Source organism: Crinia signifera, chromosome 5 (genome assembly GCF_055691185.1).
Source record: "Crinia signifera chromosome 5, ASM5569118v1, whole genome shotgun sequence".
In the NCBI taxonomy this organism is placed as follows: Eukaryota; Metazoa; Chordata; class Amphibia; order Anura; family Myobatrachidae; genus Crinia; species Crinia signifera.
This window is the reverse complement of record NC_139221.1, coordinates 28,793,874-29,260,395: the sequence shown is the minus strand read 5'-3', so window position 1 is coordinate 29,260,395 and position 466,522 is coordinate 28,793,874. Positions and strand designations below refer to the sequence as shown.

The 466,522-nt window shown below is 45.6% G+C and overlaps 2 protein-coding genes and 4 long non-coding RNA genes across 9 annotated transcripts; 3 read left to right on the top strand and 3 right to left on the bottom strand.

Annotated features, from left to right (window-relative positions):
• The first annotated feature begins 15,648 nt into the window (after window positions 1-15,648).
• On the top strand, window positions 15,649-418,060 carry OXR1 (oxidation resistance 1). 4 transcript variants are annotated; one of them, XM_083186874.1, is made up of 17 exons: window positions 15,649-15,805; window positions 101,841-101,915; window positions 209,985-210,172; window positions 349,410-349,492; window positions 360,525-360,632; window positions 364,515-364,628; window positions 366,390-366,545; window positions 373,966-374,144; window positions 374,898-375,679; window positions 378,148-378,319; window positions 379,479-379,641; window positions 396,791-396,871; window positions 401,409-401,534; window positions 402,177-402,329; window positions 405,172-405,267; window positions 411,839-411,912; window positions 416,390-418,060. In XM_083186874.1, the coding sequence occupies exons 2-17, from the start codon at window positions 101,899-101,901 to the stop codon at window positions 416,523-416,525; spliced, it is 2,628 nt and encodes an 875-aa protein (XP_083043000.1). In that variant the 5' UTR covers window positions 15,649-15,805; window positions 101,841-101,898; the 3' UTR covers window positions 416,526-418,060. The 4 variants fall into 4 exon arrangements, with proteins under 4 accessions (XP_083043000.1, XP_083043002.1, XP_083043001.1 ...); XM_083186876.1 differs by lacking the exon at window positions 396,791-396,871; XM_083186875.1 differs by lacking the exons at window positions 15,649-15,805; window positions 101,841-101,915; window positions 209,985-210,172 and adding an exon at window positions 329,056-329,292.
• LOC146079407 (uncharacterized) lies at window positions 230,649-231,246 on the top strand. The gene is made up of 2 exons (XR_014474515.1): window positions 230,649-230,935; window positions 231,001-231,246. It is a non-coding gene; the product is annotated as an uncharacterized LOC146079407 (long non-coding RNA).
• LOC146079406 (uncharacterized) lies at window positions 243,292-243,730 on the bottom strand. The gene is made up of 3 exons (XR_014474514.1): window positions 243,684-243,730; window positions 243,421-243,489; window positions 243,292-243,327 (listed from the first exon to the last, which is right to left on the bottom strand). It is a non-coding gene; the product is annotated as an uncharacterized LOC146079406 (long non-coding RNA).
• LOC146079405 (uncharacterized) lies at window positions 248,884-249,350 on the bottom strand. Its single transcript, XR_014474513.1, has 3 exons — window positions 249,304-249,350; window positions 249,041-249,109; window positions 248,884-248,945 (listed from the first exon to the last, which is right to left on the bottom strand). It is a non-coding gene; the product is annotated as an uncharacterized LOC146079405 (long non-coding RNA).
• On the top strand, window positions 252,633-253,097 carry LOC146079404 (uncharacterized). The gene is made up of 3 exons (XR_014474512.1): window positions 252,633-252,679; window positions 252,874-252,942; window positions 253,036-253,097. It is a non-coding gene; the product is annotated as an uncharacterized LOC146079404 (long non-coding RNA).
• Window positions 418,061-422,990: 4,930 nt separating the features above from the next.
• ABRA (actin binding Rho activating protein) lies at window positions 422,991-426,630 on the bottom strand. Its single transcript, XM_083186198.1, has 2 exons — window positions 425,609-426,630; window positions 422,991-424,040 (listed from the first exon to the last, which is right to left on the bottom strand). The coding sequence occupies exons 1-2, from the start codon at window positions 426,301-426,303 to the stop codon at window positions 423,557-423,559; spliced, it is 1,179 nt and encodes a 392-aa protein (XP_083042324.1). The 5' UTR covers window positions 426,304-426,630; the 3' UTR covers window positions 422,991-423,556.
• Between the last annotated feature and the right edge of the window lie 39,892 nt (window positions 426,631-466,522).

Below are 466,522 nucleotides of genomic sequence, written 5' to 3'. Positions count from 1 at the left end.
TACTCGCCCATGAAAACACTGGGTGTTTATATGGAAATCGCCGGGTGATGTGGGCACTGGGTTCAGGCAACTGACATCACCGGATGTTAGCTGCCCACTAAGTTCCTCCCAAATGTGCATGCATATATAAGTGATCTGAGAATCACTTTATATATGCGTGCATGTACCACATCCATCAATGGTCAGAGACATTCTATTCACAGGCCATGTGAACATGCATGGCCTGCGAAGGGGGGGGGGCACCATTCACAAGGCGGGTTCTGGTGGACTTGCAAGGGTGCAAATTCGCATCCCTGCAAGTCAACCAGAATAACCCCCTATGTTCATGACTGGTGGGTCAGCTTCTATGAAAATGGAAGCCCTACTCTCTCTTGACTCTCTCCCAAGAAGAGTCCAAGTGTCTCAATTTCTAGGCCTAACCTTCCAAACACTGTACGGGAAGAGAAGCTCCTTCCACCGTTTGCACACCCTCTGCAAGTGCTGGGAGTAGCACCACCAGTCCAGTTGCTGACATGGAGATTGAGGATGTCACTGTAGAAGTACATCAGTGTCACGTTTCGTGTAGCACCAGCACTTTCTTGAGAAAGTTCCCTAATTACCCCGGGGACGAAACGCGTTGATGTCATCACTCTGTTTGAACTGGAAACTCCATTCAGCGAAACCTCCAAATCTACAGCTGAAGCGCAGCTTACCCCACGCTGCCGGTAATCAGCTACCACGCTGACCATGAACCGAATCTCAGCACAGAGACACCCTCCAGCTTTTCGCTCACCCTCCAGCCTGAATTACAGCTGAAGTGCAGCTTCCACGCTGCCGGCCATCAGCTGTTTTTCACCGACCGCTTATTCCACTACAGCGGGAATTCATCATCCGGCTCCCCATTTGGGCAAAAGACCGCTTACATCGCGGGTCCACCTCGTGTGCCACTGCGGCCAGGACGGTGACTCCGTCGCTGACCACAGGACCGCTGCCGAGAAGGGCGAATACCAGGTCCCTAAAGATCTAACATCACCCCGCAAAAACAACTGGGACGATTTGCCGGTACATATACGTGATTCAGCACGAAGAGATTGTAACTCCAGAAGGGTGAGCATTTACTATACAAACTGGTGACTACAAAAATTATTTTTCTGTGCTATTTCTACTACATTATTGGACAGTTGAAAACCCATTATTTCTCTATCACCTCATAATTCTGTGTGCACAAACTGGACTTTATTTACCGGTACCACCAATTACAATTATTTGCATATCCCTATAAAGTTTCACTTATAAATGGAGGATTGCTGAATGTCCTAAATCAATACAGCCCATGATACTGGGACTTCAATTTAACATTGATCTGTCTTATATATGAGATTTGTTTTTATTTAAGTGTTTTTATTTTCAGATGTATTAACTGTGTATTTCCATGCCTATATTTATATTTATATAAAGCATATATTTGCAACAGTGTGTCAATCATTAAATTTTTCCAACCATACGGTGTGTTTATAGCATTACTATCAAGCAGCGCAAACATACTTCAATTTCCCTCCCTTTAAATTTTCTTTCAATGTGAGTCTAGGCGGACCCGCAGAAGTGTTTGCAGCAGCTACCATATCTATTCATTTATTTATTTATTTACAATATTTAAATTTGATCAAAATACCGAGCGCCAGGTATTGTGTCTAGGAGAGGCTCTTGTTAGCTCTACTCCAAAAACACAATAAAACCCCGATTACCTAGCAACATCTTCCCTTGTATGTCTCCTGCAGCATATTCTTTGTCTAAGAGTGTATGCAATCCAGTGACATCAAAATCGCTTTTACCAGTTGAATCCAAGCGCCTACAATCCACACCACCGGCTCCCTCATCATCGGATCCTCCTCGATCAGGATCGGAAGTAGTCCTGCAGGCCATGTCAATGGCGTGACAGACTCCTATCCTAGCCGGGATTCCTCTGGAGGTTCCCTGCATACTACTCCAACGCTACTACAGAAGTTGGACTGTCATACTGTCATCCCAGAGAGGAAGTATGAAGACCACTTCTACTACTTTAACTAGGCAATTGACTGTCCAACAGCCCTTTGTGAGGAAGATGAAGTGTGACAGCAGCGGACTCCACAGCGGATTACTCAGGCCATAACAACTATGCTGGTGTTAGACGTGCACCCAGTATCTGACATCAACGAAGTTGAAGTTAAACAGTTGATGGACATTCTGTGTCCCTGTTATCAAAACCCATCTTGATTCTACAGTACTTCATTAGAAAGCATTTCCCAAGCTGTACAGGGACAAGTAGTCCTTAACCCCTTACCGACGCAGCATGTTTTTGCCTTCCTGACAGAGGCCTTTTTTTCAAATCTGACATGTATCACTTAAGTGGGGATAACTTTTTTTTACTTTTACTTATCCCAGTGATTTTGAGATTGTTTTCTCGTGACACATTGTACTTTAAATTAGTGGTAAATTTTGGTCGATACAGTTTTTTTTTTTGTGAAAAATACCAAAATGTCGTAAAAAAATTGAACATTTTGCTATTTGCAAAATGTAAAATTTTCTGCTTGTGAGACAAATAATCATACCACTCAAAATAGTTAATAACTAACATAGACCATATCTAAACTTTATTATTACATCATTATTTCAACTTTCTTTTATTTTTTTTGGACGCTAGGGGGCAGCAGAGTCTAAATTTTACACATCACACAGTAAACGCTGCTTTTGGCTGTTCACGTTTGAACAGCCAATCGCAGCGATCGCCCATGGCGGGGGGCATCGCTGCCCCCCCTGGGCAATGAGGGAAGATGTCTGCTGTCAGGGACAGCAGACATCGTCCCTCTGTCACCGCGTCTCTAGACGCGGTGACAGTTACAAGTCATGACGTACATTTATGCCATGTGTCGGGAAGTACATCCCGACCATGACGTAAATGTACGTCAAATGTCGGGAAGGGGTTAATGTCCTCAAAAACAGACATGTGGACTAGTGGAACAGGGCCAACTAAGGACAACATACCAGCCCACTGGGTAGATGTATTGCCTTCTGCAGCAGCAACAGCAGCGGCACCAGTAGCAGCATCTCACAAATGCCAACTCATTCCTAGGCACTGTGTATCACTGGTTTCCGTAAGAGGCCCACCACTGAGAACCTCTTAGAGAAACTCAGGGACGTCATCCCGCATGGGCTTACCAGACTTAGACTCTCCTGGGAATTGACTGTAGAAGATGCTGTCGGTGGCCAGGAATATTTCGACATTCAGCGACTGCGTGTTGAAGACTGGAGCACAAGCAAACCCTCTTGAACCTGCCCTGCCATCACCTGAAGCAAGAGGTAATGAGGTGGAATTCTACCCTCTATATACTTCAGAGATGGAGGAGCAGCAAACAGCCATTCAAGCCTACAAATCCACCTATGACATAGGCAAAAGAGGGGGAATGCACCTGACTCAAGTGCAGTAGAGAATGATTTTAGTGTTGTGCAAGGTTCTATAACCCTTCGAACTTGCCACACATGAAGTCAGTTCAGACACTGCCAGCTTGAGTCAGGTCATTTAACTAATCAGGCTTTTGCAGAAGCAGCTGGAGAAAGTGAAGGAGGAGCTAAAGCGTGGCGACTCCGCTTAGTATGTGGAACTTGTAAATAGAGCGTTTAATTTGCTTTCCCAGAATGTAAGGTCAATCTGTTAAAATCAGAACACTATATTTTGGCCATCGCATTCGAGCCTAGGTTTAAAGCCTATCTCTCTTTCCGGTGGACACAAGTTTGCAGAGGTGCAGACCTGCTGGTCAGAAAATTGTCAGTTAAATCGGAACTTGACATGGCAACAGCTCCTCCTTCATTTTCTGCTGGTGGTGATGAAGGGCAGTCAGGAGCAAGTTTGGACATCTGGTCTAGATTAAAGGAGCTTCCTACAATAACTAACATGTCTACTGTCACTGCATGATTCTGTTACAATTGAAAGAATGGTGGAGGATTACATTGGTGACAGCATCCAAGTAGACATGTCAGACAGTCCTTACCTGTACTGGCAGGAAAAAAGAGACAGTTTGGCCCAAACAAACTGATCATTTCATCCACAGTCGTGTAGCAGACCTTGTTGCTGAAATGATTAGTTTGATAAAGTGTGTATATGTCCTGTTTCGTAAAATATAAGGGTGGGAGGGAGGTCCCATGGACAATTCCATCTTGAACCTTTTTTCTTTGCACTGTATGCTGTTTAGAGCATTGCCAGATACTACTCTGTGACCTGCCTACATTGAGCATCCATTTTTTCATTCAGCTCCTCCTCCTTGTCTTTGCCAACTCCAAATGGATGTTACTGTATTACATCCATTCGCAGGCCCTGCAAGGGAATCACCCTCTGGCGGCCAGGCCACCATTCGCAAGGTTGGGTTTGGTGGACTCGCCAGAATAACCCCAGAATAACAACAGAATAACCTCCATTTTCTCCAATTCACTTCATGGTTATCTTTTTGTAAATTTATCCTGCAGAAATTTTCTTCAGGATCCAAAGAAATGGTGCAGGTTCTCTCTATCCTAGTGTTAATGATATTATGGGGCTAGATCCAATTAGATGTGAAGGGTGCCAGGTGCCATTACCATGGACTTTAAATGCCAGCATTGGCACTTGGGCCCTTATTCAGATCTGATCGTAGTACAAATTTGGGTACTTATGTAATATCTGGGCTCCCGTTTTTCTTATGAGACCGTGTCCCCTCATGGGGCTCGCTGCACTCGCCACGCTTCGGGCACGGTGGCTCGCTGCGCTCGCCACACTATATGAAATCAACTCCATGCGTAGTTGGATAGTAGGGGTATGAAAAAATGGGGTGCATTTTTACATGGGAGCCCAGATAATACATAATTACCCAAATTTGTTCTCAAAATGGGCAAAACCATGTGCACTGCAGGTGGGGCAGATGTAACATGTGCAGAGACAGTTAGATTTGTGTGAGCTATTTTGTTTCTGTGCAGGGTAAATACTGGCTGCATTATTTTTACACTGCAATTTAGATTTCAGTTTCAACACACCCCACCCAAATTTAACTCTCTCTGCACATGTTACATCTGCCCCCCCCCCCCTGCAGTGCACATAGTTTTTCCCATTTTGAGAACAAATTTGTACTGCGCTCAGATCTGAATAAGGGCCTTGGTCTCGCCCCCTTCACTGGCTGGTTTCAGCCTGAATTCTGCTGAAAATTGCTGGCTACCCCGAATTCATCACAGCCAATAGCATTGACCCCATGTATCTTTACAATAATAATCCTTTCTGCTCTATACTGGGTAACTTATCTTATTACTCACTGCTCGTGTTTAGAGGCATCAGGAAATCCGCTGTTCCAAGTACAATGGGAAGCGTGGACCCCCAAACATCGGAACAGGGCCTCATTCGCTTCATTCTGGTCACTACAGAATTAGGCCCAAAGTTTGCTATTAAACGGAAAATACCAATGAGAATGGATTAACATTGCAGCGGTTTTTAGACCAGCGGAGAACCACAAGTACGCAGCTCATTACAGAACACACCCAGACTCCTTATTCACCATCTTTATAACGTAGAAAATAGCATACTGTACCTCCCAAAGAACAGTAATGAAGAGATGCCGTGTGTATGCGCACATCTTCTATTTAAAGGAGACAGTGGGCTGGGGGCAGGGCCAGCAGATTGCAAAGTTCTGTCCATTCCCCCATTGTGTTGAAATTGGAATGCAAAGCCATGTCCCCTTTGATTAGGCCACACCTAATGCCACCACGGCTTTGCAGGGGTCCTGACTACAGCTTTAAGGAATGTTGGGAGGTTTTGAAGAAGGTAAAGAGGACCAATGGTAGTTTCTCTTCAGTCCATGTACTGTAGCAGTGATGGCTGACCTTGACACTCCATCTGTTGGTGAACTACACATCCCAGCATGCCCTGTTACAATTTTGCTTTTTGTCCATGCCAAAACTGATGCAGAGGAGTTCTGGGATGTGTAGTTCAACAACAGCTGGAGTGTCGAGGTTAGCCATCACTGTTAGCAAAAGCCAAGGGGAATATGTAATAGTGTCTGAGTTTGATGGGCATTTGTTCTTAAAGGGGCAATTATTCACAAAGCAAAAACTTTATTGCTGCAATAAAAAAATCCAAGTTTTCCCGGGATCTCGCACCTCTGGCGAACTCGGACGCCATTACATCTGCCCTCTGATTGGTGACAAAAGATTACTCTTGATTCTAAGAGTCCTGTTAGTGTTCACTGCCAGTCACACTGGTTATGGGTCATAGGGTCGACACCATGACGGTTGACACACATTAGGTCAACGACTAAAGTTTTTACAAAAATGAGTTTTTACAAAAATGTTGTCCGAATTTAGACATAGGTCAACATGGACAGCGTATCAGTGTACCATATCCCCTGGCGTGGCTGGCTGCCCTTGTCATGCTTTAGGTAAGGTATACGGTACTTGTTTCCTAGAACGGCCACACCGATATTGATCGGGTTGGTCGCATCGCATCGATCGCATGCGACCAAATCGCATGCGATGCGTCCAACGCTATGGTCCTGATTTTTACATTGATTGAAATGTGAATAGGGTCCCTGGGATTCAATGTAAATTTCTCCCCAGACCCCAATTTAAACCCCCTCAACGGCACCCCACGATTGACGCCAACCCGAAGCGCAGCGAGCCCGCGAGGGGCGGCGGTACGCGTCCTCTGACCTTTTCATACCCCTACTATCCACGTCGGCGTGGAGTTGAGAATATAAAGTGTGGCGAGCGCAGCGAGCCACTGAGCCCGAAGCGTGGCGAGCGCAGGTATACGCGTCCCCTCGCGGGGCTCGCTGCGCTCGCCATGCTTCGGGCTCGGTGGCTCGCTGCGCTCGACACACTTTATATTCTCAACTCCACGCCGACGTGGATAGTGGGGGTATGAAAAGGTCGGAGGCCGCGTACCGCCACCCCTCGCGGGCTCGCTACGCTCGCCACGCTTCGGGTTCGCGTCAATCGTGGGGTGATGTTCACAATGGGGGGGGGGGGGCATATACAATGAGAAATGGCCCATATTGGCCCATTTCCCATTTTTTCCCCGATTACAGTGTTAAAAATATTTTAACATTGAACCCTATGGCAAAATCGGGTCCATCGCGTCGGTCGCGTCGGGGGCCATGTTAATGCACCCGACGACGCGATGGACCCGATTTTGCCTTTGCCGGCAAAATGGACCTGATTTCAAAGGAAATCTGGTCCATCGGGGGTGATCGTGTACCTTAAGTTAAGGTACACGATTACCCCCGATTGTGGCCGTTCTAGGAAACAAGTACCAGGTATACTATTATTATATTATCCCTCCATGCCCTAGTCCGCTCAAAAGAACGTGAAAAACTCATGTCAACATTTTGACTGTTGACCTTAATGCTGATGTCAACCTTAGGTATGTCGACCAATTTCATGTGTCCACCTAAGCCCCGTCGATCCAAATGTATGTCAACCTTCATACAGAAGTTTCCACTTAGCGACGATATCCCATCACACTCACAAAAATAAATTGGAGGGACCTGATTTTTAAGAGCGTTGGAACTTCCGCAATCCGACTGAGCAATTGAGCCAGGATTTCACATCTGCTTAGTAAATTTCCCACTGGGACCTCAAGAAAAACATTAGTGCGATGCAATGCACCGGCTGCTCCCCGGCGACTGAATCACATGTCATACATTGGGTGACATTTTGGGGCAATTTTTTTCTGCAAAAACGGCCGAATTCGCACTTTTTTCATAAATCGACAACTTAATGGGATGCGAATTGCGGCAAAAATCACACTTTTTACCATGACATCGCACATTCAAAAGTGGCGATTTCTCAATTCGCATCCAGATGTTTTCCCATTGAAAAATATAGAAATCGCCATTTAATGGGGTGCGAATTTGGAAATCACCAAAAAAATTGACCAGGTTCTGACTGGCGAAGTTGTCAGAACCATGCACAGATCATTGAGATCTGTGTATGGTTCTGTGTTAAAATATGTGTAAAAGTAAAAATAAAAAATAAATGGCGTGGAGTTCTCCCTCCTGAGCATAACCAGCCCTGGACTCATTGAGCCAGACCTGGTTCCAAAAATACGGGGGATAAAAAGCGTAGGGGTCCCCCGTATTTCTGAAACCAGCCCCGGACTCTTGGACCGGTCCTGGTTCCAAAAATACGGGGGACAAAAAATCTGGGGGTCGCCCGTATTTTGAAACCAGCACCGGGCTCCAACAGCCCGCGGTGTCATGCCACAGCCGGGGGACACTTTTTATATAAGGTCCCCCGGCCGTGGCTGGTCAGCCTTGGACAGGGTACCTGGGGGAGTGGGGACCCCCCAATAAAGGGGTCCCCCCCCCAGGCTTCACCCGTCGAGTGCTTAAGCCCGGGGCTGTCACCGGCATCCCTGGCCATTGGACGCCGGCCTGATAGGGTTAATTCACACATTCCTAACATCGCTTTATGCAGGAGAAGTGCAAGCAGACCTCCCCCGCATGCTGGGACTTGGAGAACCACAAGTCCCAGCATGCGGGGCATTAACGGGCCTGCTGGGACTTGTAGCCTACCTGTGAAAAGAATGTTAAAATAAAAGACACACACACTGAAAAGTTTTTTACACACACAAACACACACCTCAATTTTACACCAAAATACTTACCAATCCAGAGTCCAGTGCTGGTCTCTGTGCTGCAGAGCCAGCTCACCCCGCACTGACAGCGGGGTGAGCTGGCTTTCTCCGGCGCTGCTAACAGCCTCTATAGTGCTGTCCTCAAAGAGTCCGGGGCTGGTTTCAGAAATACGGGGTACCCCTACGCTTTTTGTCCCCCTTTTTTCTGGAACCAGGTCCGGCTCAATGAGCCCGGGGCTGGTTATGCTCAGGAGTTTTTTTGCCGTCTCATTAAATTTGCGAATTCACAGCAAAAATGCGATTTCTAAAAAATTCTATATAGTGCGATTTTGAGCAAAATCGCACATTTGAAAAAAATCGCACTAAATCTTGCCCAATGACTTGCGAGGAAAGGCAGCTAAGAACAATCTTTATCAGTTCATACTTTAAAGGTACTTCATATTCTAGTTAAATAAAAGAAACTTCTACTGTAGAGTTTCCGTTTTAATGCAAGAACCGTAGAGCCTTGACCCTCATCCAACAGGCCAGCAAAATAAATATTGTAGCAGCCGGCAAAGGAAGATTCATAGAAAATATTTACTAATACTTTGACATGGTTTTTAAAGCAATGTCTTCCTCTGTAAGAGTGGCTAACATGACTGTATCTAAAGGAGACTGAAACGTAAGTAGCTTGCTGGAGCAAAGGAAACATTTCCTACATTAGCTAATGCTTTTAAATGGCAGAATATTAAATTAGTCCTGTGCTACAAGGCATTCTGAATGTTTTTACAAACTATTGGGTTTCAATGAGCTTGTTGTAAAACTCCATTTGACCTGTTATACTGTATTCAGGGAATTTCTCTATTGAACAGTAAATGTAATTGAGAGCTCAGGTTTATGACCGCCTTGAACGTGGCTTAGCTCAAGTGCTCTCTGCTCTCTGAGTGGCTACTCTACATGACTGCCGCAGTTGTGTTGTCATGGCGAGGCGCACTAAAACATCAACCTTAGTGAACTCTTGGACCAGTTTGCTTTCCGATGTATGAAGATGGAATCCCTCTCATTCAGCCGGGGGCTGCCGATAGAATTGTCCAGCTGCAAGCCTCCACCAGCCCCCCGCTATCTGCCGGAATGGGGCACGCACGAGACACTGGCATGCTCCATTCCGACGGAGCTCTCTCCCACCTCCCCGTCTCTAGGCCGGTCCCTGCGGCCTCCACGCACCCCACCCAACCATGCCCGTCTCCCTGAAGAGGAGACGGGCAGGGTTTCCCCTCCCCGCCGCCGAGTGACTGACACGCGCGTGTGTGTCGACTGACAAAAAGGTCAATGTGCACAAGGTCGGCATTGACAAAAGATCGACATGGCAATGGTCCAGACATGAACAGGACAACATCATTTTTCACAATTTTTTTTTTGGGGGGGGGGGGGACACGACTTTTTTCAGACTTTCCCATCCACGCGGACACTACTTGGGAATGGTAAAGTCTGCCAAACGCAGTGGTAGCAGAGACCAAAGCATGGCGAGTGACGTGAGCAATGTCAGTGTGTCCGCGTGCTCAGGTGTCGACACAGACACCAAAAAAGTAAAAAAATCATGTCGGCATTGACATATAGTATTGACTGTTGACCTACTATCCATACCCACGGAAATATGGTAATGACTCACTTTGTGTACAGAGACTCCAACTACCAGTGTGTCCAACACTGACATTGGGTGCAGCTGTGAATCAGGCCCCTGGCCATTAACATACATTCAACTTAAAGGGGCGTGGCCTTGTAGCTACAGAACATAGGGGTTATTCTGATTGACACACTCGCATGCGAGCGCAATGTTTTTGAAATGCGCATTTCTACACCAGGTGCGTGCAAACACGGCGAACAGACTGAGCGCATTAACCCAAGACTGTAGGCGGGGGTGTGGCCCAGGGGATTCACCCATGGGAACGCTCAGTGTTTCATGGGCAATTCCATAAAAATGCTGGGCGTTCAAATTGGAAATCGCCCGGTTACGTGGGTGTGGCGGGGGGTGGGCAGCTAAAATCATCAGATGTCAGCTGCCCACCCATTACCTGTTGAGGGTGCACGCAAATCGAAGTGATCTTAGAATTACTTAGATATGCGTTCACTCTCCAAATCATTCAATGACGACCATTGAATGATGTGGGTGTTTCAACATATGCTGCCATGCTGGCGAAACTGCCGTGCAAAGAGGTGGGGGTGCACCAGCGAGCAGCAGGCGATGACTAGGGGACTCAACCAGAATAAAGGCCTTAATATATTGAAATGTTTCCAAGGGGAAATGTCACAAAAAGCGTGTTTTGGGACTTTTGCTGCAATTCCTATATGTACTTCTGGGCTTCATTATGGAGGGTAATGCCATCATTTTCATATTGTCATATATTTGCCATCAGTATCATTGCACATGTGACAGGATGTACATCATGCCCTTAGACTATGTACAGAAATTAGCGCATGTTTTACCAAAAATTTTAATTTTGCAAAGAAAAATAACAATGTATTTCAGATTATGTATCAGGTACAGGTGGATTAGTATTATTGCCTTACAGCATTGAGGTGTGACCACCCCCCACTCTTTTCTGTGTGGAGTTTATATGGCCCCCCTCCTTGCATGAGTTCCCTATACTAGTAGTTTAAATGATTACTGACATATTAACTCTATATACAGAAAGACATAGGGGGATATTCAATCACCGGCGAGCATCTACCGTCGGGGGAGATGGCCGCCGGACCCTATTCAATGCTGTCTTCCTCTACAGCAGTGGTGGCCAACCCGTGGCTCTTGAGCCTCATGCGGCTCTCCACATTGTAAAGTGTGGCTCCTGCTCCCACTGCTGCCCACCGTCCGTCCCAGTCCCCCCTGCTGGGGGTTCCCTGAATCCCTTCTCCTTCTGAGGGGAGGAGAGTGCGTATCGCGCATCTCTCCTACCCCTTACTGTACATCCTTGTGACTGGGCCATCTGCCAATTAGAGCTCGCGGACCAGCAGCCAATCAGGAGCCTGCCAGCGAGCTTTGATTGGTGGACGGCCCAGTCACAGGGAAGTGAGGGGGAAGGAGACGCGCGGTGTGCTGTGCTCTCCTCCCCTCGGTGACATCACAGGACTGCAGAGGGACGCTAGACTGTCCTCTCCCCGCCCGGCAGCAGCAGCAACAACGGTGAGTGCTGCTGCTGGGAAATTTGCACTGTGGGGGCATAGCTTTTTGGCACTGTGGGGGCATACCAGCTTTCTGGCACCGTAGGGGCATACCTGGCACTGCACTATTGGAGGCATATTTGTATCACACCCACCCAAGGGGTCAAAATAGACTACACCCCTTTTTTTGGCACATGCGCCTTCGGCGCGCGCATGATGTCGGCTCTTTAGCTTGACTACCGATGTTTTTCGGCTCTTTACCTCTGACCACCCCTGCTCTACAGCATTGAGCAGGGGATCTCGCAGAACGAGCCTGACTTCACAAGCAGTCTGTCCCTTGGTGGCTTTAAAATGAGTTGTAGGGATACCTTCTCAATTGTAGGAAGCGAATTGCATACTGTGAATGCTATAGTATTCCATATAGGTGAAACGCGTATTAAAGATCACAAACTGCTTTCTTGAATCTATACACAGTGCTGGAAATCTGATGGAGTTGAATTGAGTATCCATACTGCTGCTTACTTGCTACACCATCGGCTTGAGTAAACCCTGAGGTCACTCGGACCCGCTGACGCAGCTCCGTTGCTGAGGCCAGGAAATCTCCGCCGAGTTATGGAAACCCTGGCCTCAGAACACCCACAATATAAAGACGATATGCACATTGACCCCAATACTAAAAAAAAAAAAACACTGGCACCCACAGAAATAAAAATGAAACACAATGACCCCACAGTACAAAAGTGAAACATAGTAAATGGCCACCACCCTCAAAGCAGGATTAAGGGCCTCATGGGCCTGGAGCTGAAAATGTTTAAGGGCCTATTATGAGAAGTGGAGGAGGTGAGGCCAATGTCATGTAGGCAGGTAGAACCCATACACTATATGCCCCAATGTCTACCTAAATATATATAAAAGTACCAAAATTGCATAAATGTGTAAAATAGGAATATAGGAATAGGAATATTGTATGGATAACCATGTGACCAGCGGGTGTCTGTCTGGTGATCATCGTTCTGTCATGAGAATGGGTCTAGTATAATGTAGAGACCTGGAGCTGCAGCTCCACCCACCCCATTGTCAATCTGGCCTTGACCCTATGGTATCACAGAATGGCTGCTGGAAGTAAAGGGGTCATTCTGATTTGCTCGGTCCCCAGTGTAATCGCAACGGGGACCGATGTTTGCGCTCTGCACATGCACATATTCGCATATGCGTATTTGCAGGGCGGCTGTGCAGGCATCATCGGAGACTTGCATAGTCGCCAAGGCATTCACACAGGGGTGGTCAGATCGAGGCAGGCAGGGGGCATTCGTATGGGGATGCCCAATGTTTCCTTGGCGTACCCACAAAATGCTGGGCATCCTCATACAAACACAGACTGTCGGCTGATGTCACAGCACACAGAATTACTATTTGCATGCTTGGGGGGAGGGGGGGGGCTTGCGACTGCCTTCACGAGACCAATGCAGCACATTTGCAGTGCGACTTATAACCATGTGCAGTGCGACTTATAACCATGTGCAGTGCGACTTATAAGCATGTGCAGTGTGACTTATAACCATGTGCAGTGCGACTTATAACCATGTGCAGTGCGACTTATAACCATGTGCAGTGCGACTTATAACCATTTGCATTGCGTCTTATAACCATGTGCAGTGTGACTTATAAGCATGTGCAGTGTGACTTATAACCATGTGCAGTGCGACTTATAACCATGCACAGTGAGACTTATAACCATGTGCAGTGCGACTTATAACCATTTGCAGTGCGTCTTATAACCATGTGCAGTGCGACTTATAACCATTTGCAGTGCGACTTATAACCATGTGCAGTGAGACTTATAAGCATGTGCAGTGCGACTTATAACCATGTGCAGTGCAACGTATAACCATGTGCAGTGCGACTTATAACCATTTGCAGTGCGACTTATGACCATGTGCAGTGTGACTTATAAGCATGTGCAGTGTGACTTATAACCATGTGCAGTGCGTCCATTCCCCAATTAGGCCACTTTGCTCTGTGCGTCTCTCTCTCTTTTTTTAACCGACACATTTCAATGTAGTGAAGTCGCTGAGTGGAATGTAAGAACAATGGGGGGAATGTGTCAAACTTTCTAAAACGGACACATGGTGAAGTAACCTATAGCAACTAATAAGCCTTCAGCTATCATTTATCTAGTACATTTTAGGTAGAAGCCAATTAGTTGCTATGGACAACTTCTCAATCTGCTCTTTGTTACAGGATTGATATTGTACAGTCCCCACAATATCTTTTTGAGGTAATACAAGCACTAGAAACACCACAAATGTATATCTGTTTGGGGTCTGATTCAGGCTGGTTTGCTAAGCTGCGTATACTCACAGCCGAGTGATCTGGTCAGGGCCACCCGTCGAATGTCAGAGCTGATTTTTATTACCGTCGGAGATCAGCAAAAAGGCATTAGCCTGTCTGTGTTCCCCTATCCACCCCCATCCCCCCTCCTCTGGAGCGGACAGCTCGGCGAGTGTGAAATTAACGGAGCCATTCGCTCCGGGGGTTAGCATGTGCGAATAAAGGCGCAAAACCCCCACTGTCGACTTTTTGTTGTCAACTTCATGACTGTTGACCTAGACACTGTCAGTCAGCCATCCGGATATCTTACTATGATACCATGGCCTGAGCAGGGCACTTCATAATCCAAATAAAAGGTCTTGGGGTCTGATTCAGCATGGATCACTAATCTGCAGAGTTGCAGAGGACACAGTGTGGATAACCACATCTAATTCTCTCTGCACATTTTACATCTGCCCCCCCCCCCCTGCAGTGCACATGGTTTTGTCCATATAAGAAGGATTTTGTCAGAAAGAGTGAACTAGGATAAGGCCTTTTGTAACACATCCCCTCGCATGTTTGTAAAGGGATACCGCAGCAGCGGGTGGCAACAATTCACAGGGTGGCGGGGCAGACCCTCTGGGACTCGGTACCTGCGAGCTTCGCAGCTTACTGAGTCAACCAGAATTAGGTCCATGGAGTACATTCACAGTCATTCCATAATCTCTCAATTTGAGAATTCGCTGATTAAAGATCCATTCTGCATTAGACCCTTGGTCCATAGACTTGCAGAAAAATATTGGTGTTGTAATTGTTTGCTTCATTTCGGAGTTATGTGGCAAAGCATTCACCCACCATTTACAATGCATCATCATTGTGCTCTGGAAAATGTGACAGATGGTGAACTTTCCCTGAGCACATGCAGGGTGACCTGTAAACTGCTGGTCTGGACCTGCTGTTTGGTCTGGAAACTGTGACAGTTATTTGCAGCAAACCATTTTTTATAAATAATTGACTACTAAGGGGGTGAATAGAGTTAAATGTTATACCCAACAAAGCTCTGCCCTGTAGAAATTGGGCACACCAGATATAATTATTATAAGTACTCCAAAAAATAAAACATTCATAAAATAAAGTACACAAACCTATCAGAAGTGAATTATATTGCAGAGCTGCCTGCAGTAATCTATGAAAGTAACAAAAATAAAAATTATTTTGAAGAAAAACCAGGCTGCAAAAGTATTGCATGTGGTACATACATTGCATTAATATGGGAAACAGCATTCAAGCAAACACAGTAGCTGCATGCAACTTTTGTAGGTGATGCATCAGAATCCGATAATGTTCACTTTTTCCAATTGCCTGACAATTTAACAGCCCTGATATTGACACACTGCAGATCTGACCCTCCAGGCAAGACAGGAGTTAATCAGACAATGCAGACAGATTAATCAGGTCACACAGCAGGATACTCCGAGAAGCAGACAGGTTACTGTTCCTTTAAGCCCCAGCTGTTCCTTTTGCAGGTGCTATTTTTAGATGCACTCTATGGTAGAATCCAGATTACCCCTACTTGCTGCAATGGTCTTGGTAGGTCCCAGACTGAGAAGGTCAGAAAACTGAGCATGTCTGTATGGAGCCAGGATGCACTTGCTGATACAATACGTCCAATGCAAAACTCCTCTAGCAAGCAGCCCATGTACACTGCAGAACTGAACAGGCTGGGACACTGTGTAACATACCTCCTGCTGACCAGTAAGTTTCTATCCTCCCCATCCCCCTGTGCATGCCTTGTGATCCTGCAGATGGGAGAGCTTGCTTCACTGTGCATACATGGGACAGAGCTAAAGGCAATCATTCATTGGTGGGAGCTGCAATGCCCGGTAGAGTACTGGATCTGTCAGGGAGCTGTCCACCGGGCAGGTGCTGAAGGAGCTGTCCACCGGGCAGGTGCTGAAGGAGCTGTAGGTGCTGGAGGAGCTGTCCACTGGGCAGGTGCTGAAAGAGCTGTCCACAAGCCAGGTGCTGAAGGAGGACAGCGTACAAGCATCATCTTATATGTATCAGGCATAGCTTTAATTGTATCTAATGTTCCAAGGTTATAGATAACCCCATAGACTTGAGTTTGCCTTTTGCATTTGTGTAAACAGTTTATAGAGCTACATTGAGCTGCACTTAGCCTGTAATGAATTTGCTGAATGAAGCAAATACTGTGTCAGCTGAAATACAAACACAGCCCAGAGGAGTGGTGTAATACAGGGACAACAAGTCAGCAAGAGGGAGCCTATTATACAGTACTGGGAGAAGGGATCAGTTGCCTTCTTTGCTATTCCAGTGTGTGAGTCACAATTGCTCTACGCTGGCTATTCTTATTCAGATCAGGCTACTGAAATATGTATATCTGTTGAGATAACTACACTGATGTTATTGTTCTGTGCCCATTATGTCAGAGCTTTGGCTAAACGATAGTAGATGCTGGTACAGAACCCAGCTGGCAGTTAAAAGCACACTGCAATTGTGTGTGGGGGTTAGTACACACAGGATATTCTCTTGTTGGCGGGAAAAGACCAGCACATTTGACAGTGTTTTTGTTTTTTTTCTACATTAAAAAAAAAAAATTTAAAAACACCCACAAGTGTTCTGAGCCGGGCTACGGTTTGCAAATTGCTGAAGGCGTTGCATACTTCTGTATTTTTTTTTATCACTCGTCTTGCCATAACGATAACAGCTATCTAATTTTATTAGGTAGTAAAGTTGCATATAATATACATTATTAAGTAAGTTTATAACTAGAGTCAAAAAGCTCATAGCGTTATATTATATTGTTTTGCTGCTTTGTATTATATCGTTATATTGCTCATAACTTTATATTGCATAGTTATGCTGGAGAATTGTTATGTGTTGTGATTCATACACCTGCACTACTGTTATGTCAAAAGCACAGAATACGTATAAGTAAGGCATGTTGGTATCTTATAAATAGTAATATTAAGACCACTAGATATAAAAAGTATTACGATAAATCTTTCTTTCATTCACAGTAGGACATAACCCAATAAAGTATCAGTGTTTTGTTACCCAAAGACCTGTATTCTGCAGGTCTTTGGGTGACTATTTGGGGGATTGTATCTATACAGATGGAGAGACTGTCATGCTTGTGGGTCCTGGTGATTCTATTGCTAACCGCCAGGACCCGCCATCAGATGGAAGGGGGTGCGTGCACAAAAGACGCTTGCATACTCCATTCCATCTGAGCCCACCGCTACCTTCCGCCTCCTCCCCGCCGTCTACCCCATCACTGCCCGCAGCCCCCCACACCCCCCTAACCATGCCAGTCTCCCTAAAGTGGAGACGGGCAGGGATTCCACTCCCCGCCACCAACTGATGGGGACGCATGTGCATATGAGACGCTTGCGCTTCCCTGTCAGAATCGAGCGCCTCTCCGCGCAGGGATGCTGGCGAGAGCTGCCACTGAATGAGAGGCGCTCCATCTGTATTTCCCTGCCCTTATTTTATCATACATAGCAGTTTAGGTGCCCATACACGGTGCATTTTGCCCATTCGATGCGATACACGCTCCTGCGCACATCACATCGCACGGCACAAAAAGTATGTGCAGCCCACTCTTTTTGGACTAGATCGCATCGCGTCTAGTACATAAAGCACGCCACTGTAGCACATCATATGCTTTTTGTATTAGAAGCGATGCGATCTAGCACAAAAAGTACTGAGCTCCATCCATGGGCACCTTTTGTGCGTCATCTGTCTTGTCTGTCTGTTTATTTGTGTGGCGGGTTTTTTTATTTGTTTTTTAACTAAACCATTTCCTGTGTATCATGTATTTCACATATTAATTTCCACGATTCAGTATACTGGCCTATTAGATTCTATTTGTTTATTTCCTTATGATGATTTGGCAGATCATAAGATTTCAGTTTCTTAATTAGTAGTAAGTAATTGTTTGTAAGATTGTTATCTCAAGTTTTTTAAATATACTGATATGTTGAGAAGAATCCAGGCCAGCCAGGTGTCAGTTGATATTATCTCATTTGAGCATTTGATGAACAGTGAAGGATGTTATTGTCGCAATAGGAACATAAATAGTTTATTGGCAGTTTTTCTAATTAGCTCTGTCACCAATTATAAGTAAAAAAAAAAAAAATGGAACATATTTCTGAGCATAAACCATAAAAATTCTTCTGACAGAGAGTATAAATATCATTTTAATAAAACATTCCCAAATGGTTGTTTATTTGACTTGACATGATGGGGGAAATTTACTAAGATGGGCGTTCTACTTCACATGTGATGTTGCTTGGGGCAACCAATCAGAATCTACTTCTCATTTATTTAGCACCCTCTAGAAGATAGTAGACAGGATCTGAGTGGTTGCCCATAGCAACATCACATGTGAAGTAGAATACACATCTTAGTAAATTTCCGCCAATGTGTTTCTGTACATATATGGCAGGCTTATATGTTGTTACGTGTGTTGCAAAATATACACGGAAGGGAGTCCATTAGGAACGTCCATATTCATACTGTAAATCACAGATTCATCAGAGGCTTTTTGTAGCAGTAAAATAAACTAAGCGTAGCGTATCGAGACTGGTTTACAAAGTGTGTTCTGGGCATTGTAATAAGATGTTCATTGTGTTTTTATTAATAGGAACAGAAGATAGTATTTTATAGTTATGTTATTTCCCCTTCTGAACTGATTACCTTTATGAGTCATTATTGTTGTTTCATTATCATTTTTGGTTAATAATATTTAATAGGGGAGAAATGAATTTCACGATGCATGATGTTCCACCGAGATCCTCAGGAGTATGTAGACTAGGTACAATTATATTATAACATATTAGACCATATCATTCCTATACATTATGTGCAAATTAACTTTACGATCAGTTCGTTGTTACTTTAAATATCATTAATTGTAAAGGTATGGCGCAGGTTAACCCCTTCTCTAGCCCTGTGCAATAGTTCTCATGCCTTGGTATGATTTGTATTTTCTGGCTCTGTGTATACTTATTAAATATATTTATCAGAAGATGTCATATCGAAGATCACAATAAAACAAAAATCAACGTCAGCCGCCTCGTCATTACTTAAATTGACGTTACTCCACCCCATAAACTCTGTCTTTAAACAACAGGCTTTAATCCTGCATAACAGTGCAGGAGACATGATCAATTAGTGCCGTTAATCACCGCTATTGTGTTAAATGCCAGTGACACAGCACATCAAATGTGATTACATCTGACATGCGATAGATACTGTAATGAGTACTGGTGGTCAGGGGGTCAGGCAGCGGATCCCCTATTAATACCATTGTGTGGATTCAAATAATTGGGTGACATTGGAGAATCTACTACGGTACTTGTGGATTATCACGGCTCCCACGATGTGCATCGCATAGCAAAAAAATCGCATCGCATGCGTTTTTTAACAGAAAAGCATCCAAATGCATTGAAATTAGTATCAAACATGTTCAATGGCCCCCAAATGTCATTTTTGAGGCTGTAGCACCCCCACTATCAACGCGAACCCGAAGCATGGCGAGCGCAGCGAGCCCGCGAGGGGCGGCGGTACGCGTCCTACGACCTTTTCATACCCCCACTATCCACGTCGGCATGGAGTTGAGAATAGAAAGTGCCCGAAGCGTGGCGAGCGCACACGGATACCTTCACAGGTATCCGCGTCCCCTCGCGGGCTTCACAGGTGTCCGCTTCCCCTCGCGGGGCTCGCTGCGCTCGCCACGCTTCAGGATCGGTGGCTCGCTGTGCTCGCCACATTTTCTATTCTCAACTCCACGCCGACGTGGATAGTGGGGGTATGAAAAGGTCATAGGACGCGTACCGCCGCCCCTCGCGGGCTCGCTGCGCTCGCCACGCTTCGGGTTTGCATTGATAGTGGGGGTGGTACAGCCTCAAAAATTACATTTGGGGGCCATTAAACATGTTTAATACTAATTTCAATGCATTTGGATGCTTTTCTGTTAAAAAACGCATGCGATCACATGCGATTTTGTAAAAACTGCAAAAATCACCACTATATATGGCATGCGATGGCATGCGATGGGAGCCGTAATAATCCACAAGTACCTCTACTACTTTAACGCAAACATTCCCAACCAAAACGACAAATTCTAGTGAGGATGTGGTCGTTGTAATGGATAGGTTCCATTGCTAAACCCATATTAGATATGGCTATTGTCCCTAAACTCTAATGGTTTATTGCCGATGATGAATACTTTTGCCATTGATGGGGAAGATCAGATGGTTTTGCCACCATGATGTTACATGACCAGCTGTTGGAAGGTGCTGAGACACTGAGCATAGCTGTGCCCCCAGCACTCTTACGAAGCCCCGCCCATAGGTTCGGATAGGCCTGCCGTCCAGTGACTAGATAAGCTGGGATGACCATCACTGGGTGAAAGTATCAATGGCTCCCTTAAGAATGGTTAGACACCAGGCAATGTGTCATTTTCAGGTCAAATGTTTCCACCTCATCACAAATTCTCACTTTCCAAAGGACTGAGACTGCTAGATTTAATAATCAAATCGTTATTTTTAATAACTTTGCAAAAATCTCCAAAAAACTTTCTTCATGTTGTCTTTATGAGGTATTGTGTGTAGAATTATGAGGGGAAAAATTAATCTATGTGATTTTGGCATAAGGCTGTAACAGAAAAAAAAGTGAAAAAAGTGATGCGCTGTGAATACTTGCCGTATTGGTTGAGATGTATAGACTTTTGTCTTGTGTGTACAGGCCACACATATCCACTCTCTTTCTTTTTCACATTTTCCGTCCTTTGGGACCCTGGCCAAACTGCTGGGTCCTACAGCGCACCAGAAACATTTGCATTCTGGTGGAACTAATGCCTACTGTATTTCCCTATAGATTGTAAGCTTGCGTGCAGGGCCCTCATACCTTTGACTGTTTGTAAATACCAAGTTTATTGTATCACTGTCTCCTATTGTAAAGAGCAACGGAATCTGCTGCGCTACAGTATATAATAAACTGCTCATAAATAAATAATATAAAATGGCGTTCCTGGGTCACTGCCAGGCATGTGTTAATTTGAACTCTGTCCTTTATCCAGTAAGCATACTCCCGTATCAAAAAGGGACGCAATGATTAATTATACGGCAGATAATAAGCCCTTTTTAGATACTGATATCACAGGAGATGCAGTGGTTTGTGTGCCCAGAGTTGATCGAAGGGCCTGTAGCCATCTCACTATATGCAGCATCAGTGGTACCACCGCTGCTTGCTACCCCCTCACTATATGAAGCACCATTGGCACCACCGCTGCCGGCACCCACCTTACTATGGCCCTTATTCTGGTTCACTCGCAAAATCCTTCTAAAAAGGACAAATTCATGCTGCACTGCAGGTGGGGCAGATGTAACATGTGCAGAGAGAGTTAGATTTGGGTGAGTTATTTTGTTTCTGTGCAGGGAAAATACTGACTGCTTTATTTTTACACTGCAATATAGATCTCATTTTGAAGTAAAACCCCACCCAAATCTAATTCTCTCTGCACATTTTACATCTGCCCCCCTGCAGTGCACATAGGTTTGTCCATTTGAGAAGGAATTTGCTTTTGCGAGTGAAGCAGAATAAGGGCCTATATGCAGTATCAGTGGTACTATCACTGCCTGCACCCACCTCACTATATGCAGTGTCAGTGGTACCACCGCTGCTTGCATCTACCTAACTACAGTATATGCAGTGTCAGTTATACCACCGCTGCCTGAACCCATCTCACTATATGCAGTGCCAGTGATACCATCGCTACCTGCACCCACCTCACTATATGCAGTGTCAGTGATACCACCGCTGCCTGCATCCACTTCACTATGGCCCTTATTCTGATTCACTCGCAAAGGCAAATTCCTTCTCAAATGGACAAAACCATGTGCACTGCAGGGGGCAGATGTAACATGTGCAGAGAGAATTACATTTGGGTGGGGTTTTACTTCAAAGTGAGATCTATATTTCAGTGTAAAATTAAAGCAGTCAGTATCCCCCCCCCCCCCTGCAGTGCATCGTGTTTTTTTTCCATTTGAGAAGGAATTTGCCTTTGCGAGTGAACCAGAATAAGGGCCTATATGCAGTGTCAGTGATACCACCGCTGCCTCACTATATGCAGTCTAAGTGGTCAGACTTGCAGGATTTCCCAAACATCCATTACCTTGCAGGTTATCACATACTGGGGCAGATGTATCATAGCAGCGCTTATCGCGCCGCTATGATACTTCCTGCTTCGCTTCAATAGCGAGGCGAAGCAGGAAGGGACATCGACAAGATGTATTAACATCTTGTCTGCCGAAGCGGGGGAGCGTTAACTCCCCCCTCCGGCGATGTCCCTTTCTGGAGATAGCGCATCAGTTAATACTGATGCGCTATCTCCTGTCCCCCAGCCGGCCGCACTGGGCATGCGCGGGATCTCGCTGTTCACGCGAGATCCCCAGCGCAGCCCACAGCTGACAGCAGGGACAGCGCTGTCCCTGCTGTTTAGATAGGGCTTCGCCAGCCTGATGCTGGCGAAGCCAAAGCAGGCTTCGGGGCAGATGTATGATTCGTTGTTATGGGGGAGAAGGGGTATCAGCGCACGTTATGTGCACTGATACCGCTTCTCCCCCATGGGGCAGATGTATCATAGCTGCGCGATAAGCGCAGCTATGATACTTCCTGCTTCGCCTCAATAGCGAGGCGAAGCAGGAAGGGACATCGACAAGATGTATTAACATCTTGTCTGCCGAAGCGGGGGAGCGTTAACTCCCCCCTCCGGCGATGTCCCTTTCTGGAGATAGCGCATCAGTTAATACTGATGCGCTATCTCCTGTCCCCCGGCCGGCCGCACTGGGCATGCGCGGGATCTCGCTGTTCACGCGAGATCCCCAGCGCAGCCCACAGCTGACAGCAGGGACAGCGCTGTCCCTGCTGTTTAGATAGGGCTTCGCCAGCCTGATGCTGGCGAAGCCAAACCCGGCTTCGTGCGGAACGGTCAGCGATGCTGACCGTTCATACATTCGGCCTGCTATCATTTTGATAGCAGCGCCGATATGGACAGGGGCGCATAGCGCCCCTGTCCATTACCGCATCCTGGCGCCGTCATACATGGGGGAGAAGCGGTATCAGTGCACATAACGTGCGCTGATACCCTTCTCCCCCATAACGACGGATAATACATCTGCCCCCATGTATGATCGTGCCGGGATGCGGTAATGGACAGGGGCGCTATGCGCCCCTGTCCATATCGGCGCTGCTATCAAAATGATAGCAGGCCGAATGTATGAACGGTCAGCATCGCCTCAGGCTGGCGAAGCCCTATCTAAACAGCAGGGACAGCGCTGTCCCTGCTGTTAGGTCTGGGCTGCGCTGGGGATCTCGCGTGAACAGCGAGATCCCGCGCATGCCCAGTGCGGCCGGCCGGGGGACAGGAGATAGCGCATCAGTATTAACTGATGCGCTATCTCCAGAAAGGGACATCGCCGAAGGGGGGAGTTAGCGCTCCCCCGCTTCGGCAGACAAGATGTTAATACATCTTGTCGATGTCCCTTCCTGCTTCGCCTCGCTATTGAGGCGAAGCAGGAAGTATCATAGCGGCGCGATAAGCGCTGCTATGATACATCTGCCCCTTCGTGCGGAACGGTCAGCGATGCTGACCGTTCATACATTCGGCCTGCTATCATTTTGATAGCAGCGCCGATATGGACAGGGGCGCATAGCGCCCCTGTCCTTTACCGCATCTCACCTGCTTCATACATGGGGGAGAAGCGGTATCAGTGCACATAACGTGCGCTAATACCCCTTCTCCCCCATACCGACCGTTCATACATCTGCCCCTTTGCCCTTTATAGTATGTTATGTGCAGCCTTCTTAAAACTTTCTACCTTTATTTTACTACTATTCCGTTCTGTTCTTCACAATAGTGAATTATTATATTCAGATGGACTCACACAGAGACATTTGGCCAGGGCAGTAATGAGAGATAATGCTGGAGAAATCAAAGATTTTTGCAGCCTTAACAAATATTCTGATATCCCAGTGTACCTCTATAACAGACAATTTACTTGCTTTTCACCAGTGGTGTCACAAGGGGGGTGCGGGCCGCTCCTGGGTGTCTCCATTCCAGGGTATTATGCCAAAATGCCATCCTTACACAGTGACAGGAGAATGGTTCTGCAGTGTGACATTAACCTGCTCAGCTCCTGTCACTGAAAAGGATCTGGCAGTGCTGGAAGACTTTTTCGAGAGCAACTGGCACGCCCTTTGAGTAAGGTCATTGGGGCTTCCCCTGTGAAGCCACACCCCATTTAGTGATGTCAGCGGCCGGGGCTCCCTTACTATTGTGCGTGCCTTGGTTTCTTCACCGAACTAGGTGTCATCGACCCTGGTGATGACACTGCTTTTCACCACAAGGACAGTGCTGCCTATATCCAACAATGGGGATGATAAAAAGTCAGAGACTTCCCTGTTATCCTTCCGGGTCATATGGGCATGTGTATATTGCTGGGGCTATCCACCAGACAGCATTAGGCTGCCAACTTAGAATGTTATTAGACTGTGAGAGGAACCTGGATGTTACACTTGCAAAAATATATGTAATCATACCCATGGAACCAGCACTGGGATGCAGCGAGGCTAACCACTCCGATATCATGTCACAACAAACTATAGCATTCAGTGGTGGAGGTTGTGGGTTGTGGGCCCAGGTGCAAAAATATAATTTGGGGCCCCCTCCTCCACCCCAACCCAAGATCACAATATGCAGCACAGCAGAGGGTGACAGGGAGAGGCAGAAGAGGAAAAAGGGACAGGGAGAAACAGTGGGTGACAGGTAGAGGGTGACAGGAGCAGCAGTGGGTCATGTAGTCCTCAGCACTGCACCTGCTGCACCAATGGTAGTTCTGCCTCTGATGGAACATCTATATGTGCCTCTGATGAAGTAAGTTATTAATGTAGGTTTGCCCAATCAAGGTTTCTTTTCCTAATTACTTAAGAACAAAGGTCCCCGATTACATCTACTCAATGCTTTCAGAAAGGTAATTGTTTGAAAAAGCCTTGTTTGCTTTTTCAAACAGGACGGAATCTATTTGGAAGCTGGCAATGCATTAATCCATATATTCTAGCAAACTTTGAAACCCTCTGCTCTCATTATAGATATCATACAGTATGTCATATATCCTAGTTGGGAATATAATTTAGAGCATGTGACAGTTTTTCACGTTTTAGAAGGATTCCGATTTCCCATATTTACAAGTGAACCACGTTGAATTTTTTTTTTTTTTTAGAAACACATTATAGTATGTTAGACCAGGGAGTTCTCAAACTTTTTTGCTCTGGGTCCCCATCAGACAATTACATTTATTACAGGACCCCAGCAAGTTACCACAGAATGGCTGCCTCACGTGTGGTAAGCTGACTTCACATGTGCGCCAGCATTGCAGCGGCACAAAACAGAAGTGAATTGAGCGTTAATGTGGTCACTGAATTCTTACACAGATGCAGAGACTAAGCTCCTGCCCCACATGTGTTTTTCAATATATTCATGCAGATTTGAAAGCTTTTACCTGCTGTGAAGGCTTTGGGGATGTCAGGGAGGCAGTGGATGACAGAGAGAGGCAGAGGGCAAGGCACCAGTGGTACACACCTAGTGCTGTAGTTACTGCCCTGTGTTAATAAGTCCCACCTGTACGATGGTATGACAATAGACTTTTCACTGGATGGAGCAGCATGACACGACCACAGCAAAGATTTATGTGGACCCATCTGTACATATATCTTCTCAATATGTACACCTATGGCAGCGATAAGTGACCCAGGTGTTGGTAATATCCCTTTTACACCACCTAAATAACCTGGGTTATTTCTGGATTAACCAGGGTCATCGCTTGGTGTTAAAGTACCTGAAAATTTAAGGTAAGGTACCTGAAAAATTACCTGGGTCCAGGGGCAGAGGAATCCATCCCTGTTAGTAATCAGGGTTAGATATGGAAAGGAAGGTAGCGGGCAGGGCCAGGCTGGTCATATGACACTTCTGGAACATTCTATAGGCGCTGATGGCCAGGGGGACTGGTGTGGCACAGAGAGACTGGGATAGCTGGGCAGCGAAGCTTACTGGGGGATGCAGTTAAAATCCCGGCGGTCGGGATCCCGACACTTTCTCCGTCCGTGGGTGTCCACGACACCCCTGGAGGGAGAATAAATTAGCGTGCCGAGCGTAGCGAGGCACCGGGCCCGCTGCGTGGCGACCGCAGCGAGCCCGCAAGGGGGGGGCGATCCACGTCCCCCCCCCCTTGTCGGGATTTTGGAGGTCGGGATTCCGGCGTCGGGGTTTTGAACGCCGGGATCCCGACCGCCGGGATTTCATACTGAATCCCTTACTGGCCACCTAAACCCCCGTGTACAGAAGAGAGATGGGTCCTCGCCCCCTGTAATGCCCCGTGTGAGTACCAGCCATGCCCCCCGTAGTGAGCGGGCACATGCCAGGGCTGAAAAGCATCCCCAGTTTTTTACTGGTAGTGGGGCAGTGTGATCATGTGACCGGGTCATCTGACCTGGATCCCGGTTACAGCATAGTGGTCAATGCCAGGCTGACGAAGCTTTAATTATGGCTGCAGGGTGTGTGAAGTGTGCACTACACACAGTGAACCCATTACAGATACCTCAGTGTCAGTATCAGGGGGGTCCCTCTTCCGTTGGACCATTCTAAGTGAACCTATGTTAGCCACCCCCTGCATTCCCATTGTAACAGGTGAACCAGGAGCGGAATCTTAGTCTTAGTACATGAATCCCAATGTGCCAGCCAATCAGCTCCTGCCTGCCATGTTACATGCTATATTTGAAAAACAGAAGCTGATTGGCTGACACTTTTTCTCTTGCCAAACCTTGATAAATCTTTCCCATAGTATGTGTTTGATTTCAGTAGAAATAATTCCATATTTAATCTATTTGACTCCGCAGTATAACAACATATAAAAGTGTAATATGGCAGATGCGGAGAATATTTTTGGAGCCAGTGTATATATTATATTCATAATGCATCAGTCTCATGATACACGGAAATGGAAATGTTTTTATATTTGGGGAGTGACTGACACACCTGGCATTTGGTAATGACTCCGAACTCCTACAGTTCTGCTTTTATTGACATACACAAAGATTGTTGGTTACCTATTGATAAGTGGTTGTTATGTTCCGGACTGGAATTCTGCACTTGTAGATGTTACATAGTTACATAGTTACATAGTAGGTAAGGCTGAAAAAAGACTTGCGTCCATCTAGTTCATCCTGGTATAGATATCCATTGCTGATTTGGTAGGTTCTGGTATTTTACAGACAGATTATATTTCTTATTTGTACCCATGGATGTTTTTCTCCAGTAAATGTTTGTCCAACTTTGCCTTGAACGCATTTAATGAGCCGGCCGTTACCACCTCTCTGGGAAGAGAGTTCCAGAGTTTGACTGTTCTGACCGTAAAGAAATTCTTTCTACTAGCTGAATGAAATCTTTTTTCTTCTAATCTATACTCATGCCCTTGCGTCCTAGATTCCTTTCTAGTAGAAAAGAGGGTGTGTGACAGTTGCTTATATTTGCCCTTGATATACTTGTGCATGTTGAGCATATCCCCCCTTAAACGTCTCTTTTCTAATGTAAATAGTCCCAAATTGCTTAATCTCTCCCCGTAGCTTAAATTCTCCATTCCCCTAATAAGCTTTGTTGCTCGCCTTTGGACTTTTTCTAATTCTATGATGTCCTTTTTATAGTGTGGTGCCCAGAACTGCACTCCGTACTCTAGGTGAGGTCTCACCAATGCTTTATATAGTGGCATAATTACCCTTGAGTCCCTAGTTTCCATTCCCCTCTTAATACATGCCAGAATTTTGTTGGCCTTTTTTGTAGCTACATTACAATGGGCACTACATCCTAGATTGCTGTCTATTTGGACTCCTAGATCCTTTTCAAGTATGGAATTACCCAGTTCCTCTCTGCTAAGGTTGTAACTTGCACACTGGTTGTGTCTCCCAAGGTGCATAACCTTACATTTATCTACATTGAACCTCATCTTCCATTTTTTTGCCCACTCATCTAGAATTGCAAGATCATTTTGAAGCATGGTGACATCTTCTGGTGATTTGATGACTTTGCTAAGTTTTGTATCGTCCGCAAAGATGGATACATTGCTAAGTAACCCTATCCCAATATCGTTAATAAAAATGTTAAACAAAATGGGCCCCAAAACCGAACCCTGGGGCACTCCACTTAGTACCGGTATCATATCTGATACGGCTCCATTCACAACCACTCTTTGTTCTCTATTACATAGCCAATTCCCTACCCATCTGCAGATATTTTTACCCAATCCTAGGTTCTCCATTTTATTAATCAATCTCTTGTGTGGGACAGTATCAAATGCTTTAGCGAAATCTAGCAAAATCACATCTACAGCATTTCCATTATCGAGGTTTTTGCTAACCTCTTCATAGAACCCTAGTAGATTAGTTTGGCATGAACGATTTTTCACGAACCCATGTTGGTTAGTGCTGGTAGGAACACCGCTACTGTATTGCAGAGCTATTTTTATCTGTTTTCAGCTGTGCATCACGCTGTGTTTTCAGCACTAACACGTGAAGGTGCAAGGTGACTCCAAATAAAGCTGTCATATTAAACACCATCGGCTCTCAGAGACACTGCCAACACACGTTACTCAGAAATGGGCAAGGTTGGCTAAGAATAGTCATCTTCTCACTATATGTTCTCTTAATTAACTACTTATCTAGATTGGCTTCATGGATGAAGGAAAACTTCATTCATTCATAAATATAAACTATCCCATATGTAGAAGTAATTCTGTATATGAAGCTGATGTAATTTCGTTTGCTGACATTCCTTTCTTGTCGACATTTCCAGTGACTGCCAACTGCATACCATAGGTAACTGGATACCCGGACGGCAGATTGACCGGGCTTTGGCGGGTGATTCTAATTTTTTTTATTTTTTAAATCAAGTATATTTATTGTTTTAACAAATTACAATTTTAAAACAATGCTAGAAAGTAAAAGAAATGAAAAAAAAGGGGGAAAGGAATTATAAATAAATAATATAATACAGTATGCCGAACATAGTATACATCTTATATACTATAGTAGATCTAGTTCAACTGAAGAAGAACTGAATTCAATCAAAATTCACAGAAAACAATTTATGCAAAGTAGGATGAGAAGAAAATAAACAAATACATTTTACATAACAGAGAGACATATCAAATGAAATACAATACAACAACAGAGGGAGGCGACCCGAGACATGTAGAGAACAACATTCAGATACATAAATAGGATAACTAATCCTGGCTACTATGTTCAAGGAAATATTGGAAGGCCCGCCATAATTCCCAGACCTCATCATATTTCGCTGGATATTTACATCAAGGCCCCTTTCACACGCTCCGACTCGTGCCGGGGCGGCGAAACCCCGCACGGACAAAAGCCGCGCACAGTTTTTAATAATGGACACGATTGTGTCCATTTACAAGATTTACACGGTTGCGGCTGGATGTTACGACTAGAAGGGATGGCTGCCGGGCTGTGGCCATCCCTGCCATTGTAAACTGCTGTGTGCGGCGCGGCTTCCTGGCCATGCGGGGTTTCGCCGCCCAGCAGGAGCCGGAGCATGTGAAACAGCCCTTAGCGTACATAACTCTTTCATGGGAAAGGGTAGAGTTGACTAATGCCATCCAGGCAACAAAGGACAGGGGCACTTCGGCCATCCAAGTTGGGGCAATACATACCTGAGACAAAGTAAGGAGGTTGTTGACATAAAAACACATATAAGGGGAGAGAGATTCCTGGAGTTCCAAACCAAGCAAACCGATCCAGGGGTTCATTAGTAGGATTTGAATACCAGTATTCCATATACATTTTTCACTTCCTTCCAAAAAGCATAACGCCCGAGGGCACCTCCAGAGTAGATGCCAGAAGTCAGCAGCTGGTGCAGAGCACTTCGGGCATACATCAGAAGATGATCCACCAATACTAAGCAGTCTACATGGTATCCAGTAGACTCTGTGAAATTTTAATTTATTTATTATTTATTTATTTACAGTTTCTTCTATAGCGCAGCAGATTCCGTTGCGCTTTACAATAGGAGACAATGATAAAACAAACTGGGTAACAACAGACAGACATGGGGGTTAGAGGGCCCTGCTGCAAGCTTACAATCTATAGGCATATAGGAGGGAAACACAAGGACAGGCACCAGTAAAAGCATAGCAGTCCCACCAAGTTACAGGTCCAGAAGGGAGCTATAAAATACATAAGTGCCTCAGAGGGTTATGCATGTGGAACTTAAATATGATAGGCTTGCCTGAAGAGGTGAGTTTTCAGGGAACGTTTGAAAGTTTGAAGGCTAGTGGAGAGTCTTATTGTGCGTGGAAGGGCATTCCATAGGATGGGAGCATAAATATAAAGCTGTATCTGCAGAAATCGAGCATATGTAGTGGCAACTCTAAAGGGGCCCAAGATACAATCCCGGTCCTCATCATCTATCTCACCCAGGTCTACTACCCACTTAGCACAGAGAGAATCTAGGCCAGCTGCTCCCGAGAAAGAAAGGGTGGAGTAGAGAACAGTGGGTGACGCTAATTTAATCGGTCCCCCGCGCATTTGCACGTTCCAATGACAAAGTCCCGCCCCATTCCTGTGAATACTCTTTTGGGAAGGGGTGGTACTAAATTACGCGATATGCGCCATTTTAGCACCCCCTCCTTCCCCCGAAAGTGCCACGAATGCCGGTATTTAACCGGCAGAGGGAGGGTGTGTGTGGGCTGATGTTGGGCCCTGTCGCTAAATGTGGGAGGCTTGCCCACCCTTCTGAGGGGTTGGGAGGGGGACCCAATTTTTGGGACCCTCCCGGCCATTCCAGGAGGCTAGGTCAGTATGGTCAGGACCTCATGCGTTCATGTGTCTACTAAACCCTTTCTTACAACTCCATACCTTCCAACTGTCCCGTTTACCACGGGAACATCCTGGTTTTTGGGGACGTTCCTGAGTCCCACCTGGGACCAGCAGTTTCCCGTGGCAGGGGGGGGGCAGTTAGGAGTCCCTGCTGCCACCCGCATGGGCACAGTTGCTATTGTACACAGGCAGAGGGGCAGCAAAACAGGGGCGTGGCCTCCCTCGCACGAGTGATGCAATTTGAAGGCCGTGCCCACTCTTCACAAGGCCACTCCCCCAAAATTTCAGGCAAAGGTCCCGCTGGACCACCAATGAAAGTTGGGAGGTATGCAACTCTGTAATTTGTTGGCTGTGTATAATAATAATAATAATAATAATAATATATTTCTATTTACTGCAGCTCCATCTCTTATTCCCACACTTTTACAGACACTCCCCTCCTGCACTTACCTCTCCTTGCCACCCACCTCTGTACCTTGTCCTTGTGTTATGGAACACACAGGGTCATAGCAATGTGTTACGATGACATTCTGGGTCTACATTCCTCCAAACTCCCTGCAGATATATCTTGTACTAATCTTGTATGAAGGGACATGTCCCAGCGTGCTCCCCTGCTCTCCTGGTTTAGTCTGTGGGCTTAGACTGTCATCATTAATCATGTGTTGTGAAAGCAGCAGAGTCCCCTTGGAACCTCCACATGATCAGTACTGACATGCGGGTAACTCTGAGCCTGAGCATAAATCTGACATCACAAGCCCCCACCTGCACAGGGCATGTGTGGCAAACCGATGCAGGACGAGGCGGTGAGACGTGTCCGGGATTTCAGCCTGTAGCCATTGCTGGGCTGCCATTGAGCACCTATGGCCATGGTCGATGTTCTGGCGGTGGCTAAGGTGGGGTGCAAGGCACAGGAAAGGCTGCTGAGGACAGAGAGCCCATCAACTGCAAAGACAGTATTTAATGAGTAAGATGTTTCAGCTTTTTATATTGTCATTATTATTATTGTTAACATTAAATAAATCGGGAAAATAAAATAATGTGGTGTTATACAGACGAAATCAGCTTTGTAGTAAAGCAAAAAAAGGGCAGAACCATGTTGCATTGCAGGTGGGGCAGATGCACACCACCCAACTGTCCTGCTTCTCACCAGAACGTCCAGTTTTTTGGGACATTCCGGTATCCCGACCGGGGCAGGCAGTGTCCCGTGGCAGGCGGGTACAGCCACGTGCGCACAGCATCTATTCCTGCAGTCAGTGGGGCATAGCCAGCAGCTCACGGAGCTGCTGGGCTCAGGGCCGGTGCAAGGTTTCTTGGCACCCTAGGCAAAATGTCTGTCAACTCCCCCCTCCCGCCCCTCACCTACACCACTAATTAACAGTCAGTTAGGAGAAAGTGTATAGGCTGTGTCATATATATTTCCCATAAGCATATAAAAAATATATTTAGCAAAAATAAATAGCCAGCACCGTACCTCCCAACTTCTGTCCGTACGAAAAGGGGGCGGGGTGTATGCAAATGAGGGCGCGGCTTATGCTAATTAGCCGCAACCTCATTTTCATACGAGAATAGACGCTGTGCGCATGCGCACAGCGTCTATTCTACTAGATTGGGGGTCTCCCAACTGTCACCCCCCCGCAGCGGGACAATGCCTGCCGCGGGTGGGACAGCGGGACAGGACCCGAAAATCGGGACTGTCCCTCTAAAATCGTGACAGTTGGGAGGTATGCAGCACATCTAGCTCAACCCTTCACCTGCACTACAGAATAATACAAGTCATCAGGGTGGTAGTAAGATGGCATAGAGAGGCACAGGGTGGTAGGGAGAAGATAAAGAAAAGCAGGGTGGTAGGAAGGGGATAGAAAGGAGCAGGGTGGTAGGGAGGATATAGAAAAGCGCAGGCCGGTACAGAGAGGATAGAGTAGGGTGGGGTGGGGTGATAGTGAGGAAATAGACACTGGGTGTCAGGGAGGGAATATAGAGATGTGGGAAATAGACACAGTGAGTTAGGGAGGGGAGATGATCACATGTACCCCAGTAGATTTGAAGGAATGAAGTGACAGTGAACAAAGCACACACACACAGTACACTGTCCCCATATACATACTACATATAATGCCTCACGCATACACTGCATACATTCAAACAAATGTTCATTCCCCTCCTCCCCAGCCAGGGCACACTTTGATAACGACAACTTGCCCATAGAGTGACTCCAGGCAGCCAATAATCCAGGTGCTATATATCACAAAATAACATCTTACCGCAGGCCGGGACAGTGAAGGGAGGTGTTACTGCACACCGCTGCTGACACCTTCTCCTGGTGAGTCCCGCTGCTGACACTTTCTCCCCGCGGCTTCTGCTGCTTGCTGGCTCTTTCTCCCCGGGGGTCCCGCTGCTGGCTGGCTCTTTCTCCCCAGGGGTCCCGCTGCTGGCTGGCTCTTTCTCCCCGGGGGTCCCGCTGCTGGCTGGCTCCTTCTCCCAAAGGGGCCCGCTGCTGGCTGCTTTTTCCCGGGACCTGCGCTGCTCCGGGCTGTCATTCGGAGGCAGGGGCAGGAAAGAGGCGGGTCTCGGCCTGTGATTGGCGGCCGGAGCAACCCTGGATCTATGTGAGGAGAGAGACGCCGGCTCTGGGGAGGCTCTGACCGGACACTCATGGCCTGATCTCCCGGTCCGCAACATGGGGGCGCTGGCTGCTGCACTGACTGCTCCTGTCGGGGTACCTGGCACACAACCGGAGGATCACCCCCGTCCTCCAGTGGCTTGCGCCCTAGGCAGCTGCCTAGAGCTGCCTAGTGGTAGCGCCGGCCCTGGCTGGGCTGCTGGGCAAGCCCCCACAGCGGCGAAAAACGGGCCTCCCGCCCCCTTCCAACTGTCCCTCCTGGAAGGCATCAAATGTTGGGAGGTATGCAGATGTAACATGCGCAGAGAGAGATTTGAGCGGAGTGTGTTCCAACTGAAATATAAATACAGTAGCCGTGTAAAAATATAGCTGTAACATCTGTGGGCTACGTGCTAAAGCAGCCAGTATTTACCCTGCACAGAAACAATCTAGATGAGTTTGTTCCCCTTGTATAGCAATACGGTTTGTACCAGACACAAACTTACTTCCTTTTTTGCTTTGCCGAATCTGGCCCATAACGCTTGATTCAGACCTACATGCAGGGCTGCGGGGCGGTAGGGAGGGCGGGCCGCTGACATCATCAGCAGCCTCATTCTCCCCGCGCCCTTATTAGTGAACAGGGGGGGGATCCATTACATGTAAGTGATTACGAATGGATCTTCCCTTGTGTGCGTGGCTGCGGATGCATTCACTGTCATGCACATGGGCGGGAATTCATTTGTGCTGGGCGGTGGGGGGGGGGGGGGGGGCATTTACTTGCTCCCTGGGCTCCGAACACTCGCCGCCTAGGGAGCAGGTCTGAATTGGGACCATAGTCCCCTTATAAGATATAATGCAGCTACTTACAGAGATTGTTGCAGTCATTCCCTGCGGCTGTGGAGCTTACAATCTAAATCATATATACACATACTGTAGGCTTATTTTTATATCAGAACCCAACCGGCCAATCGGTACATTTATGGGGTGTGGTAGGACACTGGAGTGCCTGGTGGAACGTTTGATGGGGTGGAGGGAGGCATTTACTTCTTCACTTAGGGGTTTATTCTAGTTCATTCTTTCTGACAAAATCCTTCTTAGATGGACAAAACCATGTGCACTGCAGGGGGGCAGATGTAACATGTGCAGAGAGAATTAAATTTGGGTGAGTTATTTTGTTTCTGTGCAGGGAAAATACTGACTGCATGATTTTACACTTCAATATAGATCTCACTTTAAAGAAAAAACCCACCCAAATCTAATTCTCTCTGCACAAGTTACATCTGCCCCACCCGCAGTGCACATGGTTTTGTCCATCTAAGAAGGATTTTGTCAGAAAGAATGGACTAGAATAACCCCCTTAGTGAGCCAATGTGAATTTGGCCCATAGTGCCTCGGACAGGAACTGAACTCCTAACCTCAGCACTGTGAGGCAACAATGCTACCCACTAAGCTAACTATGCTGCCCAGCAATGGGGGTTATTCAGACCTGATCGCGAGACTGCAAATTCACAGGCCGAGGCGATAATCAACAGACTGCGCATGTGTATACACAAGATGACTGACAGGAAACATGGGTCGAAATGATAGTGGTTGACACATAAAAAGGTTGACGCATGTTTTTCACAATGTCTTTCCTTTTTTTTTAACCTTTTTCATGCTTTACCAACCACGTGGGCGTTAAAGTGCGCCGAGCGTAGTAAAGACCCGGGCCAAAAGCATGGTGAGCGATGCTAGGCATGCGAGTTGACGTGGTACACTAAATGGCGGTCCAGGTGTTAACAACGACGCAATAAAAAAAATGAACAGTTTGTGTGTCGACCTTTACTGTACTGACCATGTGTTGACTTTTTTCCCATGTTGATCTTGTGCATGTCGACCTTTGTGGGTCGATTGACTGCTGACCTAAATTCTGTTGCCACAATGATCCTCTGTACGTCAGTATAGCCACCACTCAGTCACTGACCAGGAACACTCAGCATTTTTTCCAGACAGCTCTGCGTTTCTAGTGCCCTCCTGCCCCCCAAAAATTAACTTAAACTTTTTACCTACATGCTGCTTGTCAGGGGTTACATGCTTGTTGCCAGTTGTTACATGCTCATTTCCAGGGCTTTCTTGCTCATTTGTAGAAACGGTTTGGTGGGTCAATCGCACAGGACGGTAATCTCAATTTTTGAATAATTGAAAAGGGGGCCCCCCATTTGGTGTGTTGTTGGGTATTTGTATAATGCCTGGGGGTGTGCTACCACTGGACAAATTGATTGGGTAGGAATTGGAGAGAAAGAACAGGTTTGTCACGGTAGTGGTGCACCACAATATAATTGGACGACTTAAAAAGTAACTTTTAATAGTTCATTACATAAAAAAGGCTGCGAAAATATGACAAACTACATATAACATATAACAAAGACAAGTGAAAAGATAGTGCAAGTTAAAAACTTGGGCTCATGCGGCGTCCCTTAGCACTTTGTATTCCTGATAATTTTATTGTATTATCACGTCTCTTCCCTGCGTGTCGGCTAGGTCGCCTGTTTCCACTAGCGGAACATGCTACATTCAATAGTGATTCCCTGTCTGTGAACTTAGTCTGAGTTGGTTACACAATTGCTATATGCAGAAGTAACAAAATTGTGTCACAATGTCTGCTACAGTTGATAGCAAAAGGTGCAGCGTGGGCCACGAGATAGTGCAGTATTTATATATACATAGGATAACACTGAGGATGTTTCACACTCTGTAGCATACGGGTCCTATTGGGAGGACTGACACAGTGGTTTAGAGATTGAAATCCGGGCAGTGGGCAACAATTGCCTAGTGTGTACTGCTCCGTTTCACATTGGTTTCAGCAACGGTTACTGCATATCAGGTGAGTTTAATTGTTGTAAGGCCTTCAATATAGGCAATTTGAAGTACTGGGTGTATATACCAGTTAGTGCGGTATAGACCTGTATCCCGTGCATGCTGCGCAGGGGTTGCAGGTAGCTCCCTGTCAACCCTGTGCACGGCTGATTGGGGTGGCTTGTGTCACGCTGATAACACCTTATATATGCCATCAGTGTAAATAGGCAGCCAGTGGGGCGGAACGTGCAGCTAAAACCTCATGCGTGCTGTATCTGGCAATACGGGTAAGCCCTGTTACTTTCTTGCACAGCTAGAGAGGGTAGCTGGGGTATGTTCAACACTTTACTGCGCCAACACTGTGACCATACAGACATAAACAATGATTTACGCTAAACATTAGAGTCCTTAAAAGGACTGGAAATCAGACAGACAGGGATTAAGGAAGGCTGAGGGAACGACCGCACGGCTATGGAGGCCGGCGTACGCTTCACAGTTCTTCTTCAGGGCAACCAAGCCCAAGTTTTTAACTTGCACTATCTTTTCACTTGTCTTTGTTATATGTTATATGTAGTTTGTCATATTTTCGCAGCCTTTTTTATGTAATGAACTATTAAAAGTTACTTTTTAAGTCGTCCAATTATATTGTGGTGCACCACTACCGTGACAAACCTGTTCTTTCTCTCCAATTCCTTTCTTGTTCATTGCCAGTTACATGCTTGTTGCCAGGGGTTACATGCTTGTTGCCAAGGGTTTCATGCTTATTGCCGGGGGTTTCATGCTCATTGCCAGGGGTTTATTGCTCATTGCCAGGGGTTACATGCTCATTGTCAGGGGTTTCATGCTCATTGCCAGGGTTTACATGCTCATTTCCAGAGGTTACATGCTCATTGAGATGGGTTTTTTTTGCTTGTTGCCAGAGGTATCTTGTTCATTTCCACTATGTTACATGCTTATTGCCATGGGTTTCTTTGTGTGGGGGTTCCATTCTCATTGCTAGGGGTTTCTTTATTATTCCAAGGGGTTACATGCTTGTTGCCAGGTTTACATGCTTGTTGCCAAGGGTTTCATACTTATTGCCAGGAGTTTCTTCCTCATTGCCAGGGGTTACAAGCTTGTTGCCAGGGGTTTCATGCTCATTTCCAGAGGTAACATGCTCATTGCGATGGGTTTTGTGCTTGTTGCCAGGGGTTTCTTGCTCATTGCCACTGCGTTACATGCCCATTGCCATGGTTTTTTTTGCTTGGGGTTGCATGCTCATTGCCAGGGGTTAACATGCTCATTGCCAGGGGGTTCAATGCTCACAATGCTCCAGCACTCATGGAACCTGGCACTTGCTGGTAGCTCTGTATGCAATGAGCTTCCCTGACAGACGCTAGAGGTCCAGTAGCACCTCTAACATCTGTCTCCTCCAAGGTGGCTGCCATTTTTGGAGGGCCGTTTTAGAAGATTCCATGTGGATGGCCAAACTGCATGGAGTCTGAAGATGTCCTTCCCCCAGCAGCGCCAGCTCCCTCTGCCATTGCTTGGGCTGCAGTGCCCTAGTTACTCTATTGAGTGGGTGTCCCTAGTGACAAGATGGCATTGCCATATTTCCCATGTATATGAAATCACATACAGAGATGGGCCCAGTAAGAGGGTGAAGGAACAGGAGAGGAGGGTGAAGGAACAGGAGAGGAGGGTGAAGGAACAGGAGAGGAGAGAGAATGTGGGAAGAGGGTTTATGTTCTGCACTACGGCAAGTGACAGAAATGGGCTAGCTAGAAATCTGACTCTCCCTGCTGATTAAACTAAGATCGCACATCCAGACTAGATAGTTTGTCAGCTGTAATACAAGACAGAACGCAGATCATGTGAATTGACATAGATATGGTGTTTGTTAGTGTGGAGTTAATTAAGAATGTATCAGAGGGGAGGAAACGCTGATGTTCTACAAAACTGGATAGGAGACCATTAACCACTGAAGGAGTATTAGAACTGATGGGGAAATGTATAACGGCCTAATAATTTTATGCTTATATTGTAGAACACACTGTATCAGGGTTAGTTGTGCGGAAACCCATAGCAACGAATCATATGCATCTTTAAACTTCCAATGAAGTGACAGTACTAGGTTGCTCTGGGTTACATCAAATTGGGCCGTTGCATTGAATAAGCTGAATGAGATTTTAAGCTAATACCCTTATTCTCTATCTCATCCAAGACAATTAAAGACAGAATCTGATTGGTTGCTATGGGCAACATCACCTCTTTTAATTATTAGAAGCTTTAGTAAATGTACCCCTAAATTCAGGGGTAATTCAGACCTCCTTACTCGACTGCGTATATTTTACGGTTACACATCTGCTGCCGTACAAAGGAAAAATCATTTGATGTTCGCTCCGCATTGAATGATTTTACCGCCCTTCGCAGACAGAAGTAAGGCCCTTATTCTGATCGGTGCGGCCCGATCAGAATATGCGGCCAGGACCGTGCAGGCGAATCCCCGCCTTCCATACGGATCGCTACCTCCGTCCGTACGCGGATATGTGGCGGTCCGCATGAAAGTGGACGGGGATACGCCTCCTCCATCTTGGGAGCAGCCCCTGCATTCGATGGTCGCCGAACATCGAATGCAGGGCCGCACGCTCCACCAGCTCCCGCCACCCTAGACCAGACGGACACTTGTCCGTATGAAATCATGTATGGGGGCGGGCAGCTGACATCCGGCGATGTCAGATGCCCGCCCCCTACACAAGCGTCACGGCTTCATTACCATGCATACGCCCCGCGTTTGCATGGGAACGCCCATGAAACGCGGGGCGTATGCATAGGGTAATGAGGCTAAGTAGCCCTTCACACCCCTCTCCGCCCCCTATGTGGCGTGTAAAGAATACGTGCGGCGAAACCGCTTGCACATGCGCAGAGTGACCTCTGCACATGCGCAGTCCAAAACCATCGGCGGTACGACCGCATGCGGAGAAATCCGCACCGATCAGAATAAGGGCCTAAGCCTGGACTTATCCTGCACAGTGATGGAAATGGGGGTGGGCACTGACATCAAGGGCATGCCCAGTGTTTCTATGGGCGCACACCCATAAAAAGTCTGTCCATTATTCTTTGAATGCCCTGGCAGGGGGGGGGGGGGTGTTACATGTGCATGCGCACCCCGTCACCATTGAAACCAGGGCTGAATTTGCTGCTCACCAACCAGGTCTAAATTACCCCTAAATAGTGGGCAATGATAAAGGAGCAATGCTGCAGAAGATGGCAATGATGATTAATTAACAAGTTATTTCAGTATGAAAGACAATCAACAAGCTGAGAGTTCTCACGGGTCCTCACCAGAAATCCCTTTGTGTTTATAATTTATTGTCAAGGCGTGTGCGATAGTCTCTTCATTCACGACTGAATCACACTCCTTGTCTTCTGGAGTCTAAAACTGGGGACACGCTAAAGAGCTCGCTGGGTGCACGCATCATACAGTGTGTTGTTCTCGGCAATATATTACTGCTCCGAACTTCCATGGATTAAGATATATCTATGTGCAAATGTGTCCTCATGCATCTAGCCTCAATATGCCATATAACTTTTGTGAGCTCAGTGAGCCACCAGATTCCAATAACATCGGGCATTTTTTTTTTTTAAATGCATCTTAGTCACAACACAATGCGACTAAGATGCACAAAGAGTCTGTGGTGATTAATTTGATCTATGGCACTTATATAGCTATGTGCAACTTAGTCTATATAAGGATCAGAACATAACTTGTGTTAGAAACAAGCTGCAGCTGCTACATTGTAACATTTTGTGTACTGACTCAGAGACTCAGTCGCACACAGATATACAAGTGTCATATCACATTTATCAGCATCGTCTCCTTGTGCGTCCTAGTTGCATTGTCATGCAATTCAGATGCATTTTTGGGCAAAAAAAGACACCTGCGTCTGGAAGATGCTCATAGGACCTCGCGCAGTGAGAGAGAGGCCATTTAACACGATTGCCGCCATAATAAATGAGGACACAAGGTACTATTTTTCTGGGTTGGATTGATTACATAAATATATATTCCTGCTGGTTTCTGAAGAAAAATAGCACTGAGGACACACCTCTATGGCCCTTATTCTGGATCACTCACAAAACCATGTGCACTGCAGGTGGGACAGATGTAACACGTGCAGAGAGATTTAGATTTGGGTGGGGTTTTACTTCAAACTGAGATCTACTGTATATTGCAGTGTAAATATAAAGCAGCCAGAATGTTCCCTACACAGAAACAAAATAAATCACCCAAATCTAATTCTCTCTGCACCTGTCACATCTGCCCCCCCCCCCCCCTCTGCAGTGCACATGATTTTGTCCATTTGAGAAGGAATTTGCCTTTGCCAGTGAACCAGAATAAGGACCTACTGTATATGTTTATTTTTCATACTGTGCATGCAAATATTGTATTTATCAGGACAAGGCAAAAGTGCAGGGTAAGATTGGCACTTTTACTTCATTTTATACGCTTGCAGGGCAGGGATTAAAAGGCAGACCGTGGGTAATGTTTATCTAGTCAACTGCTTTTAAACACCCGGAATGTTTACTTTGCATTTCATCCTCTTACGCGCGGCCACGTGCTCCTGAGAAACCGCCGGGCCTACAGTGTTTGCTAATACCGGATTAAGGAGCAGCAACAGAAGTGAGAGAGGATAGAATTGGAGATTGCTGGCGGCAGATAGTAAATAAATAAAAACAAACCACAGCAGACAGCAGAGTCTGTATGTTCTCTCGCTCTAGTAATATACAGTGTAATATTAACACCTATAGCTTCCACCTCAGCAGAAGGACATTGAATGCAATCTTTTTAATCACAAAAAAACCACAAATGAATTGTGCATATTCAAACACTGAAGGATGGAGGTAATTCAGACCTGATTGCATGCCCACGAATGTGCCGCGGCCAGCGTTCAGGTAGATGCCGCCCCGCTAGATTGAAATTCCACCCTGCAAAATGAATGTGATCGCTGTGCAAAAAGACATGTGAATACGTTTACAACCATTCACCCTCAAACGGTTTTTACACTGGGCAGCAGTCATCGCAGGCTACTCAGCGGTGCAATGGAAAAAGGCGCATCCGGCCTGGAGCTGATGTCACACACCCTCCTATAAAACACTTGGGTGCTCCTGCATTTTCCCGGTCACTCCCAGTGTTTTTTTCGGCACACCTGCGTTTTTCTTAGCACACCCATGAAATGGCCGGTTACCACCCCCAGACTTCTTGTCAATCACCTTGCGGCCGGCCAGCGATCAAAAAAAGTAGCAGCAGGGATTCATCACAGGATGGCCTCGCGCATACATACTATGGGCCATACCTATGGGCCATACACCAGTGGCGTAACTATCATGCCGCAGACCCCGGGGGAGCCAGCGCCATGGGGTCTGTGGGGAGTGCCAAGAATAAACAGGCACTGCCCCATAGATAGAGAGAAGCTGCAGCCGCTGGAGGGCAGGCTTTATGGCTGGCGGAGGCACCTCCTCCGTTACTGTCCCAACACCAGTCAACGCGCGGTGATCAAGAACTTGCACTGGCTAAAGAGTGGCAGGATACAGAGCTCACAACAGGTGATGAGTGGGAGCGGCTTGTATTGTCTAATGGCAGCAGTGATATGGAGGCGGCCCTCCCTCTGATAAATTAACCCTAACCAACCCCCACAGCTTAACTCTCCCCATAGTGCACACCCTAACTACCCCCCACCCACCCGCAGCCTAACCCAAGTGGCATTATGTGTGTGGCGTAATGTGTAAGGGGCAATACAGTGTGTGACATATAGTGTAATGGGCATTACGTTGTGTATTATATAGGGCAAGAGGCATTACATTGTGTGGTGTATAGTGTAAGAGGCATTACGTTGTGTGGCGTATAGTGTAATGGGCATTACGGTGTGTGGCATATAGTGCAAGAGGCATTACTTTGTGTGGCATATAGTATAAGTGGCATTACGGTATGTGGCATAATGTGTAAGGTACATTACAGTGTGTGGCATATAGTGTAATGGGCATTACGGTGTGTGGTATATAGTGCAAGAGGCATTACATTGTGTGGCGTATAGTGTAAGAGGCATTACGTTGTGTGGCGTATAGTGTAATGGGCATTACGGTGTGTGGCATATAGTGCAAGAGGCATTACATTGTGTGGCGTATAGTGTAAGAGGCATTACGTTGTGTGGCGTATAGTGTAATGGGCATTACAGTGTGTGGTATATAGTGCAAGAGGCATTACATTGTGTGGCGTATAGTGTAAGAGGCATTACGTTGTGTGGCGTATAGTGTAATGGGCATTACAGTGTGTGGCATATAGTGCAAGAGGCATTACGTTGTGTGGCATATAGTATAAGTGGCATTACGGTATGTGGCATATAGTGTAAGAGGCATTACGGTGTGGCATATAGTGTATGGGGAGGCGCCAGAAACTATTTTGCCTGGGGGGAGCTAAATTTATAGTTACTCCACTGCCATACACATGTGTGTCCAAGCATTTTTTTATCCTATTAAAGAACATCAAAGGGACCCTGGGAGTGTGAGCAGGGTCATGTAGTTTTATAACATCATACGGTAGTAGCTCAACACCCCTCTCTGAACATTTTGGATGGCCATGGTATCTTTTTGAGGCCCTGTGGGACCTGCTGGACCCTAGGTTGCCTTGTGAAAAATCCGCCTCTAGCCGTAAGCACCTAAAAAGCATTTTACCGTAGTAAACAGGTGCATAGAGCAAGATATGACACTTGTAATCAACACGATTGGCGATTGATATGATTAACAATATTGAGCACAAGGTCCAGGGATGCAGTGGTTCTCAACCTCAGTCCTCAGGACATAATGTGAAATAAGTAGCCCCACCTGTGGATCTTTTAAAATGTGTCAGTGAATAATGAGTGCACCTGTAGGGTGACCTGGAAAACGTGAACTGTTGAGGGGGTCCTGAGGACCGAGGTTGAGAACCGCTGTTCTAGAGAGACACCTTAACAGCTGGGAGGTCTATGCTGGCCAAAGTAGTGAAGTCCTTCCATCAGTATTGTGTGGCCACACTCCCTCACACACTCGGTCATTCTTACCAAGTACAGAGGCTCGGAATGTTGGAACCGGACAATTGTGCAAATACCATACACGATCCACCTGAAACCTAAGGAACGTAAATGTAAAAAACACTTTGAACAAAATATATGTTTTTAAATGTCAGCTTTCAATGTCTAATGCTATGAAAAAACTCTAATCGATGAATTAAGTTTTTGACACTAAAATGTCTTTTAAATGACTTTTTTTCCCCCAGACTTTTTTTTTATACTTAATCATAGTATTAAATTTAAAACCTTTAGAACTGAATTCAGCAAAAATAGAATAATTGGCTTAATATTGTGAATTGTTCTGCCATACGGTACAGTAAATTGGCTAATCTCCATCCCTTTATGGTAGGTTTCTAAGAAAAAGCTATTTAAATAATAATTGGTTCTACTGCTTTTCTCCGATGAGACAATCACCGTCCGCAGTTGCTCTGTATCTGGTGGCTGTTATATAGAAGATTACAGGTCGCAGGCTAAGATGGCCACTTTAGATATTGTGTTCCATCTTGAATGGCTGTTGCTGAACCTTGATCTGTATTGAAGATTAAAATCTGATTTACTGTAATGATTCTGTATCTCCTGTGGCATTGGTGATTAAAAGGTCTCCGTTGATATATATGTATTAAAAATGGAATCATGGGCAAATGTGAAAGGCTCCAAGTTCAGCGGCCATATAAACTGGGAGGACTTTTTAAAGGGGCAATAATTGGGAGGACTTTTTAAAGGGGCAATAATTTACTAGCATGGTTTTGCCTTGTACAGATGGAGCCGGCCTCATGCCCCACCAGCCGTCGGAAGGGGGGGCGCGCGCACGAGATGCTCGCACGCCCCATTCCGTCGGAGCTCCCCGCCGCCGTCCGCTGCCTCCCCGGTCCCCATCGCCAGTCACCACTACCGCCTCGAACCCCCCTAACCCTTCCCGTCTCCCTGAAGAGGAGAGGGGCAGGGTCACACCGCCCAGCTACCGAGTGACTGAGACGCACAAGCGTTTGAAACGCACGCACATCCCAGTCTGATGGAGTACCTCTCCGCCAGTGCTTGCCAGCGGGGACGTTCTGGCGAGAGCCGGCAATGAAAGAGAGGGGCTCCATCTGTAAATGACCTGCCCCTTTGAAAAACCCTCAGAGGCATCCTGTACGGTGGCTGAACTCTGAGACCTTTACATTTGGCCCCAGGTGTTTCTGTCTCTGTGTGAACCCAGCTGAGTAGGTACTGTGTATTGTTTTCTCAGAAGTCAGATCTCTCAGTGTCTTAACTAAGCCATTGACTTATTTATTTATCCATTTAATAAATAGTTATATAGACTATCAGTGGCGGCTCCGGAGGCGGGGCTGCCGCACAGTTCAAAATTCAAATAGGGGAGCCACACCCACAGCCAGTGAGTCAGTTTGGAAGGGCAGTTGGTGGAGGTTGGTTTGACTCCCCTTTTTAAATTTTGAACTATGTTGCAGCTGCTCTTCTGGAGCCACCACCGGTTACAATTACTTTTTACCTTTCTTTTTTTTTTAGAGCCTATTAGTACAGCTGTGTGACATTCCATTCTTCTTTGAATTGTATGTATGAAATAACACAAAAGAGGCGAATGCATATATGAATGCATGGTGGAACTGGCCATCTAGCCAAGGCAAGAATGACCGATGATAGCAATGGCCATCAACCATTGATGATTCATATCCGTTATAGAATACTTTTGTCATCGATGGGGAGAACAAAATGGTTTCCCACCATCGATGGCACAACACAACCATTAGTTTTCTTTCCCAAGGTGCCAACATCCATGAAGTTGTAAAATACTTTTGTCATCGATGGGGAGAACAAAATGGTTTCCCACCATCGATGGCACAACACAACCATTATTTTTCTTTCCCAAGGTGCCAACATCCATGAAGCCCCACTGGCCAGTCATTCAAAGAAAATGGATGACCATAGGTTGTTGAAACCATCGGTGGTTATCAATTGCATTGTTGGCCACCATTGATTGAATATGGTAACCATCAATGGCAATCACACCGATAGCCATCCCTAGATGATGACCCAATTGACCAGTCGGGCTGTCTGCAAACCTGGCCGAGCAGCTCCGCCTCCTGGCACTGTGCTCAGCAGACATGTAAAGTGTTGGAGCATCCCGTGAGGCCACACCCCAGTGACTCCTGACACACCATAAGGTATGCCTATGTGTGTGTGTGTGAGTGTAATAAGGGATGCAAGGGCTGAATTACAGCCCCAGCCTGTGCCTGGCTGGATGTACTTCCATTTGTTTAGTATACCTTGCATATATATCCTCAGAACATGGGCAACAACAAGCACAAGCATACCTATTTTGTTCGCTTCTCTACTTTCATTACAACCAGGGGAGGCAGCACTGGGGATACTACTGTATTGTGCGTTAACATGTAGGCAACATTCAGAGAAGGCAGGTTCACGAAACGGGTCTTAATCAGACGAGCAGCCAAGCGTATGTACTCCTGTGTATCTCTTACATGTAGTGTAGATGTAAGTACTCGCAGCTGGTAATGATTTGGGATAAGCTATTCACATATTCTGCACAGATATTCTTCTGTCAGTTGCAGGATGCTAGAGATAAACAGGACAGAGCAATATATAGTATATGATTCCTTTAACTACGTATGTAACATAGGATTAGGGGTCTCTTCAATCAGATGCAATATAAGATCACATTTTTGGTACAATGTATGGGTAATGTGCACCCCATATATATATATATATATATATATATATATATATATATATATATATATATATATATATATATATATATACCCATACTGTATATGCGGTAAGGTAAATTACACACTGTAGGGGTGGTATCTCAACGCACATCTCTACCACATATCTCTGCCATCTCCTGTACATCACATCTCATTGAATTGACCCCTTATAGTCAACTTTTTCCAGTTTACCCCAATGATGAACTGCAGGTCATTGAGGCCTAGGTCATTAAGTTCAAAGGTCACTGAGGTCATATTAGCTCATCTCTCTCACAGGACACAGTGCTTCAAAGAGCAAGAATAGCACCAAGGAACCTTTTAAAAAGCTGCAGCTAAACTATATGTATAAAAAATTGACCTCAAGCCATACAATAACCACCTTTAACATGGGACAAGTCACAAATTCAATGGGCCTTACATTTCCATTACTTTACCGGTTACTAATATTGTGGTAGGATAGAATTGTGTTGAATTTTGGCTCTGCATACATAACTGCTGTCTTACGTGTGTGCAAGGGTGGGCCTACATTCCGTGTTTGGGTTGCAGGCCAACGAGGCCCATTGAAAATGTAGACCCAACAGTAATCAGTAACCCTGATACTCCAAGGCCCTGAGCTCCCAATTGCCCCTTCTGAGTCAGTGGCTGCATGGGCTGGACCGTACATGTTCAGAAGAGGTTCCCCTATGACACAGATCAGGTAGCATTGGAAACTAGTGGCTGAGACATATGAGGTCGCTGCAAATGCATATGCACATTTATATATATACTGTATAACTAACACCATGTAGGCATTGAAATCATGTTATTTTTGCAAAACTGTCTCATCCGGTTTCATTTACTTGACATTCATAAAAAGACAAAGTGAAAGTAATCTGTAATTACACACGGAATGAGCCAGGCCTATTAGCTGTAACTCACTTCTAATATCAGCATCTAAGAGTCCCACTGCGCGTCTTCCTGACAGCACCCTGCATCCTCTCTAGTATGTTACAGCTGAGTTCTAGTGGTCCAGCAACGTGACTCCGCCAGTCCTGTAGTGTGTAATAGACCCTCAGGGCAGACAACTGACAACAGGTGCTCTGAGACGTTGTATTGAGGATTCTAGCAGCTTTCCCTAACATGGAGCTTGTGATATTGTGGCACGCTGATGAGGCAGTGTGGGTTGTCACTGGTGAATCTAGAAAAATGGTAATGTGTGATCCCAAATCCAACCACTGTAGGTGGTGGGACCCTTGCGAGACGAAAGGGGGCACGGCCTCATGGAAAGGAGGCGTGGCAACGCAAAGAGGGGAGGTGGTATTACACATTATACTACACACCATAATGCCCATTACACATTATACCACACACCATAATGCCCATTACACATTATACCACACACCATAATGCCCATTACACATTATACCACACACCATAATGCCCATTACACATTTTAGCAAACTCCATAATACCCATTACACATAAAGCCACACAGCGTAATGCCCATTACAGAATATGACACATAAAGTAATGCCCATTACATATAAGGCTACATAATCCGCTATGCCCATTACACATTGGTGGCGCACACCGTAATGCATGCCCATTAAACTTTGTGCCTTTGTGCATCTATTTAGGGTAATACTTTCTGCTTCATCATTGATATATCCTTAATACACATGTGGGTCCTCTTGAATAACACTTCAGGGGACCACAGTCACTCTATAGAATTTAACATTTTTTATCCCACTGCAGAACTACAAGTCCCATCAGCAGGGCCAGGGTCTGTCTGCCATTAGTTAATTTAGTTAAACCACAGTACCAGACTGCTTCTTACTGTGAATTTACCGCATTTGCTGAGTCCTCCTCTCCTCTGCAACAGCCAGCCAGTCAATAGGGGATGTCACACTGCAGTCAGTCCAGACTCGCAATTGCCGAGGTGTAAGCGATGCAGTCGCTGTAGTGCCTGAGTACAATGGCCCTTATTCTGATTCGCGCGGTACGGCCCGCGTGCGGCCGTACCGCCGATGTTTTCCGTCTGCACATGCGCAGAGGTCAATCTGCGCATGTGCAGGCGAATTCGCCGCACATAACGTTACTACGCCGCAAAGGGGGCGTATAGGGGAGTGAGGGGCTTCATGCCCTCATTTCCCTATGTATACGCCCCGCGTTTCATGGGCGTTCCCATGCAAACGCGGGGCGTACGCATGCTAATGAGGGCATGACGCAACTCATGGGGGCGGAAAGCTGACGTCGCCGGATGTCAGCTTTCAGCCCCCATACAAGCTATCACACGGACGATTGTCCGTGTGGTCTCAGCTTGCGGGAGCTGCTGGGGCGTGCGGACCTGCCTTCGATGGTCGACGACCATCGAATGCAGGGGGCAGCTCCCACCATGGTGGAGGCGTAGCCTCCACCATTTTTATGCGGATCGCCAGCCGTCCGTGTACGGACGGCCGTGGCGATCCGTAGGGTGGGCGGGGATTCGTCTGGTGCGGTCGGAGCCGCATATGCGGCTCGACCGCACCAACCAGAATAAGGGCCAATGTGAGCAGACAAATGGACAGAACTGGAATGCAAGCAATACCTGTTAAAGACACATAGACAAGCAGGGCTAGTAGGCGGAAGTAGCAAAACAGGCTCCAGTAGCTGAATAGACATTACTAGCTACACAAACATTTAGCAGTACCAGACTGTGGGCAGTTCTGGTTACAGACAGACAAATAGGTGAAAGCACAGGTACTTAAACAGAAGCTCTTAACAGAGCCAATTTATCCTGGAACACCCAGGATCAGGCACTTGCAGGAAAATAGCAAGCTTAGCGTATCTCAGGGTACACAGGCTAGTCAGGATTAGATAGAATCAGGATCAGGGTAAGTTAGGAAAGACTGCGTATGATATGCTGCAATAGCTAGAAACAAGCAGGATAACCAGCATATAGCTTAGGGTAGGCTGGGTAATATAGGGAGCAATATCCAATAAGAGGAGCTGGAATGGACAAGCCCATTAATGAGGAAATTTACTGCAGGTAAGCAGCCTGACAAACAAGGCAGAATGCTAATTGCCTACTTATGTGACAGGTGAACTGCCCACAGAACAAATGCAAGAGTCAGGCTGCATTTACACAAACCCACCAGAGGTGGCTCGTGACACTTGCATTGCCCATAACTCCTGCATGGAAGGAAAAGTATTCAGTACATTTTAACACACTGGTATTTAACCTCTTGAGTGGTGGGTTTTCCTGGGGCAGAACAAACCTACCAGGGCAGCAGCAGCAGCCTCATCCCCGAGCGGCCAGTCGGGAAAGTTTGGGGCTGTTTGTGGCGTCATGGTCTGTGCCCGTGTGTTCAGGCACATGAACGCCTGAATGCTCCCGAGCATCCCAGAACTCAGCGGTGGCGGAGGGAATTGCCCGGCAGCATCAGTGGTGGTGGGGAGTGTCCAGGGGGGACAGAATGGGGCAGGTAAGCAGCAGAGGTGTGTACAGTATGTAGCTGCACCCCAGTGCTGGAGGCATCACTGGCGCACACCTACATACTGTATTGTGGTATGCCTGGAAATTTTCCGGGACAGCCAGCTGCAGCAGCGCAGCTGAACCTGGAAAATTAAGCTTACAGTAAACATCTGCCTATTTTGTCCAAAATGATTTCTCCTCGTGATCCCCCATCTAGTGATGTCTGACCATGTGCACAGTGCTTACATACAGTCTCCCTTGCTGGTTAGGTAGATATCCCATTGTGATATATCATCCGAAGCTTGTCTAGATAACCTACGGCACAGGTAGTGTGATCATGTCGGCACAAAGATTCTGTAATGTGTGTGACTGTGATGGAATTGTGAAGTACCGTGCTGATCTCCACTTACTGAGGAGTGTCTGTGCATTTATAGTCAAGCTACTAATTGAGACAGACTCCTGTAGAGAAGATATAAGAAAGGGCACATCAAACATTAGTCTTAAAGAATAGTTGACGTACAGTATCGCGTTGGGCAAGTGCGTCACCCTTTCATGAGAAGAACAAGAGGGATATGATTCGAAGCTCAGCTGGAACTGGGCTTCAGCATGATCAAATGCGCGAGTCAATGCAACGTCTTACATTGATGCCGGAGAGAAGATCATGGCTAACGTTGACAGTAAGATGCTGTACAACGCTGGTGGGAGCCTTGTGGCGTGAACAGGCAGAGTACATTACCAATGGACATCCATGCCTTGTGGCGTGAAAAGACAAGAGTACATTACAGAGCGAGATGCTGCATATATAAATCACAGTCAATGGAGGGTCAGCTTGAGGGTTACATATTAGCAAAGAGATTGATAGAGCAAGAGGACAGAACAGGTTCAGCTGTTTGAAGCAGTCAAAATCGATGGTGCAGGTTCCCGCAAAGCACAAGCCCAATGATAATACATAATGTCTGCATATATGTCCCCTCTAATCATCCTCCTAGCTCATCTCTAGTGCCAGTGGTTTTAATTCAGGAACAGAATTCAGTGTGTATCCTTGTACTTTAACCTTTTTATGCAGTGCAAATATGCGAAATATACTCACCGATAATTCCTTTTCTTCCTAGAGATCCCATGGCAGCCATGACAGTGGGATATTCCCCTCCTCCTACCAGATTAGACAGGACTTTTTTCAGGGACCGCCCCCCCTGGGTATAACAGCTCACACCTCCCTTTCCTCTGTGTCTTTCGAGTGTCTCCGCACCAATGTCCCTGAAAAAACTTCTAACACAAAGGGTGGGAAATAAGTGGCTGCCATGGGATCTCTAGGAAGAAAAGGAATTATCGGTGAGTATAATTCGCATATTTCTTCTACGATCCCCATGGCAGCCATGACAGTGGGACATACCCAAGCTGTACAATAAACGGGAGGGAGCCAATATGAATGTAACAGTGATTTATTCAAGAGACTTATCTTATGGACAAGGCCTCTTCGATTACAAGATTCCCAAAGTGGGCTGTAGACACATTTAAGGCATAGTGGTTAGTAAAGGTATGGACGGATGACCATGTAGCGGCTTGACAGATCTCCGATACTGACGCCTTGGCCCTTCTAGCCCATGATGTGGCCACTGCCCTGGTTGAATGTGCCTTGATGATTGGAGGCGGTCTCTTATCTTCATTTTTGTAGGCGAATACCATAACTTCTCGTACCCATCTCGAAATGGTTTGCTTCGTGGCCCTAGAGCCCTTCTTCGGACCCTCAGGGATAATGAATAAGTGATCAGACTTTCTGATCTCCTTTGTACGGTCCAGATACACTGAAACTGCTCTCACCAGATCCAGCGTATGATAGGCCTTCTGTTCGTCATTAATCGGCTCAGGAAAAAACCTCGGCAAGGATATTTCCTGATTCAAGTGGAACGCTGATATGACTTTCGGCATGAAGTCTGGGTGAGTTCTCAGCACAACTCTGTCAGGGAAGATCACTAGGTACGGTTCCTTGATCCAGAGGGCCTGAATCTCGCTGACCCTCCTCGCGGATGTTATAGCTATCAGGAACAGTACCTTCCATGTTAGGTACTTTACCGAAGAGTCTTCCAGGGGTTCAAATGGCTGTAGCATCAGTGCTTTTAGCACCAAATTCAGATCCCAAGGGGCCACTAAAGATTTTCTTGGGGGCCGTATTCCCTTGATTGCTCTGCAGAACTTTTTTACTAGCTTTTCCTCAGCTAATCTTCTGTCCAACAGTACACTGAGAGCCGAAATCTGTGACTTAATGGTGGCTACCGCCAGCCCCAACTCGAACCCTTCATACAGGAATTGCAAGACCTTGGCAAACTGACCCTCAAAGTTCCCCCATGAGATGAACTTCTTCCAGGTTTTGTAATATATTAGCGAGGAACCTTCTTTCCTTGCTTTCAACAACAATTCGGTCACTTGTTCAGATAAGTTATGACGCTTCAGGGTCGCCCGCTCAATCGCCATGCCCTCAGCGAGAAGCTTTCTGGCTCTGGATGACATATTGGTCCCTGTTTCAACAGGTCTGGTATCACCGGCAACACCCAAGGTGGCTGCACCGCCATCCTTAATACTGAAGTAAACCAGGCTCTTCTCGGCCAAAATGGAAGCACTACCAGTACTTCCACTCGGTCCTCTCTGATTTTCTTGAGCACTCTGCTGATCATGGGAAAAGGCGGGAAGATATATCCCAGAGTGAACTCCCATTTCACTGAAAACGTGTCCAGTGCCGCGGCTTGTGGGTGAAAGGATTTCGAGTAGAATCTGCTCACCTTCTTGTTGGAGAACGAAGCCATCAGGTCCATCTCGGGTTCGCCAAACCTGGGCCCTTATTCTGATCTGTGCGGAAATTCCCGCATTCTTACGGAGCGGTCCGCACGCCACGGTGTTTTTCCGCATGCGGCCATCGTCCGTAGAAACGCCCACGTGTCCTCCGCATTCGGACGGACTCACTCTTTAAGAACAGGGCGTGTTTACGGACGACATACAAACCATGCGTGTGCGGGAGAAACACTCAGATTCGGCACGGTATTACAGAGTATTACAGAGTATGCTCGGGAATACCGCATCCGACCGGGAGCCAAGCGGTGCTACCGCACGTAAGCGGAGTATTTACGCCAAACAACCCACTATGAAGTATCTTCTGCAATACATCACATGACCCACTTATTCAATTACCTATCCTCATAAAAAACTGCTTATTTGGAATTGGAATCAATTAGATTCCAATATATCCTTACAAGCATGCCTAACACATGCATTGCACACATTAACCCTTACAGTAATGTAAGTGCAATGCTTTGTATTACACCCTGTGTAAAAGATTATAAACAATCTACACATATACTATTTAAAGTGCAAATAAAACCAACAACTGTGAACTTGCATAAACAATTTTATTACCGCCACAATTAACATAAATATAAAAAAAGTAAATAAGAAATTAAAGGAGCAGGTCCTTCAGGTCCTGCAGGTGTGCTTGCGCCAGCTGCAGCTGGTGCTCCAGTCGCCGGAGGGCCCCATGCACACCCTCATCTGCCGGTGTGGTGTCATCTGTGGGCATGTCAAAGGGGCAACAATTAGTCATGTTATTCTTGCATACATTTCACATACTGCGACAGAAATTGCACAAATGCTAGGTGACATGTGTGTATATATATATATATATATATCTATGTAGAGCATGGGTCCTCAAACTGCGGCCCTCCAGATGTTGGGAAACTACAAATCCCAGCATGCCTTGCCACAGTTTTGCTATAAGGAAGTGTTAAAACTGTGGCAAGGCATGGCGGGATTTGTAGTTTCACAACATCTGGAGGGCCGCACTTTGAGGACCCATGATGTAGAGAGATAGAGACACACATAGATGAATAGATATGACACATATATACATACATGCTAAGTTATTTACTACATACTGTATTTTGTGGCCTATACACTTTACTCTGCAGAAGACATAACAGTCATATTTTTTCTTCTCAGTCACAACCCACCCATGACTAACCAATGACAAGCAGGTCATGGGCTCCGTCAATAAGAACTTGTCACAATCTGTTCAGTCTATAAGTTCAGTGATGGTTCGTGGCATGGGAGTTATGCAAATGTAAGGAATGCACAGTACACATCCTCAAAATCATAATTCTGTCTAAACCAACCTACAATTCTGTGACGGGCAAAAAAAAAACTGAAGTACAGGGGGTGTTTAGGTAGAGGAGGCTCCTGGGACACTGGCAACTTCTGACTCCATTCCAAGGTAGGCCGGGCCATACTCCATTTATAGCATACATCCTAGAGTTTAGAAATAACATTCACCAACAATATAGATTCCACTATTTGATGGGTCATAATCCACGCTTGCAGCAGGTGAATTTAAGCCACAAATGATCCACTCATCCCTTTACTCCAGGATCCAGTTTAACTACAACGGTTATGTGGCAGTCAAAATGGACCTCCAACCCATCCCACAAACCTGTGTAATTCAGAGGTGTCCTGGATGAAAGGTATGCCTTGGACACCCCATCTAACCCGTACCTGTATCTGTAGCTACCCACTTTGGGGTCTATATGATTAGTATGGGCCCAAAATTTGTAATCAACAGTGCTAAAAAACAAATACCAGTACAACTACTTCATGAATTATGCATTATGTCAACATACCGATCTGCGCCGACTCCGGTGCCTGGCACGCCTCCTCCCCCTCTGAATTGGAGGTGTCCGGGGCAACTGTGGCCTCCTCAGCCCCCTCCTCTGCCATCTCCTCGGGCACAACATCCTCCTCCTGCCACTCCTCCTCCACCTCCTCCTCCACCTCCTCCACCTCCTCCTCCTCCACCTCCTCCTCCTCCACCTCCTCCTCCAACTCCTCCTCCACCACCACCACCACCTCCTCCTCCTCCTCCTCCTCCTCCGCCACCAACACCTCCTCCTCCGCCACAAACTCCTCCTCCACCTCCTCCTCCACCATTTGCTCCTGGCCAACTTCCTCCTCCTCCACCCTTGCCGGCACCTCCTCCTCGGGGTGTTGGCCCTCGTCCTGGGCCAGGCCTGCCTCCGCCTGTTCACGGGCCTGTCGGGCTCGGGCTCGTGCTGTGTGGTAGAAAAAAACATCATGGTCAATGTTGGCTCATTGGGGCACATTTATTAATCCAAAACAAGACATACATGGAAGGGTGATAATGATGGCAAACGATGCAGGAAAGTAGCTCCTTACTGTTAATGGACTCCAAAGTGTGTCATTCAAATTATTATGTGATGGTTAGTAATTTGTTCCCACATTACAACCCAGGCATTTATCAATGTGTAACACATATTAGATCGGGCACATTGTATGCATCAGAATCCTCAATGCTATGGCATTACATATAAAAGCCTCATGACTGCATGTTAACCAGGAAGAAGCACACATAACAGTCTATGGACTTTTAAACCCATGGACACCCACTTATCATGAGACACATTTTATTGCTTATATATGCTATGTTGTAAGTGCGAAATTTCATAGCTAAAATACTCACATTCCGCAATTTCGCCCCTTAGTTGTGTCAGCAGCTGGGGCTGGCGCCTGCGGAGGTCGGACCACCGCCTCTCCAGCTGCCCGAGGGACCTACGCACCCGAGTGCGGGCGTAAATCCGGCGCCCTGCCGCAGCGTAAGCCCTCCGCTTATGGCGGTTGGTTATGAAGGGCCCCGCACGGCCCAGCCTTGTCTCCATGACGGAGACAAGAACTCGCAGCTCCTCATGCGTGAAGGGTTCTGCCCTCCGTGTCTCCGCCATGTTGACAATGGCATCTATCAACCAATCAGGTGGTGGCATTGGTTGATCACAGTTATTTGTGTTAATAACTTTATTGTTCATTTTTACATTAACAGCGTCTCTGCGCCAACACAAATGGTGACAAATTCGCATGCCTTCAAAACCGTAGTGTTGATGTATGGCAATGAACAAATCTGATATATATAAAACACAGTGTGTATGCACTTAGCAAATCCAATGAGCCCGCGCTCCGCCAAGCAACGCGTGCTATAGCTTAGCAACGCATAGCTGTAGTTAGCATTACTTACTCTATGCATATATGTGTATGCGTACATTTATGTGTAAAAGACACATACACACACTTGCAGGTATCCGGAAACCAGCATTATACAGCAGCCCTGCCTGCCTGCCTGCCTGCCTGCCTGCCTGCCTGGCTGCCTGGCTGCATGCTCCTTGAAATGTTGAAACATGTGCATAAATTCCAACATCATATATATATATATATATATATATGCAAACAAATCATACATCAACACAGGAAATAATCCCCTACACATTATAGAATAAATCAATGTACTCACCAGTCATCAGGGATAGTATCAACTACAATAATGAAGATATAACAAACACATTAGATGCCTTGTCCAAGGTATAATAATTCCCACCTATATTGAACTTCCCCCAAAACCAAACACATATGCTAAATATCTCCTATTTCTTTGGCATTAGGAGGGCAGGCTGGCTAATGGTCGGTTTGTAACACTGACAACTAACACACTGGACTTATTTGAAGGGCTGATTGTGACTAAAATGGGTGTGTTATGTCAACTCAATAACATGTACCTGAAATATCTTTGCGCCACAGAGTCCCGCAGCTGGTATCCCCTCCGGCATTCAGGGGCGCGGGATGGGCGCATGGGCGGATCTTGCGGCTCAGATGGTACCTCCCACTCCTCAAAGGGTATCTCACGCCGCACAGCAATGTTATGCAAAAATACACACAGGCCCACGATCCTCGACACCATTTCAGGCGCATATTGCAAGTCACCACCAGTGCGGTGGAGCACTCTAAATCGACCTTTTAAAAGGCCAATTGAGCGCTCCACCACTTGCCTGGTGGCAACATGCGCCACATTGAATGCCTCCTGTGGGCCCGGTGCTGGGTAGCTGTACGGCGTAAGTAGCCAGGGCGTACATGGGTAACCGGAGTCACCCAGAACCCACGCATCACGGCCTTCCAGCTCTTGTAGTCTTTGCCATATCCCGGTTTGTCGGATGACATGCGAGTCATGGGCACTTCCGGGAAACTTCGAGTTGAAGGCGAGAATTTCCATGGATGGGCCACATACCACCATCACGTTCAGTGAGTGGAACAATTTGCGGTTCCTATATATCTTCTCACTTCGAGATGGAGGCACAAATGGTACATGGGTGCCATCCACAGCCCCTATCACATTAGGGAAGCCAGCAATTTGTTGGAAGGCGTGCTGGCTTCTGCGCAGGGTCTCGGGGGCAAATGTCATGGCCATGAAGTGCCCCTTGCGCCTGAACATGGCCGACGTCACACGCCTCAGGATTCGGCAGAAGGCCGGCTGAGATATTCCAGCAAGTACTGCCACTACTTGTTGGAACGATCCTGAGGCGCAGAAATGCAACACCGCCAGCAGCTGTGTGTGAGGCGGAATTGCTGTCGTGATCCCGTGTAGAGGTTCCAAATCGCTCTGAATTAGGTTGAGCAGATCCAGAATTACATTTGGGGGTAACCGGTACCTAGTAAGTACCTCATCATCGGGCATAGCAAACAGAGTCACCCGTGTGCGATAGATTCTAGCACGTCCTGGCCTCCTTGGGCGACGAGTGGGGAGAGCCGCAAGTGCCCTTAGCCTCCTCTCCATGTAGCGCAGAATAGCTTCTGCAACCTATAAAGAAATGAACATAAATACTGATGCACCTATGCACATAATGGCCATATCCCACTACAAACTGATTTGTAGCCTTCTATACGTACAATTGATGGCCGCCCCGTGTAATCACGCAGATCCATTTGACTCTATAATGATGACACAATAATATGAACTCAATACACACCGTCCAAAACACACAGATAAAGGTGTCAGCATTTTTTGCCAACTTCATGTACTATGAGACATTTCATCTATTGCTGGGACATGTTGTCCTGCAATAGATGAACCCACACAGGTTTAAGACCTGTGAGTGAAATAGTGAACATGTGACATGTTGCAATAATGATACACACACTTTGCTGGCCCAACAATCTGTAGGCAGTGAGGCAATGGTGCATACCTTCATACACTTACATAGTGAATGGATATCATATCTACAAGGAGCATGGAAGAGCTTACCTTAGACCCTGACAAGTCCAGATCTGGAGACAACTGATTCTACCAGCAACTCACTATTTATAGGGCTCTCACATGTGTTGTCTATAACAGTAGAGATGAGTATTGCCTGACTTGTGGCGTGGATTCTCTAAGGGAATGGGCTACTTTTAGCTTGCAATCAAACGCCATCATACGCCAGTAGTCATGAATCAAATGTCATGTAATGCTAGCAAATAGCATGTGTATTGTGCAATAGTCCCAGGTGTATCCGAAGATTCTATGCAATGTTATAATTGGTGACCAGTATTTCATTTAGAACTTTCGCCAGGTTTTCCACAATGGAATTTCCGCCACCGTATGCGGCGCGAAAGAACAGCGACGTACGCTCACGCACGGAACGCAGCTGCCGCTGATGTCCGCCAAACAGGATACTCAAACAGTATAAAAAGGGGTATTACAGGGTGACAATGTTGTTGCTAACATGTCTGGCTCCCAACCAGAGTTAGACCCAGAGCTCCAGCAACTTTTTGCCCAGCTGGACTCCAGCACCACCTATGTGCCACTGCACATGCAGGCAGTGGGTAATGAGGAGGCTGCTGGCCCTTCTACAGCAGGCCAAGCTGCACATGACCATTCGACAGCAGAGCAACCAACACCTGGCCCTTCTGCAGCAGCCCAACCTGCAGCTGGCTCATCTGCACCATCAGCAGATTTGTTTGGAACACAACAGGGGACTTCACAAGGTAGTACCATGGCCAGCACTTCAAGTGCAGCGACTGGTGCCAGGGGGCGTGGCCAGGGACGTAGCAAGGGGCGAGCCAGTGCAACAGCCGAACCACCAAAAAAAAACAAGGCATATGAAGCACAGGAGCTGGCCATCCTGGTTCCCCGAGCACGTGATTGGATAGAGTGCCCATCCGAGAAGCTGACACACACACGCCGATGGAAGATTTGGGAACAGATAACGGCAGAGATTAATGCAGTTGCGCCACAAGTTCGTGAGACGGACCATGTGAAGAAGAGGCAAGTTGTTTTGTCATACATGTGCCCAGTAATAGCCAAGTAATGATTTAATGGATGCTTATATGCATTTTGCAAATGGCACATGAGGTTGTTACGATACACATACATTATTGCCATGTTATTTCCTTGAGAGTCAGAGTAGGGTGATTGTGAATGTGTATTGTAACGGTTGATATCATAGTTGCATGTAATATTATATATGGGACATTAATCACATGTTGTAAGATGTAGCACATAGCAATGGCTGCAACAGCTAACATTGGGAGTGACATGTATTAATATGTCAACTTACATTGCAGGTGGCAGGACTTCAAAACCAACCTGAAGAGGAAGATGACCAAGCGGTGGGACCACAGCCAGACATCTGGGGCCGGCCCCATGCCATCAGGGCTAGAGCTCACCCCCCTGGAGGAGATGGCGGAGAGCTGTATCTCAGTTGAGGAGATCAGGGGGGTGAGCACGATGGATAGCGAGGCCCCAGCTGAAGTGTTTGCGTCTTTTCTGGAAGGTAAATATTGGTCATGCCATAAACTTGTGCAAGTAATTATCGTAGAATGTCTCCTAATTGTGTTTATCTTTTCCCACAGACACCCCACCGCTTGGTGAGGACTCTGCTCAGGAGGTGGAGGAGTCCGTGCCACCTGGCCCCAGAGGTAGGCCTGTGCAGCAGCAGGCATCGGGCCAAGCCGATTTGGCCGCCTTGGCCCAGGTGCTTGTGGACATCAACCAGCAGGGAGATTTGGCATCAGAACGGATGCGTAGGACCGAGGAGATCCTGGCGAGCTTGGTCAGCACCCAGCAGTCCATCGCTGGGAGCATGCAGGCCATGGCTGAGTCACATCAGGCCATGGCTGCAAGTGCTCAGGTGCTGGCCGAGCAAGCCACCCACCAAAATGATCTCCTCCTCCACCATAATGAGCTTATGGTGGAGCTGGTTACCAGCAACAGGGTCCTAATGTCATCCGTTTCTGGTGCATTACCAGCGGAAACACTCCCTGCTGGCAGGAGGGGTAGACCAGCCAACCCCTCCACATCATCTGCTCCACCTGCCCCAGCATCTGGGCGTCCCCGAAGAGCTGCTGCACAGGCCAAGGAGCCTACCAAGGCCAAACGTGGTCGGAAATGAACTTGTGGCCGCATTAATCTCTACCGTTATGTGTTCCCAAATCTTCCATTGTGCTGTGTGTGTCAGCTTCTTGTGTCCAATCACGTGCTGAGGGGAACCAGATGAGCCCTTGCTTCATATGTCCTTTGTGGTTCCCCTGTTGCCCTCTTGTGCCTGGCATTACTGTCAGCTGTACTTGAAGTGATGGCCATGGTACTATCTGGTGAAGTCCCCGGTTGTGTTCCAAATGAGTCTGCTGATGGTGCATATGAGCCAGCTGCAGGTTGGCCTGCTGCAGAAGGGCCAGGTGTAGGGTGCCCTGCTGTCGAATGGTCAGGTGCAGCTTGCCCTGCTGTCGAAGGGCCAGCAGCCTCCTCATTTCCCACTGGCTACATGTGCAGTGGCACATAGGAGGTGCTGGAGTCCATCTGTGTGCTATTATATTTTTGTTTTATTATTATTTATTTTGCTGCATTCCTGGCATGTTGTTTATAGTTGTGATGTTTAATTTTATGGTCATTGCATGACAGTGGCATTGACTGTGACATGAATATAAATAAATGTGTTTACTTTACCCAAAATGTGTGGTTTCATGAGTACATGTCGAATACACATGTGTATTGCTAGTATTAATATTCTGTCATGTCAATTGTTAGCAGTTTTTAAGTGTCTGAGAAGTACAGCATATGTGGCTGATGAGTAAGGTTTCCTTGAAGCAGCAATGGTTTCAATTAAAGCACTGACAAGCGTCCTATTAGTGAGTAATGAGTAAAGGAGTAGATTGTATTGGGTTCAGGTGTTAATGGTTGTAGTCATTAGGCGTACGTTCGCCTACCGCATGAACGAGTGGTGTCCGCAAAGCAATAGTACACTTGTGGACACCGCACATTTCAGCCCTTTTTGCTCGCGTGCATTCGGAGTGGTTTCCGAATGTACGCCCCCCAACATAAGTGTACTCCCCCGTGTCCGCCCATGTTTCCGCCCCGTTTTGCCCACTTTGAAACTACGCCCATGTGTCATTCCGCATGACGCCCATAATACGCCCCTATTTCCCGACTGATTGCGGTGACCAGTTTTGGACGGGCTTTGTCCGAACTGGTACCGAGTCAAGGCGTGGCACATGCGCGTTGCGTTCTCTACGCATGCGCAGACGCCGTAAAGACGCAATCCGTAAGAACGCGGTAAAGTCCGCATCAATCAGAATAAGGGCCCTGGTGACTATTTGACTGAACACCTTCGAGTCCAACTCCCATTCTCCTGGCAGAATCCTCTTGCGACTTAGAAAGTCCGCTACAGTGTTCTCTGGACCCGGAATGTACACGGCCGAGATTGATTGCAGGTTGTTCACTGCCCACGACATGATCTTCTCCAACACTCTCAGTACAGGTAAACTCCTCGTACCCCCTTGGTGGTTTATATGTGCCACTACTGTCACATTGTCTGACATGATCCTTAGGTTGGTATTCCGAAGTTTGTCTTGTAGGCAACAGATTGCTTCCCAAACGGTGAGAAGTTCTCTGACATTGGATGACCTTGCACTCTCTTCTGTGGTCCAGGACCCTTGTACCGAGCTCCTCCCGAGGTGAGCGCCCCAACCTTGAAGACTCGCATCGGTCGTCATCAACACAAATTCTGGGTTTGAGAGACTGGAGCTTCTTTTCCTCAAGCCAGAGCTCCACCACCTTAACGAATTCTTCGTCTTGGCATTCAGGACTATCTGGAACCCCTCGTGGGTCTGATTCTTCATGAATGGGAGCAACTGCCACTGTAGCTTCCTCATGTACCACTGGGCCCATGGAATGATATGTATACATGATGTCATCATCCCTAGAAGTTGTAGCGCCATCTTCAGGGGGCATCTTCCTCTTGTTAATAACAGTTGCGTCAGATTTTGTATCTTCAGACAGCGGTCTACCGACAGGCTCACTGAAAACTTTACTGTTTCTATAAGAACACCCAGGAACTTGATTGTCTGGCATGGCTGCAGCTGACTTTTTTCTTGGTTGATCACCCAACCATGCTCCTGCAGAAATTCTATTGTAGTTTTGACACTCATCTGGACCTCTTTCACTGATCTTCCTGCCAGCAATAGGTCGTCCAGGTACGGCCAGATTTGGATTCCCCGCTTCCTTAGTTCTGCCACAAGTGTCACCAAGACTTTTGTGAACACTCTCGGCGATGTCCTGAGCCCGAAGGGAAGGCAGGTGAATTGATAATGTTGGTCGAGAAGCGAGAACCTGAGAAACTTTCTGTCCTCTAGTGACACGGGGACGTGATAATAAGCGTCTTTCAGGTCTATGGACGCTAACCAATCTTCTTGTCTGAGACCCATAAGGATAGAGCTTATAGTTTCCATCTTGAACTTTAGCTTCTTGACAAAGAGATTCAATCCTCTCAGGTCCAAGATGGTCCTGAAACCACCTGTACTCTTCTCCACTAAGAAGAGGTTCGAATAATACCCCAGACGTACTTGGTCTTTCGGGACATGTTCTATTGCTCCTATTTGCAGAAGCTGTAGAATCTTCAAGGTGAGAGTCTCTCTTTCCAGTTTCTTCACTGGAACTCTTGACCTGACAAATTTGTTCTTCCAAGGCCTCCTTAGAAATTCTATTTGGTAGCCCCTTTCCACAATATTGTTGACCCATCTGTCTGATATCGATGTCTTCCAGACTTCCGAAAACTGAAACAACCGGGCTCCAACTCTCACCATTGAACCACCGTCATAACTTGGAACCTCTCCGATACTGTTGACGAAAGGATTGGCGAGTCATATTCGGATTCCCCCTACGGGAGTACTGGCGACCGGGCCGATAACTTCTTGCCTCTCTATAATTCTGCCTGCTAGAGGTAGGGATGGGAAACCTATTCCTCCTGTCTTGGGGTAGTCTCACGGACTTCCCCCCCCGAAATTCTCTGGATCATCGAGTCCAATTTTGAGCCGAACAAGAACCCGCCTTCAAAGGGTAGTGCCGTTAGCCGATTCTTGGAATTGGCATCCGCACTCCAGGGTTTGAGCCAGAGCGCTCTCCTGGCCGTCACTCCTTGTGCCATCGCTTTAGCCGAGAACGACACCGCGTCCAAAGAGGCCTCACACAGGTATTCGATAGACTTCTGTATGGTCTGTAAGCTTCTCAGCAGATATTGCTTGGAAATCTTCTCGGTTATGTCTGTATGGAGCTCCGACGACCATAGCCTCATTGCCCTTGCCACCGAAGCAATAGCCACACTGGACTTAAGCGACAGCGCAGAGGTCTGGTGCAATTTCCTAAGCGAATTTTCGATCTTCCTTTCCATAGCGTCTTTAAACGCCGCTCCATCTTCCAGCGGTATGGTTGTTCTAGACGTCAGCTCTGCCACCGCTGCGTCAACCTTGGGCACTAGACACCACTTCAGGAAATCCTCATCTTTGAAAGGATACATTTTATCCACTCTCGCCCATCCAGCCATCCTCTTATCCGTGTTGACCCATTCCTTATTGATCATCTCACGAACTACTTTGTGAACCGGGAAGGTTCTTCCTTTCTTCGATCTATCTTCGAAAAGTGGATCTGCTGTGGTGTCTGAGACTTCCGGGTAATTCATGGATTTGTAAATGCTTTTCAATACACTTTCCACCAATTCGAGGTTGAAAGATCTCACATCTTCCTCTATTTCACCTTCCTCAATGTCTTCTGCCTCCAATGGTTCTATCTCCTCCAAAGAAAAACCCCCTTCTGTCAGCATTCCAGCCTGCTCCCGAGACCTCTTGGGTTTCTGAGACTGCAAGAATTCTTCTTTGGAGACGAATGACTTTTGCATCCAATCCATTAGTTTTTTAAGGACATCCGATTGGTCCGACTTATCCACCTTAGGCTGTGGGATTTTGTCACATTCTTCACACAGAGTCCTTTTATCAGCACTAGCAAATGCCTTGTCACAACTCATGCAAGTACAGGTAAGGAATTTCTTCTTAGCTGTCCTTTTCTTATGAACAGGTGATTTAGGCACACTGGAAACAAAGCAGAAACCTAACTAGTATCATGCAAAAATAAAATCAACTAATGCCCAAAAACCAAAGGGCTTACCTCAAAGGGGCAATGTCAGGCTGCTGGGAAGAAGGTCCTTGCTGCTGCTGGCTTTCTTCCATGGTTCTGCTGCTTGTACAACACCATAGGGTCTGCAAAGCATGTCCGTTTATATTTAGGACAGCTTAACTCTTTATATGCCAGCAGCGTTTCTGTCTGGCGATTTTCTGTGCATATTTCCGCAGAGCGGAACCAAAAATCCGGTCCCCATTTCCGGGGACATTATTCAGGTGCACACTTGGTGCACCACGCCGGCGGAAGTGACGTTTTATGCGCACTTCCGCCGCACGCGTCTCAGCACCCGGCAGCTCTCAGCGTCGGCTTCCAGCCAGACGCTTACACGCGCTGACCATCCAGCCATCAGCCACGCGCCAGCCTCCCTGCCAGCTCTGTCTCCCAGCGTGTTTACCCAGCTCAGCAGCCTACAGGTAACTCCGCTATACACCCACACAAAAACGGGGGTTTCTGCAAAATGACATGCTGCCGGGATTTTTAGGCAAGTAACTGGCGCTAAGCACAGTCCTTACCCTTAGTAGCTGCTGGAGGCAGGTATCTCAAAGGCCACACTCCTCCGCAGCTCTCCTTCTTCCCGGGAAGCCATCCCATAGGTGTAAGAGGTAGCCCTGTTTAAAAATAAAATAACGCCCTGCCTGTCCTATCTAGACGGAGACAGGAGAAAAAGACAGAGGAAAGGGAGGTGTGAGCTGTTATACCCAGGGGGGGCGGTCCCTGAAAAAAGTCCTGTCTAATCTGGTAGGAGGAGGGGAATATCCCACTGTCATGGCTGCCATGGGGATCGTAGAAGAAATATAGATTGCATCCTGCTTGTTTCGGAGCGTTTTGTGAAGATGTCAGGTCTGCTGAGTCGTCCTTTTCTCGGAGATGTTCTTGTGTCAGCAACTTTGAAGCGGCAATTAGTACGTTCTAGTGTTTTGAAGCCAACCGCAACCCATAACCAAGCCGGACATAATAGAATTCTCTGCAGCAAATCAGCACAGCACAATGTTCATGCAGAGACCGGTAGCTGTTCCAGACTGTTCACAAAGTCTATTCAACTTGTAATCAGTTAAGGAAATAAGGATGTTCTTACGGGGTGATTCTGGTTGGTTCAGAAAGCTGCAAAGATCGCCAGAGAGGCCACCCTGCCGCCCTGCTGAATACCCCCCCATGTGCCACCATTTCCCCTCGAACCAACTGACTTTTATCTGTGTTTGCCTGCCTCAAGGCATCGGCCCGCCACCGTACCCATGGAAACACCCAGTATTTTCATGGGGATGCCTATAAAATGCTGGGTGCTCCCATGGCCCAGTGGTGCCACTGCCCCTGTCCACCCCGTCCCACCCTCCCAGCTGCGAATGGCCTGGCGAGTGAGTAACTGGCTGCAACTATTCACAGTCGAGGTTTACACATGCACAGAAGTGTTTATGTCAACCTTTTGACCATGTCAACCTAATGCATGTTGTTCTTTGTCATGTGTAGACCTTTAGCCAGTTGACCAGTAGTGGTTGACCTATTGACTGTCGAAGTAATTACTGTCGACCTATTGACTGCATCCCCATTGATCTATGCCAACCTACAGCCAATCAGAACATTAGGACATTCATTGACGTATGCCAACCTGCAGCCAATCAAAACATTAGGACATTCACTGACGTATGTCAACCTGCAACCAATCAGAACATCAGGAAATTCACTGGCATATGCCAACCAGCAACCAATCAAAACATTAGGACATTCACTGACGTATGCCAACCGGCAACCAATCAGAACATTAGGACATTCACTGAGCTATGCCAACCAGCAGCCAATCAGAACATTAGGACATTCACTGACATATGCCAACCAGCAACCAATCAGAACATTAGGACATTCACTGAGCTATGCCAACCAGCAGCCAATCAGAACATTAGGCCATTCACTGACGTATGCCAACCTGTAGCCAATCAGAACATTAGGACATTCATTGACGTATGCCAACCTACAGCCAATCAGAACATTAGGACATTCACTGACATATGCCAACCAGCAACCAATCAGAACATTAGGACATTCACTGACGTATGCCAACCTGAAACCAATCAGAACATTAGGACATTCATTGACGTATGCCAACCTGCAGCCAATTAAAACATTAGGACATTTACTGACGTATGTCAACCTGCAACCAATCAGAACATTAGGACATTCACTGACATATGCCAACCTGCAACCAATCAGAACATTAGGACCTTCACTGAGCTATGCCAACCAGCAGCCAATCAGAACATTAGGCCATTCACTGACATATGCCAACCTGTAGCCAATCAAAACATTAGAAAATGCACAGGACTCGACCACATGGATCCACTTGGAACCAAAATACAGTATTACAAGGGCCACAACACAGAACTAAAAGACACAAATACAACAGAAAAAGCAAAAATATATTTATGAAACATCTCTACATTGAAGTATCCACCATTTTTTTTTGCATACAGACAGTTTGATAATTCCTTATTGAAATTTCTCAAAAAAAAAAAATAGATTTTATTTAACTATGGATATGGGACAGGACGGGTGCAGCCTGGTTGGGTAAGACCCAGGATGGGAGTGCCCGGCAGGTGGACAGTACAAAGAGGGGGGCTGGGGTGTAATGCCCAGAGAAGGTGGGTGAAACAGAACCAAAGAGAGGGGAGCAGAGCAGCAGATAAAGAGGGCACAGAGCTGGGCAGAGCATTGGATGGGACAGAGCTGGGGGCAGACTGAAGTGACCCAGCATATGCCTGCACCCTTTACCAGTGATAGGGTATAAGCTATAATATACTGTACATCAATATGAATAAATAGAATAGGGCTGGTGGATCTTCCATTTTGGGAATACAGTTTTGTACATGATAGTATAAATATATTTGATTATTCTCCCAAAAGTTACAGGAGGCTCCCCATTTTATGGTCAGTCTCCACCACTCCCAGAGTTCATAGGTGGATCTCCCGCATACAAGTTAAGTGGACAGGATAAGTAGATTACACCTGGGATTTACAGCTCCAAATTGAGTGGGGGGTGTGATTTAGGATTGCTTTTTCCTCACAAACATGCAAATTATAGCATTTCCCCGTGTAGGGGGTTGTGTGACGTGCCAACCCAGTCCTGCCACCGGTCTTTGCTCCTTTTATTGTTCATTATGCATTTAAATTTTAGCACCAAACAAAATAACAGTGAGTTTATACCTAAGCAGAATAATTGGAGATGTTGGGGGTTATTCAAGTCTGTGGTCGCACAGAGGACCGATGTTGCGCGTCTGCGCATGCTCAAACGCGTTTCTGCGCATGTGCAGACGTAGGGTGCGTGCACCCATGGCGAACTTTCAGTTCGCTTGGTGCATGCACCTATGACGGCGTGCGGGGGGTGGAGAAGGGCGGGAGGCGCCGGGCTGCCCCATTACCATATTGCATGTACCTTCCACATCTTTGGATGGTTGGCGACAATTTGATTGGTTGCAACAGCCAACACCCCCTTTCAGCTATTCAGAAAGTACAGCATAGATCAGGCAGGGTAGAATAATCATGCATTATGCAGTTAGAGTTCTCTCTCCCATCAGTCTAGTTGTTTACTTAGAGGCAGCACAGTGTGTGGTTCTCCTGCCAGCTGGTCACTCCTGTTCTGCTGATTCATACTATCAATTGTTCTTATATGCAAAGCAGTTACATCAAATCCCTGTTCTCAACCCCTCTGCGCTTGGACCTCTGACAAATAACCGATCAGTGCACATAAAGCTGTTTTCATTTGTATTATGTTTTCTTGATGAATGCATGCACCTTTCACTGCTGCTCCGGAAACTCAGCCACATGTAGCTTGGTAATAATACACCGGTAATGTGAAATGACAGGATACTGGTATATGAATATACTGTACCTGTAAAGCAAAAAATAAACTTTTATGTTTTTTTTTTTTGTAATAAATAATTCTGGTGTTTTAAAGCAAAAGTTAATTTATCTCCCTTTCACAAGCAAATGGTATTGGTTTCGGAACGTACCATAAAAAGGTTAAAAAGAACCTTATTTAGAAGTCTACATGTATAAAAAAAAAAATAGTTTAGCATTGACAATAAAATGACATACAGTGCAGCGCTGCTGTCGGTTGGCCGGGCCTTCCCACTGCTGAGAGTTCCGTCAAGCACCAGTGCTGACTGGGATGTAGCCAAGGCAATTATCCTGAGGCCACCGCGCATTTCGCCTAATTCTGATTTGGAAGTAAAGCTAAATAAGCAGGTAACTCTGTATCTGGAACAAACCATGTCGCACAGCAAGGGGAGCAGGGGTAAACACTGGCTGCTGCTTTTGCAAGTAACCCACAAAAGCTGGACAGCTGTATTTTTTGTAAATGCAATGAAGATTTCAGATTGGACACATCCCACTAAAATGTATATCTCTCTGCACATTTTACATCTGCTCCACCTGCAGTGGTTTTGTCCAGATGCACAGTGAAGCCCCAGACGCTCTGGCTGAATAGTGGCACCACCAATATAGTTAACTAATGTACTGTATAGAGACGGTGCCTCTGCTCAAATGAAATAATCAGGGGTGCCGACATGTCAGCTGGGCCCTGGTAAAATGGAGGGGCGTGGCCACTGGGTGGGGCCTCTGGGAAGGGGTAGGGCCATGCACCCATGACAAAAAAAGGAGAGGGAAAGAGATGGGAGGCTGCCGTGGCACCTGTCTCTTTTTCCAGTTCAGTACACAGCACTGAGCAGCATGGGCTGAGCTGGGGAGAGAGGCTGTGCTGCGCCAGCCGGTCATCTTTCTCCGCACTGCCCAGCTCCATGCAGCGCAGAAGGGGAGAGCGCACCCGGGCCTGTGGAAAAAATTGACCTACTCCCCCCCTTTTAACGCCACTGAAGTGCATACACTGAATCGCCTTCCCATATTGATCAGTGCTGTCACTGGAAAACAGGGGGTTGTTAAAGATGCAAAGGAGCATACATCATGCTCTATGTAATGTGTGTCCATCTTAGAGAGTGTGCCGTTAACCCCCTTGCGATGGATAATATATATATATATATATATATATATATATATATCATACAGGTGTGTACCAGCACCCAATCCCCCATCCATCCAATAAGGGCCGTGGTGTCATTGAATGGATCCACTGCTGAATCCCAGTATATCTTGTGTCGTTCAGCGGCACTCACTGGTCTTCAAATGCAAGTAATTAGGCGTGGGGCGCTAAAGTCATCAACGTTTAATTATTATTATTTTTCTTACAAAACGTTCAGCATTTTGCACTGGGATGGGAGCGCTTCCTAGTACAACTGGCTTTGGAGTTGAGCCAGGTCTCGTGAGACCCCCACCAGGAACTGTGGGAGCAGCGGTACCTGCTGGGATTGCCGGCATCACCGAGGCAGGGACACTAGGAAGAGGAGATCCTGAGAAAGCTGTGGCTGGTTCCACCGCCGAGGCTGTAATTGATGCCACTGCCACCATTGCCCGCACTGCTAGGGTGGTAAGCGGCAATACAATTTGAGCCGAAGCCGGGCCTGCTACACATGTCGGCTAAAAAAAAAAGTGAACAACTCATTGTTGACCTAATGCTTGTGTGGACCGTCCAACCCTGGTGACCTTAGCCATGTCGACCCATTTCAGGTGTCGGCATAAGCCCTGTTGGCCCACTATATGTCAACATATGACCGTATTGTGTCTTTGAAATGCATTGGAATGCAATGCGAGTAATTCCTGAACAGGTGTTTACCTGTGTTTAAGCACAGGTACAGTATAGATCATTGGGTAGACAGCAAGTAGGTCGACAAGTATTAGGTCGACACCACTAGGTCAACATGCATTAAGATATATATGGGTGTTTTCCCCGATTCTGCGCTACCTTAGGCTGCCACAGAAGTTATAGACAAAGGATATTCCTAAATCCTTCAAATTACACAGTATTACAAGAAAACTATAACTTCCAGGTGGAAAAAAAAGAGATTGTAATTGACAATGTCATCTGAGGGTGATAGTAAACAGTATAAGTAGGTTCCCAAACGCGGTCCTCAAGGCACCCCAACGGTCCAGGTTTTAGATATATCCATGGCTTAGCACAGATGGTTAAATCAGACTGACTGAGTTACTAATTAAGTCACTTGTGGCCAAGCATGGATATACTTAATACCTGGACCGTTGGGGTGCCTTGAGGACCGTGATTGGGAACCTCTGGTATATAGGCTTATACTTCCTTTGTCATGTGTGAAGATCCATCATGTTTCCACATCAACATTAAGGAATCATCAAGTAGATGTGGAGTTTCAATACATGAAAGAGAAGAAGGGCTTATAACAGTGAAGCCAGTTTTAATATAAATAAAACAACATGTATACTGACAATATCCAATAAAAATCAATAAAAGACTCCAGACAATGGGTGCAAAAGGAACAATTACCAATAAAGGTATCAGAACTGGTGTTTTAGCAGTTTGTGCAATTGTTTGTAAATAGTCACCAGTCCAAGGCCCGGGTGCCAGGTCTGGGACAATTGTAGAAGGCAACGGTCCTTAGGTCCTCTTTGTCTGGTCACTCTGTGCCACAAAATGGCATCAACGCGTTTCGACCCTCCTCACTTGGGGTCTTTATCAAGACAGCCTTGATAAAGACCCCAAGGGCCAGATTCTCTAAGCTTCAAAAGTAATAAAATAGAGAGTGATAAACAGCCAGCCAATCAGCTCCTGTCTGACATTTTTCAAACACAGTCTGTGGCATGGCAGGTAGGAGCTGATTGGCTGGCTGTTTATCAATCTCCATGTTATCACTTTTGAAGCTTAGAGAATCTGGCAAGTGAGGAGGGTCGAAACGCTACGCTCGGAACACTGTTTTACTCTCCCACCAGGCCCTAGTGCATGGTAGGGCATGAAATACCGCCTGTCGGCACGTCGGCTCAAAAAAGTGAAAAACGCCAACTAATGACCCTGTCGACCTAACCCATGTCGACCTTCAGTCATGTTGACCTTCCTGCATGTCGACCTTGAGTCATGTCGACCTACCTGCTGTAGACCTAGTGACCGTTTCCCAGCAAGCACTCTCTTATTCCTTCCAAAGTTCCCCTACTTACAAGAATTGCCTGTGAGTTTGTCTACTTTTCTAGGATAAATCCTTCCGCTCATCCTGTAGGGAAATGAAGCACGAGTTGCATTATATTCCCATTTCCCTGTTATTACTCACCTCTTGGTTATAATTACATGTGTCTTAAATATAGTTGAAAAGGGAAAGGAGATGTAGAATACGTCGCAGGCTGGCCTTGTATTCCATAGGCTTACATATACAATATCTAAATGATGATTTTTATAATGTTGGACAGATAGAGCCTCGGGCCTTTCCAAATATAAGTGTCTTGCTGAGGCTTACGATCCTCGGCTGTGTAATTATTTATACAAGTGGGTGTAGAGACTTCGGCTCGCATTTCTTACACTCCTCCAAGTGTACTCGCGATGCAATGTGACAACTTGTTTCAGAAGAAAAGAATTTGGGGAAAGGAAAGAGAAAGAAATGTAATAAATTATTTATATGAAATATTTTTAACCTTGAAAACCAAACATTGTTTGTAAATTTCTTATCTATTATTGTCATGTCGATGACTGACGCAATAGCTGTATGGTCTGAGAGTGAAAGGTATTAATCGTATTTATCAAAAGATGATAAGAGAATCCAAGCAGCTAATTTGTATTGATAATAATTGTATTAGTATTATGTAACATGACAATGGGCCAGATGTATTAAGATTCAAAAAGTGATAAAATGGAGAGTGATAAACAACCAGCCAATCAGCTCTCACCTGTCATGTTACAGACTGGGTTTGAAATATTACAGACAGGAGCTGATTGTCTGGTTGTTTATCACTCTCCATGTTATCACTTTTGAAGCTTGATATATCTGGCCCAATATTCCTAATTCAGCATGGATAGATTTTGCACAGTTTCCCAATTGTTGGGGAAACTACGCACGTTACATGTGCAGAATGGGTTCAGCGTTGTACAGCTATAGTGTGACCCTCTGCCTGATTGACAGACAGAGGCATTCTCAGGGAGGGATGCGAGAAGGGGCCGGCTGGCTATATCCTTAAGGCCAAGGATTGTGTCACAAACGCAGTTTCCCCTGTATCTGCGAGTCTGAGTAAGGTCAGATTTAGGCTGTGATTGCATCACAGTTTTAGCAATTGCAAATGCAGGCAGGGGGTGGAATGTGGTCAGGGGGTGATTGCAGACAGGAGTTGGTATGTGGGTAGGGGGCGGTATGCAGGTAGGCGGTTGTATGCAGGCAGGAGTCGGTATGCAGGCAGGGGGTGGTATGCAGGCAGGGGGTGGTGTGCAGGCAGGGGGAGGTATGCAGGCAGGAGGCGGTGTGTAGGCAGGGGGTGGTATGCAGGCAGGGGGTTGTATGCAGGCAGAAGGCGGTATGCAGGCAGGGGGTGGTATGCAGACAGGGGGTGGTATGCAGGCAGGGGGAGGTATGCAGGCAGGAGGCGGTGTGCAGGCAGGGGGTGGTATGCAGGCAGGGGGTGGTATGCAGGCAGGGGGAGGTATGCAGGCAGGGGTGGTGTACAGGCAGGGGTGGTATGTAGGCAGGAGGTGGTATGCAGGCAGGAGGTGGTATGCAGGCAGGGGGAGGTATGCAGACAGGAGGCGGTATGCAGGCAGGGGGTGGTATGCAGGCAGGAGGCGGTGTGCAGGCAGGGGGTGGTATGCAGGCAGGGGGAGGTATGCAGGCAGGGGTGGTGTACAGGCAGGGGTGGTATGCAGGCAGGGGGAGGTATGCAGGCAGGGGTGGTGTACAGGCAGAGGTGGTATGTAGGCAGGAGGTGGTATGCAGGCAGGAGGTGGTATGCAGGCAGGGGGAGGTATGCAGACAGGAGGCGGTATGCAGGCAGGGGGTGGTATGCAGGCAGGAGGTGGTGTGCAGGCAGGGGGAAGTATGCAGGCAGGGGTGGTGTACAGGCAGGGGTGGTATGCAGGCAGGGGGTAGTATGCAGGCAGGGGTGGTATGCAGGCAAGGGGAGGTATGCAGACAGGAGGTGGTATGGGGTGGAATGCTGGTAGGGGGCGGTGTGCAGGCAGGGGGTGGTGTGCAGGTAGGGGTGGTATGCTGGCAGGAGGTGGTATGGGATGGTATGCAGACAGGAGGTGGTGTGCAGGCAGGAGGTGGTATGCAGGCAGGGGGTGGTATGCAGGCAGGGGGTGGTATGCAGGCAGGAAGTGGTATGCTGGCAGGAGGTGGTATGGGGTGGTATGCAGACAGTGGGTGGTATGCAGGCAGGAGGTGGTATGCTGGTTGGGGGTGGTGTGCAGGCAGGAGGTGACATGCAGGCAGGCGCTGGTATGCAGACAGGAGGTAGTAAGCAGGCAGGGGTGGTATGCAGACAGGGGTGGTATGCAGGCTGTGGGTGGTATGCAGGCAGAGGGTAATATTCAGGCAGGAGTTGGTATGCAGGCAGGAGGGGGTATGCTGGCTGGGGGTGATATACATGTTTCAGATGTATTATGCAGGCAGGGGATGGTATGCAAGCAGGGGGTGGTGTACAGGCAGGAGGTGGTATGCAGGCAGGAGGTGGTGTGCAGACAGGAGGTGGTATGCAGGCAGGGGGTGGTATGCAGGCAGGAGGTGGTATGCAGGCAGGGGGTGGTATGCAGGCAGGGTGTGGTGTGCAGGCAGGGGTGGTGTGCAGACAGGAGGTGGTATGCAGGCAGGAGATGGTGTGCAGACAGGAGTTGGTATGCAGGCAGGGGGTGGTATGCAGACAGGAGGTGGTATGGGATGGTATGCAGACAGGAGGTGGTATGCTGGCTGGGGGTGATATACATGTTTCAGATGTATTATGCAGGCAGGGGATGGTATGCAAGCAGGGGGTGGTGTACAGGCAGGAGGTGGTATGCAGGCAGGAGGTGGTATGCAGACAGGAGGCGGTATGCAGGCAGGGGGTGGTATGCAGGCAGGAGGTGGTGTGCAGGCAGGGGGAAGTATGCAGGCAGGGGTGGTGTACAGGCAGGGGTGGTATGCAGGCAGGGGGTAGTATGCAGGCAGGGGTGGTATGCAGGCAAGGGGAGGTATGCAGACAGGAGGTGGTATGGGGTGGAATGCTGGTAGGGGGCGGTGTGCAGGCAGGGGGTGGTGTGCAGGTAGGGGTGGTATGCTGGCAGGAGGTGGTATGGGATGGTATGCAGACAGGAGGTGGTGTGCAGGCAGGAGGTGGTATGCAGGCAGGGGGTGGTATGCAGGCAGGAAGTGGTATGCTGGCAGGAGGTGGTATGGGGTGGTATGCAGACAGTGGGTGGTATGCAGGCAGGAGGTGGTATGCTGGTTGGGGGTGGTGTGCAGGCAGGAGGTGACATGCAGGCAGGCGCTGGTATGCAGACAGGAGGTGGTAAGCAGGCAGGGGTGGTATGCAGACAGGGGTGGTATGCAGGCTGTGGGTGGTATGCAGGCAGAGGGTAATATTCAGGCAGGAGTTGGTATGCAGGCAGGAGGGGGTATGCTGGCTGGGGGTAATATACATGTTTCAGATGTATTATGCAGGCAGGGGATGGTATGCAAGCAGGGGGTGGTGTACAGGCAAGAGGTGGTATGCAGGCAGGAGGTGGTGTGCAGACAGGAGGTGGTATGCAGGCAGGGGGTGGTATGCAGACAGGCGGTGGTATGCAGGCAGGGGGTGGTATGCAGGCAGGAGGTGGTATGCAGGCAGGGGGTGGTATGCAGGCAGGGTGTGGTGTGCAGGCAGGGGTGGTGTGCAGAGAGGAGGTGGTATGCAGGCAGGAGATGGTGTGCAGACAGGAGTTGGTATGCAGGCAGGGGGTGGTATGCAGACAGGAGGTGGAGTGCAGGCAGGAGGTGGTGTGCAGGCAGGGGGGTGGTATGCAGACAGGAGGTGGTGTGCAGGCAGGGGGTGGTATGCAGACAGGAGTGGTATGCAGGCAGGAGGTGGTATGCAGGCAGGGAGTGGTATGCAGACAGGAGGTGGTGTGCAGGCAGGAGGTGGTATGCAGGCAGGGGGTGGTATACAGGCAGGGGTGGTATGCAGGCAGGAGGTGGTATGCAGGCAGGAGGTGGTATGCAGGCAGGGGGTGGTATGCAGGCAGGAGGAGGTATGCAGGTAGGGGGTGGTGTGCAGACAGGAGGTGGTGTGAAGGCAGGAGGTGGTATGCAGGCAGGGGGTGGTATGCAGACAGGGGTGGTGTGCAGGCAGGTGGTATGCAGGCAGGGGGTGGCATTCAGGCAGGGGGTGGTATGCAATCAGGAGGTGGTGTGCAGGCAGGAGGTGGTATGCAGGCAGGGGGTGGTATGCAGACAGGCGGTGGTATGCAGGCAGGGGGTGGTATGCAGGCAGGAGGTGGTATGCAGGCAGGGGGTGGTATGCAGGCAGGGTGTGGTGTGCAGGCAGGGGTGGTGTGCAGACAGGAGGTGGTATGCAGGCAGGAGATGGTGTGCAGACAGGAGTTGGTATGCAGGCAGGGGGTGGTATGCAGACAGGAGGTGGAGTGCAGGCAGGAGGTGGTGTGCAGGCAGGGGGGTGGTATGCAGACAGGAGGTGGTGTGCAGGCAGGGGGTGGTATGCAGACAGGAGTGGTATGCAGGCAGGAGGTGGTATGCAGGCAGGGAGTGGTATGCAGACAGGAGGTGGTGTGCAGGCAGGAGGTGGTATGCAGGCAGGGGGTGGTATACAGGCAGGGGTGGTATGCAGGCAGGAGGTGGTATGCAGGCAGGAGGTGGTATGCAGGCAGGGGGTGGTATGCAGGCAGGAGGAGGTATGCAGGTAGGGGGTGGTGTGCAGACAGGAGGTGGTGTGAAGGCAGGAGGTGGTATGCAGGCAGGGGGTGGTATGCAGACAGGGGTGGTGTGCAGGCAGGTGGTATGCAGGCAGGGGGTGGCATTCAGGCAGGGGGTGGTATGCAATCAGGAGGTGGTGTGCAGGCAGGAGGTGGTATGCAGGCAGGGGGTTGTATGCAGACAGGAGGTGGCCGCCGTGCTGCTCAGGGGGGAGTGCGATGCTCACTCACCGAACACCTGTGAGTTCCTTCCTCTGGCTCTCCTGCTGCGGTAGCTTTCCTGCACCTGCTGCTGCTGGCCTGCAGCTCACTACCGCCCTCCAGTGGCCGGCGCCCTAGGCAAATGCCTAAACCTGCCTAGTGGTGGCACCGGCCCTGGGTATGAAGCCTCGGGCCTTTCCAAATATAAATGTCTTGCTAAAGCTTACGATCCTCGGTAATTTATTTATACAAGTGGGTGTAGAGCAGTGGTAGCCAACCCTAGCCCTCGAGAGCTACCAACAGTTCACATTTTCCAGACAACCTAGCTGCTGCACAGCTGCACTTATTAATCACTGACACATTTTAAAAGATACACAGATGGAGGTAATTAGCTCACTTGTAATTCTGTGAGGAGACCTACAAAACATGCACTGTTGGTAGCTCTCGAGGACTAGGGTTGGCTACCCCAGGTGTAGAGACTTCGGCTTGCATTTCTTACACTCCTCCAAGTGTACTCGCGATGCAATGTGACAACTTGTTTCAGAAGAAAATAATTTGGGGAAAAGAAAGAGAAAGAAATGTATTAAATTATTTATATTAAATATTTTTAGCCTTGAAAACCAAACATACAGTATACCCAGTCCTGTCCCAGCCACCTTCCACTCTCACCTTTACCCCAGCCACCTCCCTCTCACACCTTTACCCCAGCCACCTCTGTCTCACACCTTTACCCCAGCCACCTTCCTCTCACACCTTAACCCCAGCCACCTCCCTCTCACACCTTTACCCCAGCCACCTCTGTCTTACACCTTTACCCCAGCCACCTTCCTTTCACACCTTAACCCCAGCCACTTCCATCTCACATCTTTACCCCAGCCACCTCCCTCAAACATCTTTACCCCAGCCAATTCCCTCTCACACCTTTACCCCAGCCACCTCCCTCACACATCTTAACCCCAGCCACTTCCCTCTCACATCTTTACCCCAGTCACCTCCCTCTCATACCTTTACCCCAGCCACCTCCCTCTCACACCTTTACCCCAGTCACCTCCCTCTCACACCTTTACCCCAGCCACCCCCTCTCACACCTTTACCCCAGCCACCTCCCTCTCACACCTTAACCCCAGCCACCTCCCTCTCACACCTTTACCCCAGTCACCTCCCTCTCAAACCTTTACCCCAGCCACCTCCCTCTCACACCTTTACCCCAGCCACCTCCCTCTCACACCTTTACCCCAGTCACCTCCTTCTCACACCTTTACCCCAGCCACCTCCTTCTCACACCTTTACCCCAGCCACCTCCCTCTCACACCTTTACCCCAGCCACCTCCTTCTCACACCTTTACCCCAGCCACTTCCATCTCACATCTTTACCCCAGCCACCTCCCTCTCACACCTTTACCCCAGCCACCTCCCTCACACACCTTTACCCCAGCCACTTCCCTCTCACACCTTTACCCCAGCCACTTCCCTCTCACATCTTTACCCCAGTCACCTCCCTCTCACATCTTTACCCCAGTCACCTCCCTCTCATACCTTTACCCCAGCCACCTCCCTCTCACACCTTTACCCCAATCACCTCCCTCTCACACCTTCACCCCAGCCACCTCCCTCTCTCACCTTTACCCCAGCCACCTCCCTCTCACACTTTTACCCTGACCACCTCCCTCTCACACCTTAACCCCAGCCACCTCCCTCTCACACCTTTACCCCAGTCATCTCCCTCTCACACCTTTACCCCAGCCACCTCCCTCTCACACCTTAACCCCAGCCACCTCCCTCTCACACCTTTACCCCAGTCACCTCCCTCTCACACCTTTACCCCAGCCACCTCCTTCTCACACCTTTACCCCAGCCACCTCCCTCTCACACCTTTACCCCAGCCACCTCCTTCTCACACCTTTACCCCAGCCACCTCCTTCTCACACCTTTACCCCAGCCACCTCCCTCTCACACCTTTACCCCAGCCACCTCCCTCTCACACCTTTACCCCAGCCACCTCCTTCTCACACCTTTACCCCAGCCACCTCCTTCTCACGCCTTTACCCCAGCCACCTCCCTCTCACACCTTTACCCCAGCCACCCCCTCTCACACCTTTACCCTGACCACTTCCCTCTCGCATCTTTACCCCAGCCACCTCCCTCTCACACCTTTACCCCAGCCACCTCCCTCTCACACCTTTACCCCAGCCACCTCCCTCTCACACCTTAACCCCAGCCACCTCCCTCTCACACCTTTACCCCAGTTACCCTCCCTCTCACACCTTTACCCCAGCCACCTCCCTCTCATGCCTTTATCCCAGCCACCTACTGTACCTCTCACACACCTGCTGCATACCCAACCCTGTCCCAGCCACCCCCCTCTCACACACATATCCCTCTGTCTCCTACCTCACACACAGATATGTTTGCTCCCCCTCCACCTCCCTCTCCCATCTATGCTGCTAGTAATCCAGAGTTTCTCATTGTGCCAGTTGGTATGCCTCTGTTCTGCAGACAATGCTGCCTTGTCTCTGACAGTGTTACATTTGGTGCTTCAATATGTTTCTATGTATTTAAAAGTCCCATACAGTACCTCCCAACTTAAATAAGCAGCAGGGACCCCTGCGCTCACCGGAGGCATGCACCTGAAATTGGAGGGTGTGACCTAGTGGGTCAGGAGGCGTGACCTATGCTTGAGCGACTCACACAGACCACCCCTCTTTTTGCCACTGTGGGAGAATGGGCAACGGCTCTGTGAGCTGTTGGCCATGCCCCCAGCCCCTCTGCCCCCTGGGAATAGACCCTGTATGCATGCACAGTCTATTCACTGCTTATTTTCTAGGCAGGGGGGATTTACAACTGCCCCCCACCACTACCACCACAGCCACAGGACATTACTGGCTCCAGGCAGGGCGTGGGTCCATCCCAAAAAATAGGGCAGTTCCGTGAAAATTGGGACAGTTCGGAGGTATGTAGTCCATATTGTCCATTGGTTTGTCTCCTCCATGGTGGCAGACATTTTGTTTTGTATATTTATATCCAGTTATACTCAGCTGCAGAAGCAGCCTGGGCCCCCTGTCTATCTGGGCCCAGGACAAAAGTCCCTGCAGTACCTACAGGACGGTGGCCCTGCTGAGAGTCCCCAATGCCAAAAAGACTCTCTGCACATGCAAGCATCTCCAAAATCTCTAGGGATTTCAATTTGAATCTCTATACACATTGTATACATTGCAAAATAGCTACATGATCGTGGAATAAATCTTGGAAACTTTGTTAATCCCCAGTGATACATATTGTATTGTAATATTCCTAGCACCATATTCCTCCATATACACTCGTCCATTGCGTATAGAGAAGACTAAACATCTCTTAAACAATGTGAGCTGATAATATTGTTGCTCATGTATTGTTGTGGACATTGAATACCTTTATAAAGTCACAAATATCTATTGGGTCCATTATGCTGCAGGTATTGCATTACTTACAGCTGATTAAATTACTATTTTATGTCTAAGGCCTAGGCTAGGGTAACGTGAGACCAGCTGCAGCTGGATGTTGGTACTCAAGTTGTTATTTGTCCTTATTAAAAATATATCCCTACAATGATATTTTTTACATTGTAGCCTTTTTTAATAAGTAGAATAAAAACCGCCGTAGCATTTCTGCTATTATTAACTGTAACCTTGGTCAGCCTGTTACTATCATAGCCATCAAGTAAGTCCTGGCTAAGCATAGGCTTCACCCACTGCAGTGCCGACTTTCCCATTGGGCTTAATGGGCAGTTGCCCAGGGGCCCAAAGATTCTAGGGGCCCACCCCAATGGAGAAGACAGCACTGTCCCGGGGAGCTGATGAGGCTGCTGCAGTGGATGGCGGGCAGCGGTGGCTGCAAGCTTGTAGCTCTATTTGCTTGGCGGCGGGGCAGGAAGGAAGCACTGCTGAATTTGAAAAGACTGGTCGGACGCTGATTGGCTGAGAGTATTCAGCCAATCAGCGTATGGCCAGTCTTTTCAAATTTAGCAGCACTTCCTGCCCGCCGCTTAGCACTACAAGCTCCCAGCCCCCGCTCCCCGGACGCTGCTGCCTGCACGTAAGTGAGGAGGGGGAGAAAGAGGTGAAAGAGGAGGGGGGGGGGGCCTGTGAATTATTTTGCCCAGGGGCCCGGGCTAATGTTAAGAAAGCCCTAACCCACTGGAGAAATAATTAGATGGTGAGTGATGGCAAATGGAATTTGCATAAGACCTGCTAAGCAATTTGAGGCCTACACTGGGCGGGATTTTACTCTGTCTAGGCAGGGTGTAGCTGATCGCTGGGCTCTGCAAATTACCATCCCAAAGTCAGGTCTGTATAACCCCATCAGCAGGGGTTAAAATGAGGGGGAACTGGGTGGAACTGAGTTCCACCACCTCTAATGGTAGGGGAAACTGAGTTCCACCTCTACCACAGTCCTGAACAGTAATTCCAACTGCGGCTTCTTCTGCTGGCACAGCGTACATAATGTAAAGTTAAGATGAACAACTGTGGACCTTATGTGTATAAGGGGAATTACTGTGTGACTTAATATGAATCAAGGGCACTACATTCAGTGTAATGTGTATATAATTGTTCTAACGTGTTGTGGGAACATTATGCCTTTATGGGTGGTAAGGCACAAATTCCCTGGCACTGGTCTAGGCTCTGCCTAATGGGGGGGAGGATCCGTGTTGGGGGAAGGGAGTTCCACCACCTCTCCGGGACCACTTTAAGCCCTGCCCCTCAGTAAGCTGCTGATCACATTACATGTTGGGGAATGTTCATCTTTTGCAGTGTTGTGCGGCAGGGTGAATATGGACAGAGTGTATGACCGTTCCTATTTTAATAAAACTCAGTGGAATGTTAGATCCAACCTTCACAAGCGCATGACATCATTTTTATTACCGCTTTTATTTGTTAGGCTGCCTGTCTGTTCTGTGGCGCTTCACTAATGAGTCATGAGGATGTTTATGTAATTAGCCAGTATGAATCACATGTGCCCGAACAATGAGTTCCTACAGATTTCATTGTCATTGTCTTTGTGACCAGGAAATCAATCTGAACAGTGTTACAATCCAAAACAGAATTGTTCTCTAAACTGTATTTGAAAATGTAAAGCTGACATTTTTTATTGAGTCTTCCGACAACAAACACACAGGGGAAGCACAGATGCCTGTCCAAAATCCAAATGGAAAATAAACACGGCCATATAATAAAGTAACAGCACGGAAATAAACGTGGAACAGTTACATTGGAGGTAACCGGTGAGGACTCACGGGTGCTTATTTACTCAGATGGGAGTTCTATTACAGATGGGATGTTGCTATGGGCAACCAATCAGAATCTACTTATTTATGTAGCACATTCTTGAAGATAATAGTGTGATGAATGGAGCCCATAGACTGGATCAGGTAAAGTCTTGGTCTTTATTTTTCATAGAATATAAACCGCATACCACGTGATCAGCGCAGTAAAGATGGTTACAGTGTTTGCAGCATATAGGTCACAGCATAATACAAGCACTTCGGGAAGCTCCAGAAGTCCCTACCGTAGCCCACACCCCGGCCTATCACCTGGGCAGCTACTGCACCATCAGGAGCACTGACCTCCTGCCCTGGAAACACTTCTATCAAGAGTCCAAAGGTGCTGCTGATTACACAAGCTTGTTGCTACTACTGCTCCAAAACCTGGTCTGGATCCTCCACATTAACAAAGAAACATACATTCATAGAATTTGACGGCAGATAAGAACCACTTGGCCATCTAGTCTAGCCTTTTTAAAACATGTTACCTCAAACCATATTTGATCCTTATTTCTTTGTAAGGATAACAATATGCCTATCCCAAGCATGATTAAATTGCTCTACTGTATTTGCGTCTACCACCTCTGATGGTAGGCTATTCCACTTATCTACTACTCTTTCTGTGAAGTAATTCTTCCTCACATTTCCCCTGAATCTTCCCCCCTCTAGTTTCAGTGCATGTCCTTGTGTTCTGTTGCTCTTCTTCCTGTGAAGAATGTCTCCCACCTGTACCTTGTTATAACCCTTGATATATTTGAAAGTTTCTATCATGTCCCCCCTTTCCCTTCTCTGCTCCAAAGTATACATGTTAAGATCTTTTAGTCTTTCCTGGTACGTTTTGTGATGTAGGCCATGCACCATTTTAGTTGCCCTTCTTTGTACAGTCTCTAATGTATTTATATCCTTCTGGATATATGGCCTCCAGAACTGAACACAGTACTCTAGATGAGGTCGTACCAATGACCTATACAGTGGCGTTATTATACTGCTGATACCTCTCCCTATGCAACCAAGCATCTGACTTGCCTTCTTCATTGCTTTGTTACATTGCCTACCTGCCTTTAAGTCCCCTGAAATAGTGACACCTAGATCCCTCTCTTCCTCAGTAGTTTCCATTATAGTGCCATTTATACTATATTTATTCTTCGGGTTGTTGAGACCCAAGTGCATGATTTTGCATTTTCTGGCATTAAACTGTAGTTGGAAAAGATAAATACAATGACCATATAGCGCTGAGAAGGTTCCCACACAGAAATTGAGCTGAATGACTGCAAACAGTCACCATGAAATGGTTGATCCGGTTTAGAGGGTAATTCAAGGGGTTAATGTTGTATTTGCAGTATCCTCTATAAAAAAAAGAAAGTGCATATACAGTACTGTAGTGCATAACTTTAAAAACAATTTGATTTAATGAGAATGTGCACTTAAAACTTCATGGATAAATTAAAGCATAACATCTAAAACCCAGGGCCCAACAGGAACAGATGTCCAAAGATCAGGCAGTCCAATTCCGGAAATTGGTGGCGCCGTCCTCCGTGACAAAGGGGAACCAATTGGTTACCCAATGCGCTGGTCAGGACGACCAGCCGGGAGGACATATGAATTGACCCACTCAGCAAAGTCAACCCGTGCGGCAAGTACAGTATATATGCAGTTGCTGGACCACCTGTAATCCCAGATATATCAGCATATCTGGGATTACGAGATTACCCATTTACAGTGCCACCAATAAAGATATTCAAAAGCACTGGTCCAAGTAGAGATCCCTGGGGTACTCCACTTGTAACCTTTCCCTTCTTTAACTGTAGTCTGTATACTACAACTCTCTGTTTTCTATCCTGCAACCATGCTCTTATCCATTCAACTATCTTAGAAACCAATCCCAATTCAAGTTTATTTAACAGTCTGCGATGTGAGACAGTATCAAAAGCTTTACTAAAGTCTAGATAAGCTACATCTACAGCCCCACCTTGATCTATTACTTTAGTCACCCAGTCAAAAAAAGTCTATAAGATTTGTTTGACATGATCTCCCCCCAGTAAACCCATGCTGTTTCGGATCCTGTAAATTGCTGGTTTTGAGATATTCTACAACTCTTTGTTTTAAGAGTGTTTCCATCAATTTTCCTACAACTGGCGTAAGGGTCACTGGACGATAGTTGCTTTCCTCTTCTTGCTTCCACTTTTGTGCAGTAGGACTACATTCACTATTTTCCAGTCCTCTGGTATTACTCTAGCTGGTTGAATAATTCAGTTAATGGTTTTACCACCTCCCCTTTAATCTCTATTAGTATCCTTGGATGTATCCCATCTGGCCCCATTGATTTATCCACTTTCAGTTTTTGTTAGGACTTTCTCCTCTGTAAACGTACTTGTTTCTCTCTCTTTTTTATGGATATACTGTACTTGCAACTTAACTGTGGCCCCGTCCCCTCTCATTCAGCAATGAATTCTGAGCAGAAATAATTATTAATATGTTCTGCTATTACATTGTCTCCCTCAAGAAGACTTCAACTCTTCGTTGTTAGTCTTAATACTCCACTTTTAGTTTTTCTCCTTTCACTTATATACCTAAAAAAGTTTTCCCCCCTTTATCCACTGACTGGGCTATTTTGTCCTCAGCCTGTGCTTTTGCACATCTGATTACCTTCTTAGCCTCCTTTCACATAACCCCAATGAAGCCTGTCAAAGGCTTTTCAGTGTCAAGCGAAAGAATCAGGAGTGGGCCACTTATTTAAACAAATAATTCCGTGCCACAATAGCTCTCAGGGATTGGTCTAGGGCCCGACGTCAAGGAATGAATCCCACCATTTCAGGGTTTATCAGACTTGTTAACAATGGGTTTAACCTGTTCACAATTAATTCGGCAGACAGTTTGATATCGGAATTTAGCATGGGTTTATAGATAAGGGGATATGTTGAGTCCTTGCCCGCTTTTAGAATGCTTCAAGCATTTTATGTGGAAACAATCCTTAGGAAGTTCCCACCTCAGATACCTGCAGCAGGACTGGAATAAGAACAGACAGAAATGTAGTACAACATTTATTGGAGAAGCGTAGTATAGGCTGCAAGTTACTTCTTGACTCGAGTATGGACTTATATAGGGAGAAGTTGTCGGTGTCAGATTTATGTTGAGTCACCAAGGAAAGATGTCCCACGATTGACTGCCTCGAGGGCGCACCAAAAGTTTGTCGGAGAAGTGCCGGCAGGGTTACTAGAAGTCAGAAATGAAGTTCTGGATACCTTGTTTCTGCTCTACCAAGAATAAAAGGAAATTATTATATTTACAGGATCTAGTGGTTCCAGTGGTTCCCAACCAACTCAAGTACCCCCAACAGTTCACGTTTTCCAGGTCTCCACACACATATTTGCTAGTGAAATAATTGTTTCCACCTGTGGATATTATAAAATGTGTAAGTGAATAATGAGTACACCTGTGTACCTAACGGGTGTCGTGAAAAAGTGAACTGTTGGGGGTTTGCGCGGAAGAAGGTTGGCACCCCTAACCTCCCTCCTAGCAGCCAACCTCCCACACACAGCCTGACGCTACCCCCTTTTAAGTGCCTAATCCTGACTACCAACCCAGCAGTCTAACCCTAACTTCCACCTGGCAGCCTAACCAGTGGCAGTTTTTACCCCCCCCCCCCCCCAGGTAAAATCCACCACTGTGCTCAATAAAATGAAGCCAAATTGAGTCTGTGAGACTGCCCTGGCTTCACTGTGACTGGCAGTGACTTCTTATTGGAAGTCCGACCTGCCAATAACAAGGGCAGTCCCAATGGGAGGTGTTCTCTCCCTCTGGGATGCGTCTATGGGCTGCTATGGCTGCAGCCTATAGAATCCGGGGTATGCGCATGTGCAGTTTCAAGGCCGATACTGAGACCACAGCAGGGACCAACGGGAACAGTCCCTGTTACTTGCCGATGTCGGCATACTGACTCTTTCAAAGATCCAGTGCAGGTGTTTGAATGGTAGTCTGGATGCCGGCAAGGTTATAGTGAATGTCAACATCCTGAACCTGCAATGTTGACTGCATCCCTATACAAGCAATGAACTGTTGCTTTTGGTAAAGCCGATCTTTCGCTGAACTGCGTTATAGTCCGACATCCATCTTGCTATTTGGATATTCACGGAGAGCTGAGCGGCGGCACTTGTCTTGTGCTGTAGATGTAATACTCAGCTTCTGTTTCCATCTGGTGTTTATAAGAATGTGACAGGGCATGTGACAGGGCACGCCAGGGTTGGTAGTCAGTAACGCGGCAGATGTGGGGCCATAGGTTGCTCAAGCCTGCTCTAAAGATACAGCAGTATAGAAAATGCATAATCATAGAGATCAGATCAGAGATCAGATAAATCACAGCTGTCCACATGGATAAAACACACAAAGATCTCAAGTCCTCCAGATCTAAAAGCTGAGATTTACACATTCTCAGCATCAAGATCTCTAAAAGCAGAAAACAAGTATTTGCAAAGCTGGAACGCACCATTTTAGGGTTTCTTAAATGCAATTTGTCAATAAACACAATCTGTACCTACATTATTATTATTATTATTATTATTATTATTAAGGTTATTATTATTTATATATGTTTTATTTGTTAATTATTAAACACACACACACAAACACATATATATATAGATAGATAGATAGATAGATAGATAGATAGATAGATAGATAGATAGATAGATAGATAATAGACGGTTATAGCCACAATCAATGCATAATGTGGGAAGTATCTGCTTATCAAAGAAAACAATGAAAGCTGCATGCAAGGGATACACAGTGTTAATGTATATATATATATATATATATATATATATATATATACGAGTAGAAAAGTGGGAGACACTCACCGGACTTGCTGAAGCAAAAGTTTTTTAATGGTACATACCACCTTTCAAATCACCATGTGCATAACAGTGGGTACAGGTCGACGTTTCGGTCCTGGCTGGACCTTTATCAAGACCCCCTTTCTGCCTCCTCCAGTGTGGAGGAGGCAGAAAGGGGGGAGGCAGAAAGGGGGTCTTGATAAAGGTCCAGCCAGGACCGAAACGTCGACCTGTACCCACTGTTATGCACATGGTGATTTGAAAGGTGGTATGTACCATTAAAAAACTTTTGCTTCAGCAAGTCCGGTGAGTGTCTCCCACTTTTCTACTCGTATATATTTGGAAGCACCCAGGATTGGGACTTTCTGGCTTCAGGCACCCCGGCAGTTGGCTCAAGGATTGGGAGAGTGCTATCCTCTACGATATGGATATATATATATATATATATATATATATATATATATATATATATATATATATATATATATATATATATATATATATATATATTACCAAGGTGGCGGCACTCGCTTCAATAAATCAATATGGAGTCGGCATAAGTGGTAGACGTTTCGAAGCCAATTTATTTATGTTGCTTCTTCAAAAGGAAGTATGTTCTGATGAAGAAGCAACATAATTAAATTGGCTTCAAAATGTCGACCACTTATGCCGACTCCGTATTGATTTATTATAGCGATTGCCGCCACCTTGGTACTATATTGGATCCTCAGGGCCGGGGATTTCCTGGATGGCACCGCAACTTGAAAACCGGTGAGGAGTGCTACTCCGACTGGACAGTTATATATATTATATATATAGGATGAACTCCTGGTGACGAAGCGCGTAGGGGTGTGGCCTAGCGTCAGACGAAGGTGACGATGCAGCCGCTCTAACCAGACCGCTGTGTCTGTGGTGTATACGCTGTAAGCTGCGGTTGTCTTAAACCGCTTTTATTGGGGGCGTGGCTTGGCGGCCATTCTGGGAAGATGCACCTAGACGGAGCTCCGGGCGACGCTAACTTCAAAACACAGCTAATTGCCTGATCCAGCACCCCCGGAGACTCTCATCGCCTCCGGAACGTCCCCAGAGCCTGCCGAGCTAGTTGCAGAGCCGGGGAGGGAGTAAAACCCCTCCTGCAGGCTGCGACGCTCGAGGCCACCCAGCAGCGCCCGCCATCTTGGGAGGCCGCGACTCAGACGGCTCAGACAGCAACAGCAGAGAAGGACATTGCTTCCATTCCAGAGACAAGCGCGGACTCACAGCACCGAGCGGGGACCCATCTCTGCACTCCCAACACCCAGCACAGCCGACCAGCAGGAAAAAGCAAGGTACTGAACATCGCCCTCCCTGTAGTGCTGCAGGACAGGGACGTGGGGCCAGTAATCATACGCGCAGACACGCTGGCGCTGAGGCTACAAACACCCCAGCAGACTAGCAGGGCTCAGAAAAAGGCTGACTCAGTCACCCTTATATAAAAGACCAGGTACAAACACCTACACACGAAGGGGCAAAATATTCCAGAGGAAACCATTCCCCTCATAGCACCTCAGCACCTCAGTACCTCAGTACCTCAGTACCTCATCAAACATTAAACAGTCAGTTTAAAGAACTGTGCACTGGGTCACAAACAAACAAACGCAGAACTCTGTCCCTAACAAAGTTAGTGCCGCAAACTCCTAATAACTGCTCCTCTGATCCTTTGGCTACCCTTAGCAACTCACTAAAAAGAGGCAAATACAAACCAACAGGAAGGAGAAGGACCAGTCAGCCCCTTGAGTTTGGCACTTAACAGTACTGACATGGAATCGGAATAACCACTAACTAAAATCCCATCCGGAAGTGGCTACTAATCACAGCAACCAACACAGACACCGACTGGCATTCACTATACCCATCCCCCTCCCCCCCCCGAGTCGAACCTACCATGGAAAAAAACAAATCAACCCCCTCGCCCCAACGCTCAGCACAACAGAGTGGGATTCAAGTTAAGAGAGGCCCGGGAAACTCTAAATCCTCTGAAACAGAGGCATCCTCCCCTGCACAAAAAAAAGCTATCCTAAACAACCAAGAAGAAGACACAGAAATACATTAATCTTCTAATCTGGTACCGTTAACCTATGATGATATGGTCGATGCAATAACATCAACCATGGCTCCACTGCTGGCTAAAGCAGTGAGTGACATTACATCTCAACTCCAAAACCTCACACATAGGGTGGACACTGTAGAAAACAATGTGGGTGCAATAGCACATGATTTGGCTGGAGCCATGTGCGAAATAAAGAGATTGGAGAAGGAAAACTATAACATCATCAACAAACTCGAGGAAATCGAGAACCGGTCAAGACGGAGCAATCTAAGACTAATAGGTCTCCCGGAATCTGTCAAGGGCCCGGCCCTCGATCTTTTTGTTGGAAACACCCTCCCGCAACTACTTAATGTCAAAGCGGAATGCACATCAATGGTCATAGAAAGAGTACACAGATTAGGCCCTCCCCCACGTCCTGGGGATACCAGACCTAGAGTCCTGATATTTAAATGTTTAAGCTATGTACACAAAATGATACTATGGAGAGCTTCAAGGAAAATCTCTAACTTACAATGGGAAGGCAACAACCTTCGATTATTCCAAGACTTTTCGGCGGAAGTGACTAAGATGCGTAAAACATTTTCTCCAATCTGTAGTAGATTGATCGCTGAGAAAATCAAATTCGCTCTTCTGTACCCCGCGAAGTTGAGAATTTTCTACAAGGACTCTCAATACGACTTTACCTCGCCAGCAGATGCCATTGACTATCTTCGGAGTGAAATTCACAACAATGGGGACAACATCGCTGATACCCCCTAATGCTCCCTTATATAGGGATAGTATCCTTTACTTTATGGATGATATCTGAATATACCTGGACATCTTTATAAAACCCGGTTACCTCCTAGGAGAGACCTTAATGTTGAACGAAGTTTGGCACAACTATTTTGTGCAATTATTAGTTATAATAGTTACAATAGAATGTATAACCTTGTTTTCCTCTGCTTATCTTCACCCCTCCATAAATATTCGACTCTTTTTCCATTCCTTACTCCTTATCACCCTTTCCTAATTCTCTCCCTCCTTCCCCTCTCCCCCCCCCCTCCCTCTCTTCAATTCTATACACTTACATGTGATGCAGACGGATAGGTGTTTTTCAAATTCATGTTCAAGCCATTCCGGAGGGAGTTTGACTCCGGATTTATATGATTAAGTGTGCAGGACACACTTATGTTCTCTATATAATGCTGTTCTTGGGCCGTGGCCTGACAGTTGGCTATAAGAAGATAGCTAGCTCGACTAGCGAGCTCCAAATGTTTAAATGTAAATGTAATTATAATATGTATTGTTGTCTTGTTACCCCCTCCCTTTTGTGTCCCCCCCTTCCAAGGTGTAGCGATGCATCCAAAGCCAAAAGAAAACAACTAAACAGGTATGTTGACGGGCCATCTCACCCCTTACACGCAACATGACAGAAATAAAAATTGGATCCCTCAATGTGGGCGGTTTTAACTCCCCCGCCAAAAGACACAAAATCTTAGTATATGGAAATAAATTAAAATTAGATATCATGTATATTCAGGAAGCTCATTTAATTCCCTCAGAAATGGTTAAGTTACAAATGCTTGGATGGAAAATGATAGCCGCAGCAAGCTATAATTCAAAATCTAGAGGAGTAGTTATACTAATCAGAAAGAACATCCCATTTGAATTAATACATAAAATTGAAGACATTGAAGGAAGATATGTAATAGCCCAGATATCTTTACACACACAAATATACACCTTATGCAATATTTACGCCCCCACGACTTACAAAAAAACCTTCTTTCACAGCCTAGTCAAGCATCTAACCCCATACATAGATACAAAGCTGATACTATGTGGGGATTTTAATCTAACCTCAGATACATACTTAGACAGATCCAACCATAGCGTACGGGCTTTACCGCTCCCTAAACTAGGCGTCCCACAACTAGCATCCACACTAAGACTCATGGACATATGGAGGGTGCTTAATCCCACAGCCAGAGAATTTACCTGCCAATCGGCGGCTCACCACACATTTTCAAGGATCGATTATGTTCTGGGGTCGGAGACCTTGCTCCCGAGAGTCACAGCCACTGAGATCGAGCCAATCGTAGTATCTGATCACTCACTCGTCTGGTTCAAAGTCTTAGTGACAGAAGAGCCATCAACTAGATCTGCCTGGAGATTCCCGAACCACCTCCTTACATCAACCACCTTTACTGACAAATTAAGAAAAGACTGGGAAGAATATTGTTTAAATAACTTACCACATGCCGATTCAGACCCAGCATTGTTCTGGGTTACTGCTAAGGCGGTATTGAGAGGGAACATCCTATCTTATGTAGCCAAATTGAACAAAAGTTACTCATCCGCTTTTTTAGCACTCCAGCAGAAACTAACACTAGCATATACTAGATATCAACAAAACCCCACAACAGGTAACCGCCAACTCTACACATCAGCTAACACACACTTGAATGAATACTTACACAATAGAGGCAACAAATACTTATATAGCATTAATTATCGCTATCATAACTTTGGAAATAAAACGGGCAAACTATTAACAAACATGCTTAACGGAACTAGAAACCCAACCGTAGTCCAACCCCTTAGGCTACCAAATGGACAACTAACCACTTCCAACGTTCAAATAGCTCAGGTCCTAAAAGACTTTTATTCCCATCTATACGCAAATAACCCCCCCACTAAACTACCAGAAGATGTACAGGAGGGCTTGCCCTCTTCACTGTATTCGTCAATAATATTTCCCAAGATCCCAGCTGACAAAACCAGCCCACTTTTAGATCCCATCACAACAGAAGAAGTGGCACTGGTGATAAAAAATCTAAAGAAAGGCAAAGCACCGGGTCCAGACGGATTTGGGAATAGTTTCTACAAAATAATGAAGAACCAGGTTATACAGCCCCTGACCAAGGCATTTAACCACATACTACGAACTAAATCTCCCCCTTCCCTTTTTAACGCAGCATTTATTAAAACGCTCCCGAAAACGGGAAGAGATTTAACAAACCCAGGGTCTTACAGACCGATCTCTTTGTTAAATTCTGACTACAAGATACTAGCAAAAATACTGACTGATCGATTAAAACCTCTAATGCCTTTAATAATCCACCCCGATCAGACAGGTTTCATAATGGGCAGGCAATCAGTAGTGAATGTGCGCAAAACAATAACAGCTATTCAAAAGATGCAAAATACCTCAGATTCCCTCCCACCAGGCATAGTAATCTCTATTGATGCAGAAAAGGCCTTTGACCTTGTTTTGTGGCCCCACTTAATCAAGACAATGGAACTTTTTGGCATCCCCAAGGAGTTCATTGAATATGTCAAATTACTATATTTTAAACCAGTCTCCCAAATAGTAACCAACGGGCAGATATCAGAGTATTTCCAACTTTATAAAGGAACTAGACAGGGCTGTCCCCTATCCCCCCTTTTGTTCGCCATAGCCATTGAGCCCTTGGCCCTTACCCTACGCCAATCCAAAGAATTCACTGGAATTCATATAAATAGACATGAACTAAAATTATCACTTTTTGCCGACGATATGATCCTCTACGTCACAAATCCTCAAAAATCAATACCAGCCATTCTCTCCCTAATTCATAGATTTAGTCTAATATCGGGATATAAAATTAACTTAGACAAGTCGGAACTCCTTCATGTAGGAAAACACACAGCGGACACGTCCAACGACCCCATCCTCAATAAATTCAAGTTAGCCCAGACCCAGATAAAGTACCTAGGGGTAAACATCACAAACAAAACCGAAAATCTATATAAAGCAAATTACTCACAAATTATCGCAAAAACCTTAGCACTTTTAGAAACGTGGAACCAAATGCCTCTCTCGCTACTCGGGAGAGCAGCGCTAATCAAGTCCATTATATTCCCCAAAATATTTTATTTCATTCAACTTCTTCCTATGGCCCTTAAACAAATAGACATACAAAAAATAAATTCAGCACTTACTAAATTTTTATGGAGAGGGAAAAGAGCGAGGATTGCACTTTCTAAACTAATACTACCCAAATCACAAGGAGGTCTCCGAGTACCAGATTTTAAGGCATATACTGCCTCGGTTCTATTTAGATACGCTAGTGACTGGCTGTTGGAGAAATCTATATACACTGATTATAATTTGGATTGTGCAAACTTCTATCCATTTTCCCCAGCGGCACTGCTCCATCAGAAATATACTGACATACCGAAAACACTGCTAGATAACATTATCTTCAAAGATACGTATCTCAATTGGATTTACTTACACAAGAAACTTAAGCGGGACCCACATACTTCCCCTTATATGCCGCTATGGGGCAACCCTAGCTTCCCCCCTTCATTGACCAATGCTACGATCTTGAAATGGAAACAAAGTGGCTTGTCTCTCGTGACCAAGGTCTTCGACCCGGGAGGAGGAATTCTGCCCTTTAGCACATTGGCACAAACATATGCACTGCCGAGGTCCCCCTGTTTTATCTATATCTCCAAGTAAGACATTATGCACAAACATTAAACCTCACACCAAATAATAGCTTGCTCCCCCATCCAATTCTCAAAATTTTAACTTTCAGAACTACAGGGAAGTATAAATTAAACTTATTATACCCCTATCTTATCGAAGCCAACACTACATTTGAAAATCAAATCAAAAATCTAGAGAACAAATGGCAACCCGAAATAATCCTCGAAAGGGATATGCCGCTAAATACCATAGAAAACTACTGTGCATTAACCAGATACTTGACTTCGGCATATCTCCAGGAAACACATTTAAAATTTATACACAAATCTTTTATTACCCCAGCTCAAAGGAAATATATGGTAGCAGACGATCCAGGACATTGCTACAAATGCTCAATGAGCAACGCGAAATTTATCCATTGCTTCTGGGAATGCTCGAAAGTGCGCAGATTCTGGTATAAAACTATTAACTATACCAATAATATTCTTCAAACTTCAATAACAATGACTCCAGAGGTCTGTCTCCTATTAGACTTCCAAAAAGCTGGGGTAAACTCTACTTTAAATCCTACCTTAACGCAATACACTCCGATATTAGTTCTAATATTTACCTTAGCAAAGAAACTAATTTGAAAGCACTGGATAAAAAAGACAGCACCCAGTATTCAGGAATTAAAATCTTTATTACTACAATATTTATACTTCGATCTTAAGTCTACAATGGTACAGGAAAATAGTAACACACACAAATTCCAATTAAAATGGCATAAATACATATTATCCCTTGATCAAGACTCCAGACACACCATTATGAATTACTTTGAAACTTCCTCGTGGAATAGAGTCAACCCCTTGATCACGGAGAACGCAACAGGGAATAGAAATCATAACACCACTTCCTAAAGGTTTGGAACATGGAGTTACAGTAAGGACTCAGAATAGCCTACGTAGATCCCCTCAAGGTAAATGAGCTTCCATGACGAATGAGGCCTGCGGGAAAAAGAGATGACACGTTGACATGCAGACTCAAGCTGGCAAACTTGAAAAGAATACCCCAGACAAGTACAAGAATTTGTCGACTCCTGCTACACACTAGGAAAAATTAATCTAGGCGAAGGAGACACTGCTACCCCTTGCATACCCCCCCCCCCCCACCCCCTCCCCCTTCTGTCTTCGTCAATGTAAATTGTATGTTTATGTTTATGTTTATGTCTAAGCAGGTATACGATATCACATAGGTGTCAATTACCTAGTTAACTATTATGGTGAACGTTACGAACTAAGTTCTAGCTTAAGAAGTAGTAAGCTTCTAACTTGATTCTCTCTTTTTTAGATAAGCTATTATGACTGGGAACCATTCTAGAAATTATCTACTTAAGCTAGTGTTGAAGTTATACTTTCATTTCTCTTTATTGCTTTCTCTTATCCATGATTGATACTTAGATAGACAGCATTTCTAGAGCCATTAACTATTTAAAGGGATAAATATTCGTACATTGCAGGGAATGTCGTAAAGATATACATATGCATGTTCCGAATACGTAACAACATTGTGAAGTGCAATCTAATGTTTAACCAATGACCAATCAACGTATAACCACTGTATAACCATTGTCTGACACTGATCAGAAAGACACTATTGTTTTGTCACATTTTGTCTCGCATTACTTGAAAGAAAAACCAATAAAAAGTAATTAAAAAAAAAAAAAAAAAAAAAACGCTTTTATTGGTACGTGACCCATTGATTGTTGTTTGTGAGTGGTTTTTATGGAATAAAGAAACTTTTCCTACTGATGCACACACTATGGAGTGCTTCCTTCTTTTTTAGAAAATCCATTTGTTCACACATCCAAGTGAAACGCGGGAAGCTGCCGATTGCTGAACTGTGATCATAAGTGTATATCGAATTATTCACCATCTGGGACTGTTGGTTCCTTAAAAGACTACAGCTCAGGACTTGCGCATTATTGTTACTTTTTATATATACAGTATATATATATATATAGCAAGGGAACGTGTGGCACACATGATGTAAGACTTGAAAAAAGTTGTTTAATACAACTGAAACGTTGTCCACGCAAATGGCTATCTGAGTATTTTTTATCGTATTTATTCTGAGTGCCGCACCTTCTCTTGCTGTATTTATTATCCCTGCGAAGGCACCAGACATTCTTCCTACTGCATTGTGCCGGCCTGCTAACGTTATATATATATATATATACCTCTGATGAAAACCGTTTATTTCGGTTGAAACAGCTGTCAGGTGTACAGCTGTCGTTGTGTGCAATCATGTTTGTACAATAAATCAACTTTCCTTCACCATCCACCCGTGTGCCGGTTCCTATCCTTCTACAACCAAGGGGGGGTAAGTGCTTTTCATGTTCTAAAACTTTATGTTCCTGGCACCGGGATTTTTTTCTATTTAGAGTGCCATCCTGCAAACCAAACGTCTATATATATATATATATATATATATATATATATATATATATATATATATATATATATTATACAGCGCCCCTAGGGATTCGCAGCACCCACTTACAAAACAGTTACAGTTCAAGACAGTATAGGACTAGTACAGCTGGGTGCATTAACATATCTGCATCAGAAGACGGCACTTAGATAAGTATTAGGGTGGCACTAAACCAAGGAGGGGCCTGGCCATGATGACGCAATTGCAATGGCCACACCCCAACACAAGGGCTCAGTTGTTGAGCTCTACCTCCAGCCCTGGCCCTTTCACAGCACACCCACCGGCCCCGCCCCCAGCTTCCTCTTTCTGACTGACCTTTCCCATAGAGAAGCTCAGCAAATTATGCCATTTCATAGGAAAAGCAGCGAAAGTGAGAAAAGTTGCAGAAGATCACAAATGATCCAGGTGACAATCCAGATCCTGACAAAGTGGATAAAGCCAGGAACCAGCTGTGGAGCAGCACCTGCATTCCTTAATACATGGGAACGCGTTAACACATGACATGCCGATAGCCCTCCAGGCAGCATTCAAAGATAAAGCTCTGATGAGGAAAATGTCATTGTAAAAGTAAAAGAGTTTGTAAATACTTGAAAAGTATTAGATTCATAGGGGTTAATTTACTGGGATGGGAGTTCTATTAAAGATGGGATGTCCCATAGCAACCAACAAGGGTATTTTTATTATCTAATAGAAGGTGCTAAATAAATAATAAGTAGAATCTGATTGGTTGCTATGGGAAACACGCCATTTTCTATAGACCTTCCATCTTAGTAAATTTACCCCATATTAATAATTGTTTAAAATTATTATTTTGCACTTTTCTTTGGCGTCAATTATGTATCCACTTTAAATGACAATATACTGTACATTATCGCTTTACACCAACGTACAAAGTACAAACGTCCCGCGCTAATGATGAATAAATGCAAAACAATTTGATGCGCTGGGATCGCTGTTTCTCAAACTTTCCTTGAAAACTGTAGCCGTCTTCCTGTAATTTGTATCGATTGAACTGATTGGCTGACAATACATTTTTCTCTTGCCAGTCTATTTATAATACACTCACAGAGCCAACGGGATCTGAGAAGCATTTGTGCCTCTGGGCAGTTATTTTCCTTGTCACTCTGGACAGAAATCAATGTAAAATCAAGGACATGAATTCTCCTGGGCACACTTATCTACCACAGACTTCAGCACAGCAACTTCAGGCTCTGCAGTGAGCGTCGAGTTTTAAAGTTACAGTAAAAAAAAAAATAACAGGAACGACTTGCAGTGTATACATAATTCATACTGTCGTCGGTTGGTGTCGATTAGCAATGCTCTATTTCAGGGCCGGTGCTACCACTAGGCCTAGGGCGGCGGCCACTGGAGGGCGCCTCTTCAGCCCAACATTTGAATCAAATATAGTTGTGACCATTCTAAAAACCATCCCTGGTCCCTGCTGCTGCCTAGCGCTGCTACCGCTGGTGGTGAGACACTGGTCCCAGCTGCCGGTCGCCCCTCACCATTGGCGTCAGCGGGGAACAATGCCTCCGTGGCAGCAGTGCTAGGCAGTCAGCGGCTGCAGCAGGGACTAGGGACGGGTCTCCCCACCAGCCGCAGAAGAAGGAACCAGCGCAGCCGCAGCGGTGAGTGGCACTTCCTATTCCCCCCCGCCACCCCCCCCCCCCTTCCCAGGGTAATGACGCGGCGGGTGAGAACCGCAGCGTCGTCCCCCCGGAGCGCCGCGATCACCAGCACCCCCCTCTCCTGTACAGCGGCCGGGTGAGCACTGGAGCACCCCCTCCCGCCTGGGGCGCTCCGGTGCCTTGCACCGGCACTGCTCTATTTAGTTATTGTGACACAGACAGGTCTTAACCCCTTAACGCGCCCCGTTCCAATGGAGCTCCCCGTTGATCCCCACCGCCTCCCCGCACCCCCCCTTTATATCTGCCTATTTCCCGGGCAGGGTTCCTGATCCCCGCCACCGAGTGACTGGGACGCACGTGCGTGTGAGATGCTTGCACGTCCCAGTCAGCTGGAGCCCCTCTCCGCCAGCGCTCGCCAGCAGTGACATTCTGGCGAGCCCTGGAGATGAATGAGAGGGGCTCCATCCGTAGCTTTAATCAACTGTTTAGAACAGTGATTTTCAACCTTTTTACCTTGCGGCGCACTAAATTAGATTTTAAAATTGCCAAGGCACACCATGATATCCCCACAGGACAAAACACATTGGCCCCCACAGGAAAAAAACAAACCTATTGGCCCCCATATAAAAAACAATCACACTGGTCCTCACAGGTAACACAAATAAAATATATTGGCCCTTTACATGAAAAGAAGAGACCAGTAAATAACAATGGAACTGGTGGGGTCTGTAAACTGGTTTGGGCATCTCTAGATCTGGGGGCACACTTGAGAATAGCTCAAGGCACACTAGTATGCCACGGCACAGCGGTTGAAAAACACTGGTTTAGAAACTTGACACTTGATCTTTGATAAAGCCGCCGACAGACGAAGGCGGGGAAACGCGTCAGGTCTGCACAACTTTTATCCATCCAACGCCGGCCGGCACGCGGGAGTCTGACTTGAGAACCTGGGCAGAAGTTGCTTAATAACAAATTACTCTGGCATTCATCAACAGATACCATTTCAGCAATTTCCCCAGATAATGGATACATTGTCTCAAGATGTCTCAAACAAACTCCTGTGGTCTCTACATACTTTTAACTTTTTACAAAAAAAGTCTTTTTTCAATTTTATTTAATATTTTTTATCAATATTTTTCTCCTTTTATTTTGTATCGGCCGGTACCTATATGTATAATTATTAAATGTTATGATATTAATTTTTATGCTTATATATTATCATTGAATTAACATAAAATGCTTTATTAATTATTAGCCATTCACCTGGCTTTTATTATTTTTTATTATTATTATTATTATTGATACTATTCCTGCTGATTAATTCATTTTGGTTAAATGACATTGAGCGGTTCCCAGCGCGACTTCTTTTGGTATTTTTTGTCTTACACACTTTATATTATAGTGCAGGTGGTCACTCTCTGATGGCTGTTTTACATTCCATGAACTGATGCTCTTTGATTGGCTGTTTTACATTCCATGAATTGTGATTGGTTTGCTCCCCCAAATGGTGTTGGTTATTTGATGCTTTTCTTGGCAAATTGAATTTGCAGGAAACAAACCTCAGAAATGTTACCCGAAACACTTTGGCCCATTTCTGAACAAAATTCCCTTACCTTTGGGCTGATTCAGACCTGTTCATTTGGGCATGAATTTGGCCTCTTTCCCGATGTTCGGGGTTTGCACATGTGTGATTATACGCATGTGCGAACCCCAGGAGCGAATGGCTTCGGCGAGTTTAAAATTCGCCGGGTCGTTCGCTTGAGGAGGGGAGGGAAGGGGGCAGACAGGCGGCTGGAGCAGGTTAGCTCCCAGTGTTTTATGGGTGTCCCCATAGAAAAGCTGGGCGTTCCCTTCTAATGCAGACGTGGCGAAGCCTACTTGGGGTGGGTGGGTGACGTCGAATTCGGAAGACGTTCGGGTGGGCGGCGGGCGGATTGCATCTGTTTGCTAGGCTATGATTCTATGTTGGGTGTGTGCACCCAACATAGCGGGTGTTGGGTGCGTGCACCCAACATAGCGGGCGTGGACCTGCGTGGACCCGCCCATTTCCATTGTCGGCGGCCATCGAAAGGTGTGGGCAACCCCTGCAGCATGTGAATGGATGTTTACGTTTAACATCCATTTGCATTCTGTGCGTGGGAACACACGCTGCAAGGGGGAGCGGGCGGCCCGGCATTCGCGGGGCAGGCGCGGTTTGGTGGACTTGCAAGGCTGCGAATCAACCAGAATAATCCCCTTTGTCTCATAATAAACCTACTTGTTACTGATATATTATTGTAGAATGGGCGCCCCACCCACCACCTTCTTAGTTTTTAGTCTCGTCTTGTCTCCAAGGCTGAAATGATTTATTATATGTTATATAACTTGGAGACCAGACACATTTTTAGATGCCTGGAATGCTAATTTCCCCAACTACCAAATGAATGTGACTTGCCTTTAGATTATGATTGTTCTGCATTACTTAGCAATAATATGTACTGGATGATAGGGATTTAATCAGATCCATCTTAGACAGAATTGAACTCTTAAGTCGACTTTCTGGCATTATCCCATCAAAGCAGCTTATGTAACAAGACTTCTCTCTTCTGTGTTTGGGTAGAATTCTAGCTGAATAAATTGCTTTTCCTCTCAGTTGTCCATTGCTGACATCTATTAAGTTTTTTTAATCAAATTTCCTCCAGGGGGAGAAAAAAAACAACCTTTGTTCTTTTGGCAAAGGTTCTTCCCCGTTTTATCACATCTCTCAATTTCTCCAGGTCTGGCCTAAAACTATTTTGGGGGGGTACATGAATATAGATTTGAGTGCCCTTCAGTGGAATAGGCAATGTTAATCACAGATACAGTAAAAGCCCTATAGGGCCTTTATATCAAGGTGGTTGTTATAAAATGATTACAAAAAACATTAGTTTCCGCATCATTTTATTTATCACTGCTTTGTACTAAGGGGGAGATTTATTAAGCTCAGTGAAGCGATAAAGTGGCTGGTACTTTATCACCAGCCAATCAGATCTTAACTGTCAAGCTAAGCTGGCCATACATCTACAGATTGATTGTCAGATTGGGCTGGTTAGGACACAATCCTGGTAATATCTGAATGACAGTTTTTGGCAGTTTTCCAGCTTTTTAAATCAAATGAGCAACTGTATTTGCTCTCATCCATTACCAGGTTTTTGTTCCAACCAGCTCAATCTGACAATCGATCTGTAGATGTATGGCCAGCTTTACAGACGGAGTTTAAAAATAACAATTAGGAGCTGAAAGTACCAGCTACTTTATGACTTCACTGAGCTTAATAAGTCTGCCCCTGTGAGTTTAATGCAGGAGATGCGTCCGGCCTCAAGATGGAATGTAGCGGCAGAAAATCGGCATGTGTGGTGTCCCATGTCGAACATGCCTCGAGCTGGCTTGCTCGCTCCTATCTCCCCCTGTTCTTTCCCCTTTTCCATTCAGCTACGCCTTTTCTTTCCCCGGTTTTCCCATCTCCCCTTGTTCTTTACTGTTTTCCCATCTCCAACTGTACTCTCCCCTGTTTCTCCCACCTCCCCCAGTTCTTTCTCCTGTTACTCCCATCTCCCTAGGGATGTCTTTTAGAGGGTAAACCATCGAAGGTACCATTGTTGGTTAAACCTGATGGTATAAATCCATCTTCAATGAAACTATTGATGGTGTCACGCCAATGCATTAACCCCCCCCCCCCAATGGTCATCCCATCTGGGCTGCCAGACAGAGCCATGAGTGGAGCATTGTCATAGGGCTAGAGGCGGAGATAGGCTCACCATCCCGGCACCTGGTAGGTGGGTGGAAATTGGATGGTCATTTACCACTCAATAGAAAAAGTATTTCACATTATAGACCACCAATGGTTTTGAGACATTGATGATTGATTGCCATCCCTACATCTCAACCCTGGTTCCCCATCTCTCTATGTTCTTTTCCCTCTTCCTCCTGTCTCTGCCTGTTCTTCCCCCTGTTTCTCAAGTACAGGGCACTAACTTTGAGTGTGTAAGTGGTGCTACCTTCACTATGGCACCTACATTTGGCTTGCAGGATACCTTTGGATGCCCCTGGCCCTCCTCTTCTATTATAAACGTTCTATTATAGTCTTAACTGTATTATAGACATTAGTAGTAGTAGTAGTACGTTTATTTAAGGCACCACAAAGTGTTTGCAGCGCCGTACATAGCAAACAAAAAACAAATTATAAGGTAACGTACAGGGTGTGTTGATAAAATACAGCATAAATAGGGGTATAGCTGATAGAACCAAAATCAGCATCAGTTCTGAAGTAGATGTGGAAATTGTCGAGGAGACTGAAGATGAAGTAGAGGAAGGGAAGAACAGGGCAGGAGCGATGGTGAGGTAAAGAGGTAGGGTGAGTACGTGAGGAAGGAGGACCCTACTCATAAGAGTTAACAGACTAAAAGGAGGTGGGTGGACGAACAAAAAACAATAGGATATGTAGGAACGGATGGAGGGGTAGGGTAGGCAGGATAGGAGGAGCGAAAGAGGTTAGGAGGAGGGATAGGCTAAATGGAAGAAGTGGGTTTTGAGGGAGCACTTAAAGGAGGTAAGGGAATCAGAAAGCCTGATGGGTGGCGGGAGGTTGTTCCAGTGCAGGGGGGGGGCAGCGCGAGAGAAGTCTTGGACACAGGAGTGGGAGGAGGTGATTAGGTAAGAGGTCAGTCGGCGGCCGGCAGCGGAGCGAAGAGGACGGGAGGGATTGTGGATAGAGATCAGGTTTAGTCATTACAGATTAGAAAGGGTGTTAGTTAGGTATCCATATTGTACCACCATAACTATATATAATTTGGGGGGGGGGGATGCAGAGTGATATATCTGCAGTGAGCACAGATATTGGATGTACCCGCAGCTGGCCCAGACCTGGCGCATATGCTGCTGATGACCAGGAACCAGCTCAGCACGTCGGTGTAACTTGCTTATGTTTGCATGCAACTTTTTCATTTATAGTTTCGCATCCAACTCAGCTTCACCCCATCACTGTGTCTATTATAAATACATGCAATGGAGTTTTGGTGACTTTCTCTGTTCTGTATGTTCTTATTTAATTGAGAGCTGGATCGCTTGTGTTTTGCAGGTCTATCAGACAAGCCAAAGACGATTAGTCTTGAATGTGAGACAGCGCATTGATCAGAATGTTCAGCAGCAGAAGGTGAGGTTTTGGCTTTATCGCTCAATCTATTCCTGGAATATGGATCAAATGTTCTACGTAAAGATTTGCACATGGTTACTGAAGATGGTGTTTGATGCTGAGAAATGTCACTGTTGTTTTAATGAAAACGCTATATTGGCCTTAAAGATGTTGTATAGTGATATTCTATTTCAGAAGAACTTTGTAGGCTTTTGAAGCAGAATAAAGCCAAGATGTATGCCTGCAAGGGGCTGCTTCAAAAGCAGTTCACTTGTTAGAAGCTGGGTTTGTAGTGTGCTGTTTGCCCACTGGGGGCACTGTTTGGTTGGTGTCTAAGTAGGCTATGTATCAAATCCTTTATAGATAACATGTGAAGCTGTTTCTCATAGCAAGCAACCAGATTATATCTATTATTTATCTAGTGCATTCTATAAAATGATAGCCAGAACCTTATTGGGTGCTATGAGCAATAATTCCACTTATCATCTTTGAAAGGTTTGACAAACCTCCCTGATACATGATACTTCTGATCAGAGGGCTCTGCTCAGAATGGCTGTGATCAATGACTTCTGTGGCACACATGGGTAGATTTATGAAGCAGTGATATGGGAGAAGTGATAAAGTGCCTGGTACTTTAACACCGGCCAATCAGCTCCAGACTGTTAAGTTACAGACTGGTTTAAAAAAGGACAGTTAGAAGCTGATTGGCCGGTGATAAAGTACCAGTTTATCACTTCTCTTTCCATGTCACTGCTTCATACATCTACCCCACAGTGCCTACTGATTGAGCTGTGGTGGCTGCACATTGAACAGAGGCAGAAAATCCATACTCCAATAGGACTAGTGCACAGGTTCTCAAACTCAGTCCTCAGGACCGTACACAGGTGTTGTTTTTTCAAGTCACTTGTGGATGTTGGTGATACGCAGAAACCTGGAGAACACGACCTTTGCGGAGCCCTGAGGACCGAGTTTGAGAACCACTGGTCTAGGCCGTGTCATCTAGTTCTGACTTCCTGCTGAGTGTTCATAAACGTTCCACAGCTGGCTGCACCCATACCATACATCATTCTCGCCAACTTTACTTAAAATAAAGACACAACATCTGTATTGGCAGGGAAAGGTCCACGTTTTAATTTGGAGGAAGGCCTATTTGTACTAACGCTAACAAAAATTCCTCCCTCTAAACTATAGTGATGGGGTGAACGGTTTAATGGAAATATTATAAAAAATTAAAATACTTAAGGGCCTCCTGCCCTTATGTAGAAGGATGGACCCACTGCCGCTATCTTGTCTAGAAACTCAACTCGCAAGGGAAGAGCTCTCCTTACGGGGACCTATCCAAAGTTTACAGGGTCCAACTGCTCAGCTCACACGACTTGAGGCCACAGCTCAACTAAAGCGACATAAAGCCCACCTGGTCTGCTGATGCCCTTTAGGTAAAACTGGCATCCACACTTAGGCACTTTCTTTAAAGAAGTTGCCCCCCCAAGGGAAATAACAAACAAAATATAGCTGTTCTACCGTTCTGAGGATGGGATGTATTAAAATACATTGCCACCCCTTGCCGGGCCGCAGCGATGGTAGCGCATATGTATTCACAAACCAGTGACGGAGGCCCCCCCACGATACCTGTGATGTGGTGTGCAGGGGGTCTCCGTCACATCCCTCGCTTCAGCGGCTGTCCCTGGCGCCTCCCCCTGCAGCCAGAAGGACATCCGGCTGTGACTGACATGCTGCTAGGGGGAGGAGGAGTTAGGGCACGGAATGGGAGTCGGGACTAGTGGGGTCTGCAGCCGGTGGCGATAGAAGCCCATAGGCGATAGAAACCCAAAGGTGGCAACACCCTGCCCTGCGAAGATGCCCGAAAACGGGGGTTTACCGCATTTTTCCCTTAGTACATCCCGCCCTGTAATCAGCCAAAGCCAAACAAATCTGACAACCTTCAACCAAAATGCAACACCCTCACAACTACTAGTCAGTGGTACTAGCAAATATTCCAAGTAACAAGGTTCTCTTCACTAATAATAACACTCCTAAACTCCGCTCCACGAATTGAAAAACAACAGGAAATGAAAATCATAATCCTCAAGAATCATACAGTAAATCAATTTGCTTTAATCTTTTAAACTCACTGTCTCTATCAATTTTGCTTTAATTAGTCTGAATCTTTAATGTATGCCAGAACAGAAGGAAATTGTTCTGTATATTTCCACATGCCACTGGCACGCCATCTTCGCTAGAAATGCCAGGTATCTCGTTTCATTTTGTAAACAACGTTTTTATAATCGTCGTTAACAACTTCACGGTAAAATGTGAACTAACAGCTTGTTCTATTAAAAGATCTTAAGAGCTGCTTTTATTGTATCTCCGTCAATATGATTAGTGGAAGGAGATTGCTTGGATTCAAGTTACGAGTTTAAAAACATTGCCTTTTCCAATATCAGGGGACTTTACTAGCGCTGAATTGTTAGGAGTAAAGTGTCTAGGTGCTCCTAAGGTGTATGCCGTAAGAGAATGCTTCTCGCCGACATGCATTTCATTTCTTTCAACCCCTTTCCTCAGGTTCAGTGTTATGCTGTCTTGCTTCTGCTAAGTATACTTGTGGGGAAGCTGTAGAGTACTTCAGGTGGTTTGAAATAAATACCGTGGATATTCTTTCTGTCAAATTAAATAGTTCTAGAGCGGAGAAGAAATTGGCAGAGGAAATGCAGCAGCATAAGTATGTACACGATGAACACAAGGTCAGGTTTGCTAAAAAAGAAAAGGACCCGACTGAGTTTATTCCATTTAATCAAAGAAAGTAAAGCACAATGCTGATTATTTTTCGGCATCCTGAAGAAGGTGTTGCTGTAGAGCAGTTCTACAGACAGCAATAGCAACAGTGCCTCTTCCAGCCATGGTTAACTCGGTAGGCTTGATTGAATGATTATACCAGCAGAAATATGCCGTCGCTGTAAGTGAAAATTAATTTGAGGCTGGACCTAAAAGATAGAAGAGATTACATTTTGCATTAAAATGTCCCATTTCGTCAGGCTTCCTGTTTTTCATGTCTGCTGCCGTATTAGATGCGGAGAGGATTTTTCAGAGGTGTGGCCAAGGGGGTGATTCTGATTTGATCAGAACGGGGCAAATTCCAATGCCCCGTTCCAATGTTTGGGGCTCTGGTCTTTTATGTGCCTATGCAGGCCTCGTTTGCTAATGGCTTTGGTGACTTGCATAGTTGCAGAGCCATTTGTAATGTTAGGGGTAGGCTGGGGGTGGCGGGGACGGGGACGGGGCTCTCCCATAAAAATCCCCTTTGTTTTATGCGCGTCCCCATGAAAACACTGGTCGTTCCCATGGCTACACAGGCGGTGCGGTGCCTGCCCGCACTGTCTTTATCCCGGCAGCCACAAATAAAAGTCAGCGTAAAGGTGCCCATACACGTTACAATTATTGTATACAATATTGTATACAATAATTGTAACGTGTATGGGCACCATTACTTATGTAGTATCTGGGCTGCCGATTTTGTGATTGTATGCCTTACCTTAAGGCATACAATCAGATGCGATGCGATGCGATTCGATGCGATTTTGCATAGGATTCAATGTTAAGAAGGTCCTGTTCATTTCCCCACTATCCAAGTGGGCATAGAGTTGATTTTATATAGCGCGGCGAGCGCAGCGAGCCACCGAGCCCGAAGCGTGGCGAGGGGACGCATATTTCTTAAAAAGTATTCTGTGTCCCCTCGCCACGCTTCGGGCTCGGTGGCTCGCTACGCTCGCCACAGGTTTATATCCAACTCCATGCCCACTTGGATAGTGGGGAAAGGAAAAGGACCCCTTTTTCCCATTGAATTCTATGTTAAAATGGACTCAGACCATTTTAACATTGAATCCTATGGAAAAATCTTGACCATCGCATCGCATACGATTTGGTCGCATGCGATGCGATGTGATCCAATCCGATTTCTAAATCGGACGTCCAGATACTACATAAGTACCAAGTCAGCTTCCACTGACTTTTATTTGCAAAGGCAGGAGATATCATTGGGTACTTGTGTATTTTGGCGGCGCCCCCGATGTCCTTCGTACGATGAACGGATCGCATCGCATGCCATGCACCCGATGGCATACGATGCAACGCGATTTTGCCCCCCTATACGATTAAAAATCGTATAAGCACCCTAAAGGGTGCTTTTGAGCACCCTAATGGGTGCTTACAATGTTAAATGCACCCCCACGCCACCCCCCCAACTACGACCTTTTCATACCCCCACTATCCACGTCGGCGTGGAGTTGAGAATAGGGTGCTTATACAATGTTTAATCGCATCGCATCGTATGGCATCGTATGCCATGTACAATGGCATACAATTTCAAAATTGTATGCCATCGTGCACTATCGTACGATATCGCGTCGCATCGCATACCATCGTATGCGTTATGGTATGCGATGCGATGGGCGCCGCCAAAATACACAAGTACCTATCATTCGATGGTCATGCAAGGGGATGTGTTCTCGCATGGTACCAAGGGGATTCAGTGGCTGGATGGGGGGCGGGGATTCAGCCAGGTGGCGGACGGTGTCTCAGGTGCTCGGTAAGCTGCGATGTTCACAGCAGCTTACTGAGCTAACCTGAATCAGGGCCCATGTACAGATCAGCGAGATCCCTGTCTAAACAGTCTTCATATTATCTCCAGCATTCTGTCTTACTTATAAGTTACAGCGTACGGTAAGCTGACATTTGAAAAGAGAGCATACGGTCCAATCCCCAAGCATCTAAGGGTACATTTACTAAGATGGGTGTTCTATTGAAGATGGGATGTTGCTAAGGGAAAGCAATCAGATTCTACATCACTTGGCAGGGGGCAGGGCCACAAGGACGCAATAAGGCTGGTCACACCCCCAACAAGATGTTCCTTTGGCGGACCGCCCCTTTTCTGTCCCGTCAGTGGCCCCGCCCCCTCTGCTACTCTGAACTGCCTGCCCTCTCCCAGAGAAGGCAGACAGAAAGTAGGTAACCCCGATTTACCCCCTAGTTTCCTGCAATAAGAAGGATATTTTGTACAATTCCATGTACTAAGCAGGTTAATTGTCATTTCATATCATGGACTTTGCAGTTGTAATAATTGGTCATGGAAATATGACAGCGTGCACTGTGCAACTTTCATATATGAAATTGTATATATGAAGCAGAGTTGGTTCTAAAGTCAAAACAATTTCGTTTTATGCAATTTTATATTAATAACAAATGCATCTTATACTCCGTGTCTTTTTAGGAATGCCAAATTGTTTAGTACTTTGAACTTGAAAGAAAACTGCATGAGAAATCTTGCCAATTGTCGCTTATCTTAGTACTGCAGATTCAGCGCTGTAATAACGGAGGCTCGTGTTTTTCAGATAACACTTCTGGTTCCCACATATTCTCCCTGCTGTAATCACGGAACGTGATAACATGTTGTTTTTTTTAAATGTAATTTATTAAATGGGGAGAAAAAAGATTTACAGGCGGACCAAACTGTAAATTCTATGCAGGACATGCTGGGTAATTTCATTCTCATGGTATGTTTAAATATCAATGTCAAATTGGTACTTGTGTAATATCTGGGCGCCCGATTTTTTAATCGCATGCCTTAACTTAAGGCATGCGATGGGACCCGATTTATGGGGTTTTTAAGACGTTCCTGTACAATTAAAAAATCGGTCGCATTGCATGCCATTATAATGGCATGCGATGCGATGCGACGGACCCGATTTTGCCATTGGACCCAATATTAAATTGTACCTCAGACCCGATTTTACATTGGATCCAATGTTAAATGCCCCCCAGACCCGATTTTTCATTGTATACCCACCCTGATGGTTAATTATTAGGTCAAATGCCCCCCCATTGTTAACGCCACCCCACAATCAATGCCAACCCGAAGCATGGTGAGCGCAGCGAGCCCGCGAGGGGCGGCGGTACGCGTCCTCCGACTTTTTCATACCCCCACTATCCACGTCGGCGTGGAGTTGATTTTATATAGTGTGGTGAGCGCAGCGAGCTACCCAGCCCGAAGTGTGGCAAACGGACGCAGAATACAAGCCCGAAGTGTGGCGAGGGGACACGGATTACTTAACATGTATTCCATGTCCGCTCGCCACGCTTCGGGCTCGGTGGCTCGCTGTGCTCGCCACACTATATAAAGTCAACTCCAGGCCGACGTGGATAGTGGGGGTATGAAAAGGTCGGAGGACGCGTACCGCCGCCCCTCGCGGACTCGCTGCGCTCGCCATGCTTCAGGTTGACGTTGATCGTGGCGTGGCATTAACAATGGGGGGGCATTTCACATAGTAATTACCCATCAGGGTGGGTATACAATTAAAAATGGGGTCTGTGGGGCATTTAACATTGCTTCCAATGTAAAATCAGGTCTCAGGGACCATTTAACATTGGATCCAATGTAAAAATCGAGTCGAATCGGTCGCATCGCATGTGATGCAACCGATTTTTCCGACCCAATGTCAAAATCGGGCGCCCAGATATTACACAAGTACCGTCAAGTTTGCTATAGTTGTGTCATAGGTGTATATGGAGATTGGGAAATACTGCATACTGTATAGTTAATAAGTACTGTTTATTAAATAAAAACTCTTCACATTAGTCCAAAAGACTTTGCAGACCAGCTGGGAGCAAGCTAGACCAGCCATAGGGGAAGGCTGTATCGGAACAATTTCCCATTGTGACAAAAACTGGGCAGTGCCGGATTTCCCACTAGACACGTGAGGCACATGTCTAGGGGTGGCACCTGCTGAGGGGAAATGTGCAGCTGCAGCAGGTCAATGCATGAACTCTAAAGGCAGTGTGTTGTTACAGTTCTAACTAATGCCCATTTTAGACCTGTAACCCGGCACTCGAAATGCCGGGTCGTTTTGCCGGATGCAGTCTTACCACCTTTTACACTGAGCAGCATTTTATCGGGTTAAAAATGTCAAACGGGTAATTTGCTAAATTACACAGGTATTCCTTCAGTGTAAAAGGGTGAAGCCGGGTTGCAAATTCTGGGTCGCCGACCCTAGTAAAAAGCAGGGTCGGCGACCCGGGATTTAAGACCTTGGTTAAAAAGGGCATTAAGGAGGAAGAGGCTCATTTTTCTATACTACGGGGAGGGGGAGGCACATTTTCCCCTATGATATAGGAAAGGAGGCCCATTTTATAAAAAATTATTAGCATTTTTTTGTTGGGGGGTTAGCTAATAATTTTGGAGGTTATTCTGATCGGAGCGGCCAAACGTGCGTACGTTCGCTATTAACGTACGCTCTCCGTACACGGCCGTTGGGGTTAAGTCCACCCACAAGTCAGCCGCATACGTACGGCCAGAAACAACGTCAAAGGGGAGTGGCGTACAATTGAGCGTACGCCAACGTACACGGACGGGCCAGCCCTTACACTCCGACAACTGGCGTACAACTGAGCGTACGCCACCGTTTACGGACGTCTCTCGTCCGTCTTCCCGCCGACTTCTTGCGGAAATCTGAGCGTACGCCAGCTTGCACGGACGGGTCGCTATTGTTTTTAATGGAAAACTCAGCTTATGTCACCGCTCGGGAGAGTGAGCGTACGTCCGTGTACGCTGGCATACCCTTCACATATATGGACCTGCAAATCTTGCCTTTCAACTATAATTATGAAAATTAATTAATTGATTGAATTAATTAATGTGCAAAATAGTGGGCATGGGCTTAAAACATTGCTGAAACATCCTTTGTAGGTGTTAGATGTGGTTTATGTTATTGTATCATAAATACAAAACCTATGTTTGTATTAGAGTGAACACGTTGACACATGTCGACTTGTGTAGATTGAGTGTGCTACTGTGTAAAGTCTATGAAAGCACGTAGTGAATGTGTCTAACTGTTTAGCAAATACCTACCTTAGCATATATAAGCAGGTCTTACAAAGATTCTTACCTTAAATTAAACAAACCTTTAAATGTAGAGAAGTATAGAAAGATAAGCTTCCAATGTGTTTGAGTGCTGTGTGTGGCTTGCAGGTAGTGAAATCATGGTTTGGACTTAATAGACTGCAGCATTGCTTATTACATTCAGGTGTATGTGTTTGAGTAGTAATCAGCGTAAATTAGCAAACCCAGGCGCACGCTGGCATGCGGTATCTGTAGGGGTGGTCTGAGCTGGCGGTTGGCGGCCGCCTGTTTGGTGTCCGAAATGAACGGTGCTTTAGGCGATCGTGCGGTAGTAGCACCGCTCATTTTTGGTGCACACCCCCGTGTACGCCCATGTTTACGCCCATTTTCCCTCATTATTTCGGCCGCTCCCCTCAACACGCCCCTATGCCGCCCCATTACCCGTACACTCGCGTACAGGTTTTTTCGCACGGAGAGACCCAGGCCGTAAGCGTTGTGGAGTGTTCGCGCCTGCGCATTAGCGAATGTACGCATGCGCAGATCAAGAAAAACCCCGGAACGTACGCGTACGGCCCGGCCGCACCAACCAGAATAAGGCCCTTTGTGTCTAGGGGTGGCCAGGCTTATAAATCTGCCTATGTGCCTGGGTAGGGGGATCGAAGAAATTAAACATGATGCCTAATTTGCCAATCTCAATCAAAAAATAATTGGGATTGGTGAGTTGATGTTTTTTAACATGCCTCGAATCTTGTTGAACGTTATGGGGAACTCTCATCATACTAAATTTACCCCATAGGCTTTAATGACATTCTCATTCTCATGTCAACATTTCGAATGTCGACATAATGAATGACAAACTCAGTTACCACTTCCTATGCGAAAACACACGGCAGCATTACTGCCCTGCACAGCAGACGTTTCAGACGTTGTATGTGACCTCCACACACAACGACTGTCAAACATTTTCTCAATGATCCCATCATTCAAAGACTGAGTTTCTTAAACCCCTTGGCAGACGTTAAAGTCCCATTTAAAGTCAATAGGTGACTTGGTGACTTCTACGGAGCCAAGACTGTGACTCTTGGGCGTTTTTTTTTTTTGTAAATTCTGTTGAAGTGAGCCACTTGTAATGAATGGTAATGTTTGTGTGCCTTGGCCCCCTTCCATGTAATGAGTTTGCCCTTTGACCTATTGGAATCAAGTTCTCCATTCAAAACTATTAATATGATCTTATACACTCCATTCTTTTAATCCATGCAAACAGTAGCAGGCAAATGGACTGCTCAGCGCATCAGGTCACTGAAGGAACAAATGATGTTCTCTAGATGCTTCTACTTGGAGACTGCGCTTAAAAACGATGCTGTCATCTAGTCTCATATCCGTGTCTTGCATGTAGTCTCTTTTATAGGCACTTACTGCCTGACCTCATTAATATTACATGCGGTAGTATGGCAATTTCTGAGCTTCAGCTATAGGGCAGTAAATAGGTTTTATGCACTGCTTATAATTTTGTGTTTGTGTCCAACGTGATTGTGTCCTGCATGGAATGCATTTGTGTTCATGGAACACCAAACAAACTGGAACAGCGCTGTGCAAAATAATACATTTATTAAAAATATTTAAGCATATGGCCAACAACACAGACAAGACAAACATACATATAAAATGAGTAAATACTCAATCACTTTCAATTGCCCCTGTTAGGGTAGTTAGTATGTATGCAGGGCCGTAACTAGGGGGGGGGCTGGGAGGTCACACGCACCGGGCGCTACATGGGGGGGGCACTGTCGGGACGGGCAGCGGGGGTCTGGGGACTGGCGTAGTGGCAGCTGGAAGCAAGCTACACTATTTGCCCGGCGGGAAGCAGATTTTGAAAAGACTTGCAGGACGCTGATTGGCTGAATTCTCTCTGCCAATCAGCGTCCGGCAAGTCTTTTCAAAATCAGCAGCGCTTCCCATCGCCAGGCAAATAGCATAGCATACTACAAGTGAAAGCCGCCGCTGCGCTGCATGGACCGGAACCCCCGCTGCCTGGACCGGATCCCCCGCTGCCTGTCCCCGGACCCCGCTGCCCGTCCCCGGACCCCACTGCACAACAGAGGTATGTGGGTGCAGGGTTCGCTCAGCCTCCGTGGCCAGGGGCAAGGCAGTCATTTGGTCCCCCCCAGTCAGGGGGGAGGGGGGGGGACCAAATGACTGCCTTGCCCCAGGCGCCGGAAACCCTTGTTTGCTTTCCTTGATAAGACATCATTCTTAACCGGTTAGTATGTTATTTGTAAGTCCCCCACTTTATGTGCACATATTAGTGGTAACAAGGCTTGGTTGGAGCTCAGAAATACATTAGAGGGTCCAGCTTCCAGTACCTGATGAGTCCTCCGCCCGTTGGTGCAGTCCGTGCTTGTGCGGTCTTTTCAGAGCGCTCTCACCAATATCTGTCCTGTGTGTCAGCCAGCAACAGTCCCCGTGGCCCTCTACACGTTTCTCCGCCTTCTATGTCGTCGGCGACTTCCTCAGTAGGATCATTAAGCTGAGCCGGGATCCACCGGATCTCTCAGTGAAAAACTACGGATCTTTTAGACGGATCCACGGCTCACTTTAAAAAAAAAAAAGGGGAATATACAGATGGGGCAGGCCTCTTCCTTGCTGGCGAATCGCCAGAACGTCAGCGCTGGCGATCCGCCAGCAGCCTGCCTCACCATCTGACTGAGACGCGCCTGCGTCTCACGCGCACGCGCATCTCAATCTCCATCGGCGGGGCAACGGGAACCCTGTCCGGCTCCGTCAGGGAGACGGACAGGGTTGGGGGGGGGTGCGGGCAGGCGGCGGGGACCCCGGGTTACCGCCGACAAGCCGGCGGTGACCCGGGGGAGCGGCTGGAAGCGCTGTCGGAAGGAGACGCTCACGCCTCTCGTTCGCGCGCGTCCCCTTCTCGCTATGCAGATAGCGCTGGCGGGGGATGGCGGCTGGCGTCGCCATCGCCAGACCCCTGCCAAGATGGGACCTGCCCCATCTGTACATGACCGAGTAAAAACACTGATCGTTGGCTGGGTGCAGAATCGCCATCGATGGCAACCATCAATGGTGTCTGCACCGATGGCCATCCCTGGCAGCCGCAGCTAATCTTTCTATCACTTGTAGTCACAGCACTGTACTCAGTCTCCAGAGGTAGTACATCTCAGCTGCCACAGGTGGCAGCACTGAGATTAGGAAAATGCATTGTAATGGAAAATGAAACTGAAACGGATCGGCTGCTCACCCGTTCTTGAATGGGATCCGTTCAAAAGATCCAGTTCGTTCGCGGACGACCCATCTATAGCTGGATGAACTACATTGCACTGATGACTCATGAGTCCTTGCAAGTAGTTCAGTTCAGTAGTTCAGTGAGTTCAGTAGTTCACTGATTCATACAGATCACTGACTTATACAACCCCAATGAGTCACTCAGTACAGTTCTTTTAAAAGAACTGTTCAAAAGAACTCACAAATGACCCATCTCTACCCTGCACTGCATAGATGCGCATGGCATCTAATCAGTGATCACCGGCTGCTTTGTAGAGATGAGTTACTACCATCAGTGTACACTTCTGTCTGCCCTTTCCAAGCACACATTTTAAGTACTGGTCTTCCCACTATGGTTCCGCCCCTTCATCCGCGAGGGTTTATGGGTCCAAATATTGTTCCGCTCTGCACAGCTGCATTGGCCCTGAGTACTGTATGCACAGTGCATGAGCTGCGTATTCACACAATATGCACCACCCCAGCGGCCATATCCAAATTCATATTTAAAGAATCTTTTACTGTTTTCTACAAACACCTGAATACAGTCATCAGAACTCTGGGATCGTCTGTATTTCCTGGCGGAACACCCAGCGCAGTGCGACTGGCCAGTGGCTAACTCCCTGATTGCATTTATAATAGTGCAGCACCTGCTCTCCATTATGTGTCTCTACTGTCATCCTCTAATAAATAGGTCATTTATGTAATCTTTGGGCTTACTGCATTCCTTCCTCGCAGCACATCGCACACCGGCAAACCATCTGCTCTTCTCACCTTGGCTCCCAGAGAGATGGGGGCGCATCGCTGATTCACATCTGGTACTAATTCTGAGGTGGAAATGCTGCCATGTGCCGGCTGTTAGTGTATCAGCTGACGCGTTCTCCGTGGCCAGCGCAATGTGTGGTGTCTCTCGCAGAGAGCAGAATTAACACCTTCCCTCCCATTGTACGAGTGCCAGGCGAGAGGTGATGCGGACAGTACGTGTCGTCGCGGTTTGAGAAGGAGATTCTCAAGCTGTAGTGTAATGCGGGGTACACACCAGGACGACCCGCTCACGATGCAAATCGTGAGCGGGTCGTCAGTGTCTCGTCCGACCCGCTCACGATGACGCGGGGGGGCACGACCAGCTCACGATGTGCACCGTGAGCGGGTCCGTTCCGATGGCGACCCGCACCCGGCTGTATGGTCGTCATTGAGATCCTACCTGCAGCAGGTAGGATCTCAATAACGACCGACCGACCCGCGGGACCGCGCATCAGATCGGTATCGGTCCACACCAGGACAGAAAAGGGCCCAATCAGCACACAATCTACATCCAATTGATCGGAATTGGATCTAGATTGTGCGGATCGGGCCCTAGTCGTCCTGGTGTGTACCCAGCATTACCGTGGGATACACGCGCTGCACCTCGGGCTTGTGTAATAATGCAATACAATGAGGAAGCTAATGGCCAATCATTGACATCCTACTGGTTTGGTTCCAGATGATAGATCTGCAGTGTTTAAACAGACGAGTCAATAGGTCTATCCGAAAAGGTCGTCATGTAAAATCGTCGACTGGGTCAGAAGGTCGAGAGGGTGAATAGGTGAAAAGGTCGAAATATGGACATGAAAAAGGTAGACACATGACAAGATTGAGGTGAGCGAGGTGGCGAGCGAGGTGAGCCGTGCGAGGGTACACATTACAATAATTGGGGGTCCATGTCGACAGTTGTCAACACAAAAAAGATGAGAAAAAATCATGTCTACCTTTTGATGTGTCTACCGTTTTCATGCCGACATTTTGACCCTGTTGACATTTTGACCCTCTTGACATTTTGACCATGTCCACCGTTTGACCCTGGTGATCTTTTGACCTTATTGACCCATTGCATGTTGACCTTGTTGGGGTATTTCTGCTGACTGTCTATCGAGACACTTTGGGGTAAATTTACTAAGATCTCTCTCAGATGGGATGTTGCTATGGGCAACCAATCAGAATCTACTTCTTATTTCGGAGGCGGGCGCTGGCGTCATGAGCAGTGGAGCCTATAGCGCACTGGGCTGCCGCCCCCTTCCTTCCCGTGACAGTGTGAATGCCTCGGCGGGTGTGATATTCACTGAAGGCGTTCCCCCGGGGAGTTTGCATATGCCCATATTTGCGCATGTGCGGACCCCCAACTTTGGAAACGGGGTCAAATTCAGCTGCATCCGAACGGGTCTGAATCAGACCCAAAGAGACAGTACCCACAACACACAACCAGCCAGAGATATAATAACTGTTAATCAGCGGCGGCACCTACCTCCGTGTCAGATGGGGGCTGCTGCTGGCCACAATGCCCCCCCCCTCCACTGCTGTGACATAGAGCCGAACTTTCGGCCAAATCACACAACCAACAAGAGGGAGAATATATCCACAAGAGAAAGCAATACAATAACCATAACAACTTCGCAAGTTGTATGAATATTAATGTATATAAATAACGTCAGTACAATTATTGATAAAGTCACATACATCCTGAATTAAATCCAGGATAATTAGTCAAGCGACCTCATCTATTGTAACGGTGTGACATAAAATAAAATAATACACACATTGTAAGGGAATACCACCCTAAAAATACCAGAGTAACATAATCCCATTAGACGCTGCCTACACGTTTTAAAATTCTTTCCAGCACTAATCTTTATTTCTCGTCACTTTGTGTATGTTTGTATGTTGGGTTATTTTAACTTCTTATATTTTCGCAAATTTGTGGGTTAATTCCTTGTCAAAGAATCGATTAAATAAAGACAACAGGAACCCCCACGGTTTTATCTGAACAGTAAACTTATTACAATTAATTACAGATCCGGAAGGATCAGGAGTGCATCCACAAACAACTGACCTTTTTCTCTCCCCCCTTTTTTTGGTCCCTTCCCTGAACCAGGAAATAAGCTGTGGGTAGAAACGTGTTCAGAGGTTAAACGGCTTGACTGGTGATGTGAATGGTACTTAAACGGTATTTTTAAATGGTAATCTGCTGCAATATAAACACTAGACCCGTTTAAAATACCATTTAAAATTACAGTTTTTCAAAACGTTTCAAAATGTTTGATGTGATGTGAAAGCTACACTCATATATTCATACACTGGCATACAGTATGTGACATATTAATCACTACCACCTCCTGGTCACATCAGTTAGGGGCATGTGAAGTCTTCCTCAGATACATTACTTGTACTGTGGACACTCTGATTCTCGGGGAAATAAGATATAATGACCTACTTGGCTCCTTTGCATTTATTTATAAGTGGTAATACCAGATTGCGCACATGGTGACGTCACAGACACCTGCACAGAAAAGCATTAAGAGGATATCTGGGGACAATGTCTCAGCTATTTCCAGCACTATTTCTTTTCCTTTCATCGGATTCTTGCTTTTAAAACATTTTGCTCAACGGCTTGTAATAATAGTTCCCATTTAGGGGCTATTTTATACTAAAGTAATGATATGAGTCATTCACAGATGACGGAGATATAGGGGAAGCTAATTCTGTCCTAGTTATAATGAATACCTACAGTAATAATGCTTTGATTTAAATATCGTTATTGCAGGACTGTGTTATAATATTTTACTTCCTCTCCCTTTAACATTTCTCAGCTGTTGGGGGGAAATTTACTAAGATGGGAGTTCTATTGAAGATGGGATGGTGCTATAGGAAACCAATCAGAACCTACGTCTTATTTATTTAACACCTTCTAGAATATAGTATCTGATTGGTTCAAGTTGCACCATAGCAACATCCCATGTGAAATATTCTTAGTAAATTTCCTCCGTTGTGTTTTAGATTAATCAATAATAGTTTGAGTTCACCGTAATACTACCTACTCCCTCTTTATTTTGTTCTGACTATTAAACAGCAGTAGACGGCCCCTCTTCATCCACAGTCCAAGGGGATAATCATCACCCAGAATGAGTACTATAGGAGTAAGGGGGGGACTTTATAAAACCTTCTAGCTAACATTTATCAAGTACATTCTATACTTCGTTGCTCAGAAGCTGAGTGGTCTGATGCATTTCCACCTAAGTCATACTTACCTATTCTCCTGGGAATGGGTGGGAGGCTCCCAAAAATCAGGTGTCACTCCCATGTGTCTGGAAAGGCAGGTAAGTCTCCCACATCCCCCTCTAGGAACCCACACGCCCCTCAGCCACCAACAATTAAGCACAAGAGCACTCATTATGGCAAAGAGGGACAAATCCTTTCCCCGAAGGCATTTGGTCGAAATCAAGGGCCTATGATCACAGCACTTCCTGTGAGGCCACACCCCATTTTTGATGCTGTGAAGGCATGGCCAGTACTCTCTGAGCTGCTGGCATGTCTTCTGTCCCTCTCTCCCAGTGAATAGATGCGTGTGTCTATTCAACTCAGCAGAGCAACGAGGGTTAGAGGGTCTCCGAATTGCTCCCAATCAAGCATGTAACCCCTGGCATTCAGCAAGAATCCCCTAGCAACGAGCATGCAGTTAAGTGCGTAAAGGGCATTATGGTGTGCGGCATAATGTGTAATGGGCATAACAGTGTGTGGCACAATGTGTAATGGGCATTATGGTGTGCGTAATCCTGGCGCAGTCTAAGGGGCTACCTGTGGCGTAACAATAGCAATTGTGATGCGGCTGCCACGGCTGTGCTGCAGCTGGGACCTGCAGATTTACTTGTCTGTGCAGCGGTTCCGGCTCCCCTCCTGGCTTCTGCTGAAATTAAAATGGACCATCATAAAATGTCCGCCCCCATACAGCAGACAGTTCTCTGAAACTGTCTGCTGTATGGGGGCGGACATTTTCTGCGGGTCCGGAAGCACAGCAGAGGGTAAGGCATGGGGGGGCATGGGCGGCGGTGGGCGGAGGGGTTGTTAACTTAATCAATTTTGATAGTTACACCACTGGTCTCTACCTGGCACAGTGTGTCTAAGGGACTTTACCTGGTGCAGTATGTCTAAGGGGCTCTACCTGGCACAGTGTGTCTAAGGGGCTCTCTAAGGGTCTCTACCTGGCACAGTGTGTCTAAGGGTCTCTACCTGGTGCAGTATGTCTAAGGAACTTTGCCTGGTGCAGTGAGTCTAAGTGTCTCTAGCTGGTGCAGTGTGAATAAGTGGCACTACTGTGTGGTGTAATGTGAATTATATGGCCACACCCTACATTTTTGCCACGCACCTCTGGCACACACTGTCCTTGTTTACTGGTATCAATTGATACTCCACCCACATTGTAGCTCCACCCACAATATACACAGTGAGGGGCACTAAAATCTATATTTGCTTACGAAAAACATTAGTCTCGGCCCAACCCTGGTTGTGGGGAAGGAGGAATGAGGAGGACACAGAATCAATGCTGCAAAGGGGAGCAGTGTCTCAAGTGCACCCATACATTAGATACTGTATACTGTACATGCAATTAGCTCAAATCTGATGATCTCTCCAGTGATTTTCTCTAAGATCTGGCAGTACTATACATCAAACATAATAACAGAGCTTCCATATTTTTCTATCCCTATTTTTCATATTTTTCTATCCCTAAAATATTCCGATGGTATAAAACAGGCTTATCGATGCTATAATATATTTACTCAATTAAAAATGTGTATACTATTAATAATGATAATAATAATATCTAGGTTATACTGTACTATTTTCGTATGGCTTTGTTTTAATGAATGAGCTCTACAGAGGAACAGAACACTTAGCAGGGAAATGTGTAAATGAGATGCAAATACACAGTTTACAGATTAATCACCGTGCAGAGGGAAGAGGACTCCCCCTCATTAGTCTGAGCACATGACAAGCAGATAAATAATTAGCAGCAATCCCAAGTAGCCAGATGGCTTCACAAGTGTGCAGGCTTCTCTGCGCTCATCGTATATTATCCGCTATGGTAACCGGGGCTTATTTCCAAAAATAAATGGTCATTTGTAGTAAAGAGGAATAACGTGCGGAATATATTTCATATCAGAGAGCTAGAATAACCTAGGTGTTTATAAGATGGAAACAATATATATGTTGTGAAGATTTTACGATTCATTGGGGCGGATGTACTAAATAAGGATGGCCATCGACCATCGATGATTTGAAATCATCAATGGTTTATGGCTGATGTTGAATACTTTTGCCATCGATGTGGGAGAACCAGATGATTCCCCTACATCGATGGCGCAGCGGAACCAATGTTTTTGTTTTATTTCCAAGGTGCTGGGACACACGGAGCATAGCTCCACCCCCAACAACCGCAAAGCCCGATCCCCACATTCTGATTGGCCCACGGGCCAGTCAGTCAAACAAAATGGATCACCATCCATAGCTAAAACTGTAGATGGTTATCCATTACATCGTTTGTGACTATCAACGGCTGGTTGCAGTATCACCATCGATGGCAACAATCGATGGTGACTTCAACGATGGCCATCCCTGGTACTAAACCATGGAGAGATAAAGTAGTTACCAATCAGCTCCTGTTATTTTGCAAACCCAACCTGTAACATGGCAGTTAGGAGCTGATTGGTTGGCACTTTATCTCTCTCCACTTTATCACTTTTTAATGGTTGGTACATACAGTATGCGACGTAGGGGTAAATTTAATAAAGCTTCTAAAAATGAAAAGAGGTGATGTTACTCATAGCAACCAATCAGATTCTATCATTACTTTATTGCATTCTAGAAAATGATAGACAGAATCTGATCTGAATACAAATTATGTGAGAATTGTTCATAATTACTATATATTGCATTACTTATATGTGTTGTATATGTATCCAAGTATGCTGTGTGTGTGTGTGTGTGTGTGTGTGTGTGTGTATCTATGCATACTGTGTGAATGTATGTATGCTGTGTGTTTATGTATGTATGATGGAACCCCCTGGAACCTTAATCCGACTCTGGTTCAGGCAAGACCTGAGTATCACCTGTTGAGGGGTGACACCAGAGTGGCAAGTTTCAGGATGCACAACTTCCCAATTTTGGTGGGCCAATCCCGTCACTAGTATGGAAGGGGTGGAGCCAACGGCGTAACTACCATAGGTGCAAAGGGTGCAGCTGCTCTGGGGCCCAGAGCTGCAGGGGGCCCATCTTCGCTGTTTAAGTAATATGTTTTACATATATGTATCACCATCAGTTGCTAAATAGGGGGCCCTTACAAACCTTTGTTCAAATGCCGACAATGTATGCCAACAAGGTCAAAATGCCTACTTTTCAAAAAGTTGACATGAGATTTTCATTACTTTTTCTTTGAACTGACTTGTTCTTACGTCACAATCCAAGTGGGTATCGAGTTAGATTATAAAGTTGATATGGTACACTTGTCCATGTTGTCCAATTTCGACATAGACATCTCAAAAAACCATGTCAACTTTTTGACATGTAATTTTAAATGTCAAAATGTATTATATGACCATGTCGGCATTCATGTCAGCATAATGAAGGTCTGCATTTTGAACAGGTCGGTATTCTAACTGTCTACCAATGCTTGTTGGTATTTTGAATGTCGGGAAATCATACTGAACCCGTAACTCACAATATAGAAATGTATATTACTTTTTTCCAGTAACAGAAATATCAGTTTCAGCATTGGGCATCACAGGTGATATTTATTTCCCAGTGTTAATAGGTGTTGGTTGGGGAACTCTGTTAGCAGGAGCACCAGCTCAGTATTGAGGTCCGACTTTCTCTTAGATGTAAACTATGGTTATACTGGAACTTTAAGTTGTTTCTTTTGTAATAAATCATTTAAATTACCATAAGATTTATTTACCATAAGAAACCATGTGACGATCGCCCTTGATTTAAAGGTGGAGACACAGCATATTTGCGGCAATGTTTAGAAAGTGTGTCTGACCACTGGAATGTGTAATCTGGGAGGAACTGTATGGAGAGGGTGTGCCTACAGTAGGTAGGATGTGATATAATCACATTATGCTCCATGCTTACCGTCTACCCAATCTGTGCCACCACTCTTTGTTGGGGAGGGGGCCTCGATTCACATCATTTTTACCCCACCCCCTCCTCAGAGACCTGTGAATCAAGGTATTTGCATTACTTGGGTGGGGCTTTATGACATCAAGATCAGGCCCCGCCCCTGAAGTGCTGCTCATAGTCTCCTGACCGGGATTCTCCCGGAATGGGAGACTTTAAAAGTACAGTAGGTAAGCCTGATGTGAGCTCTCACAAGCACGGCCCTTTTTTCTCATGTGCTTTTACTTCTCTTGCTTAAGCCAACTATGATGTTTATGTACCCTGTACTTGTTATTCATTGTTTTCAAATGTAAGTTACTGTTTTGCCTTTTTCGTTTACGTGGATCCCTTGTTGCGCCATATAAATAAAGGCTAATAATAACAATAATATATAATAATCTTATCTAGCCTTCAGATACCCTTTTGACATCGGTATGATCTGCTGTTGTAGTCCTGGCCAATGGCATGTCTATAATTTAATACAAGAAGGAATAACACTGCACACCCTGACCCTATACAATGCGACGAGAGTGTGGTCGACGGTCACATGATCAACATGAGTCGACCATGTGACCGCTACGCTCGGCACACTGTTAGAATCTCACTCTACAGATGGAGGGACTGTCATGCTTGCGGGTCCTGGTGATTCTATCGCTAACCGCCAGTACCCGGCATCAGACGAAAGGAAGGGGTGCATGCATGAGACACTCACGTGCCCGTTTCGTCTGAGCCCACTGCCACCCCCTGCCGCCTCCCAGCTGCTGCCCGCACCCCCCCCCCCAACCCTTCCCATCTCCCTGAAGTGGAGATGGACAGGGATTCCGCTCCCTGCCACCGACTGACAAGGATGCGCGTGCATGTGAGATGGTCGTGCCTCCCCATCAGATGGAGCGCTTCTCGGACGGCTCTCGACAGCTCAGGGAATCTGTCAATTCCCAGCGCTGATTGCGAGGCGCTCCATCTGTATGTCCACTTGGATAGTAAAGTATGAACCAAGTTGACCGGTGATATTCGCACCAAGAAAACATGAAAAACTCATGTCGACCATGTGACCACTGACCACAACACTGGCGTCTAACTTCCATTACTATTGACCTAGACACGGTCGACTATCTTTAGGCATCTCATGAGACAGGTTCGACTAAGCCTGGTTGGCCATAACATGGTCCAATAGACATTGAAGAGCCATTGATCGAATACGGTTCTCCCAACCCGTGTTGTCAAAAGTTTGGTTCTGGACAGTGCCAAAAGAAGCATGGAGGATTGCCAGTACACTCTGGCAGGCTCTACACTGTAGGGTACATGTCTGGGAAGGCACCGACTACTGGCACTACAGCCAAACACTTGGCCCACTCTGTTCCTGTGATATTATCCCAAAAATAATTACTGCATCCCAAACTTCTAATTTATTTAACAGAACAAGTTGGTATATTAATCATTACCTGAGCCTTGTATAGTCAACGCAAGCTCTTTCGATCCTGAGATATTTAGACATACCCCCAGTCTTTGAGGACATCTCTTTCCCGTAATGCACTAAGAAGCAGCCTCCCTCCATTGCCTTAAATGTTCTTCCATGAACAAAACAGACTGTGTTATCTTCATGTTCTGCATTTTTCTAAGACAACGTCCGTGCCAACGTTCAGAGGAAATTTTAAGGCAATTCAGTTAAAAACAAATGACGAAAGCCACAAGAATGATGAAGGAGATAAATATGTATTTAAAGGTAAAAAATAACTTGGTTTAGTGACGTGCGGTGAGGTTAGTGACAGGTGAGGCAGGTGCTTTCGCAAAATGGGAACAGGAAAGGTGCGCACCGACATTTTAAGGGTGTCGCTTCATGGGGAAGGGACATGGCCACATAATTGTACCAATAACACTGTAATGCCCCTTACACATTATGCCACTGTTACGATCCGCCTCCAGCGGATCGGTGTTATGCACAGATTCACGCATTCCCCTGTGTGTTGGCTCCCTGTGTATTTTCCTGTCTGTGTTGGTATTTGCTCGTTGGTGACCTCCGGTGGTCAGCCTGGGCCATTGCAGCTCACTCTGTCTGTGTGGGTGTGTGATTAGGGCTCAGGTGTTCTCATCAACTGCTAGCTTGCTATGCTCACCTGCAGGCTATGTGTGTTGATCACTTCCTGGTGTTCACTATATAAACCTTCCTCATCTATTACTTCCTGCCGGTTATAGCTTTAGTCTTTGCTAAAAGTGTTCCTGTGCTCCCATCCTGTTCCTGAGTCCATGTCCAGTATCCAGCCTATCCTCGTGTCCATGTGCAGCTTCCAGTTTGTTCCTAGTGTCCGCATCCAGTATCTAGCCCATCTGTGTGTCCATGTGCAGCTTCCAGTTTGTTCCAAGTGTCCGCATCCAGTATCTAGCCCATCTGTGTGTCCGTGTGCAGCTTCCAGCTTGTTCCTGAGTCCGCATCCAGTCCGTCCTTGTGTCCATGAGCAGCTTCCAGTTTGTTCCCAGTGTCTGTATCCAGTATCCAGCCATTCCGGTGTCGGTGTGCAGTCTCCTGTCCCTCCTTGGTTCCAGCTGACCTGTCCTGCTGCGCACAGATAAGTGGGGTATTCCCCCAAACCTCCTTTACTGTGCTTTTGGTTATACTGAGACACCTCTGTGTATTGTTACACTTGCTTTGGATTTATGGTACACCTTTGCGTATTGTTACGCCCGTAGTTGAGCCATTGTTCTCAGTGGGATTAGGGTCCCTTGCCATCTCAGGGTTAGTTAGGTTATCCCCTTGCGCTCTCCTGGCCTCGGCAGCAGGTGTTGTCCACCCTTAAGACCTGCCTGTAGCGGAGCGGAGCGGGCCTAACTCGCTCCCCAGCCGAGACGGGCCCAGGCGAAGCCTAGCTCTGCACACAGCTGCCGACTCCTGTCTGAGACAACGGAGTTAGGGTCCGGCAGGGGTCCCCTTCTCCTAACATTATAACCGGCCATACAGCACTCTGGAGCTGGGTTCTGCCCTCTCAGTCCAGAGATTTCCAGCCCGTGTCAGTTTTTTGCCCGTGTCAGTTTTTTGCCCGTGTCAGTTTTTTGCCCGTGTCAGTTTTTTTGCCCGTGTCAGTTTTTTTGCCCGTGTCAGTTTTTTTGCCCGTGTCAGTTTTTTTGCCCGTGTCAGTTTTTTGCCCGTGTCAGTTTTTTGCCCGTGTCAGTTTTTTGCCCGTGTCAGTTTATTTTTGTGTCAGTTTATTTTTGTGTCAGTTTATTTTTGTGTCAGTTTATTTTTGTGTCAGTTTATTTTTGTGTCAGTTTATTTTTGTGTCAGTTTATTTTTGTGTCAGTTTATTTTTGTGTCAGTTTATTTTTGTGTCAGTTTATTTTTGTGTCAGTTTTTTCTTGCTGGTGTATAAACTTGCATGGCCATATCATGCAGGCCATGCAAGAATCATTAGCGGCTCTAAATTTGGCATTCAATGCCGTAAAACCTGGACAGTGGGAGATTTTGCAGCAGTCTCTTCTGCAGCTGCAAAGACTCATCACTGATATTTTTCTGGTCCTCCCAGAGGTCACTGGGGTTTGTTCAACCCCTAATGAGGCCCTGCCTAAGGAAGTATTAGGCAGCAAGTCCTCAGACCCAGAGGGTCAGGTAAAGCATAGAAGTTATCTACGGCCGAAGCTTCCGTTAGAGGAGCGTCTGCGGCGTAGAAACCTTAATCTATGCTTATACTGTGGAGATTCTGGCCACTTCTTGCAGACGTGTGGCTTGCGTAATTCCGGTGGTGCCGACAGGGTATCTCCTCTGGCCAGGTCTGAGCAGGTTGACAGATCTAAGCCTGTCTCCACTGTGGCAGAGGAGCTCTCTGCCGAGTCTCCCAGTAAAAGCACTCTGCCTTTTTCTACTGGTCCCAGTGCTGATGTTTTAATGACCAGGGAGTCAGAGTTGCAAACCCTTGTAGGGAAAGCCCAGGTGGTTGAGTCATGTGCCGGAGGCCCGCCGTGCCAGTCGGATGCCGGGGGCCCGCCGAGCGAGCCGGATGCCGGGGGCCCGCCGGGCGAGCCAGATGCCGGGGGCCCGCCGGGCGAGCCAGATGCCGGGGGCCCGCCGGGCGAGCCTGATGCCGGGGGCCCGCCGGGCGAGCCTGATGCCGGGGGCCCGCCGTGCCAGCCTGATGCCGGGGGCCCGCCGAGCGAGCCTGATGCCGGGGGCCCGCCGTGCCGGTCTGATGCCAGGGGCCTGCAGAGCCGGCCTGATGCCGGTGTCACCCCAGAAGGGGTTCAGGCCGATGCAGCCCCAAAGGGGGGTCAGGCCTGTGTCGAGGCCGCAGCCCCGAGTGGGGGCCCGGAGGCCGCAGCCCCGAGTGGGGGCCCGGAGGCCGCAGCCCCGAGTGGGGGCCCGGAGGCCGCAGCCCCGAGTGGGGGCCCGGAGGCCGCAGCCCCAGAAGGGGTTCAAGTTGGCGTCGCCCCAGAAGGGGTTCAAGCCTGTGTCGCCCCAGAGGGGGTTCAAGCCTGTGTCGCCCCAGAGGGGGTTCAAGCCTGTGTCGCCCCAGAGGGGGTTCAAGCCTGTGTCGCCCCAGAGGGGGTTCAAGCCTGTGTCGCCCCAGAGGGGGTTCAAGCCTGTGTCGCCCCAGAGGGGGTTCAAGCCTGTGTCGCCCCAAAAGGGGACTCTGTCTGTCTTGTCGCCCCAAAAGGGGACTCTGTCTGTCTTGTCGCCCCAAAAGGGGACTCTGTCTGTCTTGTCGCCCCAAAAGGGGACTCTGTCTGTCTTGTCGCCCCAAAAGGGGACTCTGTCTGTCTTGTCGCCCCAAAAGGGGACTCTGTCTGTCTTGTCGCCCCAAAAGGGGACTCTGTCTGTCCTGTCGCCCCAAAAGGGGACTCTGTCTGTCCTGTCGCCCCAAAAGGGGACTCTGTCTGTCCTGTCGCCCCAAAAGGGGACTCTGTCTGTCCTGTTGCCCCAGAAGGGGACTCTGTCTGTTCTGTTGCCCCAGAAGGGGACTCTGTCTGCCCCATCTCTCAGAGGAATCCTGATTGTCCTGCTTCTCAGCTAAGTTCCAGCCTTGCCGGTGGCTTCGAGAGAACAGCTGTTGGTCTACCTTGTGCTGTTCAGCCAGAGTCTCACTATCGTGCCGCTCATTCCGAAGTATTTCGTAGCACTGCACAGCCAGAGTTTCTCCATGGTGCGGATCAGCCAGAGACTCATTATCGTGCTGCTCACTTAGAAGCACTTCACAGTGTTGCGCAGCCAGAGTTTCACCCTAGTGCTGCTCAGCCGGAGATTCACCATTGTGCTGCCCAGTCAGAAATGCATCACTGTATTGTTCAGCCAGAGACTCATCATAGTGCTGCCACACGAGAAGGACCATCAGACTTTAAAGTCTCAGCCCCACAGGCCATAGTTCCAGATATGCAGTCCAGTCAGGTAACAGAGAGTGAAATGTCTGATGTCTTGGATAATATTTCTACCTCTATAGTCTTTGATGGGGACTTAGCCCAATTTGTTGCATTATTAGAACATTATGTCATCATCATGGAGTCCAGACCGTTTTTAGGCATCACTCCTGACAATTTGGTGTTATATCTAATATATTCCTTCAGAGGTGTGCCTTTCAGATGGGCGTCCAAATTGGTTCAGTCTGAGGATCCCTTGTTAAAGAACTTCTCAGCATTTAAGGATGCTCTATTAGAAAGATTTGGCCCCAATAAGGTTGATTCAGATGTCTCTGGGCCGACCTCCTGGCCGGCAGAACCTTCTTCGGATTTGGGAGATTCAGCCAAAAGATCTGCTCATAAGGCCATATCCTCAAGGGGGGTCCCTATAGCCACAACCTCAAGTGAGATCGTTGGTAATGTTACCCCCGTGAACAACTCATGTCATTCAGCGTGGAAAGCCCAGCCCTTAGCTATTACCGCGGGGTGTGCTTTCTTGACTCCGTCTAACAGATATATCCCTGAAATGTTAGCTTCTAGAGTACTGAGGTCTAGGCTTGAGTCTGTATCTGATTCTGATTCGGAGATTGATGGTTATCCGGTATATAAAGGCCCTATGGTCTTCGAAGAAGCATATTGTAAACCAGGGACGGCTTCCTGTACCAATTTACCAAAGAAGAAGAAGAAGTCTCGTCGGAGACATTAGCTCTGTTCTGTCTTTGTCGTATCCTACTAAGGTGTCCGGAGTCCACCTTTTTTAGGGGGGGATACTGTTACGATCCGCCTCCAGCGGATCGGTGTTATGCACAGATTCACGCATTCCCCTGTGTGTTGGCTCCCTGTGTATTTTCCTGTCTGTGTTGGTATTTGCTCGTTGGTGACCTCCGGTGGTCAGCCTGGGCCATTGCAGCTCACTCTGTCTGTGTGGGTGTGTGATTAGGGCTCAGGTGTTCTCATCAACTGCTAGCTTGCTATGCTCACCTGCAGGCTATGTGTGTTGATCACTTCCTGGTGTTCACTATATAAACCTTCCTCATCTATTACTTCCTGCCGGTTATAGCTTTAGTCTTTGCTAAAAGTGTTCCTGTGCTCCCATCCTGTTCCTGAGTCCATGTCCAGTATCCAGCCTATCCTCGTGTCCATGTGCAGCTTCCAGTTTGTTCCTAGTGTCCGCATCCAGTATCTAGCCCATCTGTGTGTCCATGTGCAGCTTCCAGTTTGTTCCAAGTGTCCGCATCCAGTATCTAGCCCATCTGTGTGTCCGTGTGCAGCTTCCAGCTTGTTCCTGAGTCCGCATCCAGTCCGTCCTTGTGTCCATGAGCAGCTTCCAGTTTGTTCCCAGTGTCTGTATCCAGTATCCAGCCATTCCGGTGTCGGTGTGCAGTCTCCTGTCCCTCCTTGGTTCCAGCTGACCTGTCCTGCTGCGCACAGATAAGTGGGGTATTCCCCCAAACCTCCTTTACTGTGCTTTTGGTTATACTGAGACACCTCTGTGTATTGTTACACTTGCTTTGGATTTATGGTACACCTTTGCGTATTGTTACGCCCGTAGTTGAGCCATTGTTCTCAGTGGGATTAGGGTCCCTTGCCATCTCAGGGTTAGTTAGGTTATCCCCTTGCGCTCTCCTGGCCTCGGGAGCAGGTGTTGTCCACCCTTAAGACCTGCCTGTAGCGGAGCGGAGCGGGCCTAACTCGCTCCCCAGCCGAGACGGGCCCAGGCGAAGCCTAGCTCTGCACACAGCTGCCGACTCCTGTCTGAGGCAACGGAGTTAGGGTCCGGCAGGGGTCCCCTTCTCCTAACAGCCACACACTGTAATTCCCATATCACATTATGCCACACACTGTAATGCCCATATCATATTATGATTTACCATTTTTAGGCTTGAATGTGGCTGGGTCTGTCCCTCCAGATGTGTGGTTTCCTGTCATCAGCGCTCCTCACAAAATTATGTGTAGAATCAGAAGGCGGAGCTGGCTAAGGTTAGGTAGTCAGCCAGGGACAGCCGTGTGGCGGCTGAGATGCTGTAATGCCACGTCAGATATCTCACCTGCCTGCAACAGCCATGACAGTGGCTGCAGGTGTGCTGAGCCCCATCACCATGGCTGCCAGTGCTTTTAAATAATGGGAGGAGCCAGATCTCGGTAAAAGTCCCTTAAGCAGGGACCAACAGAGGGAGGGGAAGGACGGGCACTGCAGGGTTCCCCAGCGGGGAGGGAGGGGAAGGATGGCAGCTGCAGGGTTCCCCAGTGGGGATAGAGCGGAAGGACAGCCGCTGCAGGGTTTCCCAGTGGGGAGGGAGGGGGAGGACGGCCGCTGCAGGGTTCCCAGCTGCCGCTGTCTGTCATATAGCTTTACAGAAGCAGCGGCGGCTGCCATCGCACAAGCAAGATCAAGCGGGAGAGGGAGGGGAATAGCGGCGCTGCAGGGTTCCCCATCGCTGTCACATAGACAGGAGCAGCAGCCGCCATCGCCCGTAAAACATTAAGCAGGGATAAACAGGGAGGGAGTGAGGGCAAGGTGGGTGCCGCAGGGTTCCGCCAGCACCACATGTGACCAAGGCCGGACTGGGACCAGAAATTGGCCCTGGCATTTTGAGCACACAGGCCCACCATGGAAATGAAGCGTGGCATCACAAAAAGGAGGCATTACACATTATGGAACACACCGTTATGCCTGCACACTGAATTACACATTAAATATTGTAACACACAAGTAATCCCCATATTATGCCCCTAGTAATGTCCCTTACACATAATTCCCCCAAGTAGTGCACCTTAAACATTGCCCACATAACAGCCCCTCCAGTATTATTAATATTAACATCCCACTGTCTAATTAAAATGTCAGTGTGAGAGGGAGGTGCAGGGTGGGATAGAATGCAGGGTTATAAGATGGGGTGCAGTTTGAGAGGAGGGATAGAGAGAGGGAGAGGACGTAGGGTAAGAGGGTATGCAGGGTGGGTGAGGACACAGTGGGAGAAGGTGGGTGCAGGGTGGGAAAGAATGCATGGTGGAGGAAATGCAGTGTGAGATGGACGGAGGTGCAGGGTGGGGTAGAATGCAGGGTTATAAGATGGGGTGCAGTTTGAGAGGAGGGATGGAGAGTGGGAGAGGACGTAGGGTAAGAGGGTATGCAGGGTGGGTGAGGACACAGTGGGAGAAGGTGGGTGCAGGGTGGGAAAGAATGCATGGTGGAGGAAATGCAGTGTGAGATGGACGGAGGTGCAGGGTGGGGTAGAATGCAGGGTTTGAAGATGGGGCGCAGTTTGAGAGGAGGGGTGGAGGGTGGGAGAGGACATAGGGTAAGAGGGTATGCAGGGTGGGTGAGGACACAGTGGAAGAAGGTGGGTGCAAGGTGGGAAAGAATGCATGGTGGAGGGAGATGCAGGGTGGGGTATAATGCAGGGTGAGAGAAGGGGTACAGGGTGCGAGAGGATGCAGTGTGAGAGGGAATGCAGGGGGGACAGGACACATTCTCTAATTTAATGTTAAATCCTACCAGTCTTGTATGGCTCCAGCAGCAGGTATTGCAAACAGGCAGACACCATGTGGGCGCCCAGCAGTGACAAGCATAAGAGCCGGGTGCACATCAGCGCTGTGACCCGGCTGCGGCTGGGACCTGGCTGCAGCTGTGTAAAGCAGATAACTGCCTCCGGCGTATCGCTGTGACACGGCTGCGGCTGTAGGCACCAGCACAGCGCTGGGACACGGCCGCGGCTATAGCCTCCAGCAGAGCACTGGGACGCGGCTATAGTGCTGGGACACAGCGCTGGGACACGTCTATAGCCTCCCTCCAGCACAGCGCTGGGACACGGCTATAGCCTCCAGCACAGCGCTGGGACATGGCTATAGCCTCCAGCACAGCGCTGGGACACGTCTATAGCCTCCCTCCAGCACAGCGCTGGGCCGCGGCCGCGTCTATAGCCTCCAGCACAGAGCTGGGCCGCGGCTATAGCCTCCAGCACAGCGCTGGGCCGCGGCTATAGCCTCCAGCACAGCGCTGGGACGCAGCTATAGCCTTAAGCACAGCGCTGGGACGCGGCAGCGGTTATAGCCTCCCGGACACTGAGACCGGACACTGGCGCAGCGCTGGGACCCGGGAATTAGTCTGACTGTTAGTGACTTTTAAGTCAGCTCACAGTCAACGCCTGATGTGGCTACGGGGACGTGTGGGATGTGGACATAGGGGTGAGGGAGTTGTGCCCGGTGCCCAGCCTGCAAAATCGGCCCACATGGCCAGTCCGGTCCGCATGTGACGCCAAAGCACTACAGAGTAGACTCAGTGACAGCGGATATAGGCTGTCAGTGTGTGACAGCCTGGTCCGCTGTCCTATCACATCAGCCTCAGTGACTTCCCTGTCACTGAGGCAGATGTATAGATGCTGCTTCCCCATTGATTTTCAATGGGCTTTGCGTCACTTTTTCTCCCCGTGGCTTAGCCCTGCCCCCGCTGCTGACAGTTTCCAATTGTCAGCCGGAGGCACAGCTCCCGCTGCCTTACAGCCTCCCCACACAGTGTCTCACCTCATAATTTATTGCAAAAAACAAATAAGATATTTATTACAAAGTACTGTATATGTGTTATAAATATCTTTGTATCTTTTTTTCAATCAATTATTACAGGTGAGGCACTGCCTCCCCTGCCTCCCCTGACTGCACGTCCCTGACTTGGTTACATTCAGAGCTGGGGAGTTTGTATATTCTCCCCGTACTTGCATGGGTTTCCTCCGGGTACTCCGGTTTCTTCCCACAATCCAAAAATATACTGGTAGGTCAATTGACTCCCAACAAAATTAACCCTAGAATGTCTGTGTGTGCGTGTACATTTGGTAGGGAATATAGATTGTACGCTCCACTGGGGCAGGGACTGATGTAAATGTTCAAATATTCTCTGTAAAGCGCTGCGGAATATGTGTGCGCTATATGAATAATAAATAAATAGAGGATACTGGGCCTGATTCGAGTCTGTTTGCTAGGCTTAATGTAGCTCAGTTTTCCTCGGTTCAATACAACAAGCATAAAGGAGCGTACCTCCCAACAACTGGCCCCAATTTGGCAGTACAGTACTGTTTTTGGGGTTATAAAATAAAATAAATTCTAAATACTAAGAGAATATGCTAATACGAGTGGGCGGAGACTGCAGATGGGCCCCATCTTATATTAAACAGCCCCTGATTACTACCTATTATGTTACTCGTCCCCTTCCTGAGCCCTGTGAATTACTTTATGAAAAAAACATTTCTTCAGGAGCTCTTTGGTTTATCTTTGATGCTGTGGAGGGAGCATGTGAGAGGACCAATCAGAATCACACAAATCATGGCTTCTGATTGGTGCACTTAACAGCCATTTTAAAGGGGGCAACTGAAATATTCTGCCACTTGGTAAGTGTTGAAAACACCTTTTAATATGAACAAAGTTTCATGTACAGTATATCATAAATATAACTTTAGAAAAGTTCCATTGTAAAGTGCAATTGTAAAGTGCAACGGAATCTGCTGCGCTATATAAGAAACTGTAAATAAATAAATCGTAACAAGATACAAATATAAATACTCATGGTTAGTGCTAGAAATAACTAAGGAGGTCATTCTGGTTGACTCACAAAGCTGTGAATTTCGCAGCTTTGCAAGCCAACTAAACACCGCCGGCACAAACGCCCGCCACATGCACGCCTATTTTCCCCGCATGCATGTGGATGGATGTTTTGCATAAACATCCATTCGTAGCTTGCGTGCGGGGCAGAAATCATTCGATGGTTGCCGACCATCGATTGATTTCTAAAATGGTCCACCAGAGAGTGACTTAGATTTGCGGCACCCTGGTACACCAGATGTCAGCTGCCCGCCCCCGGCACACGTAACGGCCGAATTACAGATGGAGCCTTCTTCGACTAGCCTTCTCTGGATAGCCAAGGCTCACCAAGGCCTATTGTTGTCAGCTGCAATACAATACATAGAACAATACAGTAGGGGATTAGCAGACCCCCCCCCCCTCCTGAAGCCGATACCTCTTGCGCTTCTGTCGGGACTCGGGTCCCGGTTCCCCGGCTCTCCTGGCTCCTGCTGCTAATAAAAAGTAACACCCAGAAAATGGCTGCCCACATAATGCAGACAGTTTTTGAGGATGCTGGAGGAGCCGGCGGCCTCCTCTAGCAACCTTTAAAAATGGTCTGCTGTATGAGGGCAGCCATTTTCTGAGTGTTACTTTTTATTGCTGGAGCCAGGAGAGCCGGGAGGACCAGACTGAAGCGCCGGCAGCAGGAGCCGGGACCCGCAGACAGCAGCGGGTAACCATAGCCCCACAGACCCCCGCGCCCACACCTTCTCAGCGCCTCCTCGTCACCACGGGGGCTGCGGGGCTATAGTTATGCCACTGGCCAGGAGGGTCCCTAAAATAGGGTGTCGAGTCAAAAATGGCGCAAATCGGGTTATTTAGTACTGCAGCACCCCCTCCCTGTAGATCCACGAATCACAGCATTTACATGAGTGGGGGCGGGGCTTAAATACAACAAGCCCCACCCCCCGCAAAAATGTCAGAGTCTGCTCTCTGGACTTCTCCCAGAGAGGAGACACTTAAGGTAGGTAAGTATGAATTAACCCCTAAACGCAAACAGTTGGAAACCCCTGACAAGAAATCCTGCATTTTCTATTGACAGTAATATCTTAATGTATACCAGTTCCAGATCTGACTGGTCTATTATTAAATATATCTGAATCTAATTTAAGATCCAATGTTTAACTCTAGCGATGTCACAATTAGTGATGTGCATTATCAGTCCCGGGGGGGGGCCTGTATCCTACGATGTTTATGGGTACACAAACATGAAAGCACTTCTAACACAATGGTTTCCTTGCAACAGATTACCTTTGATAGTCTTGTGAGTTTAGCTAATGGTACCTTAATGACGATTTTTAATTAAATGCATGTGTGTGCGTGCTGGGCGGGAATCAGCAGCTCATATGGAACTAATTCATTGCATGCTGGCTGCAGGGACATTTGTAGGGCATTACGCAGGATTCAGCGTAATTCCATGTCTTCAGTATTGTCAGAGACAGAGGAAACGCTGCTGGGAGAGTAGTGTGTTAGGGGGAGATACACTGCACAATGCATGTCACCTTATTGATCTGCTCTGTATATATTACATAGCTTGTGAGGTGGGAACACAAGGCACAAATCCTTCGAGATCAACGCTTCATAAATTCTAAGATTGTTGGTGCAGAAGGAGAGAAAATAGATAAAAATCCTACATGGAGGAAGCAAGGAAAGACATAACCCGGATCTTTATCTATATGCGTTCAACTAATTGGGGGTCCTGATCCAGGCCCGCTGTCTAAGCAGCATTCTTACGCTGCAGAGCATTTAGCAAACTGAGCATGCATTGCGGACTGCATAGACATCACAGAGTATCTACTGTACAGTAAGTCACATCTCACTGAGGGCCAGATGCACTAAGCGTTAAAAGTGATAGAATGGAGAGTGATAAAAAAACCAACCAATCAGCTACTAGCTTCCATCTCACAGACTGTGTTTGAAAAATGTCAGGCTGGAGCTGATTGGCTTGTTGTTTATCTCCCTTTTATCACTTTTGAAGCTTAGTGCATCCGGCCCAGAGACCGGATGGGTGTTACTGGGTGGCAGCAGGAAGGTAAGGTGGCGTTTGTACATAGGATACATTTTCTCTGGGCATATCCACAGACTTGTGTCCTATTCTGAGCTGTGCGTTTGCCGAGATCCATTAGATCTCAGCCGGATGTCCTGCACCCTGGATTGGACTGCTGCAAATGTTGATGACAGTGGGGTTGGATCAGATGGCTAGGGACATGGGGTTATTTAGATGTGACTGGCTGATGTTTATAAGTCAGGGTTGCCTACCCTCCCGGAATGGCCAGGAGGGTCCCTGTAATACCGGCATTGCACAGCGGGGGGCATGGCTAAAATGACACGATCACTGTAGGCACGTCCCCCAACAGGACAGCCCATCTGTGGCTCCGCCCCAAACCACCTCTTTTTTTACTCCCGGCGATGGCCCCACCCCCCTTACTAAGAGCTGGCTGCCCTCTCCCGAAGTCGGCAAGTATGTCATGTGTGTGTGTCATGTGTGTGTGTGTCATGTGTGTGTGTCATGTCAAGTGTAGCTTCTGATCACAGAAAACAAAAGATCAACAGAAGAAATCATGGACAGAATTGCTACCACTTTACTCCTCAGAGTTAGGGAGGAGCCTCAATGATTGATGGTTTTCCACCATTTGTTTATCACTCTCCATTTTATCACTTTTGAAGCTTAGTGCATCTGGTACTAGCTCTATTTTCTTATAGAAAGTGTTAAATAAATAAGTAGAATCTGATTGGTTGTTATAGGCAACATCCCATCTTCAATAGAACTCCCATGATTTTACTCTGTTGTGTCTTTTCCTTGACAGAATCTGGGCCAGATGTACTATGCTTCAAAAGAGATAAAATGGAGAGTGATAAACAGCCAGCCAATCAGCTCCTACCTGTCGTGTCACAGGCTGTGTTTGAAAAATGTCAGGCCGGAACTGATTGGTTGGTTGTTTATCACTCTCCATTGAATCACTTTTGAAGCTTAGTGCATCTGGCCCTATGTCTAGAATATGAGCTGGAATACTTTATAAAACTATCCAAGAGCTTTAACATAAATCATACTTGCCTACTTTTGAAAGCGAGTTTCAGGGAGATTATAGTTGGTAGTAGAATTTTGCACAGCGCCCCATTGAGAGGGCGTGTCATGCACCACCCAAAGGGCGTGTCTAGTTCCATATAGGGAGAGATTGTGAAAAGAGATTGTGAACGTGGCACCTAGAAGCGTGGGTGTGCACTGCTACATCTGAGAGGAATCTTTTAAAATGACTTATATACAAATGTAGATGAGCCCCAAAGCAGTTAGTAAGAGCTACTATACTTGGTAAAGTGCTGGGAAATGGTGCTGATGATTTAGTGTAAATGTATCTGTCTCTCATTCCTTTTTTCCCCAAAAAACATAACAGTGTAATGTGTGCTAGGTGACATGAGGGAGATTGCTAGAATAATGAGGGAGAGAGGGAGATTGCTGCTATTTCAGGGAGTCTCCTTCAGAAAGCAGGAGGGTAGGCAACTATGCATGGATGTAATCTAACCTTACACCTGTATTGTAATAGCTAATAAAGTTTATCCACTAAAAAACATTTCTGTAATAATAATGAGTTTATGAAGCAGTGGGGCTTGGTCTTGCTGATGTGGGATAGATGAAGTTGTTCCCCCACAGGATAAAGGGCCTTATTCTGGTTCAATCCTTCTGGCAAATTCCTTCTTAGATGGACAAAACCATGTGCACTGCAGGGGGGCAGATGTAACATGTGCAGAGATAATTAGATTTGGGTAAGTTATTTTGTTTCTGTGCAGGGAAAATACTGACTGCTTTATTTGTACACTGCAATATAGATATCACTTTGAAGTAAAACCCCACCCAAATCTAACTCTCTCTGCACAAGTAACATCTACCCAGAGCCGGCCTTAGGCATAGGCAAACTAGGCAAATGCCTAGGGCGTTTGGAATGCCTGGGAGCACCAGCAGCTTCTTCTGATTAAAATTATATGCCGCATGCCTATATTCTGTGTGTGAGTGAGGCTGTATCTGCATATGAAATAGTGTATTCATGGAAATCACTGTAACATAGCATTCCGTATGCAGGTACAGCCACAGTTGCACACAGAATATAGGCATGCTGCATATCATTTTAATCAACGAAAGCTCCTTGTGTGTCCTGGTCACATAACAATGCAAATAAGATGAATTTTCAGCAAAAAATGCACCCAACGTTAACAAAACTGGCCAGGAGCTGCATGGCCTATTGAGGCAAGATGTATGAGGAAACATCTGTATCCAAGCAGAGGCAGAGGTCACAGTGTTAGCGGCTGTGCAAGTGCTGTCTGTGGGTGGGTTGGGCATTAATAAAGGTTGGCATAATGTGTAAGGGGCATTATGTTTATAAGGACATTTATAATGTGTGTCATGCCTAAGGGGCATTAATGTGTGGTATTATCAGGGGTGCCAGGAGAAAGAGGTAGGGGGTACAAATTACCCAGGCCAAAGTCTGATGGAAGGGCCCAGTGGGGGCCCCGGGCCCCCTCCCCTTATGTGACAGCAGCAGCTGCAGCTCTTCTCCTCTGCCCAGCACACACTGCTTTGTGCTGGGTTGCAGTGTGGCCATGGAGGTGCTTAAAATACTATATTTTATCAAGATTTTTTTCTAAGGGTATAATATGAATAATGTGAGGAGTAATGTATGTAAGGTAAAGTGGTACTACTGTGTGATGTAACGTGAATAAGGGACACAATCGCATGATATAATGTGAATAAAATTGCACTACCGTGTGGCATAATTTGAATTGGGGGTACTATTGTGTGGCCATGCCCCTTCCCAGCAAGAGCACACCCCTGTTTGGGCTCCGCACCAAATGTGTGCACTGTTTCTATTTAAAATATTGCGGGTAGGAGCACCAAAATGATGACTGCTATGATGAGGGTTGATGGTGCTGGGAAAGGGGAGCAGGGTCAGAGGCGGAACTAGTGGCGGTGCTAGGGGGCACCAGCCAAAATCTTCCCTAGGGCGTCATTTAGGCTAGGGCCGGCTCTGCATCTACCCCACCTGCAGTGCACATGGTTTTGTCCATCTAAGAAGAAATTTGCCAGAAGGAGTGAACCAGAATAATGCATTTTCTTTTCATTTTCGGATTGTTTTATCATTGCAGTTTCATTATTCACTGGACAGTCTGCAAACACCCAGCTGTGTATTTTTTTTATCATTAAGTGTGACATGCGGCAGCCTGACATATGGCAGCAGAATCTGGGAGATTATTTTTGTGGCGACGGCAATCAAACATTTTCTGTGAAGCAATAAACAGGAAGATAACGTCTGTCATTTCACCGGGGATTACTGTAACCACGATTGTGAGACACAACTCAGTGGTGTATCTATAATGGGTGCACATAATCTACACCCCTGTTTAATACTTCCATTCCCGGAGTCCTGAGTGGACAGCTCTGCACAAATCATGTAAAACATTGCACTGACACTATTTCCACAGAAATCAGCGCATGTCATTGAAAAAATCACAGGGATCATAGTGCAGGTGCCATGTTCCTGGAGACCTAGAGAGGAGGGGCCCATATGGAAATTGCAAAGCACTGATGCCTGTGGATTGGAAGAAGGAGGGGGTAAAAGTACATGTACTACAGTACATACTTGCCTACTTTTGAAAACTAGTTTCAAGGAGATTATAGTTGGTAGTAGAATTTTGCTGAGCACCTTATTGAGGGGGCGTGTCATGCTCCTCCCAAAGGGCGTGTCTAGTTCCATATATGGAGAGATTGAGAAAAGAGATTGTGAACGTGGCACCTAGAAGCGTGGGTGTGTACTGCTACATCTGAGAGGAATCTTTTAAAATGACTTATATCCAAATGTAGATGAGCCCCAAAGCAGTTAGTAAGAGCTACTATACTTGGTAAAGTGCTGGGAAATGGTGCTGATGATTCAATGTAAATGTATCTCTCTCTCATTCCTTATTTCCCCAAAAATGTAACAGTGTAATGTGGGCTAGGTGAAATTAGGGAGATTGCTAGACTAATGAGGGAGAGAGGGAGATTGCTGCTATGTCAGGGAGTCTCCTGCAGAATGTAGGAGCAGAGGAAACTATGATGTAACAGTGTAATGTGGGCTAGGTGACATGAGGGAGATTGCCAGACTAATGAGGGAGAGAGGGAGATTGCTGTTTTGTCAGGGAGTCTCCTGCAGAATGCAGGAGGGGAGGTAACTATGATTTAACAGTGTAATGTGGGCTAGGTGACATGAGGGAGATTGCTAGACTAATGAGGGAGCGAGGGAGATTGCTGGTATTTCAGGGAGTCTCCTGCAGAATGCAGGAGGGTAGGCAACGATGCTACAGTATACACACACATTAATTTCATGTTCAGCTGCCAAATTCAATTGCTTTTAAGTATATTTGCATGAATGAAGTCTGTGGCTCACAGGTATGAGTTATACTTCTGTTCCCAGGCCACTGAGACCTGGGGGCCTGTTGGTATTCCCTGAGTGGCCATAACTGGATTATACATAAGTCTTTGGAGTATGGCAGGTAAACCGTTACATGCAGGATTGGACGGCCCCTCGAGCTCAGTGTTCATGACTTTTTATCCACCATGGTTGTATTTCTTTGATGCTGTATAGAAAAAGCTGTCTCCAAAGGAAGATTCAGGCTGTGTAATGAAGCGGGCAGCGGTATATCATTCACTGTCTTGTTTTTTCACAAGCAGTTGCTTCAGATCACTGATCCTATAGCTCCTGTGATCCCATTATGCTACTTTTTATAGCATCGCAGAAGTACGTGTTCTTTGTAAGGCTCCCTTAGTTGTTGCTTTGTTATTTTAATGTGCACATAAAAAATTCTGTAACAGGGTCATTGCGGTAGATCATATCACAGACAGCAAGTGCCCCATAGATAGATAATACAAAACAATTCAATGCAGCGGCTTCTCTGACACTATCTAAAGTCCTGTCCTTCGATATTGCACAGAGCCGGGTTATGCTACGCCTATCCCTCCATCGGTGAGAAATGGTGGTGGCACTGTGCCGTTCCCACCCCCTGAGCGTAAGATGTCATACAAAGGGGGAAACCACCAGCACCAGGAAGTATGGCATGCTCAGAGGCAGCAGCGGAATTTGTGGGGGGAGAGCCCAGGGGTAAAAATATAATTTGGGCCCCCGTCCTCCATCCCAATCCAAGTTCACAATATGCAACAAAGCAGTGGGTGACAGGGAGAGGCAGGGGGAGACAGAGGGTGACAGGAAGAGGATGAGGGAGGCTGAGGGTGAAAGGAAGAGGCAGAGGGAGGCAGAGTGTGACAGGGAGAGGCAGGGGAGGCAGGGTGTGATAGGAAGAGGCAGGGGGAGCAGAGGGTAAAAGAAAGAGGCAGAGGGAGGCAGAGGGTGACAGGGAGAGGCAGGGGAAGGCAGAGTGTGACAGGGTGAGACAGGGTGAGGCAGAGGCAGGTGAAGGCAGTGAGTGACAGTGTGAGACAGAGTATGACAGAAAGAGGCAGGGAGATGCAGAGTATGACAGGAATAGGCAGAGGGTGACAGTGAGATGCAGGGGGAGGCAGAGGGTGAAAGGAAGAGGCAGAGTGTGACAGGGAGAGGCAGGGGGAGGCAGAGGGTGAAAGGAAGAGGCAGAGGGAGGCAGAGTGTGATAGGAGGAGGCAGGGAGAGGCAGAGTGTAACAGGGAGAGGCAGGGTGTGACAGGGAGAGGCAGGGGATGACAGTGTGAGACAGGGGGAGGCAGAGGGTGACAGGAAGAGGCAGGCGGAGGCAGTGGGTGACAGGATGAGGCAGGGGGAGGCAGACCGTGACAGGAAGAGGCAGGGAGAGGCAGAGTATGACAGGAATAGGCAGAGGGAGGCAGAGGGTGACAGGTAAAAACAGTGGTGGCAGAAAGAGGGTGACAGGTGCCCTTTAGTCCTGGTTTACTGTACCTACTGTACCATTGGAAGTTACGCCTCTTTACGGGAAGCTCAGCACATCTGTACAGGCTGCAGTGTGGGTGCTTGAAGCCTACAAAAGATGCTCAAGGTGGCACTGCAGCAGCCATACTGGGTGTAGTATGTCATTTAAGGGACTGTGGGTCAGTGACGGTGCCAACCCTGCACTGAACCTGCCCAGTCACCCCCTTAGGGACATCCATTTCCACTGGCACCAAGAGGGGGCACAGTAACAAATTACCCGGGACCAAGCCTTATGGGGGGCAGGGGCCAAGCAGGTTGGTCCCTGGATCCACTGCTGACCCCGATCCCCTCCCATTTCTGTCTGCCTCCTAAGCCCTGCCCATGCTGCTATTTCACTCTTTGTGATTCCCCCCTTGACCTGCTCCTGACGATAGGGCACAACAGCACCCCCCTGTGGAGCACACAGCAATTTTTATGGGTATTGTGAATATGTATGGCCTTGCCTCCTAACATTAGAACATGCCCCCAATGCCCAGAACTGTCCCCTCTCTCTAGAGAGATCCTCCTACCACATACAGGGCCTCAGCATTTTGTATCCCCTAAAAATCATTTTTTCCTTATAATTTGGCTCCCCCCCCCCCCCCCATCAGTTTGTATTGCCGTACATTGGGTAAAACAAGCAAGAATTATTCCAGTGGTTAAAGGAGTTATACAGAGGATCTACTAAGGAATAAGAGAATGAAACCAAAGTCACAGTGCATTAGTCATATCTTAACTTAATAACGGAAGACAATCAAGTGCTTCAGAGAACTGAGTGGAAGCAAAACCAGGAAATAACAGAGGCCGATGTAAGAGCAGACGTAGAACTCAGCAATAATGTTCCAGCTTTGTTCAAAAGTAAAATGCCAGTTTTATTGTATTTAATCATATATCAGAGTGATCTACATAAGGCACCGAGGCGGCACTGAGTCATCTGCAAGGTTGGCACTTCTTATGTGGGTGCTGTGACATATCCTTTCCTGCAGGTGTCGCCATTACTATTATCCCATCTCATATTAAGAATTTGAATGTGTGTTTGCAATTAATATGTCAATAACCAGGATGAGGGTGTATTCATTTTGTGTGCTGGACTTACATTCATGACATGTTGCCTAGCAGTTCAATAGAAACAGGTACCCAATGATTATGTCAGGCCTCTTGCATACTTGACAGGCAATGCCTATAGGAAGACCCTAGCTCACTTTCTAGCTAACTGGTAGGTTGCATGCTAGTGTTGGACTGGGACATGAAGGGCCCACTGGGAAATGCAGTGATAGGGGTCCTTTTTTTAGGGGTGTGGGCAGGGGCGGATCCAGGATAAAATGACAGGGGGGGCACCATGATAAAAGAGGGTTTAGGTGGGGGACGGCCAGTTTTAGTGGTGCCAGTGTACATGCTAAGAGAGCGGCAGAGAGAGGGTGGCAATGGGATTAAAAATAGGCCCTGGCATTTAAAGTACGCAGGCCCACCATGGCAACAAAAGTGAAGGATGTAGTTGTGCGCGCGCCGAAGGCGCGCTCTGGAAAAGGGGGTGTGGCCACTCAACAGGGGGCATGTCCTTGAGTGTAGTGTACAACACCATATACAACTTCTACACATTATGCAACAAAATACTAGACCCCATTATACTTGCCCCTTACACATGATGCCAAATGGATTGAGCCAAAATTCACATAATGCCACATGGATTGAGCCAAAATTCACATAATGCCACACGGATTGAGCCAAAATTCACATAATGCCACAAGGATTGAGCCAAAATTCACATAACACACGGATTGAGCCAAAATTCACATAATAACACACGGATTGAGCCAAAATTCACATAATAACACACGGATTGAGCCAGAATTCACATAATGCCACATGGATTGAGACAAAATTCACATAATGCCACACAGATTGAGCCAGAATTCACATAATGCCACACAGATTAAGACAAAATTCACAATACGCTTCATAAACAGGGACATTGTCCACCAAAGGCGCGCATTAAACATTTACACCAGGCATGTCCAACGTTGGCCCTCCAGATGTTGTGAAACTACACATCCCAGCATGCTTTGCAATAGTTTTAGCATTCTCTAATAGCAAAACTGTGGCAAAGCATGCTGGGATGTGTAGTTTCACAACATCTGGAGGGCCAACGTTGGACATGCCTGATTTACACCATAATGTCCACTGCACGTTAAGTTACACGGCATGATGTCCATTATGTATTATGCCAAACACCATAATGCCTATTAAAAATTATGCTACATACAGTAAGTGCTGCTTATCTACATGCTCATTGCCAAGGGTTCCATGCTCATTGCCAGAGGTTCCATGCTTGTTGCCATGTGGGATTACATGCTCATTGCCAACGGGGAATACATGCTCGTGGTAAAAGGGGGACAGCCGCCGCCAGTCAGAAGTGATAGCCACTGACAGTGGCAGAGCTGGCTGTATTCCGAGCACTGCAGGTCCCGGCTATTTGAAATAATACCCCTTTCACACCAGAAAATGCATTCCCAGGTTGGCCCTTTTTACACCAGCCTAGTCCCTGCATTTTCTGGTGTGAGGGGGAGAGAAAACCACCCCTCCCCCCCCCCCCCCCTTTTAACCAGTTATCTCATTTAACCTGCTATATCTTCGGAACTAACTGACCCATTTACATGAGGCAAGTATCATATTGAAGAACTTTTGAGTGGGCTTTGAATGATTTTGGTCCAGTGAAACTGGAAAGTTTGGTTCTAGAGTGATCTGCCCTCAAAGAACATGAACAGCCATGAAATTACATTTCAAAAAGAAAAAAAATTGATTTACACGCTATATCTCTGGAACCGATTGACCGATATGGACCATCCTGGTACCATATTGAAGGCCCAGCGATTTGGAATTGAATGACATCAACTACAAGCTTCTGTGATGCCAGGCGGGGAACTGGCAGCCGTTGGAACTGGGTGGGGGTCGGAATTGACGGGTCCCATATTATCCTATGGGAAAAAATGTTACAGCTTTGCCAGGTGATATCTCCGGTTCCCGGGGGGGGGGGGGGGGGGGGGCTAGAGACACGGGGCTGGGCTCGTTGGAAAGCTCTGGTCCTCATCTACAAATTGAATGACAGGGGGGGCACGTGCCCGGGTGCCCCCCCCCCTGAATCCGCCACTGGGTAATCTCTAGAGGGGGTGTGGCCAGCTGCCAAAGAGGTTTAGAGGGTGCAATATCAATGTGTATATGGTATATACTGCTAGTGCATACCTGATAATGTACCATACTAATAATGGCAATGCACTGTAAAAAATACACTATAGCCCCAAGAGAAGTTAGGGCTCCCAGGCAGTGGGGCCCATCGGGGGTTTCCCCGGCGGGCCAGTTGAACCCTGTGCATACTGGTTCAGCTTACAAGGTAGTTGCATTTCCTGCATGAGCACTTGCATGTCTATAGTGCGTGCAGTGCACCCAGGCCTCCAAGGTCCATGGGAACCCGCACTGCACACCCTGCACCCATTATTTCTATACTCACCCCCCAGAGTCTCGTACTGGCAGCAGCAGCACTGCAGAAACATTTGTGGTAATTGGTGTGGTGAACTTTTGCCAATGTTTCACGCATGCAGAGTATTAAGATCACAGAGAAAAATACCTGTGATCAATATATTTTATTATTATTATTATTTTGCCCCACCCCCTCTAGCATCAATTATCTTTTTATTTAATCATTTCCCTCCTTCAACCCCATTTGCTATTGATTCCTCCCCCACAGGCACAACCCACTCTCCTCCCCCAAATGCAGAGCGCAGCAGAGCATATGTCAGTTGGGACTGATGATCCTTTCCCCATGCTGCAGCTGATCTTTGCTGCAGAGATCAGATAAAATGTGTCGAGAGAGGGATGAAGTTCCCATTCCTGCACTGTGCTCCAGAATGCTGGCCATGGGGGTATCTGGGACATGATGCCAAGAGATTGCTCCATCACTACCGGCGGATCCGAGGAGCCAGAGACTGCTGCTTCACTACCGGGGCGACAGGGGAGCCAGAGACCTCTGCATCACTGCCTCAGGATCAAAGGAGCCAAAGACCGACGCATCACTACCGGGGGATCAGGGGAGCCAGAGACTGCTGCCTTACTACCGGGGGATCAGGGGAGCCTGAGACCTCTGCATGACTACCGGGGAATCAGGGGAGCCAGAGACCTCTGCATCACTGCCTGGGGATCCAAGGAGCCAAAACCGCTGCATCGCTCCCGAGGGATCCGGGGAGCCAGAGACTGTCACATCACTGCTTCCCACATCACATACTTTCACTTATATTGGTGAAGGCAGAAGAAATCATTCAACGGTCGACGATTTCTCCTGCAGCGGCAGCTTGCGAGAGGTTGTGTCTTCGTTACGCACCCCCTCGCATAGTTGAGTGTGGAAATGGCAGTTGGGGGTGGGTATTCGTGCAGGTGGCGTGTGACAGGCAGCGTTACATGGCTCGCTTAACAGCTTATTTTCACTGAATCACCCCCTATATCTGATACAAATGTTACGTACTGTCTGTTAGTGGTTCCTGAATACCAGAGTTCCGAAACCCTGTACACGTTTTGCAGCTAATCGTTGATGTCATAGGGGGTTATTTTGGTTCACTCTTTCTGACAAATTCCTTCTTAGATGGACAAAACCATGTGCACTTCACGGGGGGCAGATGTAAAAGGTGCAGAGATAGTTAGATTTGGGTGAGTTATTTTGTTTCTGTGCAGGGAAAATACGGACTGCTTTATTTTTACACTGCAATATAGATCCCACTTTGAAGTAAAACCCCACCCAAATCTAATTCTCTCTGCACAAGTAACATCTGCCCCACCTGCAGTGCACATGGTTTTGTCCATCTAAGAAGGAATTTGTCAGAAAGAGTGAACCAAAATAACCCCCATAGGCTCTTGTTCTTCTATTAATCATGAACATTTTCACCCATTGAAACGCGCATTTCCATCAGTTGCTCTTTTTTTACTTAGTAAATAGAATTTTACGGGAATAATTTTTTTTTTTAAACCTCTTTCCAATCTGGGCTGTTTGTGCTGCGACTGATCGTCCATTATGAATGAATAACACTATTTGCTGCATCTTATTTATTCACGAGTAAAATCAACGGACCAAGAACTGCCTTTGGCTTGGTTTGACTTTTACAGCGTATGATTGTGAGATACGAAGGGATTCCTCGTAAGAGCTTTTAAAACCAATTTAAATATTTGCAGATGACTTCAAGGCATGTTTTGAAAATATTCTTAGAGAAGACGCAGCGACCTATCACAAACCGCCTATGCTGAATCTAATTAACAGACGCATATATGATTTGTATGCAGTGCTGAGTAATTAATAATCTGTTCTTATCATAAAAAGTATCTAGGGGCAAATGAAATTCATAAATTTCCCCAGTGTCCCAATTTCGTATCCCTGTTGCTGGCCAAATGCTCTTACTATGTGGTCTAGGTAATTGGTCATTTGGTAATTAGTATTATTAAGGATTCACCTGGTTTTATTTTTAACATGATCTAGTTTTGATGGTATCCATCCAGCTCCAGACCGTATATCTGGAGTTGGATGGAATCTCTCATTAGCATAAGTTAGTAAAGCTGCCTACTGTCAGGGGCAAACGCAGGATTTTCAGAAGGGAGTTTCCAGATGGGCGGAGCAAAGCACGGAGATGGACATTTATGTGACCCAGTGTATGCCGGGTCAGTGAAAGTATTATAGATAGACCAAATGTACATAAATAATAATAATAACAATAAAGAAAAAATTATATATATACATACATACATACAGGGGCATCAACAGCAGTGTAGACCCCTGGGCATAGGAATGTATTGTGGCCCCTACCGATCCTCCAGCGGTAGGGGTGGGGGAAGCTTTGATGTCCCGCGGGTGGTAGGGGGTATTATATCAACCGATCAGCATGTAGGGCCTGGATCAGTAATTTCCACTAATTACCCCTTTACTGCACAGATGGTGGGAGAAGTGGGCATTGGGCTGAATGAAGGGGACCTGATACATAACTTCCAGGGTGGAAGGGTGCAGAGGAGGGGTGTATAGTGGAGTGGGCTTATTATTCATAATTTTCTGGTGGGAGGACAGCTTGCTTGACTGCAGAGATCTCCAGTTCCTGGAAATAGATTTCTTAGATTTTAATGGAATTAAAAACTAGAGAATCCCACCTACCAAATGGTATTGGGCACTAGGGGATCAGAGTTCAGGAGGCAGAGCAATATGCCAACGAGTATATAAAACTACATACCAGGTGTGTGGAGCTGGAGCAGTAACCAGCTGCTGGAAGGCTGATATCTCTGGTTCTGGGAACAGTAGAGGCAAGCTACTAGTGTCCATCAAAGGGGGAGAGTCCCATGTTTTGGAATATACCCTCAGAAAAACTATAAGTTAGACTGAACCTGAAATATCTGACTGGGAACAGCAATTAACAGGCTTGGATGGGGACCACTGCTTTGAAGTCAGATATCTCCGGTTCCCAAGGGCCGATTTTTTTAAATTCTTGTACCCATGGAAAAAGGGGACCCTCAGCTTTCAGGCTAGGACCCTTAGACTCCTGGAGGGTTTCTGGGTACTCAGAAACCCCCCCCCCCATGCGTGCGCTACTGTATGTCCTCAAACAGCTGCCCTATCCAGCACTACAGCAATACTGTATGTTCAGCCAGAGCTGTCCAGGGTGCTGATGACTGCGATTCACATACTGTACAGCTTGTGACTTTGAGTCATCAGCACCATGGACAGCTCTGACTGAATTACAGTACATTGAGCCTATATTCAGAATGGATCACAAAAGCAAACATGCAAAGAGGGTTAGATTTGGGGGCGGGGGTAGTTCAAACCTAAATCTAAATAGCAGTGTAAGAATAACGCAGCCAGTATTTACCCTGCACAGAAACAAAATAACTCACGCAAATCTACTCTCTCTGCACATGTAACATCCTCCCCACCTGCAGCGCAGCCTGGTTTTTTACCCATTAGAGAAAGATTTTTCTTTTGAGAGCCCTACTGAATAACCCCCTTTATTATTTTTAAAGATAAGCGCATTGTAAGTTCATACATATATACATGACCTTATTCCGATAGAGTTTGAAGCATTCTTGTGTTTTCCTACTTACTTACATGTACAAGAACACATTGTTTATCATGCATGGACACATGAATGTAAAATGTGTAGATCCATTAAGAACTGAGAAAATGTTCATTAGTGTAAAGGTGACCATACATCAGAAAGATATTGTACCCAATCATACAATCTCAATTGATTGTAAGATGGATTGTATGCAGATTGTGTGCACATTGTGTGTCCACAAACCACCAAGGACTGCTGGGGAAATTGGACACAATCATGAACGCAATCGATCGTAAGATCGATCTTTCTGATGTATGGCCAGCATAAATATTGGTGCCATATTAGGGGGGAATGTTGTGATATTGCTGCAGGACTATCTAAGACAGTTTAGGCATTGATAGGGAAATTTACAAAGATGGGAGGTCTGTATCCCATGGGATGTTGCTATGGGAAACCAATCAGATACTATCTATTATCTTAAGTGCTAAATAAATAAGAAATAGGTTCTGATTGGTTGCCCACAGTAATATCCCATGTGACACATAACTCCCGTCTTTGTAAATTTTAACCTGAGAGTAGACATCTGATACTTCCTGCTGAGTCTACTGTATATAGCATAGATGCTAACACTGGTTAAGTAGAAAGTGACTATATATTTCTGTAAATACAAGATAGCTAAATCACTTGGAGACCTATTCATCAAACCATATGAGCCAGTTTTTGTAATTCAGATAGAGCTGTTTCTTCAAGCCCAACTTCTTCCTATGGGAAGGTGGTCAGGGGTTGCAGATCTCTCCAGCACTGCCACACTGGGAGAACTGCATACCCTCCAACATGACCCATTCCATTAGGTACAAAATGCTCTCTTCCTGGACTTCCTTGCCAGTGGCAGTTGCAGATGTGACCCTGCAGCACAGTCCAATATTCAAAAAGGGGAGCCATACCAGCTGCCATCCCAAACATCACTGTCGTGGACTCACTGGCAGTTGATGTGACTCCCCCTCTTTGAATATTGGACTGTGCTGGAGCCCAACCTCTGTAACTGCCACTGGCAGGGAAGTCCAGGAACAGAGCATTTTGTACCTAATGGAATGTGCCATGTTGGAGGGTATGATTAACTCATGTTTCCCGGGACCATTGGTCCAGATTGGAAGGGGTATGTACCTCTACTTCCATAGCTGTGTAAATGATTAAATGGGCACCTGCTTTACAAGACCAGCTGTTTGGTACTTAAGTATTCACTGCTGCAAATCACGACCTGTTGGATACTTATTTGTCTAGTTCCCAATGATAAATAGGTACCTATATGGGAGAAACACTAAAGGCACTGTGGGCTTATTCTAGTTCACTCTTTCTGACAAAATCCTTCTTAGATGGACAAAACCATGTGCACTGCAGGTGGGGCAGATGTAACATGTGCAGAGAGAATTAGATTTGGGTGAGTTTTTTGGGTACTTATGTAGTATCTGGGCTGCCGATTTTTTGATTGTATGCCTTAAGTTAAGGCATACAATCAGATGCGATGCGATGCGATATCGCATCGCATCGCATACGATGCGATACGATGCGATGCGATGCGATGACCCGATTTTTCCATAGGATTCAATGTTAAAATGGACTGAGTCCATTTTAACATGGAATTCAATGGGAAAAAGGGGTCCTTTTCATACCCCTACTATCCAAGTGGGCATGGAGTTGGATATAAACCTGTGGCGAGCGTAGCGAGCCACCGAGCCCGAAGCGTGGCGAGCGAAGCGAGCCCCGCGAGGGGACGGTATTCTGTGTCCCCTCGCGGGGCTCGCTACGCTCGCCACGCTTCGGGCTCGGTGGCTCGCTACGCTCGCCACAGGTTTATATCCAACTCCATGCCCACTTGGATAGTAGGGGTATGAAAAGGACCCCTTTTCCCATTGAATTCCATGTTGAAATGGACTCAGTCCATTTTAACATTGAATCCTATGGAAAAATCGGGTCCATCGCATCGCATCGCATCGCATCGCATGCGATTTGGTCGGGTGCGATGCGATGCGATGGACCCGATTTCAAAATCGGCAGCCCAGTTACTACATAAGTACCGTTTTTTGTTTCTGTGCAGGGTAAATACTGGCTGCTTTATTTTTACACTGCAATATAGATGTCACTTTGAAGTAAAACCCCACCCAAATTGAATTCTCTCTGCACAAGTTACATCTGCCCCACCTGCAGTGCACATGGTTTTGTCCATCTAAGAAGGATTTTGTCAGAAAGAGTGAACCAGAAAAAGGCCATGTATGTCTCTTTAGCTTGTGGTTTGTAGATGAGCTCTACCATAGCTTAGTGCTGGAGAACAAACCCTAATGCTAAACTTGCTTTATTGCAACAAAATCTGCATTTATAAATTATGTTTTATATGCCTGACTGGCATGATTTCTAGGATTTATAGACTACATTACGCTTTTCATGGCGTTTTATGTTTTTTTATTATAGAAACATTAATTTTTATGTAGATGTACGCACATAAACTACAGACAAAAGTTTGCACTGCTCTAGATAATACAGACAATAAGTGAAATCCATAAGCTGGGAAAATGTGAACATATTTAAAAAATACGTGTGTGATTGTTTTTCGTTAACAGCGCCTTTAATCAGGTTCTCATGCAGAAAGATGCCATCTTTTGTAGGATCTTAGTATTCCGTCTGAAAAACCTACGTAGTGGTGGGAATAAGAACCCTTATGAAACATGGGATATGTGCTTTAAAGACAGAGTCTGCCTTTATTAGCTGCTTACACTGGTGTAATAAAGTGTCGGGCTGGGGCATAGAAGTTCCACCAGGGAATGCAGCACCCAAGGCCAAGCTTAATGCTTGCAGCGAGCCACCATAAAGGACTTAGGGTCATATGTATCAAGCTTCGAAAAGTGATAAAACGGAGAGTGACAAACAACCAACCAAATCAGCTTCTACCTGCCATGTCACAGGCTGGGTATGAAAAATGACAGATACAGATGGAGCCCACCTCATTCAGACTGGGACTGGCATTGGAATCGCCAGTCGCCAGCATCCGCCATCTGTCACCAGCCGCCAGATGGGGGCGCACGAGATGCTCATGCGCCCTGTCCTGATGGAGCTCCCTGTCGGTCCCTGCCACCTTGCCGCCGGTCCCCGTCGGTTGCCGCCACCTCTCTGCATCCCACCATAACCCTGCCCATCTCCCTGAAGTGGAGACGGGCAGGGTTTCCGATCCCCACCGCCGGCTGACTTGGACGCGCGTGTGTGTGAGACGTTCGCACGTCCCAGTCAGATGGAGTCCCTCGTAGCCAGTGCTCTCCAGCGGGGACATTCTGGAGCTCATTTGTAGGAGCTAATTGGCTGGCTGTTTATCACTCTCCACACTCCTTAGAGTCCCGCTCCCGCACTTCCTCTCCCTGGTGAACCCCTCCTACCCTCCTCCTCCCCACCTTTTCTTCAAACCAGCATTGTGCCACCCTACCTACCCTCTCGATACCTCCTGTGACCAGTGATACGTGGCTCTCCACTCATCCACTCATCCTTTCACTCCATTGACCGGCGATAGGTCCCCCCACACAGACACACACACATACACACAACTTCCTCTCTCTGGTGAATCCCACCCTCCCGCTCCTGGGATGTTTCCGCAGAGCCTGGAACAAATGAAGTGGGCAGGTGAGCTGGGGAAAGGCAGCAGAAGCCGAGGAACGCTGGCTGTAGTGGGGAGACAGCAGGGAAAAAATCCCTCTGCTGCAAAAGTTGCAGAGTAAAGGGAAAGTGGAAATTGTCATGGGAGAATTGTAACCAAGAGAGAACAGTAATATCCCCAGTGTTAAATGAAAGATGAATTACTTTATTCCTTCATTTCTACAAAAGCAGGTGAATGTGTAATATTTGTCTTGCTTTTTAGAAATTAAGTGATCAATAAATCTTTAAGAGTAGTTAATTATGAGGGATTTTAACTTTTCAGATATTGATTGGACAAATGAGACGGTTAAGTCAGAAAAAAGCAGCGGGTTCTTAAACTTACTAAAGGATCAGTTTATTATACAAACGGTTGAAACCCCAACACAGCATTATTGGATTTAATATTAACTAACAATGTAGATTTAGTTTCAAATACCAAAGTAATAGAACATCTAGGTAACAGTGACCATAATATGGTCACACTGGGAAAAAAAACTTCTGTAAACTACATCATACAGGACTGGCAAAAATATTGAACTTTAGGAAAGCTAATTTCGAATTATTTAGGGATTCATTAAAATAAATTAAGTGGGAAGAGTTTTTTGAGGGGAAAAATGCAGAGGAAATGTGGGATACACTGAAAAATGTACTTGAATCACTATTAAATACATCCCAAAATGCAATAAGGGTAAATTCAATAAGAAAAAAACATCATGGTTGGACAAAAAAGTTAGGACAGCAATTAACAATAGGCATTCCGTAAGTACAAAGAATTAAACAAAATTTGTAAAAGGGTAATCAAATTAGCTAAAAGGGAGGATGAAGAACGTATAGCCGATGAGAGCAAAACCAATCCAAAAAAGTTTTTCAAATACATCAATAGTAAACGAATAATTAAAGAAAACATAGGCCCATTAACCAATATCAATGGAAACAGCTTTACAGAAGATAAAGGAAAAGTAGAACTGTTAAACGAGTTTTTCTCATCAGTGTTTACTAGGGAAGAGCAGACAGAGGAGCATACAGGTACCACAAATGGGGCGAACAAGCTGGATCTTAACATCGATTTCACGACAGAAGAGATAAAATCGCGGCTCAGCGAAATCAAAACAAACAAATCGCCATGCCCAGATGGGATTCATCCTACGGTTCTAATGGAATTCAGGGAGGAAATAGCAACCCCTCTGTATTATGTTTTTGTGAACTCACTTTCATAGGGTAGGGTACCAAAGGACTGGAGAATAGCAGAGGTAATATTCAAAAAAGGAGAAAGGGATGACCCAGCTAACTACAGACCTGTGAGTTTAACATTCATAGTGGTAAAATATTTGAGGGATTTTTAAGGGATGGTATGCAAAAATATTTAGAACTTCATAACTTAATTAGTATTAACCAGCATGGGTTTGTAAAAAAAACGATCATGCCAAACAAATTTGCTAGGCTTCTATGAGGATGTCAGCAAAAACATTGATAATGGAAATGCAGTAGATGTGATCTTCTTGAATTTTGCTAAGGCTTTTGATACAGTGCCACATAAGAAGTTGATAAATAAAATGGAGGAACTTGGACTAGGGGTAATAATTTGTAGATGGGTAGGGAACTGGCTGTGTAATAGAGAACAGAGAGTGATTCGGAATGGTGCAGTATCAAATATGACAATAGTTTTAAGTGGAGTGCAACAGGGGTCGGTCCTGGGGCCCATTTTGTTTAACATATTTATTAAAGATATTGGAGTGGGAATACTCAGCAATGTTTCTATCTTTGCAGAAGACACAAAACTGAGCAGAGTTATAAGATCAACTGAGGATGTCTCTGCGCTTCATAATGATCTCAATAAACTAGATGGAGTGGGCAAAAAAGTGGAAAATGAGGTTCAATGTGGACAAATGCAAGGTTAAGCATCTCGGGAGACATAACCAGTGTGCCAGCTATAACCTAAGCGGGGGAGGCATTGGGTAACTCAGAAACTGACAAACCTAGTGGTCATAATTGATAACAAACTGGGGTGCAGTGCTTACTGTCATATAGCAACTAACAAGGCCAACCGGATACTGGCATGTATAAATAGGAGTATGGAAACTAGGGGCTCGAAAGTAATTATGCCATTATACAAAGCATTGGTTAGACCTCATCTGGAATACGGAGTACAATTCTGGGCCCCGCACTATAAAAAGGACATCATAGAACTGGAAAAAATCCAGAGAAGAGCAACAAAGCTAATAAAGGGAATGGAGAATGTAAGCTATGAAGACAGATTGAACAAATTGGGGCTGTTTACACTAGGGAATAGATGCTTAAGGGGGATATGCTCAACATGTACAAATATATCAGGGGCCATTATAAGGATCTGTCAAGCGCCCTTTTTACTGTAAGGAAGAACTCCAGGACACGTGGGCACGAGTTAAGATTGGAGGAAAGAAGATTTTGCTCCCTAAGGAAACATTTTATTACAGTCAGGGCACCAAAAATGTGGAACGCTCTTCCGAGGGAGGTGGTGTCGGCAGACACCACCTCCATCTATTGGTTAAAAACATCCAGGGATACTGACAATAATCATAATCTGTCTATAAGGACATCAGAGAACACTAAGTATAACATATGGGATTAGATAATAGATTATACCCACTAAACTCAAGGTAGAACTAGACGGATGCAAGTCTTTATTCAGCCTTAACTACTATGCAACTATGGAGTAGTGATTTTTCAACCTTTTTTAACTTGTGGCACACCAAACAAGATTTTAAAATTGCCAAGGCACACCATCAGACCCCCACAGGGAAAAACACAATGGCCACCACAGGTAAAAAGAAAACCCATTGGCCCAATATTAAAAAAAAAAAAACAATCACACTGGTCCCCACAGTTAAAACTAATAAAATACATTGGCCCTCACATTAAAAAATAATATTATGTTGGTCACCATTTAAAAAAAAAACAATCGCTTTGTCCCCAATAGAACACAAAAAAGAAAACACATTGACCCCCAGATCATCACAGTACATTCTATGCCAGGCTCATCTGCTTGCAGAACACAGAAAAGACCTCATGCCAATGCCATTTGTTTACAGTGTGTAGTGCCCCAGTGGGTAGCATTAAAAATGCCATCATGGCAGCTTCTTAAGCAAGGAGCCCTTGAACCGGAACTGACACTGACACCTTAGATGTCATAGAGGGAGCAAAAACAGCCGCCACCAACCAATGATAATTAGCAGATGACAAGAGGAGGAGGAGCCAGCAGCCAGATCTGGTCCCACTGACATCAGAAAGGGGTGGTCTCATATGCCCAGGATACAGAGACATTAGAATCTGATTGGTTGCTATAGGCAACATCCTATCTTCAATAGAACTCAGTTGACCCCCAACTGCCATTTTCCAGCCCCATTCTGTCTTGACAGTTAGGGGCTGAATGGCTGCTGCATTATCTCCTTCCACTTTATCACTTCACCAAACATTATAAACCTGCCCCTGACTTACAATCAACTTTAATTCCGCACATGCCGCCGTAATGCATTGTTATCTTATTAACTTTAATAAACTACAGCATGCCTAAATAATAGTGACTATTTATTATTCATGTACAGTAGGGCTGAATATTCGACGACTCAATATCCACTCTCATGCTTAGATTGTGCAAATGAGAAACCTTTTACGTGTTAATGAAAGGATATGAATAAAACATGCGGCATAAAACGACTTCCTTCGCGTTTGATCCCGCCGTATATTTAAATTGAAACCACGGCACTATTTTACGAGATCATACCACAAACATTAAAAGCAATAACGGCAATCTTCCCAAGCCGTAAAAACAGTTAGGCCAAACTGCAGTTAACAGTTAACCCGATAACCGTGCTATTAATGTTTGCATCCCATGCATATTATGCAGAGTTAGCGCATAAATATTCATTATGCTAATTTAAATGGCTTTGTCTCCCGAGTGGAACTTATTTTAAAGACTAAAAATAAATAAATGCGGAATAATGCATGATGGGAATTAGCATGAGGAGGAGGCTGGTACGGTATGCAAGCGAGGGCGATTCTGTACTGCGACGGCTCTCGTTTTGGCTCAGTAAAGTGCTACAGCATATCACACCCTGGGCCAGCTGAGCCGGAGCCAATAGCTCTGCTGTAGAATTTGTTCGGCTATCACCGTGAAGGATGCTGACGCTCAGCGCATTCTGGGATCTTTGCTGCACTGGAACTGCAGTCTCCTCAAATTATAATGTAGACCTAAGGTGGCGTGTGACAACTTAGCTTAAAGATGAATTCTGTGATATGACAGTTCCTTGATATTCTCCTAGGCTAGAACTACCAACTACTGCGTCTCATTTCTATAATGTTATCTTGGTTTATTCCTAGGAATTATTGTATTCATCATTATACAGTAAATTGCTGAACATGCACTTACTGTCCTATACACTGTATGGCTTTCATACAAAGTTGGATGCATTTTAATACCACCCAGGGCTGTATGGGACACGGTCATTGCGCCATCACCAAGTAGGTCGACATCACTAGGTAAACATGCAGATAGGTCGACATGAGTTTAGGTTGACATGCAGTAAGGTCGACAAGACTTTAGGTCAACATGGTTTAGGTCTACAGGGTCATTAAGCCAACATGGGTTAGGTCAACAGGGTCATAGGTAGACATGTTTTTTTTGTAACTTTTTTTTGAGCCAACATGTGCCGACAGGCGGTATTTCATGCCCTACCATCCACTAGGGTGGCTGCGCTCGCCATGCTTCGTGGACAAAGCATGGCGAGCGCAGCAAGCCATGCAAAGGGATGAGGTGGTACGTTTTGGCGTCCATGTTGACACAACATGTGCCAACAGGCGGTATTTCATGCCCTACCATCCACTAGGAGATAAGGGTAAAAAAAAAAAAAAAAAAAACTTTTTTACTGTCGGCCTTACCCATGTTGACCTAATGGCTGGTTGACATACATTAGAACGACATGGTCAAAAGAACTGTCCCACCTGCAGTGTACATTGTTTTGTCCATTAGTGAGAGAATTTGCTCTTGCTAGTGAACCAGAATCTGGCCATAGTGTGCAGCGAGGCACCGTGCCCGAAGCATGGAGAGAGCACAGAGGAGACACTTAAAATGTGAAAAACTCATGTCGACCTTTTCCCATGTCACCCTTTTGACCACGTCGAATGAATGTATGTCGATATTTTTCATGTGTCAATCTTTTGACTATCAACCAAGAGTGGTCGACCTTTTGACAGTCGACATAGACATTGTTGACCTTATGACCCATACTTATGTTTAAGGACGTTACTGTGAGAATGGGAGGAGTGATCAGTGTTGTGTGGGTGTGGCCAATGTCATGTGGGCATGTGCACTAACAGCCCTAATGTCTCCCCCCAAAAAATGTAAAAGTAGAAAAATGGCATCATCCTGTGAGGACAATTGCAGTGGTGTAACTATAGAGGGGGCAGAAGATGAAACTGCTATGTGGTCCAGCCGCTTGGGGGGCCCAAGGCTCAGCAGCCAATCCCCTGTAACATTTGAATTTATTTTTATTGATCTTTAAAATAGTGTTGCACGGGTTCTGGCCCAGCTGTTTACTGCCTGGGAGGGAAGAGTACTGGGTGTCGCTGGGCTTCTTGGATGGAGGTGGGGTCCAGGGGCGGATTGGCCCGCCGGGAAACAGGGCCAATTCCCGGTGGGCCGGTCCAGATTTCCATCTGGCTGGGCCGCCGACTGTGCTACCAGGGCCGGAGCTATCAGCCCTGCAGTGCGGCGGCCATATTTGTTTTGGGCTATCCTACCCTTGGTCGCTGGTTGGTGATGTCACCCACTAGCCGACTTCAGCCTGGCTGTGCGGCGGGTGACAGGTGCCTGGTAAGTAACACCCCCCAAAGGGCAGTAGCGTGCGCACACCTTAATATAAAAAAACAAGGTTAAGAGAGGACAGACTGCCACTGGGGTGAGAGGTTATGCTGCGTCGGCAGCCTGCCCTCTCTCTCAACACTGCCTGGCTCCCTGCAATGGGGGAGGGGGGAGTGGTATCCGGGACCCTCCAGCTCAGGTAAAAAGTACCCACCCCCTCCTCTCGACACCACTGCTATATACTTTATTTCAGATATAAAGTAATGAAAATTCTTAGTGACTATGGGGCTCATTCAGAGGTCGGCGCTTATGGCACTGCCTCTAAATATTTGTAAGTAGCGGCTGCATGAAAATATAAGAACACCTTAGGAGGCGTCTTAAGTAAAAAGATGCTCACTGCAAGCCTATGTGGTCTGAGGACCCATCAGGAGATTATCTGCATGACCATCGGACATCTGAGTACTGCTCAGGTTACTTGGAATGTCCGGCATAATCACACGGCTGTAACCGGTGAAGCTGCATTCAGCATGCCCAGAAACAAGGCTGAAGATCACATCACTGCTACAAAATGTTAGTAGCATGTCAATCATAAATAATTGACGCTTTACCCAATGGGAGACGTGAGAGCATGAGATAGACTCCTCCTAATACAGAATTTCCGCAGAAGATCATGACACATAATAATTACCAGAATGAGATGCAGATAATCAATTCTTAGACCAAGCCCCTGGATCTCTCAATCGTGTGTTAGTGTGGCCATACACACGCAGATTTATCTTTAGATCTGGCTGGTTGAACAAAAACATGGTAATGGATGAGAGCAAATGACAGTTGACCATTTGCTTGGAAATGCTGGAAAACTGACAAACTGTCACTCATCCATAACCATGTTTTTGTTCCAACCAGCCAGATCTGAAGATAAATCTTACTAGTGAATGGCTACCTTAAGAAAGATCACGCCATAGTTGCTTGCCTTTGATGTCTCCTCTCCAGGAGGAACCTAGAGAGGAGACACTGGCTTGAAACTTTGTGGAGCGGAACTGTCAGTCACTAGGCCCCACCTCCAAAATGTTGTGATTCACAGGTCTGCGGGGAGGGCGGTCCTAGATGTAATTCATGTCATTTAGCCCCACCCCAACCTTCTATCAGATACACCTTACTTTTTCCCTCAATGCTTGTCTTGCTTGCAACACCTCATTTATATGCACACAGAATGCTCATAGTATATACCAGAATAAAGGGTCTTTTTTTGTTGTTGTTTTTGAGATGAAAGAATTAATTTGGCCCAATGTGAACTATTCAATGTTCCCAGTAAATCTGGATGGTGTAAGTAATGAGAGAAATCACAAGATATAACATGTGAGAGAAGCGCTTGATGTATTAGAGATGGATTTGGAATGGCACAGAGACATCTGTAGTGTTCCAGAGATTACATGATTGATTTTTCAAACTGTTCGTTGCATGGGAAAAAAGTTATTTATTGCTGAGTGTGTGGCAAATGAGCTTCTGCAATATCCGTCAATGCCCCGCGTAGTGACTTCTCTTCCATACAACTCAATTATTTGAAAATTGACTGTTTTTTTTTTAGCCATCATAAAAATAAGGAGAGGAATCTACTGGCAGAGAGGAATCTACCAGCACACACCTGCTGATAAACAATCATTACTATCAGGAACATAAGGAGGGATTATTTCACTTATTTTAGTTCCATTTTAGAAAAATAGACATTTTGAAAAGAATGCATGATACATTTTGATTCAATTAAAAACATTACTTTTATGCCTTAATAGTGACCCGGTTGCTGTTATTTTTATTTGGTCGGCAGTTGTTGCAGTTTACTTTATACCCCTTTTATACCATTGCAATAACCTGGGTTATTGCCGTGTCAACCCAGGTCAGCTGTCGATGAAAACGGCACAACAATAAATAAATAAACCCAGGTCTCTGTTCCGAGGAATCCTACCCAGGTCCTGACCAGGGTTGAACACGTGATGTGTAAGCGGGTAAGGAACCATTCACTGCAATGGCAAAGCCTCTGCTGGGGGATGATCTCAGCATGAATCACCGCCTGTGTTTAACAGTGAAGTGCAGATGACTATGTCAAGCATCACAATCCAGTTGTTGATATGACATTATGACAATGACGCCTACTCCACCTTGGTTACTGTTGACTATGACTAATGAACCAATACTTTTCCATACATGACATAAATTAAATGCTTGGGAGCCAGATCAGATTTTTATCCAATTTGCCAGAAATATGTATTGGTTGTTGTGACTCAATAACCAGGCTGTAAATGTAAGGCCTTTAAGACAGTTCATCTGTGTATGTCCATAGTGAACCAGTACTTACATCAGGAGACTTTGTCAGACAGTGTCAACTCAACTGAAGAGGCATGTGTGAAGAATCCAGATGAGGGTTTATTTCAAGCTGATATTCTTGTAATAATGCACAAAAACAGTAGGTGAAAAGATAATAATTTGCCAGAGCTCAACAGGAATCAACTGAAGGTTAAGATGGCAGACATACAATGAGATAGAGATGGGAAGAAGGCAGGGCTAATGACATCAGAGCCCTACAGGAACAAGGAAGGACAATTTTCACAAGAATGCAAAGCTTTGCAATAATAACATGACAGTTACTGAACAGCATATAAAGACACATACTTCGTGGGACATGACACTCCCCGTCTGAAATCTTTAGATTTCACGATAATTCAAACATAATAAAGTCATTTGGTGAAGTGCAGAATTGATCTTGAGACCTGTAAACAAAGAGAACCTGCAACAATAACAGATAATTATAAGAAAACATTTAGTCTAAATCTTGTGACTGAAGTCCCAAGTGTCAAACCCATCTTCGGATTGGGGAAGTCGCAACTTGCAAACACTTCCACCAACCCACACTGTAATCCAAATAATTAGGTGTCGATGGTATGATAGCTGGAAGTTTGTAGTAAATTTCTCCCTATGATTAGCTGAATCTAGTAGCCAAGTTCGTCTTTATGTGACATCTTCCTTTGGGAGAAGAAGCACTAATTCCCTAATTGGACGGAAGAAAACTCGGACAGAACCTCCTTTGGTCACTTTGACTTCCACTTTACGAGTCTTTCCATCGTCGCTTGGGATAACCTTGGTGATAAGTCCCATTGGCCAGTCATTGCGATGGGCCTCTTTGTCCTTTAAGAGAACGAGGTCACCGATCTGGAGGTTGGGTTTTGACATCTGCCATTTATGACGACTTTGAAGCATGTGTAGATACTCTGTCTTCCAGGGATACCAAAACACATTGGACAAGTGTTGAACCTGTTTCCACTGGCGCCTGTAGATGTCATTGTGGTCTAAGATTTCAGAAGGAATTAAAGCAGCTCCAGTCTTATTGGATTTTGCTATACGACCGTCCACTCTTAGCAATTTGTGACAATCCATTCCTGGGTTCAGTTCAAAGAGTGCACTGTTCTCGGATAGGGTGGCTCCCTTTGTTATCTTATCAATTTCTTGGCAGTATACTTCTTGTTGTACACACTGAATGAGAAACTCCTCTGCATGTTCAAGGTCTGCAACTGTTTGTTGTAGATTGTTTGGTAGTTTCACTCTTGGCAGGCGGAAGGGTAAAGGTGTTACCCAGCTGTTGGAATCATCTTGAGTGAAATCTTTGTCCATTATCTTGAGAAATTCTTTGTCTTCTCTTGCATATGCTAACTTGTTATCCTCACTTGTTGAATTGAAAACTGTAAGTCCAAGACTGTCACCCCGAGACAGGACTATGTTCGTATTATTGTGATGGTCATGCTGTAATTTACTGCTACCCAGCTTCTCTTTCGCCCAGTAATGATGTGGGCATGGCTGAAAGTGAGTGCTGCGACCATTTGGCAAGAGGTTTGTCTTAAATGAGGAAATCTTGGTAGGCGGCTTCATTTTGTCCATACAGACATTGCCTATGATAACCCAACCTAGATCAAGGCGTTGGGCAAACGGAGCATTATTTGGTCCATTTATATGTTGACGCACCTTATGTACTTGGAGAATGTCTCTACCGAGTAGAAGTAAGATCTTTGCATTCTCGTCGAGGTTTGGTATTTCATTGGATATAGGCCTTAGGTGAATGTGATGAAGAGCGACCTCTGGTGTGGGAATCTCTTCTCTGTTGGATGGTATCTGGTTACACTCGACAAGTGTGGGTAAGGGTATCTCAAGATTGTCTTTGAGAGATGCTACAACCAGTCCACTGGCTCTTCTTCCAGATTCCTCCGTAATTCCACTACAGGTACCCAAAGTGTAAGGATAAATATCTCCTTCTAATTTTAACAGATCAAAGAGTTCTGGACTTGCGAGTGACTGATTGCTCTGGTCATCCAAGATGGTGTAAACCTTTAGAGTCTTCTCTGGCTGTCCCTTGGGGTATACATTGACTAGACATATCTTTGCACAAGATTTGTCACAAAGACCTTCCCCACAAACTTTAGTGCATGAAGAAGATATAGTAGCGGGACCTGCCGTTTGATCTGTAATCTCCCCGCCATGCCTTGGCATAGGAGGGAGATGTGCGGGTGGTGTAGGATTAAGTTGAGATGGGTGAAGTGCCTGCACGTGGTCGTCACAGTCACATTCTGTGCATTTAATAGCAGTTTTACAGTCCTTAGCAAAATGTTCAGTGGAAGCACAACATCTGTAACATACCCCAAACTTCTTTAGAAGTTCCAGGCGTTCCTGGAGTGGTTTCTTTCTGAAGCCAATGCATTTCTTGAGGGGGTGTGGCTTCTTATGTATGGGACACAGACGATTAGGGTTTTCGATCACGTCACCTTGGTTGCTCTGGTCAGGAGCTGATGTTGGTGTGGAAAGGATTTCTGTCTTATTCACTGACACTGACGCCCTATGGTTCTTGTAGTTAGAACGTGGGCTATCATACTTGGGGGAAAGTGAACCAGGATGATTTGGCTCACTATAGAAGAAGCTTGGGTCATTCTTGGATTCTGCAATGTTCTTGACAAACTCGCAGAAGTAGGAAAATGGGGGAAAGGAGACTTGATTTTCCCTTTTGTATCTTGACCCAAGTGTAGTCCACCTTTCTTGAATACCGTATGGCAGCTTGGAAACTATTGGGTTTACCCCATGAGCTGTGTCCAAGTAACTGAGGCCAGGTAAGTGAGTATCAGCCTTGGCCAGCAGGAGTTCAAAGAGTAGGTCACTGAGCTCTTGAAATTTCTCATTGTCCTTGCCGGATATTTTTGGGAAATTCTGCAGCCGTTTGAACAAAGCATTCTCTATGGCTTCAGGACTTCCAAAGCTCCTTTCTAGCCTTTCCCAGGCAGCAATGAGGCCTGCCGCAGGATTAGCGATGTGGACGGATCTGAGTCGCTTGACACGCTCTGTGGACTGTGGGCCAAGCCATGTGACCAGTAGATCTAGTTCTTCAGCAGCAGTAATGCCAAGGTCACTAATTGCGGTCCTGAAGGCACATTTCCAACCTCTGTAGTTCTCAGGCTGATCATCAAACTTAGTGAGGCCAGTCTTAATAAGTTCACGGCGAACCATGTATCTTGCGAAGTCTGACATGTCTGTTTTCTCTGACTTTGGGCAAGAAAATGCTGGCTGCTGAGTTTGGTTGTTCGTATTGTTTATAGTGTTCTGGGTAAGAGACATAGGGAGATATGGGGGTGCATAGGCATTTAGCCTAGGAGCTGGTTTAAAGTCCATAGGTCTTGCTGCATATGAAACTGTGTGGTTACCAGGGATCTGGTGACTTACTGGCATATTGGTTTGCGACCATACATTTGTATATGGAGCTTCTTGCGGCATTGGACCTTGGTGCACTGTGGTGTGTGTATTGTACTGACCTTGGACATGGTTTGTTGAAAAATGATCAGAGTCCCTTTGTTGTGCCCTGTTAGGGATGTTTTCAGCAATCAGGGGTTCACTGTTCTGGCTTAAGACGTAGTCTCTAGTGCGCTTAACAGGATCCTCTGCATCCACTTGACTTAAATTGATGCTGTCTCTTTCATTTATACTGGCAGCTTGTTCTAAAATCTTTAAACGTGCCATTGCTGTGGCATGTTCACATTGTTTCTCCAGAGCTTCTATTTCCGCCTTTTCCCGCGCTGCTCTGGCTTCCATTTCAGCTTGCATTTCAGCCCTTTTTTTTGCAAAGTCGGCTTGTATTTTAGCAGTTTCAACTTCTGTACGTGCCTTTAAAAGTTGTTCACTAAGCATGGAATATTTTGAACTTCGTGACTTAGATGATCGCTTTGAATGCCTGGTGGACACAGAAATGCGTGATGATGTTTCCAATAATTGTGCGATTCTGGCTGCTGTCTTACACTTAATTTCACATACTAAACTATCTCGATCCAAATTGAGATGTTTGAAGCCTTGCAATTCCTTTAATGCGTCGTGAGTATTAAGCGTTTTCAAAACATGTACATATTCTTGACATTTCTCTGTGTAAAGTTCATATACTGAACAAAGCTGACCTAGGGCTCCCTCTAGTGGTGAGACATCACAATCATGCTGAGAGATGGTGGACATGTGACTTTGTAGTTTTTGCCATAAGTTTAGGATATGGGCAGAAAGTTCATGTTTCCTACCTTCAAGATTCTCTTTAACCTTCCATGTAGGCTTAACAGGGCGTTTAGACTGTAAGTTGAGATCCATAACTTCTTCTTGTTCTGATTGTAGATAGTGTTCATCTTGAACAGGCTGCACAGTGTTCCGTTCAGCCATGATAGCACACAGGCAGAATGGAGCTGAATAACACTGTAGTGAGTTTGTACAGTAGCTTGCTAGAAGAATCTGTGTGATGTAGCTGTCTGTGTGGCTGCAAAACACTGATGATTTCTCCTCACACTGCAGGCAAACTAGTTACTTTCTTTGTATCTGCAGAAGCTGCAGCTGGCTTGCTGGTATATCTGGCAGTTTATAAACTATCTTTTCACTGTTGTGACTCAATAACCAGGCTGTAAATGTAAGGCCTTTAAGACAGTTCATCTGTGTATGTCCATAGTGAACCAGTACTTACATCAGGAGACTTTGTCAGACAGTGTCAACTCAACTGAAGAGGCATGTGTGAAGAATCCAGATGAGGGTTTATTTCAAGCTGATATTCTTGTAATAATGCACAAAAACAGTAGGTGAAAAGATAATAATTTGCCAGAGCTCAACAGGAATCAACTGAAGGTTAAGATGGCAGACATACAATGAGATAGAGATGGGAAGAAGGCAGGGCTAATGACATCAGAGCCCTACAGGAACAAGGAAGGACAATTTTCACAAGAATGCAAAGCTTTGCAATAATAACATGACAGTTACTGAACAGCATATAAAGACACATACTTCGTGGGACATGACATTGGTGCTATCATTTTGATGTGATATACTTTCTATGGACACACACTTACAGTAGATACTGCTATGCTCTAACACCCATCTTAACATTTCACCCCACAAACATACTGGGGCAGATGTATCAACTAGTGTTTAATGTTTTTTCTGCACTTAATGCTACTTAACTGGGGGGGGGGGGGGATTCCGTTTGTTTAAATGTTCTAACCGCGCACCTAACATCAGGGCTGGTGCTAGGGTGTCCGGCGCCCTCCTGCAAACCATACATTTTGCACCATACACATTGCCATTGCAACAAGCTGCAACCCAATTGTGGGAGTGTATGCAACATACGATCCTATGGAGGATCTCTGGTGCATGTACATGTATGCATACACCATTTCAGTGCTGTGTCCGCAAAATGTTGCACACTGTGAGAATCGCATACGTTATGGGCTAGATCGCATCGCACGGCATGCGTGCAATGTGTGTGCGATGCGATCCAAAAGCAGTACAAAAAGTATGTGCAGCACTCGTGACTGAGGGGAAAAGGAGGGGAGAGAAGGAGGAGATGAAAGAAGAGGGGAGGAGACAGAGGGGGCGGAGTGTTGAGGACTGGCAGTGGCACTGGCACAGCACACTGAGAAGAGGGAAGGAAGGGGAGGGCTGCTGCCTGTTCGTCATTTGATTGACAGCTGACAGGCGTAGGGAGCAATGGGTTGGGGGCGGATCCGGACATGACATGCCATCCAGGCTTTCACAGACAGCGCTACATGCCTCAGCACAAGTGTCTGTGAGGAAGAGGGGGCAGGTCGCAGGAGGAGAACAGTGTGTGGTGCAGGGAGCTGCTCAGCCTCTCCATACTGCCGCCCGCCCGCTGTCAGACAGGCGCTGCGGGTGGCGTGCAGGAGGCAGTGACAGTGGGGCTGAGGCAGCTTTAGCAGAGCAGGGAGGGAGACAGCGCCTTTTCAGCATGGCGCCTCCCTGCTTTGCAGGAGCTGCTGAGTGGGTAGCGCCGGCCCTGCCTAACATGCGCAAGGGACAGCCCACTGAGTAACGCTAGGTAAGGCTGTCCCCTGCAATCCCCCCAGTAATAAGCAGCTGGGGTGATGTATTAACAGCTGCCTAGGCGTTAAATTGCCCCGGCCGCTAGTAACGCTAGCCCTGCTGCTGACTGATCTTGCGCATGCTCAGACAAGCGGTCGGGGGAAGAGAAGGTTTATTTTGTAAAAGCGCATGTGCAGGGATGCCTGGGGTGCTGATAAGGAGAGCCATTAACGCCAGGGGCGGATTTAGGGAGGAGGGCGCCCCTAGGCACAACAATAATGTTTATTAGGTAGGACAGTTTATAGGGGCAGTATCTGCATGTCCTATCCATTTACACTCTATTTAAGATGGAATATAGTACAGTACAGTGGATATTTTGCAGTTATTGGTACATTTTGGACTGACAGTACTATCACAGGCATCCAAGTGCAGCCCCCAAACATGTGCCGCCCCTAGGCCGGTGCCTCACGTGCCTTATGGGAAATTCGGCTCTGATTAACACTGGACATAAAGGCTCTCCTTATTAGTGCTGGGCTGATTAATACATTTGCCCATAATGGGTCCCCACTTCTCCTCGTTATGCAGGAGAAGCGGGACCCGTTATTTTATAAACATTATGGCCCCATTGATACATCTGCCCAAGTGTTACCTATTCCTTTGCAGAGTGCAAATTCTGTTCTCATCTCATGACCCAATGGATGTATATCATTATCGACATTAGGTAAATTAACTGAATTGTCCATTTAAATTCAAATCTCTAACATTTAACTATGTAAGACAGTCCACAATGTTGGACATACAGTCTGCTTGAACCTTGGAATAACTTCATTGGCAAGGTCTAAGGACATATAACCCATCCATTAGAACAGTGGTTTCCAACCTTTTTTCTCTCCCGTACCCCTTGATTAGGCTTTTCATTTATGAGTACCCCCTCGTCTCAATTTGAAATATCCACAGACAGTACTTTCGAGTGGAGTGAAAGTTGGCAGTATGCGTATGCTTATGCGTGTCCTTACATTAAGGAGTAGCGGAGGAGTAGCGTGCAGTCAGGAATCGGGTCCTACTGTGTCTGGCCGGTGGCTGTGTGCCGTCTCCGTGGGTTCCTGCTAACACCTGTAGGATTAAACCCTTTGAGTGCCAACATCTCTGTGGTAGACGTGCAAAATATCTGATAAACATGCCGGCATTGCTCACATTTGTTATATAAATTCAAATAAAAATGTTGCATAAAAAAAGATTATATTTTCTATATAAGGGAAACATTACAGGTCAGTACGATGAATAAAAATGTTTGCTTGGCAATTTTCCCACAAATTTTGACAAATTCACTTGGCACTCAAAGGGTTAATGCCGCTGCTTCCTTCACCCGTGTCAGGGCGGGCAGATGATTGCTGATGTCTGATGGCAGCGCTGGTAGCTCCCAGTGGATTGGTGGTTTGGCAAAAGCACGTGGAGATGCTGATGATGCTGCAGCTGGAACCAGAAGTGATGCGACATGTCTCTACGGCAATGGGAGACTTCTTTCGCCATCGGGAGATAATTTCGTCTTCCGTCAACTGTAGACAACCTCTTCTTCCGCCATTATCGGTATTATTTTCAAGTACCCCAAACCAGTCTGCAGTGTACCACCAGGGGTACAAGTACCCCAGATTGGGCGCCACCGCATTAGAATGATGTGATATAATGGGGGACAGCACGACTTGTGGAACAAGATGTTGGTCTGCCGCACACATTGAACTGCGTAGCATGCGATCGTGAATTAAATCCTTCATGACCGCATTGAACAGCATGCCGTCAACCTATGCATCGCCCCGTATGATGGGCAGAACATCATATGGGACCAATGTCGGAAGATGGGAGAGCACAGTACAGGGTACACATTAGACAAAATTTACAACATGTTAGTCCAATGTAATGTATACCCAGCCTTAGATCTAGATTTGATGGCCAATGACTTTGTGAAGAGGAATGGTGACCACATTATTCAGTATATACTGTAGCTGATAAAACATGTTTTGAAGTTTAAAAAATAACATAAATTGATTTGCACCAATTGCTGACCGGTAAGAAAGGTCAAGCTATGCTTGCTACATGTTTTCCCACTCGGAAACGTCTTCATGACACAGAAAGCCAGTCTAAGATTTGTGGCACAAGATACGTCCATGTGCTCTTGAAGTAAAAAAGCCCATAGGCATCGGCTGAAAGGTCACTGGCGTCCTTCCTTCGGTATCGCGTTGTGTTTCCAAATCACTACACAAAATTCATAAAACTGGATGATTGGATTTCACAATCCTAATATCAATGCAATGTAGTGTTCATGTCATACCCTGTTATTGTATTATGAACGGGTGTTTTCATCTTAGAAAAAAAAAATCTATGATGTGGATGAACTCACTGTAGAGTAAATGTAAGGAAGCTTCTGGATTTGGCGTAAATGATTTTAAGTGACCAGTATAATGTACAATGATTTCTACACTATATTGTAGAATTGTGTTTTTCATTATTACAGAATTTTAGTCCTTACGAGCAGGTTACTAATTTCTATGAGGTTACAAACTTACAAACTTAATAATAATAATAAAATTGATAGTAAAAAAAAAAAGAAAAAAACTTCCTAAAAAGTAGAAATATGCGCAGACCATGGGCAAAATGTAATAGGGTGCGATATCTACGCATGGTCTGGAATTGCACGTTATCGCATATTTCGAAAGTGTGATTTCTGCTGCGAAATTGCAAATGTAATAGGTTGTGATTTTTAATCATGACATTAAAATCGCATGTGAATTCTTGTGAGAATTAGGCCCGGAAAAATGTGTTTTTTAGACCAATCAGAATGCGATTTTCATCACCAGCATAGTTCCCAATAAGAGAAAGAGTTTTAAAACAGAAGATCTCCAATCAGAGGAAAGAGGAACGTCACACAGGGGGTGTGCCAATTATCAGAGTCAAATACTGGTGCTGGTTTCTTAAATACGGGGGAGGGGACCCCATCCCCTTTCCCCCACATATTTGGGGAATCAGGACCAGCTCAAGGAGCCTGGGTGCTGGTTATGCCCGGGAGGGGGGAGCAGGGACCATGCCATTTAAGAAAAAAGAAAGTACCAACAAAAAAAACACACACTCCCATTAGTTAATAAATACACATTGCCATTGCTAAAAATCACACAAAAATTGTAAGTGATTTCTGAGTTTGTCTAATAATTCCCACCTATTAAGGAGCGATTATTGGACAAAAATCGCATATGTGTCATGTGCGATATGGAACAATTTTTTAGCTGTCTAAAAAAAAATTGCACCCTATTACATCTCTCCCTTAGATTTACATGGACTATAGAGTTCATTCTGATTTGATCGCTCCCCCGCGCTTTTGCAAGGGGGAGCGATGTTTAGTGACTGTGCATGTGCAGCCGCTTGGTGGGAGCAGGCATGGTGAAATGGTTATTTGCCACCCCGTTCGCGCCTAACAGTACGGGTGAGGGGAGTGGGGCGGCGGCAACAGGCTGTGCCCATGGGAACCCCCAGAATTTCATGGGTGTTCCCATGAAAACGCTGGGCGTTCCCATGGAGGTTTGACGATGGCGCGGGTGCTGGGGTGGACAGCTGACATCAGATGTCAGCCGCCTGCCCGCTTCCCAGTGGCGTAACTAAGTTTTGGGTGCCCCCCCCCCCCCCCCCCCGCCGCCCCGCCAAGCACCCCACCCCCCCCAATCCCCTGCAGCCTTACCTATCGCGCTGGTCCCGGCGGCTCTGTTCTTCTTCTGCTGAGGACCACCACAAAATGGCTGCCCCCGTACAGCAGACAGTTTCAGAGAACTGTGTGCTATATGGGGGCGGCCATTTTGTGGTGGTCCTCAGCAGAAGAACGGAGCCGCCGGGACCAGCGAGATAGGTAAGTCTGCGGGGGATTGGGGGGGGGGGGTGTAACTATAGCACCGCAGCCCCCGGCGCCCCCACATGCACAGCGCCCCCCCGCGGTGGCGGGGGCTGCGGTGCTATAGTTACGCCGCTGCCGCTTCCCGTACAGAGAGGACACAGATCTACACCAGAGAGTGTCTTAGATTTGTGTGCACCTTAGTAATCATTCGATGGTTGGGACCATCGAATGACTTCCTTCTAGGCACGCAAGCTTTTTTTTAGCTAACCATCCATTGCACATTTTCGGGGGAATTCATCGCTCGAAGGGGGGGGGGGGCGGCATTCGTCAGGGCGGCGTTTAAAGCACAGGCAAAGGCTTTGTGTGTCAACCAGAATCACCCATTACAGTATGTTGGGCTTTATATTATTATTTAGAAAACCCCCTTCAACAATTGTATCAAAATGTGTGTAATATTTATCAATGTCTGCACAATTTCCCTGTATCTCGTAATATACTCCATATTTCACAATATTCAGTATAATAAAGGGCATTCACATCACAACAGATGGCTTCTACATTCACTCCTGAAAAGGATACAATTATCATTTCGAAGACATTCTGAGACATTTATATGCAAATTATATATTTCATGTGAATCGCTGAGTAGATCAAATATAGGTTCTATGCTGTAACTAACGTCACTACATTATATGACATTGATGTTTGACAACAGAACAGTGTTCCATAAATAACACATGAAATTATGAAACCTATTTGATACATAAATATTATTTTTGAAGTCTAAAAATGAAACAAATTTATCCAGTTTGGGGAAATATTAATCCGGGGATTATGTTGTTTATAAAACTAAGGAGCCAATTCTTAATCCCTTATGGGCCAGTGTTTATAATGGGCCCAGCCAGGGTACGACTGGCCCACAGGTTTGCAGGCCATCAGTGGTGCACGGCCCCATTAAAAAATGGCTGTGGTCAATTGTAGGGGATGTGGCAACACCCCATTAAAAAAACACAAAAATATTCAGCTGTGGTGCGGGCAGCCGATTGGTGACGGCGTGCAGCGGGAGCGACACCCTCTCTGGGAGGGAGAAGACAGGCTAGTGCTGCTGCTGCTTCTCTCCCCAGCTCAGCATGTGGAACAGAGCAGCATGTGCTGAGCTGGGAATAGAGGCTGTGCAGCAGCAGGCTGTCCTCTGCTCTCACTGCCCGGCCTGTGCACTTACATTATACATTATACATATTTTACATAGGGATGTATTTACCATGCCCACATTCGGTATGTTGGCAGCAGAATCCTGGCATCAGTGGAGATGCCGACACCAGAATACTGACAGCCGGCATCACTATCATAAGAACGCTGGGGTCTGTTGGCATTAGGCTGCAGGAGAGTCAGGTTTAGGCATTAGGGGGTTAGGTGTAGGGGGGGGAAGGTTGGGGTTAAGCTGTGGGGGAGGGTTAGGGTTAAGCAATAAAAAGGGGGGGGGTTAGGGGTAGGCACTTAGGGGGAAGGGTTAGGCTGCGGGGAAGGGGGAGCTTAAGATTTGGGGGGTAGAGGGAGAGAGTAAGTTTACTTACCCAGCCCCTGTCAGGGTATAATTTTGACCGGTCTCGCATATGTATTCCCAGACATTACAGGACTGTGGAATGATGTATTTTCTGATATGTATAAGGTACAGTATCACGCATGCACTAGCAGTAATTACATATTTATCAAGGGTAAAACAACAAAAAATTCCAAAGGCGCAGCAAGAATCCTTGCTGCTGCACCGCAAATGAGGACCACAGGAAATCCTCCAACAGATAGACGTGAGTGACAGGAAGTGGTGAGTGGCGCTGGATTTTCAAATTCTTTCAGTTTGATTCCCACGGATATTTTCAGAGTGGAAGCATGTGTAAAAAGGCTGGCCACACCCCCTCTGGAGACTGACCCCACCCCTAAGCATCTGCCCCTACCAGTGCATTCCCTTGGTGGTCCTTTCATTTCCCAGTCTAAAACTGGAGCCAACTAATATTCACAACACTGAAAGAAATCCCAGTGTGGCTGCGGGAACCAGTTGATGCTGCTCCATCACCGGGTTGAGAACTCTGCTTAATGATCGTGGAGACAGTTGTGTTTCGGGGGTAACTGCCTCCACACCATAGCAATGCTGCTACACTGACAGCGTAACTGCCACCATGAAACTAAACAAGTACCTTTTTTTTGAGTTTATCTAAATGACTGGTTACTACCCCCAATACCTACCAAAAAAAGTAGCAGGAGTTCATTGCCATCAAGCGTCACGCACAAGCGTTGCGGCCTATACGCATGTGCAGTTCATTGTTATTCAGGAATCCCGCCTCCCTCACCAGGCCCCCCCTCCATTAGCGCTGCTCCCATAAATTTCCCACCCTGGTTTTTAATCCTAATTCCCCCCTGATACCATGTGTTTCTTTTCTTGCTTCTTGGGAAATCATTTTACGTTTAGAAAACCGAAATTGATCTTTAAATACAAATTCCATGCACTGCAGTAGATTATACTATCGCTAGATAGGATTAGCTTGCATAATAATGTTTGGAACAAGGCTCCATAGATTATGTCTTTGAGTATGATTGGTCTGTCAAAATGATTACATTTACATAACCCACAACTGTCTTGATGGCTAATGAAGAAGGGGGAGGAGTTTCACTAGATACCCTGGTGAGCAAGAAAGTTGGCGTGGTAGGGTGGATTGTTGCAAAGAGTGTGCGAAGTTGGGGTGGGGATTACCAGTGTACAAAATATTTTTGTGTGTGGGGATGTGACTTTGACAAAAGGTCAACGCGTGTAAAAGGATGACGTAAATAATTGACACAGAAAAGGGTTGACATAAGTATTTCACGTTGTTAAAGTCTATGTTGACATGGATCCCCTAAATCTTTGTTACTTTTTAATGCGTTTTAAATTCATGCCAAATCATACATAAGTTCAGATGAGTGTGTGCATTTGTCCAACTTCCTATAAACTAAGATAAGACGATTAGACTATAGTTTATCATATGTGATCTCAGGACAACTCTGATACATGCAGTCGTGCTGATTATACGACAGTGCACTTTGTTTGAACCCAGTAATCATATAAATCCCTTTAGTTTAGTTAGCTGCACTGATTATGATTTGTGTATAACACAATATCTCAACAAATGCGTCACAACAGAATAATATGACTCAGGATTTTTTTTGTATTAAATAAAAAAAAGTAAGCATAAAGCATAAGCTATGTTTAAATCAGGGTTGCCTACCCTCCTGGAATGGCCGGGAAGTTCCCGAAAATCAGGACCCCGAACCACCCACCCCCCACTCCGGAAAGGTGGGCAACCCTCCCAGATACCAACGCACCCCCCCCCCCCCCCCCACGTATCTCCCCTGCGACAGCGTTAATTTCCCAGGATTCGCTGCTTTGTGAGTGAGGGGGCAGGGCTAAGGATGCATTACTTAGCCCCACCTCCTCCTCGAAGACCGGCAAATTGCAGGATTTGCAGTACTGGGGGGCGGGGTGTGATTATGTCTACATCAGGCCCCGCCCCCAAAATTTGCTGCTGACTAAAAATAGTCAACTCTGGTTTCAAATCTAATTTGCTTATGTATATTGTATTGTTCAGTGCAACTCTGACACGGCACCTCCGGACACTAGTAATTGAGATCACTAATAATAATAATAAATTACACAGATGTTCTAGCAAACCTCCCAACAATACAAACCCCTAAATCAGGCCTTAAACGCGGGCGTGGCCAAGAAAGAAGGGGCGTGGCCTCATGGGGATGCCGCTGCTGCAAGTCACGCCACTATTTTCCATCACTGTGGGGGCATGGCCAGCGCTGTGTATGCTGCTGGCCATGCCTCCAGCCCCTCTGTCTCTGATTGTTACCGCAATTCGCAAATTGTGGAAATCGATTTGCTGATAATTGGACCCCCCCAAAAAAAATTTACCGATTTAAAAAATCGCTTCCTATTACATGTGCCCCAATATATGTCAAAGCAATAAAAAAACACACCACTCAGCAGTGTGTTTGCAGTTAGCCAATGACAAGCAGTTTTACTAGTTTTGGGATACAACCACAGCTTAGCTTTCTAAAGGTGGCCATACATCTACAGATCGATTGGCTGGTTGGAAAAAAATCCTGGTAATGGATGAGAGCAAATGGCAGGTGACTATTTGCTTTAAAATGCTGGAAAGCTGCCAAACTGCCATTCAGATATTACCAGGTTTTGTTCCAACCAGCCCAATCTGACAATCGATCTGTAGATGTATGGCTACCTTTAGACATACGTGTCCCAGTATCCCAATCTGCATGTGCTGACAATTGACAATTGAAGCATTTTAGAACATGCCTTGTAGGCTGGCATAGTTACCAGATCCATGCAGATCTGTAGGGGTATATATCCGTGCCTCTACTTCCTGATCATGCCCTGAGCAATTTCATGTGAGTTAGTATATGCTGCCCAAACTGGCCTATTACGCACTCCGCATTAGTCCTTACCCTCTACTATTTTATTTCCTCTTGGAAGCATATTATTCTATAGCTGAAATATTTAACCATACTTTCCTATTTCTCCTCTCCGAGAGAAGTCTGGGGACAAGATGAAGCATGACCCACGGAGGGTAGATCTGGATTGTCATGGCATTAGGCCCCAACCCCAAGATGGGTATGCAATTTGTTGGTTTGTGGGTAGGGGTAAATTAAATAATTGCTATATTTTTACCCTTCTCTGCGTCACCAAGATTTTATTTTTTCTATCATCATACACTTCAAAAGGAACTGGGTGGAATGCGGGAGAGTCACACTTTCCCGGGCTGCGGGGGGACTACACTATAAATCAGGAGACTCCCGCAGCTTCAGGGAAGGTAGGCAGGTATGTATGTACACATATTTAAGCCCATGAATTTGTTTGATAATGAACTTCCAACTGAACTACAGTACAATTCCATTCGCTTTGAACATGCTGGATATTAATCACCAGGGCCAGGGGCGGCGATTTTCGTTTTTGCCGGTGGATGCTCAAGGGGGCGTGCTCAAGGGGTGTGGCCCCGCAATGGACTCCCACAGGCCTTCCCCCCAGTCCTGGATGGAGGAGGTAGGCGGAGATAGTGGCAGCGCCGCAGCGGAGTCCCAACAGCGGATATACCGTCAGCAGCAGGGTCCCTGGGGAAGATTAGAAAACATCCGGGGATCGCTACTTGTGAAGGCATCAATACACTGTACACTGGCCAAACTCAATGGAACTACAGACCCATTAACAATGACAGATTCAAACCGCTCTGACTTTCTTCATAACTGTAAAATAAAGCAACCAAATTGCTGCCATCTTTATATATGAATCTACCAATTGACATCAGCAGTTTATAATTAAATTGCAAATAATGTGGATTAATTTGCTGACTACTCAGGCCGGGCTTCAGTCTAGAACAGAAACACCAGTGCGGCAAAGTAGTCATTTACAACTTTCTTGCTGAACAAAGAACTTGTAATTAAAAGATTTAATCAATGGATTTTTTTCTATTTTATTCATGGCCATTTGTCTTGTAAATAATTCAAGTGAGATTTTCTCGAAGATGGATGTAGTTCTGTAAGGTAGACTCAATAGATCAATCCATTTCATTGTATATACAGTATATACACTTTAATGGAGGCTTAAAGGCTGATGGAGCATGAGGGCTTTGCCAGTTTGGGTAACGTGTCTTGCATGAAATCGTCCTGCATATACCCAATACAGTATGAACACAAATGTCTGGACCTATGCAGACTCACATGATTCTGGCATCTGCATCGGCCTGAATCAGACCTGATCACAATGGTGAGAATTCCCATGGCAGCATGGATGGTGTAGTGGTTAGCATTACTGCCTCACAGTGCTGAGGGCATGGGTTCGGTTCCCACCATGGCCCTAACTGTGCGGAGTTTGTATATTCTCCCCGTGCTTGCGTGGGTTCCCTCCCACAATCCAAAAATATACTAGTAGGTTAGTTGGCTCCCAACAAAATTAACCCTAGAATGTCTGTGTGCGCGTGTACATGTGGTAGGGAATATAGATTGTAAGCTCCACTGGGGCAGGGAGTGCTGTGAATGGTCAAATATATTATCTGTAAAGCGCTGCGGAATAAGTGTGCGCTATATAAGAAACTGCAAATAAAGAACTAAATAAATGGGCAGCGATCAGTTTAGCCTCCTCCCCACTCCAGTGAAAACCTGCCTTGCAAATGAATGTGTGCGCGGTGCGTATGGATGTGTGCAGCTGCACATCTGTTCTCACCTGAGCAAAAAATGTCCAAAACCCACCGCAACAGGCTCACCATCAAATTTTTTTTTTTTTTTTACCCTTGCCACAACTCAACGCACCGGCCGCATAGCCCAGGACTTACTCGGTAGTGTGATGGAAATGCTGGGATGTGCAGGATCGGTCGCCCCAGACAGGGGGGGGCCCCGCCACTCACTCGCTACCTGGGGGGGGGGGGTGTGCAGCTGCGGCCGCCGAGTCGCTCCACGGGTGGGGGGTGAGTTGGGGTGGAGAGTTGCAACGGCCGCCGCTGAGTCGCTCCACAGGGGGACCTGTTCCCAAGTGCCGCCCTTCAGTGGCCGGTGCCCCCAGGCAAATGCCTAAAGCTGCCTAGTGGTGGCGCCTGCCCTGGGGATGTGTAATTCAACAACAGCCGGTCGTAGCAGAATCACTATATGTAAAAATAACATGTTTAATGTAAATTTTGTGATGATTGAAAGAAGTTTTGCAGAGAAAGCTCGTTATTCATTACTGGCAGTGGCACATACAGTAGATAGAAAGGAAACGATTGCCCAATTTGGGTAACCACCCATGGACATCTCCAGCAAAAAAACATAGGGCCTAATTCCCTAACGATCGAAATGGGCCATGCTTGGCCCCGTTCTGATGGTTGGGGTCTGTGCATGTGCGTAATTACACACGTGCAGACCCGAGCCCCGGACAGCTTCAGCGAGTTACACACACACGTGCCAGGCCATTTTTCTGGGGAGGGGGGGGGGGGGCTGGGGGTGGAAACGGGGCATGACCATGGGATTGCCTAGCATTTTATGGGTTTCTCCATGAAAACGCTTGATGTTCCCATGGGAACGAAGGCGGGCCGATACCTGCCGGGGGGCAGGCGGCTGAAGTCACAGTACGTCAGCACCCGTCCCCTCTTCGGCAGACACTGAAGGAAATAACAGTCAGATCACACTGACTTTTATTTCCGAAGGCAGGAGAAATCATTCCACGGTCGGTGTGGCGACAATATGAATCATCCCCATAATGTACAAAAATTATTAAAAAGTACAACTATAAATTATCTCTTGATATGAAATAAATATAAATAAATAAAATACAATTTTCCATGAAAGTTGGACTTGGAAAGATATCAGTGTAACATTGCACCTGTTCTATTTAACAAACAAAACCCTGAATTTATTGATAAGGAACTTTACCTTTTTTTCTACATAAGCCTCCGAAGACAAAATGACTCCCTCTAGTGTTAATATTCCAGTAGTGCATGCCAGTATACCTATAGAGACTGTTATAATGCATAACATAAAAAGGGCCCGGTAAATAACATGTAGCATAGCACATTTACGGCACTGACATGACGAGGATAATGAATATAATGGAGACATAGTGCTTTGGTATTCTGTTCAGTACTGAGCCAGCCGACAAGATCTGACACCTCTCAGGCTGCAGGAAACATTCTGACGAGCTAAAGTGCTCCCATATCTCAGAAAGGAAATTGAAATAGGTGTAGATGGTCAAATCACAGTCAAAGATCTTCACAGACACAGGAGGCTGAAAAATCCTTTCCTGATGCGTTATTTCTATTTGAATAATTATAGCGTCTATTCAAGTAAAGAGGAAAATAGGGAAAATGGCTGAAAATAAAATGTGGGAAGTTCGGCTTTTTGTGCGGCAGAGTCACCATCAATGGTTGTGTAACAGTCTTATTAAAGAAAGTGGTAGGGGGCGGGGCTGCTATAGTCCTTTGTCCAATCCTGTGTTTCTCTTAAGGATCTGTTTCTCCCACTAAACAATTATTATTACTATTGATTTTTATTTTTATGGTGCCACAAAGCTTCAGCATCACCCAACAGGGAATATACAAAGTTACTGTTAAACAAGACATTTCATTGGTACAGTGCTGCTAAGGTGACATACTGTATCTGGTAAAGCTAGACAGTCACAGAAGAGGGAAGGCAGTCACCAAGAGGGGAAGGCGGTCACAGAAAGGGGAAGGCGGTCACAGAAAAGGGAAGGCAGTCACAGAGAGGGGAGGACAATCTCGGAGTGGGGAAGTCAGTCACAGAGTGGGGAAGTCAGTCACAGAGTGGGGAAGGCAGTCACCGAGAGGGGAAGTCAGTCACCGAGAGGGGAAGGTAGTCACAGAGAGGGGAAGACAATCTAGGAGTGGGGAAGGCAGTCACAGATATGGGAAGTCAGTCACAGAGAGGGGAAGGTAGTCACAGAGAGGGGAAGACAATCTCGGAGTGGGGAAGGCAGTCACAGAGATGGGAAGGCAGTCACAGAGATGGGAAGGCAGTCACAGAGAGGGGAAGGCAGTCACCGAGAGGGGAAGGTAGTCACAGAGAGGGGAAGGCAGACACAGAGAGGGGAAGGAAATTACAGAGAATGGAAGGCAGACACCGAGATGGGAAGTCAGTCACAGAGAGGGGAAGGTAGTCACAGAGAGGGGAAGGTAGTCACAGAGAGGGGAAGACAATCTCGGAGTGGAGAAGGCAGTCACAGAGATGGGAAGTCAGTCACAGAGAGGGGAAGGTAGTCACAGAGAGGGGAAGACAATCTCTTGCCGACCTTGCAAAGCTTCAAACGGGCACTGAAAACTCACCTTTTCATCAAAGCGTACCCTTCCCCTGCATAAACCAGATGGTTCTCCGACCCCTTGCCTGTTTACATCCTGCTATATAACCACCACCCCCTCGCTTGCACCTCTTGTAATCTGTCTGTCTCCCCTTCCTACTAGATTGTAAGCTCCTCCGAGTAGGGCCCTCTTCCCTCCTGTTGTCAAAGCCCACTTCTCTTCACATTTCACTCACTGCTCTCCTTTACTCCAACACCCAGTGACCATCTTCATACTCATCTCCATCATTGGCCTCAAGCCTCTAGTTGTATGTTGATTGAGTCCTCACTACTTACATTTAAGCTGTAATGTGTATTGAACTGTGGTGCTCTTTTATTTGTACTGTATTTTTGTTATTTATTCAATGTTATGCCAAGCTTTGTCTCCCTGTATTGTTCCTTTGTACGGCGCTGCGAAACACTTGTGGCGCCTTATAAATAAAATTATAATAATAATAATAATAATCTCGGAGTGGGGAAGGCAGTCACAGAGATGGGAAGTCAGTCACAGAGATGGGAAGGTAGTCACAGAGAGGGGAAGACAATCTCGGAGTGGGGAAGGCAGTCACAGAGATGGGAAGTCAGTAACAGAGAGGGGAATGCAGTCACAGAGAGGGGAAGACAGTCACAGAGAGGGGAAGACAGTCACAGAGAGGGGAAGACAATCTCGGAGTGGGGAAGGCAGTCACAGAGATGGGAAGGCAGTCACAGAGAGGGGAAGGCAGTCACAGAGTGGGGAAGGCAGACACAGAGAGGGGAAGGCAGACACAGAGAGGGGAAGGCAGACACAGAGAGGGGAAGGCAGTCACAGAGTGGGGAAGGCAGACACAGAGAGGGGAAGGCAGACACAGAGAGGGGAAGGCAGACACAGAGAGGGGAAGGCAGACACAGAGAGGGGAAGAAAATTACAGAGAATAGAAAGCCGGCAACGGGATGGGAAGTCAGTCACAGAGTGGGGAAGGCAGTCACAGAGAGGGGAAGGCAGACACAGAGAGGGGAAGAAAATTACAGAGAATAGAAAGCCGGCAATGGGATGGGAAGTCAGTCACAGAGAGGGGAAGGCAGACACAGAGAGGGGAAGGCAGTCACAGAGAGGGGAAGGTAGTCACAGAGAGGGATGTCACAGATTGGAGATCAGCAGTGTTGTATCTATCAGACGCCATGCAGCACCCAGGACTCACACCTCTAAGCTGCCCCCAGACTCCTGTAAAACTACCCAATTGGAGTCTGTGGGTGGGCTTAGAAGGCATGTCTGTAGCTGTATACTGAGTCCTGGATGCCGCATGGCACCTGAAACCCCAGCCTATCCCAGGAGAACCAACCAGCAGCACATATATTACATACATCATAACATGTATGTTTATATGTGCTAAGCGAATACCCCTTGCACTGTATGGTTGTTGCTGTATAGGAGCATATTTAGCAATACGAAATAAATTTCCTTCTTGATTATAACAAGCTGTAATACGCACAAAGAGGGAAAGAGGGAGATGAGCTTTCACCAGGAAGGGGGGGGGGGGGGGGCTGTTTGTAGCCTGGAGCCATTGACATCTTGCACTGGCCCTGTTTAGAGGGTGAAATGTGGAGAAGCTCGGACGTGAATTCGCAACCTTGCGAGTTATTCAGAACCCACCCTGCGAATGGTGGTACGCTCGTCCCCCTTCGCACGCTGGATTAGTTTGCCCGGCATGCGAATGGATGTTTTACATAAATATCCATTCACAGGCCAGGGGGAACCTCCCCCATTTTCGGTGGTAGCCGACCATCGAATGATGGTGAAGGCGCAAGCATATGTAAGGGTGGTCCAGGCCACTCGGACATATTCGTGTAGAATTTCAGGGAATAGGGCGGGCAGCCGACATCCGGTTATGTCAGCCATCCGCCCCCCGCACGTGCGTCAGGAATGCATTGGCATGTGCGCACCCAGTGTTTTCATGGCAATGCCCATGAACCGCTGGGCGTTCACATATACTAATGGCCCAGGCCGGAACCCCACACCCCTCTCCACCCACCGCTCGAAAGGCAGGGAGCGTGCAACCGGCAAACAGATTTTGCGCATGCTCCGAGTGTATACACATGTCCAGAAATGCTGCTGCGCATGTGCATCGGTCCTGGTGCAAATTTGCGTCCGGCCGAATCAACCAGAATAAGGGCACTAATGCAAGCTACAGAGCCGGCCACATTCAGTTCCCGTCAGTAGGTAGTCACTATGCGTTTCACTAAATGCTTTGCATTACTCCAGGCTGACAGATAACAAATGAAAGCTACTGTAGACTCCACTGCTACAATAGAGAAGTAGCAGTGACACTATAAAGTGTAGTGGAATCAAAGTGTCCGTCATGTAACTGTACTGTAGTTCTTATTATTTGAAAAGGAACTGCCGTATCTATTATAAAGTCTTACAGATCAGTCCTGGGATTCTGTGCACCTATAACATCATGGATTGCATAATGTGACAAGGAATCACATACTCTGGATCAAGATGAAGTCTTGGTTTTTATTCTTGAAGCAGGTCGCAGCATACCTGGTACACAGCGTAGGCAAGTATAGTTACAGCAAGCAGCATACAGGTAATCACAGTATAGTACAAGCTCTTCAGACTGTTACATTGGTCCCTGCGGTAGCCCACACTTTCACTTGGGCAGCTATTACAACATCAAGAGCAATGACCTCCTGCCCTGGAAACACTTTTATTAGGAAGAGGCGGGGCACACGCAGCGGGGGTTTCTGAGTACCCAGAAACCCCCTGCCCACCGAGCTGTCTGATTTTAAACACAGACTACGGCAGCTGTTTCTCTGGAATACAGGGCAGGCTGCCGCTGGGCTGACAGCAGGGGGAGGTAGATGCAGTGGCAGCATGCAGCTCCTCCCAGTCAGTCAGTGCTCCGTGTGGCTGTGTGAGAGCTGGGCTGACAGCAGGGGGAGGTAGCTGCAGTGGCAGCATGCAGCTCCTCCCGGTCAGTGCTCTGCCTGGCTGTGTGAGAGCTGGGCTGAAAGCAGGGGGAGCTAGCTGCAGTGACAGCGTGCAGCTCCTCCCAGTCAGTCAGTGCTCCGTGTGGCTGTGTGAGAGCTGGGCTGACAGCAGGGGGAGCTAGCTGCAGTGACAGCGTGCAGCTCCTCCCAGTCAGCCAGTGCTCCGCGTGGCTGTGTGAAAGCTGGGCTGACAGCAGGGGATCTAGCTGCAGTGGCAGTGTGCAGCTCCTCCCAGTCAGTCAGTGCTCCGCGTGGCTGTGTGAAAGCTGGGCTGATAGCAGGGGATCTAGCTGCAGTGGCAGTGTGCAGCTCCTCCCAGTCAGTCAGTGCTCCGTGTGGCTGTGTGAGAGCTGGGCTGACAGCAGGGGGAGCAAGGTGCAGTGGCAGCGTGCAGCCCCTCCCAGTCAGTCAGTGCTCCATGTGGCTGTGTGAGAGCTGGGCTGACAGCAGGGGGAGCAAGGTGCAGTGGCAGCGTGCAGCTCCTCTCAGTCAGTCAGTGCTCCATGTGGCTGTGTGATAGCTGGGCGGTGGATGCAGGGACTTGTCTCCCCAATGACTAAACAGGTACACTCATCTGATGTTTGAGTGAGTGGGGGGGGTTGTATGTTGTGTGTGTTTTTGTGGACAATCTTGCCTAATTTTGAAAACTAGTTTCAGGGAGATTATAGTTGGTAGTAGAATTTTGCACAGCGCCCCATTGAGGGGGCGTGTCATGCTCCACCCAAAAGGCGTGTCTAGTTCCATATATGGAGAGATTGTGAATAGAGAATGTGAATGTGGCACCTAGAAGCGTGGGTGTGTACTGCTACATCTGAGAGGAATCTTTTATAATGACTTACATCCAAATGTACCAAAGCAGTCAGTAAGAGCTACTATACTTGGTAAAGTGCTGGGAAATGGCGCTGATGATTCAATGTAAATGTATCTGTCTCTCATTCCTTATTTCCCAAAAAATTGTAACAGTGTAATGTGGGCTAGGTGACATGAGGGAGATTTCTAGACTAATAAGGGAGAAAGGGAGATTGCTGTTATTTCAGGGAGTCTCCTGCAGAATGCAGGAGGGTGGGCAACTACAGTATGGTATGTGTGTATGTATGCTGTGTATGTATGTATGCATGCATGTATGTATGCTGTGTGTCTGTGGATACATGCTGTGTGTATGCTATGTGTCTGAATGTATTCTATGTGTGTTTGCGTCTGCAGTGTGTATACATGCATGCTCTATGTGTGTGTATGTGTGTGTGTGTGTGTGTGTGTGTGTGTGTATGTACAGAATAATAGGAAAAAACTTTCACTTATTAAAGTTTTATCACAACTTTTTGTTAAATTCAATTCATATTATTTTGTAGTATTTAGCCTTATAATATTATTCCCCAGGGTTGTTATTTTCAGTGTAACCGGCACTTTTTGTTTGCAATATTATATTTATAGCCTGCAAGTTTTTTTCCTGCCATTTTGACAGTGGAAGCATTTTAAATAAGTAGCTATTTATTTGTTGGGTCTTTGACACCCTGTTGACAATCTGTCAGCACATTGCAAAATGTTTCATATGTATATATTCATAAAGATTCCATTATATTTAAAGTTTTTTTATTTACTCCATCTACATCTGGCTGCTATATACAAACTTCAGCCCTTCCTGACAGCAACTTGCTGGAATATCAACAGTTTAATTTGGCTGCTGCACCTCGCTTCCTCCCTGAACACCATCCCGCACCATCAGGTAGTTGGGAGGACACTGCCTGTTTACCACAGTGGAGGTATATGCCATCGGGGTATTATAGTAATGGACTTTAAACTTAGGGGGTATTCAATCCCGGGTCACGACCATCGATCCGTCCTGAGAGCCGTGACCCTGACCTGTTTTCATTTCGCTCGACAGCATATTGCCAGGCAGGATTCAAATTTTTTTACACAGAGCAGCCAGCAGGGGGCCGGGAGCAGAGAGCCGCTCATTACATATTCATATATTCACTGCTCCCGATCATTACATATGCACGATCGGGAGCAGTGCTAGCGGCTCCTACCCGGTCCCCTGCTAGCTCTCCCAGGGGGCAGCTTGTGCTGCCTGGGTCCCGGGGAGCCCTCCTACCCCCCACATACATTCTAGGGCAGGCAGGGAGACTTCCAACTCCCTGTCTGCCGCCGTCCCCCGGCTCCCTGCAGCATCTGCCGCAGGGGTTAAGATTCGCCGTCGGGGCAGCAAGCCCCTGCGGTATTGAATACTGTGTAAACGAGGGCTGGCAATGAAGGCTCCAGCCCTCCGGAACACGGCGACTGTGCAGCGAATCCTAAACAGGATTCGCTGCACATCGCGATTATAGTCATTGAATACTGCCCTAAAGCTGGATCCAGTCCATTTGGGTGACTATTCACTATTTAAAAACTTTTAACATTATTTTACGTATTTTATTGTAATTTTTTTGTAAAATTTTATTTAATTAAATGTACCCACCCTTATTTATTTATTTATTGATTTGGCTTGTCTGGCGCAGTTACTAACCTCTTTTTCACCTTGACATTTCTGAATTGGGGAAGGGACACTTTCCATTTATTGTGACAGCTGCTTGGATCTGACTAGACATGACCTCAAAATTACCTATATAGACTTTTTTGTAAGCTCCAAATACACTAGCCAATCCCCGATACTGGCGGCATCAGGGACTAGGCGGGGGGTCAACATCTACAAGGGCTTATAAAGTTGCCGATGATGGGGAAATGGGAGCGAGGGCAGGGGAGCAAAGTAATTCTGCAGCATGACCCTCATTATTGAGGACCTCCCTCGTCTGAACATGCAGAGTGCGCATCGTTAAGGATATCTAGTGTACCCACCCTTTCTGAGCGATATTGTTTACAATATTGCCTAGTGTGCATGGGGCTGTAGCTGCATGTGGGTTGCAGATGCAATTACCTGAATTACATTCAGTGCCAGTAAATGTGTATAGATGCGATTGTGCAGTTCTTACTAAATGACTCTTTCGTATTCTATATAATCCTTTACCAGTGCACGTAACGCGTATGATTCTCTGCTTATTCATATTAAGCACAGTCAGGCTTTTGCTATTCAACAGGCTGGAATGAGCTAAGAAGAATATAACATTCAGGCTAAATCATATTTCATGTTCTATATTTAGAGCACCCATAATTTCCGATGGACAGCTCAGCGTTACCCCGGTCGGAGATGTAGCCCGCCGCTCTGACAATGTTGCCTTACAAACACTCTTCTTCTGCAGCAGCATAAATGCATCAGATATGGCCTCAGGGAGATTTAAAAACCAAACTTTATATTCATTTAGCTGATTGCCGGCTCGCATTGGATGAGGTACTAAGGAGAGTGTTTATTTCGTTGTGTAGACTGATTTTATCAATGCAATGTGAGATCTATATTTTGCAAACAGGCTGCAGTGGATTGGAATTGTAACCACCTAACTGCCATTTTTGTTTTTTTCAAAAGGTCATCAAAGAATTGTTGATTGTCTTTATTAATTATATTAAGTTAAGAAGACCTTTTAAAAAAATAAATAAAATATTTTAGTACTGTAAATAAACTACTGGGAGCGTACCTCCTAACTGTCCCACTTTTTCTGGGAACATCCCAGTTTTTTTGGACGTTCCCATGTCCCGCCCGGGGCCAGCAGTGTCATACAGCAGAGGGGGGGGGGGGGGGGGGGGCAGTTGGGAGTCCCTCCTGTCACCCTTGAATAGATGCTGTGTGCATGCACACAGTGTCTATTCCTATTCCTGCAGCCAGAGGGGCTGGGGGCATGGTCAGCAGCTCACAGAGCCACTAGGCATGCCCCTACAGTGGTGAAAATGGAGCGTGGCCTTGCAGGAACACTGCCCATATAGGCCAAGCCCCCAAAATTGCGGGTGCACATCTTCAGCGCTCTGCATTGTCCCTCTTTCCATCCCTCCGTTGTTGGGAGGTATGCTGGGAGGGTGGCATCTCTCCCCTCCTTCTGTATACATGAATCCCTACTGAAGCATGCCTCACCGCCACACATACAGTATACATATGCCCCTTACTGGCAATACAGGTATTACATATACCACCCAGAATGCTCAGCATTGCACCCAAAAATGCACTACACTACACTACACTCAGAAGTGTAAAATCATCACCATGTGGTGTCATCAGGGAAAGAAACAGAGCAGCACATTTTATTATTACAAAAAAATTGATAATTAATATTCACTATGCAATGTATATGACTTCACTATGGGCCTTATTTTGGTTCATTCTTTCTGACAAAATCCTTCTTAGATGGACAAAACCATGTGCACTGCAGGGGGGGGCAGATGTAACATGTGCAGAGAGAATTAGATTTGGGTGAGTAATTTTGTTTCTGTGCAGGGAAAATACTGACTGCTTTATTTTTACACTGCAATATAGATCTCACTTTGAAGTAAAACCCCACCCAAATCTAATTATCTCTGCACATGTTACATCTGCCAAACCTGCAGTGCACATGGTTTTGCCCATCTAAGAAGGATTTTGTCAGAAAGAATGAACCAAAATAAAGCCCTATGTGTCACGTTAAGTCGCTAAAGTCATTAGAGCGGGTAGTCAGGTGACGAGGCCTATGGGGGTCACTGGAGGAAGGTCTGAGTAATCTCTCTTCCAGGAATCCAGATGATTGGACAGGCGCAATGTGAACTGCTGCCCATGACCCCTGCCCTTTTACCATTTAAACAACACTGTGAGCAAGCAGAGCAGTAGTAGTGGCAGAGGGACTCGCAACTGCCACCCCACATACACTGCGGGACACTGCCGTCTGTGGGTGGGATGCGGAACAATCACAAAAAATTGAGACTGTCCTGTAAAATCAGGACAGTTGGGAGGTATGAAAGAAGAATTAAAAAAAAGCAGTTTTGCTTTGTTTTTACTTTCATTTAGTTGTACAACCTCTTTCTGGACGCATAAAGTCACTTCTGTAGAGATGACCGCCAGGGTGTAGAGACAACTGCAGGAAGCAGAAAAAGCAGAAGGCCTGGAGTCATAGAACATTCTGTTGTTGCACTAAACCAGTTCTCTTCCTATGCACTGATGTTGGTGCTAGCTGGAGGGAGTATGGATAGGCGCCTTTCATGACTGAGCGTTGCAGCCAACTCAGATACACTGATCATCAAAGTCTGTGGTCTCCAGGAAAATCTACACAGAGCAAGTCGTCACGGGAGACAAATGTTACAGGAACTATTCTCAGTTGTTTGTTTATCTCTGTATACTTTGCTGAATTCAAATACAGATGTTATTGTACAGAGACTTTTCAATCCGCCACTGTAACTCCTGTATATTATCTCATACTTGCCTACCCTGCCAAAAATTGGATCCCCCTCCCTACCCCCCGGGAAGGTGGGCAAGCCCCCTGTATGCCCCCGCATCTCACTTGCTCTGCCATTAAATTACAGCGATTTGTGAGTCTTCGGGGAGGGGGTGGGGTTAAATTATGCAAATCATGCCATTTAAGCCCCACCTCCTCCACGTAGACCCGCGAATCGTGGTATTTCCTGCACTGAGGGCGGAGCATGATGACTTCAAAATCAGTCCGTAGTGCAGCTGATCGTCTTCTCTCCAGGCTTCTTCCAGAAGGAAGACTGATAAAGTAGGTACAGTAAGATTTTTTTTCAATTATTGGCCGCTTTGTTGGGCAGAGCGATGATGATCACTGCCCATCCAATTGTCTCCCTTCCTGCGGGACACTGTGACCTGCGGGAGGTACAGTGGGGTTCAAAATGTGGGACTGTCCTCCTGAAACAGGGACAGTTGGGAGGTATGATTATATAAATGCTTGGCTGAAAAGCACAGAAGGAAGATAGAAAGTGTGATAAATATAGTGATAGCTGCATGATAGAATATACAAGCTGATAAAGCATACTGTACTTGCCTACCCTCTGGGAAATTATGGAAGACTCCTGATTTTTCTGGTAGTCCACCACATCTTGGAAAAAGTAGGGTGCTCTCCCGCATCCTGCAGCAGCCAAGATGGGTTGAAAACAATCGGAATCACGGCGCCGCTGCCAAGGACAAATCCAGTCATTTAAACCTGCCCCCTTTACCCCGGTACCACCTGTTAAGTGCAGAGGGTCCCACATCTCATACCCTACACCCATATAAATAATACTTACCTTTCGAGAGTCCTGCATTGGCCGGCAATGCATACAGTCAAAATCTCATGGTGGCCATATTCCTGGAGATTTGTGCATGAGCAGTAGAGGAGTCTTTGGGATCACAGCCATGTTCCTGGAGACCTGCACAAGTACAAGAGTCTACTGTAGTTCCAGGTAAGGAGGGGCCCTGCACAGAGCCTGCACACGGGCCCTCTCCCCTCCTAACATTAATGTAGTTAAATATAGTGTAAGCACAAACCAACAAAAGAGAAACGTGCTGTGATATGTAGGGAGAACAAAATTACTTCTCAGGAGTATATAAAACTTAAAAAACTAGGAGAATTCCCTAAGCCCAATAGCAAAAAGCCATGAAATATGCTTTACTGAGCGAGCAGGCAGTTCTTAGTGTGAAGCTTAGCAGGCACATTAGGCAAAGTTTTGCTGTGAATAGTTGTACGTTTCCCAGCTGTCTGTCTCCCATGTTATCAAGCTCTGCAAACTCCGAGTAGGGCGACAATCTAGGCCAATGGATCTCAAGCTCGGGCCCCAGGACCCCAAACAGGTCACCTGGCTGGCAGATACTGTGTGTAGCATCAACCAACTGTCATACTGAAAAAAAATCCCCCCAGGTGACCTGGAAAGCACGAATTGTGTTGGGTGCTTAGGACCAAGTCTAAGAACCTGTGGTCTAGGGCATACTGTACAACTTCAACAGTACCCAGCTGCCACGATGCAGCCAATCTCCTGTGTATGGCCTGGTGCTTCTTTACTTCTTTACTTTTCAAAATGTGGATTAGTCAAGAGTGGGCATTTCCAAGATGGCAGGATCTGATTCTCATTTAACCCCCTCCCCCCTTCATCTTGCAAATATCCATTAGATATAATGGATAGTTAACCAATAATGCAGGTTAACTTACTCTTCCGGGACTCCCCAAAAACTGCCTGGGTCACGAGTTACCAAGGAAAATTAATATGCACCTCAAATTGTGTTGCCACACCTTCCACTGCTCGCAGCCTCTACAGAGAACATTGTTACCCAAGGGGAGGGACTCCAATTAGCAAGACTGTCCCTCTGTAATTGTGACAGTTGGGAGGTGTTTTATTCGTCCTCTAACCATATGCACCATGAGTTACAGCCTAAGATACCTAAGGGAGGCGCCTGCCCTGTCCACGTCATGTAATGCAGCAGCTCGTTACACAAATACATACTGTTGGCCACATGAAACTTGTATAAAATGTATTTTTTGGCAATAAACTGTAAAGCCCTTGGATTGAATATAACTAGAAGTGCAAAGCATGGTGACAGCAGTTTCTCTACAGTACTGTCACAGCATCATAGTAAATAACAGCTATTAGTTCTCATTCTCTCACATAAAATGTGGCTGATGGGAAGCATTTATTTAGCTGTAATTGGCCTTTCTAGGCTGTTTGCACAGATGCCTGTGATGTACAGAACCATGGAGCAGTCAGCAGAACGATCCAGTAAGTGTGTGTGGATAGTGCTCATGGCCTCTGCCCTGCTGTGTCGCTGTATATCATATTGACATAAGCATGTCAACATGCTCATGATATCACAGCTGGACATGTCGACACTTCATGAAGACATTGATATAACGTTGACATGACCCAGAGCCAGCCTTAAGCATAGGCAAACTAGGCAATTGCCTAGGGCATTTGGAATGCCTAGGGGCATCAGCAGCTTCTGCTGATTAAAATTATATGCAGCATGACTATATTCTGTGTGTGAGTGAGGCTGTATCTGCATATGAAATAGTGTATTCATGGAAATCACTGTAACATAGTATTCCGTATGCAGGTACAGCCACAGTCGCACACAGAATATAGGCATACCACATATCATTTTAATCATCGGAAGCTCCTTGTGTGTTCTGGTCACATAACAATGCAAATAAGATGAATTTTCAGCAAAAAAAGGCACCCAACGTTAGCAGAACTGGCCAGGAGCTGCATGGCCTATTGAGGCAAGATGTATGAGGAAACATCTGTATCCAAGCAGAGGCAGAGGTCACAGTGTTAGCGGCTATGCGAGTGCTGTCTGCGGGTGGGTTGGTTGTGCAATAGTGTTCGGCATATGTGTAAGGGGCATTATGTGTGTCATGTAAAAAAATGCATTAATAATGTGCAACATATTTGTAACAGGCATTATGTGTGTCATGTGTATAAGGGCATTAATAATGTGCAACATATGTGTAATGGGCATTATGTGTGTCATGTGTATAAGTTCATTAATAATGTGCAACATATGTGTAAGGGGCATTATGTGTGTCATTATGTGTACGAAGGGCATTAATAAAGGTTAGCATAATGTGTAAGGGGCATTATGGTTATAAGGACATTAATAATGTGTGTCATGTGTAAGGGGCATGACTCTGTGGTATTATCAGGGGTGCCGAGAGAAAGGGGTAGGGGGTACAAATTACCCAGGCCAAAGTCTGATGGAAGGGCACAGTGGGGGCCCCGGGCTCCCTCCCCTTAAGTGACAGCAGCAGCTGCAGCTCTTCTCCTCTGCCCAGCACACACTGCTTTGTGCTGGGTTGCAGTGTGGCCATGGAGGTGCTTAAAATACTATATTTTATCAAGATTTTTTTCTAAGGGTATAATATGAATAATGTGAGGAGTAATGTATATAAGGTAAACTGGTACTACTGTGTGATATAACGTGAATAAGGGACACAATCGCATGATATAATGTGAATAAAGTGGCACTACTGTGTGGCATAATTTGAATTGGGGGTACTATTGGGTGGCCATGCCCCTTCCCAGCAAGAACACACCCCTGTTTGGGCTGCGCCCCGAATGTGTGCACTGTTTCTATTTAAAATATTGCGGGTAGGAACACCAAAATGATGACTGCTATGATGAGGGTTCATGGTGCTGGGAAAGGGGAGCAGGGTCAGAGGCGGAACTAGTGGCGGTGCTAGGGGGCACCAGCCAAAATCTTGCCTAGGGTGTCATTTAGGCTAGGGGCGGCTCTGACATGACCAGTGGAGTATTTGGGTCCCAACGCTAATGTGACTGTGACTTCCGGGACTGACCACTTACCCCAGCCTTCCCCTACAACGTAACTCTAATCTTCACATCCGCAGCCTAACCCTAATGTCGACATTACTGTATCTCTCTAGAAGGTTTAAAAGATCTACCTTTATGGGGGGTATTCAATTAGTTGTTGAAAGCAGGACATCTTTCTTCCGAAAAACAAAACAGGGTTTATTTGGATAGCCCAATAATAAGTTGCACTATTAGAGCCCTTCTGCCGATTGATTCACACCCCCCAGTCTGTTCGCTGGGTGCACGCACACAACATAGCGGGCAGGGGGCGGAGAGGGGCGTGGGGCGCCAGCCTGCCTCACCACCATATGGGAACACCCAGTGTTTCATAGGCGTTCCCATGAGAATGCTGGGCGTTCTCATGGTGATGAGGCGAATTCGCAGCCTTGCGAATCAACCAGAATAAGCCCCTTAGTCCTTTTTTTCCCTGCAGAACAATTAACGGGGCAACTGTAATTGAAAAATATCAAAACCTACAATAAAAAAAAAAAAAAGCTCTAGTCCATATGGAGAGGATATCGCGCCGCACTTGGGCTCACAGCTACGGTAGTGAAATGATCAGACGGGAGCCTGTATAAAGTGGAACATTATTAAACGTTCTGGTTTAAACTGATTTAAAGGAACCGAAGCTGATTGGTATTTTCAAACATTTTGTTACACCGCTTGCTTCCTTTGAAGGCGCTGTACTGTGTTTGATCTCTAAAGTGATACATTTGACATAGGGAATTTATCTCTCATTATAAATAGCAATGCCAACTCTCATTTCCCAGTATTTTTTAAACTCTGATGAAAGTATTATACTTCGCATTTACATTTGCAGTATCTAAAACAGATAAAGGATGAATTTGTCAAACAAATGAAAACGTAATACAAGCAACATAGTATAGAACTATATTTTTGGTAACGTATAGATCATTGGTGTTGGTGATATTATCTTTGGTCTTTTTTTGTAGCTGTTTGCTGTTGCGCATGCATATTGCGACCCGTACGAATGCCAACAACAGGGATCAACTCTGAATCGGTTTCTTAGTACCTATGTAGTCAGTTTGACAAATCGGCGTATTGTATGTATCACATAATGGTCCAGATGTATCAAGCTTCAAAAAGTGATAAAATGGAAAATGATAAACAGCTAGCCAATCAGCTCCTACCTGCCATGTTACTGCTGGGTTTGAAGAATGACAGGTAGTAGCTGATTGGCTGGTTGTTTACATCTGGCCCAATGAAACGCGTCAGAATATTTTGACATGCTGACTCAGGGCGGGATGCTTTAAGTGAAAAATGTGGTAAAAACCCCATTATTTGGGTTTTTACTGCTTTGTCATATGCAGGAAAACCCTCACGCTGGGTTTTCACTGCAGGGGGTATCCCCAGAAAAAGCTTTTGATACGCCATAGAAGCCTATGGGCTTTTTAACGTGACCACTGTCACCCCGCACGGACCCCCGACGACCCCCTCTCACCTTTGTCCTGGCAGCACAGCGCTGTGCTGCCCAGACCAGTGACCTCCTCCTCCCTGCACTGTACATCCTCTTTCAGGCACAGGGAGGAGGAGGAGGAGGAGAGCCTGCCTCGCAGCAGCAGCATCATCCGGTCGGGTAAGGGAGGGAGGGGAAGCTGCTGGGGATCTGCCGGGGAGCCGCTGCACATGCCAGCACAAAGCAAAGGACAGCTCTTTACAAAAGAGCTGTCGTTTTCAATAATTATCGTATATGTTAGTGCATATGCGATAATTATCACTGTGGTAACCGGCGAAGTGGGGGCGCGGATGTTAGTGCATCCCGCCCTCAGTAAGCTAGCTACTAAACTGGTATTTATTTTGCTACTGCACGAATCCTTTCCAAATACTTATTTGTCCTGTGCCCCTCTATCACAGCACAATGCTTCCCCGTCTTAGCAGAGCGAAGCCGTACAAATGTTAACGTTTTTTTTTTAAATGTATGTATATAATATTTATAACAGTTTAGCGGAATTCACGGTGGACTCATAAAGACACATTTATGCAGGAATCAGAGCTTATTTTAGATGCATAGCTTCTGTTCTTGCTGCTGGGAAAATCAGAGAATTAGGAACCCAAAATAATTCAAGAGATATAGAAGAATTATATTTACATAATTTTAAAATGTGCTGCAAGTTAAACTGTAACGTCAGTCGCTGTGAGTCAATAATTCTGAGTGTGAGTGAAAAAAGTTATATACTGTAAATTCTCATCATTATTTTAGAAACAAGTACAGATGTGTCATCGTGCAGCTAGCACCTATACGCCATACGGCACAAGCCACTTTGTGCAAGTGAGATCAAGGCTATCTTAACGGATAGGCGCATTGGGCAGTTGCCGGGGGAACCACCATTCTAGGGGCCTTCAAGAAGGGGTGGGTGGGGGGTCACACAATCAGAGCGGCCAGACAGTATTCCCGACCTACCTTCCAGCCCGCAGCTAAACAGTAAATGGCTGTTAGTATGCTGTGAAAAAAGGGGTAGGTTAGCGCTAAGGATATCTATGTACGAAGGGGCTGCAGGACCTGAGTGGTCCAGGCTCTGGAGTAATACAGTAGAATACGGGAGTGGTACTGCGCTCACCTTCTTGGTACCTTGATATGATGTATATATCAAAATCAAGGGGCCCGTGGTGTGTAAATGTATGGTGCGTGCCTGTGCACCAATGTGTGATAAACACTGATATTTCTTATTGCTCACACTCTAAAAATACAGACTGTTATCTTAGTGACCCTGTATGAACGTACAAGACACAATAGGTATAGTGCAATAAACAAGGAGTTTATTGGTGAAAATGAAACTGCACTGAGTTGTCTCAGGTAGATGGTAAGTCCGAGTGTCCCAGTCTGGGCTAGTGCTGATGGCAAAAAGCACGTACTGGGGCTGGGTCTGGGTGACCTGGACAACACAGTGGGTGGTGGGGATGGGGGATGTGGCGTTACTCTGTGATGGGGCAAATACACAGGTAAAAGTGAACACGGACAAGCTGGTGCAGGGATGGAATACAAGTCTCTGCGGTCGTAGTAAGTGTGTATGTCACCGGTGGCTGGCGTCCCTAACCGCCCGGTGGTGCATCACAACACTTACCCGATACCAGTCCTTCTGTGATGCGGTCAGACGTCCCTCATTCCCGAGTCTCTGAAGATCTTCACCGGCGCTGACACTGCGCACTTTTTGCCATCAGCACTAGCCCAGTGCAGTTTCATTTTCACCAATAAACTCCTTGTTTATTGCACTATACCTATTGTGTCTTGTACGTTCATACAGGGTCACTAAGATAACAGTCTGTATTTTTAGAGTGTGAGCAATAAGAAATATCAGTGTTTATCACACATTGGTGCACAGGCACGCACCATACATTTACACACCACGGGCCCCTTGATTTTGATATATACATCATATCAAGGTACCAAGAAGGTGAGCGCAGTATCACTCCCGTATTCTGTTAGTATGCTGATTGGTGAATGGACAGCGCTATCCACCAATCAGAGTGCTGAAAGCAAGTGGAGGCAGCACAGGATTACAGGAGGGGCATGTAATGATTATATTTTTTATTGGTTCCTATGAATAGGTGTGTAGGAGGTCTCATTCATTATTTTGCTCAGAGCCTACAGTGTTAAGATGGCCGTGACTGATGCTCAAACCTGGGCAGTGTTCAGATGGTTTTTTTTTTTAGTTTACTGTATAGAGCTAGTGGCAGTCTGTAATTAACACTAATAAACTTCACTGAAGATTATGTTATTGGCCGTAGCTATTGGTGTGTGGGCGATGCCATTCCACAGCCCTTACTTCTGGCTATCATGGTGGCATCCTGCAGCCATTAATACAATAAAGAAAAAGTGTCAGGATACCCGACACGTTTCTTTAGATATTTCTTCAGGGGCTTGGACTCCACACACCTTAAAATGTCTTGTTAGAAGATTATGACCACTTTGCAAATTCAGATTCCATTGCGCGTTTTTGTCCTATCTGCACCATGTTTTTATCTAATGAATTTGGGCAGAGGTTGAATGAGCCCCAATGGTGGTAGACTCCAGGTAAGGCAGTGGCAAATGCAGGATTTCTAGAGAAGGATTTCCACAGGTAATCCAAAATCTTCCACTCTGCAGCGCATTGGAGTAGGTACGGGAGTCTGGGGGAGTGGTAACAGCCCTGAAAATTGGTATTTTTATACACTGGATACTGTATGGAATACAATAGAAAGATTTAACAGTACAGATGGTCTATAGTATAGGCTGTTCCAAACATTTAAATATGATAAGTGGTCAGTAAAATGTTACACATTTAATAAATAAATAGACAAATATAATAGAACCAGTGCTGCACTTTCTAAGCTCACAATCTCCCACTTCATGGTAAGGCTCCTGTCTCTCCCTCCTGGCAGCTACTCTCTGGTCTATTGTGATGTTTCAGGACTCAGATCCACACATACAGTAAATGTGGTAGAAGAAGCTGATACACTGGGCATGTGCAACAGCTCTGCCCCCTCGCCCCCCCCCCCCCCCCTGTGTTTGCCTATGTAAGGCATTCATGTTTTAAGCAGGGAACTCATTTTAAACTTGGTTGTATTAGCTAAATCAAGGATATATTAGGCATCAGTGGACAGAAAAATCTCTCTTTTCTCTTGTAAGTAAAAGTCGGGGAACTCCTAAATTTCGGAGACCAAAGTGGAGACTGAGGCATAATCAGGGCTGCATTATGTCCCACATGGGTCAGATTCTGAAAATGATCGGGGCGGGGGGCATTTTAATGCGGCATAGACACAAAGAGATTTTGCTGAGTGATGCTAGATTGCTCAGCACACAACGCTGCACAACGAGGTGTCAGCGCTGTGTACAGAGCGATCTGTCAGGGCCAGGGTTCTCCGGTGAGAACCCTGGCCCTGACTGGTGATCTTACTAGATTATGCAGCATCTTAGTCACCAGGTGATAGCTTCGTGTGGGGCTGCGGATCGCTATGGCCCCTACACACGGAGCGATGTAAGGGTCAGATCACTAAAGAAATGTCCTGAAATCACCCCATGTGTAGGCCCCATAAGAAGCAGAGGAGATGTGACCAATGTTGTGTTAGTGTGACCAATGCTCGGTGGGTGTGGCTGAGCCATGTGGGCGTGTACACTGTACACCTCCTAACCAATCAGCCATAATGTATGCCTAAATGCATACAAGTAGAAACACTGCATTGTTTTATGAGGAACATAGAAATACAGTGGACGGCTGGAGCAACAAATGTTGGAAAACTGCCAAAAACAGTCACTCAGATATTGCCAGGTTTTTGTCCCAGCCCAATCTGACAATCACCTGTGTATGGCCAACTTAAGAGTATGAGCCCTCTAGTGCTCAGACTCTATTCTGCAGCGTGACTAGCAGAGAGTAAGGGGGCCTGGATGGAGGAAGCTGCTCACAGGCTCCACCCTCTCTTAAAACGCCCCTGTATGGTGCCATTTACCGTGACCCTGACAGGCCATAAATTGACACCAACATCTTACTGGCAGACTACTACTACTAGTATCTACCTGGGGGGATCAGTAATACAGCAGCAGAGATCAATACTGATGGCGGATGGGGCTAAAATTTCCATAAAGTTATTAATTCATCAAGCCGCGATGAATAAATATTCTGGAACATTGATCTCACCATCTGTCAGTATTGATTTGTACTTGCACCAGCAGCACTGTAACTTACACCACTGTGATAAATAATAACACGTGAAGTCCCAAATGAAATCAGTTTGAAATATGTGCTTAGTGAGAGATGGGGGGAATTGCGCACTCGTGATAACCAGTAACCTTACTGGATTGTTATGTGTTGTATAATGTCTAAAATTAAACAGATGTGTGTAATGCAAAAACACTTTATTTATTTACACTGGGATTCTAAGTCAAAACCAAGTGCTGTAGACATAAATACAAGTTCTGCGGGTAACATGCTGTATTGGGTTGGGGGGGTAGGGTGGGGGGGATGGGATGAGGAACGGTGTGGTGGGCTGCGTAACGCACCTTCCTAAATTGGTCTGAGGGATGGTGGGGGTGCCGGCTGTCAGTACAGTGCTGTGCACCGGAGTCCCAAGGTGGTGTATACAGTCCTGGGTCCTGTACCTGGGAAATCTCACACAGGTGGTGGTGCGGGGGGCTGGCGTCCCATCCCCCCACAGTACACATCACACCTGTGTCAGTCTTCCTGTCTTCGCGGTTGTTCCGTTGAAATATGTGCTTATCTGAAGCACATTTGTGTTCCTCCCAGGATGTAGACACCCCATCTGCTTCATAAGTAAGGATCATGAAATCCCCTGGTACATATATATGAGGGTTTGCCCATCAATCTTTAGATTCGGTGGAAGATTTTTCAGTATCAAACGCGTTTCATCTCTGACAGATACGCTATTTCAGATTTCATCAGAGGCGTATGTGACATTGTCCACCTAGTAATGCTGGAAGAAAGTTATACGTAACCCTCTATTTCCTTTACTAGTATAATAGTCCGTGGATGTGTTACAAGTGCAAGATGATAACAATAATAATCATATATAATACAATGAAAAGTGTTTATGATGAGAGATGAGTATCATAACGAGTAGAGATAAGTGAGCTTGGTTCTCTGAGAACCAAACCCACCTCCGGGACCAGAAGGAATCTGCCTTAGGGTTTTCCGCCAGGCCCAGATTCCAAAATGTGGCAAAAGATGATCTTCCTGACATTGGTCTTGCGAGTTTTCCTACTATGATTCATCAATGTCCTGGCTCTCCGCTCCGGGGGTACTGTGCCAGACCTACTTACCAATTGGTATTTAGTTTCTTAAAGAGTCTCGGGAGGGCCATCTGATTCTCTGTTATACATCAATGGTTTCCCCATGACGAAGGCACCCGGGCAAGTGGTTCAGTTTTGATGGAGTGCTACAGTAGTCCTTGGACTGTGTATATATATATCTATATACAGTATACCCTTTGATGAAGACAAAATGAGTTGGAAGTGGAACACCTTGAATTCCTGGACTCTCCTATGGGAATGAAAAGCACTTCATTTTGATGCTATTAACATGTAATACTTATGATTGGACAGAACTGTGTGCTTCATCCTCTTGTTAATCTTTTAATTGTATTAATAAATCCATACTATTGGTAATTTTGGAATTGCCGCCAATTAATCGAGACTGTTGGGGCCTACACATGTAGAGATGTCAGGCCATTTTCTGAGCGATGTTACTTAATTTAACTAGCATTGCTCCGAGCGCTCAGCATTGCCGCTGTGTGTGTAGGCTCCTTAAAGCCCGATACACATGGGGCGACGGGGAAGCCGGTGCTGAGCTGGGATCGCTCAACACACATCGCTGCTGAGATCTTAGCAACAAAGACAGTGCATGCACTGTCTTCAAGCGCAACATATTCTGTATAAACGCCTTATATTTCCATTTGTCGCTATCAGACTGTGTGTGATGGCTGCACTGAGCAATGTGCCGGTCCAAATGCCTATAAATAATACTATCCACATAGCATTAGGATTTTTATAATGTCTATTTCAGGGTCTATTTTCACTGGGTTCCATGCAGCGCTTAATAATAACCTTTACTTCAAGTTTTTACAAATACGACATTGTATTCAATCTTTCCTGTCCACTCCCCAGAAGAAACCAGTGTTCCCAGCCTCCATTAAGGCCAAACTTGTTTCGCCTTCACACAGGGGAGGAATCTCTTGGTGGTACCAATTTCAAATCTGACCAACTGTCTATCGGAGATAATTATGTTATGGGACACATCTTGATTGCAGCAAAGGCTGCGATTGCTCAGCTTTGAAAACGGAGGCGATCCGTTGGTAGTAATTCAATATAATATACATAAACGCTACATGTTTGAAATGCCTGGTGCCAAATATTCCTCCTCTCCATCTTGTATTTTTATGAAATGGATTGGCTGGAATCTATATAGAGAACATATGGGATATTCGACTATATACATCTCTCCTACTGACCCATCTGTATTACATTCCCCCCACTAAGATTGTTGACGATCTGTGTTATATTTAACTCTTTTGATATTTTGGTTGATTTAGTAAAGGGCTGACTGGGCCTTAATTGTGTAATTTTATTTGTACCTGGCTCCCCTATTGTTTTTCCCCTTTTCTTTCTTTCTGTACCCAGTGGCGGATTGTCAATTAAATCCGGGCTGGGAAACAACTTGAAGCAGCCTTGGGGAAAGGGGTGTGTGTGTGTGTGCTAACGCTACTGCCGGGGGGGGGGGGGGTGCTAGCGCTTCTGGCAGGGGGGGGGGCTGTACGGGGGAGGGGGGGTGTAAAAGCTACTGACCATGGGGAGGAGAGAGAGGCGCTCCACGCAGGTTCCATCCGTGCTGTGCAGCTGCTTCCGAGGTCACCAAACAGACCAAACAGCGACCAGCAGCCGCATCCTGGTCACAAAGGGCAGCACAGCCCTAATCAAAAATAGCTGCCGCATATATTCCCCTCAGGGATGCCAGCACCGGCCCTGGAAGAACAGTCGGTGGCCCAGCCGACTGCACCGGCCCACCGGGATATGGCCCGGTTTCCCGGTGGGCCAATCAGCCCCTGTCTGTACCACATATATTTGTGAAAAACTTTCGGTACTTGTTTCCTATCACGGCCACAATCGTGGGGATCGTGTACCTTTAAGTTAAGGTACACAATCCCCACGATGGACCCGATTTCCTTTGAAATCAGGTCCATTTTGCAGGCAATGGTACAAAATCGGGGGCATCGCGTCGGTCGGGACCATTAACATTGGTCCCGACACGACCAACGCGATGCCCCTGATTTTGCCATAGGCTTCAATGTTAAAATATTTTTTAACATTGAAATCGTGAGGATCGCGTCGATCTTGTGCCATTATAATGGCACAAGATGAGATGGACTTGATTAAGTCCATCTAACATTGAAAAAAATGTGAAAAATGTGAAATGGGCCAATATGACCCATTTCACATTATAGATGTCCCCGTCGTCACCCCACGATAGACGCCAACCCGAAGCGTGGCGAGCGCAGCGAGCCCGCGAGGGGCGGCGGTACGCGTCCTCCGACCTTTTCATTCCCCTACTATCCACGTCGGCGTGGAGTTGAGAATATATAGTGTGGCGAGCGCAGCGAGCCACAGAGCCCGAAGTGTGGCGAGCGCACGCGTATACCTGTGAAGTTATAGGCGTCCCCTCGCCACGCTTCGGGCTCGGTGGCTCGCTGCGCTCGCCACACTATATATTCTCAACTCCACGCCGACGTGGATAGTAGGGAAATGAAAAGGTCGGAGGACGCGCACCGCCTCCCCTCGCGGGCTCGCTGCGCTCGCCACGATTTGGGTGGGCGTCTATCGTGGGGTGGGGTCTACGTCGTCAAATTTGGGAGTCTAGGGAATATTTTACATTGAATCCAATGTAAAATCGGGTCCCAGGGACCCGATTTACATTTGATTCAATCAAAATATCGGGTCGGTCGCGTCGATCGCATCGCATGCGACCAAATCGCATGCGATCGACGCGATTTTTCCGACACGACCACCCCGATGTAAATCGGTGTGGCCGTGCTAGGAAACAAGTACCAAACTTTCAATAAAAAGCAATGTTTAAAAAAATAGCCCGTACTCCTCAGTGCTTCACTGTGTGCTCTCCCATCCATTTCAGTGTAATTAAGTCAACCACTCAGATATAAAAGAGTACAATGTGCCCTGTTTGTATATGGTAATTGGCCCAGCATGTTCTGTTTAATAAAATTGCATTTGACACAGTCACTTATAACTTTGTCTAAAAAATGCAAATAGTGTAAAATAAAGCTGTAATAAAAAATATATATATATATATATATATATATATATATACCGGTATATATATATATATATATATATATATATATATATATATACAAATATATATATATATATATATATATATATATATATATATATATATAAAATGTGGCAGTAATTGTTCCAATTCTATTACTTGCCAGAGAAATGTACCTTGGGGTTGGAATTATACATCTTTCTTGAAGCGTTAGAGCACTGTAATACGTTTTTACCCTGAGGCCTTTACTTCTTAAACAGCTCAATTGTGTCATTTTCTTCTGTACTGTGATCGCCCGCGCCAGGAGAGAGGGAGATTAGTAATAACTTACACTAGATCTCAGCCTGTCTCATCATACCAGTGATGAATAATGGTTGGATGCCTCCAGACAACACAGGTACAGTAAATCATTTCATACCGTTGTTTGTACAAATGACCAGTGCTGTACATATAGGTTACCAGTGTTGGTTTCCATCAGACGCGTCTGGAGGTTGCACCAGACGATGAACCCTGCTGTTTAGATAATTATTGCTTATTTTCATCTTATATGTATAAATAATATTGGCCTACTGTGATGCAATTATGTGGAACTGCCGAAAAAAACCCAAACCCCCCCCCCCCCCCCCCCGCTCAGCCCCTTTAAGTCATTGCGCCCACTTGGCACACTACTGAGCCTTAAACTGTTCTTACATGTGCCAACAGAGCTAGGGATATCTACACCAGTTCAGCTGTTCTCACATGTGCCACCAGAGCTGGTCTAAAGTCCTGTGCAAAATGAGACTGCCCCTCTCTGATGTCAGTGGGTCCAGATCTGGCTGCTGACCCCTCCTCCTCTTGTCATACACTAATTATCATTGGTTGGCTGATGATGTGCCTTCAGTAATAAATGCAGGATTTTTAGAGAGGGGTTTCCACATCCAAAATCTTCCACTCTGCAGCGCATTGTAATAAGAACTGGAGAACTGGGGAAGCTGTACCAACCCTGAAAATTGGTCTTTTTATACACTGGATACTGTATGGAATACAGTATTACTATTTAACAGTACAGATGGTACTGGAAAAGGATAATCATATAATAAATAAATACACAAACATAATAGAACCAGTACTGCATTTTCTAAGCTCACAATCTCTCACTTCATGGTAAGGCTCCTGTCTCTTCCTCCTGGCAGCTGCTCTCTGGTCCATTGTGTTGTTTGAGGGCTATACTGATGCATGATGTGGTGGCAGCTCTATAGATCATATTATATACCAGTGCTATTGTTGTCATCATTTCATAGCACTTGCCAGTAGAAGGGGGGGTTGCGGACAACCAGAACACCCCCCCCCCCCCCCCTCCTGTGTTTGCCTATGGCCTTTGCTATTTTAAAATTTTGTACGGTGTGCCGTGAGTTGAAAAAAGGTGAAAATCACTGTTCTAACCATAGATAATGCTGTTTCTCTGGTGATGGGTAATGGAGACATCAGAATATTCCAACAGATTTTACCATCCAGCAAATATTTGCAGAGACAACATATGATTTATTCCATACATTGGATGTAGAAGCAGATATTTAACATTTACCAAGGCTTTACAAAATGAGCCCTACTCTTACTGTAATACACAAACGTTATATCCTCATGTTATGGTGTGTGCAGAGGGAACCTTTATTCTATGATGACAGTATATAATAAGTATACACTTCTGATGTGACCTTATGCTAGTGTTGCAGAACAGAGGTTATACGTCTTACTGGTATCTCGCTGAGTGATTTATATGCCACGTCTGTGAATCGGGGTTCACGGAGAGTGTTGTGCTGTGAGGATGAGCATTATGCTATGAGGAATGTAGCAGACTGACATTTCACTGCAGCGTAACTTTGAAAGTTCACATCTGTAATGCATTATGGATAAAAGCACATTAACCGTGTTATCTGAATAATTCGGCATCTTATCGTTTCTAAGTCCACGGAAGATGGAATCTGCACGAAGATGGGGCCTGTGACATTCATAAAAGAGAAAAATAAACATACAGTACATACTGTATTTCCCCATAAAGAATTGACTAGCTAAAGTTCATGCAAAAGTATCTATAACGATGGCAAAATATACGCAGATAGTATACTAAGCCAATAAACCAAGGTTAGGCCACCAGCGTCTCTCTCGGTGGTTCCATATTTAATTGAACACATGGTGCAGTATTGGTTGGTCAAGATGCTCAATCATTGGTCTATGTACAAGATTGCCATACCCAATCAAATTCAACATGAGTGACAAGCTTTGGTTGAAAATGTTAGAGAGGGAGGTGCAGGATTCCATGTGTGTCATGGAGTTTTGACTTACTGGCACAGAGAACCAAAGGATGGCTGGGTACCTTATCTTCAGATAGGAACAGTGAAGCGGTACATTGAGCCTGACAAGCTCCCCGACCTTATTCTTGAAAGTTCATGACCTTTTACCTCCTCATGCACACTGATACCTACCTGCCAGTGGCGTAACTACATTTAAAGCGCCCACGCCGGGAATATTGGGCACCCCCCCCCCCCCCCCATAAGTTAACACTCTGTCGGGTCCCCGGCTCCTAATAAAAAGTGACACTCGAAAAATGGCTGCCCCCATAATGCAGACAGTTTTTGAGGATGTTAGAGGGAGGCGGCGGCCTCCTCTAGCAACCTTAAAAACTGTCTACTGTATGGGAGCAGCCATTTTCCGAGTGTCACTTATTAGCAGCTGTAGTTGGGAGAGCCGGGGACCCGACACATCTGCATTCGGTAACGGGGTAAGGAGGGTGTTAACTTTTCTGGGGGGGGTGGTAACTATAGTCCCGCAGACCCCCCCCCCTGGCACCCCAAACTTCTTAGCGCCTCCCCGCCACCGTGGGGGCTGCGGGAGTATAGTTATGCCACTGCTACCTGCATGGGACACTGTCTTCACATGGGGCTGGTTTCTAGCCCTAGTCAATGATGATACCCCCCGTTAACAAGCAACGGGATATGTACTGAAAACACCCCCCCTCGCATGTCTCCGCAGAAGGAGAAATCATTTGATGGTCGTCTTCGCAAATAAAAGTCAGTGGTCAGTGGCCACAGGACGTCAGCCACCCACCCTGTCTTAGTCCTGGTGCCCGCAAATAAGTCAGTTTCCACCCGCTGGCGTACCCATGGGAACAGGCAGCATTTTCATGGGAACGCCCATAAAACTCTGGGCGTTCCCATGGGCGACCGCAGTCCCCGCCGCTGTCCACCCCAGGCCTCCCCAATCCTTGCGAATGGCTCAGTGACTATGCAAGTAATTCGCAAAGGGGACCTGCGCATGCGCATAATATACCTTATATATAAAAGCAGTCAGTAGTACTGCGAAACGCGTTGGTGCCTGCCTTCTGGACCCAATTTGGCTTAAGAAATATTTTTTCCACACCAAAGGTCTTGCTTCACCTGCGAATTCGCCTGATCGGATCTCATCCACTCTTGGAAGTCCCTTGCCCGTTTCAATACGGACACCTGACCACTCGCAGCAGGGAGGACTCCCGAGCTGGCTAATTCAACCTGTGCCATCGGTTGAGTCCATTCAAACATCATAAGAATACCATAAAGTGGCTAATAAGGACTCCATCCTATTTACCAACCAGGATCAGTGCAGGTCCAATTATACTAAATTTGGTGACTATAAAAATTGGGCCCATTATCGACTTATTTCTTGTTTTTAGTATATATGTATTTTAATATGTCTAATTGTCATTAAATATTTTCATTGATTTGTATACGTTCAGCGCTGCTTCTTTTGTATTCATCATAATGACCTGTAATGATTACCTTATATAGGAAATATAGTCTTTTTTTACACAACATTTTTTAATTTGAATTTATATAACAAATGTGAGCGACGCCTGCATTTTTAGCGGGTATTTTGCGCATCTCTTACAGAGATGTTGGCACTCAAATGCTTAAGGGATGCATGTTACCATTGACTTAAAGTAAAATTTGGTTGGTTTGGTTAAACAATAGAGGAGAAACTGAAGACTTCCTAAAAGCATCAGCTCTCGAACTTAATCTTATTGGTGTCCATCAACTGCCAGTGCGAGCATGCTCAACAAGCATTTTTTCCCTCTGACAAGTTCAACAGAGAGGGAAATTATTCAGCTTCAGGCACAAAAGTCCAAAAATTGCAAATGGACTTTTTTCGGACTTCTGCGCTTGCACAATGGCTGCAAACTTTAATTGACAGCAGCGGGCTTAGGGAGGGGAGGGGCCACGCAGCATTTTGATCGAGTGGTCCGGAGCATTTTTGTTACGTCTTCTTGCCATTAAACACAGCTGCTGCGAATGGAAGGATATTGGCGGTGCCCTTGTCTTTGCAGCCAGGCTGCTGAGATGGAGGTTGGCACTAATCGATGTTATAGTTGCGCAGGGTGGACCTTCTCATGCTACTGTAGGCAGCTTTGGCAAGTGTTGGGCGGCCACCAGCATTCCTCGGCAAGCAGTTGCTGTTTGCTGAATGAGATCCGAATTTCTATTTGTAACATGCAAGTTATCACAAACATCAAAACGGCTCCTGGAGAAATAAAATTGTAATCATAAATCCTTATTTGCGCTGGCAGAGCAGCCTTCCCACGCATCCTCTGTCTAGACGTATAACACCCTGCAAATCGCAAATCATTAATCTGATAGCAAAAGGCATTTGACAAGTGAACAGAATTTGCCAGTGAAATACTTGGCCACGTTCATTAGCAGTTGAGAAAATAGAGGAATCATGGAAAGTGTGGGAAGAAGAATGGTATTCAGTATTGGTCAGTACCGTAAGAATAATGGAGGCACCTGCGGCAGGGTACTTAGGACATTATTCAGGTCCGTTCGTACCAGCCCCTTCATTTGCACGGGCCAATGTTTGCATTTCTGCGCATGTGCAGACGCAAAGTGCGTGCAGCCATTGCGAGCGGGGGGTGGGGAGGGGTTCCTGGGGAGGCGGGCCAGGGCACCTGGCCATGGGAACGCCCAGAGTCTCATGGGCGTTCCCATGAAAATGCTGGGCGTTCCCATGGAAATTGACCGGTGGCGTTGGTGCCAGGGGCGGGCAGCTGACATCACCGTATGTCAGCTGCCCTCCCAATTCCTTCAGAATGCCCACGTACATCTAAGATTACCTCAGAGCAAACTTAGGTGTGTGTGCAGGCCGAATGCTTGTGTCAACGTTATGACCCTGTTGATCTAAGCCATGTTGACACTTTTCATGTGTCAACCTAAGGCCTATTGTCTTTCAGTGGTTGACCCAAAGTATGTCAGCATTTTGACTGTCGATCCAGTGACTGTACAGTATACCGACATTTGTACAATACTTACCTACTCCTGAAAGAGAAAGCCCAAAGAGGGGAAAAATCACGGCACTATGAGGGGTTGGGCTGTGACATCACTAAGCCCCACCCCCACGGTGTTAAAATTCTGTGATTCGTGAGTTTTTGGTGAAGGAGCGGAGCTAAATAAATTTAATTTGAGTTTTTAAGCTTCACCCCCCTGTGCTCAAACCCACGGTTCAAGCAGTTTTCTTCATATTATGGAAGCAGGCAGCATGTGGGAGAAGCACCCACTCAAGGGGGTGCATGGGACTACCACAAAAATCGTGAGTCTACCGCAACTTCCGGAGAATAGGGAAGTATGATTTGTACATCTGTGTAAGATGGAGTCTGTATCTTTATACATAGTGTCACGATGTAGTGGTTGCGGCTTTTTCTGAGGTCAAGTTCTGTTGTGTGTCTTCGTATGTGTTTAAAATGAATTCCTGTGCAGTTCAGGTGGCAGCCTGGCATCTCTATGGGGGTAATGCAGACCTGATCGCACAAATTTACAGTGGGCAGCGATCAAGTACACTGCTATAGTGAAATCCCACCTTGCGATTTCATGTGCACATTGTGCAATGGCATAACGACTAGTTTTTCCGCAGCCTTCTCTAGCAACCTCAAAAATTGTCTGCTGTAAGGGGGCGGCCATTTTGTGAGGGACTTTTTTCATAAGCAGCCAGGAGGAGCGCCGGGACTGAGATTAGTAGATCTGCAAGTCCCGACTCCTGGCCACAGATGCGGCAGGTTAAGGCAGGTCCGGGCAGGCGGCAGCGTAACAATAGCCGCCACAGACCCCCAGTGCCCAAGCTTATTGTCCAAAAGCCCTTATTGGCTAACCATCAAATGATTTCCCCCCTGGGCACAACTCATTGCAGGCAGTAGCCAGAGACACACTCGGAAGCTGTGATGAAAACAAGCTTATCTGGCCCTTTACAGAAGTTACATGCCCTCCCCTAAAATGGCTGCTTTTTTTCAGACACTCCCACCAGCCAATGAACTGGGTTTGAATATGACAGTTGGTAGTTGATTGGCTGGTGCTTTATCTCCTTTCACTTTATCTCCACTTTATCTCCAGTTTATCAGGCTTAATACATCTGCCCCCATATTAGAAAGTCATTTCCAAAAATAACTAAGAGATATATGATTTTCTTTTGTACAACCCAAATATTTTACATTGTTAGTAAATAAATCTGAAAAGCAATGCACCTTTCAGATGGGTGTCAATAAGTTCCTGGTATAAAAGATGAAAGGAAAGTAAAATATGCCCTCTTACATTTATTTATCACAGGTAAACAAGATATAAGTTATTCACATAACAGGCACAGAGCAGCATAAATCTTGCTGTCCGGGACCTCTATGTCTTTCCAGGCAGCTGCCATTTTGAATAATGCGGTCGTATACTCTCTCCAACTTTGAAACCACTCTGGTTGATATTACCGGTCACAGTGAGAAATGGGCTGGAGCAAGTAAAAAAAAGGAATCATAAACTATGTTACTGAGGGAAGTCTGACTTGATTCTGCAGATATTATTCATAACAGCGAAATGAAGACGTTACATATTTATTTCTTTATCGCAGAATTCGATTTTTATATAGTTTTCAGAGTTTCAAGAAATGTTGTTTTCTGAGGGGAGACTTCATTGTTAATTGCATTATTGTGTAGCTTACCTTAATTTTTGCCTACTGTAGCTAAATATTTCTATATTTATCTACAATAAACAATTACATAATTATGCTTTGCCAGATATCATTAGTATCATAAGGGATCGGCAGGCCACTCCCAAGTCTGTCACCAATGAACTGTGTTCCAATGAACTGATTCAAACTTGCAGGGGAGGAGAGGTCCTCCTTGGGAGCTCGAGCCCGGTGGCAGATGACTCCATTGCCTCCCAGAGATACACCTCTACATCCATCTGTTAATGAATCAACAGTAGATGTGTTAGCTTACTAGTGTGAGTTACTGTTACTGATGAGAAGATGGGGTTAATGATAATATTGATTGGGTAGGGGGTGTTGTCAGTGGTGTAACAATGGCACTGCGGCCCAAGCGGTGGCTTAGGGGAGCCGGTTCTGTGGGGGCACATGGTCTCTGTAGATTTCAATGGGTCTGGCTGACCATATGGAATCTGCTGAAAATGTCCTTCCAAAAATGGCAGCCCCCTTGCAGGAGACAGATGCTAAAGGTCCTATTGGGTAGAGAGGGTGCAAAATGTCTAGTTTTGTCACTTGGTGTTGTGTGGATGTTTATGCTGTAAAAGGGGGTAGTGGGGACACACATAGCCTGCACATAAGCCCTCTCATTTCCTATTACGCCTCTGATGCAGACCGTTGGCAGCAGTTTGTACAGTTTCAGATGTCAGTTTGTAAAACCTTCTGCTGTATCCCAAATGTCTCATTACTCATTAGTAGAGACAGGATTATATGCATTTGCATATTTGCATATGCATTCGCATATTTTGCCCATTCTCACTTGTTATTGCATATTTTACCTAAAATCTAGTCATGGTGCATATTTTAGGACCCACCACCTTTCCACCCACAAATCACAGCACTGATTTGCCCTCCTGCTGGCCAGGTAGTGGTAGAGTGTGCAGGCCGGGCCAATATGTGCGCAGTGTTGGGGACATTGCTCTAGGCTGCCAATCTATTTTAATAAAAGTCAGTTGGGGGGGGGGGGGGTTATGCCACAAAGCTCCTGAACCTTTGCCTGCCCCTGGCCTGGGACTTTGCGCCAAGAGAGAGAGTTCTGCAGCAGAGGAGGTGGGCGGAAGGATTGTGATATCACGCGGCGCGGAGGAAACTCCGGGTCACAGTGAGTATGCGGCGCAGGGAGAAAGCCTTCCACTGCGCCGCTTTCACATGCTATGCTGACATTTGATCCATCTGCGCTGGAGATGAGGGTCCGTGTCGTTGATAACAGAAGAGCCTAGGACACCGCAGTCTGCTGTAGCAGCCTGGAAGAAAAAAAGTCCTGTGTATAGCACTAGACATCTGCAGATGCTGTGGGCCTATTTTTGAGGTTTATTTGCAACTAATAGGATGCTGATTTTTAAATAAATAAGTTAAAAATGACTTTTTTTATTATTTAATGTAGCATATTTTAACACTTTTCATGCATATTTTAAGTATTTTTCATGCATATTTGCATGCATATTTCAAGCTTTTTATATTGCATATAATCCTGTCTCTACTCATTAGCCGCGTCTATCACATCTGGGCTACATTTGGGCTTTACAATTAGAGTCCATATTTAAATTCTGCATAATTTCTGCTTTAGTTTTGGAATTTGATGAGGATAACATCCGATTTGCATATCAAAACCACCCGGAATCTGTCATGCGCTTGTCGTGCACATACGTGTTTGCCTTAAGTAGCCTAATCACTGAGGTTAACCTGGTAACACAGGTACGTTGCGCATATTTTAGTCATGCTCAATTATCATCCTACAGCGGCAGAATGTAATCAGATTAATCAAATTTCCCAAGACAACCGGCCAAATTAATACTGTACATTTTGTGAGCGGCCAGATGCTGCCTTTCAGCTGCTTGGAAACAGGAGACCTCGCCCCTCCTCCCCCATTACATAACTACTGGGGAGACACAACAGGAATACGGCAGCACATTAAGGCTGACTTCCCATGTACTTCAAACTTTTCTGTGAACTTTAATGTTTCACATATATTTATATAGGGTTTTTTATTTTATTTTTACAATCTGGTGTTCTATAATTAGTTTTGAAAAACTCTGTCCTTAGCACCTCACGTCTCGAACTGCAATCCCGTTCAATGCAATATTGACTGCACACTTGTACGGCAGCTTTTGTACCATGAGAATGCAAGTTTCCCACTGGGCTGCGAGGGAATACTTTCAATGTAGGTGGATACAATGAGTGCCGTTACTAACAGCCTGATTCAGACTTGCCTCGCTGGGCTGCATGTGTTTGGAGCCCAGCAAGCAGGTTAATACCATGACAACGAAACCCCCCCTCAAGCCCGCACCGTATGAGACCATGGGCAGGGCTGCAAATGGATGTGTACCATACAGAGGAGAAACACTTTCGATCTGTTTAACTTTCAGCCTCCACACATAGCTACATCACTACATGGTGCTCTGTGGCATAGAAGAACCGCGTTTCTGTACGGCATGTTGTGGACTGTGGGCACTACAGTGTTTTTTATACATTTATGATGATGATGGGAGTGTTTACACTGCATATCTGGAGGCGGATTTAGACCTCATGGGGCCCTAGGCAAGATACCTGTTTGGGGCCCACCTCCCTCAAACCATACCTCCCAACCGCCCCAATTACCGCGGGAACGTCACAGTTTTCAGGGACGTTCCCACGTCCCTCCCACGGCCGGCAGTGTCCCGTGGCAGGGGGGTGGCATTTAGGCATCACCCTTGTTAGTTGCTGGTCAACGGTAAATAGATGCTGTGCGCATGCACACAGCGTCTGTCCCCGCAGCCAGAGGGGCTTGGGGCATGGCTAGAGGCTCACAGAGTATTCTTACCAAACCCCCTGCCCCCCCACCCTTCCATCCCCACAGCCTAACCATAACTCTCCCATCATCCTTCTAACTCTAATCCTTCCCGCTAGTGGCTAACCCTCACACCCACCACCTAAACCCCTGTGTTCCACAACCTAACCCTAACCGTCCTTTCTAAGTGACTAACCTGAACCCTCCAGCTTAACCCTATTCCCGACCTGCAGACTAGCCCTATGACCACTATAAGTGTCCAAAAAACTAATTCCACCCCCCGCCTAACTCTACCACTCCCTGCATACTTACAATCGAGAAGACGGCATTCCGGCGCTGGTCTCCAGCAGTAGACGGGATGCCAGCATCAGTATTGTGTCTCCATACATCCTGTCCGATATAAAAAATTGCAGCCAACATTTAGGGCAAGATTCTGTTCCTAGCAGTGTGTTATCAGGACGCTCAGAACAGTGGGCAGACCTTTTGAAGACATATCTCTATATTATCTGAAATTTTGTGTTACAAAACATTTTGTAAATAGTAATTAAGAATAATTCAAAATTGATTGTACATGAAAGCAATATTGTAAATTGTACATAGAAAATTATTACAAACTTTTGTTTCCCTTTTACAGGTTAAAGCGAAAGTCCCAGTCGGTAGACATAGCGTCACCGACGTATGATCCCCTGGCAGATCCACCGCCACCACAAACAAGTAAACCCCCCAATGTTGCCAAGTCCCAGTCTGAAGAAGAGCACAACACTGCGAATACTCAGAAACGCTACCCAAGGAGAGGAGAATTAAAAAGAGGCTACACTATCGGTAAGACAATCCACATATTTCAATAAGCAAATGTGATCAAAATAAAGTTTCTTAGGCGGAGATGTATCAATTATTGTAGATAGATAAAGGGGAGAGAGAGATAAAGTTCCAACCGATCAGCTTCATTTTCAAGCGCAGCCTATAACATGGCAGTTAGAAGCTGATTGGCTGGTACTTTATCTCTCCCTCTGCCTAGGGTAAATTTACTAAGATGGGAGTACTATTGAAGACGATAACAGCCAATCAGATTCTTATTATTATTTATTTAACACCTTGTAGAACAGGGATGGGGAACCTTCGGCCCTCCAGCTGTTGTTGAACTACACATCCTAGCATGCCCTGCAACAGTTGTAGCATGGCCACATAGCAAAACTGTAACAAGGCATGCTGGGATGTGTAGTTCCACAACAGCTGGAGGGCCAAAGGTTTCCCATCCCTGTACTAGAATATAATAGATAGCATCGAATTGGTTGCTATGGGAAACATCCCATCGGTACTCTTTACCTAGAACGGCGCCCATCGCGGTGATCGCGACATCGCGGGCAGTACATAAACGGCCGCGACGCGATGCCCGCGATCACCCGATTTTCCCATAGGGAACAATGTTAAAAAGCATAATTGACCGCGATTTTGCATTCAATGCCTCAATGCCCGCGATTTTACCATAGGAATCAATGTTAAATGGGCTACAGAGCCCAAATAGCCCCAATTAACCCTTAAATGTCACCCCAATTTTTGTACGCCACCCCACGATCCACGCCAACCCGAAGCGTGGCGAGGGCAGCGAGCCCGCGAGGGGCGGCGGTACGCGTCCTCCGACCTTTTCATGCCCTACTATCCACGTCGGCGTGGAGTTGAGAATAGAATAGTGTGGCGAGCGCAGCGAGCCACCGAGCCCGAAGCGTGGCGAGCGCAGCGAGCCCCGCGAGGGGACGCGGATACCTTCACAGTTATACGCGTCCCCTCGCGGACTTCACAGGTGTCCGTGGCGACGCGGACACCTGTGAAGCCCGCGAAGGGACGCGTTTACCTGTGAAGGTATCCGCGTCCCCTCGCGGGGCTCGCTGCGCTCGCCACGCTTCGGGCTCGGTGGCTCGCTGCGCTCGCCACACTATTCTATTCTCAACTCCACGCCGACGTGGATAGTAGGGCATGAAAAGGCTCGCTGCGCTCGCCACGCTTCGGGTTGGCGTGGATCGTGGGGTGGCGTACAAAAATTGGGGTGACATTTAAGGGTTAATTGGGGCTATTTGGGCTCTGTAGCCCATTTAACATTGATTCCTATGTGAAAATCGCGGGCATTGAGGCATTTTAAAGTAAAATCGCGGCCAATCAGGCTTTTTAACATTGTTCCCTATGGGAAAATCGCGGTAATCGCGGGTACCCGATTTTGATGTACCCGCGATTTACCCGCGATGCCCGCGATGACCGCGATTTTTTACCCCCGACGCCCGCGATTCTGATCGCGGGCGCCGTTCTAGGTAAAGAGTACCATCCCATCTTCCATAGCACTCCAATCTTTATTCATTTACCCTCTCTCTCTCTTTCTCTCTCTTGATACATCTCCCCTAAAACTTATGAAGGCTTAATGGCTTTAATGTTCCATACTTCATCATTTTGCTAGAGCACAAAACTTTCCTGCAGTCATGAGCTCCTATACAGGCTACACAGTCTGTCTGTAGGCTTTGTCCTGTTCAGCACTGTCATACTGTATGTAATCTGTGGGTTTGCGATTAAGTATTTATGTTCTTCCATCAGCCGTGATACTGTATTTGGCAAATTACTGTATAATACCCTATGATAGCATTGCTTTGCTTTTACGGTTGTGTCGTACTTTGGGACTTTTGCTGAGATTTATGTTGTGTCAGATTTATGTTATGTCAGATATATTTCTTGTCATTTTACATTATTATACATAATGCATCAGGTTCCTAAAAAAGTCCTTGGAAATGTAAAATATCCTCATTATTAACCAATGCTGGTTAATAATGTGCGCATAGGGTTCTATTAAGGCACCTGTGCGCATAGTGTTCTATAAAAGCACAATAATGTGCGCATAGGGTTCTATTAAAGCAACCACTCAGATTCTACTTACCATAGCAACCACTCAGATTCTACTTCTTATTTATATTGATCCTTCTAGAAGATAATAGATAGAATCTGATTGTTGCTATGGACAACACCCCATTTTCAAAAGCACTCCTATCTTAGTAAATTCACCCTTCTGTTTCTGTTCTCAAGTGCACAAAAATATGGATATAAACTATGTACGCTATATACATAAGCTATACTGGCTTCACTTACTTTTCACTTACTTTCACTTACTTTTCAGTCTCACTTAAGATGTCATAATAGTCTTGGTTTTACATGTACCCTATATGATTACTTTTTTGCTTGCAAACACAGCCTGTAAAATACCAGTTAGGAGGTGATTGGTTGGGTCTTTATGCATACCTCCCAACTGTCCATTGCAGACTGTCCTGATGTCCCTCCCATGGTGGGGGATAAGTGCGGAGAGGGAGCCAGAGGCTACCCATCTGCTATGCCTCTCAAAAGGACACAATTGGGGGTTGCAGCACTCGGCCATGACCCCTATAATTGAGGATCAGGCCCCCCTCATGTGTGTCTACCCATTTTCCCACTTTTGGGACTTACAAAGTAAGAAGCATGCTTTATCTGCCTCCAAGCATTAATAAATCTACCCCTAAATCTGGTTTGACCCTAACGTAGTGTACACACAACACAATTCAGGGTCACTTTCTATTCCATTTTGACTATATAGAATATACATATGAACCATGTGTACACTACATAAGAGTTAATCACAGTTGGCCTTTCTTGCGATGTATAGTATGCCTTGTTATAAGCAATAGCAGCAGATCTGTATGTCTTTTTGTACTATCATATATATATATATATATATATATATCGTTTTCTAGAAGGTGATTTTTTGTGACGATCCCTTCTTCTCCGTTCATACTTAACCAAAATCGATAAATAAGGTCCCATTTGAGAGATTACGTTCTCCCCTTCTCACCTTGTTGTTCTTCCCTTCGCCCCTTGTAAATTTACAATTGCAAATTTTATTTTTTGTTTACAAATCAAAGTTAAAATACTGTGTTGGGGTACCACATACCTCTCTCAGGAATTATGCCTCTCCCCCTGCATTGTCATAACAGGAGGAAACAATAGAACCATAATAACATTAAAAAAAAGTTTTAGATTTCACAATCTTTAGCATAATTTACTGATAACAATGGAAGAAGTTATACTATCATTTTGAAGGCTTCACTTTAACTTAAAAAACATTTAACATAAACTGCCAGTGCTGCTACCAGACTGCTGTGCAGTGTCTGTCCCCACCACCACTGTATGAAAAACATGGGGATTCCACACACTAATAAGTCTAGCAGCACTGGTACATTAACACCAGTGCTGCTATCAGACTCTGCCCTCCTACACCTGACACCTAAAACAGAGCCAGCTCAGCCTCGCTGCAGGAGGCGCGCATGTGACACCCAGCCCCAGCTGGCCTCTGACACCACGTCCCTTCCGACAGCAGAGCCCCAGAGCTCCATGCAGCTGCAGCAGGATGCGAGCATGCAGACCTCAGTACAAGCTGGAGAACTGGACACCCGTGCCACATCCCTGTTTGCAAAGCCGAGGCTGGGGACTACCAGTTGGGGCATACAAAGGCAATGCAAAGAGAAGCTGCTTACCTTCCAGACCTCAGGTGTAGCGAGCAGTGGGGATTGCAGCAGAGGCCTCTATACACAGGCCCTGATGCATCCTTCCCTGTCTCTGCAGACAGGTCACCCAGAGACCCCTTTTCTATAATAAGAAGGGAATGACTCCTCCTGAGGTATGTCTAAAATATAAAGAAAAATAAGTAAAGCCTAATAGGTGGCCACAGTGGCGTAAGTTTTTCCCAGTTGCCCAGAGGCAAGATAAATATTGGTGCCCCACAAATAGCTCAATCAGTAAGTCTGTCTGATGTTAAACAGGTCATGAGTTCTAATACAGGGTGTGGCTCTTGCAAAACTAATGTTATGAGGGGGAGTCAGCCAAGGAAGCGATATCGACGGTTTTCAATTAACTTATTCAAACTCGAAGAGGAGGAGAGTTACGCCTCTGGGTGGCCAGTGCAGAAATGACGATCACTTTTTCTTACTTTATACTTAACTCAATAAATGAGGTACCATTCTAAAGATTAAGTTCCCCACTTCTGATGAATTGTTAATTTAGAATTGCACATCGAATTGTTTGTTTAAAAAATCAATGTAATTTTTTTTTACTTTTGGCCCATTTGCATGCAAAATTTTAGCATTGGCCATCTAATAAGTTTGATACTGTACTTTTCTACTACATGAAGTTCTATTATGGATCTTCAGAAACCTATTAAGTGCTACTGTATCTGTCATCTGTCACTCATGTTGGTGGCCAAGCTTAGACTTACTGTACTCTGGCCCACAGGGGCAAAGGGGTTGCCCCTGTGAGCCAGACCCACTGTCGTGGAGCCCACCCCCTCCTGAGGGATTAGGTTTCAAACTGAGCACTTTAATTGTACATACAGATGGAGCTGGCCTCTTTCTTGCAGGGGTTGGAAATTCTATCGACAGCCACCGCCAGCGGCCGGCTCTCGCCGGGGGCTCGCGCGCTGCCCCGCTGCCTTCTCCAGCGCCACCCGCCACCCCCCTATCCCTGCCCGTCTCCCTGAAGTGGAGACGGCCAGGGACCCGCAGCGGCGCCGTCCGGAAACTGGGACGCGCGTGCGTGTGAGACGCACACGCGTCCCAGTCAGATGGAGCGCTCCCCGGGCAAGAACTAGAGGCACTCCATCTGTACAGATGAGGCCACGCCGTCCCCCACCAGCTGCAAGATTTTGACAAAATGGGGTGTGTGCACACGAGACACTCCAGCGCCCCATTCTGTCAGAAGCCCTGCAGCTGACTGCCCGCTCCCTGCCTGTTTCCCTGAAGTGGCCCCCATCTGATCCAGCAGACTCTGGCCCGGCTCATCATTCATCCCTATTCTCAGACTCTGTGGCTTAGTATGGAATTTAGCATTGTACCAGTGAATATTATGTACAGCCGCAGCCCAGTTGAGCAGCAGCTGAAACTTGTTCATTCATTTTGATTTGTTGTCCAAGAGGAGAATTACTATATCAGCTGATCATTTTTTAATGACAGGAAGTATTGATGTGACCTTGTTATGCTACATATCATTTATCAACATGGCTTTTATGGTAAGTCAGGGATTGAAACATAAGCAGTACTTCTAATAAGCGATACATCAGCTAATGTACTTGTAACTTGAATAGTTGCAACATAACTCCATCTAGCCTTCATTAGATACATTTAGACTGAAGAGAGCCCTCCTTCCTTTATCCGCAAAAGGACCACCGGAAAACCATAAGCCTATATTGCTCTCCTGCCTGGAGACAGTTTATGTGACATAAAGGCAGAGGCACCAATAACAGTCAGCATTTGATCTAAAGGATAGACGTTTAAGGGGACTAGGTAAAGCCCGGAACAGGAAGGGACCCCGGAACTCTATTCATCAATTTCTGCCATTCCAGAGCTGTCCACTCAGGGTGCTGACTTCCTGGGGGATGTCCCACCCCCAGTCCATACAGGGAGGTTGTCATCTCTCTGTCCTCATCTCCCTGGTGATAGATGTTACTTGTAGGTTAACTGGATGGGACACATCCACAGGCAAGCACCCCCCTGTCCGAGACACTACAAGCTCGAGCATAGAGTTTGCTGAATAGATCCTGTCTGATCTGGTGGTCCGTTCCAGATCCATTTTTTACACATATTCCCACATTTAAGTACTACTGTCATTAGTACAAACAAACCAGATGAATCAATGGTTAAAGGGACAGTCAGTTACCACCGGCATTGGCAGCCATTACACAATCCTCAGGAGCTAATGCATGTTTGCTCCCAATCATTTTCCAAAGCTTATATAGCAATAACTAATAATATAATAATGGACATCTTTCCACAATCCAAAAATGAGAATAACCCGAGCTGGCATCGGCCAAATTGTAATATTATTATAAAAAGTATAAATTACGGATAGGCTACTAGTGATAACGGGATCGGTATCAGAGGTGAAGGAAGTATTGAAATGAAAACAGGGGCTAATGTCTTTCAAGATGATTTTGAATAAAGAATCTTGGGACTTAGGAGGTTATTCTGGTTGGTACGGTCCGTTCCGAAATCTTTCTGAGCGGACCGCACGCCACGCTGTGCGGACATCGTAAGAAGAAACGCCCACAGGTCCTCCGCATTCGGACGGACTCACTCTTTAAGAAGAGGGTGTGTTTACGGACTACATCCAAACCATGCGTGTGCGGTGGCCACACACAAATTCTGCACAGTCTTACAGCGTCAGAAAGGACGGGAAGCTGTGACGGGAAGCGGGTATTAGTGATACCAAGTTCTGTCCATTGCTTGCAGTGTAAATGTGTCTAAAAAATGCTGCCGTGCTTTCAGCATATATTTGTGTGTTTTGTACCATTTAGGCTGCAATGGTTCAAATTGAAGCAATGAAAAGAGTGTAATTAATGAGTAATGAGTAGAGGAGTGGATTGTATTGTGTTCAGCTGACAGTGGTTCAGGTGCGGCCGTACTAATTGGGTGATCCGAATGCCTAGCGCATGACCGAGTGGTGTCCGCAAAGTAATACTTGCTTATGAAGACCGCATATTTCCTGGCTGTTGGTTCGTTTGCAGTCGGTGTTCTGTCCGAATGCACACCTACCAGAGTTAGTGCACTCCCTCGTGTACGCCCATATTTACGCCCAGCTTAGCCCACTTTGAAACTACGCCCTTGTGTAGTTCTGAATGACGCCCATATTACGCCCATATTTCCAGAGTGAATGCGGTGCACATTTCTGTACAGTATTAGTGAGAATGAGTACGGAGACCATGCGTGGCACATGCGCATTGCGTTGCCTACGCATGAGCAGACGGCTAAAAAACACCATCCGAAAGAATTCGGAAAAATTACGCATCGACCAGAATAAGGCCCTTAGAAACATGTGGCACATACAAAGTTATTGAGGTTACTCTAGAGCAGGGATGTCCAAACTGGTCCATGAGATCTACCAATGGTCCACATTTCCCAGGTCACCTAGCTGGTGCACATATGTTGTCATTACTGTCACATTTTCATATATCCTGCATTCATTCCTACTATAGATCCACAGGTTGCCTAATATACATGAACTGTTGGTAGATCTTAAGGACAGGTTTGGCCACCCCTGCTCTAGAGACATTAGCAACTTCACTTGCGTGTGGAGTGTGGTAGGATTGCCCAAGTGCAAATGACCAAGTGGAACATGTCGAAGATTGTGATCATCTTACCAGCGTGTATTGGTCCATCCAGGGCAAGCAAACGTATTTCCCTCTATCTGATAATGTGACCTCTTATGCCTTTTCCATGCTTCAGGGAAGAGGACCACAGGGGAGAAGCACTATAATCTTTAGCTGAAACACTAGTTTCACATCTTGTCAAAACAGCGGTAACTGACTGTATTACATTTTTGTTGAGCAAAATGCTGTAGGTAATGATCAGCTCACTGTACAACAAAAGCCTTTATGTGAATTAGAAAACGTAAGGGAAAATGTGATCAAAAATTTTTTGAAATTCCTAAGAGTGTCTGAAGCTCCAAAGACAAATCTCACTGGGGCTAGAGACTCATTCCCACCCTTACTTGAGCTAGAGACGTATTCCAAATATTCCAAAACTTCTGGTAACAGAGACTTATTCCCAAACTGAAGGGGCTAGAGCAGGGACCGGCAACTGGCGGACCGTGGTCCATCTCCGGACCGCAGAAGCCAGATCTCCGGACCTCAAATTACCAGAATGGCGGGGGATGCGGACACAGATCTCCTCCATCTGGCCCCATCCTGCTGACCTGCCCGTAGCTGCTTTGTGGAGCCAGGACTGCAGCAGTCAGCACTGAGGAGGTAACTGCAGGCGCTTCCTCCCATGGCTTTGTGAGTGCTGCTGCGGCGGACATTGCCGGAGGCTCTGACCTCCAGGAAGAGTGCGCACTGTGCTCCCTCGGTGGTGGGGGCTGCTGTTGAGAACTGTCGAGCATTGTTTGTGCAGTCCGAGTATTTCTAATAATTTTGATCGAGGTCCAAAAAACACAAAATCTAATATCTGATTTGTGGACCTCGATCAAAATAATTAGAACTATTCGGACTCCGTTAAAAATTACTTGCCTACCCCTGGGCTAGAGACTCATTCCCACCCTTACTTGAGCTAGAGACGTATTCTAAAACTTCTGGTAATAGAAAGTTATTCCCAAACTGAAGGGGCTAGAGACTCATTACCAACCACACTTGGGGTAAAGACTCATTCCCAACCTCACTGGGGCTAGAGACTCATTCCCACCCTTACTAGGGCTATAGACTCATTTCAAACCTCACTTGGCTAGAGACTCATTCCAAACCTCACTGGGGATAGAGTCCCATTTATCACTGGGGCTAGAGACTTTTTCCGAACCTCACTAAGGATAGAAAGACTCATTCCCACCTTTACTAGATCTAGAAACATATTCCTAATCTTACTAGGGCTAGAGACTCCTTCCAAACCTCACTGGCAAAGAGTCTCATTCCCAAGCTCACTGGGGCTAGAGACTGATTCCCAACCTCACTGGGGTTAGGGACTCATTCCAAACCTCACTGGGGATAGAGTCTCATTCCCAACCTCACTGGGTCTAGGGACTCATTTGAAACCTAACTGGATCTAAAGACTTACTTCCAACCTCACTGGGTCTAGAGACTTTGGACCTTATTCTGGTCCGATTGCAGTCAGCGTTCATTTGCACAGGGACCCAGTGGCGTAACTAAGTTTTGGGCGCCCCCCTGCCGTTAGGGGGGGAGCGCCCCCCCTCTGCCGCCACCCCGCCAAGCACCCCCAATCCCCCGCCGCCCCGCCGCCCATGCAAACCCCCCCCCAATCCCCTGCAGCCTTACCTATCGCGCTGGTCCCGGCGGCTCCGTTCTTCTTCTGCTGAGGACCACCACAAAATGGCCGCCCCCATACAGCAGACAGTTTCAGAGAACTGTGTGCTATATGGGGGCGGCCATTTTGTGGTGGTCCTCAGCAGAAGACGAAGCCGCTGGGACCAGCGAGATAGGTAAGTCTGCGGGGGATTGGGGGGGGGGGGGTGTAACTATAGCACCGCAGCCCCCGGCGCCCCCACATGCACAGCGCCCCCCGGCGGGGGCTGCGGTGCTATAGTTACGCCGCTGCAGGGACCAATGTTTGGTGTATGTGCAGCCGCATTTCTTCACACGGGCATACACTGGGTGTTTGCAGTCACGTTGAAAGGTTTGTTCGCCGGGTGCACACACCCAAGACTGCCGGGGCGGGGGATGGCAGCAAATAGTCGCACACATGGGAAGCATTGGGAATGCCCAGCATTGTCATGGGGATGCCCAAACAACTGGGTATTCCCATGGCCCAACACCATCTCCGCCCCATCCCTCCCTCCCCGCTGCGAATGGCCCAGCGACTGAGTAACACCCCTCAGTCATCAAATCTGTGAACAGTGACCCTCTGGCAGCCATATTTGTTTACCCTCCTGAGAATTATTGAAATATAGCGTATAGAGATAAAATGATATAGTGAAGATAGATACAGTTATTATAATGTGCTATTTACAAAGCGGTTGCTGTTTACAGAATAAAGTAGAAACTGGAATCAGCTGCGTGTTGGCCTTGAAATGGTTTATCCGTACAGCAATGACAAATTCTGCAGGTGTAATTTAACTCTGGTTTGATTTACAGTCGTCCCAATATTCTGTGGTTCTAGTATGTAATAAGCCTGTGGTGCAAGGCTGAATCCCTCAATCACTGTACAGACAGTTTAGTACAACAGATTATCTCGCATCTCTAACCTGAAAGGTGTCCTGTTGGAGCACATCTTTATAAGCGGACAGCAGAAAAAAAAAAAAACCTGCTATGGTCGTTTGATAAACATCTATTATGGACACTGCGCGAGAATCTTTAATGACTTTGCCCATTAGGTGAATGTCTGGGGAGCTGTGCTGAGAATGAAGGATGCTGGCGCACACGTACCGTGATGGGAATTAGGATCTGCTTGTTGAACAGACTAATCAGAAAGGGCGAAGGTATTTTGGATGTCGGCATTTAGAATCTTTGCAGAAAGCATATGGCACTGCACTTAATCAACAGGTGTTATCGTTTAGAAAGGTTACAAGGCAAATGTTGCTATAATGTACTGCAAATTACAAAGTCAGATAGGGATACAGAAAGTAATAGGGCAGAGTTTAGGCAGCGGAATCATGGAGTATAGCATATACAATGTCATATTATTTTATAATATTTTGTATTACAATGACAGTACAAAAATATATCTATCTACCAATTGAGCTGCTCCTGGCGATATAATCGGCATTCACCGCCTCGCAACAACCGATGGAAGGGGGCGTGTGCACACCGTTCTGTCAGAGCCCTCTGCCACCCACTGCTGGTCCCCAGCACTCTCGCAACCCCTGGAGGCTGGAGGCTGGCTGATATATCTATATATCTATTCTACAGAATCATATATAAACTTAATTACAAATGTAGGTAGTGTGGCAGGGACAACATCTTTACACATGAAAGTAATGCGGAAGATCCAGTCCAGGTTTTAAAGGAGCAGCAGCAGCAGCACGAAAACTGATCTGATCAAGGTTGGGATGATTAGCAGCACCTGTGGCTTCCTAATAAAAGTGTTTCCAGGGCAGGAGGTCATTGCTCCTGAATAGCTGCCCAAGTGATAGGCCAGGGTGTGGGAAACTGTAGCACTGGAGCATTGTGAAGAGTTTGTACTGTGTTGTGACACCTCTATGCTAAAATGCTGTAACCTTCCTTGCTTATGCTAATTACCTGCTACAATATAAAGACCAAGACTTCATCTTATCAAATGTATGTGATTCCTTGTCACAGCATACAGTAGTAATACAAAGTAGCTAGCTTTTTTTATCGCTGGCCATACGCAAGATGTATGAAAGGAAGCCGGAATTTGGGGGTGGTAACCGGACGTTTTCTGGGAGTGTCAAGAAAAATACAGGCGTGCTCAGGCATGTGAAGGGAAGTCGTGTGATGTCAGCTCTGGCCCGGATCACCCTGCTTCTATCGCCGCCGGCCTGCACACACTGCAGAAATCATTAGACATTGAGCATCTTGCAAATGAATTTGCTGCTGATCACAGCGCTGTGATATTTTTGCAAGCCTCGCACATCAATTGCGCGCAGGGCAGGATTTCACTGTAGCTGGCTGGCGGTTACTTGATCGCGGGGCTCTGCAAATTAGCAGCTCAGCGATCAGGTCTGAATAACCCCCACAATTTGGCCAGTTTTATTGGTGCAGTAACAGCAAAAGATAAAATAAAAGTTATTGCTGCTTGTTGCTAATTATACCCCCCTAAAATGTAAACTTTTAGGGAACACACTCTTTGGAACTTGCACAATTACCACGTGAAACATATGCATCATCGCCATCTAGTGGTGTAAGAAGATATTGCAACTTTAACTTGTTCAAGATGGAGTCAATTTGGTTTACATCTTTTTAGGTGTATTTTTAACGTAATTAAAACTCGAATACTGTAGCAAAACATACAATGTACTGTAATACAATAATCTAATAAAATATAGTAACACATATATAGCAACAAAGCACGGAATGGCAATACAGACATAGGGCCTGATTCTAGTTGCTTCAGTCCCCGGTATGTTCGCACAGGGGACCGGTGCTTTCTTTCTGCACATGCACATACAGTATGTGCCTGTGCCGGGCTGCTGCATGGGCGACTGCGGTGACTTGCATGGTTGCCATGGCGCTCACACAGGGGGGTGGCGGGAAGGTGGTTGCAGGCATTTGGATGCCCGGCTGCGTTTTAAGGCTCATTATGTAGCGAACTTTCGCTTCTTGGTGAGCCAACCAGAATGACCCCCATAATCCTGGTCATATCTGATGTGCCACATGACAACCATGCTGATTTGGAACTATTTCTGAGGGGCACCAACTGATCAACTCTATCTGTTAGAATGGAGCAGTAGAGGTAACCATAAACTAAAATAGCATGACATAGTGGGCTTCTACCTGTACAAGGTCCTTTTGGTCATCATTTGTGCCCCTCAGTGGTGAAGTTTATAGATACTCAGCCACCCCCCCCCCCCCCTGCATGCTCCATTAATTGTAGATAAATACTATCTTACCAACTTCAATGACATGCACTTTAAATGTCACAAAACGTGCCTGAAAACACCACTTCATGCAGTAAGTGATTCATCGCCTACCTGTCCTGTAGGTCAGAGTTTCTGGTTGTACTTGTATTGTGGAACTGGTGTATGGGCGCCACCATTTCCGATCCTCTTACTGTAGCTATTGTTTAGAATTGTTTATGTGCCTGCATCTTAGTGCTGCTGTGAGTTTCTTACCTAATTGTGCTCTCCACCTCTGGTGCTTCAGCTTGTCTGACTTTAGTGTGTTCCTGCCTCCTGTTTTTAAGTCCTGCAGATTTTAATTTTACCTGCAATTCAGCCAGTTGCATTCTACCCTCTGGAATAGTGTATTCTCAATTCTCCTGAAGATTTCCTGGATCTCTGATTGCAGTTATCCTTTGTTATTCCTGCAGTCAACTTATTTATCTGCTCCAGTTTCTAGCCTTACTATGGAATGCTCATTCAACTGAACATTATCATTTCAAGCCTGAGATGTTAGGACTTCAGCTCTTATCTGCTGTATTCCTCTGAAATGCCCACATATTACTGTATGTGTGTTTGTTTCATCAGTTTCCTACCACAGTATAAGCCCTCTATACGCAGGTGCAGTCTTGAAGTGTTCTGAGACTCTAGCACGCTTTATTGGTTCCAGCCCGCTTCCCAGTATTACTAGTCCTAGCCCAGCTCCAGTGTTTAGCATTCCTGGTTTCCATGTGAAGCATCTAAGTGAAACAACTTCACTCTCACTCTCACAGTATTCATTCTCACAAACTTTCCCTTTTCACCTCAAAAATATTTCCACGACCAGACCCTTGCTCACCTAGGATTGTACCAAAATCCTTATCCACTCTCTAGTCATTTCCAGACTGTTCAGATGCTGCTCCCTACCTCTGGAATTCTCTACCTCTTGGCTGGTGATATCCATGTGCAGGCCACACCCCCTTGTGACACCACTGCCCCTATAGTCCATGCTACCACATTACAGCCACTGTAGAAGATAAAGCATATTTCTACTTTATTCAAATAGGTTTGGCAGCTAGGCATAATGGCTTCATGGCCGAGTCATGTGGTAGAGGCTTTCTGGTGCTTTTTGATCATCTAAAATGTAGAACAACAACAGATAAAAGGCAGAAAGCATAAAAAGAGTATAAAAATTAAGTGAAATTAGATTTTCCGAGTAGTCATTCAGGGGAAGAGAAAAACAAAGCAGTAAATATACAGCAAATCTACAAAATATGACTCTTTCCTCAACGTTCACTCAGTGGTCACCTTCTGCAAACATTGGCATCTGCTGATAACCGCGTATCTCACATAATGCATATCGCTGGTACAAGCTGTCAGTGTGTTCCCTAGCACGTGAAAAGCGTCACAGGTGAAATGTTCTGTTACAGCAAGTATGCAAAGTAAGGAATGATCGCAGATTGTCAGGGGTGACAAGAGGGGGGGGCGGGCCCAGGTCTGATGGAGTAGCCCAGTGGGGACCCTGGTCTTCCACCCATCATCAGTAGCTGCAGCCGCTAATTTCTTCATCCTAGCACACACTGGGGGTTATTCTGGTTGTTCTGGTTGATGATGGTAAGGCTTGTGAGTCCACCAAACCCCACCTTGCGAATGGTGGCCTGGATGCCACCCATTTGCAGCATGTGTTCGCATACACAGCCTGCGAATGGATGTTTAACATAAACGGGGGAACACCCAACCAACCAACCATCGAAAGATGTGGTGCTTTCATGCATTTATAAAGTGACTCTCTCTGGTCACTTATATATGCATGCACTTTCGGACTGAAATGGGCGGGCAGCTGACATCCGGTGATGTCACCTGCCCGCCCCCAGCACCCACGTCACCGGACAATTACCATGGGAAAGCCCAGCATTCTCTTGGGAACGCCCATGGCACGTTGTGTGTTCCCATGGGCGAGTACCCCGGCCTGAGTGATCTCAACAGCAAGCATTCTACATACAGTTTGTCTAGGAGACAGCGCAAGACCAATTTTAATTCTTATAAAAAGTATATTTATTATACACAAATAACAATAAAAACAAGCAATTGATAATTATAATATAAAATGGTATATAATTTAATTTTGAAAAAATCAAACAGCATAGCCACATTTCTATATGTATAGCCTAATTTAAGGCAGTTACTAGTGTTCCTTTAAGGTCATTGCACTTTATATGGAGATTAGTTGCATAAATATAGTTACCCTTTTGGGAAGAACCAATGTAAAGTGGGCGCTGGATCCCTTGTTTTAACTCCCTGTATATGAGACCAGTGTATGTCTCATATGTATTGGGTATAAGAGTGAAAGGAAGACATATATTAATGAAATGTCTTAATAACACAAAACATATGTAGGAAAGGGAGTGGGATGGTAAGTTCCTGGGTATATAGGAGATCCCGTACCCTCACTCACTCAAAGTGTTTGTTATGCAGTCACATCAAGGTATCTTTAGATTTTTGTCTGTGGGACACCACTGTGCTCAAACAAAAAAGGAGTCGGTGCGTACCGTACTCACATGAACACGTATATTTCCTCTCCTATCAAGGTATCTTTTTGGTCCACTGGTTGTCCTTGAGTCCCCTTTGTATCAGGTGGTGCTCATACTTTCCCAGTGGTCCCCAAAAAAGGAGGAGAGTACAGATGGACTCAGTGATAAAGTTTTATTTGGGTAACAACGAATGGGTGCATAAAAACAAGCTGCCCCCAAGATGGTAAATATGAAGGATTACCTGAAAAAACGGTGCGTGGCCACCCACCGCTAACCAGGCAAGTCCAGGGGTACAGATGTTATCAGCACAGGTCCTCTCCACCAACGTGTTTCGACAGACAGGCTGTCTTTGTCAAGGAGTTAAAACAAGGGATCCAGCGCCCACTTTACATTGGTTCTTCCCAAAAGAATATCGACTACTAGAGGATTCCGGTGTTCCTCATCTTCCATTGTACGGCAGCAGGATCCTGGCTTTGCGCCTTGGGACTATACTTCTCTTTGTTCCAGTAAATATAGTTACCGTCTGTATTTTATTTTTATGGGTCAGTCCTGATCCTCCTTAAATGTGCGGTGCTACAAATTGGGGGTAAATGTGGTTGCGATGTCCCCCTGCACCTCCTATCCTGTAGAGAGCCCTTGATTGGATGTGCTCTATAATAGGTAAGGGGAGTTGTAGTCATCGCCACTGGACTTTCAGCAATATTCGAATATTGGTTACCGGCTATGACATCAACTTCACCTATGGAAGACAGAGCTGCAGTCTCTTCTCCACTGCTGGGTGTAAGCCGTATGATGTACCGTGGTAATTGATGCTAATGCCACCGTCTGACCGGCTGCTTGCTCCCAGCTTCCAAGCCGGCTGGTGGTGTAGGTGTAGATTGGTCTGCTGTTGCTCAGGGACGTACAGAGTCCGCTGGATGCAATAAACAGAAGGCACAAAGGGATTCCCCCAAACTGATGGTGGGGGAAGCAGTGCTGGTTGATTTTTAACCCCTTTTTTGACGTGTTTCTCAGCTGGATTTCTCAGTCTCTGCGGTTTCCTCAGAAGATTGAGCCATGGGACAGCCTTTAACAATCAGAGTACATAGGGCCTAATCCGGACGCAGTGTAACATTATATGTTTTTAATGAGCATATACATCAGGGTTGTCTACCCTCCCAGAATGGCCAGGAGGCTCCGGAACCTCAGGTACCCCTCCCGGCTTCCCGGAAAGGTGGGTAACCCTCCCAGATACCGCCCCCCATCTCCGCCGCGGCAGCAGTAATTTCCTGCGATTCGCGCTTTTCGGGCTATATATGCAAATCACCTCATTTAGCTCCGCCCCTCCTCGAAGACCCGAAAATTGCGGGATTTGCAGTGCTAGAGGGCGGGGCTTTATGACATCTACATCAGGCCCCACCCCCGAAGTGCTGCTGACAGTCTCCTCTTTGGGCTTCTCCCGGAGAGGAGACTTTAAAAGTAGGCAACCCTGATATAGATCCAAAATATCAGTTATTTAGCAATTAACCCAGATTCCTAACAAAGCTGATTATTTTTTTCATACAAATATGCAAGAGACAGCATTCACCACTACACAGGAGCGTTTGATGCTGGAGTTAAATCATTCGCCTTAATTTGCAGTTTGATGTGACCTTGTTCGGGTTCTTGTTTCCTGCCAGGAGCAATAACAGATAAATTCCCGCTCTGCAGGGTAATCATTGTAGAGATAAATGAATTAAGAAATTGCATTAGCAAAGCAAGACTCCCTCTAGTTCAGTTAACTGGATTTATGTTATTCTATTTTTACATTTTTTGCCATATTGTGCTGGTAAGTAACAATAGGTATAGCTAGATCTCTACCAAAATAATTGGTGCATCTCACAACAGCCAATATAATGAAGTCAATAACCTGGATATCACCTCAGTACACATTTTATGAAAGTGAAATGAGAAAATACATGTCTATAATAATATACCGAGGGCTTATTCCTGGCCGGCAAGCTCAGCTGCAGCAGGACTTATAAAGCAATCACGCAGGTCCTGGGGCATTTCTATCACACCAACAGCTTGCACCCTGCAGTCATTGCAGAAGCCACAGCCAGAGTAACACTTACAGTTACCATAGCCCACATACACACAGCTTGTCCTGTGACACGATAAGTCACAGAACCCTACTGTACATCCACACTGCTTCACACACAGCTGTACCCCTGAGATTTTACACTGTAACACACGTACGCATGGCATGATGATAGCTACAGTCACTGCATCAGCCTATCATTATTTATTTACAGTATCTTATATAGCGCAGCAGATTCCATTGCGCTTTACAATAGTAGACAGTGATAAAACAAACTGGGCAACAACAGACAGACTTGGAGGTAGGAGGGCCCTGCTGCAAGCTTACAATATAGGGATATAGGAGGGAAACACAAGGACAGGCACCAGTAATAGCATAGCAGTCCCACCTAGTTGCAAGTCCATAAGGGAAGCTATATAATACATAAGTGCCTCAGAGGGTTATACGTGTGGAACTTAAACATGATAGGCTTGCCTGAAGAGGTGAGTTTTCAGGGAACGCTTGAAAATTTGGAGGCTAGTGGAGAGTCTTATTGTGCGTGGAAGGGCATTCCATAGGATGTGAGCAGCCCAATGAAAGTCCTGTAATCGTGAATGGGAGCTAGTGATCCGTGCAGAAGAGAGCCGTGGATCTTGTGCAGAGCAGAGCGGAGTGGTCGAGATGGGAGATATTTTGTGATAAGTAAAGAGATATATGCTGGTGCAGTATGGTTAATAGCATTATACAGTATGTGAGTAGAAGTATTTTATATTGAGGTTGGTAAAAAACAGGAAACCAATGGAGGGACTGGCAGAGTCGAGCAGTGCATGGTTATGAGATTTAGTAGTGTCTTGTGTTGTATTTTGGATATGTTTTTTAGATTCATATAACATGATTTGGATAAAGATTGTGGGGCACAAAGGACAGTTCAGTGTCAAGGATTGACCCATAGGCAACAAGCTTGTGGGGTAGGGTAGATTGTCAAGTTGTCAACAGTTATGGAGATATCAGGATGGTAACTGTTCTTTGCTGGTGGGAATATGAGTAATTCCATTTGGGAAATATTGAGTTTGAGGTGGCGAGAAAACATCCAGGATGAGATGGCAGAGAGGCAGAGGTGATTAGTTTAATAAGAAAGGAAGTATAGATTGAGAAAAGCAGAGGACCTAAGACTGAGCCTTGCGGAACACCGACTGTCAGAGGTAGTGAAGAGGAGGTAGAATCAGAGAAACGAACACTAAAAGAGCGATCAGATAGGTAAGATGAGAACCAGGAGAGGGCTGTATCATTTAGACCTAGGGAGGGTAGTGTTTGTATCAGAAGAGTGTGATCAATAGTGTCAAACGCAGCAGAGAGATCTAGAAGAATAAGTAGTGAGTAATGGCCTTTAGACTTAACAGTGACCAGATCATTCACCACTTTAGTCAGTGCTGTCTCAGTGGAGTGTTGGGAACAACAGCCTGACTGAAGTGGGTCTAATAGGGTGTGAGAGTTAAGAAAGTGTGTGAGGCAAGAGCAGACAAGTCTCTCGAGTCGCTTGGAGAGGCATGGGAACTGAGAGATAGGATGGTAGTTAGAAAGATAGTTATGGTCAGAATTGTGTTTTTTCAAAATGGGAGTAATCACTGCATGTGTGAACAGAGAAGGAAAAGTACCAGTAGCAAGAGAGAGAGATTGCAGATTTTAGTTAAGGTTGGGATAAGCACAGGAGATAGAGTTTTAATGACTTGTGCAGGTATAGGATCAAGAGGAGAGGTAGTGGAGTAGGAGGATAGGATGAGTGTGGATACTTCCTTTTCATGTGTGGGCTCAAATGAAGAGAAAGTGCCAGAGGGTTCATGTGGGAAAGTAAGTAGGTTAGAGGCTGCAGAAGAGCATACCATTTCCTCTTGGATATTATCACTATTGTCATAAAAATTGGAGACAAGTTCTTGAGCAGTGACAGTAGGAGGAGGGGGAGGGTACAGAAGAGACTTAAATGTGTTAAAAAGTCACTTAGGGTTGGTGGCATGAGAAGAATGGGGTCCAGTTCTAATCCACAGGGTCCCTTCATGTTGGCTTTATTGAGGATGCTTGCCTCCTGCTCCTTATAGCCTTAAAATGCTGAAGGGGTCCACATTAGGATAGCTTGAGTCCCAAAATAGAAATAGTGGTAGAACAAAGGCCGATATGGTTACTGGACACTGGATGGTGCTTTCAAAAAAAGTTAAGCTGCTGTTGTCACCTAACAGGATCCACCAACGCGTTTTACTGTATGCCCAGCCTTATCAGGGGCTGGCAATGGTCAGCCGAAACAGCTGTTGGGTCTGCTATATATATGTGATGTATTATTTGCAAATGTAAGCTTTCTAATGCAATTGTTTTTCTTCTTGAAACTGGTGGTCCTTTACTCTCTCATGTACCATGTGAGATAAGTGTAGTTTTTGACTATTGATTTATGGACTGTGCTCCTCTAATATTAAACTGCAGAGTGCAGAGTTCTATTACACACACACATATATATATATATAATATATATATATATATATATATATATATATATATATATATATATATATACATATATATAAGATAGGATAAGGCGGCACTCCGGCGACTTGGAAAAAATACAAACAGAGACCTGTCTCTTTTGTCAACGTTTCGAGAAATTTAATCTCGTCTCCTGATGACAAGATTACATTTCTCGAAACGTTGGCAAAAGAAACAGGTCTCTGTTTGTATTTTTTCCAAGTCGCCGGAGTGCCGCCTTATCCTTGTACTACATAGTGGAATCCCGAGGGGTTGCCAGAGGAAGGCACCTGGTGCTATTACCAGGAACTGAGCTGTGGAGTGCTGGCCCAACACTGTTTATATATATATATATATCCAAACAATATCACTAACAATTTGCGCTAGACTACAGGCGGTCGCCAATAACACTAGACCCCCTACTAGAGGGATCCTATACAATCCAATACACAACCCAATAGTGTTATTTAGGCGCCCTTCAGTGATTAGACAATATAATATGTTATGTCTTTCCAATCAATGTAAAAAAATTATTATTTTGCAAGACTTCTCATTAAGTATAAAACATTTATTTATAAAACACATAAAATGCAAGTGCTCTTGGAAAAGGAGTATTCTCTTTGAATCAGGATCATACCAAGTACCCAACGCGTTTCGTCTCTTTATGAGACTTCATCAGGGGATTGATACTTATAGTATGAATCTTAATTGAATTAAAGTTGTTTTTAGCTTGTAGAATAGTAGGGATAATTTTTATTCACACTGTATTTTCAAAGTGTACTGAAAGTAGTTACTGTTTTTTTATCCTTAATTAAAGAACTTTTTCTTATTTTCTTTCTTTTTAAAATAGAACTGGACCAATTATGAAAAAAGTGGTCCCATACACTACTGGATATTCATGGGGACATGATGCTCAAAGGCCAGTGAATGAAAATTAGGTAGACAAGGATGGCCAATAAAGGCAGAATCTTCAATTTAAACCTTCAATGTGTGATCCCTTAGTTTACTCCCAGGTTTCAATTGGGGAAGTAAATAAGCTGGTATATGGTTTTAATTTTCGGCCTCCAAAAAGGTGATAAATAATCACTTCCTAATTTTTGGGGTGGAGAAAGAATTCCCCTTAGTGTAGCCTGAACCTGTGTACTCTCCAACATCCAAAGAGCAACTTGCTCTTTGGATGTTGGAGAGTACACAGGTTCAGGCTACACTAAGGGGAATTCTTTCTCCACCCCAAAAATTAGGAAGTGATTATTTATCACCTTTTTGGAGGCCGAAAATTAAAACCATATACCAGCTTATTTACTTCCCCAATTGAAACCTGGGAGTAAACTAAGGGATCACACATTGAAGGTTTAAATTGAAGATTCTGCCTTTATTGGCCATCCTTGTCTACCTAATTTTCATTCACTGGCCTTTGAGCATCATGTCCCCATGAATATCCAGTAGTGTATGGGACCACTTTTTTCATAATTGGTCCAGTTCTATTTTAAAAAGAAAGAAAATAAGAAAAAGTTCTTTAATTAAGGATAAAAAAACAGTAACTACTTTCAGTACACTTTGAAAATACAGTGTGAATAAAAATTATCCCTACTATTCTACAAGCTAAAAACAACTTTAATTCAATTAAGATTCATACTATAAGTATCAATCCCCTGATGAAGTCTCATAAAGAGACGAAACGCGTCGGGTACTTGGTATGATCCTGATTCAAAGAGAATACTCCTTTTCCAAGAGCACTTGCATTTTATGTGTTTTATAAATAAATGTTTTATACTTAATGAGAAGTCTTGGATAATAATAATTTTTTTACATTGATTGGAAAGACATAACATATTATATTGTCTAATCACTGAAGGGCGCCTAAATAACACTATTGGGTTGTATATATATATATAGAGAGAGAGAGAGAGAGAGAGAGAGAGAGAGAGAGAGAGAGAGATGTGCGCTCTGTTCACCACTTAATAACCATACATTGGTACATAAAATGTATATTTATTCAGACTTTCTTTACAGTATAAATGAAATAGTTTTTCAATAAAAACAATGACAGCAATGTAGATTCCAGATTCAGATAAGATGTTGTTCAAATGAATGACAGGAAGAAGATCCGACTTCAAAACAAATAGACTTCTTTAACAAACGAAACCCTACGCGTTTCGTCCCTTAGGACTTCATCAGAGGCAAAAATGAAGATCTGAATGTGAATCAAGTCTGGACAGTGCCATACATAAAAGTTTCTTCCAACGATAAAAGCTGGGTATAGATGCTGAGTGGATAAGATAACTGACCACGTCAGTTCTGGTAAAACCTCTGTCCTGCAGAGGTATAGGACTTCGAAAAAGAGTCCAATTTCAGCCGATATGTAGCTTGAAGCGAAACTGCTCAACCACAGAGGTCCACGTTAGTGGTTAACAAATACAATTTCAGCCAATATGTAGCTTGAAGTGAAACTGCTCAACCACAGAGGTCCACGTTAGTGTTTTTTTTTTTTTTTTTAAATATCTTTATTAAAGTTTTATACCATTTTTACACAATATACCAAAAGACATACACATTCCTTTTACATACAAAAACATTCATCCCTCCTCCCTTTCCCCCCACCCCCACCCCTTCTTCCATTCTGTATAGTACTATGTGATTTTACCTCCTCATCGCCTTGTCTCTCTCCCCTTATTTTTAAAATAACACTGTTTCTTCAATATTACCAAGTCTCCTCTATCCCTATATGGTCATTGAACATTAAGTTATTTAAGTTTCTCCTATTTATTACTTGAATTTTTACTCTTCCAGAAGTGCCCGTATCTGTTGTTGTAATTGTTGATCCAGCGTTTCTATATAGCATATCCATTTTTTATAGAATCTCCTACTTCCCCCCTCGCTATCCAATATCGCAGTTTGTTTTTCAAAATGTAGCGTTTTCATCAAGGACAGGTTCACTTTTTCCACTCTTGGGGCCCTCCCCTCTGTCCAGTTCCTCAGTATCTCTTTTCTTGCTATCGTAATTAAGATGGTTAATATCGGGATTAATCCATATCTCTTGATATCGAGATCCCATACCGAAAAATCTGCAAAAAGTAGTGCCTTTATGTTTATGGTTGCTTTAACCTTGAACCAGTCATTGATGAAAGCCACCATCTTATGCCAAAAGCGCTGGATTTTTGGGCAGTCCCAGAAGTTATGTTTAAAGAGTGCGTTTTGTTTCATGCATTTGGGGCATATGCCCAGTTCTTCTTGTGTCATGTGTTTGCGTTGCCCCTGTGCTATATAGGCTCTATGTATGGTGCGTATATGTACTTCTTGAAGCATTGCAGACGGCAGGTGTTTCAATACTATTCCCATGTGCTTGAGTGCATTTAAGAAAGTGGTTTGGTGTACCTGGTCTTTTTCCCAGGCTGTGCATAGTGTATCCCACAATTTTGGGTTTTGAGGTGACGTTAATAGCCAATAAAGTTGCTTTATCTTGTATGTGTTATTTTTACTATATTCCAGTAAGGTGAATAATGTGCTAGTCTCTTCGATATTCTCTATGTGTGGGGTGATATTTTGAGCATAATGTCTAAATTGGAGATACATAAAAAACTGTGATTTTGGCACTCCATATTTCTCTGAGAGTGCTGTGAATGTATACATTATTCCCCCTGGATCATATATATCTTTGATTTCCATTATACCTTTGATATGCCATTGTTGGAAGTTTACGTTAGTGGTTAACAAATACGGTGGAGAAATGATATCCAACTCCTGTGGGTGTGCAAGAGTTGGATATCATTTCTCCACCGTATTTGTTAACCACAAGCTACATATCGGCTGAATTTATACTGTAAAGAAAGTCTGAATAAATATACATTTTATGTACCAATGTATGGTTATTAAGTGGTGAACAGAGCGCACATCTATCTCTCTCTATATTTCTACTTTTCCCATCTGGTACCTACATTAACAGCTAGGTACGATAGAAGTGCAGCCCACAAACCGGCGTGGAAAAAGGATCACTAAACCCCACTCCCTTTATTTTTTATATATATATGTCTTATTGGGTGTCTTATAACTTAGTCTTATGGCTTAGGAATGTTCCACGCTTGTATTCTCACCCAATTTAGTCAATAAACATATTGCTTCAACTCATTTATTCTGCTTTGCTGCTAGTAAAACATTGTTTATTCTTCCGAAATATAAAAATGTCCGCTATATAATGCAGGTTTTTAAATCCTGATTTGTTTCTGTGTTCCTCCTGCTAGAATCATTGGTATCATAGCCATTTATCCTGAACTTTTTTCTGGACAAAAGACACATTTCAGTCTCCAAGTGGTTTATTTGGTCATTAAAATGTCACTGCAACCTAGGAAGAAGATGGAGATTTTCTGCCGCCGGAATTAAACATGACAACCTGCCGTCTAGTCGTTCAATCCAGTCTAATGAACGTCATTTATTTACCGGGAGTAGAACTGTCGGGAAATGTTATAACCATAATCTTAGCTTTGTTTGTAACACAATGTGAGGCTTTTATAAATATAATGTATGCATGTCACAGTCTCATTGGAATTTGGGCATTAACAATTCATTAAACACTGAACTGCAGCTATTAAACTCGGCCTGGACAATAAAACATGACCATCTGTCTTTGGTGGTGACCCCTGAAAAGTGGGGGAAACCTTTATAACTTTATATAGATTTATTTTGCTAAGGCACATGTAGAGGGGCACTGAGTGTATGGGGGGGCAACAGCCATGTGCGGAACAAGTCTATAAATCGGCAATTTTCTTGTAATGGAACTCTAGGACCTAATTTCTTATTAACTAGTGAGCGGCCACCAGGGCTTAAAGTGGTCCTGGAGAGGTGGAGAAACTTATTTTCCTCTGCCACCTAATCCCCCCTTCCCCTCCCCCCCATTAGGCAGAGCCAGGGCCAGTGGTAGGATGTTTGGCACCACCCTGCATACAATATTGATTTTCCGGTAGAATTACTTTGCAGGGCCAAGGTGGAGGTTACACTAGTTCCACCTTACCATTAGAGGTGGTGGAACTCAATTCCACCCTGTTCTACACTACTTTAACCACTGGCGGCCATTATCAAATATATTGCTATGATAATAGTAGGGCTAGGCATTGAATAGTGGTAGTCCTGCTGCCACCGCATCCTGACTGTCAATTAGTCATTTGAAACAGATCAGAGTCCCTGCAAAAATTGCTTTTACTTTCTGTTATGACTTTTAGTACACAATGAAGTTATTTGATTTGTTGAGTGGCCTCTAGTGGTTATTGCTTGTACTTCATCTCATAGAGATGAGGAGATTTAGCCTTTTATATATATATATATATAGATAACACATGACTTTCTGGGGGAAATTTACTAATGTGTATTCTACTACACATGTGATGTTGCTATGGGCAACCAATCAGAATCTACTCCTTATTTATTTAACAGGGGTGGCCAAACCTGTCCTCAAGATCTACCAACGGTGCATGTTTCCCAGGCAACCTGTGGATCTATAGCAGGTTTGAAAATATGACAGTTAGTAATGACTACAGCTGTACACCAGCTAGGTGACCTGGAAAACGTGGACCGTTGGTAGATCTCGAGGACCGGTTTGGCCACCCCTGCTCTAGAAGATAGTAGACAGGATCTGATTGGTTGCCCATAGCAACATCACATGTGAAGTAGAATACACATCTTAGTAAATTTCCCCGGTACTTGTTTCCTAGCACGGCCACACCGATTTGTATCGGGGTGATCGTGCCGGAAAAATCGCGTTGGTCGCATCGCATGCGACCAAATCGCATGCGATGCGACCGACGCGATCGACCCGATTTTTACATTGAATCAAATGTGAATAGGGCCCCTGGGACCCTATTTTACATTGGATTCAATGTAAAGTATTCCCCAGGCCCCCAATTTTACCCCCTCAACGGCACCCCACGATTGATGTCAACCCGAAGCGTGTCGAGCGCAGCGAGCCCGCGAGGGGTGGCGGTGCGCGTCCTCCGACCTTTTCATACTCCTACTATCCACGTCGGCGTGGAGTTGAAAATACCGAGCCCGAAGCGTGGCGAGTGCAGCAAGCCCCGCGTGGGGACGCGTATAACTTCACAGGTATACGCGTCCCCTTACGGGGCTCGCCACGCTTCGGGCTCGGTGACTCGCTGCGCTCGCCACACTTTATATTCTCAACTCTGCACCAACGTGGATAGTAGGGGTATGAAAAGGTCGGAGGACGCGCACTGCCGCCCCTCGCGGGCTCGCTACGCTCGCCACGCTTCGGGTTGGCGTCAATCGTGGGGTGACGCTCACAATGGGGTTGCGTAACTTTTTAACCATGACGGGGCCATATACAATGTGAAATGGGTCATATTGGCCCATTTCACATTGTTTCCTATGTTAAATGGACTTAATCAAGTCCATCTCATCTTGTGCCATTATAATGGCACAAGATAGACGCGATGCTCCCGATTTCAATGTTAAAAATATTTCAACATTGAAGCCTATGGCAAAATCGCGTCCATCGCGTCGGTCGTGTCGGGGGCCATGTTAATGCACGCGACCGACGCGATGCCCTCGATTTTGTCTTTGCCGGCAAAATGGACCTGATTTCAAAGGAAATCGGGTCCATCGCGTCCATCGTGTACCTTAACTTTGAGGTACACGATGGACGCGATTGTGGCCATGCTAGGAAACAAGTACCATTTCCCCCTCTACATTTTTAATATAGTCTATCACAGCGCTTCAATCACATTTTTATATATAATACATTTAGATTTTGAAATTATTATGTTATGCTGTTATAATAGTGAACAGGTTCTTGTTGCAAATCTACATATAAATGTAGGTAAAAAATATATATATTTGAAGGTAATTCTATATTGAAACAAAAAGAACTGTGTTTTAAATATGTATTGTAACTGCTATAGAGAGACATGGAATTAAACCTTATCAGCTTTATACATATATTTAGTAAGACAGGATGTGCTCTTTGTCCATCACTAATTAAAAAGGATTACAGTCATCTCCTTGGCATGATAATGAGGCTATCTGGATTTGCACTTGCCATCATGACATGCATTGCCAATTAGCATTCACTTCCATAGCTGATGTCAAATTCTATGGTGATGGGAGGTGTATTAAACAGACTTGTAGAACAGGTTGAGTGTCCCTTATACAAAATGCTTGGGGCCAGAAGAATTTTGGACAATGGATTATTCCGCATTTCGGAATATTTTTATATTTCAATCATTTATCTTGAGGTATCTTGCATGTTTACTGCACAAACACAACAATCACATGATACACACAAATGTATTTTATTTGTGCATAAAACAAGGTTTCAAAACATGAAACAAAGGCCCTTATTAAGGGCTGCGTTCGCACAGGGACCGATGTTTTTGTTCTGCGCATGCGCATTTCTGCACGTGTGCTTACGCATGGTGTGTACAACCCAGGACAGCGGGCTGGGGGCGGAGAGGAGCGTGGGGTGGAGGTCGGCCTTATTAGCATATGGAATGGGCAGCGTTTCATGGGCGTTCCCATAAGAACGCTGGGCGTACTCATGCTAATGAGGCCATGATGTGGGTGCGGTGGAGCAGGCAGCTGACATCACCGCTCCACCATACTGGTGCTAACTTTTTTTAAGTACTGGTGGTAACCTTTTGTTTTTTTTCAAGTACTGGTGATAAGATTTAGTTTTTTTTGGGGGGGGGGGGTTGTATAGTGGTTTTTTGAAGTATTTGTGGTCATTTTTTTAAGTACTGGTGGTAACCTTTTTATTTTTGAAGTACTGATAGTAACCTTTTCTTTCTTGTTTTTTTTTTTAAGTAGTAGTGGTCATTTTTTAAGTACTGGAGGTAACCTTTTTCTAGAGTACTGGAGGCAGTGCTATTTTTCAGCAGGAACCAGCAGGAACTCAGTTCCTGAACCTCTAATTAAATATGACATCATCAGGAACTGAAAATGTACTTTCCATAAGATAAGTTTTATTTTAAAGTCATCTGTGAGTGCCTTTGTTTCTTAATACAATATATACATCTATCTCTCCCTCCCTCTCTCTGTTGTATGTATATTTTTTTATTTAATTATTCCACAGCCAGACATGGAGTTCCTGGACCTATTTTTCCATAGAAAATAGAGTACTGGAGGTAACCTTTTTCTAAAGTACCGGAGGTAACCTTTTTCTAAAGTACCGGAGGTAACCTTTTTCTAAAGTACTGGAGGTAACCTTTTTTTTAGAGTACTGGAGGTAACCTTTTTTTTAGAGTACTGGAGGTAACCTTTTCTTAGAGTACTGGAGGTAACCTTTTTTTTCAATTACTGGTGGTAACCTTTTATTTTTTGAAGTGCTGGTGGTAACCTTTTATTTTGTCTATTGCTTGTACTGTATTAAAGAAATCTAGAGATTCAGCAACTGTTAAAATGATTAGAAAAATGTCCCCATCCAACAAACATTTCTTTCTGTATTCAAGACAAATTTGAGAAATGTATCACTTTACTGTATGACTGAACGGTCCATACCATCTCCGTCCTAATGCATTGAACACCAATTGTTAGAGTGTTATAAAATTGTAACATCATTTTTATCCGTTTATAATGGGCTTAAGAAAGATACCCACTTTTATTACTAATATCACTAGTAATGGTGTCATTATTATTTTTATGGATTTTTTTTCCTCAATAAGCTGCACTTAAAGTGGATGTTTATCATGTTAAAGATATGTAAGTGTGGGTTCTTATTGTGCTGGATTATCATACTAATCATTAATAGATGTTCCAATAGTCATGACAGTCAAATCAAATGCCAGATGGACCATTGATTCATCTGATACAATTATGGCCTATAAGAAACTATAGCGCTAAGCTTCTGGGATGTAACCAATTAGTGGACGATGTCCACTAAGTTTGACCGTATCCAATTTTTAATTCAGAAGATGGAGCAATTTAATATTCTAATATTACAGTTGGGATGTCCTTTCAAATGAAATGAATTGACCATTGAATTGACAAGTTGTACTCTTGATACCTACAGATGCTCAGAAATGTGTTACATACAGATTTAATATATAAAATCGTTTTAATTTCAGCTGTTGAACTGATGGTTTTGTATATATTATACCTCATATATTATCCACCAGAGAGGTCAATATTACAGCTTCAATCCTGGTTAACTTTTTCATTTTTCTAAAGGGTATATTTGCAAATGTAGAGAGCAGAGCTCCCATTATAAGGGGTAATAATAAAACAGGAAAACACGCCTACGAAAGCTTCAGAGTCTTGAGCACAAACTGTGCCTTTGAAGGAGCACACAGACCTCTGCCTTAAAAGAGAGGGACTCTGCATGAAAAATAATCTTGAATGGAAGTCAAGAGGATTGATTTCACAGATACACGAATGAATAGAAGATTGCTGTTTGGCTTTTATACAGCAATAAAGCCGACACAAGCCAGAGAGGGTATTTTTAATATCAAAGGATGGGTGCAGCTGAACATGGCAGAGCTATTTTGTTCAACCATTTCAATGCTTTAAGGGCGTACATTTAATACGTACGACCATTGACAAAGAGAAACTACTTATTTTACGACTTGATGATGTTCATAAAAGGGAGGTCAAATCAAAAGGAAAGGAATTCTAATTCTACTGTACATGGACAATAGATGAATGCTTCAAAGTTCCAACCCCACAACAAGGTGTAGAAAGATTATGCCACATCTTACTGGTGATGACAAGGCGGTGTTGTAGACCTAGTTCGGCACAGATGTAGAAGAGCGATTCCATAGAGTAGTATCGTTGGGCGTCATTTTGTTTCATTTTTCGAAGAGTTTTATTCTATTGGAGTCTCCATGGGAGGGAAAATTTGGGTTACCGTAACTGACTAATATGTGCGCATCAAGAGCATGGAAACTACAGTTTAATGCCAAACAATGCAAAATCATGCACTTGGGTCTTAAAAATCCAAAGACTAAATATAGTATAAATGGCACTATAATGGAAACTACTGAGCAAGAAAGGGATCTAGGTGTCACTATTTCAGGGGACTTAAAAGCAGATAGGCAATGTAACAAAGCAATGAAGAAAGCAAGTCAGATGCTTGGTTGCATAGGGAGAGGAATCAGCAGAAGGAAGAAAGAAGTAATAATGCCACTGTATAGGTCATTGGTACGACCTCACCTAGAGTATTGTGTTCAGTTCTGGAGGCCATATCTCCAGAAGGATATAAATACATTGGGGACTGTACAAAGAAGGGCAACTAAAATGGTGCATGGCCTACATCACAAAACGTACCAGGAAAGACTAAAATGTCTTAATATGTATAGTTTAGAGCAGAGAAGGGAAAGGGGGGACATGATAGAAACTTTCAAATATATCAAGGGCTTTAACAAGGTACAGGTGGGAGACATTCTTCACAGGAAGAGGAGCAGCAGAACACGAGGACATGCACTAGACACTAGAGGGAGGAAGATTCAGGGGAAATGTGAGGAAGAATTACTTCACAGAAAGAGTAGTAGATAAGTGGAATAGCCTCCCATCAGAGGTGGTAGAGGCAAATACAGTAGTACAATGTAAACATGCTTGGGATAAGCATATTGATAAACTTACAAAAAATAAGGATCAAATATGGTTTGAGGTAACATGTTTAAAAAAGAAAAGGGGCAGACTAGATGGGCCAAGTGGTTCTTATCTGCCGTCAAATTCTATGTTTCTATGTTTATAGCGGTACGCCTCCAGTAAAACATTTCTCCCTATTGGGTCTTCTCTTGTAGAACATGGCATGTAAACAAAAGGGTATCTGAAGGATGGGTCTACTTTGTCCAGGTCGATAGTCAATAGCTCCACATCAAAAGGTCGACATGCACTAGGTGGGCATTGACAAAAGGTAGACCCAACAAAATGTTGACATGACAATGGTGGACGCATGAAAAGGTCAACATGAGTTTTTTTTTGTTTATTCATGTTATGGACTTTTTTCATCATTTAAAATCCAGGTGGACTCTGATTGGTGATGGTAAAATGTGGCAAGCACAGCGGTTGTGGAACGAGGCACCTTACTGGGGTAAGCGCTACACTAATTGGGGGGTCCATGACACAAAAACCGTGAAAAACTCATGATGACCTTTCCGTGTGTTGGCCCTTTCCATGTCACCCTTTTTCTTGACCATGTCAGCCTATTGCACATCAAGCATTTGCCAAGGTCGACCTTTTGTTAGTGTTGACTTAGAGCATGTTGGCTTTAACGGTCAACCTCAACACTGTAGACCGTTCAATCCACACTCGTATTTGTATTCATCTATTGTACTCTGCCCATCATACACTAATAAGGATACATATACGCCACTATATACCTACAGTGGCACCTCATGGGCTTATCGTCACCATGTGTGATGTAGAAGATAATGGTTTATAACACATTGTCCATACTATGGCTTCGGAACCAATCTCTCCCCCTTCTTTCCCTGACAGTCTCTCTCACTGAATGTCTGTCCCCTTTATCTCTCTCTTTCCCCAATTTTCTCTTTTTTTGTCACTCCCCTCACACTTTCTTCTGCCCCCCTAAGGGACATTGTAGTGGCAATGGTAGGGGATCAGGGCCCTTTGAAGATTTTGCTAAGGGGCCCACAAAGTGCTAGTTACACCCCTGATACAGGGGCATCCGTGTGGCCCCTAATACCACTTTTACACCAGAATACCGGGTAGGAACCGGGAAATCGAACACAGGAAATTGCCAGGGCATGCCCTGCCTCAAACCCCATTTACACTGCAATTCAATCCGGGTTATTCCCGGGTAAGGCCCTTTCACACTGAAAACGGATCAGCCCTGTCTTTCCTTGCTGGTGTCATTAAAAATGGACCTTTGGGCTGTTTGAGATGAGGTCACAAGAAAGGGAAAAGGGAGGGGGTGTTATTTTTTTTCAGCCCATTTACACCATGTCCTGCCCCGGACTGGAGCGGCAATATCCCAGGTCCAACCTCTGGTGTAAAAGGGGTATAAGTGAATCACAGAACTACAGTAACTGTATGTGTGCACTGTGTATTTTTGTTGGTACTGTTTGTTTGTTTGTGTGTGTGTGTGTGTGTGTGTATGTGTGTGTGCGCGTGTGTGTGTGTGTGTGTACTGTATAGTGTGTGTGCTTTAGTACCATGCTAAATGAAACATGTTATTTTGCTTGTTTCTTTCCTGCCATAACATATAAACGAGTGAGAATTGATGATTGCTCACAGCAGTAAATCTTCTCGCAGACACGTACGCAGTAATATTTTCTCTATCTTCTTGCTTACTCGGCAGAAAGGGGGGAAAAAAAACATTTGTAGTGGGAATAGGAAAAAAAAAACATCCTCGTCCCCATATATATATTCATTTAAAAAAAAATGAAATTAAAATGGAAATGAAATTCATTGCTTGGAGCCATCATAACTAAACACATTCAACAATCTGACAGCCGTCCCGCAAATCATTCACCTATGAGAAATGGGATTGCGGCTTTACATTTATAAATTGCCCGACGCCTGTTCTACTCTGTGCCGGAGGAGGAGGTTTAGTAAACAGAACATACTGTTTAATGTCCACACGTGTATTCTGTTTATATACACACATAAGATTATTTCATATTGTATAGGTATGCCGTCATTTGGTCAACAGTGAAAATGTCAACATAAGGTTGACATGCTTATACGGTATGGGTTAGGGACTGTTGGGCAGTACAAGGGGGTGTGGCCACATCTAGAACGTATGGCCACACCCCTGAGAAAAAAATAATTGGAAAATAGTATATGTAATATATGTAGTATATGTGTTTCCACTGTGTGTCTGCACCTTCTAGAGAAGTACAGGTCGAGGCACACTGATTGCACAAGTGTGCAGTGCATTACTGAGAGTTAACTAAGTCCCATAAGACTTTGCACAAGACGTCAGAGGCTGAGAGGCTTGTGCTGAGCTCTGCTTGGTGGAGCTCATCATATGCTTCTCAGGCCCATGAAGGATAGCAGCAGCAGCGGCCTTGTCATGGGAAGGTTTTTAATCAGAGGCAGCGCTAAGCCTGTCAGGGCTCCTACAAAGTAAGGTACATATATATATATATACTGTATATAAATACAAAAATCCCTAAAGTTTGCGCTTTTTAAAATACAATATTAGGTGGTCGCTGTTGACACTCTATCCCCTACTAGTAAGGATAGAACAAACCAAATACACCAACAATAGTGTCTTCAGCGCCCCAACTTTGTAATGTCCAACATATATTTCAATAAAAATATTTCAAAAAATATATTGACAAATTGCAGTGGTTCTTTTATAAGAAGCTTTTCTTTTTATTTTCAGTACATCTGACCAACACCCAACGCGTTTCGTCTCATTAGAGACTTCATCAGGGGTACATGATCTAAAATATAACATACATTTTATAAGATACATAACTTTTTTAGGACATTACATTCATATAAAACATGATATTCATTATAAAAATTGATAAGAGTACATATGTAGTACCTAAATAATACATAAAAGTATATATAATAGGAAAAAAGGAGAGACTAGGATAAAGGAGGATGAAGAGGACCAATTATTTTACACATACAGTTTTTAGAGGAATATTAAAGGTACATACCTTAGAATAAACAAAGTATATTTGACCCTTCTGGGTCAGGAGATAAAGATAGCGCAAAAGAACCGTAGTTAGGGTCCAAATGTGACACCTCAGAAGACAGTAGGTGTTATAGAAACCTAATAATATGGTAAAGAATGGGGTATTTATTTTTATTTTTATTTTTAAACCATATAAAAAAGATTTTTATCCTTTCTATTCCCTTTATGGTACATACCTTCTTATATTTTTAAGATGCTTAATTTATCAGATGTCTTTGACAATATATTTAGAGCTTGAATGAAGAACCTAATGAGGAAGATATATATATATATATGTACCATCATTCGAGGCATAAAATCATAATGATAGTAGTGGATACATAAGCGTACAATAGCATACCTAATTAGGGCAAATCCAGATTTTATCCCAATGTGTCCAAGAAAGTAAGATCTTTTCTTTCTATTAGACCTACAATTATACAGAATTTTTACAGAATTTTTACAGAATTTCAGCATAATACCCAAAGCCATCATTTTCAAATTAAAAATAGATTCTATCCTAAATGGTGGTTGAATTATTACCAAAAAGAAAAAATTACCAAAAAGAAAAAGTTACCAAAAAGAAAAAATTACCAAAAGAATTACCAAAAAAATTGGTCTTACCCTGTGTCAGAGGAAAGGTGTGCACTCATTGGGATCCAGACTGCAAGTGATTTTAGATGGATCTGGCCTCTCTATATATAGGGCCTGTCTGTGATGTCACTTCCTATTTGAGAAAATATTTTATTTTTGTTTTTCTATATATAAATATAATGTAATTCACCTTTTTCCGCCATAGTTTTATGACTTACTTGGTCTTTTTTAACTCTATTAAAGTTTAAACATATTTCAGATACATTTTTTTTATTTTTTAATTTTTAGAAACATTAAATCTTACTTAATTATCTTTAATTTTAAATAGTGATAGTGTATATAACTAGTGCGTATGGTGGAGATTATCCATCTGTATTATTATGATGTTTTGAATTTTAGAAGTCCGTTTTTTATCTTAATTAGGTCGTTTGCGTTCCACCTATAACGGGGTGGAACGCACCGCCATTTTGTTTTCCTATCCTCGCGTTCTAAATGCGGAAACAGATTAGACTGCGTTCCACCTAGAATGAAGTGGAGCGCACCGTCACACTGTTCTGTGATCTACGCCGTAGATGCGGAAGTGGTCCCTGCTTTCAGCTCTCTTCTATTTTACAGCTGAAGCGTGTCATTAGTGATATATTTAAGTGCGTGCGTGTATCTTATTAATTTTATATCCCTTAGGGCGTTTTATGTGTATATTAATTTATTGCTGGATACAAGACTTTGCGTTCCAATTGGCAGAGACTGGAACGCACAGCCATATTGGTTTTTTTAGATATATGGTTCAAATCTTCCACAGTGGTTTTCTCCCATCGTATAAACTATAGTGAAGTGTCTATTTTATACTGATTTTCAATGCTTCCATTTGAAAAAGGTGGCTCTAATTTTACATATGCAGTTAAATGGATTCTAGAATTGTATTCACTTTACAAAAATGTCAAGACAGACATAGAAGATTTTATAATGATAATAACAATTCCAAAATTCATATGTACATAGAAATACATGAAAATACATAAAAATACACAAAAATACATAAATATACAAAAATATACAAAAATTACAGAAAAAAATACAAAAAATTACCGAAATACATTTTAAGGTGTAATATATAGGATCAATATTAATTACACGGATATACCTAAGGAAATTATAAGAAGGCTGTGATCTCAATACTCTCGTTTAGTCCTCTAGGGGCCAGGGTATCTAGGGTGTAAATCCAGTATGATTCACGCATGATCAAATTACGATCCCTGTCTCCCCCTCGGGGATCTTCTTTTACGTGTTCAAGTACTGTAAATTTTAGGGAGCATATCTCAGAATTGTGACAAGATTCAAAATGTCTGGGCAGGCTATGGATTTGGACCTTTCTTTTTATATTTCTTAAATGTTCTTGGATGCGAATCTTCAAGCTTCTTTTTGTCTTACCGACATACCACTTGTCACACCCACATTTTATTAGATATACTACATACGTAGTATTGCAGGTTAAAACTCCTTCAAATCTACAGTTCTTTCTTAAATTATCAGGAATTACAGGGCCATGTTTTTCTACATGTTTACAACATATACACTTGTTGCATGGAAACAAACCCTTTCTTTCTGGTAAGAAGGAAGGGTTGTTTCTAATGACCATACTTTTTTGAGAATCAAGTGGTCTAAGTTTGCTAGGTGCTAATGAACTTTTCAAGTTTTTAGCCCTCTTAAAAATTACATCTGGTCTGTCTGGAAGATTTGGACCTAGAATCGGATCCATCTTTAATAAGTGCCAATGTCTACCCAGACATTTCCTAATCTTGGCATGCTCCTGACTGTATTGAGTTATAAAAGGTCTGATTTTTTTGGTATTTCCATAATTGGGATTATTTTCCTTCTCCTTGAGGAGGTCAGATCTGAGTGTGGATGCTGCTCTTTTTTGGTCAAGTCTTATATTTGTTTCATTATACCCTCTTTGTAAAAATCTATTGACCAACATTTCTGATTGTTCCCAAAAAGTTTTTTCATTGCTACAGTTTTTTCGAACTCTCAAAAACTGTGCAAAAGGTACATTATTTTTCCACGTATGTAAGTGGCAACTGTCTGCAGGGATATAACTATTTGCGTCAGTTTTTTTGAAAAAAGTCTTAGTCGACAAGATATTAGCTGACGGGTCTGCACTAATAACAATATCAAGAAAGTCTATCTGAAGTTCATCCTCTTTATACGTGAACTTCAGATTGTACTCATTTATCTGCAAGTTTGAAATGAAATCATCAATACTTTGTTTATCACCATTCCAGACAACTAATAAATCGTCAATGTATCTTTTGTAAAATTTTATCCTTTTATCCTTAAAACCATCATCCTCATATAGAGTTTTCATTTCCCAATTGTTCATATAAATGTTTGCATATGAGGGGGCAAATTTTGTGCCCATGGCTGTTCCTTGTTTTTGAACATAATGTGCTCCATCAAACTCAAAATGGTTATGGTTAAGGATAAAATTTACACTGTTCAACAAGAAATTCCTTTCTTTTTGATCTACATTGACATCAAACAGAAGTATCTCTTTTACTGCTTCTAAACCTTTATGATGAGGTATAGATGTGTATAACGCTTGTGCGTCTATTGTAACCCATCTAAAGGTAGGTTCCCAGTTTATATCCTGGATTTCCCGTAATACCTGGGTTGAATCCTTCAAGTATGATTTTTGTTCTTTAACGTATGTCTGTAGTTTAAGATCTACAAAATGAGATAGATTCGCAGTTAGGGATTCTACACCCGCAACAATTGGTCTTCCTGGGGGAAGGTCTCTATTTTTATGTACCTTGGGAATATGGTAAAATATAGGAATTTTAGGCTTCTCCACGTACATATAACTCATTTCTTTTTTACATATCACTCCTTCTATATTAGCTTTAAGAAGTAATGCATACAATTCTTCCTTATATGCTTCCATTGGATTTTCATCCAATTTTTCATAGGTGGTTTGATCATTAATTAATTTATAGGCTTCTACTAGATAAGTGGACCGATCTTGTAGGACCACCGCGCCCCCTTTATCTGCCACCTTAATTATTAACTCCTCGTCATTTTTAAGGTCTTTCAGAGCTTTTTTCTCTTGTGAGGTCAAGTTTGTATGTCTCTTATTATCCAATTTTAATGTTTTAAAATCCTCATTAACTAATTCGAAAAAAATTTCCAAGTGGCTTCCTTTAGATTCTACGGGAAAGAATTTTGAGGGTGGGGCTACCACAGGTTTGGGTGTATTAGTTTCTTTAATAGGATTTTTTAAAAAATGTCTCTCCAAAGTCAAACGTCTTATAAATTTATTGAGATCGACAAAAAGATCAAATTTATCTGAGTGCTGGTCTGGCGCAAACTTAAGGCCTTTATCTAGTAGTTGGACTTCGGATTGTGATAGTACCTTCTTGGAAAGGTTAATGACTCCTGTAGGACAGGGTCCTTCAGGAAGTGGGCTGATCTTTTCTTTTTTGGGGAGTTTTCTTCCTCCTCTTTTTCCCCTTTTCCTAGGTACCTCTTTTTTCCTATAGGAGACTCTGTATCTGTCGAATAAGTACTTTTCCTTATTATATTTGGGGGAGTAGTGGTCTTCTTCCCATCTAAAAAATTCCTAGATATAGGTGACCTAAGGGCCTCAAATCTATTTGCAACTTCTGGATAATAAGATCTTCTCGGTGACATCATTCTTCTATTTGGGGGTCTTCTGTTATCCCTATATATTGGGGAACCAAATGACCTTCTTACATATCCTCGATGGGAGTTTCTCCCTTGGTAGGAATCTCGCCTCTGATAGGATTCTCTCCTTTCAGGTTGATGGTAATAAGGTTTTCTTCTCATGAAAAATTCATCGTCCTCAACATTTTTATAGTGTATACGTGGTCTGGAGTTTTGATTTTCTGCCTGTACCCAATTGTGAACTTTCCCATTTTCATAATCAAGTTTATCTCTCAAGAATTTCTTTTGTTTTCTTGATATAATTTCAGTTTCTAAGGAATCTATTTTACTTTGCATATCTGCCACATCTTTTTTGAAACCATCATCCCCCTCAAATTTGGATAGGGCTACTTCTAGTTTCTTAATATCCTCTTCATATCGACCTATTTCTTTTCTTCGGTCGTTTACAATAAGATCTATAAGTTTTAGAGAACTATCATTTAATATTTTGTTCCAATTCGACATAAATTCATCATTTGTCTGTCCTATGGTAGGTTTTTTTAGAAGTCTTAGCCCCCTAGGGACTCTTCCAACTTCTATATATTTTTCAAGAGTAATTAACTCATACCACCCTTTTAATTCTTTGGTGGCAAGTTTTTCCATTTGATTTAATAGACCATAGTAATCCTCTGTTGTCCCCTCCATCTGTTGTATATCCTTTGTCTCATCCATAAATATAGACCTACATTTGGCTGTCCTACTTGTTCTATCACGAATGATAGGCATTATTTAAAAAATTAGCTGCAGTTTAGAGATTTACTAGTAGTAGAAACACAATACAAATACAAAAATCCCTAAAGTTTGCGCTTTTTAAAATACAATATTAGGTGGTCGCTGTTGACACTCTATCCCCTACTAGTAAGGATAGAACAAACCAAATACACCAACAATAGTGTCTTCAGCGCCCCAACTTTGTAATGTCCAACATATATTTCAATAAAAATATTTCAAAAAATATATTGACAAATTGCAGTGGTTCTTTTATAAGAAGCTTTTCTTTTTATTTTCAGTACATCTGACCAACACCCAACGCGTTTCGTCTCGTTAGAGACTTCATCAGGGGTACATGATCTAAAATATAACATACATTTTATAAGATACATAACTTTTTTAGGACATTACATTCATATAAAACATGATATTCATTATAAAAATTGATAAGAGTACATATGTAGTACCTAAATAATACATAAAAGTATATATAATAGGAAAAAAGGAGAGACTAGGATAAAGGAGGATGAAGAGGACCAATTATTTTACACATACAGTTTTTAGAGGAATATTAAAGGTACATACCTTAGAATAAACAAAGTATATTTGACCCTTCTGGGTCAGGAGATAAAGATAGCGCAAAAGAACCGTAGTTAGGGTCCAAATGTGACACCTCAGAAGACAGTAGGTGTTATAGAAACCTAATAATATGGTAAAGAATGGGGTATTTATTTTTATTTTTAAACCATATAAAAAAGATTTTTATCCTTTCTATTCCCTTTATGGTACATACCTTCTTATATTTTTAAGATGTTTAATTTATCAGATGTCTTTGACAATATATTTAGAGCTTGAATGAAGAACCTAATGAGGAAGATATATATATATATATATGTACCATCATTCGAGGCATAAAATCATAATGATAGTAGTGGATACATAAGCGTACAATAGCATACCTAATTAGGGCAAATCCAGATTTTATCCCAATGTGTCCAAGAAAGTAAGATCTTTTCTTTCTATTAGACCTACAATTATACAGAATTTTTACAGAATTTTTACAGAATTTCAGCATAATAACCAAAGCCATCATTTTCAAATTAAAAATAGATTCTATCCTAAATGGTGGTTGAATTATTACCAAAAAGAAAAAATTACCAAAAAGAAAAAGTTACCAAAAAGAAAAAATTACCAAAAGAATTACCAAAAAAATTGGTCTTACCCTGTGTCAGAGGAAAGGTGTGCACTCATTGGGATCCAGACTGCAAGTGATTTTAGATGGATCTGGCCTCTCTATATATAGGGCCTGTCTGTGATGTCACTTCCTATTTGAGAAAATATTTTATTTTTGTTTTTCTATATATAAATATAATGTAATTCACCTTTTTCCGCCATAGTTTTATGACTTACTTGGTCTTTTTTAACTCTATTAAAGTTTAAACATATTTCAGATACATTTTTTTTATTTTTTAATTTTTAGAAACATTAAATCTTACTTAATTATCTTTAATTTTAAATAGTGATAGTGTATATAACTAGTGCGTATGGTGGAGATTATCCATCTGTATTATTATGATGTTTTGAATTTTAGAAGTCCGTTTTTTATCTTAATTAGGTCGTTTGCATTCCACCTATAACGGGGTGGAACGCACCGCCATTTTGTTTTCCTATCCTCGCGTTCAAAATGCGGAAACAGATTAGACTGCGTTCCACCTAGAATGAAGTGGAGCGCACCGTCACACTGTTCTGTGATCTACGCCGTAGATGCGGAAGTGGTCCCTGCTTTCAGCTCTCTTCTATTTTACAGCTGAAGCGTGTCATTAGTGATATATTTAAGTGCGTGCCCCCAGGAAGACCAATTGTTGCGGGTGTAGAATCCCTAACTGCGAATCTATCTCATTTTGTAGATCTTAAACTACAGACATACGTTAAAGAACAAAAATCATACTTGAAGGATTCAACCCAGGTATTACGGGAAATCCAGGATATAAACTGGGAACCTACCTTTAGATGGGTTACAATAGACGCACAAGCGTTATACACATCTATACCTCATCATAAAGGTTTAGAAGCAGTAAAAGAGATACTTCTGTTTGATGTCAATGTAGATCAAAAAGAAAGGAATTTCTTGTTGAACAGTGTAAATTTTATCCTTAACCATAACTATTTTGAGTTTGATGGAGCACATTATGTTCAAAAACAAGGAACAGCCATGGGCACAAAATTTGCCCCCTCATATGCAAACATTTATATGAACAATTGGGAAATGAAAACTCTATATGAGGATGATGGTTTTAAGGATAAAAGGATAAAATTTTACAAAAGATACATTGACGATTTATTAGTTGTCTGGGATGGTGATAAACAAAGTATTGATGATTTAATTTCAAACTTGCAGATAAATGAGTACAATCTGAAGTTCACGTATAAAGAGGATGAACTTCAGATAGACTTTCTTGATATTGTTATTAGTGCAGACCCGTCAGCTAATATCTTGTCGACTAAGACTTTTTTCAAAAAAACTGACGCAAATAGTTATATCCCTGCAGACAGTTGCCACTTACATACGTGGAAAAATAATGTACCTTTTGCACAGTTTTTGAGAGTTCGAAAAAACTGTAGCAATGAAAAAACTTTTTGGGAACAATCAGAAATGTTGGTCAATAGATTTTTACAAAGAGGGTATAATGAAACAAATATAAGACTTGACCAAAAAAGAGCAGCATCCACACTCAGATCTGACCTCCTCAAGGAGAAGGAAAATAATCCCAATTATGGAAATACCAAAAAAATCAGACCTTTTATAACTCAATACAGTCAGGAGCATGCCAAGATTAGAAAATGTCTGGGTAGACATTGGCACTTATTAAAGATGGATCTGATTCTAGGTCCAAATCTTCCAGACAGACCAGATGTAATTTTTAAGAGGGCTAAAAACTTGAAAAGTTCATTAGCACCTAGCAAACTTAGACCACTTGATTCTCAAAAAAGTATGGTCATTAGAAACAACCCTTCCTTCTTACCAGAAAGAAAGGGTTTGTTTCCATGCAACAAGTGTATATGTTGTAAACATGTAGAAAAACATGGCCCTGTAATTCCTGATAATTTAAGAAAGAACTGTAGATTTGAAGGAGTTTTAACCTGCAATACTACGTATGTAGTATATCTAATAAAATGTGGGTGTGACAAGTGGTATGTCGGTAAGACAAAAAGAAGCTTGAAGATTCGCATCCAAGAACATTTAAGAAATATAAAAAGAAAGGTCCAAATCCATAGCCTGCCCAGACATTTTGAATCTTGTCACAATTCTGAGATATGCTCCCTAAAATTTACAGTACTTGAACACGTAAAAGAAGATCCCCGAGGGGGAGACAGGGATCGTAATTTGATCATGCGTGAATCATACTGGATTTACACCCTAGATACCCTGGCCCCTAGAGGACTAAACGAGAGTATTGAGATCACAGCCTTCTTATAATTTCCTTAGGTATATCCGTGTAATTAATATTGATCCTATATATTACACCTTAAAATGTATTTCGGTAATTTTTTGTATTTTTTTCTGTAATTTTTGTATATTTTTGTATATTTATGTATTTTTGTGTATTTTTATGTATTTTCATGTATTTCTATGTACATATGAATTTTGGAATTGTTATTATCATTATAAAATCTTCTATGTCTGTCTTGACATTTTTGTAAAGTGAATACAATTCTAGAATCCATTTAACTGCATATGTAAAATTAGAGCCACCTTTTTCAAATGGAAGCATTGAAAATCAGTATAAAATAGACACTTCACTATAGTTTATACGATGGGAGAAAACCACTGTGGAAGATTTGAACCATATATCTAAAAAAACCAATATGGCTGTGCGTTCCAGTCTCTGCCAATTGGAACGCAAAGTCTTGTATCCAGCAATAAATTAATATACACATAAAACGCCCTAAGGGATATAAAATTAATAAGATACACGCACGCACTTAAATATATCACTAATGACACGCTTCAGCTGTAAAATAGAAGAGAGCTGAAAGCAGGGACCACTTCCGCATCTACGGCGTAGATCACAGAACAGTGTGACGGTGCGCTCCACTTCATTCTAGGTGGAACGCAGTCTAATCTGTTTCCGCATTTAGAACGCGAGGATAGGAAAACAAAATGGCGGTGCGTTCCACCCCGTTATAGGTGGAACGCAAACGACCTAATTAAGATAAAAAACGGACTTCTAAAATTCAAAACATCATAATAATACAGATGGATAATCTCCACCATACGCACTAGTTATATACACTATCACTATTTAAAATTAAAGATAATTAAGTAAGATTTAATGTTTCTAAAAATAAAAAAATAAAAAAAATGTATCTGAAATATGTTTAAACTTTAATAGAGTTAAAAAAGACCAAGTAAGTCATAAAACTATGGCGGAAAAAGGTGAATTACATTATATTTATATATAGAAAAACAAAAATAAAATATTTTCTCAAATAGGAAGTGACATCACAGACAGGCCCTATATATAGAGAGGCCAGATCCATCTAAAATCACTTGCAGTCTGGATCCCAATGAGTGCACACCTTTCCTCTGACACAGGGTAAGACCAATTTTTTTGGTAATTCTTTTGGTAATTTTTTCTTTTTGGTAACTTTTTCTTTTTGGTAATTTTTTCTTTTTGGTAATAATTCAACCACCATTTAGGATAGAATCTATTTTTAATTTGAAAATGATGGCTTTGGTTATTATGCTGAAATTCTGTAAAAATTCTGTAAAAATTCTGTATAATTGTAGGTCTAATAGAAAGAAAAGATCTTACTTTCTTGGACACATTGGGATAAAATCTGGATTTGCCCTAATTAGGTATGCTATTGTACGCTTATGTATCCACTACTATCATTATGATTTTATGCCTCGAATGATGGTACATATATATATATATATCTTCCTCATTAGGTTCTTCATTCAAGCTCTAAATATATTGTCAAAGACATCTGATAAATTAAACATCTTAAAAATATAAGAAGGTATGTACCATAAAGGGAATAGAAAGGATAAAAATCTTTTTTATATGGTTTAAAAATAAAAATAAAAATAAATACCCCATTCTTTACCATATTATTAGGTTTCTATAACACCTACTGTCTTCTGAGGTGTCACATTTGGACCCTAACTACGGTTCTTTTGCGCTATCTTTATCTCCTGACCCAGAAGGGTCAAATATACTTTGTTTATTCTAAGGTATGTACCTTTAATATTCCTCTAAAAACTGTATGTGTAAAATAATTGGTCCTCTTCATCCTCCTTTATCCTAGTCTCTCCTTTTTTCCTATTATATATACTTTTATGTATTATTTAGGTACTACATATGTACTCTTATCAATTTTTATAATGAATATCATGTTTTATATGAATGTAATGTCCTAAAAAAGTTATGTATCTTATAAAATGTATGTTATATTTTAGATCATGTACCCCTGATGAAGTCTCTAACGAGACGAAACGCGTTGGGTGTTGGTCAGATGTACTGAAAATAAAAAGAAAAGCTTCTTATAAAAGAACCACTGCAATTTGTCAATATATTTTTTGAAATATTTTTATTGAAATATATGTTGGACATTACAAAGTTGGGGCGCTGAAGACACTATTGTTGATATATATATATATATATATATATATATATATATATATTTATATTAATCCCCCCTGCAGTTGACCATTGACCAAGTTTATACTGCTTTTACTTTGTGTTTTGACAGTGTCATATTCTCCCGTGCAGTTTTCAGCCAGTAATGACAAGTAGGAGGGGGCCCCCCTTTCTCAAGTGCCCCGGGCCCCCCTCCATAGGGAGGCGGGTCTGTAGCAGGTGAGTCCCGGCCAGGATGGCGAGTCTTGGCTGTGATTGAATACTGAACTGCCAATATTTCCACTGTCGAAAATATTGACAGAGATTGAATATCCCCCCATGTTGCCGCACTCAGCTACAGTTGCACTCAACACATTTTACTGTTCCTAATCTGGTCTACTTTGATGATAAAGTATTAAAAATTAAAAAGTCGATATAATAAAAAAAAATGTGAAAAGCTTTCGATCTTCATGTCTCACCCATAGCCATGTCTACATTTTGTACCTCTCGACCTTTCATCTAGGTCAACCATACGTTGATGACTTATTGATTGTTGACCTATCATCCGAATCCGGCAGATATGATAGTGGTTACTTCAACGTGCATTTCTTAGAACACCACTAGGGGGCAGACTGAAACGGACAGAATGAGTGGGAATATTGCTGTAAGTTTCTGATGTTTAGCTATGATATTGTGATATATTTTCTCCGGTGTTCCAAAAATAAACATAGGGCCTTATTCTAGTTCACTCTTTCTGACAAAATCCTTCTTAGATGGACAAAACCATGTGCACTGCAGGGGGGCAGATGTAAAATGTGCAGAGAGAATTAGATTTGGGTGAGTTATTTTGTTTCTGTGCATGGTAAATACTGACTGCTTTATTTTTACACTGCAATATAGATCTCACTTTGAAGTAAAACCCCACCCAAATCGAATTCTCTCTGCACATTTTACATCTGCCCCCCTGCAGTGCACATGGTTTTGTCCATCTAAGAAGGATTTTGTCAGAAAGAGTGAACTAGAATAAGGCCCATAGACACACATGCATACATCAGCAGGCTTCTAGACACAAAATCCAATAAAATGTAGCTTATTACTTAACGTGAGTGAGAAACACACCGCCAGGTTTCGGCACAAGTGAGAAGAGACAGCTGTTTCCAGTGCAGGGTTCCTGGCACCAGAGCTCCAAAACCGTATATATTAAATCTGTTCATTCTGTGCAGGAGAAAATATTGTTCAGCTGTAGATCTGTAGAAAATGTGCCTTACATTCTATTATTTTGGTAGCTAATGGTAGCTTTTTATCCTTGTTACAGTATATTATTATTTTGTTTGCAATTTATTGTTTTAACCCCTTCCTGACAGAGCTAGTTTTTGCGTTCCTGACAGAGCCATTTTTTTCAAATCTGACATGTCTCACTTAAGTGGGGATAACTTTTTTTTGCTTTTACTTATCCCAGTGATTTTGAGATTGTTTTTTCGTGACACATTGTACTTCAAATTAGTGGTAAATTTGGGTCGATACAGTCTGTGTTTTTTTGTGAAAAATACCAAAATGTCGTGAAAAAATGGAAAATTTAGCGATTTGCAAAATGTTAAATTTTCTGCTTGTGAGACAAATAATCATACCACTCAAAATAGTTAATAACTAACATAGACCATATGTCTACTTTATGTTGCCATCATTATTTCAACTTCCTTTTCATTTTTTTGGACACTAGGAGGCTTACAATATGAATAGCAAATTCTCAAATTTTCAAGAAAATTTCAAACACTGATTTTTTTAGGGACCAGTTCAGTTCTGATATGACTTTGAGGGACTTGTATGTGAGACACCCCCATAAATGATGCCATTTCAAAAACTGCACCCCTCACAGTATTCAAAACAGCATTTTGGAAGTTTGTTAACCCTTTAGGTGTTTCACAGGAATTAAAACAAAGTGTAGGTGAAATTTCAAAATTTCATTTTTTTTGCAGATTTGCAATTTTAATACATTTTTCTAAGGAACACAGTACATTTTACTAGAGAAATGTGACTAAAAATTGATTCCCCCAATTCTTTTGTTTTCAAAAATATCCTATATGTGGCCCTAGTGTGCACGTTGACCAAACCACAGGCTTCATAATAGAAGGAGCACCTACTTGATTTTGGAGCCTCCTTTTTATGAGATTATTTTTTAGGCACCATGTAGGTTTCTAGGCACCATAAGATGCTAAAATTTAGGAACCCCCCCCACAAGTTACCCCATTTTGCAAACTACACCCCTCAGGGAATTCATCTAGGGGTATAGTGTACATTTCAAACCCCCAGGGGTTTCACCAATTGTGGTACAACTGGGCAGTGAAAATGAAAAATTACATTTTTTACACAAAAATGCAGTTCTGGCTCAAAATTTTTCATTTTCACAAGGAATGAAGGAGACAAAGCACCTCAAAATCTGTGCCCCAATTTCTCCCGAGTACCGCAATGCCTCACATGTGACCAAAAAATACCAGTTGGGTGCATGGCAGGACTCAGAAGGGAAGGAGTGATTTTTGGATTTTGCAGCTCAGATTCTGGTGGAATTTTGGTGGGTGCTATGTCGCATTAGCAAGACCCCCCAAGCACCAATACAGTGGAACCCCCCCACAAGTGACCCCATTTTGCAAACTACACCCCTCAGGGAATTCATCTAGGGGTATAGTACACATTTCAAGCCCCCAGGGGTTTCACCAATTTTGATACAAGTGGGCAGTGAAAATGAAAAATTACATTTTTTTACACAAAAATGCAGTTCTGGCTCAAAATTTTTCATTTTCAGAAGGTATGAAGGAGAAAAAGCACCCCAAAATCTGTGCCCCAATTTCTCCCGAGTACGGCAATGCCTCACATGTGAACAAACAATACCAGTTGGGTGCATGGCAGGACTCAGAAGGGAAGGAGTGATTTTTGGATTTTGCAGCACAGATTTTGGTGGAATGAATGGTGGGTGCTATGTTGCACCAATACAGTGGAACCCCCCCACAAGTCACCCCATTTTGCAAAGTACACCCCTCAGGGAATTCATCTAGGGGTATAGTGTACATTTCAAACCCCCAGGGGTTTCACCAATTTTGATACAAGTGGGCAGTGAAAATGAAAAATTACATTTTTTTACACAAAAATGCAGTTCTGGCTCAAAATTTTTCATTTTCAGAAGGTATGAAGGAGAAAAAGCACCCCAAAATCTGTGCCCCAATTTCTCCCGAGTACGGCAATGCCTCACATGTGACCAAAAAATACCAGTTGGGTGCATGGCAGGACTCAGAAGGGAAGGAGTGATTTTTGGATTTTGCAGCTCAGATTCTGGTGGAATTTTGGTGGGTGCTATGTCGCATTAGCAAGACCCCCAAAGCACCAATACAGTGGAACCCCCCCACAAGTGACCCCATTTTGCAAACTACACCCCTCAGGGAATTCATCTAGGGGTATAGTGTACATTTCAAACCCCCAGGGGTTTCACCAATTTTGATACAAGTGGGCAGTGAACATGAAAAATTACATTTTTTTACACAAAAATGCAGTTCTGGCTCAAAATTTTTCATTTTCAGAAGGTATGAAGGAGAAAAAGCACCCCAAAATCTGTGCCCCAATTTCTCCCGAGTACGGCAATGCCTCACATGTGAACAAAAAATACCAGTTGGGTGCATGGCAGGACTCAGAAGGGAAGGAGTGATTTTTGGATTTTGCAGCACAGATTTTGGTGGAATGAATGGTGGGTGCTATGTTGCACCAATACAGTGGAACCCCCCCACAAGTCACCCCATTTTGCAAAGTACACCCCTCAGGGAATTCATCTAGGGGTATAGTGTACATTTCAAACCCCCAGGGGTTTCACCAATTTTGATACAAGCGGGCAGTGAAAATGAAAAATTACATTTTTTTACACAAAAATGCAGTTCTGGCTCAAAATTTTTCATTTTCAGAAGGTATGAAGGAGAAAAAGCACCCCAAAATCTGTGCCCCAATTTCTCCCGAGTACGGCAATGCCTCACATGTGACCAAAAAATACCAGTTGGGTGCATGGCAGGACTCAGAAGGGAAGGAGTGATTTTTGGATTTTGCAGCTCAGATTCTGGTGGAATTTTGGTGGGTGCTATGTCGCATTAGCAAGACCCCCCAAGCACCAATACAGTGGAACCCCCCCACAAGTGACCCCATTTTGCAAACTACACCCCTCAGGGAATTCATCTAGGGGTATAGTGTACATTTCAAACCCCCAGGGGTTTCACCAATTTTGATACAAGTGGGCAGTGAACATGAAAAATTACATTTTTTTACACAAAAATGCAGTTCTGGCTCAAAATTTTTCATTTTCAGAAGGTATGAAGGAGAAAAAGCACCCCAAAATCTGTGCCCCAATTTCTCCCGAGTACGGCAATGCCTCACATGTGACCAAAAAATACCAGTTGGGTGCATGGCAGGACTCAGAAGGGAAGGAGTGATTTTTGGATTTTGCAGCTCAGATTCTGGTGGAATTTTGGTGGGTGCTATGTCGCATTAGCAAGACCCCCAAAGCACCAATACAGTGGAACCCCCCCACAAGTGACCCCATTTTGCAAACTACACCCCTCAGGGAATTCATCTAGGGGTATAGTGTACATTTCAAACCCCCAGGGGTTTCACCAATTTTGATACAAGTGGGCAGTGAACATGAAAAATTACATTTTTTTACACAAAAATGCAGTTCTGGCTCAAAATTTTTCATTTTCAGAAGGTATGAAGGAGAAAAAGCACCCCAAAATCTGTGCCCCAATTTCTCCCGAGTACGGCAATGCCTCACATGTGACCAAAAAATACCAGTTGGGTGCATGGCAGGACTCAGAAGGGAAGGAGTGATTTTTGGATTTTGCAGCTCAGATTCTGGTGGAATTTTGGTGGGTGCTATGTCGCATTAGCAAGACCCCCAAAGCACCAATACAGTGGAACCCCCCACAAGTGACCCCATTTTGCAAACTACACCCCTCAGGGAATTCATCTAGGGGTATAGTGTACATTTCAAACCCCCAGGGGTTTCACCAATTTTGATACAAGTGGGCAGTGAACATGAAAAATTACATTTTTTTACACAAAAATGCAGTTCTGGCTCAAAATTTTTCATTTTCAGAAGGTATGAAGGAGAAAAAGCACCCCAAAATCTGTGCCCCAATTTCTCCCGAGTACGGCAATGCCTCACATGTGAACAAAAAATACCAGTTGGGTGCATGGCAGGACTCAGAAGGGAAGGAGTGATTTTTGGATTTTGCAGCACAGATTTTGGTGGAATGAATGGTGGGTGCTATGTTGCACCAATACAGTGGAACCCCCCCACAAGTCACCCCATTTTGCGAAGTACACCCCTCAGGGAATTCATCTAGGGGTATAGTGTACATTTCAAACCCCCAGGGGTTTCACCAATTTTGATACAAGTGGGCAGTGAAAATGAAAAATTACATTTTTTTACACAAAAATGCAGTTCTGGCTCAAAATTTTTCATTTTCAGAAGGAATGAAGGAGACAAAGCACCCCAAAATCTGTGCCCCAATTTCTCCCGAGTACGGCAATGCCTCATGTGTGACCAAAAAGTGGCAGGACTCAGAAGGGAAGGAGTGATATTTGGAGTTTGCAGCACAAATTCTGGTGGAATGATGGTGGGTGCTATGTCGCATTAGCAAGACCCCCAAAGCACCAATACAGTGGAACCCCCCCACAAGTGACCCCATTTTGCAAACTACACCCCTCAGGGAATTCATCTAGGGGTATAGTGTACATTTCAAACCCCCAGGGGTTTCACCAATTTTGATAAAACTGGGCAGTGAACATGAAAAATTACATTTTTTTACACAAAAATGCAGTTCTGGCTCAAAATTTTTCATTTTCAGAAGGAATGAAGGAGACAAAGCACCCCAAAATCTGTGCCCCAATTTCTCCCGAGTACGGCAATGCCTCATGTGTGACCAAAAAGTGGCAGGACTCAGAAGGGAAGGAGTGATATTTGGAGTTTGCAGCACAAATTCTGGTGGAATGATGGTGGGTGCTATGTCGCATTAGCAAGACCCCCAAAGCACCAATACAGTGGAACCCCCCCACAAGTGACCCCATTTTGCAAACTACACCCCTCAGGGAATTCATCTAGGGGTATAGTGTACATTTCAAACCCCCAGGGGTTTCACCAATTTTGATAAAACTGGGCAGTGAACATGAAAAATTACATTTTTTTACACAAAAATGCAGTTCTGGCTCAAAATTTTTCATTTTCACAAGGAATGAAGGAGAAAAAGCACCCCAAAATCTGTGCCCCAATATCTCCCAAGTACGGCAATGCCTCACATGTGACCAAAAAATACCAGTTGGGTGCATGGCAGGACTCAGAAGGGAAGGAGTGATTTTTGGATTTTGCGGCTCAGATTCTGGTGGAATGAATGGTGGGTGCTATGTGGCATTAACAAGACCCCCGAAGCACGGTGAAATTATGAACCTAATATTCCATAGATGTGTGGTATATTTTAAAACACTCCTTTATACATAGGCCGGGTTTGTCGGGGCAAGTGTCACACTGGAAAATAGTTTGCTTTCTTATTCCCTTTTTATAGCAAACTTTGCACCTTTTTTGTGTCCTGCCCTTTTTTCCAGTGGAGGGGATTTCATCAGGAAAATGCTGCCCTGGTACAATACGGGGGCCAGTACTAGAAGTACTGGGGCCCTCTGCCTGCTGGTTCCCAAATATTAGGCCCTTTATGACTTCCTCTTGAAAGTGCATAAATGTCCCCCTCTGGCCGGTAGAACGGAATAGCACGTAAGCGTTATACAGTGCCATCTGGATGATATACACGGCCACCTTCTTGTACCAGATTTTTGTTTTCCGCAGGGCACTGTACGGCTTCAGTACCTGATCTGAAAGATCCACTCCGCCCATGTACCTATTGTAATCCAGGATACAATTAGGTTTTGAGGTGTGGGTACTGGTACCTCGTACAGGGACGGAGGTGGTACTGTCTCCGTGAATTGTTGTCAGTATAAGGACATCCCTCTTGTCCTTATATTTGACCAACAACATATTTTCGTTGCATATTCCCCTGCTTTCACCCCTTCTCATTACTTGGGCAATGTGCGTTTTTGGGAGGCCTCTTTGGTTCTTGCGCACAGTACCGCAAGCTGCTGTACCTCTTGAACCAAGGGCCTTAAACAGGGGGATGCTAGTGTAAAAGTTATCCACATAGAGGTGATAACCTTTATCCAGGAAGGGGTGCACTAAATCCCAGACAATTTTCCCACTAACACCTACGAGGGAGGGGGGGCATTCTGGCGGTTCAATTCTTGAATCCTTCCCTTCATAAACCCTAAACCTGTGGGTGTACCCTGAGGTGCTTTCACACAGTTTATACATTTTTATGCCATACCTTGCCCTCTTACTGGGAAGGTACTGGCGGAATTTAACCCTTCCTTTAAAATGTATAAGGGACTCGTCGATACAAATAAATTTTTCAGGGATGTACACCTCTTCAAATTTGGCACTGAAATGATCAATGACCGGCCTGACTTTGAATAGCCGGTCAAAGGTGGGATCATCTCTGGGTGGGCACTGTGCATTATCGGTGTAATGTATAAATTTAAGAATTGTCTCAAATCGAGTCCGGGTCATGGCCATACGGTAAAATGGAGTACTGTACAGAACATCTGTACTCCAATATTGCCTAATTTCTGGCTTTTTTACTATGCCCATATGAAACACCAGACCCCAAAACGTCATCATCTCTACTGCATCTACAGGGGTCCACCTAGCAAATGATGACGTGGGGTTTTGAGCAATAAACTGCTGGGCATATAAATTAGTTTGGTCCACCATTAAATTTACAAAATCATCAGAGAAAAATAATTTGAAAAAGTCAATTTCTCTGAGACCTGTGGAATCAAATTGGATTCCTGGCATGGCCAAAAACTCAGGAACCTGGGGCTCAAAATTGTCTGGTGGTGGGGTCCATACGAGTTCAATTGTTGGGGGGGGGGTCTCAGCTGCTCTACGGGGGCGCCTTTGAGGGGGTCCCTCATCATCAGAGGAGGAAGAGGAGCTTAAGGCGAATCCTTCAAATTCCCCGCTTGCATCACTGGCTGTGTCAGAGTCAGAAGCAAGCAGGGCATATGCCTCCTCCGCTGAATACATTCTCCTGGATGACTGGGAGGACATTTGGGAGGACATTTGGGAGGACATTTGGGATGCCATTTTTATTTTTGTGTTACTGGTAGTGAAATGTTTCAACACGTGTATAGTGTAGGGGGGGGTACAAACTTTATTTCAACCCGGGGGGTATGTAGTGTGTATGTAGTGCAGAAAAAAAAAAAATACTTTATACCAATAAAAAAAAAAAAAATGAAGGGGTTAAAAATAAAAAATTGAAGGGGTTAAAAAAAAAAAAAAAAAAAAGGTCCTGCGCCAAAAACTGAGCACAGATGTTGGTCAGTAACGTCTGTCACTGAACAGCGCTCAAAGGCAACAGGAATTTGATCAAAAAATAAAAAATAAAATAGATCAACCCTGTGCCGAAAAAGCTGATCAGTGATGTACGTCACTGATCAGCGCACAGTGGCCACAGGACACCCACAAAATCACAGTGTGTGTAAAAAAAAAAATTAAAAAAAGACCCCACAGCACTCACAAAAAAAAAAAAAGGTGATCAGTGATGCGACACTGATTACCAGTGAGGTGCAGCAGGTGCACAACCTTTGGTGCAACTGACAGTGCAACTGACAGGTATATATAAAAAAAAAAAAACCTCTGCACCCCCAAAAAAGTTGCTGATCACCTCAGATATAGTGATCAGCACAAAAGGCGGGGGCAGCAGACACAAAATTTAGCACTCTCTGTCACTCTCTATCACTCTCTGTCACTCTCTGTCACTATCTCTCACTATCTCTCACTATCTCTCACTATCTCTCACTATCTCTCACTATCTATCACTCTAGGACACTAAAAAACCTGCACCCCCAAAAAGGGGGGGTAGCAGACACAAAATATACACTCTCTATCACTCTCTGTCACTATCTCTCTCTATCTCTCACTATCTATCACTATCTATCACTATCTATCACTCTATGACACTACAGCAGCAGCACTGACAGGTATATCTATATATAAAAAAAAACCTGCGCCCCCAAAAAGTTGCTGATCAGTTAATTTATACTGATCAGCACAAAAGGAGGGGGCAGCAGTCAGTTATATAAAAAATATATAGCACAATCTGTCACTATCTCTCTCTATCTCTCTCTCTCTATCTCTCTCTATCTCTCTATAACTATCACACTGCAGCAGCACAAAATATAGCACTCTGTCACTAGGCCTCTCTATCTATCTCTCTATCTCTCTCTCTCTATCTCTCTCTATCTCTCTATCTCTCTCTCTCTATCTATAACTATATCACACTGCAGCAGCACAAAATATAGCACTCTCTGACACTATCTCTCTCTCTATCTCTCTCTATCTCTCTCTATCTCTCTATCTCTCTCTATCTATCTCTCTATCTAGCTATTACACTGCAGCAGCACAATTTCACAGCACAGGAAGGCACAAGTAGCAACAGGATCCAGGAAGCATCCAGCACACTACAAGCACAGATCAAGCAGTGATCAAGCAGTGATGAAGCAGTGATCAGGTAAGTATGGAGCAAGGTTCTGGTCAGTATATGGCGGCAGGTGGCACGGTGACCGCACTGCACGCTATTCCAGACCGGAATGGAGTCTGCAGTGCAGTCACCGTTAGTTTAAACCCCCCTCCATGGCTGTGATTGGTCCGTCGGTCCGACGGGCCAATCACGGCCTTTGGGGGCGGGCGGGGTGAGGTGGGGTGACACCAGTGTCACCCTTACACCCCGCGGTGATTGGTGCTGTACTTTACAGCACCAATCACCTCCGATCCCGTGTCACCGGCGAACGTTATTCGCCGGTGACACAGGAAAACGCTGTAATTGGCTGTTCACACTGAACAGCCAATCACAGCGATCGCCGACGGGGGGGCGGCATCGCAGCCCCCCCTGGGCATGCACGGACATGTCTGCTGTCAGGGACAGCAGACATGTTGAAACTGTCACCGCGTCTATAGACGCGGTGACAGTTTAAATCCATGACGTACATTTACGCCATGTGTCGGGAAGTGCTTCCCGACCATGACGTAAATGTACGTCAAATGTCGGGAAGGGGTTAACTACTTTCTAGATAAATGTAATCCGTGCGATACTGCAAACACAACACTACATATAAGATAGTTATCATTTTTCTGATTAAGGGGAAATTATCCCAAGCTAGGGTTTCGCTGGAATTAAGAAACTCCTGCAAATCACTAAGGGGCCGATTCAGACCCGGGGTCTGTAATTGGGCAAATTCGGGCCCTTCCCCAATGGTCAAGGTTTGCGCATTCACGAAATACGCGCATTTGCAAATCCCATTAGCGAATGGCATTGGTGAGTTTCACACTTGCCAGGCCATTCGCTCCAGAAGGGGTGGGAAGGGATCGTGTGCCCATAAAAATGCTGGGCGTGCCCCTGCAGATGCAGGCGTGTCTATGTCTGCTTTGGGGTGGGCAGCAGGCATCACATGACATCAACGCCCACCCCGAATTCAGCTATCTGCGGCCATAAACAGTCTAGACCGACTTTTATTAGTGACCAGGAGAAAACGAATTAGATGGTGAGCGAGTGTTCATAGGGGGAGGGAGGGCGGTTGTTTGGAGGGGCAGCATTTATCAGGCCCTAAATTTACTATTTCAGTGATTTTAAGTTTTGATGGGTTTTGCATACTACAATAAAAAGAGGTGATGTTCCCATAGCAACCAATTAGATTCTATAATTTTCTAGGATGCAATATAGAAATGATAGACAGGTGGATTGGTTGCTATAGGCAACATCACCCAGGATTGGTTGCTAGGGGCAACATCACCTATTAAAAAAATGTTAAGCTTTAGTCCAGGGGTGTCCAAACTTTTTGCGACGAGGGTCAGATTTGGTGAGGTGAATATGTGTGGGGGCCGACCATTCAGCCTGACATTCTTTGAATCACGCTTCTGATGAAGGACCTATTCCGAAAACGCGTTTAAGCGTGACTGCATGTCACTTTTGGACCTGTGGACATAGCTGTGCTGAGCGGTGAGACCTTAACTGAGCCCCCCTTGTATCCGGATCAAGGGACCCAGCCTGAGGGAGGATACCGTGGATACCATCTGTATGCTGCTTTGCCCGGGGACACATTGTCTATGCTTTTATACCAAGTCATTTTATTGTGAGTGTATCTGACACATAAAAAAATTGTTTGATTTTACTGATTTGCACTATGTTGCCTTCTACTATGTCTCCCCTGTGTTTGTACTAGGGGAGAATTTGGAGAAAGATCGATATATTTGGATCATTCTTGACAACACACCTGTGAACCTGTCTAAAGTTCTAACTGGTTTTGTATATTTAAAGCAAGGTTTTGAACACCTTGATTGCATGGTTATCTGTGAGCGCTATTATTTCTGATTCACTCTTTCTTCTCTTTGCACCTGTATCCTGGGTAGTTTAAGGTGTCTCTACCTTGTGAATTAGAGAATTGCTGCACATTCATTTTGTTGCGCACACACTTGGACAATAATCTTGCCTCTTGTATCATTAATCACATCAGAATGGTCCCCCACTCTGCCTCAATTCACTTTATGTCCCCCAGCGTGCCCCCATTCATTGTATGTCCCCCATTCACTGTATGTCCCCAGCCTGCCCCTTCACTGTATATTCCCCTGCCTGCCCCCATTCACTGTATGTCCACCACTCTGCTCCCTTCACATTATATTCCCCTGCCTTCTCCTCCTTCACTGTATGCCCCCCATTCACTGTATGTTCCCCACTCTGCACCCATTCACTCTGTCCCGTAGCTTGACACCGCTTCACTGAATGTCCAGGGGTTGGACGCACACTCACCCGAAAGCCGCCAAACACATCTCACTGTGGCGGCCGCACCTTCTCCCTGCTGCAGACAGCAAGGTAAAGGCACGCTCACCGGGTCTCCACCTTTAGTGTCCTGTGCATCCTGCATCTGATGCTCCGCCCGCTTCTGGCTGGAGGCTGTGGGCCACTTGAAATGACGGAACGGGCCGCAATTGGCCCCCGGGCCGGACTTTGGACATGCCTGCTTTAGTCAATTTACCCTGTAACGAGGGCAATTATTATGTATTGAATAGGGAGGGAAATACCATTTGACTAATATATTAGGGGGGAAATGATTCTTTCATTTTATTAAGAGAGCAATATTTAACGACTTAATAGAAACAGATGATTATTTTATGATGCGGGCACCATTTATATAGCATTATAAAACAATAAATGTCGCCCTAATCATAAAAATATATTTTAAACTCCAATGAACACATTTATACTGCCCCTTTCTTATAACCTATACATTTCACTCTCTTACTCTAACCTCTAACTTTAAATGAAAAAATTCTAAATAATCCAATTATCTGCCCCATTTCATGACTTGTATGGGTGTAGCCAATTCTTTTGGCTCTTAAGGTGTCCATACATTAGTACGATTTGGCCACTTTTCACCGGATTCTGACAGATCAGGCCAGGAAATCGGGTTAAAAGTGTCAAAATCGCAAGTGTTTGACATCCCATCCAATCCGATGAGCGGTTCTCCGGAGTCGGAGGTCGCACGTGCTGCAATTAAGATAAATTACATGTGCAGCCGTCAGTAAACATCGCAGGTGCCTTCGAACTCCCGCGACAGGGATAAAGCCGCTAGGTTGACCCAATTTAGATCAACATGCATTGAGTCAACCATTGACGGTCAACTCGGCTTAGGTTGACACTTGAAATAGGTTGACATGGCTAAGGTGGACAGAGTTGGAAGGTTGACACAAGCATTAAGTCAACAATAGGAAATTTGACAGTCAAATGGTTGACATGAGTTTTTCAAGATTTTTTTTTTTGTGCCGGCAGATGGTATTTCATACCCTACCATCCACTACGGCGTGGGGGGAGGATATAATAGGATATAATAGTGTGCTTGGCGCAGCAAGGCACCGTGCCGAAGCATGTTGAGCTCAGCGAGCCATATGAGGGGACGCAATACATGAAAAACTCACGTCTACCTTTTGTGTCGAAATTCCAACCCTGTCAAACTTAGCCATGTCAACCTATCTCAGGTGTCAACCTAAGCCCTGTCCACCTTCAGTGGTAGACCCAATGCGTGTGATCCTAAATAGGGTCAACCCAATGACCAATACCCCCCCGGCAGCTCCCCAGGAGTCTTTTTACATGCATTACATTGCATGTAAAAATGGCACATCAAGTGCCAAGTTGCGGGACTCCCAGGGAGCTACCGGGGAAGTTCAAGCAAAATCGTACAAGTCGGACCCGTGTTAGGGGGCCTTTTAGACATGTTATAGTTTTATTCAGTTTTCATTTTTAAATTAAGAATAAGGTGTTAGATAGCAAAGGGACAGTACAGAAAATGACGGAACCCTTTGAAGCCTCAAATATTCAAATATTTAAATGAATTAATAAAGAAATAGATAAATAAGTGACCGAATTCCGTTGGCATGTGAATCGGCAGAATAAATATATATATATATATAGACACTTGTGTATTTTTGCTCAGCACAGTCTCGTTATTAATAATTGAGAAAGAGCCGGCAGATGGAGACTAGGTATGGTGATATGTGCTCAGAATGCACAATACACCAAATCAAATAACTGCTACCCTTGTCATAATCCCCATCTGTCATTAATGACAGTGAAAATAAATCACACAGAAACCTTGTAAATAAATGTTTGAAATGCTATCGGGAGGCACATAAGATACCTGTGGAAGAGTTTTCTATGGCACAATACTGAGCGCATATGCTAGAGCACAGGACATGTTTGCGAATGTCACCTCAATTCTGATTTTTTTTTCTTGTCTTATACCGAGATCGTTATTGTTAACATTTATTATTTAAAACTGACACTTAGGGGTATTCCTATACAGGTTGAGTATCCCGTATCCGAATATCCGTTATCCGAATTATTCCGAAAACCATACATTCCAGAAAGTGAACAAAATTTTTTTTTTTTTTGCTAAAAGCACTACTGGGGACATGATATGTAACTGGCATTACTGGGGACATCTGTAACAGCACTACTGAGGGAATGATATGTAACTGGCACTATATATGTACAAGACAATGATTGTTTGGCATTTAAATTCAGTGCCTGAGATTGTACACAAACTTTGTTTCAGGTTTTGAAACCTTGTTTTATGCACAAATAAAATATATATTTGTGTTTATTTCATGTGTTTGATGTATATGTACAACATAAATGCAGGATACTTCAAGATACATCATTGAAATATTAAAATATTCCGAAATACGGAATAATCCGTTATCCAAAATTCTCCTGGTCCCAAGCATTTTGGATAAGGGATACTCAACCTGTATTTGTTTTCAGTTGGCAGATGCTAATTATGCTTTTGATTGTAGTATTCGATTGGATTACTAGTCATTACTCCAAGCTGGTTGCCATCACTGCAAAAGTAGTGGTATTGCTTAACCCTTTGAGTGCCAAGCGAATTTGTCAAAATAGGTGTAAAAATTGGCAAGCAAACATTGTTATTCCTCATAATGACCTGTAATGATTATATACATACATACATTATATAGTGTTCATTCTAGCACCCGCCATATTTGAAAACCCATGCAGTTCCTCTGCCCTGCCTGGGGTGTCGCTGTCTGCTGTGGTGTTTCTAGCACAGGTCTGGTTTGCATATCAGTGCTGATATACAGACCACACTATGCTAGAACCTTCACAGCTGGAGCATTTGTGGAGAAGGCACACCTTCAGAGATTGCCAGTGGCCTACAACCCTCTGGGGGTGTATGGATCATTGGATAGACAGCAACTAGGTAGACAAACATTATGTCGACACCACTAGGTCGACATGACTGAAGGTCGACATGCAGGATCGACATGACTGAAGGGCGACATGGGTTCGGTCGACAGGGTCATTAAGTCAATTACTCACTATTGTGTCAACATTAATACTGTGTAGTACACTAGACACATTAAGTCACATAGGACAGAGCGCAGCACGAACAAATCCCAATTGATTTAGGGTCATTAATTTGACAAGCATTAGGTGAACATGGAGAAGGTAGACAGTTAAATGGTCGACATGGGGTTTTTCCACTGTTTTTTTTTTTACCTGAATGTCGACACAGTCGACATGGTCACTGAAATGTAGCACCGTGTCCCCTCGCATTACTTGCTAGGCTCGGCACACTATTTTATTCTCCCGCCATGTAGTGCATGGAAGGGCACGAAATACCGCCTGTCGGCACATGTAAGCTAAAAAAAAAAAGTGAAAAAACCCCATGTCGACCTTCAGTAATGTCAACCTTCCTGCATGTCGCCCTTCAGTCATGTCGACCTTCCTGCATGTCGCCCTTCAGACATGTCGACCATCATGCTTGTCAACCTAGTGTCCGTATCCCCACTGGGGATCACTCCTATAAATCAGACAATCACCCTTGCTTTTGTCAGTGAAAAATGTTCCACCCTTGAGCAGGGCCGGCGCTACCCGCTCAGCACAGCCTGCAAAGCAGGTAGGCGCCGGCCCTGAGAGGCGCTCCGAGTCCCGCCCGCCAACTTATCACACTGATGCCAGGTGCGTGCTGCAAACTATATGACAGGCAGCGGCACCGTCAGTGAGCTCACGTGCCCACAGGCAGCACAGCGGAGCCCTGAGTGTACCACACGGTGAGACGCTGCTGCTGTTAGTGTCAGCCAGGAGGAAGCCGGTGCAGGAACTTTCAGGAAGTGACTCCTTGCCCTTGCAGCAGACCCAATGGAGACTGGAGGTGCTGACTGCAGTGCTGAGTGCCAGGAAGAAGGTACTGTAACTAACCATTAGGGGAGGGGGCAGGCTGCACATCGTCCCAGACACCCAGAGGCAATATAATGTCCAATCTGGCTTTATTATTATAATATATGTGTCCCTGCACTCCACTTTAAAAAAAAAAACGTCATTGTAATCTACAGAATGTTGCACCCCTGGTACCTTTCAGAACACTAACAAATAGCAGCATCAGCACCCTCCCAGATACACAGAGCACTGCATCAATTGACTTCCATGCCCCCGGCAGTGCTACTGCTGTCGGCAACTGTTGTGGGCGCTACGTATAATCAGCGCTACTAATAAGGGCAAGGGTGGGCATTATGTGTAAGCGGCACCACTACTGTGGACATTATGTATGTGTAAGGGTTCTTCTACTACTGTGGGCATTATATGTATAAGCAGCGCAACTACTGTGGACATTTTGTGTAAGGGGCACTACTCTGAAGTGTAATGTGAATAAGGGGCACTAGGGGCTGTGCAGGGCCATAAATAGATGTGTGCCAGTGGTGCCCTGCCCATTTGTACTGTGGGTATACCCGTCTGGAAGCACTACTCACCGCCATTTGCCAGTCGCCACTGCTATCAGAACTTGTGGACGGGCAGCTGCAGTTATTGATTTGCTTTCGGACCGAGAGCTCCGATTGGCTCATGAACTGGTGCGATGGATTCAGTATGAAATCCCGGCGGTCGGGATCCCGGCGTTCAAAATCCCGACGCCGGAATCCCGACCGCCGAAATCCCGACAAGGGGGGGACGTGGATCGCCCCCCCCCCCCATGCAGGCTCGCTGCGCTCGGCACACTAATTTATTCTCCCTCCGAGGGTGTCGGGATTTCGGCGGTCGGGATTCTGAACGCCGGGATCCCGACCGCCGGGATTTAAACTGCATCCCGGTGCCATACTGTGATGCATACTGTGGAATGGGCATTACGGCATGTGGCATAATGTGTAATAATGGTGTTATTAGTTCTGTTATGTGGCCATGCCCCTGTTTTCTCTGTGGTGGTGGTGGGGTCACAATTTTTTTTCTGGTGCTCTGTAATGAGAATAAGATTGTGCTACTGGGTGGCATAATTAGTAATGGGATTACTATTGTGTGGCCTTGTGAGACCACACATTTTTTTGGGGTGTGCACTGTCCCTTTGTAAAGTATGAGAGGGCGCAAATTTAAAGTTTGCAGGAGGGTGCCAAACACCCTAGCACCGGCCCTGCCCTTGGGGTTTATTTGCTGTCAGGCACATACAGTACAATGCCTTCTGTCACACTGATCACCATGTTGTGTGCATGTAAGCACAGAACCATGCAGTAAAGACTTTACTGTACCTGCAGTTACCGGACACCTGTTGTCCTGCAACCTATAAAAGACGTCCAAGCATCTTACCTGGAGTGGGAAATGTTTGCAGGAAAACAAATGTCCGTATTAAGCTTTTATTGCTTGCTAATACACTACACATATAGGAAAAGCTTAGGATGCACTAAACTGATGGCTGTTTTTTCCCTGACAAATAAGAATACTCCGTTCCTTGTGCTAGTACAAATACACCATCAATAATAAGTGCACTGGGAAAAGGTGTCGCATGGCGCTGCCTACTGTCATGCAGTGATTAATCACCTTTTATTGGGGGGTACGCAGTCGTTTCCAATGCAAAACCGAATTTTAATGTTTTTATATGTGACCGTGTTTGCCGGTTGGAATTAAAAGTAATGACTTGTTTTTCTATAAAAATAAACTCTGCAGAGATTCAATTAAATGTGTTATTTTCCAGCCTTGGAATTAAATTGTGCTTTCTGTGCTGCGACGTTGCAAATAATTGTTATTAACTGCCATTTAAGTGCGCTGGATGTGGGCTTACAGAAAACAGCGAGGGAAGAATGGAAAGAGTTGGGTAAGAGCTTTTTTTTTTTTTTGTAAGATCCATGATTGGGGTTTCATCCATCCATGTAAGCCTTTTCTTTCCCCCTCACACCAGAAAATGCAGGGACTAGGCTGGTTTAAAAGGGGCCAACCCGGGAAAGTCCCTGCATGATCCTGGGACCATATTCTCGGGTAAGTCCCTGCATTTTCTGGTGTGAAAGGGGTATTATTTGAAATAGCCGGGACCTGCAGTGCTGTAAATACAGCCGGTCAGCCCCCCGCTCTCTACTCAGCTGTCAATGGCTGTCTGTTCTGCCCGGTGGCAGCTGTCCCCCAGTTACGCGAGCATGTATTCCCCCTTGGCAATTACTATTTAATCACACATGACAAGGAGCATGGAACCCCTGGCAATGAGCATGGATCCTTTGGAAATGACCATGTAGGTAAGCAGCACTTGCGTAGCATAATTTTTAATAGGCATTATGGTGTTTGGCAGGGGTGGATTTACGGGTGAGGGCGCCCCTAGGCACAACAATAATGCCCCCGCCGCCTAATTGTATCACTGTGACATTTTTATTTGTTATTCTGTATGCATATTTACTAAGTAGGACAGTTACAGGAACAGTATCTGCATGTCCTATCCATTTACACTCTATTTAAGATGGAATATGGTACAGTACAGTGGATAATCTGCAGTTATTGGTACATTTCAGGTTGACCGTACTATCACAAGCTTCCGAGTGCCGCCCCCAAACATGTGCCGCCCCTAGGCACGTGCCTCACGTGCCTAATGGGAAATTCGGTTCTGGTGTTTGGCATAATACGTAATTTTACATGGTTACATAGTAGGTGAGGCTGAATAAAGACTTTTGTCCATCTAGTTCAACCTAGGTTTATAATAGCTTATCCCTTGTTGTATAGTATGTTCTGATATTTTAAAGACCGATTATGTTTCTTATTTGTACCCGTGGATGTTTTTAACCAATAAATGTTTATCCAATCTTATGGACATTATGCTGTGTGGCTTAACATGTAATGGGTGTTATGTTGTACATTTTTAACACACGCCTTGGCGTGCAATGTCCCTGTTTATGAAGCATACTGTATTGTAAATTTTGGCTCAATCTGTGTGGCATTATGTGAATTTTGGCACAATCCATGTTCCATTATGTGAATTTTGGCTTAATCCATGTGGCATCATGTGTAAGGGGCAAGTATAATGTGGTCTAGAATTTTGTTGCATAATGTGTAGAAGTTGTATATGGTGTGGTACATTACACTCAAGGACATGCACCCTTTTGAGTGGCCACACCCCATTTTCCAGAGCGCGCCTTCGGCACACGCACAACTACATCCTTCACTTTTGTCGCCAAGGTGGGCCTGTGTACTTTAAATGCCAGGGCCTATTTATAATCCCTTTCCCGCCCTCTCTCTGCTCTCCTCCTCTCTCCTGCTGCTTTCTTAGCATGTACACTGGCACCACTAACACTCCCCCTCCCCCTCCCATCCCCTATTCTATCATGGTGCCCCCCCCCCCTGTCTTTTTCTCCTGGATCCGCCCCTGCTTTCACCCACTGCCATGTTGCATATTGTCAACTCAGATTGGGGTGGAATAGGTGGCAGGTGGGTTGGGTTGGTGCAAATTATATTTTTGACCTGGGATCACCACCCACAAGTTCCGCCACTGCTAAGGTGCACAGCTTAAGTGAACCCCCCAAGTATTCACCAGGTTCCCCAATACAGGAATGTGGGATTCACTGCAGGAAGTTGGTCGATTAAACCCAGAGTATGGTGCACTGCCAATCCCTGTAAAGCACCAAGACAGAGGTGGGAAGCAAAGATAATACAAAACATGCTTAGCAATGTAGGAACGCAAGAAAAGTACAGGGTCAGAAGGCTAGAGAGGAGTCCAAAAAGTCAAGGGCGGTATCTACTGTATACACATTGGAGTTGTGGGACCCTAAGGGTCATCATATTCAAATTGCTACCTAAATAGGCATTCCTGATATGTAGGCTTGTGACAGTGACCCCGTTTTGCACATGCAGTCCATCTCCCCCTCCCATATGCATTGTGCAGGAAGGGGGTGGCCCTGGAGGCAGTTTGGGCCGCGTATAAGCTCCTCCCTCTGCATCTACTACAATAAAATTATATCTTTTTTAGTAGGTTGATGTAGAAATACTAATAATGTCTGATTGGTTTCTAAAGGGTTACAATTGTACATTTTTATGGGCATGACAGTTTATTTTGCACTCTGCACTATTTTGGTTTTCAAAGGAACGGTTATAGCACTTTGTAGATATGTATGATAGAAGCAGCCAATCTTTGTAATTATATACAGCAAGCAGTATAATATACTTTACATATGATCCTAATCCTTCTACTGATCGTTCAAGCTATTGATGCATGTCCCAGATTTACTGCTTGCCGTTTGTCAGGAGCTTCAATCCCACCTCTGTCTGTCACATATACCATAACGACTGTGTGATGCACAGTACGCATGCATAGAATAATGGGAATACATCTCGTACATCTAATAACGAAACATGCTGTGTTGCCGTGACAACCATTCTTTCTTTAACGTCAGTTATATTTTTTGTGCACGCTATGTTGTTTGCAATTTAAATGTATAAGCACATTCCATGTGACTGTAAATTGTTTTTAACTATGTGAACAAAATATACATTTGCTTAGAGAGTTTATACAGCTTTTGGTATCCGGACTCATCATAAATTGACTCTAAGTCGACAGTCATATGGTCGAAGTCTATTGGTCGACAGTCAAAAGGTCGACGGGGTCCAAAGGTCAACAATGAAAAGGTCGACAGTGTCAAAAGGTTGACAGTGAAAAGGTCGACAGGGTCAAACTGTTGACAGCCAAAATGTCGACATGGTAAAAATGTCGACATGCATTTTTTTTTAAAACATTTTGAGCCGACATGTGCCAACAGGCGGTATTTCATACCCTACCATCCACTACGGCGCGGAGGTAGAATATAACAGTGTGCCGAGTGTATCGAGGCACCGAGCCCGTAGCATGGCGAGCGTAGCCAGCCATGCGAGGGGGCGCGGTACACTTAGACAGTGTCCATGTTGACCTATGTCGACATGGACACCCCCAAAAAAATCCCATGTCGACCTTTTGAATGTCGATCTTTTGACTCTGTCAACATTGTGACATCGACCTTTGGACCCTGTCGACCATATAATTGTAGACTTAGGCACTGTAGATCTAATATACCATAACCAGAGCTTTTACACTAACGGCCTGATTCAGGTTGGCTCGCTAGGCAGCATACATTCGCTGACAAGTGAGCCCCCTCTCACCCACCATTGGCCCCATCCAATTACTGTTGAATCACCCCTATGTTTCCATTGTACTCGCTCTGTACTTTTGGCTTTCACAATTGAGCCTTTCCTCGTATCCCTTTACTACAGATGGGCCCACATACACCTACAGCAGGGTTATTTTTCAGTAGGCTCCAGCAGGAACTGAGGCCCTTATTCTAGTTCACTCTTTCTGACAAAATATTTCTTAGATGGACAAAACCATGTGCACTGCAGGTGAGGCAGGTGTTACTTGTGCAGAGATAATTAGATTTGGATGGGGTTTTACACCTGCCTCACCTGCAGTGCACATGGTTTTGTCCATCTAAGAAATATTTTGTCACAAAGAGTGAACTAGAATAAGGGCCTCAGTTCCTGCTGGAGCCTGCTGAAAAATAGCCCTGACCTACAGTATCTTTTTTGCTGTATATGGCGCAAAATGCATGGAATGACTTAGACACCGGTAGCGATTCCATGACTTCTTATTTCATCTTAGTTGCTTCGTAGTTGCTTCTACAGTTCAATACAGTTACAGTAGTTCAATTAAAATGTCATCTTATTCAGGTTTTCTGTCAATGAGCCTGATCTAGCATCAGTTGTAATTTTTAGCCGGCATTACTCAGTACAGGGCAATGCCACTCCACGCACCAGGTCCCTTCCCGTTGCGCAAACGCAAAACTTAGCATCATGTATTGGCTCACACATTAAGGGTAGCCCCAGCAAAGCCAGTCACGGATGGTAGCCACTTTTGGGATCGGCTGCATGTGACTTCACAATGGGGGTTATTCAGGTTGATTCGCAAGGCTGCGAATTCGCAGCCTTGCGAGTCCACCAAACCCCGCCCGGCGAACGCACACCCCCCTGCCGCCCCAGCAAAGTGCTGTTTCGCCCGCACAGCAGCGAATGGATGTTTTGCATAAACATCCATTCGCTTTGCTGGGGTGTCCGCCCACATCATTCGATGGTCACCGACCATCGAATGATGTTTAGCGTGCACGCATATATAAGTGACTTTTCAGTTGCGTATATATGCGTGCACGCTGGCGTGATATGGGCGGGCAGCTGACATCCGGTGATGTCAGCCACCTGGCCCACACACCCGCGTCACTGCCTCATTACCATGAGAACGCCCAGCGTTCTCATGGAAACGCCCATGGAACGCTGGGCGTTCCCATATGGTAATGGGGCAGCCCGGCGCCCCCCGCCCATCTCCGCCCCCCCCTTTCTCGCTGCCGTGGGTGCGTGCACCCGGCGACCCGAAAGGTGCACGCGTGGGTGCACGCACCATGCGCCTGCACATGCGCAGAAACACGCCTGCGCATGCGCAGACGCACAACATCAGTACTGCGTGCGAATGCGCGCAGTACCGATGAAATCAGAATAAGGCCCAAAGCCACTGCCCCCCCCCCCCAACAGACACCCCTGCATTGACTGGAGTGCGCCCTGCAATGCGGAGTCACACCGCTTTAGACTGCGGTCACATTTTCCCCGTACATGCATGCGCCGATTTGGTGATTTTCACCAATTTGCGATAGAAGTTGAATAATAAGCCGCTATGTATTAATAAATTAATAATTTCACATTCAGTGAGACAAATTCTCCTTTTATTTTTATTATTTTGCAATTTCTTAGCTAATAACACCAATGATACTTCTTTTGTGTACATTCATTATTAATAGTGTACGCAGTTTCACAAAGTGTATTTTGCTCAGCAAAACTCTGGGCCAATTTCTGCTTCATTTGGGTTTCTTGTACTTGATTTCTCCTGTTTATTGCTGTGATTACACTAATTTACTCAACATGCCTAAAAAGTAATTAGCGACAGCAAAACAGAAATGCAAAAACCACCACAGAGCCAAGAAAAAAAAAAAAAATTACCCGTCGCGGCTGTAAATAAACATCCTGGAGATGTTGTGACACATCTTAAACGCCTGGAAAAGTTAAATCCACGTAACTTACCATACGTACGGAGATGATGTGCCTGCTGTACGCAGAGACTGGAGACTGCGTTACTTTGGGCCATTTAGGTTACGATAAGGTGAGTAGTACAAATTCAGGAGGCGTCTTCATCTTTCAAAAAGTTACACACTGGCCGATTTAGAACAATCCTGAGCTACTCTGAGATTCTTTTTTGCCAAACAGGACAAATTTGGCAATGAAAACTTTACTTATATCTATAGTCAAACAATTGTTGGAGCACTTTAATAAAGGAAATAGAAGCTTTGACGGTTAAGGCAAATAAAATGAATGCTACATGGGGCGTTTTGAGAGAGGTGGGGGCTCATGTGCAAGCTCCTCCTTCCGGACCACGCTCCCCCCCCCCCCCCCCACACACACACACACCTTCCGGTAGCAACGCAGGGCTGTAGAGTCTGAGATCTAGAGGTCTCAGACTCTAATGCGCATGCAAAGATCTCCAACTCAATTTGAGGTGCGTTCGCTTATTTACTGGTAGTGGGCTGTACCACCCTATTGACGGGCAGTATCAACACCCAAATGGGTGGGTAGTCAAGGTACTGTAGAAGGTAGATAGCATTTGTTGCTTATAAGGGTTTTGGTAGTTGTGCTTGTGCACTCTGGCCAGTGTCTACCTGTAAGATTAAGCAAGGGATGCATAGGCATGAGTACATTTAAGAGCCTGTGCATTTTGTGATTGGTTAATAAAGTTTTGTTGCTAGGTAGTTTACCCAAGAGCCTTAGGTAGTTGTTGTTTGGTGGATTAGCCAATTAGGTAGCTAAGGGGTGGTAGCTTGTGCAGGGGTATATAAGGGGAGTCATATGATGCTACTTCCTCTTTGAGTCCTGGAATCCCACCCTCCCTTTCCCTTGGTCTCTCAATTGCTACCTGGCCTGTTGGCAATCACCTAATTTGGCTTTTTGAAATATTTAATTAAAATCGCCCGGCAGGCGCTCTCGACCAGCGGTCATGTTGACAGGTGGTCGCTGTACGGTATTGCTCCCCTTTGCAAGGACGGCTGGTGAGTCCTGCCTCCGCGAGGGGGGACGTTGGGCACTTCGTGGAAGTGTCCTCGCCATGCCATAGAAGGGGCGGTGACATTGTCACAGCAGGGTCTATACCTTCAGATAGATGGGGCATTCATCGCCCATGTTATAAGTTGAGGCGTTCTAGTCGCCCTCATTATTAACACCCATTGAGGGTGGTCTTCAAGCGCTTTCCTAGCCACCCCTTTACAAATAGGGTCATACCACGTAATAAATATCCATGACCTTTTAACTTATGCAGTTGTTGTCCGTGCCATTATTTTTAGTGATAAGATGTGTCCGTGTGATTTATTTCTAGGGGCACTATAGAGTTACGCTAGTGTCAAAGGTCAATCGCTATAATTCAGTAGGCGCCTTATGCTTGTTGTTGGTTGTGTTTGAGTATTGCTGATGCTTGGCCGTCCTTTCTATGCCGTCATACATCCTTAAAATCAATCAATAGCTAATAGTTTATCTGACAAATCTGCCTCTTACTGTCTTTATTTACTTAAGAGTTAAAGGTTAAGTGGTTTGCATGCATGACACTCCTCATTTCATAGACTGTTTAGAGCAGGCATTCACACTAAAGCTGGGTACACACCTAAAGATTTATCTGTCCAATCTGTCTGGTGAGAACAAAAATCTGGTAATTTTTGGTAGCAAGCTGCCAGTCGCAGAGGCCAGGAAATATCTGTACTTTGGCCCAGATCCCTGACCTCTTCCTACCCCCTCTGTTGACACAGCATCAGAACGGTTCCTGCTCCTGCACAAAGTACCAAAAAACAGTACTTTGCGCTGATGGTCTCACCTGGATGACTCACCACATGCGCAGTCTGCTGATAATCGCACGGTTGCATGAACATGGACCATTGGGAACAAGCATTAATAAGGCGTCAGGCCCAATGCATACCTCCCAACAGTCCCGTTTGCCGGCTGTTGGGAGTCCCCCCCCAGTGGCGTAACTTCAAATCTTGAGCCCCCCCCGCCAAAAGTTTCTTTGCGCCCCCCCCCCCGGCCGCCCGCCCGCCCACCAGCCCGCTCGCCCACCAGCCATACTTACATACATAGGAGTCCGGCTGTCAGCGATGCGGGCAGCGGGTGGGAGTCGGGCTGTCATCGGTGCGGGTGGGAGCTGGGATGCCTGTCAGCGCTGTGGTGGTCCCGGCTCCCGTCCTGGCTTCATTCTGATATGAAGAACGGACCATAACAAAATGTCTGCCCCCATACAGCAGACAGTTTCAGAGAACTGTCGCTGTATGGGGGCGGACATTTTATAATGGTCCGTCTCCATAGGCTCAGAATGAAGCCAGGACGGGAGCCGGGACCACCGCAGCGCTGACAGGTAAAGCTGCGGTGCATATGGGGGAGGCGGGGGAGCAGGCAGGCAGGCATTACAATAGCACCGCAGCCACCCGGCGCCCGCACTTACACTGCGCCTCCCCGCGACCGCAGGGGCTGCAGTGCTATTGTTACGCCACTGTCCCCCCCCCCTGTCAGCTGCTGAGCCTGTGAATAAACGCTGTGCGCATGCACACAGAGTCTATTCCCAGAGCCAGGGGGGCTGAGGGCATGGCTAGAGGCTCACAGAGCCTCTGGTCCATGCACCTACAGCGGCAAAACAGGGGCGTGGCCTCATGAGAAACCATGATTATAGGCCACGCCCCATTTCTGGGTAACCACCACCCCTAATTTTCAGGCGCGCGCCTTCGCCGCGCACCTGTGTCCCTCTACAGGGACTTTCAAAGTTGGGAGGTATGCCAATGCATTTTGTATACTGTAAGTGGAATCAGGCGGCACTTACTCTGCAGAGTTACTCTGTGGTTCTAAGGCCAGACTATCATTACACTGCGGTATGTTACTGAAATGGGTTAGAGATTTTACATCCATTGCTGAAAATAACATGACCAGAGTTAGATAGGATTTAATATCTCTCACCGGCTTCCTGCATGTCAATATACCCAAATCTAGTCATATCTGCAGACACGGATCCATGATTGACACTGAGCAAGCCATGAATCGGCAGCGATAAATGTCAGAGAAAATGCTCACTGCAAGGTCATTCTGAGCGCGAGAAAACAGAGTGACAATAAACTGACATTGCCGTACAGTAGATGGAGTTAGAGGCAAGAGAACTGTGCCATACAATCATAAGCCACCCGCTGTAATATTACCAAAGCAAAATAACAAAGTTCTGTACAATTCTATTGTATTGGGAATTGTTGATTTATCTAGGTATTGTGGTGAAACAGGGCTAGTTCCAGCTGCGGCTCGTATATTATTGGGGGAGGGGGGCTGCCTCTGGCCGCAGCGGGGGTGCCGCGATTCAGGCACCCCCCTCCCCCTGTCGCCACCGCTGCTGCCTCTTCTTCTGACCCGGCGCCTTTGCTGTGATGAGTGACAGGCGCCGGGACTGGCGCATGCGCGGTACACACGTGTACCGCGCATGCAGCCAACTTTTATGTGCTGCTTGGGCAACAGCCCATAGAAGCAATCTTGGTCCCTGCGCCTGTACAATGTAAGTTACAGGCACCGGGACCAGCGTGTGCGCAGTACCTATATAGGTACTGCACATGCGCATCTGCCATTTTTGCACGGCAGCCGCACAAAGGCGTCGGAGGGAGGTAACACCTCCCAATAAAAACCGCCACTGGTTAGGTCTATATTTCTTTGGTTACATCTGCCCTGTAAAGGGTTAAGGAGCGGTCCAGCCTTAGAGGGAGGGCTTTGCAGCCAGGTAACAGACCCTGGTTCACTACAAAGCCAGGAATTGGTCTCTGAGGTGTGCTTGGGGGATAGACGGGTGGGCTCTCAAGCACACGGTTCTGGTCCAGGTTTGTGTCCTATCTGAACGGCGAACCTGTTATTTTTTTTTTCAAATAAACCAATCACCTTTTATCCAATCTGTACTCAATGCTGCAGATAGACTCACCAACCTTTCCCGCCGTTCCACATCCGCCACTGTTCTCTGCCATAGGGCAGGATTCCGAACCAACTGCTGGGCTGCAAATTCATAGCTCAAGTGCTTATCGAATGACCGTACATGTGCAGAGTGCAGACCGTTCGCAAATTCATTGACCGGCGCCGGGCATTTGGAAACGTAACGCGGGCGTTTTTGGGGAGAGCCCCAGAAAATGAAGGCAGCACCCGGCTGTTGAGAGGGAGGGGTCCTGATGTCATCGGTGGTCACGCTCTCCCCACAGGCATTGCAGGGTATGTCCCAGCTTACGCGGCGCTGCACACGGGAAATGCTGGGCGTTCCTATGGTAATTGCCCGGTGACGTGGTCACCGGATGTCAGCTGCCCGCCCATTTCACCGAGAACGTACTCGCATATAAAAGTGAACTAAGAGTCACTTTATATAGGCGTGTGTGCACCACACCATTGACCATCGACCATGGTGACCATCAAAAGATGTGGGAGGTTCCCACTGTCATGCGAATGGATGTATATGTAAATCATCCATTCGTATGCCATGCAAACGTACGGGCCATGGGAATAGCGGGCCAGCATAATACCATTCGCAAAGAGTGTTTTGGCTGACTCGCAAGGATGTGAATTTGCATCAGAACAAATCAACCACAAAACCCCCCTTAATTACTTTGGCTGCTATACTATTGGATCTCAATTAAGAACATGGTTATGCTGAAAACTTATAAAGAACTTTTTTCCCTTGAATATGTTGCAGTTTTGTCAAAAGGGTCCAAATCTTTCTGGGGTTTTGCATTTGTTTTGTTTTGGCTTTATTTCCAGAAATTGTTTAAAGTTCTTTGTTTGAACAGTATCAGCTCCCAGAAGGGAATGTCCCAGCCTCACAAAGCTGTCTTACCTCTATCGTCGCCAAGAAATATGGGCCACATGATCTAATTAGCGAACTGTGTTTCCACCACATTAGTAAAAATGTTAAAGAGCACCTGTCACCTACACCCAGCTACTGATTAAACAGGACTCTTAACAGAAAACATATAATTAAGACAACTATAGGTGCAGGGGGTGCAGCTGCTATGGGGCCCAAAGCTGAGATGGGTCACATTCCCTGTCAAATGTGCACATACATTTTTCACTATTGGGCAGGGTTGTCGTCTTTTAAGCTGTCCTATCCGGGAGAGTGCAGCCGGCATCAGGAAGTAGGGGAGGGGGCTGGAGTGATGCGAAAGGGGGCAGAACTGAAGGCGGGGCTCACAAAAGTAACCTATGAGTGGGGGCATGGCCATTGCAATTACATCATTGTGGCCATGCACCCTGCTGTGCATTGCCAGTATTTAAGTCATTGACAGCAGAGGGTGAGGCCCTGATGACGCAATTCGTATCATCTGGTCATCGTCCCCCAGGCTGTGGCCATTTTGGAGAACTTGATAACTTCTCTGGGGGGTCGGGAGGCGGACCCAATTTTCGAGAGACACCCCCGGCCATACCGGGAGGGTAGGCAAGTATACTATTGGTTGGTACATGGGGCACTTACAAACTTTTGCTATGGGGCCTACAAAATTTAGGTGCAGTGTTGCAGATAGAGCGCTCCAAAAAACAAAAGTGGGTGAGTGGGGGCAAGTGGAAGAAGCATTGTGGGCTGTTAAGTACATATTTCATGGGTGTGTTGCACATACATCAGAGGGGTATGGCCATGTGTCATAAAGGGATGTCCTGAATCACTGGCGCAACTCATCAACACATAAACTCTTCCGGCATTTGCCGGAAGTGCTAGATGGCCGGTCTGGCCATATGAACAGTGTGCCACGATCCAGACTAGACAGCTTGTAGACAATGATACATTAAGAATATCGTGGGTTACCTCTAACCCACTAGATTAAAATTAGCCTTAGATAAATGTTGACCATTGCGTTCCCAATAAATTGTGATTTTTTTTATTTATTTAATTAACCAGCATTTTCCATTGTGGTTTACAATTGCATACCTCCCAATTGTCTTGATTACAGTGGGACAGTCCCACTAATTGGAGACTGTCCCGCTGTCCTCCCTGAGTGGCAGTGGTCCCCAGGCAAGGGGGCAGTTTGGGGGAGCTGGAGATCACTGCTGCAGCTGGTGATCGCTGAAGAGATCATTGCAAGGAGTGAGTGCAGGGACGGAGCTGGGGGCTGCCCAGCTGCTAACACACCCCAAAGTGACACAGATGGAGGCCTAGGCTCCACCCCTTCCACTCAGTGACGGTTTTTACCTATGGGCTGCAGTAAAATCCATCAATGTGCTCAGTGGTGAAGCCAGATGCAGTCCATGAGACTTCCTATTGGATGTCCGACATGACAGTCATCCAAGGCAGTCCTATTAACAGGTGTTACCTCCCTCTGGGCTGCCTCTTTGGTTTCTATGGGCTGCAGCCGGAGCAGCCCATAGAAGGGCTGCTTGAGACAACCACCCTGTTGTGCAGTCCGATAGCAGTGGAGACACAATCATGATGTCATAGGGGTCTGGTTATGCCAGCCATGCATAGTTGGTCCTCCACAGTATATATAGCAAAGCCCTCTCATGATACCAGTAGCCCCTGGCTGCGTAGCTTAGCTGCCAATCCAGACGGAGCGCTTTCATTTTTTGGGTCACATCAGCTACGTGTGTAGCTGACGTTATTATCACAGGGCTCACTGTGGTTTATTTTTTTTCACTTTAAAAAAAAATGTAAATATGTCCAGATTATAAGTATGGGAGATGCGATCTGGTTATTTAAAAAAAAAAAACATGCAAATCAAAGGGTTTGGAGAATTTTTTACAGGGAAACTGTTCCAAAAGCCCTTTAAGCCCTTAGGTCAGTGTTTTTCAACCACTGTGCCGTGGCACACTAGTGTGCCTTGAGCTGTTCTCAGGTGTGCCCCCAGATCTAGATGCCCAAACAAGTTTACATCCACCATCAGTTCAACTGTTATTTACTGGTCTCTTCTTTTCATGTAAAGGGCCAATGTATTTTATTTTTGTTACCTGTGGGGACCAGTGTGATTTTTTTTTGTATGGGGGCCAATAGGTTTGTTTTTCTTATGTGGAGTCCAATGTGTTTTGCCCTGCGGGGATCTCATGGTGTGCCTTGCCAATGTTTAAATCTTATTTAGTGCGCCGCAAGGTAAAAAGGTTTAAAATCACTGCCATAGGTGATGTTAATATAATGTGAAAAATGCAAAAACATCCCTTTTTAACACCTATTTTAGTAAAGATAATGGCCCGTATTCTGATCGGTGCGGCCGGATCCGAATATGCGGCCAGGTCCGTGCGTGCGAAACCCCGCCTTCCATACGGATAGCCAACTCCGTCCGTACGCGGTAAAAAGCTGGCCGAACGGACCGCACGTGTATTTTTCACGGAATACGCCTCCTTCATCTCAGGGAACCTCCCCCATCATTCGATGGTCGCAGACCATCGAATGCAGGACCGAGTGGTCCACCAGCTCCCGCAACCTCAGACCACATGGACATTTTTCCGTGCAAAAGCAGGGATCTGGGCGGGCAGCTGACATCCGGCAATGTCATATGTCCGCCCCCTACACGTGCGTCACGACTGCATTACCATACGTACGCCCAGTGTTTGCATGAGAACGCCCATGAAACGCGGGGCGTATGCATATGGTAATGAGCCCAAATAGCCCTTCATGCCCCTCTCCACCCCCTGTTCGGAGTGTTCACATTTCATGCGGGATTTGGCCGTACGCCCCGCTCGCACATGCGCATAGACGCCTCTGCACATGCGCAGACACAAAACATTGTCGGCACGAACGCACGCGGATATTACCGCACCAACCAGAATAAGGGCCAATGTTATTAAGCGACCACTTAAAAAGTGTTTATTGCAAAACCATAGAAAATATGGAGAGTGCAACAATTATTGTCACATTGGCAGGTATTCAATGCTTGGTCTGGGGAGCTGCAGCGAATCCTGTGTAGGATTTGCTGCACTTTCTCCCCAATTCTCCCTGTAGGGAGATTAGCCGGGCAGCCGCCCGTTCTCCCTATTCCACGCCTCAGGGGCTCTCTGCCCCTGGCGGCGAATTTTAACCCCCCCGGCGAATGCCGCCGGGGAGCTGGGGAACAGCTGCAGGCAGGGAGATGGAAGCCTCCCTGCCTGCGCCGGACACTGCGGGGTGAAGGAGGGCTGTGGGGGACAGAGGGAGCGCCCCCAGAGCTGGCAGGGGGCTGTGTTAGGGAGCCGCTTCACACTGGTCCCGACCGTGCATGTGTAATGATCGGGACGAGTGTGCAGTGAATATATGAATATTAATGAGTGGCCCCTGGCTCGGCCCCCTGCTGGTGAATGTGTAAAAAAAAAAAAAAAAATGATTGTTTAAAAAAAAAAAAATATTTAAATATATTCATGTGCTGCAAGCACATGAATAAAAATAGCATGTCCCTTCAGAGAAAAAAAAATCTGATTTTTTGACACCAAAAGAAAAATAAAAAACGCTTTATTTTCAAAGATCACATTCCAGTTCTCCAGAAAAAGATGACGAATGTAAAATGGAGAATCCGGGGGAAAATCACTGGAGAAAGCAGTTCTCCACTTCAGCATTGAATACACCCTCGGCGAATTCCACTAAAAACCCCATTGAAAACCACTGGCGAATCGCGGAGAATCACAAACAGAGAATCGCCAGACATTCGCTCTTCATTTGCAGAGAATTGTGTCCATTGAATAGGGCGAATTGTTTTTCCAGTGAGAAAATTCCCTGTAAACCCGGCGAATTGCCTGATTCCCCAGAAAATATGGCGAATCAGAGGCATTGAATACTGGCCATTGTGGCATGTAATAGGAGGAGTCAAACCACATTAGGCACATGTTGGACGTTACTACTGTACTTCCCTTATTACTACAAACTAGTAACTTCCCTTATGAGAATAATTCGTTTTAGTTTCTCTCAAGATCAGCTAGCAGGACATGTTTTCCAATTCCCCTCTTATGAGGGAAATAATTACCACCCAATTGTGGATCCTTTAAAATATGTAAATGCGCACAGCGTCTATTCAGCAATATAGTGGACGAAAAAGGGGCGTGGCCTGACGGTGGCATAATTTGCATATGCCGCGTACATCATTTGCAAAGGCCATGCCCCTTTTTGACGCGGCGGGCGGCAACGCCGCGCGATAGTCCCGAATCCCTGCTTCACAAAGTTGGGAGGTATGGTATTGGGTGAGAAACAACATGCTACAGGGGACATGGGGATAAAAATTAAATATTCAACTGTTTTTGTTACATACATCAATGTACATCCCTTTATCTCAAAATATCTCTCAGCTTGCCCTTCATGCTCAAGATCTACATCTCCCATCCATGCGCATTACTTGCTCACATTCATTACAGGACTCTTCAGCAGTGTCAGACTGGGAGAGTAAGGGCCCACTGCGGGGTGTCCGACGCATGATGTTACGGAGCGGGGGTGGGTCCGACGTGTGACGTCAATCGTCTTGTAAGATCCGTGAAGGGCTCTTCTCCCTCCGCTTGCAGCAATCGTGCTGCTGTTGCTGCTCCCGGCTCCCCCTCCCAGCTCCCCCTCACTCTAACTCTGCCTCCTTCCTGGCTCCCTCACTCCGGCTTTGCTGCCGCTCCCCCACTTAGTCTCCCGGCCAGGTGCTTGCGGCTGCTCCCGGCTCAGCATATGTGCTCCACTCGCCCGGCTTGGGACCAGGCGACCAAGTTTCAGCCAGACCCTGCCCACCTCAAAAAGTGGGCGGAGTCAAAAATGACTGGGTCCTAACGGGGAATCCCCCGTTCGCACGCTGGGCCAGTACGAGCCTGCTCTTCAGCCTGTACCCATCATGTGGAATGCCCACCCATGCACAATAAGACTTTCCTCTAGTCTCCGAACCTTCAAGTGTTCCCGTAAAACTCCCCTCACAAGGCAGCTCATCAAATTCCACCTAGATAACCTCCAAAACACTTGCCATTGCCATTGTTCCCAACCCTGGTCCTCCAGTCCCCCGAATATTTCACATTAAGCAGATCTCCACATAGAATCACAGGTGAAATAATTATCTCAATCTGTGGATCTTTAAATGTTTCTGAGTAATGAGTCCACCTGTGCACCTGCCGAGTGATCTGGAAATCGTGCAGTGTTGGGGGTAATTGAGGACCAGGGCTTGGAACCACCGCCATAGACCATTGATGGTTGCTAGCCTATATGATGCTCAGCTAGATCTACTTAAAGTTCAGGATCCTTGAACACGTGGAGTGTCATCAATGCTTTTCAGAAACCTAGTTTATCACATTTTGCTGAATGAGATCGTTTCACGTCTCAGTGAAGCATCACTAATCGGGACTGAGCGTATTCCTATTGTGGATGATGAAGATCATTATAAAACATTGTCCCAGTGAGAATCGTTTTGATTTCATAAATTAAAAAACTCTCGTGCCAGCACTGCCAGCAGAATTAAATTAAACAACTGAATTGACTGATTTTAACTCATTGTTGAATCATTCAGATTTTTTTCCCCATTTATATCTCTTATATAATAGCCCAGAACTGTCAATCTGTGAGTGTGTGTATAATGCTGGGCGGAGTCATACACATACTCACAGGGGGTAATTCTGTTTGGTACGGTTAAGACGTATGTACGTCCGTCACACCGTGCGTTTTCCGTATACTCACGGTGGGCGTAAGTCCGCCCACAGAACAGCCGCACATGGACGGTCACAGACACCGACAATGGGGAGTGGCGTACACTTGAGCTCACGCCACTGTGCACGGACAGATCTCCCTCTTAGCCACCGATACCTGGCGTACATCTGAGCGTACGCCACAGTGCACGGACGGATCTCGTCCGTTTTCCCACCGACACCTTCCGTATATCTGAGCGTACGCCACATGCAAACATGTTCTAATATTGTTCAAAATAAGACTTTAGAGTGTGATAGGCAGATGTTGGGATCCTTTGTTAGAGATATGTGATTGCAATAATGTGCTTGGTGGCATCTTACATACAGAGTGTGCTACATAAAGTTCATAGCAGATATGAAAGTGCATAATGTATGTTCTTGGAGAAAAAAATACAGATTGTGTGCAAAATAGTGGCCATGGCCTTAGGACATTGCTCCACCATTGCAAGTAGAAATTGTGTCCAAAAACATCATTGTTGCTCTTAGACGTGGTTTAAGTGTCTTTTTCATAATAAAAAACTGGTATGTTTGTGTTACAGTGAAAAAGTTGACACATGTCGACTTCTGTGAATTGAGTGTGCTGCTTTTTAAAGTAGAAAAAAACACTTTCTGAATGGGTGTAGATGGTTATAAAATAACTACCTGGACATATATAACCAGGTATTAGAATGAATATTAGCTAAAAATAAACCAACCTTTACATGTAGAGAAGTGTAGAAAGATATGCTTCCAATGTGTTTGAGGGCTGTGTGTGGCTTGCAGGTAGTGAAATAATGGTTTTCACTTAATAGCCTGCAGCATTGCTTTTTACATTCAGGTGTATGTGTTTGACTAGTAATCAGTGTTAATTAGCAGACTCAGGTGTCCGCTCTCCTGCGGTGTCTCTAGGGGTGGTCTGGAGCACTCTTTGGCATCTGCCTGTTTTTGGGCCAAAATGCACGGTGCGTTCGCCGATCGAGGCGGTTGTGGCACCGTGCATTTTGTGTGCACACACCCGTGTACGCCCATGTTTGCGCCCAGTTTCCTCATTATTCCGGCCGCTTCCATAAAAACGCCCACATGCCACCCACAATGACCGTGCTCTTGCGGACAGGTTTTTTCGCATGGAGAGACCCGTCCGTGAGTGGTGTGAGGTTGCCGCACATGCGCATTGCGGAAAATACGCATGCGCAGATGAAAAAAAAGCCCGATCCGTCTGTAGACGGTCCCACCGTACCAAACAGAATAACCCCCACAGAGTGAGCCTGCTGCAGGGCTCCAGACAACGGGCCATAAGAGCAGGGCCACACAGTATAAGAGCAGGGCACCACACAAAGGGATTCAAAATGAAGATTTGACAGTATACAGTACATATACATTACCGCCGTGCGAGCCGCACGGACATCCTGTAACATCAGCACATGGAGCAATGCCCTCTCAAACTCCAGGTAAAGCCCACACACCCCGATGCTGGCTCCGGTCACTGAGAGGAGACGCCGACTTGCACCCACCCGTCTTCTTCTACAGCACTGCTATGCTGGACTTTCTGCCACTGGGAAGAGCCCACCCTCCTCCTGCGCCGCAAATTTTCTCCCGCACTGTATGGAGCCCTGCCAGCACTACTGGCAATGGAGCCCTGCCCACTCACAAATTAGGGTGTGGCTCCAACACCCCTGGCGATGCTGGCAGTGGGAGGAGCCATTTCCTAATGGCCATGCTTTCTCTCCTCCTGCACAGCAATCCTGCCGATGCTGCTGCTGCTGCTACAGGAAGGAAGGGACTCCATCAGGGCCGTCTTTCCCATTGCGCACGATGGGCAGTTGCCCGGGGGCCCTAGGACCTAGGGGCCCCCGGCCCAGCCCAGTGGGAAAGATGGTGGCCGGGGTCCGGGAATCCGCTCACCCTCGCTGGGGGATCCGGGCAGGGGGATCAGGGCGGTGGTGGTAGCTAGAAGCCTGATTCGGAGAAGCTCTATTTGCCGGCGGGGCGGGAAGCGCTGTTGCATTTGAATAGACTGGCCGGACGCTGATTGGCTGAATTCAGAAAATCAGCATCCGGCCAGTCTTTGAAAAGGCAACAGCGCTTCCCACCCCGCCGGCAAATAGCGCTTCACCTCCTAGCTAGCAGTGAATTTAATTTCGGGGGTCCGTGTGCCGGGGCTCTGATCACCCTCACTGGGTGATCCGGCAGGGGGATCAGGGCATCGGTGGCGGTAGCTAGGAGCCCGAAGCGGCGAAGCGCTATTTGCCGGCAGGGGGGGCGAGAAGCGCTGCTGCATTCAAAATGACTGGCTGAATGCTGATTGGCTGAATTCAGCCAATCAGCATCCGGCCAGTCTTTTCAAATTCAACAGCGCTTCCCGCCCCCGCGGACAAATAGTGCTTCGCCGCTTCGGGCTCCTAGCTACCACCACCGCCGCCCTGATCCCCTTCCCCAGCGAGGATGGTCGGATCCCCGCCACCCGGCCACCATCTTTCCCATTAGCGCTATTTGCCGGTGGGGCGGGAAGCGCTGCTGCATTTGAAAAGACTGGCCGAACGCTGATTGGCTGAATTCAGCCAATCAGCGTCTGGCCAGTCTTTTCAAATGCAACAGCGCTTCCCGCCCCGCCAGTTAATAGCGCTTTGCCACTTCAGGGCAGGCTCCTAGCTACCGCCGCTGCCCTGATCCCGCTGCCCGGATCCCCCAGCGAAGATGATCGGATCCCCGGCCGCCGGAAGCTGACTGGCTGCCGCACGGAGCCAGAGAGGTGAGGGTTGGGGAGGTGACTGTGGGCTCCTGGGCAAACTAATTTGGGGGGGGGGGTCCAGTGAACTAGGTTGCCCAGGGGCCCTTCCTAATGTTAAGACGGCCCTGGACTCCATGCAGGACACCAACAGCAGCGCTGCCCCCTGCTGGACTGCATTCCATAACACTCCTGCACTTAGGGTGAGATTTAATAGGATGAGAGATTCAGAAAGTGAGAGATTTGGTAAGAAATCTCCAGTTTTTTTAAAGCGCCAACCATTTACACTGCAAAATCAAACTGGTTTTGCAGTGTAAATGAATGCTGCTTTAAAAAAAGTGGAGATTTCTTACCAAATCTCTCACTTTCTTAATCCCCATCCTACTAAATCTCACCCTTAATTTCCACTTGCGCTGCTACTACAGCCGCTGTTGGGCCAATGGGAGAGAAGGGACTCAACGCCGGGTACCCATACCAGCGCTGCCCCCTGTCCTGCTAGAATGCATTCCATACCACTCCAACACTTAATTTCCACCTGCACTGTTACTACAACCGCTGTTGGGCCAACGGGAGAGAAGGGACTCAATGCCGGGCACCCATGCCAGCGCTGACCCCTGTCCTTCTGAACTGCATCCCACTAGACCAGCTGTAGCACCCACAGGTAGATGCTAAACTGGGGACACCCTTGCTGTTTTCAGCCTGCACCTACTGCAGTTGCTATACTCTGGGAACCTGACTTCCTGTGTCGTCACCTACGGGATTTATGACCAGGGATCTTGGGAATGCGGGTGGGAGCTGGGTATATTGCACACTGTCACCCCCCTGCTGCATTGCAGTATCTTCAGGCCCAAGTTCCCAGCAACTTCAAACTTCCCCACTGCACCCGCCCATCTCCCACCCCCAGTACCCACACACCCGTCCCTCCACCACCAAAACACCACCATCCCCGCAGCTGCGCCACCCACACCAGCACCGCTACTGTCCATTACTCACCCCATGCACCCCACCATCCGACAGCACCCAAATGCCCTGCAACCTTATGTGTAACTCCACCACACACAGTATACCTACACATGCCACTACCATCCCCAAACAAACTATTACACACGGTATCCTTGCACCCAACCCTCACCCACGCCACACACACCTGCCCCTCCACCACACATGGCACGCCAACATCACACCCATACTCAACAACCACTCGCTCCATCCCTCACCCGCGCCAACCATGCACCACACCCTGCAACGCCACTGCCACCTCTTCCCCGACGAAACATCCCAAACCCAACTGCAACACCCCCCCACCCGTCACTCCACCACCTACACCACCCACATGTGGAACATCCGCACCTCCTCCCAGTGGCAAACGCAGGATTTTCAGAAGGGGGTTTCCAGAGGGGCGGAGCAAAGCACGGAGATGGACACTTAGGTGACCCAGTATATGCCGGGTCAGTTAAAGTATTATAGATAGACCAAATGTATATTAATAATAATAATAAATATATATATATATATATATATATATATATATATATATATACACACACACACACACATATATATATATATATACATACAGGGGCGTCAACAGCAGTGTAGACCCCTGGGCATAGCAATGTATTGGGGCACCTACCGGTCCTCCAGCGGTAGGGGTGGGGGAAGCTTTGATGTCCGCACAGGTGGTAGGGGTATTATATCAACCGCTCAGCATGTAGGGCCTGGATCAGTAATTTCCACTAATTACACCTTTACTGCACAGATGGTGGGAGATGGGGTGGGAGAAGGGGGCATTGGGCTGAATGAAGGGGCCCTGATAACTTCCAGGGTGGTAGAGGATGCTTAATATGCAGAGGAGGGGTGTATAGTGGAGTGGGCTTATTATTCATAATTTTCTGGTGGGCGGACAGCTTGCTTGACTGCAGATATCTCCAGTTCCCAGAAATAGATTTATTAGATTTTAATGGAACTAAAAACTAGAGAATCCCACCTACCAAATGGTATTGGGGACTAGGGGATCAGAGTTCAGGAGGCAAAGCAATCTGCCAACGAGGATATAAAACTACATACCAGGTGTGTGGAGCTGGAGCAGTAACCAGCTGTTGGAAGGCTGATATCTCTAGTTTTGGTAACAGTAGAGACAAGCTACTAGTGTCCATCAAAGGGGGAGAGTCCCAGCTTTTGGAATATACCCTCAGAAAAACTCTAAGTCAGACAGAACCTGAAATATCTGACTGGGAAGAGCAATTAACAGGCTTGGATGGGGAACACTGCTTTGAAGTCAGATATCTCCGGTTCCCAAGGGCCGATTTTTAAAATTCTCATACCCATGGAAAGAGGGGACCCTCAGCTTTCAGACTAGGGCCCTTAGACTCCTAGGGGGGTTTCTGGGTACTCAGAAACCCCCCCTGCGTGCGCTACTGCCTACTGTTCCACCTACAGCACACCCACAGCTGCCCATTCCACACCCACATCGCACACACACCCCCACCTGCAGCATATACGCACCTGTATCCGTATCCGTGATACAATACAAACCATATTCCACACAATAAAATCGTTCACAGGTTAAGGGAGCGGAGCCCCTTACGACGGTGTGAAAAACACCCATAGGGCCCGATGAATCACCTAGTTCTATTGTATTCTCTTGAATTGTCTTATACACATTTTATTACCCCTTTATTGTAATCATGTTTTCCTTGTTTGCACCTTTCTTGTTTACCTTTACATTTATGTTGTTAGGGGGATATGGTCACTAGGTCGACCCTATGAAGGTCAACGTACATTAGGTCGCCCACTAAAGGTCGACAGGGCTTAGGTCGACACCTGAAATAGGTCGATATGGCTAAGGTCGAAAGGGTCGGAAGGTCGACACAAGCATTAGGTCAACAATGGGAAGGTCGACAGTCAAAAGATCAACAAGAGCGTTTCATGTTTTTTTTTTAGCTGACTTGTGCCGACAGAGGGTATTTCATACCCTACCATCCACTACAGGGCAGCGGGAAAATATAATAGTGTGCTGGGCACAGCAAGGCACCGCACCCAAAGCACAGCGAGCGGACGCAGTACACTTAGATGGTGTCCAATGCCGACTTTCGTGACAAAAATGTGAAAAACTCATGTCGACCTTTTGACTGTCGAACTTCCCACTGTTGACATAATGCTTGTGTCGATATTCCGAATCTGTCACCCTTAGACATGTTGACCTATTTATTGACTTAAGCCCCGTTGACCTTCAGTGGGTCTTCAGTATTAACCATACTCTTTGTAGGGGAGAGTGGTGACAGTTGATCCCCCGGGAGAAAGCCTTTCTTTCTGCTCAAGTTCTTCATCACCCCAATCCTGACCTTCAGTTTATTAAAGAGGTAGATGCTTCCGAGGTCGGCATTGGAGCTATTTTGTCTCATGAAGACAAGCTTGACAAGAGACTTCACCCCTGTGCCTTCTATTCCAGGAAGTTCTCGTCAGCAGAGGCTAACTATGATGAGGGCAATCGGGAAGTGGTGGCACTGGTTGGAGGTTGCAAAATACCATGCTACTATTTTCACGGATCACAAGAATCTAGCGTATCTGGAGTCTGCTAAGCGTTTCAGTCCCAGACAAGCACGTTGGAAATAATATTTTGCCCGATTTAATTTTCTTATGACTTTTCGTCCAGTTCTAAAAACAACAAAGCCGTTGCCTTATGCCGCAGTTTCGTACCTGTTCAAGATTACAGCGAGAAGGATCTATCCATTACTCCAACATCCCAAATCATTGTCGGTATTACACAAGATCTGTTGTCTGTGATTCAGGATCAAGCTCCAGTTTAATTCCTGGGCGCACCCAGCCAACAGTTTGTTAGCCGTGGATACATTGCAAAAATATCAGCCCCTTGCGAACGCATACAGCCTTGCAAATGGGCCGGAATGAGGTCCTATATTTATGGTTGTTTCAATCATGTGCAGAATGTTATTGTATTGTGAAATGCCTTTACAGCACAGTAGAGCATTCTTAGTTGGTCTGAAAAGTTAAAAAAATTGGCATTTTATTCAAGGTACAAATTATAAAGAGAGGTAGTTATTTTACAGTCCATGAAACACCGTTGGCACACTATAGAAGTTTTCCATTGCCTGTTGCCAGAGAAGTGCAGTTACTTGGATACAGATGGGTTATTTATCTCTTGTAGAGGTTTAGTATTAAAACGTGACCTGTAGGCAGTGGACGATTCATGGGGGGGGGGGGGGGGCACCAAGACACGTGTATGATTTTCCAGCACATGACGGTTGGTTACTTTTATATGATCTAATGTGAAACAGCCTCTGCCAATAAGAAGCGTATCACGGTAAATGATGTATACAGAAAAATATTTAGCACCATCCATACAAATATTTGTAAATGATTCAATGATTTTCAATTTGTGTGGTATTCTGTTGCCAGCTGTACCTAACAGCCCCAGGTTTTAAAGAAATGTCCCTATTTTATCAGTATCGGCTACCTAAAATAATGTCGTACTGCAGTGGTTCCCAAACTGGGTGGCTCGGGATGGGGGTCCATGGGCAAAACTAATTATTTATGCTCAAAGTGATTGGCACAACCAGAGCTGGTGGCTGCCAATCATAAAATGTGTGGCAAATTAGAACCACAACGATGTTCCCCACCACATAACTGAACCTGAGGGAAACCGTTAAGCACAATTGACTTTATTTTTTAATTTATCCATGAGAATCTTTTTGACATGGGGTGCCTTGAACAAATGCTGTTATTCTACGGCGCCCTGGTCAAGAACGTTTGGGAACCACTGACCTACTGTTTGATCGCTTTATCAGATGCAAGCATTACCATATATTTCTTATACTCCAGACCAGGCATGGCCACACTATGGCCCTCCAGCTGTTGTGAAACTACAAATCCCATCATGCATTGCCACAGTTATGATATTAGGGAATGTTAAAACGATGGCATCTAGGTCGACACACATTAGATTTACATATGAAAAGGTAGACTTGAGTTCTTCACGTTTTTTATTGTGTTGACACCTGAGCATGTAGACACTCTGCCGTTCGCAATCGAAATACAGTATGAAAAAGTTCAGAAAATTAAAAATAAATACCATGTCGACCTTTTCATGTTTCGATCTTTTTCATGCTGACCCTTTGCTTGTGTCCACCTATTGACTGTCAACCTAGAAATTGTCTGTCAGCCATCTGGATACCCAGGAAAAGTACCTGGAGGCTATCTATGGGTTGCTGTATTTTCCTCCTTCATGCTTGAACGAGTGTTGCAGCCGCTCCTCTGGAGCCACCACTTATTGCGGGCTGTAATTGAATAGCCGAGGGAGATTAATTAGCACATTATTAAGTACCGCAGCTAAGTAAATATAGCAAAATAGTACATTAGCACCTGACAGCTCCCCTACTTTGTGATACCATAAGCTTCCTGTGATGCTGGAACCTCTCCGCTATAGGATATGAGGCCCTCCCAGGCCTTGTGGTTACAACATACTGCACGTATGACATTAAGAAGTAAGAGTCATACAGGGTTTGTATGAAAAGTAATCCGACCTATGTTTTTCTGACATGACTGTAGGGCGTAGCATGCATACTCCAGGCGAGTTTGATGGAGGCGGACGTCAGCTTCAACACGCACCAAGCCACAGTCACCTATGAGCTTCCGTGAGGTTCATATCCTGTCCCTAGGCTCGGTTGAAGCTTAAAAATGCAACGTTCTATTGAACAGCGCTACGCCATTAATTGTGTGTGGGACTTGGAAAATCGGCTATGGAGACGTTAGTCAGGATCCAGAAAGTGTTCGGGAGCGAAAGCCCATCCAAAGCTGCTGTTTAATGACAATGCACCAAGCCACACCAGCTTCGTAGTCAACGACTACCTGGCCCGGGACGGCATCGCAACGCTTCCCCAGCCCCCCTACAGTCCCGATCTGGCCCCGGCGGATTTCTCCTGTTCCCCCGAGTGAAGACAGCCCTCAAAGGACACCACCATGGGACCGTAGCAGAGGCCAAAAAGCCTTTGACACGCTGCTTGAAGGACAAAAACTTCCAGGGCACCTTCCAAGTATGGACAGCTCGTTGGCAGAAGATCGTCGACGAACAAGGGTCTTATTTTGAAGACTTTCAATTGTTTGTAGTGATACATGTATCTTCAATAGATATTTTTTCCTGAATCTGGTCTCATTACTTTTTATACAAACCCTGTATTTATTCATTTATCTGTATTTTACAAAAATAATTTAAAACAGTAAAAACTGTCAAAATACAAAAATATTAGGTACTTGTGAGTTATCTGGGCGTCCGATTTTTTGATTGTATGCCTTAAGTTAAGGCATACAATCAGATGCGATGCGATACGATATCGCATCGCATCGCATCGCATGCGACCATCGGATGCGATGACCCGATTTTTCCATAGGAATCAATGTTAAAATGGACTGAGTCCATTTTAACATGGAATTCAATGGGAAAAAGGGGTCCTTTTCATACCCCTACTATCCAAGTGGGCATGGAGTTGGATATAAACCTGTGGCGAGCGTAGCGAGCCACCGAGCCCGAAGCGTGGCGAGCGAAGCGAGCCCCGCGAGGGGACGGTATTCCGTGTCCCCTCGCGGGGCTCGCTACGCTCGCCACGCTTCGGGCTCGGTGGCTCGCTACGCTCGCCACAGGTTTATATCCAACTCCATGCCCACTTGGATAGTAGGGGTATGAAAAGGACCCCTTTTTCCCATTGAATTCCATGTTAAAATGGACTCAGTCCATTTTAACATTGATTCCTATGGAAAAATCGGGTCATCGCATCGCATCGCATCCGATGGTCGCATGCGATGCGATGCGATGTCCCGATCCGACCCGATTTAAAAATCGGACGCCCGGATAACTCACAAGTACCAAATATTATAATAGAGGGGCAGTCCTCGGGAACGGATAGCTATCCCAGGCCAGATAGAATTAGGCAGCTCAGGGGCCCGGAGCACTGGGGTAAATCTGGTGGATGGGGGCTTCACAAGAGAACATGTGGGGGTCACATTATTAACTTATTTATCATAGGAAACTTATGTTGTTAAGGAACCTTCCACATATCGGTGGAATTCATCCTCTTTCAGATATATTATTAAGAATCCTTCGTCTTGCCAGTTCCGTACATGTTAGTTCCCTGTAGATAAGAACATTCTCCATCTCTATGAGAAGTGACTCGGGGAATGTCATACGAAGCATTCTATCTCTCTCCCTAATGATGTATTATCTACACAGAGATGGTTGTTGTCACCGCTGTGATATGTGACACACAGAAGGCCACTTATACTGCAGCGGATTGATGAGAAGGGTCTAATCCAACACATACAGTCTTCATAATGGTTAACACAGACATGTGTGTTGTCACCTTGAAAATATATTTTCCAAGCAGCATCTCACCGTTGCCTTGGATGGAATTAATGTGCTGCTTTGTATTCACACCACAGGGATAAATATGTTCCTTCCGTCCTGGTGTATTCTAATTTCTGTTTTCATTGCAGGAAAACCTTATATAAGATAAATATACTATACTGATCAGGGATGGTCTCGACCGGGGCTGGCAATGTCCCGCAGTGGGGGGGGGGGGGGGGGGCATGGTCGGAGACAGAAGGGAAAGGGGGCATGGCCAACAGTTCTGAGGGCGCCAGTGTCAAAATGGAGCTGTGGCTTCACAATACTGGATATTTTTATAGCCATGCCCCTTTTATCTGAGAACAATCCCCCTTTCGGGCTGCACAGGGCCACGCTGAGAGTCCAGATCCTTCCTTCCAGATCGTTGGGAAGTATGGAATAGGGGACGATAGGCGATAGGGGGTTTTCAAGGGAACATCTAGGGGGAGCATCTGGGACACATGCTCCAGGTGAAAAGAAGGATGTTGGGAAATTACCAGTGACAGGTGCAGGGGTGAGGCTGCAGCACTGTTCAAAATTCAAATAGGGAAGCAACACCAACTGCCTACAGCTACCATTCCAATCTGACTCATTGACAGTGGGCGTGGCTCCCCTATTTGAATCTGGGGTTTGTGCATGCGCGGTTAACGCTGACCGCGATACAGTGCCAGCAGTGCAGTCTGTAGCCCATAGGCTACAATGGGCTACCGCCATCTCAGAATGTAGCCTCAGGACCCGAGACAATGCTGTCTGACATTGGTGCATCAGGCAGCATCGCATCCCCCATAGAAGCCTATGGGGCTGGAGGGATCGCAGCCGGGATCGGAGATTCATGCTGCGTCCGCCCCTACTAGATACATTCGAGGGATACTTAGTATTTGCAGCAAGCCCCTAGAAGAATATTACATGGTAAATGGGCCCCCATATACACTTCGGGGGTTATTCTGGTTGATTCGCTGGGATGCAAATTCACATCCTCGTGAGTCAACCTACCCCCGCCTTGTGAATGAGGGTACCCGGCCCACCATTCGCAAGGTGCGTTCCTTCCTGCAGAGGAACACCCACATCATTCAATGGTTGGCGACCATCGAATGATGTGGAACGCACACGCATATGTAAGGGTGCTCTGAGGCACCTTACATATGCGTACATGTTCAGAAGGAAGTGGGCAGGCAGCTGACATCCGATGATGTCAGCTGCCCGCCATCCGCGCCCATGCCACGGCCTCATTAGCATGAAATGAGGACACCCACCACCCCACACCCCTCTCCGCCCCACGCTTGCTGTCCTCGGCGCGTGCACCAAGCGATTCGACTATTCGCACGCACTTTGCATATGCATAGAAATACATCGGTCCCCGTGCGAATAAACGGCCTCTGCGAACGGACCTGAATAAGGTCCTTAATGTATCAAGCTTCAAAAAGAGATAAAATGGAGAGTGCTAAGAAAGACAGCCAATCAGCGCCCAACTGTCATGTAACAGGCTGGGTTTGAAAATGGTGGTTAGGGGCTGATTGGCTGGTTGTTGATCACTCTCCACTTTATCCCTTTTATGAAGCTTGATACATCTGGTCCATTAAAATAGAAAATCCAGTAAGGCATTTCTATCATTTATATTTAAACTAGTTACCACTCCAATAAAATGACAAAATAACATAACAGTAATGTCGACATGTCTGAACTGAGCAACAATTGAATTGCTCCGTCCCGCACCATCTAGTGCCCACCAGAGCACAAAACACTTGAATACCCACCATAGAGCTGAGGAGCAGTGGTAGCCTTTTTATATATACAGTAGTATATATATATATATATATATATATATATATATATATATATATATATATATATATAATGCATATTTCAGCATGTCTAACTCGTAGCCTGAAAGTGTCACAAAATCCAGTTTTGTACATCCCCTAAATATGCACATATGCTAAAATAAAACCAACAAAGCAAAGTTAATCCAAATTCCAATTTACACTGCATATAACTAATGAATACACTTTTTTATATGTAACTCTAAGGAATAAATTTACTAAATCAGATTCTGTCTATCACTGATAGTTGGTTGCCGTGGGCAACATCCCCACTTTTCACTTTTAGAAAGCTTTCGCAAATTTACCCCTAATACTTTGTACTTTGTTATTTTAAGAATGGAAATATTTCTTACAGAGGATATTGATGAGATGTCGAAAAAAAGGGAAACACTTATTTCACAATGATGAAAGAATGTGCACCACTCATTTCCTTTGCCAACGGTACCGAAGGTTGAGAAAAAGTCTCCTGATCTGCCCAAAAATACAAGGCAACATTTAAGTGTGTTTTAATAGTGGAGGTCAATGCCGTGTTCTGCCTCCTCCGTCCAGGTATCCTCCTTTCTGGCCAGCAGTGCAATAGTCTATGTAGTAGGGCAATGATTTTTTTAACTTTTTCAACTCACGGAACACCGAACAAGATTTTGAAAAGTGCCAAGGCACATAATCGGACCCCCACAGGGAAAAACACACACACACACACACACACACACACACACTGGCTCTCACAGGAAAAAAAAAGCCATTTCCCCCACAAATCACATTATAAAACAGGATAAAATAACCATCCCTAGTGCGCAAATCAGCAGCCAGTGGGGGGCTCCACCAAGCGGCGGTATCCCTAAAACAGACAAATAAATAAAAACGATAAAGAAAGACTGGTATTTCTGGTGCTATTGGCCTTGATATTAGCCCCAGAGGAGGGACCACCTGTGTTTCTTATTAAAAAAAATCACATTAGTCCTCTCATTAAGAATTAGAACACAAAAATAAAAAAAACATTGGCTCCCTGCGAACACAGTGAAGTACAGTAGAGAGTCTGTGCTGGGCTTATATGCTTGTAGAACACAGAAGAGACCTTATGCCAACTGTGTTCAATGTGGAGTGCCCCAGGTTGCAGAGTTAAAAATGCATCTCTGGCTCCAACTGCACACTTGAGAACTGCTCACGGCACATTCAGTATGTGGTTGAAAACCATGGCACAGTGGTTGAAAAATGCTGCACTGGGGGCTCACACTCTGTGCCCACACAGATCTCTGGACAAATGGTGTGGCGGACATGTTCCTGGTGATTTATCATGTGCAAAACGTTGGGGAAATAGCCACGTGCACTTTTCCCAGTGATTACTTGTACACTTGCTGCCGCTGATGGGGGATTCCCAAGAGATGAGTATTAAAGATATGGATTCAGCGTGTGAGTAGGAGACAAAGATATCACCCTCACACAAAGGTTAATTGTTCTACTGACGAAGGAAATAAGAGGGAGAAAGATCATTGGATCATTGATTTTTCTTAAAAAAAAAAAAAAAGATTCTAAAGAGTTCTAGATCAAGAGTTACATTTCAAGAGGACGTGGGGGGGGATGTTCCCTATATATTTGAAAGTGGCACTTTTTAATTGATAAACTTGGTATCCAATTACAGAACAAAACTTTTAAAAGGTGATACATTAAACTATTAAAAATAGGTTGACTGGTGCAGTAACACTATGGCTTGTGCGCAAACGCTGGTCCCTGTCATGGTTTGGGTGTGACACCCCAGCCATGACCACTGTTTAGGATGGCCACAGTGAACCCTACTCTGACTCTGTTGTCCAAAAGATGGCTGGTACCTGCAGAGCTAGATCTTCACCTACACTAGCCAAGTTTGGAGGGGCAAATTAGATCCTCCCCAACTCCGGTGCCACCAAGTCTTAAATTGGATAAAGTACCAGAGATCCTTAAAGAGTGACAAAAGGAGAGCTGGATAAGGGAATGGAACTGGAACTGAGATGACACCAATGGTTACCCACCTTATATTAAAAAAAAAACACAAACTAATAGCATAAGCGATCTGATCGCCAAACCACAAGCGACCTAGTCGTATACATAAAAATATTACACCACACAATAAGCACACCACATGAAAGTACAAAAACCACACAAAAGCACAAAACCACATGAAGTGGAGCAGAACAAAGCCTTTAAGGGCTAACTACTCTTACGATACAAAAAAACGCAATACTGCGGTACTCTCTGGTGACCCCAGAGTGGAATAAACAAATGAGAACTGCTCTATATAAAGAGCGTACAGACCATAAAAGACAGAAAATAAAAAACTGAGGGTAACCCGGTCTCCAGAACAGAGAACTTATGGTACCAGAACTGGACCAGAGCTGCTGGGAAGACACTCCAGGAACAGGAGATCAAAGAAAGTGGGTCAGAATAAAGCAGAAGCTATAACTGGCGGGGCTGTGCTGGGCTGATATACTTAAAAAGACCAGTGTGGCCCATCCAGCCCACCGGCCCTGAATGCCAGCTGCGAGCAGGTACGCTGGCCTGGCTTCCTGCAACCGCAGGAGCCCCCAGTAGAAGGCGCACCTGGTCCCGCTATCCCCCAGTGTCCCTGGTTGCCAAGCAACCAGCCCAGGAGACACTGTCCCAGGACCCGGCACCTGTGTGCAACAGTCTCGGTGCCTGCCAGTGTGTGCCCGAGAATTGGAGGTTTAGGTTTAGGCTCTGTGGGGGGACAGGGTTAGGCTATGGGGAGGGGGGTGGTTTTAGGCACCAACAAGGGGGGTTTGGGTTAGACTGCGGGGCGTGTGTGGGTTAGGCAGCGCTCAGGCTGCGGGTGAGAGGGTTAGGTTTAGGATGCTAGAAGGGAGGGTTGGGGGCAGGTGGATGGTAAGTATACTTACCTGAACTAGGTGAAGGGTTAGGCTGCAAGAGGGAATGGTTAGGGTTACTGTAGGTACTAGTGTGAGAGTAAAGGCTGGATGGGAAGATGATGGTTTGGGTTATACTTGCCAGAGGGGTTAGAGTTACACAAGGACTAGGTTAAGGGTTAGAATACTCACCAGGGTTCTTCTGCATTGTGAGCTTTGTTCACATTCTCCGTATTTCCTTACCCAACCCAGTAACATCAGTCAATTCACTAAACCATGAGGGGGCGAGTTGCTGTTGCAGCGGCCTGGAAACCTATTTTCAAATGTACAAATTAAATCTTGAGAAATTGTCCCCTTGTTTCTTATAAAGGAATAAACAACAATCAGCACCTACAAAGTTGAATGAATTGCTTCTTCCGTTGTGAATTATTGCTGTACTATCTGGCGCTGTACAGGATGAGGACTCCTGAGAACAGAATCTGACACAACTAAAGAAAGGATTCTATTGTTAGCAGTATATTATTTACAACAGCAGGACATGCCCTAATTCCAGCAGAATAACCACAGGGTATGTCAACAGCAAATATGCTGCACAGTGCTAAGTCTTTATGTTGTGTGTACGACACATGTATGGATAATCACATGCTGCACGCATTCACTGTTTGGCCTCTATTACAGCTGGTGACTGGATCGGGAAACCTACTTTTGTGTATTACAAAGATTTCTTAAGAGGTGTTTTCATACCATGGCTTCTGGCTGCAAATCTCTGGTCACACATTATACTTTGACCATCAGACAACGATGACTTGGTTTTTCCTGTTTAGATTATGATTTTTTTATGCATAGCTGCCACTATGGAGGTTGGGGGGGGCAGTTGGGAGTTGGAAGATCTGCAGTCAATAGTTCCACCTCTTTTATGGTCCTGCACAATAATTCCAACAGAAAAGCTCGCCCCCCACCACCCTCATCTATAGATAATGCATGCAGTGCTAATGTCCCTGATGTCCTGGTTACTCCTTAGTTCACCTCCATGATATACGTTGACTACAGTAGGTCGAATACTATTGGTTGTGTATAATGGGCACTACTGTGGGATTAATGCGTATAAGGGATAATGCTACTGTGGGCATTATGTGTATAAGGAATACTAATACTGTGGCATTACGTGAATAAGGGGCACTACTGTGGTCATTATGTGTATAAGTGACCCCTTGTGGGCATTATGTGTATAAGGTGCACTACTATTGTGGGCATTATCATGTGTAAGGGACACTTCTGCTGTTGCATTGTGTGTACTAGCATTACTACTACTATGGGCATTATGTGTAAGAGGCACTGCTACTGTGGGAATTGTGTATAAGGAGCACTACAGTGGGCATTGTGTTTAAAGAACACTACTGTGTGGCATGACATATTTACGGGAAACTACTGTGTAGCTTAATGTGAAAAAGGGGCACTATTGAGTAACATTACGTGGATAAGGGGCACTACTGAGTTTTGTAATGTTGTAATGTGAATAAGGGCCACTACTCTGTGGGGTAATATATTCATTGTCACTACATTATGTGTATCATACAGTATAAGATATACTGTGTGGCATAATTTGAATAGGGACACTATTGTGTGACCACTTCCTTGTAAATCCACTGTCCCCTTATAAAGTATGGGCACACATTCATAGTCTGCAGGGGGGTGCTGACAGGGCCGGACTGGGACCAGAAATCTGCCCTGCAAATTTGGGCACACAGGCCCACCTGAAGTAGGCGGGACCCTTGCGCGGCAAAGCCGCGTGGCAAAAAGGGGTCGTGGCATTAAAAAAAGGAGGCATTACACATTATGAAACACACAACGTAATGCCCATTACACATCATGGCTATATACATCCATATATGTTCATATTAGTCCAAATATGCCCCATATGCACACACAATACACACTGTCCCAAATACTGGAACTGCCCGCCCGCTCACCTACGAGACATCACTCCAGTGCAGGTACTGTAAAGGGAGGGTTTTCAGATCCGTGATATGCATCTTCAAGAAACATTGGGGGAGTTACTCAGCCTGAATACCACAGAAGTAAAGATTGATGTAATAGAAGCAAAATAGGGCAATCAATAGCAGAAAATAAGTATTTAATGCTCTTATAAATAACAAATGTGCACTGTAATTAACAGACTTTTCTGAAGACCAACAGCATAGCATCAGTGCAATAAATATATAGTGTTTAGCACCAGCATATTTATTGCACGGAAATGCAGATATCTACAGTAGCTCTTGAAAAAGGTCTGCTATGGGCTGAAACATTACCATTTGTCATTTTTGAGGCTTTAAATATAATTTTTGTAAGTGCCCCATTTTGATTTCCTCATACACCACACACGCACACTACACATCATACAAAGTTAAACATCTCCACCCATCTCACCGCTGCCGCTTACGGCTCACCTCCCCTGTTGCTGTAGTCCCGACTCCCTTAGCTCACATAGCCACCCGGCCTTCTCTCGTCCTGCTGTCTGCTGCTGCTGCCGCTGAGCAAGTTCCCAGCATGACTGAAGTTGACCTTAGCTCCTGAGTGTCAGGAGGCGGGTGCATTGCCTGACACTGCGACAAGCCCCGCCGACTCAGTTATGTTTCCGGAGCAGCGCGGCATAGCACTCCCCCCCTCCCGCACTGCTCAGACTGGAGGATTAATCGTGTCATGACACAGCCGCATCATGGCGCAATTATGCAAATGAAGCTGCTCGCACAGGTCAAATTCGGCCCACCTGGCCATCGGCCCTTCTGGCGGTACTTGTGTAATATCTGGGCGCCCGATTTTTTCATTGCATCGCATCACATGCAATATAGAGGCATTTAATTTTTCATTGTAAAGACCCAATTTTTCATTGTATAGTCACCCATGGGTGATTTCATACCCCCCACTATCCAACTATGCATGGAGGTGATTTTATATAGTGTGGCGAGCGCAGCGTGCCACCGAGCCCGAAGCGTGGCGAGCACAGCGGGGGGACGCAGAATACATGTAAAGTGATCTGCGTCCCCTCACGGGGCTCACTGCGCTCGCCACGCTTCGGGCTCGCCACACTATATAACATCAACTCCGTGCGTAGTTGGATAGTGGGGGTATGAAATCACCCATGGGTGACTATACAATTAAAAATCTGGTCTTTACAATGAAAAATCACATCGCATTGCATCGCATGCCTTAAGTAGTGGCATGCAATGATAAAATCGGGCTCCCAGATAATACACAAGTACCCTTCTGGCATTTGCTCTGGCCCTGGCTCCGTTCTGTCTTTTCTTCTTTATTTTCCAAACTACTCTTACTTTTTATTGGTCCTTCCTAACGAATATTTTTCAAAATTTTTGTGAAGTCTTTTACATTTCAAATCAAGCTATTAAACGTTATAAAAAGACAGCCCGCTGTCCCGGATGTGTGGGGAAATCTGTCAACCCCTCTTCTTTTTCAAATGTTAAAAGGAATTTAATCTGCTATTAGACAAAAACAAATAAAGTTTTGACATTTGGAATAATTTCATGTTTATTAAGTAACTAGTAAATATTGAATTAAGCATTTGTTTGCCCACTATGGATCAAATAATGTTTGAGATGTGTCTTGCTTTTCCTGTAATCTTAGCATTCACCGGTGCCAAAACAACTCTTTAATCTGGGAACCAAGTGAAAACACTAGTACAAGTGTCAGGAGGCCTGGGCGATAAGCAGACCCTACGGTACACTTAACATTCATTCTCATTTAAGTCGGTCTCTTTTTCACACATAAGGCCTGATTCAGACCTGCGTATTTTTGCTGCTGCCCATTGTCCAGTGTACGGTGGTTCTGGTAACTTACCGACAGAGCCATCAGTAAGTTACCAGCCGGACAGCCTAAAGCCAAAGTCTCCTTCACACGCCACAAGTATTAGATCCTACATGCCAGTTGTATAACCTTCATTTATTCCGACAGTCATTAGCCCGACGACGGGAATCCCGACTGCCGGGACTCAGACAACGGGGCGAGCGCAACGAAGCCCCTTGCAGGCTCGCTGCACTCGCCACGCTGCGGACACAGGGGCTCGCTATGCTGAGCCACCTGTTATATTCTCCCTCTATATGTGTCGTGGACCCCCAACAAGGAGGGGGGGTCTGTCGGGGTTTTAGCAGCCGGGATTCCTATGTCGATGTAATGACTATCGGAATCCCGACTACCGGTCAGTCATCCGTCACCCTGTGAAACGTTGTGGGGGTATTTTTTGTGTGTTAATTGGGCTATTTCTATTTCTGTAACTAATGGCTAGATGTAATTATCTGTATGTGTCTGTACATATTGCTTCCTTATACATAGTTGCCTACCTTAATCGTCTCTCCCAGGAGAAGCCAGGAGACGAGACTCTCTGCAGCTTTTTCCTGTGATTGCTGTGATTCGCGGCTCTTCAGGTAGGGGGCGGTACTAAAAGAATGCGATTTGCATCATTTTAGCCCTGCCCCCTACCCAAAGAGCCGCAAATGGCAATATTTGACTGTCAGAGGAAGGCGGGTGCTTAGGACCCAATTTTTGGGACCCTTCCGGCCAATCCGGGAGGGTAAATAAGTATGCCCTTATCACTCCCCCATTCTGTCAGTAGGACAGCAGCAGCATCATTATTAGGGCAGTATTCAATGCTGGGGGCGAGCTGTGACAGTGAGCAGGGCTCACAGCTAGCAGGGTCAGTATTCAACTGACCCCCTGCATACGCTGATTCCCCCTCGCTCTGTTTTTGGAGCGAGGGGGAAATGGTGTATGCGGCCACTAAAACAGTGAGACTCGCGGCTAAATGCAGCTGGCTCCCTGCATTAGCCGCGAGCCTCGCTGTTTGGGGGAATCCTCGCAGTCCTGTGACAGTGAGGATTTTCCCCGGCAGGTTGAATAGGGTGAGCGGCCGGTGCGGGGGTTAAACAGGATTTTCTGCAATCCCCACCATTTAACCCCCTCGCCGGCTGCATTGAATACACCTCTTAGACGTAGCTGGCCTTAGGGCCTGACTGCACATCTGGCGTCCTGGCAAATGTCAGAATGGCTGATGGGCCATTCCAGCCACATAGAAAGACTAGGCTGCTCAGCCACCTGGCATAGAAAGACTGGGGCATAAACCAAGGCCAGGCCCTGTGACCCTCCACACACCCATGTTAGTTGTAACCACATCCCTTTTAATTAAATGAAATGCCAGGGCTGTATACTATCCCCCGGTGGCCCCTGCCTGGTCTGCATTTGCCCTTACAAATTCCAGCGGGGGGGGGGGGGGATACTGATTTTGTAGTTACGCCACTGTAATTCTATTACTAAGTATTAGTGTTGGCTACAACTGTGCTCCTGTTGGAAAACAAAGAGCTTTTTGTCCCAGGCCACATAATGGGAAAAAGTTTCATTTTCAATCAACTCATTTTTTTAATACAAATTGAATGATTCCTTCTGGAACGTTTCTATGAGGGTGGACAGTTACTGTACACTGATCCTGTCATTCAGACCACTGTGATCTATCAATCTGCGCAGTTATCTATCACTGTTTGTTTTTAACAGAGGGGAAAAACATATTGGGTTGACTTGATTTTATTAGTAACACAGCCAAGTTCCATGTGACACACTCATCAAACAAACTATTTGCACCTCTGGGTCAATTTTACAAGCTTCATGAGGGCGGAAATTCCCCTATTTATCCTAGGAGTCTGAAACTTTTTTTTCCCTTTTCTATCTCCACCTCTCTCTAAAGTCAGAGCAGATGGATTGAATTGAATTTCAAAAGTTTATCTCGTTGACTCGGAAGCATATATATGTATACTTACCGGACCCCTGTCTGGATTCGCTCAATCAGGATGGCCACAAACGTCCACAATCTATGACATCATGTCTAGGGGCGGAGCCAATGGCTCTGGGGAGTAGAGCGCTGCTTGAAGCATCCTACAGTACCGAACCAATGATCAGTCTCCTACTGTTTTGACCCCAACTACAGGATTGACCAGGCTTAGCATAAACCTGCTTCCCTATGTTTCTCATGGTTGTCTGGACACATGTAGGAGAAAACGTCTCTTCTTTCACAGCGCCAACATGGTGGGCCTGTCTCTCTACCAACTTCTGCCATTGGCCTCATAGTCTCCTGTTTGTAATAAATTAGTGAAGACCACAGTTCCCCTTGAAACTTAAATCAGAAGGGGAAAGAAATCATTTGATGATCATTTGAAATCGAATGATTTCTCTCCAGATTCCCCTCCAGACAACAAACCCAAGGGTACAGATAGGAGCAGTCTTAATGCAGAGAAGCATCCAAGTGCGCATATACAGATGGAGCCAGAGCCCCCCACCAGCGGCCAGGCCCTCCATCTGTCAAAAGGGGGCGTGCGCACGAGACGCTTGCACGCCCCACTCCGACGGAGCTCCCTGCTACAGTCCACCCCCTACCCGCTCCGGTCCCCACCGCCTCCCCACACCCCCGCCTAACCCTGCCTGTCTCCCTGAAGTGGAGACGGGCAGGGTTTCCACCGCCCAGCCACCGAGTGACTGGGAGATGCGCGCATGTGAGACGCTCGCGCATCTCAAGTCTGATGGAGTCCCTCTCAGAAAGCGCTCGCCAGCGGGGACATTCTGGCGAGTGCTGGGGCTAAATGAGAGGAGCTTCATCTGTACCTTTTTTATTAATGCACACCATACAGGAGTGGTTGCAGACAACTTCCATTCGCACATGCGCAGAACCCCCAACATCAAAACGGGGCCGAATTCAGAATCGGGTGCTGAATCGGCCCCTTTATCTGCTGTTTTTTTTTTTTTTCAATAATTCATTTTCTATGCTTAAAATACTTATGAGGTTATGACTAAAACAAAATAGTATATGTAGTTATTAATTTGAAGGGAAATATTTATCACAGACAATGATGATGATCTTTTCCGAGAAGCCCCCGGCAATACACTGTTTCCTATGCAAGTTGCTGGATAACTAATGGAAACCTAATTTTCTGATACTGTATATAAGGTTTTCCCATAACTGAGTAGCACCAGAGCCTTGTAATTATAACTTTATGGTACTCTATGAATGAAGCCGTTTCCATGATTTCAGAGCCTAAGATCGGGAGCATTGGGCGTAGTTCGGTGGTCTCGTCTTTCCATCCTGATCTGAGACTTTGGTCCTTCGCTGTTACCAGCAACGTGTGACGCAAGCATGGTCAATACATATGGATCGTCTACCGCTGGTCACAGCAGTCTGGATGGGAACACTGAAATAAATTAATATATATGTGCATTAGGATTCAGATGTTAGAAGATCAGATGTTTTATTCATGCTATCCAACCAAGCCTATCTTATATTATATTAGATGTATTCAGCATTTGGTTGGCTCTCAATGTCCCAGTAACTTATCCTGGATTTTATTTTTCTAATACAAAAATACCAAACATGTGTCATGGGTAAGGGTGCCACTAGAAATTTTGGGGCCCGGGGCTGATTTCAAATCGAGGCCTCTCTGCCCCCCCACCACCACCACCACCCCATCATCTCCCCCCTCATCTCACCCCCCCCCCCCCTATCACTTACCGCCCGACTCCTGCTCCCTCATCCCCTCCTGCTGAACGCAGCAGGTCCTGAAGCACAGGCTTCTTCAATGCCTGTGGGCAATTAAAATGCAGCACCAGCTGGTGAGGCAATCTGAGCTTGCATACCAGCAGTCGCTCTGATTGGCTAACAGTACATGAGCTCTGATTGGCTCAAAAGCTGGTACATCATTTTAATTGGCCGCCGGCAACCTGCATTGAAGAAACCTGTGCTTTGTTCAGTGCACCAAGCGCAGCGCAGGCAGCACAGCAGAGGCAGCCGGGGGGGGGGGGGGGGTGTTGCGGTGGGCAAAATTAGTTGCCTGGGCCCTTCCAGAGGCCAAGGCCCCGGACAGCTGTACCCACAGCACCCCCTTATCGACGGCCCTGGTAATGGGTTCTAGTAGCAGGAACTTGAGTGTTTTTTTTTAAATACATTTTCCCATGTGGCCAAATGCATATGGGCGTATTTATAATAGGAGAGGGTGTGTGGTGCACCCGCATTGGCACCACAGAAATCACTGGTAAAAGGTCAGGGCCACCATTTTCTCGGAGGTCAGTGCATGCACAGTAGAGAAAGTGACATAGTAGTATCCTTACGATAGGTCAATAATCAATAGGTCATCATCGAAAGGTCGGCATGCACTAGGGCAACATTAACAAAACATAAGCAAATGTTCAATGTGGCAATGGTCGACACATGAAAAGGTCGACATGAAGTTTTCAGAATTTTTTTTTCATCGTTTACAATCCACGTGGACTTCGGAAAGTAGGCTGAGCACCGTAGCAGCAAATCGAGGCACCATGTCCGAAGCACATGCTACACAATTTGGGGGTCCACGCCGACAGGTGTCGACATTGGTTGGGGAAAACTTATGTCAACCTTTTTTATGTGTCAATGCATTTCCTGTGAACCTTTTGTTAATGCCACCCTTTTTTATATTGACCTTCTGTCAATGTCAACTTTGTGCCTGTTGACCTTTGGTGTTGACCTATTGACTGTCTACCAGTGGTGGCTTCAGAGGAGGGGCTGGAGCAATGTCCAAAATTCACATAGGGGAATCACCCCAACTGCCACCCGAACCGCTGCCAAACATCAAAGGCTGATACTCACTGGCAGTTGGTGTTGATCCACTATTTGAATGTTGTACTATGCTGCAGCCCCCCCTCTGGAGCCGCCACTGCTGTAAACAACCCTTTGATCCACACCCTGACAGAGTCTGCTTGTCAGCTGCACAGATGAGAAGGGATGGGGGGGGGGGTGTCACATAGAGACTACACAAGGGCCTCCTCCTATCTTCAGCATCCAATGACCACACAATATACACATACTTCCAAACTGTCCCAATTTCCATGGGACAGTCCCATTTTTTTGGGACTGTCCTGTGCCCCAACTGGGGCCAGCAGTGTCCCCTGGAAGTAAGGGGGTAGTTGAGAGTCTTCCCTGTCAGTGCGGGAATAGAAGCTGTGTGCATCAGTGCTCTGGTGTCCCAACTAGAGATGGGTCGTTCGCGAACGAAGCAGGTCTTTTGAACGGATCCCATAAAAGACTGAGGGAGCCGCCGTTCCCAAAAAGGTGAACCGTCGTTCTTTTACTTTCAGTTTCATTTCATTTCAATGCATTTGCCTGAGCTCAGCACTGCCACCTGTGGCAGCTGAGATGTACTAACTCTGGAGACTGAGCACAGTGCAGCGACTGCAAGTAAAAGAAAGAATAACAAGGCTGCTGCTGCTAGGGATGGCCATCGGTGCAGACGCCATCGATGGTTGCCATCGATGGCAATTCTGCTCCCAGCCATCGATCAGTGTATTACTCGGTCATGTATGTTCGTATGTGTGCAGCTCATTGTTTTAAGAATTTTTTTTTTTTAAAAAGTGTCAATAAATGATTATAAAACAAATTATGCTTCGTTATTATCAAATGACCCCTTCTTTCAAAGCGAACCGTTGATCCATGTAAAAGATCCAGATCTTTTAACTGACTGATCTGCTGGATCCCAGCTCTCGTTAGTGACCCGTTTTGCCCATCTCTACCAACAGTGACAAAAACATGGGCGTGGCTTCACAAATGCAGCGCCAGCAAAGCCACACCCCCTTTACATAAGGCCACAACTCTTTTCGGGAACCCTGCTCCGGAATGCTCAAATGTTGGGAGGTACAGTATGTATACACTCCATAGTTTTACCCTATTGTTTTAATTATCTCTCAATCCACATTTAGTGAATTACCATGACAGCAATCAACAGCCCTTAAATTGCTGTCTAAACTAAACATCATTATTTTTTTGCTAATTATTGCAGTAAGAACAAAACGCTTTGCTGTGCTGACGTGTCCTTCTATGTTATAATATCCCTCAGCTTGCTCAATGCTTTTGGAGTCATTTTAGCCTTGCACTTATCGTCTTAGTTATTTACATAACATTTCTGACCTGATCGTTCTTTAACCGTTTCAGTCTTTGGAAAACTTGGCACAAACTGATACAGAACGTTCCAGCCTCCGGCAATTACAGCAGCACTTCTGCTAAGGATAAACATGGGCAATCCCCCACAGTGCGGAGACGGAAAACAATTACAGTGTAAAATATAAAAAACAGGAGAAATCAATAGATGCTACGTCCTTTTCTAATTGGCAAAGTCTCCTAAGGCCTTGACATAAAGTGTGGATTAATTAACAAATACAGAATGTTCTCCCCTGTGTAGGAGATGGACTGTGATTTAACAGCTACAAAGTAGAAACCTAAAATACAAATATGTTATATGTACTTCATGGAGGTGTGGGTCCAAATTCCCATTCGTTTGGGTCCAAATTCCCCTGTCCCCGATGTTTGGGGTTTGGCGCATGCGCGATTATACACATGTGCAAACCCCGGGTCATTCAGGTTGGTTTGCAGAAGCAAACTCCTTCTGTAATGGACAAAACCATGGGCCTTATTCTAGTTCACTCTTTCTGACAAAATCCTTCTTAGATGGACCAAACCATGTGCACTGCAGGTGCGCCAGATGGGTGAGTTACTTTGTTTCTGTGCAGGGTAAATACTGGCTGCTTTAATTTTACACTGCAATATACTGTAGATCTCACTTTGAACGATATCCCCACCCAAATCTAACTCTCTCTGCACAAGTAACATCTGCCCCACCTGCGGTGCACATGGTTTTGTCCATCTAAGAAGGATTTTGTCAGAAAGAGTGAACTAGAATAAGGCCCCATGTGCACTGCAGGTGGGGCAGATGTAACATGTGCAGAGAGAGTTAGATTTTGATGAGTTATTTTGTTTCTGTGCAGAGTAAATACTGGCTGCTTTATTTTTTTACACTGCAATTTAGATTTGTTTGAACGCACCTCACCCAAGTCTAACTCTCTGCACATGTTACATCTGCCCCACCTGCAGTGTGCATGGTTTTGTCCATTAAAGAAGGAGTTTTCTTTTGCAAACCAACCTGAATTACCCCCATTGTTTCAAATACAATAATGTATATTTGACACTTGTTGTGAATTTTGTTGCGCTGTTAATAAGTTGATTATTGTATTTAAAAACTAATGATGGTTATATCACAGCCCACGATAGCCTTGGTGCTCGATAACAATCTGATCGCCATTAATCAGATAATTAGTGACCATGTTGGTAAATCTGTTTGATAAATTGATTCTATAATCATGTATCTGTGTGCATTAATCTTTCAACCACGGGGCCCAATTACACCAGAAGTCATTATTCGTTATCTTTTATGTATAATGATGCCACCAGGGTCTGTAGTCTGTACATAGACAAAGAACATACACAATTACAGGAGCACAAGGTGAATACTTTACACACAGATCAAAACAGGTTCATTAAGTAACAAATACAGAATAACATCATTACATAGGGACAGACGGAGAACGGGTTACATGCAGGAGCTCACATTCAAAGAGAAAAGGGAAGAAAAAAGACGTCTGTGAAATGGTGCATTCAGGGGCAGGTGTAAAGGTTCTCAGCACCCTAGGCAAAACTTAAATCTACTGCCCCCCCCCCCTCCTCCAACCCCCCACTGTCAACAATACCCACTTTTCTGCTCCTCAAGTGAAAGTGCGGACGTGGCAAGAAGATCCACAGCCACCACCTACATTAAATACAAGGATCACTTCTACATGGACATCCTTGATTTTATGAAAGGCAAACTCGGTGCCGCCACCCCCTTCCCATTCTCGACTGCAGGACTTTCTTTGGGCTACACCCACTCTGGAATGCCCTCCCACGCACAATAAAACTCTCCTCTAGTCTCCAAACCTTCAAGTATTCTCTGTAGACTCACCTCTTTGTGCGAGCCTATCAGATTAGAGATCCGCCCACGTAACCCACATAAATCTTTCCCATCCAATCACATCCCTACTGTACAGCACAAACATATCCTCACTTATTTTCTCTCTCACTTTCCCATCCTCCTGACCCCTGGCCGGCATTGCTGGGTGACCGTATCATACAACCCTCCAAGAACCTCTACAATCTGCTGGACCACTGTGCAATAGACTACAACTTTTCGTTGTGTATCAATGCCTATTACACTGGTAAAACTTAAGTATCATATCATGAGCCAGAGGAGTGACTGGCCGAGGGAGACATCGGAGATGTATTGATGAGGGGATACGGTCATTAGGTCTACATCAACTAGGTCGATAAGCATTGGGTCGACACCACTAGGTCGACAGGCAGCAAGGTCGACATGGGTCTAGGTCAACATGGGTCAAGGTCGACATGGGTCTAGGTCGACATGGGTCTAGGTCGGCATATCATTAGGTCGACACATGCATTAGGTCGACAGTCAAAAGGTCGACATGGAGTTTTTCACTGTTTTTTGAGCCGACATGTGCCGGCAGGCGGTATTTCATGCCCTACCATCCACTAGGGTGTGGTGGGAAAATAAAATAGTGTGACAAGCGTAGCTTGGCACCGTATCCGAAGCATCGTGAGTGAAGGAAGCGATGCGAGGGGATGTGGTGCACTTCAAACTGTGTCCATGTCGACTGTGACGACATTCGGGTAAACAAATCTGTGAAAAATCCCATGTCGACCTTTTGACTGTCGACCTTGCTCATGTCGACCTAATGCTTGTGTCGACCTAGACCCATGTCGACCTAGACCCATGTCGACCTTTTTGCCTGTTGACCTAGTGGTGTCGACCCAATGCTTGTTGACCTAGTTGGTGTAGACCTAACAACCCACACCCTTGATGAGAGAGGAAAATAAGGCGTACAGTGCATCGGGCCAGAGAGGAGCAGGTTACAGTAACCATGGAGGGAAGGGATAAGGGCATGGATTTTATTCATACTTACTACATTTAAATTCTCCTCCACGGGAGAAGCCTGGAGAGGGCAAGCAGGTGGGCTGTGAGGGGGGTGAGGATGGAGCACTTGCGTCATTAGGCCCCACCTACTCTCGGCAAAGTGCCTCAATTTGTCACTAATGGTTCATACACATTAGATGATGTATGCACTGAAAGACATCGGTGAACAATTTCCCTTGAACTTCCCCAGTGTCCTGGATGAAAAATGTGGCGCATCTACACTGAATGATTTCACGAAAGACAAAAGACGAACGATCTAGCTATAGTCTATAGGCTTTTTGTGAAAGATATCCAAATTGAGCTGCCAACCTTGATAAATGACCAGCGGGTACGCGCATCATCTAGATATAAAAGATAAGTGATCTTGTGCGCTGGCACCGTTCCCAAAAGAGAAACACCGTGAAGGTACAGATTGATAGTAAAACAGAATGGTACTTTCCTTATCCTTATTTACTTCGCCTGACTTGGAGGCTCACCATAGGTTGGGTTAATGGCGATATGTAAAAAATAAAATGTATATCATAGTGTGATACTGTCACAACATTTTATTCATAACACACAGTAAGGTCATACAAAAAAACAAATATTCAGCACCCAGTTGCTATAAAAGAAGAGAAATAGGGTGGAGGTTTACCAGATTCTGGTGTTTAAAGAGCCTGTAGGAAAGATCTTGTTCTCCTAGAAGGACCACGGTTCTCCGGAAAAACCGACAGTCCCAGCTACTTCAAAAGTCAGGTCTGGTCACGGTCCACCCTCAGTGACACACTCCGAGCTGCTGCTGCAACGCGTATCGGGATCCAATATCCCTTCCTCAGGCAGTATGCACTGGAGTGGGTCACTTCCTATATTTATACCTGTCCCTTAATCTATATCCGGGTCACCAGGTCACATCAATTTATATTCTAATCACAGTAAAATTTTCTTTTTAAACTATCCATGCTAAAATAACATAAAATAAAAAAATTCATTAAACCCCAAGCTCCTTAAATGATAGTACATGGTTAAACCGCGCATCATCGTTCATAGTGTACACACTGAACGAAATTTTGACCAACATCGGTTCAGAAGGGCCAAAACTAACGATAATGTTTAAAGGTGCATACCTTCAGGGGTGTACACAGGCCCGCCGCTAGAAATGTTGGGGCCTGGAACTGACCTTCAGCCAAGCGGCACAGCGCCCCCCCCCCCCTGCCCGCAAGCATGCCCGCCCCCCACCCCCATTACTTACCAGCATCCAGCAGTGGGCGGCATCGGCATCTCTGTCTCCCTTCTTCACAGTCCGGAGTGCACACTGCTCAGTGCAGCGTGCAGAGCGCCGAGCCCCTCTGTGTCCTAGGCTCGGCACTCTGCAGGCTGCACTGTGCATTGTGCATGCCTGGATGGGGTCTGCCTGGTTGGAGAGGCTCGGTGGCGGTGGCGGGGTGCGAGGGGAGGGTGATCCATGCCGCTGGGGGCACGGATCAGAGGCCGGGGCCTGGGACAGCTGTAACCACATCACCCCCCACGTCGGCGGTCCTGGGTGTACACACGGTGCAATATACTTTCTACTCGTTTGAATCGGGATCAAATCGCACTGCGCCGTGTATACATTCGATTTAGAACTTACAGGACAGAGCTGTACTATATAATCTTGCCTGCACAGTCTATCTTTCTATTTGATTTCGATGCCGCAGGGCCGCGCATCAGGATCAAATCGAAATCGAATGCGTTCAATTTTCATTCGATTTCGATTCAATTTAATTTTGTTTATACAGATGGAGCCGGGTTCCATCAGAGCAGCTGCCATCCCGCTGTCCGCCAGCTTCCGGCAGCTACAGCGATATGGCGAGCTGGCAGCGAGGGGGAGCGCAGCCGCATCTGAATAAGCAAAATGAAATACAATAGAAAAATAGTCATTATTGAACCGTATGTTCGTCCTAAAATCTAAAGAGGAAAAAGTTATATGCGCAGCATTGTAAACAGGAATGCAGCTTAAAGTCTGAAACTTTTCCTATTGTCAGTGTATTGCTGAAAAATCATATCCTATATATATATATTTTTTTTTTCATAGAGGAAATATAAGTGTCCCTCAATTACTTCCAATCTGTCAAAGACCTTTCAGCGCTAAAAAGGGTGTTTTCTTGTTTTGCTGCATCAGCAGATATAATATGAACTGACATTACATGGAAGATAGCGGAGAGAGAGAGACTGCCTGTCACTGTCAGCCATAGTCTGGTCTCCAGTGGTTTGGGCTAGCTGCTAAGCTGCCTACATTATCGCTTCTTCCAAAGTACAGATCCACACTGAGGGGAACGGCAGTGCTACTTGTGTGAGAAGAATGTACTGTGATGAATTACCGGCTGCCATTGATTACATGATGGATATTTCAGTTTGCTTTATCAATGTAGAGAATCTGTATGTGTATTAAATGGTATAACTACTGAGAAATCAATTGCGGAATTGAATTTTAATTTGACCGCAATTTTAAAGATCACTATATTAATACGTTTACCAAAACAGAAGCTTTTTTAAATTGAAAACTTTCATGAAGTTATATTTTTTGGAGCTTTTAATGTTAATGCAATTGTTTTATCTAGCCAACAGGGAGCCTAAGGGCTTTCCAGAAGATATTATTATACTTCATTATTATTGTATTGTATATAGCAGACATTCCCAACCATGGTCCTCAAGGCACACCAACAGTGCAGGTTTTAGTGATATCCAGGCTTCAGCACAGATGGTTTAATCAGAAAAACTCAGGTACTAATTAAGTCACCTGTGCTCAAGCCTGGATATCACTAAAACCTGCACTGTTAAGCCCCGTACACACGGCGGAGATATATTGCTCAGCCATACATTGCAAGCAATATATGGCTGAGCAATATATTGCTCAGTTTCTCCTTTTCATCAGCGACCAGAGATGGTCGCTGATAAAAGGGAACCTCTGCCGGCGGTGCTGCAGAGGTAACCAGCAATTAGAACGGGGCTGAAAATGGGAGCGCGCATCCGGCGATTTATCGCCGGGGCACACTTCCATCACTGGCAATATGGTTGCCTGCAACCATATTTCCAGCGATTTCAGCCCCTATCGCCCCCGTGTGTACACAGATTAAGTGTGCCTTGAGGACCGTGGTTGGAAATGCCTGATATATAGAGTACATATATTGCTCCGGCAATAGGACACAGTGAAGAGACGGGGAGATGTACTAAGCCAGGGGTGGCCAAACCAGTACTCAAGATCTACCAACTGTTCATATGTTTCAGACAACCTGTGGATCTATAATACGAATGAATGCAGCAAGTTTGACAATGTGACAGTTGGTAATGACTACACCTATGCACCAGCTAGGTGACCTGGGTAATGTGACAGTTAGTAATGACTACAGCTGTGCACCGACTAGGTGACCTGGGAAATGTGACAGTTAGTAATGACTACAGCTGTGCACCAGCTTGGTGACCTGGGAGATGTGACAGTTAGTAATGACTACAGCTGTGCAGTAGTAGTAGTAGTAGTAGTACGTTTATTTATAAGGCGCCGCAAAGTGTCCGCAGCGCCGTACATAGCAAACAAAAAACAAATGACAAGGTAACGTACAGGGTGTGTTGAAAAATACAGTATAAATAGGGGTATAGCTGGTAGAAATAAAATCAGCATCAGTTCAGAAGTAGGTGTCAAAATTGTCGAGGAGACTGAAGATGAAGTAGAGGAAGGGAAGAACAGGACAGGAGGACAGGTGAGGTAAAGAGGTAGGGTGAGTACGTGAGGAAGGAGGGCCCTACTCATAAGACTTAACATACTAAAAGGAGGTGGGTGGACGAACGAAAAACAATAGGATAAGTAGGAACAGAGGGGAACGGAGGCAGGATAGGAGGATCAAAAGAGGTTAGGAGGAGGGATAGGCTAGTCGAAAAAAGGGGGTTTTGAGGGAGCGCTTGAAGGAGGTAAGGGAATCAGAAAGCCTGATGGGTGGCGGGAGGTTGTTCCAGTGCAGGGGGGCAGCGCGAGAGAAGTCTTGGACACAGGAGTGGGAGGAGGTGATTAGGTGAGAGGTCAGTCGGCGGTCAGCGATGGAGCGAAGAGGACGGGAGGGAGTGTGGATAGAGATCAGTGAAGAGAGGTAAGGAGCGGTGGAGGAGGAGAGAGCCTTGTAGGTCGTGGTGAGGAGTTTAAAGAGAACTCGGAAAGGAATGGGGAGCCAGTGAAGATATAGACAGAGGGGGGAGGCGGAGGTAGAGTGGCGGGAGAGGAAGATGAGCCTAGCGGCAGCGTTAAGGATGGTTTGGAGAGGTGCAAGGCGGGTGAGAGGTAGCCCAGAGAGAAGGATGTTGCAGTAGTCAAGGCGGGAGATGACAAGAGAGTGAATGAGAATTTTGGTCGCGTCAGTGGAGAGGAATGGTCTGATGCGTGAGATGTTGCGTAGGTGAAAGCGGCAAGACTGTGAGAGAGCACGAATGTGGGGGGTGAAAGAGAGGGAGGAGTCAATGATGACACCGAGGCAGCGCGTTTGGTTGGTGGAGGTGATCTCGGTTTCACCAATGCTGATGGAGATAGTGGGAGAAGAGGGGATGTTCGGGGGATGGAAGATTAGAAGTTCAGTTTTAGCCATGTTTAGTTTCAGGAAGCATTGGGTCATCCAGGCTGAGATGGCCGTGAGGCATTCGGAGACCTTGGACAGGAGTGATGGGGATAGGTCGGGGGAGGAGAGATAGATTAGGGTATCATCAGCATAAAGGTGGTAATGAAAACCATAGGAGCTGATGAGGGCGCCCGGAGAGGTGGTGTAGATGGAGAAGAGGAGAGGGCCAAGGACTGACCCTTGGGGAACACCGACTGGCTGCGGGGTAGTAGGAGAGGAGGAGCTCGGAGTGGAGACGGAGAAGGAGCGATCGGAGAGGTATGAGGTGAACCAGGAGAAGACCGTGCCAGTGATGCCAAAGGAGCGGAGGGTGTTGAGCAAGAGATGGTGGTCAACAGTGTCAAAGGCAGCCGACAGATCAAGCTGGATGAGGATAGAGAAGAGGCCTTTGGATTTAGCCGATAGTAAATCGTTAGTGACTTTGGTCAGGGCAGTTTCAGTGGAATGTAAAGGGCGGAACCCGGATTGGAGGGGGTCTAGAATGGAGTTAGCAGTAAGGTGGCTTAGGAGACGATTATAGGTCAGACGTTCTAGGAGCTTGGAGGCAAAAAGGAGGAGGGAGATGGGCCTGTAGTTGGATGGAGAGTTGGGGTCCAGATTTGTTTTTTTGAGAATTGGGGAGTCAAGAGCGTGTTTGAAGGAGGAAGGGAAGATCCCAGAGGATAGGGAAAGATTAAAGAGGTGAGCCAGGTGAGAGCAGACTGACGGACTGAGACGACGGATAATATTGGAGGGGATAGGATCGAGCGGGCAGGTGGAGGGAGAAGCGGATTGAAGGATAGAGTGGACTTCAGCAGCAGTGGTGGGGTAAAATGAGGACAGGGGTTGGAAGGAGGGGAGTGGAGATGTAGGAGGGGAGGAGGGAGAGGGTGAGGTCATGGCAGCAGTGATAGCAGTCCTAAGAGAGGAGATTTTGGTTGAAAAGTAGGTAGCAAAATCAGCGGCTACGATGGAGGACGGAAGAGCTGGAGGAGGGGGGGAGAGCAAGGAGTTGAAGGTGGCGAAGAGCCTGCGGGGATTGGATGATTGGGAAAGGATGAGGGACTTAAAGTAGGATTCCTTGGCCAGAGCAAGGGCAGAGCTGAAGGAGGAAAGAATGAATTTGAAATGGAGATAATCCGCAAGGGAGCGTGATTTCTTCCAGAAGCGCTCAGCAGTGCGAGAGCACTTTTTAAGGAATCGGGTGATAGGCGAGTGTCACGGTTGGGGGTTGGAGCATTGAAGGGGGATAGAGGAGGGAGGGCAGGCAGAGTCCAATGCCGAAGATAGGGTTTCATTATAGAGGGAGGCGGCAAGGTTCGGGCAGGACATGAGGGCGATTGGGGCGAGAAGAGGACACAGCGTGTTTGAGAAGGCAGCAAGATCAAGTGTGTTGACGTTATGCCATGAGACAATGCGCTTGGGAGGGGGGTGGGAGAGGGGGAAGCAGTGAGGGAGAAGGAGATGAGGTGATGGTCAGAAAGAGGAAAAGCCGAGATAGTGTAGTCAGTAAGGGAACAAGAGCGAGAGAAGACGAGATCGAGGGAGTGTCCTTGGATGTGGGTGGGAGAGGTAGTCCACTGAGATAGGCCAAGAGAGGAGCAGAGAGAGAGGAGTTTGGAGGTCCCAAGATCAGTGGGGTTATCCAAGGGGATGTTAAAGTCACCAAGAATGACAGATGGCTGGTCAGAGGAGAGGAAGTGTGGAAGCCAGGCGGCAAAGTTGTCAAGAAATTGGGAGATAGGGCCAGGGGGGGCGGTAGATTGCAGCGACACGGAGGTGGTAGGGGTAGTATAGACGGATAGAGTGAGACTCAAAGGAGGAGAAAAGGAGAGAGGGTTCAGGGTGAATGACACTGTAGGTGCATGAGGCTGAGAGGAGAAAACCCACGCCGCCACCTTGGCGACCGTCAGGCCTGGGAGTGTGAGAGAAAGAGAGGCCACCGTGGGAGAGAGCAGCTGGAGAGACAGAATCAGAGGTGGAAAGACAGGTCTCGGTGATAGCAAGGAGGTGGAATGCTCTAGAGATGAATAGGTCATGGATGGCAGGGAGTTTGTTGCAGATGGATCTGGCATTCCATAGTGCACAGGAAAGAGGGGGGGTGGGTTGTGTATTTATGTGGATAAGGTTTTTGGGATTGCAGAAGCAAGGGGGGGGTCGTTGGGAGGGTGGGGGTGCGGGTGCGGGGGCAAGTGGTCAGGATAGGTATGGGATGGGAGGGGGGAAGGAGCGGTTGGAGAAAGTGAAGTTGAGAGATTAACAGCCATGAGGACCAGAGGTGAGAGGGTAGGTTAGTGAAAGCAGACAGAGGGATTTGGGGGGACAGACAGCGTCTGTAGTAGATTTGCGAGGATGTGGTAGAAAACAGAGTGAGAGAGAAGGTAACAGGCAAGGAACTACTGTCAGAGAGGAGACAAGTGGGTAAAATCAGGTTGATTGAGTAATCCAATTAAGTATGAAACAACAAGTGAGAGGATGAAGGGAACAGAGAAGGTCAGAATTGAGGCAAATGTGAGCAGGCGTGAAGAGGGAAACAGAGTGCAATAAATGTGTGGCAAAGATAAGAGAAAATAATAGTGAATGAGTAAAATGAAATACACTGTTGGAAAAAATATAGATAAAATGAATTAAATGTCAAAATTGAGCAACAGGTTACAATAGGATAGAAAGAAGATGAATATATTACAATAAAATAGAATATGAAGATTTAGACTGTGTTCAAACTCACCTTTTTCAGTATTCTAACTCACCTGCTTCAGTTTGCAACTCACAAGTCACTTAAGTACTCAAGCTTCACTTTAGTCTGCAAGCTTCCCTCTCAATGAGCAAGCCAGCTAGGAGACCTGGGAAATGTGACAGTTAGTAATGACTACAGCTGTGCACCAGCTAGGTGACCTGGGAAATGTGACAGTTAGTAATGACTACAGCTGTGCACCGGCTAGGAGATCTGGGAAATGTGACAGTTAGTAATGACTACAGCAGTGCACCGGCTAGGTGACCTGGGAGATGTGACAGTTAGTAATGACTACAGCTGTGCACCGGCTAGGTGACCTGGGAGATGTGACAGTTAGTAATGACTACAGCTGTGCACCGGCTAGGTGACCTGGGAAATGTGACAGTTAGTAATGGCTACAGCTGTGCACCGGTTAGGTGACCTGGGAGATGTGACAGTTAGTAATGGCTACAGCTATGCACCGGCTAGGAGATCTGGGAGATGTGACAAAAGTAATGACTACAGCTGTGCACCGGCTAGGTGACCTGGGAGATGTGACAGTTAGTAATGACTACAGCTGTGCACCGGCTAGGTGACCTGGGAGATGTGACAGTTAGTAATGACTACAGCTGTGCACCGGCTAGGTGACCTGGGAGATGTGACAGTTAGTAATGACTACAGCTGTGCACCAGCTAGGTGACCTGGGAAATGTGACAGTTAGTAATGACTACAGCTGTGCACCAGCTAGGAGATCTGGGAAATGTGACAGTTAGTAATGACTACAGCTGTGCACCGGCTAGGTGACCTGGGAGATGTGACAGTTAGTAATGACTACAGCTGTGCACCGGCTAGGTGACCTGGGAGATGTGACAGTTAGTAATGACTACAGCTGTGCACCGGCTAGGTGACCTGGGAGATGTGACAGTTAGTAATGACTACAGCTGTGCACCAGCTAGGTGACCTGGGAAATGTGACAGTTAGTAATGACTACAGCTGTGCACCAGCTAGGAGATTTGGAAACGTGGACCGTTGGTAGATCTGAAGGACCGGATTGGCCAGCCCTGTACTTAGCCTTGTAGAGTGATAAAGTAGAGAAAGAGCCTGAGTGTTCTTTCACTGCTTAGCAAGCGGCTAAACATCGCCCACCGGGAAAGCGAATGCCCACCGCCGACCGAATGCCAGTGGTTTCATGCAAACGGATGTGTGTGCACTGACTTTTGCCTCGGAAATGGCCGAGAACGGGGTGGGCACCATGCCTGGGATTGCCTAACTTTTTTCTGGGTGCACCCACCATTTTTGTGGGCATGCCCAGGAAACCCTGGGCATCCCCATGGGACAGCCCCCTGCCCGCCCACTGCCCGGTCCGCTGCGTGCAAACGCCTCAGGGACCGCTATAGGCACCGAAGGCATTCGCACATTGGGTCTGCACATGCATAAATGCGCCGATAAGCATGCGCAGACCCGGAACATCGGTCTCTGCAGCGAATTTGCAGGGGACCGAGTCAACCAGAATCAGGCCCAAAGTACCAGCCAATCTGCTCCTAACTGCAATGTTACAGGTTTGAAAATTGCCAGGAGCTGATTGGCTGATACTTTCTATCTCCCAATTTTATCACTCACCAAATGGGGCGGGCTGATGATGTCACATGACGTCAGCGCCTGCCCCCAATTTGTCGGTAAGCGTTCAAATGAAAAGTAAATCCTGGCTTAAGCTGGACTTACTGTACATCTATACAGATCTGGCTGGTTGTAACAAAAACCTGGTAATATCTGAAGGTGCCCATACACGCACCAATTTTCCTGGTGCGATGCTATGCGACATCTCATCGCACAGTACAAAAAGTATGTGCTGCACATACTTTTTGTACTGTCTTTTGATCGCATCGCATGCACAACGCATGCGATGCGATACGATTTAGCACAAAACGCACAGCAAAATCGGTGCATGTATGGGCACCTTGAGTGACAGTTTGGCAGCTTTCCAGCATTTCAAAGCAAATAGTCAACTGTCATTTTGTCTCATCCATTACCAGGATTTTGTTCCAACCAGCCAGATCTGACAATAAATCTGTAGATGTATGGCCAGCTTTACTCTTCACAACGCACAGAGTTTACTTGCTCGCTAGGCAGTGAATATGAGAAGCTGGCCTGAATCGGGCCCCAGGGTGGATGGTGGCTTAATACTTCCGCATTTCAGGTTGTATTACTATGCTGAAACAACTCTGTCCCTGGTGTTGTGGCTCCTCAGTATTACCCTGCATGCCCCCCCCCCCCCCCCCCCCCCCCGCCTTCACACATACTTAATAGTTTTATTTTTGTGAGACGATGACCAGCTAGGTAGGTGGGGCACAGATCTTACACTGCTGCCCACGTGCCACATGATGAAATGTGCCTTTCCCATGCCACATTAGTGCAATAGCGGAATCTGTGACAATTCTGAGGGAATGTGTGACATGTGGGGGATGCTATAACAGGAACGGGGCAGCAGTGATTCATGTTATTCACCAATCTGCTGACAGCCCTGTAATCATGAGGCTTTAGGAATTCTCCATGACGATCATTCAGAAATCAGGGATGTGTGACGAAGTCTTGTTTTTGTTTGTAATTTCTTTTTTTATATCCATGCTTAGAAGTTGCTCTACACACAGCAAGACAAGTCAATCCGTGATCCACAGACAGTGGGTGGTCTGTATGCGATGGTCTAATGGGGATGTTTGGTTTTTCGGTACTTGTTTTCTAGCAGGGTGCCCACTAAGCAAATTGCTTAGTGGGCTATTCTGCGTAGGGAAATCGCAGCGCATCGCATGGGCCATTTAGTGCGAGCGCAGTGAGCCCCGCGAGGGGCAGCGGAACGCATCCTCCGACCTCTTCATACCCCCACTATCCACATCGAGGTTGAGTTGATTTTACAGTATATAGTGTGGCGAGCGCACGCAGAATACATGTAAAGTAGTCCGCGTGCGCTCGCCACGCTTCGGGCTCGGTGGCTCGGTGACTCGCTGCGCTCGCCACACTATATAAAGTCAACTCAACGCCGATGTGGATAGTGGGGGTATGAAAAAGGTCGGATGATGCGTTCCGCCACCACTCGTCATGCTTTGGGGTGGCGTGGATAGTGGGGGGTGCGTAAAACATAATTGTATATCATACAATGATATTATTGTATAGCTAAGGTAATGGCATTGCACACCCTATAAAATCGTATGCGATCGCATGCGATTTTGCGGGAGGTGCGATGCGATGCGGCACCCTGGGGCACACAGAGCAGTGAATAAATTACATGAAAAAATCGCATAGCATGGCCTATGCAATGCGATGCAATGTGATTTCACTACGTTAACGTACGTAGGTAATCTGGGCGCCCTGCTAGGAAACAAGGACCGTTTTTTCTTTATCCGCTTTGCTCCGCTAGGGAGCCTGTTGCATTTCTGCACACCTAATGTTTTGTTCAATAGTTTAGAGAACCCCAATTTACATAGATCGATGGTGGGGGTGCTGTTCCTCACAGTCAAGTGTACAATAGTTCTAAGATGAAGAGAGATGGGCTGTTTGGTGGGGAACGCACTAAAAGGCACTATTTAGTGCGTTCCCCACCAAACAGCCCTTCTCTCTTCATCTTAAGGTACCCATAGACGGTCCCTTCCCGGACCGTCCGTTTTGTACTATGCGATGCACGCTCCCGCGCATCACATAGTACGGTACAAAACGTATGTGCTGCACATACTTTTTGTACTAGCTAAACATCGTATCGGATCGCATTGCATGCACTAGGCATGCACTAGGCATGCGATCCGATACGATGCATGCTAATTAAGACCCAAACGGATCTGTTTAACGGACCGTGTATGGGTACCTTTAGAACTGTTTTTTCTTTATCCACGAGATCATGTGTCACATTTTATATGTATGTGTAATAGAGTCAGGATGCAGACACAGGGACTGATGGCCACAAGCTGAACACAACTGGACTCACGTTATGCACACGGAACAGATATCTGCCCTAGGCCATGTTGTGCGCCCTCCCTGTCCATTCTCTTGTGGAAGTAGCTGATAGTGGACACACTTGTACCACGCCGAAAGACCCACCGCCCTCTCCGACCACAGTGGCGTATATATAATGGGTACAGTGTGGGGATACGGCCATTGGGTCACCACCAAGTAGGTCGACACTACTAGGTCGACATGACTGAATGTCGAAGTGGCTCTAGGTCGACACGACCTTATCTCGACACGCAGGAAGGTCGACATGGGTTAGATCGACAGGGTCATTAGTTCGACAGGGGTAGGTCGACAGGGTCATTAGGTCGACATGGGGAAGGTCGACAGTCAAAAGGTCAACATGTTTTTTTTTACTGTTTTATTTTAGCCGGCATGTGCCGACAGGCGGTATTTCATGCTCTACCACCCACTAGGCCACTAGGGTGTGGTGGGAGAATAAAATAGTGTGCCGAGTGCAGCGAGGCACCGTGCCCGAAGCATGGTGAGAGTAGCGAGCCATGCGAATGGACGCAGGGCTACATTTTAGTGTTTATGTTGACTGTGTCGACATTTGGGTGGAAAAAAATGTCGACTTTTTCACTATCGACCTTACCCATGTTGACCTAATGACCCTGTCCACCTAACCCATGTCAAACTGTTGACCTAATGCTTTTCGACCTACTTGCTGGTGACCTAATGATCCATATTCGCAGTGTGTATGGTGCACATGGGCCCCTGAGTTCTGGGCACAATGCACAAAAGCGAGACAGACTCTCCAAAATCTGAATAGTGTGTGGTGTTCCTAAATCCTCCAATACCCAAACCATACAGAATGTGCTGTTTCCCCATGTAATAGCTTGAATAGCTTGAATAGACCCCCAGTATAATTTGTGGCCCTTTTTAAGGTTAAGGGGGCTTGTCATGTGTGGCCCCTGATGTAGTCTGTATGGCTGATTTCTTTAGAATTTAAGCTCTCATGAGCAGGGACCCTGCTCATGAGAGCTTAAATTCTAAAGAAATCAGCCATACAGACTGGCTGGCAACTTTTAGCCTAGGGGGCAAGCCCAGAGCACTGGCCCATACCCCCATCTTTCTGGAAGGCTGAATGCTTGTGCGCGCCTGAGGCACGCTGAAAAATTAGGCTCCCCCGGGCTGCTTAGCCAGTCACATGTCCTTAGTGCAGGGGGCCGGCGGCCATTTTCCTGTAGCCGCGGCCGTGCTCTGGAAGCCGCGGCCAGTGCAGGAGGGCTGCCTGGAGGAGGTGGATGGTGACCAGTGCGGCCCGCAGCCAGTGACTGGCTAAGCGGCCCGGGGGGCACATGGCACCCTGCCCCCCGGCCCTGCCCGCCCCTGAGCAGGGTCCTCTTCCCTCTTGTGCTTTTCATACTATTAAGGCCCCCATACACTAGTGCAAGTTATCGCAGGCAGCCTCGCATACGATACCTTGGTAACTACCCGCCTGGGAGCTCCTTGGGCTTCCCGGGTACTAGAATCACATATGAATATGATAAATTGTATATGGTTTTTTTGCCATACATTGACCCAGGATATGATGTATCCCTGTGGTAGCCATGACAATCCCCTGATATGATCCGTCCAATGGCAACCCGAAGCGCGGCGAGCGCAGCGAGCCCGCGAGGGGTGGCGGTACGCGTCCTCCGACCTTTTCATACCCCCACTATCCACGTCGGTGTGGAGTTGATTTTATATAGTGTGGCAAGTGCAGCGAGCCACCGAGGCCGAAGCGTGGCGAGCGGACGCGGATTACTTCACATGTATTCCGCGTCCACTCGCCACGCTTCGGGCTCGGTGGCTCTCTGCGCTCGCCACATTATATAAAATCAACTCCACGCCGACGTGGATAGTGGGGGTATGAAAAGGTCAGAGGACGCGTACCGATGGGCGCCGTGACAATACACAAGTACCTGATTTTTATTCAATATAATGGACAAACAACCTAAATATAAACTCAATCTTCTTGACTTAACAATATATTTCTACATTTCTCAAAAATAAACTAGAGGTGTTGTGAAAATAAGTATGCTACTCCAGGGTGCCGCAATTCAAAACAGTTTGGGAACCACTGCCATACTCCCTTCCATGGCAGCTAATGCATCGGTTTTCTGCCACCCTGATAACTATTTCAGTGATGACCACTGACAGGGCTAAGTTACCCAGTACTTGTCCTACATTGTTTTGAGCTGTAAGTCAGTATGTTCTTGTTTTGCCTATTTGTGTACATATTCTGTAATTGGGCGCTGCAGATCACTTGTGGCGCCATGTAATTGATAATAACAGGTGCTGTCCACCTACTGTATTATCCCATTTAGGGTCATTAATTAAGCAAAACCAAAGACACGTGGCTGCCTTTGGGGCTAAGCTGAGCACTGACGGGGTTCTGCTGACACCACAGTGGAATATATTTGATAATTATTTCTATATTTATATTTATTTCCTTAGTATATACTTTGTAACTGTGGAAAGCGCAGTTTCCCTGTCATCTACCCTGTTACACCCCAAGCAGCAGCAGCAGCAGCCAGAGTCCTGACATGTCCTGACAGCAGCCAGCTGAGAGCAGCAGTAACAAATAACCTGCCTGCCCTGACACATGAAGGGATCTCTAATAAAGGCTGACAACAAAAAGGCGGCCATCATTTGGGGGGAGCGGCCCCATCTGACAGGAGGGGTGTGACTGGCGGAAGGCGGGGCAGGCCTGGAGAGGGGCGGAGCAGGACTGGATAGAGGCGGGACAGGGCATGATAGGGGCGGGGTTACTGGAAAAGTTTGCCAGGAGTTCGCTGGAAGTTGCAGCAGTGACAGGAGCCAGCGGGCCGGGGCAGGGACATGGACTACCTGACCACCATCACCGGCAGAGGCGGCCGCGTCCTGCGGGGCACCGCCAACCGCCTGTGGCTGGGGCTGCGGGAGGTGCACTTCCAGGACTACCTGAAGGAGGAGGCCATGCGGAGGGAAAGCTCGCCGGACAGCCCGGAGAGGAAGATAAGTCCTCTGCCCACAGGTCAGAGGGGGGTCCTGGGCTCTGTGCCTGGCTGGGAGGGATCTGACTCCTGCAAGCTGCTTCTCTCCGGCTGCTGGAGAACTACAAGTCCCAGTATGCACGCCCTGATTCCAGCATGCTGGCTGATTGAACATGGCGTATAAAAGGGTATGCTGAGACCTGTAGTTCCACAACAAAGACCCCATTACACACATATGTTATGGTATTCTGAGACTTGTAGTTCTACATTAAAACTTTTTTTTTAAATGCTATTGGCACGCTGGCGATTGCACCCCTGATTTCACCCCTACACAGCCTCCTAGGGGTGCATATTAAAACCTGCATTTTGGGGGGCTACTGCAGCTTTGGGTCTGGGTATTGCCCATATGCTCCTATATAAACTATACAATATATAGGATAACATTGCAATCTGAGATGGATTGCATTGACCATGGTAGTGTGTGTGTGTGTGTGTGTGTGTGTGTGTACACCCATCCATCCGATTCATCGTTTGATGATTCCAAGGACCACATTGTGTTGCATGTAATGATATGTAGTGTGTGTGTGTGTTTGTGACAATGTTGTATATTGGTACATTACACTGCATTGCCCGGTCACACTATCATTCAGGTGTGTACGCAGCTTTAAATTGTAAGCCACAGGCTATAGGTGCATAGACACGGTAGATTTTGACTATGTGATGTGATTTCCCTTGAACTCCCCGGAGCCCAGAACCACCGATATTGACTATACACACTATGGGGGTTATTCTGATTGGGTCGGACGGCTGCGTGTGCAGACGGACAGCCAATGTTTTGTTTGTGCGCGTGTGCAGGGGCGCTTCTGCGCATGTGCGAACGTATCGCCCATTGTTTTTCCACGTCCATGGGAAAACAATCGTACGGAACCATCCGAGTTGGGGGGGATGGTGGAGAGGAGCGTGAAGGGCTGTTTGGGCTCATTACCACATGCGTACACCCTGCGTTTTATGGGTGTTCCCATGAAAACGCTGGGCAGGCATGTGGAAATCCGGCAGTGACGCACATGTGGGTGGTGGATGTAAGCTGCCCCCAGAATAAGGGCCTATGCGACTGTGTAAGATTTTGACCATACAATGCACTAGACTGTCCACTTTCTAATCAAAATCGAGCTTCCTGCACAGTCTACCTTTTCAAGCTGTACACACACGTTGCGATATGTACTGTTTTCTACCTATACTGGCTTTACAGTCCATATCTGTAGTTCATGTTGCACCATGTGTATGCAACTTATCGCTTCAACTGGCCATTCACTAGTGCGATTTGGCCACTTTGAATCTGATTCCGACAGATCGGGCTGAGAAATTGTTTGAAAAATGGCGAAACCACATGTTTGACATCCCGTCCGCTCTGATGCGCGGAGATCAGACCTGCTGCACGCAGGGTTAATCGGAATCGCATGCGTCAGGTGCACGTGGTCGCTGTGTTTAGCACCTGGGATATGTAAAAATTTATCTGGGTTTCCCATCAGATTGTCATTTATCCCATGTGTTTGTTCTCTAAACAGCTGACTGCCATTAGGAAATCCCCAAAAAGTTATATATATGTTTTTGTCTGCACAACAGTCTCAGTGTGTACGTATGTACTGCACATGTATAGATATTTGTGATGGTATTTGGCATGGTTCAATTCTTTACACGGTAAATATTTACTTCCGTGGTCTGCGGAAGAAAAACCTCCCACTTTATTCTGGCAGGTCTGTGGGATCAGCCCCCTACATGAAGTGCTAGTGTGCGGATGACTGCGTATAGTCTAACATGCAAGAGGCATTTCCACATGGAATGTGTGTTAGAAAAAAAAAAAGTTAACACTTTCCTGACTTTGTGCAATGATCCATGCAGTGAATCTGACTATCTGCTGGAGAAGTGTGGCAATCATTTAAGGCAGGGCTGGGCAATTGCGGCCCTCCAGATGTTGAGGAACTACAATCAGTTTCAGCATGGCCACATAGCAAAACTAATGCAAAGCATCCTGGGATGTGTAGTTCCTCAACATCTGGAGGGCCGCAATTGCCCAGCCCTGATTTAAGGTATAGATTACTTTATGTGGGTTGAATCTTTTAGACATATGTTCTTGCTTATGCAGTAGGTTCCCTTAGATAACTGGAAATAGAGGGAAGCTGCACAATGCGATTTTTGTATTCTGACATGTAGTGAAAACCGTGTCCTTTTTGTTCCTCTCTTTCATGGATTGTAGGCAGCGCGACACGTTGGATTAGAAGGCACAGGAAGTGGACTTGTTAGTGTGTGTACAGATAAACCTGATTTCATAACTTTTGGCACCATGAGTGTCCAAGGGCATTTAATAGGATTTAAGCTTTCATGTTATATTGGTAAAAAAATGAACGCCATATGGTTTATGTGCTCAGTACTTGAAGACTGGCATTGAAGGGAGTCCTTCAATCGTTGTGCCCCTTCACATGTATAGTCCAAGAAACAAATGTTAAAGAGGAGACCTGTAAACACACCCGCAGTTCCTTCCTGACAATGTTTCGGCTTTGCCTGCAGTGTTCACCAGCATTCACGCTCAGTTCTTTGCAGACTATGGGGGGCATTCAATCCCGTTCACGACTGTCGGGACATCCCCACAGTCGTGACCCTGGCCCGTTCTCGGTCTGCTCGCCTGTTATTCGGCAGGAGGGATTCAATGTCCCGCCTGCCGAACAACAAAAAGGGGGCGTGTCTGCAGAAACTACCTTGGATCGCCAAAATACGGCTGTGATCTCGACTTTCCATGGCCATTCTCGGCAAAACAGGCTCGACTGCTTTTAAAGTCGGGTCCGTTCTGCCAAGATGCCTGTCGGGACAGACAGCATGGAATAGGCACCCGCAGCGATTTCCTCTGTCCGAACTAGCAGTGGGGGATTGAATACCTCCCTCTGCGGCAGAAATAACTTTACAAAGGTGCTTTGAACTCTAGCAAAATGCGAGGATGCCGTACAAAGATTTACATTTGCTTTAAACTCAGTGTTTATCATGTCCTATGACCATGTCTGGAATAACCCTTCCACTCCGCCGAAAAAACCTGGGTTTGACGCTTAACTCAGATCATGACTAGGTCTAAAAGGGACCCTGAAAAATGTTGATTTGTTTTTTTTTGGGGGGTTAGAACAAAAAGTCTGATAATCATAAAAACCAAATCTTTAGTGTTCTGTTACAGAAGCCTTTAATGTGTTTGTACGGTGTATTATAGATATCTCTTGCATACAGTACACAGATATTCAGCATATGTTCCAGTGGTCAGTATAGGAATACGTTTGCTTTTTCTATTGCCAACTTTTTGTGATTATTTTTTGATTGACCTCCCAAAGTTTCTTTTTTCTACTGATCACACGATACTACATGAGCCCAATTATCATAAAACCTCTGATTTGCACTATAACATACTAGTATACAATTGAAGTGTATACCCTATACCAGTAGTAGCCAACTCCAGTCCTCGAGAGCTACCAACAGTTCACGTTTTCCAGCTCACCTAGCAGCTACACAGGTGTAGTATTTACTCACTGACACGATATAAAAGATCCACAGGTGGAGCTAATTATTCACTTGTGATGCTGTGAGGAGACCTGGAAAACATTAGCTGTTGGTAGCTCTCGAGGACTGGAGTTGGCTACCTCTGCCCTATACACTTCAATTGTATACTAGTAACAGATGGTGCAGAATGGGAGGGGTTCTGTCATTGCTGACAAACCGTATAGGTGCGTACACACGGGGGCGATTATTGCTAATATCGCTGGAAATATGGTCGCTGAGCGACCATATTGCCAGCGATGGGAGTGTGCACAGGCGAACATGCTCCTGCGACCAGCTGATTTCCATTGCCAGGCTCCCCCGGCAGTTTCTTTTTCATCAGCGACCATCTCTGGTCACTGATGCAAACGGAATACTGAGCGATATTTCGCTGCCGTGTGTACGCACCTTAAGATCAGAAAATTTAAATTTTCAAAAAACTAAAATGATCCACGCAGATCCTGTACCACATTAATAGGCTGCGGAACCATGGGCAAAAAAGCACATTGATAAAAAAAATAAAAAATAAACTTTTTAATAGGAGAGAAAATTTACCATCTACATTTTGGACCGCACACAAATTTTCTCGGAAAACCTGACATGCTTTTGAAAATAACAAAATGATGTATTTCCCTGCGCCCACTATCAGCTTTGTACCTTAGGCTGCTGCCCCCCTTACATGGCCTTAATTATGTTGCTTCATAATTGGTCAGGATTGTTCAGTGCTCTTGTCTATTCTATGTATTATTTGCATGGAGTAAGTTCAACAGCCCGGTGGGGTGTCTGTTAGTACTGTACTTTGTACTCGTACAGAATTATGAAATTGCCAACTGCAATCCTATATGATGAAAGACTAACAATGTGCCTCTCCTCCATGGGGGGGATTCAAATCTAGCTGCTATATCACTGATATTGTGCCGTGACATCAGGTCACACTCTGTCACTTTTGGGTCATTTTGCAGGCAAATTAGGGATGGCCATCGACCATCAATGATTCAAAATCATTGATGGTTAATGGCCGATGTAAAATAGTTTTGCCATCGATGGGGAGAAACAGATGGGTTCCCTCTATCGATGGAAAGCATAACTGAATAGTTTCAGAGTTCAGAGCATGGAGTGTAGCTACGCCCTTGTACCTGTGAAGCTGCGCCCGCAGGTTCTGATTGGCCCACAGGCCAATCCGTCACAGAAATGGATGACCATCAATACGTAAAACCATCGATGGTCATATATTGCATAATTTTTCAACGTCGATGGCCAGTTGCGGTATTGCCATCGGTGGCAACAATGGCCAGCCCTAAGGAAAATAAGATTGTCCTGTACACCTATCGGTTTGGGCCTGCAACACAACCGTTAAAGACACATTTGCAGATGTGTCAGCTCGTACGGGTGACCCGGCTACCACCCATACGCTGGTTGTAGGGACTGACATCACCTCTGTCCAGGAACATTCAAATCCATGCTCAGTTGTAATATCTGCAAAGGCATTTTGGGGATGATTCAATCGTTTTTACTTACGGGCATCATTAGGGGGCACAAAATTAATCCATTCAACTTTTGCTCCATTTAGACAACAGTTAGTCACAGTGGTGACGTTTCTGGTCTATTGGAGAAAAGACTGAAGTGCTCCATTAGGTGCCCGTTTGTATAGACACCTGGCAAGGGGTATAAGGAACAATTGAATCGTCCCAACCCAAATTGGTAAGTGTGTGTTTACCTAATCATCCACTGAGCTGGCGCGACGGTCGGCTGGGGGATAAGTCTGTGCCGTGTATACCCAGCCTATCGCTGCTTGTACCAATAAGGGCCGCGGGTGATTACATTGTACAGACTAGGTGGGACATGTTGCGGTTGTAATGTAGGCCGCAGCATATTGTCTGCATAACAGGGTTATCAGATTTACATGATAAGTGTGGCCGTGTTGTCTTCCCCCAGGCTGATCTGTATGCGTGACCTTCCCTGTCTTTCCTGTGGCCGCTTGTAGTTCCTGCCATTTGGCCAAACTCACTTTCCACCATGTGAAGTAACATAAGCACTATGTAAAGGTTCACACAAAGGCGTTATACTTCTACACCCTCTGTTAGCCCTGCACCAGGTGCTCTCACGGTCCATGCTGCTGTCATGACTTGAAGGCCAATTTTGCATACCACTACTCCGAAGGTGCCCATACACGGTACAATTATTGTATGCAATTCGGACTAGATCGCATCGCATACGTTTTGCAATGCAATGAGATGCAATCTAGTACAAAAAGATCTCATTGCACCCGGCAATTGTACCATGGCACCTCCACTTCCCTAATGTCAAACAGTAAATATGGCAGCTGATATACCTAGATAAGATGACCTTCTTGGGATGGGGTGGTTCGTACCATCCCAATCTGGCTTCACCCTATTCATATCAGTCTAACCCAGTGATTGCTAACCTTGACACTCCAGCTGTTGTTGAACTACACATCCCAGCATGCCTTGCATCAGTTTTAGCAGGGCCAAATAGTAAAACGGTAGCAGGGCATGCTGGGATGTGTAGTTCAACAGCTGGTGTCAAGGATGGCCATCACTGGTCTAACCAATAGTCACTGGAGGTGGCTTTAGCAGAATTAGCGGGTACTAGGGCCTCTTCACAAGCAGAATCTGTCAAGATAGGTGTGAAAATGGCCCAGCAAACATTCGTATTCATCATAATGACCTATAATGTTACCTTATATAGGAAATACAATGTTTTTTTTATTTGACTTTATATAACAAATGTGAGCGACGCCGGCATCGTTAGCGGATCTGTTGCACATTTCTCACAGAGATGTTGGCACTCAGCGTTTATCAAGTAAATAACTGTAATAACAGGGATGTGGTCATTGGGTCGACGGTGCGTTATGGTATAGTGGGTGGACAGTGACTAGTTTGACACCTATAAATTGGTGACATTGGCATGGTCGACACTGAAAAGGTTGATATGATTTTTGGGGGTGCTTCTATGTCGACATGAACACCAAATGAGTGTGCCTTATCCCCTCGCATGGCTCTCTGCATTCGGCCCACTATTATAATCTAACCCTCACTTGGATGGCAAAGTGTCAACCAAGTCTAAAAAAAACCCCATGAAAACCATGTAGTCCATTTCAATGTCGACCTTTTGCTTTTGAACTTATCTCATTGTCAACCTATAGTACGGTATGTCGACTGTTTATAGGTATTGACCTAGTCACTGTTGATCAAGTAATTGTCGACCTAGACCAAGAGACCGGATACCGGACAGTGTCTAGGTCGATGTAGTCAAAAGGTTAACTCAAGCAAAGGTTGACATGGAAAAAGGTTGGCATGGTTTTTTTTTTACCAACTCGTTTATTTTTACCAACCCAGTGGGCATAGAGGGAGAATATAATAGTATGCCAAGCGCAGTGACACACCGTGCCTGAAGCATGGCAAGATAGCTAACCATGCGTGGGGACGCGGTACACACCGAAAAAAAGTGGGAAACTCATGTTGAGCTTTACCTATGTCGACTTTTTGCTTGTGTCGAACTTTTGACTGTTGACTAGACACTGTCAACCTAACAACCCATACCCTTAATAACCTATCACTCTGGGCCAGATGTATCAAGCTTCAAAAGTGATCAAATGGAGAGTGATAGGAGCGGATTGGCTGATTGCTTATCTGCCATGTCACAGTCTGGGTTTGAGAAAATGTCAGGCAGGAGCTGATTGGCTGGTGGTTTTTCACTCTCCACTTTATCACTTCTGAAGCTTGTTACATCTGACCCTAAGCCTTTAGAACATGTTTTATACTCTATAACAAATATTGCAGGAAAGAGCTGGGGGCTGTACATATAGGCCTGGAAGGCCGCATTGCTTACCACTAGCTTTCCCCTCTGACACTTAAAAAGCATCAGACAGATACCTGGAACATGTGCACATACTGTGTGCAGTCACTGCGTCAATAATAATGTAGGCATGTGGCATATTGGCTTGGTAACCTGTTGGTGTACAGTCTATGACTCTTCTATATAGTAAATGTCAACATTCCAAATGTTACGGTGACTTGTCGACATTTCAACATGACAACCTTCTAGAACGGTCAACATGTTCCATGTCGGCATAATGATTATGACTGTTGACAAGTTATACCCAACCCGTGTGGGATGTATTCTAAATGTTGGCCATCCGTAATGTCGACACCACAATGTAAAAAATGTTGATAACATGTACATATATTCACAATGTAAAAATGTAAAATGTTGACATTCTAATATCAACATTAGGATTGGGCTGGGGGGGGGGGGGGGGGGTGCAGTTAGGCCATAGATGGAGGGACAGGGATTAGACTTGGGGGAGATCTGCTTCCTGCAAGGGATGGACCACTGGAGCCTATGCAACCTCTAGGTCATAGGAGAAGGTAAATCAACGCTGGCCCAGCAGGACTGAGGGGTAGATATATGAAGCAGTGATAAGGGAGAAGTGGTCCATGGCAACCAATCAGCACTGAAGTAACATCCATCATTTGCATAATATAACATATATACAGAGCAGCTGATTGGTTGCCATGGTCCACTCCTCCTCTGACTCACTTCTCCTCCCTTATCACTGCTTGTACATCTACTTCTAAATGCCGATATTTTGCGCATGATGCTATTTTCTACACTGTACAAAATCCTTATAGGATGTGATCTGCCATTGCAATGCATAAAAATGAGATTCCCGGGTGTGACTCGGCCACAGCCCAGACTTTAATCTTCTTGACAATCTATGGACCGATTTCAAAAACTGCTGTAAACTTTAATAAATCAATTTGGATTAAGCGACGTTGGACAAATGGTTAAATCCGTTAATGTGGCTTAAACTTAATTTTATATTCTTTCCTTCCAGCATCACTTCTGCATGAAATACACATTTTGACTTTGAATGCTTTTTATTTCGCACCCTCCTAATACTTGCGTGCGGTGTTACTTCCTGCAAAGAGCTATATTTTCAAGGCCAAATATAGTTGTTCTTTCATAAGTGAGTAGGTGGCATGGCTGTGGGAGACGTAGTAAGCAGATGGCGGGAGCCTGCATGAAGAGATCCATCCTGTTTGTTTTCTGTCAGCTCTGCAGGCCAGTGCTGCTGCAGGAACATAGATTACAGGCACTGGAAGTGGTATCTTGGCTTGTCTAATAACATTTAGGACGTGGCGTTTCTCTGTCAACCATGTAAATCATTATGGATCTGCTAGCTTTCATTAACCATTCCTGGATGCATTCACCTGCAGAGGTACCAGACAGTAATACCCCTTTCTCGTGGCACCTAATTACCTGTTTCTTGATGGTTCAGCCCGGTAATTAGTGCGATGTGAAAGGGGCTACTGGTTACAGCTAACCGCGGTAGCAATACAGCAATCCGAACCGGGTAAAAAGCAGAGTTCTTACCGGTTCATTGCTGTGCAGTGGAACGGCTTCGCACTATGGTCAGTATTCAATGCTCCCGATTCACAGGTTTTTTTTTTTTTTTTAACAAATCGGGCTGTTTTTAGTCCTTGCAATGAATCTTTTTCACTAAAAATATGATTCAACCTATTCAATGTTCACTGTTCGCCGAAAGCGAACAGTGAATGCCGGCCAGTTCTCCGTTTCATCCTCGCTGCAATTCGCTGGTGTATTTCCATACCTCCTAACAGTCCCAATTTTATCGGGACAGTCCCGATTGTCAGGGCCTGTCCACCCGCGGGCGGTAGTGTACCGCGGTGTGGGGGGGCTGTTGGGAGTCCCCCTGTCAGCTGCTAAGCAGCGGGGAATAAACGCTGTGCGCATGCGCACAGCGTCTATTCCCGCAGCCAGGGGGCTGGGGGCATGGCTAGAGGCTCACAGAGCCTCTGGGTCATGCCCCCATAGCGGCAAAATGGGGCGTGGCCTCGCGGGAAGAGCCGCAAGCATAGACCACGCCCCCAAATTAGGCCACGCCTGCTGGACGGACAAAGTTGGGAGGTATGTATTTCAATGGGGTTTTCACTGGGATTCGCAGGAGAGTGTTAACTGGAAAGAGGTGAACTTGAATGTGATCTTTAAAAAAAAGGTGTTTATTTTTTGGGGTGTCAAAAAAATCTGAATTTTGTTTTTCTGTGAAGGGGCATGCTATTCCTATTCATGTGCTTGAAGCACATTACTATACATTTAATTTTTAAAGCAAGGCAAGGAGGCCTCCAACTCCCTGCATGCCGCCGTTCGCCGCAGGGGTTAAAATTTGCTGTCAGGGGCAGAGAGCCCCTGCGGCATTGAATACATCGACAGGGAGGGCTGGCAGCGAATGCTCCAGCACTCCCGAACACAGCAACTATGCAGCGAATCCTAAACAGGATTCGCTGCACATGCCGAATCTCCTCATTGAATACTGCCCTATGGTGGAGGCATCGCTTGGAGCAGTGCCCCCGATGATGCTCCGCCACGCCCCCATATGACGTCAGCAAACGGGCAATATTGCTGGTTCGCTGCTGGGAACCGCACATGCAGAGTCGTACCGGGACTGAACCGTTAAAAGTCCCGGTGCGACCCTGCAGTTGCGGTCTGAAAGCGGTATAAATGTAAAGGTCTGTGAACGTGTTGTTCGGATATATCACATCGGCTGTGCATCACAGCCGATGCCCGATTTATATCTAAATATATATCGGCGGATCGGACTGTGTATGTACGATCTGCTGACCTGCTGTACACCCATGCCGGGAGCCACCGGTGATTGACAGCTCAGTGGCAAATGTTACATCTGCCCCACTGCAGTGCAGCATGGTTTTGTCCATTTGAGAAGGAATTTGCCTTTGCAAGTGAACCAGAATAAGGGCCAAAGTCTCTTTCAGTGGCCCAAGCAATTAGGATTTGTATTTTTGTCACAAAGAAATAGCTAAAACGTAGCAGATGTAGTATTCCGTTGTCTACAGAGGCTCATTTGTATCTTCTCTCTGCACTACCTTTGTACCCAGATTAGCATCTGAGTCACAGACAGGCGCTACATGCTGAGTTAGCACCAGTAGTAAGGGATAGAAGATGTACTTAGCCTAGGAAAGAGAGAAATATCAGCCAATCCGCTCCTAACTTCCATGTTGCGGGCTGTTTGATAAATGGCGATAGGAGTTGATTGGTTGATAGTTTCTTTCTCCTAGTTTCCTACATCCCGGCTGTCCTCACTCGGAGGTCCACTGACAGGGAGGGGTGGCCAGCGGATCATTATTGTTAGGGCGTGACCAACGCGATCACGTCCTTGTGGCCATGCCCCCCTGTACAATGCCGGTATTTTAGTCATTGCGCAGCGGGGGCAGGGCTACAATGAAGCGATTTGCATCATTTGCTCCTGCGAACCACCGCCCCTCCCCGCCGCGGAAGGCTGTGGGACAATCAAAACATGAGGCGGGGCTTCACGGGTGTCGGGGCAGAGCTATGCTCCGTGTCCCAGCCTGTGATACTGTGTTTTTTTCCCGTAATATCATTTGTTACGTCTATGTATTGAAGTGTTGTCCCTGTGTCCCTGGCCTCACAGAGCAGCACTCGGATCGCAGAGGGCCTTCTTTGATCTCCCTGATGTATTTTATTAATCTATTTATTTTGTATTGATTTTTTTGTCTATATTTGGAAGATACTGTCCTACAAACTCTTTCCTTTTTTTTTATTTTTATTTGAAGGATGAATTCCAACAGTCATTCTGCAATCTGTTATTGGACGGTCTGTTTACCACCCATGTCTGGGCCATTGTCACAGCTGGCAGAGTTATTTTCTGCTGTTGTGTTCGCCGGTGCTTTCCCACCGCACGCCCCTGGGTGGCCTTGTGATCACCAGGGGAATAAATAGTACCTGTCTAAAGTTTATACGGAGACTGCTCTCTGAAGGTGATTCCTGATTGCTGACAGGCTGTCTGCACATCTCCCACAAATGTCTGTCCCAGGTGGAGGATCCGAGTTATCAGCTTTTCTCTGCTTTGTACATTAAGGCAGAGAGATGCTGTAAGAACTGACCCGTGGGGAAGTAAGGGGCACAGTATTTTCTGCACTCTTGACCCCTTTCTATTCTAGCAGCAGTTACACTGACACTGTGAGGGCCTGGCAGTGTCTGAGATATTTCTGGTGAGTGGGTAACGTGGTGAGGCCCGTACACTGTGCTGTTCAGCGGGGAGGGTGCGGATCCGAAATGTGACTGGCGAGACAATACAGAGAAGCCGGGATACTTGGGCTGACAGCGGAGTTCTGTTCGTAGTATTAGCAAAGCTTTGTATGTGTAGATTATTATTTGGCTAGTTCTTATTATTTTGCAACCGCCGCAATGCAGATCTGTAATGAAAAATATGGTCGAATATTACAATCCAGTATTTTTTTCTTTTTCACTGGATTTTAAATCTGTTGCACAAAGTTATTCCGAGGATTTTACTCTCTATAAGAAGATTATACAGATTTATCTGCTGCTGACATTTGAATTTCTGAGCATTCGGTGTTTCGTCCGTCTGTTTTTTATTGCGGCGCTATTCTCGTTGTTACTGCACGTCGTTTGAAAACATAAATAAGTGGCTTTTGGAGTTGTAGGTCCAGGACTAATCGTACATCGGCACATTTCAGTTTGTGATTGGAACTAATAATAATAAAGTCCCATAATTCCCTTTGAGAAGCGGTTACTTGCCTACAACTTGTAGTAAGCGTTTACAGCGTATATGACAGTTACCACATAATTTTGTGCATACCATAGGGACCTTATACACCTTTCAAAATGTCTGCTAAAAGTGAAGTGAACACTCTTTATACCCTCTTCTGAAAGCGAAGACAAACTCACCTTGGTGCATAATGTACTCATGAATCAAAGTCAGAATTGATCCAAAGCAAACTCTTCTCAGGAAGTAGTTCCGTCTGGGTGCTGGTGGTCTGACGCTCGGTAATATTAGGTCTATATAAAGATGCCCTTTCCTACAGTGTTCTGCTTGTTAAAGGAGACCTATTTTCTCTATGCTAAAGCTTCCTATGGGCAGCTTCTTAGCTTTTGGGGGAAATAAAAGCGGGGATGTAATATATTTTTTTTTTTTTTTTTTTTTTTAAGTGTTTAAAATGGTGCCATCACTCTGCACAAGTGTGGGGAGGCCCTTGGCTCTAAGACCCAGAAGTCCAGTGACGGCGCTGCATCACAAAGGACAGATCTTATCACAAGAGCCGTCCTTTGCTTTACTAATCGCATATGTTAGTGTATATGCCATTAGTATCGATGCGGTAGCCGGCAGAGGGGGGGGGGGGGGTGAAAACTGATCATGCAGTTGGCTGAAAGGTAGTTGAAAGGCCGCTACAGAATCCCAGCAGCCAACATCCTGAATGTAAGTATGTGGGCTCGGTTAGGGTTTGGTTGCAGGAAAGGAGGATAGGTGCAATGGAGGGAGACGGTTGGAATATTTACCCTACAAATTGTCGGAATTGTGGCCATTAGGATGCCCACTGATTGCTGCATTATCAGCGCTGGTCCCATACCCAACCCCTTAGAAGTTATAGTTAACTATGTATAATTAGAAGCAGGGTTGGAATGGCCCACAAGGGCACAGGGAAAAACCCCGGTGTGCACCACAGTGCATTAAAACTGGTAATATATCATACGTGGAACATCTTTAGAAAGGGACCCAGACCATACACCTTCTAATGGTTAGAGCCCCTGTGCTGGTTGGAACACACCCCTCTAGAGCTGGTCACACCCCTAAGCAGGGGCACGTACCACTGTATTCCCCCGGTGGGCCCTTCATGCCCCAGTCTGACACTGATTAGAAGTTGGTATAATGTGGGTGTAAATAGCTGAAATAAAAAAACGTTGCACCTTCGTCTGTAGACTCAGAACAAAATGTTCATCGTTTTCATACTGTGAATCTCCCAAGTGTATCTCTGACAGTCCTGAGGATTGCACCTACCGACGGGAAGTTATTAAATAGGCACCTGAAGTTGCCGATGTAACAGCAGTGACCTTATTGCTTGTACAGTTCAAAACCTCCTCCAGGAAGACTGCTCACTACAGTGTGCAGGCACTGGACAGCGCTCCCTGATGTGGTAGATGTGAGTGAACATCGTTCAAATTTGATTGTAAAAATAAAGACCTCTGCTCTCAAAACCAATAATATTTGTAATAAGACGTTAAATGACAAGAAAATTATATGTAAGCTAACATTTACAGAAGTAATGTATAGCCAAAAATGTTAGAGGATTCCCTGTCCCCCCCCCCCCCCCCCCCCCCCCTTTATGTATCTACTTTGCTTATCTTAATTTGATCATTTGTAGCTTGGAGTCAACCTACTTCAGGGGATAGTGCCTGAGTTCAGGGGGATTGTGGGAAGCCGGCCGAATGCAGACTTTTTTGTTTTCTTTTTAAAGCGGCAATCATTTACAAGGCAAAACCATGTTTTGTAAATGATTGCCCCTTTTAAAAAAGCATTCAAATATGCTGGCCGTTGCAATTCAGACACCATTATATCCCACTCTAATTGTCTTTTTGTGTGGGAAAAGGGTGGAGCAGGAGCAACGGACATTTTAAGAGAAGGCCTGACCACTGTTGGTGCCACCCTAAATGTCCTCAAGTGCCACCTAGTGGTAGAACTGCTGAGGGCTGCAGGCCAGGGTTGCTTACCCCCGCCGCCATCCGTGACCCTCCCTCGGGGGTCCGCGGGTCATGCCCACAAGCAAATAGCCACCGGTGTGGCTCCGCCCACTCCACCCTTTTTCACTCCCTGCAGCCCCGCCCCCCCCTGAGCTGGCTGCCCTCTCCCGGAAAGGGCAGCCAGAATGTAGGCAAGTAGGGCTGTCTAAGCTTGTTATAGAATGTTTGTCTTTGTATTCTTGCATCACGCAAAAACTACTGGATGGATTTGGGTTGCATTTTCATTATTAGCTTAGTGACCTTGAAAGAAAATGAGAAAAGGAAAAACAAGACACTTTACATGCAGCACGTGTGGTGTGCAGGCTCCATAATTCTGAGATTACTATGGGCCTTATTTTGGTTCACTCCTGGCAAATTCCTTCTTAGATGGACAAAACCATGTCCACTGCAGGTGGGGTAGATGCTACTTGTGCATAGAGAGTTAGATTTGGGTGGGGTTTTACTTCAAAGTGAGATCTATATTGCAGTGTAAAAATAAAGCAGTCATTATTTACCCTGCACAAATCTAAATAACTCTCCCAAATCTAATTCTCTCTGCACATGTTACATCTACCCCCCTGCAGTGCACATGGTTTTGTCCATCTAAAAAGGAATTTGTCAGACAGAGTGAACCAAAATAAGGCCCTATATGTATGCAAATCTATAGAAAAGCAGGTGAGACTGTGTTTATACCATGTATACACCTTATCCCCAACAATTTTTCTTTTTCAGTCCAAGCACCTGCAGTTTATTGTAAGCGTCTGCTTCTATGACGCAGGGGCGAACTCTCAGGGCTGCAAGTTTGGGTTGCAGGATCAGCTGCTTCTTCCATGGGCATACCTGCCAAGTCAGTTTGCCCCTTCCCAACCCCGTTCTACCCCGCTATGCCCATTTTGAGCACAGGGATGATATACCATTTGCGAATATAATGTTTTAACCTGCTAATACACAGAATTTATTGTGTACCCACAATCCATTAAACCCAATATTGGGTTTAATGGATTTAAGAGGACGGTAGGCCAATATAATGCTTGATTTCCATATGCCAAATAATCACTCTACTCCAGTCATCAATAATTGACATTAAAACCTTATCCCACTTGTGGATAATCTCTTACATGATAAAGCAAATGTAAAATAAAGTAAATGTAATGAAGCTTCTAAACGTGGAAAGTGAGGATGTTGAATATGGCAACCAATCCGATTCTGTCTCCTATTCTAGAATGCAACAGAAAAATGAGAGCTGAAATGTGATTGGTTGTTATTGGAAACGTCCCCTTTGTTTACTTTTAGAAGCTTTAGTACATTGTACCCCTAAGTAGGTGTTGAATACACAATTCTCTCCATTGGTTAAACTTTATACAGTAGTTTTATTTTTATGGTATTGTTGTGATTATAAAGAACGTCCTTTTGCTAGAATTTGACCTCCCCCTTGCCTCCATGTGGCAGAATGATTGTCCGTAATTGGAAGTATTTTAGTTTGCATCATATGCTCTAAAGTTAAATCTCTAATTGTTTATCTCCCACGCTCGAGTCCTCCACTTTGCTGACCCGAAAAGTGTTGTGTGCTCTTTAATTGCCTCGCGCTTCTCCTCTCTCCTGATAATAAGTGTATTTCATTATCGTCTGATCTCCTTGAAACCCAAACTGCTCCTTCAGGAAGAATTAGACGAGCACTTTGCCAACTATTATAAAAAATGCAGGACATGCAGAAAGATATTGTGAGAGGCTCCTAATCTGATTTCCTGAAAGTAGCACTTCACGCCTTATGGGGATGGGAAGAAATGTCCGGCATGTCCACGTCTGGCGCTGGTCTGAGGACATATTTAGTTATTTTTGCAAACAAAGGACTGAGGTTCAGTGGTAAAGGAGGACTGCAGCCGGGGGCACGGTGGCAAAGGGGGCTTGGGGGGGCCTGGGGCCTGAGGCTCGGTGGCAAAGGAGGCTTGGGGCCTGAGGCTCGGTGGCAAAGGAGTACTGATTTTATTTTATTTTTTATTACATTTATTGGGAACTCCCATAGGGGCATATGCCTCAATTCTTGGAGAGCGATAAACAGAGACATTGGGGTAAATTTCCTGTAATAAAGCTTCTAAAAATGAAAAAAAGGTCATGTTGCCCATAGCAACCAATCAGATTCTGTCTATCATTTATCTGTTGCAATCTGATTGGTAGCTATAGGCAACATCCCTGCTTTTCACTTTTAGAACCTTTTATAGTAAACGTACTGCTAAAAGTGTTTGGAACATGCTGTCTGATTTCCTATGAATGAAGAAGGCCTAGTGAGGATTGCTGGCTGTTGGGTGGCCCCGGGACCTACAGAACTGTAAGAAACCATTGTACGGAGCATCTGAGAGAGATTGGCATTGCCAGATCACCCCCGCCAGGCAAAGCACCCATCTAATCAGACCTGTTAACATTATGGGGGTCAGCCGCTCACCAGCTGAACGGGAGAACTTCGGTTAAGTATCACAAATGATCAGCGCAGGGGTTAACACTCACAATGTCAGGTCATGGCTTTCATATGACCAGAGCAGTAAATGTGTGGAGTTTGCATGTTTCCATGTGTTGGAAATAAGACCAGAAATTGCCCCTGGTATTACTGGTATCGCCCTGGCTACAAGAGTCCTTACACCAGGCATGTCCAAACGGGATGCTTAAAGTTAAGTCCCGACGCCAAAATCCCGACACTTTCTCCCCCCGTGGGTGTCCACGACACCCTCGGAGGGAGAATAAATTAGTGTGCCAAGCGTAGCGAGGCACCGGGCCCGCTGCGTGGCGAGCGCAGCGAGCCCGCAAGGGGGGGGGGCGATCCACGTCCCCCCCTTGTTGGGATTTCGGCGTTCGGGATTTTGAACGCCGGGATCCCGACCGCCGGCTTTTCATGCCGAATTATGGCCCTCCAGCTGTTGTGAAACTACAACTCCCATCATGCCTTGCCACAGTTTTGATATTAGGGAATGCTAAAACTTTGGCAAGGCATGCTGGGATGTGTAGTTTCACAACAACTGGAGGGCCACAGTTTGGACATGCCTGCCTTAGACTAATAGATGCCAGGCAGTGCCACTTGGCAGCACCTTGTAGATCTTTCTACCGTTCCGGTACTTTGCAGGTTTTCAGTTAAATCCGTTTTTTTAAATGTAATCTGTACATTTGGAAGGTGTTGGATCCATAGCGTCTGCTTGTTTTTTTTTTAATTTTTATTTTTTACATTTTTGTATCCTCTTGCCTTTGATCATGATTGTCGTTCCATAATAAATTGCACTAGAAGACTTTGCACTGTTGTAAAGATGGGTTCCGCTGGCGGCATCTGTGGTGTTTTCCCCCATGTTGCCATAGGTGCCCTCATTTCCTCCTGCAGCCATGAAACCTACCAGAAGGCTAATTGGCTTCTGTCAAAGTGGACCTGGGGGCAGGAGGGCATAACTGTAAAGCAGTAAGGTCACACATGGCCTCTGGTGGACATCATTGATTTCAAATCTATATATTTTTTTAAATAAGTTGCTTTACAAAATGTTGCAGTGCTGGGCTGGTCCTCAATGACCTTGCATATACTCTGCACTGCTCTAGGGTTGGGAACAAATACAGTAATAAAGCTTTATTAACAACAAGCATTGAGGTAAGAGGGCCCTGTTCCTGGTGTGTGTGTGTGTGTGTGTGTGTATATACTGTACAGGAAGACGTTTCTTGGAATCCATAATGCTTATTGTATCGAGCCAAGGTCACCTCCATGTACAGATGCATTGTGTTTTCCTCCCTGTAACTGGGGCCTTTGGCTCCCACTTCTGCTTGTCATCTAACCGAATCGTAGCAATGATATGTTGTATAAGCAAACCGCCTCTGACATGACACATCGGAGTGTGCTTTGTATACAGCCTTCCAACAATAGGAAGGCAGGTGCAGCCACTCCGGAATGTAAGCTTCTAGTGACTTGAAGGTCCCTACAGCCACTGAGCTAGTTCAGGCCACAGAACTGAACGGCTCGCTGCTCCTTGGGTTCCCCAGTGGGGGAATCCACACACCTAGAGGCGTAGGTGGTAGCCGGCTCCAGTTTAGGCAAATGGTAGATACTGTAGAATGGAGATGTGACTGGCGCCAGGTCCCTTTTGGAAATATTACAAACAAAGATCCTCATCCAGGAACAGCAGAAGCCTTTGTACGGGTATGGGTCATTGATCGCCCCAACGAAGGTTGACATACATTAGGTCGGCCGCTGAAGGTCGATAGACCTTAGGTCGACACCTTCTTTAGGTTGACATGGGTTTAGGTTGACATGGGTTTAGGTTGACTGGGTCTTAAGGTTGAAAATCAAAAGGTCGACATTTTTTTTTTTTTTTCGAATGTCGACATGGACACCGAAAAAGAGCCCCTCACATGGCTCGCTTCCCTCGGCACATTATTATATTCCCCTGCCACGCCCTAGTGGATGGTAGGGCATGAAATACTGCGTGTCGGCACTCTTTGGCTCCAAAAAAGTGGAAACATTTTGTGTCTACCTTTTGACTGTCAACATTCCTATCATCGACCTAATGCATGTGTCAACCTTTATGATCCTGTTTACCTAAAGCCATATCAACCTTAAAAAGGTGTCGACCTAAGGCCTGTTGTTTTTCAGTGGTGGACCAAACGTATGTCGACCTTAAAAGTGTCAACCTAACAACCATATTCCCTTTGAACAGGGGCCCTCAGGGGTGGTATGTGGAGAGGAGGGGATATTGGGTGACAAAAGTGCGATTTAAAATGATGTAATGCACTAGTTCTTGAGTACATAAGAGTATGATACATATGTTCTACGACACAGAACCATTGCATACGTTGGCACTTTGCTACTCTTTCCTCTACAACAGTGGAGCTTACAATCTATATTCCCTACCACATGTACACGCACACACAGACATTATAGGGTTCATTTTGTTGGGAGCCATTTACCCTACCAGTATATTTTTGGATTGTGGGAGGAAACCGGAGTGCCCGGAGGAAACCCACGCAAACACGGGGAGAATATACAAACTCCGCACAGTTGGAGCCATGGTGGGAATCAAACCCATGACCTCAGCGCTGTGAGGCAGTAATGCTAAACATTGCATCATCCGTACTGCCCAATATATGAGTTAAAGTCATTATAAGTCGTTCACATATTATTTTATAGACACCTGAAATAAGAGTTAGAGTGATGCCGGGTACACACCAGACAATTTGCCACCAGCACGATATCGGTGGCGGCAAGAGGGGGTAGCGAGGGCCATGCCACCAGACACTAATGACTTTAATGCCATCAGCAATGAACAACGATACTGCCCGCTCTCACTTGCGATATTCTCCATTGCCTTTCATGTACAAACAGATAATATCGCTAATAAGCCGCGGGATAGCACATCGTTAACTATATATTGCATATACACTAGACGATATACACACAAATATCATTAACGATGGATGTTGATGAACCTTAATGATTAACCTCAAATGCATGATCCCATTTCTGTGTGGGGGGGGGGGGGGATACAGCTGCGCATATATGACTCTGCGAGAATATACTAATAAGCCGTGATGGGTACAGAACTAAATATTTCCTATTCCACTTGATTCATTATGATCCACTTGATTCAGTCAGAGCAAGAATCCAGCTGAGTTCTAGAATGCACCTATTTTTATTGAAATTTTTTTTTTTTTTACAATACATTTTTGTATGCCAATGAGAATGTGTTTGCATGCTCCGTTGTGTATGTACAGATCTGATCATGCTAGAATATAGGGTTCTCAGGCAAAGCCAATGTTGTCACCGTACTTTTTTATATTGATAGAGGAAAAAAAAATCCTCAACGCAGGCAGGCAGCTGTATTACTGTTAGACTGAAGCTCCGGTTACAGAGAGCAAGCTGTATGACTGGGGAAATAGATGTCTGCCTGGCGAGCTGTACTCAGCAGCCTGTGACCATCCTGACGGAGGAACATGAATCTAACACACACTCGCTCTCCCTATCCCTCAGATACCGGCCAGAGGAAGACCCTAGAGAAGAAAGATGGGCGGCGAATGTCCTTCCAGAGGCCAAAGGGGACCATGGAGTACACAGTAAGGTTTTTTTTGTTTCTTTGCACTTTGAATATTGCTGTCCTTGTGTTTTTGCCAGCTGGCAATGGGTAACGCACTTGCCTCTCACTTGCATCTGTGTATTGTATTGCACGTTTTAATGGAATGCTAATTTGCTGTGATCAGAAAGTGCCATAGTAGAGATTCTACGATGAATGTGTGTCGGTGTTCTCGGCAAAGGTTGAACGCTGAAAGCCCACCTTGACCTTGCCATCGTACATAACCGTGCATTCACAGTCTGGTCATTGATCTGAAGCTTAAAGGTTTGCAGCTCCCTTTTCCCCGGCACATTGACACAGGGAGCGTTGCTGGCTGCTATGTTCTTCAAATGACCCTCAAAACCCTCGCTGCAGTCGGCTTCTTATTCTGTTTCTATGGGAAACCGAATTTCAAATTATGTGTCGTTCAGAAACGCTGTTTTGTTCCATCAATCTCTGTCTCTCACTACAACACAGTCGTTGTGTATATGTGTAATATGTATTGCTACTTAACTTCTGCGTGCACCCCTCTGTTTTTATCTTACTGTTGTTTGAGAACGTAGATCTCATTTTTACCCCACTGTTGGCTCTTTCATTGTTCTTCTGTTCCTACAGAGCTACTAGTTCTACATTGCATGCAATATATCCATGATTTGTTTTATCCTGTCCCTGACCTCTGTGCTGGTTCTATTGCTGCAAACTGTTCCTGTAGCATATATCATAGAGCCACGTTTACACGTGTGACTCTTATTTACCAACAACAGGAGAGGATTCTGTACAAGGGGAATAGTGCAATGCTGCGTAGAGGTACTAGTCCGGTATCCAGATGTTCCCATCCCTGCCACGGTGCCACCGGTGTCCATTGGCCATAACTTCTATGTTGATCTGATTGGCTAACTAGATATCGTACATGTTAATGGCCAATGGGGAAATCTAGGCTGCATTGTTGTTTTTGAGGGGCGGGTGTAGGGTCTTGTTGTTATTATAATAATAATAATAAAAAAAGAACAATTTGACACTTTTGAAATGTGATATGTGCTGCAGTTCTGGAAAAAATAAATATAAATGTATTGATGCACATACAATGATGTATAAAGGATTGGCCCGCTTCTTCTGTATATGCCTGGAGTATTTGTTTGTCTTAAAGCAGTGACACTAGCTTTCTTGGCGGTGTCCCAATGACACGTTAAGGAACAAACTGGGCAGGCTCCTGCATTTAGATTGGCTGCTTAGACTCCTTAATACTTGTGTCTGTACATCCTCCAAAGACTGCTAACTTCATTGTGTCGCTGTATCTATAGTTGGTGTGTACTCTGTATTGTTGTAATGTTCTATGTACGGCGCTGCAAACTACTAGTGAGGCCTTTTATAAATAAAATGTAATAATAATTATTGGTCTGCTGTAAATCTACATGACCGTACAGTGAAATGGTCACTCTATAGACCCCCTTTTCCTTTCCCTGGATCCTCAGGGGCTGTACTATGCCATTTTTTTTTTTTTTTTTTTTTTTGCTATCTTGTTTGTTTTTTTAGCTCGCACTTATCTCATTGGCTGAATAGACAATCAGCAAACGCCCACAGCTTAACCGGAGTGCAGATATAAATGTTATTGAAATGTTTTTCTTTTCTTGGATTGAAATATAAAGTTATTAGCGCACACATCGGTTTTTAGTAGCAATTAAATCCGTTGTTGGAGTGAATGAAGATCACGTGAATAATGACACTGGAGCGTTCAGAGACAAATCTTGGCATACTTTTGGCTGTGAGGTTTGTCTATGATTATGTTTGTACCAGTACATCAATCGTCCTGTATATTAGTATTCATACCTACGCAGAAGATGGGAAATGAATAAGGAACGGTACGAATGCCACACAAAGTATGGGAAGTTATTCAGACCTGATCGCTTCTCTGCTCATTTGCGAAGCCCTGTGATGTGATAGCTGCCGCCCGCCAGAGTATAATCCCACGCTGTGTAAGGTTGTGAAAGGCCTGTGAAAATATCGCAGGTCTGTGAGTGGCTGCAAATCCATTCGCAACTCACTCCCCATCAAATGATTTTTCCCCTGTGTGCACTCTGTGCGTAGCCTAGAACCCACTCAGCCTGTGCAATAGAAACAGGATGGAGCTGGCATCAAACTCCCTCCCTGAAACCGCCTAGGCGCGCCGGCGGTTCCCCTGACTCTTTCCGAAAACGGCCAGATACGCCGGCTTCCTGACAATCAACTTGTGAATGGCCAGCGATGGGTTGGGGTGGGGGGAATTAGGAAAGACAATGGATTTTATCGTGGGATGGCCTCGCGCATGCACACTGTGATCCATACACACGTGCAGTCCATCAGTAATCAGCCGTGCTGTGAATTTGCAGCCCAGCGATCATGTCTTAATAACCCCCTACATTTTATCTTTATGTTGCTTGTGCGTATACATAATGTTTAGTTGTGAGGTAGTTACAGGCTAGGAGCTAATTGGTATTTTGGGGTCAATCCAGCACAACGCCAAGGTCATGTGCGGAATGTTGGAGTTGTGCTGGATGGTGGCTTGACACTTAACCACTTCGGTGTTATACCCGAAAATTTTCAGGCTTACCACCAGTATCTAGGTGTGCGCCAGTGGTGCCTCCAGCTGTGCACCACTGGCGCACCCCCTTAGTCCTCCCAGCTGTGCACCACTGGCGCGCCCTCTTAGTCCTCGCTCCCCCCTCCTTTCTCTCCCCCTGCCTCTCCACTCTAGCGATCGTATGCCGGAGCTTCCCTCCGCAGCCACCATTCGCTGCAGTGAGCATGCGCCGGTTGCAGGCCCCTCCCAGGAAACTTCGGGGCTGCTTGGTAGAGCTTTGGAGTTCGGGTGCCTGAGTCCTCCCGAGCCGCCCCAAACATCCCTGAGCCTGCCGTCTGGTCACTGCTGACCATCAAATGATTCTCCTGCTGCGGGCACATGCGAGTCTTCCTAACACATCCCCTGGCATGGTTCAGAGGGGATACAGTGGGGGTGGTGGTTATTTTTTTTCTGGTGGGGCAGTGTCACTGGGAAGCAGTAAGCTATGAGCTTCACAGCTTACCGAGACAATCAGAATGATCCCCACAATTCCATCTGAAGATCTGCTAAAAGTCATACATGCATTTGTATTCTCTTGACTTCTAGTCTCCCAGCTAAAGAATAGCACTGATTGCAGCTGGTACAAAACACAGCTGCCAGGTTGATACTCAATCAGCCCTGTCCCAGCCACATTACTCCCATCACTGGCTGCATATAAGATGGCAAATCCTCTTCAAGAGTATCAAAGCCCTACATGACCAAGGCCCAAGGTACCTAAAGCATCTTCTGATTCCATACTGTCCCACCGGATCACTGCGATCTGTAGATGAAGGGCTTTCAGCAGTACCTAGGACCTCCTGTAATTCATCTGGGGGTCGAGCTTTTAGCCATGGAACTCACTTCCCCGCACAGTCTGAGAGGCCCCCACTAGTATCCTACAAAAACCGACTCTAGATATCGGTCACCTCTGACTGCACTCTGTCATATATTAGCACCTTTCCATCTCTGGTCATACCCAGTTATGTTGAACACATCTCAAGGTGCATGTCACACTCCAACCTCTTATTTCATTGTGAGGAAATTATTACACCTTACTTCATTGGCGACCTTTCTGGAAGGAGATGAAGTTTGGGTAGAAGGTAAGGAATAACTGGGTTTTAATAAAGGTCCATACACACTGGGCTCACTAGAATGCCCCCGCTGGCAAGATGGCGCTCCATCTGACTGGGACGCGTGAGCTTCCCACATGCATGCGCGTCCCAGTTTTCGGGTGGCGGGGGACGCGACCCCTGCCAGTCCGCTTCAGGGCGACGGGCAGGGTTAGGGGAGGTGCACGGAGGTGGGGAGGACCGGCTGGAAGCTAGATTGGAAGGGGATGTGTGCGGGTCCCCTTTTGGGGGTTGGCGATCCGATCACCAGAAGAGAGGCGCTCCATCTGTACTAAGCCTTGTGAAGAGATAAAGTGGAAGGTGATGACGCATCAGCCAATCAGCTCCTAACCACCATTTTTCAAACATAGCTGATTGGCTGGTGCGTTATCACCTTCTACTTCATCTCCACTTGTAGGCAGGATGTACCAAGCAATTGCAGCACATCCCGCCACACATCGCAAAGACACCAATTGCATATGTACTAACATATATGCGATTAGTATCGCAAAGGGCAGCTCTTGAGATCAGAGCTGCCTTTTTGCGTAGCAGCTAGTGAGCGGCTCTCGCCTCCTTCTGTGCCCGGCAGCTTCCTGCTCAGATGGCTGAGGTGACTGCCTGGCTCCTCCTCCTTTTATCATCCAGAAGGAGGTCGTCACTGGTCCGGGCAGCGCAGCAGGAGGCTGCCCGGATAACAGGTGTGGGAGGGCGCGAGCAGTGCAAGGCAGCTGGAGTTGGTGCGGGGGTCACAAAATAGGCTTCTATGGGGTTATGACAGCTAGAAGGTTTAATAATGCATTTTCAGTTTTAGTACATCTCTTTTCCAGGCTTAATACTTCTGCCCCATAGTGCCCTTAATGGGTGTATGTTATGCTGGCCACACATCAGACCAACTTTCCTCCAACCATCCAACTAGTTCCTTGGATGGAATAAAAACCCGGTACTGGATGGGAGCAAAGGACAATCCAGAAATGTGCTCACAAACCCAGGAAAATGGACAAAAACATTCAGTCAAGCAGTGCCATGTCTGAGCGACAGTTTTTGTCCTTTTCCAGAGGGAAATTATTGAAGTAAATATTACATTTGCTCCCGTCCAGTACCAGGTTTTTATTCCATCCAAGCAACTAGTTGGATGGTTGGAGGAAAGCTGGTCTGATGTGTGGCCAGCATATCTTTCTGTTTTGCTAAATGTATGCTGATTAAAAGCATCGCTCCATTTATTTACTGGAAAAGCTGTGTTGTATCCAGGTTATAGGAATTACCCCAAGTCCTCACGTAGGTTACTGTATATTCGATTTTGAAGAACTGTTACGAGAGGCTGTCATATGAATTGTCACAGGTAAAGATAATCTTCCGCAACTGTTAATGGCGAAACTCATAAATTACACTGATTTGTATTCTGCTCCAAGTCTTAAACTGCATTATAAATTAGGGCTGTGACTGACCAATCAACCTATCAAATCGTAATACAAAATTAACATATTTTTATACTCTTATACACTATATAATCTATATTTGTGTTGATTTTTTTTTACTTTGTGTGTGTATGCGCCTCCCATGCTTCTAGACATACTCCTAGATAGGTCGCCACTGGAGGAAATGGAAAAATCTCATTTGTAATTGTTTCTGCTAAGTGAAGTATTTTAATTGCACGGCGCGATTGATCTGCGCTTGTATTCTGACTGAGCGGCGACATCGTGTACCAGAACATAAAATACCAGCTAAGAATATTTGTCCTTAATGACTCTGTTGGGATGTTCCCTTGCTATTGATTGTTTTCTGTATTATTATCATATTGTCATTAGCTGTGAGGATATATTACCAATTAGTTATGTCATTCTACACGTATTGCTACTAGGATGTTGCAGAGTCATCTCCTGTCTCATACCTTCAGTCCTAGGTGACTACAGATGACCTACGGTCGTGTCCTACTGTCATTTTGCTGCAGTCACGTGCGTGTGTCGGAGTCCGCTCCAGCCCGTAATTTGTGGAACAACGTGCAGGGGAAAAGTAGATGCTAGGCTCCCTTTCGTCTGCGAACATAGGAAAAGTAAAGCCAGCCATACATCTACAGATTGGTTATCAGATTGGACAAAAACCTGGTAATGGACGAGAGCAAATGACAGTTGACCATTTGCTTTGAAATGCTGGAAAACTGCCAAAAACTGTCACTCAGATATTACCAGGTTTTTGTTCCAACCAGCCCGATCTGACAATCGATCTGTAGGTGTATGGCCAGCTTTTATACAATACTGAGCAATCATCAAATGAGTTTTCGTCTGTGCGGCACATGTGTAAGTGTACACATCCGTTCGTAGCGTAGTGAGGGGATTGGGGCGGTTGGGGAGGGGGGTTTGAACTGCTCTCTAGGCTGCGAATATACGCAGCCTAGCAAGCAGGAGTCTAAAACCACCAAAGATGCAAGAACTTTGAAAAGTGTCGCTCTGTAAAGTTTGAAGAGGGGGGGGGGGGGGGTTGCACTTCGTGAATGTGATCCCGTACGCACGTAAAATGGCCCTGGGCCTTGCTTCCGATGGTCAAGCTGAGCAAACATACAGTAGGGTTACAGGGGCACTCCATTATAGACCAATGCACATCTGATACTGCGTCTTCTTACACAAACAGCGGATCTGAGACCTCTCCAGACGGTACCTTTAATATTCTTATAACCAAAGGGGCATATGCAGTAGCGTCTGAGTCCATCAGAGGCGCGGGGTCCCGGCCGAACTCAGAATTTTGTTTGTTTTAAAGCGGTAATCCTTTTACAAGGTTTATTTTTGCTGTGTAATTAATTGCTGCTTTAAAAACAGAAAATCCTGCTCCACCGGCAAACTTTGACGATATTTTTAACGATGCCAGGTGAATAATCGCAATGGACCGGTCCTCCCTTTCTTTCCACATACACAGTATTCCATATCCTCCTGTATAATTAGTCATTGTAGGGCTTCTGCCCATGACGGACCTATGGCATATTTGATCTATACTGTTAGATTAACCTCAATGATTATTTTTTAGGGAATTGCGGTTTTCCTGTGCGTAATCTTAGCACATGCTGCAAGTACAGCTGTGTGTTCTGAAACCCTTTGTTCTGATTGATCGCCCCCTTGGTGAGAACCAGTTACAATGTCTAGCAATGTGTCCAAATCGTCTTGTCAGGATGTGGCATGCCATGTGCCCGTTCCCTAGCAGGTGAGGAGATTGGCACCCTTCCTATTGCCCACCTCATATCTATGTGTTCTGCTTTATAGGGTTCACTGATCACAGGGCAGTCGCTGTAAAACCACTGTAATCACTCCTTCCCCTGCGTTCAGTAACCTTTGAAGCTGGGCTATTACTAGACTCCCTGTCATATGCCAAATGTCGCAGATAAACACCGGGAGTTCACTGTATATTTCACGACTGCACTTACTTCCTAAGCCACCTTTTATCCATATTAATATACAGATTTATTTGGCCCTTTGACACCGCATTCAGTAGCCAGCGTTTCCTGTAACCTACAGTGCTCTCGCTGCTGCGGTTGTATGCAGTGCCCCGGCTCTGGTTAGCTGCGGTGCTCCGGTTACTTGATAAGGAACGTCCTGCTTTGTTTCAGCTTTATAACTTCTGTTAGAAGTGTGGAAATGTCTTGTGAGGCAGAGATCACATGAATGACTTCTTGCCAGCTCTGGTGCCCAGATTGCACGTAACTGCTACTGTTCTTTAGTAACCTGTGTCCTAGGTGTGTTTGCACCACGTGGTTTTATGATCATCGCCAGTCAGCTGTCTGTATATTATTGTATGGGGGGGGGGGGTTATAGAAAAGCTTAAAGAGAGAGATAAAGTACTAACTAATCAACTCCTAACTGTCCTTCTTCAAACACTGGGGCAGATGTATTAAGCCGGGTGAAGAGATAAAGTGGAAGGAGATAAATCACCAGCCAATCAACTCCCAACTGTCGTTTTTCAAACACAGCTTATTGGCTGGTGCGTTATCACCTTCCACTTTATCTCTTCACCCGGCTTAATACATCTGCCCCATAGTCTGCAGAATGATGACGCTGATTGGTTGGTGCGTTATCTCTTTCTGAGCTTTCATAAATCTCTCCTCTAAATCTTTTTACATTCTTTGTTGTATCTTGTTACCCAGAATGCCAGCGTGAGATAATTAGCATGCAGCATAGATCTGGAACATGCATAAGAGGAGTGTAACACTGTCTAGTTGTCTCTCCCCGGAACCTCCATACTGACAGACTCTGCGTTATGTGCTGTCCGGATAATTCCTTCTCACTGTGGGAGGAACCAGTTAGGCTAGTACTGTTGGCACAACACTAGCTCTGCGCTTCACCCGTCACCTACAGTGCTAGACTGGTGTCCTTGGCCTCGTACTGGAGGACGTCTGTCCTTCGATATTGGTCTAATGCCATACTGGAATGAATCTTTTTGTACGGCAGTCATTTCCATAAAGCATTTTATGTAGAGGTCAAGATGCATCCTGGTAAGGGCCCACATCCTGTTTACACCGTGCACATGGCACAGATACTTATGTCCCATGCTGTAAACTATTTATGTTCATCAAAAACTGCTCCAATATAACAGAAAAAACTCCACATCTCTCATACACAAAAATTAATAAAAACCATTGCTTCAATACGTTCACATATCAGATATAATGTAGGCATGAGCATCGTAGAAAACTCTGATCGGGGCATCATTGAATGGTTCCATGTTGTTGGTGACCATAATCCTCTGAATAATACAGCTTTCCCAGGCATATATATAGTATGTGTCTGATGCTACAGATTTACGTCCTGGCCTTCCTCACCTTATTCCTACAGGTTCACCTCAATGCTATAGGCTTACATCCTGGTCCTCCTCACCTCATTGCTATAGGTTCATCTCAATGCTATAGGCTCGCGTTCTGGCCTTCCCCACCTCATTGCTATAGGTTCATCGCAATACTATAGACTCACGTTCTGGTGTTTTTACCTCCTTGCTATAGGGTCGCATTCAGGTCTTCCTCACCTCATTGCTATAGGTTCACATTCTGGCCTTCCTCACCTCATTGCTATAGGTTCACATTCTGGCCTTCATCACCTCATTCCATATAGGTTCTCATTCTGGCCTTCCTCAACTCATTGCTATAGGTTCACCTTCGGGCCTTCCTCACGCAATGCTATAGGTTCACATTCTGGCCTTCCTCACCTCATTGATATAGGTTTTAGTTCTGGCCTTCCTCAACTCATTGCTATAGGTTCACCTTCTGGCCTGCCTCACCTGCTTGCTATAGGTTCTCGTTCTGGCCTTCCTCACCTCAATGCTATAGGTTCACCTTCTGGCCTTCCTCACCGCAATGCTATAGGTTCACATTCTGGCCTTTCTTGCCTCATTGATATAGGTTCTAGTTCTGGCCTTCCTCAACTCTTTGCTATAGGTCCACCTTCTGGCCTTCCTCACCTCCTTGCTATAGGTTCTGGTTCTGGCCTTCCTTGCCTCAATGCTATAGGCTCATGACACACCGATGAGTTGTTCAAAACCATTATTACTAAAAGATACTCTAGTTTCGCAAGTTCTGGGCATTGCATTTCTATAGGGTGAGAGAAAAGCTACAGTATAACAACATTCATCTACTGGTAATTACACTAGGACACTAAAGGGGGGGGGGGGGGCTTGGGACTCTCATATGTAAACCCAGTGTATATTTTCCTGAGGTACCTTATTATTTTCTGTCAGCCTCAGATGCTGCTCTCGCTAAGTGTGACCTTAATATGTCTGCTGTAGCACTGCATGCAAATGCGAATTATTAATGGAATACACAGAGATTTCATTATTTTCTGTCCTAGTGAGAGAAAAAAAATTAAACGCCTTACTACACAATGAATTATTTAAAGTTGTGTATAAACAGCCAGGATACTCATGATCACAAGCGGCCATTGTGGAGTAAAGATAAGTTGGTATATTAAATTCTTATTTATGAACTAAGAAAATACTTCACTCAGCCCATAACACTGGAACTAATTCAGCACGGATCGCTATTTGCAGTCCGGTTGATTAACGGGCAACTGCACATGCATACGGCGAATAAATATCCGTACGGATAAGTCGCACTCTGACAGGAAAAATGGTGGGATTTTGGGTGGGTCTCTGACATCAGTGATGACCACTTCCAGACTGATTCTTGAGCAGATTAGTGGAAGCCTTACACTTATTCGGGCGGAATAAAACTCTTTGTTTCGGGTTTTTTGGGAATGGATCTGTGAATGCATTCACAATTTTGCAAGGGGTGGTTATTATTTCTTTCTGGGCGGCGGCTTTTTGATTGCAGGCAATTGCATTTTCTGTATTTAGCGATCCATACAGAAAGAGGTCCGTAAAGCGATTTCTACAACTCTGCAACAACGACGCACTGAGAAATCTTTTCTCCTGGCAATGGCCTTTTATTCTTCAACATTGGGCAAATACTCAATACGGATTGTACCTTTCTACATGTAGAAAGTGATTGTTCACTCAGTTCTTCATTTCTATTTTATAATGCAAATGTCATGTTTTAGTTATATTCACTCCTCTGAGAAAACACTTCGTGTGGCGGGGTGACCTCATCAGCTAAGCCTCCCGAATTTTTTTTTTTTTTTAATGTTGGCAACCATTCTTCTTCTGTTGGGTTGTGGTTTGTGGGGCTTACTGCAGGGTGTCCTAGTGGGCTCATAAGAGCCTGCACATGGGTAAAACTTTTGGGTTGTTAGCAATGGCAGCTCCTACCTGTGAGTAGGTGGGGGGGCTGCCGCTGGGTCTGCGCCAGTCCCCACCACTGAGTATTCACCGGTTCCCCCTGACAGGTTCCCGACACCTGTAAAATACAATTGTCAGACGCTCAAATGCGCAGTACCTGCGGCGGTTCTGCGCCTGCATAAAAGCCTGCCTTCTATGGGCTGTGTTGGCTGCAGCCCATAGAAGCTGGCTAGGGATGCATAGTAAGGCAGGGATTGCCTTCCTACAGGAAGCCAGCACTCTGCCTGTCGGAGGATGGACTGACAGTCCCGGAGGGAGGGAAAACCCCCTAATGGGACTGCCTGTCAGCAGGTGACTGACAGGACTTCCAATAGGAGTCGCTGCCAGCCACGGGCTTCACTAACGCTGAGGAGGTAGCAGATTTTAACTGGGTGGCTGCAGTCCATTGTACACAAAGTGCTACAATGTATCAACTTTTTTTTCCAATACAGGTTGTGCTCTGTATACAGACTCGGTGACACAAAAATGACAGTTAGGAGTTGATTAGTTGGTTTGTTATCACTTTCCACTTTATCTCTTCACCAGGCTTAATACATCTGCCTCAAATTTCTGTAAACTACAGTTATTTTTTGAATATCTCTTTACAGGTGGAGTCCAGGGATTCCTTAAACAGCATCGCTCTGAAGTTTGATACAACACCAAATGAACTCGTCCAGTTAAATAAACTGTTTTCCAGAGCAGTCGTACCTGGACAGGTGGGTGTCACATTCTTGGCCTTTTTTAAGTTCACTGAACCAATTCCAGTATCACTTGCTCCTGTTTTGCCGGTTGGTAGTAATATTGTTCGGATTGTATTGGTGCCAGCTGTGGTTATGGGTTTTATTGTAACTTTTGAGGACTGCAAAGTACAGTGGAGGGTAACCTTAAAGGTTTGTACACTTTACAAGTGAGCTTCCGTGCATCAAGCTTAATAATTCTAGCTATGTATTTTGTAAAGCTTAGACATCTGCAGCTAAGCAGGTCTATGTAGTGTTTGGCTGGGCAGCAGTCTTGTACTACATAGATCTGGCTGGCCAGAGTGGTATAAGCTTACAAGCACAGCTAGCAAACACACAACTATAATTTTGTAGGAACCGCTTAGCACATATGAACATACATGTTGTAATTTATCCATCCAGGTACCAGGTGTTCTGAGTATATCTGGAGCCATGTGGCGCCCAGATCTCGACCTAATGCTCTCAAACGAACGTAAGAGCTGCATCAGACGGGTCGTAAAGCCAAGGAGAGGACAGCTGGAAGCCACAGGTGGCTTTTGAACCATCTGTTGACCCTTAACTCGCTTCATGGTCATTTGCTTTATAGTATGATCTCAAATTATGGGTTTAGATTTTTAGTTATATAGAAACGTGTATTGGGAGGGTGCACGTGTAGGGAATTTTTATTATTGCTAAATACTGTGACAGGAGTTTGAACTCCTATATGGAGCTAAAGGGTTTCCATATGAACTTTTCTATAGTAAATATATATGTAGATGCCTTGTATATATGTATCCTAGAATAACATATTTATACCACTATAACCTAAATCCTCATCATCGCCCAATTATAAAATCAAGCCAAAACACTACTGAAATATTACAATCATATAACATTTTATAAAAAGTACAAATTCACAAAAGAACAGAATGATGTTGGCATAATAGACGTTTGTGATGGTACCGCAGTAAGTTGGTGGTGGTTGTCGTGTTAAAGTCAGATCTGGGTTGTTGGAATCTGCCTTCGATGCTGTCGGAAATGGCAGCATTGTATAGACGGGGGCTGCTGTTCCCCTGTCGGAAATAGTGGCCGGAATTGAAGAGTTAAACTGGAGTTGATCATACTGAATACAGAGTAATGTAGATCCATATAGAAGTTAAATCTTATTTCACAATTAGCAGTAATCAGAAAATCCCTCCTACTAGTGCACATATTTCAATAGGTTTATTTTAGTCCAACAAGGAACTCATTGGCAGGTATTCAATGCTGTTTGCGAGTGGTGACAGCGAGCAGGGCTTCCTGCTCGCTGTCACCACTCACCCTGACCGTATTCAACACACCCTCCGCATACGCCAATTCCCCCTCGCTCCGTTTTTTGAGCGAGGGAGAATTGGCGTATGCGGCTCCAGAAGCAGCGAGACTCGCGGCTAAAAACAGCGAGTTTTCTGCAGTAGCCGCGGGTCTCGCTGTTTTGGGGAATTCTCCCCGTCCTGTGACGGCGAGGATTTCCCCAGAACGTTGAATAGTGCGAGCGGCCGGCGCGGGGGTTAAACAGCGAGGATCGCTGGTTTTCTGCAATCCTCGATGTTTAACCCCCTCGCCGGCCGCTCGCTGCAGCATTGAATACCCCCCATTGTGAGGAACAGACATCGGTTCAATCATTGGGAGGGGGTGCAATCACGGATCACGGCTGTCGATCCCTCCCAACAGCCGTGATCCTGGCCCGTTTGCCTGACAGCAAATCGGCAGGCGGGATTCAATGTCCCGCCTGCCAATCAGTGAAAAGGGGGCGTGTCCACTAAAACGGCCGTGGATTGTTGATCTACGGCCGGGATCGCGACAATCCATGCTCGTTATCGGCAGAACGGGGCCGACCGATTTTAACGTTGGGCTCGTTCTGCCGTGATCCCTCTTCAATGCTGTCGGTAATGACAGCATTGAATAGGGCTCCACTGCTATTTCCTCCGTCTGGAATAGCGGCAGAGGATTGCATCCCCCCATTTTTCTCTCAATTTGGCGCAGGACAAAAAGGAAGAATTTTTTTATTTCTTTCGATATTTTTAAATATACATTGTATTAGGACATCAATTAAAAAACTCTATTTTTTTACCTTTCATCTAACATAGGGCATTATTCTGGTCGATGCGGTCAGTTCCGAATTCTTTCGGAGGGCGCATTTTAGCCGTCTGCGCATGTGTAGGCAACGCTATGCGCATGTGCCATGCATGGTCTCCGTACTCGTTCTCACTAATACCGTACAGAAATGTCCACCGAATTGACTCGGGAAATATGGGCGTTTTTGGGCGTCATTCGAACTTACACAAGGGCGTGGTTTCAAAGTGGGAAAAACTGGGGAGTGCACAAACTTTGGTAGGCGTGCATTCGGACAGCACACCTACTGCAAACGAACCAACATGCATGAAATATGCGGTCTTCATAAGCAAGTTTCACTTTGCGGAGAGCACTTGTTCATGTGCTAGGCATTCGGTTCGCCCAATTAGTACGCCCGCACCTGAAGCACTGTCAGCTGAACACAATACAATCCACTCCTCTACTCAATACTCATTAATTACACTCTTTTCATTGCTTCAATTGGAAGCATTGCTGCCTAAATGGACCATTACTTAAAGACACAAAGATAAGCTAAAACACCACTGCATGTTTGCTATTTTACCCACATTTACACTGCAAGCAATGGTCAGAAATTGGTACCAATAATATAATTTTACATGTCACTTTTACATTCAGCAATAACACCACACATTTGGGGATAAAAATAGCCTATTTGCATAAGTGTGTCATGTGACAGATTTATGAGTTCAGATAGTAGTCGTGAGTTTTGCGTAAATACACCGCATCGGTACGTACGGGCAGCTTCCCGTCCGTTCTGACGCTGTAAGACCGTGCAGAATCTTTGTGTTCCCACCGCACATACATTTGGATGTGGTTTGGATGTGGTCCGAAAACACACCCTCTTCTTAGAGAGCGAGTCCGTCCGAATGCGGAGGACCTGTGGGCGTTTGTTCTTACAATGTCCGCACAGCGTGGCGTTCAGTCAGCTCCGAAAGAATTCGGAACGTTCCGCACCAACCAGAATAACCTCCATAGTAACATCGTAATTAAGGCTGAAAAAAGACGTTAGTCCACCGAGTTCAACCTATCTAACTTGTAACTACTGACTTGAGTAAGTCATATCTATAGGATTCCCTTAGTGGCCAAATATGCATCCAGTTTTGATTTAACAGTAGTTGCTGTAATCGCCCCCACTGGCAATGAGTTCCAGGATGTTACTGCTCTAATGGTGAAGAATCCTCTACTTAATTCAGTACGGAATTTCTTTTCCTCGAGCCTCAGTACATGCCCGCGTGACAAATCATCTCTATTGGTACATTAAGGAAAAATAATATTATTCGGTCATTTTTATTTGGAGAGGTGTGGTCATAGTTACCACATCAAATATTTTCTGAAGAACCATTGAACACATTTGATGGTGACCATAAAAATAAAAATGGAAGCCATCCTTCTATAATAGCTCTCTATTAATATGAAAGTGTCTGCGATGCTGCTTTCTTGGCTGAGCTTGTAGATACAGACCAGCCATAGGCTAATACTTAAACTGTTCTCTCTAAGTACAGAGGAACATAGCTATTATATTATAACGCAGTGTTATATCATTACACTTTGGTCAAATAATTGGTCATACATGCGAGTCCCCAAGAGTCCATCCAGATAAGCTTCTTTAAATCCAATGTTGATTTGTAGAACATTTTAATATTGCATCCCCATAACCTCATTCTTCAAAAAACCTAGCCCATAAATTATTTGTTCCAGAAACTGATAATGGAAGATAAACTAGATTGATTTGATTTTTCTATGTGAAAGGTGTTATACGTACCCGATCCGGACTACATGTCCAGTGTGGAGAGCTCGCCGTCCCTTAGCCCCATCAGTCCCCTGTCTCCAACCTCTTCTGAAGTGGAGTTTGAAAAAAGCACAGTAAGTAAAGTGTTCACATTATATTTATTAATTCTATATTTGTACCACTGCTGGGGTCTGTTCAGATGTTTGCAATTTGTAGGCATTTTGCACACTTGTCGTGATAAACGCTGTAGTATTTGAGGGCATTGAGAACCCGATTTAGATGGGCTACAAGCTTAAATATTTTGATTATATTGTGATCTAGAACCTCAAACTCATTTTGTCGGATAAATTACATTTGGAAAATTTGGGAAGACCACTGTCTTGTGTTTATACAGAACAGTGCATGTATATTGTCATGCAGATGGTACTATTGGATAAGGTGTGCCTAAATCAAAAGGAGACTTTTGATGTAGCGGACGTGCGGTGAGGTAAATGGCTCAAGAGTCCCTGGCAAGTACCAGAGCCAGATCTGCACACAATATATGAGCCATGGGGTACATACCAGCATTATACACATGTGCAGCAGTGTGTACTGCTGGAGATTCACTGAGTTTTGATAAGGTATGTGCAGAAAAGGTAGCCAGGTGAGGCACTGCCTCACCTGCCATAGACTTTTTACTCCAGAGTTTTGACTATAAAAATTATTAGAATAATAAAAATAAGATTTTTTTTATAAATTATTTGTATTATTGACATACTTTATCAATTCAAAACGCCGGCATATGCGCTAGTATGACAGGAAAGGCTGTGCTTCACCTGCCTCACCCCACCGCACGCCTATCTGATCGCAGTGGGTTAATGTGGTTGCTGATGGGATGGCGTTTTTCCCAATTGCGCATAAGTAGTGAACGGTTTCTTCATTCCTGGAAAGTAGTTTTGCGCGGTCGGATGCATGGTTGATTCCTCCAGATCAGCACTAAGAGCTGTTTCTGCTCGCAGAAAGGGAGCTTGCTGATAGGTTTAGCAAACACCCATTTTAGCCAGCTTCTGATTCTCGGACAGATGCTTGGCCATCCACTGTGCACAAACTTTGGAACGAGATCTTCCACAGCCAAAATCGTGGTAGGGTTGGTGACAAAGTGCTCCTGCCCGGGCCTTGGCAAGTCCTTGATGCTTTCGCGTCCCACCTCATAACTCTGACACCACCGGAATATGGTGCACCCTGCGAGACCCTGCTCTCCGTACACCGCCTTCTGTGCGCAGAAATTGGAGAACAGCTCTTTGTGCTGATAAGGAGGAAGCCGTCATGTATCCAATCTCGCAAAACAACGTTCCAGGAATGAAGAAACTGAGGCGCAGTCATTTACTACACATGCGCGACTGGGAAAAACGCCATCTATCGGCAAACACATTAACCCACTGCGATTAGCTACAGCAGAAGTCTCCTTTTCATTTGGGCACACCTAATAATATAGCATTTATTATATGTGACTCCTCTTTATTTTGTATTATTAATATTGTTCCTTTGACATGGTGAGAACACGGTAATAAGATAACATCATTATTATATAGTTAATGTATGTTGGATCACAGATGAAGAAGGTCCCAGGTTTACTATACATAGCATTATGGGGCCGATTCAGACCCGACCATCGAGTGATTTCTCCTCCGTTTGGCCGCATGCGAGGGGATGTGTTGGGGTACACATCTCCTCGCATGCGAACGAGGGAATCTGGGTGCCCTTTGGGGGGTTGGGGATTTCATTCAGCGGGTGACCGTTACCTTTTCTCTAGGCTGCGAACGCACCCGGCCTAGCGAGCAGGTCTGAAACGGGCTGTAAGTTTCTGTGTTGTGTGCAGTGCTGGGACTTATGTTGTGATGTCTTGTCATTTTTAGGACCTTGATCGCACTCGCCACAAAGAGTCGTCCACCTCCTCCCCAGCGTACCCTGCCATCCGCCCGTCCAGGGTGGTATCTTCCACATCTGAGGAAGAAGAGGCGTTTACTGAGAAGTTTTTGAAAATTAACTGCAAGTACATAACTGATGGAAAGGTATTTCCTAAATGACGTTCTATTTTTTTAAAAATTTTCCTTTTTCATTCTGTTTGCTCTTTTGGTACTTGTATATTTGCAGGGCGCCCAATTTACATACGTACGGCACCGTAGGAAAATCGCATTGCATGCAATTTTGCGGTGCAATGCGATGCAATTTTCCTTAGTTAATTTTTAGTGCACCACTGCCCGCGCATCGCATGCCATTTGCGGTGCAATGTGATGCGATTTTTCATTGTATACGCCCCCATGCGATGGGATGTGATGGTACTTCATTTTAAAAGCACCCATGCACACCCCCCACTATCCACGTCACCCCGAAGCGTGGTGAGCGCATGCGGTTACGCGGCCTCCCGACCTTTTTCATACCCCCAATATTCACGGTGCATAGCGAGCGGACGTGGAAAGTAAAGTAATCCACTTCCTCTTGCGGGGCTCACTGCGCTCGCCATGCTTCGGGCTCGGTAGCTTGCTGCGCCCGCCATGCTTCGGGGTGACATGGATAGTGGGGGTGTGCATGGGAGCTTTAAAAATTAAGTACCATCACATCTCATCGCAGGGGTGCACTAAAAATAAACGAAGGACAATCGCATAGCACCGCAAAATTACGATTTCACTACGCAGAATAGCCCACTAAGCAAATAGCTTAGTACCGCTCTCAGATAGGTAGTTTTTGTTCCCTTTGATGGAAAATCTTAGTTTTGCAAATTGCCGTATGCAGCAAGGAAGCGTCAACTTCCTTCCTTTAAACTGACCTCGTTACTAAGAATAGTCACCCCTGGCATCGGAAAACCCCGCCCCAAACTACCATGGAACTAAACATCTACTTCCTGTCCTTTGCTCGCTGAGTTTGTGCTAATGGTCGCACACCAATCTTCAGGGTCCTTCTTCTTTTATTGGACCGGTTTCCCATCTACACTAATTTCTGCATCATAAAGTAGATGAAATCCTATAAATCGCCTCCATAATGAGCAATAAACAGTTTGCCGTACTCTCCCTGTATATCTCTTTCCCTAAACCAGGGATGGGGAACCTTCAGCCCTCCAGCTGTTGTGGAACTACACATCCCAGCATGCCCTGCAACAGTTGTAGCATGGCCACATAGCAAAACTGTAACAAGGCATGCTGGTATGTGTAGTTCCACAACAGCCGTAGGGCCGAAAGTTCCCCAACCTGTCTTTGCGCCCCACAATTAGGGAATGTCTTAACTGTTGTCCTCCACGGTCTGAATTGGAGGAAGGGTGTGTCATTCAGACTGAAAGACTCTTGCATCTACAGTAAACATAGAAACATAGAATGTGACGGCAGATAAGAACCTCTTGGCCCATCTAGTCTGCCCCTTTTTTTAAACATGTTACCTGAAACCATATTTGATCCTTATTTTTTTGTAAGGATATCAATATGCTTATCCCAAGCATGTTTAAATTGTACGACTGTATTTGCGTCTACCACCTCTGATGGTAGGCTATTCCACTTATCTACTACTCTTTCTGTGAAAAAATTCTTCCTCACATTTCCCCTGAATCTTCCTCCCTCTAGTGTCAGTGCATGTCCCTGTGTTCTGTTGCTCCTCTTCCTGTGAAGAATGTCTCCCACCTGTACCTTCCTCCCCCTAGTGTCAGTGCATGTCCTCGTGTTCTGTTGCTCCTCTTCCTGTGAAGAATGTCTCCCACCTGTACCTCTCTCCCCCCCAGTGTCAGTGCATGTCCTTGTGTTCTGTTGCTCCTCTTCCTGTGAAGAATGTCTCCCACCTGTACCTTGTTAAAACCCTTGATATATTTGAAAGTTTCTATCATGTCCCCCCTTTCCCTTCTCTGCTCTAAAGTATACATATTAAGATATTTTAGTCTTTCCTGGTACGTTTTGTGATGTAGGCCATGCACCATTTTAGTTGCTCTTCTTTGTACAGTCTCTAATGTATTTATATCCTTCTGGAGATATGGCCTCCAGAACTGAACACAATACTCTAGGTGAGGTCGTACCAATGACCTATACAGTGGCATTATTACTTCTTTCTTTCTACTGCTGATACCTCTCCCTATGCAACCAAGCATCTGACTTGCCTTCTTCATTGCTTTGTTACATTGCCTACTTGCTTTTAAGTCCCCTGAAATAGTGACACCTAGATCCCTCTCTTCCTCAGTAGTTTCCATTATAGTGCCATTTATACTATATTGAGTCTTTGGATTGCTGAGACCCAAGTGCATGATTTTGCATTTTTTGGCATTAAACTGTAGTTGCCATTCTCTTGACCATTTCTCTAATCTACCTAGATCCTCAATCATTTGTTTTACCCCTCCTGGTGTGTCTACCCTGTTGCATACCTTTGTGTCATCTGCAAAAAGGCACATTTTACCTTCAATTTACCCTCAGTACTACGATCTAACCTTAATGTATACAAGATATCATATACTGTAGGAACCTTCTTCCACAATTTCTCCAGGGAAGATAATGTCTCTAAAATGAGTACAATGGTCGATGCCTCTTGTGCACCACCGAACAGCATAGTTTATTTTGCTTGGAGTAATTGGCATAGTGTTTATTTCGGATCTGCTGATTTTGGTGCATGGCAGGGTCATGGAGTGCCAAATTTAGTGGCATCCTACGGATTGCCTGAAGGAGATGATAGTCAGTCCCAATGACTCAGTTCCACGGAGGTCCCAATCTAGGATCAGAGAACCACAGCATTGAGTACTGGAGAGTGAGGCCTAAGGGGGTGTAGGAGGAACCTTTGGCACTTCTGTAAGGAATGTATGTGTAATTAGTGTTTGGTCTACACATGACCGTGAGATGAGGGCCAGAACACGGGAATACCGGGCATTAAATAACGCCAGCTCTGCTGCCAAGGAACAAACACACGTAAATGTATTTACGCCAGAGGAGCGATGGAGAAGCTGTCAATGTTAATAAGCGTCCTATATACATCGTCCTATATACACAGGAGTATATCTACTATACAGCCAGCTCGTTTTTTTAAGACTCACACAAATGTTAAGTGGGGGTATATATAAACCAGTTAATGTCTCATTATGTTCCAACGTGCAGTGGAAATAGACAGATTGACCCTCGGGTCAGCCATAACTGGCATAAGACAGAGATGAACATTTTTCCTTAATTACCTCTCACAGTTTCCTTGAGAATGGTACAGTATGTGTGGTGCGGTCTCTCCAGCCGAGCTGCAGAACCTCTTCATGAACAAAACACAGCTGCCTGTCTCCTGTTGCGTCACAGGCACCATCGCTGTAACATAATCACATTAAATCCCAGGGCCCTATTAACCCTCCAGCCCACCAACTGGGCATCCCACATGGTACGTGTGTGGATGTTTGGTAGGGACATTAAGCAAAAATAATATAATTGCTCGCTGCGAATTGCGCAAAATAACTATTCCAATCGTTTATGTAGCTGGAAATCACACATGTAGGGGCTTATTCTGGTTGATTCGCAAGGCTGCAAATTCACAGGTGGTTCAAATGGTGGTTGGACGCCACCCTTTCGCAAGGCAAAGTCGCAGGCAGGGCAAGAGAATGGATGTCACACGGTAACATCCATCTGCAGCCTGGTGGGATCCGCCAACATCATTCGAGCAATCTTACAGATGCGTGTCTGCTTGTCTGCGGTGATGTCAGCTGCCCACCCCACACCTGTCAGTCATGCCTTATTACCATGAGAACGCTCATGAAAAGCTTGGTGTTCTCATATGGTAATGGGGCAGGCCGCCGCCCCGCCATGCCCCTCTCCGCCCCCACCCACAAGGTTGCTTCCGTGCACCCGGCAAACAATCTCTTTGCTGTGGCCGCACGCAACAAGCGGAATGCGCAGAAATATGCATAGAAGAAACATCGGTCCTCGTGCGAACAAGACCAGCCTGCGAACGGACCTGAATAATGTCCATACTGTAGAATTTAGGCATTTAATGGCAAATTGATGGCAACAACTCCTAGACCACTGATATTAACAGCTTTAAATAAGCTTCCCAATAAAAACCAAAGTCAACGAAATTAGATTTATCCCGAGCAACTTGGAGGTATTCGCGCTCTATCAGATTAGGGGCCTGATTCACACCGGTTAGCCGGGTTACAATTTTTGCAGATGAACAAAACCGTGCTGCGTTGCAGGTGGGGCAGATGTAACATGTGCAGAGAGAGTTGGATCTGGGTGAGGTGTGTTCAAACTGAAATCTAAATGACAGGGTAAAAATAAAGCAGCCAGTATTTACCCTGCACAGAAACAAAATAAATTGCCCAAATCTAACTCTCTGCATGTGTTACATCTGCCCCACCTGCAGTGCACATGGCGGTTTTTCATAACCGATCCGAATCAGGCCCTTGGAGCAGATATTGAGTAGCCTTATCCCAGCGTTAATGACCAGATTCATTGTACTATACTCCATATTGCAAGATGAAACCGGATAAATGCCGGTACTGTGATAATATCGTCATTATTAGGCCACAAACTAGTGCCTTTTCCCTGGGGCCAGTAGCACGCTGCTCCGGGGGATTCTGTGAGGTGGCATAATTCACGAACCAATGGACACAGCATAGCCTGCTGTGAATGGAACCCCTGACAGCTAGTAGAAGCTTCCCTTGATGGGGATCAGTGCTTCCCACTAAGCTGGACAGAACACACAGGGCAAGATGCACTAAGCTTCAAAAGTGTTAAAATGGAGAGTGATAAACAGCCAGCCAATCAGCTCCTACCTGCCATGTCACAGACTGTTTGAAAAAATTTAAAGGTGTCCATACACTAGTAAGATTTATCTTCAGATCTGGCTGTTGGAACAAAAACATGGTTATGGATGAGTGACAGTTTGTCAGTTTTCCAGCATTTCCAAGCAAATGGTCAACTGTCATTTGCTCTCATACATAACCATGTTTTTGTTCCAACCAGCCAGATCTGAAGATAAATCTGCGTGTGTATGGCCACCTTTAGACAGGAGCTGATTGGTTGTTTATCACTCTCCATTTTATCACTTTCGAAGCTTAGTTCATCTGGCCCACCTGGTAATCTCAGACACTGGGCTAATTAGTCATAAATGTTATGACTTTAAATTCCCTGTATCCGTGTGGAAAAATAGGTATTATAGTGGCATTTACGTAGCTGTGTCCTTTTGCCGGTGTTTTTATTATTGTGGAATCCCTGTAGTTCATTTTGTAAGTAAGCACAGGCCTAGGAGAGGGGTACCCTGTGTCCCCATTCATGGGGAAGCCTATTGTGATAAAGACCTTATAGCATCTTCCTCTTCATCCCCATCCACCCTGGCACTCGTACTACGCTTATATCCGTGCTCGGCCTCCAGGTTTGGCAGTATCTGGGGTAATTCCTGGTTGTCTGAATTCCTATAACTGAAGGCAGGAATTGGTCACTCAACTCCCTCCCGAACCTGGTCTCCATTGCCCTGACATCTGTGGATGATCTCTCTGGAGCAGGGCCCTCCTCCCTCGTGTGCTTTTCCTTCTTTTACCTAACACGAGTGCCAGCGTTGCTGTGAGCGAACCTCAAAATATCCACTAAAAATGCCAGCGTCGCTCACAGCGAATTCTTAGTAAAAATAATTACAAATACAGCCAAGTCCATTACTTGATGTCTAGTTAAATATTGCACCCAAAGAACAGTCGCTGTGAGTGGAGCTGCCATTTTGAATGGATATTTTGCGGATCTCACAGCAACGTTGGCACTGAAAGGGTTAATAAAAAAATTACGTTTGCTTGCCAATTTTTCACACCTATTTTGACACATTCCCTTGGCAGTCAAAGGATCAAACCATCTTTGATGGCACCGAATCCTGTCGTTTTCTACCACCCTGATACTTATTCCGGGGTGCCAGACAGTTTCCTGACAGTCATTACCCCGACGTCGGGATCCCGACAGTCAAAACCCGACACTCGGGTTCCCGATGGCCACCGGCTGTTCTCCCGACCCCCATAGAGGGAGAATAGAATAGGTGGTGAACGTAGCAAGCCACCGTGCCCGCAGCGTGGCGAGCGCAGCCAGCTCGCAAGGGTCTGAGTGTGGCCAGTCGGTATCCCGACATCGGGCTAATGACTGTCGGGACCATATACCACAAATCTTATTCCTGTGTCCTCTGCCAATGCAGCTATAGTTATGTACCCCGTACTTGTCCTCTATTGCAGTTTCTTATATTGTGCAGCATTTTCCGCTGCACTTTACATTTGGAAACGGTGATAAAACAACCTGGGTAATAATAGACCGACATAGAGGTAGGAGGGCCCTGCTCGCAAGCTCTATAGAAATATTATAAAGTTTAAAGGTTTTAAATATATATTATAAAGAGAGGTTTTGCTTTTTCATAATTCAGTTTGGTTGTAAATGGTTCGTGTTATTGTGGGGGGACAGTCCTCGTTGTTGGTGGCAGTGCACTAAAACTCCCAGCAGCCATTGCATACATTTATCGCACCATGCACAGTTTGCATCCCCCTGTGAGGTTGTCATTACACTGGCTGCAGAACGAAAGGCTTTAAAGACTGTAACACACAACGCAGATGTAATTCAAAAGTGTGGGATGAGTCAGCTTATAAACTGCATAGTGTCTGTTACCGAGAGCAACCAGACTAAACAGTCATCCCACAGGGGACAGCATTGCTGTATGTTCTGAACTAAAGCCTCTAAAAATCCTACGTAGACTTTATCTGGAGAACTATTTTTATAGGCGATGATGTACCGTAATTAATTTTACCCCCTTCCCCCATGTTACCCCCCAATGCAATATCATTTTTTAAAATGTTATTATTATTAATATGGTGTCAGGAGTTTCGCAGCGCGTAGCAGAATACATAAATGACCAAAAACAACGGCTTATAGTGCAAAGCAATTAAGGACAAGTACATGATAAATACAGATTCATTTGGGGACAAGACACTTAAATAATTATTAGAATGGCAGAGACCTAGGGTTAGGTACCGTTGTAGTGAGTAATAAAAAAAGAATTGTTTTAAAATGTCAAAGTGTATTAATCATTCAGAGATGTACTATAAATTGGTCCACTTACGGCCATTAAACATGGTCATACCCTGCTATGCCCGTTACATATTCTATTGCACATTATGGCACACACTGTAATGCCTCTTACACATTATACCACACACGTTAATGCCCATTACACATGATGGCATACACCGTAATACCCATTACATATGATGGCACACACCAAAAGTTCTCAGCGGCATGTCAGCGCGGTGGGGGGCAGTGTGAGGGCGCACAAAAAGGGCAGGGTGCATTTTGAGGTTTAAAAAACAGTGCGGCACCCTGCAAAAGAAGCTTAGAGGTAACACTAATATCTCCTTATAATATAAATGTTTCTTAATGAACACTATGCAATGTACTTATTTACAGGAGATTTTTAAAATTATGATATTATACTGTTATACAATTGTTAATTTATATATTTCATTATTTTAAGGGAACAGTCAGCGGTGTCCTGCTGGTTACGCCAAATAACATAATGTTCGATCCTCATAAGACCGACCCTTTAGTCCAGGAGAATGGTTGCGAGGAGTATGGAATAATGTGTCCAATGGAGGAGGTGACGTCGGCGGCCATGTACAAAGAAATAGTCAATAGCAAATTAAAGGATTCTGTGTAAGAACTTTACTGTTTCAGTGATAAATTGTTTTCCAGGGATCAAATATAAATGAAGACAAACGTATTTCCTTCCTCTATCACTCTCAAGTTATTGTAAGACTCTATTGCACAAATGTGTTCCATGTCATACCACTTTCCCACCGCACCTCTGACCCTGGATATTGCCAGGGCAACCGGAGTCAGTGTGAAAAGGTCGACCTAGGTTGTGTGTCTTGGGATCTCGACACTAGTCGCGACCCCATGGTTATTTCTGGGAGCGGTCCGGATAGGCTGCAGAGTGAAACAGGAAAGAATGGTTTACTCTATTTTATGCCTGGGCAACATTGACCACGATCAAACTCAATCACACCAACGCACGATTTGGGTTGGCCTGGCATTATCAGACCCAAAACCTTATTCCTTTCCTTGGTGTGAAAGGTGTCAACATAGCTTGAAACCGGGATCAGACCTGGGATGTTGGTAACAAAGTGGTATAATCGAGAGTACTGAATCAGGCCCTTGTCTGTAAGCTGTGCCACATCCGATGCTACTAGTGGCGTATGGAAATGACCCCTTTGTATACTACCTACTTATATTTGTAACTCTTTGCTATATACAGTCTGATATGGTTTATCTAGAACTTCCCTAAAGCTTCTGTCCTCTTTGTCTCAGATCCATTTAATGACCCCGTATCGGCTGTTTTGAGAACGTATGTGTTTTTTTTTTCTGTTTTTACAATGTAAACATGTGAATTTTCCCCCCCTTTCTCAGAGATTTAGATCAGCTGTCCTGTATGAGGGATTTATGTCACTTCAAGAAAATTTCCGAAGGCAATGCACACGAGCTGGATTCTAAAACGTGGGACACAGGAAACGACAGCGCCAGCACAGCCCCCCGCAGCACAGCGGAGTCTCTCTCCGAGGATGTGTTTACGGAATCTGAGCTTTCTCCCATCAGAGAAGAGCTGCACTCCTCCGATGAGTTGCGACAAGACAAATCCTCGGGAACTTCATCAGAATCCGTTAAGACCATAAACCAAACTGTTGCAGAATGCTGCTCAACAAACATTTCAGACTCCGCAGATGCCGCTCAGGATTTAAAGGGCGGCGTTGATCCTTCTGCCGGCGACAGCGGAGTTTTTAGCAATGCCAATGATTTAGAAAAGAGCGATCTGTCCCTTAAGGTAGGTGAAGACTTTGATATAGGGCAAACCAGCTCTGCGGCGGAACCAAACATCGATGAACTAGTTGAGAGGGAAGTCACACATGTTCTAAGCACAGATGCGGGGCCGCTTGTAGACAATGAGCAAAAACACAGGGACCAAAGCCCCGATAGACTTACTGCAGAGACTGGCAATCATGCGGAGGAGACAATCCAGGGAGCTCCAGGGAAACAGCCATCTGGGGACTCTGAAACCGAAGCGGAGGAACTGCGGAAACTATGGAAAAACCTCACTATGCAACAAGCCAAGCAACAGAGGGAAGACCTGCAGCAGCATGTCACGCACAAAGAGGTCAAGCCGAATGCAGGCAGCACGGAGCAACACTCTGAAGGTAATCTTTTATACCCATCTGGGGGTAAATGGGAATAATCTACCCAAGGTTATTCTAATAATGCCCCTTGGATGTGAATAGTCTTTTGTTTGTTAGGTGATGCCCTGTCCCACCCACCTACAACCCATTCTGTAATTCATTTTTCCAGAGTAGTAAATCTACGATGAAGGCCTGGTCTTTGGATCCACCACTGTGACCTCATAGCAGCCACAGCCCAGCATTCCTGAGGGGAGGTGTATCCAACCTCCTGGGAAAGATGAATTACCATCCAAGCAGCTTCTTTCGTTTCTTTTTTTTTTTTTAAACCCAACCTGAAAAATGACAGAAGCTGGTTGGTAAAATGATCGTGTTGGGTTATGGTGCACGTGACCTATTGGATGAGATCCAAGCGATTTAGATTAAATCGCATCTGTCATCCGAAGCTTTGCGCAGGCCCGTCAGTCGAATCTTGCAGTGCCAGATATTCTGTGCTGCACATAATAGCGATCGCATTGCATGTGCGATCACGTGTTATTTAAACACATGCGGTCGCTCGCAATGCGATGTGCAATCTCTCACTCAACCCGGTGTCACCCTTCAGCCAATCAGAGGGCCACCCAGTCTTTTAAAGAATTTTTTTTTTTAAACTATGCCGCCAGCTCCGCTGATGTCTGCCAGCTACTGCCACCAGTCTCCTGCCCACCGCCTGGTTCAAGCGCCCAATGTGTGACATCGAACATCAGGTGTGGGGGGAAAAAAGAGCTTGTTGTGTCGCATCTCATCCAATTTCACTAGTGTATGGGCACCATTATGGGGAGCAGCCTTATAGAACCCATGCCGTTGCAGTGAGTGGAATGGCCTCATGCTCTGACCTTAATTTACTGGTGGGGGTACTTAGGTCATGCTGAGAGATAAATAACTCTATAAATAAACATATAACTCACTACAGGGCTTAAAGTGGTCCTGGAGAGGTGGTGCAACTTATATCCCCTCCCCCCACATTACACCGTATTTAGTGCCCCTGATTCCTATTACACCACATAGTAGTGCCCCTTATATACCTTTCTGTCTAGGACTCCAGCCACTTCCACTCCTCTCAGTGCATGCTAAACACCGGGTGAGGGGGGGATGGAGAACACAGTCTGCGCCTCTTATTGGCTCTTCTTCTGTTCAGCGGGAGTGAGGTTACGATCTCACATACGCCCTGCAGAAAATGGAAGCCGCTGGGACAGGCTTTTTTGTTGGAATTACTGTTGCGCGTCCCCACACACACACTTTAACCCCTGACTCACTGTATGAGGAGGTCTAATAGGTGTGCGGACCATTTACAGGTAGGCTTGTTTCTGAGGAACATATATAAAATAATCCTTTAAAGGTTTGTCCGATCCAGTTTCTCCGATCTCTTTTAGGAAGTGCAGTGTTTGTTTCTCTGTTTCAATCAAACCTTGAAATCAAAGTCTGATCTTAAAAGTTAATAAGGACATTGGAGGCCGAGGTTTCCAGGCTTCTGAGAAGACGGTGTCAGTTTGCTAGAAACCAGTGCCTCAGCGATGTCTCCAGTTACTAATGAATGTTTAGGCTCCGTGTAGGCTACCGGTGCGGCGTTACCATCATTTGTGGTTTAAATCATTTTCTGCAGGGCGCTGCATCCATTGTGCACAGTGTCTATTGTCAGTGCCTTTTGTTTAATGATTTTTTTCTCGGAAAGGAAACCATGTTTCATATTCATGTTGAATTCTGTTTTTTTTTTTATGTGTGTGTGTATTAACTTTGGGGTGATTCAGACCTGCCTGCTGCTGACTGAATTCGCTGCCCTGTCTGATGTTATGGGTTTGTGCGTGTGAAAACCCCCAGAGCGATTGCCTTCAGTGAGTTTCCCACTCACCGGGACGTTTGCTCCAGGGTGGGAGGGCAGGGAGCAGAAGCATGGGAACGTCTAGCGTTTTACGTGCACGCCCACAGAAATGCTGGGCATATCCCTGCAAACGCAGGCGCGTCGAATTCGGCCAGCTCCGTCCAGGATAAAAGTCACTTTTATCTGCGACCATCGCATGATTTCTCTGTCATGCAGCCGCATGCTAGGGAGCGGATTTGGGCGGCAGGGGGGCGGCGTTCGCTGCGGCGGCAGCGTTTACCTGCTATATACACAGCCTATCGAACAGATCTGAATCAGGCTCTTTGTACTGTAAGGCTTAATACACATTTCTCGATTATAGCATTCGTTCGATTAATGATCGATATATCGCTGGCGCATATGTACGCCCGATATGTCGTGCTCACAAACCTCAGGTGAGCCTTGCAGCACAGTCACCATTATAACTACACGATCTATCTGGCGAATCATTAGCAAATCGATATGGAAAATGCTTCTTGCTTTTGATAATCGATTACAGTACGTCGCAGATGCGGTCCACTTGGCTTTCTTTCAAAATAGGTTGGTTGCAGAAATGCGTCGGTGGAGGATTGTTAATGGTCTTTCTCTTCCACAGGTGTATGTTCAGCTATTGCCAAAGAAAAACGAAGACATAGATCTCATAAGTATTTGTGTCTAAGAGTCGGGAAGCCAATGAGAAAAACGTTTGTGTCCCAAGCCAGTGCGCTAATGCAGCAGTACGCGCAGCGGGACAAGTTGGAGTACTGGTTTGCTGTTCCACATGACAGGTAACCAGCTGCTGGGGAGGCTGAGTGGTGTAGGGAGGGGCTGAGTGGTGTAGGGAGGGGCTGACTGGCACATATCTCTGATGTATAGAGAAGTCCAGACCCGTCATTGTTCTTCTTAGAGCATATATGGTTTTTAAAGAAAGCTATTTGATAAGTAAGTCTGTTTATTGCGATGTTTTTAAATATTTCTGCACAAACTATCGTTTTATATTGATTTGTAAGGTTCCATAGTGGTTAATACGCAAAACAGGTGTACATTGTAGACCTATAAACAAAGGGTAGGCTGTGGGTAGAATACATGGGTCAGATCTTGTGTTAATAGAATGGAAGGGAGTTGTGCTGTCTGCGAGTAGCGTAGGTGGGAGTCGGGTTGTCTGTGGGTAGTTGGATAGCGTAGGTGGGAGTCTGGTTGTATGTGGGTAGTTGGGTAGCGTAGGTGGGAGTCGGGTTGTCTGTGGGTAGTGGGGTAGAGAAGGTGGGAGTCGGGTTGTCTGTGGGTAGTGGGGTAGAGTAGGTGGAAAACGGGCTGTCTGTGGGTAGTTTAGGTGGGAGTGTTTTTTTTGTGGGCAGTGTAGCAGAGAGCTGAGCTGCCTTGGGGTAGTGTAGGGAAGGAGCTGGGCTAGTGATGTGGTCTTGTGTAGATCACAAGATGTAGGGATCACCAGCACTTCTTATGGGATGAAGCCATTCCCACTGTCCAGGTTTGAAGATGTAGCGATGTCAGCAGAGGGCTCCTTCCAGACAACATAGATTACACCAGATTCTCTGTCCATGTGTGCCATAACAACTAGCATTCCCAGAGGTGGAGCATACTGGAGATACTAAGCTGTTCCTTGAAGTGCACAGGAATTTAGTTTTCAGCATGTACAAAGGTGAAGCACACTGGGGCTCGGTGTGAGAAAAAGCTCCTGCTGCTTCATCGCAACACTACTTTCACAGATTCAGAATCTGTTGCGCACAGATATACAAATGGCGCACTCCAAATTGACGTGAAAACCGTGTTGAGGCCAAAAGTAGTAGACTTCTACAGTGGGTACAATGGTCCATCCTGCAAAGTACCAATCAGTGGGGTCTATAGACCTGTTTCTCTTATCAGTGTTTTCTGTGCATCCTTGCCACATGTGACAACCATCTTTTATTGCCATTTATTTCCTAACAGAACGGAACAGATTTACTCCTTTTTCATTCAGTGGAGTCCAGATTTTTTTGCTGAAGAAATCGGAGAGTCCTCTCGGGAGCCAGGATTTGTGGTGGTGAAACCGCACGAGGAACCAGAGAACTCTGAAGGTTCCACCAATGATTCCACCACAAGATTATGGGAGGTAGGAAATGCCGATATTCTATCTTACATATGCCTAATGTATTGTATTGCTCTGATTAGCACTGAAATGCAATATATATGATCTTACTTTAGATTGTTATTTCAGTTGTCTATGTAAAACCATTACCTTTACATCGCATTGTATATATATTTGTCCATCCATGCCACATATCATAAGTCATATGTGTCTCATGTCCAAAATCTATTTAATTCTAATATTGGTGTGTACAAGTTCTGAGCGTTAATATATAATCTCTTTCCAAAGCATTATGTATTCTCCGTATATATTGCAGCATAGAGGAAGCTTGTATGGCTAAAAAGCCATTCATAAAACTTATTACCCTTTCACACTGTACAAATAATAACCGGGGTCCGACCCGGGTCTCTGCTGTGTGAAAGAGCCATTTGAAAAAGCCTGGGTCCATTAACCTGGCATTCTGACCTGGGAAAAAGTAGGGTTTTTACCCGGGTTGCTGGGCAGTGTACATGGATAACCCAGGTCAAGCGACCTGGGTCCTGTTCACACTCTAAGGCAGTGCTTCCCAACCTTTTTTCTCTCCCGTACCCCTTGATTAGGCTTTTCATTGAAGAGTACCCCCTCCTCGAAATATAAAATATAGACAGTACTTATGAGTGGAGAGGATGTGAGCGGTATCGTATCCTTATGAATGTCCTTATATTAAGGAGTAGCGGACCGGAATCGTGCCCTTCCGTGTCTGGCCGCTGGTTGTGTATTGTCTCCATGGGGGTTCCCACTAACACCTGTAGTATTAATGCCGCTGCTTCTTCCACCCGTGTCAGTGCAGGGCAGATGATCGCTGATGTCTGAGGGCAGCACGGGTAGCTCCCAGTGGATTGCTGGTCAGGCAAAAGCACAATGAGACGCTGATGACGCTGAAGACAGAACCATAAGTGACACAACATGGTTCTTCTCAATAGCAATAGGTCTTCTTCTGCCATTAAAATACTTTTTCATCTTCCGCCATTACCAATATTATTTTCAAGTACCCCCAACTGGTCTGCAGAGTACCCCCAGGGGTACTAGTACCCCAGGTTGGGAACCACTGCACTCCATTCCAGGAGGGTAGGCAAGCCTGATTAGTATTTATATATACTCTTCTTAAATAAATCAGAATATGCATTTAGTGTGTGTATCTGTGTATACAGATGGAGTCTCCATCTTTGAAGTGGATGGCAATTCTACCGGCGGCCGGCTACAACCAGGGGCGCACGTGCACAAGACGCTTGCGCGCCCCGTGGCAACGGAGCTTGCCGGGGGTCCCCGCTGCCTCCCCCCCCTCGCCACCGGTCACCCTCGCCGTGTGTATTTACAGCTATGTCCTTATACATCTAGCCTAATATGCCATGCTACGCAAAATGCCTATGCTACTGTAGCACCTTCTTCTTTCAGTTTGTATCCTATTTGCACCACAGACACCGCATAACACCACTTCTTCTTCTATGGTAGTGACGGTGGGTGGGTACATTTAAAAACAAAGGTTTTTGTTTAAATATATACAGGCATAAATTATCAAATTCCATTTGTTGCAGAGATTGCTTGTGTCAACTTTTTTGCCATTGTTGATCTTGTGCATGTCGACCTTTTTGGTGTCGATTTTATTGTCATTTGGGTTGATCCTATTATTTGCAAAGGGTTTTTGCACCCTTTGCAAGCCAGGTTCAACCCAAACGAGCGCAAAATCCAGGCTGGCGTAAAGTGCGGCTGAGGTGATTCGCATCAGCAAATCATAGGATCGACTCCATTGGCTGTGAGCTGACTCACACCTGCGACCAAGCATGCAAAATTCTGGCGCTTGTCTCCAAGCATCTGCCGCGTGGTGTGGCGTAGAGGCCCTGTCGTATATGAGGATACATGTGGACTGGTTACAGTAAAAGTCTTAATGGATCCTGTATAAACAGATTATGATTAACCTCTGACAGCTGTGTAATCTAGTTTGTGGGCTGTTTGGCGGCCTTAAGCGATCACTGGGAATGTGACAGAGCTGCAGCCACAATTGCTAGAGCTACATTTACTGAGCAAATTAAGAAGGACTCTGCAGAGACAGGAGGGACATTGTAGTGCTCATAGGGGTGGCTGCCCTCCCTGATTAATGTGGGAACAGCCATGTAATCTGATTTAGCCAAGTGCCTGCGAATTGCAGTCTATTTGCTAATGTGGACGGCACATTTCCAGCCTCTCACATGCATGCAAGCTCCAGAGACCAGTCACAGCTCCCGGCCCCGGGCATTTATCGCAGCGTGTGCCTGTCTTTTAGTAACTCGAGGCGAGCCAACACCTCCCCATTTAACCCTTTCTGCCCCCAACCACACCAATTGTCCCAGGTAAATGCAGTAAAATAGTTCTGACCATGATGACAGTGAGAGGTCAGGCACGCATGAATCCCGGCCACGCCCCCTGGAACCCCACCACTGATACATTTGTATCTTTACACAACGTTCGCTTTTCACTGAGTCATCCACGCTCCAACCGAACTACCCTGCTGGCTCCGCCCACCCGGACGCAGGCACGCCTCTCACTGGCTGCCGGCCCGGCCTGTTATTTGCATGCTGGCTGTGAGGTTAGGTTGTCCCTGCAGGGCACTGTGTATGTGTGTGTGCTGCTTGATGGAAGCTAGAGAAGATGAGCAGCCAGCGCTCCCATGTTAGCCACTGAGCCCAGGGGCACCGGGAGGGAGATGTCTCGCCTGTGGTATGGCAAGAAGTCCAGGAAGCAGCAGAATGCCCACCACAAGTACTCCCTGGTAAGAGGGCACTGGCTCTGTGGCTGCAGGGGCACCTCTCAAAGTTGTGCCCATTAAAGCACAACAGACAAAGAGCTGGGACCAGTGGATGTGGGGGGGCAGCATATGTCTGTACCATAGATGGTGGCTTATTGGGTTTCCTGCTGCTGCATGCCCTCCCATTTATAGCACTTGGGGGTCATTTGTCTATTTTATTCTTGTTTATTATTATTATTATTATTATTATTGGTGGTGGCTGTTTGTTAATTTTATTATTGGTGGTGGTTGTTGTTGTTGTTATTATTATATAGAGTTTGTAGAGCATCATGGTGAACCCACTTGACCTGACAGCAGTGCATCCTGTTGCTCTGGTTGTTGTTGTTGTTGTTGATGTTGATGGTGATCACTGTTGGTAATGAGCTGGTATTTGCTCTGCAATAGTGTAAAATCTTTCATTTGCGGTTTTGGAAATAGAGTACTAGAGCGAGCTATTCATATTCTACAGTACAGTTCCTAAAAAAATGTTCTGGGTTAAAATAAATGATTAATAAAAAATGTTTTTATTGGTTTTACTCCGAACAGAAACGTATTTACTCTCTCTATTGTATAGTGTAATAATAATACCCCTCTGTGGTACTCTGCTAAACACTTGTGTATGAATGAAACTCTGAGAAGGAGCTGTCAAGTCAAATTACTTATTAACACTTGCATTGTCCTGTACTGGAAGTCTGTGTTTTTCTTCTTTTGCTGTTACTAATGTACTCTGTTCTGAGAATAACAATGCACAGTATAATAGAAATCACATATTTAGCAGTACTTAATGCTGAATATGAAAAATTGGCTAAATTATGTTTTTAAAAAAAAAATTCCAGACCAGAAACTACATTTTGTGTGTGTGTTTGTTATCAAAAAATCCACACTAACGTAGATATTTACTTAGCTGGGTGCCTTCACAGAAGCAGTATGCACGTAGGGGTCAATAGCACGGCCTTTAACCCAGCATATGGGGAAAGTTTTTACCCTTTCTTGGAGTTCCCATTCAGAGGGACCTCTTCATTGCACAGACAGCTAGGTACAACAGATAGTCCTAGCTTAAACTATGCTTGCATTTAGAAGTTGGGACACCACTACTGAAACTTGTGCGTGTGTCTATAGGTGTTTGATTATTATTGCTAACTGCAATCCATTCGCAAATCCCGCAACCTAGAAGAGACTTTGCAGTCTGTGCAGATGTGAATAGGTCTGAGGCTTCCACAGATACCCCTTTAACGCCAGCTTAAATTCCCGGGTTGGCCCTGGGAACAGCCTGGGACTAGCGCTGGTGTGAAAGGCTCCCGGGTCAAAATCTCGGCACATCGTTTGAACCCTGCTAGCTAGCAGGGTTGCATCCAGGACCAGCCCAGGATACAGGCTGGTGTGAAAGTTACTCTCTGCCGCTCTCTGACTCCCGGGAGATGGTTGTCTTCTTGAACGGTGTAGGTTACTGTCTGGTGGGCTCTGGGTAGGAGGGGGGTGGATGCGAGGCAGTAGTGCTCGCCTCCAGTGCCAGGTCGCCCAGGGTCAAGTCGGAGGGGGTGTCCGGGATCCTCGCGGTGGCGGTGATGAGGCCGCTGCGGCACGATGTCCCCGGTTCGGAATGGGATCATTCGTCAGACTGCATTTAGGTCTACAGTCATTAGGTCGACCCCACTAGGTCGACTGGCAGGAAGGTCGACCTGACTTAAGGTCGACATGGGCCAAGGTCGACATGACTTAAGGTCGAATTTGCATAAAGGTCGACATGAGGAAGGTCGACTGGTCATAAGGTCGACATGGGTTTTTCACTGTTTTTTGATCCGAATGTCGACTCAGTCGACATGGACACAGTTGGCAATGAGAAGCGGACCCTCGCATCGCTCGCTTCGCTCGCAATGCTTCGGGCACGGTGCCTCGCTGCGCTCGGCACACTATTTTATTCTCCCACCACGCCCTAGTGGATGGTAGGGCATGAAATACCGCCTGTCGGCACATGTCGGCTCAAAAAACAGTGAAAAACCCATGTCGACCTTATGACCAGTCGACCTTCCTCATGTCGACCTTTATGCAAATTCGACCTTAAGTCATGTCGACCTTGGCCCATGTCGACCTTAAGTCAGGTTGACCTTCCTGCCAGTCGACCTAGTGGGGTCGACCTAATGACTGTAGACCTAAGTTCATTCTAATAGATGACCGCATCCCCCCGGTTCATATGCAGTAATCATCAGGGGATGGGGACCAGAATAGGCACTGATTGGCTGCTGCTGAGCTCTGGGGGTGGGCCTGCATGAGATGACCAGCCGTGTGATGTGAGGCTGCCTAATACCCCCTCCCAAATCTCGCTGCTTCCCCTTAACCATTGTCTGCCTTGTGTGAGCTGCCCACAGACTTACCCCATTCACACCAGAAAATGCAAATACTAGGCTGGTGTGAAAGGGGCCAACCTGGGAATGACCCTGCATGATCCAGGGACCATATTCCCAGGTAAGTCCCTGCATTTTCTGGTGTGACAGGGGTATAATCTGTGACTGAGACAGACTGGAAGTGGTCGGTGCTGATGTCAGAGACCCTCCTCAAAAACGCCTGGGCACACCTGAGTATTTTTAAACACGCCCAGAAAACAGCAGGTTCCTGCCCCAAACATTGCTTCCTGTCAGTCATATCGCGTTTACAATCATAATGCATTTTCATAAACTCACCCTGCGCCATACATACGGTAAGCATGCGCAGTCATTTGAGAATCGCGTTGTGACTGGTCTGATTGGCAATTCATGTATTTTACTAGTTGTGTTTATGCGGCGTGTTCAAATCCTGCTTGTGAGCTGTTAGAATTTGCAAGTCATTATTTAACTACACTCCTAAAACCATGTATGTTCTGACATTATCTGATTATGGGACCAGAAGCTGCCAGTTTGCTGGGAAATAATATCTCTGACCACATCTGAGCAGAAAGAAGATTGTTTCTTGCTATATGCCGGGTTGTCCTAGTAAGATAAAATGAAGGGCACGTTTGACTCCAATATGACACTGACTATACTGAAAGCTTTCAGTAAATTGTCTGTTTTACACTCACAGTATGCTAATGTTGGAAGTACAAATTAAATACTTTTATTTGTGTTTTATATTGTTCTGTAACCCTCCGTGGCTGGCTGTTAAAGTCATTTCCTTGGAATTGTCTATGTGCAGATTTTGAGTAGTCTGTATTCCTAGCAATGGTTGGTTTGAGCCATAGGCCTGCTGTATAGAAAGTATTGTGGTGTTACTAAACTGGTCGCTTTTGTAGTTTAAATCCCGCAATGGATTTCAGTGATAACAGACTACAGGCATGTCGGTCGGCCTAAAATTGAGACCACTCAATATTCTGCCTGCATGCTGATTGACAGGGGCCTAATTAGGACTCTGACACAGATCTGAGGAATATCTGCAAACTGCACGTTTCCATAGAAAGCAAATGCCAAACTTACAAATGCATACACACAGTTTTCCCGCTACGGTGAGTGAGCAGGGCGCTGCACCATGCATACATGCAGTGTTCCAGCTACAGTGAGTGAGCAGGGTGCTGCACCATGCATATACAAAGGGTTCCCACTACGGTGAGTGAGCAGGGTGCTGCACCATGCATATACAAAGGGTTCTCACTACGGTGAGTGAGCAGGGTGCTGCACCATGCATATACAAAGGGTTCTCACTACAGTGAGTGAGCAGGGCGCTATAACATGCATATACAAAGGGTTCTCACTACAGTGAGTGAGCAGGGTGCTGCACCATGCATATACAAAGGGTTCCCACTACGGTGAGTGAGCAGAGCGCTGCACCATGCATATACAAAGGGTTCTCACTACAGTGAGTGAGCAGGGCGCTATAACATGCATATACAAAGGGTTCTCACTACAGTGAGTGAGCAGGGTGCTGCACCATGCATATACAAAGGGTTCTCACTACAGTGAGTGAGCAGGGTGCTGCACCATGCATATACAAAGGGTTCTCACTACGGTGAGTGAGCAGGGTGCTGCACCATGCATATACAAAGGGTTCTCACTACAGTGAGTGAGCAGGGTGCTGCACCATGCATATACAAAGGGTTCCCACTACAGTGAGTAAGCAGGGCGCTGCACCATGCATATATACAAAGGGTTCTCACTACGGTGAGTGAGCAGGGCGCTGCACCATGCATATACAAAGGGTTCCCACTACGGTGAGTGAGCAGGGTGCTGCACCATGCATATATACAAAGGGTTCTCACTACAGTGAGTGAGCAGGGTGCTGCACCATGCATATACAAAGGGTTCTCACTACGGTGAGTGAGCAGGGTGCTGCACCATGCATATACAAAGGGTTCTCACTACAGTGAGTGAGCAGGGTGCTGCACCATGCATATACAAAGGGTTCCCGCTACGGTGAGTGAGCAGGGTGCTGCACCATGCATATACAAAGGGTTCTCACTACGGTGAGTGAGCAGGGTGCTGCACCATGCATATACAAAGGGTTCTCACTACAGTGAGTGAGCAGGGTGCTGCACCATGCATATACAAAGGGTTCTCACTACAGTGAGTGAGCAGGGCGCTGCACCATGCATATATACAAAGGGTTCCCACTACAGTGAGTAAGCAGGGCGCTGCACCATGCATATACAAAGGGTTCTCACTACAGTGAGTGAGCAGGGCGCTGCACCATGCATATACAAAGGGTTCTCACTACAGTGAGTGAGCAGGGTGCTGCACCATGCATATACAAAGGGTTCCCACTACGGTGAGTGAGCAGGGCGCTGCACCATGCATATACAAAGGGTTCTCACTACAGTGAGTGAGCAGGGCGCTGCACCATGCATATATACAAAGGGTTCTCACTACAGTGAGTGAGCAGGGTGCTGCACCATGCATATACAAAGGGTTCCCGCTACGGTGAGTGAGCAGGGTGCTGCACCATGCATATACAAAGGGTTCTCCCTACGGTGAGTGAGCAGGGCGCTGCACCATGCATATACAAAGGGTTCCCGCTACGGTGAGTGAGCAGGGTGCTGCACCATGCATACATGCAGTGTTCCCGCTACGGTGATTGAGCAGGGTGCTGCACCATGCATACATGCAGTGTTCCCGCTACGGTGATTGAGCAGGGTGCTGCACCATGCATATACAAAGGGTTCTCACTACAGTGAGTAGGCAGGGTGCTGCACCATGCATGTACAAAGGGTTCCCGCTACGGTGAGTGAGCAGGGTGCTGCACCATGCATATACAAAGGGTTCTCCCTACGGTGAGTGAGCAGGGTGCTGCACCATGTATATATACAAAGGGTTCCCACTACGGTGAGTGAGCAGGGTGCTGCACCATGCATACATGCAGTGTTCCCGCTACGGTGATTGAGCAGGGTGCTGCACCATGCATACATGCAGTGTTCCCGCTACGGTGATTGAGCAGGGTGCTGCACCATGCATATACAAAGGGTTCTCACTACGGTGAGTAGGCAGGGTGCTGCATCTTGCATACATGCAGTGTTCTCACTGCGGCGAGGAAGTACGGTTCTGCACCATGCATACCCGCAGTGTTCCCGCTATAGTGAGTAGGCAGGGTGCTGCATCCTGCCCATTTTGTACATGGAAAAATGCTTCACGCGGGTTTACCATCACCAATTTCCTCTGTGCATTCCCGATCTCATAGCTGCAGCCTCACACAGCAGAGAGCTGTAGTCAGGAGCTAGGGGGTGGGGGGTGCAGCCGCAATGAAAGGTGCAGAGATGGGACAGGTGTAATCTGGCAGTCATGGGATTAGTTACAGGAGAAGAGGGCTGGCTCTTGTGTGACTACACGTGGTCAGAGGTTCGATGGGCACATTGGAAAAGAAGCTCATGCCACAACATTACTTTTACACTACATCTATCTTGAAATCTAATACCAGGGATTTGTATTTTACTGCTGGTGGGTAATAGGCACCTGCCACTATGTTAGAGGTTAGAGGCATAGATGCTACACACAGTCACACTGAACTGTTCCGCCTTGTAGGCCGAGTTCATGAATGGAAGTTTGCATACAGCCTGGTTTGAGTGTGAATTCTACTGACTGCTGCCCGTGTAAAACAGTGGCTTGGATAGTCCTCTACGTGCAGGGGCACGGGTGTCCAGTATATATGGACTGGTACTCTTATTTGTATGTAAGTCGCCCGTGGATGCTTCTTCTCTGATTAGGCCCAGTGTCCTTTACTCCGTACAATGTGGTTACAGTAGATTATTTCACAGTTCTTCTATGCATAATTCAATCAATGGCTCTTAGTGACCGTTAAAGGTTATCCAATCTTATGACATGGATCATTTCCATATAGTGATACAGAGCTGGTTTTGTTTCGCGGACGCTGGACTGGTGCACTTGCTACAGTGTGGGCATTGTGAGATGAAGGTGCCCTTGCTGTTTGGTAAGAAGAGAGACGTTGCAGTCTGTGGCAAAATCCAATCCTTTTCCCCCTGATGCTGGAGAGCACTATGGACGTTGTGTGCGATACAAGTGAATATTTGGAAGCGTTCTTCATTATATTAGCAGACTGGCTGCCGGAGATATTTACCAAGCTGTAGTGGCAACTTTGTCAGACATTGCGACGATCGCTCTGGTGTTCACTGTATGAATTTACATTTCATGTCCTGCCTATTGGCCTGAACGCTGTGCTGTCACATCTCTGCCCAATTTGGTGGCCAAAAATGACAAATAATGTGGCTCGTTCTGATCACATGGGGCCCAAGTAGTGTAGTCAGCTGATCATTGGGTGTAATGTTTAGTGGCTATAGATAAATAACTTTGTACCTGGACAATCCATATTGCAATGTACATTTGTTTTTGTATGCCGGGTAAATACGGTCTGCTTTTGCATTCAGCCCATAAATGCTGGAAAGCTTTATTAATACACTGCAGCTTTGATTTCAGTTTGGCCACATCGCTCTCAAAGCTATATCTCTCTACACAAGTTACATCTGCCTCTTCTGCAGCGGAGCGTGGTATTAACAAGGTGCACAATTATGCTGGCCATAGACTAGACCAACTTTCATCCAACTAGTTGGTTGGATGGAATAAAAATCTGGTACTGGATGGGAGCAAATGTAATTTGCTCCCAAAATCTGGAAATGGACAAAAACTGTTGCTCGGACAAGATACTATAGTTGAGTGCAGGGGTCTTCAAACTATTTTGCTCTGGGACCCGATCAGACAATAAAAATAATTACAGGGACCCCCAGCAAGTTACTGCAGAAGGTCCTCACATCACACGTGTAGTCAGCAGACAGCACATACATGGCAGCATTGTGGGGGCACAGAGTGATGGGAGGAGTCTAATATACCATAACCCATCACATCACATGTGCAGTCAGCAGACAGCACATACATGGCAGCATTGTGGAGGCGCAGAGTGATGGGAGGAGTCTAATATACCATAACCCATCACATCACACGTGTAGTCAGCAGACAGCACATACATGGCAGCATTGTGGAGGCGCAGAGTGATGGGAGGAGTCTAATATACCATAACCCATCACATCACATGTGTAGTCAGCAGACAGCACATACATGGCAGCATTGTGGAGGTACAGAGTGATGGGAGGAGTCTGATATACCATAACCCATCACATCACATGTGTAGTCAGCAGACAGCACCTACATGGCAGCATTGTGGAGGCACAGAATGATGGGAGGAGTCTGATATACCATAGCCCATCACATCACATGTGTGGTCAGCATACAGCACATACAGGGCAGCAGTGTGGAGGCACAGAGTGATGGGAGGAGTCTAATATACCATAACCCATCACATCACATGTGCAGTCAGCAGACAGCACATACATGGCAGCATTGTGGAGGCACAACATGATGTGGAGTCTAAACTAACAGATACTCCTTGAATCACTGACCTGAGATTTAAAAAATCTGATGACCCCATGCTGAGAAGGTCGGGACCCACTTTGGGGTCAGGATCCACAGTTTGACAACTACTAGTTTAGTGGTTCTCAAACTCTGTCCTCAGGACCCCACACAGATCATGTTTTCCAGGTCACCTGGCAGGTGCACTCATTACTGACTGACACATTTTAAAAGATCCACAGGTTGAGCTAATTATTTCACTTGATTCTGTGAGGAGACCTGCAAAACATGCACCGTGTGGGGTCCTGAGGACCGATTTTGAGAACCCGTGTTAGAGTTGAATCTGTTTGAACTACTTGACTGAATGTTTTTGACCATTTTCCTGGGATTGTGAGCAAATTGATGATTTTCGTTTTCTCCCATACAGTACTAGATCTTCAAACCAACCATCTGGATGGATGGAGGTTGGTCTATTGTGTGGTCGGTATTACTTTGCTCTTTCTTACTATATTACCAACTCCTAATGCTGACCATGGTCCAATGTATTATTCCGCTAGTTACATTGTTAACCTGTGTTGCCGGTCTTTGTGCCAGCAGCGTCCTGCTCGGTCTGATGGGATTTGCATGGCTATCTGAAGTAATGTAAGAAGTCATTCTAATTTAATATTAGACATTGCTTTTCTCTTTACAAATGTAAATCCGTCAGTTCTGTTCAATCTGTTAAATCCAGTGACGTTATTATTGGCCAATGATTGATAACTAATAATCTGTTACCTTCGTCATATATATTTTTTTCTTTTCATCACTGGCTCTTACCTATGTAATTTATGGCTGGTAATTACACCAACCGTAATCTATGATTTTGATTGCAGCTGAAGGTAATTACATTGGTATGCGGGGAGGGAGTCTATAGGTGTGTACTAGGTTATGGTTGTTTAGATGTTTAAACACCAACATGGGCACTTTTGAACACTTCTTATAGAAGTAGTCACAGCGCTTCACTTTTTTCCACATTATGTTATGTTACTGCCTTGGAATATATTCCTTTTTTCCCCTCAAAATTCTACACTCAAAACCCCATAATGACAACATAACTGCACAACTGCCAAGGGACACGTGCACATGGCCCGGCCGCTTGTGTCACCGAAGGGGGCCTACCCAGCCACCCCGAAGGCAGAGGCATGCTGTTTTAGCAGGGTGCTGCCAGAGGGGCAGGGCGCAGCGCCCCACTAAAACAGCCTAGTGGGAACACTAGTTCTAGCTGCGTTGCATTATTACAGTTGTATACAAAAACCATGCATATTTTAAATGGGACCTGTTGATGATCTTTAATAACCTAATGCTGGAAAAGATGAGATGTAAATATGAATACCACTCCATGCCATCTGCAGTGTGTTAGTGCGTCTTGCTGTCGCATACATAAAGCGCAATGATCCCTTCGCTGCAGCATCCCCTCTTCTGCACATACCTCCTATCAGAACTTTCTCTGAGCGACTACACAAGGACTATAGATTATTGAGCTGTTAAATCGGAAAGTAATTAGGTATTCTGCAAACAGCATGAAATAAAGGAAGATAGTGCTCCAGTCTGTATGTAGGTTAGCGACCAATCAAAACTCTACATGTAAAACAAATGTTTGCTTTAGATTACTAGGCAGAAAATCAGTTTGTACTGTGCATGTGACCACTTGCTTGCATTCATGAAACAGAAGGGGGGAGGGAGTTGGGTAAGTACTAGAACTGAGCGTGCTAGGACAGACACAATAAGTGCAATTAAACTACGGTTAACACTGACGACCTGCTCTGCTTGTGCACCTGATTTTTTTTTTTTTTTTTCATTGATTTTTTTTTTAAACTGTATAGTTGTACAGTTATCGTGTTTTATTCTATTATTTGCTATGTCTGCGTATAAGAGGCAGAAGGCCAGTACCCAAGCTGGTCTATGCAGGCCTGTACATATCTCCGGTAGTCGTGTCACTGAATATAATATAGTATGTTACAAAAGTTGTTGTTGTTGTTGTTGTTGTTGTTTCCGTACCTAGGGCCTGGTTCAGACCTACTAGTATAATCACAGCCTAGTGAACAGGTCAGCACCGGCCGGATGGGAAAGTGCAGCTATGTGCGGCCTGTACAGTGGGGATATAATTGGATAGGAGAGGTTTATTAAGCTAATGTGGGTGGTTCTGGAATTTGCTAAGCTGCCTGAAGAGGTGAGTTCTCAGGGAACGCTTGTAGGTTTGGAGAGCCTTAAAGTGTGTGGGAGGGCATTCCACAGAGTGGGTGCAGCCCATAGAAAGTCCTGCGATCGTGAATGGGAGTGAGCGATGAGTGTGGATGAGAGACTTAGATCTTGTAAGAGCAAAGAGATCGAGTTGGGAGATATTTTGTGATAAAAGTTGTACGTTTGTGCAGTTTGGTTTATTGCCTTGTATGTGAGTAAAAATATTTATTGAATTTGGTAGAATACAGGTTCCCAATGGAGGGGCTGATCAGCAGATTATGAACATCTAGTGAGGAAGATTAGCCCTGCAGCAGCATTCATGATGGATTAGAGCGGTAAGCGTCTGTATTGGGCGAGACCAGTAAGGAACAATTGCAATAATCCATGCGGGAGATGATGCGAGCATGGATTGGAGTTCTAGCTGTGTCTTCTGAGCGGTATTGGCGTATTTTACATATGTTTTTAGATGCATCTAGCATGATTTTGAGACAGATTGGTCCTTTGTTAACCACATTCAATCAGAGTCAACTTTGACCCCTAGGCAGAGAGCTTTTGGGGTAGGATTGATTGTCGAGTTCTCAAGAACGATGGAGACGGTTGGTAACTACTATTGGTTGGTGGAGAAACTGTGTTCTAATGTCCTTCAGAGGATGTTAAATAGCTACGTTTGCTTATCTGCGGCTACAGTTATTAAATATCGTCAAGGGTTAATTATAGTCTCATTTATAAGGAGATTCCACCTGATCTTCTTTTCCAACTGGACATACACTCGGTGATCGCATGCCAAGAGTCTTCGTGTCAAACTTGCCAGCACAGAGGTGGCCAAAATAAATTAAATCCACCTGTCTGACCTTTCCCGCAGCGTGACTGGTATCTATTAATGTTGTTGGTTAATACTGACTCTTCCTGTGGTATTCAGTCATGGCGTGGACAACACCCAATCGATGTGCCGATCTGTCACTGTGTATGCTAGGGGCTTGTGCATCTCTCCATGGAGAATTTGGATAGGTCTTCTTTTCTTTTCCAACATGGTTTATCCAGATTCTCTCTTTTTTTTTTTTTTTTTTTTTTTTTATTAATTTACAATGATGACCTTTAGAAACATTAACCCACAGATATGTATTTAGCACTTGGTGTACTTTTAAAAGCGAACTGTTAACAACAAAATATAAATCAACTTTAATAAATGGTAGTATTCTTCACCATCTTTAATACTGATATTTCTGCTATAGCACATCCTAAATTAGTTAACATACTGTATCCTATGTGTTCTGTAAATTTCAGCGTAAGATCGATATACCGTAGTTTTCCTTGCTGGAAATTTTGAAAACGTTTTGTAAAAATTTTTTAAAATACGTTTTTTAGATCTTTTAGAAATAGAGTGGGGGGATGTTTTTGGATTCCTTGCATGAGTTAGAAGTCATCCAAAGCAAGCAAGGTAAAAAATGGTAACTAAAACAACCCAGATATGGGCACTTACGGCACTCCTACAACAATACAGTAGCAAATTTTACACTCCGTGCGGCAACATTTCAGTGGTAGTAAATGTAACTCTCCTTTCTCAGAAATGGCTGGATCAACACTAACCACCAACAATCACCATTGCCTAGATCATATTTATCCTCTATTTTGTCTGGACAACAACTGAGCCTCTTTACCATGTTTCCATGCTTTTATGCAGCGAGTCCATGCCAAATGTTTGACTGATTTAGATATTTGCATTAACTGGCAGATTAACCCTTTGAGTGCGAACATCTCTGAGAGATGTTCAAAATATCAACTTAAAACGCCCGCGTCACTCACATTTGTTATATTGATTCAATTGCCAATTTTGACAAGTTCACTTGGCACTCAAAGGCTTTTGGACTTTTTTTTTTTCTTCTAATTTTATACCAATGTAATGCCTTTTGAAATCCAACATTGATCTCGTACACTAATAAATATGTGCAAGCATTTTGTGGCTTATGTGTGTCTTTGGTAACGCTCGTGTAGCATTCCAGTCTGTATGGAGCCTGTATGTGTGTGCGTCAGATGGAGTGAAATAAAATTCCGTTCTATATTTGTCCGCGGCTGTTGCAATTGTTATAAGCAGAGGAATAGGAAGCCCTGTGGGCTGAGACCTTTCCTGGTATGTCTTAGAATTCCCTTTGAGAGTAATGTCCCCATCCGTACAGCGAGGACTGAGCACATTAATTCAAGAATGTTATTTTTAATTAACCATTGCTTGCTTTGTTATTCACTAATTGGCTTTGGAAGGTCGGTTACGGCGGGGAAAATAACAAAGTTACACGTTATGTGACCATTGTCGCGCTACGTTCTAGCAACTGAAACCAATGGCATGCGTATATCTGTTTGTGACATGGGACACATTTGGCTACATCCATCATTGTTATCGCTTTATAATGTATGCATCATATTGTAGGGGTTAGTGATCTGATTCTCCAGCTGCTGCGGCTCAGTTCTGTCTGACGAGTTAAGTGAGAATGGTTTAGCTTTGCTAACTGATGAATCAGACCTGGAAATTGTAAGAGTTCTATTCGTATTCTTTCATCATGCTGCCAACATGAACCTTTTGTCATTTGCAGGTCTGATTCAATGCACATATAAATGAATATAGAAATCTAGAGCTGTATAAGCTGGTGTACAGATTGCACATTGAACAGGGAATCTCTCATTCTGTGAGAACCTAACATTAATTTAACCAATAATATTGATCTTTATATTTTTTGTTAATAACCATGTGTTTGACACCCCTCTCTGCTCAATCCTTCCCTTGTAGATCTGGTAGAACTTTAAAAAAATAAAAATAAAGCTGAAGTGTTGCCCACGGCAAACCAATCAGATTATGGCTATTCTATTCACTACCGCCTTCAGGAAAATGCTGGAATCTGATTGGTTGGTTGGTTACTATTGCATTTTAGATTCTTTCTTCCAATGTATTGGTATCCGGTCAACGGATCGACGATGTCTAGGTGGAACATGTTATGGTCTACCAAGCTTGGCCAAACCCGTCTAGTTAGACTCCTAAAGATACTCCACTGCGTATAGGTCGAGAGTAACATAAGAGACGCAAGCGTTAGATCAACGAGAGCGTGGTTGACTGGTTAAAAGACATGAATTGTTCACTTTTTTTGGTGCCGATTTTCACAGGTCAACTTAGTTCATACTTTACTATCCAGTTGGGCATAGAGTATACAATAGTGTGCCGAGCGTAGCATGGCGAGTTTACACTTTTCGACCCCCCCCCTCCCCGTAAGTGAAAAACTCATGTCAACCATGTCACTATTGACCATGCTCCTGTCAATCTGACGCTTGTGTCTAACTTCCGTTACGGTCGATCTAGGCACAATAGACTATCTTTAGGCATCCAACTAGAGTGGCCAACCATAACAACATGGTCAATGTAGACCTTGTCGATCCACTATACCATAATGCCATGCATACATCACCATGTCATTTACATAAATTTGTCCTTTTTAAAGCTTTTAACAAATTTGTTTACTGTGATGGTCTGGATGCTGCTTAGATTACACATGCCGCACAGTTGTGATGCCTGGCCCAAACTGTCCTATGCATGGTGTTGGCAGTATACAGGCAGTTCATCTGTGTAAGCCAATGTCTGAGTGCCGCAGGCCTTAATGCGTCACTATTGGTACTGACCGCATCCTTTCCAAGTGATTATTAATGATCGTTGATGAGCAGACCTTTAAATGTCGGCTTAGGATGTGAAGTGTATCTACAGCAAAGCGCTAGGTTCATAATAAAGTCCTTGTTTTGTCTGTAGCAGCGCACATGTGGTTTGTGTGGTGAGCCTGCCTGCAGCAGGCTTCTGGCATTGCAGAACCGGAAACAAGCTTTTTGAAACTTTGCTGGGGGGTGGAAGATTATTTCCTCTCCACCAGTGGCCTCGTACCTGCCGGCGCAAGTGTCTAATAACAATTATATTGTTGTTCTTTTTCAGGGTGACATTTGCAAATGTGTCTGGAATACAGCATGCTACAGTATACATGCTGGATTGTATTCTCAGTGATCAGTGTACAGTGTAATTGCTAGCACAGGGAACATCTTTCTGCTTTATCAGAGCAGACGTTCTTAGATCCGGACGTCTTCGGAAACATAGCCCACAGTACAGCGGATTTTGTGACAGTCATTAGCGGAGTAATTGGATTTTGGCATCCCACATCCATTTCTTGTACAGTATTTTACATGTTAACCATTCCTCCGATACTTTTTTCTTTTTCTTTTTTTTTTTTTTTTGTGTGTGTTGCTTCTGTTGCTGCTTCTAACTTCTTTTATTTCCCCTCTACTATCCGTATTCTTGTCTTCCTGTCTCCATATTCAGGTAGTATCAGTGGCTGAGTACCACCGCAGGATCGATGCCCTAAATACGGAAGAGCTGCGTACTCTCTGCAGACGTCTCAAGGTGCCCTCTTCAGTAGTTCACCCCCCGTTCTCGGGACGCAAAAAAACAGACTTGATTTTGTAGCAACCTTAGCAAGACTTAGAACACATTGTCTTCAGCGGTTTAAGAGGCTTAGGGCGGTATTCAATCCGGGATAACGACTGTCGCAACGTCCCGACAGTCGGAATCCCGGGCCATTTTCACTCCGCTCGACAGGAACTCAACGGGTGAAATTTCAATGTTCCCGGCTGACTAGTGTCGGAACGTGGGCGTGTCAACGAAAACTGTCACGGATTTTCGAAAAACAATCTGATCTGTTTTGTTGGAATCAACCTTCAATGCTACTGGAAACGGCAGCATTGAAAAGGCGGCAGCCGCTATTACCACTTGTGGAAATAGCGGGCAAGATTGAATACCACCCTAAACCTTGATAGAACATATCTCATGACACTTACCCTCCCTCCAAAAATACGATCGTGGCTGGATTATTAGCAAAAGCAAATTAGTTCTAATTCTTTTCTTTCCCTTTTAAGTTTCTTGAGTTTTTGCTGTGATAACCTCTTCTTTTGTGTTTTTTTTGTTTTGTGTGCTGGTTTGTCTCTATTTTCTGCCTCTGTTTTTGCATTTTGTATTTCAAAGTTAGTGTCTCATTTCATTATCATGTGTATGATCTGTAGATCATCGATATAACTGTTTTACTTCTTGGCTGTGAGTTCTCTGTTGCAGTTGATAATGCCGACTGATGAAAGCAAACGATAAAAAAAAAAAAAAAATATCATCCGTCACTGCTTCCATGTATTTTTATCTGCAGGGTATTAATTTGTGAGGTTTGTGTGGTTCGGTTCTTGCAGTACGGTGGTTGCTTTCACAGTTGTGCTCAGCCTGTCCTCTGTGTTTTGCACCTCTCTGGAATGCCCCGTCATTGTTTTTGTCTGTATTCATTGGATCAGCCAGATGTGTATGGGGGCATTTTTCACTTGTTCATTCTGTACACCGTTAACATTGAAGAATTGCAGATGATCATCATGGACAAATTGAAAAATAGCACCACCTGCATATACCTGCAGTAGTTATTGGGACTGTTCCTATGAATAGTCTAAATCTAATGATTTTACCTATACACTCGGTCGGTACGCTGGCCTTGCCAGCTGCCGTCTGTGACCACATCGCTCTCACTACTTCACCCCGCACAATTTATGGTTGTGGTGTTTGAAATGTTGTACAGATTTTCTGTAAATGGAAATATGCATTGTCTTTATCTGTTGGTCCCAGTATTAAATATTCATTCTAGAACCCTGCGTTTTTCATAACCCTTGCAGTTCCTCTGCTGTGGTGCTTTTGGAATTGGTCTGGTCTGCACATCGGTTCTGAGATATTGACGTTGTTGTAGTAGAACCTCCACAGCAGAGAGAACACCCCTGGCCTGGATGAGGAACTGCAAGGGTTGCTAGAACGAACACTGTCTTATGATGTCAAACATTGCAGTTCAGTATGGATTTGTAACCCTTTATGACCCATTGCATGTTTCTGATGTATCCCAGTGATGACATCACAATACATTCTATACAAAACGTTTTTTTAATAATGTCCATTTAAATAGACAAGGGGTCATAAAGGGTTAATCAGCAATGACCTTAATCGGCATGACTGGTATACTTAAATGCAGCTTACACGATCACTAGGGGACTCATTTAGTAACATTGGTGTTCACAACGCTTATTGGTCTAGAACAGTGTTTTTCAACCACTGTGCCGTGTCACACTAGTGTGCCTTGAGCTGTTCTCAAGTGTGCCCCCAGATCTACAGATGCGCATGCCAGTTTACAGCCATCTCAAGTTCTACTGTTATTTACTGCTCTCTTCTTTTCATGTAAAGGGCCAATGTATTATTTTTGTTACCTGTGGGGACCAGTGTGATTATTTTTTATATGAGGGCCAATAGGTTTTTTTTTTTTTCCTGTGGGGGCCAATGTATTTTGCCCTGTGGGGATCTCATGGTGTGCCTTGGCAATTTTAAAATCTTATATAGTGTGCCGCAAGGTAAAAAGGTTGAAAATCACTGGTCTAGAAAGTCCAGTCGCACTTCAGCTTTTATTGTCTCTGGTGCTTAGGCCCGATAGAAGGGACTTGCTGACTGTTTGCTGTAGCGCAATACAAATGATGTACTTACATGTGTTGTTCGTAAAGCAGTAGCACAAAAGATATGTTTGGAAACTGTTTCCTCCTGTATACATCTGTGATATTCTGGACATTGTGCAAGGGGTCTACTGAAGGGGATGCAGTCGTCGGTAATAAGGCCAACAGTCAATAGATTGACCACTATTGGTCGACAGGCCATATGTCGACACATGGAACGGTCAACATACTTTAAGCGGACATAGCATTTATTCAATATTGGTGTATATTTCCGATAGGCGGAAATATCGCTTGTTTTTGACACTAATAGGTCACATTTACATTTGCCTATTCAATGCCAGGGCTGTTCCTCCGACTGTCGTAAAAAAATCTTACCGTATTGAGGCACCGAGCCCAAAGCATGTCAACATAGACACTGAAAAAAATGGGAAAATTTTATGTTGACCTTTCCTATGTTGACCTTTTGACCATGTTGACCTTTTTCATTTGTCGACTTATTAACTGTCCACCTTTATGACCCATACTCGCCTGAAGATGGACAAACAAGTTACTATTTTCATTTGGCATTGACATAAATAGAAATATCGGTACTTGTGAGTTATCTGGGCGTCCGATTTTGGTAGTAGATCGCATGCGATATCGCATGCGATATCGCATGCGATTTGCGATTTGCATGCGATTTAGCATGCGATTTGCATAAGATTTGCTATTCATTTCATTACCCCACTATCCCCAAAGTGTGTCTATCAACGTGAACCCGAAGCGTGGCGAGCGCAGCGAGCCCGCGAGGGGCGGCGGTACGCGTCCTCCGACCTTTTCATGCCCTACTATCCACTAGGGCGTGGAGTGAGAATAGAATAGTGTGGCGAGCGCAGCGAGCCACCGAACCCGAAGCGTGGCGAGCGGACGCGGACACCTTCACAGGTATCCGCGTGCCCTTGCGGGCTTCACAGGTGTCCGCGTCCCCTCGCGGGGCTCGCTGCGCTCGCCACGCTTCGGGCTCGGTGGCTCGCTGCGCTCGCCACACTATTCTATTCTCACTCCACGCCCTAGTGGATAGTAGGGCATGAAAAGGTCGGAGGACGCGTACCGCCGCCCCTCGCGGGCTCGCTGCGCTCGCCACGCTTCGGGTTCACGTTGATAGACACACTTTGGGGATAGTGGGGTAATGAAATGAATAGCAAATCTTATGCAAATCGCATGCTAAATCGCATGTAAATCGCAAATCGTATCCGATATCGTATGCGATATCGTATGCGATATCGCATGCAAATCGCATGCAAATCGTAAGTACAAAATCGGGCGCCCGGATAACTCACAAGTACCGAAATATCTTTATGTGCCCAATCCACTAATCAATATGGTACAGCTACAAATACCAGAACCTTCATAGCTCTCTCTTAACCACTGAGCTGGCTAATACTTCTTTGTACATGAAAATGCTCAGTTTTTTTTGTATTTTATTTAATTTTATATAGAATTTTTTTAAACTAAGCATACCATAAAAAAAAAAAATTCTGTGGTGTACGGTTCGTAAACTTGAACTTTAACCTCTCAATGGCTGCAGTGCGGAACTGCCCGCTTTTTCCGGCAAGGCCGTGGCTGTCATGGGTAGAATATGCAGCTGTGTGTACGGTTTACTTTTTTAGTGTATATTTTTTTTTGTGTTTTAGACATGTTTTTTTTGTTTGTTTTTTTTTGTTTCATTGTCGTTTGCTTTTTTGGTCTTAATACCAATAAAAAAAAAAAAAAAAAACACTTTCCCTAGACTGGTCAGTGACAACATGAAGGATGTTAGAGGTATGTCTAAGTCTTTTGCAGTTTGTTGTATTTTGTTAAGAATGCAGCAGGATGTGTTACTTAGGTTATCAGGTCTTTGCATGTAGCGTGTGGAATGCCTTACCTGTATATCTCCGTGTTCTGTATCTCACATTGTGCATGACCTATCCTAGAGGCTCTTGTGCACTTTTTGTGTGTCAACGTTATCTCTTCTTGCTATGAACCAGTTGTACACACATGAGAATAACCTTTGCCTCAATGACCCTAAAGTGGTCTGATGGCTCTGGAGAAATAATACTTACTGTCCATCACCTCTGATTATTATTAACCCGATGAGTGCCAGAGTTGCTGGGGGGGGGGGGTGATGTGCAAAATATCTGATAAAATTGGCAGTGTCGCTCACAGTGACTGTTCTTCTTTTTTTTTTTTTTTTTTTTTTTTTTTTGCGTCCCTGGTGTTTTTAGCAGATATTTTGCACATCTCTCACAGCATCTAAATACAGGGATCCAAGATCTCTGCTTTTATTTAAATATCCACTTGGATAGCTGGCCCACCTTCAAATTAGAGACCACAATTTCGATATGAGTAGAGTATCTGGGGGCGGCTTTCAGGAACTTGCTGATTAATCTGTCTGTCTCCTAAAGATCGCAACAAGAGAGGATGTCTGCTCCAAGCAGACCACAAGCATCAAGACCGACCTGGAACCGGAAGCGTTCCGACCGAATCTCAGTGACCCCAGTCAGCTTCTCCAAGTTGACCAAATAGAAAAGGTGGTGTATTTTTATATAAATAAACTAGTGCGCTGTAGCTGTCATTCACTGGGACCCTGGCTATTGTCTCTGTGTTATCTCTGCTACTACAGTATCTTCCCATTCTATTCACCTTTTGATCTCCCCTATTCCTCACCTCTCTCCATACATATTCCCCCTCTTCCACTATTAACCATCCCATCTCACCCTTAATCAACTTCTCATCTCTTCCGGTTCTATCATTCTATCCCTAGTCCTACCTCCTACTTACTGTACCTTCCCATCTTCCTACCCATCCCATTTATCCCCTCTCACCCTATTCTTCCATCCTATACCTTTTCTTTGGCAATCAAAGGTTGAATGTGCCTATCCTCTGTGTAAGAACTAATCAGAAACCTACTATATGTACTTTATATGATTTTATTTGCACAAAACGTGCCTGCATCTGGCTGGCTGTTTGAAATGATAAATGGCATCTGATTGGATGGCTATGAATTGTCCCCTAACACTGCAACCCCCACCCATTACAGGGGGGGAAAAACGATTCTCTTTTCAAATATGCCATTTCTTTTTAAATTTAGCAATTTTTTTTTAAGGTTTTTTTTTTTTGCTACATAAATTATATGACCTGCATTAATCTGTATTGTATGACCGTTCCAACAGCTCACTAAGCACCTCCCACCTAGGACAATCGGCTACCCATGGACACTTGTCTACAGTACTGAGAAACACGGAATGAGTTTGAAGACCCTGTACAGGACTATGCTGGGGTTGGACACACCAGTACTCATGGTGATTAAAGACAGCGATGCACAGGTGATTTCTCCCGGTCTTCTATTTTGGAACGTAGCTTTCTGAGGTTCGTAAGTGCTTATAGCATGTGGGTGAGGCTCTCCTCATATAGGCGGTATTACATATTTCCCCAAACCAATACAAATTGAGTCACAGACTTATCCGGCGCTCAGTAGCGTAATTCTTCTGCTGAGATTTCTTCAGCATATACTCCACATGTAGGGAATACAAATAGAATCTCTCATGGTGTAGTACCACATGTAACAAATTTATTACACAAGAGACAGTTTAAATCAATTAAAACAAAATAGACATAAAATGAATCCTCCGCTGTCAGCATATAAAGGGGGGGTAATTACCAGATCCAAGGGAACTGTAGACGTACAGTTCAAATGAGCATATTATTCAATTCTCTGGAGTCAGGATACCGGTCTTCCTTTTCTCCTCTGTAACGCTGTCCTGCTCCCAAAAATCTGGATGCCTCCTTCTGTATTGCTGCACAAAGCGGGTATTTAGGTGCGGGCTTACACCACCAACGCGTTTCCTCCCCGCCTGGGACTTCCGGAATTAAATTTTGCCAGCGTACTTCATGCCAGCGTACTTTGGGCATGAAGTACGCTGGCAAAATTTAATTTGTTTTACCTTCACCCATAGGCTGGCATTTCATAATTGGGGATGCATTCAGCAACCTGGCGGTCACTGTACAGGCACTGGAATCCTGACAGTCAGGGTGGTGAAGGGAATTTAGGTTTAGGTGGTGGGGTACTGGGGTTAGGCACTCGTGGTGATGATTAGGTTTAGGCTGCTAGAAGGGAGGGTTGGGGCCCTGGGGCAGCGGGAAGGCAAGGGATACAGTACGGAATCCCGGCGGTCGAAATAGCGACAAGGGGGGGCCGTGGATCGCCCATCCTTGATTGCTCGATGTGCTCGCCACGAAGCGGGCCCGGTGCCTCGCTACGCTCGGCACACTGTTTTATTCTCCCTCTTTGGGTGTCCTGGACACCCATAGAGGAATAAATAGGCGGCATTGCGACGGTGGGGATTCCGGCGTCTGTATTTCGACCGCCGAGATTTTGACTCCATCTGAAGGCAAGTATCTGACCTTTGTCAGGATTCCCTGGCTCGGGATGTTGGTGTCTGTATTCTGACATCCAGTCATCCATATGTATCCTGATAACAGAACCAGCCCTTCTCGTCTAATAAAATTGCTTGGCGACAGCAGGGCTCGACAATTTTTTTTTAAATTGAGTCCCCCAGCACACTGATACACACATAGCACTGCACCACTGAGCCCCCCCCTCCCCCCCAGCACACTGATACATAGCACTGCACCACAGTCCCCCAGCACACTGATACACACACAACAGTGCACCACTGAGTCCCCCAGAACATCCATACACACACAACCCCACGGAGTCCCCCCAGGTCACCCATATACAGAACTTACATATACCGTGGTACAAACACAATGCATACTTCTGAATATGACCCTCTCCAGAAGGGACAGTGGCCCCTTTGTGCTGGTGACCCAGGGGCACCGTGATCACCAGGCATCACTACAGCAGGTGCCCCGATGAACTTCTCCACCGTGACATTGCCGACACACAGAGCGGATCCGCAAGATGACAACTCGCCTGCGCTGGCTGCCGCTGTATCAGATCAGGTCCGTAGTGTGGCTATTTCAAATCTCAAGGCTTCAATCGGAGCTCACTGCTGGCACCTGATTCGCTGCCGAACCGTGATCTCTCCGATTGACTCGCAATTTGGCAGCCAATCAGGTGCAGGAAGTGAGCTCTTATTGAAGCCTTGAGATTTGAAATAGCTGCTCCGCGGACCTGATCTGATACAGCGACAGCCAGTGGAGGTGAGTTGTCACTCTGCATATCCATTCTGTGTGTTTGTGTGCCGCCGCTCCACGTGCAGGACCGTGTACATTAGGGGGAGGAGCAACTTCATCGGGGCACCCACTGAAGTGAGGCCTGGTGATCCCTTTGCAAAATGCGGCCACTGTCCCTCCTTGAGTTTTGAAAAAGCCGTCCGGTTCTGATACAGCGGCAGGCGGATGAGTTGTCCACCGCTCTGCCGGCTGCTGTCATTAATGCAAGCCACCACTCTGCCTGGGGAGATCTGGATCCTGGCAAATCTGGTCGTCAGGAAGCAAAATCAGGTCAGCGTGGCGACCTGGCGCCCGGGGTTTTTCGAGCCCTGGGTTACAGTATGTTAATTGCTAATTCTATATAAGTCGTGACCTCACTATTCATGAAGGCCGGGATATAGCAAACGTAAAATGCCGTAAAAAAAATAGTTTTTGGTTGGGTTTACCGTATTTTCAGATATACTGTATCAGCGTGGGATCGGCGCGTTTTCCGACACAGAGGGTAACAACAGATTTTTCTGGCGTTACCCTATAGAAGCCTATGGGCTTCTTTTTGCATCCCCCACCTCCCCATACCGGACCCAACCACGCCGCCCCCTTCCGCCTCCCCACCTGCTGTCCGGACAGCCTCCAGCTGTGCTGCTCGGACCTAGTACTTCCCCTTCCAGGTGGAGAGAGTAGGATCAGGAGCCCAGGAGTCCCTGCAACAGGAGGCTACCAGGGCAGAGGAGGTGAGAGGGACTCTCTCAACCGGCACCGACTGCTTTTGAAAAGGGCAGCTCCTTTTGCATGAGTTGTCATTTGCAATATGAATCGCATATGTTAGTACATATGCGATTAGTATCCTATCCGATGTGTGGCACATCCCGCCCAAAGAATATATGGAATAATCTGCCCACTACTGTAGAGGTCACTGAGGGGGGCAGTCACCGTATGAAGTCTTGAGCAAACCGGCCAGCGACTGATCATATACTTATGTCTTTCATGCAGGTCTTTGGGGCATTAGCATCTGAACCATTTAAAGTGAGCGACGGTTTCTATGGCACTGGAGAAACCTTCCTGTTTACATTCTGCCCTGACTTTGAGGTAAGTTTGCTCTCTCTGCTTGAAATCTATCACACGAGAACACGTGAGACTTTGCAGCTCAGCATTTGGCGCTTGTCGCTGTGAAGTTAAGGAAGATATTTGGAGTTACACCGCTGACAAATTCCTTAGAGAATTCCATTTATTTAGAAATGTTCCCTCAGGATTTTAGAACGGATGATAAATATTGCCCAAAGACTAATTTGTTGTCTTCCCTTTTGTCAGCTGAGATGATTATTTATTTACAGTTCCTATTATAGCGCATAGGGTAGGAGGGCCCTGCTCACATGCCTACAATCTATAGGGATAAGGTGATTCTATGGGGTGTATTCAATGTCGCCAGCGAAGGAGTTTTGTATGGCTTAGAAAACAAGCCATCCTCGCCATTTAACCCCCTCACTGGCCCGCTCGCCCTGTTCTACGTTCCAGGAAATCCTCGCCATCAGAGGACGGTGAGGATTCCCCCGAACGCTGAGGTTCATCGCTAATGTATCAAGCCCGCTGCATATAGCTGCGAGCCTCACTGTTTTGACGACCGCACACACCGCTCCCACTCGCTTTTTAGAAATAGCGAGTCGGAAACTAACAGTGCAGGGGGTGAGTTGAATACTCAGGGCGGGTTATGACGGTGGACGGTACTTGTTTCCTAGCACGGCCACACCGATCAAGATCTTGGGCATTGCAGGTAAAAAATCGCGTCGGTCGCATCGCATGCAGGCTAAAAAATCGCATGCGATGCGACTGACGCGATGCCCGCGATTTCCCATAGGGAACAATGTTAAATGCCTCAATTTACCCAAATCATCATAGGGAACAATGTTAAATGGGCCAGAAACCCCAAAAAACACCCCTGAACAGTGAAATGGCCCCCCAAATTAGTTAACGCCACCCCACTATCAACGTGAACCCGAAGCGTGGCGAGCGGCGGCGGTACGCTTCCTCCGACCTTTTCATACCCCCACTATCCACGTCGGCGTGGAGTTGAGAATAGAATAGTGTGGCGAGAGCAGCGAGCCACCGAGCCCGAAGCGTGGCGAGCGCACGTGGATACCTTCACAGGTAAACGCGTCCCTTCGCGGGCTTCACAGGTATCCGCGTCCCCTCGCGGGGCTCGCTGCGCTCGCCACGCTTTGGGCTCGGTGGCTCGCTACGCTCGCCACACTATTCTATTCTCAACTCCACGCCGACGTGGATAGTGGGGGTATGAAAAGGTTGGAGGACGCGTACCGCCGCCCCTCGCGGGCTCGCTGCGCTCGCCACGCTTCAGGTTCACGTTGATCGTGGGGTGACGTTAACTAATTTGGGGGGGGGGGCATTTCACTGTTCAGGGGTGTTTTGGGGGGTATCTGGCCCATTTAACATTGTTCCCTATGATGATTTGGGTAAATTGAGGCATTTAACATTGTTCCCTATGGGAAATCGCGGGCATCGCGTCTGGACCATTTAAGCCTTTTTTAGCCGCCTGCGATGCGACCGACGCAATTTTCACTTTTTTTTTCAATGCATTTCAATGGGAAATCGCGGGCATCGCGTCGGTCGCATCGCAGGCCACTAAAAATTACCCGCGATGCCCGCGATTGTGGCCGTGCTAGGAAACAAGTACCCGGTGGACAATAGGCACTGCTCGCCGTCATAACTCGCTTGATCGGCATTGAATATACCCCATGTTCACAAAAGTTCAGGGAGCGATCATACAGATTCCACTGCTTATATCCTACGAATAAAGAATTCAATCCGCATCCTAATATAATCTGGTTGGTTGCTATGGGAAAAGGCCCTGCGATACCAGTATTAGGGGTACATTTACTAAGATGGCGTTCTATTGAAGATGTGCCCATAGCAACCAGTCAGATTCTACTTCTTAAATATTTGGCACCTTCTAGAAGGTAATAGAATCTGGTTGGTTGCTATGGGCAACATCCCATCTTCACTAGTGCTCTCATGTTAGTAAATGTACCCCTTTAGAGTCCTAAATGTAAGATCAGGCTGTGTGCAGTGGCGTAGCTATAGCTCCGCAGCCCCCGCGATGGCAGGGAGGCGCAGAGAACCTGTGGGTGCCGGGGGTCTGCGGGGCTATAGTTACCACTTACCCGCTGCTGTCTGGTGCCGTGCCGTCACGGTCCCGTATCTCCCGGCGCCGGCTCCTGCTGCTATAATGAAAACGGATTCTTAGATAATGGCTGCCCCCATACTGTCTGCAGTATGGGGGCAGCCTTAAGAGTCCGTTTTCATGAGGAGCCGGCGCCGGGAGAGACGGGACCGCGACAGGCAGATGCGGCCGGGAAGTTACGTTGAGGGGAGGGAGGGGGCCGAGGGGAGGGCGACGCCGAAAAATATGCAGCGGGGGGGCGACAATTAGGTAGTTACGCCACTGGCTGTGTGGTATGTGTTCAGTGCTACATGTACTGATTGCGCTAGTTTATTTGCTCAGCCTGCATGTGAAGGCCTCCATACACTAGTCCAACTTGTCCTAGGGACAAGTCAGACCCAGTTTTCCCTGAGCTCCCCCCCCCGGCAACTCCCTGGGAGAGCTCACTAACGATTTGGCACTTGATGTGCCCATTTTTACATGTAAATTCCCGGAAAACTGTGGGGGCAGGAGAGTAATGAAAAAAACCTTGGAAGCGGCGGGGTCCAGGATAGGCCGGCCACTGATGGGTCCAATCCGACAGATTGAACCTGCAGCAGGTTCAATCTGTAGGGTCCGACCCGTTGCGTACAGGACCACGCATTGGGTCTGGTGGGATGTCAAACACATCCGATTTGGGGCGATTTCTCTGCCCGATCCGTTGGGATTGTCCCAAATCGGATAAGTGTATGGGCACTTTTAAGTGTAATTCCGTTTTTCTTACTCATATTGCAGCACCCTATAGCAGTAGGTGCCCAACCTATGTACATGGTGCATATTGCATTATAGTTCTCTATGACACGTGAGCCTTAAGTCACTGAGTGTGCAGCTTGCTTGACTCGTGTTGCAGAATCTGGGTAATTCCGACATGATCGCACGGCGAACGATTATCGATACTGTGCATGTGTAAGGCCCATCGTACTCATGTCCGATGTTGTCCTGCTATATTTGCAGTGTCGCTGACCCAATCGAACGTAGCGGTGCAGGCCGGGTGGCGGTGGGCTCAGGTGTCGCCCATGGGAACACCAATCGTTACATGGGCGTCCTAATGAAAACGCTGGCTGTTCCCACATGCGAGGGGATGGATCTTCTTGACACATCCCCTTGCGGGGGGGGGGTGTTGGCGTGCATTCGGCTGGGCGGCATTATAAGGACTCTGTGAGCTGCGAGTCAACCAGAATCACCCCCAATGTGTATTGCTTCATTTCCTGCCTGTGCAGCTCATCTATCGCTATTTTGCTGGATGCACAAACGTTGTTTGTTATGACAAGTGGTTTGGGAAGTATAAGGCTTCATCATGAAGTTCCTAATCAGCCGTGATTGGGCTCGGTGATTACAACCTGCGTACATGAAGTCTTAATCACAACTCTTATAGGTTCGTCAGTCACCAACTAAAAAAAAAATAAAAAGAATTTCCCACATAATAATTATCCTAGTTTTGTGAAAGGTTTGCTTCCTCCTATTGCCTGTCATGTTCCATCATTTCATCCACCTGCCCATTGGTTTATGTTTTCTGTTCTTGTTACATGAAGCTGATACAGGATGTCCCCAAGGCGCTAGTAGGGGGGCCCTGGGTTGGTGGTCCATTTATTTTTAGGGTCAGTGTGATAGGTTAAACCAGGCATGTCCAACCTGCGGCCCTCCAGATGTGCTAAAACTACACATCCCAGCATGCATTGCCATCATTCTAGCATTCCCTAATAGCCAAATTGTGGCAAGGCATGCTGGGATGTGTAGTTTAAGCACATCTGGAGGGCCGCAGGTTGGACAAGCCTGGGTTAAACCATTACTTGTGGCTTCCAATGAAAAAATATGATGATAAGCCAAAGGGAATCCTGCCCATCGCCACATTATCTTAGGACTACCTATACATTTACTTTCCTCCTCCATCCATTAGGTGGCACTGGAGTGCTTTACAGTGGGGAATAGAAATCGACCACAAGGAGCATGGGCACTATAAATATAAAACAGTGTGGCTAGCTCCTCCCCTTCTACTTCCCCCAAGGCAGTCTTAGATTGTGCCCTGCAGGAGCTGGTCACATTTTTGCTTCTCTTGGGCTATTATTTCATGTAGGTAGCGTCCACCACTACCTGCCTGCAACGTGAGCACTGCCTGGGTCTCTATCCACTGTATGCCCGAGTACTCGCTGCTGTGACCTCAGTTACAGTGGAGAGCGGATGCCACTGCATGCGGTGTGCGTCTGGGTCCTCTGCTTGCATGTCCACCGCCGGCAGCTGGGCAGTGGTGAGTATAACCCTGGCTCCCAGCTAGAAGGGCGTCCAGACAAAAACAGTCAGGCGGCATTTAAAAGCGAGCATTTCAAATACAGGAGCATAGTAAGGGGACCAGGCCAGCAGTGGGTGAGCTACACCGCGCACTCTGGGTCCCAGCTGCTAAAGGGAGAAGAAAGTGGAGGTGTCCTGTATCCTGCTGCCTCTACCCCAGGATCTGTGAGTCAGACAGTGGGATTTAGTGGCTTGTCAGGAGAACACAGGCTGTGTATAAATTTGCTGTCATAGCGCTCTGCATATTCATATACCATAGCACTGTTGTGACACTGTGGCACAGCCTGTTCCTTTGTGCTTCTCTCCTGGACAGTATTTCTTACTATCCTATACTAACAGTGTGTAGAGAGTTGTGTGTGTGTGTGTAACATTGCAGGAGGCACTTCTAAGAAGGTGACCTGCAGAAAGTGTAACTCTAAAGGCCCCCATACACTGAGCCAATTTGGTCCGATTCGATGGATCATGCCCTGAAATTGGGCCAAATCCATTGTGTGTGACATGCCGTCGGGTCCGGTGCGTGGACCCGTGCGCCGCGTACCCTGTGGTCGCACCGGCGGGACATCAGATGTCTCGCAATCGGACCCATCAGTAGCACATCGCAGGTGCTTTATAGCACCTGCGATGTGTCTGGTCCAATCCTAGGTGTTTGCCAGCGGTTAAGCACCACTGGCACACACCTATATGCAGCTAGCAGTGTTGTCCGTGCGGCGGGGGACGGGCAGCATGGGGTAGGCGGGCAGCTCCTAGTGGCGGGGCCCAGCCAGCTAGTGGTGGCGGGGTCTGGCCAGCTGGTGGTGGTGGGAAGCGGGGTCCGTCCGAGCGGCGTGGTGTGATGCAGCTGCTGAATATTTTGAAATGATTGGCTGAGAGAATTCTCTCAGCCAATCAGATGGGAGGCCGCCCATGCTCCTTATGGTCACCTTCTATTCCCCACTTGAAAGCACTCCAGTGCCACCTGTGGACTCGGAGAATAGGATTTAATGTAAATACAAAATCTTGATTTTTCTGAATTTCTCAAAAAGAATCTTTTGGCCTAGAGTTGATGTGAAACAATTTCTGATACTCGATGTTCAAAATTGTTTTGGAACTACCGATGCAACATACACACTTGCTGATGGACACAGGGAGCGACGGCGAGAGGGGAAGTAGCGGGAACCATGCTGCAGCATGGCCCTCGATAACCAGGTCATCCCTCTTCTCTACATGTTCAGACGAGGAAGGGAGTCGTTAAGGTGGATACATACTGTACAATTTTTTTGACCAACTTTTTTGACCAATTTCGTTCAATTCGGCCATTCTAAACGAAATTGGTCAAAATATCTTTCAGTGCGTTTGCGAGGAATAACGAATGATTTGTTTGTCAACTGTGCATGCAGCTCAATTCGGATATCTTTCAAAAGGAGCCTATAAACTGTAGCTAGATCTGTCGTCTTTCATCTGTCGTCAATATCTTTCGTTCAAGGCACTGGGTTCAAGGGAAATGTCTTTCAAAGAAATTGGTCAAAAATTGTAGTGTGTATGCACCTTTAGCGATGTGTGAGAGTGTGCATTGTTAACTATATTGTGTGTACACACTAGACGGGAAAGAAGGTCTCTTCTGGACACTATCTTTTACTTTCTCATCTAATGTGTATGGGGATAAACCCAGTTAAGAACCTCCATAGTGATGGGGAAAGTACTGAGCGTGGGGGGTTATGCTAAGAATGTGACACTGGTTTCCATAGTAATCACTTAACACACTAAATTAATTCAAAGGAGCTTGGGGAAAATAAACAGTGAAAATTAATTTCAGTGATTTTTTTTTTTTTTTTTTCATGATTTATAATTTAGTTTTTTTTAAACCTATACAGAGTACATAATATATACAGTAAACATCTAAAGTGTATTTTCCTGGTTATAATCATGCAGTGTCTATGAAATCCTTTTCAGGCTTCTGCTTTCCGGACGGAACTTAATAGCAGTTAAAAACCTATATTGATTTATTTCTTTGAACTCTGTACAACATTACTATTATAGATGACAGATCTTCTCTAACTATAATAATTACAGATCTCCCATGACCGGAGCATCAATGGCCTTTCAGGATGTATAAATGTATGTTTTGCATTGAGGATGTAGATTTCGCTTTATGACTGAGACCTTCTTGTTCTCTCTTTCTAGGTATTTAAATGGACAGGTGACAACATGTTCTTTATTAAAGGCGATATGGACTCGCTAGCTTTCGGCGGAGGAGGGTAAATTATATGTTTTTTTTGATGATTAAAGTGTCCGTTACCAGTTCCAGCTTATATTAGTCATCCCGTGATGCCGATGTGCGCACGCTTCATTTTTCCAGTCTGACCTTTTCTTGCGAACAGGATTTATAAGGACTCTGGTTCTGATTTTGAGTCTGATGCAGCGGTCACATATGAGACTTTATGCTAATGCCACTGTAATGCTTTCCCTGGACTGGGATGCCCACCGTTGGAGTCCGTATACCCTGAAATACCATGTGGGGCATTTTTAATCCCCCCTATCGGTCACACATGCACCAGCCCTGCCTGTGGCCGCCACTGTTAGTGGTTGAGAGTCTCTGTAAGTAATCACTTACAGTAACAGGCCTTCCATAAGACTCCCCCATCTCTGTGCATCTGTTTAGATGTCCCCCTGTTTATCCCAGTCACTACAGAAGGACACCCAATTACATTTCTGCTACTGCGCATCTAACATTGTACTGCGTCTCTGGTACATACAAAATTGGAAAACCTTGCTCCACTGTGTCCGACATCATCACTACTGCACCCAACTCAAAATCAGGCCCTTTATACGGGCTCATTCCAAATATTAAATGTGAAAAGTAGAAGGGGCAACATATTAATTAGCTGATACTCTTCCTGTTGCAATGGCGTTCTCTTGAATCATGCCATTCTTCAATAGTATTACTATAGTATTTGCTATCAAGCAGTACCTACATAAAGCCTGTAGGTGGTGCGGGTGTACTATTTTGACATTTATTTATTTATTACAAACGATACAAATAAGAGTATATCTTTGTTTTGGGATGCAGCAATCTCACCACAAACATTTTACTTGTTACCCCACTTTTGTTTTTGTTGGTAACGAATGACCCTGTGGCATTTATTATAGCCAATAAAAAAGTACTGCCACATTTTTCCTTGTTTTTTGTATACCGTACTAGTAAGCCCGCTCAATGCAAAAGCTTCCAAAGCGAGTCTGCTACCTTCTGTGTTTGCATGTGTGAGAAAGAGATAATGGGTGAGCTTTAATAGGATGAGAGATTCAGAAAATGAGAGATTTGGTAAGAAATCTCCAGTTGCTTTAAAACGGCAATCATTTACACTGCAAAATCAAACTGGTTTTGCAGTGTAAATGATTGCCGCTTTTTAAAAAAATGGAAGATTTCTTACCAAATCTCTCACTTTCTGAAACTCTCATCCTAGTTAATTTCACCCGTAGTTTCACTTTTCTGCCAGCAGATGGCAGTGTTTTGGAGACTCACAGACACTAAGGGGGAATTTACTAAAGGAAATTTGTAAAAAAAATAGGTGTATTTGTATCCAGAAATACACTTATTTTTGACATTTACTATCCCAAAAATACGGCTATTCGTATTGATGTGCTATCAATATGAATACGAATTGCCGTATTTTCGGGATAGTAAATGTCAAAAATAAGTGTATTTCTGGATACAAATACACCTATTTTTTTACAAATTTCGTTTAGTAAATTTCCCCCTATGTATTTTTTAAACTAATGAAAAACTACAATGGTGTACATAAGCTGCCTCTAGAGTTGTGTTATTATAGTGGGGTATACAGTGATGGGCAGTGAGTCGGACTGTTGCTATACACCCATGGTACAAACACCTGGGGTCGAGTTACTGGAGAGAGATAAAGTTCCACACAACCGCAATCTTACGTTCCACGTTTGAAAGAAAATGACAGGAGCTGATTGGCTGGTACTTTCTCTCTTGTAGGCTTAGGCTATAGACCCCTAGTGGAAGGGGTATGGGTCATAGTGTCAATAGGTCGACCACTATTGGTCGACGGGCCATAGGTTGACACATCTTAGGTTGACATGGTCAAAAGAGAAAAGATTAGGTCACCAGTGTGGCCTTAGAGTGCTCCCCTGCCCCCCGTCTTCCGGAAAATTATTCCCCATATCGGGACGCTAACTTCGGGTGTGGAATCACCTATATCTAAATCTACAAAGTGGATTACAAACTCAAGATTTTGTTTCCAAAAAATCGAGTGGACTGGACAGTCGCAAATCCAAGGGTGACTATACACAAACTTAAGTCAATTTGTTTTTTCTGTTTTTATTATATGTATATTTATGTCTATTTTAATAAATTGTAATTCTTTTTCACCATACACCTGACCTCTCTTAAAAAAATGTTATTCTGTATAATCCATCCTAGCGCAGTCGATCACCCCCTTTTTTTTCCTGTATATTATATTGGGGTTGACTCCCCCTTTTTAGATTGCAGCTTATTAGCCAAGCATACGCACACTAAGCGCCTTTCTTGGATATTTTTATATCCTCCTTTTCTTTGTGGCCTTAGAGTGCGCCTGGAAGGAGTTGTCAAGCTGAAGCAGCGGTTTCGGATGTCAGTCCCAAACAACGTGTAACAGAAAAAGGGAAGGGTGAAACCGCGCTTAACTAAAACATGCAACAGGTATTGGTAAAAAATATACGAATATTTAATAATATGAAATAAAATATAAAGTTAAAAGGATTACATATCCCATAAAAACATTGATACCACAATGCGTTATGTGTGAGATGGTATAGTCAAGGTGATAGATCAAGCTTATATAGCGAAACGCGTCGGTGAAAGAGACCCAGGACACCCACAGTCAACCTGCAGATACAATCCAAACCCTGTGACCGGACCAGCCTTGGGAATTCTATCCCACCAGCCTGCAATTTGGGACATTACCATCCATTACCAGGTAGAGCACCAACCAACATCCGGTGCTCCCTGGTCCCTTACAACACAACCCCAGGTAGAGCACCCATCAACAACAAGGAGCTCCCTGGACTGGAGATTACCTTTCGCCTAACAAAGCCATTTATGGGACATCACTACAGAGGCACTCTAGGAACGGACTCAGGACTGTGCAGCATATTGTGGGTGACTATACCATCTCACACATAACGCATTGTGGTATCAATGTTTTTATGGGATATGTAATCCTTTTAACTTTATATTTTATTTCATATTATTAAATATTCGTATATTTTTTACCAATACCTGTTGCCTGTTTTAGTTGAGCGCGGTTTCACCCTTCCCTTTTTCTGTGACCTGGTCAAAAGTCGACATAAGCAATAGATCAACAGGAGTTTTCCCTTTTTTGGGTGTCTGTCAATTTAGGTCGACATGGACTCCGTAAAAATTGCACTGCGTTCGCTCGCTGTTCTAATCTAACTCTACGTCCACTTGGCTGGTAAAGTATGAAGAACAACCTTTTTTGGGAGGAAAAATGTGAAAAACACATGTCGACCTTTTCCACTTTAACCTATTGCTTGTGTTGACATTTTGGCCATGTCGATCTAATGCATGTCAACCTTTTTATGTGTCGACCTCATTACTGCCGACAGCATCCCAATGGAAGCGTGCAGATCTCACCAGAGCAATCCCTCACTGTTCACATTGTGCACTCTTATTAAACTTAAAGGACATCTCCTCTTCCTTTGACCTTTATTGGTTTGTACTCCCCGTCTTGCTGGATTTCTTCTCTTCCAGCCGTATCCTTTGATGGCGCTTGTCCTCTGAGCATGGGTTGTTCCCAAGGCAGGCATTGCCGCAGAATTCTATTGTGTTCTAGGGTAACTGAAATCTATAAATAAAACCCCAATTGCTTGATTTATAGAAATATATAGCTAAAAGAATCCACCGACGGATGCCGGGAAATAGTATAAGTGTCAGGGCGGCACATACTGTACAAATGGTTATGGATTGGCGGATCAACAGGGCTGAGGTCGACTGTACCATGGTCGACGGCGTCTGGTTAGACGTCTATACTTTGAAGACCAGGTTTACATAGATATTGACGCTGAATCGACGTGAGGCAGGCATCGACTTGATTTTGGTTAACACTAGCAGGTTTTTCACATTATTATTTTTTGTGCCAAGTGGACACGGTTTATGTGCACCGTATTAGTGTACCACTTTGCCCGCCATGCTTCGGGCACACTATTATATGTCCACTTGGATCGTCGAGTAGGAACCAAGTGGACCAGCATGAAAAACCTTTGTCGACCTTGCTACTGTTGATCAGGTTCCCGTTGACGCTTGCCAACTCATGATCCTGCGTCATAGAAACATAGAATTTGACGGCAGATAAGAACCACTTGGCCCATCTAGTCTGCCCCTGTCACTGTCTGTGTAAACCCAGTCGACCACATACAGACATCTAAATAGACCTCTAGTGGTCCACCATGGTATTGTCGTTCTCCGCTCCCTCGATCTGCCTTTCAGATACCGTACAAATAGTCTTGTTAAGGTCATCTGTAGGTAGACCTCACCTGGAATTCTCCATGCTCCAATGTCTGGTGGGCTTTATTTTTATTTCATTATTTGGTTTATAGTTATGACTTCAGGCCTATAGTCTCTTACCTAGGCCAAACGGAATTTCTAGGACACGACTTTTATAACCTGCCATTACTGATCTGCACCCCTAACATGTGCGTCTTTATTTTCTGCAGGGGGGAGTTTGCCTTGTGGCTGGATGGAGATCTTTACCACGGCAGAAGTCACTCCTGCAAAACTTTCGGAAACCCTACGCTTTCTAAGAAAGAGGATTTCATTGTTCAAGACATTGAGATTTGGGGGTTTGAGTAATTAACGTTGTACATACAACACTGCACAAAATCTCTCCCCCACCCCCTCCTCTGTACAGAACAGAGAGACTCTGTGTACCGCAGCTTACTAATATATATATATATATACCTTTTAATATATTTGTATTTTTGTTAATATTTGACCATAGTTCCTGTTTATTTTCGGTAGCTATATCTATTTTCAGACATGATTTTTGGGTGGAGCCGTAATTGTACGTTTTCGATGAATGTTGGAATTCTGTCACTTTTTTTCTGTCACCGATCTGGTCCTACCCTCCATGCCACCAAGTGCAAGCTTGGAGATGGATTATGGAATTGGCAGCGGAGGTTTTTTTTTTTGTTTGCTTTTTTTTTCGGACACAAAACAAGGATGGTATTACAGACCAACCATATTTTTTTTTCGGAACCATAGTTCACGCTCCCTAAAAATTATAATACCAATTCTGAGTACAGGGCATAAGAACAAGCAGGAAACCGTAATGTAGTTTTGTACTGAGTGCATATATGTTGTACTTTTTTTTAGTATCCAATCTGACAAACTGGTTGACTCGTACGATAAGTAGACAATATTGTGACTCGTAATATTTGTGGATTATGCAAACAGTCCTGTGATCTCAGAGGGAAAAAAAGAAAAACAACAAAAAAAAGAAAAATCCAGTCTAGACTATATCGGTAGCGGATTCGTAGAGAAATACGCCTTTCGTGCAATAAAGTGCTCCGCAAAACACTCTCTCAACGACGAAGCTTCTAATCCTGTGTTCTGCGAGTAAGTTGCTGTTCTAAATGTGACGGTTCTCTTCGTGCTGAAACTTCAGCTGTTTGATAAACATGTATATTATTTTGTAAATTATTGTTGAAAATGTAGCGTTGTTCTTATTAACGTGTTCATTCGACGGGTTTGCTTATAGCACTTTAACTTATTTTTTTTTTTTTTTTTTTTTGGAGACTCAATACAAGCCAAATGGAATGGCTAACGCGGGCGTCAAGGTGCGACCGCCGGTTGCTCTCTCTCTTTGCCGGTTTAAGCTACAGTGTCCGCCAAGCGTTGCCAGCCATTTCCGCAACGACTGCCGGAACTTGTAGTTGAGTGAACTCTGAGAACTGCCGCCGGTAGCCCAGGTCCGGGTTAATATATGTATAGCATCTGAAAATATTTACGTTTCCTGGATATAAAAATATATAAAAGAAAATCTTCAAAAGAAAATATACTGCTATGGTAACAAAGGGGAAGACGTTCTATTTATACCATGCTAATGCTGAATGTGAATACAATTACAGGGCATAACCTTCTCTATGTACATATACGTATATTCCTGCTAGGTCTGGTATGTAGAATACTTGTAAATATATCTGCATTTCTCCCCCTCTGGTCTTCCACAGCACTATTAGCGTCTTTGTGGATTCAAGACTATTACTAATCCTGTAATGGATTTTAAGTACTATAAGGTCATAGTGATATAATTATAAATATATGTATAAATATATATATATAGAAAATAAATACATGTACAATAAAAATTGTCGGATGTCACCTTTTTTTTTAGTGTGTGTGCTTTTTTATGTAGGGATATTTCATTGTGACTTTTGGATATCGGTTATTTTATATGCTGTGCACAGGTAAAATGATCAAACGTAGCAGGTTGCTTTGTGCCTATACAATAATACATAGCTGGTGCGGCATGTGGTCTATTGCTAGTACTGGACTTATAACGCAGCTTCTACTGTTACCATAACGACCTCCACCTTCGTCATCTAAGCAGTACCCAAGATCACATATTCCAGGTAGATCCTAGCAACCAATCACATCTCATTATCCAAAGCCAGCTAGGAAATAACATGCTAATCCAGGTAGCTGCATTTGGTTATGTGTGCCCTGTATTAGCTACCTGTGTCTCTCCAAAGGCTCACCTCCGCCTAACATGTCAGGTTTGGTAATGCATGCTGTATATAGGTTTTGTTTATTGGATGCACACTCCTGGGATTTAATTGATTACATTAGTGACCCAATGTAGCTAGGCTGACACATGTGGAATCATTAGGGTACGGTTCTTATTTTATGTTCTGTTTTTGGTAGCAGGTATTTAAAAGACATGTAGGGAAGTGACAATCAATACACAATTGGTCATATTAAGGTGGCTTAATAAAAAAAAAAAAAATTGATGTCTGGTTTTACATGAGACCGAAGGCTGGAGAAACAAATCTTGGGCAGGATGGTGAAAGAGAACAAGGTATGGGGGGGGGGGGAGCTGGGGCAGTGGGGTGGGCGGGAACATGGTATGGGGTGGTGGGTGGGAACAAGGTATGGGGGGTGGGGCAGGGGGTTGGGAGGGAACAAGGTATGGGGGGTGGAGCTGGTGCAGGGTGGTGGGAAGGGATGTTTGGGGGTAATAAATCCTGGGCAAGATGTATAGGAAATTGATCCCAGGCAGGATATATGGAGACTGGTTCTGGGTCAGGGTGGTTGGAAGTAGGAAAGGTGGGGATGTATGGGGAATGGATCCCAGCTGGGACGTATTAGGAATGGGGTGTGGATCATTAGGTCATCAGCAAGTTGGATGACAGTCATTAGGCGGAGTCTAGATCGACATGCAGGAAGGTCGACATGAGTCTAGGTCAACAGGGCATATGGTTGACATGGGTTAGGTCGACAGTCAAAAGGTCAACAGGGTTTTTTTTTCACTTTTTTTGTCCCTAATGTTGACACAGTCGACTTGGACACTGAATTGTAGCACCATGTCCCCTCGCATGGCTTGCAGCGGTCGCCATGCTTCGGGCTCGATGCGCTTGGCACACTATTTTGTGGGCATGAAATACCGCCTGTCGGCTCAAAAAAAAAAAACCATGTTGACCTTTTTGACTGTTGACCTAATGACCCTGTTGGCCTGACCCATGTCTACCTTGGCTCATATCGACCTAATGACTGTTGACCAACATGTTGGGTGACCCAATGACTGTATCCCTTAGGAATGGATCTGGATCAAGGTTGGGGAAAGTGCTACATTTTCTGTTGCTGATGATTGGTGGTTTATATTTTATCTTCAGCAAATCATTTAATATCTTCAATATCGAATACAATATTGAACCTTATGCCAACTTTTAAAACAAAAGAATAGTAACGGCGTGATCACCTGGAGGTCTGAGATGGAGTCTAGTGCTTCCAGCCATACCTGTGATCCTTTCCCCTACAGTACTAAGCAACCCTCTGATCATGAACTTTTAGCTGTAGCCTTTTATATGTGTCTACCATCCGTTAATACTTTCCTCACTAGGCTGTGGCATGCTTTAAATTCCCTGCGGGCAAAGCGGTGTCTCTTCAGATGTAGGCCTTTCAGTATAAACTCTTCATTAATGATCAGAGGAGGCAGGATTACACGTACCATTGCCCAGAGTTTGATTATGTACCACGTGCAAGGCATGTAGACTGGTTAGAAACTCTGTTTTTATTATTCCCTGATGTACATCCGTTTATAGTGAACCGGTACTTCATTACATTTCCATGGCAACAGCACCTTCTTACCCCTTCTCTTTCCACAATCTATAGAGGTAATTAAATTCCTGTGAAATCACAAACCTAATATGATCAGAACCTGTGCCATGTAGATTCTTATCACAGCTGTTTGGGAATAAAAATTGCGGTACTTGTGTATTATCACTGCGCCCCCTATTCCATCATAGGGCATTGTGTGGGGTCGCATCGTATGCAATGCGACCCGATTTTTAATCATACAGGCACCCTGATGTGTAATTCCTATGTTAAATGCACCCCCATTTTTAACGCCACCCCCACTATCAACGCCAACCCGAAGCGTGGCGAGCACAGCGGTATGCGTCCTCCGACCTTTTCATACCCCCACTATCCATGTCGGCGTAGAGTTGATCTTATATAGTGTGGCGAGCCACTGAGCCCGAAGCGTGGCAAGCAGAACGAGCCCCGTGGATTACTTCACATGTATTCCGCCTCCGCTCGCCACGCTTCGGGCTCGGTGGCTTGCTGTGCTCGCCCACTATATAAAATCAACTCCACACTGACATGGATAGTGGGGGTATGAAAAGGTCGGAGGATGCGTGCTGCCGCCCCTCGCAGGCTCACCACGCTTCGGGTTGGCATTGATAGTGGGGTGGCGTTAACAATGGGGGGCATTTAACATAGTAATCACCCATCAGGGTGGCTGTACAATTAAAAATCGACTATCATCGCATCGCATGCCATTATAATGGCATGCAATGCGATATTAAAATTGTAGCCAGCCCTTAAAACCCTGAAATCGGGTCCTATTGCATCTCATCGTATGCCTTAATTAGTGGTATGCGATGGTCGCCGTTATAATACACAAGTACAGGTTGAGTATCCCTTATCCGAGATGCTCGGGACCACAAGCATTCCGGATAAGGGAAAATTCCGGTTTTTGGAATATTTTTTTTTTGCCATACTTACCTGCCCCTGGTGGGTCCTCCGGCATCCACGGCAGGCCACCAGCACCGTCTCCAGCGGTCCCAGGAGTGCTTTGCGCAAGTTCCCAGGCGCGCCGGTGACGTCACCGGCGCGCGCGCGCGCACTCGCGCAAAGCACTGCTGGAGACGCCGGAGAGGATGCTGAAGGCCTGCCGTGGACGCCGGAGGACTTGGTAAGTATTAAAAGAGGTATGGGGGGGGAATAAAAAATTTGAATTATTCCAAAAAACCTCAGTTTTTGGAATAATTCGGATACGGGATGCCCGGATACGGGATACCCGACCTGTACCAAAATTTCCAATTTTCAGACCCACCCAGTCTTCAGCTATTTAAGCCTCCAATTACAGAGGTTGTTTATTTATTACCAGTTATTTATATATCGTACACATATTCTGCAGCAATGTACAGAGAATATTCTTGAACATTCACATCTGTTCCTGGCCTAGTGAAGCTTACAAACTATATTCCCTACCACATATACATGCACACACACAAACATTCTAGGGTTCATTTTGTTGGCAGCCAATTAAACTACCAGTATATTTTTGGTTTGTAGGAGGAAACCCACACAATCATGGAGAGAATATACAAACTCCACGCTGTTAGGGTCGTGGCGGGAATCGAACCCATCACCTCAGTGCTGTGAGGTAATAATGCTAACCATTACACCATCCGTGCTGCCTCAGATCGTTCTGTTCAATACAACACATGTCTGTTTTTTTTGTGTTTTTTTTTTTTTTTTTTTTATATGGATTATAACCAGTCATTTACAGAAACTGCTGAAGATGGCTGGAAAAGTGTTGCATAAAAAAAATGTAAACTTTTGTAAATGTCACATTAACAGGAACATAATAAAAAAGACAAACTGCTGAGGTGATGTAAATAAATTTATATATATATATATAAAAAAAAGTTTCACAAATTAATAAATAATATAAATAACTAATTTAGCAGCTACAGTGCTGATCTTGGAAGATTTGAATTGAAACACAATATCTGTAAGTACAGTAACCATTAAGATCTATTTAAATATCTTCAATTATTATCTTCATATTAACAGCAAATTTCTATCAATCCTAGTTTTTGTTATTGAAATCTTTTTTTTTTATTAATAACATTTAGGGGTTTATGTGCTAAGCATTGGAGAGAGATGGTACCAGCTACCTGGTTCCTAACTGTCATTTTTCAAAACCAGCCCATAACATGACATTTAGGAGCTTATCGTCTAGAACTTTATTTCCACCCACTTTATCTATCTCCAAGGCTTATAGAGGGTACACACAGTGAGAAATGCACTATTTTTCTATCCGATTTTGCTTATAGAAGCAAATTTGAATAGTTTTTGTACATTAGATCTCAATGCACGCTCCCGTGTAGTGTAAATCGAATAGAAAAATATCCTGGTCAGTAGATCTGTACTATACAGTCAAATTGAATGCATTTTGCATACTATTCAATTCCAATCAAACTGCAAGCAAAATCGCACCATGTGTACCTACTATAAGTGCATAGACCCCTTAACTTCTATTTGTTAATAACTTTTTTTATGAAGATGTTAGGCTAATAAAAAAAAAAAATGCATTCGTTTTTATTTATTCGTTCGTAATTATTGTTAATGCAATTGTAATTGAATTGGTTAACAAAGATAGTTTATGAATTTACAACTCTTCTACATAAACCGGAAAGAATCCACTGTTTGGGCAGAAAAAATATCTACATTCATAAGGGGCAGATGTAATGATGCCGGAGGGGCGGGTTCCCGGACGAACACTGGAGTTTTTTTTTAAAGTGGCAATTATGCACAATGCATGGTTTTGCCTTGTAAATGTTTGTTCTTTAAAAAAAGTAGTCAAGAGTTTGGCCAGAAACCTTCACCTACGGCCAACTTGGGCATCATTTCATATTCCAACCATCTGTAATATAAATGATCAATAATCCGACTGCATTCATTTATCTTTGACATCATGTTTGCCAAGTTCATCCAGGGGGAAATATGACCATTTAATATGGGAGTTATATTCACGGGATACAGAAGGTCAAAAAATTATTTCAATTGTTATAGGATAGACATCCGGTCATATTAAGGCATATAATGACCATGAGCAGGTGAAATTGTTGGAATAATGCACCTGCTACATATTTCATGGTTGGGAATGCATTATTTCTAATAATAAAGAAATTTTGAAAACTTTAGTATATCGATGACTATAAATTAATAATGCTGTTGAAAGAAGTATGAAGTAGACCAAGGAAACAAATCTGGCAGCCTCGTACACAGATGGGTCTTCCAACCTTCAGCTGGTGTAAGTTGAAGATGAGAGGAATGCAGCAGAGATGATGCAAGTGGCAATCGGACGTGGTGTTGGAACAACAGAGATGTCTAGAGACTTTGCCATGAGTAATGAAGAGGCAATGTCCAAAAATGGTCACCATTGATATAGAGTGTTCATGATGATGACTAGTGACATCAGAGAAGACGACAAATGATTTCACAGTCATTTCTAAGAGCATTTCCTCTACCATGTCAGAACAGTAATATACAAGTACATTGGAAGCATCAGTGTGATATTTTCTCTTGACTTATTCTAATAACGTTATTATAACATGATCATCTCTGCCCTGCCACAGCATTTCTCCTGTGAAGTCCAGCATTCCATGTTTTCTGGCCCTCAGCAGGATTCCGACAACCTTATCTGAGATCCGCACATACCTATCGAAGAGTTCTCCGAAGGTGACGCGGACCTTTCCGTCTTTCCCTGGGTTAGACATGGTGCCAATGATGAAGCATAAGTCTTTCATCTCCCGGTGTATGTGTGCCTCTGCTCTCATGGCTCTCTCGGCAGTCTTCGTCCCTTCCTTCGGGTGCCCATACCCCTTGTCGCCCTTCTGCAGTCGCTTAGACATTGCAAACTCATGGTCGAATTCATTGCTGAAGGGATTTAGCTTCTGGTTCAGCACGTGCTCGCCTGACCAGTTTTCCCACTTTCCTTTGATGCTGTTTACTTGGCTGTATTTTTTGTAAGCTTTTCTAAGGATGCTGAGTTCCCCGGCCACCTTGTTGCTCCTGTAAACGCAATTAAAACAAGAACGTTATTTAGTGACCTGTTTTGGTAAGTCTTGTATTAGAGCGGGCCAAATACAGTATGAGAACGTCAGTTGTTTCTTGGATTTGGGTTTAATGCCAATTGTCCAATCTGTGCTCTTAAAAATAAAACTAGCAAGTATATTCTGTTAGACCATGTTTTTGAAGCCTGGAGAAGAGACTTTTATCAATGTACAGAGGTTACAAGGAAACGGCAGTCATATTCCCAAAAATAGGTAAATTAACTGGCATTTCTTTTAAAATCAGACATATATAAAGAGTGCATTGCTGTATTCTAATTGGTCTATATGTGCATTGCCTTTTTCCAGCGAGCGGGTGTCATGAAATAAAAAAATTGGTTTGCGTTAAACAAGGAAAACAATGATACCTGTGACGGGTACAGATCTTGCCTCGCGAATGGTGGCACGCCGACCCACCATTCGCAAGGCGCATACGTTCGCACTAGTTGCAAATGGATGTTTTACATAAACATCCATTCGCATGCCACTGTGACCCTCCCACATCTTTTGATGGTCGGCTCTGAGCAACCCTACATACTGTAGCGTGTACGCTCGAGGGGAAGTGGGCGGGCAGCTGCTCCATTAGCATGCGAACGCCCGGTGTTCTTGTCGGAATGCCCAGGAAGTGCTGGGCGTTCCCATATGCCCCCCCATCCTGCCCTACATTCGCAAGCATGGGACGCACGCACCAAGCACATGCGCAGTAATGCTAAAACATTGGCCCAGTGCGAACTCACGTGGGCCTGCAAACAGATCAGAATAAGTTCCCCAAGCTCATTAACTGATTCATATGAGGAAGTCCTTGTTAACGACGGCCATAATGTAGCTGCGGCATGATCATCGCTCCTCCCCCCCCCCCCTACCCCCGGCACCCACAGGATCCCCACCGCCGCCAATATCGGCTTCGTCAGGGACTAGTTTAGTGTGTATGTGGTTTTACTACAGACCAAAATCTAATTCCAGATCAACTGCATGTAGTCCTGTAAAAACATACATTGAGAATTCCCCCAAAAAACTTGTCATTACGTTTATACCGTGAGAACATACTGGTAAAATCTATAGCCAACAATGAAGGACAGTGGAAACTGAATATACTTTCAAAACCCAATTTCTTTCCTAGCCTTCATTGATAATCAGATAATTTCCAGACTTCTATTTATTTAATAGCAGGTGCTTAACATTGATACTCTGCCACAAGGGAACTTTTGTATAAGGTTCTCAAAGTTAAAACTTCATATAGTGATATGTACAGTGCAAATAAAAAGTTAAAGCAAGTGTGGCCAAACCAGTTCTTGATATCTATTAACAGTTCACATTTTCCAGACCACCTAGCTGGTGCACAGGTGCAGTCATTACTAACTCACATTTTTAAACGTTCTGTAATCATTCATAACAGATGCAATGTACACATCCACGAGGGTCCTGGAAAACGTGCACTGTTGGTAGAGCTCGAGGACCCGTTTGACCACCCCTGGGTTAAAGACTATACAAAATATAAAAGCTAGCAGATAGCTGGCACTCATCACTTACTGTGAAGACCGTTTAATCCTTGCTGTGTCCTCATTAGTCTGCTCTGTGAAGTCAGTCTTCTTGTCCAGTTCTGGTTTGACTTCTTCGCTATCTCCATATCCACTGTCCTCCGTTTCCAGGCTCTCACTCCGGCACTCTGAGAGTTTTGGAACATTTCTCAAACCCTCTCCTGGCTCTTCAACATCTTCTTCCATCTGTTTCCATCCTTTAGTGAGTTGTGAGACCAGATTTGAGCATTTCCTTCTCCTAGTGGGAGAAGCGTGGCCATGCAACAGTTTTTCAACCAATAACTCCTCATATTTGCTCTGTGTTTGTGTGCTAGGGTCTTTCTCGTATTTTTCGGTCAATGAGCCAATGTCCATTCCTCTTTCCTGGGCTTTACTTGCAAAACTTTTCACCACTGACTTGGTTTTTATTTGAGTTTCTGTAGCCTCCTCTGGGGAACATGTAACCTCTTTTCTTTGTACTAATATAGTTTGAGGTTTGGTCGTGGCCTCCATGGATGATTGGAGGTTCTCTTTATCTTCTCCATCTGTGTTTGGAACCCAACCTGAAGGCTCTTGTGCTTGCTTGGTTGTATTATCCGCTGCCCACTGTTGCCAACCTCTAGTTAAACTGGAAACTAAACTTACTGTTTTAATCTTCCTAATGGCTCTTTGAGCCGGTTTCATAGCTTTCGTTTCAACGGGAGACATGATATTGCTCTGAAATCTTCCTTCTTCACCAGCCACGGAAGCAAATCATGAATGTGCACTCCTGGTCTTTTCTAACAGCTGAGTGAAGAGCTGGCGAGTTTTTAAATAGGACCAGATGCTTTTTGGTGTCGGAAAATATGCCAACAATTTGTGACCGAGTTCTGTATGCTGTGACACTGTTACTTTTTACAGACCGATGGATTTTGTTTCATCACAGGAGCAGATGGAAATTACAGATGGTAAACAACGCATGCAACAGACACACTGGCCATTGGCTGTTGAGTAATGTGTAGCACTGTCCTTAAGTGTTGCGTTACTAATTTTGACTTTGAAAGTAAAATTCTGTTTAGATAAAATATATATTGACTAACGTTGCTCTGAAAATTATTTAGAAAGATAACCTTAAAATCACTGACAGTTGATGTAAATAACAATGATTATTAGGTAGCAAGTGAACAATCTGTAATTGAAGTTGTAGGGATCTAAAAAGGACTTTGAATGAGATCAACCTCAAGCTCCCGTGATGTCGGAGGGGAAACTGGCAGCCATTTGAACCAGGTTGGGGTCAGAATTAGTGGTTCCCATGTTATCCTTTGGGGAAAACGTTCCAGGTTTGCCTGGTGGTATCTCCGGTTCCCGGGGGCTAGCGAAGTGAGGCCAGGCTCATTGGAAAGCCTCAGGTAAAAAATGGGCCTATTTGGAGAGTGGGCCTGGAGCTACAGCTCCATCAGGCCCATTGTTAATCTGGCCCTGGCCAAGGGGTTAAGAAATTGTATATAAATTAACTTTGTTTTGAATTTATGTATTGTTGTAATGGATCTAGAGGGGAGTGAACAATGGGCGTGGTAGGTAAAGAGGCTATATAATGAAATAGTTGTATAATCGGAAGGAAGCTATGACTCCGTAGACCAATAAGTAGATTGAATGTCTGGAATTGATAGAAGCTTAAAACCTGGATCAAAGACCAGTGAGTTTTTGTCCATTTTGTTGAAGGCGTTTGAAAGCTGGGGGGCCTAAGCCTGGTTTGAACAAAAGGGTTGCTCCATATGGGAAGCCATTCAGATCTCCTAGGATCTCTATCGAGAGCATAAAGTCCACCATGCCTTATAAGTATCTCTAACAAATATATGAGAATACATTTTCTGAGATAAGTGGTCTAGGGGTATGTAGCAAAGTACCTGGAGAGTATGGGTAAAATAGAGCGCATTCTAAGTCATGGAGGGAAAAAATATTGCGTTCCAGGAGCCAATCTAGTGAATATCTATTTGAAAGTGCCATAGAGTATAGTAGTAGGTTAGGGAATCACATGCCTCCCTCAGTTTTAGGGAGCTGGGGTTTCTGGAGAGATATCCTAGGCTTGTTAGACTTCCAATTGAATGTTCTGCATAACCTGGTGATTTTTAAAATGTCTGAGGAGGAGAGTTTGATGGATAGCAGCTGGCTATCCCTGCTTATGCACAGATGGAATAATCAAGCTGACTGAAGTACAAATTATGTCACCTGAGCCTAAGCTTAGATAGCCATTAAACCTGGACTCTTGGTGTGCCTTGAGGACCGTGGTTAAGAACCACTGGACTAGATGACTGGATCAGAGCATCTCCATAACGGCAGGTCTTGTAGCATGTTCACAGTATGCAGACATTTGTAAAGCTGGCTATAATAGAAAGGTGTCAGGCAGTGCATCTCCGTTCACTTGGTGTAGGGCTGCATAGCCGCAGACCAGGTGTAGTGCCCATGCTGACCCCTGTCCAGTCCCAAAAGCACCAAAAATCAGAACGTCAGTGTCAGAACTGGGCCAAGGAGCAATGGAAGAGTGTGTCCTGGTCTGATGAATCACGTTATCTGGTACATCATGTGGATGGCTGGGTGCTTGTGCCGCATTTACCTGGGTAGAGATGGCACCAGGATGCACTATGCAACCCGGCAGAGGCAATACGATGCTCTGGACGATGTTCTGCTGGGAAACCTTGGCCTTCATTTGGATGATACTTTGTTGCAGGCCAAGTACATCACGCCATGGCAATGGGTAGCCATATTGGATCAGCGGTATAATGTGTCCAGCCATACTGCACAAACTGTCCATTGAGACCTGTTTTCTTATGAGCCGGTAGTCCTGGACAGCAGCAACCATAATCTCTAATTCCTTTTCTACTCCCTCTACTGCAACAACAGCCTGTTATTTGATCAACTATCTTATACCTTTCATGATTTAACACATTGCTCAAAAAAACATATTCAATCTTCTCTTATCTTACACAAGACGCTGGAAAAACTCTAATTCATGCACTCATCATTTCCTGCATTGATTATTACAATAGTATCCTTACTGGTATTCCTAAGAAAAGACTCTCATCACTACAATCCATTTTGAATGCAACTGCAAGTCTGATCTTCCCGGCTAGACGTTCAACATCTGCTGATCCGCTCTGTCAGTCCTTTCACTGGTTGCCGGTATATTACCGCATTCAATATCAAATACTTCTGCTTTCATACAACGCCATTAACTCCTACATACATCTTATTGCTTACTGTATCTCAAATATATCCCCACCCGACCTCTCCGCTCTGCACAAGATCTGCACACTCATTACTCACTCCCACTTGCACTTGCAGGACTTGAGTCTCAGCACCCACCCTATGGAATGCCCTTCCACGCACATTAAGACTCTCCTCTAGCCTCCAAACAAGTGTTCCTGAAAACTCACCTCTTCAGGGAAGCTGATCATACTCCGGAACCCCACATAACCTCCAGTAGCAGTCATATCTAATTGCATCCCATCAGGACTGTCTTGCAATCTGGTCCTTATCCTTATTTATCCCTCCTACTATCCCTATAGATTGTTAGCTTGCGAGCAGGGCCCTCCAACCTCTGTTACTACCCAGTTTGTTGTTTCCAATTGTAATGCGCAACGGAATATGCTGCACAATTTAAGGAACTCGAAATAGATAATAATATAGTAATAAATCGTGATAATAAATACAGTATTAGAATAATTGACTGATTAAATCCGGTGCAATTGGATGCGACATGCGTGAAAGGTAATGGCCAACAATTATGAAACATTATTTAGGAAACGTCTTAATAACCAAATGCTATCCGTAGTAACCGATGATGAGGATATTAGATTGCTTAGCATCACAATAAAATCATACTTCTAGAATTCAGGAGGAAGGGTAATAATACTCAATGTACTAACACATAGGGGGAAATTTACTAAGATGGGATGTTGCTACGGCCAACCAATCAGAATCTACTTCTTATTTTCTTAGCACCTTTTAGAAGATAATAGATAGTATCTGATTCGTTGCCCGTAGCAACATCCCATGTGAAATACAACGCACATCTTAGTAAATTTCCACCATAAACTTGTGCCGCCAGCTCACACTCTGATATTAGTACATTGTGCTCATTTTCCGAAGATCAAATGGAAAAAGGAACTTGACTCATATACATCACAATTCCTTTCCCATGTTCTGTCATTCATCTCACAGAACGCACAGTACCGAGGAACGAAACCAGAGACCGTTATATGAGTTATAAGGAGCTGCGGCCAATGACACCAGACATGCACAGCTACCAGCACCCACTGCTGTATTTTTCCAGAAGACCTAGCAGCAGCCGATTTATTTAATTTATTGTTGTTATTATATTGAGCAATAAAATAGATGGTTCTTTGTGTAGTTTTACAGTATACTGTTCATTAGTTGGATAGATATAAATGAAAAGTAATAAAAGATTTAAAAAGAAAAGTTCCGTGGCAGCTGCGGGGCCTGGAGGCATTAAGCAGGTGGAGCACATGGGAGACTGACACTTAATATTTTCCAGCGTCACTACTGAGACTTCACATCAGTGGTGGGTCATGTTCTACGTAGCGGAATGTGCAGGAATAACACCTTCTTACAGAAAGACAAAGGGGTATGGGGTTTTGGGTCGATCTATATTAGGTCGATAGGCATTGGATCAATGACAGAAGGTCAACATGGCTTAGGTTGACACCTGAATTAGGTTGACATGGCTAATGTCGACAGGGTTGAAAGGTCGACACTAGCATTAGGTCAACAATGGCTAGGTCGACATGAGTTTTTTTGAACACTGTGTCCCGAATGTTGACATGGACACCGTGAAAGTGTACCCTGAAATTATACAGCACACATGGCAGCACCCATGGAATTATACAGTACACATGGAAGAACGCCTGGAATTATACAGCACACATGGCAGCACCCCTAGAATTATACAGCACACATGGCAGCACCCCTAGAATTATACAGTACACATGGCAGCATGAGCAAACCTGGAATTATACAGTACACATGGAAGAACCCCTGGAATTATACAGCACACATGGCAGCACCCCTGGAATTATACAGTACACATGGCAGCATGAGCAAACCTGGAATTATACAGCACACATGGCAGCACCCCTGGAATTATACAGCACACATGGCAGCACCCCTGGAATTATACAGTACACATGGCAGCATGAGCAAATCTGGAATTATACAGTACACATGGCAGCACCCCTGGAATTATACAGCACACATGGCAGCACCCCTGGAATTATACAGCTCACATGGCAGCATGAGCAAACCTGGAATTATACAGCACACATGGCAGCACCCCTGGAATTATACAGCTCACATGGCAGCATGAGCAAACCTGGAATTATACAGTACATATGGCAGCATGAGCAAACCTGGAATTATACAGTACACATGGCAGCACCCCTGGAATTATACAGTACACATGGCAGCACCCCTGGACGATACGGCAGACATGCCAGCACCCCTGGAAATTCATTATATGGCACACTTCGCATCACCCCTGGATTGCTATGTCATATTTAGCAGCACCCATGAAATGTATTCAGCACACTTGGCAGCACCCCTGCGGTAAAAATAATAATAATAAAGTTGCCCCTTAGTATTTCACCTACAGCAGCCCCCTTAGTAGTATCCAATAGTAATCGCCATAGTAGGTCCCCCTTAGCATAACTCCCAACTGTCCCACTTTCCACGGGAACGTCCCATTTTTGAGGGACTTCCTATGTCCCGCCCGCGACCAGCAGTGTCCCCATCTGCGGGGGGGGGGCAGTTGGGAGCCCTCCCCCGTCACCTGTGAATAGACCCAGTGCACAGCATCTATTCATGCCTTAGCAGCGAATGGGGGCGTGGCCTTGTGGGAGCTTAGCGAGTAGGTTAGGTTTAGGTCACGCCCCCAAAATTTTCAGGCACACCAGCATCCCTCAGCATAAGTATAATGGGGTCTAGTATTTTGTTGCATAATGTGTAGAAGTGGTATATGGTGTGGTACGCAAAAAAATAATAACCAAGGACACGCCCCCTTTTCCGGAGCACGCCTTTGGCACGCGCACAACTAAATTCTTCACTTTTAATGCCAAGGTGGGCCTGTGTACTTTAAACGCCAGGGTAAATTTTTAATCCCATTCCCGCCCTCTCTCTGCTCTCCTCCTCTCTCTCAACGCTCTCTTAGCATGTACACTGGCACCACTAACACCTCCCTCCTCCTCCCAAACCCTCTCTTATCATGGTGCACCCCCTGTCATTTTCTCCTGGATCCGCCCCTGCAAATCGGACACTCCAGGCGGCCTAGTTTCATGGGCCGCTTGCTGGGGTTATGAATGGGTTGTGGATAGCATTAATCCCCCACAGCACTGTGATAATGGGTTCACTTCCAGACTGAGGTGCCATCTGTGGGTAGTTTGTACGTCCTCCATGTGCTTTCGTGCCACGCTCAAAAACTATAATGGTTAATTGGCTGCAGGCTCAGGGACCCCCCCCCCCGGGTAATTATTAAAAAACGCCTTGGTGGCAGTGTTGATATATGCAAAATGATATGTCTGACTACAAAAGTTACTTAGACGATGAAATCTTACTGTGGAGCTTTATGTAGCAACTTATATGAATTCGGAACATATGTCCGACTCTCAGCACAAACCTTGTTTAAATTCTCATTGTGTAATATTATTCTTCAATTGTCACTGGAGAATCACTCCCTAAGGGTACCTGTTACTTCTTCAATCAGTGATAAATATTGTAGACTAATTCTATGTGTTTCTGATATGGGACACTCATTGAGAGCTGTCTAGACCACAGGTTCTCAATGTTGATCCTCAAAGAATCAAGTGATATAAGGGGCGGGGTTTCTCTCTGGTTGATGTTCATCTAATCACTGGGCTGTGAAGATTCACAGCCCAGTGATCAGGTCTAAGGGCCCCCATACATAAGGCAGACTTGTCCTAAGGAAAAGGACAAGTCGGTTCCGACTTCCCCAATGCACGGACTTCGCATTGGATCAGATCGAATGTCCTACACTTGCAATTTGGGCCTACAGATGAAGCCACTCTCGTTTAGCGGGGGTCTGACGGTCTGATCGCCAGCCGCCAATATGGGAGCACGACCGAGCTCGCTGATGGTCCCCGCTGCCTCCCTGCACCCCCCCCCCTAACTTTGCCTGTCTCCCTGAAGCTGAGACGGGCAGGGTTCCCTTCCCCCGCCAGCCAAAAAACCAGGATGCGCATGCGTGTGAGACACTCGCGCATCCCAGTCAGATGGAGTGCCTCTCTCCCGGTGATCGCCAGCGGGGACATTCTGGCGATCCCCTCGCTGGCTGAGAGGTGCTCCATCTGTATTTCAACCGATTTCTCTGCCCAATTCGCCAGATTCGGGCGATGGGGCCTTAAATCAGACCCAATGACCCAATGCTTATTGTTTTTACAGGTTAGAAGTTTATTCGATTATAAAACACAGGTTTTGATATAAATGTTTAATGAAAGCTACATTTGAATTACAGTCACACACTTCATAAGAGTTATCCCCCTACCCCCACTCTTGGAGAAGTGGAAATGAATATAGTACCGGTTCAAATTTTCATGCGTCTATCGATGACTTTGGCAGAGAAACAGCTGTTGGTCTCAATGCTGGCTGAGGAGATGTCTGGAGGCGAAAGTCTACTGTATCTCTCACCTCCGCATACTAAATATCTGTGCTCAGCTAGGATTTCACTCAAGTGCGACGTTTGGATTCTTGGGGGGAGACAGTGGAGAGAAAGTACCAAACTGTCAGCTTCTGTCAGTTTTCAGACATACCCATACAGGGTTGGACTGGCCCATAGGGGTACAGGGGAAATCCCCGGTGGGCCCCACTGCCTGGCGCCCTCCTCTTCTAAGGATCAGGTTCCAGACTGTGCACTTGAATTGCACTTGTATGCATGTTACCTTATTCTGCACAAAACTATGGTGTATTTTCGGTACTTGTGTATTATCACGGCGCCCATCGCATCGCAGACCACGATGCGATGCGATTTAAGCCCCCTATACGATTTTAAATTGTATAAGCACCCTAATGGGTGCTTACGATGTTAAATGCACCCCCACGCCACCCCCAGTATGAAAGTGAACCCGAAGCGTGGCGAGCGGCTGTGGTACGCGTCCTCCAACCTTTTCCTACCCCCACTATCCACGTCGGCGTAAGCGTATTACTTTACATGTATTCCGCGTCCCCTCACGGGGCTCGCTGTGCTCGCCACGCTTCGGGCTCGGTGGCTCGCTGCGCTCGCCACACTATATAGAGTCGACTCCACACCGACATGGATAGTGGGGGCAGAGGCGTAACTAGAACTTTGTGGGCCCCATAGCAAAATTTATAATGGGGCCCCCCTACTTCAGGTCTCTACTAAAACACACCGTTTGTGACCATCATCAGTGGGAACAGTAACAATGTGCCCCTCCAATAGATACTTTAAAAATAAAGAATGCACACATTATATAAGAAGGTGTGTGGCCTCGCCTCAAAGGGTAATGCCCCTCACACATTATGGGACACACCACAATGCCATTAAACATTATGCGACACACCGCAAAGCCCAATACACATTATGCGACACACTGCAAAGCCCAATACACATTATGCGACACACCGCAAAGCCCAATACACATTATGCGACACACCGCAAAGCCCAATACACATTGCACGACCCACCCCAAAGCCCAATACACATTATGCGACACACCGCAAAGCCCAATACACATTACGCAACACACCGCAAAGCCGAATACACATTATGCGACACACCGCAAAGCCCAATACACATTACGCGACACACCGCAAAGCCCAATACACATTATGCGACACACCGCAAAGCCCAATACACATTATGCGACACACCGCAAAGCCCAATACACATTACGCAACACACCGCAAAGCCGAATACACATTATGCGACACACCGCAAAGCCCAATACACATTACGCGTCACACCGCAAAGCCCAATACACATTATGCGACACACCGCAAAGCCCATTACACATTACACGACACACCGCAAAGCCCATTACGCGACACACCGCAAAGCCCAATACACATTACGCGACACACCGCAATGCCCATTACGCGACACACCGCAAAGCCCAATACACATTATGCGACACACCGCAAAGCCCATTACGCGACACACCGCAAAGCCCAATACACATTACGCGACACACCGCAATGCCCATTACACATTATGGGACACACCGCAAAGCCCAATACACATTATGCGACACACCGCAAAGCCCGTTACACATTACGCGACACACCGCAAAGCCCAATACACATTATGGGACACACCGCAAAGCCCAATACACATTATGGGACACACCGCAAAGCCCATTACACATTATGGGACACACCGCAAAGCCCATTACACATTATGGGACACACCGCAAAGCCCAATACACATTATGCGACACACCGCAAAGCCCAATACACATTATGGGACACACCGCAAAGCCCGTTACACATTACGCGACACACCGCAAAGCCCAATACACATTATGCGACACACCGCAAAGCCCAATACACATTATGCGACACACCGCAAAGCCTATTACACATTACACGACACACCGCAAAGCCCATTACACATTACGCGACACACCGCAAAGCCCAATACACATTATGGGACACACCGCAAAGCCCAATACACATTACGCGACACACCGCAAAGCCCAATACACATTACGCGACACACCGCAAAGCCCAATACACATTATGGGACACACCGCAAAGCCCAATACACATTACGCGACACACCGCAATGCCCAATACACATTATGCGACACACCGCAAAGCCCAATACACATTATACGACACACCACAAAGCCCAATACACATTATGCGACACACCGCAAAGCCCAATACACATTATACGACACACCACAAAGCCCAATACACATTATACGACACACCACAAAGCCCAATACACATTATGCGACACACCGCAAAGCCCAATACACATTACGCAACACACCGCAAAGCCGAATACACATTATGCGACACACCGCAAAGCCCAATACACATTATGCGACACACCGCAAAGCCTATTACGCGACACACCGCAAAGCCCAATACACATTATGCGACACACCGCAATGCCCAATACACATTACGCAACACACCGCAAAGCCGAATACACATTATGCGACACACCGCAAAGCCCAATACACATTATGCGACACACCGCAAAGCCCAATACACATTATGCGACACACCGCAAAGCCTATTACGCGACACACCGCAAAGCCCAATACACATTATGCGACACACCGCAAAGCCCAATACACATTACGCGTCACACCGCAAAGCCCAATACACATTACGCGACGCACTGCAAAGCCCAATACACATTACGCGACACACCACAAGGTCCATTACACATTACACAACGCACCGCAAAGCCCAATACACATTACGCGACAATTACAAACTTACCAATATTCTTTCTTATTCCGTCCCATGCTGCTCCTCTCTGCATCACAGGTGCTGGAGTATGAGAGAACTGTGCACCGTCACCCTACTGCTGGGCATGGGGGGGGGGGCTGCTACTCCCCCCTAGTACTCTAGCCTCAAGCAGCGCTGCGGCATTTTGAATTTGCCGCTCTCCTGAAGTAAATCACAGCTCACGGATCAGCAGCCAATCAGACTGCTGATCCGTGAGCAGTGATTAGTTCACGGACAGCGGCAGATTTCAAATGCTGCTGTGCTGTCACTATACTTAGTTTGTTTCACTGGTGGGGGGCACGGAGAGTTTTGCCGGGGACCGCAGAGGGTGTAAGCGGTGGGGAGAGTATCGGCGGCAGCGTGAGGCTGGGGAGGTGGTGGCTGTGGTGAGCGGCTGTGCGTCTCTAAACACAGCCACTGACCACCATACTTCACTACCAGGCAGGATTCCTCCCTCTGCCGCCCCGCGCTGTCAGTCCTCACTGCCTGCGTCAGCGTGCCAGATCCAGGCAGTAGGCAGCAGACAATCTCTCCCACACAGTTTCTTCCGGACTTGTGTCCCGCCCCCTGCTCAGCTTATTACTTGTTTCCCTCCAGCTAGCAGCTTCACACAGGCAGTTGCGGCTGCCACGGGTCCCTCAAAAAATAATAAAATATCTTAGCACAGTGCAGGGGAGTGCTAGCTGTCCATCGGGCCCCCCCAGCCACCGGGCCCCATAGCAGCTGCACCCCCTGCACCCTCGGTAGTTCCGCCACTGAGTGGGGGTATGAAAAGGTCAGAGGATGCGTACCGCCGCCCCTCGCGGGCTCGCTGCGCTCGCCACGCTTTGGGTTCACATTCATAGTGGGGGTGGCGTGGGGGTCCATTTAACATTGTAAGCCCCCATTAGGGTGCTTATACAATTTATAATCGCATCGCATTGTATGGCATTGTATGCCATATACAATTTTAACATTGTATGACATCGGGGGACATCGTGGAACATCGCATCGCAGGCCTTCTGGTCTGCGATGCGATGGGCGCCGTGATAATACACAAGTATCGTATTTTCTATAATCTGGTACAATGCATACACTATCATTATTTACTGTACAGGTTGAGTATCCCTTATCCGAAATGCTCGGGACCACAAGCATTTTGGATCAGGGATTTTTTGGGATTATTTAATTTTTTTCATACTTACCTGGTCCCCTGGTGGTCCCCCGATGTCCACGGTGTCCCCCCGGCTTCCACGGAGGCCTCCGGGATCCTCTTCAGCGCCATCTCCGGTTCCAGGGGTGCATCAGCCATAAACCATCACTGATTTTGAATCATTGGTGGTTGATTGCTATCCCTTCCTATTACACACATATGATTGGTGCTGTGGGAGCAGGCATATACATGGAAGATGCACTGCGGGCTATTTTTATAAAGTGATACATGAAGCTTTATAGCGACCCGGACAGTCCTGCCTGACACTGGCTGAAGGCACATTCCACTGTGACATATTTGACATTTAACTACCCTCCTATTTATCCGAAGCTGTCAGTGTAAGATTTAGGAATGGAAATTTCCCATTTATACACTGAGGACAGTTATGAGTCCTGTCTGCAGAAAAGCCCTAATCCTATAGTGAGAAAATATTACAGGTAACTAATAACCTCTTATTTGCTCATCTCCTTCATAATATAAAGCAAAAATAACACTTTAATGTGGCTGCAGAGTACATAACTGTAGCTAGGATTGTGCAGCTCCGTCCAGGGTTGCCGACAAGTCGGACGGCCCCTAAAATAGGAGGGGGGATGCATTCGGGAGAGGGGCGTGGTCACACCACTGTTAAACCCTTCTCTCCCCATAATTTGTGCGGGATCCTCATCGCACAAACAGAGGTTCGTTCGCAAACCAGAATGACCTCTAAAGTGCAGGAACAAATTGTCTGTGAATAAACTATTTTTATGAAATACAGATGGAGCCATTTTGGGACCAAATCCCGGGATCCTACCGACCCCGATCCCAGAATTGGCCACCCTAATCCCACTGCCCATTGCGACAATGCTCATCGCATATGTACTAACATACAGTATGCAATAAGCAACTCAAAGGGCAGCTCTTCCCATAAAATCTGAGTGTCTGTGTTCCAGTGTTCCATGTCTGTGCATGATCAGAATGATGTCGGTGGCTGTGGGGCATGATGGGAGGGATCCGTGTCCCTGTTAGAATCTGATTGACTAGTACTTTATCTCTCTTCACTTTATCTCGCTCCATGCTGTGAGATGGATTAACTATAGCGTTGGGACTTATGGTTCCAGTAACATCCAAAAATAACGGTTACAGTGATCTGTAAACCTCTACAGTGGTTATAAAGCAATCAATATGCAAATGATTTGAGACAAACGTGGGTATGGCTCATTAACTCGACAGTGTCTAGGTCGACAATAAAAAGGTCAACCACAATTGGTGGACAGTCAAAAGGATGACACCTGAAAAAGGTCATGGGGCAAAAGGTCGTCATGAAAATAAATTGACGCACGTTTTTCGTGGTCTTTACTGTCTGTGCCAACTGTAGTATTACAGCCACTTTGCCTTGAAGTAGACAGCAGCTGAAGTTATTGACAAAGATGATACATTATTGGCTGTGAGGAAACAGATGGAAGTTTGCGCCGTACAGTGGAAAATGTTCTAGACTATAATGGAATCCTTTGATGGAGCGACAGCAGCTTCTGCTGCCAGGAGGAAACATTCCCGCTGTCATGTAGCCTGTTCTTTCCAGGAGACGACATGTGAAATCCTTTACATGCACTTTACAGGGACGGGCTAATTAACAGTCTGCAATAAAAGACTGGCGCACTGGCTGTTAGCACAGGAATACATTAGGTACTTGTGGAGTATCACGGCTCCCACGACCTTGATCGTATGCTGATCGTATGATAAAAAATCGCATCGCATACGATCAAATCGCATGCGATGCGATCGCACCTGATTTTGCACTGAAATGCATCAAAATGCATTGAAATGTGTAGTTAACATGTGAAATGCCCCCAAATGACATTTTTCATAGTGTACCACCCCCACTATCAACGTCAACCCGAAGCGTGGCGAGCGCAGCGGTACGCGTCCTACGACCTTTTCATACCCCCACTATCCACGTCGGCGTGGAGTTGAGAATAGAAAGTGTGGCGAGCGCAGCGAGCCACCTAGCCCGAAGCGTGGCGAGCGCAGCGAGCCCCGCGAGGGGACGCGGATACCTTCACAGCTATACGCGTCCCCTCGCGGGCTTCACAGGTATCCGCGTCCCCTCGCGGCGGGCTCGGTGGCTCGCTGCGCTCGCCACACTTTCTATTCTCAACTCCACGCCGGCGTGGATAGTGGGGGTATGAAAAGGTCTTAGGACGGGTACCGCCGCCCCTCGCGGGCTCGCTGCGCTCGCCACGCTTCGGGTTGGCGTTGATATTGGGGGTGGTACACAGTGAAAAATGGCAGATGGGGGCCAATTAACATGTTTCATACTCATTTTAATGCATTTGGATGCATTTAAGATCAAAAACGTATGCCATCGCATCGTATGCCATCGTATGGCATCGTATGGCATCCGATGCGATCGCACACGATTTTTGACCAAAAATGCTCAAAAATCGATAAAAATCGCATCGAATCGTATACCATCGTATGCCATCGTATGCCACTACATATGGCATACGATGCCATACGATGGGAGCCGTGATACTCCACAAGTAACATACATTATAACCAGTGTTATGGTGAAACAGAGATGTATAAATAATATAACATATCCTTCTTGGAGACCACTTATATAACGGAGACTTCTCCTTTCCTTCCACTATGCAGGAATAATAGGTTGCAACCTTGACCCCTATACTTATTTTCGTACAATTTTTTATTTTTATGTTTTATTTTGTGGTCTATACTCGCGGCTCCCCCGCGAGGCCACGCCCCCATTTTGCCGCTAGGGGGCATGACCCAGAGGCTCTGTGAGCCTCTAGCCATGCCCCCTGGCCACGGGAATAGACACTGTGTGCATGCGCACAGCGTTTATTCCCCGCTGCTTAGCAGCCGACGGGGGACTCCCAACAGCCCCCCCTCACAGCGGGACACTGCCGACCGCGGGATGGACAGCGGGACAGGCCCTGATAATCGGGACTGTCCCGCTAAAATCGGTACTGTTGGGAGGTATTCAGTATTTACCCTGCACAGAAACATTAAAACACCCAACTCTAACTCTCTCTGCACATGTTACATCTGCCCCACCTGCAGTGCATATGGTTTTGCCCATTAGTGTTTGTGCCTTTGCGAGTGAACTAAAATAACCCCATTGGATGTCATTGTAATGTTGTTGTATTGCGTTTATAATATACACCTCTTCAATAAATGATTTATGTTTGAAGTTTATAGAAAGAGAGTAGATAATGGGAGTTGCTTCCAATTACGCAGGATAATGTTATTTCTTTCTGTTGCCCTGTTTTGAGAAAAATTGATTATTAAAGGGACAATAGAGCATATGTACTAAGCCTTGGAGTGGAGAGATAAAGTACTAAGTAGAGAACTAGAGAGGAGTGTGTTCAGTTCCTAGAGAACCAAACCCCCTGTACTTACCTGATCTGAGGTCGGCTCAGCGAGAGTTTGAACCTTGGGCTATGGGGGACTACTATGGGGTACTACAAAAGGAGCTGCTGCATGTATGCCGTATAATTCCTATGATTCTGCCATGTATGCAATATCATCCAGGGTTGCTGCCATGTGTGCCCAGAGGCATAGGGAGGGCGGAGCCAGCAGAGCACGAGCTCAGGGCGCCGAGACATCAAAGGGCACCGGAGCCATGCAGCCCGCTCCCCAGCTCCCTCCCCCGCCTGCTCCCTGCTCTGCCCGGCTTCGCTGAGCCCTGTCTGCCTCTATTAACTCTGCCGCTGGACCGCTAGCCATAAGGCGCTTGCTGTCCATCAGCCAATCAGAAGCAGCATTGATGGCTGCTGAACCGCAAGCACCTATTGGCTAGCAGTCCAGTGGCAGACTTAAGTGAAAATAGCTGCGGGCAGCTCAGCAAGGCAGAGCAGGGAGCGGGCGGGGGGGAGGGAGTCCCCCTTGGCAACGAGCAAGATTAGTCCCCCTTGGCAACGAGCAATTATAGCCCCCCTTGGCAACTAGCAATAATATTCCCCCATGGCGATGACCAATATTAGTCCCCCTTGGCAACGAGCAATAATATTCCCCCTTGGCAATGAGCAATAATATTCCCCCTTGGCAACGACCAATAATATTCCCCATTGGCAACAAGCAAGATTAGTACTCCTTGGCAACTAGCAATAATATTCCCCTTTGGCAACGACCAATAATATTCCCCCTTGGCAACGAGCAAGATTAGTCCCCCTTGGCAACGAGCTATTTCAGTCCCCCTTGGCATCGAGCATGAAGCCCCTTGGCATTGATCATGAAGCCCCTGGCATAGAGCATGAAGTTCCTAGCAATGAGCATGTAGGTAAGTAGCACTTATATGTCAGATGTGTAATGGACATTACGGTTTGTTATATAGTAAGTAATGGGCATTACGGTTTGTTATATAGTATGTAATGGGCATCATGTGTGGCCTTATGTGTAATTGGCATTAAGGCATGTGGCTTTACGTGTAATGGGTATTACAGAGTTGGCTAAAATGTGCAATGGGCATTACGGTGTGTGGTATAATGATAGGTCGCACCCCCTTTTCCTTGCTCCGGGCACCGTGGCACCTAGCTACACCACTGTGTGTGTGCCATATCAGTCCAGGGGTGCTGCCAGTGTGCATTATCAGTCCAGGGGTGCTGCCAGTGTGCACTATCAGTCCAGAGGTGCTGTCTAGTGAGCCCTATCAGTGCAGGGGTGCTGCCCAATGTACCCCATCAATTAGGAGTGCTGCCTTTTTTTTTTTTAAATTACTGCATGGGTGCTTCTAAATGTGCAACATAATTCCTGGGATGCTTCCATGTGTGCTGTATAATTCCAGGGGTGCTGCCATGTGTGCTGTATAATTCCAGGGGTGCTGCCTTTTGTGGCATACCGTATAATTCCACTGGTGCTGCTAAGTGTGCCATAAAATTCCAGGGGTGCTGCTAAGTGTGCCGTATAATTCCAGGGGTGATGCCCAATGTGCCAAATTAGTCCAGGAATGCTGCCCAATGTGCCCTATCAGTGTAGAGGTGCTTCCCAGTGTGCCCTATCAGTGTAGGGGTGCTTCCCAGTGTGCCCTATCAGTGATATGAATGCTGTATATGAAATACTATGGCATATATTCAATGCCGTGGGCGAGCGGTGACTGCGAGCAGGACTTTTTGCTCGCAGTCACCGCTCACCTTGTCAGTATTCAACTGACCCCCCTCATACGCAAATTCCCCCTCGCTCCGTTTTTTGAGCGAGGGGGAATTTGCGAATGTGCCTCCAAAAACTGCGAGAATCGAGGCTAATTACAGCGAGTTTGCTGCACTAGCCGCGGCTCTCGCAGTTTAGTAGAATCCTCGCCGTTCTGTGACTGCGAGGATTCCCCCGGTACGTTGCATAGTGTGAGCGGCCGGCGCGGGGGTTAAACTGCGAGGATCACTGGTTTTCTGTGATCCTCGCAGTTTAACCCCCTCGCCGGCCGCTCGCACCGGCATTGAATACCTGCCAATGTATCAGTGTAGCACAGGTTTGTCACAAGGATATACGTAGGTAGTAACATTATTCGCTACAGCATGAACCTAGACAATACATTGGCAACCTTGTGTCTTGGCTGTAATGTAAAGGGCAGTGATCACCCAAGAAACACCTGGGAACTACTGCATTTTTTCAAACACACCCAGAAACACACCCAGATTTCTGCCCAGAAATGCTGGCTTCCTGTCAATCAAGCAACAAATACTGTGCGACCGGAAATGTTATCACAAATTGCGTACATGCATGCGCAATACAGCTGATGCGATTTGTTCAATAACATTTCCAAATTCTCTAAATAGCCATCATTGTACGTAGTTCTTCGCAAACAGGGAGATATTCTGAACAAGCACTGAATGCCATAAATGGCATAACAATTTGTATCATACTTGCCTACTTTTGAAAACTAGTATTAGGGAGATTATAGCTGGTAATAAAATTTTGCAAGGTTCCCCTATTGAGGAGGCGTGTCATGCTTCATCCAACGGGCATGTCTAGTTCCATATATGGAGAGATTGTGAACGTGGCACCTAGAAGCGTGGGTGTGTCTTTCAAAATGACTTATATACAAATGTAGATGAGCCCCAAAGCAGTTAGTAAGAGCTACTATACTTGGTAAAGTGCTGGGAAATGGCGCTGAGGATTCAATGTAAATGTATCTATCTCTCATTCCTTTTCCCCCAAAAATGTAACTGTGGGCCTTATTCTGATCGGTGCGGCCGGATCCGAATATGCGGCCAGGACCGTGCGTGCGAAACCCCGCCTTCCATACAGATCGCCAACTCCGTCCGTATGCGGTAAGAAGCTGGCCGAACGGACCGCACGTGTATTTTTCATGGAATACGCCTCCTCCATCTCAGGGAACCTCCCCCATCATTCGTTGGAATGCAGGACCGAGTGCTCCACCAGCTCCCGCAACCTCAGACCACACGGACATTTTTCCGTGCAAAAGCAGGGATCTGGGCGGGCAGCTGACATCCGGCGATGTCATATGTCCGCCCCCTACACGTGCGTCACGACTGCATTACCATACGTACGCCCAGCGTTTGCATGGGAACGCCCATGAAACGCGGGGCGTATGCATATGGTAATGAGCCCAAATAGCCCTTCACGCCCCTCTCCACCCCCTGTTCGGAGTGTTGACATTTCATGCGGGATTTGACCGGGGGGCTCGCACATGCGCAGAGACGCCTCTGCACATGCACAGACACAAAACATCGGCGGCACGAACGCACGCGGATATTACCGCACCAACCAGAATAAGGGCCTGTGTAATGTGGGCTAGGTGACATGAGGGAGATTGCTAGACTAATGAGGGAGAGAGGGAGACTTCTGCTATTTCAGAAAGTCTCCTGCAGAATGCAACTCATCGTTTTAATGTGTGGGGTACTTTCCCACCACAGAACGATTAGTAGATGGATAATGAGTGGCAGTATCCACCTCTGGTCAGCAGCACTGGATGGGATGAAGAGGGGGACAGGAATGGGAAGAAGAGGGGAGAGAGAGAGATGGTATGAAGAGGGGGCAGGAATGAGAAGAAGAGGGGGGAGAGGGGTGGGATAAAGAGAGACAGAGGGATGGTGAGAAGAGGGGAAAGAGAGAGAGAGAGAGAGAGATGGGATGAAGATGGAGAGAGGAATGGGAATAAGAGGGAGATAAATGGGATGAAGAGGAGAGAAGAAGTTGGAGAAATGGATGGGATTAAGAGGGGGAGATGTGATGAAGATTGGTTGTAAGCTTGCGAGCAGGGCCCTCACACCTTTGACTGTCTGTAAATACCCAGTTTGTTTTATCACTATCTCCTATTGTAAAGTGCAACAGAATACGCTGCACTATATAAGAAACTGTTCATAAATAATAAATAAATAAGATTGGGAGAGATATATGGGATGCAGCCTTCATCCTTGATATGCTCATTGACTCCTTACTGATGCATTATATAGTGTATAATTACTGAAACATATATATCATACATTTGTTTTAATTTTCTGTTTGACTGTAACTTCCTATAAGCATTGCAGAAATGTATATACATAGAAGTCAGCATAAAACCATTTTCAGGTTGGATTTCAGTATGTAAGAAACAACATATATATTAATGTAAAACATGGTGAAGCTGAAACACTGAAATATTCTGCAGATCACTAAAGATTTCATAATTAATAATCTGTTAATTATTAGTTGTAAAAAACTATGAGTTCACAGATTATTCACATTGATAAAATCAGGTGCTGTACAAAAAAAACATTTTAGGTTTATGAACCTACCACTAGATGGCAGAGCTGCACAATCCTGCTCCGTTAGCTGATTTCATATTCAACATGATGACTATCAGTTGACGTTGTGGGCCACATTCACTAAAATGTTATTGTCTACTTTTTAACAGCTACTCATTTCAATGGTTGTCAAGCATTGCTAATGGCTATCACACTTCCGTAGCTAATCAACCTTTTAAAGGGCATAGACCCACTAGATCCTGTGCTTGAAGTGGGACTTTAGTAGTGGTGGCATGAAAATTTGAATCAACCCTCGCTTTATTCTAGGTAACCCTCTTACACCCCACATGCTGTCCCCTCCATACATGGCTGCCACTAGGAATTTTGAGGCCCGGGACTGATTTCTAGTCCGCCCCCCTCAGTTCACTTACCGCCTGGCTCTTGCACCCCCACCCCACTTCCTCTGTGCGCTGAACAAACGCTGACAGCCAATTAAAATGTGAGTGAATCAGAGCTCGTGTACCATTAGCCAATCTGAGCGGCTGCCGGTACGCGAGCTCTGATTGGCTCACCAGCCAGTGCCGCATCTTAACTGGCTGCTGGCACCTGAAGGTGAAGAAGCCTGTGTTCTGGGAGCAGGGCTTAGTTCAGCGCACTAAGCACAGGCAGCACAGCAGAGGCAGTCATGGGGGCAGGGGGGCAGTGGGTAAAATGAGTGGCCTAGGCCCTACCTTCTCTCTCAGAGAGGCTTGGCCTGGGACAGCTGTACCCGCAGCACCCCCCTGATGGCGACCCTGCCTCCATAGGTTCACTTCTGTGACTCTCCTTTACATATCCCTCTGCACCCCTCACTGCCTGCTTCTCTCTCATCCCTTGCACCCCTCACTGCCTGCTTCTCTCTCATCCCCTGCACCCCTCACTGCCTGCTTCTCTCTCATCCCCTGCACCCCTCACTGCCTGCTTCTCTCTCATCCCCTGCACCCCTCACTGCCTGCTTCTCTCTCATCCCCTGCACCCCTCACTGCCTGCTTCTCTCTCATCCCCTGCACCTCTCAATGTCTGCTTCTTTCTCATCCCCTGCACCTCTCACTGTCTGCTTCCCTCTCTCATTCCCCTAGGAGATTCCACATCCTGACAGGACATGCTGGGATCTGTAGTTCCACAGAGGACCCTAAGAGATTCCACATTCTAACAGGACACGCTGGGATCATTCCACGTGGTAATTAGGGGATTCCGCATGGCACACATACGGGGAACTGTATATGTGTGAAGGATACAATGCACAAGCCCAAACAGAAATGTCATTGTTTTGTAAAGTTTTGTCATGTAGCCACTCCCCCCCCGTGTCATATGACCATGCCCATGACCACACCCTGACTTGCACCACTGGGGGTGCTGCCTATCTGCCATATACAGGGGTGCAGCCTGTCTGCCATATACAGGGGTGCTGCCTGTCTGCCATATACAGGAGAGCTGCCTGTCTGTCATATACAGGGGTGCAGCCTGTCTGACATATAAAGGGGTGCTGCCTGTCTGCCATATGCAGGGGTGCTGCCTGTCTGCCATATACAGGAGTGCTGCCTGTCTGCCATATACAGGGGTGGAGCCTGTCTGCCATATACAGGGGTGCTGCCTGTCTGCCATATACAGGGGTGCTGCCTATCTGCCATATACAGGGGTGCTGCCTGTCTTCCATATAAAGGGGTGCTGCCTGTCTGCCATATACAGGGTGCTGCCTGTGTGCCATATACTAGGGTGCTCCCTGTCTGCCATATACAGGGGTGCTGCCTGTGTGTCATATACAGGGGTGCTGCCTGTCTGCCATATACAGGGATGCTGCCTGTGTGCCATATACAAGGGTGCTCCCTGTCTGCCATATACAGGGGTGCTGACTGTCTGCCATATACAGGGATGCTGCCTGTGTGCCATATACAAGGGTGCTCCCTGTCTGCCATATACAGGGGTGCTGACTGTCTGCCATATACAGGGATGCTGCCTGACTTCCTTTCTGCCATATACAGGGGTACTGCCTGTATGTCATATACAGTGGTGCTGCCTGTCTGCCATACAATTGGGTGCTGTCCTCTCTGCTATATAATTGGGTTTCTGTCTGTCTCCCATATAAAGGGGTGCTGCCCTGTTTGCAATATAATTAGGTGCTGCCCTCTCTGCCGGAACAGAGGTACAGGGTTGCGGAGAGGGATATGAGCAGATCCCTCTTCAGACTCCATACACTGTAGCTGTGCACATTTGGTTTACTGTGCTGGGCAGTCTACTAATCGCGGGGACAGTTGCTTTTCAGACACTCGCTGCCCAAGAGCAATACTGTATTGCTCCGCTAGTCATCAGCTGCCACAAACTGCGACGACTTTGATACATGGGGCCTTATTCTGGTTGGTGCGGCCGGGCCGTACGCGTACGTTCCAGGGTTTTTCATGATCTGCGCATGCGTACAAATGCCAATGCGCAGGCGCGAACACTCCACAACGCTTACGGACGGGTCTCTCCGTGCGAAAAAACCTGTACGCGAGAGTACGGGCATTGGGGGTGGCATAGGGGCGTGTTGAGGGGAGCGGCCGAAATAATGAGGGAAAATGGGCGTAAATATGGGAGTACACGGGGGTGTGCACCAAAAATGAATGGTGCTACTACCGCACGATCGCCTAAAGCACCGTTCATTTCAGACACAAAACAGGCGGCCGCCAACCGCCACCTCAGACCACCCCTACAGATACCGCATGCCAGCGTGCGCCTGGGTTTGCTAATTTACGCTGATTACTACTCAAACACATACACCTGAATGTAATAACCAATGCTGCAGTCTATTAAGTCCAAACCATGATTTCACTACCTGCAAGCCACACACAGCACTCAAACACATTGGAAGCTTATCTTTCTACTAGGTGATTCATCGCGCCCTCCGGGCGCTCTTCACACCGTTGTGAGGGGCTTCGCCCCATTAGAAGTCGAAATATATGTGAGTGTGAGATATAGTGTAATTTATTCATTCATACATACACTGACACTCTTATTCATGCAAACATACATGCTCTTATACATAGATATATACACTGACACTCTCATTCATACATACATACACTGATGCTCTCATTCATACATGCACTGACGCTCTCATTCATACATACATTCACTGACGCTCTCATTCATACATACATGCACTGACACTCTCATGCATTCATACATACACTGACACTCTCATTCATACATACATACACTGATGCTCTCATTCATACATGCACTGACGCTCTCATTCATACATACATTCACTGACGCTCTCATTCATACATACATGCACTGACGCTCTCATGCATACATACATGCACTGACGCTCTCATTCATACATACATGCACTGACGCTCTCATTCATACATACATGCACTGATGCTCTCATTCATACATACATACATGCACTGACGCTCTCATTCATACATACATGCACTGACGCTCTTATATATACATACATGCACTGACGCTCTCATGCATACATACATACATGCACTGACGCTCTTATATATACATACATGCACTGACGCTCTCATGCATACATACATGCACTGACGCTCTTATATATACATACATGCACTGACGCTCTCATTCATACATACATGCACTGACGCTCTCATTCATACATACATGCACTGATGCTCTCATTCAAACATGCATGCACTGATGCTCTCATTCATACATACATACATGCACTGACGCTCTCATTCATACATACATACACTGACGCTCTTATATATACATACATGCACTGACGCTCTTATATATACATACATGCACTGACGCTCTTATATATACATACATGCACTGACGCTCTCATTCATACATACATGCACTGACGCTCTCATTCATACATACATGCACTGACGCTCTTATACATACATACATACATGCACTGACACTTATACATACATACATGCACTGACGCTGTCATTCATACATACATGCACTGACGCTCTTATACATACATACATAAATACATACATACACTGATGCTCTTATATATACATACATGCACTGACGCTGTCATTCATACATACATGCACTGACGCTCTTATACATACATACATGCACTGACGCTGTCATTCATACATACATGCACTGACGCTCTTATTCATACATACATACATGCACTGACGCTCTTATACATACATACATGCACTGTCACCCCTCAGCATACACAAAGTTACCTTTTCCCTAGTTTATTGAGGCAGGCTGCTCCCTGAGGACAGCTGGCTCAGCCTGCCAGCAGCGACACACAAAAGGGCACCTGTCAATAAAAGGAGCTTAGGGTGCTATAGTGAAGAGCAGCCGGGCATGAAGCGTTCTCTGTGCCTGCCTCCCTCCCGCAGCCAGCTGTGAGCAGTGTGGCCGGAGACCTGAGCGAGAGGGGGCTGAGCACTGGGCTGACGCTTAGGGTGCTATAGTGAAGAGCAGCCGGGCATGAAGCGTTCTCTGTGCCTGCCTCCCCCCCGCAGCCAGCTGTGAGCAGTGTGGCCGGAGACCTGAGCGAGAGGGGGCTGAGCACTGGGCTGACGCTTAGGGTGCTATAGTGAAGAGCAGCCGGGCATGAAGCGTTCTCTGTGCCTGCCTCCCCCCCGCAGCCAGCTGTGAGCAGTGTGTCCGGAGACCTGAGCGAGAGGGGGCTGAGCACTGGGCTGACGGCTGAGCGGTGGAGGTGAGCGGCTAAACTGTCCCCTTTGGACCCCCCTTCCCCCACCGGCCTGGTTGATCATGCGGGAGACCGGCAATAAAGCTCACCAGTCAGGACTCTGAGGCTTTGTGTGCATGGCGGGCGGGTTGTGCAGGAGACTGGCAGCAGAGCTCGGCTGTCAGGAGGCGCGCAGGCTTTAGCTGCTGCTCCCGGAGACTTTAAGCGCTGGCACCAGCAGCCGCACGCATCCTGACAGCCAAGTTCTACTGTCCGTCTCCTGCACAACCCGGCACACAGTCAGGCCCAGGACACGACAATACATACGGCCCAGATGGACGCAGAAGGGGGGCGGGCGATGTGTCGGGGGGGCGGGCTAAATGTGTTTTTTTTTGCTGCCGTAGCCGGGGACCGCTGTCAGGTCTGAGGCAGAAGGGGGGCGGGCGAAATGTCCGGCGGGGCGGTGCCAAAGTAAGAGTGTGTATGAGGGGGGGCTGGGCGCGCGGTGTAGATGTGGAGATGGCCTATGGGCGGCCAGGGGATGAGGGGGTTTGGGGGTGGGGTTGTGGGTGGTGAGCAGCCGTGGGGTGGAGTTAGTGGGCAGGCATGGGGAGTGGTGGGCGAGGAGGGGTGTGTGCTTGTGGAGAGCATGTAGAAGGAAGTGCCTTGCTTTTGCAGTGTGGCTGACGGTGGATGGGCCTGTCAATCACCCGTGAAACCCCGCCCACCGTTTGCCACACTGCTTTGACTGACAGATCTGGCTAAATATATAAGAGATACTTCTCTACATTTAAAGGTTTGTTTAATTTAAGGTAAGAATCTTTTTAAGACCTGCTTATATATGCTAAGGTAGGTATTTGTTAAACAGTTATACACATTCACTACGTGCTTTCATAGACTTTACACAGTAGCACACTCAATCTACACAAGTCGACATGTGTCAACGTGTTCACTCTAATACAAACATAGGTTTTGTATTTATGATACAATAACATAAACCACATCTAACACCTACAAAGTATGTTTCAGCAATGTTTTAAGCCCATGCCCACTATTTTGCACACAATCTTCAATTGAGTTAATAGAAAACAATAATTGAATAACAATTAGAATAATTAATTAATTGTCAGAATTGTAGTTGAAAGGCAAGATTTGCAGGTCCATATATGTGAAGGGTATGCCAGCGTGCACGGACGTACGCTCACTCTCACGAGCGGTGACATAAGCTGAGTTTTCTATTGAAAACAATATGGACCCGTCCGTGCAAGCTGGCGTACGCTCAGATAGCCGCAAGAAGTCGGTGGGAAGACGGACGAGAGACGTCCGTAAACGGTGGCGTACGCTCTGTTGTACGCCAGTTGTCAGAGTGTAAGGGCTGGTCCGTCCGTGTACGTTGGCGTACGCTCAATTGTACGCCACTCCCCTTCGACGTTGTTTCTGGCCGTACGTATGCGGCTGAGTTGTGGGTGGACTTAACCCCAACGGCCGCGTACGGAGAGCGTACGTTAATAGTGAACGTACGCACGTTTGGCCGCTCCGATCAGAATAACCTCCATGATCCGGCCGCCCAATAGGTTCTTTAGTAACTTACATAACAGTACAGAAATTAGGACTGAATTATACAGGGATGAGCTCGAACCCCAGGAATGAAGCCAGCATTCCGCAGAGGACAGGCTGATCCCTCAGATAACGCAGCATCCCACAAACGCCTTGTTATGTTGCCAATAATGGAGTATGTCAGCAAGGGCTGTAAGAGGCAGCATGCCATATATATGCCGTTACTAAGCTTCTCTCTGGTCATCTGTTATGTAAGGAATGGGATAGGAGTCCAACGCCATGCCTTCATGTATTATACATGACTGGGTGAGATATAAGTACTATGGCATGTGTAGTGAGGGAATGCATTACAGTATGGTAAAGTCACATTACAATATATAGAAGACAGCACACAGGGCCCGATTCAGACCAGCACGATAAGCTGCGTATATTCACTGGCAGCAGGTAAACCCCTCCCCACCGAAAGTACACCCCCCAACCAAATCCCCGCACTAGCATGCGAGGGGATGTGTATACACTCACACGCGGCCGCATGGAGGATAATACAATCAGGTCTGAATCACCCCATGATGCTTACATTGGCTTCTGTAGTAAGAATGCATCTGTGTGATCTATCCTGTGATTCTAAATACTGTACAAACCAAACCAGACGTGCCTGTATACTGCTGCATGAAGGTGCAAACCTGGCCACGGACCCCAGCAAACAATAACCTACCCAGAACAGAGAAAGGTAGAACTTTATTACACACACAAACAGCTACGTAACTATAGCACCGCAGCCCCCGCCACCGCGGGGGGGCGCTGTGCATGTGGGGGCGCCGGGGGCTGCGGTGCTATAGTTAAACCCCCCCTCAATCCCCCGCAGATTTACCTATAGCGCTGGTCCCGGCGGCTCCGTTCTTCTGCTGAGGACCACCACAAAATGGCCGCCCCCATATAGCACACAGTTCTCTGAAACTGTCTGCTGTATGGGGGCGGCCATTTTCTGGTGGTCCTCAGCAGAAGAACAGAGCTGCCGGGACAAGCGCGATAGGTAAGGCTGTGGGGGATTGAGGGGGGGTTTGCATGGGCGGCGGGGTAGGGGTGCTTGGCGGGGCGGCGACGGGGGGGGGGGGGTGCCCCCCCCTAACGGCGGGGGGCGCCCAAAACGTAGTTACGCCACTGCACACAAACACACACCTCACTTTTACACCAATATACTTACCAACCCAGGGTTCAGCGGTGGCCTCCCTCCTCCAGAGCCAGCTCACCCTGCACTAACAGCGGGCTTTCTACGATGCAGATCGCAGCTTCTGTAGCGCTGTCCCAGCGCTACAGAGGCTGCTAGCGCGGTTGGCTTATGCATCTCCACAGACGCCAATCAGGCTGACTAAATTTTGCACATTTTCATGACTAAAAATCGTCCATTATTGCACCATACCGCACTTTTATTGCCTGGAATACGCAGCTCATAATAAACGAATTTGCAGCAAAAAAAAGGATTTAAAAAAGTGCCAGAGGCGTAACTCTGGGAGGAAATGGAGTCATCTGCCGCCGGACTCCTGCTCCAGAGAGGGCACCTCTCCACCCCTACGAGTTTGAATCAGTTAATTGAAATCCATCAAAATCACTTCGGTGGCTGACTCCCCCTCCTAATATCATTTTTGCAAGTGTCACACCCTGTATTAGAACCCATTACCTTACTGGTGACATACACCTTACTGATTAAGCTATTGGGTGGGCCCCAATATTTAACTTGCCTCCGGGCAACAGGGACAAACTTACGCCACTGAAAAGTGTGATAATGGGCGATTTTGAAAAGTTACTAAAACTCTCATCCTATTAAATGTCACCCATAGGGTGAAATGTAATAGGGTGAGAGAATCAGAAAGTGAGAGATTTGATAAGAAATCACCAGTTTTTTTTTTATTTCTTACCAAATCTCTCACTTTATGATTCTCTCATCCTATTACATTTCACCCCTGGTGTTTTTTTTTTTTTTTTTGGGCGTACCCCAACTCACAATTCAGCATAGTAAATGAATCTCATCAAGGTTTCTTTGACCTTCTAAAGCAACATGGCACAGATGGGTATTGGTGAAGTAGTAAAATTATATTTTAATAAATCCTTATAAAAACAATCCAAAAAGACCACCATAGGTATTCAGCAAAACAAGGTCCCAGATGATGGTAAAAACAAAACCTTAAAATAAACAGACCATACAGATTAGTCCATTAAAAAGTTCTGAACCAGTACCTGAGTAAGTCGGAGCCTTCCGGTGGTCCTCCTTAGTGCAAGTCCAATAAAAACCAACACGATTCGATACTGTGATCTTTTTCAAGGTTCACTTTTGGAGTTGTACTATCCTCATATTCCAGGGTTGCCGACCCTCCCGGAATTTCCGGGAGTCTCCCGAAAATCGGGTCCCCCTCCCGGCCCCCCGGAAGGGTGGGCAACCCTCCCGGATTCAGGGGGGACCCCCGCTGTCCCCCGGATCGTGGCATTAAAATGCCGCAATCCTCGGGTCTCAGAGGAGGGGGCTGAGCTAAAACGACACAATCGCGTCATTTTAGCCCCGCCCCCTCCACGGAGATCACTGAATTCACTGGTTTACCAGCATGGGGCGGGGCTTAGTGATGTCACGCTTAAGCCCCGCCCCCTGATCGGCTACTGAAACTCTCCTCTACGGGCTTCTCCCGCAGAGGAGAATAAGAAAGTCGGCAACCCTGTCATATTCATACCCAAACACACAATGCAGAGATTTCCAGTTATTTATTAGGTTTTTGCTTCAAGTCGTCTAGGCCACCACAGGCATATTAAATATTCTGCAGCTGGATTCATACATTGTTTTAGAGCTCATTTTTTATTAATTCATAGATTAGCACATGAAAATTGAGTTGTGTAGTTAAGAAGTCTCTTACATTGGGTAGAAAATTTACTGGGGTTTATTTACTGAGATGGGAGTGCTATTGAAGATGGGATGTTGCCCTTAGCAACCAATCAGAATCTAATTCGTATATCTTTAGCATCTGCTGGAAGATACAAATTAGAATCTGATTGGTTGCCCATAGTATCATCCCATTTTTAGTAGAACTCCTAGATTATTAAATAAACCCCGCTGAGTGCTGAATAATTCACTGATTGATTTGATGTATTTTAGATTAAATGTCTCCCTCTAGTGTTTATATAATATTATTACAAGTCAGTTCAGACTGACTTTTATTTCCAAAGATCTGCAACCATTGAATGATGTGCAAGAGGATGTGTTCCGGCGAAGTTCGGTAGGCTGCAAGTATACGCAGCCTAGTGTACAGGTCTGAATTAGGCCCTTTGTCTTGTATAAACAAAATGCTACAAACTAGAGAAAATGTATGTAATGTTTTCCTGAAGTTTGACCACAACCTACTATGGGCGGTATTCAATGATGATTTTGGCGATGTGCAGCAAATCCTGTTTAGGATTCGCTGCACATTCGCCACTGGTCGCCGCGTTCCGGAGCCTCGCCGGCTCCAGTATTCAACGAGTCAGGGGCTCGCTGCCCCTGACCGGCGAATTTTAACTCCTGAGCCTGAGGACAGTGGCAGGCAGGGAGATGGAAGTCTCCCTGCCTGCCCCAGAAGTTTGTGGAGGGGGGGGGGGGGGAGGTGGGCTCCCCGGGTGCCAGTCAGCACAGGCTGCCCCCCGGGGGTGCCAGCAGGGGACCGGGTGTATTCACTACACCCGACCATGCATATGTAATGATCGGGTGCAGTGAATATATGAATATCTAATGAGCAGCTCGGCTCCGGCCCCCTGCTGGCTGGTCTGTGTAAAAAAAAAAAATATTATTTTTTTTTTTTTTAAATTAAATATATATTCATGTGCTTACAGCACATGAATAAAAATAGCATGCCCCTCCTCAGAATAAAATTCCTGATTTTTTGTCACCAAATGTAAAAAACAAATCACTTTATTTTAAAAGTTCACATTTCACTTCACCATAAAAAGATAGCGATTGCTACTCGGTGAATCATGGCGAAAAAAACCTTGAAATGTATTTGCCATCTGGTCATTGAATAGGGTGATTCACCGTTTTAGTCAGAAATTCGCCAAACAGCACAAATTTGCCATAAAAACATGGCGAATCAGCCTCATTGAATACCGCCCAATATCTGATAGTTATAGCCATTCACTTCAGTCCTTGCCCCAGTGGAGTTTACTGGTCCCAATAAAAGCGCTGTTCAATTAAAAAAATTAAAACTTGTCAGAACCATACTTCCAATCTCCCTGACTCCCTAAGGGTTTAGCAGTCTCCATAATTGTGTTTTATTCCCATAATGTACCTGTTATATACATGGGAAAAAAGCAATCAGTAGTCAGTTATATGATTAACCAATCATACAACAACAAAAAAGGTAATCATGATCATAGTTTTCATATGTAGGTTTAAACACAGTAATTAACTGAAACAGAAACAGCTGTGTGGGAGGCTTAAAACTGAGGGAGGAACAGCCAAACAAAGTTGAAGTGGTGGAAGACTGTTTCATGTCATAGGTTATACTCCATGGCAAGACTGGGCACACACCAGCAAGACACAAGGTAATTGGATCAGCTATAACTGCGGTGACCAATGAACTGGAAGCTGACACTGTAACCCAAAGCAAACCACTGGATGGCAACAGCTGAACAGGAGTACCAGGGGTTAATCTGGGAGCACAGAGCTGGAGCACCTTACCGCCGCAAGTAACCTGAAGCACTGGCACTGAGGCTCAAAATCAGACATCTTTTAAAGGGAGAAGACCGTACCAATTGGCTGAGCACACCCTGGGATATTTATTGGGCTGATCTGGTCTCCAACATGGCGGCTCCCTGTAGAGACGACACATGTGAAACCTGGAGTCAGCCGCACTTGGCTTTGGCCTCCCAGCGCCAGCCCACACCAGTACATCACTAAACGTACCAGGAAAGACTAAAATATCTTAATATGTATAGTTTAGAGCAGTGAAGGGAAAGGGGGGACATGATAGAAACATTTAAATATATCAAGGGTTATAACAAGGTACAGGTGGGAGACATTCTTCACAGGAAGAGGAGCAGCAGAACACGAGGACATGCACTGACACTAGAGGAAGGAAGATTCAGGGGAATTTGAGGAATAATTAATTCACAAAAACAGTAGTGGATACGTGGAATAGCCTCCCATCAGAGGTGGTAGAGGCAAATACAGTAGAGCAAATTAAACATGCTTGGGATAGGCATATTAATATCCTTACAAAAAAATAAGGACAAATATGGTTTGAGGTAACATGTTTAAAAAAGGGGCAGACTAGATGGGCCAAGTGGTTCTTATCTGCCATCAACTTCTATGTTTCTATGTTACTGACACCGGAGCAATAATGGTGGCCCCACACTCTGTGTCCCCGCACCCAGACCCTGATATCAAGCCACCACCGCCCTGCAGTGCCACAGCCGGAGTACTTGGCCCACCAGCAGACCACTGCCTTCAATGAAGGTAAGCCTCCGGTTTCTGACCATACCCCCCTTTTTAGGGTGGACTCCGAACGCCCATGTGGCTTAATGGGATTCTTTATATAAAAAGCACGGATCAGTCTTGGAGCGAGGACATCCTCAGCATCCTCAGTCACCCAAGATCTTTCTTCCGGACCATACCCTCTCCAGTCTGAGATATTGGAGACAACCATATCTTCTTTGTGAATCAATGATTGTATGGACCTCGGGTTACTCGTTCTGAGCGACTTGAACCCTGGGAGGTTTAGAAACAGCTTTCTATAAATAATTCAGTACTAGGGGTTTTTAACAGAGAGATATGAAATGCATTAGGAATCCATAGATGTGATAGTCATTTAACTTTGTTGCAGACTGGATTCAATACTCTCTCAATGGTATATGGACCAATGAATCTTAAATCTGAGATTTCAGGTGGATATCCAAACATGATCTCCCAAATTAAGGCTTGGGACAGCCCTCCGTTTTTGACCTGCGTAAAACTTATATCTTTGAGAGTTTTTAAGAAATGTCTTATGGATCTGACCCCACATCTTGAAGAAATATTGAAGGACTGATTCTGCAGCCGGCACCTCGGAAGCTGGAAGAGAACAAAAAGTGGGTACATGAGGATCATATCCATAATTAATGTGGAAAGGAGTGGAGTCAGTTGAGGAATGATATAAATTATTGTGTGCCAACTCAGCAAATGATAGTCCAACCAGTTGTCTTGAGAAGATGCCATGAAGATTCGTAAGAAGCCATCTTTGAGAATCTGTCCACAATAATGGTAATGTATCCCCTGCAGGCTTGGAAATCAGTTATAAAGTCTGTGTGTCCATGGCTTTTGGGGTATTGGTAGTGGATGAAGTAGACCTGAAGAAGTTTGGGGACTTTTATGTTGTGTACACTTAGAACAGGCTGCTACAAATTCAACTACATCTCTCGTCTGATGAAGCCACCAGTAGGATCACTGCATGAATTTGAGAGTCTTAAGCGCGCCTGCATGACCCATGAAAGACGCGGGATGTGCCCACATAAGCAGTTTTTTATGAAACTTAAGTGCCAAAAACGTTTTTCCCCAAAGGTGGTGGTGGAACGATATGACTTGAAGCAAAGGAAGCCGTATCAAGGATATATTGTTTCTCAGAAGAATCAGAAGAGTAATCTGCTTGAAAAGATCAAGAGAGTGCATCTGCTCTTGGATTAAATGTTCCTGGACAGTAGGAGAGTTTGAGGGAAAACCTGGAAAAAAGCCCATCTGGCTTGTCATGGGTTGAGCTGATTGAAAATACAGAAAATTATTGTGGTCTGTGATAATTGAAATTGGGTGTTGAGCCCCCTCTAATAGGTACCACCACTCCATTAATGCCAATTTTATGGCCAAAGGTTATTTTTCACCGTTGGGATAATATTGTTCAGCCTGGGTAAACCTCGGAGAGAAATATGCACACAGGTGGCTTCTGTTATCTGCAAAAACTTAGAGAGAACTGCTCCAACTTCAATAGCAGATGTGTCAATCTCAACTTTAAAAAAGGACGTGAGATCAGGTTGACGAAGAATAGGCTGTCTTTAGAAGCGAGAGAGCTTTGAGAGCTTTGGGTGGCCAAACTGACAGAGTAGCTCCCTTTCTGTTTAACAAGGTGATTGGAGCGACTATGGTGGAAATATTTTTTACGAATTTCCTATAAAAGTTATCAAAGCCTAAGAAGTGTTGGATCCCTTATAGGGAGATTGGAAGGGTCCAGTCACAGATAGCTTGAACTTTGGCTGGGTCCATTTGTATCTCTTGTCCAGAGATAATGTAGCCGAGGAAGGGAACAGAGGACACCTCAAAAGTGCATTTTTCCAAATTACAGAAAAGATGGTCCTCCTGGAGGCATCTTAAGACTTCTTGGACTTGTTCCCAATTGATCTTTAGATTCTTGGAAAAAATAAGAATATCATCTAAATACACCACTAACCAATTATATAGCAAATCTCTGAAGATCTCATTCACAAACTCCTGGAAGATCGCTGGGGCATTGCAAAGGCCAAAGAGCATCACCAGATATTCATAGTAAAGGTTTATATAAATTATAAAGATCAGGCGCAAAATAAAGTTAAATCTTTGTAACAAACAGACCATGGAAAGCTAAAAAATGTAATATTAACTCAATATTTGTTATAATTCATTAAGTGCTCTGTTAATTGAACAATTGATAATAGTACGCTGCTCCCAGAAAAAGTTGGCAAACTATAGAAAATATAACAGATGATTGAGAGAGTGCACTGTGTTGATAGATAAATATATATATTAATTTATTTTAATAACATGGTGATCGAATGAAGGATAAGACCCATTACAAACACAATAAATTTATAATTTTCTAATAATCAAAAAAATAAAAATCCCAATAAAAAAGTATAAAAACACATATTAGTATTTCTAATATAACTTCTGCTGCATTACATAAGGATTAATGGTTGCAAAATAAAATGTATCCCTTCATTAATTCAGTGGCAAACAGCCTCCTTGAGGGATTAATATTCACATTGGAAATGAATCCAAGTATTAGTGGATTAATGATAGTTGCACTTACCCCAATAAGTCCATGCACAGGGTGATCTTAGTAGATATGAGAGTTCCTGACTGGGGGGTATCACAGATGAAGTTGGTGTGGCGTTGGCAAACCACTAATGGTGGCAGTGTGGTGGGAGATGCAAACTACGGAGCTCGGATGGACCTGTGATGATCAGCCGCACATGGATCAATGTTAACACAGGCCAGGACCCATTGATGGAAGGCGTTGCACTGGTGCAGATGATACAGCACTGAAGGTACAAACAGGTGACGATGCCACTCTCTTCACACCGGCGTATGGGGCTGCGCCCCCTTAATTTGTGAACATTTGTATATGAGAAAGATGGTTAGAATTGTATGTGAGATGCCTGTATTGCAACTTGATTTATAGGTGAAATGTGTTAAATAGAGAGCATATGATTTGGAAGGGGGGGTGTATTGTTTTGTTTAATTAAAAAGCGGTTACAGAGTAAAATGTACATTGATAGTGTGGAGGGTACAGTGACATTTGTGGGTGTGGGGGGTGTGTGTGTGCGTGTCGTTGAGTTGTGTGTGTGTGCAATAGTATAGTAGGGTGTTTTTGAGTCAGCGGCTCCCTACTGGCGGAGGTCACGACACAGGAAAACAGGAGGCTGGGTAGTGATAGGGGTGTGTGGGCATAAGGGGGATTAAAGAGGAGGGTGGGGGACACTGTGCAGCTTCTGCCAGTGGGTGAGGGTCCAGCGTGGCAGCACAGGAGTACAGGACGGTGGCCCTGAGTCAGTGTCGATGGTTGGCATTGATGGCGATTTTGCACCCTGCCATCGATAGTAGTAACATATTACTTGGATAACCATAGATTGTTGTAGCTATCGATGGTCATCCATTATATCTGACTGAATAGGCCGTGGGTCAATCAGAACTTGGTGGCGGGACTTCCGGGTGTGGGGGGCGGAGCTATGATCCGTGTCCCGGCACCTTAAAAAAAATTGAAACTTGATTGGTTCTCCTTTGCCATCGATGTATGCAAACCATCTGGTCCTCCCACATCGATGGCAAAAGTATTCAACATCGGCCATAAACCATCGATTATTTGAAATAATTGATGGTCGATGGGCATCCCTAGAACTGGAGGAAGGTGGAGGACAGTATGCAGCTCCTGGCAGTGGGTGAGCGTCTCCTCCCACTGGGAGGGAGTGAGCGTGCATGAGAGCAAGAGGCTGTATAATAGTGGCATGTGGGCAAGACATTGATAAAAGTTGTGGTGCTGGTGCAGAGGACCGTGGGGTCACTTCTGGCAGTGGGGGAACCTGCAGCGCGGCAGCCAGGGCCGGATTTCCCACCTAGGGGCGGCACCTGCTTGTGGCGGTACAGGATCCCCCATTGTCACGGGGGTACGTGAAATGCGGGAGCGGGGTCGCTGGGGTCCGCTGGGGGGTGGAATTGCCGGAAGGGGGTCAGGGGGGTCTGCAAATTGCGGGGGGGGGAGGGGTGGTGGTGTGCGGGGATCCGCGATTAGCGGGAGGGGGCGGGGGTCCGCAAATCGTGGGAGGGGACGCGGGGGGCTTGAATCGCAGGAAGGGGGTCCGCAAATTGCGGGAGGGGGGTTGTCGGGGTCAGTGAATTGCGGGAGTGGGGGTTGTGGAGGACCGTGAATCGGGTCTCAGGGACCATTTTACATTGGTTCCAATGTAAAAAATCGCGTTGATCGCATTTTGGTTGCCTGCGATGCGATCGACGCGATTTTTTGGGTCCCGATGGATGCAATTAAAATCGCTGGCCCCGTGCTAGGAAACAAGTACCATAATAATAATAAGGGTAATAAAAACAGGTGTGGGATGGGGGCAATGGTAGTCAATAGAATAGGCAGTGAACCAGACCAATGGTCATGAGAGATGGTAAGTCCCGTTCCTATTTTGCCGCCTTTGGAAACCACTAGTACCAAGTAATTGTGGTATGGTTACAGAAAGTTAGCTTCAAAGAGTTAATATTTACCACATGACCGCTGAAGGCTTGTAATCCACATAGGATGCATGTGCAGCTGATGTCCTCACTATGCTGGTTCGGGTGAAGCAATAGTCAGGGTTGGAAATGCTGGGGTCCTGTCCACTGCCCGAACCAGCAAACCTAGTAGTAGTTTGTTCATTTATATGGCGCCACAAAGTGTCCGCAGCGCCGTGCATAGCAAACAAAAAACAAATTACAAGGTAACGTACAGGGTGTGTTGATAAAATACAGCATAAATATAGCTGGTAGAACTAAAATCAGCATCAGTTCTGAAGTAGGTGTCGAAATTGTCGAGCAGACTGAAGATAAAGTAGAGGAAGGGAAGAACAGGGCATGAGCACTGGTGAGGTAAAGAGGTAGGGTGAGTACGTGAGGAAGGAGGGCCCTACTCATAAGAGTTAACAGACTAAAAGGAGGTGGGTGTACGAACGAAAGACAATAGGATAAGTAGGAACGGATGGAGGGGTAGGGGAGGCAGGATAGGAGGAGCAAAAGAGGTTAGGAGGAGGAGGGATAGGCTAGTCGGAAGAAGTGGGTTTTGAGGGAGCGCTTGAAGGAGGTAAAGGAATCAGAAAGCCTGATGGGTGGCGGGAGGTTGTTCCAGTGCAGGTGGGCAGCGTGAGAGAAGTCTTGGACACGGGAGTGGGAGGAGGTGATTAGGTGAGAGGTCAGGCGGCGGTGGAGCGAAGAGGACGGGAGGGAGTGTGGATAGAGATCAGTGAAGAGAGGTAAGGAAGCGGTGGAGGAGGAGAGAGCCTTGTAGTTGGTGGTGAGGAGTTTAAAGAGAACTCGGAAAGGAATGGGGAGCCAGTGAAGAGATAGAGAGAGGGGGGAGGCGGAGGTAGAGTGGAGCGAGAGGAAGATGAGCCTAGCAGCGGCATTAAGAATGGATTGGAGAGGGGCAAGGCGGGCGAGAGGTAGCCCAGAGAGAAGGATCTTACAGTAGTCAGCCTACCCATTTAAACCTTGGATTACAAATAGTGAACGCAGACTCTTTCCTAGAGGAAGATTCCAATGAGTCTCCAACCTCTCCTGCATAAGCTAGGAGCAGGAGCTTCCCGGTCGAAGACGACAAGACTTGACAAAGTGAGCGGTTGCTCCACAATCCTTGCAAAGGTTTCCTTGTCTGCATCTTTGTTGCTCCTCATCAGAAACACGGGACCAGTCAATTTGTATGGGTTCCTCTGTGGGTTGGGAAGATGGTTTGAGAGGAGGAGAAACCTGTGGTCTTGGACGGTCGAGTCTTAATTTCTCCAAACACAGTTCTCTATACCCTAAATCCACCTTGTTACATAATAAACCAGAAAGAAACCAGGTGCTGGTAATAACAATACAAATAAGATGGAAATACACTGAGCTGCATCACTGTAAGAATAAGCTGCAGAGAAATCCCAAGGGGCTATGTACTTAGGAATCCTCAATAATCCACATATAGAAACATACTGCTAGCACCTGTGCTGGTTATTTCCCTTGTGAATATGGCAGAGCAAGCAGAGCATACGTCTTATAATACAACAATCTATATTTAATGTTATAATATACTATATTATAAAAATGTAATATATTACAGAACGTGTCTATACATAATGGATTCTAAAAATGTTTTGAAGATGCAATTAACTGTAAAATACACAATAAAAAGAAAAATTGGAAATACATGTTGTCCAGATAAATGATACTCTGTCTCGGTGGATTAAAGTATTGTTGTCTATCTTTTCATGGAACAAGTGAATATATCAGCATCGTGTGTTAGGTCAGGGATGGAGAACCTTCGGCCCTCCAGCTGTTGTTGAACCACACATCCCAGAATGCTTTGCTACAGTTTTAGCATGGTCAAATAGCAAAACTATAGCAGTGCATCCTGGGATGTGTAGTTCAGAAACAGCTGGAGGGCCGAAGGTTCCCAATCCCTGCACTAGGTCTACAGGTTAAGGTCAAAGGTTACAAAAGGCCAACAAGTTCGAAAGGTCAAAATGACAACCAAGTTGACCTTCATTTGAATGTGTAACCTCACAGGTTGGCTCTGCTCACCACATTTTAGGCAAGGTGGCTTGGTGCGCTCGCCATAGCTTACTATTCCCAATTGTAGTAGTCCACTGTCGACCTTTCATCTGATGACAATTTGTACCCATAGACCTAATGCAGGTTGACCATATGTTGTCCACCTACTGACTGTCTACCTAGATACTGTAGATCTATTAACTGGATACCTGTGGCAAGGGGTCACTTTGTGGCAAGGGGACTAAATTAATCGAAAATTACATGGTTCGATTCATTTAGCCCCCCTTCCCTAAACAATGCGCCTGTATTTCCCTGTTAATCTCCCCATCTTCACTAAGAGGCAGGCAGAATATGGGAGAACCACCTACTCTTACAGGGGTGCTGGGGACTTCTCAAAAAATTAGGAGTTTCCCACAATTTATGGGAGAGTAGGCAAGTACAGATGGAGCCGGCCTAGTTCTTGCAGGGGCTGGCGATTCTATCGCCTGCTCCCGCCAGCGATCGGCTCTCGCCAGGGGCGCGCGCACGAGATGCTTGTGTGTGCCCCGTGGCTATGGTGATTTCTCCACTGCCCGCCGCTTCCCCCGGTGCCCCTCGCCACCCCGCCGTTCCCCCTATCCCTGCCCATCTCCCTGAAGTGGAGACGGGCAGGGACCCACAGCAGCGCTGTCTGGAAACTGGGACGCGCATGCATGTGAGATGCACACGCGTCCCAGTAAGATAGAGCGCCTCTGAGCCGGCGATCGCCAGCGCAGGCATGCTGGCGATCCCCGGGCAAGAACCAGGGGCGCTTCATCTGTATGACTTATTTAGGGTGCTAGCTCTACCCACAGCACATAATAAAATACTTCAAGTGTACTGTGAAGTGCGTGTGATAGATTTAGACACACGCCATAAGGGCACAAGCAAATAAATCAGGCTCCCAATTTAACCTAAATAAAAATGAATAATAATTGTGACATATGCAGCTCCCAAGGACAGCATTCAATGCTGCAGTTGAGCTACGACAGCGAGCAGGGTCAGTATTCAACTGACCCCCTGCATACGCTGTTTCCCCCTCGCTCTGTTTCTGGAGTAGGGGGAAACGGCGTATGCGGACGCTAAAATAGGCTCCCTGCATTATCCGCGAGTCTTGCTGTTTGGGTGAATACTCGCTGTCCTCTGAATGCGAGGATTCCCCTGAAAGGTTGAAAAGGGTGAGCGGCCGGCGTGGTGGATAAATGTTGAGGGTGGTTTGTTTTCTGCGATCCCTGCCATTTAAACCCCTGAATAAACCCCCAAGAGGTTTTTTGTATCACTCAGACAAATATAGCACAAATAATAAAATTAGACATTTTAAAAAATTAAATGTGGCATTTGCGCTCCTATTTTTTAAAATTATTTCTACCCGCAGCACACCTGAGAGCTATAAGTGTGCAATACATATTTTTAGTTATAATATCGCACCCTGACAGGAGAAACCAGAGCCAAATTACCGGAAAAGTGGGCACTTAGCGTGACAAATAGAGGGAGCTGGGACTTTGGAATATAGGAAATGGGGGGTGTAGACTGCCGTGCGCACCACGCTTCCATTTGCTAGGGAAAATGGAAGGATGTTTCTCCAGCACCCAAAGGAAACCAATATTAAATAACAAAGGGCTTTATTCTAGTTCACTCTTTCTGACAAAATCCTTCTTAGATGGACAAAACCATGTACACTGCAGGGGGGCAGATGTAACATGTGCAAAGAGAATTAGATTTGGGTGGGGTTTTACTTCAAAGTGAGATCTATATTGCAGTGTAAGAATAAAGCAGCCAGTATTTACCCTGCACAGAAACAAAATAACTCACCCAAATCTAATTCTCTCTGCACATTTTACATCTGCCCCCTGCAGTGCACATGGTTTTGTCCATCTAAGAAGGATTTTGTCAGAAAGAGTGAACTAAAATAAGGCCCAAAGTTGGATCCACCACCACCACCAGCGCTGGATAAATATTAAACAGAGATACTTCCCTTTTTGTGTGTATTTTTCAGGGTAGCGATGTGTGGGTTAAAAAGTCCCTGTGCTCCTTCATCCATTCATTTGTACATGAAAGAGAGCATATAATTCACAAAGCGCATACCATTTTAATAACACACAATATAATACACAATCAATGTACAATGAATAAAAAAGCAATCTCCAGGGGAATGGAGGAAATTCTAATCATACAAACAGCAATAGTACACACAAATGTCCACAATAATAAAGTGCAGAGTGCAATGGAGGGCTTTTGGGGGTAGTTACCAGATGTTAATGAACCGTAGGATGTACAGTTCAAAATGAGCATGTGATTTGACCAGTGGTCGCCCGGGTGTGCACCAAGACCAAAGATGCTGCTGCAGTCACCGACCTCCAAGCCGACTCCAAGCCTCTCTCCCACCGACGCGTTTCGGACCCGGACTGGGTCCTTTTTCAAGGTGTAATACATATTTTTAGTTATAATATCGCACCCTGACAGGAGAAACCAGAGCCAAATTACTGGAAAAATTGTAAAAGTGGGCACAGTGGAGGGAGCTGGGACTTTGCACAGGGGGAGATGAAGGAGGCCATTGAATCACACGTTTGGGGAGATCAGGTCTTGGAGGAACATGGGTGGAAATGTGGCAAAGGACGGACACAAGTGGGAGCTGAGGAAGGCCATCCACCAATGCCGTCCCTTTGCCAGGCCACAAAAGCTGTCCATCAGTCAATTCACCAAGGCCGTCCATCAGCCACTTCACCAAGGCCATCCCTCAGCAATCTACCAAGGCCGTCCATCAGCCAATCCACAAAAGTCATCCCTCAGCCAATACACCAAGGACATTCCTTAGCCAATCCCCCAAGGATGTCAATCAACCAAGGTACTAAGGTTGTCCCTCAGCAAATGCCACATTATTAGGACAGGCCCTTATTCTGGTTCACTCACAAAGGCAAACTCCTTCTCAAATGGACAAAACCATGTGCCCTGCAGGTGGGGCAGATGTAACAGGTGCAGAGAGAACATCTGTTACATCTGCCCCACCTGCAGGACACATGGTTTTGTCCATTTGAGAAGGAATTTGCCTTTGCGAGTGAACCAAAATAAGGGCCATAGTTACCCATTGCAGGGACTTTTTTATAAAGAAGAAGGGCCAGATGCACTAAGCTTCAAAAGTGATAAAATGGAGAGTGATAAACAGCCAGCCAATCAGCTCCTGTCTGACATTTTGCAAACATAATCTGTGACATGGCAGGTAGGAGCTGATTGGCTGGCTGTTTATCACTCTCCATTTTATCACTTTTGAAGCTTAGTGCATCTGACCCGAAGTGTGATAG

Bases quoted from the DNA above. Each gene is read 5' to 3' on its own strand.
- OXR1 (XM_083186874.1), top strand. The intron at 360,633-364,514 runs GTGGGTGTCACA...TCTATGTGAAAG, and splicing joins GAGCAGTCGTACCTGGACAG to GTGTTATACGTACCCGATCC. The intron at 366,546-373,965 runs GTATTTCCTAAA...CATTATTTTAAG, and splicing joins AGTACATAACTGATGGAAAG to GGAACAGTCAGCGGTGTCCT.
- ABRA (XM_083186198.1), bottom strand. From the start codon at position 426,303: ATGTCTCCCGTTGAAACGAAAGCTATGAAACCGGCTCAAAGAGCCATT. The intron at 424,041-425,608 runs GTAAGTGATGAG...TTGCGTTTACAG, and splicing joins AGGATTAAACGGTCTTCACA to GAGCAACAAGGTGGCCGGGG.